General features: G+C 45.7%; 14 protein-coding genes, 9 long non-coding RNA genes, 1 other non-coding gene and 1 pseudogene across 60 annotated transcripts in view; 13 read left to right on the top strand and 12 right to left on the bottom strand.

The window, feature by feature from the left end:
• Positions 1–28,583: 28,583 nt before the first annotated feature.
• Positions 28,584–45,162, bottom strand: Calcoco1 (calcium binding and coiled-coil domain 1). Of its 4 annotated transcripts, none has more exons than XM_078014533.1 (16): positions 45,017–45,162; positions 42,077–42,256; positions 41,645–41,747; positions 40,574–40,764; positions 38,801–38,959; positions 38,265–38,413; positions 36,515–36,605; positions 33,619–33,774; positions 33,156–33,410; positions 32,567–32,692; positions 32,014–32,109; positions 31,533–31,641; positions 31,143–31,342; positions 30,561–30,667; positions 30,266–30,337; positions 28,584–29,596 (listed from the first exon to the last, which is right to left on the bottom strand). In XM_078014533.1, exons 2-16 carry the CDS (start codon positions 42,230–42,232, stop codon positions 29,419–29,421), a joined length of 2,148 nt encoding a protein of 715 aa, XP_077870659.1. In that variant the 5' UTR covers positions 42,233–42,256; positions 45,017–45,162; the 3' UTR covers positions 28,584–29,418. The 4 variants fall into 4 exon arrangements, with proteins under 4 accessions (XP_077870659.1, XP_077870660.1, XP_005325118.1 ...); XM_078014534.1 differs by having other exon boundaries at positions 45,044–45,062; XM_005325061.4 differs by lacking the exon at positions 30,266–30,337.
• A 4,680-nt stretch (positions 45,163–49,842) lies between these two features.
• Positions 49,843–50,894, top strand: LOC110598124 (large ribosomal subunit protein eL18 pseudogene; annotated as a pseudogene).
• Positions 50,895–240,914: 190,020 nt separating this feature from the next.
• Positions 240,915–247,970, top strand: Hoxc13 (homeobox C13). Its single transcript, XM_078052399.1, has 2 exons — positions 240,915–241,647; positions 246,867–247,970. Exons 1-2 carry the CDS (start codon positions 240,915–240,917, stop codon positions 247,121–247,123), a joined length of 990 nt encoding a protein of 329 aa, XP_077908525.1. The 3' UTR covers positions 247,124–247,970.
• A 9,269-nt stretch (positions 247,971–257,239) lies between these two features.
• Positions 257,240–258,830, top strand: Hoxc12 (homeobox C12). Its single transcript, XM_078052398.1, has 2 exons — positions 257,240–257,843; positions 258,592–258,830. Exons 1-2 carry the CDS (start codon positions 257,240–257,242, stop codon positions 258,828–258,830), a joined length of 843 nt encoding a protein of 280 aa, XP_077908524.1.
• A 5,567-nt stretch (positions 258,831–264,397) lies between these two features.
• On the bottom strand, positions 264,398–270,199 carry LOC120888626 (uncharacterized). Its single transcript, XR_005732317.2, has 3 exons — positions 268,631–270,199; positions 268,112–268,200; positions 264,398–266,197 (listed from the first exon to the last, which is right to left on the bottom strand). It is a non-coding gene; the product is annotated as an uncharacterized LOC120888626 (long non-coding RNA).
• A 4,919-nt stretch (positions 270,200–275,118) lies between these two features.
• Hoxc11 (homeobox C11) lies at positions 275,119–277,614 on the top strand. The gene is made up of 2 exons (XM_005325063.4): positions 275,119–276,062; positions 277,340–277,614. The coding sequence occupies exons 1-2, from the start codon at positions 275,381–275,383 to the stop codon at positions 277,570–277,572; spliced, it is 915 nt and encodes a 304-aa protein (XP_005325120.1). The 5' UTR covers positions 275,119–275,380; the 3' UTR covers positions 277,573–277,614.
• Positions 277,615–286,343: 8,729 nt separating this feature from the next.
• Positions 286,344–288,719, bottom strand: LOC144364827 (uncharacterized). Of its 3 annotated transcripts, none has more exons than XR_013422900.1 (4): positions 288,391–288,719; positions 287,876–287,966; positions 287,126–287,483; positions 286,344–286,562 (listed from the first exon to the last, which is right to left on the bottom strand). It is a non-coding gene; the product is annotated as an uncharacterized LOC144364827 (long non-coding RNA). The 3 variants fall into 3 exon arrangements; XR_013422901.1 differs by having other exon boundaries at positions 287,364–287,483; positions 288,391–288,712; XR_013422899.1 differs by having other exon boundaries at positions 286,344–287,483; positions 288,391–288,711.
• Hoxc10 (homeobox C10) lies at positions 287,537–292,737 on the top strand. The gene is made up of 2 exons (XM_005325064.2): positions 287,537–288,410; positions 291,624–292,737. The coding sequence occupies exons 1-2, from the start codon at positions 287,660–287,662 to the stop codon at positions 291,899–291,901; spliced, it is 1,029 nt and encodes a 342-aa protein (XP_005325121.1). The 5' UTR covers positions 287,537–287,659; the 3' UTR covers positions 291,902–292,737.
• A 3,486-nt stretch (positions 292,738–296,223) lies between these two features.
• Positions 296,224–300,107, bottom strand: LOC144364825 (uncharacterized). The gene is made up of 2 exons (XR_013422896.1): positions 298,709–300,107; positions 296,224–298,347 (listed from the first exon to the last, which is right to left on the bottom strand). It is a non-coding gene; the product is annotated as an uncharacterized LOC144364825 (long non-coding RNA).
• Positions 297,286–357,870, top strand: Hoxc4 (homeobox C4). Of its 5 annotated transcripts, XM_040280531.2 has the most exons (5): positions 319,643–319,755; positions 354,831–354,934; positions 355,022–355,141; positions 355,288–356,218; positions 356,715–357,870. In XM_040280531.2, the coding sequence occupies exons 4-5, from the start codon at positions 355,780–355,782 to the stop codon at positions 357,068–357,070; spliced, it is 795 nt and encodes a 264-aa protein (XP_040136465.1). In that variant the 5' UTR covers positions 319,643–319,755; positions 354,831–354,934; positions 355,022–355,141; positions 355,288–355,779; the 3' UTR covers positions 357,071–357,870. The 5 variants fall into 5 exon arrangements, with proteins under 5 accessions (XP_077870652.1, XP_077870651.1, XP_077870650.1 ...); XM_078014525.1 differs by lacking the exon at positions 354,831–354,934 and having other exon boundaries at positions 319,624–319,755; XM_078014526.1 differs by lacking the exons at positions 319,643–319,755; positions 354,831–354,934 and adding an exon at positions 297,286–297,449 and having other exon boundaries at positions 355,022–356,218.
• Positions 301,414–302,401, bottom strand: LOC144364824 (uncharacterized). Its single transcript, XR_013422895.1, has 2 exons — positions 302,083–302,401; positions 301,414–301,651 (listed from the first exon to the last, which is right to left on the bottom strand). It is a non-coding gene; the product is annotated as an uncharacterized LOC144364824 (long non-coding RNA).
• On the top strand, positions 302,421–305,778 carry Hoxc9 (homeobox C9). The gene is made up of 2 exons (XM_021726261.2): positions 302,421–303,093; positions 304,862–305,778. Exons 1-2 carry the CDS (start codon positions 302,556–302,558, stop codon positions 305,104–305,106), a joined length of 783 nt encoding a protein of 260 aa, XP_021581936.1. The 5' UTR covers positions 302,421–302,555; the 3' UTR covers positions 305,107–305,778.
• Positions 311,684–449,483, top strand: LOC120888298 (homeobox protein Hox-C8). 3 transcript variants are annotated; one of them, XM_078014528.1, is made up of 9 exons: positions 311,684–312,171; positions 313,505–319,234; positions 319,624–319,755; positions 436,131–439,526; positions 440,604–440,685; positions 441,480–441,633; positions 443,674–443,778; positions 448,104–448,202; positions 448,801–449,483. In XM_078014528.1, the coding sequence occupies exons 1-2, from the start codon at positions 311,736–311,738 to the stop codon at positions 313,795–313,797; spliced, it is 729 nt and encodes a 242-aa protein (XP_077870654.1). In that variant the 5' UTR covers positions 311,684–311,735; the 3' UTR covers positions 313,798–319,234; positions 319,624–319,755; positions 436,131–439,526; positions 440,604–440,685; positions 441,480–441,633; positions 443,674–443,778; positions 448,104–448,202; positions 448,801–449,483. The 3 variants fall into 3 exon arrangements, with proteins under 3 accessions (XP_077870654.1, XP_077870656.1, XP_077870655.1); XM_078014530.1 differs by lacking the exon at positions 443,674–443,778; XM_078014529.1 differs by lacking the exons at positions 440,604–440,685; positions 448,104–448,202; positions 448,801–449,483 and having other exon boundaries at positions 443,674–443,845.
• On the top strand, positions 319,624–333,029 carry Hoxc6 (homeobox C6). Of its 3 annotated transcripts, none has more exons than XM_078014532.1 (3): positions 319,624–319,755; positions 330,792–331,137; positions 331,861–333,029. In XM_078014532.1, the coding sequence occupies exons 2-3, from the start codon at positions 330,984–330,986 to the stop codon at positions 332,166–332,168; spliced, it is 462 nt and encodes a 153-aa protein (XP_077870658.1). In that variant the 5' UTR covers positions 319,624–319,755; positions 330,792–330,983; the 3' UTR covers positions 332,169–333,029. The 3 variants fall into 3 exon arrangements, with proteins under 3 accessions (XP_077870658.1, XP_013213953.1, XP_005325127.1); XM_013358499.4 differs by lacking the exon at positions 319,624–319,755 and adding an exon at positions 321,695–321,829; XM_005325070.4 differs by lacking the exon at positions 319,624–319,755 and having other exon boundaries at positions 321,868–331,137.
• Hoxc5 (homeobox C5) lies at positions 334,751–337,604 on the top strand. The gene is made up of 2 exons (XM_005325069.5): positions 334,751–335,789; positions 336,480–337,604. Exons 1-2 carry the CDS (start codon positions 335,336–335,338, stop codon positions 336,692–336,694), a joined length of 669 nt encoding a protein of 222 aa, XP_005325126.1. The 5' UTR covers positions 334,751–335,335; the 3' UTR covers positions 336,695–337,604.
• LOC120888302 (uncharacterized) lies at positions 359,533–370,401 on the bottom strand. The gene is made up of 2 exons (XR_013440584.1): positions 363,347–370,401; positions 359,533–363,161 (listed from the first exon to the last, which is right to left on the bottom strand). It is a non-coding gene; the product is annotated as an uncharacterized LOC120888302 (long non-coding RNA).
• Trnag-ccc (transfer RNA glycine (anticodon CCC)) lies at positions 371,117–371,189 on the bottom strand. The gene has a single exon. It is a non-coding gene; the product is annotated as a tRNA-Gly (tRNA).
• Positions 371,677–386,894, bottom strand: LOC120888300 (uncharacterized). Its single transcript, XR_005731814.2, has 5 exons — positions 386,799–386,894; positions 386,355–386,447; positions 381,389–383,492; positions 378,177–380,626; positions 371,677–372,286 (listed from the first exon to the last, which is right to left on the bottom strand). It is a non-coding gene; the product is annotated as an uncharacterized LOC120888300 (long non-coding RNA).
• Positions 383,187–404,532, top strand: LOC120888301 (uncharacterized). Of its 5 annotated transcripts, none has more exons than XR_005731815.2 (3): positions 383,187–383,320; positions 384,262–384,316; positions 403,997–404,532. It is a non-coding gene; the product is annotated as an uncharacterized LOC120888301 (long non-coding RNA). The 5 variants fall into 5 exon arrangements; XR_013440580.1 differs by having other exon boundaries at positions 403,947–404,532; XR_013440581.1 differs by having other exon boundaries at positions 403,944–404,532.
• Positions 420,279–426,804, bottom strand: LOC120888297 (uncharacterized). The gene is made up of 3 exons (XR_013422897.1): positions 424,665–426,804; positions 421,473–421,690; positions 420,279–420,671 (listed from the first exon to the last, which is right to left on the bottom strand). It is a non-coding gene; the product is annotated as an uncharacterized LOC120888297 (long non-coding RNA).
• Positions 447,555–495,772, bottom strand: Smug1 (single-strand-selective monofunctional uracil-DNA glycosylase 1). Of its 11 annotated transcripts, XM_040280528.2 has the most exons (6): positions 481,726–481,812; positions 477,776–480,427; positions 476,669–476,788; positions 470,924–470,986; positions 448,779–448,874; positions 447,555–448,116 (listed from the first exon to the last, which is right to left on the bottom strand). In XM_040280528.2, the coding sequence occupies exons 2-6, from the start codon at positions 478,103–478,105 to the stop codon at positions 448,066–448,068; spliced, it is 660 nt and encodes a 219-aa protein (XP_040136462.1). In that variant the 5' UTR covers positions 478,106–480,427; positions 481,726–481,812; the 3' UTR covers positions 447,555–448,065. The 11 variants fall into 11 exon arrangements, 9 of the variants coding, with proteins under 9 accessions (XP_040136462.1, XP_077870648.1, XP_077870647.1 ...); XR_013422894.1 differs by lacking the exons at positions 447,555–448,116; positions 448,779–448,874; positions 470,924–470,986 and adding exons at positions 474,908–475,252; positions 475,970–475,995 and having other exon boundaries at positions 476,080–476,788; XM_078014522.1 differs by lacking the exons at positions 447,555–448,116; positions 448,779–448,874; positions 470,924–470,986 and adding exons at positions 474,908–475,252; positions 475,970–475,995 and having other exon boundaries at positions 476,471–476,788.
• LOC144364826 (uncharacterized) lies at positions 492,377–504,367 on the top strand. The gene is made up of 2 exons (XR_013422898.1): positions 492,377–492,651; positions 504,042–504,367. It is a non-coding gene; the product is annotated as an uncharacterized LOC144364826 (long non-coding RNA).
• A 16,808-nt stretch (positions 504,368–521,175) lies between these two features.
• Positions 521,176–560,569, bottom strand: Cbx5 (chromobox 5). 5 transcript variants are annotated; one of them, XM_040280526.2, is made up of 5 exons: positions 560,362–560,514; positions 540,816–540,993; positions 535,374–535,560; positions 531,564–531,664; positions 521,176–529,743 (listed from the first exon to the last, which is right to left on the bottom strand). In XM_040280526.2, the coding sequence occupies exons 1-5, from the start codon at positions 560,504–560,506 to the stop codon at positions 529,593–529,595; spliced, it is 762 nt and encodes a 253-aa protein (XP_040136460.1). In that variant the 5' UTR covers positions 560,507–560,514; the 3' UTR covers positions 521,176–529,592. The 5 variants fall into 5 exon arrangements, with proteins under 5 accessions (XP_040136460.1, XP_005325131.1, XP_005325129.1 ...); XM_005325074.5 differs by lacking the exon at positions 560,362–560,514 and adding an exon at positions 559,913–560,070; XM_005325072.5 differs by lacking the exon at positions 560,362–560,514 and adding an exon at positions 542,729–542,884.
• On the top strand, positions 560,562–566,991 carry Hnrnpa1 (heterogeneous nuclear ribonucleoprotein A1). 5 transcript variants are annotated; one of them, XR_001229747.4, is made up of 12 exons: positions 560,562–560,721; positions 561,261–561,377; positions 561,675–561,821; positions 561,962–562,172; positions 562,266–562,358; positions 562,455–562,547; positions 562,766–562,840; positions 563,048–563,209; positions 563,770–563,925; positions 564,174–564,238; positions 566,544–566,627; positions 566,834–566,991. XR_001229747.4 is itself a non-coding variant. In XM_013358440.4 (11 exons), exons 1-10 carry the CDS (start codon positions 560,707–560,709, stop codon positions 564,227–564,229), a joined length of 1,125 nt encoding a protein of 374 aa, XP_013213894.1. In that variant the 5' UTR covers positions 560,562–560,706; the 3' UTR covers positions 564,230–564,238; positions 564,483–565,132. The 5 variants fall into 5 exon arrangements, 3 of the variants coding, with proteins under 3 accessions (XP_013213894.1, XP_077909508.1, XP_005325133.1); XR_013440579.1 differs by having other exon boundaries at positions 564,174–564,242; XM_013358440.4 differs by lacking the exons at positions 566,544–566,627; positions 566,834–566,991 and adding an exon at positions 564,483–565,132.
• Positions 566,992–570,062: 3,071 nt separating this feature from the next.
• The window catches only part of Nfe2 (nuclear factor, erythroid 2), an 8,578-nt gene continuing 8,535 nt past the window's right edge, over positions 570,063–570,105 (bottom strand). For both annotated transcript variants that reach the window (XM_005325077.4, XM_078053383.1), the window contains one exon: positions 570,063–570,105. This exon is cut by the window's right edge and continues 1,217 nt beyond it. The gene's annotated coding sequence lies outside the window, so the exon portion shown is untranslated.

The following is a 570,105-nucleotide window of genomic DNA, read 5'->3' as shown; positions in this document are numbered from 1 at the left end:
TGCTAACCCTGTAGCCAATATTGGGATAATGATATGCGTGAAGATTTTAGCTAGGTGCTTGGTACATAGTTTAATAATTGCTGTCATTTTCATCACCATCCCTATTATGGTTAGGAGCAATGCAATTCAATTCTGCACTGCTCTCTATTGCAGTCTCTAGAGACTAGGGTCCTTGTATGGTATCTCCTGAGAGAGAGACTACTGTCACAAAACTTTTACCCACATAAATCATGCAAAAGAAGTTATCTGACATATTAGTGGGTGGAGATCTTGGGGGAACCAGAAAATACTGGGGGCTTTTGCAACAAGGTTTAAAGCAAGACATTACATCAGTAGCAGAACAGTAGTTCTCACAGAAAAATAGTCTCACTGTTCTGTATGTAGTATGAAGCAGGAGTGAACTGAGAGAGAGAGAGAGAGAGAGAGAGAGAGAGAGAGAGAGAGAGAGAGAGAATGAGAATTAAAGAGATTAGCTGAAGGTTTAGGGATCTTGTTAACCATGAGCTTGTGTAAAGGTTCTTCCTTCACATCACTGACAGGTCCAGGAAGGAAAGGGTGTGGAGCCAGAACATCCTTTCCAATCAGTCCCTTTCTTTTCCTACCAGGCCATGTAACAAGGTTGGCCTGATTGGCCAGTTTTTCTAATGACTGCCAGTAGCAGACTCTGACTGGTTAGCAGCTTCCCTGCACTGTAGTGACGAAGAAATGAGATTGATCTTTTCTTTCCTTGGATTGGTTAACAACCCTCATGGGAGCCAGAGACTCATTTTAATTGTCTGGATAGGCTAGGAGGGAGGTTCAGCATCTTTCCTGTCGAAATTCCTAGTGTTCTTTTCCACAAAGGTCACCAAGAAAGAGTCTTGATTGGCTTGCACATTGTTGCCTTTGGATAGAAAGACAGTTTATAGAAAGAATCATGCAAGCACGCCACAGTTCAATTTGAAACCCCGGAGAAGATTCACAGGGAAAAACATAAAAGGGATTAGAAAAAGAGAGGGAGACTAAGATACAGAGAAACACAAAGGAAAAAAAAATGTTGGGTGGGGAGTGGGGGAAGAAGGAAGAAGGGGAAAGGGAAGATGTTAACCACAGGGTACAAAGTTTAGTTAGAGTGGAGGAATAAGTTTTAGCGGTCTATTGCACTACATTGTGGTCGCAGTTAATGTATATTTTAAGATTGCTAAAATAGTTTTTTTTGGGGGGGGTTTGTTTTTGGTTCTAGGGATTGGACCCAATAATGCTTAACCCCTAAGCCACATCTCTACCTCCACCCTCACCTCCGACCCCGCTTTTTTTTTTTTAAGTTTTGAGACAAGGCCTTACTAAGTTGCTGAGGCTGGCCTGGAACTTGGGATCTTTCTACCTCAGCTTCCTGAGCCTCTGGTACCACAGGTCTGCACCACTGCTTCCATCTCCTAAAATAAGTTTTTAATGTTTTTAACACACACACACACGCACATATACATTAAATCGGTGAGGTGATGATTATGTTAATTAGCTGGATCAAATCTTTCTATAATGTATTCATACATCAATACATTCATAACTGGATGTGTGGTGCACACCCTCTAATAATCCTGTACTCATAAGGCTGAGGCAGGAGGATTACAAATTCAAGGCCAGTGTGGGCAACTTAGTGAGACCATGCCTCAAAATAAAAAATAAAAAGGGCTGGGGATGTAGTTCAGTGGTAGAGCATCTCTGGTTTCAATCTCTAGTACCAGTACCAAAAAAAAAAAAAAAAAAAGAAAGAAAGAAAGAAAGAAATTGCATTGTATACCATAAATACATATAATTATGATTTGTCAATCAAAAATTTTTTAAAATTGCCAGAGAGAAAGAAGGGTTCAAATAGTATGTTTTGCATTCCAGATGGCTTATGATGAGGTTACTTTATGATATATTTTGCTAGATGAGCATGGGGCATGGAATGAACTGAACAGACATCTTTTTTTAAATTTAAAATTGTTTAGTTGTCAATGGATGTTTATTTTATTTATTTAATCGGTGCTGAGAATAGAACATGCCAGGCAAGCGCTCTACCACTGAGCCACAGTCCCAGCCACGCTGAACAGCTCTCTTGAAGGCTAGGAAGGAGACTAGGAATCTAATCCCAATTCTACTACTGTTTGAATAACTATACAAGTTACTTTATTTCTCAATATTCTAATTTCCTCATTTGGAAAAATCAGGGGGAGATGCAGGTGATCAGTGTGGTTCATTAACTTTTCAGGATTCTCTTGTCCAAGCTGAAGTGGTATCTTTACACTCCAATAAGGACTATTTTTAGATCTTGAACAACTCTATTTTGGAGGGACTTTTTTCCTTTTGTGCTGGAGGTTGAACCCAGGGCCTTGCATATGCTAAGTATGTGCTTCATCACAGAGCTACACCTGAAGCCCCTATTTGTTATTGTTAATTTCACTTTGGGGCTCTGATGGGCTGGTGGGGACTGAGTGATAGCTCTTCTACTTTCTCTTGCTAAATCAGTTCCTCAGATACAGGACTGTGAGCCATTATTAATCCTCTCTACTTCTAGAGAAAGAAAACAGTAAATGAAGAAAGGGGAAAGGATCCCTGGTATCCCTGGTATCCCCCTCTGAGGGAGGGATCAGTGGGGGAGTCAGTGGCAGAAGGATGGTCAGAAAGAAGCTTTTGCTGAGGGAGAATATAAATCCCTTTGAATCTGTATGAAGAATTTGTACACGCCCTACATATTTATCTGAAAGTTACGATTAAATATCTGTGAACAGATTTGGTCCTTGTCATTGAAAGATCTCTTCCAAGCCAAAGAAGACACATAGACAAAATAAAAAATAAAAGTCACTGTGAGCCGGGTACTATGGCACAGGCCTGTAATCCCAGTGGCTCCAGAGGCTGAGACAGGAGGATCATGAGTTCAAAATCAGCCTCAGCAAAAACAAAGTGCTAAGCAACTCAGTGAGACAAAATGCAAAATAGGGCTGGAGATGTGGCTTAGTAGTTGAGTGCCCTTGAGTTCAATCCTCAGTACCAGAAAAAAAAAAAAAAAAAGAAGTCATTGTGAAGTATTGTGTCATTGTGAAGTGTTGTGAAGAGTTAAGAGCAGCAAACTAGATGTTTAAAGTCTAGATTTGGAGATATTAGTAATTAATTATGTGATTTTGAGAAAAACAACTCTCTGGGCTTTAGTTTTCTTGTCTGCAAAATACAGGAAAACATTAGATGTTACTAAATTCTTTTTCATCTTTAAATACATGCTAACTAAAAGATCTGGCCTTCTTTATCTGCCTTTGTTTCCTGTGACTTTAAGTTATCAGTATTTATTGAGCATTTACTATATAAGGTATTGTACATGGGTATATAAAAAAGGATAAAACATAATCCCTTGTTTTCATAATAATTAAGAATGACATGTTCATATTATAACCATAATGTGCATCAGGATTTAAAATTCTATCTGTGTAGTTTGACTTTCAGCTAGAATAACCAAGAAGCATTGTGATTAAAATAGGCTCTTCTTCTCCTTGTCCTTCTTTTTCCTCTTTTTCCCCCCTCCAGTGTTGTGGATTAATCCCAGGGCCTTGCACATGCTAGGAAAGTGCTCTGCCATTGAACTAAATCCCCAACCCCCTCCTTCTTGTTCTTCTTCCTCCTTTTCTCTCTATCCCTTGTCCCCTCCTCCTCCTCTTCTTCCTCTTTTTTCTTCTTCTTCACCAGGAATTGAATCCAGGGTTGCTTTATGAGTGAGCTAAATTCCTGGTCCTTTTTTTAGGGGGGTACCAGGGATTGAATTCAGGCACTCAACCACTAAGCCACATCCCCAGCTCTATCTTGTATTTTATTTAGAGACAGGGCCTAACTGTGTTGCTTAGTGCTTCACTGTTGCCGCGGCTGGCTTTGAACTCCTGTAATCACTGAGCCACTAGGATTACAGGCGTGCACCACTGAGCCTGGCTCCCAGTCCTTTTTATTTTAGTTTTTTGAAACAGGGTCTCGCTAAATTGCTGCAACTGGCCTTGAACTTGTGATCCTTTTACCTCAGACTCCCCCGTAACTGGGATTACAGGTATGTGCCACCATTCCTAACTTTTATTTTCTTCTTAAAATTTTATGAAATATTTGAATCATATAAAAGAATACAAGTAATACATAATAATTTACTCAGCAGATATTTATTGAGCATCTGTTATATACCAAACATTATTCTTGGTACAGGAAACCCAGGCATCAACAACAAAAAAAGACAAAAAATCCTTATCTTCCTAGAGCTGATGTTTTATGTAAATTATGAAGCATGATAATAAAATGAACACCCATTAAATAATCCCAAAATTTAGAAAAGAAATAAATCACTAATACCATTGAGGGCCTCCAGGTGCTTCTATCCTATGGTCACTCCTGAATTTTATGTTTTTCATTTCCTGGGTTTTCTTCATATTTTTATATTATTTATTTTGTATGTTATTTATTTTGTCCTCCCTCCTGCTTTTAAACCACAATATAATACTGTTTGTAGATTTCTTCAACTTGCTTTTTTCATTCTATATTATGTTTCTAAGATTCATTCCTGTTGATTTAGGTAGCTCTAGTTTATTTTCATTAATGTATAATAGTTTACCAATTTGTTGATTAATTCCCTTGTTGATGAATATTTAGGTTCATTTCTATTTTTTTTTTTGCTATTACAAACAATGTTGTTTTTAATAATATTTTGTATATGTTTCCTGGTATATATGGACAAGTGTTTCTTCAAGGTGTGTGTGTGTGTGTGTGTGTGTGAGCTAGGGATGTTACAACTCAGTGATAGAGAGCTTACCTGGTACAACTGGGGCCCTAGGTTTGACCCCCAGAAACACCCCACACACACACACACACATACACACACATACAAGGAATTGTCTTCAGCTTCTCTAGCTAAATTTCAATTTGTTTTCCAATATTTATGTTCACCAAAGTATATGAGTTCTTCCTCATCCTCACAGCAATCATGGAGGCCCATCAGCTCTTCCTTCTAAACCTCTCTGAGCTCTGCCTACTTCTCTTTATCCCAGCTATCACCCTAGAGCTCAGGCCACCACCATCTCCTACCTGGATTGTGACAATAGCTTCCTTCATGCTGTCTGTGCTCTCAAGTCCTGCCCTTCTCATTAGCTTTCCACCACTAGAGCTAGAATGATCTTTCTAGAATGAAAATTTGAGGTGCTGGGGTAGAGTTTTGGTTGCTATCCTATCCTTGCCAACATTGGTATTTAGTTAATCTATTGCATATAAAATGGAATTTCATGATGGTTTAAATTTACATTTGCCTAATTATTAGTGAGGTTGAACATCTTTTCATATATTTATTGGCCATTTATGTTCCCTCTTCTGTGAAATGCCTAGTCATAACCCATTTTCCTATTGGGTTATAGTCCTCTCTCCATTGATTTTTAGGAATTAGCAAATCATATGTGTGTATGTGTACACACATACACACATAAGTGTGCTAGTTTACATACTATATATAAAGCACATATATATTTGCTGTCAGTGGCAGCTATGAACTTCCAGATTTTAGAAGTGTTGAGATTTTTGTAGAGGCTCCAAGGATGATTTCAGTTTCAGCTGAGAGTCTTCATCTAGTTGGATTGATTATACACACACACACACACACACACACACACACACACACACACACACACTGGGGTAAACCCAGGGCACTTTACTACTGAGATACATCCTCAGCCCTCTTATATTTTTTATTTTGAGACAGGTCATCTCTAAGTTCCTGAGACTGGCCTCAAACTTGGCTATCCTGCTTCTGTCTCAGTTGCTGGAATTACAGGCATGTGCCACCACACAAGGCAGCACATTGTTTTAGACACCTTGTGTTTAAACACATTCACCCAAGTGTATTCTGATTGCCCTTTGGCTGTTGTCAGGAACCAAATGCACCTCAAAAATAAAGATTTGCCATCAGTGTGAAAATCCAGAGAACTGTAGAGTGGTTTCTGCTTAAAAACCCTACTTTGACCTAGGGCAGTGGTGAGTGCCTATAATCCTAGTTGGATTAATTCTTAATTCATTCACTTAATATTTACTGAATGTCTAGTCAGACATAATGCTCAACACTGAGAACACAAACATTTCCTGTATTTGCCTACTTCTTACCACTTCCAAAATCTAATGTGGTCCAAACCACATTCTCTTTTCTCTTTCCCTCCCTTCTCTCCCTCCCTCCCTTCCTCCCTCCCTTCCCAGGGACACTTTACCACTGAGCTACATCCCCAGTTTTCTTCCTTCCTTCCTTCCTTTCTTTCTGTTTGCTTTTGTGACAGGTCTTACTAAATTTCTGAGACTGGCCTTGAACTTTCAATCTTCCTGCCTCAGCCTCCTGAGTGCCTGGGGTTATAGACCTGTGCCACTGCACCTGGCCAAATCAAACCACTGATATCTCTTGTTGGATCACTGCAATATAGCCTCTTACCTGTTCTCCTTGATTCCAATGTGACTCATCCACAGTCTATTCTCCACATAAGTAGCTTATCTAATCTTTTAAAATATAGGTCAGGCTGGGCACGGTGGCATATACCTGTAATCCCAGTGGCTCAGGAGGCTGAGGCAGGAGGATTGGGAGTTCAAAGCCAGCCTCAGCAAAAGTAAGGTGCCAAGCAACTCAGTGAGACCTGTCTCTAAATAAAATACAAAATAGGGATGGGGGATGTGGCTCAGTTGGTTGAGTGCCCCTGAGTTCAATCCCTGGTACAAAAACAAAACAAAACAAAAATATCACATATATATTCTCCAGCACTGGAAAAACAAAACCTCAAATAATCTTCCAATAGCTTTCCAGTACTTTACTTATAGGAAAGGAAAAAAAAAAAAAAAAAGGAAAATCCCAGGTACAACTACTGGCCAGCATAGTGGTACACACCTGTGATCCCAGTACCTGGGAAGGCTGAGGCAGGAGGATTGCAAGTTCAAAGCCAGCCTCAGCAATCAAGTAAGGCCCTAAGCAACTTAGGGAGACCCTGTCTCAAAATTTAAAAAAAAAAAGGGCTGGAGATGTGGCTCAAGTGGTAACGTGCTCGCCTGGCATGCGCCGGGCGCTAGGTTCAATCCTCAGCACCACAGAAAAAATAAAAAAATAAAGATGTTATGTCCACCGAAAACTGAAAAATAAATATTAAAAAATAATAATAATAAAAAATGAGGGGGGATGAGGCGGCTGGGGAAGGGGCTCAGTGGTTAAGCACCCTGGGTTCAATCCCTGGTAACAGAAAAACAAACAAACAAACAAACAATAGCTCCTACTGTTCCTGATACACAAGACTTAGTGATTGTTCCTTCTGCCTGCAACAGATCATCCCCAGATCACCCTAATTTAATTTAGGCCCCATATCAAATACTTCTTCTCTTCAGACAGGGCTTTTCTTCCACCATTTCTAAACAATCACCACTCTCTCTTCTTTTGCTTTTAGATGGAGTCTGGCTATATTTCCCAGGCTGGTCTCAAATTCCTGGACTCAATTTATTCTCTGTCTCAGCTTCCCGAATAACTGGGACTACAGGTGCACACCACTGTGCTTAGCCACCCTCCTTTCTTCATCCCTTATCCTCCTTTGTTTTTCTTTTTAGCACTTATTATAATTTTATTTTTATTGCTTTTTTTCTTTATTGAAAGATAAGTTTCCCTAAGGCAGTGACCTTGTCTACCACTGAATCCCCAGCATTAAGAAGAGTACCTGGCATTTACTAGGCTTGCAATAGAAGTTTTGTAAACGATTGTTTAGCAATTAAGATAAACTCTTTGTCTTTAAAAAGTTTATGATCTAGCAGGGGATACAGAGATTTAAAAGACAATTTAAACACAGCACAATGGTATTATAAGAGGGGTAAGTACTGGGTGATATGGAAGTACATGCATCCCCATGCTGAGGAGTGGTAATCAAGAAAGGTCTCATTTGGAGCCCTCAAGGAAAGAGGAGGTGATATTTATGAAACACTTAGAGGATCTGTACAGGAGAGAATAGAACGATATTCCTTGAAGAAGGAGATATAAGTACAAAGGTTTGGAATTGAGTGATTAAGTGATCTTTTCTATAAGTGGCAAGTAATTCAGGGTGGCCAGAATAAACAGTTATGTGTATATCTGGGTGCAGAGAGGAGATAAGTTGATCCTGAAGGATGTTGAACATCAAGCTAAGGCATTTGGTTTCTATCCAGAAAGCAGAAAGGAGTCTTTAAACAGAGGAATGAGTGGCTTAGATTTGCTTTATTTTTTTAAAAATAGTGCTGGAATCAAACTCAGAGCTTCATGCATACTAGGCAAGCACTCTACCCCAGAACCTCAAATTTTCATTCTAGAAAGATCATTCTAGCTGTAATGTGGAAAGCTAATGAGAAGGGCAGGACTTGGGGCACAGAAAGCATTAAGAAGGCTGTTGTCACAATCCAGGTGGGAGATGGTGGTGGCCTGAGCTCTAGGGTGATAGTTGGGATGAAGAGAAGTAGGCAGAGCTAAGAGACGTTGAGAAGGAAGAGCTGACAGGCCTCCAAGATTGCTGTGGGGATGAGGAAGGGAGGTTGGAAATGGTGCATTTTTCTGGCCTGGGTCACTATGTGGTACCATTCTCTAACTCTTCCAAGCTTGGTCTTATCCCATCTCCAAATTTTAGGAACCATAAGCTCCATAAACCATAGGTTCCATAACTTAGGAGCCCTATTCTTTCTGCTGGCCTTCCCCTAAACTTGGTTCTATACTCAGTGACTCTGCGTTTGCCTAACTTTTTCTCTGGGCTGTACTCCCTCCAATTTTCCCCTACTAAAAGAATTGGAGTTCCCATTGGGATATCCCTATTTGTGTCCTTATTTTTCAAAACTTGCTGAGTCTCTAGGCCTTGCTTTGTGTATTTGGGATTTCATCTACAAATGAGGATCTTGCCCAGTATCTCTCCCTAAAGACTAAGGGCTATGGCTCAAAGAAGCTGCTATGAGTATCAAAAACATCCGGAAGATTCTCAGTCATAAAAGACAGAAGAGCCAGGCATGGTGGTACATGCCTGTAATCCTAGCAATTTGGAAGGCTGAGGCAGGAGGATCAAAAATTCAAGGCCAGCCTCAGCAACTTAGTAAGACCCTCAGCAACTTAGCAGAACACTTTCTCAAAAAATAAAAAGGACTGCAGATGTGGCAATGTGGTAAAGCACCCCTGGGTTCAATCCCAAGAATAAACAAATAAACAAAAACAAAAATGAAAAAAAAAAAAAGAAAGAAAAAGAAGAATGACAGGACAAACAGTAAAATGACTGGAGATACACACTGTAACTTCGTTATATCCTCTAAAAGGTCAGGAACAGCAGAGTTAACAGAAGTTATCCCATCAGGGAAAGGGCAGTGGAGAGGAAATCAGCACCTCCTTTGGCAGTTAGTTGAAGAAATTTCAGGTGGAAGGTGGCTTTGGGAAACTATGAGAATAAAGAGAGAATTGCTTGGTAGGCAAATCTTGGGGCTTTGCAGCTATAAAGAACAGAAGAGAGCAGATGAAAGGGAAAGATTCAGAGTATAGTGAAATAAGCAGTCCCACCCCTAATATTTGTAGGGCTCAGATAAGATAAAAAATATAAGTCCACATGCCGACTGTCTAACTATGCAGGAGTTATTCTTCAGAGCTAAGGAACTATTAAAGAAAACATGTTCTAGGTTCTTGACACATACTGACACGAACTGGAAAGTTTATATTTAGGACTCTGGGATACCTCCCACCCCTTGTCTGAGTTTCAGGTTTTCATTTTGTTCCTGACTCTCTCCTACTACCCAAGGAGCCTCACACACAAGCTCAAGACAGCCACACAGTTGAATACTTCCACTCCACAGCAGTGTAGTCTGCGCTCTCAGAGGCTCTGGAAGTGAGCTCCAGGCTGCCCTGCTCAGCTTGGAGAATGGCGATTGGCTCAGAGAGGGAAGACAAGAGCTCCCAGTAGGTACAACCAGTTGGCTTTAAGTTCTTTTCACTGTAGGGGAGAAGGAGGACCTCCAAAATAGGCACTCAGGACAGAGTTTCTCTTTGCCAGGTCTCACAGCATGGACTCTACAGACCTGGTTCAAAGCCTTATTCAGAGAGTTATTTTTTCTTCTTTGAACCTGGGTAGACTCTCTGAGCCTCAGTTTCCTTATTTGTAAAGTGGGAAAATAATACCTACCTAACTGGGCACGGTGGTACACACTTGTAATCCAAGCAACTGGGGAGTCTGAGGCAGGAAGATAGCAAGTTTGAGATTAGCCTGGGTGATGACCCTGGTCTCAAAATTAAAAAAATTAAAGAGGGCTGAGGATACAGCTAAGCAGTAGATAAGGCTCTGGGTTCAGTCCATACTACTGAAACCAAATTGAACAAACAAAAAACAACTAACAGGGTTATTGTGAGAATTAAATAATCTAATATAAGCAAAACACCTGGAATATAGAAACCACTGACTCAGTTCACACTGGTTTCCTTCCCACTCACTACCATGTTTCCCTCAAAGTACTATGGAGAAAAATGTGAAGGTTTTTTTTCCCCCTCCCTCCCTCCCTCCCTCCCTCTCCTCCCTTTCTTTTCTTTCCTCCTCCTCCTCCTCTGCTTCTTCTTTTTTGTAAAGGTAAAGCTGCCTTGGGCTGGGGCTGTAGCTCAGTGGTAGAGCGTCTGCCTTGTGTGAGACACTGGGTTTGATCCTCAGCACCACATAAAAATAAATAAATAAAGATATTGTGTCCATCTACAATTAAAAAAAAGGTAAGATTGTCTTGCAGGATTTTTTTGGGAACAAAAGTTTATGAAGGAGATAGTAATAATCTAGGCATTAATTATCCCAGCTCAGACCAGGTACAGAGGTGCATGCCTATAACCCCAGCTATTCAGAGGGCTGAGGCAGGAGGATAAAAAAAAAAAAAAAAATAGAGAAAAAAAAGAAAAAAGAAAAAGCTAGAGACTTAGTTCAGTGTCAGAGCACTTGTGTAGTGTATATAAGACCCTGTCTACAATCCCCAGTACTGAAAAGAAAAAAAAAAAAAAAAGAATTCCCAGTTCAGGCAGGAACCTTGTGGGAGAAAGAGGAAGAGGAGATTGTCTTGTATACAGATAATGGAAAATGGGAATAGCATAATTGCTTTTATAACCTGTTTTGCTGAGGGTAGCAACTAGTTACTATTTTGATTCTTGGTTTTTCAGGTTAAGACAGAGGAAGAAAAGGTGTGAGTAATCTAAAATAATAGAAAATGCTATCATCATTTCTTGGTGACTGGGAACATAGAGAAACAGTGGCTGCAATCATGCATGGAGCCTATCTTCCAAATAGACAGCCTGACTTTCTTATTAAGTTGGCTTAGTCATTGTTTCTCAACATGTACAGATTCTTACCACATGCTGTCACCCTTGCTACTCCTGCAGCTAGAGTGCCCTTCTTCCTTCTCAGCCATTCCAAATTCTGCTCTTTATTTTAGGCCTTCTCCTTTCATGTTAGCATCCTTCCCACTGCACACCACCTGCTTTCCTTGAATTCTTCCTAGTCTATGTCACCTAGAACTTATTTACTTATAAGAGGTTTTTTTTTTTTTTTTTTGGTAATAGGGATTGAACCCAGTGGCACTTAACAACTGCACCACATTCCCAGCCCTTTTAATTTTATTTTGAGATAGGGTCTTTTTTATTAAAGTTGTTGGTAGACATTTATTTATTTATTTATTTATTTATTTATTTATTTATTTATTTATTTATTTATGTGGTGCTGAGAATCAAACCCAGTGCCTCATACATGCTAGACAAGTGTGATACTACTGAGCCCTAGCCCCAGCCCCTGAGATAGGGTCTTGATAAGTTGCTTTAGGCCTTGCTAAATTGCTGAGACTGGCTTTGAACTTTTGATTCTCCTGCCTCAGCCTCCCAAATTTCTGGGATAATTGGTATCTGTCACTGTCCTTGATTTTGTATTGTTCTTTTTTTTTTCTTTCATGTGTACAAATCTTGTTTCCCCACTGGGAATTAAAACTTATTAAGAGAAGGAACTGTATTTCTAATTCTCTTCCATTTTTCCATGGTGTTTATTCATTCAATATATATTTATAAAGTTCCCATGTGCCTGAACAGTGCTAGGTACTGGGGATACAAAGATTTTATACATATATGTTTTTGCATACACATACACACACACACACACACACACATACACGTATCACCAGAGTAGCTTTTAATATCATGGGCTTGGGGCTGTAGTTCAGCAGTAGAACACTTGCTTAGCATGGGTGAGGTAGTGGGTTCCATCCTCAGCACCACATAAAAATAAATAAAATAAAGGCATTCTGTCCATTTACAACTACAAAAAAATTAAAAAATCATGGAGTCATGGCTTATTAACTATCTAAAAAGTGTTGAGCACTTAATGGGACTTCAATATAGATTTGATAGATTGATGAATGCTGCTGCTTTTCAAATAAACATTCAATGAATGAATTAGTGAATGATACATCCATTACAGCTGGTCACAGACTTGAAGTTAATAAAATGTAGTCTTCAGAGCCACCCATAATGGGGATCATTCACTATTCCTACTGTTATTATGATATTTGAAAAGAGCAGCATTCATCAACTCTACAAATCTATAGGACACCCTTTGTGTTCAGTTACAATATAGTTAATACAGCATTGGTGAATAACTTTTGCCAATTATGTGTCATTCAGGTTGATCAGTTATGAGAACACAATACCTTTATTTCACTTATTTATTTTTATGTGGTGCTGAGGATCGAACCCAGGGTCTTGCACGTGTGAAAGGAGTGCTCTACCACTGAGCCACAACCCCAGCCCTGTAGAGGTTTTCTTTACATGAATTATATAAATCCTAACCACAACTCTACAGAGTTAGGTCCTATTACTATTCTTACTATATAAAAGAGGGAACTGAGACTCAAGTAAATGGAGGCAGTAATGGAATTCCACACGGGGCTGTCTGTACAATAAATTGGAAAAATGAAGAACTGATTTTTTAATATGGTGCTGGGGATCTAACCCAGGGCCTCACACATGCTAGGCAAGTGCTCTACCACTGAGCTACAACCCCAGTCTGTAGAAGTCATTTCAACCTTCCTGATCATGTAGGGCAGTGCGGGACTTAAAGCTAATTCTTTTGAATTCAAGTCCAGTGCTCTGTCCACCAGCCTCAGCTGCCTTAATCTGGTGGTAATCCCCCAAATCTCATCTTCCATCTCCCTGTGGTTTCAGAGGGAAACTGGTGGTATTGTCTTTCATAAGACAGGTGTCCTTTTGAGAGATAATGAAAGGCTTGCCAGTTGGGGAGAGCTGGCCCTGATTTTTCCTATGATCCCACTGCTCAATTCCTACTTTTAAATGAGAATATTTCCCAGTATACAAAATACTTGTGATCAAAGGTCCACTCATAGAGCAGAGAACCAAACCAGGCTATAACTGAAAAACAAGTGGTAGGTCCAGTTCCTTTCTTGTTTGGCGCTGTATTGACTTCTTCAAGAAACTGAGACCGGATATAAGAAAGAGCAGGAAAAAGCTGGCTTCACTGAGGAGCCTCCACATGGAAACCAAAGCTACCCTACATCCCCCAGTTGTCCCTTCACAAACAGGACTTTGCCTCAAACATATTCAAAAAATGATCATCAGTGTGCATGGTTAGTTGTCGCCTGTCAGAGTTTTAAATGAGTGCTGGCCTGCTGCACTGCTCTGGTGGTTATTTGACTCAGCGCTCCTCTGCTCCGCTCCTCCATAGTCTCCCTCTTCTGTGTTTCAAGGGCAGCCTCTGGCTATGGCCTCCCTGAGGTGCCTGTTGGTGTCCATCCAGAGGGTTTTCTTTTTTTCTACCAAGTAGCCTGAAGGGCAGCTTTTGTGTGCTTGCCTTCACCACCTTCCTCGCCTCCAACTTCATCTTATTTTTCAGAATCATTTGCCTTGTTTTCTTATAAGCACCCCCCCACCCAACCTTCTCTATTCCTGCGTAAAAAAATCTAGAGAGACCAGTGGGGGAAACCCTCAAATCCATCCCCACTTCCTCACACACTCCTTTTAGGGGTTGGATCCACATTTTTGGGGGAAGATCCACTTGATATTATGGAAGGGCTGAATTTTGGAAGCATCTACTTCTATGTCAGGCTGCAGCCAAGAGCTTAGTGACTAGCTGTCTTTGGGTCTGTTTGCCTGTGAACATGTGTATATAATATGTTTGTAAAGGTATTCTTCTTAAGCAGGAGTCATCATGTCCCCCCCCCTCCACACACACACTGGGGATCAAATCCAGAGGCACTGTACTGGGGTAGAACAGAGAGGCACTCCACTACTCTACCCCTGAGCTACATCCCCAGCCTTTTTATTTTGAGACAGGGTTTTGCTAAGTAATCAAGGCAGGCCTGGAACTTGTGATCCTGCCTCAGCTTCTGGACTCCCTGGGATTACAGGTGTGCAACACCTGACTAGTTAGCAGAAGGTTAGCTTTGACTGGAGGCTAGAATCCTAAATGTGTGAAGTATGTGTCTAACTTGGGGGATGGGTAAAGAAAAACGTGTTGTGAGCTGGGACGGGGATCATTTACACACCAACAAACAAACACTTGCAAATGAATTCCACCGGCGACCCCCCATCAGCTTCGAAAGGAAAGTGGTAGCGGAACAAGGGCAGAATTTAGAGGGAGAATTTGGGAAGTTCTTGGAGAGAGCAGTGTGTGAAGAGATGTGTCGCGAACCGCTGCTAAGGGCAAGGCATAGGCCAGCCATCTGTTCCAAGTCTTCTCCAAAATCCCGAGCACCGAGCCCGTGCAGCGTGGCACGCCTGTCAAATCCCAGCTACTCCGAAGGCTGAGGCATGAGGATTGCAAATTTAAGGCCAGCCTCCGCAATTCAGCGAGACTGTCTCAACATAAAAAGAGCTGGGGACGTAGCTCAGTGGTAAGGCGCCCCTGGATTCTATCTCCAGTACTGGAGGGGTGGGAGGAGGTAAGAGAATAGAAAGAAAAAGCAGAAAGAAAACCCCTAGTGGAGGCGAGCTGGATGAAGCACTCCCAGGGCAGGCTCAGTTCTCCCGACCCTCCGCCGGTCTCGCCTCCTCTCTCGCTATCCCCAGGCCCTTTCTCCACACCCACTCCCTCCTGACTCCCTCTGGACAATCTCCTGACATCTCTTCAAATCCAATTATCGAATTAATTGACGTGCGAACCAAGAGGCAAACCGAGAGGGGCGGCAAACACCGGGCGGTTCAGATTTATCCTCCGGCCTCCGCGGGGCCCGGCCGGGCGAGATTTACTGGGCCTCGAACACGGCGACAGTTCAAACCTTTGATTAATCATGTTTTTCTCCCGGCCCTATAATTTAGTTGCTCTTTTTCCTTCCCTGACCCCCCCCTTTTTTTTATCAGTAGAAACAGAGACGGAGTCCTCATCAGCTTCAATTACAAATATTAAGCCCCTGGACAGCACTTTGACAGAGAGGCGGCCAGCCCCCCCTCGGTCTCGCCCCCCTAAATCATCGCCGAATTAACATCACAATCGGCGGTTGGCGCGCGTTCAGATTTAAATGGTGGCATATTGTTGGCGGACGGTCGTCTTCAGACCAGCGGGTTCGCAGCTCTCGGCGGCAGCCCCTACCTCTCCCCGCACCGTGCCCCTCCGGCCTCCGGGGAGGCTGCGACTCCCGAGCAGCGGGAATCTCTGGGCCCTGTGGCCAGCAGGGGGGAGCTCTAGGGGGGTTCGCCAGGGTGGGGACAAGCGGGCTGTGAGAGGAGTGGGGCGTGGGGGGCGAGGAGAGCCAGGGCTGGGGAGGGACGGGTGCCTTTGGTCCGGAGTGGGAGGGAGGGTGAGTTTTATGCAAATTAGGTGAAAATGAAGGCTCAAGCTCCGGTTTCAGGAATGCCACCTCCTAGACGTTTAGGAGTGAAATTCTAACCCCTGGCACGGTGCACGGGACATCCCTGGGTCTTGGCCGAGTGGTCAGGAAGATGGGGATCTCTTGCTCTTGCTTTTTAAGTCACGCGGTCTGAAGGGAGAAAGTGGAGCACAATTTCTCCATTTTCTGAGTATAAGAAAAAATCCACCGTCAACTGCAGCCGAAAGGCTTGAACATAGATTTCAGGAAGACCCAGGGTAAGGTCGAATACTCTACGGGGAATTTGGGGACTAGAAAACCCTCCAAGTAGCCAGATTTCTCTGAAGGCTTTTTTGGGAAAAATATGACAACTATTTGGCTCTTTCCCACTCGAGAGGAAAAAAACGGAGAGACATTCCTCTGACCCCATCAGTCCTTTAAGAACGAAGGCTCTCGGGAAGAAAAATGTCAATCCAGGAGTCTAGGTTTCCAGATAGTTTCGTATTCACGTGGCTTTTCAGTGTTGCCCGCATCAATCTCCAAGACCTGACTTCTGCCTAGCAACATCACAACCAATCAAGATGCAATTAAACGTGCCAGCTCAGCTCATCCTTAACTGGGATTGGTTGCTCGCTGTAGGCGCATCCCAAGTTTTCATTGGCTGAGGGCCACCTGTATGGAAATGAGAATTACTCGGGACTCTAAGGCCCTTCTCAGTGGTGCAGACCTGTGGCTTACTGCGCTGAAACCTACTAGCTCCGAGTAGGAATTCCTGGGCTTGCTTCCTGTCCCTCTTCCACTTTCCCAAAAAATGCTTTCTCGAACTTTTCCCCTTTCTCTTTGTGTTCCTGCCTGGGGTACAGTCCGAAAGAAATCTAAACAAATAACGCAGAAATAATGTGGATCTGCATGCTTTTTGCATCTTATTTGCATTCTCTTGGTTCAGTGTCAGGGTTTTGCCCCTTCCCTTCAGTGCCACCACCATTCCTGCCCCTTTCACTCTTCCACACCCGTCCAAGAGGTGGTTTTTCTCGCTGTGGAATCCCTTAGTCCGGGTCCGAATTTCTCAAATCCCTCCCTTCGGGCACAGTTTCCCCAATTTCCCTCCACCTCCTCCTCCCACTCTGGATCCAGGCATTTCTCACGACAATCCGGTTTAGGAGGGAGTTAGCGGGGGAGAAGACCCCCCCTCCCAAAAAAAAAAAAAAAAAAAAAAAAAACTCCATCCTCTCTCCCCATCCATTTTCTCCGAGGGAGCCGAGTTTGACAGCGAATTCATTCCGAGCGGGGAGGGTGATTTATTCTTCAAATATACCGACAAGTGCGGGCATGATGGAGCCCATTAAAATGTTGGGAGATTGTTTTTATGATTGAAGTCTGTATTACTCCAACCATAAAGAAAGAGAGCAAGGAGTCATTAGCATTTTCATGATGGTGTATTTCTGCTTGTCTCTGCGCCATCACTCATCTTTACTGCCCGTCCCTTTGCTCTCGCTCTGCTACAACGAGGAGAGACTGCAGCCTGAGTTGGGGTTGTGGGGTGGGGGAGGCGGGGGCCAGAGACCCCCCTGCCTCTCTGCCCTTCACGCCAAATCCTCACACTCCCTGGGACGCAGATCAGGGGGTGAGAAGCCGGACACAGAGGATGTGCCTCCAATTGCTCCTGCGGCTCTTCCCGGCCCTGAATGGTGGGAGTGGAGGGTTCTGCCCAAGTGGTGCTTGGAGATCTGGGAAGGTTGGGGGAAGGGGTTCAGTCCTGCATTTCTTTGGCTTGTCCCTTCCAGACCTATTCACCATTTAGAGCTTATCCACATGGGAATAAATCCAGAAATTTTTGGCCAAGTGCCTTAGGCTGGAGACATCCGAGTAGGAACCGACAAGAGGAAGAAGATCCTCAAGTCCCTGGTTTTGGGGACTGTGTTGGCAGGAAGTCGAGAGCTGGGCATTTGATTTCTGACTTTGCTACTCCCTAAAGGGCCCTTTGAATTTATTCTAGGATGGGTTCAAGCCTCCTGTCTCCACCCCAGATGTTTCCCAGCTCCTGCTTCCTCCCAATTCCCTAAATTCTTGACTTTTTTTCCTTCTCATTTACAATGAGATGCTTGGATACCCCAAGGAACAAATTCATACCCTTGATGAAAATAAGATCAAAATAATCACTGCCAAGGTAGGAGCATAGATTGCATTGGCTATGGGTGAAACACTGACTCCAGGGATTGTTGGAGTCATTTGTCCTCACCACTGTCTTCTGATAAGATTCTTAGACATAAAGAAACACTCACTCCTGGTTGGGCACAGACTGTCTGCATGTCTTGTTGCCCCAAAGTGTATGATGACACTTTCGTGGGGGTTGGTTGGGATAAAGGCTAAGCTAGTGCATGATGGGAGAGAGGAGCTAGAAGTAGTGGTGGAAGTGTTAGCTTGTAAGATATGAATAGTGATTCAATGATAAGTAGAAACATTCCTGTTGGTTGAGTGCTTTTTTGTTGATGTCTCACAATAAGCTGAGAGGTAGGTTTCTTGACTTCCATTTCACAGATGAGGAAGGAAAGCAAGGCTCAGTTGAGGGAAGGTGTCCTCAAGGTCACTTAGCTAGTTAACAGAAGAATCAAGATCTGAACAGGGTCTACCTTTGCTATATGAGGCTAAGAAGAAGTTCAAGGCTCTAAAATAGAAGCTAGTGTGACCGATTGTTCCATATGCTTTGTCTGGGTTCATAAGAAAGTAGAGAAGACTGGTAAGAGCTTGAGGATTTTTTTTTTAAGAACTTGAAGATTTGAGAACAATTTTAGTAGAAATATTCATCCTTTTGTCATTGAGTCTGGGTAGTCTGGTAGTGGTTAGCATTCATCCCTCTAATCACAGTGAACATTTATTGAGCACCTATTATGTGTCTTCTTTTGATTGGCCACATCCTCCCTTTTTGCACCCTTACCCTTGCTGAGAGGGGTACGTAAAAGGAACTGGGAAGGGGTAGAGGCCCAGAAGCAAAGAGATGTGGAAGAGAGAGCACCCCACCCCATAGGCTGCACAGTGCCCAGAGGCGGCTGCAGCAGCGGCTCCAGATTTACAGCTGCCCTGGCGCTGATGCCATAAAAGCAAACGATCCTTCTCTGTACTAATTTCTGTGTAATTAGATCTCTCCTGGCATGGAAAGTGGGGAGTGGGGGTAGCCAGGAGGGGAGGGTGCCAAGGACTCTTCACAGGATCCTCCTTGGGAAGATGGACTGTGGGACATACATGGCTTCACAAAGGGCAGACTGTGTACATGGAGCTGCACATACACTGGGACAGAGATGGAAAATACAGTCATGCACACAGTCAATTAATTTAAAATTTTTTTTTAGTTGTTGATGGATATTTAATTAATTAATTTATTTATATGTTTTCCTGAGGACCGAACCCAGTGCCTTACATATGCTAGGCAAGTGTGCTTACCACTGAGCTACAACCTCAGCCTAAGGCCAATAAATCTTGATGTGTCAACACACTTTTGCTCAGGATGGGGACACACAAACCTGGGATCATGTACAATGATCTAGAAGCCAAGTCAGGCTAATCCCAGTGACTCAGGAGACTGAGGCAGAAGGATCACAAGTTGGAGGCCAGCCTCATCAACTTTGTGAGATCCTGTCTCAAAATTTAAAATAGTGGGGATTGGTTTAGTGGGTTCAAGTCCAGTACTGCAAAATCAATTAGTCAATCAATCAATCTAGAGGTCAGAAGAATAACTCCTGGTTAGTTTGCACATATGGAAGGTATTGAAGGAGCCACACACAGACCTCCCCACACCAAGCTAGATACCAAGATCCCTCAGATGGGCTTGAACAGCAAAGGATTTCTTCAGATACATTCACATTTACATTCACATGTAAAAACAGTATACATATACACATGTTTACTTGCAAGAAAGCACATACACACCTCTCTTAATTAAGGGAAAAATTTATGGAGTAATTTAATAGGAGCTAAACAAATCCCCCTCCTCATTGCTTACCTACCTCTTGGAGGCAAGAAACTAAAAGGTAAGGTTTGCTTTAAGATACTCGATGATGGATCCTATTAAGAAAAAGATGAGGATTACAGAATAAATCAAGACAAATGTGGGGATGGTTAAAGAGGGAATGATCCTGGACTCTTGCCTTTCCTTGGTAAGAACAAAGTCTCAGGGAAAGAATATCATTGTTATTATTACCACCCCCAACTCCCACCCCATGGTGACAAGCAATGACTGTGGGTATGGCAGTAATGCTGCTTGGAAGGACATTTCTACTGAGTAGGTATTCATCACACACTGAGTATTTGTGGAGGGACCTTAGGGGGGCTCTTATCCAACCTCCCAGGGTGGCCCCAATCTCCTCCAGGATATCTTCCATGGCAGGGCTGCCCAGGAGTCAGCTGGCCTCTGCTTCAAGATTCTTGCTGGAGCTCTTTACTTGAGATACAGTCTGCCCCTGTCACTGGACAGCTGGAGGGGTTAGAATATTCTTTGGTGGAATTGATATCTGTCTTCTTTTTAATTTCAGAATATACTAATTCTAACTACCTGTCATATCTCCTTGAGTTATTCTAATGTTTTAAGACCAGTTCAGTCTGAACATTAATCGTCCCCCCACAATAGCAATAACAATTAGATACCCATTGAAAAATCAGGAGATTTTGATCTCTGCAGATGACTGTCATGTACTTATCTTAAGCCCTTGTTCTAATGGGTAATTCCTGATTAATCTAAGTAATGAAAATGTATCACAATAAAGAAAGATTTGTCATGCCTTGTTATCACTTCATAAGGCCATCCTTCTAGGTACCTGCCATAACATCAGGATATTTCTATCCCAATAAAACACGATCATGATGTGCTTGGCTAATAAAAAGGAAAAAAGCCATGTATTAAAATATGTTTAAAATGATTTGCATGAGTGGCGTAAATATAAACCACCACCACCATCATTGTCAACATCATCTCGTGTTTATTTGCCTTTTGAAATTCCTGCCCGACCTTGAGGGTGGGAGGTAAATAGAGGAAGGGGGAGGCAGAAAATTAGCATCTATTAAATGCCTGCCATTTCTAGGCACTATATTCAACACATTAGCCCTGCATGATCAGTATTAAGATGTCCGTACAGGTGAGGAAATTAGGCTCAAAGAAGTTAAGTAATTTGTCTGAGGTCATCCAAGTAGTAACCAGGGGATCAGAATTTTAGCCCAGTAAGTCTGATACCAAAGTGAGCAGTCTCTCCCCTTTGCCTGGACTGGTTAATTTTACTTTGTCTCCATCAGAGCCTCCCTGAGTGGTTCTATACTACCGACATAACATTGGTGAGGAGATATGGGGGGGCTGAAGGACCTCACCCCTTCCACATACCCAGAATCCCCAGGAGGGAGCCAGGAATTCAGAGCCTGAACTTTGTGACTTGTATGCTACATCACATTACTGCCTTCACCTAGGAGTGGTTTCACATAATCATGGGTGGTACTGCATACACCATCATTATTCTACAGTGATAGTCAAAAAGCACAGTGTTACAGCCAAGGTATTCAGGTTCACACAGGCGGGCTGTACCTTTCCATCTCCCAGGTGGTGGTGTGTGCAGCCAGCAGGGGTCGCCGGTACACCAGGAATTACTGCTTTCCAGGTCTGTCTCCTAGGGCCCCAGCAGGATAGAAATGTTCCTCCTCCTATGCTCTTCTCTTAAAATCTCCCACTGATCCCTCCCCTTCCCTGTCTTCCTCTCCTAATCCCCCAGACCTTGTAGATTTCTGAGAGTGAGATGAATAGTTGCCCCTCAAGTAGTATTCTAAGTTGTTGAACCCCAACCCAGACCAAGGGTCAGGGACTCTGGCTGTCAGTTTTACTTTAGGAATAGCCAAAAGTGCCAACCTTTTGTTCAGCCTTGGTTGATTAGGACCCTTCCCTTCTTTCAACGCTTCTCCAAGACCAATCTAGCCTACTACACCCTGTCTTGGCCATCATTTTCTTGTCCCAACATCCCTGTATGCATTTGTCCCAGGCATGCTTAGATGACCAGGGTCCCTTAACTCCCTCATCTTGGGAGGGCCTAATAATGAAGCAGAAGGCAGATTTATCACAGAGTGATCTCTGCCAGTGGTTTTGGATGACAAATCATGTTTTGTGGAATATAGGAGAGAGGCCTAGGTACCCTGTTTCACAGCAGAATGGAGGGGCTTGTGTCTGTTTTCTGTAGAAAGGGGGTCGGGACAAGCTATGGAAGCAGAGGAGGCTGACTTCTGGGAGGAGCACCTCTCAGCTCTTTTCTGCACCTTCCCCCTCCCCTGCTGTAGCAACAGTGCCCCAGTTTTTCCATCCCCCCATGTCTCTGCTACCCCCTCCCTCTCAACTCTTGGAGCCCAGTGATTGGCGGCTGCCTGCTGCAGGGCCGGCTAGGTTTATGGCTTTGCGGCAGCTGGAGAGAAAGCGAGTCCAGAGACAGAAAAATGGAAATCAACCAAGAAATAGAGTATGATGGAAGAGTAAAAGGGAGACAAGGAGACAGAGAGAGAAGCAAAAAGATCCCAAGAATGTTAGAAACCCAATTCCAAAATGATGAGAGGGACAGATTGAAGCAGAGATGGACACAAAGAAAATTATAGAGTTGCTGACAAAAGATGAAGGATATATACTAGGGATGATGAGAGATACGCACAGTCAGAAAGATATTTGGTTAAGTCCTGAGAAGAGGGATGTGCAGGGCTTTCCAAGATGAGGACAGAAATTCTGAATAGAAGGAAGGGGACTGGATGTCTTTAGAAACTCCTGGAAATCATTCTGTGACACAAAACAGGTTGGAGCATCTGCTGCTGCTTCAAGTGCTCCCCATACTTGTGCTCCCATTCACTCACACTAGCCTCTTCCACGTTCACACTCTATTGGAGCTTTAAAACTATTGCAGGAAAATCCTCCTGAAGGATAACCTGTGGCCCACGTTCCAGTAAGTGAATGGGAAAACTGAGGTCTGAGATTTGGAAGGGATTTTGGTATTGGAACTACCCTTTGTTGAACATGAATTAACTTGTAAGGTTGTTAACTCTTCATCATGGCACCTCAATTGGCACATACCACATTTGCCTTAGTTACTGCTTTATACCTTTTGTTTTTTTGCTAATATAAGCTCCTTAATGGTAAGATCTGTGCCTGCCCTTTGTGGCTCCCCCAGTGCTTTGTTTGTGTTGATTGAGTGAACCAATGAAAGCCCCCAGGAGATGTTTGGTCAGAAGTTGGATGACTACCAATGAGGGATGTGGTCCAGGGAATTTCTTCCCTGAAGGAGAGGCTGAAAATACATCTCTAAGAGCCCTTTTGGTTTTGAGGTTTGAGTCCATATATATAGACTGGAGTTTACTGTGTCTTTCCCTCCTTCTTCAAATCTGTAGGGTAGGAAGCAAAAGTGGAAACCCCAAATGACAAAGTATCTAATGTGAGCCAGGCTCTGTACAAGGCATTCTGCACATATGATCTCATTTAATCTTCCCAGAAACAAACTTTTCCAGGTAGATATTATCTACATTTTGCAGATCTAGGCTCAAAGAGATAAACATTTTGCTCCAGGTCACATGTTTAGAAAGTATGACAAACTAGGTCTGTGGGATTAAAGTCTGGATGCTTTCCATGAAACCATGCTTCTACAAATTGGATTTCCAGTTTCTCAAAGGAGGAAAGGCAAAGAAGAAGTTGATAATTGGAGGAAACAGAGAGACGACATGGCTTCTAAATTGAGGTTTGGGGGAGAGATTCTGCACTCGAGGATGGGAAAAGAAACCTACTTTTCCTAGAATAAGATATCTCTGTTCTCACATTAATATCAAAAGACCTGAGGAAATAAAAAGGGTCAAAGATCAGGACAGGGAAACCCTGGAGATGGAACTGAAGTCTCTGCCCTAGGTTATATGGTTGGGAGTAGAGGGTTATGGCATTATTTATCTTTCTGCTCAGAGACATATTGGTAGTTTGGGAGTGATTAAAGAGTACGGGGGGTGTCTAGGCCCTAGGCTGTTGTATCTTATTCTGTAGTAAGGTTTAAGCAGTGCTATGCAGTAGAAATTTAACATAAATCAAGTATGAAATTTAAAAATTTCTAGGAGCTAAATTTTAAGAAGTAAAAAGATCTAGGTGAAACTAATTTAAAAAATATATTTTATTTAAGTCAGTATGTCCAGAATGCTATCATTTCAATATAAGCAATCTAAATATGAACTGCATTCTTTTTTCTAAGTTCTGAGTCTTTGAAATTGTTATGTAGTTTACTTTTTGTAGTATCTCAATTTAGACTAGCTACATCTCAAGCATTCAGTAGGGTAGATGTTTTGGCTAATGGTTGCCCTAGCAGACAGTGCAGTTTTAGGTTTTATGTTACTTTAGATGCTGGGTGTGGTGGCATGTGCCTGGTGTCCCAGTTATTCTGGAGGCTAAGGCATGAGGATCACTTGAGACCAGGCTGGTCTCAAACCCAGGAGTTTGAGACCAGCCTGAGCAACAGAGCAAGACCTTGTCTCAAAAAAAAAAAAAAAAAAAAAAAAAGAAAAGAAAAAAAAAAGAATTAGAGTGTGCCTCATGCCAGGATATCTAGAAGCAGCAGGATTTTTGATATTGGAGTCACAGACATCTGAGGTCCTACACATGATTTTTCCTAGACTTTGGTTCAGGGGCCCTGGAGTTTATGTGAGTCTGAAGACATATTCCCTATTCCTGCAGATCAGAATTGTGTCCCTGATTGCTAATCCTCTGGTTTCCAGGAGTCATTTTCCTGGCTGCTCTGCTGAATTGGCTGCTTCTGGCTCTTCTTGACCCAGCTCTTTTGAGTTGTTTCCTACCTCCCTGACTGATCCTTCTCAGTTTTCTCCATAACTCTGCATTCTTCATACTTCCCTTCTTTATTGATGTTCTCCTGAGTGCTGCCCTTGGCCCTTTTACCCTCACTCAACCTATGAGACCTGGATAATCCTTTTTAACTTTTTAAATTTTTTTTGGTGGTGCTGGGGATCAAACCCAGGCCTCATGCATGGCATGTAAGCACTCTGCTACCACACCACACCCTCAGACTTTTCTTTATTTTATCATCTTTACTTTCAGGGATCTTAAATATCTATTTCGCTGCACACTTTCTTGATCCCTGGCTTTAAGTATCTATCTAACAATTACTACTACTATTGGACCACTTTCTCTTTTGGAAGATTCCCCATTGCTCCCAAAAGCCAAATTTGCACCAGTCACCTTTTCCTCACGTGTATTTCTCCATTAGCATTATTTATTTAGTTAATGGCATTATTAGTTAAATGATCTTTGAAACCAAAAACCTGGAATCAACTTTACTCCTATTCATTTTCCATATTTAATTATTACCAGGTCCCATTAATTCTGCATCCTAAATTATTCTTCCTCTTTTCCCCTTGACATTGCCTAAGTTTCCCCTTGACATTGCTCACCATTTTTGCTTTGGTTATTACAGTATGTTCCTAACTTGTTTCTCTGGACTTCCATGATTTGGCAATAGAGTATAAGCTGCCTGAGGGCAGGCATTCCTGTCTGTATTTTTTATGCTATTTCCTTGGTGCCTAGAGTGGTACTTGGCACATAGTGGGCACCCAACTGATATTTGTTGGGTGAGTGTATAAGCAAATGTCAATAGGCCACATTTCCAGCCTCTTTACACACTTGTGTCTGATCCTCACTCAGAAGTCTAACCTGAGTGTTTACATTTCTGAATAAGTTAGGTCTTTGCATATTTTGTTCCATCGATTCATCCTTTGAGATTCAGCCCCATGTTGTCACCCATTAGAAGTTTTATCTTCCCCAGTCTTGGTGAGGTACCCCTGCCCCAAGTTCTACCTCTGAAGTAGCCTTTATCTTGTTTCCTTGTATTTGGTGATTAACATAAACCACAGGCTTTCTGAGGGTGGGGTTTGAAAGTATTTTCTCTCTATTCCCCAGCATCTGACCCATAAAGAGCAGTCTGTAACATTTCTTGTGTTAATAGAAACATTTCTCTTTTTAAAAATATTTATTTTTTTTGTAGTTGTAGTTGGATACAATACTTTATTTATTTATTTATTTATTTATGGTGCTGAGGATCGAACCCAGGGCCTTGCACGTGCTAGGCAAGCGCTCTACAGCTGAGCCACAACCCCAGCCCCAATAGAAACATTTCTATCCCAACTGACACCACATTTTGTTAATTGTATTTCAATGATAGTAATAATGTTCAATCATTTAAAGCTGGTTAGTGAGTCCAGTGAAGCTCATTTTACTATTCTTTTTATATTAAGTATGTGTAAAAATTAATTTAAAGATTATTTTGGGGGACTAGATCTATATTGGTCCCTCTATTAGATTTTAGGACCACAGAGATGTATAAACTCAGAACTTATCCTCAAATTGCTTATAGTCTAAACAAAAACTTGTATACATGATGTAGCATGTTTTTACAAATGTGTTTTCACATATATGCTATTTGTGGTATCTGAGAAGTTAGCTGAGGGAAGTCAAGAAAGGCTTCATGGAGGAGGTGTCCTTGAACTGAGAGGAAAGTAGGTGTGAGAGCAGTGCCTGTTTCTGTGGAATGGTTGTGTTAACCTGGAGTACAGGGTTCCTCTGGGTAGGATGGGAGATGGAAAGGCATTCTGGATCCAGATGGTAAAAACCCTGACTGGCACCCTAAGCTATATATACTTCATGTTCCTGTAGGTAACACGCAGATATTGAGGTTCTGTAAGTGGAGACTGATGTATTTAGAGTCATCCTTCCACCACCAAATACTGACACATGAGTTCCTACTTGCTGCTTCTTGGTCTGACTTTTCTCTCTCTCCAGGGTCTCAAGCCCAGTGGGGTCTATCAGTTTCTGCATGGATGCTGGGAGCAGGGAGAGAACGAGATGATCTATTACAGAGGGATATAAGTAGAAAGGCTGAGTTGCCAAATACCACACAGTGTGGGAGGCAGAACTAGAATTGTAACCCAGCTGTCTTTCTTCCCTGCCCAGGCAGTCCAGTACCGTCCCCAAGCTCCCTCTGTGTCTGGGCTGTGCCTTGCACACTGGGTGAGGTGTATCTTGAAGAAGGAAGAGAAACGACTCCAACTCCTGTGGAACTTCAGTGTGAAAGTGCGGATCACACACCAGAAAGACACGCAGAGGGCAGAGAGAGGAGCAGCTGGAAACTCTAGATGTCCATGTTGAGGAGCCTGTGAGGGACTGTGGGGGCTTTATGGAGGGAGTGTGGTGCAGCTTTGGGAAGGTAATAGTGGACAGAGCTGGGGCGAAAAGAAGGAGGGGGAAGGATCCATGAAAAAAACTTTCGGAGGTGAGAATAAAACCTACACTGCGATTCTTGTGCTTCTGGTCTGACAGCTTCTGTGTTGATGGCCTTGAGCAGCTAGCCATGTGGTTCCCAACAGAGGCAGATGTGAGGAATGGCAGGGGTTGTGGGGTAGGAGCAGAGGGCTTGGGCTCCTATTTCTGTCTCTTTCTCTTCTTTTGCTCTAGGGGCCTGCCCTACTGGAATCCAGGATGTGTGGGTTCCAGATTCTTCCCTCCCCAACCTCCCCCAGACATAAATCACAAGTGATTTCATTAAATGCACCTCCTGCTGGGTATGTTGGCTCATAATTCCTCTCTGATTAACCCCCACTACCCCGGCAAGTTTATAGGCCAAGAGAGGGAGGGGGAGAGGGGAAGGGTAAAAGGAGGGATGGGGGGAATCCCAGGCGGGTGATGGATGCCTCTGTCAGCCCAGCTCGTATTTATTAATAGTCTTAATACGGGAAGCAATAAAGGAAGAGAGGGATTCTATTAATTAAATCATTGTTATAATTAACTTTCATTAAAGGAGGATCAATAAAGAGGGGTTGAGATGGAGAGAGGAGAGATCCATTATCTCTAATTTCCTTGGAAGGGATTCAGGGAATGAGATGGTGTTGCTAGGAGACAGAGACGTGAGGGAAGAAGGAAGGATGTAAGATGTCATCCAGGTGGGGCTGGAAGGGGGGCGGACGGGAGGGTTTCAGGTAGTAGAAAGAGGGAATGGTGGGGGTGGTCCACTCAGGAGCCCTGAAGGGAATGGAAAGCTGTAGATAAGAGAGCTCTCTTGGGATGGAGAACAGGGGGGCCACAGGCATGTGCTCATGCAGGGCACTGCTGAGAGCCTTGGTGAGCACACAGGTCCTTAATAAATGCTTTATGATGCTGTGGATGTGTCTAGCTCGTGAAGCTGGTTAGAGTGGATGGATGTGTTTTCGCGACTGTGGAGTCACAGAGTGCACTGCGGGTGTGTGAAGACGGCAGCGGACGGAGAGGGAGAGGCAGGGATGGGAGGAATAGAAAATTTTCTTCAGAGGTATGGGGCTCAGGGTGTTTTTTACTAAGTGAGTGCTGAATGATGTTCACTCTTGATGGGAGTAATGCATGTCCTCTAGCACAAGGCACAGTGATGGCTGCTATGGTGTGAGCAATGGAGACCTTGGCCCCACTCCCCAGGCGTGCCCCACTGGACACTCCACCCTGAGCAGGGCCCATCAGTTTGCCTCCTCCCCGCTGCACTGTGATCCGAAACAGACCTCCCCTTTTGGGACAAAAGTTCTTTCACCTGCTATTCCCTCCTGTGCCAGCCCCCGGCCCCCCAGCCTATTAAGGAGGAACAGTGGGAAGATGACTGCTCAGCAGTTATCTCTGCCCCTCTCCCCCACACCCCTGGGGTCTAGGAGTCAAGCCTGGACCCTCTAGTCACACCTCCTATTAAACACACATTTTATGACAACGGTTACACATATCATATAAATATATTTGTCCAAACTACATATAAGAGGGGAGGGATAAGGCGGGAGGAAGAAGTTTTTATTGCTGTGGGGGACCTTGAGAAGGAGGAGAGGCCAGGAAATGAGGACACCTGGAATCACTTGTTCCCCCATCCCTCACAGAAGGCACAAATACATTATTTCTTTCCATGTAAAGATATGGGTGTATGTGGGGGGTTGGGGGTGGCAGGAGACAGACAGGAATCCTTAAAAATACAAAATGAACCTCCAAACTTAATATCTAAGGCTATGGGAAAGGCTGGGATGGGGTGTGGAAGTCAAGTGGGGAACAGAAAGAGGAACCACTGAAGCTGAGACCCAAAGAGGTCATGATGTCCACACTGCTGCCTCTATACAGGCCCCAGAGAAAACTCAGGTAAATAAACATAAGCCCCAAATAAGAGAAAGTGTGGTGCCCCAGGAACTGGCTTTGGGGCAACAGAGAGGGGAGTGTGTAGGAGCCTGTGTGTGGTGGCTCTAGATACCAGAAGCCTCCGGGGCTAGCAGTGGACAATTCTATTCCCAGAGGGGAAGGTCTTCTCCATCCTGGTTCCTCTAAAACCGCTTTCAGGGGATAAATGCAGCCACTGCTTCCAAGAAGGACCCCTGCCTGGGACAAAAGGGCCAGGCGGGAGAGGACGAAGTTAGAAAGCGTGGGATGAAAACAGGGCACACAGGAGCAGAATATTATGGAACTTGGTGTGATGGAAAACATGTATGAGACCCAAGTGTGTGTCTGTGCATGAGTGTGTGCATGTGTGTGTAAGTGTATATTTGTGCATATACTAGAGAGGGGGGGAATCACTCAAAGGTGAAAGGGTCCTGGGTGCTGAAAAAGAAGTGTCCATCCATGTGGTCCTCCAGGGCATCCTTGTCACTCTCAGCAGGGAAGCGCTCCTTACAGATAGGGCACTCCTTCCATGGGGGGGTGGCAGGGCCCCCAGTGCTGGCCTCTGACAGGGGTCCCACAGTAAAGCCACTAAAGAGGGACAGAGGGAAAAGGAGAGGGTTAGTGTACTCTGTGCCTTGTTGACCTGCAGACCTCAGGGAGCAGGACCCCCAAGCCTTGGCCCAGATCATCCTGCTCCTCACGCAGCATCCTGGTTGTCTCCGTCCCAGCCTCTCCTAGGGCAGCTTCCTCCCGACAACAGTGGAGCTTTTCCAGATCCCCATGGCCTCTTTTCTTGAGGTCCCGCTGATCTCTCTAGCGCAGGACCCATCCCCCAGCCTCCTGCTCTCCTCCCTCCATCTCCGTCTGCTGCCTAATGAGGCTGAAAATGAGGCTGACATCGTCCTTCATCTTCTTGCTCCAGCAGAGAAGGATGACAGCATCACTCCCTCCCTGCCCCGAGCCCATCTCATACCCAGGCAGAGCTGGGGGCTTGATGATAAAATCTCTCTTCCCCACACTCTGCCCTCCTGACCCAGGGAAGAAAAGGGAAGGCAGAAGGGGGCAATTTGGCACCTGAACCCTCCTCACATCCTTGGGGAGTTCCCCTCCCAAAGAGTTCCCCAAAGGAAGTCAGGGAAGAGGGACAACACCTCAGGTTCAGTCAAATAGCTGCTGGGTCCCACTTTCCTTACGCTCCTATCCCTGGGGAACTGGATCACCTCCCTTTCTCTCCCAAGGAGCCTACTAGGTACCTACCTGGTGGTTGGGGAAGGGGTAGGGGCAGGAGAGAGGGGATGCAGGGCAATTTGGGCTCCACGGAAGATGGTGCTAGAACAACACAGAAGCCAGTTAAAGGCAGGGGGAGAGATTACCTGGAGGTACCTGGGACTCTAGCACTGGGTGATTTTCTATGTCAACCAAACCTGCATCTCCTCCTTTTGGCTGAGGCCAAGAAGGGAAGGTTGAAGCAGGGCATGGTGACTATTCACACGGACGCTCTTTCCCACCAACTTTGTCCCCTCTCCCCTGTGTCTTCCTCTTCCGCACCCACCTGGCCATGTCATAGAAGGCACTGCCCAGTTCAGGAAGCAGCAGGTTGGCCTCCTCACCCCCACTCTGCACAGCGGCCATCAGGACTGATTTTTCGTCCTCAGCCTCCTGGGACCAAAGAGATAGGATAGGGTTTGGGGTGGTGTCAAAGGTGGGGGAGCAGCACATGGGGACAGGTCAGGGAAGAGAAGGATGGGACAGTGGGCAGGGGGCTGTAGGAAGAGAAAGGCAGGAGAGGCATTTTGATGGGAGCAGGTGGTTAAGAGCAGCAGGGGCTGGAAGTGAAGACTGGGCTGGACTGGGTTTTGGGGTGGTATCCGTTGGTGGCCTTGAAAAGAGGCTGTGTTTGCCTCTTCTCCCCTGAGAACAAAAGAGAGCCCTGGAGGCTGGGGATGGAGCTCAGTGGTAGAGTGCTTGCCTAGCAAGCAACAGGCCCTGGGTTCCTCCTCGGCTCTGCAAAAACAAAAACATAAAAGAGAGTGCCCTATGGCACAGACTTCCTGCTGTGGAGGCTGGGACTCCTGGGTGTATGTGGCCCTACCCACTTCTTACTGCTTCAGCTCAGGCTCCCCTTACTGCTCACCGAGTCAGAGCTACTGTCCTCAGCTGGCCCTGAGAGGTGGGGAGCAATGGGAGCCGGCTGGCTGATGACAACCAGGGGAGAAGCCTCTCGGGGCCCAGCAGGAGAAGAGCTTGGGTCTCCATGCTCACACAGGCCATAGGGCGGGAGCCTCATGTCTTCTGGGGACTCATCCTCTGAGTCTGTGAGAGGCGCTGGGCAGCCTATAGGAAGAGACAGGCAGAGAAAAAGAAGGATGCATTGCTAAAGGACTAGATCAGCTTGATCTCCTCTGGATGAGGGAGATAGTTACACTAAATAGGGGCCAGGGCCTGGGAAGGAAGAAGGCACTTCCTTCCTCAACAAGGGGAGGAGGAGTGGGAAGAGGTGTCACAAGATTGGGAGTATACAGACTCAGCCCCGCAGTGGTCTCCTCGTCCTCTGTGGCAGCATCCTCATTCCACTTCTCATCTGCCACCTTCTCCAGGCGGGCCTCCAGCTTTCTCATGTACTCTAGCAGTTCCTGGAGTTGGGGAGGAAAGAGACAGGTGCTTGAGGCTGGGAAGATGCTGATCTTAATGGCCTAAATGGCCTCTGCTGGCTCCAAGATGAACTCCTCCCTCCTCAGGATGAGGCGCCTTCACCATAGGTGGGGGAACATAGGTTAGATTTCCTTTCCCAGGACATTTCCTTCACCCTGACATCCCTCTCTTCTCCCGGTGATCCTCCCCTGCCCTACCAAGTCATTTAATAAGAGGAGCCATGGTCTCCTTTCTAGCCTCTGGGCCCTCTTAGAGATTCCAGTTTCTAAGACAAGAATTGACAAGAAAATACAGAGTTTCAAGCCCCCACATCTTCAGATCTGGCACCCAGGAGGCTGAGTTCTGGTTCTCACCTGCTTTTCTACCTGCAACTGCTCCTTTTCTTTCTGGAGCACACGCAGGGCGGACCGAAGCTCTGTCAACTCGCGCTTACTCTCTGACAACTGCACCTGAGGGTAGAGGGCCAGATGGAACCTGGACCTAGAATGTGAATCCAAGAACTTGGGCTTTGGGATCTGGATCAACAATCTAGAACCAGGTCTCCCCCACCTCTGCTCTGACATACACAATGCTCTTCCTCTATAAGATCTTTGTTCTGGCCACAGAGTCTCAGTCTCTGCTTCTTGAGTGTGGACACAGAAGATTGTCCTAGTCTGGGGTGTAGAGGCCTTGGTCATACCAGGAGAGCACTCTATAATTCTCCTAAGTCACCCTTTATAGGCCCATATATGGGCCAAGAGCAGATATTCCATATTCAAACCAAATAGGGCTGGAAGGTGTGCAATTGAGGTGCCACCTAACAAAGAAACATGCACCTGGCATGTCTGAGCCCACACTCAGGACAGTGAAGGAGCACAAATGCCTCAGGAGGACACAGATGGGGCTCATGGAGGTCAGGTGCCTCACCAGGCTAGAATCCTTTTCCCGGGCCAGTTCAGTCTTGAACACTTGGTTCTGGGTCCTCTCCTCCTGAACTGCCTTTTCCAGCCGAAGGATCTCTGCACTAAGCTTCAGGATCTTGTCCTTCTCTGCCTGGGAGATGGTCAAAGGAATGGGAGGTGAAGTCATGAAGAAAAAGGGACGGACGCCACTAGCAACAGCACCATCTCTCACCATGTCCCTTCTTTTGTTGAATGGAATGGTTGAGCCACTTTCCCTTCTTACCTCCCTCATTTCCTATACCCCCTGAATGAAGGGTAAGGACATGACAGCAAGGTGCTATGCTGACTGGGAATGGACATTATGTCAGGGCCTGGTACCTACAACAGTAATGTTTCTGTACCAAGGAAGATAACTAAGGAAGGTGCTATGGTGATGGGGATTGGGATACCTGATGTGGATCATGCCTAGAAAGCAGTGTATCTCCACCTTCCTCCAAGCCCTTCCTCGTCCCTAGGTATTCTTAGATTCTCCCAGAGGGTCTGCCCATATGTAGGAATCCCCATAGAGGTGGGGGCAGTAGCCATGAGACTGCCAGGTCCCCCTGCCCTTCTACCTCCACACTCTGCAGCAACCCTGCCCGCTCCTTGCTCCACTGGCATTTTTCCTCCTTCAGGTGCAGACTGAGCTCAGCCAGCCTGCCGGTGACTTCAGCCACTTCCAGGCGGCTGCGGTGTAATTCCGCTATGGTGCGGTCCCTGGCTCCTGCTGCACTGGCCAACTCCTCCCCAAGAAGGGCAGCCTTCTGCTGGCTTGAGGCTGCAAGCTCCTGGGCTCCTCGAAGCTGCTCCTTCAGGGGTTCCAGCTCAGCCTCAGGAGAAAGGAAGAGATGGAGGTCAGAGTTCCCTTGCAAACATTTATGAACCAGGTCCCCACTCCCCACTCTTGGCATTAGGGCCTGGGACTGTGTTGTTTAGTGTTTAGCTGTATCTCTTCCCCTTGTCTCTGGCCACCAGATTTTTCTACAACTAGCTTTTTGAACATAAACTGCTTCCTATTGCCTGGGGATCTTCACTTACCACTCGCTGCTGGGCCTGGCCTAAGGTATCCTTCATCTGGGCCAACTTGTCCTTCAGTCTCTGGGCCTGAGCACTCTGCTCTTCTTGCCGACCCTTGGCCTCCTGCAGCTCCACATTTAAGCGGTGGTTCTCCTGTTGTGCCATTTGGAGCTCAGCCTGATGGAAGTGGAAAGAGGTAAGAAAAGGGGTCTAAGTGTTGGAGTGAACAGGGAGAGGGTGACCTCTGTCACTGTGATGAGAGGAGAAGGTTCCATTTCTTAGACTTAATACAAACTCAAGTGCTCACCTCTTCCTAGCTCTACTTGATTCTCAACTTGTAAGAACTTGAACTGAATATCCAGCTCCCAAACAAGTATTTCCAACATCACAACCTGGGGTCTTCAATGTGGATGTCTCACATCCCACTTCTGCTTTCCCATTTTACCTTGTGTGTGTGTGTGTTACTGGTGACTAAACATATGCACGTGTGTTACTGGTGACTAAACCCAGGGCCCAAACATGCTAGGCAAGTGCTCTATCATGAGCTACATTCCCAAAACTTTTTATTTTGAGACAGGGCCTCACTATGTTCCTGAGGCTGGCCTTGTTCCTCCTGCCTCGGCCTCCTAAGTCATTGGGATCACAGATGTGTGCCAATGCACCCAGCCCTGCTTTTCAACTTAAATCAAAACCCAGTCTGAATGTCCTGCCAGCCCCTCCAACTCAACATATTCTACCACTCACCCTAGTCTTTTCTACTGTTACTCTCAGTAACAAACTAGCTCCCAAGCCACCCAGGCTAGATACCTTAGTGCCACGCATGGTTCTGTTCTCTCTAGTTGCCCACCAAAAAGCCTATTGCTTCTCCATCTTCTACTTTACCACTGAGATATTTCCCCAGCCATTTTTATTTTTAATTTTGAGGCTGTCTTGCTAAGTTGCTAAGGCTGGCCTTGAATTTGTGATCCTCCTGAGTCTGGGATTACAGGCAAGTGCCACTATGCCCTATTCTTTTTTAAAAATTTAACTCATTAATTACTTTTTTAAACCCTGGGATACTTTACACTGAGCCACATCCCCAGCCCTTTTAATTTTTTATTTTGAGTCAGGGTCTCACTAAATTGCTCAGAGCCTTGCTCAATTGCCGAGGCTGGCCTTAAACTTGTGCTCCTCCTGAATCATTGGGATTATAGGCATGTGCCACCAGCCTTGTTTTCTTTTTTTATTACTGTTGCAACCATATTAGCATAGGCTCTAGTCATTTTTTGCTTGGTTGACTGAATAAACTCAATAACTAGTTTATTTTTCACAAGGCAACCAAATTAAACTTTTCTTGGGGGGTACCAGGGATTGAACTCAGGGGTACTTGACCACTGAGCCACATCCCCAGCCCTATTTTGTATTTTATTTAGAGTCAGAGCCTCACTGAGTTGCTTAGCACCTCACCATTGCTGAGGTGGGCTTTGAATTCGCAATCCTCCTGTCTCAGCCTCCTGAGTTGCTGGGATTACAGGTGTGCGCCACCGTGCCCATTTTCAGATTAAACTTCTTTAAATATAATTCTTTAAGTATATATCATCCCTGCTTGCAAACTACCAATGCTTCTCACTGCTTAAAGAATTAAGTCAAGATCCTCTACAATCTGACCTAAGCCTTGTCTCAGAATCTTCACTCACACATTCACCTGCTCTGAATATGTATTCTGGTCTCTAAGCCTTTGCTCCTATCTCTCCGTACTTTTAAAGCAGCCTCCCTTTCTGTCTACTCAAATTCTACCCATTCCTCACTTCTGAGCAAAGAGTTTTCAAACCATACTCTATAGAAGTCCAAAATTCTGAGGAATTGAGGGGTTCTGTAAATATTTGATTTGAACTTGTTATTATTATTTTTTTAGTTGTAGTTGGACACAATACCTTTATTTATTTATATGTGGTGCTGAGGATCAAATCCAGGGCCTTGCATGTGCTAGTCAAGCACTCTACCATTGAGCCATAACCCCAGTCCTGAACTTGTTATTATTACTGTTATTATTTTCAGTGCTGGGATGAAATGCAAGGCCTGGTACATGCTGTATAAGCATTCTACCCAAATTAGACTCCAGCCCCAAATTGTTCTAACTTTTTTGAAAATTATGTTTAAAACTAGCACATAGACTCACAAGTTGACATACTGAAGATCACCAATCCATCAACGTGTGTTTCTAATTTGTTAAATGTTTAACATTTCTAAAAATGTTAATTCATTTTTGTGCAAACCTCAGAATAAAATTTCTATTGTATTTTCTATTGAAGTGAAGAGTAAACTGAGACTGTAAGACGAACAGTTCAAAAACTGTTACCACTTGCACCTACTTGTGTGGTGACTCAAGGTGTTCTCAATGTTGTACAATCCAAACAGAATATAGGAATGCATTGGCCGCTAAGGCTGACAGAACAGTCATCCATAATCCTTAATTTCAAAGTTTGGTATCCATCAAACTTACTTAATTGCTTTCATTACCTTATAAATTAATGTTTATGTTTAAATTCATAAGAAATAAATTTATAGTAATAAAATATTGCTTTTATTTATTTAGTGAGGTTCTACATAAGATGTAAAACTTCATTGGGGATGGGGAAGATGGGGCTCTGCAGCCAATAATACTTGGAAGTAGGAGGCTAGTTCATGACTTCCTTTTAACAGCCTTTTCTAATGTTTCTAAGATATGCTCTCATCCAACTCTTTGGAGTCCCATAATACTGTATTAGATTTCCCTTGTGACATTCCTTATATTCCACTTTCACTGATTTCAATCTGGGTGTGGTACTATGTTCTGAAGTAGAGTGTCCACAGGGTCTTCTTCACATTTTTGTCCCAGCACTCAGAAAGGGCTCCATGAACAGCTGAGAAAGCACACCAGCTCTGAGCCCGTGCTTACCTCATTTTGCTCCTTGTCTGCTTGGACTTCCTTCAGCTGCCCCAGGAGCTTCTCTTGTTCCCGAGTCAGGGCCTTAACTGCGTCTCTAACCCTGTGAGTGGAGAATGACATATCAGATCATCAGGTCATTCAGAGAAGGACCCAGACTTCTGTCCTGTGCTCTTCTTCCAGTGTTCCTGCTCCATTTGGCTCCAGATGCTCAAGTCCCCCAACAAAAGGACCCAATTCCAAGTCCCAAGAACTCAAGATATCTGGTTCTTGAGCAAAACTGAGAAATGTAACTATTTTCTTTTCTTTTCAAGTTATCACTTTTAAGGAATGTTCTGCTGAAGGCTCCCTATTTTTACTCAATTGAAAGACTAGAATCCAGTTTTTTTTCTAGATCAAGAGCAGTCACTATTGCTTATAAACTTTTGTTCTAGATCAGAAGTTGGCAGACTTTTTTGATAAAGGGCCTGAGAGTAACAATTGAAGCTTTGCAGGCCATGTGGTCCCTGTAATAATTACTCAACTCTGCCACTGTCTGTGAAAGCAGCCATCGTATACAGTAAGTAAATAAGCAGGTATTATAATAAAACTTCACTTATGAACACTAGGATTTGAATTTCATGTAATTTTCATATCCCAAAATATTATTATTCTTTTAATCTATTCTTCAACCAATAAAACATCTAAAAACCCATTCTAACTTATGGGCTGTACAAAACCAGGTAATAAACTAGATTTGGCATGTGGTCACAGTCTGCTGACCCCTGGTCCAGACAGTCCCTGAGAACACACACATCGAGTGTCTCCTAAAGGTAACACTAGTGTATCCTAAAGAAGCCTCTCATATCAACTCACTTTTTATTCTGGGCCTTGGGCAGAAGAACTTTTTCCTTTAAAGAGTTTTTAAAAATATCAAATCTACCAGTACTGAAAGAAAATTAATATATTTGATCAATGAAAAAATTGAAGAATTTAACCCCGTAAAAATTTAAAGGACAAACATGGAAAATAGTCAATATTTATGCTATTTGGTAGAAATAACAGTTTTCTGAGAGAAGAAACATTTATTCTTTATAGCTCCAAAGATCTAACCCAGGACCCATTGGTAAGGTACATCAAGGTAGAGTTTGGTCCTATACATAAGACTAAAGTGTCAGCTGTCCAAAATTGAAAGAGGCTGTCTCTTCAGAATGACCTTCTCTAATATACCTTACATTACTCTCAATGCTAATATTCTATGATTTTTTCTTTCTTCAGGGCTGAGAAACAAACTCAGGGCCTTGCTCATGCTAGGCAAATGCTCTGCTACTGAGCTAAATCCCCAAGCCCCTAAGATTTATACTTTTTTTTCAAGGGAGAGACCCAGATTCCTGGATCACTAGCTCTAGAATTTCTTAAGCGAAAACAGAGTCTAATCCTATCTTTCCTGTGGTAAAATTTGAAATCCATCCTTTCTTATCTTGCATTGACTATTCTACCCATTCTCTTCTTCCAAATCCTCCACTCCTAGCTCTTGCTTAGCTGTGGCTGCACAATAAATGGTAATTATAATTATTTCTGAAAATAATGAATACAGAATAGCATTTGGAAAGATGAAAAAGAGCTAGGTAGAAACATTGATGGTAGTTGGAATACTCTGAGTGAAGTTGAGAAGAGACAGAGAAACAAGGTGAGACAGAGATTTGTCTGCCTGCAATAGGAGGCTAGAGGGTGGGGGTCACAGGAAATAAAGGGCATAAAAAGGGGCAGAAAGTCCCCTAACCTGTCTAGCTCCACCTCCTTTGTCAGCACTTTCTCACTGATGGTCTGAATGTCATCTTCCAGCTCTAGGATGCGTGCCACATGGTCTCCCTGTTGGCGGCTCAGGATGTCCCTCTCTTCTGTGAGCTCCCCATGGGACCGGGAAAGCCCCTGGAATTAAAGTTCCCACAGAAGAAGAGGGAGATTGAGACTCATCTCTCAAAGAAAAAGACAAAGAATTAGGAAGAGCACACATATGTTAAACTCCCACCCCATCCACTGCCTTCCCTGAAAAGCCTGCCCAGGACATTCCCTCACCTGGGAACACAGCTGGCCCACCTTACATCCCCATGGTCAGAGAACCAAGTCTTATTACAAATTTGGGACATATCTCATGTATTTCAGTTTAAACCCACTTGTTAGCCCTTAAATCTATTTTCTTGATGTCAGAACCATTTTTAAAGCCCACCAACATCTCCTTCCCTCTTGTCACTGGGTTCCAATTTCAGATGCTGGGTGAGCAGCCAGGCCCAGCCCTTGACCAGGCCCAACTCCCACCTTGTACTGCTCTGTCAGCTCTGCATGATTCTGCCTGGCAGTCACCAAAGCCATGTCAAGCTCTTGCACTCTGCTCCTCAGCTCTGCCACCTGCCCCTCCAGCTGCAACTTCAGCTGCATCAGGTCATTCCGTTCTTGCTGGCTCTCATCCAGTTGGTTCTACGGGGGTAGAATGAGAACAGGGTGTGTCTGCAAAGCACCCATTATAAGGCCCCATCACTCCCCAGATGCACTTCAGGATTGGGAAGGTCCCACCACTCCCCAGATGCACTTCAGGGTTGGGAAGCCATGGCAATATGAGCCATGAAGGGGTGAGCAGGTGAGGCTACAGAGTCCCTGTCCACCACCTCCTCAGACACACCAGTCGGCACTCTTCTGCCACTCCTCTTACTTTCCCACCCCAGGTCTGGTTCTTTCTTCACCCAGCAGCGGCAAAAATCCCATGTCTGGCCTGAGGCACAGACAAGAGCAGGGAGGTCTCCTAAGTTTACCCAATCTGTTCTAGTGTTGGAAACACTTGGGTCAAATCTCCAGTACATTGTTTTTAAAAATATTTTTTCAGTTGTTGATGGACTTTATTATTTTTTTTTATTTATATACAGTGCTGAGAATTGAACCCAGTGCCTCACATGTGCCAGGAAAGCCTCTACCACTGAACTACAACTCCAGCCCCTCTCCAATACAATTTTTAATAGGTATATTAAAATAAATTATTGAACTCCTCTGAGCCTCTGCATCTTCATCTGTGATGTGACCCCTTAATCTGGGTTGTTGTGAGGCTTAAAATAAGTGTAATAACTGTGAAAACAGAACACCAAGTAGGAGCTCACACATCTCTGACCTAGGTGAGATGTGACTATCTTTCTATTCTTGGTTTGATTCTATTTATTTATTAGACTTGGGATTCTAGAGAGCAGGAGTTTGTCTAAATCACAGAAAAGCTACCCACTCTCACCTTCTGAGCCTCCTCGGCCCTTTCCTCTCATCTGGGGAACAAATGTGCTCCCACCTTGCCCTGGCCTTTGCCTTTCTTCAGGAATGCTTTCTGGATAATATCTGCCTCTGCTTCCTAATTCTTCTCTATTTGGCCCACTGGGAATATGATATAAGCCACATGTATGTTTAAATTTTCCACTAGTCACTTAAAAATGGAAGTAAGTGTAAATGTAAAAGTAAATGTAAAATTAATTTTATAATGTTATCTAATCTGGTCTAAAATATTACCATTTTGACATGTAATCAGTATAAAAATTATTGGGATATTTCACAGTCCTTTTTTTAAATACTAAAAAAACAGATTATATCTCAACATGGAGTCATCACATTCGAAGTACCAAGAACATGGTCAGCGCCTGTGGTACTGGATGGGAGAGGTCTGGGCACTCCTATCTGCTCTGGCTGCTCACCTGCCCAGGAGGCAAGCCTCATCCTTACTGCTTCTCAGTGGCCTCATCCACCCTTTGGATTTTCCTCTAGGGCCTAGGACAGGATGTAGTGCTCAAAGAAGGAAGTCTCAAAAAATTCTTACGAAACTGAGTTGCATGGCCTGTGAGTGGCTTGCTTTCCTGATTCACAAGTCCATGTCTATGTCAAGGTTGAGACTGTCCACTGAGCTACATATGTCCCTAGCAAGGTTGAAACTTTCTTGACAGGAAAACTTGGTGAGATCTTCAGTTGAGGCCATAAATGAGGGGAGAGGGAGGTGGGAAGGGCCCCTTACAATGTTCTCTTCCCCTCCCTTGCCTACAAGCAAGTCTATTGCTCTTTTCTCACTTGAAGCACGGTGGCCTTGGGGACAACAAGCAGGATGTCAGAGCCTCCATCAGCCTCCTCCAGGGTCACCAGCTCATCCATGGGCCTTGGCTCTCGGAACTGGAAAGGAGGGCTCTGACCACACACCCGGCCCTGGCGGTTCACATATCGGAACTGGTAGAGCTGTGCTCCTGGTTTGGGCAGGTAACTGGCTGTGGAAAAAAGAGTGGACCCAGAACCCCAGTATGATCCAGGATGTCAAGTGCTCTGCAGGTCCTTTCCTCATTTAATGTACCACATTTTCTATTGTTCTTGGCTCCAGACCCTTGCTCCCTAGCCCATATACCATTTCTCTCTTCCCACAGATTATTTCTGTTCCTTGGACACTCTCCTTCCTCCTTCCCAAGCCCACTGCCCCCTGTAATCATCATCATAATGCTAGCTGCCATGTATTGAGTGCCCACCTTATACCAAACACACCTTATACCAAACACTGCACTAACAGTTTTACCTTAAATCTTCATATTGTGCCTACAAGCCTGGTATCCCATTTACTGTTAATATAACAGAAACAAAGAGGTAAGTAATTTGCCTAAGGCCCAACAGCCTGTAAGTAACAGAGCTAAGATTTGACCCTAGGACTTTCAGAATCTTATGACTACCCTCCGCTCAATACATGATGCTACTTCACCTTCTTTTCACCCGCTAGTTCCATAAGGGGAGTTCCTTCTTTGGGTAGGTGATGGCATCAGATGCCCTCTAAAGATCCTTCTGTCTCTAAGTCCCTGTCTCTCAGTCTATTCTGAGAGCTCTGTAACATATATTCTTATTAGAGTATTTTTTTTCTTTTCATTTTGAGTTGGGGGTCTTACTATGTTGCCTGGGCTGGCCTCGAACTCTTGGGCTCAAGTGGTTCTCCCGCCTTGACTCTTGAGTAGCTGGGACTACAGGCATGGGCCACTGCATATAGCTCATATTCGTATTATAGCATTCACTTCCTTGTCCTCTGTGCCTTTTACATTTCTGAGCCCGGAATCCTTATCCCAACTTCTTTTTGGCTCTACCCTCCCAGTTTTCCATCTTTCCTTATACCTTGGAATTGAACACTGGCGTGGATAGGAGAACCATCAGTGGTACTATCAGGCACTGAAGACCACACAAACGTGTGGTAATCCCGAACACAGGCAGCCTCGACCTGAAAAAGACCAAGATGGGAGAGGGGTGTAGCAATGGAACTATCATCTAAGGATGGTGGAGGGGCTGAGGGATGGAACAGGGGGTAGGGTGGTGTTACAATGTCAAAGATAATAAGAGATAGGGAAAGTGGGGGGACACTACTGTGTAAGGAGAGAACAAGGCTAAGATGGAGAGAAGGTGAGTTTGCTGAGAAGATGACCTCTATCACTGGTGACATCTTTCTCTCTTCTTCCCTATCAACATAAGGAATCCAAGAACCTAGTCATTTCCCTTATTCTAATCAACCCATGTCCCATAAACCTGAGACAAGAGGGGTTTCAGAGTTACCTTGAAAATGCCAATCCAGTCACTGGCACTGGGCTTGGTGCCTGGTGGGAGGGTATAGTGACATTCCACCTTGGTGTTGGGGATGTAGGTCCGGGCAACATTCAGAAAGTTGACTCCTCCCCGGGACAGTGTCCGGCTTAGTGATGATTCTTCCATCCTGCCCTCAAGATATCTGCTCTCCTATGAAATAAAAGAGTTGAAAAAGTCTCTCCACTCTACTCCCATCACCCCAGCTCTATCTACACCCAGCCACAACTCTGTCACTATACCTGCAGATGAGGGTATACCTGGTTTCCAGCTCCTGAGGGTTATGGGACTTTTTAAAGATATAACTCTTTTTTTAAAATATTTTATTTTTTAGTTGTAGATGGGCACAATATCTTTATTTTATTTTGATGTGGTGCTGAGGATCGAACTCAGGGTCCCGCACTTGCTAGGCAAACGCTCTACTGCTGAGCCACAACCCCAGCCCTAAAGGTATAACTCTTAATCTCTAGAACATAGGTCTGGCCTTGCAAGTCAGTCCCCACCCTGGAGTCATGATGTACCTTCTGTTCTCATAGGCACTTCCTAGAATTCAGTTGTCTATAATTTTTACTCCCTTTTCACTGCCTCATTGACCAAGTCTCAGTATCCCAGGCTTTGCTCCCCATCAGTCCCTTCTTTTTGACTCTTAATTAACTTCCTTCAGAATTCCAGATTATTCAGTCTCCATTTCCCCATCCCATTCCCACAACTCTGGCTCTTGAACTCAAAATCCAACTGAGGTGAGATGGGAGGGAAAGGGAGAGAAAAGGGAAATTGCATGGAAATGAAGGGAGACCCTCATTGCTATACAAAATTACATATAAGAGGTTGTGAGGGGAATGGGAAAATAAACAAGGAGAGTAATGAATTACAGTAGATGGGGTAGAGAGAGAAGAAGGGAGGGGAGGGGAGGGGAGGGGGGATAGTAGGGGATAGGAAAGTTAGCAGAATACAACAATTACTAATTGGGCATTATGTAAAATTGTGGATGTATAACCGACGTGATTCTGCAATCTGCATTTGGGGTAAAATTGGGAGTTCATAACCCACTTCAACCTAATGTATGAAATATGATATGTCAAGAGCTTTGTAATGTTGTGAACAACCAATAAAAAAAATACACTAAAAAAAAATCCAACTGAGGTATGGGGCCTTCTCATTCTGGTCTCCTTATTTACTTCTGAGCTTGTGACCCAACTTTACCCAGGAATGAATTATGACACCTGAAAGCAGCAATTAATCTCTGAAAGAAATAGTTGAGTCTTTAGAACTGGAATATGGCTGGAGGTTGTAAGGGACCAACAGTTTGGGCCTGGCCCCAGAGCTCTCAGTCCATTCCCCTTTCTGAGATTTCTACCCCAGTAAATTCTAGAGAAGCAGAAGGCTTCTTCTCTCATCCAAGAAACACTGGCAAGGGGAGGATACAAGGAAAGACAGGTTCTGTCCCTTAACGTCATTATTCCAGGAAGTCAAGAATTCTGGAGGCGGCAGCTTCAAGGGTGGAGTGAAACACTCAGCAGGAACGTGGTAGTGTGGGGAGATGGAATGTGGGGGCCTGGAGCCAGGAAAGCCTCACCCCTGGACAGGGGATAGGCTGGAGAGTGGGAAGCAAGGGGCCTTGAGAAAGGGAAATGTATATTTAGTGTTAAGAAAAGGAAGAGATAGTTAAAAAGAACCTATCATTCTTCTTGGCCTGCAAGAAAATCTTGCCTCAAACAGGACTGGATACCTACTGGTCTGACTGGATGTTAACACAGTTATAACATTTCCTTCTCCATTTTCTCTCTGCTCCTCTTAGGTGCAGTGCTAAGTGCCTGAACCTGTCATCTGTCTACCTTGGTAGCTGAAGACATGCTATGGGATGGGGTTTGGAAGAAGGGATGTTCCAAGTAGCTGGGGAGAGTTAATTAGAAAATATGGGGGTGGGGTGAGGAAAGCTGACAATAATAACAATCCAGGGAACTCCTCAACCAAAGGCTGTGAGCCATCCCTCTTCTCTCCTCTCCAGCCCACTAATCTGCCTCGGGTCAGTTGCAGCCGATGTGTTCAATTAGCCATCACTACTGGTCACGTGCATGTCCCAAACACCACAAACCCACATCAGACTGAAAACAGAAACTCAGTGGAGAAGGAAAGGTGGGTCAGCAATATAAAAAGGTGTACATTCTTCCTCTAAAATAGAGATTGAATACAGTTTGGATTTTTCAAAAAATACCTGGTTAAAACTAATCCATATTTTCTCCAAGTATATTACTTCTGGGGGGAGGGGGAGTGTAAATTGTTTCGAAAGATCTACGCCTGAGGAACCCCTAAATACTCCCCACAATGAAGATTCATAACAGCTGCAAACATTCTTCCTGTCTGAAAAGTTCTGGGCACCCAAAGTATATGTGGTTAGATTCCGATGTTCACATGGGTATGGGTGTCAGTGTGTGTGTGTGTGTGTGTGTGTGTGTGTGTGTGTGTGCGCGTGTGCGCGCGCGATCCCTCCACTCTCTAGGGCTCTAGAATGCCTTGACGTTTCACAACTTGGAAGTTTTTCCCCTCGGAGATTCTGCGTAGTGAAGGCCTTTGGATTGGGGTGAGAGTGGGGTTTGTGAGGGTCAAACCTTGCTTGGAAGAGAATAAGTAAAAATTTCGGCTCCCTCAAACCCTCCGTAAACGTATCAAGCTTTATAAAGAAGGCCCAAGAAGAGACTGAGGACAATGAGGGGGCACCCCTTGCTCAGGGGCCCCTTGAAACCAAGAACACCCAAAACGTGGGGGTGGCTTCTCCAGTACGTAAAGTATTAAAATCCAAACGCTCCCGCATCCGCCTCTATAGTTCCCTTGGATTATCCTTTCACAGGCTGGAAAGTGGGGTGACGCCCCCCCACCGTAAGACCACCCCGCGAATTAGGCCAAGTTTCTTACCCCACAGGCGATCAGCTGTTCCCTCACCTTTCACCAACAACAAAAACAGCACTCCGACTCCAGGAGGGGCGGGGGAGAGGGGACGCGAGGACTTCTGGAGTATGTGGTTCTTCCGCGGCTGGTTCGCAACTAAGCTTGCTGCTTTTAGGACTACACATCCCAGGATGCTGCGCTCAAGGGGGCGGAGCCGAGGGCGGTGGCTCAGCGGACTCCGCGCGGCCTTCTGGGAGGCGTAGTCCTGGTTTCCGTGATGGTCTTGAGGGTGTGGCCACCAAAAGACTTCATGGCCCATAATTCCTCAGGAGGGACAGGCATCGCTAGTGGTGGCTTCTGGTTTGTAGCACGCACTGGAGCGGGGTGTTGGGGGAAGGATTTACGGCTCCAATGCGTTCTGCCTGTTGCTGTACTGTGGAAAGATGCTCTCAGGGATTTCTTCCTCTTTCTGTATTCACAACCACCTGTGAGATAGGTCTAGTGTTATACACACCTTACAGGAGAAGAAAAATAAAGCTCGCGACGGTTGGAACTGTTCTGATCCTTATTCGGTGTTGTCATTATACCACTGCTGGTCACCATTTAGGGCACGAGAAATTCAAATTTGTGGCAGTAGTTTTCTCTTTGCTCCAACCTCAGGGACACATCTTGTTCTACACTGTTGACCATTTTCTTGCAACTTGAGGGTTGCTGTGCCGAGGGGTTGCTGACAGAACTCACACACCCAGACAGGGCTCCCCTAGAGTGGCCCCTGGGTCTAGGAAGAGGATGTATTGCCTGAGGTGGTGGTGGGAGCTGTGGAATGAGAAACATGACGTTGAATAGGGAACTTGGTATAATTCAGGACCTGTCACCACTCACAAACAAGCCACTTACAGGGGCCTATTTGCCCAAGCCTTTTAACTGGCTTAAATTAATTAGGATAACAATACAGTTCGTTGTTCTGCTTTTCTGTGTAAGAGGTGAAAGATTTACACTCCTCCCACACACCTCAAGTTGCATTAAAGACTTGAGCATCCTTTCCCCCTGTCCGCTTCCTACAAGTCTTTATTCAGAGGCATTCAGAGTTATCTCCCTGTCTAGGTGTTAAGGGATTACAGTCTAAGGATTGATTTTTCTCTTCTTAGCTGCCTGCTTTAATTTTCTGCTGCACTAACTTATGGGACTTTCCCAAGTTTTTTTTTTTTTTTTTCCTTTTATGACTGAATAGGGTATCTGGTGCCTGCCCTTTGGTGCCTTTCATCTGAAGATCTCCAAGCACTTAATAGGTTACTGGGCTGTGCAAGCATTAAGGTGACGTGTCTGTGTCATTAGTCAAGATTTACGAGTTAGGGAGCAAGCTGCTGGATGAGGAGATGGCTTGAAGTCCTGGGGTGGGCTAAGAGTAGGGCCTGTTCACGGACCCACATCTCAAGTGGATTCGTAGTTTTCATTTTCCACTCAAAGTAAAGGCTTATAAAAAACAAACAACAATGACAAAAACCAAAAACAAATGCAGAAATCCTCAGTCTCAGAGCTAAAATGATAATAACCTATTTATTGGATGCCTGCAATGTGTTTAATCAGCCTCATTTTATAGTAGGCCCTATTGTTATCCTCATTTTACGTAGGATGGGATTGAGGTGTAGACAGTGACTTGCCTTGAGTGGTAGAATCAGGACTCAAGCACAAGCAGTCAGTGTACCATGTTCACACCCAAGAAATTCTGGTATGTGTTATTATTTATTGATTGATTTGTGGTGCTGGGATTGAATCCAGGGCCTCTCATGTGCTAGGCAAGCTCTACTATTGAGCTACTTCCCCAGCTCTTTTACTTTTATTTTGATATAGGGTCTGCCAAAGTTCCTGAGGCTGACCTTGAATTTGTGATCCTGTTGCCTCACCCTCCTAAGTAGCTGTGATTACAGGCACATGCCACCACACCTGGTTGGTATGTGTTGTTAATTCCCATTGCTCTAAGAACAGTGCTGTTAATCAGGCAACAAGTGTTCACTGAGCATTTATGTGCTCAGTGCAAGGCACAGGTAATGTGAAACAGATTTATCTAACAAATATGTGTCAAGTACCTTGCTAGGTAGTCAATAAATCTTATTGAAAGAATGAAAATAAAATATAGATATATGAAGGACAGATTGGATTTGGATAGTTTGGCAAAATAAGGACTGGAAAGGGCAACCTTGGGCTGGGGTTGTGGCTCAGCGGTAGAGTGCTTGCTTCGCATGTGCGAGACCCAGGGTTCGAGCCTCAGCACCACATAAAAATAAATAAGTGAAATAAAGGTGTGGTGTCCAACTACAACTAAAAAATAAACATCAAAAAAAGGGCAACCTTATTCTAAGTTGAAGCAAAGGTTCAGAAATGGGAATGGATAGTGTTTATTGTAGTCTAGAGAGGTGCATAAATTAGCGTATTTTTTAAAAATATTTTTTTTGTTGTAGATGGACACAATGCCTTTATTTTAGTTTTATGTGGTGCTGAGGATTGAATCTAGTGCCTTCCACATGTGAGGCGAACACTCTACACTGAGCTACAACCCCAGCCCATAGAAAATTAATTTTAATTCTTTTATTTAATATTTATTTTTTAAATATTAAAATTGTGGTTGGACACAATACCTTTATTTTATTTATTTATTTTTATGTGGTGCTGAGGATTGAACCCAGGGCCTTGCATATGCTAGATGAGCACTTTACTGCTGAGCCACAGCCACAGCTCTAATTTTAGTTCTTTAAAAATCTCACATTATTGGTAATGGCTGTATTGAGAACTCTGAAGAAAGAGTGCTGGGGCTGGGGTAGTGGCTCAGTGGTAGAGCGCTTGCCTAACATGGGTGAGTCACTGGGTTTGATCCTTAGTACCACATAAAATAAATGAAATAAAGTATTGTGTTCAAATACAACTAAAAAATAAAAAGAAAAGAAAAAGAAAGAGTGCTGGGACTAATTAGTAATGTCTGCCATGTACTCTATTTAGAAGATGTCAGTTGTAGTAGATTGATATTGTTTGGAGTTATGTCCTCTTTCCTCTGCCCACTGCCGTGTGACTTACAGTATCTCTTGTGAAGGAGTAATATGCCTCATTTTGTTGACTTTGGGCTTGGTCATGTTTCGTGTCTTGGCAGATGGAATGGAGGAGATGTGACTCATGTTACAGTCAAGCATCCGAGTTTCCTCTTTTTTTCTCTGCCATGAGAATGGGCCTATTGCACATGAAGTTTTCTATTTCTGCCTGGGTCCTGGGATGAGACCTATGGAGCAGAGCTGCAGCCTACCCACAGCCCACATATACCTAAATCGGAGATAAATCTTTGTTGTAAGTCACCGAGATTTGGAGTTGGATTATGTTGCAGCAAAGCTGACTAATAGCCTTGGCTAGATAGTGGCAGATAAAGTTTGAAAGGTAGGTTTAAACCAGAGTCGAAGAGCATCTTAAATGCCAAGTGAGGTGGAGCCTGCTATGGTGTTTATCGGAAGTGTTTCTCTCTTTAACACAGAGCTGCACCACGTTTTCTAGTTTCTCACTTCTCTTCCCAGGTCTGGCCTCTGAAACTTCTTGAGGGAAATCCCTTATGTTCTTTCCTTGTGCGATTGATGCATATGATCTTAAGTGCAGTGACCTTGAAAGCTACATGTTAAGGATGTTAGAGCTGCCGAGCTGGGGGCATGGTGCATGCCCGTTAACCAGGAGGGCTAGACAGGGCAACTTAGCAAGACTCTGTTCCAAAATAAAATTAAAAGGGCTGAGGATGCAGCTCAGGGGGTAGAACACTTGCCTAGAATGTGCCAGGACAAGGCCTTGGTGGAGCTCCTGGGTAAAAGAGACATGGTTTCTTGAATCCTCACCAGGCACAGAACTGCCCACTCCTCAGGGTCATTATTTTGTACTTCACTTGACCAATATGTCAGTTTCTAAATTTGGGGCTTATTTTTACAGCAGGTGGTGTTTTCTTAATGAATTCATCAAGTTCAAAGGTTTGAACTTGGGACTGGGGTTGTGGTTCAGTGGTTGAGTACTTGTCTAGCATGTGTGAGGCACTGGGTTCAATCCTCAGCACCACATAAAAATAAATAAATATACAATTCGATGTTTTTCTTTTTTCTTACTTTTTTTAGAGGTTTGAATTTAATTCTCATCAGAATGGGAAGTTAGTCACTAATGATTTTTGAGCAGAAGAATAATTCTGTGAGGGCTGGGGCTTGTAGCTCAGTAGCAAGTGCCAAAGGCAACAGCCCCAATGACATAGGACTTCACACTAGGCCTACCTCTTCAAGGTTTCACACTCTCAACGTGGCTACTCGGGGACTCAGCTTCCAAGATGTGATCCCTTGGGGACAAACCACATCCAAGCCATAGCAATGTCTTTAGTTCTTTCTTTATTACTTGGGAGCAACATGTGATCCTCTGATAGTTCATCTACCTATTCCTTCATTCATCTTTATTAAATAAATTTGCAAAAAAGCATTATGGGTCAACTGTTGGAATCATAGCCAGTGACATTTGTAACTTTCTACATTCTTGAATATGTTCATAGTATTTATAGCCAACACTATGAATGGATCATATTATTATTGTTATGTAATTTTTATTGATGAAGAAACAAAAGCTTACAAATAGTAAATAACTTGGCTGCAGCCTATAGCTAATATGAGATTCAAATCAAGAATTTCTGACTCCCAAGTGCTTTTCTATATCTTCTACATCCATCACAGTCTGAATTCAACAGTGCATCAGGCCTGTTTTTTTTTTTTTTTTTTTGGTCATTTTGGCCTCAGTGTCTCAATTCATGCATCGAGGAAGATGTACCTGCTATAACGGACAACCCCAAGATCGCAATGTCTTCACGCCGTAATGAATTCTATTTCATGTAAGCCTGTGTGGATATTTGTGATCAGTGGACTCAAGAATCTAGATCTGTTCATGCTGTGGATCTGCTATCTTAATGATGTGGCTTCAGGTTGCCTGGGTGTCTTCCCACCAGCATCCAAGGAAGAGTCCGCCTGTGGAGAGGGCATAGCCACCCTTCTGTGTCTTGAAAGTAACACATCACTTCTATTTAGAATCTATTGGTAAGAAACAGCTCTGTGGTCTCTTGTTCCAAAGGCCCACCCCACTCTCTATCCAGTGGGTTAAGCCAACATTCTAGAATTAGAGTTGTTTTGAGAAAAAAAGATGCCTCTGGAGAGAAGGCTTTTCAGTGATTTTAATCTGGGCCCAATCTTCTTTTCTGTCATTAATTTGCTCTTAAAGGAGAAGATGAAGAATGATTTAGGGCTTTCTGGACCAGGCCCAGCTGCAGCACCATCACGGGAGTGGACATCTGCCACAAGGACCGAAAGGTTTGACCCAAGGAACCCAAGAGCCAAGACATTACCTAAGGCTGTTGGTCAAGTTGTACAGGTTTCTGGCTACACCAGCCAATTCCACTTTCAACTGAGTACTGAAGAGGTTGTTCATGAGTCTCACCAAAAGGCGACCTTTCTCCCTCTCCCGGATGATCGGGAAGATGAAGCATCTTGGAGGAGAAAACAAAACGGCTGTGGTTGTGGGGACCATAACAGATGACGAGCGTGTTCAGGTAGTGCCCAAACTGAAGGTATGGGCACTGGGCATAAGCAGCCAAGCGCACAGCTTCATCTTCAAGGCCGTGGGCAAGATCCTCACCTTCGACCAGCTGGCCCTGGACTCCCCCAAGGGCAGTGGTACCGGCATTTTGGTGAGGCTCCCAGGACCCTATTCAGCCACACCAAGCCCTTCCAAGGGCTGGAAATTCAAGCATGCCAGTAACCGGAGGGTCAGCCCTGGCTACAAAAACCAACCCTGGGTCTTACTGTTAATACAGAGATTTCTAATTTTGAAAACAAATCAAAACAAAAAGAAGATTTAGAAACCAAAGTGCTGGGGAGAAACAGAGGAGCTAATCATAGATAAAGATTCTGCGCATTCGCGCGTGCAGTTAGCGCCCAGAGGAGCAGGGTTGGAATTGCAGACCACAGGTGTTCACCCGCATTGTACATCAAACATTTGCTCCGTGATTAGATCACTAGAAATCCATCAAAATCCACGGAGAACCCCCTCCCCGGGTCTTAGCCCCTCTCTCCGTAGAGGAATCATTTTTATCTTCTGGTTGCACCCCTATTTACTCGATTGAGATGGTCGTAATCGAAAAGAAAATCACTGGGTGGCCCCCCCTTCTCAGCTCACGGTGACTTCCTTGGTGCCTGGGTCGGTGTTGTGCAGGGGGAATGGCTGAGGAGGGGCCACGGGTTGACTTGTGTGGTTTCAGAGGATGTCCTTGTCTCTGTTTGTCTGGGTCCCTCTTTCTGTCTCTTTACATTCACAGATTGTGTGGCATTTTGGAGGGTGGAGTGCCTGGGCACCTAGCCCACCACTTCCCACCCCAATCTGGCCCTGGGCACAAGCCACATGGTGCTGGCCATCCGCCTGGCCTCTTGCCCATCTCTTACAGCCTCAGCTGCCAGCCTGGCACAGGGACCAACAGAGCTTGCCCCTGCCCTCCCCCAGTGCTGCTCCTGGCCGGAGGGGCATAAGCTGCAGTCCGTGGAGGACCACCAGGTGCTTAGCGCGTATGTGGACAGGGGTGGGGGGGGCAGGAGGGCCAGAGTGGCTACTCTTCCCCACTAGGTCGCAGGTGATGTCTCCTTCCTCTGGGTGCGAGTAAAGCCTGGGAGTGGCTACATTTCATGCCGGTGGGCTGTCCCCAGGGTGGGTGCAGGCAGGGACTCCTGCACTGTGACATGGGCCTGGGTTTGCACAGTAGCACTGAGGTGGACCTGCAGTGAACATTGCCTTTCAGGACACCCAAGTCTGCGGGTGTGGGCGACACCCGTGAGCCTGAGGTTAGGGTGCAGGCTTGGGCTGCAGCACTGGGCCCTTCAGTCCCCTGGCCTGGACCCGCTGCACCTGCTGTAAGGGGCACTGTCCCACCCTGGCTGGGGGAGCTACAGGCCCTCATCCTGGGTGGCGGTGCCCGGCTCTGGGTGTGGACTGGATCTCAGCCCTGGCAGTGAGGGGTGGGCGCGGATGCCCAGTGTGTGAGGATGGTATGTCGGGGGATGCCGGTCATGCCTGTCTTCATACCCATGTGAACTGTATGTTCAAATATGTGAATCCCCTGAAGAGATGTTGGGTGGCGAGGGGGTGGGAAGCCTGAAAAAGATGGAGAATTTATGAGCTGCTTTTGTCAGGAGACAGTCGTAATGAAGAAAATTCAATTTTCTGCAGCTCGGAGAGTCAATATGTTAAATCTCGGAGAAGCTGTGGAGTGACAGCAGAATGGCAAAGTCAATGGGACGTGTGTGGGAGGGAAGCCGTCTATCTGTGTCTGCAGTGGGACCGCCTCCTCTCTGTACCCTTGAACTGAAGCTGGGGGACAGGATGGTACCAGATACTTGAGTTCCTGGAACTGCCCTCCTCTGCCTTTCTCTTCCATGTCAGTGGTCATCTTCTCTTGCTTGGTGCTTGTAGAGAGAAAGGCTGCCCTTTCTCAAGTTCAAGTCTACCCTAGCAACTCTTTTCCGGGAAGTCCTTCTGATAGTCTAACCAGCACTCCCTCTTGCTGCAGTTAATAATTTTATAGTGACTATTTATACCACAGAGTGGTATAAAAAATTCTTTTTTTCTTTCTAACTTTTTATTCTCACATGACTCTCTGTGGCTGGCCTGTCTCCCAGCAAGTTTCAGCTTTCCCCAACCTGTCTTTACATCCTTCTCTCCAGCCTCCTGTTCCCAAAGGCAGTAGCATAGAAAGAGTTTGGGGGAAGGGAAGCTGGGGATTCCTCTGTGAGCCACAGTGTCACCAGGAGCCGTGATTAGCCAAGCTGCTGGCTGTGTAATTGGCGTGTGCCCGCGTCCCAGGGGTCTGGTGTGTTAACAGCGGGTCCCTGTGGTGAGTAACGAGATGGTGCCCATGGCTGGTTGCACACACTAATTAATTAGCGCTTCTCTGGTGTCGAGGAATGAGGAGGAGCTGGGGGAGGTCATGATGGGGGTGTCTTAAAGCTGGAGGGTGACCTGAGGTCCTGTTGGAATAGGGCATACAGGCTGGAGTGCAGGACGAGGGGCCAGAGAGTGGAAATCTGAGATCCTGGCTGAAGAGAGGGTGGGCCCTGGTGGCCTGGGCTGGGCTGGGCTGGGTGGAGGCAGCGCCCCTCCCCCAGCTAAGGGAGGTCTCAGGCCCCATCTTGCAGCCTCCCTTCTCCAGGTGGCCTAGAGGGAGGGAGTGGGATGGGCAGGAGACACCTCAGACTCTTCCCACCTGCTCCTTTCCCTCTGCTCTCCCTCACCACAGCCCACTTCTCACTCAGGGGCTTCACACTCACTGTGTGCACAGAGCTCCAAAGTGCCTTTGCACCCTTGACTTAGTTATCACTGACTCCCCTTTGCTGCCCACACCGCTACAGACTCCTTAGCCTTGGGTTGACCTTGAGGTTCAGAAGCCTCTTCTGAAACCGAAAATCTGAAACCCAGACATTTAGGAGAAATACTATGAAAAACCTGAAGAAATAGGGGGAGGGGAGAAGATGGCTAGAGACCTCCGGATTTCCCACTATCACCATGATCCCTCATGGCAGCAAGAGAGATTAAGGTGCAAGGAGAGGAAGAACTTCCAGCGAGCAGTCGGGCTCTACTTCTTGTTTGCAGAGGTAGAAATCTATGCCCGACATTCGAAGGGATGAGAATGGAAAGGACCCCCAGAAGGAGATGCCCTATCCTTGAGTATTGGGATTTATCAAGGTGTTGTGGGGCGGGAGGCAAAACACCGAGAAAACGCGCAGAAAATAAGAGGAGACTGCGGCGGCGGGGACTCTTTGGCTTCCATGTGGAGGCTGAGTCCCGTTCCCGCACACGGTAATTGCTAAATTACCCGCCATCTGCTCCGCTCTCCGACATAAATTATCTGCGAGGAGAAAAGACGCAGAGGCGGCGCACTTTTCTTCCTCTCGCCCAAACCCGCGCTAGAAGCTGCGGGGGAGTCAGCCTTCCAGCCTGGGAGGGGTGTCGTGGGGGGGGGACACAACAACCTCAGGGGCACAGTATTTGCCTGTGTCCTCCCCTAAGGGGCAGTGGCTTAGGGGAGGTCGGGATGTCCGGCCTCCGGAGGTCCCCGGGCTGCCCAGGCGGACCCCTGGGAACCGGGGCGGGGGCGAGCTGTGCGCTGGGCCCTGCGTCCCAAGGCCACTCGGGAGGGAGGCGGGGCTCGCCGTGGCGGGCGGGGCTTCCCCAGGTGGGACCGAGTTGCGGAGCCAGGTTTTTGCCCCGTCACCCCCTTCCTTCCTTCTCCCGGCTGCCCACCACTTGGCTTGTGGGGTGGTGTCCCCAGATCTCCTGACGCCATCCCGCATCCCAGAAGGAAGAAGGGAGGAGGGCAGGAGGAGGGCGCGCAGGAGAGGGGCTGGCCTCCTTCCTATCATTTTGCTCGGAGCCTCCCCCGGGTCTAGGTTTTGGAGGGCGAGAGAGGTGCGAAGGCGGGTGTGGGAGAAGTGACTTGAAATGGGGCAGGAATGCTAGGACTCCGCAGGCTGGAAGGCGGAGGTAACGGGAGGTGGACCCCTGGGAGATGAGGTGTCTTAGTGGCAGAAGCTGGCGGGGAGTGGGGCGGGGGCGCAGGCCTGCAGTCCTTCCCCTGTCGCTCGGGAGGCTGAGGCAGGAAGGTCGCAAGTTCAAAGCCAGCCTCAGCAAGGCCCTGTTTTCAGAAAAAAAAAAAAAGGCAAGAGGGGTGGAAAGTTGTCTGAGCAGCCACGGGCAGCGCGGGGAGGTGGAGAGCCAGGATGTGGGCAATGCTAGATGGAGACTCAGAGATGCAGGTGGTTGGGTTTCTGGATGGAACTGGAGGAGGGCCCCAGGGAGAGGGATGAGACGACAAGATGCTCTGCAGCCACTCAGGCCCTGGGAGGAACCCAGGGAGCAAAGGCCCTGGCAGGGAGAGCAAGGGCGTTTGCGGGTCCTTGGAGGGTCCCAATCCATCTCCACTTCCGGCTTTGAGACTGAAGTTGACTCTTGAAGGGAGCAGAGGGGCCGCCTGGGCGGGCCCCAGCCCTCCCAGCTCCAGGCACCTGCAGGGGTGTGCCCATCGGGCGGGGCGGGCTGCGCCATTCCCAGCTCTGAGCGCAGGAGCTAGTGGGGTTTCTTCGGAGCGATTGTTTAGTATTCATGGGGCGACGCAATCTCTCCCACATCTGCTTAGCACAGCAAGTCCTGTCATATAACTGTCTCCCTCACTGTCTGTCCATAAAGAATGTCTCGGAATTGGTGTAATTCAGAGAAATTAATGACGACTTTCCGCGGGACGGCTCCCTGGGGGATGATTAACACTTCATCGTCCATCTGATGCGCGGGGCCCAGCGCTCCATCGCGAACATTTGGGCCGTGGCCAGCCGCATTAAAGGTTATTACGGAAAACGCGACCTGCAAACGGGCGAGAGGCATGATGGACCAGGAGGGGCGGGGGCCGAGGGCGGGGGAGTCAGATGGAGCAGGCCAAGTCCGAGATCAAGTTTCCCGAGGTGTGCGCACCTGGGGGGTCCGAGGCGCAGGAGATGGGTTTTTGTGTGAGCAACTGCAGGGCTGGGAGGTTGTTGGGGAGCTGCTGTGCCCATACCTCCACCGCAGAGGCTAGGGAAGGGAGTGGGGTCCTTTTTCATGGGTGGGCACATTGCTGATGGAGGCTTTCCTTGTCTTTTAATCCTCACAGCGTTGTTGGGTAAGTTTCGTTCACCCCACCTTACAGTTATGTAACAGGTTCAGCGATGCAATGGGCCCAAGTTAGCACAGCTTGTTGAGAGACAAAGGCAGGATTTGAACTCAGGTCCTTGATTCCTAAGCTTTTGCTTTTTCCATCACACCATGGAGCAGATGGTTAGACTCTTTTAGGTGTCATCCTCACCTTCCCGCACAGGGGAGGGTGGATGAGCATGCGCAAATGTTCACTTTATGAATGAATGAGTTCTCTTTGCAGGTTCCACTACCATGGTCTGGTCCAGAGACTCTGGTGGCAGGAAAGGAGATACAGCAGAGAGGCTCCCGTTTGGACCAGGAAACTGGAAATAAGTTCCCTATGGGTTTACCTCTGCCCGGACATTCTAAGCCTCTAGAATCCAGAGACTGGAGTCTGTCCGTAGTTAGCAGAAGGGATAGAGAGGAGGGTTTGGACAAGTGTAAATTTGATGAGTGTAAATTTGTGTGTAAATGGATGAATTTATGAGTATATGCTTGTGCTGTATGTCTATGAGGATGTGTGTGATGTATGTGTGCATGGATGTGTATTTGGAGCGTATGTGTTTGTGTGTATCCATGTGTGCAGGTGCATGTGTGCATACGTGTTCCAGAGGACCCTGAAGGTTCAACAGAAGTTCTCCATTTGTTCAAATGACTAGCACGGTCCAGGATGTGGCGTTAGGGCCCGGGGGTGGGGTCGTGGAGGAAGGTCAGGAGGGAAAGGCTATTTCTGCTTGGGGTGGAGGAGATTTGGGGAACCTGAGCAGTGAGTGCCTTTGCCCTGCCAAGTCCAAGGGGGAAGGCATTAAGGTCCCAGGTCTGAAGCTGAGTGGGGACTGGGTCCTGAGGCCTTCACTTGGGACTTGGATTGGAAGTACTCAAAGGCCCTGCTCTGACCAGGGAGGGTGTGCAGAGGGGAGGGAGACTGCACATGGCCAGTTTAGGTTAGGTCTACTCTCCCCTGCCCCCACTCCATAGGTTTTAAGTATTACCTTCTATTTAGCCTGCAGTGTGTGTGTGTGTGTGTGTGTGTGGGTTGGTACTAGGGATTGAACCCAGGGGTATGGAACCACTGAGCTATACCCCAGTCCTTTTTTATTTTTAGTTTGAAATGGACTCACTAAATTGTTGAGGCTGGCCCTGAACTTGCCAACCTCCTTCCTCGGTCTCCTGAGTTGCTAGAATTACAGGCATGGGCCATGGCACCTGCCTAACCTGTAATTCTTAACTCTAGGCCCACTGCACTCTGTCTTACTGTGGGGAGTACCCAGAAGTCTTTGCATGTAACCTTCTGACTCTGGGAACACCTTGCCACAGAGAAAACATCTATCATCGCTAACTACTAAGAGGCCCCTACAATTTGTCTCTTGGAGCCTCTAATAGGGTCATGTCTGTCTTGTCATGGACTTGCACACAAGTTGAGGCTTTCCGGCCACTTGTGCTGGGAGGTTCTTCCATGAGTCTAACTTCAAATCCTCTTTTGTAATTGATGCCAAACAGGCCCAGCCTAAGTTGGTGAAATGGGAATCTTAGGCTCACCCCTCCTCCTGTCTCCAGCAGCGGAGTAGTTTCTGACTGAGGAGTGGATCTGGAGTACAGTGACACTGAGAGAGAGCGCAGCCGTGAATGCTGGTGGGTCACCGATGGCTCAGACTGTGCTTTGGGAGGAGGGCAGTCATGAGCAGCACTGTCTCAGGGAGTGGAGTCAGGGCGCAGCCTCTTTACAGACAGGAGCCAGTCCTCAGGGGCCGGAAGACTTACCCTGTATCTGCTCTGTGGCAGCTGTCGGCAGGCCTCGGGGTCTTCTTGTGCCCCATGTGGAGGACCCTAGATTTGGTTCTCCTGGTTTTCTGGGGGTGGCGGGGAGGAGGAGGAATGCGTGGGACACACTGGACGGCCCTGCGGCCCCTTCCTCATGGAGAGGCCTGCAGTGACCCCTCCCTGGAGGGCCTGTAGGTCTCCCGCCCACTCCTGCTCCCTTCCACCCCCACCTTCCTCTGCAGTCTCCCTCAGATTGGCCCCTTAGCTCTCTCCCGGCAGCCGCCCCTGTGTTCAGTCCTCTCTGTCCCCCTAGCCTCAGACGGTCCTCTGCAGCTTACACCATCTCTCTCCCTTGCCTTCAGACCTACCCTTCAGCCCTATACAATACTGTCCTGTGCTCTCCTCCTCCGGGGTGCCCTCCTTGATTAACCCTCCTATTCAGGATCCCCAATGCTCCCTTTTCCTTCTTCCCTCCCCTCCTCCACCTGCTCCTCTTCTTCTTCTTGGGATTGAACCCAGGTGCACTCTACCATCAAGCCAGGATCTTGTCAAGTTGCTGAGGCTGGCCTTGAACTTGTGACCCCAGAGTGGCTGGGATGGGGACATGGGCATGAGCAGCGCCCAGCTCAAACTTTTCTTTTTTAAACCACTGCCAAGGTGCCCGAGGCCTCTTCTTGTTCTTCCTGGCTGGCTCTGTGCCTTGTCCCTGTCCCCTTCATGCTGGTCTGGTCCCACCCTAGGAGCAGGACAGGGTTGATTCCCGCGGGGCTCAGCCTCCTTGCCTCTTGGGCCTCTGCAGGCCCCCTCCGTCGCCCCAGGCGGGCAGGACTGCAGAGGAGAACCGAGGAACTGTCCCCTTTTCCTCTTTGCTGGGAATGGCGGTGGTAACTGGCTGTCCTCCTGCAGAGGGAGGAGGGGACAAAGATCTCGTCCTCCCGTTTGCTTCGGGTTTAGCCTTTACCCCTGGTTCCTGGTGCTCCCTCTGTCTGGCTGCCTCTGCTGGCCCACGTTCTGCACTGCGCCCGGGGTCCCTGACCATGGGCTGGGTCTGAACCGCAGGCTTGGGCTTCTCGATGCCCCTGCCCACCTGCTAGAGTCCTGCGCCTCCTTCAGGTTCTTTCTCAGGCTTCCCTCTGCTGGCCTTTTCCTTCTCCTGCTCAATCTCCAGCCAGCCCAGCCAGCCCCCAGGCCTGAGTGCTTCCAGAGTACACCCCGTCAAGGTTGGGCCCTGCCTGGGGTGAAGTGGAGATGCGGTCAAGGCCAGGTCCTGGCTCTGGGGAAGCACCAGGCCCAGCTCAGAACCTATCGATGTGTTGACTGCCACCTTGTGGTGGTTTCTGAGAACTGCAAGCTTGGGGTCCTGGTGCCTAGAGGGGAACCTTCTAGAAAGGGAGAAAGGGCAAAAGGGATGGTGACAGAGGTGTGTATTGTGAGGGTAGTGGGCCTCAGACTTCCTAACCAACACTGGAGGTCTCCTCAGTGAACCTCTGAATTCCTAATTGGCAGGGGAGTAGAAGCCTGGGAGGAAAGCCAAGTAGCAAGGACACCTCTAGATGGAGCAAGATAATTGAAACTCTGTCCTCAGGATTGTTGTAATCCTCCCTCCCGAAAAGAAACCCTAAGAAGGAGAGAGTCTGAAGCTGAAGCAGGAGGAGTTGAGGTCTGACCTGCAGAAGAACTTCCCAAGGAAGTCCTCAAGTGCAATTGGAGTTTATTGCTTCCGACAGCTGCAGTTTTTTCAAAGCTGACCCCCATCCTATCAGTGAGTCCCCACTCCCCCCAGCCTCCTTAATCTCACCACGCTTAGTTTCATTGGGCCTATTCAGAAAACTCCAGGTTCCTTAGCCTTCCTACTCCAATTTGGGTTGTACCTATGACCAAAATGTTGATCTGGGAATTCGCTTCTCTGGTCTAACTTCAGTACTTCCTGCTGCACTAAAAACAGAGAGAACTGCCATATATTTAGCAGAACTGTTGGCACCTCAAAAAGTGGGGAAGATTCTGAGGGAGGGCAGCTTGGTCTCAGCTTCTCTTCCCCCACCTCCTTGGATCCTTGGATATGAGAGGATGGGACAAAGTGATCCACTGGACAGTTGTTCTACTTGGGCTTCAGGATTCACAGGTGCTGGATTCCTCTGAGTTCCAATCATGGGCCTTGTTATTGCCTTCTGTAGAGTGGGAACTGCAGGGAGGAAATAGAGAGGTTTTTGTCCCTTTCAGCCTGAGTCCCTCTGATCTTTAGAGTCCCTTTTCTCTACCTAAATCCCAGGGCCCCTGAGGTTCTCGGGAATTCTTGAAGTTTCTGTATTTTCCTGCGCCTCCACTCTGCCCACGCCCACCCCAGTCCTTCCTGCCATTCTCTCAGCTCCCCCTGGTACTTCTTGGAGATTCTGGCCAGAAGCCCTGGCTCTCAGGCCCTGCACCCCCCCTCGGAGGTGCTGTTCCTCCCCTGCCTCATTTGCTGCCGCTGACCTTACTGAGTTAAATTAAAAAGCAATGTTCTGTGTGTGGCTCCAGCCCCGTGGAGCTTGACTCTGGGAAGACGAAGACAATTACCGGCCCCTCCATCTCCCTCTCGTCTGGCTGCCTTATAATTTTTTCCCCCGCTGCCTGGTATGCAACATTTATGTTTTTAATAACACCAGAATGGTTTTGACCTTGGGAATTCATAGCAGAATGGGCACTGTGAGAAGCCCCAGCGTGATGGGCGTTTGTCTGAGCCCTTTGCAGGAAGGAGGCTCTCTGGTGCCTCCTGGATTCTGGGCAAGGTGTGCGGGGCAGGTGTGGGGGGCCTCCTGGGGGGGGGATGTAGGGGAAAACCTCAAAGCCCAGAGTGGACCCAGAGATTCATGAGGAGGAGGAGGGGAAGGGCAGGGTGGAAGTTAAAACGAGGGGTTTGAGAGGTTGGGAGGGGTGGTAGGAAGGAGGCACGTGTGGGTGCTGCAGGGAAGGGGCAGTGTGTGACCCACCTGTGTGCACATGCTCAGTCCACCAGCCCCAAATTCACACACGTGCCCACAGCCATACTGGGCTCCATTTTTCCCCCTCAGTTTCTCTCACCTCATCTCCAGCTCTCTGGCTCCAAGTGAGGACCAGCCAGAGGACTGAGGTCACACCCAAAGTAGAACTTCCCAGTGGAGGGTGCAGGATGCAGGAAGCAGGGCTAGAGCCCCCCACCCGGGCCCCTCCTGCTCCTCCTCCTCTCTTTGTGCCCTTTCCCTGGCCAGCTTGGCTTTTGAGGTTAGGGGAGGGCCAGGGCAAGAAGGACCTGGAGGCAGAGCAGGTAGAAGTGGAGGGACTGGAGGGGCAGGAGCCGTGAAGGAAATGGAGAGAGCCCCTCTGGGAAGAGAGAGTTGGGGACCCTGCTGGGCCCCTTACTTCCTCTGTGAAGGGCTGTGGCAGACCAGGCTTAGAACAGGGAAGGGACTTCTCTGTCTCCAGCTTCAAGGAGCCTCTGGAAATACAGTGAAACGCACAAATTATAAATGAAGACATGTTCCTCTTGCAGTTCAGGAAGCAGCCAGAGAGGGGTGTGGGGCACACAACGAGGTGTCTCTGGTGTGCATCTTGGTGCTCTGGGTGAACAGTCCTGTGTGCACCGGTTACATATGTAAGCATGGGGAACCGTGTGGCTTGACATCGGAATTTCTGAATGGCTGGGGCCTGTGGAGGGTGGGTTTATTTAGGGAGCAGTTAGCCCCTTGCTCTGAGAATCAAGAAAATCTGGGTTCTGGTTCTGGTTCCATTTATCAGCTGGGACCCTAGGGAACATCACCTCTTTGAGTCTGAGTGTCATTTTCTGCACTGGGAGGGATAAGCTACAACTTCTGCGTCACGGGTTCCATGGCTGGGGAACAGGAAATGCAAGTGGGAGAGGACAGAGGCAGGTGATAAGATCTTGGGGGCAAAGGAGTCTGAGAAGGGTGGAGAGCAGTGTAAGAAGGATTTCCTGAATTCAGAAATTCGTGTTTTCTTGCCTGGGCAGCCTAACGTGGCTTTGCCCCATCCCAAGGAGCATTCAGGGCCTGTGCCTGGCTGGGTAGGGAGCTCTGCTCTCTGCCGCCCTCCTGTGGCCGCCCAGCCCTTCGCAGGTCCTGTGGAGAAGGCTCTGCTTATCCACAGAGCTGCGTCCCTCGCCCCCTGGTGGAAAATTTCGTGTATTACAAGAAGCGATCTTGGGTTTCCAAACACATCTTTTTCCAACCGTGTCCCTATTTTCTGGAAGCATCCATGACTTCTTACAGCTGTGAAGGTCTTCCTGAGATGTAACCGTCTGTACTTTTCCCTAAAGTTTTAAGTTATGGGTTTGGAGAGTGCTCTGCGGAGACAAGGGGCTGAATGAGACTGGGCATTCTCTTCTTCCTCCTTGAGTTCATCCATAACCTCAGCTTCTTAGGCTTTCAGGGAATTTTCAAAGATAGAAGTCAGGTTCCAGTGACATTCCTGGAGAAAATGGGTCTGGTGCAGACCAGGCATTATGTGTCTGGGCTTCCTCGAAGTTGCACCTGAGCTCAGTCCATCAGCGACAACAGGGAGATGAATTGGCAGGAGCCAGGAGGCAAGAGACAGGGATGATGGAGGGAGATGGCATATTTGACAGATGCTGACAGAGCTCGTTATTTGCTAGCTCTGGAATCTCCTCCCACCCACCAAGCTGCCCTTGGCCCTCCCCTCCTAGCACTCAATGCTCATTAATGACTGTCTGTCTTTGGGGGAGAAACCAGTGGCCAGGCTGCTCTGAGGGTGGGCAAGAGGAGGGAGAGGAAGAAGCAGCAACACCGGGCAGATGATGGAGGAGAAGTGGTTGGCATGACTGGGATCTGAAGCTGGGTCCCATGATCACTGGGGTGGCTGGAAGGCTTGGAGGGGGAAATTGTCCAAGGGGGCGGATCCTCAGTTGCTGGCGGGGAGTGGGTGTGGGACCCGGAGACATTTAAAGGGATTGAGTTTCACTGATTCTGAGAGAACTGGTGAAATAGGAGCCAGCAACTTTAATGAGGGCTTCCTATGGACAGGGAAAGTTTCTGTGTGCTCTGAGGGGATAGAAGAGAGGCAAGCACTACCTTTCCTGTTCACCCTCCGGTATTTTAAGGCCCAGGACTTGTTACTCCAGGGAGTGAGGGGTGAAAGGAGCATACTCTATTCTCAGATGCTCCCTGCTCCCCACCGTGCCAGTATGGAACCCTGGCGTCATGCACGCTGGGTACCTGCTCTTCCGCTGAGCCACATCCCCAGCCCTCAGGTCCTTTTCAATTCTTCACACAACCCCCTTTGGCAAAGCACCACCTCCAGTCCCTGGCCACCTCTCCTCGTTTCTTTTAGAATGTACCAGACACGTAGAGACCTGGGGGGAGGAAGGGGACCCTCGGGTGTTCCAGAATTTAAGTGATTTCCACTGGACGAACTGGGGTGATGGGGGTAAGTCATGCTACCCTGAGCGGCCAGGGTGGCGGGCAGGGAGGGGAGCGGCGTTGGGAGCGGCGGAGATGCTGGGCGACGAGAGAATGCTGCAGTCGGAGCCCGCGCTGCATCCTAATCAGCGCTGCGGAGGCTGCGCTGCGCGGCCGTCAATCTTCCACACAAAGGGCCGCCCGCCCCTTCCCGTCGCAGCCCTCTGCGCCAGCCTCCCCACTCCATCCCCAGATCGGAGGGGCAGTGCAGAGTGGCAAAAAAGGGGTGAGACGGACACACGGACAGGGACACATGGACACCCCCAATATAGTCAAGCCAGGACCGACAGAGTGGGACCAAAGAGGCCAAGTGGGACCCAGCACCTGGAGGGTAGAGAGGTGGACACAGAGTGTACAGAGACAGGCTCTGGTAGAGTGGAAAAGGAGAGGTAGAACCAAGACAAGAGAGCAAAGGCGGGAAGATGGAAAACAGACACAAAGATGGGGGCCAGAGACCCCACACCGGGGAAACAGACATGGACTTGGTGACCTGAGAAGGACCCCGTGTGTGTGTGTGGGGGGGGGGGGGGGGGAGTTGAGAGCCATGGACCCAGAAGCAGACACCAATCCAGGGCCTGGGTTGATCAGTGTACACATAGACAGATGGAGACAGGGAGAAGATGGGAGCAGAGGAGAGAGGAAATAAGAAGAGGGAGGCAGTAAGGAGGAGTAGGCAGCTGCAGAGAGGGCTCTGCTGGCTTCCCACGACCTGGGACTCCTGTGGGAGGAGATGCACCTGTGGGTGGGTGGGAGTGTGGCTGCAAGAGCACAGCAATTCCCAGCTCTGTTCAAAATGCCAGAATCATCGGTGCCGAAATAGACTTCCACACCCGCCCCCTGCAGTGAGTGACCCCCTCCCTCTGCAGTGAGAGAACAATTTTAGTGGGGCATGGAGGACAGAACAGAAGAAAAGGTGGAAGTTAGAGAAAGGCTGAGAAAAGAAAGGGGGAAGGCAGAGCCCCCCCCCCCCAGCAGACTAGGGCTGGGAATGTCGCTCAGTGGTAGAGCACTTGCCTAGCATGGAGGAAGCCCTGGGTTCAGTCCCAACACACACACACACACACACACACACACACACACACACGGAAAGAAAAGGGAGTAGAGAAACTGACAGTGGAGAAATAAATATAATGGAGGCAAGGAGTGTGTGGGTGAAAGGCATGCAGGGAGAGGGTGTGAAGGGCCTGGAGAGGTGGCCACTGAAGGAGGATACACCAAGGGAATGGGGAATGGGGAGGGAGAGCAGACAGGAACCTAACTCCCCAAAGAGAATGGGCTGGGTCAGGATTAAAGAGCCCTGCAGTGAATTGGGGAGGCAGTCAGTGAGTGGGGTTTTTTTTTTTTTTTAGGGTGACCTTGTCTTTTTTTTTGTACAAAAAATCTGTTCCAAAGCATGCCATCTCCTTGAAAGTAGCACTTTTAGCTGCTGCTGCTGCTGCTGCCTGGGTCATTCGTGGCAATTCCTCTTTGGGGATCACTTTTAAAGCCTGTGATACAGCATTGAGCATTCTCACCAGAGGCAAATTTGTATCCTTAAGGGTGGATCTAATTTTTGAAAACAGCCAAGTGGTTGTTAGGAATCAAGGCTGGAGAATAAGGTGAGGACCCAGCTGGGGAACAATATTTCCAGTTAAGAACAAGGTGAATGTGGGAAGACAAGGTGGAAAGTGTGCCTTCCTCCAAAGAGTGTCTGAAAGGCCACACTGAAGGAGTCCCTTGCAGGATGTGACAAAAGGAGACCTTCCAGATACTGCTAGAGGCCCAGTTACATTTGTTTGTTAAAATAGGGCACTTGTGCCCCCAGGAGCATTCACAGCCTGGCACTCTGAGAGGTGAGACCTGGTATTTGAGTACTTGGTCACAAATGGTCCTGCCCTTGGGGAGCTCATTACCCTGCCCCCCTCCCCTACAACATAGTGCAAAGGAGTGCAAAGTAACCTGGTGACACACCATAGCACAGACAGAAAATGCAAATGATTCTTGGCAAATTCAGAACCAGAGGCTGTTAGTTCTCAGGGCAGGTGCCTGGAGGAGGGAAGTTGTGTGGGGGTGTGGAAGGAGAAACCCATCAGGCCATGGAATGGAGTGAAGAAGAGGATGCCTCTCTCTGATGGTTCTGAGGCAGGATGAACAGATCATAAGCGAGCCTGGGACAGTTTTTCTGTCCTTGAATAAAGAGTTGGATTCAGCAGCCAGTATAAACGGGAATGAATGGGGGGGCAGGTTTGGAAGGCAGGCTGGGTGATGTGGATAAGCTATGAAAGAAATCAGGGCCTACTAGAGGGTACACTGACCCTGTGTCAAGATAGAGTGTGTACACAACTGTCTGGTTAGGTGTGCACTCAAGTTTGTGTGTGTGTGTGTGTGTGTGCGCGCGCGCGCGCTTAGAAGCATGTACGTCCAAGTGGCTTTGTGCCATGTGGCTTTGTGCCCCAGGCTCTTGTCTTTCCATCTGTGTGTTATTGGCATGTGGTTATGTCTGAGTGTTCATTTGTATGTTTCCATGTGGTAAGATGGGAATGGTATGTCCTTTGATTTTGGGGCGTTTTATCTGTCTAAATCAGATGAAGGGCAGCGTGTGTGTTGCATGCGTGTGTGCGTATGTGCAATCGTGCGCGTTCGCGTGCTCAAGTCTGTAAGAGTGGGGCCGGCGGGGAGCCCTGGCTGCCCAACCATCGCCGCCTGTCTCTCTCCCTCCACTGGCTCCATCTGCCCTTGGCGCGGTCTTGACAAGGAGGCAAACAGCAAAATGGCAAACAGTTACAGCCAGAGAGACCAGAAACATTGTTAAGCCCCGCGCAGACTCCCCTGCGGGGGAGAAACAGGCATAAACAGCCAGAGGGAGGGGGAGAGAGTACTGCGCACACAGGCTGCTCTGCGGACGCGTTCCATAGAGCAGGTGCGCTACGGGGCAGATACCGTCCCTGGCACACAGGCCTCCGCAAGCACCGGGCGCGCACAGTTCCTGACCACCCTCCCCTGCTCCTCTCCCAGCCCTGCGGTCCTTCCTTCCATCACCTCCAAGCGCCTGCGGGGCTTTGGGGCGCTGGGGCCGAGGATGCTCATTCGAACCTCGGAGCCAGTCGCCGGATGTCTAATAGCTCCTTTGGCTGTGGAAGGGTGTGTGTGCCCGGTGTCCCTCCTTCACTCTTTCCCCAGCCCCGCCACCTCTCACCCCCCTTCCGGCCCGCGGCAGTTTCCGAAATCGCCCGGCGGCCCAGAATTCATTAGCGGGGGGCGGATGTAAACGCAGCGCGGTGGAACGTTTTAATTAGGCCTGAACAATAAACAAGCTAAACGAGGCGCGCAGGGCTCCCTGGCGGGCCCTCAGCCTCCTCCGCGCGGCGCGGACTCATTAAGGCTGCAGCCAATTTCATGCCAGAGCCGAGCACCGGCCGTGCGGGCCGAAGTGGGGGCGGGGGCGCGATCGGGGTCCGCGGGGCGCGGAGCGGGGGCGTCCCGGGCTAGCGCAGCGCCACCCGGATGGCGAGAAAGGGCTAGTGCCCTCCCCACGGGGGGCCGCTGCTCCCCGACTTCGCCACCATCCATCTGCCTTTCTCAGTGTCCTTGAGATGAAGGTCCCTGCCCACACCGGAGCGGCCAGAATGAGCTACCTTTCTTTTTAGGGTCTCGCTCCCTCTCCCTCTTTTCCTCTCCTTTCTCTGCACCCTCCCTCCCATTGCGGCAGATTGCTGCTCCCGCTCTTTCCTTTCCGCCTTTCACCCTCGTTTTCTTTTTGCCGCAGTCTCCGTGTCTCTTCCACCGGGGTCTCTTTCTCCCTTCCCTCCCTTTTCAGATTTTTCGCTCGGTGCCACCAGCCATTGCCTCAGTATTTGCACACTCTAGCTCGGGTCTTTGGCGTCGCTGTCCCGCCGGCTCCTTTCACGCCCGCGTGGCCTGCTTTCTACGTCAGGCTGTGCTCTTCCCGAGTCTCCCTCCTGCTCTGTCTTTCTGCCGGGATTCTTTCTTTGGCCCTATAGCCCTAGGTTTCAGGTGCGGACCCTGGGCTTTGCCCTCGCCTCCTATCAGTTGGGGTGTCTTCTGGACCCACTAAACCCGAGAATTTGTTAGGCTTGTTTCTTTTCCTTCTTATTGAAAAGATGCAGACATTTTTTTTTTTTTCTGGCTCTAAGTAGCAGTGGATCTTGGGCTTGGGTTGAACTAGAATCCTGGCCCTGTTCCTCACTATGTGGCCTCTTAACCTGGGCTTGCCCACTTGTAAAATGTGGGACATAATTTTAGGTGCTTCTTGGGACTGTTGTGAGAATAAGTGCTGCAATGATGAATGTAATGTGCTTGGCACTTATCATGTGCTCCTATTAGTCTCTGCCCCTTGTGCCTTCCTTGGTCTGCTCCATCCTCTACCTAGCCTGACCACCCCCCTACACACACACACAAGGAGAGAGGAACCAATGCCATAGACTTTATAGGCCTCAAAAGATAGATTATCACACGGTTCTAACAAATGGTCTAAGTTCTGATCATAAGAAATGCTGGTGAGTGCAACATGGAAGGATGGGATTGGATTGAACCACAGAACAAAAGAAACCGTGTGGATTGGTATGCTGAACTGCACAAAGCAAAACAAACCCAGGGACTGTGGCATGCCTGGAGTCCAATCTGCATGTTACAGTATCACTTGTCCCACCTTAGAGATGCAGTCATGGAACTGTGTCCTCTTGGAGGCTGCAGGAGGTCTGGGAGTCCAGCTTCCCAATACTCCTAAACTCTCAGACCCTCAGAGTCCCCTCCATGATAGGAGCGAGCATGAATGCACATGCGTGTGCACATACACAAGTGCTTTGACATTTCTTAAGGAAAGCAGTACAGCACAGGAGATCAGTTAGGCTGCCTGTCTCCCTGACACTTAAACCACACAGGGCCAAGTGTCTAGAAGTCGATCCTTGCTTGAGTATCTTTCCTTGGTTCCCTCCTCACTCCTAAATAGCAGAATCAGTCACACACTTTACACAGAGAGGTCTGTGTGCTTCCCATTGTGCTGGCACTGAGGGAGAAGCAGAGGGAGGAGATGAGCCCTGTCCTTCAAATTCTGGGCAGAAGACATGGTGAGGCTACTACCCAAGATGGACTGAGAGAGGCCCAGAGCTCTGGCACTCCCTCAGCAAAGGTTTATGAGTTGCGTTGGTCAGAAGCAACTGGACCAAGCTCTGTGACTCTTATCAGGGAGACTGGGAGGACCAAAAGATGGAAGATGGAGGAAGTCCAGGAGGCTTCCTAGAAGGTAGGAAGAATGGTAGTCATTTAGTGTGCAAAGAGAAGCAAAATCTAGAGGAGAGGACAGATGAGTTAGAGCTGTCAGAAAAGTACATTAACATGGGGGTAGGGAAATGCCAGTGTAAACCTTGGTGCAGGCTTGTCGATGTGTGTGTGCTGGGAAGGCAGAGGGGTAGAGGAGGCAGGATTTGGGAGGTTTGTTGGACTACAGGAGAGAGCTTTGGCTGGGATGCTCTGGAGAACTCCTGTGATGGGGTGGAAATAGTGGTGAAGGTCTGGGGCAGCAGCATAAAATGTCCCACTGTTGAAACTCTACAGTGACCCCGGGCTGAATGGGCAAGGTGCTGGGAAGCCAGGCTGACTTCCCTGGCCCTGATGTGTCCTCGAATTGTGAGGATGGATGAGCCTGGATTTCATGGGCTAGTGAACCATGGCTGGGTGGAGACAGCTGCTCAAGCTATGAAATGTAGACATGGGGATAGACTGAGGGCTTTGAGACTTCTAGCCTGGCTTTATTTCTTTCATGGAATAAGTTATGCATTTTAAAGCTAAAAACCTTTAATAAATGATCTGGTTTAGCTTTCCACTTTCAGAAGGCAAGATACTACTTCTCCATTTCACACATGCCTAGATAAGTTAACCAACTTGACAGAGGTCTCCTGGGCAGAACATGCTGAAAAGTATACCAGGAGGCAGGTTACCTTCCTGGGGAGGGGGTTAATCCCTCTCTTTCTGCAGCTAGGTTCCAAAGCCGGCTGCTTCTCAGAGCAGAATTCTCAGCAGATGGAACCAGAATGCAGCAACTTGATTCCTACTTATCAGCTTTGTGACCTGAGGCAAATTACTCGACTTCTTGTCTTAGTATTATTATCTATAAAATGACAATACTAGTACCTGCTTCTGTGGCTAGATATGGAGAAGAAAATGAGATTTATGCAAAATAATTGTGTAGGGGGAGGCTGGGGTTGTGGCTCAGCGATAGAGCGCTAGCACGTGTGAGACACTGGGTTCGATCCTCAGTGCCACATAAAAATAAATAAATAAAATAAAAATATTTTAAAAATTGTGTACAGCTGTAAATATTTAGAAATTTAAATGTACTAGGCATTTAAAATCATCCTCATCTTTGATATCTTCCTAGATTATTCTCTTTATACTTGCTGGGAACCCCAGCCACCCTTCCAAGCCCCTCATACCCTCTCCAGCCTCTAAGTCTATCAGTTACTCCTCTGTAATCGTGTTTGTTACTTTCTATCTCTGTTTCCATGACCCTTTCTATATGTCCCTTCAGCACCTGAAGGATCTATTTACATTCAATTAACTTATGTGTTTCCCTGCCCCTTTCTTTGGGTTCTTATCTTGTATGTCTCCCTTCTCTCATCCCACTTTTGGACTCTTTCCCTCTCTGCAGGACTGGGTTCACAGGGTGAGACTGTAGAATGGACTCCGAGAAATACAGAGAGCCTGGGATAAAATATGAGAGGTAGAGGATGGGGGAGGAGACACCAAGCTGGGTGTCTGTATGTAGGGCTCTTACCAACATGCTCTGTAATCCTTCTGCAGGGTTTGCTATAATCTTGGGAGGGAAAAGATCATTTACCTCCTGGAGCTAAGGGTTAAGGGGAGTAACTTTTGTTGTGTTTAGAGAGACTGTGTTTTATTCCATCATGGATGAGTCAGTCCCCTAAGAAAAGAATAGCAATCAGGAGAGAGGATTTTCCTTTTCCTGTTTGGGGTGTGTGTGTGTGTGTGTGTGTGTGTGTGTGTGTTGATGGAGACTCTCTCACATTTCTCTTTTCATTGTATTTGCCAGTCCTAACTCTAAGGAAATCCTTTCTGAAGTCGACTCTAAATTTCTTTTGCTGAAATTAAGCCCATCTCTTAAGTGGAGGCATTATCTAAAAGACCAGGATCTGGTCAGTGTCTTTTGTAAAAGATGTGTGTATGTGGAAGAGGGGGAAGGTAAAGGGTTGAAGTTAGAGAAGAAATGTAATGACCCAGCTCCTGGCTTTAATTATAAGTAAGCCCTGAACATTCTGAACTTTATTAACCTCCTAAGTGTCCATGGGGGTGGGATGGACTGGTGGGTTTTTCTTCTCTCCTTCTCTCTGTGGGGGGTTCATTCCCTACTCTCCCTCCCCATCCCAGGCTTTGGCTGCACACCATTTCTCTCATCTACAGGTGGCGCTATAAATCAGCTCGCCCAGAAAGGAGGTGGTCACCTAACTATCCAGTTCAGGTGTCTCATTGGTTCTCTTTATCTTCCCAAGATCCTGATTCCTACTATACAAACCCAACATGCCCCCCCTCTCCTCCTCCTCCTCTTCCTCCTCCCCTTTTCCTCCTCCTCTGCTTTATAACATGCTTAGCTGTTTTGGAGGGTGGACCCCCTTTTCCTAAGCGTCTTACTAATTGCAAACAGAGAAAGCCTGTCTGTGAAGTTAGCCTGCCCCCTGCTCCTTGGCTTGGTGGAGGGAGCCAGGAGCTGGGGGATTTAAAGTGCAATTTCCTGTACCTTTTTCATTTCCTGCTGGGGGTTGTGGAGAGCAATAAGCAAGGTGGGTGGCAGGGGCCAGGACTGGGCAGGGGGGGATGGGCTAGGGAGGCTTCTCTCCATCCTCTCTTCTGCCATCTCCCCTTCTCCAGATCTCAAGGTGAGTTCTTTGGTAATGGGACACTTGATACACAAGACGGGGTACTCCTTCCTCTCTCCCTCTTACCTTCCAGAGGTCAGGAAGCAGTAGAAGAGTGGGAGATGATCCAGGTACCATTATTAGAATAATAGGTGGATGGAATAGGAAGGAACCTTGAAAATCAGTTGGACCCTTCTGGTTTCAGAAGAGGGAACTAAGACCTTGGAGAGGGCACATAACCTGACCAAGTTCATAGATCTAGTGGTGGCTGAGATTTACCTGCCTCACATGACTCATTTTTCAGTGCTCTTTCCTCAATCAGGGTAGGCTGTGGATAAGCAATGCGTGTTCGTGTGTGTGTGTGTGTGTGTGTGTGTGTGTGTGTGTGTGTGTGTGTTGGGGGTGGGGAGAATGAGGTGGGAGGAGGTGGGATAAGAAGTAAAAGGGGATGGTGTAGTGTCAGAACAGTTAGGGCTCCAGCTTCTGGCATCTTTACCCTTTGGTGGGCCTTATGGAACAACAGGCAAGTCCTCAGTAGGGAGGGTTTTTTGCAATTAGTTCAGAAGCGGGGAGGGAGGCAGTGGCTCTTGGACACTGCTAGCCCCACATTTCTTCTTAGCCCCTCCACAGTCAGAGGTGGATGAGGTGGGGGAGGGGGCATGGCAGAGGACAAAGGAGCCAATTATTGAGTGAGTGGATTAATTGATTAATTGTCCAGAAGCTTCCAATGCTCCCCCAACAATGACATCCCCTCCCCCGACCCCAGTCAGGCATGGCCTCGGTTGGCCTGGATTATTAATTAGGGCTTGAAGTCATTTAACGATGATTTCATTATCGACGTGCTGTCTGTCTCAGGCTCAGCCCGGTTGCCAGGGCGACTCTGATCGATTGCCTTCCGGTCTCCTTCGCGTAGCCGGCTCCTGCCTCTTCGGCGCTTGGCTGATGGTGGGCACTCCCTAGCGGTCCCCTCTGGTATTGCAGAGCTTCCTGGCTGCCAGCTTTAGAGACTCAGCTAAGGAACAGACCTAGAACTGTCTGGGTGGGTGCATGGAGGGCAGTTCTTCAGCCTGTCTGGAGCCTGGGCTGCTCAATTATGATTTCTATTCCAACATCTTGGCTTGAAGCTGTTGCCAGGGACTCTGGGGATTGGGTCCTCCTTTTCCCTGGTTTGTGAAGTCCCTCTAATTCTGTCCCCTGGTGGCCTTCCAAGCACACCCCTTTGGGATGGTTGTAGAAGAGGCAGGCGACTTTAGTTGTTGTCCTGCAGCCTCTGATTAGCTCTGGGGCTCCAAAGCAAATGTGATAAAGTTCTTCCTGCTGCAAAGGAGACTCAGTGGGCTCTGGCTGTAACTCAATATCTGGTCTCTTGAACCTCAAATATGGCTAGCAAGGAAGAGGGGTGGCAGCACCTCTTTAGATTGCCTAAGTAAATGTTCTTAGGGTCTTCCCTGATCCTGAGAGGAACTGGGAGCTGGTCTTTGCAGAGCTCAGATACCTCTTCAACCTCAAGAAAACCTAGGGAAAAAAGCAGGGTCCACATTGCTGTGATAAATCTTAGGTCTTCAGAAACCACTGATCCCTTAAGATTTAGATTCATGCACATACTCTGGCCTCAGGCTCTCTATTCTGTGCATGACTTTCTCTTTTTGTGGGCTTTGCATGTATATTTGTGGGAGCCTTTTAGTGGAGAGTTGCTTGAAGACATTGATCATGACTTCCCAGAAGGTGTGTAAATTGTTGACCCCAAAGTAATTGACAGTCACTAGTATATCATTTTGCTTATACTTTGCATGCTGTTTATTTGGCTCTTAAATGTAGCTCCTTTCCCAGTCATCTCTCCAAACTTTCCTCCCAGAGATCTCTAACCAAAGTCTCTTCCCAACCTATTTCCCCAAACTTGCCTCCTTGCTTGCCTGCCTGTTTCTCTTTCCCTTCTTCCCCATGGCCCTTGCCCTGCTTGTGCCATGCTGCATCTGCTCTAAAAAATTTAGGGCTGGGCTTCAGGTCTTTCTTGATTGCAGCATTTGGGGAGAGGGAGGCAGGTCGGGTTGTCATATCCATGCAGAGGTCTCTGAGATCCCCCCAGGTTGGTGCTGGGAGTGAGCCTGGGGGCAGCTATGGCAGCAGCTTTGCTCCATCAGCTTTCTGGGCACATCCACCACCGAGCTGCACCTGAGAGGGGAACCGGCTCAGCAGCGAGCCAGTGAGATTGAAGAGGATCATAAAGAAAATATATATCCCCCTCCCTGGCCTCGCTCCCTCCTCCCGCTTTACACTTGCCTCCTTCTCTCTCTTTGTCTCGCTCCCTCCCCCTCTTCACTGCATCCCTGTTTTCTTTGTTCCTTCTTTGCCTCTGTCACCTTCATCTCTGTCTGGCAGGTCTGTCTGTCTGTCTTTTTAACGCCAAATATACATTTTTTTGGTTTTAGTTTTTCCTGCCATGAGCCCTTCTCCCTCCCCCCTCCTTCCTTCTTCAGTCTCTTAGGGTCTCTCCTACCATCACATCTTTACGAGTTTTACTGTGTGTGCCTTTTAGTCTCCCTGTCTGCACCTCCTCCCATCTATCTGCTTTTGCTGCCTCCCCCGTTTCTTACCCTCCCTTCCATCTCTCTTTTCTGCTTTTCTTATCTCTCTCTCTTTTAGTCTCTCCTCCTGGTTCTGGCTTACACCACCTTTGCCTGCCTCTCATTGTCCCCCTCCTACCCCTCAAGGATCAGATACTTCATGTGAAATCACCTGGATGGGCTCCAACTGTCAGGTCCCCCCATTTCATACCCCTTTCTCTCGAAAAGATTTATGGCACAAACTCTGTCTCCTCTGCATTCCCCCCCCAGCCCTGGGCCAGTTCTTTTCATTACCTGGTGATTATCTGGGGGCCCTGGCATTTCCCCCAGCCTCCCACTCTCTACCCAGCAGGCAGTGAACAGCACAGGGAGAAAGGGGAAGGGATTGCTCTTGGGCCCAGATGCAAGGACATGGAGACCCTCCCCCTGTGCCCGCCCTCCTTCCCCTCAAGCAGTGCACATCTGGGAAAATCCCAGCTTGAGGCAGGGGAAGACAGCCCAGGACTGTTGGAACAGACATAAATCAAACACCCTGATGCCCTCCCCTACCGTTCTGTCCTTACAGCCATCCTTCCAATGCCTGCCTGTCTCCTTTGCCTCTGGGAGTTCTGGCTCTATAGTCTAAACCAGGGCCACTTGTCCAATGCCTAGCTCAGTCCATGGAGGTGCTCAATTAATGTCCTTAAAGTTAATGTCTAGCAGAAGAGTGTTAGGGTAGGGTCAGTGGAATTTTTAGGATTTTCTTGGTTGAGTCTTTCTGAGACTGGGAGCCATTCTTTCTGCTCTAATTTTAATACTCTGTCTTAGTATAATTAGTATACATTATATGAGGCATCTTGCCTCAGCTCTTCTCCTTTCTGTCCCATCTCCACTCCAGTCTTCCCTCCCGTGAATTTAGGGGTTAAAGGACTAGCAGCATCAGCAAGTAAAGGCAATGGTGCCTCTTTCCCTTGAAAAGATCTGATCTCTTGTCTGTTCAGCAGTCAGTCTCTAAGTAGGCCCCACCTTGTCCACCTTTGTTTGAAGATCAACATACATGGAAGGAGGAAATGCCTTCCTATGGCCATGTGTCTCAGGGTCTAAGAAGCCTTTGTGAAAAGTCTCCATTCTAGAAAGCAGGAGGCCCTGTAAGCAGGGTTTGTATCTTTTTTTTTTTGAATCTGTACTTCCTCCACCACAATGCTCAATAAATATTCGGTAAATATATGCTGTGAGTGCTGATTGACTATTTTGGAAATCCCTTATGGTGAAGTTCTAAATCAGTTCCCTTTTGGCTTTATCTCTGGGGTGATGGGAAACATGGGTGAGGGAGCAGGAATGGATGGTGGCGGCAAAGGAACCCAGTAAGGAGCATTTTAGGAGGAGTTAGGAGATTGGGTACTTCCATCCTTGTTTATAAAGGGCCCCCAAGTAGAGTTTTTAAATTTGCATTTGGTACTGGCTGGCAAATTTCCACAGGCAAGACTCCATGCCCTCCTTTCTTTCCTCTAGCCAATCAGAGACTCCATTGGAACACCTGCATATGTCTAAATCCACTTCCTGCTGCGCAATTAAAACCCATGTAAACCCCCAGTCCACTCCTTACCCAAACTAGGCCCAAATCTCTCTCACTGCTCCTGTCCACCTTTCCTCCTGGATTCTGGGCTGTTCTATATCCTTCACACATTCCCTCCTCTCTCAGAGGCACTCTCTCTTCCGAAGCAATTCCCACCCTTGCATTTTTCTCTTTGGATCTTTCTCCTCTGACACAGAAAAAGACCAGAGGCAAGTGAATGGTTTCTTATGGTTATGGAGTTGGTAAGATAACTGAGATAACCAGAGAGAAAGGAGGCTGGGGTGGTGCTGATGATGGAACCCCTGTGGGGTTTGGGCAGCATATTCCATGGTGCCTGGGCAGGACTCTGCAGTGGGGGTGTGAAGGTCTTGTGGGCTTAGGGTGGGTGGGTGGGCTTGCTGGGGTCAGCATGAGTTGGAGGCCTATGCTCCATTTCACTCCAAACTGGAAAAGTGCTGATCCATGCTCTTTTTTCCCCCAAGAAGTCTTGCTGAACATCCTTGGTTTTGTCTTCTTCCTTAGAAGAACTTTTCCTAGAAAATATGAGTTATGGGAGGTTATTCCTTAGCCCTTCACCTCCTGCATCCTTCCTCCCTCTTTGTCATGCCCTCATCCCTGGACTTTCCTTTTCAGCCTGGTACAGAGCTTGCTTTAATCATTTTGTCTTTCCTGCAGGGCCCAAGACATGACCTTTGAATGAATGATTTTCCCACGTGGGTCTGCCACCTCCTTCATGTTTTGCCATTCTTTTTTTTTAATATTTATTTTTTAGGTGTAGATGGACACAACATAATGCCTTTTTATTTATGTGGTGCTGAGGATCGAACCCAGGTCCCACCCGTGCTAGGCAAGCGCTCTACGGCTGAGCCACATTCCAGCCCTTTGCCATTCTTTCTCACTTCAGATTCTGAAACTATTTGTGTCTCATAATCTTAGCAAGAACATTGATGTGTTCCTTGTAGAATATTAGCTCCAGTTTTATAAGGTGGTCCACAATAATGACAGAGGACATTTAGGGTGTTTTTTCTCAGGGTTCAAGTAGATATATATTTTCACAGCTGCTGAAGATAGTCTTCTTGCCTTTCTTATGTAATTTTAAAGAGCAGTGCTAGGGATTCTAGGTCAAGTAGGGTGATAGGAGAAAAGATTGCCAAGTTCCACTGGGTGTGTCTACCCGGTGGTCTTTAATTCTTTGTATAATGGCTTGTCTCGGGTCCCAAGAATCTTGCAAATGAATCAGTGCTAAGAAAACCTTGAAACTTGATGACCCTATTCTCTGTATTTGGAATCTATCAATTTTATGTACATGATTGGCATATTTATTGATTGGTAAAGGCTTGGAGGAGAAGTCTGAAATCGAACTGAAATCCTGGGTCTCCAAGAGGCTGTTAGCTGCTACTACAAGACATGCTTGAAACTCTTCAATTTCTAAGGACTTCATAGTCATAAATCATTCTCCAGCCCACACACGTATTCTTTGGAGCACACCCCAACCCCATAATCTCAGACGACACCTATCCCTGACTGATACCTGCTGTATTGACTGTGTGTGGTAAATGTTTAATTCTAGGTTGACTTTCTCTCCCTCTCCAGCAGCCCTTGGGACACTTCTCTCCCATTGGTTAACATGGGATGTGAAGACAGATTCCTTTAACCTTAGTTTAAGCAAAACCATGTTGAAATCACAATTTCCTTTTAAGATGTATATTTCAAGTTAATATAAAGGATTTTTTTTGATTCTATTCTTTTTGTTTATCCTTGTGACTTTTTTTTTTTTATTATCAAAGAAATCACAAGGGAGACTGGATGAAGATTAGAACGAATCAGGGAATGAGACTAGGGAGAATCCACTAAAAAGCATGGTGCTAGAGGCCCTTTGTTGTAGATTCTGGTGCATATGCTAGTGAGGAAGCAGTTGGGTCTTGGTTGGAGAAGTCATTCTGATCTATATTTGGGTGAGAACTCAGGGTTTTGAGGCATGATACAACCTTCATTTGATCCATAATGATTCAGTGTTTTTCCTATAACAAAACAAGATATATTTACTTTCCAAGGGAGATGGGAGGGGTGTGGAACAGTGAAGTAGGGCTATGAGAGGAACAAATCGAAGGCTGGTGAGTGGGGGTAAAGAAAGAGACAGCCAACCACTTACATGGGGTACAGAATGACAGACTAAGGATATAAAGGAAGATAGAAAGAGAGCTGGCATTAAACTACCTGTGTGTAGGGCATTACCATGGATGTTGAAAGGAGATATATGGAAGAAGGGACCATGGGCTGTCACCACAGAACAGACAGCTGCTAGATGGATTTTCATAATCCATACTTATAAGGAAACAAAAGATTTAGGGGAAGAAACAGAACCCAGCCTTTTTAATATGGCTTCTTCAAATAAAATGAGTGTGAATCAGAGTTTGTTGTAGACAACAAACAGTTTTAGGTTGGAAAGTAAGATGGACAGGCAGATTGGGTTTCCTTCTACTGTTTTCTCCCAAGGAATTTTATGAGGAGTTCTGGATAGATAAAATGCTGAGTTGAGAAAGGAGGAATAGAGCATCATGGAGGAAAAAGGAGAGAAGAAACCAGTTTCCATTGTTGACATCCTTCATCTAATCCTTTCATCTTTTACACCTTTTCTTTTCCTCTTTCTGGTTCTTGTTTGGAAATACAATTCTGATTCTTCCTGACAGTTTCTGAAGAGCTCCAGAAGCAGAAGCCCAGGCTTTTCTGATTAATCAAGTTGATCATCTTGTTTGGATGTGATTGTAATGCTAAGGAGTTCCAAAATTGGATTCTGACTGAAATGAAACCTGTGAATGTGTCAAATCATGAATGAGGATACTTAGATTTGACTGTCATTTCTCTGAAATGATCTCAGAGGGACTCAGAAAAACTAGGTTAGCTGGGTATGGTGGCACATGTTTGTAATCCCAGTGGCTTGGGAGACTGGGGCAGGGTCCCAAGTTCAAAGCCAGCCTCAGCAATTTAGTGAGGCCTGGGTAACTTAGCAAGACCCTGTCTCAAAAAAAAAAAAAAAAAAAAAGATGGGGACTTGGCTCAGTGGTTAAGTACCTCTGGGTTCAATCCCTGGTATGTCCCCCCCCCCCCGCCCCGGTTAAAAAAAAAAAAGCCAGATTATTTACAGTCATTCCAGAATGACACTAGATGATGTAGAATATACATAGCTTTTGGCTTTCCCATTGTTTACTCAAATAATGGTGCAGTGATACCAGTGTAGTGTCTGTATGGATCAGGGATTCCATAAACATGGAGGGAAGGAAGCAAAAATGTTCTGTTTTAGCAGGATAGATTTTGATATACATCTGGATAGATTTTGTTTCCATCATTTTAATGTACATTTGGTCTGAGGTTTGTGGCCTACATTGGACTTGATTTTCACCAACTTGAAATTCAACCTCTGCAACTAGAGTGGGATTTGAGAGGTGTGGTGCAGGGGGTTGTAGGTGCATACATGAGTTAGAAGAGATGGCTGTGTTTCTTCTTGGCATTTTAAATGAGCAGACAGTTTGGGGGCTGCCATAACTTCCGAGTTGGAGGCTTGATTACAGCTAGTAATATTTATTTGTAGGATTACGATTTCTAGTCTCAGTGAGAGAACACGAAACAGTTTCTGCCATGAGGAGTTTTTATCTTAGCTAGGGAGATAAAGTATTCTCCCAAGGAACATTTGAACAGAATGAAGTGCAGGGAGAGTTCATAGGTGGGGAAACATGCCTGGTGAGCAGTCAGTTTGGGGGTCATTCTCAGAAGACTCCTGGGAGGAAAGCTTGGATATTTATTTTCTTTAGCATGAGCTGAATTTGGTTACTTTGGCTTCCTTTCCATCTTTTCAGGGAGGCTATGTGAGCTTTACTTCTCTTTCCCTCTGGGAGAGGTAATGCATTTATTACTACTGAAATGATCCCTTTCAGAATCTTTCCCTATTCTGCACAGAGCAAGACTGAAAATTATTATATTTTAGAATCGGTATTAGTATCTATAGCATGTATTTAACTGGATCTCTATGTTGGGCAAACTGGCTTTACTGGTTCAAAGTGAGTATGGAGTATGTTTTCTTTGGATTTTGGTGGGAGGTATGGAGAGAAGGGAGGCCTAAGTGAGGTTCAGTAGATTGGATCATAGCCCAAGCTTCATATCACTGGACTTTCCAGGGAAACAGATAAAATGCCCATATGGGATAATTTCTCTCTTCCATGCAGCTTTCTCAGACTGACCTGAGGTGCACAAAAGAGTCTCCCTGATCTGGCCAACACTGGAAAATGCAGCTGTTACCACTTTATCTTCTATCAACTGTGATGTCATCTGGAATCTTGAAATGTCTTATTGCTGATGTAATTATTACCTTACTGTTCATTTCTGATTTAGGATTACCCTTTCCAGCCATGGTATGTATGTATGTGTGTGTGTATGTATGTATATGTATGATATATATATATATATACACACACACACACACACATAAGTTATATATATATGTGTGTATATGTTATATATATATACACACATATATAAGTTATATGTGTGCATGTATGTGTGTATATATTATATGTATGTATTATATATATATATAAAACTTATTTTTGGAAGGTGGGAAGTATCCATGAAATGCCCTTAATTGTGAGGTCCCAGTGAGGGGAATTCTCTATTTGCCACCATTTGTCTTATACCTTATGTAAATAAGTGTATGATGATTTGGTGGTGTTAATGATTTAGGAGGGAAAAAGATGTTGATTTGATTAATTCCTTTGCAAAAAGAATCATATTTAGTGTCTGAATTTTATAATTTGTGATTTGCCTTTGTATTTACTTATACTTAGTTGAAATTATTATTTTTGGTGGTACTAGGGATCAAACCCAGTACCTCATGCATGTGAAATCCGATTTGTAATAGTGTGAATCCAGCCTTTATCACTTAGAGACTTTAGTTCTATCCATTTGAGGGAAACGCTAAACCATACAGGGATCATTCAAGTTCTTTTTTGACTCAAATGAAACAAAATTCTTTGGTTAAATTATTTGTAGACGGGACAAATAATAGCAAATATAGAAAATTCTCTTCTCTGATATACGGGGTAAAATGGGAGTTCATAACCCACTTGAATCAAAATGTGAAATATGATATATCAAGAACTATGTAATGTTTTGAACAACCAACAATAAAAAAAATAAAGAAAAAAAAAAAGAAAATTCTCTTCTCTGAGAGCTAACAATAGAAAGGCAGTTCATGGATGCTTCTCCATCCTTCCAAAATAAGTAAAATCCTTTTTTAAACAATATACAGCTCTCTGATTATGGACCACTCCTCTTATCTTTTCCTTCCTTCTTTCCTTCCTTTCTTCCTTCCTCCTTCCTTCCTCTCTCTCTTCTCCCTCCCTCCCTCTCTTCCTTCTTCCCTCTCTCTTCCTCCCTCTCTCTCTTTCTGTCTCACTTTCTTTTTTTCTTTTCTTTTTTTTTTGTGTTGGGGATTTAACCCAGGGGTGCTTTACCACTGAGCCACATCCCCAGCCTTTTTAAAAAATAAATTTTGAAAGAAATAGGGTCTCACTCACTAGGTTCCTTAGGACCTCACTAAATGGCTGAGGCTGGCTGAACTTGAGATCCTCCTAACTCAGACTCCCGAGCTGTTGGGATTACAAGTATCAACACCACTTCTCTTTTTTAAAAGTATAGACCTAAATTTAGTTGTTGCAGTTTGAGTATTATATTGTGTGGCCTAATGCCAAAGCATTAAGTGACTTTTATTTTTATTTTTTTCCAAATTAAATAAAGCAATGAAAGAACTAAAACTCTGTGTGTGTTGTTTTGTCAATTCAGTTGCCGGGCACCAAGCGGGGATGACACTGGAAATATAATTTTGGAAGTTTGGATTTAACAGACAGCAGGAATTTTCAGGTCTCGTTGGGAGAAGGTTGTATGTGTGTGTGTGTGTGTATATGTGTGTGTGTGTATGTGTGTGTGTGTGTGTGTTGCTTCTTAAGCCTTGAGGAGAGTGTCATTTTCCAGAAGGAGGGTAGAGGGCACTCACACTTCAGTTATCTGCTGCAATGCAGCAATCAGGGTGAGTGTGATTTAGGGCTGAAGGCTGCTTCCAGGAAGGGCAGCACTCTGAAGGCTGCTAGGGTGAATCTGAGTGAGATCTGAGAGGATCTCATTGTTTAGAGTTATCAATTTTACAGACTAGGAGGGTAGATCAAGGACCATAACTGATCCTGGATATTCAGTATCTACAAACTGCAGAGACCCACTGAATTGATTCCCAGCGAAAACCAGGTGCTAAGGGTCTGGGTGACTTCATGTTACTGGACTGGCTGGATTCAGGGCTGAGATAGTGATCCCCAAATATCTGAGGCCAATAATTGTAGTTGGGATTCCTTAATTTTAATTCAAAATTTCAAGCAATGTCTTTGAATAAAATCAGCATCCTTAGTCTACTGGGTCCATTTCCTTGTCCTCAGACATATCTGGGATTTTTTTCTTTTTGAAATCTAAATGGAAAAGTGATTCTGTATTTTTTCTGTGGACCTTTCTGTATTGATGGCATGTACAGAGAGTACCTATTATTCCTTATCTCAAGTCCATATTCATTAGTAACCTTTTTTTTTTTTTTTGAGGAAAACCCAATATGGAGAGGCTGAGAGGTCGATACCTGATGTCCATTGGTCTTTGTGTTTACTTTCGTGAGTGATTAACAAATACCAGTAATGCTTTAGGTATTGGAGCTCAGAGTTGGACAGACATGGGCCACATTGGCGAACACTAATACTCATTTTTGACATTTTACTAAATCAGAGCTCTGATTGTCAAGAACAACCAAACCAGAATGATCAACCTCATGTAGCTCAAATCCTCTTCCCAGCATCACTGAATGTTTAGTTTTGAAATGGGGTCAATCATATTTTAGTGTGACTGCCAGTGAGCATTTTTCTGGTTCTGTGTTCTTCTGGGTGAAGGATAAGGAGGAGCTTGTCATTCTCTGGTAAACATTCCCCTAGTCTGATTCTGATTGGCAGCCGAGTCTGAGGAGCAAATGGCCAAGTGAATTACGAAGCTTAAAAGATGTTTTGTTAAACCATCCTCATTAAACTGGCACCGTCTGCCTTCCTACTCTCCTTCGTCCCAGTTGGGGTTGTTCTTTGTGACAGATGTTTCCTAACGGTGTGTGCCGACAGCATCTGGAATTCTTGGGTGACTGCTGAGGTTTGGGAAGGCCAAATCTGGAGGTATTTAGGTTGTCAGGGAAATTGCAACCATTTTTTTTTCTGCCATGGGGCTACCAATTTTTAAAATGTCTGTTCCCATCCCTCCATCTTTGTTTAGCCAATGAAAATCAAGGTTTCATTTTCTCCTCTAGCACTTCCTAACCTGCACCGAAGATTTTGTTTTTCTTCTCAATAATGAGATAGTGAGTAGAAAAGATTTGGAATGGATGGATGAAGTCTTGGGAGGGTTACTTACATTTGGCTTCTACAGATCAGTTAGCCTTTGTTTCCACTAAAAATCAAGCAAAAGGAGATGGGATGAAGTTCTGAGAAAATAGATTATAGTGAGACTTAAAATCATGTCTGGGAACAGTAGGAATGGCTATATGGATGCTTTGGAATCTCCTCTCTTGGCCTCTAAAATGATTGGAGACTTTGGTATTAGGTTGGATTAGGATTTTAGTAGGAAATAGTTTTAAACAGAACTTTCAGATGTAATGATCTCCCTACTTCTAGCTTTGGACTAATGATATTTATTTGGGAGGAAAGGGAAGACTGTCCCAGGTAAGGGAGTGACCTGGGCACACCGTAAGAACTGGTTCAAATACTTCTTTAACAGCCTCTCTCTTAGACCTCCTTATCCTTTGTGGAGGCAGGCACTGAAGTAGAATGGGTCTTGAAGTCTCAAAGATCCAAGTTCACATTCTGACTCTTCTTTTTACTGAGAAAATTATTGAATCTCTTAATCTGTACAAGGGAATAATGATGCTTATAATAATAATAATAACAGTAATAATAATGATAACAAATACTTTTCTGATTGGGTTGTTGCTATGGCTTAGATAGGATTTGTGTATGTCCCCAGAGTGTTCCTGTACTGAAATTTTATCTCCATTGTGAGGTCCTAAAAGAGTGGAAAGGTAATCTGACTACAGTGTTCAGAGGTGGAGGCTTTGGGAGGTGATTAAGATTAGATAATCTCATCAGGGTATAGCTCCCATGGTTGAACACTGGTAGCTTTCTAAGAGGGAGAAGGACCAGAAGGGACAGACACATGCTCCCTATCTCTTGCCCATGTGATGCCCTGCATGGCCTTGGGGCTCTGCCAAAAAGAAGGCTTTCACTAGAGTTAGCTTTGTTAATTGGACTTTTATCCACCAAAACTATGAGTTAGATGAACCTCTTTTGTTTATTAGGCTAGCCTGCCTCAGGTGTCTCCTTACCAGTGATGAGTGGACCAACAGTTGTTATAGGGGTTAGATGAGATAACATATGCACATGGCTTGCAGCTCAATAAATTCTGGTTGCCTTTTTACCCCTCTGTATCTGTAATCCCTGCACATATACTTGGTACCTCTGTTTGCCAGACGTCAGTTTTCTCTGCCTCCGGCCTCTGCATGTCTTCCCCAGTGCTTGTTAGTGTTCAGGCCTAGGGCCCTGATTTATTAATTTGTGTTAGTCCCACAAAATGACAATAACAATATGTACTTTTTATAACCATACTAACATGAGCCAAGGTTGTGGTTTCTTTCCAGGCATTTTTACTTGCTGACAATTTTGGTTGTAAATCAAAGACAAAGGAATTCTTTTCGTCCCACCCACCCCTCTGATCTAAAGTTCCTAATTTGGAGCTAGATCATTCTGGGTGGGATTTCATTTCAACCAAAAAATGATGTGGCAGGTTTGTCTATAATGATCATCCAGGGAAGAAAACTCCATAACTTTTACTATTAGGACATTCTTGTTTTCCTCTCAACCTTTTAGTATGAGAAATATCAAGGCTACAGAAAAGTTGCAAGAATAGTATCCACAACTACAACCCTTTTCTCTTTCATCAGGATGGGGCAATTGTTAACATTTCAACACATCTGCATGGTGTGTGTGTGTGTGTGTGTGTGTGTGTTCTATAGTTTATATTCAAATTATGCTAATTGTCTAATGTTCTTCTTATAGTAAAATGTTTCTCACTAACAAAGGTCCACTAACTTGGGTTACACATTGCATTCTGTTAGTCATGTTTCTTTATTTTTTTTTTTGCTTTGGAATAATTCCTCAGCCTATTGTTCATGAAATTCACAGTTTTGAAGAGTTTAGGTTAATTGTTTTATAGAAAGTCACTCAATTTGAGTCACTCTGTTTTCATCATTAGATTCAAGCTATTTATTTATTTATGTAGCTACTAGGGATTTCTTTCTTTCTTTATTGGTTCTGGGGAAGGAACCACCTTAATAAAGAACAATTTACTACTGATCCACATGCCCAGCCCCTCTTTTAAAATATTTATTTATTTTTTTAGTTTGTTTTTAAGTGGACACAATATCTTTATTTTACATTTATGTGGTGCTGAGGATGGAACTCAGTGCTTCAAGCATGCTAGCGAGCACTCTATCACTGAGCCACAACCCCAACCCCCCTGGGGAAGCCCCTTTTTTTAAAAGTTTTTGTCCCCCCCAAGACAGGGTCTCAGTAAGTTGCTTTTGGTCTTGTTAAATTGCTGAGACTGGCCTTGAACTTGAAATCCTTTTGACTCAGCATTCTGAGTCACTGGGATTATAGGTGTGCACCACTATGCCTGGCTCAAGTTTGTATTTTTGAAGTATTATATAAGAACATTTTTAATGCCAGTGAATGCCACGTAGGCAGGGGACATGTCTTTTTCCTCTCTCCTTTGTTCCATGCACAATGACTGGCATAGAGTAGGCACTTAATTATTTATTGAATAATGAATGAATGACCTAAAATTTTGTCATTTAAGTCTATTATTTTTCTACCTAAAGAGAAGGAGAAAAGCATTCTCTTCTATCCTAGTCCCATTTTTTATTATAAATCTTTGGGCTTATAAGGGTAACCTAAGACTTCTTCAGTGAAACTGCAGAGGAGGGAATATGAGGTGGGCACTTTGATGGGAGGGATCCTGTAGAATCTCTCCTTACCCTGGGTGGTGGTGGTGGTGGTGGTGGTCTTCATATTGCGTATGACAGGACAATGAATAAGGTGGTCCTACACTGGAAAGAAAAATAGCACAGAGATCCTGAGAGTACATGGTTTGTTTTGTTGCTGAGAGAAATCAGTCATTTAGGCCTCTAGATTTTACCATACTTCCCTCTCCTAACCCCAATTTGAATCCTAAGAATGCCATAGTGAAAATTGATTTCTGTCCCTCCTCCTTTCCCAGAGGGGACAACCCCATAATTCTCCCCCCTCCCCCTTCCATCTCCCTCCCACCACCACACACAAGTGTGTATTTTCTAACATTTATAAACGGTGGTTGGGCGGCCATTCTCTCCAGATTATTTATTGTTGAGAAAATCTATAACTCCTTGGACTTCTCATTTTGATGTAGAAGCTTTCATCCTTGTCGCCTGGGGGAAATGAGGTTATGAGAGGTACTCTCTGCCTCTCAAAAATGTGTTTTCAGGCTTCCCTTTGGGGCCCTTTCTCTCCCTAGCTCTGATCATCTCAGACATTTCTGACAATCCTTCCTGAGGCATCCGGGGCTTGGGACTAAATTCATCTATTTAATTTTGCAAGGTTTGTGTGTGCCTGATTCATGCTGCTTCTGCCCCTTTTCTGAGAGTCTGCTCACCCCTGTCTTTGCAGTCCTTAATATCAGCAGTTTCTTGGGACCAGGCGGGGGAAGTGCCCTTTATCTCCATATCACCTCTTGATTATCCACAATAATGAGGGAAACAATCCAAAATAGGGAATGATACAACGCTTACTTTTGTTTAATTTTTAAGTGAATGAATCCTGGCTAAAGATCATCCATAAAGTGAACAACTTCAATGAAAGTGATCCATCATATTACTCTCCCACGGATGGGGATGTGGCATCTCCGTTGGGTGTTTAGAGAGGGAGTCAGGTGAAAGAATGCCTCTGCTCATTTCACTCATTTTGTGGTTAGAGCTGCCGGACACCTGATGAGAATTCTGCAGAACCAATCTCCATGCTGTGTTCTAAACTGGGGCCAGGAGTTGTTCTTAGTTTGGAAAAACAGATACTTAGATCAAAGAACACGAAAGTCAGCAGCCAACATCCAAATTCATCACTTTATCTAGAGTCCCTATTTTATCCAGAGTAGAAGTGAATGTTCTCATAGGGACTCTCAGGCCCTACACAAGTGATCTGGACTCCTGATTTCTCTCTGATTGCATCCCCAAATATTTCTCCCTCTCACTCTGTGCCAGCCAGGTACAAATTTATACTCACTAGGATAGCTATTGTTAAAACAAAACAAAGCCCCCAGAAAATAGCAAGTGTTGGTGAGAATATGGAGAAATTGGAACCCTTGCGTACTAATAGTGGAAAATGAAGTGGTATAGCTACTGTGGAAAACATGTAGCTACACCAAAGTAGGGTGATTCTTCAAAACATTAAATGTAGAATTAAAATATGAATTCCACTTCTGGGTATATACCCCAAAGAAGTGAAAGTGGGGACTTGAGTAGATTTGTAAGCTAATGTTCATAGCAATATTATTCATAATAGCCCAAAGGCAGAAGCAACTCAAGTGTCTATCAATGGATGCATGGACAAACAAAAGGTAGTATATTCATAGAGTGGAATTCTATTCAGTCTTAAAAAGGAAGGAAATTCTGACACATGCTACAATATGGATGAATCTTGAAGACGTTATGTTAAATTAAATAAATAAGTTACTAAAGGACAAATACTGTATAATTCCTCTTTTTTTTTCGGGGGGTGTTACTGGGAATTGAACTCAGCCCCCTTCCAGCCCTATTTTGTATTTTATTTAGAGACAGGGTCTCACTGAGCTGCTAAGCACCTTACCATTGCAGAGGCTGGCTTTGAACTTGTGATCCTCTTGCCTCAGCCTCCAGAACCGCTCGGATTACAGGTGTGAGCCACTGCCCCTGGCTGATTCCTGTTTTTAAAGATACACAGACTACTCACATTCATGGAGGCAGAAAGCAGAATAGTGGTTTTTGAGGGCTGTGGGGATCAGGGAATGGGGATTTAGTGTTTAGAGGGTACAGAGTTTTATTGGGGAAGACAAAAAAGTTCTGGATATGGGTGGTGGTAATTGTTGAATAACAAGGTAAATGTACTTAATACCACCCTTAAAAACATTTGAAATAGATTTTATGCTACATATATTTTACCACAATAAAAATACATTAAAAAAATGTCCAGAGTCTTTATACTTTCTCTTTTAAGAGATCTGCATCATTGTTTATCTCTTGCATCTGGTTTAGAAGTGGTGGTGTACTGCATCACAGTTATTATTTAAAGTTCTCTGAATGCAAAGCCTCTGTTCTTGTATTTCTGACTGACCCCTTCCATAATTGCAAGAATGCTTGAATCAGGACTTTGGAAACTTTGGATAAGCTTGATATCCTGGAAACTTATCTGTTTGGGAGACACTGGGTTGATTTGCTCCAGAGTTTTCATTCTCTGGAAATTATATGAAAGAAACAGTTTACGTAATTTGGGTCAGGAAGGAGGTGTACTTTCATGCAAAGGGTTGATACAAAATCTGGAGATATTGCATTTAAAGTCTACTCTCTGAAATTTTGAGACCTGAAAATAATTATTTAACAGCCTTAGTAGCTGATGCTGATGCCCTCCTCCTCCTCCTCCTCCTCCTCCTCCTCCTCCTCCTCCTCCTCCTTCTCTTTCTCCTCCTCCTTCTCTTTCTCCTCCTCCTTCTCTTTCTCCTCCTCCTTCTCTTTCTCCTCCTCCTTCTTTTTCTCCTCCTCCTTCTCCCCTTCTATTTCTTCTCCTCATCCTTGCCCTCTTCCTCCTCTCTCTGCCTCCCTCCCTCCATTCCTTCCTTTCTTTCTTTTTCTTTTTCTTTTGATACTGGGGATTGAACACAGGAGGGCTTAACCACTGAGCCACATCCCCAGCCCTTTTATATACTTTATTCAGAGACAGGACCTTGCTAAGTTGCCACGGCTGGCTTTGAATTCATGATCCTCCTGCTTCAGCCTCCTGAGTCACTGGATCCATTAGCCTTCTTCTCTCCAGTCTTTCATCAAACTTCTAGCAAATTAACTTGTGTTCAAACTATATTTGAAGTGATTCAGCAAGAGCCATGAGGCCAAATCTCCCTGACTGGCAGGATTGCTAACACCCAATTCAGGAAATCAGTGGTACTTACTTCCCTGGAAAAATGTTTTGAAAAGGGAAGGTCTGGAGTGAGGGCAGTACCTTCTTAAAGACAGAGGAATGAACACAATGACCTCCAGGATGATGGAGAGTGGGTGGGGTTGGCTGGGAAAGCCAAACAGCCTGCAATTTAGTGGGTGGATTGTTGGATTTGACATGAGTTCTTCTTGGCTACTTAGGATGGAACTTTTGTTTTGGAGTTTGGAAAGAGCTCAGAGACTGAGAGAAACACAGGGAGGGAGGGAGGGAGCCAGGGGCATTATGGAATTCATACAAGCTGGCTTCACATTTTCTGGCCTTTCTCCGTATTTCTTTAAGCACCTCCCCTGAGCCAAGCTTCTCCTTTGGGAGAGACTGTTTCCTAATTAAACTGAGATGCACAGACCCAGGGCTCTCATTAGGAAATATCATCAGTAAATGCTCTTTAAATAGAATATTGTGCATGTTTTAGTCTCATGTTCCCACCTTTGGCCCTTTCTCTCTTAAAAAAGCCCTACTTCTAGGAATCCTAAGATGAGTCGTCAATCAATAAATCTACGTATTTACCTTTTCTGTCCCAAGCGCCTCTTTTGGTTGCTGAGTACACTTCTGAGCTGTTCTTGTCTTGAGTAGCAAGGGTTGGAGGTGGGAGTGTGAAATTCAGAAAGAAAAGATACAGAAATCCTGGCTCTGCCCTCTGGAAGTTTTTAGACTCTAAAGGAATTTAAGGAACACACCCAGGACACACTAGACAGAAAAGGAAACTAGTTTTAGCTGAGAATCAGGGCTAGTTATAAGTGCTGGGGGGCGGCGGTAGGGAGGAAGGTTGAAGATGGAGGAATTAGTCTGGAAACTTAGGAAGGGCTTCTAGAAGTGGGTCTGGGGTGGGAAAGGTTGCAGAGGAAGGTTGAGAAGAGCTAGAGATCAAGAGTGGATGAAAGGAGTGAGGAGGGCATCCCTGGCAGGAAAAGTAACTCACCCAGGCCAAAGACTCCTCTATTGCATGAAAATTGAGTAAAAATGTGAGGTGCAGATTTGCAGATGACAGGCCAGGTGAGGGGATGAACTTGAGGGTTGAGAGAGGGAAACTTAGGGAGGGACTCTGACAGCAGGATTGAAGCATCCAGACTGAGCATAAGCCACTGGATTCACTGCAGATTGTTGCACATAGAAAAGATGTTTCTGAGAATTGCATTTGAGGAATTTGTTCTACTTTATTGTTACATGCTGGGTTGCAGTTAGGCTTTCTCAGGATTCCCAATCATGTGTTTGCTTTTTTTATCTTTCCTCCCTGTAATTCTGGCTGTTTATTTGTTTGTTCTGCCTATTTCTGTTTGAGTCATAAACTATGATTATTTAATTTCCATATGTTTAGTTTTTCAGGTTGCTTCCCTGGTATCTTCATTCTTTGTCTGTAGGTCCAGTTTTGTTTATCTTCAGCAAAAGTGGGAAGGGCCCAAGAACCATGTTGCATAATAAAGTGGAGGAAACAGAGATACACTGTCACAATGTCAGCTCATGTAATCGCTTTGCAGCACCTGTGCAGAATGGAGTTAATTGACAAGCTCAGTTCCTGGCACATTGCATTGTTACCTCACATAAGGCACCTTTTTGGTTCGTTTTCTTTTTCTAGTCTCATTTCCCCTCCTTACCAGAGGCATCTGCTTTAGTGTATTTATCAGTGCTCTTCCAATCCATACTCTAGATGGTTTAATTAGACGTATTCATCCATTCAACAAATATTAAGTGCCTATCATGTGCCAGGCACCATTGTGGATGCTGGGGATACCACAGCGCATAAAACAACGGAAGGAGTTCTGCCTTCATGTTGCTTACATTCTATGGGGGTGAGACAAATCATGAACAAATAAATGAGTAAAGCACATTCAGTATGATAAACGCTATAGAAACAAAAGCAGAGCAGGAAAAAAAGATTACCATATGAATGGGTTTGAATTTCAGATAACATTAACTTTAAAGAAAATGATATAGATTTTTTTTTTCTAAAGAAAGAAAGGCCTCTTTTGAAATCAGAAAATGTGTTTACCTAACTAGTAAAAACTGGAAATAGGACCTTACATAAAAGTTACAGTAGATAGTATTGAGTATCTTCAGATAACTCTCAATCACATCATCAATAGACTTGAATACAATGAGCACAGAAAAATGTTATTAGGAAAAAAAAAAGCAGGATAGGGAATAAGTCATGTTGTGGGTAGGAAGGAGTAGTTTCCTACAGGGTGACTGAACAGGGGCTATCGCACCAAATGTAGTTAAGGGAGCCAGGTGGTGTCTGGGGTAAGAGTGGTCCAGGTATGGGGGAACAACAGGGACAAAGGCCCTGAGGCAGAATCTTTCCTGCTATTTTAGGAGGCCAGAGTGACTTGGTGACCAGTGGCTAGAGCAAATGAGAAGGGAGAAACAGAGGGCCAGGAAGGAGATGACTCAGTGGCAAATAATGTAAGACCTGTGGGCTGTTGGAAATACAGATTTTGGCTTATACTCTGGGGAAAAAGAGAAACCAATGGGAGGTTTGGAGAAGAGAAATTTCATGATCCGATTTACAATTTAATAGATACATGTATGTGTATCCTTGAAAAATATACAGTGCTATTTTTTGTCTGTTTTTTTTTTAATGTGTATAATGTCATTGTGCCATACAGTTCACTCTGCTTTTAATTTTCCCACTTAATATTGTTTCTGAAGCCTCTTACTAAGTGCACTAAAGCAGGCATCCCTGGTAAGGAGGGGGAAATGATAATAGAAGGGAGGGATGAAAGGGAAAAATGGAATGAATTGAAAAGGAGCCTTATATGTTAATCTGTGTCATTATTTCTGACTGCTGTGCTCATCCAGCAGATTTTACATATATAATTCACACTTGGATTGCCTCCAACTTCATACTATCACAAGCAGAGCTGTGATGAATATCCTTATATGGGTCTCTTAATGCACCCAAGAGAAAGTTTCCCTGGGGTATCTACATAGGAGTGGGATTGCTGGATTCCGGGGTGTGGGCATACTTAATTCTACCAAGATCCTGATTCAAGATGGTGGCTCCAGTGATACTCGCCTAGCGGAGGGTGATAATTTATATTTTCTCATTTAATTCTGACATCAATCCAGGAAGGCAAGTATTATTATTCCCATCTTTTTCTTTTTTTTTAATTTTAAGGTAATTTATTTTTCATTGTGTGTGTTGTTGTTGTTTAGTTGAAGGTGGACACAATATCTTTATTTATTCTTATATGGTGCTGAGGGTTGAACCTAGTGCCTCACACATGCAAGGCGGGCGCTCTACCACTGAGCTATAGCCCCAGCCCTATTGTTCCCATCTGTGGGCAAGGAAAATGAGGCATAGACTAGAGATTTAGCAAGTAATCCTAGTATGCAGTTAGGTAAAATAACTAGTGCTTAAACCCAGAAATTCTGACTTAGTATCCTTTGCTCTCACTATGATGGCACCCAGCAATAACTGTCTCTTCCAGAAATAACACGAGGTGCCCATAGCCAAATACACTATTATTATTGTTGTTATTGCTATTCGTGCTGTCTTCCTCTTCTAATCATTTCTCTCTTCAGGGATGGTTGGAGAGAAGACAGAATTCTTGAGGATCAAGGAGCTAACTAAAAGAAAACTGGCTTCTCTCTCAATATGCCCTTTTAGGAACTGGGATAATGAAGAAAAGCCACAGTTTCAACAAAGCCGTAGAGGAGGGGGCAGTGTGGCATAGTAGTTCACCTTGAGTTTTGGTAGCAGAGAGATATTCAAATCTCCATCATTTACTATCTGGGTTAGCTTTACACAGCTTCTTGACTACTCTAAGTTACTGTTTCCTCATGTGTAACATGGAGACAAAAATAGCAGTTGTCTCAGGGCTGTTGTGAGGAAGTGCAGGTAAAATACTTACTGTAATGCACTGAGGAAATGTTCAATAAATGTCAGCTATTATTAATGTTGCATTTGAGCATTGCACTTTTCAATGTCTGGTGTAACTCAGTAAGCCTAGGACCCCCAAGGTGTTTTGCACTAGCATGCATAAGGGTGTTTAATTAGAGTTCTTAGAGTTTCAAGGTAAATTATATGGAATAAAATTGCTTTTGTTTTCTCATGAAGAGTAGCTCATGAAGCCTCAAGTTTCAGTGGGAGATTTATGCACGCGAATTGATTTTCAAAGTTGGAGGATTTTATATCAGATCTTAACATTAAATAATAGGTAGATTGTATTAAGTACATTTTGTTTGCCAGATACTGAGCTAAGTGTCTTATAAGCATTATTGGCATTTAATCATATAACAATCCTATGAGGCATTTACTTTTTTAAAATTTTTTTTTTGTAGTTGTAGATGGAGAGAATGCCTCCATTTTATTTGTTTATTTTTATGTAGAATAGAGGATCGAACCTAGTACCTCACGCATGCTAGGCAAGCACTTTGCCACTGAGCCACAGCCCCAGCCCGAGGCATTTACTTTTATTCCCATTTTACAGTTGCAGAAACTAAAGCACACAGAGGTTAAATAATTTTTCCAATCACTTAGCGATGAAGTGATTGAGATTTGAACCCAGAGAGTCTATCTATAGAGCTTTTATGCTTATTGACTAAACTATGCTACCTTCCTGTGAAAGAAAGTTTTAGATTCTCTTCCCTTTTCAATTTAGGGAAATTCCTTGTCAGTTGGGGTGATTTAGAGCAGCCATGGGAAGTAAGGGGCTAGTTGTTACAGACTCTCCAGAGAGCAAGGATGTGAAGTGTGAAAATGTCCTCCAGGTGTTTTTATCATGACTTCCTTATATGCCCCTCCTGCCCTTCCCCACAAGTAAAAATTTCTGGTTTAGAAATTGTGAGGACTAATTATAAGGGCTGAGCTTGATACCTTAAGAAACAGTAGGGATCCTCTACTGGGGGTGGGAGGATACAAGATGGTTTCTTGCAACCCTAGGCAGCCTGATATTTCTAAAACAAGTTCCCAAGAAGGCAAACAATTCTTTATCACCTATGTGTAGCTTATACATGCCATGAATTATCTGCGGTCAAGGTTTTATCACAGTTTGTTTTCCCTTCACACTTTTCATTTTGATTGCCTCCTACAAGGAATGTGTAATACCATTTATATATTTACCTGAGTCAGATTTATAAAGGTTGCTTGACTACAAAGTATGTATCTCAAAGTCAAGGAGATAGGAATTCTGGATTATCTTCTCTTTCAGGGTTTCTCTTCTCTGCTTGTACATTTGTTCACCAAATATTTATTGAGCCCCTAACTCACAGTCTAGTGGAGAAGACAGACAGCTGAACTGGAATCTTGATACTTTATGGCAAATAGAGTAAGCACAGGCGCTATGGGAGTACATAGGAAGGGCACCGGAGGAAAACAGGAGGCTTCTTCTTTAATTTTTGTTTTTCTTATTGGTTCTTTTTAGTTATACATGATAGTAGAATCTATTTTGACAGGTTTATACAAGTATGGAATATATCTTATTTTAATTAGGTTCCCAGTCTTGTGCTGTACATGGTGGCGAGATTCACTGTGTTGTATTCATATATGTACACAGGAAAGTTACGTCAGGTTCACTCCACTATCTTTTCTACTCGTATCCCCCCTTCTTTCCCTTCATTCTCCTTTGTCTAATTCACTGAACTTCTATTCTTCCTCTCCCTCCCTTATTTTAGATTAGCATCCACATATCAGAGAAAACATTTGACCTTTAGTTTTTTGGGAGTGGTTTATTTCACTTAGCATGATAGTCTCCAGATCCATCAATTTACTAGTGAATGTCATAAAGTCATTCTTCTTTATGAGTGAGTAATATTCCATATTTGATGTATGTATGTATATATATATATATATATATATATATATATGCACATATATATTGCTTTTTTAATCCATTCATCTGTTGTTGGGCATTGAGGTTGGTTATATAACTTAACTATTATGAATTGTGCTGCTATAAACATTGATGTGGCTGTGTCACTGTAGTAGGCTGATTTTAACTCCTTTGGCTATATAACAAGGAGTGAGATAACTGGGTTAAATGGTGGTTCCACTCCTAAATTTTTGAGGAGACTTCATACTGCTTTCCAGAGTAGTGGTTGCACTAATTTGCAGTCCCACCAGCAATGTATGAGCATACCTTTTCCCCCTCTTCCTTGCCAACATTTATTGCTACTTGAATTCTTGATAATTGCCATTCTGGTTGAAGTGAGAGGAAATATTAGCATAGTTTTAATTTTCATTTCTCTAACTGCTAGAGATGTTGAACATTTTTTCATATATTTGTTGACAATTCACATTTCTTTTTTTTAAGAAGGGTCAGGCCTGATTAGTACTTGGATTGGTACTTCTTGAGGAAGCCTGCTTGCTCGCCCTTCCTTCCTCCCTCCCTCCCTCCCTTTCTTTGTTTTCTTAAAAATTAGAACATTATAGCTATACATAGTAGTTGAGTTCATCCTGGCAAAATCATACCTGCGTGGAATTTGATTGCAGTTCACCTTCTCGTCCTTTTTCCTTCACTTCCTCCTCCCCACATTCTCCTTCCCCTACTCTACTGGTCTTCCTTTTGCATATCTGTTTGCTTTCATTAGGTTTTTTCTATTTACATTTGTAAAGGTGAAATTCCCTGTGGTGTTGGTGTATTTATATGTGCACATAGCGTGATTTTTAAAAATTTATTCCGCATTTCCTCCCATTTTCCATTCCTCCTCTCTCCCTCTTGATCTCTTTCTTCTGCTCTACTGATCTTTCCTGTTTCTTTGATGTTTGACCCTTTCATTTTTTCCTTTATTTTGCTCTAGCTTTCACATATGAGAAAATATTTGACGCTTGATTTTCTGAGTCAGGCTTGTTTCACTTAGCATGATGTTCTTCATTTTCATTCATTTACCACAATTTCACCATTATTTTTCCTCCTCCTCCTCCTTCTCCTTCTTTTTAGTATCAGGGATTGAACCCAGGGGTTCTTAACCACTGAGTCACATCCCCAGCCTTTTTTTTTTTTTTTAATTTAGATTTTTTGTTTGCTTGAGACAGGGTCTCACTAAGTTGCTTAGGGTCTCAGCAAGTTGCTAAGGCTGGCTTTCAATTTCAATCCTTGTACCTAGGCCTCCTGAGCCACTGGGATTACAGGTGTGAGCCACTACACCCAGCAATTTTATTATTCTTTATGGCCGAGTTAAACTCCATTGTGTGTATAAATCACAGTTTCTTACTATTCATCTGTGGATGGGCATCTGAGTTGATTCCATAATCAGGCTATTGTGAATTGTGCTGCTATAAACATTGAGGTGGCTGTGTCACTATAGAATGTTGATTTTAGTTCTTTTGGATAAATACCAAGGAGTGGAATAGCAGGGTCATATGGTGCTCCCACTGCTAGTTTTCTGAGGAATCCCCATACTGCCTTCCAGAGTGGTGGTACTGGTCTGCAGTCCCACCAACATTATACAAGTGTACCTTTCCCCCTCATATTTGAGGAGGTAACTTCTAAATTGGGAACTGAAAGGTAAGTAGGAGTTAGCTAAGTGAAAGGGGGCAAGAGGTTATTAGAGGCAGGGGAACAGGGTGAGGCTAGAATTGCATAGTGGGAGATAGACTGGGAAGGGGACAAGGCTAGAGGAATTAACACAGGTCAGGTTATGAAGACACTTGGAAGGTTCATGCTAAGGAGTTTAGGCTTTATCCTGAGGGCTGAAAGGAATCACTGAAGGTTTTAAAGTGGGGAATTCAATTCAATCAGATTTATAGATTAGAAGATCCTGTGAGTTAAAGAACTAACTCATCTGCTTGTGAGTAAATCATAATATTGAGTCTGGTAAATGGCAAATAAAGGAGTTTAGATGGATTTCTAGAAGTAAGTCCTGATTTAATAACCCTTGGGTCCCTTCAGATAATGTATAGAGAAGACTCTTCCATTTTTTTTTTTTTTGCTGTGTATGTGTTAAGCACATGCTCTATTGCTGAGCTCTGTCACTGAACTACACCTCCAGTCCAAGACTCTCCAATTTTGACTTTGAGTCTTTCTGTTTTCAAAATACTGTCACCATTTCCTGAAAGTATCTCAAAACCAAAGCCTAAACAGGGAGGAAAGGGTGGGTTTGGTAACTTGTTTTTTTTTTTTTTTTCTGTTCTCCACCACTCATTTCCGGGGCATCGCTGTGAATTGTTCATCCAAAGCTTTGCTCCCCCGTGAGGAGAGGACCATTTGAATAGCAGCAGGGGAGTAGGGGGAAAGAGGAACCACACGCCGGGCTCGTTCATTAAGAAAATATATTTGGCATATTCAGACAATGGTTTGAGGGGGTTAAAAATAACTCCTCGTGAAAAATTAATAGGGAGTTATAAGTGAGTGTTTTAATACAAGCTCCCAGAGCAGGGCAGATTCTCTAGGCTGCTGGCCACTGACATCACAGATGGTGGAGGGTGTGTGTAGGCCAGCAGAAGTGAGTTTACCTTCTCTCCCAGAACCCTGGGGAGAGAGGAGACAAGGAATTCAATTTGGTTGTGAGTTACTGAGTCAGGTGACCTTTCTTCTCTCCTGCCCACATTACACTTTCTTGACCGTGGACATTGTTGCTTGGGGTGAGGTTTCTTGAATGTTAGAATTCAGAAAAATCAGATTTTGATTGGCCTTGGTTGGCCCTTGGATCTATTTTTCCAGTGTCTCCTTACTCAAGGGCCAGTTCTCTCTTTCTTGCAGGTAGTTAGGGAGCCTCTGCCCCTGTTCCTTTTCCTCTCTTTTAATAGTGACTCTGTGGTCCTAGGTGAGTCCAATGAAATCTGGACTGTCCACTCTTTGCCATGAGTACAGTTCAATGGATAAGGATAAAATAGTATGAAAATAGCTGCGTTTTGGGTCTACGGATTTTAAGGCTGAAGGAACCAATATTTGTATTTTAAATCCAGATGATATTTAAAAAATGGTTCTGTAATTGCAATGAGGCCCTCTAGGCCGTGAATTAATGTGTCATAACTCACGCCCAAGCACTGCGCAAACATCCCGCGTGTGAATTATTGCACAATAAATTCATGCCCTGTTGTGTCTTACAGCTTAATTAGTACATGAAGCTACATGAGTTAGACGAACCCAAATGGGATTATGTCATGTGGTGCGTAAAAAAGCAGAATGTTGGGAGGTATTTGGAGCTTTTTCTGGGGGGAAAGCCGTGTTGATTTTTCTATGACGTCCTTTGGTGTCAGCGTCTGTGGTGTTCAGGCTGCAACAGGTGACATTCTTTAACATGGGACTTCTAAGCTTTGGTTGGTTGGTTGAATGATGGTTTCAGTAAATATTTATTGTGTACCACATTCTAGGCAGTATGGAGGAATAGCATACGTAAGATGAAATGTGGTCCTTCCTCTTCAAGAAGGGATCTTTTGTATTATATTCTAATATAAAAAAGTAAGGTGTAGTTACCACACAAAATAAAAAGTGAAGTGCTGTAAGTAAAATACAAATAAAGTGTCTTGGGAATTCAGAGTGGAGGATGATCATTTTTGGCTGGCACAGTGGTGAGGGTTGATTGGTGGAATTATAGGAGACTTTGTGGAGGAATGGCATTTAAATTGGCTCTCTTAAAGGATAGATAGGATTTCACCACACACTGGATTCTAGATAGAGTGAGTAACAGGAGGAAAAGCACAGGAAAGCACAACAGTGTTCAGAGCACACAGAGCCTATAGTGTAGCTTGATCCTCCTCAGGGTAAAAGGGCATTATGGACAGTGGATGGGAGCCAGAACTTTCCTATGAGCACAAATCACTTTGATTTTTTTTTAAAAAAATATTTATTTATTTAAGTTATGGGCGGACACAACATCTTTGTTTGTATGTGGTGCTGAGGATTGAACCCGGGCCGCACGCGTGCGACGTGAGCGTGCTACCGCTTGAGCCACATCCCCAGCCCCAAATCACTTTGATTTTAAACCCACTAACCGTGCTGAAAATCTCTGGGGCTGATTATTCTACTAGATCATGCTGTATTCATGGACTTTAGACAGTTTTTCCACTGTGTGCTTTGGTCCACCTGCTCAGAAAGTGCATAGCTGAAAGCCAGGTAACCTGGGTTCTAGTCTTGTCTGCTGCCAATGACCAATGTGACTTTGAGCTAGCCACTTGAATCCTTTGATGCTTTGCTTCTGTATCTTTAACATGAGAGGAAAGATTTCTAGTATTCCATTAGTCAAAATATTCTAGGATGTTTTTTCTGGTTCTTCTGTCTTCTTATTTTCTCAGTAGGTCTGGGTGGGACTCAGGACTTGAATTTCTAACAAGTTCTCAAGTTATACTGAGGCTGTTGGTCTAAGGACCACACTTTGAAATCCAAAGTTCCAGCTGATGACCCTCCCCATGTAAAGATGAAGTGAGGGAAACAAATACTCCTAACACTCACCTTTGTTTAATAAAACCAACTCCTAGATCAAAACACCATAATTTTCGGCATCTATTATCTTTCTTTTCCTTCCTAGATTGTTGATCATAGGTAAACATTGTATCTTGTTCACACCACCACAGTATCCAGCCAGGTGGCAGACACATAATGAATGTTTTATACATTTCCATTTCATTGAAAAGAGCTTTACACATTTCCTTTTTACAGAAGATTCTCCTTCCTTTCAGGCTAGCACTGTCCCACTCCTTTAAAGCTATATTCTAGGAGACTTCTTGGACAGCTTCTCTCTTCAACCTTCTAGTATCTAGAACTGTACCTGGCTGTTGTTTCTAATTTTGCCTTTCTTGTATTATATTCTAATACAAAAAGTACGGTGTAGTTACCACACAAAATAGAAAGTGAAGTGCTGTAGGTAAAATACAAATAAAGTGTATTTGTATTTTAAATAAAGTGGGTCCTGAGGGCTATGCTGTCTGTTCCGTTCTAGTGGAATCTTGTTCAGAGTAAGTGCTAGGCTCTCTCTTTCCTCTAGACCTCCTCTCCCAACAGTGAGAACAGTGTTGTTCATTCAAGAGCAACAAGGGATAATACACCCCTGGGGTCAGGAGAATGCCTGGAACAACCTCGTTGGTCCCTGTCTGTGTATTCCCATGGAATTCAGGGAGGGGCAGGAGGTAGTGAAATTGATAGAAGGCCCAACCCACTGGAGCTGCCTCTGGAATCCCTGAAGACTAGTCTGGCTCCAGCGTGGGTACACCAGGCATCTTTCCTGAAGCAGTGTGTTGTGCTTTAGCATTGAAGAAGAACCAGTGTTTTTCTTTTGCATTTAAATACAGGGCCAGTCCAGGGAAGGAGAGATGGGAAGTTATTTTCCTAGTTGTGGAATTTCTGAAGTATTCCCTGTAAGGAGCAGGTGGCAGCAGGGAAACCTGCTAGATTCAGGGTCATTACTTGCCAACACCTTTAGATGTCTTTTTGAGAGACTGGGATCAAAACCTTCTAAGAGCTCCTAAGATTCTTTGGTGTGAGAATAACACCTAAAATGGAGAAAAAAATAAATAAAACTGAGACAAGAAGAAATAGTCATGAGACAGGGATTGAGACATCATTATTTTCGACAGGAAAAGGTGTGAATAGAAACTGAGAAAGAGATATTTGTCAAGAGGTACTTCCTGGAGGAGGATGCCTGTGGAGCAATTTGGGAAATAAAAGAGGGATAGGCAGATTGGAAAAGATATGGGACAGTAATTCTAGGCTACACGGACCTTTGGAGTCATGAAAGAATGAGACTCTTGTGAGGGATGCACTTTTTCGTATTTGAAGTGGAATTTATGAGCCAGGTTTAGTATTGTGTATGGTGCCATGGAGGGAGATTTCTGAATCAGGAAGGTATGAGATATGATTCTCATTGCTATCTGGAGGATAGATAGACAGATGGAATTGGATAGATGGACTCTTCCTGGGAGACTGTTATGGAAACTGCTATAATCATTTAGATCCTTGCTCTTCAAAGTATGATCCATGGACCAGTAGCACAGGCATCACCTGGGAGCTTGTTAGAAATGCAGAATCATAGGCGCTAACCCAGACTACGGAATTGAAATCTGCATTTGTAACAAGGTCCCCAAGTGACTGTGTGCTCTTTAATGTTTGAGAGGCACTGACCTAGATCATCATGATAGATGCATGGCCTCAGATGGTACCATGGATGCCATCCAGGGAAATAGGAAGGGTCTGAGAACTTTGGAACCAGAAGAAAAGGGGCTCAGGATGGGAAAGCCCAATTTGGGGAGAAGGGAAAAGTGTGGGCACCAGCTCACCTCTTTGTCTCCAGGCCTCCCACACCAGTCACCATGGTTTGGCACTCTGCCCACTTTGGGAAAATGCCTGCCATGCCCACGCTGGAGTCTGCCTGGTCCTCAGGGGCTTCCTGGAGGCAAGTGTTACATAGGTTGGAACTGCTGCCAATTTTGCTTCCCCTACTTCATATGGGAGGACTGAAAGGGACTAGGGAGGTCATATCAGTCATGCCCCTGCCTCAGGGTTGTACTGTCCCTTAATCAAATGAGTGACAATTTGATGATACTAATGATACTAATTGAAGAGACTATGGGGGTGGAGGGATTGAAGTAGGAGTTCTTAACTATCTGTAATGGAAATTAGAGTATTTTCATCTTTCAAAGGCTTTAAGGAGAGACCAGATGACTGGATAAGAGTTTATACACTGGCGAGGGCCAAATTAATGCTTTTTATTTATTTATTTATTTATTTATTTTTTATTGGTTGTTCACAACATTACAAAGCTCTTGACATATCATATTTCATACATTAGATTGAAGTGGGTTATGAATTTTACCCCAAATGTAGATTGCAGAATCACGTCGGTTACACATCCACAAAATTAATGCTTTTTAAAGGAGCTTGTGATGATTTTTAATGGGCTAATGACAAGTAAAATATACGAGGTATAAAATTCCACCAGAGACCTGGAGGCATAGTCAATGAAAAAAAAGTTATCGGGTGGGCATTGGAGAACTTTTCTTAAGTTTTTGAGGGTTTTGTGGACTTTATTTGCAATAAAGAATGAATGACAAGAAAAGGTCAATATTAAAGGGAAGTGGGTTAAAATTGAACATAGGGAAGAATTTTCTGGGGTTAGAGGGAGGATTGAGGGAGATGGAAAGATGACTTTCTCTGGCTGTTCATGTGGGCCTATCAGTTTGGTCTGAGATGTCTCAGAAGGGCCTTGATCTGCAACAGGGAAATGCACAAGACAAACTCTTAAAAATCTTCCCTCCCACAAGGATTCTCCAGTCAACTCCTTAAATGAAAGGCAAGGTGGGTATGTGGGGTATCTAAGGTGGTGGGGAATGGAGACAATGAATAAGAGTTCATCAAAGCATTGAACTCTTTGTTCAAAATTTTAGAGCATGGGCTGGGGTGTAGCTCAGTGGTAGAGTACCTGCCTAGCTGGCTTGAGGTCCTGGGTCTGATCCCCAGTATCAGAAAGCAAATAAATAAATAAACAAAATAACATGAAAATTTCAAAGCAGGGCTCTACCTAGAAGAATAAGTTACATTTTGGGGCTCAAATAAGGGATTTTAGGTTTCCAGTTCCTTTTACTCTGTGTGTATCTTTCTAGTCTCATCAAAGAGATTTTTAGAACTCCTAAGAGAAAAGAGCACCTCTTTTTACTCATGACTTCTTTATATCAGAATAGCCAGAATAGCACTGTTTTTTGAGTATTATGCCCTATATTTTGTTCTAAGTGCCTTACATAATTAACTAATGTAAAACAACTGTTCTATGAGATAAGTATTGTTATCCCCACTTTACAGAAGTTAAAACTAAGCCTCAAAAAGGTTAAGTAATTTGTGCAAAGTAAGAAGTAAGCCATCTTTTGTACCAAGTCTGGCAATGCTTGTATGGCTAATCCCTGAACTGTACTCTGCACAGAATAGCAGCTCAGCAATGGATAGATAATCATTGAAACTTGATAATATATTTAGAGGTAATCAAATGACAGTGGATACCTTCAAATAGTGAATAATGAGAAAACAATTTCTATTTTCTTTTTGGAATGTAGTCAGAGACACACTTAGTGACACATGCAAGCTTATACTCAGACATTCCCTCATTCACCTTCTCTGGGCCCCACCCTGTAGTCAGTAGCTTGGGAAGGGGGAGAGGCTGGGTATAAAGCAACTCATTGAAAGTCGTGTGTACATGCATGCTCTGTAGACATATGTGTTTGCATTTGACTGGAAATATGTACCCAGGAGTGGGGCATACTTATCTTGGTAGGTCTATAAACGTCAGTATCTTAGATTTTCTGTGTATGGTGTGTGTGTACAAATCCTGAATGTGTTAAACCAGCTATAGGGAACTGGCTGCCTTCCACCCCTGGTCCTGGCTGATGTGTTTGTACCAAACCCTGATATTTATTTTTCATCACCTCTCAAGGGAACCTCAATGAGTTTTCTTTCTGGGAAGTTTATGGCTGAGATGTTGGGCTGCTTTGGGGCCCCTATAAATCTGCTATAATCAGAGGAGGTTTGCAGAGAAAAAGAAACAGCAGCCACAAGGCAATGCTTTTCTGTCTTTACTTTCTAGCCTACAACACAGTCACCCTTGTATGTATACCAACCAACTGTGCTCTCCCAGAACCCCCTGATGAAAGTGCTCAGAGTGGAGAGAGCACAGTTGGTTGGTATACATACAAGGGTGACTGTGTTGTCAGGCTAGAAAGTAAAGACAGAAAAGCATTGCCTTGTGGCTGCTGTTTCTTTTTCTCTGCAAAACCTCCTCTGATTATACAGATTTATAGCACCAAAGCAAACAAAAAACAAAAACAACAACAACAAAATCTAACTGAACTTTCACTGAGTTGAATGCCTCTGTTTACTTCTTCAGGAAACTTTACAAAAAGATTGTCTGAGATACTCCTGGAAGCAGGGGGCTGGATTACTTGAACATTATCAGGAGGCAAACACAAAAGAGGAATCCCCTCCTCCATCTTCCAATGCTGGTAGTTGGGAGATTTTTTTTTATGAGGGATTTTTATGACAAACTTTACTTTACATTTGACATTTAACAGCATCTCCTGTCCAGGACAGAAGAAAATATAGATATTTATTGACATATGGTGTCAGAAGATCGAGGAAAATTGAGTCTGGAGAAGGAAAAGGGAGGGGTTTCTCTCTTTTCCCAGGTATGCAAATTAACCAACTTAATTTGTTATGGCATATGCTTTTCTGTGCTTGGTGCTTTCTTCAGTAATGAGATTAAGAAATCATTTCATTGTTAATAAAGAACTCAGTAGGGGGAGAGAGGAAAGGGGAGTTGTATAGATAGAGGCATAATGGGCACCCTGTTCTGTTTGAACCTTGTATATTCTTTACATATTTGGGATGCAAGAGAAGTGGTGGCAATTGCAACCTGAGCTGGGCTCTGGGTCTTGCTTCTGTCTTCCCTATTCTAAGCCCCAAGCTTCTGTAGTTTTACCTTAAATCTTACTGGCTTTTGTATTTCATTTTTGAACAGAAGTTCAATATCAAATGATGCCCAATGTCAAGAAATCCTTCTCATTAGCTCTGTCTTTTCTCTGAAAAATTCTCCTCCCAGTCTCTGACTACTGGAATCCCACAGGATGATCACAGCCTGGCTCAAGTGCTACTCCTGTCTGAGCCTTCCTGGACAACCTCAGCCAGAAAAACCATTTCTTTCCTTTGAACTTCTACACTCCTTTGACTGTGGCAGTCTTGACACACATGGCCTTCAGTGGTAGTTACTTTGTGACTTACTTTTCTGTCCTACTTAACTGTAAGCTTCTGGGGTAGAAGGGTTATATTTGGTATATTTGTATATTCTCTAAACAGTGATTAACCTAGAGATAAAAAACTGTTAAATAAATTTAGTTAATAGTGTCTATTGTAGGAAAAGATCTGGGTAGAGATATGGAAACAGGAGCCTTATGGATCTTGGATAAATGTATTATTTCTTTTGCTTTTTATTTATTGTGGAAAATCTCAAACATATCATCATTAATTCTTTCAATTAAATATACAGCTTTTTTTTTTTTTAGTGAGAAATAGGGAGAAATAAATGATCAAACAATTATAGATTGTGACAAATACCTGAGTGAAACAGACTCATAATAGAGTTAATAGGAGCTCTTCTTTAGTTAAGAGACATGAGGGAAAGTCTTTCTGGTTATTACAGTATATTTACCTCACTATAATTCTTAATTATATAATTCAGCTTATAACTTGAATAAGAACAATAATAAATCAATAATAGAATAAAAATAACAGCCTTCCCACCAGGGGGCGTTTCTGCAACCCAACCTTAGTTTGGTTTCTTTCTTGCTCCAACCTTCTTCCTGCCTCCTCTCTGCCTTGGGAATAGGGGAAAACAGGGCCCTCCCCTTGCCTCAGGAGGGACCCTGCCCCCCTCTTCTCTAGTCTAGGAGTTAGCAAGCAAAACAGGTGTTAAGAGCTTTGATCTTGCTAGAGACTTGGAGACAGATCAAGGTAGAGGGCTCTGAAATAAATGCCCCAGGATGGGAGAAGCCAGGGAAGAGATGGAGACGGAGGCAGACAAAAAAAGAGGCGAATTGCTGCCACAGAGACTCCCTTTTCACCTCCTTTCTCAGTTTCAGTAGGTTCTGTGCCCTCCCCTTCTTGGGGGTGTTGGTCAGGGCCTTTGGACTTTTGGGGAGGGTAAAGATATCCCAAGTGTGACTTCAGTGATCTCACCTTAGTTGTTTCTAGATCCCTGCTCCGAGGCTCAAAACAACCAGGGTTGTGAGGAGCATGCGGTCTGCCAATTCCTCAGCAGCCTCAGTAGTTCTTTCATTACCAGGGTCTTCCTTCTACCACTTTCTTGCCCCTGTCCTCCTGGCACAAGTGTTGGTGGCATTAGTGCATGTCTCTTGCAGAGGCTCAGGGACATTCCCACCCTGTTTCCTGTTTCCTCACTTTGATTGCTAGCTTAGGCAAAATATCCCCCTTCTCACAAAGGACTTGTTCATCCTGAGGGAGACTTGAGACTGTTGAGAAGATTGTACTTTAGTTAATGAAAGATTATCTAGTTAACAGTAACTAGTCTTTCCTTCAGCACCCCTGTCCCGATTAGGACCAGCTTCTCTGCTAGTGAGGTCCAGAACAAAGAGGCTGTTCCTATGCTTCAAGATGAACTCTATTTCTTTGTTCCATCATCCAGACATAACACTTCGCTAGTTTTAAGAATGTACTTATTGGAATAGAGAGACCTTAATTCCTTCTAGTTGCTAAGAGCATACATAAGACAGACACTGATTCATCAGAGATGGAAAGACACCTTTAGAGTAGTGCTACCTATGTAGCCTTTGAAGTCATGCCTCCATGTTCTTGTCCAGGCTGGGCTCCTTGCTCTGCCTAAAACTGGAAGCAGACAGGAGTCATCACATATCATATTCTATCTGTCAGAATAAGATTCTTGGACCAGAATCTGGTTTTAGAACTGGTGAGGTACTTTATGCTATGGGCACAAATACATGAGGTGGAACAGAAAATAACATTATTTGAAAAAAGGAAAGAGAAGAGTGAAACAAAAATATACATGGAGACAAGGAAACTGTCCCCTGAATCCAGGGAGTCAGGATTTAGATAGGGGACAGAGTTAGTTAGTAATTGCTGAGATGTACTGATGTTCTGGTTCCTGGCTGGAAGTCTTTTCTGGGGTCTGTCCCCCTGTGGGTGGCAGTGTTACTGGTTCCCTTCTTAAGCAGACGGGATAGGGCATGTAGCTCAGGGCAGGCCAGGGCGAGTTCTGGTGCCAGGGTTGACATTAGGGTGGTGAGTATGGCAGATTTTTCTGAAGGACCAATGTTCAGAAGATGGTATGGGGAGGAGGAGAATGGGAGTGGAGGAAGAAAGAGGGCCCAATGATCCTTTCTGGGTTCTTTGAATCAGGGTATGAGCGGGTAGGGGAGAGTTTGGTAGAAATCATCGTTCTTTATTAGCTGCTGTACTTCACACTTTATCCCTTTTCAACTAGTTTCCAAGAAAAGCCAGGTTGCTAATAACTTCCCCCAATCCTTTATTCCACTTATCATGTGAGTTTATCCTGGCAAGTTGACCCTTCTCAGACAGGAAAACATCTCACAGTCCCAAGTCCCTTCCACAAAGACTCAACAATCCCAAAGCAGAATCTGTACTGGGAATTTTTCCCTTAGAACTTGAGTCATTTCCTTTTCCTGCAGAAAAGTTGTCTGCCTCCCTCCCCATTCCTTTTTTCTCTCTTCTTTTTCTCCTCCTCATCAGGTCTATTTCTTTCTACAATCACTAAGGATTTGGAGAGAATATTCTAAATATTGCATTCACTCCACTCTCAGCTTTAAGCTTTAAGATTCTTCCCCTGCAACTTCTCCCCTCCCCTACCTCCTATCTTCTAACCCCCTTCACCCACAACCTGCCCAGTTCTTCTTATCTTCTTTCCTTCTCATTTACGTTTCTTTTTTTCCCATTCAAAGCTTCTTCATAATCATTCCAACTTTGAGGAGATGGAAAGATAAGTTTTAGGGACATTCATAAAGGAGTGGGCATTGGGCACAAAAAACGTCATGGTGGTTAGGGATCAGGAAGGACTCTCAGGAATAACTAGATAGATATTGACATAGGTGTCCTAAAAGGCAGTTGCCTTCTGATCCATCATTAATGGGACTCAGGTGAAGTTGACAGGATCTTAAATAAAATGTGTTAGATTAAGGGGTTAGGGCAAAGGGAGCTTCTTGGACCAATATAGCAGTATTCTCTTACCCATTCTTTCTCCTCAATTTCTGAATTCAGATATTGTTTCATGGGCTTATACTATAACTGATGATCCTTAAGGAGGGGGTATAGGTCAAAGTTAGAGCCTAAACTCTAGTTCTATCCTAATGTAATTTACCTCTTTGGGTCCAGGCTATTCCTTATATATAACCTTGGCATTCGGATTTTACTTCATTGGTAATTAACTTGATTTTGGAAGTTGAGTGGCTACAGAAACATGGGATCCTTTGGTGATTGGGTTCCCTGTTTTACTTAGTTTGTTTAAGCAATTCTGAGTAGACCAGGGATAATAATGATGTTGATAGTAACGGCAGCACCTATTTATTGAACATGTATATTAAACTAGTGTATATATATTGTATTACTTAATTTTGTAAGAATTCTATGGAATTGGAAATGTTATTCTCCTTTTTCAAAAGAGGAAGTGCAGCTTAGAGAGGTAAAGTTCCTTGCTCATGAGACTATGCCTATTGACTCCACAGCCACACATCTCCACCCTTCACCTCTTTACCACTACTGTGCTCTATGGCACAACTATATTCTGGAGATCTTCAGGGGAAATGACTTATCCTTAGGGCCCCTATTTGGTCTGGAACAGCATAGGAAATTTTAACGTATGTTGGCTCTCAGCAATGGAAAACTCTAGTAGAGTCTGAAGGAGAATGTCGAATGTGTTTTTCTCAATAATGGAAAGAGGATGGCTGAGAGATCATTTGACCAAGGACAAAGACCCTTTTGGTTGTACCTAGAATAATATGTGGCATATCATAGCAACTAATAAAGAGAATGCCCTCAGTTGATTTAGGAATTAGAATCTTGTGAGAGTTGAGGGCCATCTGAGAACTGTACTTTACCTCCTCTAACCTAGCCTCATAGAGATGGTGTTTCTCAGGTTACCTGAGGTTGATTGTATGCTTTCTGGATTATTTGTGACAAAGTTTGAATTCTAGCTTGGCTTAATTCAGTGACACTCTCCCCAACCAAATCAATTCTTTTGGTTATATACTTGCCCTATCACCCTTAAGGGATGTGAACTTCTAATATTTATTTGAGTTAAGCAGAATTAAGAAGTTAAATTTGTTATAAAATATTACATTATAATTTTTTGGAGTTACTACAGCAATTGAGGGGGCAGTGATGGGCAATGCTAATTAATAATCCAAATTTTAAACAAGCAAAATGTCATTTTAGTTTGGAATTTATCCTGAAACAGGATATATCTTGTTTTCTTGGAATTCACAATGTTTCAGATCAAATAGTGGAGCTTTGCTAAGGAGGTCTGAGTCTTCTCAGGGAGATGGAACACTATCTGGCTCTCCACTCGATCCTTGTCCCACCTCTGAATTAGACTACTACAAATAACATGCCTATGCAGATGGGTCTTCTTTTTGTTAATTAACTTTTAGTCATTTATTTTTAACTATGCCATCTGAAAGATGGATGGATGCTCATGATGATTAGCCCAGGTCTAGGAATGGGAGATTCTCAGGCACGGGAATTTGCAGTCTTCCACCTGGAGATCTGAGGAAGAAGCTTTGCAGCTGGTGAAGGTGACAGAATCAAGCTGCTTTATAGACCTGAGAAAACTTAAGTGAGGGGAGGATGTGGAAGGTGGGGGGGGTTGGTTGGAATAAGCAGGCAGCTTGGGATGCTCCTTGGTACTGGTTCCTTGGCAACGGTTACTTAGCAACCCCCATTCACCTCTCTTGGCTGCCTTCTCCCTTCACCCTCCCCATCTCCCTCCCTTAGCTGCTGCAAGGAGCTAGAGAGCTTGGAGTGAATGACAATTTGGAGAAACAGCCGCAGCCTGAAGATCTAAGAGGCTCTAAAGAAGATGGATAAGAAAATCGATGCATAATAAAAACTGCAGGCAAAGCCACCTTGACGGAGGGCGGGTGCTCTCTCCTCCTGCCCTCCTTAGTCTCAGCCAGCTCAAGGCCTCCACCTTAACCCAGTGTCCTCTCTTTCTTTCCATTTACCTTTTACTGTTTTTTTTGGGGGGGTGGGGGTGGGGGAAGGTATTTGCCTTTGGCGTGGAAAAGGAAGAAAGGAACCCGGGCAAAAGAAAACAAAGTGTACTCAGGATGCATGTAGGGGAGCTGGTGTAAGAGAGAGAGGTGTAATAAGGACGGGGATTGCAAGAGACATGCTTTAAATGGACAAGGGGTTCAATTGCACCTTAAAGTAATGTCCTCATTAAAAAAAGCAAACCTTAATAATGCAAGTAAGAAGGCACCACATGAAATAGGTGAAGCTACTCTCTTCTGTAGGACATTGAAGAAAAAAAGTACAAGCAATTCTGGCAGGGGTGGGACACTGGGGTACGCCTCAGATATGGTATCTTTCCAACTTCACCACTGGGATGTTCTTTCTGATATCAAACTCTACTCCATTTTGTTGAAATTAAGACATTTGATCCGTTAACCAACCCTTTATCCTTTAGTGTTTCTGGAGCACCAGCTGGGTATCAGGCACCATGAAATAGACATAAGGAGCTGCCCATTTGTGTAGGGGTTTTAAATTTTATACAGAGAGTGGAATGGAAATTCAGTCGGGAGTTGGAGCCTTAAATGAGACCAGATACATGAGAATGTCTTGGAAATTGTAAAGTATCAGGGCTGGGACAATAGCTCAGCGGTAGAGTGCTTGCCTAGCACATGTGAGGCCCTGGGTTTGATTCTCAGCACCACATACAAATGAATAAATAGAATAAAGGTATTAAAAAAAAAGAAAATTCCTTCCTTTAAAAAAAGAAAAAAGAAAATTGTAAAGTATGGTACAGCTGTAAGAGGTGCTTGAAGTTCTGTCCTCCAGTAGGGAGTAGAAGGTGTGTGTTTTGGGGAAGAGGGTTTGCAATCCTGTTGGGAAAAGTATTCTGTTCCGGGACCTATGTGGGCGCTGAAGGTTTGGGACGGGAGAAAAACATTTCTGCCACCAGGCTCAAGTTCAGCTACTGTGATCCCTTTCCACTGTCTACCTTCTATTTTTTCGTAAACAGGCCACATGCTCACTGGTAAGTCACTCTTTCCTATCATTTGAAGTATCCTAAAAGCTCTTTGAAGGATGGCTTCCAGGGGTACAGGAGAGCTGGTCTCACTATGAGTGGGCTTGTCCCCCTGCCACCATATACCCTTCTCCATTCCATTCAAGCCCATCCTCCCCTCTCTTTTATGCACATCTTGGTTATGCACATTCTCAATTGTGGCTTCTGTGGAATATCATTCTTTACTATTTCAGCCTGAAATCTTCCAATTGTTTTTTGTTCCTTTGTCCTTTATTTATTATATTATTGTGACTGTATCACAAGACCTTAAAATGCAGGAAGACCATCTGTGTAATTTCTCTGTATAACATCCAGCCTAGAAGTACGTGCAGACAAACAAACGAAGAAAAGCTTAATGATTGTGTCTTATACCCTGGTGTCTCTTATATCAAAGCTGCATCCCACATTCCCACCTTCCTGATATTCTGTTCATCACTGCCCACCCCTCCTTTCCCAAGTTACTCACTTGATTTTTCATAATTCTGTTACTTGGACTCCTTTTATGCTTGATTTTGACCATAAAACACTCAAAATATTATTGTGAGGGAGGAGGAGCTCTAAGTTTAAGAAGGAGTCAGGCTACACAAGTCAGAGCTTGAGAAATGCATACAAATGAGTGTAAACTGGGTACCAAATAATACATAGTATAAAAGAGGAGTTGGAATTAGGAATTTGGCTTGCATAAGGAAGCCTTCCTGGAGAAGGGGAATACTGGGCAGGGCTTGAAAGAAAAGAAGTGATAGACTTTTGGAAGCAAAGGAAGGATAGATAAAAACAAAACAAAACAAAAAACCCAAACAAAGAAAGCGGACTTGGAGGAAGAGACTCAAAGCAGGTTTTCTTTGTGTAAAGCAGAGGGAGAATTGTGGAATCACAGTATAAAGCCTGAGCTCTGAAGCTTTGAAGCTTAAGCCGAGAAATCACGATTTGAAATTAGAAATGATTGTGAGCCACTGCTGGCCCCTGAGAAGAGGAATGGTCAGTATGATGGTGAAGGTTAATGCTGTTTAGTAGAGAATGGCAAGATGAAAACCAGAAGCTCTTAGAAGCCTTCTTCTGTTGTCTTGATTCTGACCAGAGACCTGGTCAATGACCTGGCTTGGGTGTTGGGAGAAGAGGGAGGTGGAAGCCTCCTGGGTGGGGAGGGGGTGAAGATACAGGGAGCACATTGTTTCTTCAGAGCTTGCATCACAGATTCCTTCCCTTTGAACAAAACCCTCTGTTTTCTGCTCCAGCTGACTCATCTCCATTATTGGAGGCGCTCCTGCAGCCCTTAGAGAGAGCTCTACTGCTGCTATTGGTGTGGCAGTGATAGGAGTGGGTAACGCTCCTGGGCCAGGACTCCAGGGTTTTACTCTTTTGTGTTTCTTTCTTTTCTTTTTTCTCTTTGACAAGGGGGATTCAATCCAGAGGTGCTTTAACACTGAGCTATATCCTCAGTCCTTTTTATTTTTTGTTTTGAGATGGATTCTCACCAACTTTCTGAGGTTCTTGCCAAATTGCCCAGGCTGGCCTAGAACTTGCAATGTTCCTGTCTCAGCCTCCTGGGTTGCTGGGATTATAGGCATGCATCATGGTGTCCAGATCTTTTGTGTTTCTTTATATGCCTGTTTTTTTTTTTTTTAGACACTTACCTGGATCTAAAGAAAAATAAAGCAACCTTTAATCACTTTCCTTCTTTCAGGTTATATGACCCTTGACTTACATTAGACTGAATGTGGAGGTGTTGGGCTTTCTTGGACCCTTCCTGACCACTTTGTTGTTCAGGTCACCATTCCCAATTATTTTCACAGTACCTATGGGACTTTGGGAGAAGTGGTGCTTGAGGCTGAGGAGGGGGATGGGCTCCTTGAAAGGTTGCTGAGACCCTAAGACCTATATCCTAGATGGGTTAAGCATCTTCAGAAAAGGTAAATAAGACAATGTCAGGACCAGGAAATGGGAGGATGGAGAAAGTCAGTTCTCTGGACTTGGAGTTCTGGGACTAATTTTCTGGCTTGAGGACCCTAGAGAAAGTAAAATGGCAAGTGTCCTAGAGAAGGGGGATTGGAATGTAATAAATGTAGTAATAAATGTAGGCTAAGTGCTGAGAGTTTCAAGAATAAAAGTGGATAGAAAGTCAGTAGTGACTGAGCAGTTAGTGCTTCTCCTTCAGTTGAGTTCCCCTGGACCTGTATGAGCTGAAACTGGAAAGTCCCCAAGCAGGTCACTCCCTCCAATTTGTCTTTTTACCAAACCAAATGAAGTGAAGGAAATGAATATTTATTGGGTATTTAGTTGGTGCTAGGCCCTGCTTTACTCTTTCCATATGTTTTCTCATTAAGTTAAATCCTCATAAAAACCTGTACATTAGGTTCAGGATTGAGGGACTCAGTTAACAGCTGGTGAAGCTGGGAGGCAAACTCACATCTTTGACTTCAGAATCATTGCATTTTCTAGGACACTACACTGTATTCCCATTCCAGAAATTCCCTTCTTCAGTTGGTAAGCATGGTGTGTCTTACCATATTACATGGAAAATCAAGTGTTAAGGCACTAGGCTAAATGTTATGGTAACAAAAACAAAACAAAAAAAAAAACCACAACAACAGCAACAAACCAAAAAACAGGCAGTCCCTACCCTTTAGGCGCTTGAACTCATTTGAGGATGGAGATGATTTTTATATATATATATTTTTTCAGGTGTCTAACGATGCCCAACAGCACAGATAATTAAGTACTAATGGAATTCTGAGAAAGAAGGGGGAGTTTGATGGGATGGCTGGTGAAATCTTCATTGAAGTGGAAGGATTTTAAGGAAATCTCTTAGAAGAGACAGAACATTCTACATGAATGGAATGGCTCAAATCATGGAAGCAAGAAAAGCAAAGACCTTCTACCAACACTAAACAGAGCTTTCTCTGAGCTTTTTAGGATCAAGGATGATAAATATTCACATCTGACTTATCAGCCTTCCAAATATAGGGTAACTAGATGTTCAATGCATATTGTTGAATAAATGAATAAGTGTATGAATCATTTATCTGGCACAGAGGGCTCATGTAGGGACATTGAAAGAGATATAAATAGAACTGTAGTAGAAGGGATAGAGAGACATACAAAAATTGCTTAAATAGACTCTTCTTGAGGGAGTGGGTGGAAAACTTGGAGATGAGAGGCATGGTGATCAGTTGTCATGCAAGTGTAGAAGTTTACATGAGAGATGCTAAAAGACTCAGTGAGGACAGTGGCACGGGAATAGAAATGAATGGGTGGGCTTCCAACATTGTGAACAGAACTTGGTCACTGGCATGATGGAGTAGTGATGGTGAGGGTGGCTAAGGTGGGAAAGAGAGAAAAAGAAAGAGAAGTTAAGGATCAAGGTAAAGGTTCTCAGCATTGGTAACATGTAGAATAGTGGCAACTCTAGCAGAAAAAGACAAAGAAGAGACTGGTTTTGAAGGACAAATGAATTATATTTTATATTAAGTTGGTTTAAGGTGCTGGTAGAGCCCCCACTAGGAGAATCCATCATACTTTAGAAGTAGAAGACTAGAGAAAATGTGGTCAGGTCTATAAGGACAGATTCAGAACTCACACACATAGAAGTAATAACTGGGGCTGTGAAAATGGATGATATAATTGGGGAAAAAACGTATCAAAGGGGAAAACTAGAAAGTTGAAGATAACCTTTGTAAAGGAGAGAATGCCTAACAGGGCCATTTTTAATGTCTTCTGGAGGTGTTACCAGCTCAATTTGTCTTGTTCTTGAGTGAGGAGATGAAATAGCTCTCTAGAAACATAAAAGACCTATGTTCAGTCCTCTGTAATTCTTCTCCACTAAAGTCCAAATCTTGACCAGAAAAGTAATAGGTTGTGCTTTCATGGAAAAATTTTCGGTCATCTGTCTGAAACAGATGGAGATTATCTTAGATCCATGTTTGCCTTCTCCCTAGAGAAGAAATAAATGCTTGGGCAGTCTTGCTCTGGCTAGCTTTCAGTGCTCATGCTTCAATGCAAATCTGCTTTGCACCCATTTATGAAAGACTAAGAACCTCAGTCTGGGAAGTAGGTGGGTGGAGTGGACAGTGATTTTCTCCTGAGCCCCAGACGCTTCTCTAGACTTTTTCATAACTCCCCACCCTTTTTACTTTTCATCCAGAGATCTCAAAGCTTAAATAAGCCTTGATCCTCCCTGACCCCCTGAGTCATCCTCTGCTTCCATTTTCCCAGATGGGGGTGCAATGGAATACCAGGTTTGGGGATGGGTGCTTGGTGGGTGGATGGGTGGGAGAGGTTGGAGGGGGAATCATAAGGATCCAGGGGCCCCTTTCCAATCATGGGTGGAGTGAGGGGAGGCATCAAGGTGGCTCTAGGTAGCTCAGTTTCAGCATGTCCTTTTGAGGTTGTTTTATGACTGAAGAGACTCGGATAAAGAGTCAGAGCTGGAGAAATTGAAGAACAAACAAAGCTGTAAAAAGACGCCGATAAAATTCCTCCCAGCACAGAATAGTCTTTGGAGCTTCCCTCAAGAATCTCAGAGTGATCTGGAAAGGATAATTAAATCTCACAGCCTCCAGTGTGGACCAGGGCAGGACCAGGGTTAAGAGAAGAGAGCATCGAGAGAGATTTCCTTTCTTTCTTCTCTGAAGAGGTCCAGGTGATCAAACATCCAATTTGGAGGTTGAATTAAGGCTGAAGGAAACAGGGATGTATGTTGGTAAATGTTGATCTTTTTAAGACCCCTTAATACAGGAGTTCCTGAGCAAATGGGACAGGAGAGGTGATGAGGACCCTGCAGTGGAGAAAATTAAGAATGGAGAGTAACTGGGTGGGAATGAGAGGCTCTGTGGATACAATGGGGCTGCATGCAAGGGGTTAAAGAGTGGATCTAGATGGAGTAGGGGCAGCTGGACTGGGGGGCAGATGATGGTAGTCTCAGAGTGTTGGGCATCTGGATTGAGGATTCCTAAAGATAAAGGGACTGTTTTTGGATACCAACAGAACAGGATTCTGGCTGGGGGAGCTGTGTGAGAGTAAAGAGAAGGGATTGGAGGGATGGTGAGATTGGATATTGGGAGTTGGGGATATTTGTGTGAAAAAAAGAAGAGATATAATGATATGGGAGGGAATCCTAGGTTAGGTGAGTGCTTAGAAAGCCAAGGGTCAGCCTTTCCCCCACAAACCAGCTATTTTTATGCTCTTTGTTCCAAATGAATTGGTGGATTGGCCACAAAGAAAAATCTTATGAGCTGATATTACTTAGAGGTGGGAGGGAAAGTGTTGTTGGGGGAGAGTGTGTGCAGGGGAGCCGTAGAGATTGCAGGTTTCCATGGTGATGGCCGAAATCTTCATTTCTTTTCTCCTGATTTCTGCAGCATGTCAGGGGAAGCTATAAGGGAAAAATCCTCTTTTCCAATGAATCAATATCTGTGTGGGGTGGGGAAGTTGGTGAGGTTAAGGGTCTTCAATGAAATAGTGTCTCTAGGCTCCCACATTAATTATCTCTTTTGATATCCTAGGAACGTTCAAGTAATTTGTGGATGTAAAGCTGCAGCAGAAATCAGAAATTCTTCTTATCAGAGGGTGGATGTCCAGCAATCACCATTCTAATCTGTGTAGAGACAGGTGGACAGCTCTAAAACCAGAGACTAAGTTTGGGTCCCTATGGTCCAGTGATCATTAAAATTTCCCTTGCAGCCACGGAACCATGTTGCTGCACACTGAATCTCTCCAGCTCTCCAGGTAGCCTCCCACATGGTCTGCCTGCTGCAGTGCACAGGGACCAAGTCAGGGCAGCAGAGGCTGATGACAGTGGATGGGTAGGAAAGGCCAGTGAAGAGGCTGTTGCTGCTATGGCCCAGATGTTTAACAAGTAGGACCTGGATATTACAAAAATCATAACTGTCTGATCCTATCTACTTTCCCTGTGATGGCCACAGAGCTTGAGTGACTCATTAAAAACAAAACAAAACAACAACAACAAAAAACCACAAACAAACAAACAAACAGCCTGCATAGCACATCAATGATTCAAACTTGCTTTCTGTCCCAGGGTACCCTCCCTGACTTTTGCCCCAGTCTTTTGCCCTTTGTAATTGGCTCTGAGTTGAGGTGGGTACCCAGATGCCCAGCACAATGAGATCATGTCTTAGGCACAGTGGCTCCTATGTGTTCCCCAAATTCCTTCCACTGGCCTGACTTGTCTAGTGACTTCGGAGTAAAGCAGCTGCCAAAACTGGATTCTCCATCCTTGGAGATTTGCTACAAGATGTTTGTTGAATAAATGTCTGTCTCCTGCTTGTCTGTGTTGTGCTAAGTTTTTCAGCCATCATATCCTTAGCACCTAGCATAGCCCCTGACTTACAGGATCCCGATGAAGCCAACTCCTCTAACAGGAGTTACCAAGTGCTGGGCTATAAGGGGGTGCCTCTTGAACAGAGATCTCCCAATACCCTTCCTTCTTCTCTGTGACCATGCTTCTGTTCTGTTTCCACTGGTGTCCTGTAGCCCCTAATTCTCTTGCCCCTGTGTTCCTCCAATGCCTGCGTTTCCTTCTCCTGTAAATTGTAGCTTTTGCGACCTTCCTCTGGTCCCCTTATCTCTTATCTTTCTCCTAGTTTCTTCTCAACCTCTGCTCATTTCCCCACAATGTCCCTCAACCTTTTTTGACTTCCTTTCCCCCTTTCTGCCTTTTTTCCTCATTATGTATTTACTGAGTATTAAATGCCCAGCCCTCTGGTTAGCTCTGAGCTCTTTGAAGAAGCTTAGGGTCTAGTAGGGGAGACACACAAGTACTAGAGCTATTTTGATATACGTGACAAGAACACCCCCTTGAGCTTCTTTTCCTAAAGTCCTCTTTCGGCTGTGACGAGTTGGATTGACTCACATTCCCTTAGTAGTGAATTCCACTGTTTCACAATTCCTGCAGAGGAAGCTCTTCTCAGTGCCTAATCTTAGTTACTCCTGAAGTTCGGATCATTTCCTGGGCTTCGCTTACTCACATATACTTCTTTTCTCCCTCCCTCCCTCCCTTCCTTCCTCTCTCTCTCTCTCTCTCTCTCTCTCTCTCTCTCTCTCTCTCTCTCTCTCATGAGCATCGCATAATGCTTACTTTCCTCATATCTTGTGTGTGTTTGGGAAGATTGGTTGAAATACTTGGTGTTCTGTAAAAACTTTATAAATGTTAGATAAGATTCCCTCTTATTCTCAGGAAATGGAGGAAAGAGGTTGGGGGATGTAGGTGAGTGGTAGAGCACTTGCCTAACATGTATGAGGCCCTAGGTTCAATTTTCAGTACTGAAGAAAAAAAAGAGTGGAGGAGAGATTTTTTTTCTCATTCAAACAGAACAGCTCAAAAGACAATTCTACTCAATTCTGAACTGCCTCAGTCTTTAGTCTTTTTGCTATTCATTCATTATCTACAGAAAGCAATTCTTTGATCTCTATAGGCAATGAGATCCATGTCCTTTAAACACTTTTTTTTCCTTGAAGAAAACAAATGACTTTCATTATAGTAATATAGAGTGAGGGGAGATTTCAGAAAGGAACCCTCAACCACCAGGGTATGAAATAAGTCATAGGAGAAGCTTCTACCATCAAAATGCATTATCACTGGAGTCAGGAGAATTGCCATGATGACTGGGGAGGAGTCTGAGGATTACATGGGAGAGTGGCAGTGATGCTTGATCCTGGATGATGGATTTCCAAGAGAAATTAAGAGTCTAACTAGGATGCCCTGAGTCAGAAAATGTCATCAAGCCTGCTCCCATTAATGACTTAAGAACATCTAGTTCAATTCACTCCATTACCTACAGAGGGTGGAGCAGAGAACAGGGGTAGATGCTGCTCAGGGACAGACAACTTTCCTGGGTCCCGGGATGGGAGGCCAGTCTCCTCCCAGCTCTCTGGAATCCTGGCTGTCTGAGCTAACCCTGATAGGCAGATTGCATTGGGGCTTCACTCTGCTGCTTCTCCATTGGATGGGCAAATGAAATTGCCTCCAGGCTGACCCAAGCAAATGTTTTTGGTTTCCTAAACTGCCTTCATAGCCCCTCATAATCCTGTCAGGATTCCTTCCAGTTATCTAGCTTGAGACTCAGCCTTTACCCCTGTGTCTTCTGTGTCCCCTACTTAGAGCAGAGCTACTTGGCTTCTTTGGCTTCTTAGGGTAGCCATTATTTCCTTCTTGAGAATGTTTCCAATTTTGATGGTTAGTAGCTCCCCCCCACACACACACACATAGTTTGCTTTTATTCTCAACTAGTTCAGCTCATCCCTTTTCTCCCTAATGGTCTTTTTTTTTTTTTTTTTTTTGGTTGTTTTTGTGAGGCTAAGAATTGAACCCAGGGCCTCTTATATGCTGGGCAAGCATTCTACCACTGAGCTACATCCCCAGACCTTTTTTATTCTGAGACAGGCTTTTGCTAAGTTGCCCATACAGGCCTTGAACTTGTGATCCTCCTGCATAGCCTTCCAAGTAGCTGGAATTACAGGTGTGCATCACTGTGCCTGGCCCTAATATCCTTGTGGAACCAGAAAATAGCTTCATGCACCCAAGGCTTCTGAGCCTGGGCATTTAAGAAATTTATTTTCCTGGCAGTTGGCAGTTCTTTCATCTGCAGGCTGCAGGGTGAGGAGTTGCTCACATGGTACCTGCAGAGCTGTTCCTAATGACTCAAGATGAACAGGGTGAGCTCAAAGGCACAACAGAAACCATTTATAATGTGGTTGTTTTTCTTTCAAATCCTTAAGAATATAAGCAGCCTAGAGTGAGCTTGGATTTGAGTTCTTTTATATAGTAGTGAGTGGCATCTTCTTTTGGCCTCTTCCTCGACTATGATTTTTTTTTGTGTGGTAAGATATAAATATGGGGGCCAGGTTCGGTGGCAAATGCCTGTAATCCCAGGGACTTGGGAAGCTGAGACAGGAGGATAGTGAGTTCAAAGCCAGCCTCAGCAATTTAGCAAGGTCCAGAGCAACTTAGCAAGACCCGGTCTCAAAATAAAACATAAAAAGGGCCTGGGATGTGGTTAAGCACCCCTGGGTTCAATCCCTGATACAGGAAAAAAATTATATAGTATATACATATACACGTGTATGGTACCATTTTAACCATTTTTTAGGTATACAGTTCAGTGACCTTAAGTGCATTCACATTGTTATGCAACCATAACCACCATCTATCTCCAGAACCTTCTCTTCTTCCCACACTGAAAGTTCATACTCATTAAACACTTTTCCCTTTGCTGCCATCCCTGGCATCTCTTCACTACAATTTCATACATCTTCTTATATCACTGTTCTGGCTTGATGCAGTGGCACACACCTGTATTCCCAGTAGCTTGGGAGGCTAAGGCAGGAGGATTGCAATTTCAAGGCCTGCAATTTCAAGGCCAGCCTCATCAACATAGTGGCTCCTAAGCAACTTAGCGAGACCCTGTCTTGAAATAAAAAATAAAAGAGGGCTGGGCATGTGGCTCAGTAGTTAAGTGCCCCTGAGTTCAATCCCTGGTGCCCCAAAACAAACAAACCCAAACCTCAACAACAACAACAAAAACCAAAAACAAAATTCAAAACAAAACATTGTTCTGATTACAGAGGCTCTGTTTCTTCTGTTAAATCTCAGCTCCTCAGAATAAATTTCAAGACCCTTTACACTGATCCTTGCAGACTCATCCCAGTGAGCTTCTATTGCTTCTTGGTTCAGAGTCTCTCACTGAGAAAAAATTCTAGGTCCTAATTCTCTTGCAAGTCACCCTTCATCATCTGATCTTTTGCATATGGGGCCCTCCCTACTCTTTCTCTCAGTCTACTTGGTCCTTACCTTCCTTTTTGATTCCATACTCCACTGACGCTTGGAGTTGGCCTGATGTCTTTTTTTAAAATATTTTTTAGTGTTGATGGACCTTTATTTTATTCATTCATCCATATGTGGTGCTGAGAATTGAACCCAGTGCCTCACACATGTGAGGCAAGCACTCTACCACTGAGCCACAACCCCAGCCCCAGTCTGTTGTCTTAAAATGCCCCAGCCTCTATTATTTGGCCTCCCCACTTTTCCAGACTATTTAGTATTCTGTATGGTTGCTCTTTTACTGTTCTTGCTTTTTTATCTGTGTCTTATTTCCCTCTCTGACTGGAGGCAACCCCAAGGCATGAACTTCTCCCTGAATCCATTCTCTGTTCAGTGTGCTCTATTCTAGAGTCTCACTGTTTAAGGTATGGTTCAGGGTCTAATGGCATTAATGTCATTTAGAAGCTTGTTAGAAAATGCTGAAACTCAGGCTCTGCCCCTGGCCTATTGAATAAGAATCTGAATCTTAACAAGATCTCCAGATTATTGGCATTAAAGTCTGAGAAGCCCTGCTGTACAAGAGGTAATAAATTATGGATTTTGCAGGTGTTTGTAAGTTAAAATTATCTCAGTAACACCTCTAGATTAGATTCAAACTACATGAATATTTTGGTGGAGGGGAAGAAGGGTATTTTGTATCCCTTGAATTTATAGGTTTCTATCAGAATTGCCTAGAAAGCTGGAAATTGATTCTCCAAAGCCAAGAGGGTCCAGAGTTTTGAAGGTGAAGGCACCAGTCCTACTTAGTGAGAAATTTCCTAGCTGCCTATTCCATAGTGAAGCAGAATGGGGACAGAGTTCCCTAAAATTTACTCTGAGGTTGGCTGATGGTGTTTCCCCAGAAGTAAGCACTTGTCCCCAAGCCGAGGTTTGTCACTGAAGTCCTAGGGGGATGCAGGGATTCTGTTCTCAAAATAACCTGGTTTCTGTCTCCGTGGCTGGTGCTGATTCACCTTTTGTAGGAGGTTTGACTGTAGCTGGGAATGGCTGAGGAGCTGCTGTAATTCTCTCCTTCTTCCTCACCCCACTGAGAGGGAGCAAGGAGGGGCATCAAGAGAGGAGACAGGGTGTGGGAGTCAAACCTGTTCTTCACATAGCAATCGTCTCGTCTCACTCTTTGCTCTCACTCCAAGAAGTTGAGTCCACAGCTGGGAAAACTTGGAGTCAGTCTGAGTCTGTTTGGCTCATTTCCAGCCTCTCTCTCTCTCTCTCTCTCTCTCTCTCTCTCTCTCTCTCTCTCTCTCTCTTTCTCTCTCTCTCTCTCTCTCCAGTTTCCTTTGGGAATCCAAGGAAGTTGGGCACATCGTCCCCTATTCTCCTATTTCTGGGTATTAGAGAACTGTGATGCATTGAGGCAAAGACTGTGAGGTGGGAGTTTGAATTTTTTAACCTAGAGCCTTGCCCTCCTTGGTTATCTTCAGAAAGGGATTTCAGGATCCACTTGCTTATTGCTTTTTAGAGCAAGTAGGGATTATAAAGGAACTGGAGGGAAAATTAGTTTGGAGTAAATTGGGAGGAAGTAGTTTGTTAGATGGGAAAATAAATAAGAGGTATGTTTTCCCAGAATCATGAGAAAAGATTACCCTGAGTCTTTGCCATGGTTTTCTGGATCCCTGGGTCTCTGGATATTGCTTTCTTCTATATTTAAGTAGAGGCCTTAAACATTGCAGCCTGAGCAAAAGACCTCATGTGTATCTTTTGTTATGTCCACCGGCATATACCCTTTGAAATGGTGCACTTTGAATTTTGCCACAAGCTATTTTCTAGTCCTTTGAGTGTTACTGCATGACCGGAAGTGGCAGGATGAGGCACATGGGATAGGTGGTGAAGACCAGGAGTGGGAGTACAGCCCAGGTCTTTCAAAATGTAATTTCCTGCATTTCAGTCATTCAGAAGAAGTAAGAATACTTTGTGCTGCTCTATTCTCCTGGGGTAACCTGAGATGTGTCACTTCAACAATCATCAAGATGTCTCTCTTTGTATTCTATATAAACTCTGACTCTTAGACTCCTACTGTAGCATTTGGCTCAGTATTTCTGTGTCCTAATCATGTCTATTTTCTTCATCAAGCTAAGGATTCTCTGAAGGCAAGGATACCCCCTTTCTCTGTATCTCACTTCATACCAATGTCAGAATAGACTGGCTGATGAGAGGAGAGTTTAAAGGAATCCCATCTTTCTAGTCCAAAAAGCATCTAAGATGTTGACTCATTTGCATATAGTCCTTTTATTAGAAGAGTATGCATTAAAAAAAAAAACTCCTCAACTTCTAAGTCAGGTTGTATTGGTTCAATTGAGCAAGACATGTATTGGTTCAGCTGATGAGGCTGTGGCTTGGAGTCTGTGTTCTGTCTTGGGTTTCTTTCTAGGAAAGGTTCAATGTTTTGGGCACTTGGAGGTGGGGGGATATTGTTGATGACTGAGATATGGAGAAAAAAACCTGAAATTTTAACAAGGAGAAGATATCTCCAGAATCTGTAATGAGTGTGTGTTATTTCTTTTCCAACAGGCTGCATAATTTTTATGACCAATTATTCCATTTGTAATGACGCTAGATAGCAGAGATCCCATCTCATGTGCCATGGCACACGCCAGGCACTCAGGGAGCTAGAAGACACCATCTCTTATACAAGAATCGGATTGCTAAAGTGTTTCTGCCAGATTCAGTTTTAGCAGGAGATATGTGAATGCTAAGAAAAAAATTATGAACAACAAAGGATATAAGGTACTGGAAAGGGGACATAGAAAGGCCTGGAGCTTTAAAACAAAGGGGAGATTGAGAATAGGTAAAAGAGATGTATTCTGGCATGAGAATTTTGTGATCAAATATAGCTTCTGATGGTTTTATTTGCAGGTAATGAACAGGGTCTTTGGCTGTGAGAGATAATGTCATCCCAAGCCATAAAGAAAATCTTTCCCCACAAAGGATTTGAAGGCTCAGTCGAAAAGATTGGGTTTAGTAGGTTTAGGTAAAGATGAGGCCCAGAAGAGGTTGGAGTATTCCTCTTAGGATTGGTGGTTCTCTCTTGCCTTCTATCCAACTTTCGAATCAGAAGAGGACTGATGATCTGCTAGACAGATCTGGTAATTGTTCCGTCAGGTCTGAAGGCAGACAGCTTAAGGATTGACATCCAGTTTTTCACAATGGTTGGTCTAGAACACTTAGCTCCTGCTTCCACAGTTTTCTTCCAAGGTCTTTCTTATTGACTTACTCTTTTATCATTTTTTTTAAAAAAATTTAACTTACATAATTCTGTTTTACTTTGTGTTATACATGATTCACAGTAATTTACACACTTGTTCTGATAAAACAATGGCATTTTCAAAAATGAAGTTCCATTATTGGAGAGTTCAGATTTTGGAAGGTGGTAGATAAGTCAAGAATTTCCTTAGAAATTTGTTCTGTACTCAGGGATTTTAAAAAAAAATTAATTTTTAAAATTTGTTCTAATTAATTATACATTATAGCAGAAAGCATTTTGATTCATTGTACACAAATGGAGCACAACTTTTCATTTCTCTGGTTGTACACGATGTAGAGTCACACCACATATGCAGTCTTACATGTAAAGATGTTCATCTCATTCCACCATCTTTCCTACTCTCATATCCCCTCCCCTTCCCTCTTTTACCACTTTTCTGTCTGTTTTTTTCTCATCTATTAATTGTTAAAGGAAAGGTATTTGAAGTCAGGCAGGTCTGGGTTTGAATCCCAACTCTGCCACTTAGTATTATATTAATTAGGATCTTTAATCTTATTTTCCCATCTGTGAAATGTGGATAGGAAGTCTTACCTCTCAGACTAGTTGTGAGGATTAAATAGAATAATATTTAAATAAGAGGCTGGCATTTAGCAAGTGCTTAATAAAAACGTAGTATACAATTTTCTTTAGCTTTCCCTCTCTTTGCTCCCTGGCCACTTTTCATTAGAGTAGAGAGAATCAGGAAGAGAAAGAGTGATGTCCAAATAGATGGACATATAAGGTTGGACTTTAAGCATACTGGAAGGATCACAAGAAGGACAGATACTATGGAGACAGAGACAGAAATGTAACCACAGTTAGAGGAACAGAGAGTGAGCACCAGGTAGAAGCAGAGAGAAAGTGAAAGATACCAAAATAGACAAGGGAGAGAAGAACAGTGAGAGGTAAGTGAAGGAATGAAGAGACATAAAGTCATTCGTGAAGGCAGAAACATGAGTAAAAGGCAGGCAGAGACTGTCAGGACAGAGGTGCAACTTGGCATAAGAATTCTCCTGCCTTCTGGCCCTTGCTATCACGAGTTCTAAATCCTGGTGCCATCCACTCCTCTTTGTCCCTGAAATCCGTTCATCCCACTGTCCACCCCGCCATCACAGATCTGTCTCTACCCTGACACAGAGCCTTGCCCTTGTCTTCTACTCACCTCATCCCACACCATCTTAGTTACCAAAGTCCACAGGGATTTTTCATTTCAAACAAAACTGTTTGGAGTGCAAAAGCATCATGGTGTCAGCCAGTCAGCGCAATAACCAGGTGTAGTTTTACAGTCGCTCCCCCCCGACTGTAACTGCACTTTCATATATCTCTGGCTGAGACAGGCAATTTTCTTTCAAAGATTGTTTTTTCTGGAGCCTGTGATTTCTACTCTCGCCTCCAACCTCTGGGATATTAAAACGGGGTCAGTGGCTCTTGGCAGGCTGACCGATTTGTGGTCACTTCCCAGCTCCCCTGTTCACCTCCCTGTCGCTGTGTCTCCAATCTTGTCATCCCTCTGCCTCTGCACCCCATCTAGTCAGTCTGGAGGAAAATGGCTCTGTGGTGAAAGTTCTCTAGAGAGATGCCTCAGTCCTCTGGGGGTTACTGTCCTTCACACTCTTAAGAGCAGAGGTTGAGTGGGGGTAGGTGTAGGGATGGGGGAACCAGGGCAAGGATTTGTCTTCCGTCTCTCCTGTCCTTCCTTGTACTCTCCCCTGCCTCATTCTCTTCTGGGTTGGAGCTGTTACTTCCTTTCCATGAAAGTACTGTATTTTATTTTCCAAGGGGAACATTTTAAAGAAATGGATGAATGGAACTAATGTTTAGCATTAGGGAATTTTTCTCTGCTAGAAGCTGAAAGAAGGGTGGTGTGGGAAAGCTAGTAGATTCTCTTTTTTTCCAGAAAATTTGGAGAATAGGAACAGCTCTCATATACTGTAGATTAAGGGTTGGGTTAGGGGAGATCTGGCATTATAGGAAAAATATATGGCAACCTTTGGATACCTGCTTCCCTGAAGAGAGATTGTGATTCTGCTCTTGCTGCCAAAAGCAATCTTCTTCTATTGTTTTCTGGTTTAGTATTTGTTGGCCAGAAAAATCCCTTTCTTTTCTCACCCAGGTACAATTGTTTTCTTGGAAAAGGAACCTGTGTCTGCCTTGGTTCATTTTGGGATTTTTCTATTCCTTTCGTTGGCCCATGAAATGATGCAAAATCCTTACTGAGGTCTAACTCTTGTTCTTCTTGCTTTACTAACAGATCGAATCCTCTTGAAAAACAACACAGATACAACACACTCCCCCTCCTCACTCATACCATCCCTTGTTTTTATTAAATAAAAGTAAGTGGAGCTATAAGATGTGACTGGCCTGGATCCCGGCTTCATAAAACAAAACTAACACCCTCTTTATCAAGAGGCTGAGGCATCCAGAGAAGATTTCTTAGGCCATTTTGCTGTCACGTAAATGGGAATCAATATTCAATAAGCCCTTGATGCACTACACTAGTGGTTCACTTAATACCGGCTTCCAGTACAGTAAGTGGCGTTGATATAGGGAGGACTTGTTTGTAAAATAACACTGCAGTCCTCACCTCCTGGATATTGGATCTGGTTTCCCCTAGGCAAGAAGATTCAAGACTCTGAGGAAGCAGAGAATCATCTTGCCAATCCCACTGCCTCAGGACATCTTGCTTGAAAAAGAAGAGATTTTATGCTTTTATGAGCTAACTAGTCTCAGAGATCCTAGGGGTTATTAAACCCACATTCCTATTAGGAAGTTTTTCACTATGCCTGGCTGGGTTGCCTCCTCTTTCCATAAATTAGTCAAATTGAAAACCAATTGAAGGATAGAATTTATTCCACCATTAACGTTATGAGAATAGACCCTCCGATGCCCTGAAAGCCTGCAGTGGTTAGAAATAATACGTTTCTCTCAGCCCCTGTGCTTGCTGTAGGGAGACTGCTGGCTGCCTGGCCCCCTGGTGGATGGATGGCAGCTCCGGGTTTCTCTGTGCAGAGAGACTGTGGAGAGTTTGGTAGGAAATGGACTATTTAAATATGGGCAATTATTCCTTTTCCATTCTATGTCATCTTTGCTGGGAATTTGTAACCTCAGGCTTGCTTCCCCCAAACAGCTCTCAACAAGTATTATTAAGGGAATGCAATCTAATGTCTGGTTAGTATAATGGATAAATATTGCATACAATCTTTGCATGATCCATTTCTAAAATAGATTTTAGAAAATTTAGCAAATATTTTTGAATTGTCTGTACTATTGTTCTCCAGTGCCTGTGTTTACAGACCAATTTAGGGTGGAAGTAGGAACTTACAGAGACATTTATCCTGCATTATAGTTGTGGTTATTTCATTTCCCATTCACAGGGAAGAAGGTGGGGGTAGAAGGCTGTCCTGTACTACTGTCTGGGGATATACTGGAGGAGGCCAGACCCCCTGTCTGTATCACTGTCTGTAACTGTCCCTATAGGAGAGATGATCCAACTTAAGTCTCCTGGAGCCATGTTCGACCAGACTTTTAGAAAGTGTCACTTAAGTCTATTCAGTTGCAGATAGGTTTAGTGAATCTAAAGCAAGAGGCTGGTATTTTGCCTCTCTGCCTGGGCACAAAATCACAAGGGAAAGGAGGATTGTGTTTGTCCATACTAGGTTGTTTTTATGAATTGAGCCCTCTGAAGATATTGAGTAATGGATGCATGCTTTGAAGAAGAGTGATAGATAAACTCCTGAGTGTTTCTTCTCTTTTGGAGTCCCTCATTTGGCCTGGCAGCCTTGGGTAGGTAGAATGCTGAGCTCAGAAGAGCTAAAGGGCTTGACAACCTGGCGAGGGGCTTTTGCCATCAGTTTCTGGGGTTCCTAAATGAAGAAGAAGGGTCCTTGTCATTTTCCTTTTCTAAATAAGAGGAAAAGAGATAAGCTACAGGTGTTTGACAGCACATGACTGACTCATTTAGTTTAGAATCTGTTCTGTCTTCCTACCAGGCCTGATTTTCAGCTGCTCTGTGTCAGGCTCAGAGGCCAAGTATGGTTCTGACATCTCTCACCTCGTTAATTTCCATGTTGACTTGGCTGACTAGAGGGAATCCCTACTTCCTTCTCCCTTTCATTTGTGTCCTTCTTAAAGCACATATTTAAAGAAATAAAAACAGAAAAGTGCTGTTCTTCTGTTAGATGTGAAGATCTATCTTCCCTCTCTTAGTGAAGTCTATATAGAGGATGAGGCCAGACCGAGGACTTAGGGCAAAGATTCCAGGGGGTGGAACTCCTAGGACACAGTGAGCTCTCAATGACGTTCCTAAGCAGAGGTCAGGAGAGAGACTTAAATCTTTCCTCTTTTGCCCAGGTAGCCAGGCTTTTCCCAGTAAAAGGGGATACATGGCCATATGTGGTTTTGGAGAGTCTCGCCATGCTATGCACTAGCGGATTTACTTTGAGTCTGCTTTATGAACCAGTTATCATGGAGTAGTAACATCCCAGTGGAGGGAATTACTGATGACCAAACCCCTCTTCCCTCCTGCTAAACTCCCATTCAATCATTTGGTACCTCTAGCAGTTCATTTCTTGCCACAACTTGTGTTCTGGCATCAGTGTTCCCCCACGCAACAGCTGATGACATCTCTTGGCCTCCCCCATCCATTCACCAACGCCTCTCCCCCAACCCGCCTCCTCTGCCTGCTGTCCCAGCCTGTAACCCTGATCTCATTTCCTCCTACCTCTCACACCATTCTAAGACCTCTTGCCTCAACCTGTGCCCGGGCTCCTTTCTTTGGAGCCCCTCATTCCTTTGCAGAGCTTGCTCCTCTCTGATCTGGGCTCTTGCTTGATCATTTCTACCTTCCCCAAGACTTTCAGGAACCAGAGGACTCCCCAGAAAGGAGGGTGTCTCCTATCCCTGAGGTTGCCCCCAGCTCCCAAGTGGGGCGGATTTCATGCTTGGGTTGTGTGTTGTTTGTCTGTCTCAGACTTTGCAGCCCCTGAGGCAATGGCTCTGTCTTTGCAGGCTCAGGCTCAGGAAAGCCTTGGCAGCCAACAAATAATAAATAACACTTGGTAACACCACCTGCAACGTGCTAATGAGTGTCTTTCCCCTGCCTCTCCTACCTCTTGGAGGTTGGGGGTGGGAACCCCCAATTTCTGGGCAAATGGGTGTATTCTCCCTTTTTCTGTCTAGGAGAGTTGACATTTGAGGGTAAGGGGCAGGTCCTTTGTAGGGCAGAGGGATATAGAGATGAGCTTGATGAGTATACTAAATAAAATCAGGGTATACTTGCATTTCTTCTGATTTTAGAGTTTGGAGAGATGGAAATGTTCAGAAGCATGGCATCTGGTCTGGGGCTTTTTGGTTTTATTGAGGGCTCCTGGGCTTTATTTTCCAGAGGTAAGTTGGGAGCTATCACTTAACTCCATCTCTTTCTTCAAGAGACATTTTCTTATGATGTTGATTAGTTCTTGAAATTTGATACTCAGGGAGTTATCTTCCTACAAGTCCATGGTTAGGCCACATGTCTAACTCTACAGTCTTCTTTTAGGTTTGAGGTATTGCAATTAAGACACCAAATGCAGTTTTATGGAAGGTGATTATGCTTGAAATGTCAGCAATTGCCACCAGGTGAATCTGGTGATTTGGTTTGGGTTATGCAAAGACAACAGGACAGATATGCAGTCCTGTTCACTTATGTATTTTCAAGTGTTACTAAAAATGCCATTATTCTAACATATATTTTATGATATAGAATTGACTTTATTCAAAAACACAAAAATCCATGAGGCAGAAGCCTTTTAAGGCTTTGTTGTGGTAGTCATAGTAGCAAAGGGAGGTGAATGGAGTGTATTTTTTGTCTAGTTCTCCACCTAAATGGTCCAGGGATTAAGTTTCTGTCCATTTTTCTAAAGGTGGGCTTTGGAGTCTCTGTTAGAAAGAACTATTCAAAGTGATTTTGGATTCACTCCAGTGCAGTGTTCTCTGTGGAGCAGGAGGGGCAGGTTGGGATATCTTCATACTCTGGTGCACACAGCCCTTGGTGGTATTATACAGGCTCTGGAGTAGGCCTGGAGAGCAGGCTGGGACATTCAATAGGAATCACATTCTCATCTACACACTGCAGGTGTAGAATGCAGTGGATAAAAACTTTCCCATCCCAGACTGAATCTAACCTTCATAGGGAGGCCACTTCTACAAAAAAAAATGATCTTGCATATATATATATATATATATATATTATTTATTTATTTTAGGGAAAATGAAGAAAGTGGGAAATGAAGACCAGAGAAATGCTTTGCATGCAGCATCACTCCTCAGACCTGCATTTCCTAGAACTATCCTCCTCAGGCCCCTCTTGATTGAGGGAGTGCTTCCTCAGCTGCTATTCATCCCCTTTAAGAAGAGATTTTTTCTAACTTCTGTTTCTCTCTTCCAGAATTGCCTCTGCCCATGCCCACTTCCCCATGTCTCCTGCCAGTTCTTGGGGTGTAAACAGTCCTGTCTGGTATTTGGGGTAAATGAGCTCTGTGTTGGATTAATTCTACATGACCCTACTTGTAGACTGCTGGGGGAGGAGCTAACTTCCTTTCTATTCCCCTGAGTCCAGACTCAGACCCGGGCCAAAGAAGCTCATTTTCCCACGTGTAGGAAGCTGGTGCCCCCACCCTCCGCCCCTGCAACATTTGGCTCCTCTGGTTCTCTGAGTCACCCCCTGACCCTGACCGTCTGTAGTGAGGGCTCAGACCCATCAGGCCAACCTCATGCAAGAGGGCTTAATAAGCACCTGGCGGCTAAGTGCTTTGAGATCTTTCAGATGAAAAGGGCTCTCAGTGGTTCTGGGGCTATTATTGTCAGGGTAGTGGCGTTGGCAATTACTTTAGATGATCAGGGCATCTAGCTCTCTCTGTCCCTCAAGGGAGTACCCGGCTCTTGGAAGAATGGCTGGTTGCCTTGCTTTGCCTGCCTTGGGTTCTGCTGGGGTATCAGCAAGGTTCCTTTTACTGTTTGCCATCCTCCCTCTGTGTTGGACAGGTAGCACTGTAGTAGCGCAGTCGCTGGAGGTGAAGTGATTCTAAAGTGTGTAGAATGACAGAAACCGGAAGCCAAGTATGGAGGTGAACTACCTCATTTGACTTCTGCCTGTAGGACTAAAAGTAGAGGGGAATGGTTGGTATAGAAGAGCTTGAGAAAAAGCAGACATTAGGGTAGCATGAGAAGAAGAGGAAACGGGTTCCAATTGTAGCTGCTCAGGAATAATACAAAGTTTATAGAAGAATTAGGAGAAGTGTCAAATCAGGGCAGTTTTGAATAGAAGATGTGTTTTAAATGAGACATTTTCATTTCTGTCTTGGGGGGTTGGAGCATGAAGAGACAGAAGCATCACTGGGGCTGACCTGAGGGAACATGTGCTCTTGAGTGAGCACATCCACAGGCACACGCACATTCCACTTCTGCCTGAGAGTGCTGGGGTTTATATTCTGGACCTCAGTGGCTAATCACAGTGTTTGAGAGGAGTAAAAATGCTGCCCCATTGCTCCTGCAATCACCTGGGAAGGTAGACAGTGCTGTCACAGAGGGAAATGGGGCCTCAGGTCTTATTTCCCATCTTGTCCTTGTCCTTAGCAACTTTGCTCTGAGGATGCATCCCACACCCACCCCATTCCCACACACCCAATCATTTTCCTAAGAAGGAATAAAACTTGGATTTTTTATGTCTTCCTGAGAAGTTATTTTTATTTCCTTAAAAATCTTCTGACCTGGGGCTGGGGCTGGGGCTCAGCGGTAGAGCTTTTGCCTAGCACATGTAAGGCCCTGAGTTCCATCCTCAGCACCACAAAAATAAAATAAAGGTATTGTGTCCAACTGCAACTAAAAAATAAATATTAAAAAAAATCTTCTGACCTGGACAGGCCTAAAATGAAGAGTTCATGCACTCTAGTATTGGCAGTTTTACTTTATTTGCACAGATTGCCCTCTCTTTCCTTGCTTTCAAAGCCACAGATTGAGAATGGTGCCATCTTTTCCATTCCCATCTACACCAGATAAATTATTGCCCCTCAATCTCTATAGGTCCTTGGGGTTTGGCCTATATCTCTGCATTGTTTACTGCCCAAAATGACTGCTGTTTAAATAATATGCTGAATTACATGACATTCATTACAATTATTAGAAGTCTAGAGAAGAGTCATATGGCTTTGAAGAAAGGGTGTAAGTAAGACATTTGTTATTTATATTGAGATGAGAAAGCTTGAGATTCAGGGGAAAGTAAGAGGGAACAAGCAGAAAAGAAAATGCTAACCAATGAGTTTAAAGTATTGCAAGCTCAAGAACAAGAGGATGCTGGCCTTTCCTGAGGCCACAGAGAAACAACTGGAATCTTAAACCTGAGGGACTAGGATTGGATTAAAGGAAGCATTGCCTCATGGGAAGGCGAATGAGGCTGCTCCTGAGAAAGACTGGAATCTACTGTTCTTGAAAATTTTGTTCAAAGGAGCAGTGAAAGCACAGGGGAGCCAGTGTAGAAAGAAAGGACTAAGGTAGTCCCTGGCCACCTTCTCCCTGGCTGTGTTCTGCCCCCCTTATCTGACAGGGTTGTCCAATCCCGCTCTCTGAAACAGATTTGATGACTCAACAATGACCAATTAGGCGTTAACACATCTATCTCTTGGGCTATCTAGCCATCTTTATGGAGAACAGGATCTTAAATCTCTACTCATCGGGACAGCCGGAGGCTTTGCCTAAACGGTGGAAAGAGCCATAGACATTTTTCATAATTATAATGACTTTTTACAGGAAGAGCCATAACTCCTGCTCCATAACTCCAGTGTGAGGGAAGAGCCCGTTGCAGATTCTGCGATCCAGGGAACGGAGCCATCTGATGGCTGTCTTCTTTGGCTGCCTGTGTTTTTTTCTACCATGAACAACTTGTGGGGGCAAAATTCACAGAAGAGGACAAGATAGTGTCTATTCGGGAACACCTTCCACTGAGACGAGACAGACTAGACTCTTCAGAGGTAGACAGCGAGTGACGAAAGGTCAGAAAACTAATAAGTAGCTCACAGCCTGGCCAAGCTGTGTGTGTGTGTGTGTGTGTAAGACCATTTTGGAAGCTGTGGAAGGCTTCCTGGGGCAGGCAAACATGAGGGGGAAAAGGAGGAGGTCATTCTTAGAGAAAATGAAGTTTGTGAAGAGGCAGGTCAGTTTGAGATATGGACCTCCTTAGGAAAATAGATCCCATTATGGATCATTGAGGTTTGTATTCTTAGTTTTCTCATTAATTAATCGGCTAACATCCCCATCAATCTTTCCTCATGATCCCCTACAGTACACTTCCAGCCTTTATAAGAATTTCATGACACCCTATAGATGACACCTGAGACTCCCCTATTTCACTACGACTTGAGTCTTGGCCTATCTTCTCCCGTAATGCTGAACATCGTTCTAGATTGCACACCGGGTAGATTTCTTCTATTAGATTGTCTTTTTCTCATCTTCCCAGGAGTCTGTGCTTTCCTTACTACACCTAGGCAATATTCACTGGACAATAAGAGAGCAACGTGAGAAGCAGCAATCTCTGCTTGTTTCCCAAACCACAGACTCCAGAACCTTGCCTTGTCTGATGCCTTTCTTTGGTTGATGCCCCTCAATGGTCTTCAGTTTTCTTATGTTCATCCTGCTGATGTGTGTTTCAGTCTGAGAGTTCCTGGACAGCAAGCGTGTTTTGCTTCAAGTTAGACTCAGAATTCATAAGTTCAAAGTACTAGAGATGACAAATTATCTAAATAATTTGAACTGTGAAAATAACACTTGTTTTTCTGAATTATGTTTGGACAATTAAAGTTTCTGTACAATTGCTCCTGTAAGCCTCTTCTTTGGTCAAGAAGACATGTTAGGTGTATATCATAGAAACTACCCTTTGATGTTTTCCTAAAAGTTTCCTTCTTTGGTCATAACACAGAAAAGATGAGCTCTTGTACTTCATTGATTCACTGAACAAAATTACCTTATTTGCGATAGCTGTTATCCTGGACAAAGGATGCAAAAGTGAATAAGTCAAGGTTTCTATCTTTTGGACACTTTCAGGCTGGTGAGAAGATAGTAGTGGCCATATCAATAAACTCAGTGACTTGGGAGGCTGAGGCAGGAGACCAAGCTCAAGGCCAGCCTTGATAACTTAGTAAGATCCTGTTTTATTTAAACAAAAAATAAAACAAAAAGGCTGAGGATGTAGTGCAGTGGTAGAGCACCCCCAGGTTCAATCCCAAGTACTGCAAAGCAATACAAAACAAAACAGCCAGAATTCACAATAGAACATGGTACGAGCTGTGATAGAGGTGTGCAGGGTTCTAGGATGAGGGGGTGGACATCTAACTCAGATGTAAGGAGGAGTCATTTAGGGGCCCAGTCAGCAGAGGAAGAGAGTGGTTAAGACTAAGGCACTTGAATGACCTTCTCAATTTGAGATTTCTTTACCTTTGCATTTATATAAGGAAGACTCCTTTACTAAATACTGTGCTAGCTCTGACTTAGACAAAATTAAATCCTTGCCATCAAGGAACTTTCAGTCTAGGGTGGTAGACAGAAAAATTAACATTTAAAATATAGTATGATAAGGGTTGAGGTGGAGACATGGGAAAGATGACACTTCCTTAATTAAAATCTGTTGAAATGTTATGCTGCTTTGAACGTGGAATGGGGAAAAAAAGAGGGTAATTTCAATGACTTAGCCTCTTACTCCTTTCAAGTCTGTGAATAGGTTGATTCAATTCCACTGTGCAGTTTATTTATCATCTGGAATCTCAGCAGTTGAAGGATCCGGAATATATCAAACTTCCTAGGTCTCTGTCTGGACACCCTTCCTAGTTCAGGAAGCAATTAGTCTGAGAAAGACAGAAGTGAGAGTGTAGGAGCAGAATATATATCCTTTTAAAATAATTTAGTAACAACCTTAGGTAAGTGACCAATAATTTATAGAGTCTATTCTTTTTATAGAGATATTTCCTTGCAGCTCAACCAGCGAGCTTGCTGGGTTTAGAGGATTAATCTTTGACGTAGTAAATATGCTTGAGTTGTAATTCAGTTGCAGGGATAAAGGGACTTAGACTTGTCTTATATAAGAGGAAAAAAATATTAAATGGATCTGTGGAAGACCCGCCATAGTAGTCTTTTGTCGCTTGTACTATAGAGTTTTGGCATTGCAAAGACCTTACAGATCCTCAGGTTCAGTGTCATTATTTTACAGATGAGAAGTCTAAGATTTATGGCACTGGAGATGGTAGCCAATCCAGAACTGAAACCTGAGTCCCTTGACTCACACTTCAGGTCTTTTAATACCATGCCACGTTGCTGCCCGTCACAGTCAAACTCTAGTCTCACTTGCAGAGCTTCCCTGTCAATCTCCTTGCCCTCAGTTCTTGTCTGGCCCTCTCTGTTGTGTATTTTAGTCCAACTAAGCCCCTTCCTTGCCTCCTGCCCATGCTGCATGTTTTCTGCCTCTGAAATTTGTCTTAAGCTCTTCCTCTCCCTGGGCTCCAGTGCTTCCTTTTTCTTTCCCCTTTGCTCCTCTCTTTCCCAGCAGCCCAGCTCCAGACTCCCTCTTCCAGGAAGTCTCCCAGAAGTAGCCTCTTCTGTGTTTGAATGTTTCTTGGCTCTGCATCTTTTCAGTCAAGTTGTTGGTTAGAGTTGCTGCTTTGTTGCTTAATAAGCATTCTGAGGTCATTTTTTTAAAAGATACTTAAATTCTATCAATTTGCTCAGATTAGGAACTTCCTAAGCTCAAGGCCTAGAACACACAGGGGACCTTACTTTATTGCCTGACTAGAGGTGGACCTGGGGTTAATTAGTGTAAAAAAAAAATTAAAATGACCTGGGTGTTTGGGAAAAGAAAAGAAGGCTGTATGACAGGGGTGGGTTCCAATGGTTGTTCTGCTTAGAGGCAGTGGGAATCTGAAATGACTTCTTAAGGTTATTTTTAGTCCTGGGATTCTGTAAGTCTGAGAAACAACTTGCATATGCCATAGCTTTAACCTGATGCTGTTAGACCAATTTTGTGACCTGTTTTAAATAATAAGACATCTCACAACAAGTAGGTGGCAGATCGGCATGTCCACTGCATGTTAGGAATTTAAAAAAATAGCTTGGTGAAAGGAACTTTTATGTAGGATGCATTGTTAGGTGGAGCACCTGGCTGCCCAGTGGATGACCTTGGTTGCCGCCTGGAGGTCTCTACCTCAGGGAAGGGAGGCCCTGAGAGCCATTTTGACCCAAGTTCAAATTCTCTAGAACAAACAAGCCGATCTTTTGCTCCAAGCTCTAGTCAAAGAGGCTCCAGTGTATTTATTGACTCTTGCATGTCCCTGCCCTGGAGAACAAACAAACAACTCACCCTGACTCATTCCCTCCACCAACTGTACTCAGTTCTAGCACTTGGGGTTTGCCAGGAAAAAACCCTCCAACTCTATGAAAATAAGAAAGCCAAAGGTTATGGGTCTCTGTTCATATATCCCTACTCCTTATTCCCAGAGAGTATTAATCCTCCCTGAGGTGCAGAAGAACGAGTGCTGATTTCCAATTCACTTGGCTTGGGCTCTCTCCATTGCTTGAGGCAAATTGGCTTGCTTCACTGATTCATTCATTCAACAAATACTTACTGACTGCCTACTGTACTTGAGGTTCTCCTCTTTTATGATTAGGGATTGCTGACTCTCGCTATGGAGAGATTCGGATGTTTCCATCTTTTTTTTTTTAAGTTTCAGATGGACATATTTATTTATTTATTTACATGGGGTGCTGAGGATCAAACCCAGTGCCTCACACATGCTAGGCAAGCACTCGACCACTGAGCCACAATCCCAGCCCTAATGCTTCCATCTTTTAACTAAATGGTTTGAAGTTCCCCCTTCCTAGTATCTTCTTGTAATAATACCTTTTCTCTCCCTTCATACCATTGTGAGAACTTGTTTTCTGAGCTCTAGCCATCTCTTTCATTAAGCCTCTGGTGGTTATTTTTATCTCTTGGGATACCCATCTTGGCTTTCATCAAACCCTGCTTCCCATTTTCCTCCATAGAGGAAGCAGCCTTAAGTTGATATCCATTCATTGCTTTGAAAGAAACCCAAGGCAGACCCCTTCCCACCATGTGTTTGAAGGAGAACTGCATCTCCTAAACTGCGTCACACTCAAGCACTCATGTTTCCCATGGTGGTTAACAGGAGTTTCTTTAAAAAGTTTTACATGATCAGGTCAGTTTAGGAAACAATGAACCAGACAAAATTAAAATCTTTGGTTGCAGAGCTTCTCAGAACCTTTAATATATTTTAAAAATATATTTATTTATTTTTATTCTTTTCAGTTATGATACAATACCAGGATACACCTTGACATAATCACAAAGGCATGGAATCCAACCTGCACTGCCTTGCTCCCCTCCCTCCACTCCAATGATCTCTCTTCAATCCATTTACAGTATATATAAATATATATATATATATATATATATATATATATATATATATATATATATATATATATATATATATATATTTATTTATTTTTACAATTAGTGTCTTGTGGATTCACCCAATGCCAGGACCCACTGTGCCATATCCATGCATGCACATATAAAAGTTTGACCAGGTTCATTCTACTGTTTTTCACTTTTCCCACCCCTTCTTTTTCCTCCTCAATCTCCCTCATCTACACTACTGTTTCCTCCATTTTTATGAAATTCCCTCTCCCCCTTTTTTGGGGGAGGGTTACTCAACCACTGAGTCCCCAGCCCTATTTTGTATATTTTTTAAGAGAGAGTGAGAGGAGAGAGAGAGAGAGAGAGAGAGAGAGAGAGAGAGAGAGAGAATTTTTAATATTTATTTTTTAGTTCTCGGCGGACACAACATCTTTGTTTGTATGTGGTGCTGAGGATCGAACCTGGGCCGCACGCATGCCAGGCGAGCGCACTACCGCTTGAGCCACATCCCCACCCCTTGTATTTTATTTAGACACAGGGTCTCACTGAGTTGCTTAGGGCCTAAAGTACCTGAGGCTGGCTTTGAACTCAAAATCCTCCTGCCCCAGCCTCTGGAGCTGCTGGGATTACAGGTGTGTGCCACTGCGTCTGGGTCCCCTTTTTTTAGTATGTTAATATTCATTTTGAATCTCAGGAAGGGGACATACAAAATGCAATATTTTTCAATTTATTAGACTGTGGAACCCCTTTTTAAGAAAAAAAAACCTCCTCTACTCTATCATCTTCCTCTCTTCAGCTTTTGAGACATTAATGTTTAATGAAATTCAGTTTGGGAAATGGTGACATAGTGGAAGCAACATTGTATTTAAGAGACAGGAACCTGGAATTACATCCTTCTCTACCTCTCATTTTTGTGACTCTGAAAATCACTTTACTCTCTGGAATTCCATTTATTTATTTGGAAAATGAAGAAGCTGAACTGAATTATTCTTCAGTCCTCTTCTAAGCATTATAGATAGGACCTATAGTATCCTAAGAACCAGAAATAAAAATCTAAGATTGGTATCTGGATACCCTATGGACATACAAATATGGGATAAAACATTAAAACAACACAGGACTAAAGAGTGGAGTATATTCATTTTATAGGAGGGGAAAGATATTTGCTAAAGGAAAATACAGTAGTTCCTTATGTATCTAAATGTCTTAAGGGAGAGATCTGAGAAGTCTCCTGAAAGAAAGAAACATTGGTATCAAGGGAAGAATAAGGGTATTCTCTGTTGACAGGGGTGGCTGGGAAGAGGGGGCATCTCTGGTTGGTTTGGGTGACCCATTTGGATGAAAATTCAAAAAGAATGAAGTAAAGTTCATCTGGGAAGTATGAGGGGATAGACCAGCTTCTGGGAGTCAAGAAAGGGTTGGAAACTTTATATAAAGCATTTGGAAAAGTAGGTGAACACAGTTCAATCCCAGTGATCTGTGGTCAGGCCAACCCCAGGGTGCTGACAATACATGCACACATGCAGATGGCCTTGGAGGTGGGAAGACTCCCTAGTGGGTGGCCCAAACCTTTTGCCTTTTCTTGCTCTGAGTGTGATGGGCTAGAACCCTAGATTAAGTTCATGCCTCTGGGCACTGTCACTTAGAGGAGATAAGAGTGATGAGCAGAGGTGCTTATCTTTATAGCTGTTCTGTTTTGATTTATATTCTCTGTGTGAATGTCTTTGTGTGTGAGTCTATATCCACCTGTCTATGTGTATTAGTGTGTTTCTATATGCACGTGCACTTGCACATAGATGTGGCCAAGTGGTCATATTTTATATGTAATACAGGTTTGCAGAACACCTATATATCCATGGCTGTGCCTATTGTAAAAGGGTGAGGTTTAATTTTATGTGTATATGTATAGAATGGTGCATATACTATTTGTGTGGATGGATAGTGGTTTGTTCTATGTATATATGTATTTACATGTTTGTATCTTATGTTATACCTATTTGAGCTATTGACTTTTATATTTTCTTTAGGGGTGAGGTTGTTTCAGGAACTGTTTTTATTGAGAACTTACTAAATACAGAGCGTATGCCTATGTATGGATGTGGAGTGTGTCTAAGGTTGTGAGCATGTATGGGAGATGTATATGTGTTTCTGTGTATGTCACCAAGTTTATGAAAGATCTCTGTGTACTCTGATTTTCTCACCCACGTAATATTAGAATATTGCATTATGCAATTTTTTTTGGAAAAAGCAGGAGTTAACTATCCATATTTAGCATATGTAAGTACCTGTATTTAATATAAATATGTCAAAGTGGAATAAAATCATACCTTGTTCACTATTTCAATACAATAACCACCTACGTCTTTGTACCATCTCATTCTAGGCATTTCTTGCCCCTATACAGCTTGGAAAAAATCACAAACATTCACCACTTCGAGTAAATAGCCTATTGTCCCTTCCTGGTGTGTTCAACCCAGGAAGAAAAGGACACAGCCAAAACCCATCGTGAGCTCTACCTATTTGAGAATCCTTCTCTCTTGGCCTCTCTCTGGCCTCATCTTCTGTACCCTTAACCAGTTCTTCCAATCCCTCGAAAGACAGACACAAAGTTTTCATTTCCTCAGAGAAACTAGAGGGAGAGGAAGAGAGATTTTGCTCCAAGGGAATCTGCTCCTATTTTATGGGGTTTGTCAATAATGTTCCTTCATTAAGATAGCATCTCAGCAGAATGAAAGAGGCCTCTGCTCTTTCCGAAAAGAGTTGTTTTTTCTTCAGGGAGGTGTGGGGGGGCATTAAATAAACCTGTTTTTTAAAAAAGTACCTCTGCATCAAGGAAATGTGTTATTATTGTAATTGTCTAATGCTAATTATACTTATTACTATAATAACCATTTTGTTGTAACAAATGATGTAATCCTCTTTATTTCTGTCGCCGCCAGAGGCGAGTGGTGTGTCTATAACAAGAAGGGGGATTGGGGAGTGTTCTTGGCGGGGAGGTGAGATCCAAGCCTAGTGAAGGTAGGGAAGCTCCTGAATGGCTTTATGCCTCTGGGTGGGAGATGAAGGGCAGAAGGTATCTGAATTGTTTGACTCTTCAACTTTGCTTCCCTCTGGAACTGCCCTTTCTAAGGGCCTGGGTATCTCAGTCAGACCTCCATTTATTCATTTTACAGACATCCATCTGATACCTGCTGTGTTCCATTTGGTAGAGTCAGCCCTGTGATATACAGTAAATCAGATAGGATCTTTACTGTGGAGAAGCCCTCAGTCCAGTGGTAGAGATAAGCATGCAAATACTATTTTCAGTGCACTAGAGTAAGTGTGATATTGACAGGTATATTTAGAGAGTTATAAGACTATGTGTCGCAGAGGTGACTTATTCCATACACAGAAGCCTGAAAAGTTGGGTCTTTGGGGGGGAACACTAGGAATTTTTGGCATAGAGAAGGGGAATCAGTCATTCCAGGAAGAGGGAACTGTATTTTGAAAGGTCTGGTGGTATGATAAATCCCGTTGTTGCTAATATTAATAATAAAAAGTTCATTTTACTTCATATCAGACACTGTCCTACTGCTGTCATGTGTTGATTCACTTTGTCTTCACAGTAATGCTGAGGCAGCACCGGGGTGAAGAGGAAGTGAATCAGTAGACTCAGGGAGCTTAGCACAGTGCCTGATAGGGAGACAAGCTATCGTATGATTGTTTCATTGCTATTATTACTGTTTATTAATATTTTTTAAAAATATCATTTTTAGTTATAGTTGGTCACAATACCTTTATTTTATTATTTATTTTTATGTAGTGCTGAGAATTGAACCCAGGGCCTTGCACATGCTAGGCGAGCACTCTACCACTGAGCCACAACCCCAGCCCATGTTATTATTACTATTTACTAGGTGCAAAAACTGAGGCTTAGGTGAATAATTTGCCCAGTTTCATGTGGATGGTAAGAAACAGCTTGGGTTTGAAACCCAGTCTGAACTCAGATGAGCTACGGAGATTCAGTTTTAAGTCACTTTTGTAATTAGGGTATAGCGTGCCTGCTAGAGGTAGGTAGTAATTTGTAATGAGCCTGCCAAATAGATTGGGGCTAGAGTGTCAATGGCCTTGTGTACCATTAGAGGTTTCTAACCAGAGGAGAATCAAGATAAGGTCTGCATTTTAGAAAGGCAGTTCCAGAAAACTAGAACTGTGGGGACATCTGGCTGCTGGATCTTCCTTCTAAGACAGGTAGCTTTTACCCCAGGGTTGGTTCATCCCACTGAACTGTACAGCTGCCTTGACTGGCTGGCTGTGGGACATGGAAGGTAGAGTTGAGGCAACTATTAGGTTAATGAATTCTGTGGACAAAGTCAAATCAAATTTCCTAAGGCCCCATATTTGTGTTGTCTAAGTGATGATGTACCAATAGACCTTCACTTCCTTCAGTGTAGCAGACACTGAGACCTTCCCTAATGCTTGGGCTGGGGCCTTGTCTGTCTTGTTCACTTCTACATCTCGAAGACCAGCAGAGGGCCTGGCAACAGTATATATTAGTAGATCTGTAATATGAAAACTAGTCACTTGTCCTGGAGTCCTGGGTAACTCGGGCTTGGCCTAATGTTCCCACATCCAATTTTTCATTAGTCAGCAAAGAAGTTATTCTTTCTATTATCAGTGATCTTCTTTCCATTCCACCACACACACAAACCTATATTCTCCCTGATTCTTCCCACAACCTCTCTCTTTGAGCTCAGCCATTTTACTCTGGAGGAGGGCATCAAAGGTAACAGTAATAATGACTTCCAGGCACCATTCTAAGCTCACGCTGTGTGTTAACTAAGGTCTCATTAACAACTTATGAGGAGATACTATTGTCATGCCCACTTTACAGGTAAGGAAACTGAGATACATAGAATTGCCCAATGTCACACAGCTGATAACTAGCAAACACTTTTCCTCTTTCCAGTGCTTCTGAAACCTTAATAACACACAAATCACCTTGAGTCTTGTTAAAATGCACATTCCAATTCAGTGACTCTATAGTTGGGTCCAAAATTCTGCATTTTTAATAAGGTCCTGTGCTGCTGGTGCTGTTGGTTCCTGACCACCCCTTGAGCAGTAAGTTTCTATCAATGCTACCTCTCCATACCAGCCAATCTCTGACTTCCTCTGTGCCATGATCTGTCAGGGTTATTTCCTGAGTAAATATGACGTTTGTTTAAAACAGTTCTGTTAACTATAGGAATCAATTTCTTCCTGGTAGAAAAAGGGGAGGTCCAACTGGCCAATAATTTTGACTTGTCTTTGTGATCCTTGCGCAAAGAACCTAGTCTAAGCAAAATGGGCAATCTCTGCTTCCTGAAGGCTCTGATCATGTCTACTGGTTGTTGGCACTGGTGGAGGCTCCTCTATCCCTTTTCCTCTGAGGTCAGTAGCTGAATTAGACAAAGGTATTTAGGTGAAAGTGTCCCAGCCTCGAGGCTTCTTCTACAGTCTGTTGATTAACATCTTCTGGAATTCCAAAACACAGATGTCTGGGATTCTTGTCAGTCCCTTCTAAATGCAGAGTTAGTAAGAGAAGGTAGAAAGCACAGGAGAGCAAAGCTTCATAAAAAGGATAAATTAATACTTTTGTTAACAAGTATTTTTGAGGTCTTGATAATGAAATGCAATTATTTTATCTTTACCCCCACATCTCAGGTGAGCTACAGGAATAATGTAGTCAACTCTCATTCAATATCTTTTCCAAATCAAGGTTGCCTTCTTCATTTCTCATCATAGTACAGTTTTTGTCATTTTTAGATATACATGACAGTAGAATATGTCTTATACATACATGGAGTATATCGTACCCTAATTAGGATTCCATTCTTGTGATTGTACATGATGTGAGATTCATTGTGCGTATTCATATATGAACACAGGAAAGTTATGTCCAATGCATTCCACTGTCTTTCCTAAACCTAACCCCCTCCCTTCCCCTCATTCCCCTTTGTCTAATTCACTGAACTTCTGTTCAGCAGGCTATATCTTAGAGAGATCATTTTTAAGATAATTCTGAAAGCAAAGACACATTTTTGGAAGTTTTAAAAAATCACATTAAAAAGTTCTAAATAAATTATCTCATTTTTCTGTTGACTTTATAAGAGCTGGGTCGCAGTTCACCGCCTTAGCCTGGATAAGTGGGAGTTAACGTAGCTATTTAGAGAGGAGGTGAAACTCTAGGGTCCCTTCTCACTTGAAGATCCTCTGATCCCATTCCTTCTTGGAATGGGTCCAAGCTGGCCTAGGCCTCTTGCACATAGATGAGGCAGTTAAGACCCCAGGGGCTATTAGAGACAGCTCAGATTTTCTTGGAAAAACCTTAGGTAGTTCAGCTCTTAGAGGGATGGGACTTCAGTGGAGAAAGCACAGTTTAGTGTTGTGGGGTTTCTATCAACCTTTCCCTTTTTTCTATCCTCATGGCTGTCCATACAGCCCAGAACAATATATCACTTGTCTAGTTGCTACCAACCACCAAACACTGAAGAGTGTTTCATCTTCAGACCCTTTTTCTCTTCTCCCATTGAAATTAAAGCAAAGCAAAACAAAACAAAATTTAAAAGCTTGATTTTTAATTCATTCAATAAATATTTTAAAGTATCCACTATAAGTAAAACATTCAGCTTGTTGTTGTGGAAAATAATGAGAGAGAAGCATTGTCTTCAAGACAAGGAGACTGCCATGTGAAGATAAAGCAAGATCTGGGTGATGTGTCTTATAAACCAAGTAGCACCAAAGATGGCCAGCATCCACCAGAAGCTTCAGAGAGGAGGCTGGGAATGTGGCTCAAGCAGAAGCGCGCTCACCTGGCATGCGTGCGGCCCGGGTTCGATCCTCAGCACCACATACAAATAAAGATGTTGTGTCCGCCGAGAACTAAAAAATAAATATTAAAAAAATTCTCTCTCTCTCTCTCTTTAAGAAAAAAAAAAAAGCTTCAGAGAGGCCTTCGGCAGATTTTCCCTCAAAATCCTCAGAAGGAACCAACCCAGCCGACACCTTGGTCTTGGACTTCCAGACTCTGAACTAAGAGACAATGAATTTCTGTCATTTAAGCCACTGAGTTTGTGGTATTTTGCTACAACAGCCCTTGCAAACCAATAAAGATACTAACTTTATAAAGAAAATTTAAAAAAATAGTTTAGCAGAGTAATACTATAAACTGGAGAAAGGTACAGATAAAGTCCTATGGGATTTCAAAGAAGAGAGACCAAGTAAAATAAGTGAATGAAAGGACTTAAGAGAAACCTATAAGTATAGGGGAAATATAAATTTTTAACTTCCTCAGCTAGGAAAAGAGAACAAGATTGGGTATCTGGAATCCTGGTCCTAGACTAGGAATTGACAAATTATAGCTCAAGCTAGTTTTTATATAATTCTCAAGCTAATAATAGTTTTTAACATTTTAAAGAATTGTATTAAACAACCATCACAAGGAGGAATATGCAACTTGCAAACCCTGAAACATTTACTGTCTAGACCTTAATAGAAAAATCCCTGCAGTGACCCCTGATCTAGACCAAATTCTGCCATAACTGTGTGAGCTGCACTTTCTCCCGGAAGTAATGGAGGCCATCAAGTGAATAGGATGGCTAGATATGGTAGGAGAATGAATGAAATGGGAATAGAAAGTGGAAATGTCTAGGAGGCAGTTTAAAATTCTAACCTGGAATCTAGAAAACCAAAGAGAGATGTTGATTTGGGAATCAGTAGTACACATTGAAGTGCTAAAAACAGAATGAGCAAAAGTGCCCAAAGAAAAGACCAACCATGCAACCCTGGAAATACTGACTTTAAGGGGAGGGTGGGAGAACATAAGAAGAGTGAAGTAGACTGGAAAAAAAGTCATCCAAGAGGCAAGAGGAGAACAAGAAATCAATCATCACATATAGGGTAGATTTTCAGTGACCCGAAATGCCAAAGAGAGGTAAAGTGACATGAAGTAAGAAAAATCATTTTACACATCACCAGCGACCTTGTAACTACAGTTTCAGATATGTGGTAGAGTCCGAGTTGGGAGTAATGTAGGGCCTGTCAGGATGTTGGTGGTAAAGAGAAGGATGCAGAGAAGTTTGGTAGGCTGACGTGGAGCAGAGACAATAACAGCAGGTAACAATCATTTTGCCTACCACACAGGGGTATACAGGCATCGTTTCGTTATAAACTAAAGTAGTTCTAAGTGCTGTGATCATAGAGATCTATTTTTGAACTCTCCTCTAGGCTTGCAACTTAAAACCAAAGCCCTTCTGTTCTCCATCATGGAGTCTAAGCTTTCTGCTCTTCAAGGCCTTCCTAGCAGCTGGCCAATCTCATCTTCCTATTTTGACTTCCCAGGTTGGAACTATAGCACTAATGAGGCAAAGTTATTTCTCATCCTTCCTGCAAATCTTGTTTTCCTTCCCTTTGAGGCCTTCATTCAGGACATCTGCCTTGCTTTAAGGTTTAAGAGTTGCTTGGTTTAAAGGCTGAGGGCTTTAGTAAATGAAAAAAATCTGGGTGCTGGCTAAACTCAACTTTTTCAGACAAAAAATGAAAAAAAAATTAATGTATGTCACATGCAACATTTGGCTATGGACATCTTGTATTTTATTTGGCAACCTTATTTCTCCTACTCTCTTCATTTATCCATTTGCATCTCTTCCTTTAGAAATCATCTCTGTTCCTTGGCATAATTATTTGTATTTAATACAAAGAGCATAGATTTTTGTTAAAACAAACAAAAACAGACCTGGATTTCCTCTGTTTACATGGTGTATGGTCTTGATTAAATCTTTAAATATCTCTAAATCTGTAAATTACCTTTTGTTTTTGATACTGGTGATTGAACCCAGGGGTGCTTAATCACTCAGCCACATCCCCAGACCTTTTTATTTTTTATTTTGAGAGAGGGTCTAGCTAAGTTGCTGAGGCAGGTCTTGAACTTGTGGTCCTCCTGCCTCAGCCTCCTGAGTTGCTGAGATTACAACAACTCCACCATGCATGGCCATAAACTACCTTTAAAGACTCTTGTAAGGTTTAACTTGAACAATGTTCAGTTTGTTTGCTTATAACTTACATATTTATTTAAACTTCCCCTATCCAACAGATAATTTATTTTCTCTACATACCCTCTCTGCTTAGACGTACTTCTTCATTTGTATTACTGCTTGGCTTTCAGTCTGGGTCAGAGTCTTGGGGAGTAGATCTTGCCTTCATCCTCAACCAGGGATGATCTATCTGGATCTTTTCTCACTGCATCTAAGTCTGGGATCTACCCACTGAGGCCTTAGGATAGGGCTAGACTGACAGGTCCTCATTCTTTTCCTCTCTGAATTACTTTGAATATTCCATAGGGACCTCAAGGCAAGTCTTCCAGCCCACATTCTCTCACCACTGCTGTGCTAACTTTGCATAAGCTTTCTGAGTGAGTTGATGGTAAGAAAATGTGTGGTAGGCCTTTTAGTGTGAGGGGAGGGGAATGGGGGGAAGCCAGAATAATCATTATTATTTATGTTCTTCTCTATGACTCAAATTAATCATAAATACTGAAATTCATAAGATAGGGTTGTAGTGATGTAAAAAGAAGGCCTTCAGTGAGTTTTCTTTCAACACTCAAATTCCCAGCCACATTACAGAATTTCATATCCCCAGTCAGGCTTCTGTGCCTGCCCCACATAGCAGTAAGTGGCAGATGGGAGGTAGAATCGGATGCCCCTGCTTCCTCTTGCCTGAAGTTTACTCTCAGCCCTTCCTGTTGTAATGCCGACCCACTTCCTCTCTTCCAGCTGCTAGGGATATGGGTAAGCAGCCAGGTTATCTAGATCTCTCAGCTCTGATTTTTATCTCAAGCCCAGGAGAAAAAAACCACTACACCTGACCAAACTCAGTAATAGAAGGTGTTTTTTCCCCCTTCCTTTCTCTGGTTCCCTGGAGCTTATTTCACTAGAAGGGAATGCAGGTTGATGTATTTTTAAATGGCTTTGATTTTATCACCTTGCTTAATGATTTGGCACATTATTTATTAGATGGGGAGCTTCCCAGAGGGGCCTGGCCCATTAACGTATAAATAATGTGGCAAATAGTTCAATAGAGCTATAAAAAAAGTGATTTAGAAATAAATTGACCTCTGTTTGTTACATGTAAACGAAGGCCCAGGGTCATAATGTATTTTGTGCCCTTAAGCTTTGGATGGTGAGTTGGGGTGGGATGAGCAGGGGGTAGTGCAGACAGTGGGGGGCTTCTTCACCATAGCCCGATTTTCTCTGCATGGTGAGGTGTGGCAGGTGTGATATGGTCTGCGTGGGGTGTGTGTTCACTGGGTGAATAGTACCTACCTATGGTCTGGGACAGGCATGTGATTGGTAAAGATGGGTGGGTTGGAGGTGGGGGACTCCTTCTGAACCCAAATCCCTGTTTATACTTTTATCATTATTAAGAAAACGTTTTACCCAGGTATGTGGAAAGAGTCCTTCATGGTTCTCTGTTGGAGAAGAAGCAAGAATTATATTGGGTACAATCAGATCACTGAGTTAGTCCTCTTTAGTGGGGATGCTATCTGGTTCACCCCCTTCTAGCACAGTGTGTAGCAAATAGTAGGTAGTCAGTAAATGTTTATTAGGAATATTAAACACATGATCACATATCTACCATGATTAATGGAGGGAAAGAATGGTACAGATAATTTCTAAACTAGTGATGGATAAATAATGGATATATATAATAGCTTACATTTATTGAGAGCTTTGTATATACTAAGGCATTTTGATATATACTTTACATTTGTAACCCAATTAAATCTTTTATATGTTTAGATTGTGATGTGAAATATGACACATGTTCATAAGAGAACACAAAAAATATATGTGTACCATAATGAAGAATGTGGCAAATAGAAACACCAAAATAACCACCACTCTGATTTTAAAATAGAGAGAACATTGCAAGTTCCCCAGAACACCCTGTATGCCCCTTTCTAACCATAGTCCCATCCCTTTCCCAAATATAATTATCCTATATTTTTGTAATAGTAATTTTCTGACTTTTCATCACAGTTTGAATACCTTAAGACAATATAGTGTTGCTTGTTTTTGCATTTTTTTTACAAATGCACACAACCTCTATGCATTCTTTTGTCTTGAATTTTTGCTCAACATTTTGTGAGATTCATCCATTCATTGCACATAGCTAAGCCATGATTTGTTCATTTTCATTGCTGTACATATTTCATTTTATGAATACACCATAACTTAACCACTCTGCTGGAGATGGATATCTGCCTCCTTTCTAGTTTCTATCAATTGGAAGCACCATTTATCTGAACATTCTTGAACACACATCTTATGCACATAGGTACACATTTTGTAAGGCATATACTTACCATTGGAATTGCCACAATCTAGGATATATGAACAGAGTACTCAGCAAGCCAAATTGTCTTCCAAAATGGTTGTACCACTTTTCACTCTGACCAGAGTCTCTGAGCATTTCTGTTGTGCCATCCTCACCAATCTTGGCAGAGAATTTTCCTGTTCAATCTTTATAATGTTATATGACGTTGGGATTATTATTTTTACCTATTTTTCAGGTGATTAAATTGAGATCCAGTGTGTTTAACTTTAAACCATGTCCTCTGTTATATAACTGGTAAATGGCAGAGCCAGTATTTGAATTTAAGACTAACTTTATAACTCCAGATTTTAATCCTCACAATTACACTTTGTCTTGATAGTGAACACTTGATAGATTTGAGGTAAGTTACATAACAAAGAAATTAAGTACAGCCAGGTGTGGTGGTGCATACCTGTAATCTCAGAGACTCAGGAGGCTGAGGCAGGAGGATCTTGAGTTCAAAGCCAGCCTCAGCAACTTACAGAGGCACTAAGTGCTAAGCAACTCAGTGAGACCCTGTCTCTAAATAAAATACAAAATAGAGCTGGGGGTGTGGCTCAATGATCACGTGCCTCTGAATTCAATCCCCAATACCCCAAAACAAAACAAAGCAAAAAATTAAGTACATTTAACTTTGGTAAAAATAATAATAATTTTTTTTGTTAACTGTTTGATGGAGTGTCCCTCTTTATACTCACTGCCAGCTCTGCAGTGGGGAGTTGCTTGATTTGTGCTGGAGTTGGGGTACTGTTTAAGGAGTAAATATTTGCCAGAGAATAGGTAACATGGAGTTGACTTCAACCCTTCTAAAGAAGGTTCTGGAATGATCCAGACCACCCCTCTCTATAGACAGGGGAAAGATCTGTAAACAACTGCAGGGGAAGAGACTCCACCCAGGAGCCAGAAAGTCCTCTTTTTCAGACTCCCTTAATTTCTGCTGCTGTTTTAATTCATTCCCTCTAGTTCATTCTTCCAAAGACAACCCTTAATATATGATCAAAGGCCCCCTTTCTGGTTTCAGGGTATCTTGTTGGCTGGGCAAAGTTTCCAATAGAGTCAGGGCTTTAGGGTGTCTTTCATCCCAAGAGCTCAAAGCCTCCCACGGACATTAACCCATTAATCACCACGCTGCTCTGTGAAGTTGAGAACTAGTCAGTGAGAGCCTCCCCCGCTTCCCAGGTAGAGAAACTGAGTCCATGACTTGTCCAGAACTGCCCAGGGAGTCAGGATGGAGCCAGGCAAAGAACCTAGGTGTCCAGGGAGATCATCTCCTCTAGTGCCACTGATTCGGGGCTCTGGTTTTCTTTATATTCAGCAGAAAAAAAAAAAAAAAGAACTCACTGAGGTTGGTGTTTCAAGAGATCAGGATCCTTTTTGGATGGCTGGGGAAAATAGCCTTGCCCAAGGAGATGCACATTTCTCAAGACCAGGGCCAGGGTTGTTCATTTTTATGTCTTTAGTTCTGTGCTTGGTCTATCGAAGGCCTTTAATAACTGTTTGCTAAATAAATGTACAAGGAATAAAATAAGTGAATCAATAAATGAATGGCATTTTACTTGGATTTGTCTTACTTATCTAGTCCCAACTTCTTCTAACACTGGTATCTTTGAGAATGGGCCTGGGGATGAGAAATTGAACTTTCATTTGAACGTCTCTGGATGAGATGTAAACCTGAGTGGAATAGTGAGAGAAGATGCCATAGGTGGACAGACCAGGAAGGGAAGAGGGTATATATGGAAGGAGTTTTTAAGGCCCACCCTCATTTTGCCTAAGAAGATCTACAAATGAAACTAAATTTGAAGCTTATTCCATGCATTCTGTGAGTTTCTGTCTTTCACCCTGGAGCATTCATCTGGGAAAAGCAATTCAACCAGTTGTAGTCTTCACTTTTTAAAAAATGTACCCAGCAGAGCTCTGGGCCCTATGAAGAACGTGAATTTTATTTTCTCCAAGTATCCATCATCTTGGTGATATTCTCAATGGGTTCTACTTAGGGAGAGCAGTGAACACATATCACTTGAAAGTGCTGTTGGCGTACTCAGAGATCACAAAATCAAAGACCTTTTAGGGTAAAGGGATTTCCTCTACCCTAATGGAGGTAGTGGCTTAGCAATCCAAGTGTCTTAGTAGAAGATGCCTAGCTCAGTTATGGATGAGTTGGAGGAGAATGATCTTGTTTAGAATGATTATGTGTGTGTAGGAAAGACTTGTTATGTATGTCCTATATAGGACGATGTGTGTATACACAAATTTGTTCAGTTGTTCTATGTGAATCTTTATGAATGAATGTGCCTGGAGTGTGGAGGTCCTCATTTGTGGAGGTCCCTTTACTTGCTGTAGGCCTGGTATAGCTTTTCTCCATCTTCAGACCCTCCTTCCTCTCACCCCTCACCTAACACACATTGGAAACTCTGGAAGGATCTTAGGTTGAGAACATTCAATCCCAACTCTTCTCCTGGCACATCTTTATTTCAACCACCCATATGATCCCATCTCCATCCCTAGGCGGGCTCCCTGCTGTCTGCGTTTATCTCCCTGTTTTATGATGTCATTTAATTAGCTCGCACACGGTGGTTTTATGGGACAAACATGGCCTTGTTTGCCTTATAACTGGATTTCACAGCTCTGTGGGGACAGGTCAAAAAATCTCAGCCTGGCCTCTTTTGGAGTTCAGGAATGCTGGATCTTTAGAAACCTAGAAAGTTTGGGAATGGCCTGATGAAGAGCTCTATCTTCAGCAAACTGGAAAAGATACCTTTCTTTTCTCTAGTTGCCCACCCACAGCATATAAGTAATCTCCTTGGGGAAAATGGGAGGGCTTTGCTTATCTTCAGAGGTGACAGGGGTACCAATTCTGCTGTCTTGAATCTCTGCTGTTCATTTGACTGTCATAATACTTTAAGCCTTACAGAGAGAGTGGCTATTTGTAGGGTTGTTATAAAGCCTCCTGAATCTCAACTCCAGGAGAATGAGATACTGATATTGTAGGATGCATTAAAATAGGATTTGTGGGAAAAGAAGAGAGAACTATATTTCTTTGACAGAGGAATTTGGGACAGCTGGGGAGTTGAAGAAGACAGGGTTCATCCAGAAGACAACTGGAGAAATGGAGGTTACAATTGACTACTTAGGAATACTTTGTTTATATTAGGAATGCAGTGTACTTCATTGTAGGGAGTTGTTTGTTGCTATTGTTTCATTGGTTGGATAGGTAAGAAAATTCTAGGAAGGTGTAAGAGTGAATTATCCAGAACCACCCTAGAAAGATGAGTTCCCTCAGACTTTCTAACATCTCTAGTGTGACAATCTTTCTCACCACTGCTTTCCTTCTCCCCTTATCCATCACTAGTGTCTCCCCACCCACAAGCACACTGGAAACATCCACAGCTGTTGCTTGATTAATATGCAATTCATTCCCCAACTGTAGACAACACGTTTCTGTGACTTGTTTGAAAGTAACCAAGTAGGTGAATGTGAAATCCGATTACAGGTAGAAGCTGTGCTGAAGGGAAATCTTTGCTTCTCCTCTGCCAACATTGACCCTTGTGCTCCCTCAGGGGTGAGAGTCTAAACCGTGAGTTCCTGCTCCTGCCCTTCAACTGTTCTCTCCTGTGTCACTCTGCTCCCCATCTTTCACATCTTTCCTTGGACTGAATCTATAGTTCAACACACATTTAGGGTCCTCCTTCTGAAACTCTTCTATCGGATTTGTCCGAAGAGATGGCAGAAGGATGTGTATGAAAGGTATCCTGGAAAAGGGTGAAAAGGGTTAGTGTTGTCCAAAGGAAAGAGAAACTGAGGCAAGCATCTGTCTGGGGCTGGGAAGGATGTTAGTGTTAGTGTAGAGACTGGGGAGAAGCATTCTAAATATAACTATAACTAAGAATAAATAATGCCATCCTCATCTCAGATTAGGGACTTATCTGCATAAATTTACAAGGAGATAGTTAAAACATCATTCTTCCCTCTTCTAGAAGAGTCTAATTGTCTGGAAGCAGAGGTTAGATTAAAATTCTCCGAGGAGAAGACTCCATCTCTTTGATGCCCATGTCTCCAGAGTCTAGGGTCAGGATGTTTTCAAAAGACTTAGCTTAAATCCCTTCGGCTGCCGCCTGCAGAATCTTACAGGACTAGTGATACACATGGTTCTTCTTGAATGTCCCCTACTATCTTGGGAGCTTGTGATGGCACATCTCACCTGAAAAACCATTAGGCTCAGAAAGTGTTGGGACTGGTCCCAGCATGCCTTTACCCTTCTGTGCTGTCCTATCTCCGGATGACTTCAGAGAAGGTGAGGGTGGTGTTCAGAGGATGCTCCAGCCTCCCCCTCCTCCTTCACTGAATTGCCAATATATCTTCTCTGACAGTTTGCACAGGTAGTTAAGATACCGTGTAATTACAGTTGCATTTGAAAGCCAAACATGATTTATTTCTGACAAGCTCAGTCATCTTTAAGATGACTTGGGGTGTGTGTGTGTGTGTGTGTGTGTGTGTGTGTGTGTTCATATGTTGGTTTTCTTTTTGTAGAGACAGAGTGGATATTGGGCCCTATCCCTCTCTCCCACTCAGTTACCTTCCTTTTCTGAATTAAGAAAACACTGGAGTGTGCAGAAAACTGGAGAGGGAGACAGAGTCTCTACCTTCACAAGACTCTCAGTATGATGGGAATGATGTGATACCCAGCAGGATAATGAGAAACACAGAGAAATAACAAGACAAGGACAGAGATCTGGACAGTGGCAGTGGGTGGGGAGAGACTACTGGAAGCATGAGTGGCTTATCCACAGACTTTCATCAGGAGGAGGCTTTTGAGGGAGTGTTTGAATGAAGAAGTTTTAGGGTCAGAGAGAAAGATCCTTTGACCTTTAACGTAAAAGGAGAGACATTTGCATGGAAGGAAACTGTTTTGCCCAGCTGAAACAAAGTGATTGAATGAAGAAGTCATAGGAAAGGAAACAGGGGGGAGAGGACTGTCCAATAGGCAGAATGGTCAAAGTGCTGGTTGGTGGTATCTTGTCAAACTGTTATTGGGATGCGTTGAATTGAGTAGCGCCTTCAAAACACCAGATCAAATAGTGGGGTTCTTCCCACCTGCTGTGAGGGATTGGGCATGCGAAGGGCAAGGAAGATATGAGGGCAGCTGAAAGGAGGGCAGGTGTATGAAGACTGGAGAAGACACTACCAGGGCTCTCAAAGTAGCTCTATCCCTGTCTGATTGCTACTGAGCTTGCAACAGGGAGCAAGAACAATTGGTTCTCTTTCAGTTCTCTTTTAATTCCAGGAGAAGAGTTTAAGGTTGGAGAAGAGAATGGATTATATAATTTTCCAAAGTAAAATGTACCATTGCATTGTCTTCTGTGCCCTAAAATAAGCTTGGGCTGTGAGTAGGGCACTTGGCTCTAAGGCAGAAAGATGCACAGGGATAGTGCTCACCTTTAGCCCCTGGGGTAGAAGAGGGGTGGGGGTAGTTGGTGTTCTTAAGTTTTGCTCTTGGCGTCTCTGGCTCAGGCTTCTGTCAGTACAGACCTGCATCCCAGCCCCGCCCCAACTGTTGATTATACCCCTTGGGATGCATCATTGCTAGGAAAGCAGATGTGCCAGATGTGACATGTTTGAAAGAAAAAAAAAATCCCTTACCTCTGAGCCTTGGGGAGAGCTGCTAATCACTATCTTGCTTCTGCTCTGGGGAGGGCAGGGCTGAGGTTGGGTTTATGCCAGCTTCAGACCCTCTTGGTCCTTCTGCAGAAGGGTCTCTAGCACGTAAGAAGCCAGATGTAGGAGAAAGGGAATGAGGAGAGAAGAAGAGAAACCGAGGCCCATGTCAAATGAAAGAGAGTGTGGTCACATAGCAGTGGGTGGGCTCCAGCTAGTTCATCTTACTTATACAGCACTTCTATATAAAGAGATGCTGTATTCATGTGTATGTGCATGTGTATGTGCGTGTGTGTGTGTGTGTGTGTGTGTGTGTGTGTGTGTGGAGTCTTTGTGGGTATCTAGGAAGTCAATTCAATGGTGTCACCTCAAAGTTTCCCCACCTTCTCCCGGAGGACCCCTGTGACTTCCAGGAAGCTCCTGGTTCACACCTCCCTGCTGCCCCTGCAGTCATTTCTAGTTTTATTTTTTTCCCATCCTCAGAAACAGAGCTCAGGACTTTCTATGTGTCTATGTGTCCTTTGCCTGAGGGGGAGCCTCTTGAGCATTGCTGACAGATGTCTCAGTCTGGGAATCCCCAGCATGCTTTGCTTAGTGCTTCTCCGCCAAGACGGCGCCGGAGGTACCCAAATGTCAGGGTCTGGGTTCCTTAGTCTCTTCCCCAGTCCTTCTTCAAAACTAAGGGGACAGAGGAACAATTCCTTTGAGAAGACTAGGAGAGGACAAGGGAAAAAACATTCAAGAAAGACTCTTGGGTGTACTAGAAAGTCCCAAGACTGAGGTCAAGTTAAAGTTGTATAATACTGTACAATGCCTGGGGGATGAATATAATGGTTCTTTAGTTTCTACAGCCCTTAGAAATGTTGTTAATTCCAAAAGAACCTCTGCTTAGAGTCCTAGGAGAGGATTCTTGATTATATCTTAAGTGTTGACACTTCCTATTTTCTAAACTAGATTCTAACACTTCAAATTCCAGGAAAAGTGGACCTATGAACAAGGCTTCTCAGAAGCTAACCCTAAATTGGGTACAGCGGTACCGCCCCTGTAATTCCAGTGATTTAGGAGATTGAGGCAGGAGGATCACAAGTTTGAGGCCAGCCTCAGCAACTTAATGAGACCCTGTCTCAAAATAAAAAACAAAAAAGGGACTAGGGATGTAGTTAAGTGGTAAACTGCTCCTGAATCCAATTCCCAGTACAAAAACAAGAACAAAAATAAAAACACAAACCTCTCAAAAATGAAAAACCCTAACCCTAGGATGTTAATACCTGCACGTTAATAGAGTCCTGTTGTCTCTACCAGCTAAAAGCCCATTAATAAAATTAGATCCTAAAGTAGCTCTATCCCTAAATCTGTCTTTAATCCTGATCCTGAAATTAATCCTAGCACAAATCCCAGTTACAACCCTGCTTCTAGCTCCCCCGCCTCCCTGCCTAGAATAATTTGGGAGTAGGAGGAGCTGGGGAGGAGTGGGCAAGATGAGGAATGCCTCTGAGGAAAAGGAGGAGGAGGAGATCCAGCCAGAGCGACCTGGAGGAGCCAGTGTGGTATCTGGGAGCCTGGGGCATAATCCTGGCACTTGCCAAACTGTGAGTCACAACATTCTCCATGGCAATTGTTGGAGGTGTGTCTGGGCTGGCAGCTGGTAAACAGTCTTGCTTGGAATAATGTGCTCCCCTCTACCCTTTTTCCTAATTTGTGGAAGAAAAGAGAAAGTGTTTTCTTTCCTGAGGGTCCTTTCTTTGTTTGTTTCTTAATATTTCACAAAACTCAATTAAAGCAAAGGGAAATACTTAGCACTTACAAATTCCTTGTCATTGGTTGCAAAGAAATCATGGAGAGACTAAATCATGGAGAATGCAGAGTCCTGAAGCTTCCAAATGTGAGAGGTGACCTCGTCCAGTCCTCTAAGCGTCATCCCCCTCAGGGATGCTGAGTTGCCCCATTCTGCCCTGTGCCCTCTCATGACAGGGCCCACGCTCTACCCCATCCCCTCCCACTAGAGTCATTGCCAAAAGCCAGATAGGCATCCACTGTGGCTGGATAGAGATCTTTATAGGGGTAAACTTGTACTTGTAGATGAAATAGTAGCTGGAAATATTTGGGAAAAATTTCCAAGCCTGGTACCTATCTGCAGCAAACTTTAATCATGATACATCAATTTTCTATCTACAAAATAGGATCAGGCCTGACGTTTACTCCTAGGGGAGAGAGAGAAGGAGCAGGACACTGATGACTGTTTTCAGATGTTGAGGGATGATTAGGTTTATTATTATTTATTCCTTGGGGGAAGCCAGACAACGATCAGCCTGACTCCAAACACATGTAGTTCAACATAGTTGCTATCCTTAGGGTTCATTGGACACTCCACTCCTTTCCTCCTTGTCCTTGGTTCACATCTGACAATCCAGCTATAACTATGGTAGATAGGATTTGGGGGATTTAGGGTGCCTGGTTCCTTGATGTCCTCCCTTCAGTTCTCATTTTCACAGCCTGGAACAGAATTTGCTCTCTGATTACAAATGTAGCTCCTGTTCCACCATCCACTACCAAGTTTTGGAGGCTAAAGGTCCTCTAAAACCAACTAGGTAGTGATAGTGCCAGGACCTCATGTACAGCATGTCATGAGAGGCTTCCAATGCTCCAACCTTTGACTGACACACAATGTTCTCTTCAACAAAGCTGTCTGCATTCCCAGCTGCTACTTATTTGGAAAACATCAGTGTTTCAGTTTGTTGATGAACTCAAAAATACAAACTGATTTAGAAAAAAGTCAAAATATGAAAGTCAAAATGTGTAAATCAAAGAGAGATGGGCTCAGAATTCCTGCCAGCTGCCTCTACTTCTCTCTCTCTCCATAATGCTGAAACATGGTAGTAATAATAAATCACCTTTAAATAGCATTTTCTGGTCCTAAAGTGTTTTCTCTTATAATTAAAGAATAACCCTTGTATGCTTGGAATTGTCATCCTCATTTTTCACATGAGTAAACTGAGGCACAGATTATATGCATGATTTCCTCAAGGTCATAGAAAAGCAACAGAGTTGGACTTGACCCAGGTTCAGGAATTATTTGGAGATCTTTTTATAATCCAACTATGAAAGAAAAAGTTTTGGTTCTTTCTGAAGAATTTTCAGGATGGGGAATACAAAGCTTCTAATTCACGGATGTGTTCTTGACTCGGAGATGGGATGAGATGGTCTTGGCTAAAGATATGAGGTATAAAATAGAAAGTGAATCTAAAAAAAAAAGTAAATCTAACTGCAAGGTTGAGGAAATATTAAGAAAACTGGGAAAGAAGTGCCATCATCTATAGGCTGAAATTCTGGATGTTCTAAGTAGTCTTAAGATGTAGAAGGAAACTTCCATAGCTACTCCTTTTAGATCTAGACAGTGGTGGGGACCTAGATGGAGTAATCCTATCAACCTGTGGCTGGATGCCCAGGACTCAAAGAGATCAGGGGAACAAGAGCCCATTGCAGTGTTTGACCCACCTGTCTTATTAATTTAATTTTAGACCTAATTTAAGTTCTTTGTTGCTGTCCCACTAGTTCTGTGCTAGTGAGAGAAGATGAGGGCGAGGGTAGGGGATAGATATTTGGAAACCTACCTGGAAGCCTTCAGTGTCATGTCCATTCATGGATAAACAAAGGAAATCCATACTTTTCAGGCTTCTTCTGCCTAAATAACACCAACTCTCTTGGCCTTTTCTTCCTTGTCCAGCTATTAAATTATCTGGTTGTTCCAGTTCTGACAGGAAGTCAAGTCTCCAAGAATATGAAGGACTATTGTTTCTTCTGCTTAGAAACTTGATTTCTTCCCATAGATACCTTACTCAGTGCTTACCTGGTGTCAGGCACTAAATGTTTTCTATGCATTTCCTAATTTAACCACCAAATCAACCCTGTGAGGTAGGGACTGGTGTATTCTCCATCTAAAGATGAGGAAATAGAGACACAGAATAGTGAAACAATTTGTCCAGTGTCTCATAACTGGAAAGAGATAGAGCTGAGACTTGAACCCAGGTACCTGGGTCCTGAAGCGCTGCTCTCCATAATGCTTTCTGTATATGTGAAGATGTACATGTCTTCTGATGGCAGGACCTGATCTCTGTCCTACCAAACACCAAGCACAGCACTCTATTTAGCAATGTTCAGCAAATGTTTGTTGATAATTATGACTACAGAGGAAAAAAATCAGCTCTATGGTCAATATCACTAAGAAGAAGGGGGGGATTTTAATTGTGATTATCTTATTTGCCAAAGAGAATATGGACTTCTTGATCCTTGTGGGCTTTGACAACTGTTTCAAGAGCCTCTAGTGTGTGCAGAGCTCTCCATTCAGTAGAGGAATCCTCTAGGGACAAGATCTGATTTCTGTCCTTAGGGAGCTCCCAGGCTAATAGAGGTGACTCCATTCAGATCTAAGACACAGACTTTTTTCCTGAATTTGCAGCGCTGTTACAGGTTCGGACACTACCGGACAAGAGTTTGGAGGCTGTGGTTTGTTCGATGCTAGGAGATGGTGACCGGAAGATCACAGAGACACACTCTTGGTGTCTCCAGTTGTCTTTCAAGATGCGTAGTCAGGTTGTGGCACAGGTAATTTGGCTGCTGTGTGTGATATGCCTCCAATGGTGAGCCACTCAGTGAAGAAAGAGGAAGCAGTGATAATTAACCCCAGAACAAGGTAAAATGACTGGTAGAACAGAAGAAATTCCTAAAGGCCACAGAGCAGGCAGCAGAATTGGAACTCTGACCAAGATTTCAGAGGACCCACCGGAATAGCTCAGTCTCACAGGGTAGAGGTGGAGAGGTGGCACCATTTCAATGTCACAATGACTTGATGCTCCAATTGCCTGGTTGTGCCTTCCCCCGCCCCCGCCACTCACACTTTGCCTAAGGCAAGAGCTGAGATCTCAGTTTTTGGAGAAAGTGAGATGCAGCGTCCTCTGACAAATGGGTGGGTCTCCACCCCCCCACACCTCCCAGTTTACAAGCGAGGGGTGGCTCCCTCCTTCCAACACCCTACCTCTCTTTATGGCCCTGCGCAATCTTTGATGTCTTCTTCTCATGAAGGGATGGTAGGGGAGAAAGAAGTCAACCTTAGCAAAGAGAACCTGCCCACGATAATCTGCAGGTGAGGGAAGGGGCTCCAGGGAGGAGGGCAGGGATTTAGCACAAGGAATTGTGGGTGGGACAAGCTGACACACCGAGCATCTTACAGATCTGTATCTCATTGGAAGCATCAACATTATAGTTGGTCTCTTTCACAGTGTTAGAAAGAATATGCACAGGCTTCTCAGTAAGCCAAACTCAACTCAAGTCCTTGATCTTCAACATTCTAGCTTTTTTGACCTTGGGCAAGTTGCTTAACCCTTTGAGCTTCAGTTTCCCAATCTAAATTGAGTAATACACTATTCATTTCACAGAATGTCATGAGAACTAAGTGAAACATGTGCATCAAGTGCCTACTAGTGTCTTACATTTAAATGTGCTCCCCTAATTAAAAGATAAGTTCCTTGACAGCAGTGACCTTTCCACCTGGCTCCCCTCTTATCCTCGTCTTCTTCCATATTGAGCTTCTTTCCTCTTTTCTCTGCTTGGGTAGAGTTGGTGAAGCGTCATCCACTTCCCTTTACAAATGTATAAAGCCCAGGATCCGTGCCAATCTTCTTTTCTGTCATCTGCAGGCCCCCATCTCAAAAGTCACTGAAAGAAAAGGTGAACACAGATTTCTCCTTTTCCAGTGGATCCTTGTAAACAACCCCCTCTTCACATTTGGCAGTTTTCCGTATTCTCTGCTATATTCCTTCTCTCCTCCATTAAGATGATTTTATTTGCTGTGCTCCTATTCTTATCCATCTATAATTTTTATTTTATAGCTACCCCATTATAGTCTGGGGCCATCCCTACTGAATCACCAACTGGTCTTACTTTAGGATTTAATTTGGTTTTATTAAAATTACCAAAATTCTCCCTGGGCAGGTGTAGACCTGGGTAGGGCAAGGCTCTCTATGCTCTTGACTGTGAGGGCCCTCCCCACTGGTACATTTCCAGGCCTCTTCAGTTTGGGTTCAGCCACAGCAGAGGTGAATGTTCCTGATGCAGGTGCAGTGTGTGTGTGTGTGTGTGTGTGTGTGTGTGTGTGTGAGAGAGAGAGAGAGAGAGAGAGAGAGAGAGAGAGAGAGAGAGAGAGAGAGAGAGAGAATGCTTTTTTTTCTTTCTCTTTCTTTCTTTCTTCCTTCCTTCCTTCCTTCCTTCCTTCCTTCCTTCCTTCCTTCCTTCCTTCCTTTCTTTCTTTCTTTCTTTCTTTCTTTCTTTCTTTCTCTCTCCCTCTCTCTCTCTTTCTTTCTTTCTTTCTTTCTTTCTTTCTCTCTCCCTCTCTCTCTCTCTCTCTCTCTCTCTCTCTCTCTCTCTCTCTCTCTCTCTCTCTCTCTCTCTCTCTTTCTTTCTTTCTTTCTTTCCAAGGACTGAGTCACATCCCCAATCCTTATTTATTTATTTATTTATTTATTTTTGTTTTGAGACAAGGTCTTGCTAAGTTGCTTAGGACCTCACTAAGTTACTGAGGCTGGCCTTGAATTTGCGTCCCTCCTACCTCAGCTTCCTGAGCTGCTGGGATTATAGGCAGGTGCCACTACACCTGCCGTGTGTCCTACTTTGCACTGTAAAATCTCAGAAAATGGATTTTTTCATGCTCATTACCTTTATTTATTGACATCTCCCACTCTTGCTGGGAGAAATTGCTGAACCACCTTCTTTTTGCCTTTTCTAAATTTATAAACAGTGACTTAGAAAAATCTCAGGTAATTGCTTTAACTGCATCTGAGACCAGTGAATATATTGCTGTCAGATACCCACCACCTCTGAGAGGTATCTTACAGGGATATGAGGACTGTGTGTGTGTGTTTGTCTGTCTAAATGTACCTTGAAGTTGAGGTGGTTTTCAAGTGGCTAATGGTGATAAGTTCTAGGTTTTCCTAGAGATATGAAAACACAGATTGATGCTGCCTTGGGAGAGAACTGAAGGGCACCTTAGCAGGTTAAAGAAGCTGCTTGCATGTAGCTACTGTATCTGCACTAGGAGAGTAGACATATCCTAACATGCAGACTCCATCAGGGGTAATTTTTGTTGTGAAGTCAGTCACAGTAACAGGTTTTAGGCTACTTTGTACTCTTACTCTTTCTTCCAAGTAAGTGGAGCAAGAAGAGCTTGGGATAAAAATAGATTCCCATTTGGATTTTCCAATATATTACTCCTTCCCTGAGTTTCCATTAGGATTCTGAAATCTTAGTATTAGAGGGGTTGGAACCTAAGCACAACAGAAGAAGAAATAGAATTAAAAAAAAAAAAAAGGAAAACAGGAAATTTAAAAGGAAATCTTCTGTATGGAATTACTCATATTAACCTGGTGATTGGTCACTGACTGTCCCCCAAGCCCGCCAATCCACATAGATCCTATTGAGAAGTAGAACTCAGGGCGAACTTCTCCCCAAGTTCTATGGACATCTTTGTTTTGTTCCCTTGCCTGAAGAGAGACATTTTCAATTAATCAGGGCATATTTTTCCCTCTGCCTTCCCAAACCCCTTCATTATCTAAGATCCAGGTGATTATTTTCCTACCTCTGTCTCTCCACATCCCAAATATCTTCTAAGGAAGTAGGAAAGAACTCCTCATCAGAAACATGAACCATGCATTTCTTTACTACAGAATCCCATTAAATCTGGTCAAAGAGCTATTAGACTAGGAATCTGCTCAGGTGCCTAGACTTCTTGCATGTTTGCTTGGCTAGAGTCAATTGACAATGAATCTGCCTGTTGCTTTTAAGAGAAATAGGAGTAGAGAAAGTCTTTTGTGTTGGAAATAATGCTGGGCCTCAAGTTCCCCTTTACAGAACTATTTTTGAATCTACAGCATTGAATGAGAAGTGAGGCCATTTGAGGCAGCCTAATACTGGACGTTTGTAAATGGACATTTCCTCACCATCCATCCTTTCCTTTAAAAGAAAAAAAAATGTAACTTGGAAGAATATGATTATCCTAAAACATTTTATTTTTTAATTAAAGAGGGTTCATTATGTTACCCGTCTCATCTCGTCCCAGAGAAGGGAAACCCTGTGTTCAGCAAGTTTGCTAAGAAATAATTATAGGTTCAGATCTTCCCCAGGCCCTGAAATTCAATTAAAATTTTTTTGTTTTAAGTTGCTTGCAGTCACATGGTATGTATGTGTATATACGTGTGTTTGTGTCTTGTGTGTGTGTCTCCTGGTTTTCCTCGTAACTACTTTGGTCCTCAGATGTGACAATCATCTCAACACTCCCAGCAAATTTCTTTGACTATCTATATGAGCAGATAGAAACACGATGAAGAATACTTCTGTGAAAGGAAACTTACCTTGTTTTTTGTTTGTTGCTTTGCTTTTTTGGCAAGAGTAATTCCAATTGTCTATCAGTGGGGATACTTCTCTGGCTTATATTGAATTAGGTCAGGGTAAAATCAGTAGCTAACCTCTACTGTGGATCTTAATTACCTGGGGAATTTTTTTTTTTTTTTGTACCAGGAAATGGACCCAGTGGCACTTAACCACTGAGTCACATCATCTCCAGTCCTTTTTATTTTTTGAGACAGGGTCTTGCTAAGTTGCTAAGGCTGGCTTTAAACTTGTGATCCTCCTGCCTCAGCCTACCGAGTTGCTGGGATTACAGGCATGTTGTCACTGTGCCTGGCACCTGGGTAACTTTTAAACAGTCAAAATGTCTGGGTCCCACTCCCAAATATATGGATTCAACTGGTGTGTCATGGTGCTCAGGTGTCAGTATTTTTTAAAAGCTCCTCAGGTGATTCTAAAATATAGCTAGGTATGAGAGCCACCAAAGAGGTGGCAGCTGTGTCTGGATTTCACAGATGATGGAGGATTTGGTGATTAGTAAAGATCCCCAAACAGGAGCATGAGGCCCAATTTGATTACCTCCAAGCTCAGCTCATTGTATAGTTATTTTAAGTATGTAAGCATCAGGCCATACTGATGCTTCCTGTTGCTTCTACACAGACTCTGAGTTATATTTAAACCCAGGGGTCAACAGTCATATATACATAGTTATCCCAACTACTGCCTCTTTCCCCATCCTCAGAGGGGGCAGTTCCATTATAGGACTGTCCCTATCTGTATGAAAAACATTATTTAGGGAGGATGGTGCATCCTTTATAGAGGCAGACCCTGTATGAGCAGGCTGGCACACCTACAACACTCCAGGAGATGGGGCAATGTTTATGGGTTCATTTAAGCCATGGTTGACCTCTCTCCATTTAGAGAAAAATAGCTAACTGCCCCCAGGCTCGAGGGTACAAGCTCTTCTGGCAATGAGGAATATGGGAAAAAGGAGGCTAGGGCTGTGCGAAGCCAGATTTTTACCAGGTAATAAACCAAAAAAGACATGTCTAATATAAATCTAATAAATGAATTAATAAATAACATAAATGTGCCTATGAATCCTCATATATCTTAGCACATAAACATATATAGGCATATATATATATACACACGTATATATAAATGGCTTACATAATGTGCATGCATGTGTATGGATTTAAAGAGTGGTATATAAATTTATTTATATAACTATACTAGTCTTGTGGGGCATGGAGGTAATTATGCAGATATCTCAGGCATACTTTTTATTATTATTATGAGAGCTTAATAGTTATACATAATAGTTGGGTTTGTCCTGACAAACTCATACATGCGTGGAAATCAATTTTGCTTCATGATCCCCCACTTCCCTTCCTGTCTTCCCTCCCCTCTCTCATTCTCCGTCCTCTACTCTATTAAACTTTCTTTCCTTTATCTATTACTTTGCATTTGATTGATTCTTTATCTTCTTATTCTTCCCTCCCCATTTCCTTTATTTTTCTCTAATTTCTGCATATGAGAGAAAACATTTCTTAGTTTGGCCAATTTCACTTAGCATGATATTCTCCATTTTCATCCATTTATTGGCAAATACCATAATTTCATTCTTTTTTATGGCTGAGTAGAACTCCATTGTATATATAGAAGTTTCTTATCCCATTCATCTATTGACGGCATCTGGGTTGGTTCCATAACTTACCTATCGTGAATTGTGCTACTATAAACATTGATGTGGCTGTGTCACTGTAGTATCAGATATATTTTTTAAAAATTGTAGCCATTTTCATATTTTAACTGAATTTTTCACCAATATCCCAATGCTTCCAAGTAGTTAGATTTAGAAAGTATAAGCATATTTTTTATTTTTATATGGATGTTTATTGCTATCGGTGTTAGTTTTTTCGGAGGGAGAAGACTGAATCTGTATATCTAGTCAGAGAGGGCCATTCAGAATAAATCATCTACACTGGGGCTTAGATAATTCATGTGAATCCAGTTCTAAAAACATTTACTGATTTGGTGCTATGTGAATATGATCCCTAATAATTTGACTCAGTTGAATTCACTTTATCTTGCTTCTGAGGGTGCAGGCATATGGAGAAGAGCCCATGGGTCCACTTTTCACTTATCTGCACTCTTGGGAGAAGGAAGAATAAGAAAGTATTCAAGAAAAATCTAAGAAAAATAATTTTGATTGACTATATGAATAAATCAGAATTCAGTCTCTCTTAGTACACTCCTCTCTCACAAACAGGTATACACATGTGCCTGTGCATGCGCATGCACACTCTCTCTCTCTCTCTCTCTCTCTCTCTCTTTCAGCAAACTGATCCTCATTTCTTTCTGGGCTTTACTGGTAGTGGCTTGATGGTCTATGAAGGGGAGGAAATGAACTTCAGCAGTCTCTAGAGGCAATATATGCATTATCCACATATGCAAATACATGCTAACATGATTTGTCCCAAAAAGGCTTGACTGAGAAATTGTTACAAACCAGTCTTTATCTGATTTCTATAATATTGCTGCTTATTTAGAAATACAATAGGATTCTGTATTTGAGCCTAGAACAGATACTGGAACTGCATCTCCCCAAACTGTCTCCAAGAGTTGGGGCCGAGGATTATACAGTGAGCAACTGAGAGTGGGAGGAAGCCATCCATTGCCATCTTTCCATCCCCAGTGGGCAGTCTGGGCCAACTACTGGGGCTCCCAAGACTCTGCTTTGCAGGTCCACTTACAATGATTTTTTTATGAAAAGGAATATAGATGAGTTTTAATAAGATTCTTCTCTCTCTGGGCTGGCTGTGCAACAACTTGGCTTTAAATATGCATCTCATTCTCATAATTGCTTCTCTTAACTTGTTGGCAAAGTCAAAAGGAGGCACACGAAGAGACAAAAACAATCTATTCATGGAAGAAGACAACTCTTCCCAAGTCCACAATTGGCTACTCGTGAGTATAATACAATAAAAGAGATTTTCTGAATTGTTTAGACTCAGCCATTTTATTTTATTAAATGCATATAACATGAAACCAACTTTGTTGTTTTTCTTAAATCTACATCTCCAGTTTGGCATGGGTGTGAAGGAACAAAGTTGTTCCATGAATTTCATTGATGTTACAACTGCATCTTTACTTCTGGTGGGGTCACAAATCATTGTGTGGACATATCAGCTTTCTGGATTTCACCTGGGAGATATATGGTCTCATGTCACCTACGCTTGTGCCAGCAGAATGAAGTGAGGCAAGGAGGATTAGACCCACTATTCATTTACTCATTCAGTAAAGGTTTATTAAGCCCTCTTATGTGGTAGGTATTTTCATGGGGTAGCAAAAACAATGGTCTACAAGGTACTCACAGTGTTGATCAGATAAATTGACATAGTAACAAATAAGTCTAATACGTGCGAAGTGTAGTGATAGAAATAACATACAAAAGTGAGGCGTGGTGATGCGCACCTGTAATCCTAGCAATCAGAGAGGTTGAGGCAAGAGAATCACAAGTTCAAGGCCAGTTTGAGACTCTGCCTCAAAATTAAAAATAGGTCTGGGGATATAACTTAGTAGTGCAGCACTCCCCAAGACTGGAAAAAAAATGAAAAGAAAATGTATAAGATACCAAAAAAAGTACAAAGGAGTAGAAGCTAACTCACTCTTTGAGATTCTCAAGGAGATGCAAATGATGAGAGTTGGAACCTTGTTTTATTTCAGCTTTGCATCTCCTCATCCTAACTGTGTTGTTTGTTGAATAAATTAATTGATCAAAGATTTAGGATTTATTAAGTGCCTGCCAAAAGCACTGTAATAGGAGTCAGGAGCTCTGGGTTCTGGTTTAGGGTGTCCCATTGTTTGGTGAGGTCACTATTTGTCAAGATGAAATTAGGGGACAATCTTGGACCAACACTAGACCTGTACTTCCCTGTTTAAAAAAGCATATTGTTCCTGTGTATAATATATAAGAAATGAAATAACAGTTATCTTTCTAAAATGCATTCAAAACATAGTTGTCAACTCTATATACAATCATACCCTTTCCCAATTTCTGTGATAATTTTAAGAAGTATTTTTTTAAAAATATTTATTCATTCTTTTTGGTTATACATGATAGTAGAATCTATTGACATATTTCTACAAACATGGAATATATCTTATTCTAGTTAAGATGCTAGTCTTTTTTATTATTCTCATTTTAAAATTTGTTCTTTTTAGTTATACATGACAGTAGAGTCTATTTTGACATATTTATATAATCATGAAGTATATCTTATTCTAATTAGGATCCCATATTCTTTTTTATCTTTTAATTTGTTCTAATTAGTTATACATGACAGTAGAATGCATTTTGACACATTTTACGAATGAAGCACAACTTCTTCCTCTGAGTGACTATGGTGCAGAGTCACACAGGTAGTGTGATCTACACCTATACGGGGTAATAAGGCCCGTCTCATTCCATCATACTTCCCAACCCCACATTCCCTCCCCTCCCCTCACTCCCCTCTGCACAATCAAGATCCCATATTCTTAAGAGAGAGTATAGCTCTAAACTCTGTGTGTGTGTGTGTGTATGTGTGTGTGTGTGTGTGTGTGTGTGTGTGTGAGAGAGAGAGAGAGAGAGAGAGAGAGAGAGAGAGAGAGAGTTAATTCATGAAGGGTAACTCTGAGGAGGTTGGAACCTGGAAAAAAGTGAAATACTATCAAAAGCCCATTTGGCTGAGTTCTACCAATACAGGAAAACAGTTTAAAACTACCCAGTGCTTAAAGCAGTGGGGTAGTGTGCAGGGCGTGAGGACCACAGTGCATCCTCCTCCATTGGACTCCTTCGTGCTTCTCTGTTTGGGCTCAGCAGAGAGACAGGCTAGTGGCCAAATTGTGCTGACCTTGATGGAACTGGAGGACTTGCATCCCTCCCAAATGAGTTTTCACTGCTTGTCCTTGAAGGAATGGAAAGAAAACAAATATTCTAGATCTAACAAGCAATTTGATGTTAAAGCTGAAGGGCCTGAACCGTCTCATAGTATCCTTTGCTCTCTGCCTTCAGAAAACTATTGTTTACCTCAGACTTTACTTCTGTAAAACTGGTAGAGTAATTCTTGCCCTACTTACTATTTAGCACGCTTTTTTAAATAGTATTTGTCATAATTTGTTATTTATATTTGATTAATGTCTGTTGTCCTAACTAGACAGTAATATCCTTGGAGGCGGGGATTATATTTGTTAGCTTTTCTACTTATTCCCAGCATCTAAAGTGGTGCTTCCACATAGAAGTCATTTTGTAAATACTTTTGAATAAATGATGTTATGAGAATCAAGTAAGATGTAGCATCTGAAATCTCTTCAAAAATTGTAAAAGAGCATCTATTTTTGTGTGCCTGGCTTATTTCACTTAGCACAATGTCTTCCAGTTCCATCTTCTGCTCCATATGCTTCACACTAATTACAGTTGATCTTCATTATTAGTGAATTCCATATTTGTGACTTCATTTACTTGCTAAGATGTGGGTAATTCCCAAATAAACACAAGAAAGAATGTACATAGAACTGGGGGAAAAATCTTTTTAACACATCTTTTAAATTTTTAAATGGACAAATAATAATTGTATATTCTTATATGCAGAATCTAAAACAATCCAACTCCAGGAAGCAGAAAGTAGAGTGGTGGTCACTACAGGCTAGGGAATAGAGAGGCTGGAAAATGATGATCAAAGGATATAAAGCCCCAAATAGATAGGAGGAACATTTGTTTTGGGGGGACTATATGGCACAGAATGGTGGCTATAGTAAATAATAACATTTTGTACATTTAAAAATTGCTAAGAGGATAAATTTCAAATATCCTCACTACAAAAAAATTTTAGGAGATGGGGATGTAGCTCATGGTAGAACCTATGGCTAACAGGAACAAGGCCTTGAGTTCAATTCCCAGCACTGCAAAATTAATTAATTAATTAAGTAAGTATTTGAGGTGATTGATATGTTAATTATATTGATTTAATTATTACACCTTACAGTCATAAATCATAGCATCACTTTTTTAAAAAATATTTTTAGATGTAGATGGACATAATACCTTTTATTTATTTATTTATTTGTTTATTTATTTTTATGTGGTGCTGAGGATTGAATCCAGTGCCTCATATCTATGAGTCAGTGCTCTACTGCTGAGCTACAACCCCAGCCCCATAGCATCACCTTTTACCCCATAAATGTATACAACTATAATTTGTTAATTTATAATTATAAAATAAAAATAAATTGCAAGTAAAAATGTGTAAAGCATTGTTTCTTATGAACTAGGATGTAAATTCCTTGAGTTGGGAGCCAAATCTTATACTCTTTATTCTTATTCAATCTAGCAGCAATTTCATCTCATAGTATTTGCTATAGTTTGGATCCTGAGTGTCCCCCAAAGGCCTATGTGCTAATAATGTTTTGGTCTCTAGTTTGGTGCTATTGGAAAATGGTGGAAGCTTAAAGAGATGGGCCTAGTGGGAAGTTTTAATTCACCAGGGGCATGCCCTCAAAGGGGACTGTGGTCTCCTATTCTTTCTCATTTTTCCCTCCTGGCTACAAGGTGAAGAGATGTGTTCCACCACATGCTCCCTGCCATGGTGTGCTGCCTCAACAGAGGCCCAAAGCAGAGTGGCCAACTGATCATGGACTGGAACCTCCAAAACCATGAGTCAAATAACATTTCCTCTTTAAAATATAATTGTCTCAGGTATTTGTTACAAAAAGGGAAAGCTGACTAACACAGTTCTATAGTGTTTAAAAGAAAATTATAATACTTGCAATAAATAATCTGAAAATGAATTTAAGAAAATAATTCTACTTACCATAGCATCAAGAGTAGTAAGACACTTAGAAAATATATTTGACAAATAAAGCATACAATTTACACTCTGGGGCTGGAGATATGGCTCAGTTGGTAAGAGTGCTTTCGTCACATACATAAAGCCCTGGGTTCAATCCCTAGCACCACTAAACCAAACCAAACAAAACAATTTACACTCTGGAAACTAAAAAACATGTTTGAAGGAAAAGATTGCAGGTGCATGCCTGTAATACCAGTTATTCAGGAGGCTGATCAGGATCATAAGTTCAAGGCCAGCCTTGGCAACTCAGTGAAACCCTGTAAAAAAGGTGAGGGGGGCTGGGGATGTAGTTCATTAGTAAAGCACCCTTGGGTTCAATCCCCAGTACTGGGGGAAAAAGAAAGAAAGGAAGAAACTAGAGAAAAACCTTAAGACATGTGAAAACATGGTAATACTTCCCAAATTGATCAACATAGTCACCATCAAATCCTACCTGGTTTGTTTGCAGAAATTGACAACTGGATCCTAGAATTCATATAGAAATCCAAGGGGCAAAATAGCCCAACAAATCTTGAAGGAATAGAACAAGTTTGGAGGAATCATATTTTCTCATATCAAAACTAGTTACAAAGCTATGGTAATCAAGATAGTATAGGACAGGCATAAGGATAGACACATCTTATTCAATGGGAGAGAATTGAGAGCCTAAGAATAAGCCCCTCACATTTTCAAAAGATTAATTATGTAGATAGGGGTACCAAGACAATTCAATAAGGGAAAGAATAGTCTTTTCAAGGTGCGATGGGATTATTGAGTAGTCACACATAATTAAGTTGGATGTCTACCCCACATTACATACAAAAATTAATTCAAAATGAATCAAAGACAAATGAACAAATTTAAAATGGGCAAGGTATCTGAATAGACATTGTCCAATAAACAATAAACACATGGAAATATGCTCAACATTATTAACTGTCAAGGAAATGCAAATCAAAGCTACTTCATACCCACTAGGATGGCTGTAATAGCAATAATAATATAATAATAATGACAACAAGTATTGGTGAGGATATGAAAAAAGTTGGAACCCTCTGGAACTCTCATACATTGCTCAGGGGAATATAAAATTACATGGCCTCTTTGGAAAACAGCCTGGAAGTTCCTCAAAAGTGCTAAACTTAGGGTTACTATATGACCCAGCAGTTCCACACCCATGGGAGATGAAATATTTACCCACACAAAAAACTTGTATATGAATATTCATAGAAGGATTGTTCATAGTAATTGAACGATGGAAACAACCCAAAGGTCCATCAATTGATGGTGAATAAATAAAATGTGAAATATCCATGTAATGGAATATTGTTTGTCAATTAAAAATGAGATTTTGACACATGCTACAATATGACAGATCTTTAGAACACTATACTAACTGAAAGAAGCCTATCACAAAAGACTACTTGTTCCATGATTCCATTCATATGAAGTGTTTGGAGTAGGTAAACCTATATAGGTAGTAGACTAGTGGTTGCCTAAGACTTGGGGTAGTAAGGAGAAATGGGAAGTGACTGCTAATAGATACAAGTTTTCTCACTGGGGTGATGAAAATATTCTATAAATACACTAGAAAATATTGAATTGTATACTTTAAGTAGGTGAATCATACGGTATGTGAACTATATCTCAAAAGTTTTTTAAAAATTGTAACACGGTTGGGCATGGTGGTGCATGCCTGTAATCACAGTGGATTGGAAGGCAGAGGTAGGAGGATTGCAAATTCAAAGCCATCCTCAGCAATTTAGCAAGGCCATAGGCAACAGAGCAAGACTGTGTCTCAAAATAAGAAATAAAACGAACTGGGGATATAGGTCTGTGGTTAAGCATCCCTGGTATCAAATAAATAAATCAATTGATTTAGTTAAATTAAAATAAAACTATACTAGGTGTGATGGCACATGCCTGTAATCCCAGCGGCTCAGGAAGCTAAGGGAGGAGGATCTCAAGTTCAAGGCCAGCCTCAGCAGCAGCAAGGCGCTAAGCAACTCAGTGAGACATTTTCTCTAAATAAAATACAAAATAGGGCTGGGGATGTGGCTCAGTGGTCAAGTGCCCCTGAGTTAATCCCCAGTACTCCCCCCAAAAAAATAATAATAAAATTATAATACAATTTTTGCCCTTAGGGAATCTCCAAGGTAATTAGAATTCATTTTTGTTTTTGTTCTTCATCTTAAAAATCCTGGCTGCTCCATTTTGAAAGTGCATTTATTTTTCCATTAGCTAGAGTGTCTCCGTTCTTTGGAGTATAGGATGCAAGTTGCAGAGAAGAGGAGAAAAGTAGGCAGAGAACAAGGGCAAAAGGGAGCTCAAGCAGTTTTGGGGAAGGGCCTGGGAAGCTTGTTCACTTTCCTAGACAATGTGAGTAGGTAAGCACTGGGTTTTCAAGACTCTAAACATGATATTTAATTTTTTTTTTTGTTTTAGTTGTAGATGAACACAGAACCTTTATTAAATTTATTTATTTTCATGTGGTGCTGAGGATCAAGCCCAATGCCTCAAGGCAAGCGCTCCACCACTGATACACAATCCCAGCCCCCAAACATGAATATTTCAATCGATATTTCTAGTTTTGTTTGTGGTGTTTGGAACTGCTTTGGCCCAGCCACTTTCTTGGGATCCAGAGATACTACAAATTTGAAATATTAACTTCCTGTCTTCTAGGCTTCCATGTTTGTCTGAAAATTTGGGTAATCTGTGAGTGTGGAAAGAAAGTCATGAATAACTTCTGTCCATCTGTGGAGTGGAAAGGTGACAAGTTGAGGGAAAGACTCAAATCAAGATCAAACCCTGCTTAGGTATATGATGGGAAGGAACTTGAACATCTTGACTTAATTGACTCCTACTATGTTGTGGCTTTGACCCTAGTTTGAGTTTATTTCCCTTCTTCAGAATTTAAATTTCAATGACCTGTCATACCCATTTATTCTGAAGGGCCCCTTTAAAAGGAGCCTTTCTTCTTTTAAATTTAATTAATTAATTTGTTCGAATTAGTTATACATGACAGCAGAATGCATTTTGATTAAATGGAGCCTTTCTTGACAGAGAGGAGAATAAGTGTGGAAAGGGGGAGAGATCTAGCAAACAATAAAAGAAGTTAGCTCCAGTCATTAGAAATTCTTAGTTGGGTAGGGAAAATAATACTCAGATGTAAGAACTAAAGCATCAACAAAGAGGAAGACTTTATTTGAAAAAAAGTTTCCTGGATGAGAAAGTGTTGAGCTAGATTTTAAAGGAAGTTCAGAATGCATGCTCTTGCAGAGAGAAGGAATTCCACCCCAGGTAGTCCACATAAAGGTGGCTGAAGAAGCATCCTATCCTATGATGCTGGGCTCCAGCCACAGGAACAGGCTCTGCCTGAGCCAGTTAGATGTGGCCTTTGCCTGCATATCCCGAGTGGTTTGAAGTGACTGGCTGAAGTCCAGTTAAGGGTCAACCTAGGGGGTCCTATGAAGAGTGTTTTGGCTTCAGTCTTGACTGAAGAATTTAGTGCATTTGTAGTTGCCTTTAAGGGAAGTTCAAGTCAGAGAGTTAAGAGCTTTGCTGTCTTGTGGGCTACCTGCACCAAAACAGAACTGTGCTCTGCTCTCTGGCCAGCGCTACTCTCTGCTCTTCTTATCCCAACTTGCCTAATTGATACCTTGGCCGATGGTGTCATTAACAATGCTTGAATAATAGCCTGACCGGTTGATTTCAAAATGGGAGAGGTGATTAATATGTAGGAAATCCAGTGGAGGGGGTGGAGCAGGGATGCCCCAAGAAATAAAAAATGGGGGAAAGATTCTTCTGCACCCCCTGGCTACCCACCTGTTGTCCTCAGCGGAAGGAAGAACTTGGGGACAGGAGACTGATTTCTAGCCCTTTCTTGGTTTGCAGATCTCCCTCCATTTCCCCTCCCCTACCTCCCCCAACAGCACACGTTCTGACACCTACAAGCTCGTTACATGATGATGACCTATATTTTTATCTTTTTTATGAGCATCAAACACACATCGTCTTGCAAGCACATGTGTTTTTTTCCCCTATTGACGTGTGAGTGCCTTTGATGGTAATTTATTGTAGGGTTGAGCAGCCAGGTCTTAATTGTACCCTAAAATTGCTTACCATTTTGATGCCTCCAAACCATCCCAAAATGTACCTTTTTCCTACAGAAGGGTGTGGGGCAATCCCTTTTTTACTGTCTTCTATGGTGGAATGTGGAGCTTAGAGCGAACGTGATGGAGAGAGTCCCCAGCTCGGTTTCAGGGACGCCTTGGTCCCCAGCCTCTAATTGCAGTTGGGCTGTGTGAAAGCTTTGCTCTACTCAGCAAAACTGAGCTCGGTTTTTCCCTTATGCTTTAGGGTCAACATGGCTGCACTGGTTGTTCAGCATAGACAATGAGTAGCTTCTACTTAGGCTTTCAGGATTTTCAGGAAATCTCCATTGTATCCACTTGCAACTACGAATCAGATGAGAGTACAAATTAGAATGTTGCATATTAATCTAGGGAGCTCTGAGAAGCAGAAAACCCAAAGCATATCAGGCCTTCTGAAGTCACTCTGTAATAACTACCATTTCCACATTTGACCACTCCCTTCCCTGACTTAGGTAGGACTCAGCATTCCCTACAGTATATCCGGTGGGGAGAAAGAGGAAGATGTGTGGAACCCTAAGAAAATAAGTTTAGTACAAACAGAACTTAGTTTAAAATTATAATTGAATTTGGGCCTAATAGCCTCTTTGCCCTGGCCTCACTTTGTCCCCCAGTATGACTGACTCCATCATTCCCTAGGACACTCACATTCATTACAGGAGGATGAGTCAGTGTTCCAGAAAAACTAGGAAAGTAACCCCTGTCTCATGAAAATTTAAGGGGAAAGGGAGGCTGAAATTCCTACCTCTCTTTCTGGAGAGGCCAAGGGTAGTACCCAGTGTTGGCCCAGGCTGTTAGGCTGGAGAAGGTTCTACCTGTGGACTGAGTCCTGGTGAGCTCTTGTTACAGACTCTCCATTCCAGCTGAGTTCATTTGTTCTCTGTCTCCCACACTGACACTCATCACATATGCTTGCTGGTACTTGCCTCCCAGCATTTACATGGGCCAGTTCCTCCTCCCTCAACCTCAGGATCTGTTTCTCTGTCCTCCCTGTTTAGTCCTGTCCATAACCTCTTCATGTGGTCCTAAACTTACTCCTAACAGAAAACTTCCTTCATTAGTCTTACCTGACTCCTAGGGCTCCACTATTTTAGAGTTCTTTAAGATTATTTGCACTTACTTCTGTGTCCTACTGTCTAAACCAATGTCTATGAAGGGACTTTGCATGTCCATCTGAAGGAGTCTTTTGACTAAGAGAAAAAAGATTACCATCACTATCTTTTAATTTTTTTAAATACTTTTTTAGTTGTAGTTGGACACAATACTTTTATTTATTTATTTTTATGTGATGCTGAGGATCGAATTCAGTGCCTCGCATGTGCTAGGCAAGCATTCCACCGCTGAGCCACCACCCCAGCCCCAACCATCACCATCTTAAGGGAATAAAAACCTCTCCCCTGCTAAAGGCCTTCTCCAGAGAGACTTAACACTTTTCCTTGGTCTCTTATTTTTATTGCATGGCAGTGGACTTTTAGAGATGCAGATGCACTTGATAGAGTGTTTGTGAAATCTCATTTTCTTTGAGATAACTAGAAGACTGTTGTTCTCAAACTTCAGGAAATAAATCAGTTATCTGGAAATGTCAAAGAAATATGATGCATGTATCTTAGTTACATGGTTCTCCATTACACAAATAATAAAATTCAAATGCTGTTATTTGGTCTTCACAGCCCTCCATACTAGCATGACTTTTATTTACATTACATCCCTGACATAACCTAGACTACAACCTCATGGGTCTATTTGAAGTCCTTGAAATTGATATATGCTGTTCTGCCTCTGAAACTTTGAACACGCTGTTCTTTCTGTCTGGAGGGCCATTCCTTTCCTCTCCAACTTATTAGAGCTGATCCTCTATTTAAATCCCAGCTTAAAATCTGCTCCCAAAATACTTCCTAGATCTCTAGTGGCAATCTCTCCCAATGATAGTATCACATTATTGAGTTTCTAATTATAGCACTGTTTTGAACTGGAATTATTTATTTATATATTTGCCTCTTTTACTAGTTTGCAGGCTTTTGGAAGATGGAGATTGTATATTTAAAAAAAACTAAAAAAACTAAAAAAAAACTAAAAAAAAAAAAAAAACTAAAAAAAATAAAAAATAAAAAAAAAAATAAAAAAAACTTTTGTTTAGTTGTACATGGACACAATGACTTTATTTATTTATTTTTATGTGATGCTAAAGATTGAACCCAGTGCCTCACACATGCTAGGAGAGCGTTCAACCAGCCCCAATATTGTATATTTTTAAACTGTATATTCCTTTATAACCTTAGGCTTAGCATAATACTTTACACAGTAGGTGCTCAAGAAAATTACTTTGGATAACAGAACATGGTTTCCTATTTATTTTGTTCTTAACAGTTGTTTCTCTAATAATATCTTTGTTTTGCTCTATTCAAATCAGTCTTTGGCTATGCTCCACCTTTAGCTATGATAAGACCAGAGCACCTAAAATACTGTTAGGCTTCAGGTGGAACTGATAGGTTTGAGAATAGCTTCAGTGAGCCTGGAGACAGACTCATTCTTGGAAAATTTTAGAGTGCTTTGAGACTTGCTTTCCTGTTTGGTGAAGGGTGTTTGAAGGGATGTCTGTTGCATTTCCACTAAAGGAGAAAGCAGAAGCAAGGGAGAGGCAGATGAGAATGAGAAGAAACTGATCTCTGGGAATTGGATCAGCTTAAGGATTTTGTATGTCAGCAAGAAGCATAAAGTAGGCTGCATGCAGTGGCGCACAGTTGTAATCCCAGCAGCTCGAGAGGCCTAGGCAGGAGGATCTCAAGTTCAAAGCCAGACTCAGCAACTTAGCAAGGCGGTAAGCAACTTAGTGAGACCCTGTCTCTAATAAAATACAAAATAGGGCTAGGGATGTTGCTCTGAGGTTGAGTGCCTCTGAGTTCAATCCCTGGTACCCCTTCTCCCCGCCCAAAAAAGAAGCATAAAGTATTTGCTTAAAGATATTCATTTCAGGGGCTGGGATTGTGGCTCAGCAGTAGAGCACTCACCTAGCACGGGCAGGACCCCGGTTCAATCCTCAGCACCACATAAAAATAAAGGCATTGTGTTGTGTCCATCTACACCTAAAAAATAAATATTTTTTTACAAAGATATTCATTTCACTCTTGGCACCAAGCTTGTTTCTTTATGCTACAAAAAATGTCACTGACAGCAGTTTTCTATCAGCATTGCTCCAATTTGCTTCTTGGTAAGAAGATAAAAATTAGCTTTTTGACTGCTTAGTTTACAGACAAACCTAAACCTTGTAGGGTTCTTACCAGTTCCTCCTGTCAATTCCTTATTCCCACCATCTCAATTCTCCTGACTTCCAACAAATTCCTTTTTATTCTGAGTGAATCGTGAAGCTGTTTCCTTCATGCATTAATTACCTTCTCATGTTTAATGGTCCACTCCTACTCCTCTGCAATCCACCTGTACATTCCTTCTCTCCAGACTCTGGTCTATTATCTCCTCTTCTACACCCACAAAGTCTTATCTGACTAGCATACAGAAATGTCCCTAACCCTCATCTCTTTAGCAGATTCTCTCTGTTTATCTGTGTCTTGTTTTCCATCATATAGGGTATTTCACCATACTGATACCACTTGTCTTACCAAGTCTGTCCATTCCCATGGCTTCCCATTGACTGGTTTTATCTTGCTTGGAAAGGTCAACAAACTTTAACAAATGATAATGAAAAGAGACTTAGAACCTATTGACCCTCTTAATCCCTTCCTTTTCCTCTAAGTCCTTCCTTTCAGTCTTTTCTTCCTTCCATAAGTGCTAGCCAAGTATCTGTTATGCAATAGGCATTGCTTGCTCTAAGTTACTCCCTTGGATATAGCTTATACTTGGTGCTCTTTTTGACTCTAGATATTGGTCTAATACTGAAAATTACTAAATCAAATGTTCCCAAGCAATATTAAAGGTGTGTAAATCTAATGGAGCACAAAATTAGGATTTTTCTTCTCTGTTGGCCATTCTCCCCATTCCTGGCATTACTATGCATCATTGGTCCATCTCTCACAATTTGATTATAGAAGAGTTTCATGTATCGTTCTATGATGTGCAGTTAGTCCATCTCAGATATAATTTTAGAAATTATTGAAGAGCATTAGCAAAAGAAAAGGGGAGACTAGCTATTTCAATCTCCCAATGCTCTACACACACACACACACATATACACACACACACACACACACACACACACACACAGGGCAGGGGCAGGGGAGAGAGATAGGGAGAGGGAGGTGAGGAGGTTGAAGACAGAAGTTTATACAATTATTGTTGAAAGTAGATGGTTAAGTGAAACTGGAGTAAAGGAGTAATCTCAATTGAACTAAGGTTAAGAAGGGAAAAGTTTTTGAAGGAAAAGGTTTTGAGCTGGGTTTTGGTGGGAGTCTGTGGGGAGTAGATACTAAGGACAATATTCCAAGGGATATAGTACGTTGTCCAATCAAAAGTTTAGATGAGTGAATGAGTTGGGCTGTGGGAGTTGATAAGTGGGTTATCTTGGCTGAAGCACAATGTCTATGTCGGAAAAATTAAAAAAGTAAAAATTGTTTCAGTAAAAGATTAGTGTTCAATTGGTGGAAGATGTAGATGACCAACCTAGAATGTGTCTTCCTAGCTGGAGGCAGGAATGTAAATAAAATAAATTTTGGGAAGGCTGAAATTTCTATTCTTTCCTTAGCTTTTAATAAAAAATGGATTAAGGTTTTGAGGATTCTATTATCTGACTAAGGTGCCCCACTAACATCAGATTAAGAACAAAGACCAATTCTAATGTAAATTGAATATCTAGCTTTTTCTAATATGTTATATAAATTTCAACTGGATTCCACACTTCACTTTGCTTGGTTCTATTCTGGGATGATAGAATGACCTACAGAAGTTAACTTAACCAGCTCTGTGCTTCTTGTATCCTTCAATCTTCATTTTTCCTGTTTAACAAGATTTCATGGTAAAGCAAAGAATGTTTCACACTTGATATCAAGTGTCCAATGACCTTTGTTTTTCTGGAGTGACCATGCTTGAGGACATGAAAGACGACTTAGAAAGTGCCTCTGGGTTTTCCCACCCTACTATGAGTAGGTCTTCTGAGCCTGGATTTTATTAGCTGGCCACAGGGGAGGGAAGTTCTAGCTTCCCACATTTTACTATTTTCACCTGGGACCTCTGCAGGAATTTCTTCTGAAACAGAAGGAAGGAGGTGGTCACTTCCATAACATGAGGGTGGAAATATTTTAATGAATCTACCTCTTCCCTTTGGCATGTTTAGATTTAAAAAGATGAAATACCAAGAAAAGAATCAAATCTTGTAGAGAAAGAAGGGATATAATTACCAAGGAAGAGTTTCTAACAGAGTGGATTATTGAGCTTATTAAAGAAATTATGTATTCCCTTTATCTGCAGTCCCTTTATTCCTTCTGTATGCACAATTTTGGAGGTGTGGATGGATCAGAAAACCTCCAAAGTCTTGGGTCTTCAGGCACAGGACTCAGTCATTTCAGAATATGACTTAGAGGATGCGGTGGTGACTTGAACCATCCTTTCAGGCCTCTCTTGCCTATGGCTGCATGCCCTCTGGTTACTTTTTCCCCCTTTCATTTCAGAGATGGAAGGCTTTGAGGAAGGAAAGATAAATTTTATTTAACCTTGTCACTGAATGCAAATGGAATTTTGTGACCAATTTTATATGGTTTTCATATCTAGTTGACTAGCCAAGGGTGACTTTTCATACTGACATTAACTCCTTGTTCCTGATTTGTGGATTACCCTCTTTGTGGATTTTTGTAGACTACATTCTTCTACTATCTTGGGCTTGAGAGAAGCACAGAGTCAGAAAGAGCATGAGAGAGAGAGAGAGAGAGAGAGAGAGAGAGAGAGAGAGACAGAGAGAGAGAGAGAGAGAGAGCGAGCGCATGTTTGTATGTGTATGAGTGGCTTTATGCAGGAAACCAAAGGTGAAGTGATGTGAATTTATTTCATTTTCCTTTTTTCTTTGTAATGCTAATTACATTTGTGAATCTGTCTAGTGTTAAGCTTATATCTATTTTGTGCATCATTGTATACCATTTTACATAGATCTTGGCACATGTAGGCATTTAACATGAAAAAATGATGTGTGCCTCTGCTCACCACTGACTTGGATAATGATTAAGTGCCTCCTTTTCTGAGGAGGGAGGATGCTAGGCTGTGGCAAGTGGAGGAATCAGAGATGAGGCACAGAGCCTGTGATCTGATCTCCCCAGGTGAGGCTGGCAGCCCTAGGCTAGCTTCCTTGTTGACTGTCCTCTTCCCATCACTAGCAGCATCTCATAATACCTGGGGCACGGGCCAGGGAGTAATCCAGGGCTGGGATGGGAGGAGGTGAGTCCTGGCTATCAGGATAGACATCTTATTCCAGCTCAGTTGTCCCAGATGTGGCAGTATTCCCAACCCACTGACCTGCAGGGCACAGTGAGGGGTTGGTAACATGAGTCAGAGAGAAATGTGGGGCTGGTTGTTGGGAGTTTCACTCTGTGGGGAGAAGCTGGTTCCCCATGCCTATGATTTCCTGTGGCATCTCCAGGAGAAGAACTTTGGAACCTGAAGAAGGCAGACTGAACACTCTGGAACTCCCAGGATGTTAGTAGGAAAAGAATTTAAATAAATTCCAAGGGGCAGAAGAGAATTCATAGACTAGAAAAGCAATATAGATTAATTCAATAGGAAGTTAATTTGAGAGATCCTCTTAACCATGCTTCTGCCTCCAAAACAGATAAATAAAAAACCCTCCCTCTTGGAGATTTCCCAAAAGTGAGGACAATCCACTGTTCAATTTAGCCCTAACCCAGCTGTAACATGGAAGCCATGGCCAGGGCTGTAGGAGTGCAGTATAAATTCTCCAAGGTCTCATCTCATTCCTCTTGTGGGAGTGAGTGCACACACCAGGGAATCCCTCTCCTCTGCTTTTCTGGATTCTCTGCTTCTGCATACAGTGCACAGTGGTGGGAGATGACAGCAGGTGAGAGAGGCACACATTCTTGGAAGCTAGTGGAGAGGGGACCTATGAATCTTGTAAATATGATGACATCGGCAATGACAGACTCTTCAGCCGCCTGGTAGTCTGTAATTGAAGCCAGGAATTCAGCACACGCTCAGACACACCCAGCCTTCACTGTAGGTTCCCAGAACTGAGTTCTTGCCTGGCCACTAGGCTGGGAGGACCCTCACTCGACCAACCTTCCCTGACAAGCTGGAGGCAATATAGCTGAATCTAAATTCCCAAATTTACCAATATTTTTTTTTGTCCTTCTCTCCGTTTTCATTCCCAGGAGTGTCTAAATCATTCTTTCTCATTGTTACCACTTGCTAAGCTCTCCAGTAAGCAATATCCAAGTTCCATGGCAGTATCATGGGAAATTCTTTCATTTTGGTCTAGCTGAAATCTCTTTTTGTTATAATCAGAGTTTAAAATTAATCAAGGCAAAAACCTTCTACCAGGCTCTGAAGCCCCAGGCAAATAGGTTGGGGTTTCTTCTTGCTGTTCTCAACCTCGCTCCATAATGAGATGCTTTGTTTCCATGAATCGGCTCTGATCCAGACTAGATTCTAGACTCTATGACAGGACATTTCATCCCTCCCTCTGCCTCCAGGCAGGACTGAACTTAACCCATCCTAGTCTGAAAGGTGTCTCTTTTAAACCTTGTTTCAAGATTTCCTGAATCTTCAGCCTCTTTCAGTTAAAAGTGCCCACCTGATTGTCCCATTGTCAATCTTGATTTCCTATGGCAATTCTAGCTTATTTCTCCTTATTGCAGAAAGGAAGATTCACATCTCTCTTATAGCTTTCCAGCTAGAAGTACCTTAGATCTTTTATAATTCCTCGCAAATGTTAGTTTAGTTCCATATTTCCCTATGTCAGAAGAAGAAAATTAGTATCATTTGAAATGTGCCTTATTACCTGGGCATTTTTGTAACTCTTTTTTTAAGTACATTTTTTTAAAGAGTATATTCTTTTTTATGTGTACATTGATTTTATTTATTTTTATGTGGTGCTGAGGATCGATCCCAGGGCCTTACACGTAAGAGGCAAGTGTTCTACCACTGAGCCACAACCCCAGCATCATGTAACTCTTGTTACTGTGCTCTATTCACAGTATGTATCATTCTTGCTTTGGACTGAAATATCAAATACCAGTTTTCTTCACTTCATATATCTTTCCCTTTCTCTAATCGGCCATGACCTTCCGTTGCTTCTAAACCCTAATCTCTGTCCCTTTCTACACTTCTTTTCCTAACTCTCTATATTCCCAATCTTCTGAATCCCCTTCCAACGATGTAAATAACCTTATTTTGCTGGCCTCAAGATCTGCTTTGCTTTGTTGTCTCTAAATATGAAGTATGGATGAGAAAATTCCCTGAGGGGCATACAGAAAACCAGCAGTGTAGTGTAGTGGGAAGTGTAACAGTACTGACACCAACAACTTGAGAACTCTGAGTGGGTCTCTGCCTTAGGCAGTTCATAATCTCTCTGGCCTTTTAGTTTAATTATTTGGACAAGGAAGTGTTGAATTAGGTAATCTCCAAGAATTTTTTAACTTGACTGCTCAAAATGAATAAAATTTATTAAAACAAACAATACATTCCCTAAAAAAATGTTATGAATTTGTGCTTCCCTCTCTTGGCCTCTTCCAATGATGGGGACAGAACTCTGTAAGCAGGAAAATCACAGACTAGGAAAAGAATGAATCAAAAGACATAATTGACAGGGAAAACTCCATTTTAATGTGCTGCTTGTAAAGATTGGAAACTTTGGTGAGGATGGGAGAGGGCTCCTGCACCTCCTTATCCTCCTGCAATCATACCAACATCACTATGGTGGGCTTTAAAGGGTAGGAAAGCAGCCACAGCTGAAGACCCATAGTCTCTGCACAGTGGTCATCAGGCACATTCTTGAAGCCCTTGTTTTACTGCAAAAAAGATGGCCAGCTTTTATTCAAGTCACTAAAGAAAAGACCTATGTTAAGTTCTTACTCATTTCTTTTATAGAAATTCTCAATTCCTGTGTGAGTAGAAAAGAACACCATTTCTATCTGGAATTTAAAAAGTCTTCATTTTCTAAGTGGAGCTTAAATTTCTTCTATGATATATTGGTTATTATGTTTCATAACAATTCTTGTAAAATAAAATGCCATAAAAGCAGTAACTTATAAAGTTGTGTGGTCTCCTCTGTGGTGTGTGTGTGATGTGACTACCACTATGAACTAGAGGAGACATACAGAGATGTCATACTAACCATGCCATTTACCTTCTGCAGAGATAGAACCACATGATTTTAAGCAGCTGGACAAGTTAGATTGTTATAATGGGAATCTTTAAAGACAGGAGAAAAGCGGGGAAAAATAATATTAAACGTCTACTATATGTTAGGTATCATGGAGCACTCTTTAAATACCAAGGGTGCTTAAATATGAAGTAAAAATTTATCTTCCCAAAATAATTTATCAGAAAAAAAGGAACTTGCTTACATTTGAATCCTTATGAATCAACATATTCTGGGATTATTTTTCAATTGCTTTTCTGGAAAGATGCATTACTGTGTAAAAACAATAAATAAATAAACCCTTCCCTCCAAAACAACAACAACAGCAACAACAAAAAAAAAACCTAATCATTTCTTTCTTTCTTTCTTTCTTTCTTTCTTTCTTTCTTTCTTTCTTTCTTTCTTTCTTTCTTTCTTTCTTTCTTTCTTTCTTTCTTTCTTTCTTTCTTTCTTTCTTTCTTTCTTTCTTTCTTTCTTTCTTTCTTTCTTTCTTTCTTTCTTTCTTTCTTTCTTTCTTGCTTTCGCATAGTTCAGTTTCCAGGAATGTGACAGACTAGATCACTGGATTCAACTTTCCTGCTGAAAAGAAGTAAAAAGTGCTTAATAAAATATTTAAAACATCTTAAAGCATCAAAGAGCTGACAAGCTACTATGAAAATACCAGTTCAAAATCTAATGAAAAGTGAAAACTGAAAGTGCTAAGAGGATCAGAAAAAACTCCTTTTATTTGCTGATAAAAGCAAACCTGAACTTTGGTTTTAATGACTGGTCACAAGCTAAAACTCAAAGCTGGTCCAAAGTAGAGGGTCTAATAGGAGATCCTCCCCTCATAAAACTAAAAAAACATAGGCATAGACTGAAAAAACAAAGGAGTATACTCTTGGGGTGACAATGAAGGAGAAGTAAACCAACCTTCTCTGCCTTATATCCAAGGGATTACAAGAAAATTCCTTAGTGCTGAACAGAGAAGGCTAAAAAATTCCAAGCCAACAGAATTTGCAACCCAAATTTACATTAACTATGTATCAAGGAAAATCTTAATTTCTGAATTTAGTTAGCAATCATTCCAGACTTCCTGTAGGCACTTAGCAAAAGGAAAGGCAAATCCTCCCTCAATGAAGAAAGATATCTTCAACCTAAGCCTGAAAATTTTCCACACATAATTCTTCAAAGGCAATGAAACAAGCACCCAGGGAAAGGAGACACCACAAATGAGAAGCAGTGAAAAACAAAGGCATTAGGCATAGACTGTAAAGACCTTGGAGATTGCAATCAGCAGGGGCATAGTCAAAGATATGCTTGAAAATAGTTATAGAGAATAGAAAAAGTGATCTGGTGAATGTGAAACTTAATGAAGTAGAATGAATTAAACAGCAGACTGGACTGGGTTGAAGAGAGAATTAATAAATTAGATAATAGATAAGAAGAAATCCAGAATACAGCACAGAGAGACAAAAATATGAAAATATGGGAGAGAGTTAAGAGATTTGAAGAACAGAGTAAGAAGATTTACAGTGCAATCAAGATCCAAGGCAAAAGAAGAGAAAGAATAGAGGCAATATTGGAAGAAAAAGCAATTGAGAATTTTCTAAAACTGATTAAAGTTGCTAAGAAGCCCAATGACTCCCAAGCAAGACAAATAAGAAGTGAGGCACCTGTAGTCCCTGCTGCTCAGGATGCTGAAATAGGAGGATCATTTTGGTCCAGCAGTTTGAGGGCAGCCTGGGAAATATAGTGAGATCCTGTCTATAAATAAATAAGTAAATAGTAATCCACACTTAACGCAGAATTAATGAAACTGCAGAACATTAAGTATGCCGAAAAAAAGAAAATAAGAAGCCAGATAAGAGAATTCTGCTTCTGGACATAAAGAGATAACTGATATGGAATTGTCCTTCCAACATAAGTGACTAGAAAAAATATATATGAAAGTCTGTTTTCATATAATGGGTCAAGAGGCAATGCAGGACTATGATCCCTGAGGGGGGAAGCAAGGCAAATATTATAAAATTGCACTGACTTCCAAACAGGAGGTAGTTTTCCAACAGCAACAGTGTTGGGCATCAAGCATCAAGCATGGTAATCTTTCTAAGTTGAGGAGACAGAAATTGGAGATCAGGGAAGCTGTGACAATGAGAGTTTGTGGTCTGGAGGATGGGGGCTCTGCAGAAAGAGCTCTCAAAGTCTACACAGAGCCTCCTGGAATCTCTGACTGAATACTAGTCTACATAGTTAAGAGAAATCTCCATGATGCTGAGCAAAGAATAACAGGAGGTAAGAATAAGCTGAGCAATTCCCAGAGTTGACACAGAGCTGGGAAAATTCAAATTCCATACATCCAGAGCAGGTAGACATCACTGAGCATTTGTAGTAATTAAGGAACTGAGTAAGGTGGTGCCTCAATATTAAGGTTCAACTAGTCCAGACTTACCCTTAACAAAACTCAAAAAATAAATAAATAATTAAAAGTTTATCAAAAAGAAAAACTGAGGGTCCAGAGTGGAGGCATTCACAGTATAACACATGCTGTAGCATGCCCAATACCCTGGGTTTGATCCCCAGAACCAGAGGAGAAAAAAAGATACAATGTTTTCTAAAATAAACTTACAACACCTTTAACACTCTCTAAGGGAAGACAGAAAAATCCAAACAGGTAATATAACATTCACAATGTCAGAATCCAATAAAAGATCACCAGTCATGCAAAAGGAGCAGCAAATTGTGATTCAAATGTGGAAGGAAAATTAATGAAAAGACACAGGCTTAGAAATGACAAAGATGGTGAAATTAGTAGGCAATGACCTTAAAACAATGATTATAAATATGCGTAAGCACTTAAAGGAAGACAAAGGATAAGCAAGACAGGAGAAGTTTTTTTTATATGTTTTTACTTGTTGATAGACCTTTATTTTATTTATTTATATGCAGTGCTGAGAATTAAACCCAGTGCCTCACACATGCCAGCTAAGTGCACTACTGCTGAGCCATAGCCCCAGACCAAGAGAAGATATTTTTAAAAAAATATTTATTTTTTTTAGGTGTGGATGGACACAACATAATGCCTTTATTTTTATGTGGTACAGAGGATCGAACCAGGGTCCCGCCCTCGCTAGGCCAGAATCCCAGCCCCAAGAGAAGATATTTTTGAATGGATTTTTAATCAAACTGAAAACATAATGTCTTGACTGGAAAATTTTACTGTAGATTTGACAATGCAAAAGAAAATATCAGCGAACTTGAAGACAGAAGAAAATCATACAGAGAGAAAAAAATACTGAAAAAAAAAACATAAATAAAAAGCTATCTCAATGACCAGTGGGAAAATATCAGGTGGTTTAATATTCATATAATGAGATAGAGAAAATATTTGACAATATAATGGTTAATTTCCCTCCAATTCAATAAAAACTATAAACATATAGATTCAAGAAGCTCAGTAACACCAATCTGGCTAAACATAAAGACAACTACTCTGAAGTATGTCATAAATTGCTAAAATGCTCAAAAGTAGCTGGAGAAGACTTATCAAGTATGAGGGAATAAAAATAAGAATTATTAGAGATTTTTGTCAGAATCAATGTAAGGCAAGGAAACACTGGAATAAAATTTTGAAAGCATTGAAAGAAAAACATGTACAATGTTTTCCAAAATAAAGATATACTAAAGACTTTAATTCAGACAAATAAAATCTAAACAAATTCTAAGTGTTAAAGGAAGCTTTAACATTTGTGAATTCCGGAAATGGTGAATATGGGGTAAATATTAAAAGGTCTTTTGTTGTTTTAAAATTTTCTTTAGAAGATAACTGGCTGTTTAAAGCAAGAATAATATCAACATGTTGAAGGTTTTATAACATTTATAGAAGTAAAATGTATGACAACCATAGCCCAAAGGAAAAAGTGGTAAGCTGATGTAAAATCTTTATATTACATGTTTGAATATAGACTTTTGATGGTTAAAGATGCATAGTGTAAAACCTGAGCAGTCAATAAAACAATAAAATGAAAAGGTATAAACAGGAGGCCAGTAGGGAAGATAAAAATGGAATCCTAAACCTAATTAATCCAAAAGAGGAAAGAGGAATCAAAGAAGATGGCGATGAATAAACAAACTCAACTATAGTGATAACTTTATTAAATATAAATGGCACAAGCATTCCAATTAAAAGCTAGAAGTTATAAGAATAAATAAAAGCAAGCAACATGTTTTCTACAGGAAATGCATTTTAAACATAGAGATGCAGAGAGAATAAAATACAAAGGATGGGGAAATATAAACATAAAATATAAGAAAGCTGGAGATGCATTATTAATCTCAACACAGACTTCAATGCAAGGAATAGTAAAAGAAAAATAGAAACATTCCATAATGATAAAAGGTTCAGATCATCAAGAGGATGTGAAAATATACATAGATACTTGGCAAATTACATGAAAATGCATGAAGCAAAACTACAATAACTGTAAGAAGAAATAGACAAATTCGACATTATGATAGAAGATTTTAAGGTCTTTTCTCTCTAGAATTAATATAATGAGTGGCCAGAATATCAGTAAGGATATAACAAGTTTGAACAACACAACTAACCAACTTGACCAAATTGTCCTTTATAAAATATCACCCACAGTAACTACAAGAATACACATTACTTTTAAGCACACATGGAGCATTCACTGAGGTAGACCATTTTTCTGAACCAAAAAACAAGTCTTGTTAAGTTTGAAAGGATTGAAACCACAGAGTATATGCTCTGACCTCAGCAGGATTAGATTAAAGACCTAACAAAGAGTGCACCAGGAAAATTCCCATGTTTTAGAAAAATAAATATATTTCTAAATGGTCTATGAAATGTATCACAAGATAAAATAGAAAATACTTTATTAGAAAATGAAACTCAATATACCTAAATTTGTAAGATGTAATTAAAATAGTACCTAAAGTGAAACATATCAAAATACGTATATTAGAAAAAAAGAAAGGGGCTGGGAATACAGCTCAGTAGAGTACTTGCCTAGTATGTGTGAGGTCCTGGATTCAAACCCCACCCTTGCCTGGGGAGAGTAGAAACACAGGGAGGAAGAGGAGAAGGTGTCAATATCGATCTAAGATTATTTCATTTTAAGGATTTACATTATGAGGAGCAAAATAAACATTTTTACTTACTTTGCCACTAAAATAAGTAGAAGGATGAAGTAATAAAGATTAGAATAGAAATCAATGAAATTGAAAAGAGGCAAACAGTAGAGAAAAATCATTGATACTAAAAGTGGTGCCATTGAATAAATTGATAAAATTGATAAAACTTGGCAGGGTGACACACACCTCAATCCAAACTATTTGGGAGACTAAGGCAGAGAGTTCAAGGCCAGCCTGAGCAACATAGAAAAACCCCATCTAAAATAATAATATATAAATAAATATATAAAGTTGATAAATCTCTAGCTAGATTGATTATGTCAGAGAGGAGACACAGATCTCAATTATCAGGAATAAAACAGGAGACACTACAGATTCAACAGACTTTAAAAAACTAATAAGAAAATATCATGAATAGCTTTATATCAATAAATCTGACAACTCAGATGAAATAAACTGATTCCTGATAGACACAAGTTACCAAAACTGACACTTGAACAGAAAATGTGAATAGCCTTAGCTCTATTTTTAAAAGTTTTTTAGACATTAATGGACCTTATTTTTTTATTTTATTCATTTATTTATATGCAATGCTGAGAATCAAACCCAGTGCCTCATACATGCTAGGCAAGCTCTCTACCACTGAGCAACATCCCCACCCCACCTCAGCTCTATTAAAGAAACTAAATTTATAACTGAAAATCTGTCCCTTGAAGAAAACAATAAACTCAGATTGTTTCACTGGTGAATTCTATTACATATCCTTACAACTCAATAACAAGAGGACAAACTAATTTAAACACGAATAAAAGATTCGAGCAGGCATTTTACACAAAAAAATACACAAGTGGTCGATAAATGCATGAAAAGTTGTTTGACATCTTTAGTAATTAGGGAAATACAAATTAAAACCAGAATCTAATACCTCTACACACCTGTAAAATGACTCAAAATGAAAAGACTGACAATGCTGTGATCATGAAGATGTAGAACGACTGGAACTCTCAGGAGCTGCTGGTGGGAATAGAAAATGGTACAATCACTTTGGAAAACAGTTTAACAGTTTCTCATTGAGTTAAATGTACACTTACCAGAAAATCCAGCAGTTGCTTTCCTAGGTATTTATCTAAGATAAATGAATACATGTTTTCCCACAAGGACTTGTGCACAAGTATTCATAGCAACTTTATTTATAATAGCTAAAAAGCTGGAAACAATCCGAATGTCCATCAGCTGCTGAATGGATATACAAATTGTGGTATGTAGATACAATGGGATACTTCCCCTCAATAAAAAAGAATAAACTACTATATGTGTAACTTTAGAATACTGAAGGGTATGTATTCATATTTGAGTTTCCTCAAACCCTTTATATATTGTTCTGTTAATGTTATTATCCTTTTCTTTCTTGCTTGCTTTTTTTTTTCAAGAGAAGGGGTCTTGCTATGTTTCATATTACCCTGAACTCCTTGGCTTAAGCGATCCTCCTGCCTCAGTCTCCCAAATAGCTTTGACTACAGGTGCGTGCCACCATGCACTGCTCTTTTTTGTATTTATTCATGAGTGTTTTATATGGTCTAGTTATTTGCTATTCAGAGAATGGTTCATGACCAGCAGTACTGGTATTACTGGAGTTTATAAAAAATGCAGAATCTCAGGTCCTGCCCAGACCTACAGAGTTCAGGATCCCCCATGTTTCTTATGTACACAAAAGTTTGAGAAGCACAGGTCTAGGTTTTTAAACTTTTGTCATGTTTAAATATTACACTAGCCCCCCCCATTTATCCATTTTTTTCTGTTAATTTTACTTATGTGTTCTTCATTGGGAAGAAATTCTTATTTGATGTAATAATATTCATTGATTTTTTTCTGCTTTCTATTTGACAGATTATTTTCTTCTGCTAGTTTAAAAGTTCTTTGACTTTTGCTCTTAATTTAATATCCATATTCCTGTTATATATCCCCTTTTACTTTCTTAAATGTATCATTATCTTATATCCTAACAGGGCAAATTCTTTAGCATGCTGCTTGGTCTCTTTTGTCTTCAAAAATTCATTTCTCTACCGTGTTGACAGTGTCTGATTTTTAGGTTATACTTTCATTGACTACCCTGTTTTCTTTTGTTTAATCCTAGCTTTTTTAAAACAAAATAAATTTAACCAAAATACTCAATCACCCTTCCTTCCCAGTTTAAAAAACTGGGAAGGAAGGGTGATTGAGTATTTTTTTCTCTTATTTGAGTACTTTCTCCAAAAATCTATTCAACATGAGTCTCCATCTATATGACCAAGTTTCTAAGGCCTTTTATATCTGAGAATATTATTATTTCTTCAAAATTATATAATGATTTGACTAGGCATAAAAATTCTAGATTTAATTTCTTTTATTCCAAAATTTCAAATATATTTCTCCATTGTTTTTCCTCTCTCTTTCTTTTTGCAATACTGGCCATTAAATCCAGGATTACTCTACTATTGAGCTGCATTCCCAGCCTCCTTTCTTTATTTTTTTTTTTTTTTGGTTTTGGGGATCAAACCCAGGGATGCTTTACCACTGAGCTATATCCCCAGTTCTTCTTCTTCTTCTTCTTTTTATTTTTTTGTACCAAACTCAACCACTGAGCCACATCCCCAGCCCTATTTTATATTTTATTTAGAGACAGGGTCTCACTGAGTTGCTTAGTGTCCCCCTGTTGCTGAAGCTAACTTTGAACTTGTAATCCTCTTGCCTCAGCCTCCTAAAATACTGGGATTATAGGTATGCACCACCACACCCAGTTCCCAGTCCTTTTTCATTTTTTTTAATATTTATTTTTTAGCTTTCGGAGTACACAACATCATTGTTTGTATGTGGTGCTGAGGATTGAACCCGGGCCGCACGCATGCCAGGTGAGCGCGCTACCGCTTGAGCCACATCCCCAGCCCTCCTTTTTCATTTTTTATATTGAGACAGGATCTCACTAAGTTGCCTAGGATACCCTTGAACTTGTGATCCTCCTGCTGCAGCCTCCCCAAAAGCTGGGTTTATAGGTGTGCACCACCATGAACTCCATTGTTTCCTTCATCCTACATTCTATTAAGGTCTAATGCTTACCATATAATTAATATTCAAGGAGGTGAGTAGTTTTTAATAAGAAGTCCCAAGGTTTTGTATGAGTATATCATATAAGAAAAAGAGGAAATAGAGTAGCTGGGCCAGAGGTGAGATTTTAAAAAACATTAAATGGAAAAGAGGGAGGAGTGGTGGGTGGTAGGGATAATGGAGCTTCAGGAGAGGTGAGTTAAGACCAAACTGGGGAGCTTTGATTTGATAAGATGAACCATAGTAGCTACTTTATAACAAAAGGAGCCCATGAAAACAGCTCTAATGAATTCTTGTAACTGAATTCTAACAGCTAATGGGTCATGCCAGGCAGTTTCTGGCTGAAGTGTCTGTTGTTGATCGGAGGTTGTGGGGCTCAGATATGGCTGAGCAAGCAAGGCCCCATTGTTGCTTGTGGACACACACAGGCTGTGGTCTTCCTTTACACTTACGCTGTCATCTTCTACCCCATGATCTGGGCTCTATTGCTATTGATGCTTAAAAACCTTGTGCACAGCATGTAGGCATACAAGACCCAGAAGTGTAAGGTGATTAATACCTCAAGGGACAAAACTTGAGAAATGGGAGCTAGCAGTTAAATTATTTTCCCTTCCCAGACACACTGTGGGTAACATGGTCCCTTTGAAGACATTCTTCCAATGTGAAGCAACCAACTTTTCATAAAAGTATGTCCAGTTGTATAAAGCATTTCTATCTTCTTTTTCTGCCTTGTTCTCTTTATTCTTTTTTTTTAAAGAGAGAGAGAGATAGAGAGAATTTTAATATTTATTTTTTAGTTTTTGGCGGACACAACATCTTTGTTTGTATGTGATGCTGAGGATCAAACCCAGGCCGCACGCATGCCAGGCGAGCGCGTTACCGCTTGAACCACATCCCCAGCCCTCTCTTTATTCTTCACTCTTGCTCTTCTGGGTTTCTAGAGGAAGAGGGCCAAGAAAGAAAAGTAGAATCCAAGAAATACTAAGGTGGAATGAGAAGGATTCGATAATGACTTGACCATATACAGCAAAGACTAAGGAGGGAATTTCAAAATCAACTCCAAGTTTGTCCACTGGGCCCTGGTGGTAGTGATGTGGCAAAAATGCTCCTGATGGCCCTGAGGAGATGGGGAAATTAAGAGTCAACCCCAGGGCTCCTTAGGGTGTGAGAGGGGCTTATCTGTATCCCAGGTAGATGGTTCAAGAGTCTCTGGCCTCTTGGTCAGAGTCCTTGTCCTGTGTCCTCTTATTTTTTTGCTAGGTCTACATTAATAATGAGGTTGGGGCAAACTGGGTTTTGCTTTTAATCCACTTTATGTCATAAAATTTAATTTAAAAAGGAATGCAATTAGGATGACAAACACAAAATCTTTTTTTTTTTTTTTGGTCTTTTTTTTTATTTTATTTTTTGCAGTGCTGGGCAAGCACTCTACCACTAAGCTACACCTCCAGCCCTGATCTTTATTTTAATAGATTGTTTACCAACTTATATATTCTGAGTAATGGATTACAATAGTACCACTAAAAGGAGTTGAGGGAGAGAGAGAGATAGCATAGATTGAAGTAGGGTTAGTCTCTATTGTGATTGGACCCCATAAGGGGCACTGCAGAGACTGGCAGGTGGATGCTAAAGAAATACTAGGCATCAGATTCATCCTCAGAGGACTTGGAATGTCGTAGGAAGTAAGACCACATGAGAGTGAAATTAACCAGGATACTGCACATATCAAGCCAGCCCTCTAGGAACAGAAGTACCTAGCTGCTATCCACCCTCAAGAAGCTCAGATTTATTGTGCTCAAAAGCTGAGCTATTTACTTCCTCTAAACTTGTTCTTCTTTGCTTTCATAGTCCCTGTTTCAGTTAGGGACATCTAGTTGCCTATGCCAGAAACCTGGTCATCATTCCAGACTTCTCCCTTCCTCTTCCTCTCTGGCATTATCTAAATGACCAAGTATTTCAGTTTCAACTATTTTTCAAACCTACCTCTATGGGAGACAGTCTGTACTGATAGCAGTCTGTGCTAACAATCTTGCAACTTAGAGCCACATGATGACATGGTAAAGAATCCCCTCAGACTCAGGGTCTTTTTGTAGGTGAGTAAAATACAGCACAATGACTTTCAAACCTAACAAATAAAACCAGGAATTTGTCTGCATCCTTTTATCTACAGGAAATTCACATAAACTCCTGAAGATTGCTGTGCATGTTACACCAAATGGCAGGTAGAAAGGTGGTTGAGGGACCTAAGGGACCCTACATGATGTCAACACAGACACCTTTTATTGGACATTGTTAAACCTTCCCGAGACATGTTTCATTCTTGGGATAGGCACTGCCAGGGTTTGGGAAGCAGAAAATTGGATAGATGAGCTAGATTATTCAAATAAAATAGAACTGACACCTAAATTATATGGATAATTGCCTCCTTGTGGTCTAGGGCAACCTGACCCCCATACTCCTGGAGCCACAGGAAATCTGAGAGTCATAATTATCTGTGAGAAACTGAATAGAGTGTCTGAGGGGGCGTCTGCAGAGTAGGAAATGAAAACAGACTGTTCAAAGTGGCAAATGAGTTACGCGTTCACCCTGGCAGGCAAAAACTCAACCTACGTTGGGAGTGTGTTCTCTGACACTTTTCTCACTCTATTTTTTGAATTTAGTTGATTCATTCTCTGGTAACTCTATTTAATATCCACTTATCCCAGCATTTCTAATAATTAAATTTTCATTTTCCAGGAAGCAGTCCCTAGTTCCCCTCACTAAATATTAGTTTCTTATTTATTCTGTGCTCACATAGCACCAGGGGATTCAGTCTGTACTGTATTTATTTACACGTATTTATATGCTGCTTTATAAGTGTTTTTCAGCCATTTTTCTATATGTGAGCCACGTTCCCTTAAGTGAATTTATGTTCTTTCAGGTAATAATCATTTCTCCCTTTCCTCTCATTTGCATTTTATAAGTCATTCATTTAATGTCTCATAAAAACCTCCATGTAAGGCTGAGGCAGGAGAATCACAAGTTTGAGGCCAGCCTCAGCAATTTAGCTTGATCCTAAGCAATTTACTGAAACCCCATCTAAAAATAAAAAGGGCTGGAGATGTAGCTCAGTGGTCAAGCACACAAAAAAACAAACAACAACAACAACAAAAACCCCAACAACAACAAAAGCCCTCCGTGTATTTTTGTTGTTGTTGTTGTTGTTAGTGCTGAGGATTGAAACTAGGGCCTTGCACATGTGAGGCATGCTCTACCCCTGAGCTGCATCCTATCCTTTTTTATTTATTTTGAGACAGGGTCTTGCTTGGTTGCCCAGACTGGCCTTCAACTTGTGACCAAGGAAACTTGCAATCCTCCTGCCTCAGCCTCCTATGTTGCGGAGATTACAAGTGTGAGTCACCATGCCTGATTTCCACCATGTAACTTCTTAATACCTTCATCTAATATTGCCCTCTTTCTGCTATTGATCAAATGCATGAAAGCAATGCTGCATGTGCAGCCAGGATATAGCACATGTGTTATTGGGTCTTTGCTTTAAAGATGATCTGCTTTAAGACAACATCTTGAGGAGCTCTTTGCATCTAAAAGCCTGAATTCCAATGCATTCTCTGTGTCATTGCCCACAATGCACAACAAACCCAAGCCACTTCCTGTTCCACATGGGCATTGCCCTACTCTGTTGGAAAATAAATTTCCCTTCTGAACTTAACAAGTGAGCAAGAATTCATGCTTCAAACCCTAGCTCAAATGATTGAGAACTTATCTCCTTCTCCCAGGCAGTTAGTTATTCACTCATCCCATTCAAAAAGCTCTAATAAGACCCATCCTCATTTTAAAATGTATTTTTGTTTTCACACTGATCTTTTTCAATGTGAAAGACCACAATTTGTTCATCTTTGTAATCAGTCACCAAATACTGCAGATGCCACATGATGCATACTCAAAATGTTGGAGAATAAATACTCATTGGACAAATTCTGATGTGGAATGTTCTATGCCTATTCCTCAAAGGAGTTTGCCTGTTCAGTCCTTCCAGTTTCATCATATGCTTTCCCTGCCTCAGGGATTGATGTTCTGCTTGCCCTAGTTTGTCATGGTCATCATCCCAGGTACCCATTAATTGGCAGAGATAGAATTAGCTCAAGGTGGTTGGAATAAGTATTCTATTAATTTATCAGATATGTATCTCAATATTTATGTCATATCTACCATGGGCCAAGTACTATTGTTCTAGGTGCTGAGGATACATCAGGTAGAAAAACAGTCAAAGTCTCTATCCTCATGATGTTTATATTTTAATAGTTTAGTTTGAAGGCTAGATTGGGAATGAGAAATTGAGTTTTTTCCCATGCTGTCTGACAAATTTGATTTAATGCTACATACAACCCTCCCACTTTAATTTGGTAATTGAGTCATTTCAGCATGTGACTTTCTGTCATTGTATTTCCCAGTAACAAACACCAACATGTGCAATACACACACTTGTCTCTAGCACCCAGACTATGCTGTAGACAGACACATACACAAATACACTATACTCAACAGTTATACAGTGCATCCATTCATTAATCATAATGTTCACCCAAATAGCAAAACTCCCAAGATACTAAGTATGTCATCTTCCCTCTATTTATATATATTTATGTATATTTATATATATCTTTCATATATATGAAAATATTATATATGTGATATATATGTATATAATCTTGTTCAGATGCTTTTTTTTTTCCAGTGCTGGGGATTGAACCCAGGGCCTTGTGCTATCACTGAGCTACACCCCCAGTCCAGATGCATTTTAAAATACATTTGCATAAAAATGCATGTAGGGCACACCATGACTTTTCCTCTATTCTCCTTCCGTCTTTCCCTAGCAAGAAGTGACATGTAAAAATATGTTTCATTTTGTTAGGAGCAGAATATTTTTGAAAACTATCAGGTACTTATATTGAATGAATTTTTGAAATGAACTAAGCAAGCCCAGGATGAAAGAATCTTCTTTTAATTGCCAGTACTCTTTCCCCATTTCCCTGGACAAAACAGGCCCCAGAGACCCATTTGAGGCTGGAAACCATTTAAGGTGGTACAGTGCTCCTGGGAAGGTGGGGTGAAGGCTCTCTACTGGGAAGGACTCTGAAAGAGAGAAACAGAGTAAGGAAAAGATGGCCATTCTGTGCAAGGCAGGGCAGTGCTGTCATTCCCCCTACCCTTTAGACATTGCTAGATTTTTGGAGGTTGACGTGTTTACTCTCCTCAGGTGGAGCCCTGATTGGTAACAGGTTGTAGTGCATCTCATGTGAAGGGGAAGGAGAAAGGGAGCTAATCCTTAAAGACTGCCCTCAATAGACCAGGCTTTTTATACATTTTAATTTATTAAAACCTTAGCTGGGGGGGAAGTGGGAGAAGGGTGGGGTGTAGCTTAATGATAGAGCAGATGCTTAGCATGCATGAAATGAAGCCCTGTTCAATCCCAAGCACAAATTGTGAGGTGTTGGGAGGGGGAGATAGTAGATAATACCTGATTCCATTTTGTAAATGGGGAAATCGGGGTACAAAGACATTAAGTAATAATGATGTTGGGATGTGAACTCAAGACTGCCTAACTCCTAGCTTATGATCTTTCTTCTCTCATGCAGGGACTGACCTGCTGTCAAGGAAGTTTCAATTATGGGGTTCCCTACTCCCAAGCATTGCAATGATATTATTCTGAGTCAGGGACAAGGATTTGTCTATGTTTATGAAATAAATACACTTGTTAATAGTAATAGAGATAATAATAAATGTCAGAAAAATATATATATATGTATATATACATATATATACTGGTAGCTGGCAAGATGGTTTCACAGATACATAACGTGTGTGTGTGTGTGTGTGTGTGTGTGTGTGTTAGTTTACAGCTTCCAAGTGTTTTCTCATCCATTGAACCCTTTTGATCATCATACTAAATCCTCTGGAGAATGCAGTCCATATCCATATATACTGGTAGCTGGCAAGATGGTTTCACAGATACATAATGTGTGTGTGTGTGTGTGTGTGTGTGTGTGTGTGTGTGTGTGTGTTAGTTTACAGCTTCCAAGTGTTTTCTCATCCATTGAATCCTTTTGATCATCATACTAAATCCTCTGGAGAATGCAGTCCATATCCATTTTATATTTAGGGAAGCTGAGAGTAAGCAAAAAAAGAGATCAATATTTACTGAGGAAATTATTCTAACACATGGAACCTACTAGGGGATACTTATGGTGCTTTGCTTTTTCTCACATACTGTCTCTTCCAAGCATTATTATTTTATCCATTTTACAGATGAGGAAATATTCGAATTCCTATTATTCTTAGCACTATTTTCTAACAAGCTCAACTAATTGGCACCTAAGTCATCCCAGATGGGTGGATATTAAATCAGGGCTCTCCTAAAGGCTGTCAATGAGGGGAGTTGTTTCCCTCAGGAAATGATTCCTTCTGTCTAACTCAGTCCCTGCTTCTGCAGCTATTTTATTTTATTTTATTGTGGTTTTAATTTCATCAGAAAAAGCAAGAGTAGCTGCCAATTGTCCTCTGAATAGCAACCCTTCAGAGATCTGAAGCCATTACACTTGTTGACGGTGGTTAACTCCCAGCTCCTACTATTTTGTATCCGAGTGGACTTCACAGTTAAGTGTTCCCCAGTAAAGGCTCAAGGCCATAAGGCAAGGAAGAGACCATTTTTCCTTCTCTGGACCCCAAAGACACATTTCACATGGATCAAATAGCTTTGTAAAAAGCTATGGACTGCCCACCAACGGCAAGTGTGCATTTGTACACACAGGGAAGAAAGAAGGCATGTGACCTAGGTTTCAGCATTTCATACACACCTCCACATCCTACTCTTCTTTCCCAGGTTTAGAGTCCTTTCCTTCTCTCCACAGATCTAAGTTTATTCTTTTTTCACCACCCTTTTCTGTCACTTCTGGCAAAACACCTGCCCCCCTCCCCCCACCAGAGACTCACATGCGGAATCCTGGACATGTCCTTTCATTCTAATCCTTTACTACCTGGCGTGGTTTTCTCTAGGAAGTTGCTGCACATCTTTCCAGTACTTACCTCTGCAGCTCCATAAGTTGTCTCCTGGTTCCATCCTCTGTCTCTGCTTCATGAGTGCCATCCCATCTCCCCCAGGGTCCAGACAGTGCAAAGGGACTATGCCAACTTCTTCTTCTAGAATTCCCCCATCCCCACTCCCTCTACACAAGGTGGTTATCTCAGAAATGAATGACCATCATCTGATAATCCAAGTCAGCAAATTATTATTAAATTCCAATTCAAGATTTTGCTAATTTTGGATATGAATTCTGCATTTGTTAACAATTTTTCCTGCCTATGACATTAACTCAGGGTGACAGGGAAAGTATGAGAGAGAAGAAAATATGATTGTGGGGATGAACACAATTTCTTGGGCCAATTAACTGAGACAGTTCACATGTTTATTATGTTTAAACTATTGGGTGATTAATTTAGGGAGTTTTATAGACAGCTTAATACTTTCCCAGCATAGGAATTAGCCAGTTTATATAAAATAAGAACCTTGAGATATAGCTACCTTTGATGATGAATACAAAAAAAAGAAAAACATTAGAAAATTTTTCTGGAATTATAGAGTTTGAATATGGTACAAATAGTTAACTCTTAAATGTTGGCACATATATTATCATTAGGAAATTTAAGATCCTAACTTGACTATTTCTTGACCATCAGCATAAATCTTGGTTACCCTCCCCTAATCATTACCAACTTGGCATTACAAGCCATAATTGCTAAGGTGACTCCTTGGGCAAAATTGGATTTTAAAATTAGTTGGTATGGGGCTGAGGGGATAGCTCAGTAATATGATCACGATTAGCTCTCAGGCCTGCTGTTTTGTATCACAGTAGACTTCACATGCACAAGACCCTGGGTTTAATCCCCAACACCATTACAGAAACAAACAAACAAACAAAAAGTCTGATAATCTCTAATTTTTTACTTTCCACTTTCATTTTATCAGCATGATTGAAAAATAATTGCCTGGTGTTAAGGCAAGACTATTTATTTAAGGCCTGGGATGCGGAGGGAAGTGGGTAGCAAGGTCAGGTCTAGTTTAAGACCATAAAAGAGCTAAATTGTGTTTCTTGAAGTGGATGTGGCCTTCTGGACCATCCCTAAACCTCCACTCACTTCCTAAAATGCCTACCCTGTCCTATCTCTTCTCTGACTTGTAGCTGGTTTGATGTTTTTAACTTTGCTTTTCCTAATCCTCTGCTTTTCCCACCTCTACCTTCTCAGGACTGCTATAGATAGATGCACAGAGAAAAGCTCCCTCCCTCTTTCCCTTCCTTTCTTCCTCTTCTTTGGACACTTGAGGCGTATGTGTAATGCTGAAAGTGCCTTTGATATCACCAACCTTGTCAAGCAGTTGGGGATTTTAGAGTGTGTGTGTGTGTGTGTGTGTGTGTTGGCAGGGTGGGAGGGTTGAGCATCTCATAGTTTTGCCATCAGCTTGCTCTCTGCATACCTTTGTCACTATTTTTTTTATATTTATTTTTTAGTTTTAGGTGGACACAATATGTTTATTTTATTTTTATGTGATGTTGAGAATCGAACCCAGCGCCCCGTGCATGTCAGGTGAGCGCGCTACTGCTTGAGCCACATCCCCAGCCCCCCTTTGTCACTATTGTTTGGTCTTTCTGTAATCTCCCATTTTCAACAAGTATCCATTAGGCGCCTACCACGTGCCAAGAATTATACTTCAACTGTTGTTCAGTAGTGACATGATTTTTCTTTCTTTTTGATTATTAGATATTTTAAAAGCCTAATGAAGAAAACTATGTTGGGAAAACAGTTGTAAGAGGAGGTCGATTTTTTTTCCTTATCCCTGGAGGGCTTTGTTATTTGGACATGGGGGACAGTGGTGAGAGGCCCCATGTCACTGGGTAGAGACTTCCTCCTTACTTTAGCTCCTGCCCTAGATAGGAGGGCAATGGGTAGAAGGGTGCAGTTGCCTACACTCAGTTCCCTCCATAACTTCTCACCCTTGTTTCTTGCCCCAGGCCCCCCTAACCAAGAGGGAGTCTGTCACTGTAATTAAGCAGTCTGTAATCAACAAAGTCCCATTAAGAAATAATGAAGCCAGTAATGCAGTCAGTACCATTGATGGGGGATTAGTGAAACTCATGTGGTTTCCTACAACTCCCCCACTCTCTAAGGAAATAGTGTGTGTTGGGGTGGGGGGGACTGTTGACTCAGCACCCTGAGCATTAATCCTTGCACTCTCCCCCATACTCCCAAATTTAACCCCTTGCTGAAGTTGGATGTGTTGGGTAGAACTTGGCCTCCCAACTCTGACAAAGAGGTGCATGTGAGCACCTTGCTAGCAGGGTTATATCATAGTCATCTCTATATTTCCAGTGCCTGGCATACCATAAGTGCACAATAAAAGCCCCATGAATTCTGAAAGAGTGTGAGTTACAGGGACAAATTGAGCATAGGACCCAAATGCTCTGCCTTCTTGTTCAAGACTTTCTCAAATAGATTGTGGCTCCATTAGCATTTGGGTAAATATGATTGACTGATAAGACTCTTGGTCTTTAAAGACTATTATTGGCTTTTCTCTCCCTTGTCATGTTGAATTCTATCTTTATTATAATCACCTGCTTATGGGAGCAGGAGTTCTTGGAGAACAATGACTATTCCACATAGTTTTTTTTTACCTTTATTTAATTTATTTATTTATATGTGGTGCTGAGGATCGAACCCAGGGCTTTGCATGTGCTAGGCAAGCGCTCTACTGCTGAGCCAAACCCCAGACCTGTTAACGTAATTTTTTATTACATAGAGTATGTTGAATATTCTCTGGCCCACTCATGCTCTGATGCTTATCTGACAGCAGCAAGGATTAAGGCTAGACATATGGAAAAACTGCCATACTAGAGTCAGTGAAGAGGTCCTCAGATGCCTTTTTCTGTTAGTTTTACTGAATCCAGTAAAATTATCAGCACTAAACTGAAAGAGAGCTAATCAGTTTAGTGCTGATACTAATCAGGATCATGAAATGTACTTCTTCCATGTCAGGGGAACTGGTTTGAATTAAAATGTAGTTCACCCACTTTCCTAATGCAAATCCCATGGAGTCTAATGGGTCTTCTATGTGCAAACAGGAAAATGACCTCTCAAAGTTCCAGGCTCATGGGAGCTTGGACAACTTTAGCATCTCTTGAACTTGTAGTTTATGTTTTTCCTCAGTTTGGGAATTAGAACTGGAATGGGCCTACTAGAGGAATGAAGGGTAAAAGTTCATATAATCCATTCCTTTACATTCATAACACTTCCTCTAATTTGTATGCCCTCTTTTCAAGTCCATGACTTCTCTCAAGACATAAAGTTTACATGAAGAAGGAAGCAATATGAGGTGGTGGTTAAGGGCACCTACTTTAAGTCACATAGATGTGAATTTCAATCCAGGAGAGTTTCAATTCACTCTCTTGCTTACTTGGACAAGTTCTGTAATGCTTTCTCTGAAATGGTGGCAACAATATCTACTACCAAAATTTGAGAGGATTAAAAGTAGAGAAGTTTTAGAAAGTCTCTCTTATCACTGTGAGTGGATGCTCAAAATGGTAGTTAAGAAGAACAGAGATAATTCTAGCTTGAATCCTTCTTTTTTTTTTTAGTAGGTGCTGCCTAATTTTGCCTAAGTCTAGTGAGCTTTGTGATTGTTCTCATGTTTGTTTATGTTTTGTTTCCCCATTTAGACTATAAGCTCCCCTGATCATAGCCTGATACTCTTAGACATTAGTCTTTGATATTATTAAGTTCCACACAGAAGTCTTTTAGGGAAGGACCCTTGTTTAGGCATCAAATAATTATTATTGGACCTTCTGCCATTTTAAGTTCATGAAGTGTACTATTTGATCTGCTATGTCAGAGGAGCTTTCTCTTTATTAAAAGACACTTTATTCACTTCATAAAGTATATCCCCTGGAGTCTGAAAAGTCTTCTCTTGGTTTCAAGAAAAAGATCAGCAACACCAATGCACATTGCAGGTGGTCAAGAAGAGAGAGTCTGCATGGTAGAACAGTCTAGATAAGAAAATCAGGTCTGGTAGACTTGGCTTGGTTGTTCCACACATTGAATAGTCTTCTCTCCCAAGGTTGTGCATGAACTTTGCAAATTTGAGCACATGAACCTATAAACTGAAACCACAACTTCGGGGTGACCTGGTGCCACAATCTCCTTATTTTCCCCAAACTAGAGTTTCCTTTTCCCTTCTGATAAGGAGGATATGATCCTGGCAAGAGATGACCATTTTTCCCCTATTATCTGTTCATTTTTAGCCATTATTTCTCTGTGTTATCCATTTTATGCATTATTCACAGCCATGTTTTATCTGGGCCCAGTGTGCTCCTCCTACTCCACATCTTTGGGCATATTATCAAACACCTCCTTGCTCTATCATGTGGTGAGGGCCAGAATGAAGCAGACCTCTCCAAATATTCATTCAACTTGAGAAACCCTTCTTGCTAGGTCAGACTTCTCAGATAATGCCTTCCCACATTGTATCAGATATCTCCTGTCCAGGCTACAGTGTGGATAATTGAGAGAAAACTTCCTATGACAGTGAAAAGGTTGGAAGGATGTAGAGATTAATTCATGGAAATTTATGAAGTGTAGATGTCTCATCCTTCGTGCTTCATGACATCCTAGCATTTGTGCATTCAGACATCACTGAGGAATATTTAACAATACTGCTCACCTTCACCTGGAAACAGTTGGCTGGTTCTGTGACATGTCTCACAAGAGGACTTATTGATTTCGACAGTGAACAGAATAAATCCTTTGTTATTCAGGATGTGAGAATGGGAGAATGGAGACATAAAATGTTTTATAGAACAGTAAGACATGAAAGGGAAAATATTCCAGGTAGAGCTGACCTTCTTAAAAGCAGGATATACTAAAGAGACCCCAAAGACTGAGGCTTTTGTAGTATCAATGATGAGCATTAAAGGCAAAAGATCCCTTCTTTCAAACAGAGATATTCGAAAATGTATAAGCAAAGGAGAATCCACAATGTATATTGTGGGAGGAAGTTCTTTTGAAGTCTTACCTTAATTTCTCCAGTGCTATTTATTTGCCTGTTTTAATGTGTGGCTTTGTAATTGTTCTTAGGTTACTTTTATTGCATGTGTGTTTGCCTTCACAGGTAAACCCTTCTTGGGCAGGACCAGAGGAATTTAAAAATTACTCTTCCCAGAGGTACCCATGCTAGAGAGAAAACTCAAGAGCAATTACTAACCAACCATAGATGGAAACCCAGGAAATATAACAATCAACATTCTGCATCAGATGGCTTTGCTCTAGATTGAAATGTAATGTAAACAGTTTTCTTTCCTAAGACCAAGGTTGTCTGTGTGTGATTTTGAGGGGAAAGAACAGATAGAACTTCATAGCTCAGTTGCATGTTGTTTTATATCTGATCCAATGAAAAGGGGGAAAGCAGTGATCTCTTCCACAAGGAGGCCAAACAGGCAGTAGAGAGGGAGGTTTGAGACTCTCAGTGGAAAGAGGCTGATTGAAACCTTCCTCAGGAACTGTTCGACTATCCAAGTTTTAACCCATTCCCTTTCCTTGCCATTCCCACCTATAATTCTCTCTTGGCAAGAACTCTACACTGAATGTTCTCAGAGCACTTGTTGACTTTAATTAGTTCCGTGGGAAGTAAGGTAAATCTCAGCTTTCATTTTGCCTAAAGAGTTGAGGGTAGTGGCGGGGGTGGGGTGGGGATTAGAGGGAAAGTGAGGAGAAGAGGGACAATCAGAGCTGTTCTGCAATTTCCTGAAGGCCATGTGGTGTAGGAGGGACTGGGATTAAAACCCCTGCATCCTGAGTCTTGACTAAAACGTCTTAGCCTCCCAGATTCCTAAACAGGTAATGGTCTCATCCTACTAACCTACTTTGCTAGGGTGTTGTTGATGAATGCTTATAAACCCTATCCTAGATGATAGGTTTTGGAAGATTGTTAAGGAAAGCATGTCATTAAGTCCCTACTCACCCCCTACTCGACAAATAGCCCTGGAGTGAAATGGATGCTAGCCAGAATCCGAAGGCCTCCAATTTCCATGGATGGACTGAGATTCAACAGGAGCAATGTTCCAACAGTGAAGGAATCAAGGCTATGCACTGGGGTGAATGGTGGGGTTTGGAGAAGACCTGAAACAGGTGGCACATAGTCAGGTAGTTGAGCAATGATCATCACAAGAAGACTGATTCCCACTAAAGTCATTATGGATGGTTACTTTCTTAAAATTCAGGAGACTGTTTTTGTAATAGTTTCATTTCTTCCTTTTGTAAGAGTATAAAACATCTCTGAGGTCTATCACAAGACATTTGGGTATTTGCCAATGAGGGATATGATGTGACCCTGGGATGGTTCTGTACTTCTCTAAAAAACATGGCTAAGAGTTTGGGCTGTCTTTAGAGACTTAGGTTGAAATCCTGCTTTACTATTTCCATCCATGTGAACTTGAAAAAGTTATTACTTAATTTCTCTCAGCTTTGATTTCTCATTTATAAAATGAACACAATAAGAGAGCCTAACAAAAAAGTTTGTCATAAAGGTTACCTGCAATAATTCGGGTAAAGTCTTAATTTAGGGCCCGGCATGGAGAAAGCACTTGACCCATTTTAGCTACTTGCTCTTTTCTCCATGTGGGTTACCCACTTTAAGGATTGTCCACAGAAATTTCTTTCTGATCTCTTCTATGGCCCTTTGGAGTGTTTTCTTCTCCCACCCAGATCAATGAGAAATTAGGAAACGTGGATAACAAATTTTTTTTCATGTCAGAACAATGTAGAATTAGGCAGGTCAAACTGTGGTATAAAAAATATTACATAGATTAATCCTGCTCTACATATTCAATGTGTTCTCAAAAAGACTAAGTAAGTGGCTATTTTTTTGTTGAGTAATTTTTAGATGATTTTTTGCAATACTGACGTAATATTCTCATAAAAACAATAATCTCTTGGGACTCGGGTTGTGGCTCAGTGGTAGAGTGCGCACCTAGCACATGTGATGCCCTGGGGTCAATACTCAGCACCATATTAAATATATAAATAAATAATGATACTGTGTCCATCTGCAACTAAAAAATAAACTATATACAAAAAGACAAGAATCTCGGGCTGGGGTTGTAGCTCAGTTGGTAGAGCATTGGCCTAGCATGTGTGAGACACTGGATTCGATCCTCAGCACTACATAAAAATAAATAAATTAAATAAAGGCATTGTATCTGTCTACAACTAAAAAGATATTTTTAAAAAAGGATCTCAGTTAAGAGATAAGGAGCTGATATATGAGCAAGTGACAGTTTCCATATCCAAGTCTAACTGAAACCTTTCAGTCATTCAATAGAGATCTTATTAGTTTCATTTTACATTACGTTCAGTTTCTACTATGTCATTCAAAGGGATATTCTGCTTTTGCCAATGGTCAGCCAATGTGGGTTTAAATTTCTCACATTTCTTACCCAAGGCTGCTGCGATAGGAGCTTCCTGCTGTCCCATGCCCTGTGGCGCCATATGCTACTTCACATGTTGGCCCTTCTGTCTATAATGCCCTTCTCCTCCTGGACTTCAATGCTGCCTGAACTTCACCCCTTCTGAGAAACAACCACCAATGTTAGATGCTCCCTTCTTGCATTTTGTTTATATTTCCATTTTAACATTTGTAATGTTGTTTTAAAGTTGTTTTTTTTTTAGAGAGAGAGAGAGAGAGAGAGAGAGAATTTTTAATATTTATTTTTTAATTTTATTTTATGTTTATGTGGTGCTGAGGATCGAACCCAGCACCCCGTGCAGGCCAGGCGAGCACGCTGCCGCTTGAACCACATCCCCAGTCCAAAAGTTTCTCTCTTTTAACTTCAGAAATTCTTTGAGGACAGCAATCAAAATTTTCTCTTATTGTATCACTTATGCCCAGATCAGTGTCTGACTTCTAGTAGTTGTGACTGAGTAAGTGACCCAGTTTCTCACGGAACAGTCCCAGGCAGGTGGTGTAAATTCAACAAAGCTACTTTTTAAAATGTGCAAAAGAAAGTACATTAAGTGAATACGCTACACTTGTGGAATAATACACCCCACAGACAAATGCAAATGTATTTACTTATTTGCTCTCTTCTGTTATTTGGATGAGCTGATGTTTTAGATGAACTACTACTTGGGTGAGCTCTATCTATTTCCTTCCTGTGATGTTGATCTAGCTGAATGTGGAAGTTCATCTTTTAGATTATCCACACCATTGTGCCCCTTGCCCAGCATAAATAACTGGGAGTTGGCTATAAATACTGTCTCATTTTGATATAGCAGAGGTGGGTGTTCTCTCCTGGTAAATTGTAAACTTGGTATGTAAACTCATACCAGAACTTGGTATGAAAAAACTTGGTATCAGAAACCTTTCTTTATTCTTTCTTTTTTGTTTACTCTTGTATCTCTCTCTTTTTTAATATTTTATTTTTTAGTTATAGATGGACATACTATCTTTATTTTATTTTTATGAGGTGCTGAGGGTCAAACCCAGGGCCTCACACGTGCTAGGTGAGCAATCTACTGTTGAGCCACAACCCCAGCCCTCACTCTTGTATCTCAGTCACTTGCAACAGTGATTGGCACATAGTAGGCCAGTCACTATTGAATGAATGAATGCATTTTTACTATCCTCATATATTTCACAATATAAAAGAATAGCTATATAATGGAAATATAAGATTAAATAAATAAAACAGATACTTATATAAATACCACCTAGTTTAAGAAGTAGATTATTGTTAGTATTGGTGAAGCCTCCTTTGTGGTCCCTGTCTGATTATATGCATTTTCTCTCCCTCTGAAGCAAACTTTTACTCTAGTGAGTTTATTTTTATAATTCCTTTCATTTTAGAATGCTTTACTACATGTAGATCCTTTACCAACAAATTATATAGCTTTTAATGTGCTTGAACTTTTGTAAAAAATTCTGTCATAATGTGTGCTTTGGCAATTTGCATTTTCCTCTTGATAGTATTATTATTATTATTTGGTACTGGGGATTGAACCAGGGGCACTTACCCACTGAGCCACATCCCAGCCCTTTTCATTTTTTATTTTGAGATAGTCTCGCTAAATTGAGTAGGGCCTGGCTAAGTTACTGAGACTGTCTTTGAACTTGTCCTCTGGCCTCAGCCTCCTGAGCTGCTGGGATCACAGGCATAAACCACTGTGCCTGGCTTGACATTATGCTTTTTTTTTTTGTTGTTGTTTTTTGTAATTTATCCTTGTTGCTGAATACTACTTTAACTTATTTTTTACTGATATATTATAGTTAAATGAATGAATATACCACAATTTATTCAGCCATTCTCCTTTAGTCCAGTTGTCTTCAGACTTTTTGTTTTTACAAACAATACTCATAAACATTATTGTATGTGTCTCTAGAAATGCATGTGCAAATTTTTCTGTAAGATATATATTTATAAATTAAACTATTTGCCATAGATAGCATCATATTAAATGTTGAAAAACTGAAAGCTTTCTAAGATCTGAAACAAGTCAAGACGCCCACTCTTCCCAGTTCTACTCAATAATACTGGAAGTCCTAGCCAGAAGAGTCAAGTAGTAAGAAGAAATAAAAGATCAAATTACCTTCAACAAGGTTGCCAAGAACACACAATGGGGAAAGAGTCATCTTTTCAATAAATGGCATTGGAATAACTGGACATCCATGAACAAAAGAATGAATCTGAACCTTCACCTTACCCCATACACAAAAATTAACTTGAAATGCAATAATATCTGAAACTATAAAAATACTAAAAAAAATCATGGGGGAAAAAAACTTCATGATTTTGGATTTGATAATTATTTCTTGGATGTAACGCTAAAAGCACAGATGACAAAAGCAAAAACAGACAAACAAGAGTGTATCAAACTTAAATACTTCTGCACAGCAGAGAAAACAATCAACAGTGTAAAAAAGCCATCTTTGGCATGAGAAAATATTTGTAAATCATGTATTTTATAAGGTGTTAATATTCAGAATATATTTTAAAACTATCAGAACTCAACATCAAAAACCCCCAAATAATCTAATTTTTAAATGGGCAAAGAACTTGAGCAAATATTTCTCTAAGGAAGATATATAAGTAGCCAAAAACACACACATGTGCACACACACGCACAGACACGCACACACACACACACACACACACACACATTGAAGAGATGCCCCACGTTACTAATCATCAGGGAACTGCAAGTCAAAACCATAAGTAGATATGACCTTGTATCTGTTAGGATGGCTATGATTTAAAAAACAGAAAGTAACAACTATTAATGAGGATATGAAGATATCAATACACTTGTGCACTGTAAGTGGGAATGTAAAATGGTGCAGTTATGAAAAAATAAATTTAAGTTCTTCAAAAAATTAAAAATAGAATTACCATATGATCCAGTACACCACTTCTGGGCATTTATACAAATGAATTTTAAAAAATGGGATTACAAAGAGATACATCTACATCCATGTTTATTACAGCATTATTTACAATAGCTAAGAGGTGGAACTAAATGTTCATCAACTGATGAATGGATAAAGATAAAGTGATATACATATATGGTGAGAAATATATATACATATATATATATATATATATATATATAATAGAATACTGTTTAACCTTTAGAAAGGAAATCCTGTCATAAGTTACAATATGGATGAACCTTGAAGACATTATGTTAAGTAAAATAAGCCAATCATAGACAAATAGTGCACAATTCCACTTGTATGCAACATCCAAAGTAGTCAAACTCTGAGAAACAGAAAGTAGAATGGACCACATGCTGTGTGAAGAGGGTATATCTATCTTGTTCAATGCATACCATTTCCGTTTTGCAAGATACAAAGTTCTAGAGATCTGTAGCACAATACTATATAGTTTACACTATTGTACTATATACTTAAATAAAAATAAGATGTTAAATTTTATTTTGTGTTTTTATAACAATAGTAAAAAATAGTACTGCTGAGTGATAGAGTATGCATATTTTCAAGTATAGAAGGTCAAGCTAAATTGCTTACAAATTGGCTGTGTCAATGTACACTCTCACTAGCAGAGTATAAGAGCCCCGATTTTTGCACATTCTTACTATAAACATTTGTTATCATCCTACTTTTTAAAATTTTGCCAACCTGATGGATTATTTTAATTTGCATTTTATTGATTACTAGAGAATTTGAGCATCTTTTGGGATGTTTATTGGCTATTTGGATTTCCACTCAAATGAGTGACCTCTTCGTGTCTCTGCGCATTTTCCTTATTGCCCAGGTTTCTTTTTCTTTTAACAATTAAAATATATATATATATAAATAATTTTATTTATTTATTTATATTTAGTTGTAGATGGACACAATACCTTTATTTTGTTTATTTATTTTTATGCACTGCTGAGGAGCGAACCCGTTGCCTAGCTCATGTGAGGCAAGCCGTCTACCGCTGAGCCACAACTCCAGTTCCTCTTAATGACTTTTAAAATCAATTTTTAATATATTCTGTGTACAAATCCCTTATGAGTCATAGAGTAGCAAGTATCTTCCATTTTATGGCTTGTCTTGTCACTTTGTAAATGAAGCCCTTAAAGAATACAATTTTTTGGGCTGGGGAAGTAGCTCAGTGGTAGAGGGTGTGCTTAATATGTGAGAAACCCTGGGTTCAATCCCCAGGACTCCCCCTCCAAAAAAAAAAAAAGCAAAATGAGAACAAGTTTTTAATGTAGCCAACTTTGTCCATCTCTTCCATTATGATTTTCTTTTTATATCTTATTTTAAGACATTTTTCCTATCCCTATTTAATTTTTTTCTAAAAAATTGAAGTTGTGCTAGAATAGATTTTTGCAAGATTCGAGAATTGGCAATTGGAGATCAAGAAAGACTTTCCTTCTTCACAAAGAAGACAGACGCCAAAGGTAGTCTGTCTGCATGCAATTTGGGCTGAAGCTGTTGCAGGGAGAGTTGTTTTAACCTCAGGAAAAGTTTCCTGCTCGTGAGGGTTTGCAATTTTAGTGACTTATTGAAGCACTAGAATCTGTTTCATTTTGTTTAATAACAGGGTGCTTGGAAGTTGTTGAATAGCAGAGAGATCATTGTTCATCTGAAAGGGGAGAAGTGAAGAGATAAGGGTTAAAGTGATGGTCCAGGTCTCTGGGAACCTAGCTAAATCACCAGCAGGCTGCAAGGCACAAACTAAAACAAGTGTGGATTACTCCATCCAACTCTTGGCTTCTATTCTTACTACTTCATCCTTCATCTGGAACTTTATATATGGTAGGAACAAAACAGTCTGAAGAGAATAAGGTCAAAACCACTGTGGAAAGGATAAAAAGAAAAGCACTGAGAGTTAGAAGCACATCCCCTGAGGACCATCAGAAATGTGGACTCACCTTCTCTTTGGAGCCTTAGAAAACTGGAATTTAATGGCTTTTAATGGAGGAAGGAGAGACTTCCTCCAGCACTGTTTGGGTCTCATGGAGGATATTTTCTAAGTCTTATGGTTGAGTGAGCTGAAAAGTCCTTCTCGTTCTCCTTAACCCAGGGTAGCTGCACCAACGAGAGGGAAGTTTTGGAAGGAGTCAGGAGAGAAAGTTTGGGGGAAAAATAGCTAGAAAACCTGGTCCTCTGGAGCCCAGCAGAAGGAATAGAGTGAGGAGGAAAACTACTGAGGGATCGACTGGCAGAGTAGGGTGAATGACATTTCTGGCTTCTCCAAAGGGACATCACTATCAATCTTTAATTTTTCATCGTGGGCAAGTGAAGGGTTGCAAGAGAGGAAGGACAATGCAGTGTAAATTATTACACAGCCCTTGGCTTTCTGAGTACGGCCAGTAAAAGAGATTTATGAAGTGAGACTTAGAGCACAGGGTTCTAGAAAATGCTCACATCACCTTCAGGCACAGTTACCAACTACATTTGCGTATGTGTGTGTGCTATTCCCCACCCTGTGTGTATACCCACACATTTCCTCTCATAGAAGCAGCATGGATGCAGTAATGTGCAACAAAATTTTACTATACTTTTCAGAAATAACCCTGTCTATTCTTCTGTTTCCAAACCGGCTCTAGGCTAGATTCAACCACTGATGTGGATTTTATTCGGACTAATATGATACAATGCTATAAAAGTGATGAGTAGTTGTCAGAAGTTTGCACCAGAGATTTTGCATTGTATTTGGTAAATGTTCTTGAGGAAGGACATGAGGAAGTTAATGTTTCATGCAGGATATTCTACACAAGAGTGGGAGTTAAGCTTTGATTTATTGGAAACAGACTGAAAAGGAGACTATGCTATTCAACAGATGCAAAAGATGAATCCTGGAAACTTCTGCTAAAACACTGGAACTGGAACTGCAAAGAGCAGACTGACTGCACTGAAGGGAATGGGCATCTAGCTACTGTCATCTGTCTTCCAGGCTCCTGGGAGTCTGTACAGCTGGGAACTGGGGAGAGGGGCTTTTGGTCTCAGGTTCTTGGGCACTCTGATGAGGAAACCTGTTGCCCTGTTGGGGTTTCTCAGAAGTTTGTTTGAAGGTTTGCAAACAAGGACTTCTGAGCCAAACCCATGGTTACATGCGGCTGGTTTGAAGCAGATTTTAGATAAACTGAAAGAGGGACTTGGGCTGTTGAGGGAACAGTTGGGCCATGCTGTCCAACTCCCTTCCATGGGAGGCGCTTAAGTCACCTCCACAACCATGACCACCGTCTCATGAAATGCCTTCCCTTCTTCACTTGATTTCAAGGATAATGTTGGCAAGTCACTTTTAGTGTTCAACTTCACTCCCCTGCACCCCAGGGGTGATGTTATCTAGGACATGCACTCAGAATACTTTGAAAACTTTAAAAGTGATTACAACCAGGTGAGGTGGTACATGCCTGAGGGGATAATAATAGTACTGCCTCATAGAGCTGTTGTGAAAATTTAAATGAGCTGGTACAGGTAAAACACTTAAAAAGACTGAATTCAAAGTTATTTCTTTTTTTTTTAATATTTATTTTTTAGTTCTCGGCGGACACAACATCTTTGTTGGTATGTGGTGCTGGGGATCGAACCCGGGCTACACGCATGCCAGGCGAGCGCGCTACCGCTTGAGCCACATCCCCAGCCCCTCAAAGTTATTTCTGTATAAATATTGACTATTACGCACCAGTCATGGTTATTTCATTTAAACTTATTATAAAATATTTTAGGAATGCAAAAATGTATAGATAATAAGAACATTAACACCAATACATGCACCTTTTAGCTTAGACATAAAACATTACAAATATGATGAAACACATTACTGTTCTGCTCTTCTTAGAGATAACCTCTGTTCTGAATTTGATGCTTAATAATTAAACTTTTACTACATATGTACATGTGTATGTAACATACACTACACATATTTCTTGGTTATTTTTCCAGTACTGGGGATTGAACCTGGAGCTTTCTGCATGCTAGGTAAGCACTCGACCCCTGAGCTATATTCCCATCCCTTTTTATTTTATTTTGAAGCAGATTCTCACTAAGTTACTGGGGCTGGCCTCAAACTTATGATCCCCCTGCCCCAGGCTCCAAAGGAGCTGGGATTCCATATGTGTACCACTGTATCTGGCTTGCTTCTTGATTTTTATAAGTGGGGTCATGCTATACTTATCCTTCTAAACTTGCTTTTCTTGTTCTGTGTTTTTTTTTTAATTTATTTATGTAGACACATGAAATTTTTACTTATTCATTTTTAACTATATAATATTCCAATCTAAAGAATGTGAGGAGTTAGTTTATTTAGCCATCGATGTTTGGGAGAACATTAAGATGGCTCCCAAATATTTGCTATTATAAACACACTAATTCATTAACCCATTTGTGTTGAGTTCCTACCACTTCCAAGCACTCTTTTAGCCCCTAGGAATTTAGCAGTGGGCAAAAGACACAAATCTGTGTCCTCATGGAGCTTACTGAGTCATGAAAGGAAAACAGTTAATAAACTTAAAAAATAGGTGAACTAAGCAACTTGTTTGAAGTTCTGTGAGGGGAAAATAAAGAAGCAGGGGACAAGAGGTGCTGAGGGAGGCTGTGATGTTAACGTGGTCTTATTGAGAAGATGGTGGACAAAGACCTAAAGGAGGTGAGGCAGTAAGACATGTAGATAACTGAAGAATGTTCCAGGCAGAGGCAATGTTAGTGACAGGTTCAGGGTTGGAGCAATGCTACAAAGAGTATTCTAGTTCATTTCTCCTTGTGTCTAAGTGCTTCCCCAGGGTAGACATTTGGGATTGGAATTGTTGGTATTTAGACTACTATTTTAAATGAAGTAGTTAGGAAAGGTCTTCCTGAGAAAGTGCCAGTGAGAAAACTGAATATAGAGAGGGCCTATTCAGGGAAAAGAGCATTCTAGGCAAAGTTATTTGTCTTTTAAATCGTCCAAGTTGAGTATCATCTGTGAATACTACACTGTGACAATCATAATATGATATTTCAAGCAGAAGGGTATTTACTACAAAGAATTCAATGCTTGCAAAATTGTTGGAAAGGCTAAAAGAGAGTCAGAAGATGCTATCAGATGTATAAGCTGGAAAGCACAGTACCATGGTTGTGATCCAGAGGCCAGAATGCTGATGCTCCAACCAACACTGTCTTAGATTATCTGTCTCAAAGCTTTTGGGAACAGGGTTGCAGCTGGTATTTATGTCTCTTAGTCATAATGTCCATTACATTTGTTGTTACCCTCAGTCACAACCTGACTGATACAGGATTCCTATGAAGAGACCCAAACCTTTGTTCCTGAAGCATCTGACCCTCCAGTGGTCCTGTTTGCACTGGGTTGCTCTAAATCCCCCTGGATATGGAGGTACTGTGAGGCACCCCAGGGGGCTTCCTGGGTGTTAAGCATGTTCCTCTTTGCCTTATTGAGAGACAACCGCCCTGCTTTACTCCTGCTGGCACAGGAATACCTTCACCTTTAGGAAAGTTCAGTGGCATGAAGAATACCAAAAGGACAGGAGGTTGTAAACCTCTCCAAGGAATTAATACCCAAACCCAGCAGAATGCAAAGTTAAAAAAAAGGAGTAGAAGGCAAGAAAAATCCCAATGGTGAGAAAAATCACACCTACATAAACTGCTGGGTACATACAACTACATGGTCTCGTTCTGAGAGAAATATCTTCAAATATGGCTCAGTCAGCCAGTCTTGGAAGGTGGCATCCCCACCTCACAGGGGTGATGGCTCTGTCACAGAGTCTTAATAGACCTTCTGACATTCCAAAAGGCTAACTGCCTACCAATGATGGACTACATGGTAAGACGGTTGAGTGATTGTTGTAAGCCCTCTGCCTCACTTCTTTTGCAATAAAATTAAAACTTTAGAAAAGCTATTGTTTGAGATTTCAAGGTAGTGAGTAAGACATTGATAAGTAAGACCATGGATAATGGTGCACAGAAGTACTGAGAGCAGAGAAGAAAAATCCATGTTCAGAATAAGTATCTATTCTGGAAAGGACAATATGTTGCCTCCTTCATGATGAAGAGTCTACCATAATATGCACTTGTCTTGGCTGGTCCTCTTGGCTGCAGTACCACATGGTTCATTATTGGTCTTGGCTGTTTGCAGATTTTTCTTTAGGAAGTTTAGTGGCCAGATCTGCCGTGGTGAGAGAAAATTTGTTTTGTTGAGCTTGTGCATAATTTCCTACCTCACCATCATAACTACCATGTTAAATGAGCCCTTTTGATAAAAAGGCTGACTGACATTTACAGAACCAAGGCATCTTATCCACCTGATTTTTGAGACCTGTCAGAAGCCTTTGGTGAGCAACCATCAACCAACTTATAGTTTTATTGAGTGTCCCTATAGTATTTCTATTTTCTAATTTTTATTCTTCATTTATTATTTTCATCTGCTTTGGTGAAGGGGGACATTTCCACTACATTCTTTTTGTAACTTTTTGAGTTGAAATCTTAGCTATGTTTTTTCCTCTCTTCTATCGTGTTAAGATCATAAATTTCCTTTTTAATGTTATTTTAGATGTATCTCCCATTTTCAAAACACTTAATATTTGTAGACCAGTTTTAGATTCACAGTGAAATTGAAGGCAGGTATAGACATTCCCCATACACCTCCTTTCCCACACTTGCACAGTTGCCCAGTTACAACTTCCCCACAAAGGGGGTACAGTTGTCACAATTGATAAAACTTATATTGACATATCATAATCACCCCAAATCCAAAATTTAAATTAGGGTTCACAGCCAGATGCAATGATGCGCACCTATAACACCATCAACTGAAGCTGAGGCAAAAGGACTGAAAGTTCAAGGTCAGCCTCAGCAACTTAGCAAAACTGTCTCAAAATAAAAATTTTAAAAGGGCTAGGCATGCAGTTAAGTGGTAAAATGCCCTGGATTAAATCACCAGTATTCACCCATACATAAATTAGGCTCTCTCTTGGTGCATTTCCCACATGTTTTAATTGTACATTTTCTTTATTGTTTAGTCTACATATTATGTAATTTCCACTATTGATTAAACTTTGAAATCTATTCTTAAAACTCCAACCATATGTATATTTTATCTTCCTATTATTGATGTTAAGTTAATTGCTTATGTTCAGATAAATGTGACCTGTATGATACTGATTCTCTTTTATTTATTGAGATTGGTTTTGTGGCCAGTGTATGGCCAATTTTTGGAATATTCTATATTTTTAATGGGAAATTAATGATTTCATTTAGGAGATGGAGCAGATGTCCAGGCTCAGAACTTCTGGAATTGTTCTTGATGATTTTGAGCAAATTTAAGCACAGATCTTCCTCAGGGGTTGGACACATCACAGACAACGTCAATGATCTGGGTATTGTGTTGCTCAAATCTCCTGTCTCTACTAATTTTTGTCTAACAATTCATTAATTGCTACACAGTTACAGTTTTTTTTTGTTTTTTATATTTATTTTTTAGTTGTAGATATACAGCATGACTTTATTTCACTTATTTATTTTTATGTGTTGCTGAGGATCGAACCCAGTGCCTCACATATGCAAGGCAAGCACACTACCACTTGAGCCACATTCCCAGCCCACAGTTACAGGTTTTTAAATCTCCAAGTATCATGATGAATTTATCAATTCCTTTTAAAATCTGTTTTATGTATTTGAAGTGGTTACATAAAAGTAAAAGGTTACTATACCATCCTGGTGATCTGTTATTGTTGTGACTACATTTTGGGGGCTTTTAAAGCCTATTTTTTAATTGTATAATGTACATAACAAAATTTACCACTTTAATCATTTTAAATGTAAAATTCAGTGGCATTACGTACATTCACATTGTTATACAACCATCACTACTATCCAGCTTCAGGACTTTTATATCAAAACTGATATTCTATATCCATTAAACAGTAACTCCTTATTATCTCCTCCCCTCAGCCCTAATAACTATTATTCTATGGGGTACTTTTGTTTGTTTGTTTGTTTTTGGTGCTGAGAATCAAACCCAGGGGCAAAGCGTGTGTTCTACCACTGGGCTACACCTAAAGCTTTATTCTATGGATCTTAATAAAGTCAATATTGTTTCATATTAATATAGCAATTCAATTTTTTTTTGGTACCAGGGATTAAACTCAGGGACGCTTAATCACTGAGCTGCATCCTCTTTATTTTTTATTTTGATACAGTGTCTCGCTTAGTTACTTAGGGCCTTACTGCGTTACTAAGACTGGCCTCAAACTTGCAATCCTCCCACCTCTTAGCCTTGTGAGTTGCTGGGATTACAAGTGTGCATCACCATGCCCAACACAATACAATCTTTTTTTTTTTTTTTCATTTAGAGAATATCTGAATTTTGTATTTGTTCTTTTCAGATATGTATGTCAGTGGAGTGTATTTTGACATATTATACATTCATGGAGTACAACTTATTTTAATTAGGATCCCATTCTTGTGCTTGTATATGATGTGGAGTTACACTGGTTGTGTATTCATATATGAACATAGAAAATTTACATCCAATTTATTCTACTATCTGTCCTATTCCCATCCCTCCCTTCCCTTCATTCCCCTTTGTCTAATCCAATGAACTTCTATTCTTTCAACCACCCCTTATTGTGTATTTGCATCTGCATATCAGAGAAAACATTTTGGCTTTGTTTTTTGGAATTGGTTTATTTTGTTTAGCATGATATTCTGTAGTTCCATCCATTTACTGGCAAATGCCATAATTTCATTCTTCTTTATGGCTGAGTAATATTCCATTGTTTATATATTCAATATTTTCTCTTTTTAAATATTTCTTTATAGTTATAGTTATGCACAATATCTTTATTTTATTTACTTATTTTTATATGGTGCTGAGGATCAAACCCAGGGCCTTGCACATGCTTAGTGAGTGCTCTACCACTAAGCCACAACCCCAGCCCTATATACCACATTTTTTTCCCATTCATCTGTAGTATGATAATTTTAAGTCCATTGCGTATATATTGAGGAGTGGAATGGCTGAGCCCATTCCAAGTTTTCTGAGGAATCTCCACACTGCTTTCCATAGTGGTTGCACCAATTTTACAGTCCCATCAACAATATATGAGTGTATCTTACCCTCCACATCCTTGCCAACATTTATTGCTACTTGTATTCTTTTTTTTTTTTTTTAGAGAGAGAGAGAGAGGAGAGAATTTTATTTTTAATATTTATTTTTTAATTCTCGGTGGACACAACATCTTTGTTGGTATGTGGTGCTGAGGATCGAACCGGGCTGCACGCACTCCAGGCGAGTGCGCTACCAGTTGAGCCACATCCCCAGCCCCACTACTTGTATTCTTTATAATTGACATTCTGACTGGAGTGAGATGAAATCTTAGTGTAGTTTTAATTTACATTTCTCTAATTGTCAGAGATATTGAAATTTTTCATGTATTTATTGACCATTCATATTTCTTCTTCTGTGAAGTGCCTGTTGGGGCACAACCCAATCTTTTTTTTTTTTTTAAGAGAGAATGATAGAGGGGGAGAGAGAGAGAGAGAGAGAGAGAGAGAGAGAGAGAGAGAGAGAATTTTTTTAATATTTATTTTTTTTAGTTATCAGAGGACACAACATAGTTGTTTGTATGTGGTGCTGAGGATAGAACCCGGGCCGCTCGCACGCCAGACGATCACACTACCTACCGCTTGAGCCACATCCCCAGCCCACAACCCAATCTTAATTGACATATTTTTCCATTCTTCTGTCAACCATTCTGTATTATCATGACTTATAATAGCATATAACAAAAAGTTAATCCAGTTCAACAATTTCAGTTTTTGCCTGGTAAGTTTAGACTATTACTGATTTAACTGATAGTTTTTGTTTTATATCAATTATCTTATTGCTTCTAAGCTAAGATCAAGTGTATGTATGCCATCTTATGTTGTAATTATATTTTCCACGTGTCTTTCTTCCTGCTTTCTATTAAAATAATGTAAGTTTTTTAAAATTCCCCCTTTGTTACTTTTTTGAAAGTCACATTTTTTTTCTATTCTTTTCAGGATTACTTTGATTTTAAATTAAAAATTATACAATAACTCTACCATCCCCCCAAATAATTACAGACTACTTTAACTCTGATCATCTCCCTCATTACATGTGGTATTATAATAGCATGTTGTGACCCCAAATTATTCAATGCTATTCTCATTTACACGTAGTCAATGCTTGTTTAGATAAAACTATGTTTTCTAGTTTTCTTGCTCATCAAAACTATTCTCTGAAATTTTTTATCTTTCTTTCTCTTATGGGTTGAAATTTTCTTTAAGAAATTCATCCACAAAATGCCATTAGTGGGAAGTCATAAATCTGTTTTTATTTGTTTGGAAATTTATTTACTTCATCCCTACTCTTAAATGATGTTATAGTCAAGTAAAGAATTCTTCATTTTTTGGAGGGGATTACTCAGCCCTTTGAAAATATTACTCATTGTATTCTGTTATCTGAAGTTGATTTTGGAAAGTCTATTGTGAAGATAATTATTATTACTTTAAAGGTAATATTTTTCTGTTTGCTTTAAGTTTTTCTCATTGAATTTGGAATTTTTTGGTTCATGGCAACATATGTGGATATAGATTTCATTTAATTGATCCTGCTGAGAACATGAGCTGTCTAAATCTAAAGACTCATGTTTAAGATTCTATTCATGTTTTAGATTCTATTAATTCTGGCAAATTCTCACCCATAATCACTTTGGATATTGCCTCTTTCAATCTTGTTTATTTTCTTCCTCAAGGACTTCTTAAATGTTTGTATTGAAACTTCTCATTCTCCAACACGTCTTTTAACTTCTAATATTTTCTCCCTCTTTATCTCCTTGTGCTATATAATAGACCATTTCTTCATGTTTCTTCAGTTCTATAATTTTGTCCTAACCTATGTCTATTTCTTTTTATTCATACATTTAGCTTCTTTTTAAACTTCTACTAATTTGAATTATAGCACACACATACAAAAGTGTGCAAAACATATGTATATTGCTGAATCGATTATTGTACCTACAGTTATAGATCAAGAATTATAATGTCATCAGATCCCAGATGCCTGCCATAGTCCCAGCGATCTTCTGCACTATAAGTAGCCCATCTTAAATTTTATGATAATCACTCCTTTGCCTTAAAAAAAGATTTAAAAAAAAACCCTCTACCACTGATTCCTAAACAATTTAGTTTGATTTCAGATTTTTTTGGAAACCTATAAAACAATGAAATCTGTAGGCTTTGAACAACATCATATATTAAATATCCATGGGCTGGGGATGTGGCTCAAGCCGTAGCTCGCTCGCCTGGCATGCGTGCGGCCCGGTTCCATCCTCAGCACCACATACAAACAAAGATGTTGTGTCTGCTGAAAACTGAAAATAAATATTAAAATTCTCTCTCTCTCTCTCTCTCAAAAAAAATATCCATATCTGTAGGTCACTCATTTTTTATATTTATGCAATATTGTATTGCTTTATATACCAAACATTTAGGTATTCTACTGCTATGAACATTTTGTTTCCAATTTGGAGCTGTTATGAACAATGTTGCTATGAACATTATGCTACCTGAATACTGGTATTTTTATAGGTTATATACTTAGAAATGGAATTACTTGACATGGTGGCACACAGCTATAATCCCAGCTATTCAGGAGGCTGAGACAGGAAGATTTCAAGTTCAAGGCCAGCCTGGGGAACTTAGTGAGACCCTGTCTCAAAATAAAATTTAAAAAATGAAAAAGGGAAAAAAAAAGAAAATACAAGATACAAAAAAAGAAAAAAGAAAAGGGCTGGGAATGTACCTCAGTAATAGAGTACTTGCCTAGAATGTGCAAGACTTTAAGTTCTATTCCCTGTACCACCAAAAGGAAAAAAAAAAAAAAGTAAAGAAAAGAGGAAGGAAGGAGAGAGAAATGCTGGGTCCTAAGGTATTAGTAATAACTTCAATCTTGACTGAAAATGCCAGACTGTTCTTCAAATTACATTCCTATCAGTAGTACATGACCAAATTCCATTCCTGAAGAACCTCATCAATCCTTGTTTATTGGAATTCTTTAATGTAAACCGGCCTGGCAGTATGTAATCATATCTCATGCAGCTTTAAATTGTAGTGATTTCACTAGTTGCCAATTAAATGTATCATCTATCCAGTTGGTTTTTAGTGACCCTCCTAGATGGGATCTAATGGCATTAATATCTATTCCCATTCCCTTCCACCTACCATTTCATATGAAAGGCTCTGGAAGGTAAAACAAACAAATGCTGCCCATTGTTCAGTGTTTAGATAGAAATTAGGTAGTATATTCATGAAAGGTTTAGAAGATAGAAGCAAATAGGGAGCATCTGACAGATATTTTTTGTGCTGAATTTGTCTTCACCAATGTGAAAAGTAGGCGTGATAAAGATAATAAGTTGATTTTTGCCTTCATTCCCAGCACACTCAATAGTTTGTAAGCACCTAGTTTCTTGATTCCTTCTTGTTTAAAGTTTGTGAAGAGATTTCTTTTCAATACCAAACCTGACTAATACAATGACTATTGTACTTCACATAATCAAATACGCTATCAAAGGTAAAAAACACCATATTTTACTGACACTAAGAAAGACCTTGTGCCAGGTGGCATTGTGCAGGTGGCTTGGGAGGCTGAGGCAGGAGGATTCCCAAGTTCAAAGTCAGCCACAGCAAAGAAGAGAGGCACTAAGCAACTCAGTGAGACCCTGTCTCTAAACAAAATACAAAATAGTGCTGAGGATATGGCTCAGTGGTTGAGTGCCCCTGAGTTCAATCCCTGGTACCCTCCCCTGAAAATAAGAAAGGCCTTGCTGCCATTTAACTATGAGAAGTGATTTCATGACATTTAGATTTTCCCCTACCTATTTAAAATGTCATTTTAGATCTTAGACACAAGTATTATAATTTATTACTCTTATGTATTTATATAAAAAAGAAAACATAAGTGAAATAAGTTAGGATACTGCTAAAACTTCTTCACATTTATATTGAACTCTTCTGAATGACTTTTAAAATCCATGCTTTCTACAAAAGATGTCCCCACAGTGCCAAGGGCACTGGTGATGCATAGTGCTCAATGCGGGTGCTCCATACTGTCTCCAGGACCTTCTCAAAGTCAACTGCTGTGTATTCTGAAAATTTTGATTTATGTGTGAGCAGGCAATGTCAACTACATCAAAGGGGCTGCTTAACCCACACTAATTATAGGAAATACCCTGGTTTCAGAGATGCTAAAATGTGAATGAAATACATCTTAGAATGGTTGAAATATAGTATATTTTTCATATCTAAAAATTCTACTAGTTGATTTTACAAAATCATCTGGTTTTAATAGTATTTTTTTCTTTATTATTTTAAAAATTGTCTCTTTAATCACATAAGCATACTCACTTCATTATTTGGATTTGATAATGTATTAATTTGATGGGAATCCAAATCTGCCATTTGATGTGTCTGCTAATTTTTGTTATTTTGGATGGTTTTTTCATGCCTTTGTAATTTTGATTTATGAGCATAATATAAGTAAGGCTTTATTTGTGGGGATATCTTGTAGCTTGGGATGAGGATTTCTCCCCTCAGAGAGACTTTTATATATGTAGTTCTACAAGAAAATTCAACCTGTGATCCTTTTTTTTATAAATTGTTTTAATTGTAGTTGGACACAATACTTTTATTTTATTTATTTATTTTTATATGGTTCTGAGGATCAAACCCAGCACCTTGCTCGTGGTAGGCGAGCACTCTACTGCTGAGCCACAACCCCAGCTCCAACATGTGATCCTTCTTGATATGAGTTTCACAGTTAAGAAATTCCTCTATCGTTTATATGATACAAATTTGACTTCAAAAACTGGCATGAAGGGAGAAAAAAATTCATAAGAGAATGTGTTTTGATATGTAAGATTTCTTTTCCAGTCCAGAACCCACACCAATATAGGTAAGCTTTTTTGTCTTCTCCCTTTACTAGTGGGCAGATCGTTTTTCCTACTATTTATTTGGGCTGAATTTTGATTCCTTTTTTTACATGACCATTAAAACCCAATTCTTTCAGTTACCAAAATCAGTTACTGTTCCCAAACATACTCCAGGGAAAGTCCAGGATTAACTCTGACATTTACTATTCAGGTTTTCAGTTCTCTTATTTTTGATCCCTTGGGAGATTTTTCTTTCTTGCTTGTAAGCTCAGCTATGCATTTTAAGGAAGATTATCCAGTAATTCTAAGTGTTCTACCACTGAGCTACATCTCTAGTCCATTCTTAATATTTTATAGTAAAGCATTTTTCTACATTATGATGCTGGAAACATCATTACAACATTACACCTCAATACTATATACTATAGTTTCAATTTAACAAGTGAGAAAATTATGCTTACAGAGGTTAAATAATTTTTCCAGATTCATGCAAATAACAAGTGGTGGTACAAAGTTTCAAGCTGAAGTCATTTGTCTCTAAAACCCATGCTCTTAGCATTGAACCACTATTAGGCAGCCTCTTTACTTTCAATTTTCTAATACTACAACAATCATTTGCATATTTCCAGCTAATCGAATGATTGCATCTTTAGCTATCATAATAGAAGATTTGACTTGTTCTTTACAAAAATATCACAATGAAACTTTGATAAATATCTGAATAGTTTATTGTTCAAAACAGACTTCTGAACTTAGAATCCACTTTAAAAGGCCATCTTGCCCCTCTCTTTGCTCCAGACAGAACCCCACCCTTCAATCTTTACTCATAGTCTTTGCTGGATGATCATTTCCTGGAGATCTAAAATGCTAGTAGAAGACAAATTATGAATTCTTTTAGTCAAATTCTTAGATGTAGCAAATCTCACTAGCAGGGTTCTGAAGCACTCTTTCCTTGTTTACCTTTGGCCTCTACTGTTTGCAGGTAAGAGACAAACAGTTTTCCTTGTCCTCTTTAAAAAGCATATTTACCCCTTTCCCAGGACTGAGTAATCACAGATCCTTATGGAATTACTGAAATCCTTTAAGCTTTCCCTTCTTTCTCCCTTTTTGGTCATGAATTTTTTTCTCTTGGTTGTAACTCCTGGTGAGTTATCTCCCATTAATGATGCTGACATACAGGAGCCAGATAAAGTGCTATATAAATGCTAAGTAATCAAAGCCTGGCTTGGCTTTGTGATGCAGGTTATCTCAGGCTACTGTGTTATGGGATCAGGTCTGTTGACATTCAGAATGAAGTTTACCAGCTGCAGACTCCATCCCACCCCATTCCCACAATGGAATATTGTGATTACTGCCAATGCTGGACCAGGAGCCTCTCAAGAGATAATATGATATTAGTTGATGGTCTGTTTGTCCTTTAACACACACACACACACACACGTATGGAACATTAAGGTGTACTGCTATATACTAATAGGCTTTTAGAATGTGGCTACCCAGGGAGTCCTGAGCAATTCCCCTTGCTGGGAATTAGGGAGAGAGGGTAGTAAGATATCCAGGGAGAAGAGGGCCTAAGCAACTCCTACAATGGAGTTGGCAAACAATACAAACATTGACTGGATCTGCTCAAAATGTTTTTTAAAAAATGTTTTGATTGCTCAATGACCAACATGTGATTTTTTTCACTGACTTAACTAAATTATTCCACTGTTTTGACACTGAGTAACTACGTGTCAAAATAAATAAAGAACACATTTTCAATTCTCAGGGTCATGGTCTATATGACACCAACTCAGCTTTTGAAGAATGAAATCTTCAGTCACTAATCCATTAATCTTCACAATGTCAAAAATCCTATTTGGAGCTGGGTGTGATGGAAAATTCCTGTAATCCCAGCAGCTCATGAGGCTGAGACAGGAGAACACAAGTTCAAAGCCAAGTTCAGCAACTTAGGCCCTAAGCAACTCAGAAAGACCCTGTCTCTAATAAAATACAAAAAGTGGGGGTGGGGAAGGGGAGCTGAGGATATGGCTCAGTGGTTAAGTGCCCTTGGGTTTAATCCCCAGTACCTCCCCGCAAAATATCATATTTGGAGAGTTGAGGGTATAGCATAGTGACTTGCCTAGCATAAGCAAGGCCCTGAATTCAAGCCCCAGAACCCCCCCCCAAAAAAAAAAGACTGAAAATTTTTTGGACATTTTGTAGACAACTATGTTTATCTTCTAATTATCTTTCCCACCAAAAATTTCAGAGCATTTGGAGAACATTTTGTGTGTGTGTGTGTGTGTGTTTACATTCTAAGACTATAGCTGGAAGAAACTTCAGATTTTATAGATAACTTTCACATTTAATAGAGGAAGAATTGGAACAAGAGAGAAGATGGCTTATCATAGTATGTCTCACTATTGGACAACAAATGTGGGCTGATAATCCATACCTATTGATTCCTGTGTCATTCAATGTACTTTTCTTTACAGAATACATGCTATATGTGCTAGAGATTATGTCTAGTTGCCTATAGTTCTTTCAGGAAATAAGGTATCATGTTGCTTGAAGGAGCTGGCTAACTGATATTCTTTCTCAGAAAGAATAGAGAGGATGGTCTAAATTCCACTTTAAATCTACAATTCTCTTAGTTATGAAATAGATAGTAGTCACTCAGTATCATTTGGTTTTTATCCATATTTACAATGATGAATATTTGTACACATGCATTTCCAATATCTACATGAGTGTTATTCAACATCTGCATATGTGTTTGAGTGTGTATGGTATAGAGGGGCTAGTATTGATGTTTTCCTCCATGGAAATGTATATTACTTAAATCGTATCATCAGTCTGTCTACTAATATAATGCTCTGGCCTATTATTGGTATATCTTTTGTGAAAAATCAAAAGCTGAACATGGTGGTGCACACTTGTAATCCCAGCTACTCAGGAGGCTGAGGCAGGAGGATTGCAAGTTCACCGCCAGCTTCAACAGCTTAAGAAGCCCCTGTCTCAAAATTAAAAATAAAAAGGGCTGAGAATATAGCTCAGTGGTAAAGCACCTATGCTTAACTCCCAGTACTGGAAAAAGAAGGAGGAGGAGAAAGAAGAGGAGGAGAAGGAGGAAAAAAAGACATATACATGCAGCTTTAATATCTCTCTCTCTCTCTCTCTCTCTCTCTCTCTCTCTCTCTCTCTCTCTCTCTCTCTCTCAGATATACAGGCACATACTACCACACATTCACTAGCTCTTTCCTGAATACCTTGGCCATGGCTGGCTAGATGTATTGCTGCTTCAGGCTGGGACCAGTATAGCAACCTGATTTTTCTGTTTGCCTTGTACAGCTGATTGTAGATGACTATATCACTCTCATCTGCTGGGACTTTACCTCTTCTAAAGAGTATCCAGAGGAAAAAACTGCTGCTTCTGTTAATGTTTTATCAGCAATTCCTGTGTGATCCATCTTATCCTGCCAGATATACAATTCTTCATTTCCTGTCCTCTGTTCCCATGACTCCCTGATACAGAATTTCTGCTCAATCAGCCTCCTCGTACACTCTCTTTACCAACACACACGCTATGCTGCCTATGCTCTAAGCTGCATTGCCCAAGCTAGGACACAAGTTTTTCCCAATTGTCCCCCAGGTCTGAGTGATCCTCCCCTCCATGGGGTTGACTACCATGTGTGATTACTCTGGCCTATGTTGCAGCGCCTCATCTTCCCCTGCAATGATGTCCCTCAATTCTCTTGTCTCATAGTATGACCACATGCCTTTCTATCTGGACTTGGAATCTATGCTCCATCTCCTGGTACAGGTGGGTTGGGCTCCCCATTTGCAGGGATTCTTATTTCTTGTTTCCTGGTGCTTCCCTCCCCCAGTTCAGGCAATGCCCTGTTCCTGACAGGGTGTTGATTGACAGTCTGGCTGGAGTAGAAGTTCAGCCATAATACTTCTCCTATTTCTTTTCTTAATTAATTTGATGTGTTTGGCATCAGTTCTGCTGCTGGAGGGGTATATTCTAGGAGGCAGAGGAGTGTCGGAGGTCTTGCTCTTTTTCCTTCCCTTCCCAAATAGACTAGTATTTCAAACCTGACAGCTCCCAGTCGATCCTCTGGCTATGGAGCATTAAGTGTTTATTTTCCTGATGTTTTTATTCTAAAGTCTTTGCCAGGGTCATGTTGTTGAAGTCTTCCAAGTGACAGCAGCCCCTGACCCTGCTACTGAATCCAACACATTTTACAGGTACAGCTGTTGTCAGGAAATTATAGAAACCAAAGGCAAAAAATGAGGCCTCAAGAGGTCATCTTGGACATACTCCTGTCTTCAGTCCAGTACCCATCCATTTCTACTCAAGTAAATTTAAAAAAATCTAGTATTCAAAGTGCTAAACAGGAAAATGGATGCCACACTCTTCCATTCCCATTCCATTATCTAACAGCTCACACAGGATAATATGTTTGAATATGGGACCTAGTCTTTTTTTTTAATGTCTGTACCTTTCCACTTCTATTGTTCCCAGAAAGTTGATGATGGTGAATATAACCTACTGAATACTTTTTAGAAAGTGAATTAGGCTGGGTATGGTGGTGCACACCTGTAATTCCAGCAACCCAGGAGCCTGAGGCAGGAGGGTTACAAATTCAAAGTCAGCCTCAGCAACTCAGCAAGGCCCTAAGCAACTTAGTGAGAACCTGTCACAAAAAAAAAAAAAAAAAAAAAAAAAAAAGCGTGGGGGCTCGGGGATGTGGCTCAATCATTAAGCACCCTTGAGTTCAATCCCTGTATACCCCCCAAAATAAAAAGTGAACTAGAAAATTGGGAATAATCTAGAGAAAGTATGCCAAGTGGTTATCTGTGATAGGATAATTCAATGTTCAACACAATCTGTATACTTTCTAGGGTTCAGAATGATTTTCAGGTGAATTGAACTATTAACTATGGAGATCCAAAAATGTCTTTGGGCTCACTATGTTAAGCAGGTTTCTAATTCTGGGTTAGTCTTACACAGATTTCAGTGTTTTTTGTCTGCCCACATCCTACTTGACAGCTCTTCCTCTAGCTCAGCCTCAGAGAGTGCTGGTACCACTCAATAGCATGCACACATGACAAAGGTGTATATAATGCCAACCAACTAGCTTTAAGCAGGAAGAAAAAGTATATGTTTAATGTATTCACTTGCTACCATATATCTGGATATTTGGAAACCCAATGAAAGACAGATTTTCCTTTGTTAATACACAGACAATTCTAACATCTTGTAGTTGAGCAGTGTTCATGGGTAAAATTAACTGCATCGTTAACACTTCTTTTCTTCACTTGGCATGCTGTGGCTGACAGGCCTTCTCCCCACCTGGTGACCCCAAGGCTGGCCCAAATGGCTTAGAGCTGGTTATTAAGAGAGATGCCAATGTCTCAAAAGTGCCAGTGTCAGTCTGGCAAGCAGCCTGACTACAAGACAGCTGCTGTGATTTCCATAAGAGAATAAGAAGAATGCAAAATAAAACTGCAGGGAAGAGGCCGCCCCCGTTCTTGGTGCTGGCAGAGACTAAAAAAGAAGAACTCATTTGCAGGGAATAGAAGAAATTTGGGTGAACCAATTCAATATATTCTTGTCACATTTGGAGAAAATGCTTTCATATCAGCCACCACTGCAAAGGAGCTTTCACATGTAACCTAGTGGAAAGAATGATCGTTCTTTACTTAGATATGGAAATATATCAAATTGAGTAATCTGTACAAGCTACTTAAAATTTTAAATTGTCCAGATCTGTATTCCTGTCTATAATTCAAATTAAGCAATGAATTCCCAAACTCTGTTTCACTTAGTGCCACAGTAGCTACTACACATAGCTCTGATTTAGCTGGTTTATCTCAACTGAAAGCCACTAGAAAATTGTTTGAGCCAGTTCTCCAATCTTTTTATCCCTTGAATCCTAGTAGGTCTGAAACAGCAACTCAGAATGGGGGAAAAAGAGAATTTACAAGCTGAAGATATAGATAAGCCAAAATTAACCTATTGGTATGGAAGCTGAAGCAATCCTGTGTTAGAAGGGAAGAAAATTTCACATTAAACCAAACTCAGAGTCTTGAAGATATATTGGACTGGAATTCTAACTACACATTTGACATTGTATATTGACATTTGTTATAAGACTATCTTTTCCCTAAGGGTGGGTAGAAGAGTCTTGGGACCTCCTTGGGTATTAATCCAAGAGCCAAAAAGGGCTATTTAACATCTATTAACATTTATAAGTGGTGATAGAAGACAAATAAATATTAAGCTCAATTTTGCCTTCTAAAGAAGGTATGTTAGTTAAGGATGAACTGGAATGTCATAATTAATTAACTTCAAAATGTTCAGTGGCTCAAACATAACATAAGGTTATTCCTTCTTCAGGGCAAAGTCCTAAGTAGATGATTCTTTCAGTGGGCAGCTCTCCTCCATATGTGATTCAGGGATTCAGGCTCTTCCCATCTTGTATCCATACTCTCCTGTAGGGCCTCACATCCTGACAGAGAAAAAGACATGGAAGAGGGAGATGGTGACACATCTATTTGTTAAAAACTTTGGACAGGAAATGGCACATATATTCCATTGACTATAACTCAGTCACATTGCTACAACTAACTTCAATGAAAGCTGGGAATGAAGTCCAAGCGTGGGCCCAGGAAAAGGCTACCAGACTTGGGGAAAGGGCTGCTATAGAGACCAACCTGGGAAGTCCAGTAGAGTACCAGTGGTGAATCACTATAGACAGCATAGGATTTCTTTTTTTCAATGGAGGGTCATTACTCCCCACAGGGACTTTTCTGTAGACAATGTATATTGGTGGATGGTGAGGAATAAAATGTGAGGTAGAAAGGAGAGAACTCTGAAAAGACCAGTGGCCATAATCATCTGTCCCACAAAGATGGTAATGGTTCCTAGAACCTGACTCCTGAAACCTACCACTTAGAGACGACTGTCCTTCCTAGTGGAACTTCTGGGTTTTTGTGTAATGACGATGCACTTGAAAATTTGAGGTCTCAGGGAGTCTGGAAATGGACACAACCCTAAAAATTCCTTTTTTGCTACTGAAAAAAAAATTCAGTAAGATTTACCACCAGACACAGAAGTCAATGAAGGCAGAAGAATTGTCTGGCATTGCTACTCTGAACAAGATAAGCATATTTTACATAGGATTAATCCCCAAGCTGGTTTAATATTTTTTAAGTGCCTCATTCTGGTAGGATTAGAAGACACATCTGGCAGGGATGAGGTCATCCCAAAGAGAGTTTGACTATTTACAGTAAAAAAAAAAACCACCCACCTCCCTTGATTCTCTTGTGGTGGAGAGCAAACAGCTTCGCAAGACTAGTCACGGAAGGCAAAGCTTCCCGCCACTCTATTCCCCCTGCTACCTATATTCCGGGCCTCTGTTTGGCTATTAAAAATAAAAGGGCGCCTCTATTCTCCCCCAGATGTCCCATTCTGCAGCGACATTCACTACTTTATTCCTGTCTGTGTGCAATGAACATTTTCCTGTTCTTCCAGCTTCACTGGAGTTTTATTTTAAGCACCCTCCCCTGCCCCATTTCTTGAGACCAGCTGGAATGCATATTGGAAAAACTAAACGGGAGATGGGAGAAGGTCCATCAAATTCCAAAATAAAGTCCAGCCAAGGCTTTCCTAAGTCAATGAAAAGGATTTGGCCAAGGAATAATCCGTTAATGCAGACACTTCAGGGTTGAAGTTGCTCCTCTCTTCAGCACTGCCATAGCGGAGAAAGACAGCCCTCCTCCTCGGTAAATGCCTTTTGGTTTGTGCAGCTCCGAGGGTTACACGCTGCAAAGTGTGGTCTTTTGCGGCTGGTGGGAGTCGGTGATCCCTTAGTTCACTCCGGGGTTCCTTCTCGCTGCCTACGAGAAGCAGGGTGCCCTGACCTCCGCTCCCAGGCGACAAGCTTGATTTGCCGGGCTGCGGGGGGGTTCCCTGCCGCCGGCCCACATCGCGGCCTGAGCTCCCACGCCGGCTGGAGAGGGGGCCGCGCCTCTTGAAAATCAGCCCTGGGGGGCGGTGGGTGTCCCGAGCGCGGCTGCGGGAAAGCGCCTCCCCGCCGCCTCGAATGCCTCCACTTGCAGGACTCCTGGGCAGGACCGGGAGAGGCTGGGCGAATGCCCAGTCCTAGTGAGGCGCCAACACACACAAGTTTCTCTAGGAATGTTCGAAAACACAAGTTTTTTCCCCCGATTGAGTTTTCTTTTCTTTTCCTTTTCTTTTTTTCCTTTAAATGTATTCCCTTAAAAAAAAAAAAAAAAAAGACGTGGGCAGGCAGGCGTCCCCGGGTCTAGGACCTGAGGTTCACCACTGATGGAGATTTCGTTTGATTCAAGTTGAGCAAATAAGGGGCTGCCGGTCCTAGGCTAGGAGCGTGGGCACTGTGGTCTCTGGACTGTGCCAACCTTCTGGGGCGCGCTCCGACACAGGCACACTCTCCGTGCTGCCCGAAGCTCGAGGAAGGTTCCCAGGAGGCACTGGACGCGGGATCCCTGAGGGCCTGGACAGAAAAAAAGCCCTCCGCACCGCCTCCCGCATCCCTCCAAGTCGCCGGCCACCAAGCGCCGGCCCTACGCGTGCGGCTGCGACTGCAGCAGTGGGCAGGGAAGGAAAGGGGCACGCCTTGGCGCGCAGGTCCTGGGGTTCCCGCCACCTGATTTTGGCTACAGAAGGCTATCAGCTTTGGGGGGCAGAATACAAACCCGCTCGGGAATTAGCAAAGCAATGTCCCTGAGATCTTTAGAGAGCTCTGGGAGAGAGAAAAATTAAAGGACGTGACTAATCTCTACAGTAAGAGGTGGAGCGAGATTATGACCCCCCTGGCTTTTCCGCTGAGGCGCTCTCAGAACGTTCCAGCTCGGTCCAGGAGGGCATGAGAAAGCACCTTTTCAGTTTTAAGCAGGAGAGAATTCTCCCTGCAGCTTTTGATGCCTGAAGCTGAAGTGCCAAATAAAATGCTGAAGAAATGGTGTTAGAGATGACAAGAGGGGTTTCCTCACGGTCCTAGGTGTTTATAATGAAGGTAGATGTTGAAGTTATTGCAGATGAGTTCCCTGTAGGAACAGCATGGACCTCATTCTCCAGGCTCCACTGTGTGGGGGCGAATCACAGCCTCAGGGCTCTCCCTGAGGGTGGGAGTAGGGGGACAATATTCCAGTGCTCTTTAAAACATACAACATAATCTTTGAAGAATTCAGACTCTTCTCATCTTTTGATTATTTGAATAATTTAGGACAAGGCAAATTCTAATTTTTGTAGAGACTCATCATTGCTGGAAAGGAAAAAGAAAAGGGAAAATCTAATACTAATGCAATATGTTCAGAGGGGAATGGGTCTTCTGTGAATTTTTTTTTCCAGATGTAAAAGAACAAAATCTGAGGCATCAGTTTCTGGAAGGATATTGTTTTGTTGTAATAAAAGGTGTAGAGTTATTAAAATGCATACATGTATATATATTCATATATATGAATATATATGCATATATGAATATATATATATATATATATATCCAGAACAAGGATATTCTACTCCTGTTGATCAAAAACACACTTCTTGGCCAGAAATAATATAGTATTGGGGCTCCAGTTTTTCTTCCAGTATGAAGAAAGCCCGGTAGGACTGAATATGCACTTGCAGAGTAGTTGGGCTTTACCCTACACAGTCTTCAGGTGAAAATTCCACTTGATAAGGCAGATTCAGCTCTGTATTCCAAGCACACTAGGCAGAACCTAAGAAGGGAGCCCTGAGAAACCACATGGGGACTAAAAGGGTATTTCTAGACCTGGCACAGAGCCCAGTTCTCTAAAGGCTGTATCCAGAGGGAACAGACATCTTTGGTAGAGAGAGTGTTAGTTAAGCTTTCTTTTTCCCAAGATGAATCGCATTTTAGGAAACTTTTTCCAAAGGTAGGATTGAGCTTTGAAAAATAGTGAGTCTGATTCTCTTAACTGGCAATGTTCAGGAGAAATCCACTATTTATGATCCTGTTTAGAACACAAAATATTCTGAAGATAAAACAATGTAGGACACTTGCAGACCTGCAGTGCACCAAGTTTAGAAGTAGATTTGAAACATGTCCAAGCATATGCGGATATTGTCTTAGTGGGCTTCCATGTAAGACATGGCCATGTTATTTTTATGTGCATTATATGCAGCAAATGGCAATGAACACACAGCTGCACAGAAATTAATACTAAGATTAATTTTCTTTCCTCCTTTACCATCATGCCATCTAAGATCTACCCAGCTTTATATGCCTTTTTGCAGGGTTTCTCTCCCTTTTAGCCCCTAGTACTTTCCACCCACCTATCATCCTCCTCCACTCCCATTTTTTTGAGTCAGGAATTCACTCAATTTTCAAAGAAATCTTTGTAGATATATGCTTATTTTTATACCACTTCTCTATTTGAAGACTGGGCATAAAGAAAAGAAAATAGGAGTTTATTTCTTCCCCCATTTGAAAGGTGCTTTTCCCACAGGGACCAGAGAACCATGAGGGAGAAGAGAGGGAAACCTGGGTTTTGGTCCTGGCAGTAGATGCTACCAACAGAAATTGACGGTCTGTAGATAAGCTTAGGAGCCCCTGGAGGTACAGGGACCTAGCTACCAACCCTTCCATTCTGTTTACACATAGAACCCATGAATGCCCAGGCAGTTCGGTAAGACAGAGAAGCCACCCACACAATAGAGCTAGCTCCCAGGGATCCCACTGGATTCTGATCTACCCCACAAATAAATTTACCCACCTGTATTCTCAGCTATAGGTGCCCATAGAGTGCACACAAGTGCGTCCATCAGGATATCAGGTGTGAGTGTGCCTGCCTCTCTTGATTTGCTCTGCTGCAGAGAGAGGAGCTGGCGCTTCCCAGTGCGGGCACTCATCCCGCTGTCTTCCCGGGTCGGCCATTTATTGTCCTGTGTGAAAGCGACTTTCGCCAAGCTTAAGCTTGGTGGGCATTAGTGAAATAAAATAGTAAATAATTGCCACATGTTTAAAAGAATCAGTATATTAAAATAAACTACAGAACTCTCCTAGTCTTGGGAACAATCCAGAGAGAAAGAAAAAGAAGGAGTTAGATGTTGGAGTTCCCGCGGAGCCAGGCTGCGGGGTTGGTCGATGACTCCTCCGCTGGGCAGAATCCCTAAATGGGTTCTGGGAATGACCCACATCACCAAATCCGTGGAAGAAAATTATTCTGAAAGAACAGTATCATCGCTAATGTTCTGCCAGGCTTGGCGATATGGTAAGTAGTTTGCAGATGCAAAATTCCACTAGTTGATGCTTGAGAAAAAAAAATAGATCTGAGAACTGTATGCTGCGAAGTTGCTCCTGGATAACTTCAGACCTGTTGTCTTCGTTGCCCCTTAAAAACAAAAAGAAAGAAAGAAAAACTCTGCAGTTACACATGCCTGGATACCATTTCTGCTTAATAAGTGACTGCATCAGAAAAAGCACCAGTGAAGTTGGATTAATAAAGACGTCTGGGCCAAACACATATCTTTACCCTCGAACTATAGGTTCACCAAACCCCACCACCATCTCAGCATGGGTGTAAAGACAATTTAAGGCTTTGAATTTTTAAAATTAAACATGGCTATGTTTTCACAAAGAAAACTTACAAAAAGAAAAAAAATAAGTTTTAATTATCCAATTATATGGATATAGGTATCTGAGGGTGCCTATATTATGTTAATATTTATCTGATGTTAAACCTTAATGCTTAACAAAGCATATATTACATATACTTGTGTAGAAATTATGGATCTATGATAGATGAAAAAGAAATAAATTTGCATTACTTCTTTGTAGGGAAATTCATTTATAGGCCTCTTACAAGAGGGTTATAAGTGCTTTAAATCACAAGTAAAGATTATAGCAGAAAAGGATTTTCCTAAGGCTTTGGAGTAGGAGAGGAATTACACAAGGTTCTCTTCCTCTATGTCATGAGAACTGCATGTAAGTGAAATTTTTTTGCTTACAGTGGCTCAGCCTAGGGAAAGAAGATTGTATCTGGAGAAAGCAGGCAGGAGTTGGTGGATCCACAGGGTCTTTTCCAGGCTTACATCTTAACTGTTTCCTTTCCTTTCAAGCTCACTCATTGGCCTGTGCCAACCAGCATCTCTGATTTGATGATCCACACAGTACACACCCATTACAAAACATGTTTCCCAGCACACACACTGTCCCAAAACCAGAACTCAACAATCATGATCCTCAAAAGTGCTAAAGATAATCAAGCACAAGAAGCCTGGGATATCCTGTATGATTTGGAAGATACTTTCTTTTATCTGACTTAAATTTTCTCTGATTGTGTCAGTGAGTGTAGGAGTCTTTGGGAAAAGGGGAAAATGGATGACTCATTCTCCTTTCTAGTTCTTTGGATTCTGTTAGCTTTGCTTCAAGTACAAGGAAACATCACAGCAAGGAGGGTGAGAGGGAGGGAAGTACCTCTAAATTTCCTAAAAGAGAGAACTCTGGATGGAAGGGAAGAGGCAGTGAAAGAGGCCCCCACATCAAGAATATCAGAATGATAGTTTCCCTCCTTTCACTAAAACTACACTAAATTATATATGTTTTAGGAAGATTTAATTAATCACCCTCAGCAGGAATCTTGTCCCAGTCACCAGACATACAAGGTTTATTCTACCTTTTTGCTACACGAATCCAACAAAGGTTGGCCATTTTAGCAGAAAGGGGGTACCTTCCCCCTCTAGTTGAACCCTGAGTCTCTTCTCCCCTCTTTTAGAGAGGGGAGAATTAAGTTATCTTTCTTTTCATGAGGCATCTTTTGAAGGCCCTTAATTTACTGTGTTATGTTCAATGATTTTCAGATTAAAATGTGGTTTTGCTGCCATTGTTTAAGGTGTCTTGTCATAGGGACAGTTAGGCTGTGATCCATTTAGAGAATAATTTTCCCTTTTCCTCACAATGACATGCACCTCTACCATCTGCCTCTTAAGGTCCCACCAATCTCCATTTTCCACATCATGGTAGCATTTAGAGGATCCTTTGTCTCATTATAGGCAAAATGCCCAAATCTTCAACTGTATCTTTTGTATTTATTCATTCTTTGGGACAGATTAAACAGTTCACCTTCATCCAGAAGAATGTAGTGTTGGGGTCCACAACTCCTCTCTGCTCTAAGAAAAATGTTATTTTTCTTATCTTCTTTTAAAGTAATTGCAAATCTTTTATTTTTTCTTTAAAGTGTCTAGTCTGCCTCCCTTCCAGAAGCCCCAAACCTAAACTTTTAAAAATGGAGGAAATGATTGAAAGTGATAAATACCTTTTCCAGGCATTCAGTTTGTTGGTTTTCTGACCAAAAGGGGCCTTTGTTAGGTCTCTGCAAGGAAGCCAAATCCAGCCCCCAGCAAACACTCCTCCACCTCTTCTCCAACCCCCCTTAGCTCCCTTGTCTAACTTGAAAATGAACTTGGACTTCCTTCTCAGACAGGCCCTAAAACCAGGAGAGATTTTATTTGTCTGTTTCTGAAGGGCTTCCTAAAAGGGGGAGGTTTTTGTGGGGAGGGGTTGGGGGAGAAGGGCCCTTTCCTGTAGCAGAAGACTGAGTAGGAGGCTCCTGGGAGGCCAGAAGGGGGAGGAGATACTTTGTTAATTTCTTAACCCTGTGTTTATTCCCTAAATTTCTTTTGTTAAAGTGGAGGGACAAGTGACAGACTGAGATGCTGCCTGCCCCAAAAGAAAAGGGAGTGGGAGGAGCAAGGATTAGAAAAGGGCAAGGGAAAGAGTGTAGTGGATGAGGAGGGCTGGGGAGGGGGCTTTGTAGTGAGCTTGGTGGGACTAGGAGGACAGAAATTGGAAGAAAGAGATCTGGGATTGAGAATTCTAGAGGCCAGTGGAGGCGGCTTCTTGACAATTCCCCATTGAAAGGGCCACCCGACATCCCCTGACCAAACCCAGTACACCACCAGGCAGAACCTACAATTCAGGACAGGCTGGAGGAGAATCCAGGAAAAAGACTGCTGATTTCCTAAAGCTGGATCTTTGCATGGATCCCTGCAGAACCATAGAGGAAAAGATTGGGATGTCCCCACCAAAACCCGGGCCACCTAAGCAGCAGAAAGGAGTGGATTTCCCTAATGTCCAAAAGAAGGAAGTGAGTAGGGCTGGAGGAGGGCAAGTTTGGCTTTGGGAAATGGAAAACTCTTAAACAAAATGATGCTTCAGTCACCTTGGGTCCTATCTCCCCTCAAGCTGGGGGCCTATCGAAGGAGATGCCAGGATGGCAGTGCTGTCCAGGAGGTAAGTTCCCAGGTCGGAAGAGAGGCCTAATGACTCTTCTCTGAGTCCAGGCTGTGAGGACTGAGAGATCAAAGACTGAGCAGGTTCTAGAGGGATCCAGGAACCTGCACTTGGCCCAACATTCTGGAAAGAGGAGGGGAAGGGGATAGACATGGCCCAAGAACACCAAGTCACTTTTCCTTCCATCCTCACCAACATCCCCTTTTGCATCCCAACACGAATTTTCTCAGACTGTGTGGGAGGGTTCCCCACTCAGACACACTCTTGGATGCTCCCTCATAGGCCTTTTAGGAACCTCTAAGACCCTTCCTGTAATTTCAAAACCCCTTTCTTGCCTGGACAGCTATGTCCTCTCTCCTCTACTAATCTCTTCCATCCTGCAGCCAGGACTCTGGACAGGAAAGGGCCCCCCAAACTCTGTCAGTCCTACAAGGCCCCAACTCTAGGCCTGAATCCAGACCCCATGGTGGTGAAGCTCTTTGTTCTCCTACAGCCTCAACCCACCCCCTCCTTTTTTTTTTTTAACTGGAATTTCTCCCATAAAAGTGGGGGCAGGAGCTTCAGAACTTCAAGTGTTTCCCGCACCTTGGGAAATATGGTAGAAACAGAAAAGAAAGGCAAGGAGGGAAATCAATTGATGCCGAATTTCCAGAGGAGGAAGTTTGGGCATCAAATAAGACCCACACACCAATCTCATTTCTTTCATCCTTCTCCCTAGCCTAGAATTCAAGCTACACACAGCCCTCAAGTGTGTGCATCAGTCTTGACCTTTCCTGCTGAAATTGCTGCCAAGTTTCATCTCTGACTTTGCATTTGTCGAAGTGGGCCAGGAATTCAATCGTCCAACTTCAGAAAGACACAGATAGCTGCCTCTTCATTTTTCTAGTATTTTTCTGAGACATGTCTTCATAAGTAGAGGGTAGGATCAGCATGTAAATCAAGTATGCATACAGACAGATAAGCAGGCAAGCAGAAACCTTTATTTATAAAGAGAATTTAGGTAGAGAGCTGGGTATCTCCATGAGCACATGTGAACTGTGTCCATAAGGGTATGTGCTGAAATAGCTCCCGTATATATCCCCAAATTCACAGACACTGAGTGCCTGTGTACATGAGCAAGGAGCAAGCCCTAGAGCCTGAGTATGAGGAGTGTGTGTCACATGCACGAGCATGCACACACACACACACACACACACACACACACACAATCAGTGAAAAGGCCCATTGAACTTATCCATTATATAGTGGGTCAGTTGTACCTAGCTGAGAACTTGTTCACCAGAGAAAGCTGAGGGCTGAGTGGCTACTGCTGATATCCCTTTGAAAAGGCAGCCCAAAGCAGAGCCAGGACTTGCTGATGAGACTGAGGGGCCATTTTCCATTTTCCTTTAATATATTTAACGGCTCGATCTTTCTCCCAATACCAGTGGCTCAGCTAGAGACCAGGAAGCCACATTCCTTCTCATTTCTCTTGGTTTTTCTCTAAACCTCATCCATAGTCAAGCCCTACCTCCCCATCCACGAAGACGGCGGGTCGAGGTGAGGGGTGAGCATTGTAGCGGAAGGTTTCAGCGCCCGCCTTTGTAGGGCGGCATAGCTTCGGAGATGTAATTACTACGTTTCCAGTGGTGCATATTCTCCTGGAGTGTTTAATTTGATTTTATTTGTGTCTCAGCGAGATCCACATTTGGCGGGGAGGGGAAAGAAGCGACCCCAGGCTTAAAGTTAATTAACCAGCAACGTTTTACTTTACACCGCCCGCCGTCAGGCTCTCCATCCGACTCTCCCTCCCGGGTCTGGCGCGTCCTAGTCGTGGTGCCTGCGTCGGCAGGCGCGGAAAGTCCTGGGGAACCAAATGAAAGGGGTTGGGGTGTCGGTCAGAGCATGCCTGATAGACGTCCCCAGCCGCTTTTGGTGCCCTTAGCCGCGAACTTTCCACTCCAGCCCTCTCCCGCGCCCGCCCCCATGTTGAAGGGTGGGGGTGGGAGTACATATGCATCTGGTCTTCTTGAGAAAGGCGCCTTGGGTTCCCTTGCTTTCTTCTTGCCGCTAAATTTTGGCCGCACAATGCCCCTAATAAATGAAACTGTAAAATTCCCGGGTTAATTAAACCTATATCTCATTGCAATAGGAATAGTTAATGCCCTTATATAAACCTGGAAAAGAACATACTATTAATTTTATTTATTGCTGGGCCGCCCTGTACTCAGACCTTTCCCGCCGTTCTGGCCCTTACTCCTTTGGGTCCTTCTGGCATCAGACTGGACCAGAGAGAGTCCAAGGAAAGGGGCCGAAGCTCCAAGTCCTTTGTTTCTCCTGGCGGCCCTACAGAACCAGTCCACTCCTCCTGGATTCTCCAAGTGGATAACTTCACACTGTAGCTAGTGCCTCTGCACCTCCTCTACCACCCACAGGCTGAAAAAACGGCATATCTCACTATTCTCCCACCTCCCACTAACCGGGTCTTAGGCAAGGGGCCCAAGGTCTCAGGACTCAGTCTAGTCTTGGCCAACCTGAGTTTGCTTTCCTTGTTTTTACCTTGACCTTGGACTCCAGCGGGAAAGTAGCTAGTTTCTCAGCTAAACACCTTTCCGGCAAGATCCCATCTTCCCCTGGCTTATTTTCTTCCCACCATCATTGCCCTCAACACATACCCAAGCAGGCCTACTTGTGTTTCCAACCTCTTTCTATTGTACTTTTCCACCTACTGCCCCAACCCAGCCTGCTTTCTAAATTCTCGAATGACCCTTCTGGATGAAGACTATGCTGATAAGAATTAACTCACCAATGCATGGGCAGCTCTCAACCATCAAATACCACCTTCCCCTCAAGGGAAGAGGGGGGCGGCTTTGGGGGTCGCAGCGTAAATCCGGAGACCTGGCTATTTACTGTCTAACTTGAGGGTTTGAGGGGTCCAGTAGGTTCGGTTTGGCAGGGATCTGATGCTTGGCGACTGCTTATGCAAACAAGAGCACCCAGCATTTAAAGTCTGTGGCAGAGGCAAGAAAGAGGGAGACATGGAGACATTTCAGCCCCTCTCCCCCATTCCACCCCCCCCCCGTTTATTACCTCTTCTCCTCAGGGAGGCCCTGTGCTGAAAAAGAACTTGGCTCAATTCGCGCAGAGATGTCCCCGCAAAGGGGTGACTCTATTGAGGCTCCAGACAAGTCAAAGGGCTATGAAGAAAGAAGGGGGGCTTTTGAGAAATCAGTAAGTTGATGTTAGTTTTTCTTTGAAATAGGAGACAGTTTAGGACATAAAAATACTTCACACGATAGGAGTGACCCCGAGAAAACTGTGGGAGCTACAGCGAGGTGTTCAACTGGGGACTGCGTGGAACTGGGCTCTGTCTGGCCTTCACCTTCCAGGATCAGCCAGGCAGCTAAGGATGCCTGGGTACTGTAGGACTGAGGTTGGACCTCCAGTGTCCCCCAGAGTTGTACCTGGGAGTGGTCTCTTCAAGGGGCAGCGCCAATTTTTCCCCATTTTGCACACTTCCTTTAGTACATTTACACAGGCAGGAGAGCTCTCATAGCATCCAATACTTTTTGTCTTCATAGACCGAATTCCGCCTCCCAAATTCTTTTTTTTTTTAAATCTCATTCAGAGGCTTTTATTTCTATTGCATGTTGAAGTATCAGTCTATTCTCTACCCCATTTCCCTCCTTTTATTCTTTCTCTATTTCTCGCTGAGAGTATTCCATCTCTGAACGCTCGTCCAACCCCTATGATGAAGTCTGTGTTTGGGGGCTACCACATTTTCCCAACCCTCTCCACTACCAGCAAAGAGAAAAAAGGGTCCTTCCCTGACTGGCGCTTTGGAGTAAGTAACTGAAGGTCCGAAATAGAAACACAATCAGCATCAAAGGCTTGCTGCCTGGCGTCTTCGGTTCTTTCCAGCCGCAAGCTGGAGCGAAGCCTGCCACAGCCGAGCACTCCATCCTGTTTTCTAGTTTCTTCATTTATTATTTTTTTAAAATCCATTTTCGCCCCACTCTTAGCTCCAAGCCTTAATCTAAGGACTTGGCAATCAAAGCGACTGGCTTGGAGGTAGGGGTCTGTCTAGCTGGTGCACATCCAGAGCCTCGGGGGAGGTGCCCAGAGACAGCGCTTTCCTCCCCTGGCCCCTTTGCGTCGGCCAAATTCAGCCGCCCCCTCCTCCCTCTCCCGTTCAGGGCCTGCCAGGGGGGCGTCACCCTGTCCCTTTAAATCTCTCAACTCCCTCCTCCTTTTCCCCTCCTGAGAACCAATCAGCAAAAACCTCGTTTCTTCTCGCCCCGCCCCACCTCGAGGGGAGGGAACCCCTGGAGACTCAGCCAGAGCGTCACGTGCGCCGACCGCCGTCACGTGGGAGCGGGAGGAGTGCTGAGGGGAGGTGGGAGGGAAGCCGGTGGATTTCTTAATGAAGTGTTTCCCGCATGCGTAGAGGGATTGTCTGGAGGGAGGTGGAAGCACCAGGAGGAGGAGGGGTGGGGTGGAGAGGGAAGGGAGGAGGGATGGGGGAGGGAAATAGGGAGCGAGGTGTCTCCCTAGCTCGCTGCCTCTGGCAAGTGGAGTTTTTAAAAAGCTCGAGCAGATCATGTCATGACGACTTCGCTGCTCCTGCATCCACGCTGGCCGGAGAGCCTTATGTACGTCTATGAGGACAGCGCGGCGGAGAGCGGCAGCGGCGGCGGCGGCGGGGGAGGCGGTGGTGCGGGAGGAACGGGGGGCGGCTGCAGCGGAGCCAGCCCCGGCAAAGCCCCAAGCATGGACGGTCTGGGCAGCAGCTGCCCGGCCAGCCACTGCCGCGACCTGCTTCCGCACCCGGTGTTGGGCCGCCCGCCTGCTCCTCTGGGAGCCCCTCAGGGCGCCGTCTACACGGACATCCCGGCCCCGGAGGCGGCGCGCCAGTGCGCCCCGCCGCCGGCGCCCCCCACTTCGTCCAGCGCCACCTTGGGCTACGGTTACCCATTCGGGGGCAGCTATTACGGTTGCCGCCTGTCGCACAACGTGAACCTGCAGCAGAAGCCTTGCGCCTACCACCCGGGCGATAAGTATCCGGAGCCGTCGGGCTCCCTGCCCGGAGACGACCTGTCCTCCAGGGCCAAGGAGTTCGCCTTCTACCCCAGTTTCGCCAGCTCCTACCAGGCGATGCCCGGCTACCTGGACGTGTCGGTGGTGCCTGGGATCAGCGGGCACCCGGAGCCGCGTCACGACGCGCTCATCCCGGTCGAAGGCTACCAGCACTGGGCTCTCTCCAATGGCTGGGACAGTCAGGTGTACTGCTCCAAGGAGCAGTCGCAGTCCGCCCACCTCTGGAAGTCTCCCTTCCCAGGTAAGGAAGGGGCCCGAGAGCCGCCGCCGCCGCCGGGGACCCCTCCCGCCCTGCCTGCCCCGGGGCTCCGCGCCCCAGCCACCCCCGCCGTCTGGCCCCGGCGCGCCGGCTCGGCTGGGCTGTCGATGGAGCCGGCCGGGCGAGCTGAGCTGAGGAATGCGCTGGGGAGAAATCTGCTCCGACACGTTCCCCGGAGCTGCCGGGTCGAGAGTGAAGCAATCACAGGCGCCGAGCGCCCGGCCACGGGCTCCGGCTCGGGTCAGGAGCTCACCTCCTCCTCCCCCTTCCCGCTCCAGCCTCACGCAGAGCTACTGTACCTTAAACCCGCTGGCTGGTCAGAATTGGGGTGTAATGGGCCTCCATTGCCTTGAAATCTAGGACAAAACTCTCAATCCACTGAATAATTGCAGGAGGGGATAAGAGCCCTCTCTTTGCCTGGATTTTCAGAATCACTCAGGCAGTAGTGCTTTTTAAAAAATAGCAATCTAATTTGCCAGATACTGTAGAACTGTAAATTTTTTTCTTGATTTATTTAAAAAGTTCATCCATAGATACTCAGATTGTTAAGGGTCTCAAGAGCTAAAATTCTAGAGGAACAAGAGAGAAGAGGGATGCAAGCCCTATTAAATTTTCTTTGGCACTCTGGTATGCTGAGCTCAAATCCCATGAATCCACTTCCACATCTCCCAAATGTGGTCAAAAAAGAGTTAGTTGTTGGTGCCCCAGACAGAGAAAGAGGGGCTGTGGATGCAGGATGGAGTAAGAAGACCTATGAGGATCTGGGGTCCAGGCCATTGCCTGGGGACCCCTGAATCTTGCATAGCTGTGTATGTGAGAGGACAATTTACTAATGACCTATTCTTTTTCCAACGGATACTATCTCTGAATAGGAAAGGTTTCTATAACTCCCACCCTTCCCCAGAGGAGAAAGACCAATCCCAGATTTCCCAAAACCACATCAGTAGTTTTGGATTCCATTTCCTTGAGGAATAAGGATTCTCTGGGGTCTAGAGAAGCCAGCATTTGGGTCTGCTGTCTCTGTAAGCAGAGCTCAGTGAAAGAAGGTCCTTCCTTCTGATGTGATGCATTCAAAGGTCTTTGGGGGACCAGAGCAGCCCCAGATATCTCCCTATAATGCCTAAAAGGCCCCCTTAGCTACACGTGCTGGGGCCAGGGATATTTTCATTGGAAAGCATAGACCTGAAGACCTCCTAAGGGTGGGCCTAAAATTCCTCTGTATCCGGGTTGGGATTGGGAAGAGAGGTAGATGGTGAAGAATCACTGAATGATGTTAGAGAGTAGCAGACAATGTTCTGTAACCATTATGAAATTTACTAAGACTCCTTATACCAGGGTGGGACCAACACAAGTCACCCCATTTCTGACTATCAGAATTAAGTATGATATAATTTTAGTACATGGTATCATGCATCACCTACTCTTTATTGGTTGTAAGAATTAAATGTTACATGATTTTTTATTAACTGCCTAATGTGGAATATTTCTAGAAGATAGGCAGTTTACATGTAGGTATACTATAAAGTATTTTAGAGAGGTTGCCCTTTAATTCTCTATTTGACCAAAACAGAAAGTTCCTTAGAAAATGAGGGTCCAGTATGAATTTCTGGAGCAGTGGACCCCATGGACTATGCAACGGGACCAATAGGCAAGAGAGCAGGTGCCCAGCAGGCCCACTGTGGGTGGGAGCACCCAGGCCTACAGCAATGGACAATGTGTTTAGAGTCATGAGGTAGAAGAGAAAGAGCTACTCTAATATCCATGATTTGCATGTGAATCCTGGTGGAGGTAAAGGATTGGAGTGAAGCTCAGGAATATCTTTGATCAAAATAAACATCTCAAAGGCTCTCAGGGGGAAAAAATCTGCTAAAAATAAACACTTTTCTATCACAGCCTCCTAGAGAAAAATATCTTTGAAATAAAAAAATATAGCCCAATTGAGGTTTAATACATTTGCAAATTATAGCATGGAAATGGATATAAAACCCAGTGTGCCTCTGCAACTCCGTAGAAATAGGATTGGGATGGTGTACCTCAGTGAATGCAGAGGTCTGGGCTAGAGTCAGATGAAAAAGAAATTATCTTCAGACACCCTCCATCTTTCTACCCACACAGATCTTTTAGAAGTAGTGAGATTTCCAGATAACTCTGTCTATGCAATTGTGGTTTGTTCGGCAACATCTAGGCATAAACACCACTGTCTCTCTTCAGTGCCTCTGGCTCTGAGAAACCTCATCTATGGCAGTCTGGGCTGGTGTGGGAGATGGAGGCAATTGTTCAGAAAGATCCAGATAATTAGGGAGATGTGTTGTGGCTTCTTCCTTCTTCCAATTATACAGACCCTAGCTTCATTGCTCTTTTTTTTTTTTTTTTTTTTTTTGGTCTTATGATGAGTGTAGACAACGTTTCCTTTTTCTTTTTTTCTTTTTTTTTTAACTGAGAGAGACAAAATCCAGGATAGAATTCAAGAGGGAGAAAAAGAAAGAGAGATGGGGTTAAGGGAGAGAGAAAGAAACATTGATGACTTGGACCATATTAGAAATCCCTGCTGACAAGCCTTTGGATTTGGGTTGAGAAGAGCAGCTAGCTGGATTTCTAGTTGGACAACATAGTCTTCAGAGCCCAGAGCCTGCTTTTGGGAATGAGTAATAAAGGGTGGGTTGGCTGTGAGAACCTATACATGGAAGCCCCTTGGGCTCCAAGAAAAAGCTAAGGCTAAGGAATGATCTAATTTTCATTCACTCCTCAAAGATGTTGACTAGGTTGAGAGGTATGAAGTGATTGGTGTATGAGATCCGGAGGGAGTCTAGGGAGGGAGTAGTTGTGAAATTAATAGCCAAGTCCCCACTTATTTTAGCCAGTGTAGACACAGCTCAAGGTCTCATCTACCAGATGTTTCCACATCTGTAGATCCTACTTCCTTTCCAAAAGGCCACAGACAATGAAAGGGGGGCTTCTTTGAAAAGTCAAGACTGGAGCGATTTCCTAAAGAAGCCAGACAGCCTGCACTCTGGCTGAAATTGAAAAATGAAAATCTTGGTCAAATCAGTTAGTGTCATCCTATAGAGAAAATAACCAGTTTAGACTAGTTGTTTGCTTTTTAAACTGATTTTTTTTTTAGGGTTTTGTAGATTAAACCTCACTAGAAATTTAGAGTTGGAGTTTAGATAGTCAAAATTAGGTAAGTAATTGTAAGAGTTCACAGAAAGTGAAGCAAAAAAAAAAAAATCAGGGACAATTATTTGGTTAAATCAGAAAGTAAAATCTATCTTTGCTCTCCAGGAAAAATTTTTAAAAAGGGGTGTTTTAAAGCTGAGTTATACTACATGGCCTATTTTCATTTTAAAACATATGATGTTATTATAGTAAGAGTCCAAAGAATCTGAATTTAAAATTTTGATTCTGACATTTAAATTATTTTATCCTCTCTGAGTCTCAGGTTCCTGATCTGGTTAAATGGGTTTAACAAAATAAACCTGAGGAAATGTTCTGAGGACTTAAAAACAAAAGCAAAACCAGAAAACTCATTGTATCACTACTTACCCTGTTCATTTTTTTTTCTTGTCCCTGAATCATCAATTTCTCAACTCATGGTCATATCTAAAAACAAACTGAGAACTAAGAATTTTTTTAAAATTATCTTGTACCTAAAAACCATTTTTTAACTTAAAGGATCTTATCTGTTAAAATGAAGTTGTTTTGTTTTTCAGATTTTAAAAATGGCTTTATTTGTACAGAGACAGAGAAAAATGAAAAGCTGCACAGTTTTCCTGAGAAATTGTCACCATGAAGACAGCCAAAGCAGGCTATTGGAACTCCCTCACCCCTGTTTTCTTACTGGGCATTTTATTTTTCCCTACATTTGATTGTGAACTCTTCTTTCCCCAACATGTATAGATAAGCATCCCTGGGAGAGTGCAGACCCAATGGGAGTAGGTGCAGGGAAGGTGTTTTGTGTGGGTGGGGTATGAAGAAGCATTTCAGGAGGAATTTTGTATCTTCACTCTGAACTCCAAATGATAGTGTGAATGAAGAGGAAACTTCACATATTTCAGTCTCCCTCATTGGCTTCTACCTGATGAAGTATAATACTTATGTGGAAAAAATTGAGAGTTGAGTTATTCAGTTAATCTTCCTCATTCCCCACTTCCCTGTGAAAGTGTTTCTGTGACCTTTACTGCCAGGGGTGAGGGTAGAGTGGAAGACAGGGATATAAGTCACATATTGTTTTCAGTTCCTGTGAAATTCTCAGAGCCCAAAGAAACTGAACTGGTTGTGATTGGAATGACAAGGTTAGGATTAGGATTAGGACTCTCATGGAATGTAGTTAGTTTGTTTCAGCCTTAAAAAAATGGAACAATGAAGAGGTTGGGACCAAATTTGCTCTGTTTGGGTGGGACCTGAGTGTGGACCCCCACTACCTGATTCCCAATGCCTTGAGACAGGACTTCTCACCTTGGTTGCTGTTAGGTGGCTTACAACATTGAGCCCCAATTTTAGAGTAATTGGTCCCCAAACAGGCTGGCTTCCCCTGGACACCCTTCCTCTCCTGACATTTTATGTTAGTACCTCAGATTTCTGTTGTAAGGCCAGTGCCCAAACCCATTTGGTTGTCTGTGCTCACTGAAGCCGAGAACACACATACAACAGAACTCCTTCCTCTGATGATGGGGCAGAGTATAGACTGATAGGCACCCAATGAGCCAACTGTAGGAAGGTATTTTTTTAAATACCCGGGATCCAATAGGCATGGGAGGTCCTTAGAGGTTCTCCTCTAAAGGCTCAAGGTTCCTAATAAGGAGAGCTATGCAGAGCCATTTTGGAGCCTGAGGCAAAATGAAAAATCAGTAATACTGATCCTGTATTTATTTTTTAAATTGATATTCTGCTTATCGTGCGTTTTTTGCATTTATTTTGATTATTTTAAACATTGCATTAAAATATTATCTTAATCACTGACTTTTTGGCGCCTCTTCCCCTGAAATTTGTACCAGAGGCCAGAACCCCAGTGGTCTCACCCTATTCCTGTCTTTATTAATAGCAAAGGTGCAAAGGATTACTTAGGCAGAGCAATCCGCGGGCCCTCTTTGAGTCCCTGCCCAAACCCCGTGCTTCAGCAGTGTCACAGCCTTGCTTGCGGCCTCTAGCCAGATCCAGCCGCTTGCCTCACTTCCTCCCGCCCGCCTTCTCTTTCCCCTCAGATGTGGTTCCCCTACAGCCCGAAGTGAGCAGCTACCGGCGCGGGCGCAAGAAACGTGTGCCCTATACTAAGGTGCAGCTAAAGGAGCTAGAGAAGGAGTATGCGGCTAGCAAGTTCATCACCAAAGAGAAGCGCCGGCGCATCTCTGCTACCACGAACCTCTCCGAGCGCCAGGTCACCATCTGGTTCCAGAACCGCCGGGTGAAAGAGAAGAAGGTGGTCAGCAAATCGAAAGCGCCTCATCTCCACTCCACCTGACCGCCCACCCCGTAGCCCGCCCCGTCTATTTATGTCGCCGCTTTGTACCATAACCGAACCCACGAAGGACACGCTGCACCCGTGCAGAGTATTTAATGTTAACAAGAAAGAGGACCCCGCGCCAGGAGGCCCAGAGTCTCCCAGGCTGCGCCCTAAATCCCCATTCCATCCCCGCCCCCTCTCCCAACCAGAGGGTACTCACCGAGCTTCAGCTGTTTTGGAGCTGGCGAGTTGTGGGAGGAAGGCCGTGGGCCTCTACTTCTCTGGCTGTCTCCCTTCGCCTCACCAGAAATAGAGGAATGGCAGCGGAGAGCCCAATCTTTCCAACCAAAGTAAGGTTGGTGGGGGGATGTCCCAAATGACCCTATCCTTGCCTCATCCTATGCCCAAGATGGTAGAAGACCCTTCTTAGGGGTGTGGCTTGGGCACAGGATCTGGTGAGTTTGTACTTTCCTTCCAGTTTCTCCTTTTCCCTCTCCCTCTTGCATTCCATAGGCAAGATTTTCCAGTTACGATGATTTTTGTGCATATTTTTAAAGTCGTGTTAATAATATTGATGATAATTATTGGGGACCTGGCAGCTTGATTGGAGTACAGATCTTGCTTAGAACTTTTAGGTTTTCTTTCCTATTTCAACAAAACCTGGAGTTGGTGCAACCCTTAACCCATCCCAACCTGAAAACAATTTCTCTCTGGAGCTGCCTTTGCCCCCACCACCTCCCTTCTATGCTCTCTCTCTCTCTCACTCATGTGGAAATTCAAGGAGGACAAAACTCCAACCCCAGTGCTAAATGTGGCTTATCTTTCCTCTTTCTCTCTCCTGGTGAGGTTGGGGATTAGGCCAGGCTCAGAAACAGAACTTTTTTTTTTTTTTTTTTTTTTTTTTTTAAGAATAAACTTCTCTTTGAAGGGGATGGAGAGTGGGTGCCTCAGTAGAATCTTTCTCTGGTCAGTTCTCCATCAAAACAATAGCTGAAGAGAGAGGATTTACACTTTCATTTTTACTGAGTTTCCTAGGAAAGCTAGAGGAGCTACTCTAGGAGCCTAAAATAACTGGTCCTCAATTATCCAGCTAAATGTAGATGCTGCCTAATATTTCCCCTCTCAAAGGCCAACTCGGTGCTGTGGGGACCCCTCACCTCCTTCCTTCTTCGCACTGGCGCATTACAAAACAGTGTTCTTTTGAAATGTTCATCAGAAATAGGCTCTTTTTTAAATGTTGTGTATCTGTATATAGTATTGTGATGTCTGAATGACAATGTACTGAATGCAAAAAGAAAAATCCCACAAACCTGTTTTTAAAATAAAATATCTTTTTTTTTTTTGGCTTGATTTCATTGCTCAGATTTCCTTCTGACGTCCCTTCTGTCCACTGCTTCTCAGAACCATCTAATGATATCTAATGACTGAGCCAGAATGGGCAGGGGAAAGAGTATAGATTCACCCCATCTGGGTAGATCTCCAAGCTGTATTTTGCTTTACTTAGGGTTTGAACTATTTGTACTATTCAAGCAAGAGAAAACTTCCCATGCTGACACCAAACTTAGGGGAGAAAAAAATATGTTTGGTAACTTAAAAGGCATAGAAGTAGTTGGATGAGAAAAGTACATCACTGGCCACTTCCACTAATAGTTGGGGCTTAGGGCTGGGGGTATAGCTCAGAGGTAGAGTGCTTGAGTAGTATGCATGAGGCTCTGGGTTTGATCCTCACCATCACAAAATATATAAATAATAATAACTGAAATTCAGATCCATTCTGGGTGCTGAGTAGGCAGCATCCCAACTGGGAGCTGAGTGGGTTTATGGTAGCAGCTGCAGGGATGGAAAGCTAAACTTTGGCTCCAACGGGGGTCCTACTGCCATCAGAGGGTCCCAAATTCCTCCAGCCAGCTTGGGGCTGGAGTTGAGGCTGGAATAAGATGGGCACAGTCTGCCAAGGAAGCTTAGGATCCAGCTGCCCTGAGTGCAGTATTTTCTTCTGTCAACCTATGAGGAGAGGTCAGAACACTAAGATCCCTTGGGCCCCCAGTTACCCAAGCCAGCACTGCTTTTACTCTCTAGCATTTCTGGGAAGCCCAGTCTTCCAGGCAATCAGGAGCCTGTGTAGATGCTGCCACTAATTTGTTTTCCTTGTCGCGTCTGTGCCTATCTCCCTATCTGGCAGAGTTAATGAGATCGTTAAGTTGTCAAGTTAAGAGACTTTTAAAAAGCAATATAGCCTAAAACAATGTTATCTCAGATTAAATCTTTACTGCAGCAATTTTTATTTATATATAATATTTTTCCTCTCCTGAGACATAGAAAGACTGGAGGCATCAGGTTGGAAATCAGAGTTCTCCATTTTCCTTTTGCCTGATGGGGCTGTAGCTTTTAAATTTTCATTTAAATAGTTTTTCTGGGAGTGAAGCACAAGTTCACACATGCTCATGTGTGCACCTGCACGTGCACGCACACACACATACACATACACAGCCTGAGACAAAGAGCCTGAAGAGTTTATTCTTTGCAGAGGCTGTACAAGAGATGTGGCTGCCACTTCTGTTCCACTGGTCTCAACACAGGGTTGACTACCAGAGAACCACATACTAGGTAGTAGAGAGGTAATAGATGAATCTCCTAAGAATAAAATTCTTTTTTTGCTGGGTGCAATGCCTTATGCTTGTAATCCCAGCAGCTCAGGAGGCTGTGGTAGGAGGATCACAGGTTCGAAGCCAGCCTCAGCAACTTCGAAGGGCTGTAAGTGAGACCCTGTCTCAAAAATTTAAAAATAAATAAATAAAAAGGGCTGGGGATGGCTCCATGGTTAAGCACCCATGGGTTCAATCCTTAGTACCAAAAAAAAAATTCATTTTAAATTCCATCTCTCCTTATTCTCCACATCTAGTATACCAACTCTTCTCCAAAAACCTCTGAATGTCTTCTGAGATAGAGAGTTGAAGTTTAAATGTGTGTGAGTTTGATTACAGAAAGGAACAAAGTGGAGAGAATCCTGGGACTATTGAAGCCCAGTCCTCTTGACTGTTAGGGGTAGTCCTGTGACATTGTAATAGATGCAAGTGAAGTTGGGGACTCAGTGAGTAAAGAGAAGTCTAGAGTTCTCTGAGGACTGAGGGATCCTTCTATTTCTGCACACAAACCCATACTTAACCAAATGACCAAGTTTTAGGCATAGTAGTGCGCCTGAAGTCCCAACTACTTGGAGACTGAGGCCAGAGAATTGCTTGAGTCCAGAAGTTCTGGCCAGCCTGGGCAACACAGCAAAGCCCTTCGAAAGAAAGAGAGAGAGAGAGAGAGAGAGAGAGAGAGAGAGAGAGAGACAGACAGACAGACAAACAGGGACTGGGGATATAGCTCAGTTGGTAGAGTGCTTGCCTTACATGTACAAGGCACTGGGTTCAATCCCAGCACTGACAAAAAAAAAAAAAAAGAAAAGAAAAGAAAAGAAAGAAAGAAGTAAACAAAGAAAGAAAAGAAATGGGTGGGGTGGGGAGTAGGGAGAAAAAAAGAAAGAAATCAAGTCTTCCATACTGAGAGATGCTTTCAAAGACCCCAGAAGTGGGTGATTGAAGGTGCACTAGGACATTGGCAAGGGAAACAAGGACTGTGTTTTCTCTGAAAGCTTGTGAGCCCCAGCATGTTTAGAATCCTCCCAAATACTTGATGAAATATATCTACACTGATTTTAGAGGCTTATCATGCCCAAATTAATTCTGGAGGTATATCTAAATAACAGTAAGCAAATATTGTGTGTGGGGGGGGTCTGGGGAAGCAAAGTTGGGAAATGGATATTATTTCCCAATTATATTGGTCCCTTTTCTTCATCCAAGAGTTGTCACTGGTGACTGTGTGAGATATTCCTTGAAGGGATGTGTGTGTGTGTGTGTGTGTGTGTGTGTGTGTGTGTGTGTATGTGTAGAGCCTTTGAGCAGTTGAGAATGTCCTGGCTGCTTGTATGGAAGTGTAGAAATGAAAGTGTTGTCAGTTGGCACACTTACCCAAAGGTGTAGAGTGCATTTTCTCCTTTTTATTTACACCTACAATAAAAATCTTTTGGCTAGGCATGATGGCACAAACCTGTAATCCCAGTGACTTTGGAGGCTGGAGCAGGAAGATCACAAGTTTGTGCTCAGCTTCAGCAATGGAAAAAGGCCTTAAGAAACTTAATGAGACCCTATCTCAAAAAGTTAAAAAGAGCTGGGACATAGCTCAATAGTAGAGCACCCTGGGGTTCAATCCTCAGTACCTTCCCCACCAAAAGTCTTTCTTTCCAAGGCCAGTCTCCTAGTGTTGGTGTTAGAATTAGGCTGGCTGCAAGTGAAGGCAAATAGGAGGGTACAAGAGGTTAGTCTGAAGGACTGTATCCTTCTGATAGCCTGATGCCACTCCCCACTTGCCCTAGGCCAAGAAGTGTGCCTAGTGAGCTGGGGCTTCACAGGACTCACCCTATGGAGGTCATTCTCCTAAGCTGCCAAGGATGGTTCAGCTAGATCCTTTTCTGATTGGAGAAAAAACCCTTCCTCACTCAGCTTTTCAAGATAGGCCTTTCTTTGGTCAGTAGTCCCAGAGTCAGGAACCCACCTGAGGAAGCAAGGCCAGCAATTCTCTCAGCAGATCCCTTCATGGCTGTCTGCTCTTGAGACCATCTTGAGATTGATTCACAGGCGGCTGGGTCAGCAGTGGGGAGAGAGGTGAGCACTCACTGTGGGTGCAAAGCCGACATCTCTCTAAAAAGTCCCTCCTGTTCCAGCTGGGGTCCCTGCAATTGACCTCTTTGTAGCTCCGTCCTGTTTCAAAGAGAATTTCCCACCCAGGATCCTCCTGAGTCAGTCTTAGGTGGTATTGGAGCCCACCCTTAACAAAACTTCTAAGTGGCGGTTCTCGCAGACGTGTCTCTAGACATTCGTTGGTTGGTGCAGGATTGAGGGGCCCTGAGGAGCGAGGGGCTTCTGGGAGAAGGAGGAGGGGGCTAGACTCTTTTAGCAACCAACCAGGCTCTTCCTCTTTTAGCCTTGACCATGACTAGGTCTTTCTGACCTTGACATCACAGGGAGCACAGGGGAAGGGGGGGGAGGATGGAAAAGGCCTTGATCTTCCGGTGGCCAATGAAGGGGAGGGCTGCTTCACCATCCCCCTTCGCGCCGGAGCCCGCCGCCTCTGTTTACACACAGAGGAGGTGTCGTCTCCAGTCTAGACAGGGGCGCTAATAACGCCCATAAAAGGCGGCTTCTCCAGAGATGCTCTGGCAACTCAGCTCCCGCGCGCCTGCCGCTGGCCGCTCCCTTCGCCTCTCCCGCCCCGCCCCTTGGATACCTCGGCTGGGCCTGCGGGCGGCCTTGGGGAGGGGGGATGCGGAAGGTTTCTAGAGGCTGAGAACTCCTGCCCCTCACCCTTCTAAGCCTCTTCAGTCTCCAAAGGTAAGTGAACCCCTGTTCTCCAAGCTCAGCCAGCTTTGAGGTTGTCAGCTCGTTGTCCCATCCCCATTAGCTTCCTGGGTTGGTTGCTCCAACCTCAATCCTTGGCCCCCCTTCGCCCAGGATTGGGGTCCTGGGTTTGGGAAGCAGCTGGGTAGCTGTGTTGAGCAGACCCCAAGCAGATCTCAAGCCCTCTTCAGAGCTGGACCAAGCCAGTGGATGTGGTCAGAGTCAGCCTGCAGGGCTGAAGGGCCAGGGCACTTGGGGTAGTCATCACCATCCCCCCTACCCAGCTTGGAGGTGGATGCAGACCTGGACTGGGCTGCATTACTGGCGGCTGTGGGTGTGGCATTTGATGATTTTTTTTTTCAACTTGGTCCCTACACCTTCTCTGACATTCAGTAATTCACTAGGCGGAGGAGATCCTCTGCTGGCGGAGGCGGAAAATGTCAGAGCTACGGTTCTATTTAACTGTTAGCGCGCCACCGAAAGGACAGAAAAATGAGGGAAGATGGCTCATTTGGAAATGCTCAAGTTGAGGTGTGTGTGAAGAAATGGTCTCCCAGATGTCTCTCTCCCCTTACTCCTTTCCCATTTTCTGAGTGGCAATTCAACTGGGGTCTTTTGGCAGGAGGGAGCCACAGGAGCCAGGATTGGAGGAGTCTGAACCTGAATGCCTGTCTGGGCTCCTTCACCCAAGGTTCATCCAAGCCCCTCTCCTCCAGGCTGCAGATCCCTAGAAAGCGGCACTGAAGAAAGGATCTTCCGATTTGATCTAGGTCCTGGACACTCACAGAGAGGGCTAGGAGCCAGGTGGGCTCCAATACTAGAGAAGCCAGTGAAATGAGGAAAGAGGAGAACAAATCTACTACTCCTACCCCCACCCCTGTCTGAACTTGACAAAGTTCCAGTCCCAAACCCCAGCCATACCAAAATGGAGAGAAGTAGAGAACCACCGAAAAGGAGTTGGGCGGGGTTCAGGCCCTCCCCAACCACCTCTCTTCTTCTCCCCTCCCCTATCCTTCAAATCTCTTGCTTGCATCCCTACAGGGGTCCAGGCCCTGACTCATTTGCATACGTGGCAGAACCGCTTTCTGCAAACTAGACAGTGACCTTGAACTGGGCCTCTCCGGCCTCTCACCCACCAGGGAGAAGGCAGCACTGTGCTGAATATTTCCCGACCTCGTTGGCAGGAGGGCCTGAGCGCAGCTGCCTCTTAAACTGATTCCGGAGGCATAAGCTTCCTACAGCCGCTTTGCCCAAGTCACCAAAGACGGTTTAAATTTTATCATTAACTCCTGTCCCCGATCTTAGTCACAGTGGAGGCCATGAGGATGCGGGAGGGATAGAAAAAAAAGACAAGGTGTGGAAAGATGGAGGGGCATCCAGCTGGTGGATGCGCTGAAAGACGCCGGCTGCCTAGGGTCTTCAAGGAAAGCCTTGGACTGTATCCTTGCCTTCAGCTTTAATTAACCCCCGAGTTAATGAGCGGGGCTTGGTTGAGCCTGGCCAGCTGCAGCGACAGCCAGTGGCCTAGGGACCAGCAGGCAAGCCACCCCTTCTAGCACCGTGATTTGATGAATGTGCAGGAGAGTTGAGACGCACCAATTGCTCCGCTGTTGACTAGCCATAGTTTTGCGTGTGAGTAGTGGAGTGCCGGCGGATTAAACCCGGCTAAACGCAGCTGCCCAGCGCTTGGGCTGCAAGTCCCTTCTAATCTCCTCATCTAGCCTCAGCACGTTCCCAGGGAGCAGGTTTTACGGAGGCTGGACTTAAAATTTGAAGCTTCACAACCTAGCCTCCCGCCGGCCCCGGGGATCCAGTTTGGGAGCCGCGTTTTGTTTGTCTGAGCCCGGGGAAGGAAGGGGCGTCTAAGTTGCGTCGGTGGAGGGGTTACTTAGAGGCAAACAGAGCCACTGTGGTTCGCTATGGATACTTAGATTGCTTGAGTCCTTTGCAAGGTCCTGAAAATCCCTAGGTTGCTTCACCGTGGACTTGAGGGAGCAGAACCCTAAGGATTCGAATTTTACTGATGACTCTCGGCAGCTCTTCCCGAGAGAAACCAATATCCGGTTCCACAGAAGGAAGCGGGTTGGTGCGTGCGTCGGTGCCCAGAGTCTGAAACCTGCAGAAAACAGCCTGCTTTGATGGAGCCGAATAGGGACTGGGAGAAATGCATTTGTGGAAGGAAACCCTTACCCAACCCTTTCCCCAGCATTGCATCTGCCGCCCTGTGGCCGATGCTTCCAGCGTTCAGTGGTCTGGCCCAGGAGGGCAGCAAGGAGAGCTCCTAGCCTGAGATTTTTTCCGAGCTGGGGAGGGACGAGAGAGGCCGAGACCTTCGTCCTGGAGTCCCTTTTTCTAGGAGATCAGAGTCATCTGGAAAGGGAAAAGAGAGTGGGGAGAAGACTCTGTCCCATAAAGGCTAGTGATTATTCGGCAAAGCCAGCTACGGCATCCTTCACACCAACAATAGCCGCTGAGCGCCGCCGAGGCCTGGGGAGCCTGGGCGGAGACTTCGCTGCCAGCGTAGTGTTCTGATTGAAATCAGCAATATTAAAGTCACACCCTGTTTATGACCAAAGTAACCCCCAAATAAAAATTATAAAAATTAAAATTTCAACAGCGCTCATTAATGCATCTTGAAGACGGGAAATGAGATGTTGGAAATGCTGTGATACGGAATTTGCAGCTGAGGGATGCTCCTCTCTGCAGCTTCGAGGCCCCTTAATCAATTAAGCACAAAAAGACCAATCCAGTCCGAATGTCCTGCACATTCTTTGGCGCCTCTAGATCTGACTGTAGGTTGACTGCACAGAGGGGCATCCCACCGCTAGACTTCGGTTCGGGCAAGTGGGCCTGGCGCAGGACCGGCTTCCGGGCGGGAGGGGCCGGTCGAGCAGCCTGGCTGGCCGGGGCGGGGAAGCGGAACCCGCCAAGCTGGGCAAGAGGAGGGCGTCGAGCTACCGGCTGCGAGCTGCTAGGGCGACGCCCGCGGGGACACATTTCTGTCGGAGTGAGCAGCTATAGTTTGGGATATGAAATCATTCAGGGAGCGGTGGAATTCGAGGAATCTGTGTTTTCTTCTGCCGCGTCCTGCAGAGGAGAGAGGGGAGGGAGAGAGAAAAAGAGGGAAATGAGACTCTCCTCCACTTCAGTGTCCTTTGTAGCTCTGGATAATTCTCAGATACTTAACTTTTACCTACATGGATTTCTTTCTCTCTTATTTTCGGACTGTCTCGGTCCCTCTGGCTTTCCGTAAATTTCCAGCGGATTATTTTTATTTGTACATTTGCTGAACTATTTATCTAACCTTGTACTACTTAAGCCTGTGCCTTGGATCAAAGTTCGAAATAATCACATAGATATCTGAGTGTTTTCTCAACTGTGGCCCCAATAAGATAATCTGATTGGGGGGGGGCATATTTTTCTTGTCTTTTAAATCCATTTGACTGTGCTCTGTGCATCTAGTTGAGAATCCAATTATGTTTTTGCTGATGTTGATTATCTCACCACCTATCAGCTTTGGGGTTCTCGGACTTCTTAGGAAGAAGCTCCCGAGGCTTGCACAATAAATAAAAATTGAAAACCCCAACAAGATAATTTTCCAGGTTTCTTTCCCTCACTCCCAGCCCACCTCAGGAGGCAACCTAAAGCCGGCCTCTGTGTGCTGCTGTCTGATGGTCCCAGCGGCAAGTCCGCGGTTGTGTGTGGGTATCTCCTTTGCAGTGGAAGTCAGGCATCTCTCTGGCCGGCCAAGCCTTGGTAGGGGCACACAGACTCCTGCTAAAAAGACTTCAGGAGATTCCCAGAAGACCCTCCATCCCCAGAAATTGCAGTGGAATAGTAGTCCAAATTCCCCAGATTTTCAAGAGCAGGCAGTCAGCTCCTTTTTTGCTTCCTCTGGTTTCCTTTGCATCCTTCCTTTAATGGTGAGTGGAGGTGTGAGACTGGGGTGGCTCTTGGTCTGGGGAAAAGAACTGGCATTACCAATTCTCCGCAGCCCTTCTTGATGAGAGGACCCCAAATATCTCCAAATTCCTAAGAAAGAGCTGATGAAGATGAGCATAGCAGCAGCAGCAGAGCTGGGAGAGATAGCTGCAGGGAAACCTGTCCTTACCCCCACTTCGCCTCTACTGTAAATAAACCCCGAGCCAAAGGGCTCATCCGTCTCCTTAAACAGCCAGTAAACTTTATATGACACAATATCTAATAGTAATTTATTGGGGAGATATTGTAAATTCCAACGGTTTTAGTTAATAAAGGAGCTAATTAAAGAGGGACAGGCTGTACTCGTCCAGCTGTTGGGGATACGATAATACATATGGGGGGAGGCGTTGCAGGGTGCAGGGGTGTGTATGTGCCGGTATTTTTGGTGTAGCTTTTTCCCTCTTGCCCCCGTATCCAGCGATCGCTTCACTCTCTGCCCTAGGTTTTATATGATTTTTTTAGAAAACCAGAATCCAGCGAACAAACCTGCCCCCACCTTTCGTCCCTCACCGCCCCCACACACCTCTGCTCGAGATTGGGGAAGGGGGAAGTTGGAGTTGGTACCGGGTGGTGGGGGGGAATCGGCTGTCCCCACCCCTCCCCCTGGCGGCGGCGCCCACGTGAGCAGGGCGGCCAATGGGTGACTGGTGCAGGTTTAACTATGTTTAATGTCAGATAGCAATAAAGTAGAAGCTGCCGGTCGGGCCCCGCGGAAATGGGCGAGCATAATCTCCTGAATCCTGGGTTTGTGGGGCCGCTGGTGAACATCCACACAGGAGACACCTTCTACTTCCCCAACTTCCGCGCGTCCGGGGCGCAACTCCCCGGGCTGCCTTCGCTGTCCTACCCACGCCGCGACAACGTGTGCTCGCTGCCCTGGCCGTCGGCTGAGCCGTGCAATGGCTACCCGCAGCCCTATCTCGGCAGCCCAGTGTCGCTCAACCCGCCCTTCGGGCGCACGTGCGAGCTGGCTCGTGTGGAGGACAGCAAGGGTTATTACCGCGAGCCGTGCGCGGAGGGCGGCGGCGGGAGTCTGAAGCGTGAGGAGCGCGGGCGCGACCCGGGACCCGGGCCCGGGGCAGCTCTGCTGCCGCTGGAGCCGTCGGGGCCCCCTGCACTGGGCTTCAAGTACGACTACGCGGCCGGCGGCGGCGGTGGGGACGGCAGTACTGGACCCCCACACGACCCACCCTCGTGTCAGTCGTTGGAATCCGATTCCAGTTCGTCCCTACTCAACGAGGGCAACAAGGGCGCTGGGACAGGCGACCCCGGCAGTTTGGTATCGCCGTTGAACCCCGGCGGGGGGCTCTCAGCCAGCGGTAAGGACCCCGGCCCGCTTCTGAGACTTACTCAGATCTGACACCCTACTAGAGTGGGCAGGGTAGGACCGAGCTAGGGCTGCCTGGGGTGACAGAATGGGTGGTGAGCAAGCACTTCTTTTAAAAAGAAGTGCGGGTGGGGGGAGAGACCTATAAACATGTAAATATCCCCATAAAAGAACTGGTGAGATTTCCTTTTTTGTTGGCTTGCTACTAGAGGGGAACTGGAGCTCCGGAGAAGGAGGATCCTGACTGGGACTTCCCTAGGCCTGGGGTAAGGAGGTGGGAAAGGAGAACCTGGCTCTCCCTCTGCCTTCCCACTGACCCCCGTTATCTACATTTTTTTAAAAGAAACATCAGTGGACACAGGCTGTTCACCACTTGTCCATGTTTGTTCTAACAGATGAGGACCTAGTGGTGGTGAATGTGGGAGAACCAGGCCAGGCAGGAATAGGAAAGAAGAAATCGGAGAGGTTTGGGGAGAAGTGAGGAATAGGAACATAGAACAGAGATAGGGTTGAGGAGTCAAGGGCAAGGAATGAGAGTGGAAAAAAGAGTGATGAGATGAGGAATTGTTGGGGGTGGGGTCTGGGTAGAGGAGGGTATTGGGATGCATAGAGGCAAGAAGGAAAAGGAAGGGTTTAGGGTCCTATGTGGAGACAAAGTGAAAGGATCTGGGGAAGGGTCGAGGGCACTGGGCTGGTCACCCTTGATCCTCTGGCCAACCCTGCGGTTCATCTTCACCCAGGCGCGCCCTGGTACCCGATCCACAGCCGCTCACGGAAGAAGCGCAAGCCCTATTCGAAGTTGCAGCTGGCTGAGCTGGAGGGCGAATTTCTGGTCAACGAGTTCATCACACGCCAGCGCCGGAGGGAACTCTCGGACCGCTTGAATCTTAGTGACCAGCAGGTCAAGATCTGGTTTCAAAACCGGAGAATGAAAAAGAAAAGACTTCTGTTGAGGGAGCAAGCCCTCTCCTTCTTTTAGGGGGTCAGAATACCGGCACCAGCCCCAGACTGAGCCTGTACTAAAAGAGAGTAAGAGAGGGCGCTGCCTGGGACGCAGTTCCCGCTTAGATCGCCAGGCTTCTCTGGCAGGCCCTCCCTGGACATCCTCTTGTCTGTTTTGTTCGCGGTTCCCTCCCACAACCCCATCCAGCAGGCCCTGCCAGGTCCCAGAGAGAAGGGAGAGTAAGCTCACAGCTGCCATTGGGTGGCAGAAGCAGGAAAGACTGGGGCACTGCATGGGGTTGGTGTATTTGAGGCAGGAATGGGGGGCTGCACCTAGGCTAAAGATCTGAAGAAACAGCGGCCCAGATACCCCTTCCTCCACTTCCATTCTGTGGTCTTTAGTCTCTCTTCCTGGAGGAGCAGATGACGGTGGATAGTAGAACCAAGGTGCCCAAACACACAGTTGGTGGGATTAGAACTGGCTGGGAGGAGGGAGCAAGAGGGGAGGATCATTAAAGGGAGTCAGGGTACCTCTGGCAGGACTGGAGGGTGGGGAAAACCAGGAGGAAGTGCAGTTTAGAAGAAGAAAATGATCAGCAAGGCTCAAAGTTGTTCAGGTCTGGGTTCCCCAGGCCTGGGCATAGTGTGGGCAGAAGTTTCAGGGTTTGGCAGACTGAGCTACAAGCAAGGCTATCATCAGCCTTATGCCCCCTCTAGGACAGGTTTCCAGAACAGTCTCCTGGCCCTCAGCCCTCTCAGAAGTCCCCTGCCTGCCCTGGCCAACACTGGCTCACAGGTGACCTGCTATCTTGGCCTATGGGGCTGCGGATGAACAGCAGCTAGCCAGGAATTGAGGGCCAATCGGATGCAGCCACAAGATCAGTAGCCACCCCAGGGACCCCCACCTGGCCCTCCAGGAAGTTCAAGAAGCTTCGGAAGGGGCTGGCGAGCACAGCATTGATTGGCGGGGAGAGTTTCTGGCATCCAAGGCAGCAGTGGCTGATTCTCCCTTTCCCGCTGGCGTTCACGGTCATGGCTGAAGAGGCTGGACCGGAGTAATTTACGAGGCGGGAAGAGAATCAGCCCTTAAAGGGGCTACTGGCCGCGGAGGCCCAGCTCAGCCCCTGTTTCCCAGGCTGGCGACAATGAAGGAGGTTACAGTTCCCCACCCAACTCCTTTCTCTCCATTACCGCCCCCCCCCATTGCCCTTTGTCTCTGGGTTGCTTCGCCCCCAGGCCAGCGAACCACTGGAATACAAGGACCACAGCAGAGGGAGGGGCACTTCCCTAGAACCCATTGGAGGCCAAAGATTGGCTTCTCCAAGTGGGAAAGCCTTTTATCCATAAATGCCTTCAGGCCCCAGACCCAGTGGAGTAGACCCTGGGCTGACTCTCCAAAGAGGAGCAGTTGAGAGAGAGAGCCCACTAGCCCTCCTGCACTCAGTTTTTACTCCTCTTCCCAAGAGTCTGCCAGCCTCCCATCTGCTGTCCCACCCCTAAAGAAGCAAAAGAGATGAGAAGCAAAGACTGATTGGAGTTAAGTTCTGCCTGGACAGTATGAAAGTGGCCTGCTGACTTAGAGTGTTTCCCACCAGGGCAAAGTCTTCCCATTCTCTAAGGGTAATCCACAGATCACCAGACGTCCCCAACAACAGCACAGCTTCAAGTCCTTGTTAGGGTTTGTATTGAGGCACAGGCAAACAGTTGAACTCAGCAAACCACTGGGACTGCTACAAGCCCACTACTGCACTTGCAGGCAGCCTATTAGTGCTCACAGGGTCCTATAGAGAGGAGACACAATCACATGCCTTCATTCCCCACGGGGCACCTGACACCTGACACACTTTCCACCAACCTATACTTGTTTCACCTAGGTACTCCTTCCTAGAGTGCCCCTCCTTTCCAGCTGTCCACTCAATCTCCTGTGCATTGGTCCTGGAAATGAGGCATACCCATACCCAGCCTGGTCAGTGCTGGATTCAAGCTTCACCACCCTGACTTGACTCTTACAACCTATCAGAGAGACCAAAACACTTCAAAAATAGTGGGGGGGGGGAGGACAAATATGCAATATTTTCTTTCCTTCACTTTAAACTTGACTTCCGTGAGTTTCTCTGTCAATCTATGTCCTGTACTATGTGTCTGTTGCTAGTACCTAGTATAGTCCCCATGGATAGTCACCCCTTCCCTACTTCCTTCCCAGCTCTCTGTAGTATATCCTCCTATTCAGACATCTGTCTTTAGCACGTTTCTCCTTTATATGGTCCTTGTACAGAGTTGCTTTGTCATATTAATATTAATAATTAAAATATGGATGTATGACAGTATGATTTTTGGAACAATTTTTAAAATTGGGCCCCCCACATATGGACTCCTCTGTCCACAAAGAATGAGAGCTTCAACTTCCTAACTGTTCTCCACTTTATTTTCTCCAATTCAGGTGAATAATAAAAATCATAAATGTATAATAGATAATAAAGGAAGAACAGTTGAAGAAGCAACAAAAATATATAGTCAACCAAGAAATGTTGATGAACTGCCATCTGTAGTCTCCAGCAATTACTGGCAAAGAGAAAATTAGGGAGCTGTAGACTAGGGGGAGGAGAGAGAGCTCCAAGGAGTCACGGGGACTAAAATAATGTGGACAGCTCAGAAGAAGCAGAAACCAGTTTCAAAAAAGGAGGTCTACATTGTAGGAACTCAATAATAGAAGCTGAGCTGGGACATGGGGGTGATTTGAGTGCCCCTGAAATGGGGGTTGGTGTTTCAGGAGCTTCAGCTCTGTGGTCCTAATTCTGGAACTTCACTCTGAGAGGACACTGTGTGTTGTAAGATAACTGGGCAGGAAACTAAAGACCCCTTGGAGTGAGTGAAGTAGGCTCCATCCTTGAAGCCAGTATTCGCCTCTGGGCTTTTCCAGAGAGAAGCCCACATCCAGGCCAGTGGCCCAGCAGGATGCAATGTACCCGTGAGCCCTTTCCACCTCCACTATCCCTTCTTGCCCTATGAAATGCCCTCCCTCTTCCTTGACCTTTACTCCTTTTGCTCCCCATAGTGACCCTTTCTAACTCTCTGGCTTCAGCCATAATAAACAGTCTTTTCCAAATCCCTGTTCCACCCTCCTGGGCTTCTGAAGGAATACCAGGTGCTCCCACTGAACTGACCATAGAGTCAAAGCCTCCTGCCCTGAACTCTTTCTCTCCTTTCCCCATTCCTCAATTAAAGAAACTAGCAAATTTATATCAAATCCCATTCTCCCTTTACTCCTAATTCCCAACTGTCTGGCAGAGCCTATGGGTGCAGGCAGGAAGGAGACTCCAAGCCTTGAGGCCCCAGGGAGTGCAGGAGAGGCTGGGGGTAACCAGCTTCTGGAAGCCACGAGCTGGGGGAGGGGCCAGTTAACTACCAGAATAAAGAGTAAAGGTGGGGAAATCAGGCAAAGGACTATCTATCCACTGCTTAAGATGTGTCTATACAGGAAAGGCCAACAGTGTAAGAGTTTGTGGCTTTTAAAAAAGAGGAAACTTAGGGAGATCGTGAATAACTGCCCCTTAATTTATTCCAAAACCACTTCCAATCTGAAAGAGAAAGCACCTTCTTGGGTGGCGTCTATGCAGGCCTCCAGTTTCAATAACTGAGGAAGTTGTCAGAGAAGGAAAACACTACAGCCTTCTCCTCAGGACTGAAAAGGAATTCCATGGGTCTCTCATTAAAAGGAGGTCATGGTGGACCCACCACCCCAATATTCAGGTTGAGGCTGAGCTCTGAATCTGAGTGAGGATTGTGTCTGTGCCACAACTATTTGTCTAGTTTAATCCCCCAAATTACAATGGACTCCACTGACTTTAACACAAAGCACCCTGTGTCTAAAACTGGGTCTCAAGGAGCAAGATATTTCTCCTAAATAAGATTTAGGAAGAAAATCATTCGTCTGTTCTGCTTACATATATAAGCTTATATTACCCAAATGAGTTCTGTATTTGGTCCTGATTATCTACGAAGTTGTTCTGCTCCACTCGGATCTGCACAACCAAAGCTGGGTATTTAAAGCCACTATTGAGCAAGCAGGCAGGAGATGGACCCGGCAGTCTGGGTTCTGTGGATGCTAATGCAACCGGAAACCCAGGGCGATCGATGGCTCAGACCCAGAGCGGAGCTGGGACCAGGGGCCCAGATCCGCAAACAAAACAAACCCTTGGGACCTTGGGTTCCGGCCAGCTTGGACCACGACTCTCCTGCGCCCCAGCCCTCCCTCCCCTTTATATCCAAGAAAGCGGGGCCGGTTTTTAGGCTCCAGGCCACAGGAGAAACGCACCCTGGAGCCTCCAAACCTCTCTGCGCAGTGGGCATTTGGAGGTGCAGAAGGTTTTGGTGTAATCCAGCGCGAGGTGAACAGAAGGTCCGGTATCCCGCAGCCCACAGGCCTGGTCTTAAGCCTGAGCGGCCGCTTTTCTGTATCTGCCTCGATGGAGACAGAGTTGCCGATTTTCCGCGGATGGGCCCGCGGCTCGCGCCTGCAGCCACAAGACTTCCCAGTCTCTCCCGCCGCCGCTCACCGCTGCAGGCCCGCGCCGTGCTCGCGGCTGTTGCTCTAGGGGAGGCCCCAAGACAAAGGCGGGTCGGCTGCTGCCGGAGGACTCGGGCGCCTGGGCCACTCCCCAACTCACGCCTGGCGCCCTCAGCGCCCCGGCCCAGTGGAGAGGGCTCTGAGACCCGGATCGGTCCGGATCCCGCCGACTGGTCCATTTCAGGGGCCCAGGAAGAGGCAACTCAGCGCGCCCAAAGCCTCGGCTGATCCGAGTAGCTCGCCGCCCAACAGCGCCAGAGGCTCTGGTCGCTTTCCGAGGGCAGTCGGGCCCCGCGAAGGACGGGATGACCCCTGCTGGCCGGAGCAGTGGAGACTGTCTCTCCTGGACCGCGTCCCACCCAGTTCCTCTTCCCTGAGCACCCTGGGCCTGAGGGTACACACCATAAGTTTGTGGGAAGCCTTGAAAAGCAGATGGAGTTTGAGGCTCTGTCTGAGCTGCGGGAACCAGACATTTCTGCCAAAATGCCTTCCCTTTGCCAGCACGCAGTGTCCCCACAGTGGCAGCCAGCCCTCCAGCGGGGTTTCTTATCTCTGGCGGTTTTGCCCCCGGTGGCTCCTGTGCTACCCGCCGAATCCTAGCACAGAAGCCAGGAAACTGAACCACCACAAGACTATAGTGCTGGACCAGTGGGAACCAGCTCAGTGCCAGTGGATGATTTCTCATTTTCAAGCCAAAGGGTTTGCTGGGCACTTGGAGACAAGTCTTCAGTTTGTCTGACCATGAGAGGAAAACTTCCTTCAAGGACAGGTCTGTAGGGATCCAACCCACCAGGAGTCCTTGCTTGGAAAGCTTTCTGAAAGGCATGTAGTCCACATGGAATCCTGGAAAGATATTCCCTAATATATACACCTGGCCGTGCTGGGGCCATGACCAATGTAGTTAATAGATCTTTTAGATACCTATATTACTTGTATTTTCTGGGCATGCTAAATACAGTTTTATATAAAATATGCACACAGAGGCACTATTATCTGTTACATGGAAAAGCAATGTATAGAGAAAAGATCACATAGCATAGGTACTCACATGTAAAATTTATTTACATATATAAATACTACAGTGAATATGTCCTACATGGGGAATGTATAGTCCTGAGTCTACTTGGCCACATGCTTATATACTCCACAGGACACATAGAATCTGTGCATTAATTTTACCTAGATCTTGCTGTATGTACACAAAAATTTAATGAAAAAATATTGTACATACACAAAGTGCATATTTACACATTGTAAATTATGTTTGCCCGCATGGTGTATGTATACCAAATATATTGAAAATACAATTGTTGGACTTACATCTTTATAGTACATATTTCTCTGGTGATCTTAAAAGTAAGAACAAGAGGAAGTTCAGGCATTAGTAATGACAGTCTCCATCTGCTGAATTTTATTTTTTCTTTTGTGTGTTTCTATTATTCTTGTCTCCTAAAATCCCCTTCTATGTCTACAAGCATTATTATGTAGGTGGTCGCCAATATCTATTTGCCTGTTGTATCTCTCTTGTCTGAAGCTGGGTATTTAGAACAGGATTAAGTCCTGTCTTCAGCAGGATCTACTGCATAATCACTCCTACATAGAATTATATGATTAGGTTACCCCGTGTGTCCCAAGATGCTCTCTTCTAGACCTAATGTAAGTACAATAGAGATTGATTCTGTTCTGCCAGGTAGGAAAAAGGAGGCCGAATTGGTCTGGTGTGGTGTTTAACAGACATGTTGATTTCTAGGTGTTCTCTGAGCGTAAGGGGGCTCCTGAAGGCTAATATTTGCTTAATTTTAAATTTTTATTTTAAATATCGAGTCTAGAGAGCAACATGAAACAAAAGTTGACCTGGGCTTCTATTGGTAGCCTCAAATCTGGGATTAGCCTCCCTTTCAGCTAGGACAAGAGATGCTTTCAGCGGTCCCAGCTATTGGACTCCCATTTTTAAACTGGGCTGGGCCTACACAAGCAGCAGGAAAAAAGCTATCTCATGACCCCAAATTTTCTTTTCTCCTTTTCCCAACAAAATTATTGGAGAGGCACTGAGTTCCCTATTTTGGCCCCCTAAAAATTAGTCTCACTTAGGTCTCAGCAACTAAAAATTCAGGGCTGTCTGACATACCTATGAAAAAAAAAATTCTTTGAGACAGTTCACTCACAGCCAGCAGAGATATTGTTTATGAGTCCACGGATTCCGTGTAGACGCTGCGATATTTTACAGTCCGAAGGAATCAATTAATTAGCGCCTCCCAGTCCCCCCCGCCGGCCGCTACTCGGCTGAGCGGGCGCGGCTGAGATAGATGTGAGTGGCCAGCTCGCTGGTCTTGTTAACAAGCCTCACCATAAAGATGGAGATGATAAGAAGTGCAAGGAAGCTGCGGCAGCCACCGCGGGGCGGGCAGGGTGCGGCTTGCAGGGCCCCGGTCGCGAGCTGAGCTGCGTGTGGGACGACGCCTGCCTGGAGCCGGAGCTGCCCTGGCGCCCACTCGGGTTTATCCAGCGCTCTTTCCTTCTTGGGCGTTCATGCTGTGAGCTAGGACTCTTTCCTCTCTCCTTCCCTGAATTCTCCCTTTTCTTCATCGGGCCCAAAATGAGACTTTAAAAATAAAAATATATAAACCTCTGTCCGCGAGCCATTGAGTGCTTGTCTTGCCCTCTGCCACGTTTGTTCCGGGGACCTGCCGTCTCGTCTCGTTCCTTTCCCAGCGTTTCTCTGCGTGGTTCCCTTTCATCTCAGTCTGGCGCTGTCTTCCCTCCTCTGGCTCTCTCTTTCTCTCTGGCTTCGAGGTTGCTTTTTCTACCAGGTCGGTGCTGGCTCAGGGTCCAATGAGCTTATAAAAAAAAATACAAATACCCGCTGGTTATCCTGCACCAGAGCGAACAGCCCCTGATAAGCCAGATCCAATGGGGGAGAAAAACACCTTGGGTGTAATTGCTGGTTCGGGTTGTAGCATTTAATTCTGTTTATTCTCGCCGATGTGCATACTTAACAGAGAGATATTGATATTAAAGGGCAAGGGGGAATTAATTTTACTTTTATAGTCATCTATTAAGAGCAGAAGATGATCTGAGTCTCCTTTAAAGGGACCAAAAAGGGGGGGAGGAGGGAAGGGGAGGGGGAAAGGGAGAAAAATGACTGAAGGGGAACAAAGATCTTTGCCTGAAGAAACAATGTAACACTATACAGAACTATAAAGTCAGGGAATGTAAGAACCCAGGACTCCCAGCTTCCCCCATTTGAAATCCTGTCCTCTACACTTCCTGCTGAAATCCTGGACCTTCAGTACACAGTGGTATTCAAGGAAGAATTCATGCAATTATCCGGATAATTGTAGGGGGAGTGAGAGAAAGCATTTCCCTTTTATTGTTTGACCCTCTCTGGTGTCTGTGCTGAGGAGGAGGAGAAGAAGGAGGAGGAGGGGCCAGGGGGTATTTGGGATACAGAGGAAAAGGAGGTGGTAGGGTCTCTCAATTTTACCCTAAGTTCTACTAAATGACTACTCCTAAATCAAGAAGGGTCTAGACAGGAGCTTACAGATTTTGAAAACATACTCAAATAAGTAAGAGATCCAGTTTGAAGGCCTCTGATCCAGTTTCATTTTCAATATTCACTTGGCTTCACTTTGTCAGCATAGACCTGCCTCCTCTAGTATTGTAATCATCACAAGTAAGTGGATAATAGATAATTATAGGGGTGTCGATAATATTATTTTATAGTCACACAAGATATGATTAGAGTTAATGTCAGAAGCTCTGTTGGAGCCTGGGAGGCAGCATGAAGCAAGGAAGAGAGGCTCTGAGAGTCTTTCTCTTTCCTACTATTAAAAGAGTGAAAATTTTCAAAAATTGTTAATACTCTAAATTTCTTATCTGAGTGTCTTGAGGGAGATCTCTAGAATTTTAGGGGTCATAAAGCTCAGACAAGGACAAAGAACAACTTGATACTTGAACTCTGCCCTTCTTAGTCTAGGGAGCAGTGGGCTTTGCTCTCCCCAGGCCTCCACAGTCAGGGACTTAGCTCTCAGTTCTCAGTGCAAGGCCACTAGTGTTGTGGAGACTTGGTAGGTGAGACTAGAGAGAGCAAGATAGGAGTTTATCTCAATCAAGTTCATAGTCAACCCCAAGTAGGCACTGGGCCCAGAGCAAGTCCCCCCACCCTTTTAATCCCAAATTTATTTTCTTTCCTGGAGTCTCCTCCCAAAGGACACATGAGTGGAGGTAAAAGCCTAGTTGGGATTGCAGAGGTCAGTTCATGGTGGGGATGAAGAGAAGACTGAAAATATTTTTTTTAAAGATGGTTTGTGGCTCAGGGGTAGAACACTTGCTTGCCATATATGAGACCCTCGGTTAAGTCCTAGCAGCATGCACACTAGCACCCCCCCCAAAAAAAAAATTGTTTCCAGGAGTCAAGAGTCCAGAAGCCTTTGGGAGACAGGGGAAGACTGCCTTAGAGGCAAAGGCAGAGAGCAAGGCCCAGAGAATCGTAGGGAACTATGAAACCAAAGGCAAGACTAAAACAAATGAGAGAAAGAAAGGGGGCAGCAAGAACGGGAGGGGAGGAGAAAACAAAGAAAGGAAGAAATTAAAAGGAAAAGGTAGGGTTGAAAAGGGCAGAAATTAAAAGAAAAAGAGAGGAGAGAGGCAGAGGCAAGGGTCAGCAATTTCTCTCACTCTGCCTGGTCGCTTTCAGCAGTCTGGGTGGGCGGGGGCGCCATGACAAAGTGAAGGTCAAGTTAGCATCGTACCTTAAAAGGAAGGCGTCGGTCCTCCATTTCAGCCTTTCTCTCCAGAAGGACGCTGGCAGTGGCATTTCTCATCTTGTAAACACTGGATTCTATGGGACATTAAAAAAATAAAGACCCTCACTCCTTCCTTTATTGGGGGCGAGTTCTGTCCGCCAGAGAAAGCTTCGGATAGGGAAGTCAACTAACGAAGACTCCGGGAAACTTTTCTTTTTTCTCTCTCTCTGGCTAGGCTCCCGCCAGCTGGGGCTCCCTCTCTCCCCCAACCCCCACGCCTTCTCTCTCTCTCTCTCTCTCTCTCTCTCTCTCTCTCTCTCTCTCTCTCTCTCTCTCTCCTCCCCCCTCTTCCCCTCCTAAGTTCTCCTGGTCTTCCACATCTATGACCGCTAACTCTGGGCTCCATCTCTCCACTCACCCTCTCCCCTCTGCAGACTTCTAAAGTCGTTCTATTCCACCGTCCAGCGGAGCAGGACGTTAAGAAATGAAGAGAAAATCAAACATCTTAAAGAAAAATTCATTTACCTCTCAAATGTCTGAATATTACGGTTTCCTTCAGAAAACAAAGAGACTATCTTCGGTAAGGAGAAGTGAGATAGCAGCGATGGGGAGGGCTGATGCAGTAGGAGACTTGGATTTATTTCTCAGATCCAGGGGCGAAAAGGAGGGAAGTGAGAGAGAAGCGTTTTAACCCAGCAAATAGCGAAGAAAGAGGCTGCAGCTGGTGACCACGCAAGGACCGGGTACTCCCGCTGCGATCCCATAGCGCTGAGCCTGCTCAGTCCAGGCCTTGGGTGCGGAGAAGCAAGTATATTCGATATTTGTTGGTTTCAGGGAGCTGGGCGGCAGAATGGAGGAAGGCAGGGAGACACGGAGAGTAAGGCGGAGTCACAGCCGGCCTGTGAGACAGAAAGTGAGATCCGCAGCCTTGCCGGCTGGGCTGACGGTGTAGAGCCTGCAGCTCAGTTGAAAGTGCTGCGGAAAGGAGCCTAAACTGGGATCCTTGATCCTTTTCCTCCAAGGTATCACAGAGGTGTGGAGAGAAGGTCTTATTGGAGTGGTGGTATTTGCAAAGGGCTCACCTCCTTTTTCCTGGACTTCACAGCTTGTTTTCTCCTCTTCTTGGAGCCATTTTAAAGTCTAATTATTTCTTTTTAAATTGAAATTCTAATGTTAAGGATATTCAGAAAGCAAGGATAGGGGATTCTGTTTAAATCTGATGCTTCCAAAGCCCTTAACTGTTGTAACCTCCACCTCCTCAACCTGAAAGCTGGCCTCTGGAATCAACCCCCTCCCACCTTGCCTACCTGGTTGGGAATACCGCAGAGACCTGAAGTGGGGCCAGGGTGACAGAAGCAATGGGTATGGTTGGTCACCCGGGCTCCCAGGCCTTGGGGCCTGGTACCTCCTACCCTGTGTTCCCATACTAAAAAACAAAGAGGCCGGATTTGATTATTTCTGGTTGTATTAAAGGATCCTGGCGTTTGATGGAGCTTCTAAACCTAAGGTCTGAGTGATAAGTATTTCACCCGCAGGCATTTAATCTAGTAAAAGTGCCATTTTTGTCAAAGTGCTTGGGCTCAAGCAGTTAGGGGATAGCCAGGGTGGGAGCTTTCATTACCAGGAAGTCCCAGAAAAGGAATGGTGGGCCCTGTTTGTCAAGATCTAGAGTTCTGCAGAAAGTATTTTAAATGTTCAAAATGGACAGGGGAGGCCCTTTCTAATGTTCCCTCAGCTGTGAAGGGGAGTCCCAGGAAGTGAAGAGGTTTACTAGTTGGGATGCTTCCCCCTAGTGTGGGAATGATAGAGATAGCCAGACTTCACCCTGAAAAAATGTACTCTATGCCTGACAGAAAATTGGCAGGCACTTCGGAGATTTAGGGACTTACACAGAGAAAGGCAAGGCCAGACACCCTGGTGAAGGCAGAAGCTAAAGTGTGATTCAGGGTGGATAGGGGAATCTAAAGGGGCAAGGCTGGAAAGGTATCACCCAAAACCATTTCCTCAAAGAAGCCAATCCACACAATGGACTCCAATATTGAAAAACACCAGATGATCTGCTTCGAAGGGACATAAACAGGCTCAGCGGATGCAGGTTAATAAAACCTGCAAAAGCCCAGACAGGAACACTTAAAATGCCCCAGAACAAAGCACACCGTGACAAATTCTCACCCAACACACAAGTACACGCACCAGAATGTTCCCAGGCACAGAGAGAAAGAAACCTTTTCTACCTCTGGCCTCCGCCCGTGGACACTCAGGTATACCTGCCCAACTCCAAGAACACACACAAATCTATGCATTCTTCTACACTGACCCAAAGAAACCCCTAAGGGTCTTGGGCAGGCATGGCTGCACTGCACACCCCACAGAGCCAGCCCACGTCCCTTGAGCCTTGCTAATGCATGATCCAGATCCATACCGGGAGATAAAAGTCTAGACAATAGACGGCTGTTTATGACAACGAGGCTCTCCAAGTTTGGGGCTGGGCGATAAATCTCTGGCGAATCTTCCTGTAACTCAACTTCTGGCTGTAGTGAAGAGAGAACCATGGAGATCACAGAAGGCAGCAAAATGGGGGAGACTTTTAAATCGTGAGCAGAAGGAGGCTTTCTTGTAGGGGCAAGAAAATGGAGGCCAGCACACTCGACCCACGCAGACGTCCACACTGTGGAAACTATCAGATGGAATCTAGCTTTCAAGCCCTGGCGAGTCAGGGCTCCCGGAAATCCGGCAGAAAAGTGCGGGCAGAAAGACAGGGCCTAGAGGCTGGGACAGACCCACAAACCATTCTTGCTGGGGGAAAGATTCTTTTTTTGTTGGTGACTGGAATCTTCTTGCTCTGTAACACCTGAATTTTCAGATCCTTCTTTCTGTCCTCTCTCTCTCTCTTGCTCTCTCTCCATCTCCCTTTCCTTCTTCTCCCTTACCTTCTTCTTCTCCCTCTCTCTCTCCTTTTCTTTTTTGGATTGATGGGCTCTTCTCTTTTGCATTTTCGATCCAGGCGTCTGATTACAAGTAAAGAGGCACTGAAGTTGATCTCATAAAAATGCCGAGAGCTCACTTTGATCAGCTAGGACTGGGTCCGAGCCTAAGTAGGCGCTAAAGCCTGGGAATGGCGGCTTGGGCCAACCCAGTCTCTGCTATGAGCAAGGGGGGAGATTTGGGTGGCCCAAGCGGGCAATTTCGCCCAGAAAAGATATTTTCTGTGGGGCCACAACTGGCTTTGGAAACTAAGGCTCAGGGCAGCAGCTCCATTTCCAGACTACTTTTAAGGCATTTCTTTCATTTTAGAGCATTTGGTGATGGGGGGCAGTGAAACTGGCTCATAAAATCGGGCTTTTATGGGGAGAAATGGGGTTGCACTGCTAGCCTCCTGGGACAATACCTCTCAGGAGAAAACTGGGTGGGGCTACAGGGGTAGAGAAACTGCCCTTCTCCTACCACATACCTCTTCCATATGCTGGAGGAAACTGAGCAGAGTCCATCACTTAGGTGGCCTGACTTGTGGCCTTGGGCTTGGGGCTCTGACCAAGGCTGAAGCTAGGCGGAAGCTGCAAACCAGCAGTCCTACCCTTTCCAGTTTCTTGGCTGAGGTGGAGTGGGGTATGGGTGTCTCCTTTGAAAAATAAGCTGTTAGTCTGAAAATCCCAAAGCACTCTAAAGGGATTAGTCAACGCAACAATATTGCTCTAAGGGACAGAAATATGTGCAAAAAGGTGCAAGCTGAATTTTTATGAGGGCTCCTCCTCATCCTCCTAGGATAAGAACTGTGGGTGTCCATGCATGGGACTCCTTCCCCTTATCTTTTCATTGACTCTATACAGGACTGAATTTACAACCAAAGCCCATAGGAGAGCTTAGGCACCCCTTTTCTTTTCCCAGGGTTTTCTTCCTAGTCAACGATCTGTGGGGTAGTCACCTCTCCCCACCAAGATCTGTAAAACCCAGGAAAAGGTAGACAAGCTGCAAGGCAACCCTAGCGCTATGTGTGGGAGGCCGCTGGGAGCTGCTCAGGCCAGAATTCGCTAGATACTGCCCCCTTCTGAAGCTGTCTCTGCGTCCCTGTGTGGGAGGGAAGGGCGCTGGTGTGGCCCTGGTCAGACTACCAAGGCAGTTACCCGGACCACAGCCGCCTGCTAGCGGTCAGGCAGGCAGCGGGAACTGAGGCCAACAAGAGCGAGCAGGATGGCCCTCCCGCGGAGGATTTCAGGTGAAGGATCGGACTCTGGGCGGTTGGAGAGACCTCCCCACCTACCAGGTGAGGAAAAAAAATAGCCACCTGGAGGAAGCCCACCAGGGAAAGGATTGGGGCCACAGATAGCTCCCTGTAGGGGAGATAACTATTGTCCTGGCCAGAAACTGCGGATTGAGAGGGTGCAGCCTGGGACAAGCAAGCTCAGACCATGCTTATGGGTGGTCTGGAACCAAGGATAGGCAGAGAAGTCACTACCCCACACCTTAGATATTTTTGCCAATCAACATCTTGCTGACTTTAGGGCCTTCTTTCCTTGATCCCAGTAGCAACTGACAGCTGCTGGGATTTTTTTTTTTTTTAACTGTTGAAAAACTAAAAGTCAGAGAAACAATAGGGAAAAATGTAAGGTTGGTGTTTTACTTTTAGGAAGCAGAGTATAACTTCTCAAAAGTCTGTACTGGGAGACCCCAAGTTTCCAGGATATTAAGTCATTGATGTTCTTTCTTGCATTTCCTTTTTGTTTTTGTTTGTTCGTTTTTTTGTTTCAAAGAAATAAGGCCGCCAGCAGCCCCTTGCAGCCGCCTGGCTTACTTTTATGATGGCCCTGGAATAAACTTGGTGGTCAAATTCAAGTGCTCAGGCCCACAGCTGTCTCCTCACAGGAAGCAGCCCACACCCCCCTTGTCCCTGCCTGTGCAGAATGTGCCTTGGGGGATTGGGCCCCTCATTGCCCAGGAGGCCAGAAGGGGGAAGGAAGCAGACTCTCCTAGGGAAGGGGAGAAAGCAGAAGGTGAAACACTACCCTCATCAACACCTCTATAAGGGATAAGGGTTCCTCTTGCCTCCCTCTCCTTGATTACTATCACTGTTTGGGGAGCATTTTGCCTCTAATAAACTCAAGCTTAATGAGGTCAGTGCGAACCCCATAAAAACCACAGTTCCGAGTTTCCCACCATTATAATTTAAAATGCTGCCCCCAGTTTACCCTATAAAAAGGGCTGGAGGAAGTAGGAAACACAACAGATTTTTCCTTTTGGTCCCTTCCGCACAGAGAAGTTCCACACTTTAGCAAAGCCCCAATCTAGTTCCTCTTTGCCCTCAGTAAAGGTCTAGCCCAGACTTAAGGAGGGCTCAGGAAGCAAAGCCCAGCACTGAGTAGATAGAAGGGTACTCTTTAACACTCTAACCTAAAGAATGGGACCTAGGGTCAAGGCAGATCCCACCCAAGTTTTACTCTAAAAGTTAAGCAAATTTAGGGAGGAATAAAAGTTGAGTAGGAATGGATTTGGCAGGGTAGTGTTTAGAGAAGTTACCATAGGTCTTCCCACCTGATCTGGGGGCCTCGTACTTCATCATGCTTCAGCAAGGAAAATAGAATCATGATAAAAAAATTTAAAGTGAAAACCAATTTTGACCAAAAGTTAGGGATGTAAGGTGGGTTCTAGCTTTTCTTTTTTTTCTTTCTTTCTTTCTCTAAGAGCTCAGTGGGCTCAGTCCTTGGGGTCTCAGCTCTTCTTCTCCTTCCTTAACAAATCATACACTGGCAGTTCCTCTTTGGAACCAAGATTGCTCTCTGCTCATGCCAATTGATCAGGTCCCTTTGACCCAGTCCAGAACCTTTCAATAAAGTGATTTTCTGATTCCCAGATATGTCTTGTGGTGCCCAAAGGGATGGGAGACAAGAGGACAAAATTACCGAGCCTACCCTTTGGGCCTCAGTCATCCAGAAGGATGACAGACTTGGAGGAGAGCAGGGCAAGGCTGGACTGAGAAACAGGGAGGCAGTGGTATCTGACTTACACCAAGGTTGAGGTTCTAGAGATTCCCTCTAGAGAGAGGCCCCTGGCCCTACCCTGCCTGCCTTAGGATCCACAGCTCTCTACCACTGTCCAGCTGGTCTGTACTGTACCTGGCCCCACTATCCACCTCACAGGTCTCCCAAATCATTCAAGAACAGGAGCCCCAAACCTAATACTCCCACCATATTCTGCTGCACCCCCCTTTAGGCTTCTTTTCAGCCTACTAGCTGAGCTGAGCCCCCAACCCCAAGGGCCCTAACGTAGAAGATGCATGACTTTCTTTCCAATCTTTTTCTTTGGGGTTTGGGATTTAAAAATCCACAGTGGATGGAGCTTTCTGCACATTGATTGACAATAAAGGCAAGCATGAAATATTCACCCAGGGCCACTCTCTCATACTAAATATTTAACACAACATTAGAGAAGGTTTTTCCCAGACTTCGCCAGGCACCGGCTGGGCGGCTGGCGCTTCGCTTACCACTCGTTTATGACTAATCGGAGTCCCTAGCTGGCAACAGCACAGCAAGCCAGACAAAGTTGGGACACTGGCTTCTAGATGGGCTGCCTCACCTTTGGGAAACTTCAGATACTCTTCCCGGGAGCTTCTCCAAATACCTAAAAGGGAGTCTTGACAACCAGCTCTGGCCAGAAAAAAAAATAATAGAATGGACTTCTTCAAACTCTTGTACAGGCGCTGACTGCGGGTTGGAGGGGTAAGAGTTCCTAGACTTGGGGGGAAAGGATTCACTATTCTCCGGGAAATGAGCAATGGGGAAAGAAGTCTTCATTCTGGTCTCTGCTGATCACAGGGAAGAAGCAATACCCCCATATTGAAAGCTCGCCTCTTTTCCCCAATCCTGGGGGTGGGGTGGGGAGCAGCAGCTAGGGATAAAAATACTATTGCCCCCTCCCAGCCACCGCCCCCGCCCATCCCACCGCCCACCCCACCCCAACCTCTCTCTCCTCCTTTGCTCGCTCTGTGGAATGGAGAGGAGGGGAGTGACGAGAGAAAAACGAATACAAATCTGCAATTGATTTTCATAATGTTTCTGCGGTGTTTGCAAACCAATCGCCTGAACGTCCCCGATCTTACCTAAGAGAGAACCCCTCCTACGTCTGCGAAGTGCTCCGAACTGATATATGACAATATCTACTTTGGATCACGTGCTCGGGGAGAGAGACTAAGACGGATAACGCGTCATCTCGCCTTCCCAAAATTTCCCCCCTCACTAGACCGGGTCCAAAACCTCCATCCGGAGCCGGCAGGAGAGGAGAACGATGTTTAACTCGGTCAACCTGGGCAACTTCTGCTCGCCGTCGCGCAAAGAGAGGGGCGCTGACTTCGGCGAGCGAGGGAGCTGCGCCTCCAACCTCTATCTACCCAGTTGCACTTACTACGTGCCCGAGTTCTCCACGGTCTCCTCCTTCCTGCCCCAAGCCCCCTCTCGTCAGATCTCCTATCCCTACTCGGCCCAAGTGCCCCCGGTCCGGGAGGTCTCCTACGGCTTGGAGCCATCCGGCAAGTGGCACCATCGGAACAGCTACTCTTCCTGCTATGCCGCGGCCGACGAGCTTATGCACCGGGAGTGCCTTCCTCCTTCCACAGTCACTGAGATCCTCATGAAAAACGAAGGTTCCTACGGCAGCCACCACCACCCCAGCGCCCCACATGCTGCCCCCGCCGGGTTTTACTCTTCAGTCAACAAGAACAGCGTCCTGCCTCAAGCCTTCGACCGTTTCTTCGACAACGCCTACTGCGGTGGCGGCGACGCGCCCGCCGAGCCCCCCTGCTCCGGCAAGGGCGAGGCCAAGGGGGAGCCAGAAGCGCCCCCGGCCTCGGGACTGGCGTCCCGGGCTGAGGCGGGGGCCGAGGCGGAGGCCGAGGAGGAGAACACGAATCCCAGCTCGTCCGGTTCTGCCCACTCGGCGACCAAGGAGCCGGCCAAGGGAGCCGCCCCCAGTAGGTAGCAGCGGCCGGGAACAGGCGGGCAGCAAGGGAGGGAAGGAGAGGGAGGGCTAGAGTAGGGGGGTGGCCAGGGGAGCAGGGACAGCCTCGTGTTTTGGGTCAGTCCGATTTTATGTGGAGTTTTATAAGCATTCAAAGGATTTTATTATAACCTACAAAGCCCTCTCTCCCAACGACTCGACTTTTTACGATGGAGAAGGGGTGGGAGGGAGGGAAACGGGCTCTTTGGAAAAGCCGGGTGAACCCCCCTCCCCCGTTATCTTCCTCGGTCTGTGAAAATTTTAAAAGTGCCACCATTGCGGGCGATATTAACTTTGATCGTGAACTTAGAGGAGCATTTAAGGAAGGATGGGGAGCCGGGTTGCCGGGGGGTGGGAGGGAGGGGAGGGGTGGAGGGGGAGAAAGGGGAGGGCGAGGGAAAGACTGGGAGAAACTCAGAGAGGGGGAGAGGTGGAGGAAAGAAGCAATGGAGCAGAACCTGAGACCCGAGATGGAGAGCCAGGGTTGCTCTGCTTCTTTTTAAAAATCAATTTTTTAAAAAAAAAAAATGTTCAAACGATGTTTTCGCGAATCTTGGAGCAGAAACCCAAAGAACCAGGGGCTTAGCGGCGACCGAGGCTGGAGGAGAGGAAGATCCCGGCTCCGCTGTGTTTTAGGCAGGGGTCTCAGCGTTTCTCCTCGGTCTCCGGCCTCGGTGCGGGCCTAGCGAGGCAGCATACCAGGCGCGGCCCGGCGGGCGGCCCCGGGCGCCAAGGCCCCCCCGGAAGAGACTTTAGGGTGTCTAGGTGCCTGCTCCCCGGTTTCCTCTCGGCTTCCCCACTGTTCTCGCCAGGTCATACTTTGTGCGCCTCTTTCTCCGCGGTTCCCCCAGATTTCTGGGGGAGATGGTAGTGGACCTTCAGAACCTTTAGGAGGGCAGCTCTGTGATGGAGCCGCCCAGGGCTGCCTGAGAGCAGGCCGGGGGCGCACGGAGACGCACGTGGCCCCAGCAGGCTTTCCTTTCCCCCCCAGACCCTGTCAGCTAAGGCTCCCGCCTGAAGGGCAGTGGGGCGCCCGTCGCTCAGTGGCCGGAGCTAGACCAGGCGAGGGGGTCGAGGCTTACCCCTGCTTTGCGGCCTGCAAGAGGAGAGCCGCGGGCCAGGCGGGAGGGCTGCCCAGCGCACGGGCTGGGAGAAAGGCCGCTGAGCGCTCAGCGGGCTGGGCTGGGGTCGCCCTGGTCTCACGTGTCTCTCTCCCCCTCTCCTCGCACTTGCCTCCTCCCCTCCCTCCAGACGCCCCCCGCACCCGCAAGAAGCGCTGCCCTTATTCGAAATTCCAGATCCGGGAACTGGAGCGAGAGTTTTTCTTCAACGTGTATATCAACAAAGAGAAGCGGCTGCAGCTGTCTCGGATGCTGAACCTGACGGACCGACAAGTGAAAATTTGGTTTCAGAACAGGAGGATGAAAGAAAAAAAACTAAGCAGAGACCGGCTGCAGTATTTTTCGGGAAATCCGCTGCTGTAACTGCAGACCGGGGGGGCCCTTTTGGGGGGGAGGGAGGGAGGGAAAGGGAGAAATTATTTTATTTTATTTTTATTTTTTATTTTCTAACTCGTCTTTTTTCCGCGGGTGGAAAACTGGACTGGCCAGGGCTGGCCCCCACCGCCGTTGCTGGCACTTCCTTCCGGAACCTCCTTCACCTTCGGTCTGACTCTCGCTGTGGAGATAGAGACCGGCGTGAAAAAGGAGGTGAAGGGAAGTGTCTGACTCCACGGCGAGTGGATCCCTTTGGCGCCGAGGCCCCAAGACTCTTTATTTAAAAGAAAACACACCTCGCGACAATGTCTTGCTGCTCGGATTTGGTGGAGGGAGGGGCGAGCGTAATGGGCGTCTGAGCTGAACAATCCTTGAACTACAAGCCTTCCCTTGCCCAAGTGAACAGATCCACTAAGACACCTTGTTTGCAAGGGGAGACCTCTCGGGCTCCCCACTCCTACCCCACCTTGCCCCACTGTTAGGGGGCAACTAAATGTGATCCTGCCTTGCTGTGAAATTCCTGTACCTTCGACCTGGTGTTAGGTGTGCAAAGTCCGTGTCCTACCTCCGTCTGCGCCCTGGCTCCTCCCAAGCCTAGTTGTTCTCCCCCTAAATGTGTAGAGCCCTTCTTTGAAATTTCTTAACTGGCACACTGAGGCGTCCTAACCTTTCTCCAAGCAGTGCCCCCCTCCACTCCATGGATTTATAGGTAGTCTTTGCAGTTATTACCTCCTTTTTTACTTTTTCTTTTCTTTCCTTTTTTCTTTTTCTTTTCTTTTTTATAAAGAGGAAAAAAAGAGAAAATTGGGGTGGAGGAGGCAATAGGAATGGAATTGGGCACCTCCTCCTTGCTGGGGCCTGAATTTTTTGTAAATAAATTTCACAAGCCTTTATTTCTACCGGAGAGAGGATGGGAAAGGACATGCCAGAAGGAAATTCAAATCACCCATCTCCCTCCATGTGCGTGAGTGCGTGTGTACATGTGCAATCCCCACCCTGCTCCTGACCCAAAGGGGTTGCTGTTAATTTTTTTTTGTGGCAAATAAAGATATTTCATTCTGTTCAATATTATGATTTTTATTTGACCTTTTTATTAACCCCTCTCCTCTTAAAATCCTCCATCCTCTCAAGGCAGAGGAGGAGGAGGAGGAGGAGGAGGAGGAGGGAAAATGCAGGAGATCCTCACCCGTGGGCACAAGCCTGCAGAGGCAAGGCAGGCCCATGCTAGAGCTCTTCTCCACTGGCAGGGTCAGGAGTGTGGCAGTGGCTTCTTCCCTCTCTGAAACAGAGGACATTCCAGGGCTACTTTTAAGATCTCCTTTCTCATGTGAAGCTCAAGCTGTGTCCAAACACCCAGCAATGCTTTCCGTTCAAGCACACGTTCGTTGTGGAGTTAATTGTAACCATCATCAAATTTAAATTTATAGGAATTTTCTTGGCTCCACCGTCCTCCTGCCAGATGTCTCCGTCTGTCTCAGTTAAATGTGTAGAGTTGAGGGTAGGGCTTTTGTGAAGTATTTTTTTTTCCTCTATGAGAAGATGGTATAGAAAATTTTATATACAGTTTTGGAGGAATGAGGGGAGAGGAAGAGGAGCCATCCCCCTCCTTGTCCTCTCCACAGCCTCTGAGGATGGGAAGGTAGACTCTGGCCCCTTCCCCTTTGGCACAAATGGCCAGGCTCCTCCAGACACAACCAGATACCCAGAGTGGAGCCACTCTGATGTTTTATATTTTAGGTGTCCCAGAGTAAAAAGCCTCCAGCTGTGTCTGACATTCATGTCAGACATGGATGGAATACTGAGGAAGGAAGTGACCCATGGGGCTAGTCACCACACCCATATGTATTTGCTGCACATTTCTTCCTTCTCCTTTTCTTCCTCTTTCTCCTTCCCCCCATTCTTTTTGATACTGGGAATTGCACCCTGGGTCTGGCACATACTGGGCAAGGGCTCTAGTACTGAGCTACATCCCTAGCCCTTTTATTTTATTTTTATCTTGGGATGGGGTCTTGCTAAATTGCAGAGGCTGCCTTCAACTTTGCAATCCTCCTGCCTCAGCCTCCCAAGTAGCTGGGATTACAGGCATGTACCACCACACCCAGTATGCACGTTTCTTATAATCGCGGTCCTTTCAACACTTTCAGTGAAGCCACTTGGTCATCTCTGTTATAAATATGTTACTTGGGAGCAAAGGTTCAGGACCAATTCTCTCATCTTTCCACTCTCTATTCTTGTGTAATTTAAAAATGTTATTATCTATGTGTTGAATGAAATGGAAAAGCACCATGATTATCAAACCTGAGTTCTGCTGTTGTTGTTGATGGCAGAAGACCCTGAAGCTTAGGTGTCTGAATCTCTTAATTGTAAACGTGGGTCCTTGGTCTCAACTGTTGTGTATATGTGGCCCACAATTCTTTCATGTGCCCCCGCACATTTTGTTGAAGTCAGGGTGCCCATGAATGAATGTGAGAAGGAATATTATCTGTACACTTTTACCTGTAGTACAGAGTGTGTCACCCATAGTGTGTAACCATTGGCAGTGTTTAATGAGTGTGGACAGGAGCACAAACTGAGTGTGCGTGGCACTTCTCTAGGTATAATGTTTGTCCACTAGCCATATCAGGGACCATCAGCCTGTTGGCTGTGTTTCCTGTAAAGGAGGATGGAGAGAACTCTTTAGAATGAACAGTTTATAAAGCAAACTATTAACCTTTAAAGGGCTCCTGATTTTGGAGGAAAAAAAAGTTCAAAACTGTCAGCTACCACTTTCTCTGCAACGTGCAACCCAGAAAAGATTTTCAACTCCAGAAGAGATTTCTGAAGGATGAGAGGAGAGTCTTTGTGAAAGAAAAACAAAGACTTCTGTGACCCAGGCCCAGGAACCTGCCTTGGTGATCTTCTAAAAAGGAAAAACAGGGGTCTCTGGGGTCTCTGGCCCCCAAGAAACCCACCTTCAGACTCCTGAATGTCCAACCCCCCTTGCCGACCAGGGGCACTCTGGACGCGACCTCTTGGGGTAATCCCCTCCAGCCACAGCGCTGCCCGGGAACAAAAGATCCTCGTCTAGACGCCGCCATAAAGCGCACCCCCCCCCCCCCCCCCCCCCGCGCCTCTAAACCCAGATTCATTTCGCTCTTAACGACCCAGTCTGGCCTGTGTTAAAAAACGCTTCCGCTCTAAATAGTAAACAAACCCGAAGTGGACCATCTTAGCTCTCCCAACACACCCCAGACCCCCACCCCATCATCTCCTTGCCCCACATTTTCCCTCTTTTTCACTATCCTTTCTCAGCTCCCAGCTCCCCCCTGCCCAAGTAAATAAACCCGAGGCCGAGTTCAAAGTTTCCCGGAGCTAAGGAGGAATGTTGGTTGTAAAAATCCAAGTTTATAGCGCACGTGGGAGTTTACAAGGGTATTAAGTGGTGTGGGCTGACAGAGAACTCTGGGCCCCTTCCCCTCCCACTATGGGCTTTGGGGGTGCAGAGGAGCCAGAGGCACTCAAAAGGAGATGTGGGTTTGGGGGTAGCCTTGGGTTTGGGGTTTCTTTGTCACTCAGACACTTAGGGTGGTGGGGAATGGCAATGCAAGGGTCCCTTAGAAGAAGACTGAAAACCCCCATTAAGCACCTCTGAGAGCATGGATTCTAAGCCTCCCAGATGGAGAAGCTGAGGAGCCTTGTTTGGGGGAAAGCAAAAAAACGGGTAGACAGGGTCTGAAAGGTGAACAGAGCTGGGGTTACTTGCAGTCAGTCCTCACTAAGAGAAAAGAACCTTGGGCTAATTTCTTGAGTGGCCTGAGTGGACAGAGAGTACTTTTTTCATTAGGGCAAAGAAGAACTTTGAACTTCAAGGGAGTCAAGGGCACCACCCCTTCTCCCCCCACCCCTCCCCTCTCTGGAATCTGTAGGGCAATTCCTTTCGGGACTAATATTCCCTGAAGAGGGCAGCCCCTGGGGTTTCCTGTGCCCTAAGGCTAAATAATGCAGTTTGCTAAATCCTGCCTGCTCGGGGCAGGCCAGAACTCTGTGCACGCGACTACACTCTTTATTATTCATATAAACCTTTGGAAAAGGCAACGCCTGGGAAGTTTTTATAACTTTGTTTGGCATAAAAGTTTTACAAGATTCCCCCTCCCTTAAAAAAAAAATTAAAAGTTTTGGTCCTGCCATAGCCTGGCATCTAAGATCTTTGAGAGTGGAAGAGATGGAAAGGACTCTATTGTCTGGGTGTGTGGGTGGGGGGAGCTGTCTTTCTTTGCTGAAGGCAAAAAGGCTTGAAGGTCGGGGACAGTCCTTCCAAAGGCCCACCTTGGACCTGCCTTTGGGGGCTGCCAGCAAACAGAGGCTGCAGGACTTCAGGAGAGTCCTGTTCACTATGCTCTTAAGATACAACCTTATAGACCTCCAAAGTTTGGATAATGTCCCCAGGACAAAAGACTCCCCACCACACCCTCTTATTGTCCTCCAGGCACCATTCTGTCCCTCAACCCTGCCACACACACAGCCCTGCTCATGTCCCCCATAAACCACTGCACAAAGCAGAGAAGACCCATAACCTTGACTCAAACTGCTGCTTAGGGATGGTCTTTTCACATAATTTTGCATCCCTGCTGCCTGTGAAATAAAAAAAAAAAAAAAGGTTAGAAAAAAGACAGTACCCAAAATGCCCAGAAACTCTTGCCCAGGGGTTGCAATTGTTGCAAGACTAAAGAGGACAGAAGTCCATTAGGGTTGCCGTCCAGAACCACAGAGAACAAAGATACCCACGTGGGGACAAGGCCTGGGGCTGCCAAGCCTAAGAATAACTCCTTGGACCTGACCCCCACCTGTAACAGGCAACCTCCTCCTTCATTTCTCTCCAGCCTTGAGGGCACCAATTGGGCTCAACTTTGGGCCATTTTAATGTTCAGCTCTGAGAGTCAGGACAAAAACAGCAGGCCTGCTGAACAAAACTCCTTTGGGGTGATGGAAATTAAAATACCTTACCCCCAGAACCTGGCACTTCAGGGAACCATCAGGCATTAGTGGGGACGTGCCTCAGAGCCAGCTTTTCCTTTCCTCTAATGGCGACTGCTGAGGCCTGGCTGCTGGCCGCTGGCTGGCCGTCCTACACTTCGCCTTGTGAGGAGCCGAGCTAAGGCTGAAGGCGGGAGAAGGTCAACTCCAAGCCTGAGTAGCTGTGCTGGGGAGGCGTGCAATTGAGCCTAGTGTTTTCACCCCAACTGAGCCCAGCACACCTGAGAAAAATAAGAAAGCCTAGGAAAGAAAGTCAAGAAAGGAAAAGGAAGAATTGAGGAGGAAAGAAAAGAACAAAAAATAAACTGTATAATGAAGAAAGAAGAAAAAGAGAAATGGTGAAATAAGGAAGATAACATATTAAGAGAGAGAATGGATCAGAAAAAGAGAAAAGAAAAAGGAATTGCAGAAAAAAGGAAACGAAAAACAGAAAGGGAAGCAAGTAAAGAAAAAAAGAGGAGGATGGAAAAAAAGAAAGACAGAATGAACAAATCAAAGAAAGTACTAAAAAAGAAAAAGAGAAAGAAATCAAGATCTTGAAAATGGAACTTAACCCCGGAGAAGGAGGATCGGGTTTTTCTCCGGAGCAAACCCGCCCAACCACAGTCCTTACACTGGCTGGAAACCTGACCTACTGGGGCAACCTAGAAACAAACCATTAAAGTGGGGACCAGGGCTTTCCCCCCAATATATCCTCCCATCCAGCTCCTCCTCCCAAAGCTTCTCTTGGCGGTCTTTGCAGTCTGGTTTCGATTCAGGAAGCAAAGTTAAATAACTGGTTGGCTTCGGCAAGACAGAAGCAGCCCGGCTGGTGTGGGTTATCAGACTCCAGGATTCAAGGTTCTCAGGGAGCACTTTGGGTAAAAGTGAATATTTGTGGCTGTGTAGACTCAATTAAGTGCAAGTTGGACATGTGTGTAGATGCTAAAGTCCACAGCATCTGGGTGCAAGTGTGTACAACATCCAGATGTGAGAGGGATTTGGCTGGCTGGGCCCGCCGGCCTGGCTGTGAAATCCGAAGTAGACCGAAGGCCCCTTTAATTGTCCTCAGCCTCTTACCTCCGTACCTGTCTGAAAACTGTTTTTCTGGACCTCCGAACATGCCACATTTTGCCTGGAATTTCCTGGCCCTCGATTCGGCTGGGGCAGAGCCTGGTGCTAAGTGAAGAAAAGTCAACCTTTCCTTCAAGATTTGGGAAGAGAATGATTTATCTCAGCCCCCAAAACAAGTGGAAAAACCCTGCAATCTCTGGTGTGATTTTCTGTTTCGCTTGAAGAGATTTCTGTACACACATTTTATTTTTATTATTTTATCCCAACGGAAGAGACACCTTTCATTTTTCATTTCATCTCTAAAATTTCCCAGATGACTTCCTTAACCACTTAGGGAAACGGACAATTTTCACTGGAGAAATCATGGTGCTTCTGGGGTGACCTAAGGGCTACAGCCGGAAAACAGCCGAATTTCCTTTCTGTCCGTTGAGTACGACACTTTCTTCTGCTTTTAATGGGGACCCCTCATGCCTCAGCCCTTGTCCTGCTATGTGGAACCACTGGATCCTCCTGGAGCATGCCAGGAGCTCTGGAAACCCTCCTTGTCTCCCTTACTCAGAAACCCTCAGCCGGCAGGAGGCCCAGGCCCGTCCTTGCTGCCCCTTCAGGGTCTGGGTACCAGGCACGAAGAGCAAAAGATGCCAGGGCTTCTGGGGCGGGTGAGATTTATCCAGAACATGCAGAGCCTGAGCCCCAACTCTGGCCTACAGCCATGGATATTTGGGTCCCCAAGCTGAGGTAAGAAGAATCCCAGAGTCAGTCTTAGGTGCAGGTCTCTCCGCATTCTCGGGAAGTTGGAGAGTGGCTTAATAAGAATTGGTACAGGGGTGACACAGACTTCTCTTAAGCCCCAATCCAGTTGCCAAGGGTGCAGGCTGAGAGTCTTGGTCCTGTGAGCAGAGCTGGTGGGCACCTGGCAGTAGTGGCAGGCGGGGTGACTGTGGTGGCCGGCATGCCTTTGAACGCCAGGCCCAGACAATAGGATGGAAACTGCCTTTGCTCGTGGCCTCGGGAAAGACCGAGCCCAAGGGGGCAGGGCTGGGAACCAGACCAGGCTGGACTTCTTTGGAGCCACATAAATACTCCTTTTGCCTGGCCCACTCTTTCTCACTTCTTTCTTCCTTTTACCTTCACTGAGGTAGAATCCCAAAGTCTGCAAAAACCCAACAAGTTATTCAGGTCTGTGACTGTCCGAGCAAGAGCGGGCTCTTGTTTAACAGCTCTGGGTTTTCGTTTATCTTGAGTAATTAGAGGCAAACATTTGTCCCACCGGGGGTCCCACTTAAGCTGATGAATTTGATTTCTTTTTCCATTAATGGGCCGTGTTTATCATACTTCTAATTATTTCAACTTTAAACACTATCCGTTCTTGTGAGGAGGTGGGAGGCTTTCTCCCAAGGGTATTATTTCCATTAATAATAGCAAGGATTCTGAAGCAACTCTATCCCTTACCCTGGCTGAGGTAGGTGGTAGATTTGGGATGGGGGTCAGGCTGGTAAGGGGAGAGAGACGGGAGGCCCAGTGATTTTGTTCCTCTCCTGCCGGCTCTTCAGCTTTTGCCTGGGGACTTGTTTTTGAGAATTTATCTCTTTCACCCTCTTCTGGGACTCCTACCATCCCCTCCCAGGCTGGGCTTGGATTCATCTTGGAGGCTCTTCCCTCATCACCTTCCATCAGTTCCAGCCTGGCCTGGGTAGGGGATCCGAGAGAGAGTGCTGCTCCAGCCCTCAGCCACTAACACAGAGAAAAAGGCCAGAAAAATCTTAGGTAGCTAGGCAGCACCTGGTCATGGGGGAAAGGGACCATTAGACTCCAATCCAGGGGACAAGGGCAGGGGATTGGGAAAACAAACTCCAGGGACAGACAAACCAGGCAGGAAAATAAAGGAGACATGAAAGAGGGGGGAGGGAACCCCCCAAAGCCATATAATTCTCAATTGCTTTGGTCTTTAATTTCATCGTCCCATAAATGAGGAAATATCAGTTCCCATACTAAATTTTTATCCTCAGCTGATAAATATGACGGGAAATTTTCGTTGGGTCCTCGTAAAAGGGAACGGTTTCGATCAAACTGGTGGGGAAAGACTTATGCAGATAATACAAACAGAGTGGCCATAAAGTCTGGGCTGTTTCCCCGGGGATGGGCGGTGGGACAAATGGCTCCCTGGATTGACTACTGCCCAGGCTGTCCCAAGTCTGGTCTGGGGCCTAAACAGCCTAACCTTGCCCGGGACAACCCCCATGCTGAGGCCAGGCAACCCCTGCAAATGAAAACACAAAACTAATTTCAAATCTCCCCTGTCCGTTCTGCAAGCAAATCACACACTCCATATCTCCTTCCAATTTTCTGGGGGTTCAGGGACCCCTGCGCCTTGTCTTTCAGTCCGTGGGTGAGGGAATTCAGCAGATTTTTTTTTCCACAGTCTTCTTCTGGCCGCGCTGGCTTGGGCCTCCCTAGAAGCGGTCCAGCCTCCTTACTCGACCACGCCAGGGCGCTCGGCATTAGGGTCCTTTCCCGGCTTGGCTTCAGCACTTCGGAAAGTCGAAACCCCAGGCTCTGTCCAGAGAAAAATGTGGGGCTACCGGAAAGACAAGTTATTCTCCGGATTCCGTTTCCTGAGGAAGGGGTGGAGAGTTTTGTTCGCTTTGGGAGAAAAGCGATGGAGAAACGGAAAGAACTATTTGAAACATGTATTTCCCTTTTTTTTCCTTCCCTTTATTAAACAATAACAACAATAACAAAAACAGACCGGCTTCACTTCTCCTTTTAAAAAAAATAAAAATGCTTCCAGCCCAATCGCTCTGGGTCGGATTTGGTTACGTCCGGTGTCCTCATTTTTCGTGTTGATATGCGACTCCCCGAATCCGATCAAAAATCCCTGCAGGTTTGGTCTTTTTCTTCAGAAATATTCCCTGTTTTAGTAGGGACAAGTTCAAGCGGAAAGCAAGGGTCGCTAGTGCCTGGAGCAAAGCGGCCGAACCAGCTCCAAGGCCAAAGTCCTGAGATAGTGACCCAGGAGCTGCCCGCCCAGCCAGGCCCAGGCCACAGCTCCGGGGTGAGGGAGCGGGGACCTCGGGTCCTGGGCTTCTCCCTCCAGGGATCCCTACATCCACTAGGAACCTCCTTTCTCCAGCAGCCCTGAGGTGACCGTGACCCCCTCCCTGACCCACCCCAGACACTGGAGATTTCCAGTCAACTCCCACAGGGAACTTGCAACTCAACCAACCTCCCAGACGGTCGGTCCCCGAACTCCCAGACCCAAAAGGCCAAGCCCGAGAAAGCAGAGCACAGGCAGCTGAAACTTTAGTCCTGTTTGGGATTCTTTAACTTTCTCTTTCTCTGCCCGCAGGAGCACCCTTCACCTCCCAACTCCCCTCCAACCCCCCAAAAAACTTCATCCTGCTCCCACCCCAAGAGAAGATTGGGTGGGGGCTGAGAAAAGGAAAAGGGGAGGTGAAGAGAAGGGAAGAAGTACCTGAATCGTGTCTTGACCTTTTAATTTGAATTTGTTTTGAGCCCCGTTGCCTCTCTCTCCCACTTTCCCTCATTTCCCCCCTCTCCTCCCTCCTCTCCCCAGGAGTTACCGGCTGGTTCCCGGGTAAACAAACCCCACTCTACCCAGAACGCCCCCATCTCTCTCCACCCCCCCCCACCGCCCCTGCCGCCTGGGGGGCGCTTCCTTTGTTCGCGGGGAAGGGCTCCAGTGCCCCTACCCCGAGGCAGCTGCTAGGTGGCGCTGTTACTCCATGCTGAGCGCTCCGCCTGCCGACAACTTGACCCCGCTGACGTCACGGCCGTCTGAATCATCAAGGCCATTTTCAAATCCCATTGGTCTAGCCGTCACATGGTGAGGACCGAATGCGCGGATAATTATGGAGCTGATATTTCCCCCCCCTCCCCTTCTTTTTCCTCCCGCCCCTCCAACCGCCCCCCCTTCCCGGATGGGGGAAAAAAAAGATGTCAGCTCCTCCGCTGTAGTATTGCTCCTTAAAAACCCCTCTCTCTGAAAATGACATGCCCTCGCAATGTAACTCCGAACTCGTACGCGGAGCCCTTGGCTGCGCCGGGCGGAGGAGAGCGCTATAGCCGGAGCGCAGGCATGTATATGCAATCTGGGAGTGACTTCAACTGCGGGGTGATGAGAGGCTGCGGGCTCGCGCCCTCGCTCTCCAAAAGGGACGAGGGCGGCAGTCCCAACCTCGCCCTCAACACCTACCCGTCCTACCTCTCTCAGCTGGACTCCTGGGGCGACCCCAAAGCCGCCTACCGCCTGGAACAACCTGTTGGCAGGCCTCTGTCCTCTTGCTCCTACCCACCTAGTGTCAAGGAGGAGAATGTCTGCTGCATGTACAGCGCAGAGAAGCGGGCGAAAAGTGGCCCCGAGGCAGCTCTCTACTCCCACCCCCTGCCGGAGTCCTGCCTCGGGGAACACGAGGTGCCCGTCCCCAGCTACTACCGCGCCAGCCCGAGCTACTCGGCGCTGGACAAGACGCCCCACTGCGCCGGGGCCAACGACTTCGAAGCCCCTTTCGAGCAGCGGGCCAGTCTTAACCCGCGCGCCGAACATCTGGAATCGCCTCAGCTCGGGGGCAAAGTGAGTTTCCCTGAGACCCCCAAGTCCGACAGCCAGACCCCTAGCCCCAATGAGATCAAGACCGAGCAGAGCCTGGCGGGCCCCAAAAGCAGCCCCTCGGAGAGCGAAAAGGAGCGGGCCAAGACTGCGGACTCCAGCCCAGATACCTCGGATAACGAAGCGAAAGGTAAGGCCGCCTGGGCCGCGGGCCGGGCTGGGACGCTCTGGCACTTGGTCTTCGTGACCAGGACAGGGGCAGGGGGGAGGGTTGGGCTGAGGCCTCGAAAACCGGAGGTCCTGGGAAGGCGACCACAGTTTGCGACTGATGTCTGCAGGGCGCCAGGCTGGTAGCGCGTCATTAGCTGGGAAGGTAAGCGGCGATGTGGAGGTGCCGGGCCAGCCCGGGCCATGGGTGCTAAGGCGGGGCGGTGCGCACCACAAGCAGCCTGCAGGCGCCCGGTGCTGCCCAGTACGCATGATGGCTCCTGGGCGCGTGCTGGTTTTGGTTTGCTTTCTCAACACTGGTGTCCTGGGGGTGGGGGGCTGATTGTGCCCCACTTAGGTCAAAAGCTCACAAAAAGCTTAAAATGGCGATCATAGGCCAGGAAGTGGGAAGGCTTTTGAGATGAGGGATTTCTCTTTACTGCGTTTTCCCAGTTGAAAATTGTTTCCTGCGAAACGCGTTTTGTTGTTTGTGGGTTTGAGATGTACATAGGGTTTGGGCTTCTTGGGTTTTTGGCTTGTCTGGCCCCGGGGCCTTAGACTGGAGGGCTGAGGCCGGAAGAGGTGGAGGTGAAGGGCTGCCCGCCACATCTCTCCCTCTCCTCCAGATGCTTGGCTAGGAGATGGCGTTGAAACAGGGCATTTGGAATGTTTTAAGTTTTTCTTTTTGGTTGTCGTTGTTGGTGGTGGTTTCCTCCTTTAAATTTTTTTCTTTTCCTTTTTTTTTTTTTTTTGGTTTTGTTTTCCTTGCTAAATTACATTTTCCCCATTGGTTTTCAAAAGCAGCTTACAAATGAGTGGTTGGAAAATTCTGTGTGCGTGGCAAGCGGTTTTCTCCTGAAAGGGAGTGTGGCTTTGGTTGGATTTCATTGTGACTTTGGATAGAGAGAGAAAGCCTAGCTAGAGTTCAAGCTCAGGGTTCAAGATTCATTTCTGCTCTAGGAACTGGAGACCTTTAGGATCTTTCTCTGACACCTGGGGAAAGAATGTGGAGGAAACACATAAGCAGGGGAGGGAGGCTGAGGGTAATGACTTTCCCTGAAAAGTTGGAGCAAAAAGCATCGGAAAAGGCCCAACGGGGAGGAATAAACCTGCTCCCTATGACACTGGCTACTGGCAGCAGTATATAAGAAGGGCTCATAGGGTGTAAAGGTAGATGAAATATTGAGAGTGGAGCAGACTGGGGGGGGGCTGGATCTTGTGGTGCTTTGTATATGGAAGCGACGCACACACGCATGCCTGACGGTGACTTGTGTCACACTCACACACCCCTCTGACATTTTCCTCACACACTCACTCATGCCCGCTCACATAGATATCTGCACTCTTTTTTCAGGAATGGGTAGAACCTCACTCTCTTTGGTCAGCTTTACAAAGGTGGCCTTGGCAAATGAGTCCACAGAGATCCTGGCCAGAAGATGACCACTGGTGTGTTTGTGAGGATAAGAGGGAGAGTGAGGCAGCTACACACATGAAACCTTCCTTGTGGTACATATGCATTGTGAAGGTCTAATTTTATACACTCTCTACAGACACTGAGCTTGATTGGGACATAGATTTATGGTAGAAAAAGTTGTATCCTAGCCCCACCAAAAGCAAAGTCAAGGTTAACAAATCCATCTCCCAACTCAAATTGCACCCATCCCTATAAGCTCCTCTTTCTCTCCTGCTATCCACACCACAACCTAAACCCTCCTATTTCAACTAATCCCCTTAGCCTGTACTCTGCCTGTGCTCTTCTTGTCTCCCTCCCTTTTTGGTGTCTCCATCAGGCCAGAGGCAAAGACAGGTTGTGGCTGAACTTCCCCATTTATAATTTCTCTCCTCCCCCCCAAACCCAACACCAATAAGAAAAATAAACAAGACAGGGTTATATGCGTAGAGCCTGTACACAATTTGGCAGGATGGGGCAGGTGCAAAGGATGGAGAATAATCAAAAGACATCGATATTTTTATACTGCAGTTTCCAGTGTGCATCTTTCTGGTATTTTCTGTTCCCTTAGTACTCCCTTCCCACTCCCTATCAAGATAAGATCCTGGAACCTGGCAGCTTCCTTTGGCATAAGGAGGAGAGAGAGCACAGAACCATAGCAGACTTATTTGCTGGGTGCCTCCTCTTAGGTCTTTGGACTACATTTTTCCCTTATTAAATGGCCAAATTCCCTTCTGCTGCTTGAAGAGCAAGGCTGGTCCATTTCAGAAAGAATGTGTGCCAGGGAGAGAAGCTGTTAATAAGATAATAGGAAATACACACTACACTACAGTATCTCCTCATATAAGTGGACATGTGTACATTCCTATGTGTACATATGAATATGCAAGTGTGTATCTCTGCAGGTATACATGTATATTTGCAAGCATATGTACCTATCTACACCCAGATTGGGCAGGAAATTTTTAGTAGGCTAAAATATCTCGGGATTCCTCTCTTCCTTGACTTTAGGTCCTCTGGCCAGGGAATATGTCTGAGGACCCCTAGGCCTGCCACAAAGTTGTTGCCCCTGACCTTCACTATTCCAACAAGCTTCCCTGCTTCAGCTACACACACCTAGGGGAAATGGCCAGGAGAGAAAGAGATGGCAACAGGGAGATCTAATAGAACACAGTCACTCTATGGCAACTCAGGTGGGAGTTAGAGCTGGGAGCCTGGTTGCAGGGACAATGCAGTGGCCTCTGGCTGCAGAGACTGGAACAAAGTCCCTCCACTGAGTTGAAAGGCCAAAGCTCTTTGGAAATTGACTCTGGGCTCTGGGATGGACTCTGTACTTGGGTCTGGGGCCTGGAAAATACTATTCAGTTTGGTTGGAATTTTCCAGAGCTGGAGAAGAACAGAGTTGAGGGAGGCCCTGGAGAGGCTTAAAGGAACCCACCAGGGTGAGCAAGCTGAGAAAAGTGAGAATACTCAGGATTTGATAGATTAATGTGGACTTGGGTGATTTAGATTAAATGAATGTTTGAAAGGCAAGAACCTGCACCCTTTTTTCCCTGTAAGTCTAGACCCAAAGAAATTCTAAAAGTCTTGTCCCCAAGAGGATCCCACTGGCTAGGCCTGTGGGGTGAGAGCAGCTCCCCTCTGCTCCCTCAAACGCCCCAACAGCAGGCTGGCAAAGGCTGCAGCCCTGCTGGGAGGATTTGCATCTTCGAGGGATACTTATGTAAATAATGTTATTTTTAACAGAGGAGATAAAGGCAGAAAACACCACAGGAAATTGGCTGACAGCAAAGAGCGGAAGGAAGAAGAGGTGCCCCTATACTAAACACCAGACGCTGGAATTGGAGAAAGAATTTCTGTTCAATATGTATTTGACGCGAGAGCGCCGCCTGGAGATTAGCAAGACCATTAACCTTACAGACAGACAAGTCAAAATCTGGTTTCAAAATCGCAGAATGAAACTCAAGAAAATGAACCGAGAGAATCGGATCCGGGAACTGACCTCCAATTTTAATTTCACCTGAGTGCGCGGTCTCCCCTCCCCCTCCCTCCTCCTTCCTTTCCCCGCCCCTCCTCCCTTTGTGCCTGGTGATATTTTTTTTTCCTCCCTGAGTATAAATGCAACGCGCCTGCAAAAAAGGCAAAGACCTCAGACTCTCCTTCCAAGGGACCTATGGTTCGTGCTGCGAGGATGCTTCTACCTAAAGCATGAGAAATGGGGTGCTTGGGTGTGGGGTGTGGTGTATGCCCTCATAGATGGGGGTGGGAGTGTGACTGGTGTGTGTGTCAGCCCCTCACTCACCCACTCACACACTCACACACAGCATTCTGTTCTCTGTGCAAAATTAAGATCGAATCCACCCAATTGTAGGCGAAGAAAAGAAAAATAATCAAACAGAGAGGGTCTGTAATCTCGCAGAGCACAGTCAGTCAGAATCGCTTCTTCCTTGCTGCATTTCCTCCTTAGAATAATAGACGTTTTGGAAAGTTCGGCTAGTGTTTGTGTGTCTGTCGTAGCACCCAGCGTCTCCACCAAACCCTCTCTGTGTCTTTACCTCCCAATCGCTCTAAGAATCTGCTTGAAGTCTTGTATTTGTACTGCTTTCTGCTTTTCTCCCACCCCTCCCAGCACCCCACGTCCCCTATCCACTAACATCTCAGAAATTCCATGCAGAGGAACAAAAAAAATTAAAAATAGAACATAGCAAAGCAAAGGCAGAATGCCCCCCCCCAAAAAATTGCCCTGTCCCTGTCTGGGAGTTGTGTTATTTAAAGATATTCTGTATGTTGTATCTTTTGCATGTAGCTTCCTTAATGGAGAAAAAAATCCTAATAAATTTCCGGAATCATAAGCTTCAAATGGGTGGTTTTTTTGTTTTTAGTATTTTTTAGCGACACCCCCCTCCCCCAAAGAAGCTGTGTGTGTGGATGTGTGTGTTTTGTGTTTGACTCATCTCCTAGAGCCTTTCTAGAACGTCTCTTGGCGGGTTTAATGTAAGTGAGAGACCATAACGTTGATTTAAATATTATCCAGGTGACCACAATAAGTCAAGGTCATAAAACAGTAATGTCAGGACGGTCTTGGTGCGCGCGAGAGGTGGATTTTATGATCTGCAAATATAATGTGGTGCTGCAGTAAAAGATGCATTTAAAGGTGACTGGAGGAGGGAAAGAGGCAGAGAGCAAACTGCAATCTTGAGGAGCAGACGGATCTGATTGCCTGGGGTGCTGGGCTGGGCGCACCCCACCACTGCTGGGGGGCACCCCAAGAGCCCCCTACCCATCCAAAGAGAGGAATAAACTTAACCGCCGAGGGGCATGAGGAGCTCAGCCCCCCCACACACACACAGACACATCGACAGCAGCTAACAGAAACGCCGGCAGCAGCAGGAGGAGGAAGCAGCGACAAGGTAAGAGAAGCGGTTTCTTGTTCTTCTCTTGGCGGCGGAGTGGGGACTAGCAGCGTCCCCAGGTGCTTGGCGTGCAGTGGGCAAGCCGGGAAGAAGGTGTTTCAGGCATCCGTGCTTGCTAAGAGCCCAGGCTTGCCTGGTGGGCACTGGCAGCGGAGGGCAGCAGCCTTGAGCTCCCTCTCTTCCCCTCCCCGGCCCATTGCTATGGGGTTCGGTGGTTAAAGGGGTAAATTGGTGGTTTTGGCTTCTTTATCTTTGTGGGCACTTAGAGTCGCCTCGAGGTTCACGCACTGGTCTAGGTGTCTCTCAGTCTGGTCGTCTGTTGGAGGGAGGAGGGAGAGGTAGAGTAGGTTGGAGCTTGAAGCTTAGGTTTTCCTGCTTTTTTGCTGGTGTGGGTGTGAGCCTTGCCCAGGCTCTTGGTCCTTACACTCCCTGCCTGTAGGGCTTTGCCAGGCAAGTGGTCTGATTGGAAGTGGCTTCAGAGCACAGGCGCTGTGGTATGATTCATGTTCACCAGGAAGCCTAAACTGAGCTGGAAGAGGGAAAGGATCACAGAGTGTAGGAGAGTACAGGAGAGCCAGATGGACAAGACAGAGGACCCAGCTCAAGAGTGGAAGGAGGATCCAGCTTCCCTCAGGGCCAGGGCCAGATGCAGGGAAATAGCTCCACTGCGGTGCTGGGGGTGGGGCAGGGATTTGGCGGCTAGCGGTCCCATTTCACCAGAGTTTCCCTTAGTGATTGCTTAGACCAGAAACTGATGAAGGCAGACTCCCTACCCACCCAGCCACACAAAATCTTCTCTCTAGTCCTTAGGGAGGTTGTGGGGGCGGAAAGGGGGACGGGGCTGAATTTCTTCCTTCCCCAACCCCCTTCCCTTCTCCTCCGGATAGATGCAAAGCTGAATCTCCCGCCCTGCTTGCTCAGCTGATCTGTGGCTTAGGTAGTTTCATGTTGTTGGGATTGAGTTTTGAACTCGGCAACAAGAAACTGCCTGAGTTACATCAGTCGGTTTTCGTCGAGGGCCCCAACCCATCTCTCCTGCCCATTCTCTCCCCAGTGAGACTGCCCCACAGCCCCCTCCCAGATAGGGCAAAGTGGGTGCAAGCTGTGAATGAGACCGCAGGACAAGTCCGGAGAACCCTGCTTTATACTGTCCCCTCCCCAGTCTGTCCTAATCCCTGTGACTGAGGGAAAGGAGTTTTTCCTGCAGCTATTGTCTCCTGGGCCCAGCTGATGGAGACAGACAAAGAAGGTCCAGCCAATTCCAAGGAAATTCAGGAGTTTTGAGTTTGGCCTGGCGGGCCAGCTCAGTTGGACAGCAGGGTGGGGCAGAATCATTAGGGGAAAGAGGAAGGGTCTCTGGAACCTACCACTTCCAAAAGAGAAAATGCCTCTAGTTGGCTGGGGCTGGAGCTTCTCATTAGAAAAGCGAGGTGCCTGGAGGTTCTAAGAGTTGGGGAACTATGAACGACAGTCCAGCTGCCTCCTCTTCCCCTTCTATAGCTCCATCTCCAAGGGAAGAACATATGTGGGGTGTTGGCAGGTTAGAAAAGCTACCAAGTCCAAGTAGAAACCCTCACAAACACCCTACTGGGAAATATCAGGGCAAAAACCTGGCTCTGGTCTGTCTAGAAGTCTCTGCCCATAGGCCTTGGTCTGTGTATCTGTGAGTCTGTGACTGTCAGGCAGTTACCTATCTTTGCATTCCATGGAAATGTCTGGGTGAACACAAGCTGCCAGCGCCCACCATTACCATGTTGTTGGGAAGGTTGTTGGCTAATGCCAGTGGGAGGAGGGGAGGAGAATGGGGTAGGGGGAAATCTGAGTAATGAGAAACTTTGTAAAGCTTCCTCCACTCCTTTTGAAATGGGTTCCTCAGTTTTGGCCCTGGTTGCTAGAAAGAAGGGTCTCAAAAGAGGTTTCCTTGCCTTTGAAAAATGGGGGAGGGGTCAGAGAGAATGGGGAGATACACCCCGGTTCTCAGAGATACTGGATAAGGGAAGCCAAAAAGAGTTTGGATTGCTAGTTCTCTTACTTTGGAATATTAATGATTATTAAAACATAAACTTTCAAATAGGGGACAAAATCATGTCTCTGTAACAAAATATATACTTAGAGTTCTATATTCTTCCAGTCATTTTGCTGAGGGGGGGGCAGATATATGCACCCTTGCATGAATGTAGGTCTCTGTTTCTATCTCTCTGTCTCCTTTAGGCTCTCTCAAATCCCCTGTATTTATTTATACACATACTCGTTCAGTTTTTTCTTCTCTCTTACACAAAGAGATTTATTTTGAACCTCAAGGAAACTGGAGAAAATGGAAATAGAGCCTTTCCTTCCCCCCAACTGAATCGTCAGTCTATCTTCTATCCCTTTGTGAGAGGAAAAAAAAATCTTCCCTTGGAGGCATATACTCAAATCTCTATGGCTCCCAGGGAAATGGGGAGGTTTCCAGAGAGACAGGCCAGCTGGTGGGAGGCAAGCAAGGGACTCCCCTGGTTTGGGACCCTTTAGCAGCCTTTGAGTCTTTAGTCTGACCCAAGCACACAACCGACTGGGGTATGGGGAGTCCCAGGCTGGAGCAGGGTGCTCAAAAACGCTTGACTTGGAGATAGTGTCCCCTGATGGGCCGAAATTCACCAATGAACGACTTCTGTGATTTGGGTCCCTTTGCTCCCATTTCCATTTCAAAGCTAGTGGGCTTCTAAGGGGTGATCACAGAGCCAGGGGTCAATGGGTCCTCTTCCCTGGATCCCAAGAAATGGAGCAAGGTCTCATAGGGCCAAGGTGAGGGCCAGTCTGGTAATCAGAGTCCACCTCAGGGCCCTGGGACAGTGGATCATGGCTAAGGCGATGGTAATTATTTATTCGCTTCGCTGGAAGGGAGTCTTCAGAAGGAACAGCGTGAAGAGGAGGGAAAAATTATCTCTCTCGTCTGCGGATATTAAGATGGATTTTTATTTCTTAAAGGACCCTCCCCGCAGAGAGCGCATAAGCGTAAACTTAATATATGCTCCTCAGCCCAACTCTAGAAATCGCAATAAAAGTTAAAACCTCCCCTACTGGTTTTTTTTAATTATGATATGAGAAAGAGGAGCAGGATTTATAGAGCTGAACTCTCCGCGTGTGAGTGTTTGAGACTTGCGGGAGAAGGCGGAAAAGGCAAGAGCTCGCCAAGGAGAGCCTTGGTCTCTCAGATATCTCGCCGGCTGCGGGGGCTCCGGCACAGCCTGACTGATCTCTGTGGCCTCCCTGAGACCTCGCCCCTGCCATCGGCCTTGCCTCCGCGCTCGCTCGGAGATGAAGGAAGCTCTTCTTGGGAACAGGTGAAGGGGGAGGCGGAAACCGGAGGCTGGGGCTGGGTGGGAACGCCAGCTTTTCTCGGGCTTTGTGTGGGTCCCACTTAGGGGATGAGGTTTGAAGTCCTGGGCAGCGCCGCAGCCCAAGTGTAGCCCAGCTGGCGACTGGACTAGGAAGGGTGTCCGGGCAGGGTGCTAGAGCACCGACAAGGTGGATCGTGTGTGGACTTCGGCCGCAGACGGAGCAAAGTGGGCTCTAGGGCTGTGGTCAGCGGCGAGGCCGGCAACCGGATGTTGAGTCTGTAGGAAGGACCTTGAGGTCTGTTGCGTGTTTGGGCTGCCGGGGGCGGCGGCCCAGAGGGTGTGCAGCGTGCAGTGCTGGGGGCGCGGCGGTCAGTGTGGGCGAGGCAGCAGGCCCGGCACACCTCTGCGGCTTCTGGGCTGTGTCCTGGACATCTAAACGGAGGCCGACCAATGGTCAGAGCAGAAAAAATAAATGCAGTTAAAGGTCTTCCTTTTTTTCCCATTTTCATAGAAGAGGTCCTTTCTTTTTTCTCTTTCGGAGATACCTGGATTTGGTCCAGAGCAGGTTGCCCGCGGGAGGGCCCCGCGAGCGGCAGCGCGTGAGGGAGGGAGAGAGGGAGGGAGGGCGAGATGGAGGGAGGGAGGGAAGGAGGGCGGGTGGCGACGGGCTGCGGTGGCCGGGGCTTTCCTCCCCCGGCGGCGGGAGGCTGCTGCCCTGCATCTGTGGCCATGGGGAGCCGAGGAGCAGGTAACGAAGGCGCTTCCCGAGGCGGGATTGGACCAAGCCAGAGGGACGGAGTCTTCTGGGTCTCTTGCCTGAGGCCTTGGCGGGAGAGAAGGTAGGGAGATCGGCGCCCGCCAGGCCTGGCAAGGAGGCCTCGGGGAATGTTGAACCTGTATATTATTTCAGGCTCACACTCACGTTGTGAGTCTGTCCGTCTCGGGAGATGCGGTTTGTCTGACTGTCTGAGAAGTCCCAAACCCTAGGCTCTCCTTCTAAAGGCTGAGACAATTCGGGAAAATTAGTCGTCGGAATGCGCACTTTCATTCATTGGATTCTCTGCAACTCAGCAGGGCGGGTTACGGCGCCCCCAACTTGGAAGGGAGCTTTCCTCTGGTTTCTTGATGCGGAGTCCTCTTGCTCTCCCCGCCATGGGCTGAGTTTCTGGCTCCAGGTTCGTTGAGTCGCCCTGAGGTTTGAGGCTAGACAGCTCCCAGTCGCGCAGGGAGGGCGGGGGAGAGACCAGAGGCTCTAGCCCCTTAATTGTACTTCGGGCCGGTATTGTCTCTCCTTTCGCTACCTCGGCTTCCTCAGTCTGGGCTCCAAAGTCACTGCAAATTTCTTTGCGACACATACATCACACAAAAGATCAGGTAACAACGCGCTCAGGGCCACTGGGGCTCCAGGCAGAGGGCAGCCCTAGCTCTGGGGCGGCTCCCCCTCCAGCCACTCCCCAGGCTGGAAAACCAGAACGTGTTGGGGGAGCCGGAAATAGCCCCGTTTGCTGCGGAGCGGCAGGGCGGGGGCGTCAGCGGGAATGCAGGCCCGGCGGCAGGCCGTGGCGTTGAGAGGGCCACGTTCACAGGCCCTGGGGATTTCACTCCTGCTGGGCTTGGGGGCCTGACTCCGGGTGTGCAGGGATCCGAGATACCCACCTGGGGTGGGGGCAGGACGCGGGTCTCCTCGCGGCAGGCGAAGAGGACTCAGTTTCTGCTTCCAGCGCAGGCAGGCCTTAGCTAGGAGGAGTTGTGTGTGGGTGTGTTTTTCCCAACAAAGAGGGATCAGAAAAGAAGGGGGGAAAATAGAAGGGAACCCAGGAGGGGGCGGGGAGGGGAGAGGACAGCTGAGAGGTGAAATGAGCCCATTTCAGGGGGAGAAGGAAAATGAAAGCAAATGGAGCAAGGCCTTCGCCGCGCAGGGCCGGTGCTAAGGAGCGGTGAGCGGGCTCCCTGCCTGCCGCGGCTGGGATGGCCCACTGGGGGCATAGAGAAAAGCCTGTTTTAAATTTAATCCGAACTTGACGGTGTGGATTGAACCGGAGGGAATTTAAATCACTGAAAGGGAGCCGCGGGACAGGGGGGAGGGGATGACTCTAACCTGTCTGTCTGTCCTTCCCACGGTGCTAGCTTGATTGTGGTCTCAGCTGCCCAGGTTTGAGGTGATAGAGTAAGCGTGCCCCTCCCCCTTAAGGGACTCTCCTGTGCCCAGTGAAATCTTTGGGGGGGGGAGGGAGAAGAATGTTAAGTAATCCAAGTGAATTCACAGAACTGCTAGCTAGAACTGGGTCCCCTCTACACACACCAACAGGGACTCTCAGCTGCCCCCAGGTCTCTCAAATTGCCCCAGCAGTGATAAGGAAAATTGAAGGGAGTGGTGTGGGTGAGAGGGAGCCTTGAAATATGAATGGAAGATTCAGCAGGAGTAACTGAACCCCAGTAAGATAACCCCGTCCTTCTTGGTGCCCCCATATCCTTGTGCCCCCCACACCTGGGTTTAGGGGAAGTCTGAAAGCCTGCTTGAAAAGTCCTGACCTGCCATCCTGTCTCCAAATATGGCAAAAAGGGGTTGCAACTCACAATGTAGATGTGGAACCTGTCTTACTTGGGCCTACTGGACTTCAAGACTCCCAGGCTCTCCAAGGCCTCCCCACGGCTGCCTCTCTCTGAGGGGCATAGGGAAAATGGGACATTGGCCAGGAGGGCGCTGTGGGCAAGGCCTGCTTCCTGATCCACAGCTGTGCCTGTGACTTAGTGGGGAGGGTTGGAGTTCCTGCTCCCAAAAGCAAGGCAAGGCAACAATCCCCCTTGGTTTCCTGGGGGATTTAATGGGCAGCAAAGATCCCTGGATGGTGATCCTGACGCCTGACTGCTGCAGACTCCGCAGGGTAGGCAGGCCAGTGCTCAGGCAGCTCAAGAGTTGAAAAGAAGGCTGTGTTCAAAGGGGATAGGAAAGAAGGGGGCGTCTCTTTACAGCCAGGATGTCCAGTTGAGGGGCTCTCCCAAAGAGCAGAAGTCCATAGGAGAGGATCTTTAAAGACTCTTTCCTGCAGGAAAGCTGGGGTTGGGGCAGAGAGGCCCTGTTGCCTGGCGAAAACGCAAAGGAGGAGCAGGCGTGAAAGCTCTTTCTCCTTCTGTTTCTTCGCTCCTTGACCAGAGCATGGCTCAGCCTCCAGTCGCCTGGGAGGCTGCCTGGGCCAATATGGGATTCTGTATTCCGGAGGCCTAGTGTACCCACCCGAGCTGGTCCCCCAGGAGGGGCAGGAGAAGAGGCCTCTTCCTCCTTTGTGTCCAGACAGAAGTGGCTGCTGCGCCCGGAGTCGGTCCCACTGCAAAGGCCCGGCAAGCAAGCGGACTGCACAATGCCACGGCTGCTCCGTCAGCTCTCGCCCTGCCCCGTCCTGCCTGCCTGCCTGCTTATCACTGCCCTTCTTTGGGCTAGCTATCTGTATGCCCTCCTTTCCCTCCTCTCTTTTCAGCTTACTTTCCTTCCTTTCTTCTCCCCCACCTCTTTTCTTTTTATCCTAATCCTCTGTTTCCTTCTTTCCTTTCTTGGGCCTGGTGCCTTGTTTCAGTTGGTCTGTCTTAGGCTGTCTGGGTCTCAGTCTCTCTCAGGCTCTGTCCCCTGGTGTCCTCTTGGTCGCAGTCTGGCCCGGGGCCCCGCTGAAGGCTAAATGTCTCTGCTTATCGCTGCCAGCAGCCGCCCAAGAGCCAGGCCGGTCCCCAGCCACCAAGGGCTGGGGGAGGTGCTGACTGCACTGGGGATTTGGAGAAAGCCTCCGCAGAAGGATTGGAACCTTCCGTCTTTTCCTTGAACTAGCGAGGAAGATTTTTGATTGACAGCTAACCCGACTCCTTCAAGGCCAAAGAGATTTTCTGTCTTGTTGTAATTTAGGTTTCCCAGCCAATCCAGATGGAGGGAGAAGACAGTAGGAGCTGAGGGGGACAAGGCTGCAGACCCCCGTTGCCTCTCCCCAGTCAGATTATTTCCCTCATGTCCTCTGTGCATTGAAATCCCAGCCCCGGTAGACCGAAATGGAAAGAACTGAAGAGGGGGAGGAGCAGGGACTGGGGAGGGGACCTATGGAGCTGGGGTTCGAGCTTGGAGCTGCAGCTGTGCCCTCCCCCCAACTTTCCACGCCACCAAATACACCTAATACACTCTCCAGCCCTTCTATCACCCCAAAGGAGATAGAGCAATCCAGATACATGAGAAATCCAGCACTCACCCCCACCCCTGGCATTTGGTCCCCTCCTGGGGATAGAAGAGGGAAAGCAGGGGCAAGCATGGATGGATCTGGGAAGCCTCCTTCCCTGCTGCCTTAAGAGCCAGCATCTCAGCCCCAGCTCCTGCCTATTTCCCCTTGAGCACACTGAGACTCTTCCCTCTGACCCTGAAATTGCACCCTTCCTTCAAATTCATTCTGCCCTGCCTAAGTGCACCACCTCTAGGGACAATCACCTGTCCTTCTCCTGCCCCCAGTCAATCTCCCTACCCCCCTCTTGCACACACACTGAAGGTTTTCTGATTGCCTAATGCCCTCCCCCTTACTAAACCACCATGGGACAGTCTGATGTAAAGCCTAGGGCTGTGCAGTGAACCCAAAATTTAAGGAGGGTAGCAACCAACTATTGGGGGGTTAATCCAAGTTCTCTGATATTCACCTACAATCGCACTGCCCCCTCCAGATTTCCTGCATCCGACCCCAAAGAAATTGCTTTCTCCCATTCCTCCGTTGCTTTTTTCCCATTCCAAAAACAGCCTACAATTTTATTTAATGAAAGACACATTTATGAACAATCAAATGATCCTCATAAAATTTTTATTGAAGGACGTAAAAACAAGCTACTTGCCCACGACCGAGGTCGCTCTCTCGCCTTGCCCGTTCTCACCCTGGCTCTCTGCAGACAGAACCAGTGAGTGACTTCTTTTGGGGGGGTAGGGTGACGCAGAGATGAAGTTGGGGGCAAAAGAGTGTGAGCAGGCAGACGGGATGGGGATGCCCCACTTAAGTTGTGTAGATCTCTCCTCCACTTCTTCAAGCTGGCAAAGAAACATAAATAGATACAGACAATAAATTTAAAATAAAGGCGCTTGTATATCTGTGCCAAAGCACACTTCCAAGTCTGATGATAAAGGTGTATGAGATTCCGAAGTTCTTCCCCTCCCACCCGCAGATCATCTTCCCTAAGCTTCCCCTACCCTAGATTTGGGGGCTGAGTTGGCCAGTGGCAGAAGGATGCTCCCCTTTCCCTCCTTCCCTCCCTCCACCCCAGCTTCTCCAGTCCCCTCCCACCCTCCCTCCCTCACTGCTGCAGCTCCTGAAAGAAATACATACATACACACTATTTAAAAACGCATTTTTAAAAGCCACGTTCCGAACTGACAATCGCTGATCTAGGCTTGCTCAGAGACTGCGGGAGCGTCGGGGCCGACAGAGACAGATTACGTCAAGAAATAGTTCCTCCACCTACCTCCACCGGCCTCCACGCCCCTATGGGGCTCCTGCGCCCAGCTCAACCCTGGGGGTCCCGGAACCCTTGCTTCGGGGATTGGTATTTTCACCCCATTAAAAAATCCTCATGGTTGGAGAGAGCCATCTGTTTATGAGCGGATATGGGCAAGGGGGGGTTCTCTGATTATCAGCGATCCTGCGGGGGGGGGCCCGGCGCCTGGAGTCCAGAGTTGCGGACCCCCAGGAAAACGCAGGTCGCGGGGATCAGCAGAGAGAGGGGGTGGGAGGGGGGGAAAGCAAGGGAAAAAAAAGCCCCTGCGCATTGATCCGCGCCGTATTTTTGGGTAAATACGATCACGTGGGGGCTGGGGAACCAATGAGCTGCCGGGAAAAGGCTGGAAAAATAATTACCTGCCTTGATTGTTCTGTGAGCAGATAAAAAGTACATATACAGTTCATACAATAATCTTATGTATGTAAAACCCTGTTACGATGTCGGCGACGGGGCCCATCAGTAACTATTACGTGGACTCGCTCATCTCTCACGACAATGAAGACCTCCTAGCGTCCAGGTTTCCGGCCACAGGGGCTCACCCCGCCGCCGCCAGACCCAGCGGTTTGGTGCCGGACTGTAGCGATTTTCCGTCCTGTAGCTTCGCGCCCAAGCCGGCAGTGTTCAGCACGTCGTGGGCGCCCGTGCCCTCGCAGTCGTCCGTGGTATATCACCCGTACGGCCCCCAGCCCCACCTCGGCGCCGACACGCGCTACATGCGGACTTGGCTCGAGCCGCTGTCCGGCGCCGTCTCCTTCCCCAGCTTCCCGGCCGGGGGCCGTCACTACGCCCTCAAGCCGGACGCCTACCCCGGGCGCCGCGCCGACTGCGGCCCGGGAGACGGCCGCAGCTACCCGGACTACATGTACGGTTCGCCCGGGGAGCTGCGCGACCGCGCCCCGCAGACACTGCCCTCGCCCGAGGCGGACGCACTCGCCGGCAGCAAGCACAAAGAGGAGAAGGCCGACCTGGACCCCAGTAAGTTGGGAGCAATTTTCCTTTACAACCGGCGCGGGAGGGGAGGGGAGGACAGGCGGGGGGGAGCCGAATTACAGCCCCTCCGAGCGATCCAGGGAGCGCGGGAGAGGGGCGAGGGCGAGGGGGCGAGGACTCAATAAAAGCGAATTACCTTGGGGAGCTTTCAGGGAAAGGAAGGTCCGAGAAGGGGGCCCAGGGAGCCAGGTTGGGAGAGGGTCGAAGGGGGACTCCTCTCCCAGAGGCTGACTGGATGAAAGCGACCCCTGCCCTCTCCCTGCCCAGGCTTTTTGGCTCAATCGCCACTTTCCAAGAAATGCAGACAGGGCTAGGGGCTGGACTGGGGGGCGAGATTCATTTTATGGTTTGAGATGGGACAGGGGAGAGGTGAGGAGAACACTAGGGGTAGAGAGGAAATACCCCTGGGAGAAAAATCACCCTTGCCTCCCAGTCAGCATGGGAATTCTCACCCCACTATGGATTCATAAAAACAGAAGGTCCATTGCCCTCCCCCAGGAGCATTGGTTGAGGGGTCTTTGGGGATTTTGTAGCCTAGAATCTTGGAGAGATCAAGACTTCCAGAGGGAACTGGGGAGAGAAGTAGGGTCTGAGTCTCCTTAAACTTGAGAACCCTCTTGTGAGGGTTTACAGGAGAAAGGGTAGAGAATGGGTGTCAGGGATGTGAAATGGGGAAGGCATCTCCCCAGATTAGAGAATCAATCTCTCTCTCTCTCTCTCTCTCTCTCTCTCTCTCTCTCTCTCACACACACACACACACACACACACACACACACACACTCACACTCACACTCTTAGGCTCCTATCAAAGAGATAGGAACCTTCAGAGTATTGCAAAAGAGGTCTGGCTGGGATAGGTGGGGGGGCAGGTGGGAACTGCAGGGCCAGAGAAAGGGGAAATAAGGAGAAACAGCAGGAGAGGGGGTGCAGTCCCCTGGGTGTGAGGAAGTGTCTGGGGGAGTCCCAGGAGGGGGCTGCAGGAAATCTTTTTCTCTATCCCCATAAGGGGCCAGGGCCTAATTATACCCCTCTGAAGGCTTCCCTCCCTGCCCTTAGCTACTCCCATAAACCTGAAATTGGAGGCTTAGCTCCTGCATAGCCTGTCCTGGGGCTGGCAAGAGAGGGACACTGGAGGCCAAGCTATAGGGGAGTCTGTCCCCAAGTCCAGCAGCTCTCTGGAGAGAGGAGAAAGACTTTCCCCATCTCAGCATCGTCCTGAGAATTCGCCTCAGCAGGGTTGAACTCTGAGCGGGAGACAGGCACTGGAGAGAGTGGTGAGGGGTTTAGGGACTCTCAGGGTCAGGAAGCAGAAGTGCTGAAATTTCAGGACTTGGTCGTGGGCTGGGAGGATGGGAGGGGGCAGAGGAGGAGGGAGGTGGGGAGGAGAGAGACCTTGCTATAAAAATAAAAAACAAGAGAGAGAAGCGTTTATGGGCCTATGAAACGGTTGGGAATTTGGACTTTTTATGAGGATATTCTCGAATTACTACTCTTGAAGCTGAGGACCAGACTGTAGGGGCTTTGATAGCCTCGGATTTCCTACAGTTTTAGGTGCTGGAAACTAAAGAGGGAGGGGAGATGGGAGGGGGCAAAATGCAAAAGGAGGAAGGAGGTAAATTCCTAAGGCAAAACGTGTCCAAATTCAGGTTCAATTATTGGATATGGGGAGCATGGCTAAGCCTGGGGTTGGGGTGGCAGAGGTCCTGGGCTGGAAAGGGGCTCCACTGACCCTTGCCTATGTTTGGCCCTCCAGGCAACCCCGTGGCCAACTGGATCCACGCCCGTTCCACGAGGAAGAAGCGCTGCCCCTACACCAAGTACCAGACGCTGGAACTGGAGAAGGAGTTTCTCTTCAATATGTATTTAACCAGGGACCGTCGGTACGAGGTGGCCCGGGTTCTCAATCTCACTGAGCGGCAGGTCAAAATCTGGTTTCAGAACCGGAGGATGAAGATGAAAAAGATGAATAAAGAGAAAACCGACAAGGAGCAATCCTAAACCCTGCCCCAGCCTGCTGCCTCAGCACAGCCAAGGGAAAAACAGAAACCCCACAAAAATACCCCAACCCAGGCGGGAGAAAGAAAGCACGAAAAGAAAAGGAAGGAGCAAGATAGAGAAAAGCCAATCAGCTTAAAAAAGGAAAAAAGGGAAAAAGGAAAACTCGCGATTTGGGAGGGTTAAGTGTTGAGAAATTGGTGTTTTAGAGTTAGTTCTACCCAGCGATAAAGAGGCAGAAGAGAAACTGAATTCTCTTCCCCCCAGCGCAACAGAAATAAATGACACACACAAATGTGATTTTTTCCTCCTTTCTTCAGAGAAGCCAGTACTTGAATTGCTATATTTCTATTTTTTCCTGTATCATATTTGATCTGGGCGATCCCTTCCCAGGCCTGGGGCATTCTGTGTGCAGATTTTGTACAAAAAAAAAAAAAAGACACACACATACATACACACACAACAATGATTCCCAACCCAGGAGCTGAGGGGCCAGGACGCGCAGGCTGGGTCGGGCGGCGCAGGCCGGTGCCTCAAGCGTGTATATAGATAGCAGCGTTCCTTCTCACCCTCAGCGTCTGTCCCCAGCGTCGGTCCTGTAATGTGCTTCTGTTTGTTATGGTAGAACAGCTCTGTGTTAATATATCCAAGTTGCTTTAAAAACCAGAAACCCAACTGCATCCAGTTCTCGTTATTTCTCCTCCCTGTGGCTACCAGGCTCATGTTGTGGAGGAGGCAAGTGCTCAGATCCTCTAGGGGAGGCTGGCTACCTCGGAGGGGCAAATGCCTATGGCTTCTCTGGGGCAGGGCAGGGTGGGGGTGGGGGTTCCAGGGGAGCAGTGGAAGCTGCTGAGGCAGAGGCCTGGCTGGTGCCTGCCCCAGCCTACAAGTTTCCTGGTGGCTAGATGTGGGGGGGGGGGGCACAGCATGAATGGCTTTCCCTGGCTGTAATTAATTGTAATAATTTATGAGTACATGAGATCGTAGAGGAGAGATAGGTGAAGATGAAAGTTGGGTGCTGGGTGAGGGCCCAGGCTGGATTCTTGCCCAGCTGCATTGGTGCTTTGGTGTTTTCAGGGATGACTAGGAAAAGAAGGCTGACGGGGGATGTTCGGCTAGGAGGAAGACCAGGCAGGCCTCAGGGAGCAGGACAAGCATTGGGGACTGAATTGAGAGAGAGAACAAAACGGAGAGAGAAAGAGGAGAAGGAGGAAGGGCTGGGAGAAGAAATGAAAGAAGGGAAGAAGGAAAGAGAGGAGGAGGAAGGAAAGAGGAGAGGAAGAAGATGACAAAGCCAATATAATCAGAATTAGATTTACTTTCTACTTCTCAATCATTATGCTCTCCTCTCCTCCTAGTTCTCTTGTCAGTCTCTCCCTCTTTCTGGTGTTGAGTTGGCATGTTGGTCTGGGAGTAACCAGGGTCATGCTAAGCAGCTGCAGCACTCCTAGGGATTGGTGTGGCCCAAGGAAGCTGGTTAGAGATTAGCCATGAGTGGGGTGCTCCCTGGTGGCTGTGAGACCCCAAGCACAAAGGTGAGGGTGTGTGTGTAACAGCCTAGTGGGGCTGGTTGACTGAGCTGCACCCCAGAGCGCCTTCCCTAAAACCAGCAGTTTTCATCTGCTAATCAGAAGCAGACACAAGCTGCTGGGTATATGCCTGGGCCGGGCGCCCCCTTTCTCGGAAATCCCCCAATCTGGAAACTATTAGAATCAGACTGCTTGAAATATAGCCCTTTAATATCTCAGGCTGCCCATTTTGCTGAGGGTGCAGGGTGTTGCTCTGAATATTTGGAGGATACCACCATAAAAGACAATAATTGGGGGTCCCAGTCCATATACTGCTTCCCCCAAAGCATCACCTCACAGGACTGTTGATACACTTGTAGGGACCAGTCTCTACTTAATTATTTGAATCTCTTACCCACTCCTTCCATTAAACATTCCAATTTTGAGGTCTGGAGGAAAGTGGAAAGGGGTGAAAATTTTGTTGTGGTAATATTTTGGGGAACAATCAAGTTGCAACAACAAATTTAGTTGTTGTTGAAATATTTGCTCCTCTTTCCTGCTTAGGAGACCTCCTCCCCAATTCCAGAAGCATTGTTTTCTTGGTATTTTGGAAAGGTTTTCTCACTTCTCCCTTTGGCCTTCTGCTGTTCTGTAACCCTGGCCTCAGTTCCTCACTTGATGGAAGCCAAGACACCCCTTTCTCCCTCAGCTGAGACCGCTGGGATGAGGGCTTCTCTCCCAGCCCGAGCTCGGCGGTGTTTCCGGGCTTCCACCCCGCCCCTGCTCGAAGGCCCTGTCGCCTCCCCTCGGCGTCCATCAGCTCGGCCTGCTTCCTGCAGCCTGCCCGCCAGAGCCGGCCTTGCTGCGGGCAGGAAGGAGGGCTGCAGGGCTGGAAGACCCTGAGGAGCGCTTGGGATTCAGAACAGGCCCACCGCCCGGTTCAATATACAATCCCAGCCCAGCCTTCAGCCTGCAGGTCAGGAATGGATTCGATTTTTATTCATTATCACTTATTAATTAAAACAACACGACACACTTCTGGGGAAATAAATGAAAGCTGGCGGTGGAGAGAGAGGTTAGCAAATGCCCTCCTTCCCTAATCTTCCCCTCCCACCTCTCCTCTGCTCCTTTGTCAGAAATCACAAAACCCTAAAGGTTGTTCCACTTGGAAGGCAGCGGATAGGTACATTTCCGCAGCCCCGAAATGCCACTTTTATGGCGCTGTTTGTCTCCCTGCTCTGGGTTCTGAATGGGGCCGAACAAAACAGCAGCGCAGAGCTGGCTAGACGTCTGGGCTTAATTGTTTTATGGTTTAAATAAGGTGGACACTCTTTCCTTTGAAATCGGATTATAGGAATGTTTTGTCTATGGCCCACGGAGAACAGGACCTCACTGGCTGGGAGGGAGAGGTGGAGAAAGCGCGCGCGCGCGCGCGAGGGATGGGCTACAAACCAGGGGGCAAACAGCCTGGAGAAGTCATAGCCCACCCTAAAATCCTACAGGCGGCGGCAGAATAGACCCTGCGGGTCCAGCATCAGGATAAGAGGAAGGAGGAGTTTAGGGTGCGCGCTGCGGACAGGAGGTCCCGGGAGCTTCGGTTCGTGCATCCGCGTGCGCGGAGGTTTTCCGAGGTCAGAAATGCGCCTGAATGGTGTTGCGGGGCGCGGGAGGGAGGGGTGGAGGGCGGGGAGAATAGCTACAGTTTCTTTGCACAATGTCTCTTAATGCAAGAAAAGAGGGTAACAAAAAGAGAACAGTTTGTAACCTTTCACAAGGTTTATTTCAAGAACTTAGAAAACAAAAGAACAGCAGTCCCGAGGCAACACCCTTCCGGGGAATCCCTTTCTTTTGCACCCAATTGGAGCCTCCTTCCTTCCACTTCCCACCTTTGGGCCAAGCCTAGGACCTCCGTTGGCTTTTTGCCGGCCGGACTGCATTGGAGCAAATGGACGCGAGGTGGCGCTGTTGCTCAATGTTAGAGGCGGCGGTGCCCCCCGACCTGCCTGGCCACACTGACATTTGAGGCCTGGCCCAGGGCCGCGGCGAGAAGGCCCCGCGCCTCTGCCCGGCCCGGCCCCACTGGCTCTGAGCAAATCAATCCTCTCACCTGCGAGGTGTAAATAATTCGCGAGTGGCAGCGGGAGATGGACCCTCGCTCTGGCAGGGGGCTCATGAGGCGCAGGAGGGTAGGCATCAAAAATAATCGCTTTGCGGAGGAGATAAGTGCGAAGCAGGCAGCGCGTAATTAACACAAAAAGGCGGAATGACCCGGACAAACGAACATAAATCCGTGATACCTAAGAGGGCGGTGCAGGCCTCAGGGAGAGGAATAGAGATGGCCCCGGCGAGGATGGCTGCTTTCGGTTCCTTTATTTCCAGGCTCAGGAAGCGAAATAAACCAGATACGTGCAAAAGCAATAAAATAAAATAAAATAATCAAATGAAAGGAAGATGAAATATCTCCCCCAAAGGGGAAACCAAGTCCGACCAGGGGTTGCGGGACTGGTGGGTTCTCCGGACAGGCGGCGGTGGCGGCACACTCGGGACAGTCGCATTCCAAGACACAAAGGCCCAGAAGAATAGCTCTGTGGCAGGGTTTTCGCTGGACCATAAAATGTCGAAATATCCCCCCACCCCCTAAAAGATAAGGCGCAGGCCCCAGAGCGGATCCTGCCCTCTGGGCCTCCTCTTTCCAGACAGAGAAGAGAAAGTATTTATGACAGTCCCCAGTGACCCAGATGCTGGGAGCCCAGAGTCCACCCTGTTCAACCCGGCACCAGAGGAGCAGGCTTGGAAAAAGGCAGGGCTGGAGCCAAGGATGCAGCAGGCTCTGGTAGGTGGAAGCCTAGTTGTGCCCATGCACTGTTCTGGACCCTTGGGAGGGCTGCAGCTCTGGAACTGCCTCTTTTGACCCTTCCCTCCTGGCCCTAGGGCCAGAGTTCTGAGTGTCTAACAGTTGGGGCAGTCCCTAACTGAGATAGGAGTGGGTCTCCCAAAAGCAAGATCCTGGAAGGATCTTTTGCTGGTGTACCAGTGAACCTCCGTTGGGAATTTGGCTGAGAGTGACCATTTCCCCAGCAATTATTCAAATAATAGGATGGTGGTGGTTATTCTCTCCAAACCATCCTACATTGCATTGCTATTCCTTTCTCCATCCCCAGAGCTGACTCTGGATGGGGATGGGGAAGAAAAAGATCTGGTTTTCTAATCACCTCCTTCCTCATCCAACCCTGAAACCCCAGGATATGGAAGGAAAACAGGTAGCAGTGTTTGGGAGTTTGGTGTGGTTTTTTTTTTTCTCCCCATGATGCGAAAGACCTAAAGATGCATCTGTGTTTGTCAGGCATTATGTGCATGTGAGCCTGGTGTGCACGTGTGTGTAGTATCTGTGAGGTGAAAGGGATGCTTCCAGGAATGTACATGCTAGTTTACAGTGAGCATGCACTTGATGTGTCCCAGGATGAGAAGGTAGCATGTACTGTGTGTATTCGTATACACAGTGTGCCCCAGGGTTGCACTGTGTGTAACAACCTCACACACTGGAGAGAGAGAGAAATGGAGAAAACATTCTTATTCATCTTCTTTATTCATATGCACATAGCACACATACATGGCTCTCTCACTTTCTCCCTTTTTCTGTCTGTGTTCGACCCATATAACTATACCCACTGAGGGCCAGGGAAGGATGCTGATGGATTAAGATTCTTTTATCCATTAGAATTAACTTCAATTTGCCCAGTATTGGGGATGAAGTGACCTCCCCACACACAGAGAAAGTGTGGGTAAATATTTAAAGAGTGTCTGTTGACAGTTCCCATCCACATCCTGGCCTGGGCAGCTTGCCTGGGGAAGAGGAGGATTCAGAGAAGCCAAGGAGCACCCCACCCCCCAGGCTGACCTGGCATTTCCTATGAGGTGGGAGTATGTGGGGACAAGTAAGAGGCCTGCTCCAGTCCCCTCTACCTCAGATCCAAATAGTCTCCTGAAAAGAAACATCCTGGATCAGCCCAGCCAGAAGCCAGGAACACACAAGCTATCCTTTCCTTTCTTAGTCCCCATAAACAGCTTTCCTCTCAGACCCCAGCCAAGCTTATTGCCATTGCCTGGGTTCCCTGCTCCAGGTAGGTGCTGGTGTCTGAAGGGACAGTGTGGCCCTGATAGGGTACCTGGTATAACCAGCCCTTGTGTTCTTCTCTAGAAGAGTCTTAAGGCTCTTAGGAAGAGGGGACAGCTTCAGACTCTGGGGAGGGGCCAGTGGCTGCAGGGTCCTATGCCTGGGGGCTGTGATGTGGTTTATCTGTTTTCTCCTTAAAGTCCGAAGACTTAAGGACCCCCCAAGGAGACCATCTTTTGGGTTAGAGGCTCTGCTCTGGCTTGCTGATATTCAAAGCTGGTCTGGGGGAGGGGGCAGTTCTTATACCTGTTGAGGTAACCTGAGTTGACCTGCGGGCTAAGGTATAGCCCCCACCCCCAGAAGAAGGGAAAGAGAAGGGGGAGGGGGCACCTTCAAATCTGAATGCGTACCTTGGAAAAGCTGGCCCCAGCCATTAGCTGGGGCTGGCTGGCCACCCCCTCCACACACCACACCCCCCATCCCTCCCCCCTCCTCCCTCCCCTTCCTTCAGGTCCCCCCCAGCCCTGAACCCCTCAACCCCCGCCATCTCTCCTCTCTTCTTCCTCTCTCTCTCTCTCTCTCTCTCTCTCTCTCTCTCTCTCTCTCTCTCTCTCTCTCTCTCTCTCTCTCTCGCCTGTCTTCATGTCGTGGATTGATGAACGCGAATCGCGTGTAAGCGCCGCCACCGCCGGGAGTCTGAGGAATTCGCCTGGGCTGTTAAAGGAAAGAGCTAAGTGAGAGAGCGCGAGCTCTACCTACCGACAGTGAGGAGAGCCGCCGCCGCCGCCGCCGCCCGCTCGCCGCCCGCCGCCGCCCGCGCCCCAGACCCGGGAGCTCGGCACCGAAGCGCCCCCCACCTGCCCAGCCCCCAGCCCACCAGCCCAGCCCAGCCCAGTCCGGGGCGCCAGGCGACCTGGGGTTCGGTCCCGGGGGGAGGGGAGTTTCGGGGGTACCGGGCGGGGGAGCCGTGAGCCAGAGGGGAGGGGGCCGCGGGTTTTCATGTACCCAGCATGAGCTCCTACTTCGTCAACCCCCTGTTCTCCAAATACAAAGGCGGCGAGTCCCTGGAACCGGCCTATTACGACTGCCGGTTCCCTCAGAGTGTGGGCAGGAGCCATGCGCTGGTGTACGGGCCCGGCGGCTCGGCGCCCGGCTTCCAGCACGCCTCGCACCACGTCCAAGACTTCTTCCACCACGGCACCTCCGGCATCTCCAACTCGGGCTACCAGCAGAACCCGTGCTCGCTTAGCTGCCACGGAGACGCCTCCAAATTCTATGGCTACGAGGCGCTCCCCAGACAGTCCCTTTATGGGGCTCAGCAAGAGGCGAGCGTGGTGCAATATCCCGACTGTAAATCCTCCGCCAACACTAACAGTAGCGAAGGACAAGGCCACTTAAATCAAAACTCGTCTCCCAGCCTCATGTTTCCATGGATGAGACCCCACGGTGAGAAGCCTTTTCTCTTTCCCCCTTGGTCTCCCGCGCTCCGGGGTCTTCTCCCCCTCCCTCGCCTTTTTGTCTGTCCTCGCTTTCCCTCCTGGCTTTGGGGTCTCTCCCACCCCACCCCCATGCCTGGGTGGGTTTCTGGAGGTTGTTGGGAGGTGGGTGCCTGGGACGTTTTGGAAATTGGGGTGAAGGTGGGGAAAAGGTGGTGTGGGGGTAACAAAGGGTTAAAAATAATTTCCTCCATTTCTGTCTGTGTCTGTCTCTCTGTCTCTCCCTCTCTCCATCTCTAAAGTCAAAGTTGGGGAGGTGGCTGGGAAGGGTACCCTGAGTACCCTGAGGTTATCAGTGTTTGGAGCTGATAACCAGTTTCTCCAAAGGCAAAGAGTCTGCAGTCCAAGACAGTGGCCAAGCTGTCTTGGGTCTAGCCAGACCCTAGCCAGAGAGTGTGAAAACCCCTAGGATAGACACTCTGGCTCTCTAGGGTCCCCACTGCCTCCTTTCAGAGAACTAACCCAAGGGCCATTACCTCAACTTTTTTGTACTTCCCCCAGTTGAAGAGAAGACAGGGAGCCTGAGAAAAGAGAAGGGGGGAAAGTGCTCAAAAGAAGAGGGGTATTCAGGTTGAGGGGCTCTGAAGTCCAGAGGACCCTGCCAGGTTACCCTCCAATCAAGGACTTGTGGGGTCTTCTTGAAACCTACAGAGCTTCTCAGGTCATGAGCCCCTCCAAGGGTGGCCCCTCACAGCCCAATTTCGAAGTACAGGGGGAAGCGATAAAGCGACAAGTTCCGGCAGGGATGGCCCTTGATTTATTTGCTGGTCTCCAGTTAGCAATCAGGCGAAGCAGTGATACATTCCAGGAGATCAATTATTTTCCTTATTGGAAAAGCATTAGGCAGAGAGAGGCAATGAGGGGGCAGTGGGCAGAGCCCCTCTCCCTTACTCCCAGCCTTTTTTCCTTTCTTTTAGAAACAGATTCTGTCCCCAGCCCATCTCACTAAATGCCATTCTGCACTTGTAAACAAAGCTGCAAAAGCCAGTTTCCTGGGATTGCAGGCCTGGGGGACTCTGAAGGGTTCCCCTGGCCCCTTTAAACCCCAGTTTCCAGATACCTCTAGTCCCTGCCCCTACTCTCACCCCATCTCCCAAGGTGAAGCCAAACCAAAACAATCCCCCAGACTTTCTTGCCCTTGCCTGCCTTCTGCTCTATCCTCTTCCGCAGGAGGGAGGCGAACTGAGGAGACCAGAGTGGGGACTTTGAGAGGCAGAGTAGCAGGGTAAATAAAACTGAGCCCCCACCCAGACATAACCAGACTGGGGTTCTGTTCTGTCCAGCTCCGGGGCGGCGCAGCGGTCGGCAAACTTACAGCCGGTATCAGACCTTGGAACTAGAAAAGGAGTTTCTCTTTAATCCTTATTTGACACGAAAGCGCCGGATTGAAGTCTCTCACGCCCTGGGACTGACCGAGAGACAAGTGAAGATCTGGTTCCAGAACCGAAGAATGAAGTGGAAAAAGGAGAACAACAAGGATAAACTGCCTGGGGCCCGAGATGAGGAGAAGGTGGAGGAAGAAGGAAATGAGGAAGAGGAGAAAGAGGAGGAGGAAAAGGAAGAAAACAAGGACTAAGCAAAAAAGAGAAAAAGAAAAAGAAAAATTCCCTCCTTTTAGCAACTCCCTTGAAGTTTCATTTTATGGTAGCAGATAAATTGAGAAGTTTACGACTGTCATTTGCTTTTATAGAGAATAGAATGACACTCACAACTCTAACTACCTGTCAGATACTTGCAGCTCTGGTTTTATTACCTTTGGACTCCCCCTCCTCTTTATTTGTTTGGGGGCTGGAGGGGGGAGATCCAGACACAGCAAAAAGTTTGGACTCTCTGTCCCACTCCTTGCCCTAACACACTTACTTGTCCCTACTCCCACCTTCTGAGTCCTTCCTGAATTTTAAGGTCTATGACTTGGCCTTCTTACCCCCTCTTTCTGCCCCTTCTCACCATACTCCCACTTCCCTGTTTCTCTGGTATTTATTTTAGAGGGGAACCCCCCCAAAAAAAATGCAGAAGAGGACTCCTGGCTTTGCTTTTATGCTAGGATTGGTGTACTAGATTTACTTTAAAAAAAAGGAAAGGAAAGGAATAGTAATAAAAGGAAGGAAAGGAAAATAAATGAAAAAAATTTTAAAGAAACAGGAAAAGATAGCAAGGAATATTCCTTCCCCCTCCTTGAGGCTCCCTACTTAGAAAACCCCCTTGACTTTCTCTAGGAACCTGATGGAAAACTGAAGGAGATGTGGGTCTCTTCCCTCCTCCCTTTCTAAAGGGTCACTAGAGGCCTATGGTCACCTCTGAAATCCTACCTAGCCATCCCATGGTCACTCGGGCCCATGCCTTCCTTGCCTTCGCTGTTTGATTTCTGTTCTTTTGGGCCTGGCTTCCTCTGAGCTGCAGCAGTGCTAGCGCTCAGAAATCACCATAATCATGAAAATAATAATAACAATAATAGTAATACTGACAATAAATCTTTAACATACTACCTAAAGGGAACCTGCAATAACCTTGAAAAAGAAAATTTAAAAATCCTACTATAGGAAAAAAAAGAGAAAAAAATTAAAACTGAAAAAAAAGAGAAAGAAACCTCCAACGTATTTTATCACTACCTATAGAAAGAAATCCTGCTTTGAGAGTATTCGTAATGCGGTTTTGTTGTCGTTTGTTGCTGCTTATTTCACTAAGAAGAACCCAACAACTGAGACTGCCTAGCCCGCCGGTCCTGTGCGCTTTTATTGTGCTTCTAACCCCAGTAGAGTAGAACTAAATTGCACTGAATGTATAGTTAACTCTGTCTTGAATTCTCTGTTTATGCAACATGCTCGAAAGAAAAAACGTTAAAAATATATCTATAATAATAATTTTTGGTCATTTGTCTTTATGTCCAGCTATGAATGTAGATTTTGTGTCCCGACAGCCCTGTTCCTGGTCCAAGTACTTTGTATTGTATACGTGAGTCATAATAAAAAACAAAAAGGAGAAAATATTTGAAGCTGAAATGACTTGCTTTTTCTTCACAGTTCTTCCCCCATTCTCTACTCCCTCCCTCCTTTTTCTCCTTTCCTAACACTCAGATTTCCACTGATTTGACTTTGGGATGGGGGAACTTGCTTGGGGAAAAGTGTAAGAATGGAGAGAACAGATTGGGCTGAAAGGGCAGGTGACTGGTGTCCAGGGTGAGAGGAGGAGGAAGAACAGTTCACTAGTAGAAAGAAGAAAGGGTACATCAATATGCTCTTGAGTATGCTCCAAAGTGGGTTTCTAGGTGTTAGGACCCCAATGGGAAGAAAGATCTCAGTCATTCACCTTTCTTCTCCTCAGCTATAGTCTGGGCCCAGACAAAGAATCTGTTCCATGCCCCTCCCATGGATATGTCTTTTTTTCCCCCAGGAGCTAGGGCTGAGGATGAGGCAGTGAGGTTCTTTCTGATCTTCACATGTCCTTTGCAGCCAGTCCCTGGCACCCATCACCCAGCACTGGAATAGTGAACAGGGTGGGGGAAGTGTGAGGCTCAGGGCAGCTGACCTGTCAGAAGGGCTTGAAGGGCAAGATGCCTAAAGAGAGGCTGCTAAGCGTGGGGGATAAGGATGCTTCAGTCTGGGAGAGATGAGAGGGGAAGAAGAAATGGATGAGCTGGTAGATCAACCAGCTTGGGTCTACATTCTAGAATCCAAATTCAGTCAGCACTGGGTCATCACTGTCACTCAGCCCTCTTATGTTCACTCCACCTCTCTTCTGGCTGTTTCAAGCCAGCTCCAGGCTTCACCTTGGCAATTGGGCAGCTTGCTGGCCCCCCGCCCCTGTAGTGTACCCCTTGGCCTGGGGGTATGGAGCTACTCAGAGGACAGTCCTCCACCCCAACCACTGCAGGGTAAGGGGAGTCTCCATTGGAATCTCCATTCCCTAAAATAAAGAGTTGGAGGCAAAAGAGTCTCTCTCTTCTCTCTGGAGGGTCCTAAACTGAGAAGTCTGTTTATGCCAATAAGATTCTGGTCAAATAATCCCAAATTCCAGAGATGCAAAACTTCTGACTCAGTCAGGAGGTGGGGGGAGATAGGGAGGGAAGAGGATCTTCTGGTCTTCCATACCAGACCCCCAAAGACTGAAATATTTTGAGGCCAGCTATCCCTGTCTCACACACCCACCCCTTTCCCCTGGTCAATGATTTTCACAGATCTAGGTTCAGGCCAAATCTTTGGTTGCTTTACTGGAGTCCCCGTCCTTGACTCCTAGGAAAAGTGGTCCTGAGTACCGGGTTGGGTCAAGCCATGTTCATAGGGGACTCCTGCCTGGAGTCAGGCTTCGGGTTGGAAGCACAGGGTGCGGTGCAGCTGGTGACAGCTTTAAGCAGAAGCTCGGGGGAAAATCTGCCCCAACCTGGGGTTCCTATTGAGAGTTGATGAGCCATCCAGGTAACCTCATTTGCTGCAGGGAACCCCGGCTACCACCTAGGGAGGCCCGAATAGAGGGCATTTTGCTCCGGATCGCAGGCCTTCCCATAGGCGTCCCCTCCGTACTCCCAGGGATGGCCGAGGGCTGTTTCATTTTTAAACGTGGAATTATGATTGCTATTAATAAAAATGTCTGGCCCAGTAGCCAAACGGGATGAGCCCTGCATTAAGTGACTCCAAAGGGCCTTGCCGCATTTTCCCCACACCAAATGCCCCATTCATCCCTGGCTCTGTGTTCTGCAACGTCCGTGGCCCCAAGCCTGTCGCGTCGGAGGGCGGGGTGTGTCTGGCGCCCGGTTTCACTCAAAAAGTCGGGCAACTAGAGGGTCAGACCCCGGGAGCCCTAGCCGGCCCCTCATGCAGCACTCGTTCCCCACTCCTCCTGCCCACCGCCTCTGTTTTCTCGTTTGGAAAGAAAAGGAGGTAAAAACCCGTTTTATGGGGGAACCGTAATGTAATTGCGAGCGGGATGCTCTCTCTTTAGAAACGCGTCCTCCCAAATGCTCCCGCCATCCCATTACCGGAATGGGGACCATTCGGCTGCTGCAGATAGGACTTTCTCCCATTCTTTACTTTTTTTATTAGCCAATCAAAGTGGCTTCCGAAAGCTATTTGTGATTTGTGAAAAATAGTATCTTTCAAAATGCTGAGTTGAAGCATCTCGCTCATTTCGCCTTGAATTTATTATTCTAATCTCAACAGTAGAGACAGGATAATGTAGCTATTAAGTTGGGGGGCAAATTCGTTTCTCTGGATTAAAAAAAAATTCTCTCGACATTTTCTTTCCCTCCCCACTACCTTATTGCAGAAGCCAAGGGAGGTGCGGCCTTGGAGAAATCAGGGGAACCACGGGATTTAGTGAGCTCCCTGAAAGACCTTTTGGGGGATCCTTTAGTGGGAGGGTGAGATTGGCCTCCCAGTCTTATCTTCCTTAAATTAGATGCCCCACCGTCTGCCTGCCTGGTGGTTGGGAAAGTTACCCCCAGCCCCAATTAAAGAGAACTCAGGACAGGTTGTGCCACAGACTAGAGGTAAAATTTCCTGTGAACTGCCCGCAGCGCTATCCCATTCTCCAGGCTGCCCATTGTGAGAAGCCGGGCCAGTGCTTCCTCCTCGTAATTTTTAACTACCTGTTATAAAATTTATGGGTGGGTTTGTAAAAAGAAACGAGGTCTCTGCATCCGGCTGAGGCTGAGGGAACTGCTTTGCTTACTGTGGGGGAAGTTTTAGGAAGGGATGAAGGATTCCCTGTTGGTTGGGGTGGGGACACCCAGCCACTGAGAGTCCCAGGTCAGTTCCATGCTAGACCAAGGGGAAAGCTGCTGGCCTTCAAATCTCCAGTGATTGGAGAGAGGTAGCTAGGCTGCAATGCAGCAAAATTTGGTCTATATGGGGGAATTTATTCTGGATTTCCCACATTTGACCACCAAATTTAGAGATCTAAAGAAACGGGGTGCTAGGAATTTTAGTATCAAAGGTAGAATTCAGGGCAGTAAAATGTTTCTCTTTCAAGGCCTCAGAAGCACCTCCCAGCTGCTAGGATACAGAACCAGATTTTTTTTTTTTCTGAAAAAGGCAGATGGGTGTGGGCAAACTGACAAAATTGAAAAGGCTTAAATTTGCCTTGCACCTCAAAAAAAAATAAAAAAAGGAAATGAGGACCAAGATCTTGGGCTTTGATTTTGTTAACTCTAAAATGTTTGTGATTAAGCTGCTATTGAGGACCTAGGAAATGAGGAGACCAGATGTTAGGGATGGTCTTGGGGGGAAATGTCATTCTGTCTCAGACATGGACATGGAGATAAGGGTTACTTTGAGAGTTCTGAAGCCCCAAACTCTCACCTCTCCTGCTGCTTTCCTAAGACTGTCCAGGGCTGGTCTAGCCCTCTAGGCTCTTTAGAGGACATCCAGGGCAGGCTTGGTTGGGAGACTGTCAGTGGCCTGGGAACTACTGTTCTTGTCTGGGGTGGAGGGGGGAGTTTGTGAGGGAACCCCAGTAGAATGATGTCGGTCTCATCCTAGAAAAAATGGTAAGGTTAGGGAGGGTATGCTTTTTCAGTTCCTTACCCTTACCAACCCTCACTGCCTCAAGGCTACAAATCTTTGCAAAGCTTTGATTCCCCCAGATCCAACCTTATTACCTCCATTTATTAAGGAAAATATTAAAATATTAAAACTCGGCACAGCAGGAGGAGGCAGCAGACCCCCAGCTCTGAACCCTTCCTTTTTCCTCCCTGCCTCCCCTCCCCGCTCTTTCTGTACTCGCCTGGAGCAGCGGGCCCTTGGGGAGTGGGCGGTGAGTGGGGGTGGGATGGGGGTCGGGGGGATGCTCCCTTTCTGAGAGAATTGGGTAAACATGGCGACCGCGGCGCCCATTTGCACACGCTACACAAATGCATCGCATTCCCGGTTGTTTGCAGAAAATTTACAGCTGAGTAATAAAAGTTTACGATCGACTCACAAGTTGGATTGGCCACAAGAAGTCATGTGGATTCCATCCATGAACGTGAACTTTTTATTGTGGTTTGTCCGTTCCGAGCGCTCCGCAGAACAGTCCTCCCTGTAAGAGCCTAACCATTGCCAGGGAAACCTGCGCTGGGCGCTGCCTTCATTATCAGTATTTTTTTTATTAATCTGATTAATAATTATTTTCGCCCCATTTAATTTTTATCCTCCCAGGTGGAGTTGCCGGAAGGTGGGGGCACCTAGGGAGGTCGGTAATGAGAGGGGAGAGGCAGGAGTTGAGGGTATCTCCCTCTCCCTACCCAGACCCTCTGGCCCCCAAGGGGCAGGAGGAATGCAGGAGCAGGAGTTGAGATAGGGAGCTGCAGATGCCTCTCCCCCTCCCCTCTCCTAAGCTTTCTCTCCAGACCCCTTCCTGCAACTCTCCTTAATTTTATTTGGCTTTTTGATGATCAGGACTATTCTTTTTTATTTTAATTTATATAAAGTATATGTGTGTGTGTGGAGCTGAAACAGGCTCGGCAGCGGCACAGAATGAGGGAAGACGAGAAAGACAGAGAGTGGGAGAGAGAGAGAGAGGCAGAGAGAGAGGGAAAGAGGGAGAGTGACAGCAGCGCCCGGTAAGTGTTTTCTTATTGGTTCAAATATGTAACTAATGGTCCGTAGCTGGGTGGCGGTTTTAAGATAAGGGCAGCAGCGGCTTGTCTTGGTTAGAGAAGCTAGGGGGCTGGCGGAAGGGTGGGCGCGTGGGTAATTATGGGGAGAAAAAGTGGGGAGTAGATGGGGTTAAATTGGAATACTGGTAACCGGTAGAGGGGCAAATGTGCTGTCCTGATGTCACTGTGCGCCGGAGTTGAGGGTCGGGGGCTCGAGAATTTCTCCTGTGGGGAGCAAGCTGGGGTCTAGGGCGCCGGCCGCCTGATGCCCACTGTGTCTATACCTGTTTATTATAGATCTGCCTACTTTGGCTAATGGGACTGAAACGGAAGGGTCTAGAAGCTCAAAGTCCAGGGCAGGAGCGAGAACCTGTAGGCTGCGCCCATTGCCCCCAGAGCAAAATATCCCCCCCAACCTCCAAACAAACTTTCCAGAGCCCCCTCCCTGTCCAGCAGCCCCCTCCCTCCCGCAGAGAGCGACCAAAAGAGCTCACACATGCGCAGTGTGGGCCCAGGGCTGGGCCGCAGAGCAGGAAGCGAGCGCTGCTAGGCGGGCGGCAGCGCCTGTTAATTGGCAATTAAGGGGGAGGCTAGTGGCTGGTGCGCGTCAGCCGAAGGGAGAGCGTCTGCCCACCCCCTGCTCCCGCCCCTACCCTGGCGGATGGAAGGATGGGAGGTGCCCTGCACTGCGGGTGGAGGGTGGAGGGTGGAGGGTAGAGGGTGGGGGTTGGGGATGCAGTACTCAAAAGCCATCTTGTGCTCGGAGGAAAGAGGCCTATCCGAGTTCCAATCTGGGAGCCAGCGCCCTCCATCCCCAACCGCGGCCATTCCACCGGGGTACCCATTGAACAGCCTCACCCACCCCACATAGCTGCTCTAGGTTAGGATCTGCCCCTTCCCGGGCGGAGGTCGGAATTCAGGAGGCCTTAGGCTGAGGGGGCGACTGGACAGGCCTCGATGGCAGGGCCTCCTGGGTGCTGTGGAGGCAGTGAGGATGGTTGGATCTTGTGGTAGCGGCGTCAGAATAGGGTGGTCAGGAGAGTCCTGAGCGCTCAGAATCTTCCTAATAATTGGTGCTAATGGCATGTTGTGTAGACTTAACCTGACACATATGGTTTCATAACACAGTGGCTTAATTTCTTCCAAATGTACGTGGCCCTGAATGTGTTGCACTGTGATATATGACCCCGCCCCGCTCCCCAGCCTGGGTCCAAGGCAGCCCTATATGTTGACTTTCTGTTTATAAAGCCCGACGCATATGCAAATGCTTACACAACCAAGCAGACACACCCCAGAATTGGGGAGGGGACGTATTCCTGGCGAAGTTCGAGAGTCTGGGGGCCAGACTCACCTTCAGTGTGGGCCAACATGCTCCCCCCCATTCTCTCCCAGGGTCGCGACTGGGATTTTGCGCCAGGCCCGCGTGGGGGGAGGGGAGCGCTCCTCGATTTCCTGTTAAACCCTGACCGGTGGCCTGAGGTGGGGGGGTTAGGAAGGGGGAGGGAACCCGTTTTTATCAAACTGTTAAAAAATAAGGTTCGACTACAATCAAATCAGACCCCTTGGGCCCTAGCTGACGGTGAATCTTCTCTCCCCTCCCCCCACAATCCCTTTCCCTTCCTCTCCTGCCCCCCCAAAATTCCCCTTTCGCAGTCGACATAAAGGCCTCGGAGGTATTCTCCCGGGGGAAGAAATGGCATTTTCTCTCCCCCTTCCCACTCCCCACCCCCAATAGGACTGGTGTGTCGGCAGAGGCGTCTGCCGAGGGGCTAATTTCGCGTTCCTTGTTTACGATCGAGAAAAGCGCTTGGCTCTTCCCAAATGGGCCCAGCCCGCCGCCTGCTCCGGCTGCCGCGCGCTCTCCCGCGGTGCAGGCACGGCCCAGGGGCTGGCGCCCGGGGAACCAGGCAGCGGCCGGCTGGGACTCGAGTCTGTGGGACCTGAAAAGGGCAAGGGGAGTACAGTGGGACTGTGGAGGGGCCCGGGAGGCCCGAAAACGGGAGCCTTTCTCTTGGCGTATTGTGGGAACCGCAGACCGGTGAGGCCTCTATTTCTCTTTCGCCTGTATTTTGTCCGCCCCTGGCCTCTGTGGATGGCCGCACTGACGTTGGGGGGTGGGGGGCACAAATCTCCTTTGTTATCACAGAAAGAAAAGCGTTTCGGGAGAAGGCTATTCAGGCCAGTGGTTATTCACCTGGGATATTAGCGGGACCCCCCTCCCATCAGAGGGGCGGTCCTGAGCAAAGCAGGGGTATTTCATTAGGCCTACAGGGATCTAGTTGAATGTGCTAACAGCGAGATTTCGGGGTGCTAGGATGCAAGGTTGACAGGTTAACAGCACCATCCTGAGGTATCCTTATATGTGTTTATCGATTTACTGTCTCTTCCTTGCTAGGGTTCTGCAGGCCCCCACTTTACCTATGCCCTTCCTCGTGAAATAGAGGGATGCAGAGATAGCAGGGCACCAGGCACTGGCCCTGGTTTTTCAATTTTCCGGTCTGGCTAGGGGAGAAACCAGAAGCTAGTCCTCTGCTTTCCAGTTACTTTCGTTTTTTCTTCCCCTTCTTTCTTTTCCTCTCTGGTGCTCAAATGGAAAGCACCAGGGGATCCCCCAGTGGCAGCCCTCAGCTCTTGGCAGGCCAAATTCTCTGTGGATGTGGTCCTCACTGCAGGAGATCTCTTCTGTGATTATCTAATAATAGCCATAGTGGCTGATAATAGAATCTGGCAAAAGAACTCTGCAAACCTAGTGCTGAGGCTGGGCAGAAACACTGATCTGTGGATCAGGGCCTGGCAACTTTCCCCAGAGCCCAGGGCCCCAGCATCCCATTCTCCTCTGAACCCACCCTTTGGGCACCTTCAGGCCTGCCCCTTCTGGGGCTTTGTTAGTTCAGCAGTCACATCCTCTGTGTTACATTCAGGGTTCCTAGCTAAGGAGAAATGGGCAGAGCAAACACTTTCTCTCCTTGGTCTGTCAGTTGTGATCCCCACGGAGAATGCGACCTTGTTTGGAGAAGGCAACCTTGTTTGGTTGAATGTTGTGTTCTGAAACCAGCTGTGGTGACTTTATGCATTTAGTATATACAGGCTCAAATGTACAGACTCAGACTTATGCATGAATATATGCAGTCTCATATTTCCTTGGTGGTTAATTGTATATTACCATGCCTATATTCGCTCAAACTCCGTTTTATGTGCGTGCAAAATTTTGTTAGCCCCCACTAGATGAGAGTGGGCTCATGGAAGCACCTGGTGTACCAAAGAGGCCCTCTCTGCTGTTTTGCTGGAAATATGTGTGCTCTGGAATCGGAGTATGCGGGTCCAGTAACCAACGGATGCTACAAGAGCTTTCTCAGACTTTACTGCTTTTGCTGTCTGTGCAGCTGGACTGGGGAAATACTAAATCCCTTCTGTTTTCCTTCTTCACCTTCCCACATACTCCTCCAATTGACAGACTTTGTTACAAGGGAACCCAGTCATCTTGAAAGTGAGGTCTCTGGGGCGTTTTGTGGGGGTACTGTGGACCTCTGAGCAGTTCCCAGCAGTCAGAACTGGAGTCTGGCTGCCAGAAGCCTCATTGGGGCGGTGAAGGGATTGGAGTAGTTAATGAGGTGACTCCGGGCAGTGGTCTGGGGTGACTGCCGACCAGACCAGGGTGTTTGGAGAGGCTGGTGTAGAAGGCTAACCAGAAGGGTTAGGGGTTCTGTGACCATCTCTCCCTCCCTCTGCTCATTCTGTCCACTCACCCCACCCTACCCCAGATTTGACTGTGTAAGGGGCCCAATTAAGAGTTAAGGTCCCCTGTCTGTGCAGATCTGGTTACTGGTGGGATTGCATTTTAATCCTGACTGCAGCCTGGACCAAAGCAAAGCCAGGCTAAGAAAGAAGGCCGATGGAGACTTTCAGGAGTGGAAACTGGGCCCTGCCGCCTGCGGGCCTGGAGCACTCAGCATGGGCCGCTACTGGGAATTAATCTGCCTCCTTTCCAGCCTTTCCAGCTTCTGGGGCCACGAAAAGACAAGGGCAGAGGGAAATAAAAATGTCAGTAGAAAGCTCTATAAAAGAAAGTAAGAACAGGAGCAGGGCTGGAGGGGTTTTCTGCTACTCCCAAGGCACTCAGGTTCCTCCCAAGAATCTCCTGTCTAGACTTGCTGTGCCAGAGGCCCACAGCAGCTATTTTTCCACCTTCCTTCCACACTTACTGCAGGCAGACTCAGGCTTTTGAGCCTTGGCCACCTGGGGCGCTGGGGTGACATTACCCCAGGACCGTGCCCCTCACCCAGCCCATGTCCTCTGCCACGGCGCTGCAGCCGCCCCTGTTTATTGTGTCTGTGAGTTGTTTACTTGTTTTGTCTGCTGCCACCCTGCGTCAGAAACCCGCCAAACCAGCAAATTCGCCTAGAAGAACAAAGTGCAGCACTAACCCAAACTCCCTCCCCTTTCCAACACCCTTCTCCCACCCTAACACTCTCCCTCATCCTGCCTTTCCGAGGGGAGGAAGCAGAAATTGTTCTAAAATAGGGCTGCTGTTTAAAGGGTCAGGGAATTATGGGGATACCATAAACCTCCGGGTGTCCTGGTGGCAGAGACTCACAAGCAGCCCTTCTTTTGCCTCCAGCTAGCATTTCTTCCTTCCCCCTGGTAACCTCTTGGCCAGGGGGGGCACAGTCATTAAGAAAGTTGGGCTCCCCTCGCTGCACTCCTCCATGCTTTTCTGCAGGAGTTTCCCTGAGACACAGGTTGTTGGGTTTTTAAATCAGGGTAATGTTGGTAGATTTGTAAAGCTAGACAAAGCATATCATTTTTCCCACTTCGTTCTCCTCAGCCCCCCAAAATAGCAGTGAATTTAAGCAAATCCTACAAAATTAAATTGCCCCTTTGCTAAAGATCCTATAAATCTCCAATCCCGCCAGGTGTAGAGTAGGAGAGGCTGCTGTTCGCCTTTAATTTTGCTCCTGGCTATCAAATCTAAAAGAGTATCATGGAAGTAAGTAATATTCTTGTTTCTGAAATTAATCCCCCTCCTCATCTCTCTCCCTCTTTTCACCAACGCATATTAAATGGTTCTTTCAGACTGCAAACAATAAAGGATAAAATTATTTATAGGGAAAAGAGGGTGATGTTTTATTGTTGGCTTATTGTTCCAGAACATAATAATATTTTATTTTCAAGCAGGAGAAGTTAGACCAGGGAATAAGAGGAGGAAAGGAAGAAAAGTGAGGGGAGATTGGGCACCCACACACAAAAATCCTGTTGTACATAACTTTTATGACATTTACAATTTCCACATGACAATTCACTGTGATGTCATAAGTGCCTAGTTCTTGAATTTTGCAACTCTCATAAACCTCCAAAACGGGTCAAAGCAAAGCTTGGATGTTGAGAGGCATAAGAGAAACCAGAAGTTGGGGCTCCTTTGAGCTGGCACAGAGCAGCACACCCCCTATTGCCCCTCCCTCTTTGTCTGACACCCTCTTGAGGCCCTAAAATATTCTGAATATTCAGGATTTAAATTTTTATTCCTGGGCCGAGCTGGGACACTTGCTTTGTCCTTGTGAAATGTCCCTAAACATCTGAGCTCCCTCCCCATTCCCAATGGGACTGAGGGGCTAAATCCCCCAAGCCCCTTCCTCAGCTGATATTCAGCTGCTTATGATAAAGGTGAGAGGCTTGAGGGCCAGGCCCCAAAAAGCCAGAAATGATTTTTTCCAGATGGAACCGGAAGGGGGCTCAGAACTGAGTGTGATAGGGCAGAGATGTTTGGGACCTATTTTAGTTTCTAACTATAAGCCAGAAAAGTAAGTTGAAAGGCCAGACAAACACCAGTGTGTGGGGGGGCTTATCTGCTGATGGCAGCAGCAGCAAGTGGGGTGCCAATAAAGAAAAGCCAGGCAGAAATATGAAAAGAGAGAGGGAGGAAAGGAAATATGACTTAAGTTAGCAGAGCCCCTCCATATACCTTTCTTCTCTGTTGAATTACAATAAAGCAAAAACAGCTCAGGCAGTCTCTCAAGTCCTCAGAAGACTAGTCACCAACACAGGCCTCAGAGGTGTTTGAGGCAGTTCTCAGAAGCTTGATGTGCCTCATCTGGACCCTTCCCCCACTCCCTGCTGACCCCCAAATCCCTTTAACTGGCCAGCTTGAACCCTATTCCTAGAATATCAGCACCTACAAATGGGATCCATTTCCAGGTTGGGTGTGTCGAATTTCATTTTTCTCCAAGAGCCTCCAAGCCTGAACTTACAAAGGAGAGTGTTCCTTTTTGGAATGCAGTGTGTGTGTGTGGAGGGGCTATGTGCTCAGAAAACTACAATATCTATGAGAAACTGGGAACACCTTGGATGAGTTTGCTTTGGTGTCCCCTAAGAGACCAGTCTCCTCGTTCAGGTTCTCTGACAGATTTGGAAGCTCTCTTTGCAATCCTTTTATTCAGGGTTCTACGGAGATCAAAGGAGCTTGCACACCAAACATTAAGCATTTGAGTAGGGTTTATTTTTTTTAATTTTAAATAAAAAAATTTTAATCACATGCTACTGGGGCCAGCTGAGCAGTCACTCCAGAACAGCAAAGCCTTAACCAAATAGTTCGATTGTGAGGTGAGCTGAGCAATTGTTGAAACGGCTTTCTCTGTAAGAGGGATTTCAGCCCTCGCCCAGTGGCACAAAAGGGGCCGGCGGGGCAACCGCTCTTCTCTGGCTCTGGAAAACTAGAATTAGGAATCGTGGAAGAGTAGGGTCTGGCAGCTGTAGTAGCTTCCAGGCAGCCAAGCACCCAGGCCAAGGGAGTGCTGAGTCCTGTGGCTCCAGTGTTGGGGTCCTTGAGCAGCTTTCGGAGGCACCAAGCTCTAATTGGTGGTGCAGGCAGCCAGAAATGGACTGTGTTGTATCTGTGTATGAGTGTGGTTGAGTCACAAACATCCTGACACAGTTGGGGGATCTGGGGAGAGAGAGGAGCCCTGCAGAACACAAACTAAGGAGGACCTTTGGAAAAGATTCTCCCCAAATAAAAATTCCAGATCTCATCGTGTTCATTTCACGTGTCCCTCCACCAGAAATTAATCTATTTCCCAGAGTACAGTGGACAGAAAAGGCAGACAGAGCAAGGCCTGCCCATGAACCTCTTCAGGCCCTGGGTGGGGGCAGTCCCACCACTCTTTTCCCAGTTCCATCAAGGGAGCTACCAGCCTTTCCCTGGCCTACAGTGGGACAGGGCTGAAATAGGAGTGACTTAAGGCACCCTAGGAAACCCCCAAATGCCCAGCTCCAAGGTGACCCTTAGCCTTGGGTAGTCCAGGGCGGTGACTGCACCCCACTCAGGCCCAAGGCGCCAGCAGTAAATTCCTCTCCTATAATTAGTACTCACCGAAAGCATGTGTTTTGGATTGGGGAGGGGGAAGACTGGAGCATGGAGTGCCAACTTTCCCCCTTCATTCCTTTTCTGCCTTTTTGAATTCTGTCTTTGAATCCACTAATTACAGCTCTGAGAGCAAAAAAACTGCTTTTGACACCAAGCCCCTTCTGAATGGCTAATTCTAAAAGCTGAGGGGCCGGAGAAGCTCCTAAACCTGCCGGTCTAATGGGAGGTGTTCTCTGATTTCTCTAGGCTTGTTTTATAGAAACAAAGAATGAGTTTGCTCGCTCCCTCCTTCCCAAGACTTGTGCATATTTACAGAGCTCAACTGCAGTTTTAATAAAACATCTGTTCTTGCTTCTGCTGATGAGTTTCCATAATTGTTTTCAGACAAATTTAACAGGAAAATATAAATATATTTAGAAAAAAAATCCAAGCTCCAGTTTCTTCCCCTCCAGATAGCCATGCTTTTGCCAAAAAATAAAATTAACATGAAATGGGAAAAGGAAAATATAATCCAATGTAGGGAAGATCGAGCTAATCTGACCTACTCTACCCCCTTGGAGCGAATCCTTCCAGCAAATTTCAGCTGCATAATTAAAGATCTAACTGAAAGGAGGAGGCTTCTTTTCTCAGAATCGGAAGGTGATGGAGGAATAAACTGTGTTGGAAATTATTTTTGCCTCCAGTCTTTAAGCAGTGGGGGAATGTATTTGTATTTCTGCTTCCCTTTTTCTCCCCCCTCCAGCATTTCTGCCTTTTTTTTTTTTTCCCCAGCAGCTGGTTTCTGTTCATTATAAATCCGCGAGACCTTTCAGTCTCTGCCCTCTGTTTAGGGATGTAATAAAACACTTAACTTTCAGGGCCTGAGACTTACTTTCTTTTCCTCAGATCACCACCCCCCAAGCCCACTGACTTTAGGCCCCAAAAAAGAATGTCCCCAACTTTAGGGTCCCTTTCCTCTCCAGAACTGCTTAAGGAGAGGCTCAAGGAAACTTAAGCATCTTTGCTGGGGGACTGTAGCAATGCTTCCCCAAGAAGCCCCTTCTTTCTTTCCAGCCCCCTCCCTCCCACCCATCCATAAAAGAGGTCTTAAAATACATAGAAAAATCAACACTCATTGAAAGCGAAACCTCATTAAGACATCCTATCTTCCATCATTCAATTTGTTGTACATTGCAACAATTTAATATCTTGAAGGAAATATCACTGACATGATTTATCCCTCTAGCAATCTTGCTTTGAAATTGGGGGGGGGATTTACTCTTTCTTCCAGCCTCTTCTACTTGTTACACCGCTACCCTCAGGGCAGAAAGGAGGCTGGTAAATCTGAAAGAGGCTACTTGCATCCAGGGGTGCTGACTTGTTTCCTATTCCAGCTCTAGGGTACCCCCTCCTCTTGTTCTCTCTTCCCCCTACCTCTTGCCCTCCAGGGAAATTGGAGCCCCAGCCAGCTGTTGGAAACCTCTGCCCAGGCATGCCATGAATTCGAGGACAGCTGGATTCAAGGGAAAAAAAAAAAAGTAACTCACACTCCTGTCTATGTGTACCTGTCATAACACCCCAAAATGAGATAACTTCCTCTTAAAATTCCTTTCTTAATGTGAGCATCCTCCTCTATCCTTTCACCTTCCTCTCCTTGGGAAGAAGAAAGTGTAGTCTAAAGGGAGAACCCTTTATAATTATGGGGATCTTTCTCCTACCCACCCTTCTAAATGCCAACCAATTTCCTTCCTTTCTGAAGGATGGGGTCTGGATATTTTTTACAGCCAACACAAATCGTCTTGTAGTAAGACTCTTCAACCCCCTAACGACGTTCATGTATTAACTAACATGTTGTCTGCACCAGCTCCTATACACTGTCTGCTTTTGGGTTTGAAACTTTATTTTTCCCCCCTAGCGACACTCCAGGGAAACCTTAACGTTACAGAAGATGAATAAATGAGTTTTTTTCCCAGCGTAGTCCCGTTTATGGCTTTATTGCTACCCATTGATTACTTCGCTTTGTTACACAGAAGGAAAAGATCATAAAATCCGGCGACATCCGGGTTCTTGTTATAGCCAGTTACCGCCCCCCCCAAAAAAAAGTGAGGGGGAAAATATAAGCTTTCACTGATTCCTGCATACGCCCACCACCCACTTTTTTGTCAACTGAAAGCAGTTTTAGCCTATGTAGCGATATCAAATTAGGTTTGAATTAAAAAGGGGCAAACCCCCTTCTGCACACCTTCGTAGTTTCAGTTCGCCAACTGCGGCTGTCTCAAGCCTCTGACCCAGCTGCATTTTTTTCTAACCATCTCTTTCTTCCTCTCAGCTCCAAGGTGGGGAGAAAAAGGAGGGAAAGCCTGCTGAGAGTCTGGGGTGACTGGCACTTGGGAAAGAGTTCTCCAGGACCTCTTTGCTAGAATCCTCAGGCATCAGAACTCAGGTCCAGGGGCGCCTCCCGTGGCAGGGCAGTGAATCCGGAGCCGGTAGGGGTTTCTGACTTGTGCAGGGGCTTGAGCTTCAAGAAGCTAACTGTTCATCAGAGCCCCAGCAGTCTTCTCTCCTCTTCCAGACTGGATGCTGTGTGAATTACCCCACCGGCCCTCGCTGGCTTCAAATCATAAATTCTCACCAACATAAACAGGAGTTGATGTCTCTAGAAAGAAGACTCGGGAGTTTTCTTTCTTCTCTTCCCTTCTCTCATCTCTCCCACTTTTTACTTCTTTATCTCCTTTTCCTATTGTATTTTTATACATTTTCCTTTTTAAGCAAAAATGTGGCTAGTATTTCCTCAGAAAGGGTCCTGTGGAGGAGGCAGAAGGGGGATAGGAGGCAGAGGAGAACAGATGCGTGCTTCCTTTGCCAACTTAAGCTCAGTCACTGTTCCCTGCAATCTCAGTCTCACCTCTTTAAACCTAATTGCTCCCCACATTCCTCTAACCCAAGACTCTCAGCCACTCTCTCTTTCCTCTGGGAACCATGTTTTATGAAATTCCTTTTTCCTTTTGATTTTTTAAAATTATTGGACAAAAATATAGCAGTTTAGTGATGGAGACTCACCCCATGGAGTGTCAATCAAGATTTCTTGTAGGATTTCTGAGAGCCTTCTCTGAGCTGGGAGGGAATTCCTCCCATGAAGAAAACAGAATGTAATTTTAGAAGGGGGAAGATATAAAAGATGAAATCAGGTTGAAAATACAGAGATTTCTCTGGCCCAGGCTCTGGCCACAGCAGAGCAAAGTTATCTGGGTCTGAGAGGTTTCCTGGGAGTACATCTCTCCTTCCCTGGGTCCTAAGGTCCTGTTTATGAACATGCACCCCCTGCTTCACCCCCAAACCTGTTCTCCACATAAATATTTTTAAAAAGAAATCCAAGTCTTACTTTCAAATCACACACTTAGTCTCAACTAGGGAATCAACAGAAGCAGAAGCGATTTTTTTCCCCCTTCTTGACATCTGGCTTGCGATTGGCTGGAAGGGGGTCAGCTGACTTTGTCATTTTGTCTGTCCTGGATTGGAGCCGTCCCTATAACCATCTAGTTCCGAGTACAAACTGGAGACAGAAATAAATATTAAAGAAATCATAGCCCGACCAGGTAAAGGCAAAGGGATGAATTCCTACTTCACTAACCCTTCCTTATCCTGCCACCTCGCCGGGGGCCAGGACGTCCTCCCTAACGTCGCCCTCAATTCCACCGCCTATGATCCAGTGAGGCATTTCTCGACCTATGGAGCAGCCGTTGCCCAGAACCGGATCTACTCGACTCCCTTTTATTCGCCACAGGAGAATGTCGTGTTCAGTTCCAGCCGGGGGCCGTATGACTATGGATCTAATTCCTTTTACCAGGAGAAAGACATGCTCTCAAACTGCAGACAAAACACCTTAGGACATAACACACAGACCTCAATCGCTCAGGATTTTAGTTCTGAGCAGGGCAGGACTGCGCCCCAGGACCAGAAAGCCAGTATCCAGATTTACCCCTGGATGCAGCGAATGAATTCGCACAGTGGTGAGTTTTACAGCTCCGAGATATAAATTAAATAAACTGAACTGGCTTTATGACCGGCTTCCCTAGAAGAACGGGCGGAGAGAGTTTTTTATGGCCCCATAAAAACAATCACGCTCGTCTCCTCGCCGACGCCGAGACAGGGCCCCCTCTTCTGCCCCCTCTGCTTGCCTCCCGCGCTGGCTCACAGGGGCCAGGCCCCCTCAGCCCCTGGTGGATTGGAGGGCTTCAGGGAGAGCTGAGGGGGAAAGGAACAGGGCAGGGGATAAGAGGAAAGGGGCAGTGGTGGGGGAGCCCCAAAGTCGAGTTAGGCTGAGGAGAAGGGAGGGGGGAAAGGGGAGGACAGAAAAGTGGGGAGAAGTTTTTAAGGAGCTAGGGTGCTTAGAAGGTGTGGAGCCCAGTCCTTGAGAAATGGGGCCCTTATCCCCAGTATTTGAGATTTTATAAAAATCAGATTTTAGACTGGCAGCTTTCTGCCTGGTTTTTGCCCCGCCCCCCACCTTTCTTTGGGACACACATCTCCTACCCTATGGGAGGACTGAATGAAGTTGGGGCCCTAGGCTGTACCCCCAGTGGGGGTGGGGCAGGGCAAAAGGCAGAAGACTAGACCTAGAGAGGTCGGGAGCTGCAGGCCAAGTTGGGAGGATCAGGACTTTGCTAGGGGGAATCGTCTGCAGAGGACGCCTTGCTGATTGTTTTTAGTGTGTTTTGTGCCTGGATCTCTAGGGGTCGGCTATGGAGCAGACCGGAGGCGCGGCCGCCAGATCTACTCGCGGTACCAGACCCTGGAACTGGAGAAGGAATTTCACTTCAACCGCTACCTAACACGGCGCCGGCGCATCGAGATCGCCAATGCGCTCTGCCTGACCGAACGGCAGATCAAAATCTGGTTCCAGAATCGCAGGATGAAGTGGAAAAAAGAATCTAATCTCACGTCCACGCTCTCAGGGGGCGGCGGAGGGGCCGCAGCTGACAGCCTGGGCGGAAAAGAGGAAAAGCGGGAAGAGACAGAAGAGGAGAAGCAGAAAGAGTGACCAGGACTGTCCTTGCCACCCCTCTCTTTCCTTCTCCCTTTGCTCACCCCAACTCTCCCCTAATCACACACTCTGTATTTATCACTGGCACAATTGATGTGTTTTGACTCTCTAAAGCAAAATTAGGGAGTCAAACGTGGACCTGAAAGTCAGTTCTGGACCCCCTCCCTCACCGCACAACTCTTCACCATTGGCCTCCTCCTCCTAGCTCCCTCGCTAGCTCCTTCTCGGCTTGTCTGCAGGCCCCTTTCCCCGCCCAGGCCTTGGGGGCTCTCAGCCCTGAGCCTTGCTTCAGACTCCACAGATCTCCCTCCACATGAGGACTTGACTCCCCCTACCAGTCGCTTGACGTCCCCCACCCCCGCCCCCGCGCCCAGAGCGGGCTCGCGGGCCTGGGGCCTCTGTTCCCGGGCCTTAGGGCCCGGCCTGGCAGCCCGGGAGAGCCGGAGGCCCAAGGAGGGCGCGCCTGGGCCCCACAGCAACCCCCAGGGCCTCCCCGCAACCCCTGTCCGGCCCCTCTGCCCCAGCAAATGCCCAGCCCAGGCAAATTGTATTTAAATATTCCTGGGGGTCATTATGGCATATTACAAACTGTGACCGTTTCTGTGTGAATATTTTTAGCTGTATTTGTGGTCTCTGTATTTATATTTATGTTTAGAGCCCTCAGTGTTCCGATCTCATTTTAACAAAAAAGGGGAAAAAAAGAGGGAAAATTACAAAAAAAGAAAAAAGTGAATGACATTTGTTTAGCCAGTAGGAGAAAATAAATAAATAAATCCCCTCGTGTTACCCTCCTGTATAAATCCGACCTCTGGATCCGTTCTCGAATATTTAATAAAACATATTATTTTTAAAAGTTTATATCTGCGTTTCTGTTAATTCGCTCAGCCGCCGGCTTGGAGCAGGCTCCAAGCACTCCCGCGTCTGCCCGCCGCCTGCAAGCCCCCCGTCCTCTGCATTCGCCTTCTTCGGGAGCCGGGAGCCGAGTCCCGGCCTCCGAATTTTCCTCGTGACCGCGCTGGGGGGGCTGGGAAGTCTCTCAGGGCTCCCCACGCGAACCGACACACACCCATTTAAAAAAAAAAAAAGCCGTTTAGGATTTCGGTGGGGGTGGGGGTGGAGGAGCCCGGGTTAGTAGGGTTGGGCTCCAAGCCCCACACAGGCCTTTCTTTCCTGCCTGTGGTAGCATGGGGTCCTCGGCGTCTGAACCCCTAGCCCTAAAGGCTATAGTAGAAGCATTTTCCAGGCACCAGGGTCTCCTCCCCCCCACTCCCAGGACCGTGGGGAGGGGGACGCTCGGCAGCCAGTCCCCGGCCCAAAGCAGGCCCGCTGTTGGGAAACGTGGCGGAGGCGGAGAGTTTAGGAGAACCAGAAGACCAGACCGCGGGATTGGAGTCCTTCGGCCCGGACTGAACGACTCAAGGACATCCCGAAAGAGAAAGCCTGGAAACTGAGCTCTCGCCTGTGCTGGGACTCCTAAAGTGGCCGGAACAAAATTCCTCCTTCTTTACCGCCCCAGCTTGTCTGGTTCCTTCCTCCTTCTCTCAAACCTGGCGGGTGAGGGGCGCAGCAGGACCCTAACCATTTCTCAGCTCCAGCCTTCTCTCCCCAAGCCCAGTCAGAAAAACTTGAGTGGGCCTAGTGGAGAGGTGGTGCGTATTTGGGGTCGGGAGGGGGGGTCTCCTGAAGAGAAAAAAATCCACCAGAGTATTCCAGATTCTCCAAATCCCCGCCAGCGCCTCCGCCTGCAGGAAGGGGGGCTTCTCCTGACAGAGGCGGAGGTTTCCTGGGGAGAAAGAGCAAGCAGGAAAGAGTAAGACTTGGGACTAGGAGAGGAGAGGAAGGGGCAGAAGGGCTGCAGAGACCTTGGCCAAAGGCTGCCAATGTTGCCCAGGCATCTGCTCTGCCAGCCCCCTCAGCCGGGTCCTCTCCATGCCTCTGAAGAGCTAAGAAATTGCTCTCCTGTGGGCCTTCTGGATTCAGGTTCCTGGAAAGCCTGGAAAAGCACCAAAGGAAAGATCTCTTTGCTTAGATAATAATTGTGGAGGCTTGAATTTTGCTTCTCCATGCTCTCTAGTAGCATCTATTTTCTTTCTAAAATATCTGGCATGAGTAGTACATGAGGATCACACACAGGGAAAAGTCCTCCCACCCATTTGTGTCCGGTTCTACATACACACACAGGCACACATTTGAAAACTGCCTTATTGTCACTTTGGGGTCCCTGGCATGATGAGGTCTACCCAAGTCCATCTACCATCTTATTTCCAGGTTCATTCCAGAGAATTTCCAGAACTCTCAGCCTCATGACCTTCCTGTCTAGTTTTGCCCATCCAGGACCCTTCCTCTTGGGAATTCTGTCCACCTTTCCCAAGGAGTCTACTTTCCCATATTTATAGGTACCTCCTCATTAGTACTGGGGCTTTGGGGCCTTGGGGCCTTGGGGCCTTGGAGGCAAGGGACCTCGACCTTTGGTTTAGGAAACTTGAGATAAGCCCCCTTGGTTCTCCAACCTAGGCAGGAGCCAGCCACACTACCTAAATTCCCCTTTCCTCATCCATTTTTAAAGTTTGGAAGGCCCTGGAGGAAGGGAGAATGGGACTATCTATTAAAAAGGCACCTCTGTGTATCTTAAATGGGACCTTATCTTTTCTCAAATTTAAATAGAACTTAAAAGGCCAGCTCAGGGATTTGTTGCAGCTACAACCAGCTTCTCCACAGGGTAGAAAAATCCAGCTGCCAGAAGGCGACCAGAGCTTCAGGATGCAATTCTTCCATGTAGACACCAGGTGTCGCTGTGGGCTCGTTGTCACGGCTACCCCCCAATTCCAAGAACCTTTTTTTTTTTTTCTCTCCCCCTTCTCTCTCTTTCTCTCTCTCACTCCCTCTCCCCCTTGCTTGGGCTTTGCCAACATATCAAGATGCGTTTCGCCGGCTTCCATCACTAACCTCCCGGAGGTCATCAAGCCAAATTTATGAGTGGCCGTGCGAGTCACGTGACTCTATTTAAGGCTCCCTTATTTGGGAAGAGCGCATAGGATAAAGAAAGAGATATCTCCACCTATAAATTGTGCACTTTGGAGAACAAAAAACCCCTCAACTTCAAAGAGTCACAAATCACCCTTAATCAAAAAGGGTGCAGAAATTTTTTTTGGGCCCTCCCCGCCATGAGCTCCTACGTAGCCAATTCATTCTATAAGCAGAGCCCCAATATCCCTGCCTATAACATGCAAACTTGTGGGAACTATGGATCGGCCTCAGAGGTGCAGGCATCCAGGTACTGCTACGGCGGATTGGACTTAAGCATCACTTTCCCACCGCCTGCGCCTTCCAACTCTCTCCACGGGGTAGACATGGCTGCCAACCCCCGGGCTCACCCCGACCGCCCCGCCTGCAGCGCCGCGGCCGCTCCGGGACACGCTCTGGGCAGAGACGAAGCGGCTCCTCTGAACCCCGGGATGTACAGTCAGAAGGCAGCTCGCCCGGCGCTGGAGGAGCGAGCTAAGAGCAGTGGGGAGATCAAAGAGGAGCAGGCGCAGACAGGGCAACCCGCCGGACTGAGCCAGCCACCGGCCCCGCCACAGATTTACCCGTGGATGACCAAACTGCACATGAGCCACGGTAAACTTTAGGACTTCATTTTGCGCGCTCGGGTCCGCCTGGGTTTTATAGGCCATGCGGGGCAAATAAAGAAAAAAAACCTGCGGCCATAAATTTTACGATCCAGGCATCAATGGCTCGTAAAACTGTCCACTAAAAGGCTTAGAGGCTGTGTGCGCCCAAATTTACGACGACATAATTGGATCATAGGAACAAAACGTGTATAAAAGGCAATATTCAATTTTTGGGGGAGAGGGAGGGAGTTAAAAAAATAGAGGGATCTGAAGGGTGAGGAGCGCGGGGATCCCCCCGCGGCTCCCTCCCTCCCTCCCCTGCGGAGCCGGCTCGGCCGGCGCTCGCGGCTCCGGCGGATTCCAGCGACTCGGGAGGGGCGGGAGGGGGGTCCCCGGTGCCCGGATCTCGAGGGTGCTTATTGTTCGGTCCGAGCCTGGGTCTCCCTCTTCCCCCCACCCCCCCTCAGCCCCTCCGACTGCTGAGTGAAGGCTGCGGTGGAAAGTTTCCTGCCTGGGCGGAGGCGCCTCTCCCGGGGCTAGGTTGGGCTGGGTCGGCCCGCCTGCGGCCCACCGGGCCTGTCTTGCGGTTCCCTCCTCCTCTCCCTCCGGCCGCGGGTGGGGGCCTGGGGTTGGGATGGGACGCTGGGGCGCTGCACGCTATTCACCCCTTCCTGGCTTGGGGGGATTTATGTTCCAGAGACGGACGGCAAGCGGTCCCGAACCAGTTACACGCGCTACCAGACTCTGGAACTCGAGAAAGAATTCCACTTTAACCGCTACCTCACTCGCCGCAGGCGCATAGAGATCGCCAACAACTTGTGTCTCAACGAGAGACAGATCAAGATCTGGTTCCAGAACCGCAGGATGAAGTGGAAGAAAGATTCCAAAATGAAAAGCAAAGAGGCTCTTTAGAGCAGTGGGGCGGCCCGCAGAGATCACCCCAGCCGGCTTGGGTTCCTCGCGCCCTTTTCTTTCGGTTTTCTCTCTATATTTTTGGGTGGGTCAGGGGCTGGAGTACTGGCTCCCGGGCCTCACAGACAAGCGCTTTTTCCTTGGCATTCTGTATCCCCACCAACCCAGGGTTCCTGCCAGGCTGCCGGCACTGCCCCATCTCCCCTCAGCTCAGCTCAGCTCAGAGCTCAGCTTAGCTGGACATTCAGGGCCCAGGGCAAACTCTGCAGGGCCTCCCCAGAGGGCTGCGGCACACCGCAGGCTGGTGCTGAACAAACCTCAGCCTGGGCGGCTTCTTCAGCTCTTTGCCCCAGAGTGGCCCGTCTGAGTTAAGGTGGGCCCGGCCACAGGACCCTCGACCGGACCTCCGGCCTTGAGCTTTCCTTTGTTCCTTGTTAGGCGGGCCAGGCGGCTGCAAGCTGGTGTGAGAGTGCTTATGCCTGGCAGTCTCTTGCCAGAATCGGGGCGATTCCTTATAGCGACTAAACTCGGTCTTCACTTATTAATGATTTGCATATGAAAGGGGGAGATGACTGAACATGGCCTTAGGGTCCCCTTGGTTGCCCTGTCCTCTCCAAACCTCTCCCCGAAAAAAAAAAAAAAAAAAGACTGGGAGCCTACCCAATCCGAGCCTGCTGCATGCCCTCTCAGGTCCGCAGCCCCAACCCCCTAGCTAGCTCAGATATTGGGGTTTCCTGCCACAGGACCCCAGCAAGTGATCCTAGAGGCTCCATGCCATCCCACAGTTCCTGCCATGACTTTCTTTCCCTCCTGCTCCATCGCTCTTGCCCAACTATTTATTGACTCCGAGGTTCTTCCTGAAACTATATTTTGTCATATCAAATAAAGACCAAGAGAGAACAGGACTAAAGATGCAGTGGCTCCTGTCTGTTTAGGGCATGTACTGGGGCAAAGTGTCAAAATGAGCTGTGAGGGTTAGGGGAGGCCTACAGTCTTTAAGCCTTTCCTTAAAAAAAAAAAAAAAATATATATATATATATATATATATATATATATATATATATATATATATATTAGGTGCTTCTAGGGACAGCAAGAAGAGGGAAGTGAACGTGAGTTCTTTTCTTGATTCTTAGCTCCAAGAAGGACCTCCAGGGAAGAGGAGCGCACCCGGTCCTCCCATACTGGCATTTTCCCATGCAGTGGCTACCCAGGGTATTCAAGCCTCTACGTTCATTCCCCCCTTGGCTGGGTGTATCTGAGACTTCTAGACTGGCAGTATCACTCATTCCACACCAGAGCTGATGCGTAGGGAGGATCAGTGGCTCCACCGTGCTCAGACTCAGGCCCTTATAGGTCTCTGAAGATCTCCCCTAGGGCTAGGTGGTCCTGGGGCTATACTGGACATAAGAGGGTTGAGCCCCTAGTCTAAGGACCCACTTGGCTCCAGAAGGACCTCCCAGAGAGTTGGTACTGCTGGACAAAGTGGTGCTGGGGAAATTGACTTAGGTGTACTTCAGCTTTCTAAGATGCTGGGGAGATGAGAGGGAGAGCAATATGCAGTGTATACCTGACTGGCAGGAAATGTTCAAGTGGTTTCCCTCTCCTCCTAGGAGGTCTAGGGCTATGCAGAACAATTAAGTGGAATAAGAGTTGTATAGACCAGTGCCAGTGTCATGTCTTTTTGCCATCATTTATCTCAGGCTCAGATTTTGTGTGAAGAGGGAGAGTAGCCTCTAGGGAGAGGAAAGGCAGTTAATTCAGGTGGTCTCTGAGTCTGGTCTGGGCCTAGGCTCTGCTCCTCTCTCCTCCAGGCTCCTGGGATGAATTGGGGGAGGAAGCACTTTATAGGAGAAACAAATGTGAAAAGGGTCTATAAAACTTTACTGCATTTCCTCTCCCACCTCCCACAATGGGGTGATTTCCTGGAGCCTAGCCTAGGCCCCCCCGCACTGGTGGGGTGGGGTTCTGGAGTTGGGCTAAGGGGCTGCTCTGACAGCCAAGAAGGAAGGGAGCAGAGGCGCTCTGGGGAGGGGCAGGGGGAATATTTATGATTAGTAATGCTGATGCTCTTTGGATTTATTATAAGGACTTACTTTGCTGTATCCTACTGTCTAGGCTACCAGTCCATCATTTTTAGAAGACCCAAGAGCTTTTATTCACCCCATGATTAGCACCCATTGCTATTACCCTTCCCCTTCATACTGCACTCAGGCCTGGTTAGAGCACCAGTGGTATCTCTCCTCAACTTGCACAGAGGGTCAGCCCAGCCCACCAGCACTAACTCTACTCCTTTCTCTCTCTCTCTCTCTCTCTCTCTCTCTCTCTCTCTCTCTCTCTCTCTCTCTCTCTCTCCCTCCCTCCCTCTCCCCCCTCTCTGAAATAAAATGTGTAATTTTCTTCAGGGAGTTATTTTAATTTTTTCTCCATGCTGAGTAAAACTATTGGGCGAGCAGTGAAGCATGAAGAAGCACTGGCGTCTCTGGTGGGTAACAGTTAACTAAGAAAGAGGCAATGTCGCCTGCACTCACCCACACCAGCCTCCCAGGCTGCAGAGGGCCTGTGCTTCCTCCCCAGGAGATAGACCAGGGGAGAACCAAGGGTTTTACTGGGACTGGGGACAATGTTGCTCAAACCCACCAGGCAAAGTGCACCAGTTCCCTCTGGCACTGTCTGCCTCTTCCCAGCAGGGTCTGGGCCTCTCCTTCCCTGAAGGAGCTGAAGAACTGCCTCAGCACGGCCAGGCTTGGGGAGACGCCTGCTCTCTTCCCTCCTGTCACAGCCTGCAGGCCTGCAACCAGGCCCAGCCTCAGCTTTAGCGCCAGCAGCGGCAGAGGAGCCACAGGCCTTGGATCTACTCCCCTGCACTGGGGTTGGGTGAGGCCCAGACCCTTGTTTTCCCCTGAGCAGAAGCTTCTGCTTAGGGTCCAGAGGAAGCTGCCCCACCAGCCAGCCTCCTGGAACAATCTCCAGGTACCAGGGTCTGGCACTGCTCTGGAGGAGTAAGTGAAGGGGCTTCTGGGTCCCAAAAGGAGACCATCAAGCCTGCCTCTCCACTTTTCCCTGGAACCCACCCCCTCTGGCAGCCAGAAAGAAGGGGAAGAAGCATGACTTACCTTCCCGGGGGAGTGGGAAGAGGGGACACGGCCCACTCTGAGCAATTAGAGGAGAGAGGAGGAAAAAAAAATAGGAAGAAAAAATATCAACACGACCACGAAGGCGACAGGTCCTTATGGAAATAAGTAAGCAAGTAACTAAGTAAGTAAATAAATAAATAAGTATCCACCCTCTCTCCCCTCCCCACCCTGCAAGGGGGGTGTGGGGGTGGGGCAAAAAAGAAGCACGAGGGCTTTTTAGTGTAACTGAGCATTAGAAAAATAGGCACAGCTTCTATGTGAATTTAGGAGTTTGAAACTTTTGGAGGTTATTTATGTGAATGGCCCGAAGGCAAGCCCGTGAGTGGCTCTTGGGGGACCACGTGATGTCATTAAACCAAGTTTTATGGTGTAGGGAGAGCTGACAAACCCACAATATATTTACATCATATATAATCTTAACTGTCCAGCCACGCAGCTGCTGGTGAGGTTTAATGCTAGGACAGAGGGCCTGGCAGTTAGAGGGGATTACGGCGCTGGGGATGATGGCGAGAGAGGTTACATCTTCGCAAATGAATCCCAGGCGAACGCTGTAAGTTAATTCTCTCCCTCTCTCTCTTTCTCTCAGACTCTTTCTCCCATTTACCTAACTCCCCCCGCCTCCACCACTTGAAAGCAGGCAGTTCCTACTCATTAAGGGGAGGGGGGAAGCCTCCCCATGCTGGGGTGGGAGAGGAGAGGAAGCGGCTGGGAAGTAGGAAGAGGGGAACTTGTCTCCCCAAACCAGTCTTCTCCTCCCTACCCCGTTTTGTCTCTGAATGTAAACCAGAAAGACGCCATGGTTCCTTAGAGTTTTGCAAGGTCCTCCTCACTCCCTCTCAGTTGGGAAGAATGCCAGTGGCAGAGACATGGGTTGTTTCTATTTGTTGTTTGTACAGAGTGTGTAAACTCTAGACACAAGTGCAAAGTGCCTCTGGGGTCTTCTGTTCCAGGGAGGGGCCAGTTCAGTCCTTGGCTAGTGGCCCAGAATCCAGGCAGAAAGGGAAGCTGGGGAGAAAGGCAGGGAAGGAGGGCTTTGTGGCTTCAGACCCAAAGGCTGCTGCCTGGACTGCTCCCAAAGTTTCTCCCCCGCCCCTCACCACTAGGCCTGGGTGGGCAGCAGTCCCAGTCTCCAAAGTCTGGGGTCTTTGTCTGGGGCCAGTGCAGTTCATGCTTCCCCCTGCCTCTAGCTGCTGGGATCTTCCTGGCATCTCTAGTCCTTGGCTCAGGTAAAACTTAGGCCCCAGGAGGCCTAGAGGTTTTAATATCAATTACAATTACATTGAATGTAATATCAATGTGTATTGAATGGGAGGGAATGGAGACAATATCTTTGCTGGACTAGAAAGCTTTCCATCCTGAGGAGTGATCTATATGGGATAGAGGTAACAGGACCCAATCTGGGCATTGTATCCTGGGGTCACTCCTCAGTGGTTTTTGGAGAGGCTCCCTTCAGTTTTCCGGGGGGGAGGAGTAGCAGAAGAATCAGGCATGGGAGGCACATGTCCTCCAAACCTGAGAGTGTGTACTCACTCCCATGTGTCACTGTCACCAGGAGCTAAGCCAGGAAAGTGACAACATATGAACTCAGTCTCCTCCAGAAGCAGGCAGAAGGCCAACAGGAGATGGAAAGGGGAGTGGAGAAGAGGGAACAAACTTCCGGAAGGGGAGGCTGCCTTGGAGCCAGAGAGGTCTGGGTACCTGCTTTGTGGAAAGGTGCATTTGGGTGATGAAGAGGGAATGCTGTTAGCACACTCATATGCCCAGGCCCAAGAGACTAGGGAAGGAGAGAGAATCAAGTAGAAATAGCTAGGCAGACTCTGGGAAGACAGAGACCCAAAAGCAGGAATCAAGCAGAGTCTCACTGTGAGAAGAATGTATTCCAAGAGTTGGCCTTTCTTTTCCTCCAGCCTGAGATCTTTGTTTCCTTGGGAAGTGTTTGGATCCTGAGTTCTCTCCTCCCCATTTTACCTATCCTCCTCAACTCTCTCCTCCCCACCAGTCTGTAATTTTGAAGGTTTCTGGAAACTTTCCCATCCAAGCATGGGGAGTTGGGAGTTTCCATGGCCTATAATTTGACTCTTGCACTCCCATAAGCCTCCCCAGGGCCCTAGCATAGAGGTCAATGGTGTTTTGCCAGGAATTTAGCCAGAACCAAAGTCTCACACCCTGGCAAGACTTCACCACCTTCTCTGACTCCTAGCCAAGTCCCAGTTTTGTTCCCTTTTTGTGTAGAGGGCTGTGGGGGCTTCTATGTAACAGATTTACATAGCCAACATCTCTTGAGGTATTCAATGACTTCCTCACCCTCTTTTCTGGTTTTTAAGCGGAAAAACTTTCATTTAAATACCATCCCTCTTCCTGTCACAAATTAGATCTTCTTCCCCTTAAATAATTTGCCTCAGGTCAGTTTCTTACTGTTTTGTTGTTTTCACCTGGAAACAAGACAACAAACACAAAAGGAGTCTGAGATTCTCCCACCCCCTTTCAGGCATCTGCATTTGATCATCCCTAGAGGGAAATGGGTAGGCAATCAGGTACCAGTGTGCCCCAGCCAACCCAAAAGGCTTCTAATTTTGTTCCTAGTTCTTTCACCCTAGAAGAGGGCAAGCAACCAATGAGAAATGTGCTAAGCAGGGTCACATGGCAACCAACCAATCAGCAAAAGAGTGCTTGGTTTCGGTCTAGCTCTTCCTCTCCATTCCTTTCCTTCCTTTCTCCCTTCTCACCATGCCCTTAGCTCCTGGTTCTGTTCTATCTCAGATTTGGAGGGGAAGAGTGATATGAGCCCCCCTCCTCTGTCCTTGCATCAGCACTACAGAGTCTTTGGCTGTGTCCTCAGTTTCTAACTAAGTAGAATGTTAACCATCAATCTCAGTTGTACAGGGAGCTGAAGTTGTGGGAGTACACTCTGAAGCATTTCCATGTCTGCCAGCATGATCCCAGATAATGTTCTGGGCTTTATAGAAGTCAACTATAAATTAATCTATAGTGCAAATGAACTCCAACTCTGAATTCAAACTGTGACCATGATTACTCTCTATGTATACACTTACCTTTTAGAAGTTTTTATTCCCTTCTGATCCTCAGGGGGCAGGTGGGGGAAATTAAAGGATACCCCTTTTAATTTACCTTTCTGGAAGTGCTCCAGGAACCATTAGTTTTATTAAATTGCTTCAAGTATGGTTGGAGAAGGGTTTGGGGAAGGGGGCAAAAGTAGAGATTCATTTTGAAAATTGTGTGGGGTATCTTTATAGTTTGTCAAGTAACTTTCAATCAGTTAAGAAAAGAATTCTGGAGAAGAGTAGACACAGAATCAGAACCCTCTTTATCTTCCATATTAATGAGTTGATGGATTTGTTTAAGCCCTTTCCCCTTCTTTTCTTCTAACAAGATGTAATAATAGGGCTGGAGGTGTAGCTCAGTGATAAAGCATGAGCTTAGCATGTAAGAATCCCTGGTTTCAATCTCTAGCAACAAATAACAAATATGTATGTAGTGATGATAGACTAGGTGATGATCCTGTGTCCTGGCCAATATCTATCAAAGGACACAGTCTCTGAAAGTGTAAAATTTGATGTTGTATTTACTTGAGTCAGATCAGAGCATGCAAAGGGTGACAATTTTTTTCTGGGCAAGAGCATCTGATAGCATAGAGAATGTATATGTATGACAGAAATGCTTGCGTTTTCTGAATACTTAGGCTGGCCCTGAGCTAATCCACTGGTAGGTCCAGACTTGGGCATTCTTTCCACCAACTCCATCATCAGGACTTTATTCCAGGGTTAGTTTTCTGGTTGGTTTCCTTCCCTTCCTCTTCCTGGTCTCCTGTAGTCCTTAAGCTAAGGGGCAGAAGTTTTGAAGGGCTATGGTACCTGGACCTTTACGTCCTCCTCTGAAGGCATTAAGGATAGGATAGGAGTGATAGCTGGTTTGAGCTGGCCTCTGTCAACACTCCTGCTTGTTTGTTTGTCTTCTGGGCAGGGCTGGTTTGGGGACAATGCCACAGGCCGGGTAGGAAGGATTGGGGTGAAAAACCAGGAAGAGGGAAACTCTTATCAGAAATCATTGAGATCCCTTACTTTCTAAATCACCTTCAAACACACTGCTCCATTTGCCTCTTTTATGTGTTAGAATCAAAGCCCAGACTCATTTTTCCTTAGTAGAAGGTGTGGTAGCCTTTTCTGAGACTGGCTTTCACTTTCAGTGTAGACTTCTCACACTGGGCTTACCAGATCCCATGATGAAAGAGGAGAGCTAGGCATGGGGAGATTGTCTCTGTCCACACAGGCATTGGGGATGAAGATTCATCAGAGGGCCTCAAACTCTCCTAATGGTCAAGCAAACTGTTTCTTTGTTGCACTTGGTCTGTAAGTGTTTCAGCTGTCTTTGAGAAGAGGAATGCTGAAACATCATTGTTCTGAGAATCTGAGGGGCCAGCTGGTGATCCCCTCCTCCAATGTTCTGAATCACTTTTATTCCGAGAACATTGCTACTCTGAGCCTCCTCTACAGTGGAACTAGAACTTCTGAAGCCCTTAGAAGTGGAGAAAAAAGAAAATCTGAAATCAGGATGTTAAGCTGGGTTTGTTGGGTTAGGGATTCAATAAAAGGAGAAGACTAGGTTGTTAGAGAGACAAGAAAGTTATATCCCTTCCTCCCCTCCCCACTTTATTGGGTTCTTATAACTCCTAGTGGATTGTCCTGATAAAAATCTCCCTGGCTACTTTGATGGGACCCCAGGAGCCCAAGGAATCAAAAGACAGAGTCTGCGTCTAGGAATTGTGGTGATAGAGATCTCTTTGTCCTTGATCCCAACAGAACCCTGGGATTCATCTCCCTCTTCCATTCCTAAGGCTCAGTGAGTGGAAAAAGGGTGTGTGTGTATGTGTGTGTGTGTGTGTGTGTGTGTGTGTGTGTGTGTGTGTGTACTGTGTGGGGCCTAGTTCAGTTGAACTAGGTCATTAAGTTATCCAGAACCTTGTTCAGCTCTGATGACCATTCCTTAGAAGGTATGATGAGAGGTAGCATAGAAAAGGCTCTGGGTATGCTAGAGAGCTGGTAAGGGAAGAAGGCTACCTTTCTAGTTCTACCATGATTCTTAGCCATTCTCTACCATCTCTACCATTTTACTATGGTTTTTCTTTTCTAGGAAAAATTAGTCTAGGTAAAATTTGTGAGCTTATTTTCCTGAGATCTTTTCTTATTGCATCATAGGTCTCAAAGAGATAAAGCAGACTGGTTCTGCCCTCCAGAGATCCTTACTTCTCTCATTCTCTGTCCCTAAACACCAGAATAGCTGAACATGTAGAAACTAGTGTATGTATGAAAGTATGGTTTGATAGAGGTGAAAAGCCTGAGCTGGACACAGTAAACCAGCCTTCAACCAACTGCCCAATCCTCTCCTACTCTATTCTGCTTATCAGCTCAGTCTGAAAACATTTGTCCTGCCCTCCCCATCTCCAGCCCCTTAGCTCTGAACAAGTGCTGAGCTTTCTTCTTTCTCCCTTCTCCCCAAGCTGGTAGCAGCTAGGATTTTGGTGACCCTCAGTGTCCCATTGGCCCAGACTGAATTGTAGGGCCATGGGGGCCTAGGAAGCTAGACCCTTATGTAATTGACCCTTTGTGCTATTTCAGGCTCAACTCCAAACCCCTCAGGGCTGTTTCTTTGCTCCAACATTGGAGAAAAATCTTTTCTAGAAAAAAAAATAATAACAACAACAACAACAAAAAAAAACTTCTTTAAAACAGTCAACTTTCTGGCTGAAAAGTTTGTGTGTGTGTGTGTGTGTGTGTGTGTTTTAAAAAGAATAAAGGTCAGGTCCCTCATTTCAGATTGTGTCTCCCCCTCCTCCCTTGGGTGGAGAATAGGGGCGTGGGCCAAGGTTTTATTGAGGGTGATTTTCCTGTTGGGAGTAGAGATGGGGTCATAAACACCTAGAGGAGGCTGTTTTGATCTGGTGACTTCTCAGGAAGTAGCATCTTAGTTTTTGCTTTGTAAATCACTTTCCCCAAGTTGGCTAACTAGATTGGATTGCAAGTCCCCAAGCCCACCTGAGGCTCCTCCTTGTTTCCCTTCTCTAGTAAACCAGAGTGGAAAAAAAAAAATGTTCATAGTCCTCCAAATCCTCTGCTTCCAATAAGAACAGGGCCAGCTGGTGATCCCCTCCTCCAATGTTCCAGATGTAGAAATTGTGCAACCTTGGTTCTTCTTTTGCCAGTACAGATCTCTGTCCCTCAAACTTTAATCACAAAGGAACTAACTTTGAAGGCAAAAGACTTCAGAGCCTGTCTGCAAATACCATGACTCCTATGGGCTAACTCTTTTGGGCTGCTGTCTCCCGGTAACCTCTTTTCCTAGCCTTAAGCAGCTTCTTGACAAGTAGGGATCTTGGGTGTGGAAGAGAAAGAACTCCTGGGAACTATGAAAGAGATAAGAATGAGGAATATAGAGACCTCATCTATTATTGTAGGAATGGAGGAAACTATTTGAAGTCTATGACTGTGTTTCCTGTAATTAAGAGGTGTGTGTGTGTGTGTGTGTGTGTGTGTGTGTGTGTGTGTGTGTAAGCCCACAGTCTTCTCACATATCTCTCTACCAAGCTGTCTCCACACAAAATATATATTACCCAGATGGCTCTATTTTGTAATTATAATGAGCCTTCCCCTACCAAAGATATCCTAACCTCCACAAGTCCCTACCCACTCTCATCCATGGGCTAGGGAACTAAAGGAAAAAGAATTGAAGAATCCTGCTCTTAAGTGTGGTCTACATCAGATCAGGACCCTTTGTGTGTTGGGGGGTATGGGCAGGCATCAGGGCTCATATCTATTGCCAGTAAAATGCTCCTATATGCAGGAAATCATAAATTCTTTGAGTTCCTAGGTCCCCTTAGTACTTGAGAAGGCTCTGTTTTCTCTGAACCACTCCCCAGAGAAGTCTGGGCTGGGACACCCTAAACCCACAAACACCAGGGAATCCTCCCAATTCCTAGTACACCAGCAAATACATGCATCTCTGTAGAGATCTGAGCACTCCTATAATTGTATACATGAAAATGCCACTTACAGATTGTTCTATGTGTGTATCAGGATGTATGCTTCACATCCCTTTCTGCTCCACATTTAAATGCAGACCTACGCATCTTTAGATGCATACATCCATAGTGAACATAGTCCTCTGTTGGATTCCTCTTTGAACATTATAACTCTTCCTATAAAGGTTGGTTTATATGATGGGATGTATTGGTATAGCTCTCTCTAAACATCTAAATGAATATTTGGTGGTTTTTTTCTAAGTTGGAAAGAACTATGTATGTGTTGTTCAATCTTTATTTTGAAATTTTATCTAGATTTATTCAAGGGTCCTAGCCCATAAAATAGCTATATATTGAAGCTACATATTTGGGAAACTTTATAGTTATTGCAGTTTTTCTGCAAACTTAAAATGTTTGAATACATGTTTAGAGATAGTTCCATAATGCACATATCTGGGTGTAGGTGTAGATCTCTCTCTAGAAGAACTTACACTTACTGCATTTCTGTCTCTGTCTCTCTTGATCTATAAAGATGTCAAGTGAGTGAGGGTGGGGAATGAATATATTTTGGATGTTTTGCCTATTAAAATAAGTGATTCTATCACTATCATCAAGGCTAACTCCAATTCTAGTCCAACTGTTATCTGCCCCCATGAAACCCACTCTAGAGATAACTGCTTCTTTCCAGGCTGTCTCTGTAGTTGGAGGTCCCAAACCATGTTCCCCAGCTTGCAGAACCTGCAAAGGCAGCCACTAAAGAGAAGGGGCAAAGAGGACAGTGGAGAGCCCTCCAGTGCAGTTCCTAATGGGTCCCAGGGTGAGGGGCATATAGATCTCCTTCCCTCACTCCGCCACCCTAACAGGGTTTTTGAAATTTGGAGGAAAGGGTAAGTCCCACCTATTTTTGTAGGGTACCCAAATGATGCCAGGGTCATTGTACAAACCCTAGGTGCCCCCTCTCCAGTTGTTCCTGGTGTCTCAAGCCCAATTAAGCGGGCCCCCAGCAGTCGTGCTCTTATCCGTGGGGATTGATGCCTCCGTGGCTCCTGTATATCATTTCCAAGATTTTTTCTGTCCAACTCCTCGGCTCCTTTGGCTTCTGCGGCTTTGACTAATGATTGCTACAGATGCCAACGTCTCCAGAATCCTAATAGCCAGGCAGGCGGACTCTTATTTACCCAGCAACATTGATGTGGGGGAAGGGATTGGGGGGCAGGAATTTGGGTGTTGTAAGGGGACTGGGAAAGGTTGCCGCCAACTTGAGCCTTATTGAACTTTTGCAGTGAGAAAGACATTCCAAACACCCCCTCTCCCCTAGGGGAGAATAAATATATTTATATGTATATAAATAATGTATAAAAATATATATACATGAACATATATATCACATACATACACACATACATTAAAAACTGCTACTGGCAGCTCATTGTTGTTACCTCATGAGAAAGGATCAAAGAATGAACAGGACATGGTAAAATAAGCAGAGAAGTGTTTATTAGTTGTACCTAAATGAAACAGTAAGGGGAAAAGAAGCAGTTTGGTAGGGGCAAAGAGTTTCTCCTGGATGAGAGAAAGGGAAAGAGGTCAGCTTCTGGGGCAGAAAGGGCTCCTGTTCTATATTCTTGTCTTCCCCCCTTCCTCTCCCCACCCTAAATCTACTCTTCTCTAAATTTAAATCCCCCCTTCCCCTTCCTTGCCTCACCTTCAGTCCCCTCGGTGGAGGGGGCTGAACCGCTGGTTCCTGTACCCCTGGAGGCTGCCGTCCTGTGCCCGATGGGGCAGCCAGGGTGAGGGGGCCTCTGTCTGGGGCCATGAAGTGGAAATCAAATCCAGCCGCGCAGTGCCGGTTTAAGGACGGCGACCAGGATCGCCAGCTCTGCGGTCCCACTGGCGCTTAGTAACCTGAAGTTGTGGCCGAATTTGCTTCTCCTGGCGTTTATCACCCGCCAGGGTGAAGCTCAGGTGTTTAGGGAAAGGAACCCGAGTTCCTTTAGGGATTGGAGTCAGGCGTCCTTGCTTCTGTAGATCTTAACGCAGACTGTATGGTACACATTTTATTCGAGTGACGACAAAAATGCAGACAGCCCAGCTCTGAGGCCAGGCACGAAGTGATAACCCAAACCGGGAGCATTACTATTATTTTTTTAATATCAGAACATAATGGGGCACAAAATAATTCAGAAAGGCGAATGGGTAAGACTACAGTTATCAGAGTAGCGCGCCGTGGGGCGGCTGCAGACCTGGCCGCACCCAACAGCGTGGCCAGGCCACTTCGTGGAGGGTAGGGCTGCAGGGCGAGGCCGCCGCGGGGACCCCGACCCAGGCCGCACCGTGCGAGCCCGCCGTTCGCCCCAGGGGCGGGCAGTCTCTGAATTGCACCCGGTCGGGAGGACTTGGAAATACAAAAAGGGAGCCCAAAGATTTAAAGAGTCGGAGGCAGTGGCGTCCTGAAGCGGCCCAACCGAAAATCAATCACGTAGTTAAAATAGGGAGGGGGCGAGGCCCGAGGCTGGGGTCCTGGGTTCCCGAGGAGGCGGCCAAAGTGCGGGGCCGAGGCGAGCGAGCGGCATGGGGATGTCTGCCGCCCGGCTGGAGCGCGCTGATCGGCTGCGGGGAAGTTTGTAGCAGATCGCTATTGATTCCTGCTTGACTGGGAAGAGCAAGAGACTGTGCCCTCTCCCAAGCAGATCCTCAAGTCGCGGATAGCTTCTTCTCCGGCTTCCCCATTCTCACGGGGTTGAGATGCACAGTTGCAGTTGAAGGCTGCTCCCCAGATCCCACTGGTGCCACGGATTTGCCGAGGCAAGTTTGTCTGAAAACCCAGATTGGCACCAAGATGCTGCCTCTGGGTTTGAGGGGACGGAGGGAGGTAGCATCCTAGTTTCAGGCACTTAAATTTTCTTTGACCTTGATCCCACCATCTCGGGATTAAAGGTGTTTCTTTGGATTAACTCTGATGTATGGGCCAGATTTGGAGGCCGGTGTGAGGCCAGAGGGAGGCCAGTGGACTAAAGGGGAAACTTCGGGATAAGGAAACTGGACCCCTTTGGGAAGGGAAAGAGAAGAACAGTTCCTGAAAGAAGAGAAAATAAAGCACACAGAGAGCTCTGTTTTGTGAGGGGAAGATGTTCTTGTTATTACTGAGGTTAATAATGGTGATGATCTGCTGTGTCTGGGTCAGAGAGGGAAATCTGCACAGCTCCTTTACACAGAGGCTTCTCTGGAGGAGCTAAGGGCTCCCCAGCTTGGTTATGGTTCCAAGAATAGAATAAAGATCTTCCCTCCATTCCTCTGCCCTTTCCTCTCTCATTTCTTTAAAATTCTGGGGGGAAAGGGGAGAACCTTATAAAATCTCCATCAACCCCATCATTTTCTTCTGCTCTTTAGTTCACTAAAATGCACGTCTTAGAGCTTTCCGGGAGCTCCCTCCTTGTGATGGAGCAGAGTTTGACAAGCTGTTACCCGTCCAGGTCCCCATACATTTTCTGACTCTAACCCAGGAGGGAACCTAGGATTACCTTCTCTGGTCCATGAAATTCTCCCTTTATCCTTAGCTTTTTCCAGCATCTGCCTTTTTGGTCCTGGGTGCCTGCCCCAGTAGGGTAGGTCAGCAGCCAAGAATAGTTTAGGACACCTTAAGATATCCTCATCAAACTCCAAAAGTGTTTCCAGTTTCCTTTCCATTCCACAATCCTGGGAGCATTGGGCCAGGGAGTACTCGGTAAACTAAGGCCAGACTAATTTTTAGATCTTTTCAAGCAACATTTAGGGTCCTTTAAAAGTCTTTCTCCTAACAAAGAAGTTCAGGTTTCAAACCTCCAGCAGAACAAGCTTTCTGCATCCACACTTCAGAATTTTTAACAACAAAAACAATAATTAGAGTAACAAGTAAAGTTTGCACCCAAGAGAGAAAGAGACAACCCAAATCAAGTTTTAAAGGGATTATAATCCAGCAGACTTGGATGAGAGTGTGTGTGGGGGGGTCAATGAAGCTGGGATGAGCAAAGAAGGGGGTGGGGAACCCAACCACTAACTAACAATTTCTCCAGCATAAAAATGAAACATCAAATTCGTTAGCCCAGGGCCTTCATTTTTCCCCTTCCACATTATAACTAGTTATTGAACTCGCTGGAAGATCTAAAGGCCATTTGCGAAGAGACAAATTTCAATGGAGTTTCCCCATCAATAACCCCATGGCAGTGACCTATTGGAACAAGTCAAACACCCGAGGTGAAATGCAGGTCACTCTGTCTAACCAATATTAAAATGCGGCCACTTTTTAAAAAGCCACTTTAAACGAGATTTGAGGAAAATTGAATTTCAAGGAAGGCATGGCAAGGCGGGGGAAATCCACGGGAGGACCTTGCCTATGGTCTCAGAACAAACAAGAGAAATTCATCTTTAATATTTTAAAGGGGGGCAAATTAACATTCCATGATTGCTTTTTTTTTTTTTTGAGACTATAAACGATTCCAGGAGGAAAAAAAAAGAAGGTTGAGTATTTTCTGGTGACACGTCCGGGTTATTAAAATCATTTTAGACCAATTCATTACTTTTACTGACAAGAGATTTAAGAAAAAATCAATTAAGTATTTGCATATTCTTTTGCATATATTAGCCTGGCCTGCCAGCATTAGAAAGGGACAAAAAACACACATATATCCACGTACTTGCGCGTGTACACACACACACACACACACACACACACACACACAAAAGAAAAATGGTATGAGAGTCTTGTTCCAATTTGGGGTTTTCAAATTTTGGCGGGGAAAGGGTTATAAAGATCTAAATGAAATTAATTAATTGCCTGATTGCATATCATCTAAAAGTCTATTTATTTGAGGAAAAGGAAAAAGACACAATGCAATTTTTAATCCCTAAAACATCAACAATCACAACGTAAAACCAAACACATACATGTAAAAATAAACTGCACTTTTGAGAGTGGGAAAGGAATGACCCTCGATTTCCTTCTCTTTGCTCTCCAAATTCTGCATTGGTTCTCTCATTTATTTTTCTCCCTTGGAAGATCCAGGGAACGTGAGAGGTGAGATTTTAATGCAGCACAGAATCTGTGGAGCCGCTGAGGTCTCTCAGCCAGCAGCTTGTTACTGGGGAGGGGAGGAATATGGGTTATCCAACGGTCAGTATGGTAATCCAGGCACAATAAGGCCTCACACACAATGGACACATATTTTTCTTCAGTGGTGTCAGAAGGGAAGCGCTTTGTACTGAAACATGTTTCCTAAAGAGAAACCAGATCGAGATTTAAAAAGGAGATGGGGTTAGGGGCGGCGTGCAGAGAGCATTTGGATTCTGGCAAAAGGTAGTCAGAAAAACATAAAAAAATAAAACATAAAATTGGGGCAAAGCGAGGTGAAGGGCAGAGCAGAGATGGAGGTGGAGGTCCTTGTGCTGGCAAGGCAAGAGGCAGGAGGGGAAGCACAAAAGAAGGCAGGACCAGATACAAGGTTCATCACAGGCAGAGCTGCATTAGTACCCCTTTCCCATCCCATTTTAGCTATTGCTAAGTGCAGAAGCCCTCCAAAAGGATTTTATTTCCATACTTATAATAATAATTCCAGGTAAAAATATTTGTATATGTATGTTTGGTGAGGTATTTTATTTATATGATAGGTGACTTCCTTACTATTAAGCTGCAGGAGCCTAAAGAGAGTTGGGGATTAGTGGGTTGGTTTTGTAATGATGTAGATAAGTGTGGGCTCATTTGGAGCTATCTCCTGGCTTTTACTTTCTGGATATTCGGGTTGCATTGGCTGTGCAAACCTGGATTGAGAACTCAATGTATTTATGGCTGCATAAAGGACATTTAATATTTTAATAAGTATTTATAGTGTATATGCATATATATATATATATATATATATATATTGTTAACCTTAATAACCAAAGATAGACTTGACATTCAATGGGAAGCATTTGAACCCTCTGTGTCTACTTACTCTTATTGGCCCAAGAGGTCTCCTCAACCCTCTTACTAGAGCTCAGAAACCTGGGAGGAGCAGTGTAGCAGGATAAGTTCAGGAGGGTGAGGGTTGAAGAAAAGAGGATTAAAATGGAGAGCAGGACTGGTAGAAGGTGGATGTGAAGTCTAGAAAGAGGGGAACCAGGCAGAGAGCTCACTTATTCAGGTGGGAAAGAGAATATTCTCAGCTGGGATGATCTGGGAACCAGGTGCAGGCCTAGAAGGGAGATTGGGGGTGGGGATGGAAGTATTTCTCTCCCTTCTCCAACCCTTCCCCCACCCTACTAGAGCTCTCTGGAGCTTTGAACCTTCCCATGGGGGCAATCTGAGGCTACTGTTCAAACTTTTGTAGTTCCAGATTCAAAACTAGTTTCCCTTTGCCCTCTTCCAGCAATCAGTAATTAGTGCCCACCCCACAACAATTACAAAACAGAAAACCCTCACACAGTTCCCAACCACCAACAACCAAGTAACTGCTTCTCCCTCACTCACAACTTCAAGTTCCACTTCCAACCAAACACACTCACAGGGTCCTGCACAATGTGGGCAGGAGTTCTTCATCAACTTCAGAAGTTTGGGAATCTCCTGTAAGAGAAGGCAATACCTCCAGGGAATTCCTGTTCCCTTACTTAGCTGGTGACAGTGGGGGCAGGACCCTGTCCTCCTGGGGAGTAATGGTATGCAGGGACCTCCCCAAGCACCAGCCCCCACAGGACCAAGAACTGGTTGGGGTGGACCTGGGCTGGGGTGGGAGTCTAATCATTGGAGCAGGACAGGCGGCTAGGGTCCCAGGCTAGAACTGGCCCCTTTGAGCATTACCTGTGGCCCATCTTCCCTCTCATTCCAGCCCTCAAGGTGAGCCCTAATTTATAAGTGGGGACCCTCTCACACATCCCAAAGTTGGTGAGGGAAGGTTGGGAATCTCCTACCTTCATTCTCCCTCTCACAAGGGCTTTATTTTTTTTTTTCCCTTTCGCCTCCTCATTCCCTTAATTGCAGATGTTCTAATTAAACCCTCAAATAGTTGTTATGCCGTTTTAAAAGGTACTTATTCAAGTGTCAACCAGGCTGGGCTGGGAGGAGGCAGCGTAGGGCGGCGAATTAAAGGTAGATTGACTAATCACGGCGGCGATCATAATAATAAAATCAGAGGGAAAAAATCACATTACGACTTTTCGTGGAAAGGAGGGAGCAGGCAGCCAGCGGCCGCCAGCCCTGCGCCGCCGCCGACACAAAGAGTGCGGGCGATTCCGCGAGACTGATTTATGACGTTTTACAGCCCTATAAAAGCTGTAGCGACGAGGCAAGCGCTCCTACCACCGCTGGCAGATTTAGTCTAATAAATAAAACATAAACAGTTAACTTTATGTGTCACTTTTATTGTTATCAAGTAAAATATAGCCGAGCCCCGGCAAGCTATGATTTTAAACTATAATTGTTATCAAGTACAACAAGGGGACCCGGCTCCCTCCCTGGGCTTTCCCTTCTGCAACCGCCCCCCCCCCCACTCTGAGTTATGGATGATCAGTTAATTGGAATTGGTGGTATGATGTGGCCACCCTAGCTGAGGGAGGGGGTCTGGGAAAGCAGCCTTTCCCTGCCCCTCCCTCCTCTATGGTCCTGCCACCCCCCACATCATGGTATTCCTGTGGGTGGGTGGCAGAGGGAGAGTAAGGCTGGGAATGGGCTGGAGAACCCCCAAGACCTGCCCTACCTCCCCAGCTGGGTGACCCCATCCCTCCTTTTTGGAAGGCAGCCTAGAGCTGGCCCTTGGGAAATATGTGTTTACATGTAAACACACGTGTTACATGGATACAGTCCCTGGCCGGAAGCAAGCAGGCTCTACACAGATAGGCCTCCCTTTTAGCTAGGTCTACTCTCTGTGGGTATGGGGAAGGAAGACTTCCCAGGACCCTGACTGGGCACCATCATGAGACACTGACCTCTTCCTCAAAAAGCTCTCCTCTTTGCCAGAGCTCCTTAGGGGCCAGTCTGGAGGTAGTTGTCAGAAAACAGAAGGCCCAGCAGTGTGGAGAGTGGAAACAGGAGCCAGCAGTAGAAGAGATCTTTTGCTCTAGGTCTGGGACAGGGAGGGTCAGTGGGTAGTAGGGGAGGGCAAGGCTTCTGAACTCTGCTTTTGCCAACCACTTCCTGTCTCTCTTCAGCGGGGGGCTCAACCCCAAGACCTCCAGAAATGACGTCAGAATCATTTGCATCCTGGCTGCCTCTACCTGCCTGGTCCAGCTGGGGACCCTGCCTCGCCGTCCCCGTGGCCAGAGGGTTGGGTGAGTGTGTAGGGGGGAGGGTGGCTGGACTTTGGGATCCTTGGATCCGTGGCACCCCAGGCTCTCCAGCCCCCTCGGCTTAGCCTGGGCCCCTCCCCATCCAACCTCCACTCCAGTCCTCATTCAACTTCCTCTTCCTGCGAAAGAGGGGCGCTGCCTGGTGACCTACACAGATTGAAACACGATCGCCATGAATGGAGACCGCTGGAAAAGCACTGGAGCAGAGGCCCACTGGGCCAACTGGAGGCCGGAGAGAAGACCCTGGGCGGGGGCTGAAACACAGCCTTCCGGCAGCCCCCAAATGCCCAGGCTTTGGAGAGGAGCTGGAAGCTTCCCAACCCCTTTTGCAGGGGTCAGTTGTATGTCTGGCGGGGCGTGCGCTAGGGGGGCACCCCAGCCCCTACCAGCTATCACCCCATCACCCCCCCACAAGCAGCAGCACCACCACACACACAAAAAATTGGATACATTTTGAATAAAGCGATTCGGTTCCTTATCCGGGGACTGGGTTGCTCCGTGTGATTGGCCGGCGGAGTCACATGGTGAAAGTAACTTTACAGGGTCGCTAGCTAGTAGGAGGGCTTTATGGAGCAGAAAAACGACAAAGCGAGAAAAATTATTTTCCACTCCAGAAATTAATGATCATGAGCTCGTATTTGATGGACTCTAACTACATCGATCCGAAATTTCCTCCATGCGAAGAATATTCGCAAAATAGCTACATCCCTGAACACAGTCCGGAATATTACGGCCGGACCAGGGAATCGGGATTCCAGCATCACCACCAGGAGCTGTACCCACCACCGCCTCCGCGCCCTAGCTACCCTGAGCGCCAGTATAGCTGCACCAGTCTCCAGGGGCCGGGCAATTCGCGAGGCCACGGGCCGGCCCAGGCGGGCCACCATCACCCCGAGAAATCGCAGCCGCTCTGCGAGCCGGCGCCTCTCTCAGGCGCCTCCGCCTCCCCGTCCCCAGCCCCGCCAGCCTGCAGCCAGCCAGCCCCCGACCATCCCTCCAGCGCCGCCAGCAAGCAACCCATAGTCTACCCATGGATGAAAAAAATTCACGTTAGCACGGGTAGGCAACTTTGCTTTTTGCTCCCCCCTCCCTTCCCTCTTTCCCGGCGCTCCCCACCCTCCCTGGCCCCCTCCGGCCCCCGTCCTCCTTTCTCTCCTTCCCCCTCTCTCTCCAGGAGCGACTCTGGGTTAGCACAATTGAACTGGATTTACGAGCGAGAATGGGTAATTACATCCCCCATAAATTTTATGGCTTAGCTACTCTGGGCAGTCCGAGCCATGTGCTACGATCTGTTATGTATGTGTGAAAACTATGCTCGCTTTCTAAGGGCGCATAAATAATTCAGTGTCGTTACAATGAGGATTCCCCTCTTATTACACTACAAAGTCTCTAGCTTCCTTCAACTTCTTTATAACCCATTTAGCTTGATGACTTTATTTCCACCACTCCCTCCTCCTGTTCCTCAAAGCTGAGGATGGGGTGAGGGTGGGGGGCGGCGAGCCTCACTTGCCTCTGAACCCCACTATTTGCTTTTCCCCCTCCCCCGCCCCCTCAGTGAACCCCAATTATAACGGAGGGGAGCCCAAGCGCTCGAGGACAGCCTACACCCGGCAGCAAGTCCTGGAATTAGAGAAAGAGTTTCATTACAACCGCTACCTGACCCGAAGGAGAAGGATCGAGATCGCCCACTCGCTGTGCCTCTCTGAGAGGCAGATCAAAATCTGGTTCCAAAACCGTCGCATGAAATGGAAGAAGGACCACCGACTCCCCAACACCAAAGTCAGGTCAGCGCCCCCGGCCGGCGCTGCGCCCAGCACCCTCTCCGCAGCCACCCCGGGCACTTCTGAAGACCACTCCCAGAGCGCCACGCCGCCGGAGCAGCAACGGGCAGAGGACATTACCAGGTTATAAAACATAACTCACACCCCTGCCCCCACCCCATGCCCCCATCCTCCCCTCACACACAAATTGACTCTTATTTATAGAATTTAATATATATATATATTTTGGTTCTTTTCTTTCTCCCACCTCCTCCCTTGTCAATTCAAACAGACAAAACAGATAAACAAACAAGCCCCCTGCCCTTCTCTCCCTTCCACTGTTTAGGACCCTTTTAAGCATGTGATGTTGTCTTAGCATGGTACCTGCTGGGTTTTTTTTTTAAAGGTCATTTGGGGGGTTATTTATTTTTTAAGAAAAAAAGCTGCAAAAATATATATTGCAAGGTGCGATGGTCTGGTTTGGGTGAATTTCAGGGGAAATGAGAAAAAGAAAAAAAGGAAAGGGAGATTTTTAAGCCAATTCTCATCCTTCTTCTCCTCCTCCTTCCCCCCTCTTTCCTTAGGCCTTTTGCATTGAAAATGCACCAGGGGAGGTTAGTGAGGGGGAAGTCATTTTAAGGAGAACAAAGCTATGAAGTTCTTTTGTATTATTGTGGGGGGGTGGGAGGAGGGGGGAGGACAGCAGACAAAGCTAAATGCATCTGGAGAGCCTCTCAGAGCTGTTCAGTTTGAGGAGCCAAAAGAAAATCAAAATGAACTTTCAGTTCAAAGAGGCAGTCTATAGGTAGAATCTCCCCCCACCCCCATCGTGGTTATTGTGTTTTTGGACTGAATTTACTTGATTATTGTAAAACTTGCAATAAAGAATTTTAGTGTTGATGTGAAATGCCCCATGATCAATAATAAACCAGTGGATGTGAATTAGTTTTACGTCAATGTCTGTTGGTTTCTTTTTATCCCCCTCCTACTGGCCTGGTAACATCCCACCTTTTCTATAGTTGCTTAAGTTTACTCTAAGCAAACACACAAACCTTAACTCTCAACTCCAGTTTCCAATGTCCTTAGAAGAATCAGTTTGGGGTTGGGGGTAAGGGATATGGGAGATTGTGACTGATTTCTCCTGTCCCTTCTTTTTGAATCTTCAGAGAAGCCAAACTTGGGTGTGCTTACAGTGGAGCTGCGGTGGGGGGGGGGCGGGAGGGGAGGTCCACTTTTCTATAGTTAGGCACAAACCCTTCATTTTGTCTATTCCTCTGCCTCTTCTCCATTCTGTCTTCCGTCAAGTAGGCCTGCCTAATCTACAGACTAGAAGGGAACTTAAGGGGAGTGGAAAAGAGAAAACTTTTCATCCTTTAGGAATCTTTTGGGAGTGGAGATTGAGAAAGATGTCCCCTCCACATTAGCAAGTCTCCTTAAAAGAGGAAAGGTTTTGAGCTAGTGATTCTGAAGCAGCAAAGTAACCTGTCAGGATGGTTTCTCTGTTTGTTTAGACTTGGGGAAAAGGGTGAAGTGGAGGCCAAAGGCCTGGAAGGCCCCCTTGCCTGGGTACACCTCAAAGGCTGATGGCTGGAGATAATGAAGGACTTTTATGTTTTCCCCTAACTTTTATCGTGGACCTGCCAGGTGTTAAGAGACTCAAAGAGAGGCAAGTACCACCCCCTCTTCCTACAACCTCCCAGGTTCTGGCAGGGTTTGGATTTAGCCTGGTAGCCTGATAAGGCTCTCTGAATGTAAAATAAAATAAAATGGTTTCTTTGGGGCTAAGGGAGAGGGAGGAAGCAGCTTAGATTACCTGAAAAACTAATTCAAGCTCCCAGATAAATTCTGTCCCAGAGTCCAGGCCCTAAATCAGGCCTAGTCAGGTTTTTAATTGTTTGTTGGGAGAAAGTGGAGGCAAGGCAGTTGGCAAACTTCTTAGGCAATGTATCCAAAATTTCAGGATAGAGGGCAATCAGAAGTAGAAGAGAGACTGAGAGTCAATTTGGGGTATATAGGGATACCCCTTTCCTCTATCCCAAATTCTGGATCAAAAGGCAACAGTAGGACTAAGTGTGAAAATCTGTTTTGGGTGCACTAAATTTATTTCCTCTTGAACCACTTGCTGGCTCAGGCAGTTGGAATAGACTGTGTGTGTACAAGCGTATCTGTGTGTTGGGGCGAATTGCTTAGTCCTTTAGGTCTACTTTCTCCTCCCTCCATGGTACCCTGGAGACAGCAAAACATGCTGCCTACAGTGTGAGGAAGCAGGGCCAACAATTATCTGGAGTTATTTTATGTAATCAAGTGAACTAGAGGCCTGATCTGACTGTAGCCCCTATCATCTTAAGGCAATTGCCTTTGGATAGGAAAGCAGTGGTATTGGGGCATGGGGGGGACATGTAAGAATGCTTTGGAAAAAAAGGTTGTTCTGAGGTCAGGATGTCTTTTTAAGTCTGTAATGAAGCTGAAATGAAAAGGAGGTGGGGTGATAACTTCAGATCAACAGTACTTTCCTAAATTTGCCATTTGAAGAAATGAGAACAAGTAGGGGGAAATCATTACATTTTATTTCTTAAGTTTCTCCCAGAACTTACTAAAGGAACACTCTTCAACTCGGGAAAAGCAGCTTTATTTCCCCTTCTGTACAAGCGTGGCTTTCCCCCCACCTCTTGTCACACACACAAAGTTACCCTCTGTCTCTTTTGGTCCAAAGAGGGGAAACATTAGAAATCCATAAAGCTTGACAAATGAAACAAAAATTTTTACAGTTGAATTTTTGAAGATTTCTGTATCTGGTCTTCCCTCCAGTAAGATCCATTTTCTCATCTTTCCCAAAAGTTCTCCTTTGCTTTGGACCTCATTACCCAGATCGGGGTTCAGGCTGCCCAGGCATAGGTGGGTGGGGGATGTGAACCTAGGCTGGAGCCCCAAGTTCTAGCAGTCTTGGTCCCCATACTTTGCCTGCCCAATGCTGCTATATTCTCACTGGGAGGCTGAGGGCCAGTCTTTTATTGAAGTTGAGTGGAGCAGTGGGGAAAGGCTTGGGGGAGGACACAGCCCAGGTTCACGGGGAGGACACAGCATTTTCTTTCCCATTGCCTTTATATTCTGCAGCGCCTCTGACCTCTCCCCCACCCCCATCTTCAACCCTCCCAAGCCAGCCCTTGCTCAGCCCTGGGTCTCCAGATAGGATGCCACTGCTTTTGTAGAACTGGGGATTTCTTGCCCAGAGTCATGGGAGAGGCAAGGCGCATGAATGCCTGCTAGCGCAGCATTGTATCTCTCTCTTCAATGGCCAAGTAAAACGAAGGGGTGAATCTGCGGCTACACCAATCTTCCAAGGTCCTTCTCTCCAAGCATCAGGAGATCCCCACAGACCCCAAATCCCCTTGACATGTAAGTAGTTAGCACTGGATCTGCTCTGGGCTGAGGAGCACAAAAGTTCAAACTCCATCCCTTGATTTTTGTCTTAACTTCCAGTGTTAGGGAGGGAAGGCGGGAAATCCGAACGTGAATGGAAAGATTCTTCTTGGGGAAAAATGGGGTTTCTGTGCTGAGTTCATGTATCTGGAGGTGAAGAAATTTGGTTCAAAAAGGAACAAGACAGAGCCCCCCCAAAAGTGAGATTTAGGGGGAAAGGACTGGGCACTTTTTTTCTCTGAGGGCCTCTTGCTGCTGTTTGTATTAAGTTTGCTACAAAGTTTTTTCTGCAATCCATGTGTCAGCTTTCTTCCTGGGTGGACTTGGAAGATTGAAATCCAGAGACATTTTCATACTCTGTGTAAGTGTATGTGTGTGTGTGTGTGTGTGTGTGTGTGTGTGTGTGTGTGTATGTGTGTGTTAGAGAGAGAGAGAGAGAGAGAGAGAGAGAGAGAGAGAGAGAGAGAGAGAACATGAATGTGGGGGAATGTGTAATACTTAAGTGGTTTGCCGGATCTTGGAGTCAGGGTGCATTCTGTTAGGTTTCTCTGCTTTCCTGGGATTCAGGGAGAGTGCCTGGGAAAGAGGCCCTTGAGATTGAGGGTACCAGGACAAGGAGGATCAGTGTGCTGGGGATGTTCCATGCTCCCCACCTCCACCCCCACCCCCACCCTGCAGCTTTTTTTCCCAGTCCTGAGTGAGTATGGTGTTGTACTCACAAAGCCTATTTTCCAGGTTCTCCAGTTTTTATCTAATACCCCACCTTTGGAGAGCTAATTAGAATGCTCCCCTTCCCAGAGAGCCTTCTATGATTGGAAAAAGAAATGGAGGATCCCAACTCCAGCGGCCACCAGAGCAGAGGGAATATTTATTACCTTTCTGGATGTCATTACCTAAGAATACAATTTTATGAACTTCCTAATCTGTTGGCTTGATTTATCTGGATGGGCAGAAGCCCAAAATAAACATTTGGGGAATTTGGTGTGTGGTGGGGGAAGTCTGTCTCTGACCAATCTTTCTAATAGAACTGACCACTCTTCTAGGCAGCCTGCTTTTTCTGCATCCAGCATTGCTAGCCCCATTTTAATTTTTCTGAGCATCCGAATTTTAGCTGCTCCTAGAGAAAAATGGTAGGATGCACTGTTGAACCAGAGATTTGCAGAACTCCCTCAGACACCTTAAAACCTGCAGCTCAGGAAGCTCCATTCCCTTTTGGACCTGGGAAGCAGACAGAAACTGAAGCCGGTCTGGAGGTTTGTTGTCTGCCCTCCAAGTCCAGGAGCCCCTTCTCAGATCTGGCTTTCCCTCCACTCCTAGGAGATTCTCTTCTCTTCTCTCTGGTGTCAGCTCTTAGCTTCTTTGAAACACTGGCGGATCCAGCAGAACCCAGATGAAAGCAAGCAGGGATAAGGGCCTCTGCAGCTCCCTCTTCCTGCTTCTCTCTCCTGCCAGCCCCAGTTGAATCAGGAGGAACGGAAGACAAGGCTGGAGGTCTCTGAGTGTGTTTGAGGGTGAATAGGGTTATAGAGTCTAATAAAGGAAAAGAGATTATTTTAAATCTCCAGTCCCCATCAACAATTGCCAGATTCTTTAATAAGCAGAGTCCTCCTGGGTCTACTCTGACTGTCCTGGGGGTATGGGTCAAGCCTACGGAAATGTCATCTCTACTCACTCCTCATTTTGGAACTCCCTCTCTTCCCAGCAATAGAAATTGGAAGAAGGAAGTATATTTGAATTTAGGGGGGCGGGGCAGAAACCATGAAACCGAGTATGTCGCAGGCACTGTCAAACAGCCAAACCCAACCGTGGGTTCCCGCTCCCTTCTTGCTCCCCTCTTCTGGTTTCCTGGGAAGTCGTAGGGAGACAATGGAGTAAAATCCGGTGGTTTTCGGGGGAAGTGGGGGTGTCTCAGCAATTTTTCTTGGAGCAGCAGGGGTCTCAAGGATGGAGAAATTGGGCCAGCCAGGGCAAAGGCGAGCTTCCAGAGGCGGCGGCCCAGCTCCTCCTCCGGGTTCCACGTCGCGCGTTTGCCCAGGTCGCGGTGCTGCCTTCGGCCAGGTCACGACCCAGGGCTCAGGCTGCAGACAATAGGGCGCGAGGAGGGGGACGCGGGCTGCGTGGCCGGCTGGGTGGGTTCAGTGAACGGTGAACTCTGCCCGGCCTGGAATGTCCTACCCTTTAGAACCCAACATACCCTTTCTTTCCCTTATTTCACTTTACAGTTTTTTTTTTTCCTGGAATCTCCAGTGGACTTTTAATGGCTGCTTCACCCTACCACTATCACCAGCAAATGAAATTTCATTTTCCTTAGAAATGAAAGGATACTTTTCTCCCAGTTACATGAGCAGAAAATGGAAGGTTCCTTCTCAAGACTTTTGTGAAGTTGGTGAAGGGAGATCTAGCTATCAGTAGGAATGCCTGGAGCCAGCTCTCAGGACCGCCTAGAAAAAATCTCAGTCCATCAAATCAACAATCCCCTTCATCAGAGGAATTCCGGGCCAATGTCCACTTCCTGCCCCAACCATAGAAAGAATTGCCTTCTTCTGTCCCCTGGCCTTTGTCCAATCCCAGACTAGGATTGGAACTTTATAAAAAGGAAATATGTTCTTAAATCAGATGGGCAGGAATAGGACTGAGCTATCCATGGGCAGGGGTTGGGGTCCCGGGGTTTGTGAGCCACTTGGAAGATGTCCTCCAAGCCTTTCTGTTCTTGTGGGGGTGATGCCTCACACCCGGATGACAGCCTGTCTCTCACTTGTGACTCTTCTCCTTTGGGCGGCATTCTGTCTGTACCTTTGTAGGTGCGGAGTTTTTCCACTCAGCTGGAACAGATTTTGGAAAAGAAGGTCACAGAAAGGAACTTGAGTTCTAACGGAAGGAACAAAAAGGCAGCTAGTTAGGAAAAGTTAAAAAAAAAATGGGGAGGTATGGAATATTCCCAGTGTAGCCTTGTTTTGCATTGACCTGGATTTCCCCCACTTCCCACCTCACCCCTATCCCATCTGACCTGGCTCAGGTATGATGGGGGGTGTGGGCCTCCCAGCTGGAAACTCCTCATGGATTCAGTCTCTCCCAGGATTTCAAACCATTTGAAATATGACTGCCTCCAGTCCTGTCTGTCTTCTTGGGTGTTTCAGGGTCTCTGCTTAGCATTTCTACTCCCTTCTGTGCTCCACATTTCCCCATGTCCTTGCTCCTCTTTCTTCTCTATCCTCACTCATTCTTTGGGACAATTCCCTGCCCTAACCCACCCCCCCTCCTAGGACTCTTTTCCCACTGTAAAAAAGAGGAAGAAAAACCAAAAGGTGGGGGAGGGGTGGCAATCTCAGAGGGACTGCTGAGGTTCAAAGGTTCCTGGCTGGGCCCTGAGGCTTGGCCACCTCAAGCCTGATCTGACCATTCCAGAGTGGCCCTAGGCTGGCAGCAAAGAACAAGGTTTTATAGCAGGGGCAGATGTTGGCTCAGCCATCTCACCAGATTCCCCTTCATCTTTCCTCCACTGCAGAGACTCCAATCTCCTCTCTACCTTTGTTCTCTTTCCGGTCCCACCTCCTCCTCCTCTTCCTCTGTTTGATCCTGCCCCCACCCCAAATTGTTTCTTTAGATCTGGAAGCATCTGTTCCTGTCTGCCCCTCCCCCACACCATTATTCCTTCTGTTTTCTTCCTCTCCCAACCTCACAGCAGTCAAATTTAAAAAACCCAAATGAAAGGCCTCTGGCCTCTGGTCTGATACAACATGGTCCAGATTCCTTTTGGACCAAAACTTGGGACCCCTTCCTAACTCCCATCACTTTTATCTCCCGGCTGGAAATGTTCCTGGAATGGCACAATTTGGGTCTTTGCCACCAGGGTTTAGTCTCCTCTCACTGGAACAATAATCCATTAAATTCAGGTAAAAACAAGGATTCCATGTTGGAGGGCTCTGTGCTGAATTATTTAGATAACTACTGCAGTTCTCTGTTGGGACTTTTGGGGCTCTAAATTTGGGACATACTTTCAAATTCTAACCATAGAGAGGAGATGGACTTTTCTGACCTCTTTGCCTGGCCATGTCTTTTATCATTCCCTTTTGTCCCTTCCCTTGGTTGCCAAGCCATTTTTTGAGCAATTAAAAAGGTCCCCAGTCCCCACTAGAATCCATTATCTAATTTAATAACCTAATTAAGGAGACTGAGGCAGTATCCACACTCTGCACACTGGGAATCCTCTCTGTTTCCTAAAAAAATAAAAAAGAAACAAAATATTACTCCCTTACATTCTTCTTCCTTCCACTCATTCCCAGAGAATATATGATCTCCAGAGTTTGAAGGAGAACATGGTAAATCAATTCAATGAAGACAATAACCTGTCTTTCCGTTTTTAGTCAATCCACTTGGGGTTGAGTCCAGATAATTTAGGTGCAAAGTTCTTGAACTTTACTGAGTAGATTTGTCTCTAACAAAAATTCATTTTACATCCCCAGGGCACCAGACTGAAATAATTCCAAAGTCCTGTCCTAGTACCCACAGTTGAACACTGGTGGAAAAGAGTAACCATTTCTCACTTCCCTCTCTTCAGCTCCTCCTGAGATGCAGCCCCTGCCTGTCTCCTTCTCTGTCCTAGAAGAGCAGCTGTTGGTCAAGAGCCTCAGATTCATGTTCCAGATAGTTTTGCCATTCAGTTTCCATGGTGATGAAAGGCAATTAAACTACCTACCACTCCTTACACACCCACCCACACACATACACACACACATACACACACACACACTGATTAGATAGACCTGGACCAGCCAGGATGTTCTCAAAAAAGATACAGGAGGTGGTAACCTGTGTTTTATGATAACCTCTTGTCAATTAGGAAGGAAGAGGAAAGACAGTAGAGACAGTCTCTCTTCAGTCACAATTTCACAGTCTTTGCTCTCTGAACATGTTTACCTAGAGGCATGCCCTCAAATATACATGACACATACTTGCAAATATCTAAAACTCATGTCTCCTGTTCATATATACATGGGTAGGTGGCCTTGCTGAAGGCAATGTGGGTCTTTATGTGTGTAGGGGCAATGAGTGACAAGAGAATAACATCCCAACCAGGCACCTAAGAAGTGACTTCTTTGACTTATCACTGATGTCACTGGTGACAAAGGCTTTTGCTGTTCCCTCTTCCCTATAAACTGCTATGAAAGGAAAGGTCCTTTGCTGAGGACCGAATGGCCTGAAGATTCATTCTTGTCTCTTGATTTGGTTTGTTAGGTTGGCAGTGGCTAAAGAGGAAGGAGTCAGGACTCAGAGGACTGTCTAGGAGAGCAGATTCCTCACTTACTATTCTTATTTTTATGTCAAAGTGAAATCACAATCATGAACCTTTATTTAACCCTCAGCCTATACCATTCTACTCATGAGTAGGATCTAGGCAACAACCACTGCCACAACAATAAAGCAACAGGCAGATAACTATCTCCTAGAGCCACAAACTGCCTTAGAGTAGCACTGGAAGGCTCAGTGGATTAGTCCATAAAAAGCACTTAGACTAAGGCTTGGCAGAGAATAAGCTGTCAGTGAGTGCCATCTACTATTATCATTAACAGGGACGGACATTTACTTAAACACTTGCTATGTACCAGACACTGGAATAGATTCATTATCTCATTCAAGCCTTACAGTAACACTGTAAAAAAGTTATATTCCCATTTGACACTAGGGGAAACTGAGTGAGGCTCAGGAAGCCAAGAATGCAAAAGGAAAGCCTGGACTCCAATCAGATTTACCTGACTCCAGAGTGGCTGCTCCTCAACCACTCCAATTCTTTGCTCATAATGAACATGGTCACTGGCTGTTAGGATAAGAGTTCAGCAGGGATCATGGTGAGGAGGTGGGGTAGCCCCAGCTTGAGGCAAGTGGGACCTGGAGAATAACCTGGGTTTTGCTATCTGTCTTGGTTTCACCTTGGCAAGTTCTTGTCCTCATTAACACCTGGCTCTAAACCAGAGGTTCTCAGAACTTCTGGTCCCAGAAACCCTTTACACACTTTATTTATTTATTTATTTGGTACTGGAAAATTAACCCAGGGGCACTTAACCACTAAGACCCATCCCCCACACCTTTTTTTTTTCTTTTAAATTTTGAAACAGGGTCTCACTAAGTTGCTTAGGACGTCACTAGGTTGCTGAGACTGGCTTTGAACTTTTGATCCTCCTACCTCAGCCTCCCAAGTCATTGGGATTACAGGCATGCACCACTGTGCCTAGAGGGAACCTTTTACACTCTTAAAAATTATTACAATTTTAAAGAGTTTTATTTATATGGATTATATCCATCGATATTTATATTATTAGAAATTAAAACTAAAACTTTAAAACTATCTTTAAAATATTGATAATTAAATGATAATACAATTAAATTTTAATAAAAATATATTCTCCAAAACAAAAAAAATATTTAAGGCAAAGAATGTTATTATTTTATGCTTTTGCAAATCTCTTTAATGTCTAGCTTCATAGAAGGCAGGAGGATTATCCTGCCTGTTTCTGCCTTCAATTTTTTTCTGGTATGATGCTTTGGTTGAAATATCTGAAGTCCGTCACCTTACACAGACATGTAACTGGGAGTGGAAGGGCCTGCAGAGCTCCTGAAATGGTATGCAGCATTGGGCCACACTTTAAAGTCCACTGGTCTAACCAGCTGACATACCCAGAAGAAGCCACACTAATAATTTTTTTGGATGCCTTTTTATTTCTTTCATAGTGCTTTTTGACTCCAAAAATCCATAATCCTTTCACTATTCCATGATGTTTTCAAATTGAGTTATCTTAAGCAAGTTATTTTTTTCTCCCATATAGACAAATTATATAGACAGATATATTTGTGCCATAGGTACATTATTCTTCATTTTTAATATAAGCATATACAGTAAAATATAAATTAATGGATAAAGTACCTTTCACATGTTTGGCATTGTTTGAGGAAGGGAAAACTAAAGCCAAGTAGGGGTGATATGACTTGTAAAGATGATGCACTCAGCGAGTGTGGGCAGTAGATTATAACCCCTGTCCTCTGTCTCTGGTCCTGTGCTTGTCTTCTTAGCTGCTGTCTCCATAGAGGCCTGGTTATATAACATGCATAAGGAAGGTAGATGTGGGCCATATGCAAACCATTTATGAAAGCATATCATGTTTGTAGTTGTCTGAATATATCTATATATCAGGGAGAGAAATATCTTGTACCTCTGCATGCAAAGTTATAATTTGCTGAGAGGTACAAGGCACCAATTTACCAAAGTCTTTCCTTCCTCACTAAATTCTCCATATGTCTATAGTCCTGAACTCATTAAGTCCAATATTAGGGATACCTCTTCCTTCCAGATCCCCTATAGATACAGTCTTACCAAGAATATGTAGAAAACACAGCTTTCTATATAATCACACAGAACAGGCACACCTGGAAGTAGCAATCTGATCCTTATCTTTTTCTTTTTCCTATACACAATGTCTACCATACCTTTTCAGAATAAGTGGCCTGCAAGTATACAACCAAGGAAAGTATAGCTATGAGAGCTGAGGTGGATGTGTGTCTCTGCTGATACAAATGTAGAACCCTCAGGTGTCCTAGGGTAAGCCCTATGCAAATGTATGAACAACTGGAGTCTTGGTTCTTTTATTAATCTGATGGTATTTATTCACAAATTCTATGTTTTATGACAGTATGAGACTCATATTTATGCAGGATCCAATGAGAAGAGCTTTCAGTGGGGAGTTAGTTCTGTCTGAATTCTAGCCAAGCTCTCTGCTCCCAATTGCTTTGAGAAAATCACTTACCCAGTGAGGGCCTCCATTTCTTCATCCACATAATGGGAGGAAATAATTGTAATCTCAGCTACATCTCAGAATGGGAGTATGGGGGAGAAATAGTAGGATATTCCTAAGTGTATTCAATGTTTTTCTTTTATGGAAAAACCAACACAAAATATGAGAGAGCATAATATAATCAAATACTCATGTGTTCCTCACCTTGTTTAAACAATGACAAATGTACAGCCAATCTAGTTTCCTCTATTCCCCTACTCAAAACTATCTCACATATTTGGAAGCAAATCCTAGACATTATAACATTTCTTCATAACATTTCTTCTGTAAGCAATTCATTGACTATCACTAAAAGATAGACTTTTTAATAGCATAATAACAATATGATTATAATAGCCACCTAAGTTTTTTAGCAATTTTACTTTAGTTTTTAAAGAGTAAAAAAGGTTTAATAATCGGACTTCCCTGTGTCTCTTGCTCAGGGTTAATTAATGTCAATAAGAGAAAATGACAATGGGTAGAAAAGATGGAGTTCTTTTTTTTTTTTTTATTTCCTTCTTTAAATCCCAGACCTCCAACTCCCCTCCTTTACTCGTTAGGTCCATTAAAAATGGGACTCAGAGTCAGGTATGCTGGCACATGCCTGTAATCCCATTGGCTTGAGAAGCTGAGGTAGGAAGATCAAAGTTTGAGGCCAGCCTCAGCAACTTAGTGAAACTCTGTCTAAAATGAAATAAAATAAAATTACTGGAGATATAGCCCAGTGGGGAAGCACCCCGGGGTTCAATCCCCAATAAGAAACAAATAGGGCTGAGAGGAAGCCCTAGAGGTCTAGATGTGGTAGAGGCAGCCAGAGGAGGCCCCCAGAAAATACTACAAACCTCATCTTGGAACAAAATAGGACTTGAGCCAGAAAGAATCTGAATTAAGGGCCTACACAATCATTCTCCAGCATCAGGTTACTTTCTTGGTTTGACAAGTATTTGAGAGATGTCTTAGGTCAGGTGGGAGTTCCTGATCTCCAGAGATGTGTAGATACATGGAATGGCATCCTCATACAGAAACCCCAAAGCTTCCGGTAAATCCACCTGCTCAGATATGAGCCATGTAAAAACACATGCAAACACTCAGAGATAGATGCAAATGTACAAATACCTATCATCAAACTCAGGTGTGTGGGACAACACAGGCATACAAACCCAAACACGCAGGTTTACAATCACAAAAATTCTGAAACCAAATACAAAAGCCCAGACACATGGAAGTACCCTTGGGACACCCCCACCCCCCCCTTTTTTTTTTTACTTATTACCAATTAATAAGCTCAAAATCTAGATGGCTTCTTCCCTCTCGAACCATCAGATGGACCAAATATTGACCAAAGCTACAATCTGAGTCACAGTCATGAAAAGGTACACCTCACGTAAGTCATGCCAAAGGCTTTCCACTGCCCCTGTCAGCACAACTTTTCACTCTCAGTCTTTTCTCACCCCAAAAGGTGAGAATAGAGTGGTGTGACATGGTATAATATGTATTGGTGCATGTGTTCATATGAACACATGCACCAATACATATTATTGAAATGTGTATTTCTTCATACTGAGGAGTCAGCCTGGTGAGAAGGGGAAAGGGCACAAGTCATGTACAGACTTCAAATCACCACAGGCTGACAACTGAATACTGCTTTGCCTGCACTGTGCTACTGTTGTAGGTTGGACTGCTTTTTCACTGAACTGATTGACCTAAGTGGGTGTTTTGGCTCTTATAGACATGACCTAAGGGTGCTTTCTCTTGGATCTGAATGAGGCTGTATCAATTGTCTGAAGTTGATTCTTCTGAGTGAACTTACCAATAAAAGAATAATGACTGAGTCAGATTGTTGACTAGGTCTTGCATGGCCCTGAAGTAATTCTGAGTCAAAAAGGAAGGACAGATCTGTCATGTTTTTTTTTTTCCTGTGTGTGTGTGTGTGTGTGTGTGTGTGTGTTTTGCTGGGAATTGAACCCAGGGCCTTGTGCATGCAAGGCAAGCACTCTACTAACTGAGCTATCTCCCCAGATCTGATGATTTAAAAACAAAATTCAACTAGGCATGGTGGGGCAGGCCTGTAACCCTAGCAACTGGGCTAAGGCAGGAGGATCACAAGTTCAAGGCCTCAGCAACTTGGTGAGACTCTGCCTCAAAATAAAAATACTGGGGATGCAGCTCAGTTGTGAAAAACCCCTGAGTTTAATCCCTAGTAGCAAAAAAAGAAAAGGAAGGAAGGAAGGAAGGAAGGGAGGGAGGGAGGGAGGGAGGGAGGGGAGGGGAGGGGAGGAGGGAGGGAGGGAGAATGAGAGAGGGAGGAAAAGGAAAAGGAAAAGAAAAAAATCCATTATATAGAGATTAACCAGCAGGGCTACATGGTACTGTGTTCAGCAAAAGAGTCAACTGACCAAATATTCTCATCTTGACCATTGCAGCAGCAGCAATGGCTTCTAAGAGTTGGGGGACTCAAATGTGTTTGCGTCCAACCCTGTATCTCTCCTGGCATTACTGGGTCCAGTAAGTGACTATGCCTTGGACAAGTAAAGGAGAGGCATAGGCTATATACGTGATTGCATGAATATGAGTAGCTACAATTTAATACACCATTGCAAGCAAGAAAATTCATGTGTAATTTGGGTTTTCTCTTTATACGGGATCACAGAATGTTAGGTATTGAAGTGACCTTGGAGTCCATGTGGAAAGGCTTGGAGAATTTTAAAAGACTTGCCCAAGGTCACACAGCAAGTAAATGGCTGAAACACATTTACATGTTATAATAGTTTGCTAGGGCTACCATAACATAGTACCACAGATTGGGTGACTTGAATACAGAAATTAATTTTCTCATAGTTCTAGAGGCTTGAAGTCCAGGATCAAGGAATCAGCAGTGTTGGTTCTTCCTGAGGCCTCTCTCCTTGATTTGTAGGTAGCTGTCATCTCCCTAGGTGTCTGTCTATGAACAGACCCGGTGGTGCTGGGGATCGAACCCAGGGCCTTATGCACGGGAGGCAAACACTTTACCAACTGAGCTATATCCCCGGCCCCTAATCTCTTCTTATAAAGTCACAGGGCTTATTGGATTAGGTTCCACCTATATGATTTCATTTTGTTAATTGACTCTTTAAAGGCCCGATCTCCAAACAGAGTCACATTCTAAGATACTGTGAGTTAGGACTTCACATATGAACTTCAGGGGACACAATTCAGCTAATAACAGACTTTGGACCCCCAGTCCAGTGCCACTGTGTCCATATCAGACCAAGTGATCAGGTGGATTTTATACTTGGAACAGTCCAGGTTTGTTGGTCATTTTTTCCTTAGGGATGGGTAAGTTGTTGTTTATGTGAGGTGTACATTTTCCTTAGGGATGGGTAAGTGCCAGCCACCTCCCTGGCACTCGTTCTTAAGTATAACAAGCATTACTAATGCTAAGCTCAACCCTACCCTTGTTTCCCATCCTCAGAGTTGTACAGGAAGAAAAGTCCACTTAATAAGAGGTTTTTCCTCCTTGAAGCTTGAAAAAGTCTTTAATATCATTTTTAACTTTATTTTTATCCTAATTTGTTACATATGATAGCAGAATGCATTACAATTCAAATTACACATATAGAGCACATTTTTTCATAACTCTGGTTGTATACAAAGTATATTCACACCATTCGTGTCTTCATACATTTACTTAGGGTAATGTTGTCCATCTCATTCCACCATCTTTTTTACAAGCAAGAAAATCTTAAGACTTCAATATCTTAGGGAATATTTTTTTCAATAGTCTCCTTTTCTCATCTCTAGCTGGGAATGGGGGAAATAAGAGCCAAAAGAGTTGCCCTCGCCCCTTTGCTCTCTACCCTCTCAGCCCCCTCTCTGGTCCCTGACCAGTTTAGGAAACAGATTGAGGTGGGTTAATGTGTAATGTAGTGTAGAAATAGGGGGAATGGTGAGGCCCTCTAATGTCATAGAAATCACAAATCTGGGCTCCAATGGGATTTTGAAGCATGGTGTCTGATGAGGCATTCACCAAAAAATGGTCACAACCAGGAAGGAGGGCCCACATTATTATGATGGTTGGTGTTCTCTGCTGTGGAAATCAAGTTTGCATTCTGGGATCTTGAGCGAGCAGTTCCAAAGATACCTAGCTGAAACACAAAGAGAGCCAGATTCAGTGTAGTATTGTGGAGAGTACTAGTTTGACATCCGAACACTTGGATTCTGGTCCTCGTCTAAGCCTCAGTTTCCCTTTCCTCACAATGAAGAGGTTTGATTAGGTTATCACTAAGATCCTTCCAGCTCTGAGACTCTAAGCAAACACTGGTGGATGCTGGGGGCAGGGAGAAGGAATACTCTTTGTAGCAAATCAAATGATGGACTATGTGTCTCCGTGAACCAAACCAGGCACAGAAGACTCTCCATCTTCATTCCAGAGTTGGTGGGGGGTGGGAGAGTGGGGGTGTTTGCTGCGGTGTCTCCTCATTTGACAACTCAACCTTTTCCACGGGGCCCTTGCAGATACACCATAGGGAGCTGTTTCCCTTAAGGACCCTGCCCCTGAGGCCAGAGAGGCAAAACAAGATGGGACAGGAAGATGGGGAGGGGGTCTGCATGATGCCAGCAGCCAGGTGAAAACAGAGAAATCATCCCACTATCTGCTTAGTTTCAAATATCAGAATAAAGGGATCCAATTTTGTAGCTTTCATCTGAAGTTAATGGATAATGAGATGCAGGATCAGCCTTACGTAGTGATGCAGTTTCAAGCCCCTGGGAAGGCTCTATTTCCCCCTCCCCAATTATCCTGCCACTGAAATGCCTGAAGTTCCACCATTAGAGCACATGATGCTAAGTACAGCCCTCTGCAGATCACATCCTTTAAAATACAAAGGCACCACTGGGATACTTTATCAAACAAGGAGGGAGCCAGAAAAGGAGTGCTTATGGAGGAGGCTTACGGAGGTGAGGGGCTCTGAAGAACAATCTCTAGATACTTCTCAGTTTCACAAGCTGACCCTTGTGGGAAAGCTGGACTCTGCCTGAAGAAGTTTGAATTCAGGGACTCCCCTAGAAACAGATGCCTGCAATTATGGGTATATTCTTCATCTTGGGAAAATGGGTGGACTCTAAGCAGTGAGGTAGTGATCATGCTGAAAAATCACAGGGGCTGCCAGTAAAATCGAATTCAGGGAAATGAAAATCCCACAGTACACATGTACCTGGGTCAGCCACTATTGAAGCCAGTATAGAACGGCTTTAGGGAGCCCCTTCTGTATGCCTGAGGAGGTAAAACCATTTTAGGGGGAAAAAAAAGACCCTCTTCATTTCCATGTTTTTTTTGTAGTTTACCTAACTCATAAAGCATATTTGAAGTGTTAAAGCCTAGCAGATAAGTTTGATAGCCTGGGCTCACATCCAGCCATGTGACTAGGGCAGGTGACTCAACATTGTTTGTTTGTTTGTTTTTTTCCTGGTTCTGGAGATTAAACCCAGGGGGCACTTTACCACTGAGCTATATCCCCTTTTTATTTTTTATTTTGAGGGAGGGTCTCACTAAATTGTTCAGGCTGGCCTCAAACTTGTGATACTCCTGCCTCAGCCTCCCAAGTATCTGGGATGGCATGCACTACCCTGCCCAACTGATTTAACCTTTCTGAGATTACATTTCCTCATCAAATCCAATATAAATCATCAGGTATATAATAATCTTCTATAAATAGGGGCTATTATGATTATGAGAGCAGAGAAGACTATAGGATAGTATCTATAAATTGGAATTAAGTTATAGAATAAATGATGACCACCATGATCAGAATAAATCAGAAGTTGGACCATAATAAACTCATGCATAATCTCTTTCGTCCCTGGATGAAGACAGTCTCTTTTAAATTTAATTTTGCTTTTCAAGATCTGGCAATAGTGGATGGGGTTGTGGCTCAGTGGTAGAGCATTCACCTAGCTTTTGTGAGGCCCTGGGTTTGATCCTCAGCACCACATAAAGATAAATAAATAAAGTATTGTGTCCGTCTACAACTAAAAAAAATATATATATTTTTAAAAAGAACTGGCAATAAAGGGATAAAGAGTCCTGTGCCCCTCCAAACAGCCTAGAAGCCTCACATTTGGGGAAACGTTGGCCTTACCCACAGAGAAGATGGGTGGCTGCCCCATGACATGGTTTAAGGAAAATCATAAACCATCTTCACTCAAATTTCTATCATGCCACCTGCCACAAGGCAACAGAGGTATTTCCCTCCTTCTGGGCAATGGCTTTTGAATACCCCTACCAAAAAACACGGTTGCCCTGGGAGAATGTATGTGTAAACATATTGGTGCAAGTTTCCTAATCTGGCCATCTGGCTGTTACCCAATAGAGAATGGGCTGAAATTCAGAGGAGTAGATTTTTACAGGACTGGGTTATCAAAGGGCCCAGAGGATAGGCCTTTTCTTTCCAGGAGGCATGCAGTGGAATGTGTGGGTGACAGAAAGACAGGAGGACTATAGAAAAAGGAAAAGATACCAAATAGGGATAGACCCACAAGGAATGTCAGCTATGCCACCTATTATTTAGGGAGCTCTTGTATCTTCCAGCCCAGACTTGTTTCCTCCCAGGAGTAATTGTGTACTTGTGCAGAGAGAGGTGTGGAGTTGATCCTAGTGTCAGGGTAACCTGTGCAGCAACACCAGGGTCTCAATGACTGAGGCCAGGAAGCTCTGTCTATGTCCAAGATTATCATGACAACAGCTACAGTCTTCCATTCTGAGTTGGGGTCAAGGGAAGATAGCAAAGAATATGCCCTACATATCACTGGGATTCCCAGGGCTTTCTTAGTTGAGAGTCCAAAAGTCTACCCAGAATTCATCATCCAAATGCATATGTCTAGTCTGTCTTGATTGTAATCTTGAGAAGATAAGAATTTACATTTGAAAATGCAAAGAATTGAATATTTTTAAAATATTTTATTTTTTAGTTGTAGTTGGACATAATACCTTTATTTTATTTATTTCTTTTTATGTGGTGCTGAGGACCAAACCCAGGGCTTCGCACGTGATAGGCGAGCGCTCTGCTGCTAAGCCACAACCCCAGCCCTGAATATTTTTTTTTAAATGTAACCACTATCATGGCTATTTACCCAGGAAAACACACATATACATCTATATTTCTTCTTTTCTTCCTACCCACCTCCCTCCCTCCCTGCCTCTCCCTTTCCCCTTCCTTCCTTCCTTTCTTCCTTCCTTAAAGGCCAATGGGATATGTAGGACCTAGCAGTTCTGAGGTCTGACCCAAAACAGCAGGAAGGACACCAGAGTGAATATTAAATTTGCAGGACTGACTACCCTCCTACACCTGACTCAGACATTTTGGCCTCATGGCAACTCCAATCTTCTCTGTAACACTACCTGCCCTAAAAAGAGCAGCAAGAGAAGTAAGGAATTGGTTCCCTCCACATTATCTTAAAAATTGCTGTGGTATCAGAGTAATTATTAATAAAGCAGATCTTTTGGGGTCTTGACCAATCCTTTCCTCAACCTTTCCTCCTCTGAATTATGGAGAATATTCCTTAATACAGATGAAAAGAAAAACAGGAATGGGAGGGGAGGATCGGAAATGGGGGAGAACATGCTAAGCAGGTGTAAAACACGGAAAGCATTCTGTAAAAGCTCCATTTCAGAGAGGGTGACTTTGTGGATGGGAGGAGGAGAAGGAGCTGAAGGGTGGTAATTAGCTTATTATTGTTTCCCCTGGGTGTTGTGAGAATTCCTTAGGAGACACTTGTAAAAAAGCAGAGGGAAGACAGTAAATACACATCTAATGATATGCTAAATAAATTATTATTGTTATTATTATGACTATTATTATAGCAATTGCAACTTGCTCCTGGCATCCAAGTTTCCACTAGAGATGGGAATTGGTCCCTCTACAGCCAGGCTTCCACTGCTGCCAATATGCCCCCAGGCACTCCCCCACTCTCAGGAATTGTAGAGTAATTGGGCAATATAGACCAGTCTTCAGTTAATAGCTGATCAGAAGCCTCTGCCAGGTGCCCGTTCAAGCAAAGAAGAAAAGGAAAAGTGATTTGTTAAAAATGGCAGAGGTTATACCTAGGGAAGAACTTCCTGACAACACCCCAACCCCACAGCAAGGGAACTCAGGGAGGGCAAAAGTAAAGGTAGATGAGTGGGGAGAGAAGGGGGTCACAGAAAGACAGGGATATTAAACAAACCAGGGATCATTCTCTACCTAGAGATCACAGGCTTTTTGGACTCCATATAACCCCATCAACTGTCAAGGACACTGGGTATGTGTGCATTTTGCTGGTGAGACGGCCAATAATTTTTGTCAGCTTCTCAAAGGGGTCAGGGACCCAGAACCAGCTAAGAGCCACACCAGCCCAGGTAAAGGGACATAGGACTCACTAGAAAAAAATACTGGCCAATACTTCTTGGTTTCCTGCATTTTGACCAAGAACAGTCCTTATCTGAACTATGAAGATTTTTAATGTTTTTAACAATGCCCCCCACCCAATCCCATACTGTCCAGAGCCCAGACACCTGCCCTGAAATCTTAGGCAAACAGATGTAAATATAGAACACTCTGTTCTCCTTGCATTTATACACACACACACACATACACACACACACATACACACACATGTGTGTGTGTATATATATATAAAATCTACATATTGTAGTTGTCAATGGATCTTTATTTTATTTATTTATATGTGGTGCTGAGAATCAAACTCAGTGCCTCACACATGCCAGGCAAGCGTTCTACCACTGAGCCTCAGCCCCAGTCCTCCCTGCATTTCTTTAGGAAAAGAATAACCATCCCTGTGGGCACTACCTATTGGTGGCGAGGGGAGAATAAAGCTGTGAGTCTGAGGAGGAAACTGTCAAAGGCTGGGGACTAGAAAATGGAATCCCAGGTTTAATTTAGTCCCCGTGTAACCCTAGCCTGCACCACTGTGCCACTTAGACACTGGGTGGGCGCCTCTAAGGAGCCTTAAGGATAAAAGGAACCAAATCTGGAGGCTCCACCCAATTTTCAGCCTTTGTGGGAGAGAGGAAGGCTGACCCTTCCCTACAGACAGGAATCATTAGATGGGGAACCCGGAACTTGGCAATCTCATTCCACTCCCTGACAGTGACTGCCTGGCCCCAAGCTCCAAGAAGAAACAATTTTAACAGGAAACAAAGAGAGGATAATGGTGACAACTAAAATATACATATATGTGTGTGTATATAAAACAAACTGATTAGGGGGCATCTGAGAATGAAAAAATTTGTGATTGGCTGATTGATTCAACAATTGATTGATTTTGCAGTTGCTGGGGATAGAACCCAGGGCCTTGCATGTGTCAGGCAAGTGTAAGAGTACTGAGCCACTCCCCCAGGCCATTGTGAGATTTTTAAAGTTAATTTTTTACCAAAAATATTTAAACTACTAAATTAAAAACTTAAAGTATTAAGTCTGATCTGTTTGGTGTCCCTGGAGCAGGGCTGAGAAATAGTGAGCTTTCCTTCTGACAGACTGTCTTACACTGACTTATTTTTATTTTATTTGTGAATTTCCTATTTTTAAAAGAATTTTCTTTTTTCTTTTATCTAAATATTTTGTTAGATATGGATGGACCTTTATTTATTTTTATGTGGTGCTGAGAATCGAACCCAGTGCTTCACACATGTAGGCAAGTGCTCTACCACTGAGCCACAACCCCAGCTCCTATTTGTATATTTCTTGATGGAGGGTGGTTCCTTTTTGGGTCCCTCAAGGCAGAGAGGCAGTTCCTTCCCAGGCCAGGTCTTGTTAGGATTTAGTTTTCATAATTTGGGATTCTAGGGACCCAGAAGACAGGGAATGGAGCAAACGTACACTGAGGAGGCAGGCCTGCCTTGGCCCCCCACAACTTTCCCTTCCCCTCCACTTGAGCCACTCTCCTATCCTACTAACCACAGGCAGAGGGTGGTAGAACAAGCACTGCTGCCAGTTACCATGTTATTCCCCAGACTGTCTAAGTTGCCTCCAGCCCAGGTACCTGAGTGCCTGCTAGCCAGTGGTGGTCGGTGGCATGCAGAGTTAGGGTGAGGTTCTGTATTGACTGCATTGTGTATTTGGAATCCACTCTGTGCTTGGCAGCAGAAAGAGGCCTTGACCTGGATGAGTTCCCAGTTTTGTGGGTAGGGGTGTGTGGAGGGTGGTATGTGGCATTTAACTTCATCTCAGGTGACTTCACTCCCTTCCCAACATCCTAAAGATCTTGGAGGCAGAGCTGGCCACCCAGATCGAGTTCAGGAAAACTTTTGCACAAACCATTCAGCAAAGATATCTGGGACTCCCTGGTTATATCAAAACAAAACAAACAAAAAACAACCAAAGTGTGTGTGTGTGTGTGTGTGTGTGTGTGTGTGTGTTTCCCCTGGGATGGATGGTAGCAGGGGAAGAACTGTGCAGCCTTGGCCCAATGGTACCTGCCAGAGAGCTGGAGAAACAGCAGTGTGGATATGAGTGGAACAAGTGAGGCCCTGGGGCTTAGGTCCGTATCCCCTGCTTCTTAAAGTCAAATTCTACACAAAAAGGTCCAAGGCAGGGTAATTATGGATCTGGATGGGCCCCACTGTACCCAGAGGGAGCCTCAACTGGGGAAGCAACAAAGAAGGAACAGGCCAGTGGAGTGTTAGGTGACAGAGGCCCTGGGAGAAGGTCTGGGAGAAGGGGTAGGTGGTAAAGAAGACCTCTCTAAGTCTTCTCAGAACAGGACTAAAATTCACAAATTCACTCCTCTAATCCACTGGTCTCTTGGTCTCATCCACAGTCGCTCCTGGGGCACAGGAAGTCCCATAAAAGCAAGCTTTATTTGACCAGATTGCCTCAATTTCCTGGCTGCATTACCAGAAAGCAGTGGTGGCAAAAGTACACTCCCCTCCTTGCCCAGTGCCTCCCATACCTCTTCACCCTTCATCAACATTTCTCCCCCTTCCCTCTTTCACTAGGAATTAAAACCAGGAACTTCACCACTGAGCTATAGCTTCAAAATTATTTTCTATTTTGAGGCAGGATCTCAGTAATTAATTTGTCTAGGCTGGTCTCCAACTTGTGATCTTCCTGCCTCAACCTCTCTAGTCACTGGGATGACGGGCCTGCACCACCGTGCCAGTTTGAAGCCCACTCTTTCAAAAATTAGGGTTCGAGAGAAAAGAGCTAAGAATAAAGTTAACCTTTGGTGCACTAAATGTCTAACAGGAGGCTGCTCCCTCAGTGGAGGGTGCCTCCCAGTGGGGTGGTAGGAGTGTTCACCCTTTGTAACAGGGTCCACACCTGTCCACAGCCAGCCCTTCACAAAATCGGCTGTCACCTTCTGGTGAGTGCCCAGTGTTTACCCTGTTCCTCCCGGTCTATCTGTTCCTGGGAGCCCCATCACCCTCCATTTCCCTCCCCTCCTGGGCACTTCCTATGCTCTGTTTATCCTTTTGTAATTTCATCCCTCCTTGAATAAAGAACTCTGCTAGCAAGTTTCCTAGATGGCCAGATACAGATGGCCCTCTGCAGTTATCTTGCTGAACAAGTCTCTCCCAGCCCCTACACATAAATATGTCTATTCAGAGATAGACTGGCCTAAGTCCCAACACACACACATCAGGAGATAATTACACCTTATATACATATGGATATCTCTATAGAGTTATATTCAAAAGTGTCTATAACTCTAGAGAGATAGCAGCATGTACATATAGGACTATAATTACTTATGTCTATTTTTATAACTATGTGGTTATAAATAGATATGCCTATATATAGTGATAATAATATAGAAATATCTCCATAGCCATATATGTCTCTAAGTGAATGCTCTAACTACTCTATATCACAATCAATAAGTATATATCTGCTGATACATAATTCTAACGATATACATTTATCTATATAGCTGCTCAGGGATATAAATCTGTCAGAATATCAAATGTCCATAAAGCTGTATGGCTATAAGAGAGTCGTATATTTTCCCATATATAAATCTGCTCCTATAACTATTGTATATGCACAAATACAATGGAAATAATTATATTTTCCTCAAGCATAAATCTGTAAATACAACCACAGCACATTTAGGTATGGTTAGAGATAGAGCAATATTTTGTAGACATCAGTCTGTCAATAGAGCCACCACTGCTTCCAAACAGAGAGAGTTATAGAGGGTGTTATAAATAAACCCTCCAGATGTGAATGGATCAGTAGAACTAGATGTAAACAGGGCTCCAAGCTGTTCTTTCTTCTTCGTGGTAAAATATTTCTGAAGGGAACCAGGTCACACAGGACAGGGGGCTAATGTGCCTGGGTGCTGGTAATTTTTCCCCCAAGGAGGGTTGGAGGTCGCTGGACTTTAGGAAGCCAAGCTGGAATGGGCGGGGGGCAGTGTCAGCTCCCAACGCAGCCCAGAAGCCCCTTCGGTCATCTCCGGGTGGCTGAGAGCTGCGCAAGTGGAGAGGCCTAAGGGAGAAAAATGGAAAAGCGGAAGCTGGCTTGCATCACTTTGTCCCCTTTAGGAACCAAAAACCCTCTCACCAGGGAAGCCCCAACCCGATCTCTGAGCTTAAAGAGCCTGAAAGGCGCGGAGGCTGGCGGGCTGGGGCCGCAAGCTGAGCTGGGGAGGCCGAGGCCGAGCGTTGTCTGCAGCCAGCGCGTGGCCGGCCGGCGCCCCACCGCAGCAGCGGCCTCGCCGGCGGCCGCCTGGAATGCAAGACCTGAGCGCTCTCCCTGCGCCCTGCGCGCAGCGCTTCAGCCTGTTTTATTGTATTTTATTTTATTTGATTGCTATTTTGTGTTAATCACAGTACCCTCCCCAATTCGAGGACGCCCAGGGGGCTCTCGGAAATCTTTGTGTGCCTTGGTCTTAAAGCGGTGACTCAGTGGATGGCGTATCTCTTTTCAGACCAAATGGGCCACGGGCGGTTGAAAAAGAATCCAAACCTCTGAAAAGGTTTGCGATTGAAATCTTTTAGAAGTTCTCATGCTCCTAGTTTATGGTCATTTTCTTTTCTTTTCTCTTTTAAAAAGTTGGTTGATATTTGTTCTTATGTATTTTTCTTTCTGATCTTATTTTTGGGGGAGGAGAATTTTTTTAAAGGAAGGATTTCGTTAGACCCGAAACTGCATGGCGGCTTCCTCTCCCGCAAACGTCGTACCTCTCTACACCTCTGACTCCCTCCTCCCCCAAACAAATTAATTGATAAAATTATCAGAAAGCTGTACCTGGAGAGAATGAGGTGGACACTGCAGGACCCTGGACTGTGGTCTTCGCTTCCTTTGCGGAAATCCGCTTGGCTCCACGCTCCCGAAGGAAAATTCAAGGCGCTTCAACTCTTCCCTTCGTCTTCTTTTAAAAAAGACTCTAGGAAGGGAACTTTCCCTGGGCCTGCAGAAACCCCGGCTTCCTTCGCTCTCCAGTTCTCCCCACTCTCCTGGCCCGGGCGGCCATAAATATTTTTCTGCTTCCCGCCCGGCCCCGCGGCTAGTCCTCCTGGGCACCTCTGCCGCCCGGGCTGCGGGGATCGAGGCTGCGCTCAGAGCTTCATTTAACTCGGTCCTTTGGCCTGACCCTGCACCTTTGGCCTTCTCATTAAGACAGGGGATCCCAGAGAGTCCCCAAAGCTACTAACCACCCTGTAAGTGGGATCCCTTTCCTTCTCGTTCAAAGCAAAAGACATTGAAAAAGAAGCAGGAAAGAGTGGCCTCCTGGCTCTTCCTCTCCTCCTCTGGTCAGAGGACTCCGTCTAGGGAGGGGATTCCCAGCGCCAGCCCCCCAGGGCATTTAAAGAAGCTAACTTCCTTTCTAGTCTTCATCTGAGATCCTGTGATAGTGACCCCTTCCTCTGCCCCCTCCTCCAAATATCTCCTGGGCATTTTATTGTTATCCTACTAGGGTGGAACTCTGAACTACTGCTTTTATTATTGTTATTTATTGTTATTATGATTGTTAGAGATTTGTTCATCGGGTTCAAGGGACAACAGCCTGGCTCAGAGGGAGGCCTGTCTGTCACAAGTGAATGGGGACCGCACAGACACACACACCTAACACGGTGCACACACTCACATGTATATACCCACAAATGCCTCTTAGGTTCGGGCCCCTGCACAGCCATTCAAATGAGGCAGGCGTTCTCCTATCCCCCAGCACACAAACAGCACGCTACCCACGCGCACCAGCATTCAGGCAGAACACCACCCCCAGACCGATGCCAAAACCCACACGCACCGAGATCGCAAGGCAAAGAAAATACGTATGAATCCCTTCTCTCCCACAATCTGGAGGGGCGAGTCAGGCCTCTGTCTCTTTCCCCCAGTCTCTCTCGCTTTCTCTTTTTTTTCTCCTTGTTTACAGCTTCAGAGAGCTCAAGGCCCATAAATCTTGAGGGGCCTACAGAGCGCAGAGCACATTTGTATGCATCGTTAGGACTCGCTAATACCTAAGCCCATTAACGAGCGTGTATGCGCGTGGTTTCCGGTGTATATTAACTTATAGTTAAATTCTGGAGGAAAGGGCATTGTGAATTAACATATACCGAATCCATCACGGGCTTTTGTCATATCAGATTAGTCAACCATGGGTTTGGGGGAGCAAGCTGAATGGGCCAGGGTCTAATCACCCTCCAAACTTTGTGGAGTAAATTTGAGGGTCTGAGAAAGATGAGCACACTCCTCCTGCCCAGCCCTGGTGGTTCAGACCCGAAAGCCAAGTAGCTGCACACCTGCGGGAAGACTGAGGGGCCGGAGACTTGGGTGTGGGAGAAGGCTGTTGGGGGTGAAGGAGACGAGCGAGGGGAGGCCCCTCTGGCTGCAGGCTGGGGTTGTGCTGGGGCCGATCGGCCTGTGGTCCATGGATGGGCCGACTGGTTTCCTCTTTCCAAGAGAAACGCGAAGGAGAGGCTAGTGGAATCGCTGGACTTTAATTAAACCGAAGAAAATACAGTGGGAGGAGGGGAAAAACGATCCAGAAGGAGGAGGAGGAGGCCGAGGCCGAGACAAGGAAGGAAGTCCGGGCTCTACAGAGCCTGGACATCTCCTGGGGGCCTGATAGCTGGTGGTTGCATGGTTCTTTTCCCACCCCAGTTACTCCTGGGTCGAGGCCAAACAGCTTCTTAAAAACACGAAAGGAAGAAAGAAAAGGAAAAAGGGAAAGAGAAGGTAAAGAAAAAAATAAAATCTAACTCTAGGACGGGTTTCAGCCAGGTGTTCCTAGTTGCAATGACTCAGAGCCTACTGGAAGCCCAAGGATCCTGGTCATTGGGCCTGCGTAGGGATGAAGGATGCCCAGTGCTAGAGGGAGGACGGGCAGGAAAGTCCATCTCGTGGGGTCCTGTAGAAAATGCCAAAGACAAAACCAGCTAAATTATTTTGTCCGTGTAGATGTGGCTGCCTATCTAAATACAGCCGACCGCTGCGGGAGAGCGGGGGCGGGCCGGGGCGAGGGGGATAATCGGCCGGGATGGAGCGGGCTGGCAGGAGCTAAAATGCCTTCCTCCCCTTTGCTTTGCGGGAACAGCCAGAGGCCTCCCCGGGCCGTGCAGGCGGCCGCGCGGCGGGCCGGGCCGCGGCCGGCCGGGCCGGGCCTGGGGGAGGGGAGGCGGGGGCGGGCCCTCCCCGGGCGCTGTGAACTTTAGCTGGGCCGCCGCCTGTCAGCCCCAGAAAGCGTTAAAGGTGCAGCAGCCCGCGCCAGCCTCCGCAGCCGCCTTTGTACGCGTGATTTATGACTTCAATCTTGGTTCACCGAGAGTTCACACGGCTTTCGCTGCTGTTGAAGGTTAAAAGATGGTCTTCGCTTGACAAGTGGGACTATTGAAAATTCCTTCTTCTTCGTTTTTTTTTTTTTTTTAAAGAAGCGAAGAGCTAAGACTCAGGAGAGAAAAAATTTGGGGGGAGGGGACAGGGGTTGCAGGTGGGGCAAAATAGTAGGTCAGGAAGGTTTGTCCTCCTTCATTTAGGATTTTCTGTAGCTAAGATTTGAGTGTGAATTGGTGAGAAGGGTAGAGAATAGGAGGAAGCTAGGGAAGAGGTTTAGAGATTTCTCATATTTGAAGGCCAAATGAGTGGCATTTTGAAAAACACAACGTGTTTTCCACCTCTAGGTAACTTGCCTTACAGACCTACCCCATCCTCCTCTGGAGACTAAAAGCCGGCCAGGTAAGGATAAAGCTGAGCCAAGGGCAGGGTATTGCTGACAGCGTGCCAGCGGGTGTGTCTGGCTGACCTTCCACCTTGCCTAGAAAGCCAGGTTTTATTTAGTGTGCTCTTGTAACCTCAGATTTGGCAAGGCCATTTCTGGGTCCTGGTGTTCCAATTCTCTTCCTCCTGTCCTGTAGATTTAGTTTAACATGTATATTTGATGCAAATGAAGGGGAAGGAAGGTAGGATCCGGTATGGAATTCCTTTCTAACCCCAAATCCCCTTGGCCCTAGAACAGGTCCCTCTTCCTTCTAGCATTTTGGAGGAGGTAGTGTCACAGCATAGATGGTAACCAAAGATCTCCGGATGGTCAGAAGATAAGGGTCCTTTGTCTTCGAAGTGTTTGTGTATTTGGAAAAACAGGAATCTCCTATTTTTTTTTTTTTTTTTGAGAGAGAGAGAGAGAGAGAGAGAGACACCCTGGAGCTGTGAGGGACTGAGCGATTCTTAGCTCCTTGAAACTATTTTTAAATCACTTGGTGTAAGAATTTGGGATTATGATGTTGGGGAGGGGAAAAGTAGAGAACCAAGTCTGGTGTTGGGTATGCCCACCTACTCCTACTTGGGCACCTTGTCCCTTATCCAATACTGGTACCACTTAGGTTTGTTTTGTTTTGTTTTGTTTTTGTATGTGTTTGTGTGTTTGGCTTTTGTGGTGTTGGGGATAAGACTCCAGGGCCTCAAGCATGCTAGACAAGTGCTCTACCACTGAGCTATATTCCCAACCCTCTTATGCAGATGTCAGAGCCAGTCCCTCAAATCCAGATCCTGGAACCAAAGGCATTCACATTAGAAAGGGTGCTCCCAGTCTCTCTTCTCACACAGAGTTTGAAGAGACCTTCCATCACAATAGGAAGATGCCTAGGCACTCCCTATCAAAAGAGATGAAGAAGACCCAGGAAGATGGCCACACCTCTTTAGGACCCCCCAACCCTTCTTGCAGGGGATCCCATATATAAATAGCAGAATGGGAAGCAGAGAACAGAAAGACTCCAGAAATCTAGAGTCCGGATTCTGAGGTCACTTTGGTACAAATGACCCTCTGGCCTCCAGAAGGACAGAGAAGCAGTGTGGTTCTGTATTTAGAAGTTTGGGGGTGGGTAGTGTTAGGAGAAATGGCCAAGGAAGCTAATGAATCTCTTCCAGGTTCTGGTTGGGAAGCAGAGTAATGACCATAATGGCCTCTGGAAATAATGACTGTACCGAAGTCCCCTTCCCACCACCTCTGACTATGTTTCTCCCTGGGAAATAATTTTAGTGGGCTCCTGCTTATCTGCAAGTCTGGAATAATTATAAATTTTTAATTCATAATTAAGACTGTTGATTGTGACCATTGCTCTTCAGTAGCCCTGTTTATTTCCTTCTCTTCTGTGAGGCAGAAGGCAGCCTCAGTTAGCCCCTGCCCTCTGTAACAAGCAAACTGAGGCCCAGAACCTCTTAAAGACAGCCCTTGAACTCGGCCATCTGTGGAAAAGTTGCCTCATTACTAGTCAATTCATGTTGTACTTTACAGAGTATTTGTACTCAATAGGACCACCTCCCACTAACCTCAGATTGCCTCAGATTTCAAAGTGCTGGTAAGATTGGCTCCTGGGGAGACTAGGAAACTAGACTCCAACAAGAGAAGCAGCTTGGTCAAACTTTAGAGTCAGGAATGAAGGCCAGGTGGCAGGGCTCCCAGGCATAATACCTAAGCAATCTGAGATGAAGAATGGACATTCTGCCTCTCCTGCCTTAAGGAAACACTGGCCTCCCTCAAACCTCTAGGTCCCTGAATACACACCTGGTCCTTTTTTCTGACTTTCCTTTCCATACAGACACACACACACACACACACACACACAATATGGAGCCACAGGCTTCAAGATGCCCTATGTTCTTAGGGGTGGGGAAGTGGGATCTGTCAGTTGTTTCACATCTGTAAAGACATAGAGAAGGAGAAAACTGCTCCTATCCCATGAGATAATTTCCACCTAAATCCCTATTTTCAGCTCACCCAGCATGAAATAGTTGTTCCCTTTCTCCTCTCCTACCCTCTGGAAATATGGAGGTTAGGGGCAGGATGACCAGGTCCCAACCACAGCTGAACCTAGAGAAAGAGACAGAAGTAGGCAATATAGGGGTGCTGATTACTTCCTACAAGCTTTACCTACATTCTTCAAACCCAGATCAACACCCTGAAACAAGGGCCAGAGGGAGCAACCCCCCTGTAGCCAATTCTCTACTTTCTTCTCATGAAAAAAGAGCATTTTCTCCCTCCCTGAGGCCTGGATTCCTCTGAGACCTTTGCTCTAAGAACATTACAGCTTTCCAAAGGACCTTTGGGGACCCAAACTCCATGTATCTCTCAGTGCCTGTCTAGAAGGAAGCCAGTGGCCACTTTACACCCCACCAGTCGGCTGGTTCATGGAGTCTCCTCACCCACGATCCCCACACTCACCTGCTTTTCCTGAGAGCTAGCCCAGCATCCTTGATCTTGCTCAAGTCAGGACACAGGTAGGAAGCCTGTTGAGAGGGTTCTCCAGGGCTAGCTAGTATATTTTAATGTACTGTTTGATGGTAAATAAAGAGACCTTGGGGGGAAAAAAAAAAGGAAGGAGCAACAGTGCCTGGCATGTCCCCACCCGCCCCTCCTCTGGACATTGGCTTTCTTGATGAAACAGTGCACCGTTGTTCTTGAACAACCATTCCCCACCATCTCTGTTCGAAGGGTTTGAGTTTCACCCTCCGTTCACCCCCATTAATCACCCCAGCAGCTAAACATCACCCAGCCCCCTCTAGCTCTAGCCCTTTCTCTTCTTCTTGCCCTTAGTATTCATGGCGGGGCATTCCTCACTGCTGCGTGCCTCACAAAGATCTCTCCTCGGACACAAGGACCCTCCCCCTCTCTAGCTACCCAGTCCATGGTGGGCACTACTCTCTGTTCTGGGTGTCCCGACTGCCAGCTCATCATACTCTTGGACCCTGCTCCCCAGCTCTTCCCATAGCCGTTGCCCCATTCCCGTGCACATTCCCACTCACCACGCCCTCCTTCAGGTACTTTATCTCATGGCCACCGAACCTCGGGTCTCCACCACCCACCATCGTTCTTTCCTCCAGGCCCATCTGCTTCTAGCTCCCATCTGCCTTTGACACTTCCCCTTGCCTCTTGTTTCTTTCCTTCCCAAGACCTTCCTGAGACTCTTTAGATGGTGGCTTTGAAGTCTGATCCTTCTAACCTCAAGAAACTTAGAGGCAGGGTAGCACAGTGGTTAAAAGCATGGCTTTAGATTCAAATCCCAGATCTGACACCTGCGAGGTATATGCAACTATAGACAATCACTCAACCTTTCTGAGCCATCCATACAATGGACATACTCACTGGCCTTGTAGAGTTGTTGTGTAGATCAAATTAAATTCTATTTGCATAGATCCAAGCATTCAGCAGAAGTTTGATAAATGGTCGTTATTAAATCAGAATCTTCTTGGGGAGAGAGAAAGGAGGCTCTTTGGATTCCAATAAAAGTTAAGAAGTTGCCTCTTGCAGTATCTGAGAGGGTAGGATAAAAATGACGCAGTCTTGCAAAGCAGGGCCCATTTACCAGGAAGCCTTACTCTTCTGTTTGCCCAAGAGGGTCTCAACTTTGGCTGCACATTGGAACCCCTGAGAGTTTTTTTTTTTTTTTTTTCTGATGCTTAGACTCCATCTCCAGAGTTTCTAATTTGTTGGCCTAAGTAGGGCCTGGGCTTCTTGATTATTGTTTTTAAACACCCCAGATGATGCTAATATGCAGCCAGAGTTCCAGATGTAGCCCTAGGAAGGGATACAAGATGAGGATGACTGCTACTTCTGCCAGAGGACGTCTTAACATGGGGTACCTCCTTCTAGCTGCATTGCTTCAATGGGAAGAAGTTCACTTAGGATTAGCTTCTCTTGAGATCTCAGAACTTCAGAAAGACTCACACTTTCCATTTCCTACAGCTATCAGGATTTAGAAAAATGTCCACCCCAAGAAGAGACAGGGGAATGGACAAATTGACTTCTGAGAGGCCTTGCTCATCTGAAAGCATGTGGTCCCCAGATTACCAACAACAGAGGAAGAAGCAGCTCCCCTCAGTAGTGGGAAAATTTGTAGTTATATAGTAAATGGAGCTTCTACCTGGTTGCTACAATAATAGGCCAAGCAATTAGGATACAAGTTCCAGAATCTTTTCCTATATTTCCAAAAAGATAAATCACCCCCAGGAACAGAATCTGCATATTGTAATTAACTGATAAATATTTCATGCCTGGTTCAAACTTTCTCCTCTTCTATTTAATGGCCACAAACTTGAGCACTGAGGAACCAGGGGAGAAGAGGGTGGGGGCTGGCATGGGGAGGCTCTGCCTTGGCTTTGGGGGAGGGAAACTCTGTCTTGGTTACTGCTTTATTTACTTTTCTCCTGTTCTTTTAAGAAAACATTGCCCACCTGGAGCAAATCAGGTCACAAGTGGTAGAGAGTGTGACTCAGGCTTGTGGCCTCAGCCCTGATCTCCTCCAGGAGAGGCCAGTCTCTGGTGACCCTGGGGGCACTGAGAGCAGCAGGTTTTAGAATCCATAGGGCCCAATATTTGAAAATAAGCTCTGTTCTCTAACTTTTTAACAGAGTGGGCTTAGGCAACTCAGTTTTTTTCAGCTGTAAAATAAAATAGGCATAGCAATGTGCGTGTGAATGGGTGGTGCTGGGGATCAAACCCAGGGTCTTAAACATTCTAGGCAAGGGCTCTACTACTGAGCTACATTACCCAGCTAAGGCATAGCAATTTTTATCTTATAGGATTGACTGTGTTCAATAAGCTCTCAATACATGATGACTATGACCAACAATAATGATCATAATTAATTGCATCACATCGAATCCCTTCTTTTATAGCACCTAAATAAGTGTTTATAGCACCTAAATAAGTGAATGCTTACTCTGAGTATGGTGAATGCCTTATCTCATTTAATCAACACAACAAATTTATGAAGTATTTTTTAGTCCCTGTTTATTATCAATGTTTTGCAAACAAGGGAACTGGGACAGGTCAAAGGTAAGTATCTTGCCAGGGGACGCACAGCTAGGTGGTAAATAGTAAAGGCCTTGTATCTGACTGTGTGGTTTCAAATCTGGGCTCTAGCTGGGCATGGTGGTGCACACCTGTAATTCTAGCCAGTCCAGAGGCTGAGACAGAAGACTCAAAATTTTGAGGTCAGCCTGGGCAACTTAGTGAACCCTGTGTCAAAATAAAGCATTAAAAAAAAAAAAAAAAAAAGGCTAGGGCTGAAACTCAGTGGGCTTAATTCCAGGTACAAAAAACTAAGGGAAAGAATGAATGTCATATTACCCTTCCACTTTCAATTACTTATTATCAACTCTTGGCTCTACCACACCTGTACCTGTAGGATGCAACATAAGCCTCAGCTTCTTCCTCTGTAAATTGGGAATGTAAATGATGCCTACTTGGCAGGTAGTTGTGAGAACTGAGAGATGTATTACAGTGCATGCCTCAGCCCTGGTGCATGGTAAGTGCCCAGTAAATGAGTCATCTTTATCACCATCATCACACCACTCTGTACCCTAGGGCCATGGTGTCTCTTGCTCTTTGGTGTTTGAAAGGTAAGTGTTTGTGAGGGTCTTCCAGAGGCCATAGAGCTGCTCTTCATTATGCACCCCTCCTCCACTTCTGTACCCAGGACTTGGGGAAAAGGATGCTAAGCAGATTATGACTCCATTTCAGGAATTAAATCAAAACTCAAGACTAACTCAATTTGGCTTCTGATGAGAGGGAAAGGTTAAAAGGGAGGGAGGAGGCATCTGGGTGGGCTCTCAGAAGTGTAACGGATCTGAATCCTCACCCGTAGCCCCTCCACAGGGCTTTGCCCAAGGGGCACTGGGGGTAGAGGAAAGAAGGAACCTTGGAAATTCACACCACCTGAAAATGAATGAGGGACTAGGAAACTGTCCAGGAACATTTCCCCAAGGGGGATCTTTCCTCAGGCTACCTCAGCCTAGTCCTGGCATGCAGGGAACCCTAGACTGGATGAGGACTGAGGGCTTAGACAGGCAGGTGGGCCTCAGAAGAGTAGGGAGTCCTGCTGGAGGCCATTGCCTCCCTGGAGAAGATCTGAGTTGAGGCTCTTCTCTTTAAAGACTTCTAAGCAGTACTAACATTGCCATCTCTTATATCTCTGATGTATTTATTCGCCTAAAAATATGATATGTGTATCTGTATAAAAACAGCTTCTCTGTGTGAATTACCATTCAGCTGCTATTCAGCTTCATATATTTAGCTCAGATTCCTCTAAGCTCTGCAAACTAAAAGTAAAAAATCAATTCTACTTAAGAAAGAGTGGTGATTTTCCTCAGGATTTTCTCTTGTGCTCCCAGGAGAAGACCATTATTTCCCCCATATACAGAAGAGGAAACTGAGGCTCCGGGAGATGAGTAGTTTGCTCAGAGACGCAGTGTGGGTGCAAGGATTCCAAAACAGAAAGAGAGAAGAGGAGGGAAAGGGAAGGGGAGAGAAGGCAGGGAAAGGCTGCCTGGTGCCTAAGCCAGAGGCCTCCCTCCTCCCCAAGCCCAGTGAGTTGAGAAAGCCCGGGAGGCAGGCGCTGGGGAGGGAGGGATCCTGGGCTCGCCAAACAGCGGGGCCTCGGGCGAGAGCGTCGCCAGCGCGTCCTCATTCTGCGATTACTGTCAGGGGACCATCCATCAGCGCCGCCCGGGACGCTCGGGCCAGACTGCCCGCCGCCCGCCCGGGTCTCTCCAGATCGCATTAGCGTGGGGCGAGGGCGCAGTGCGGCACCGGCTGCCGGGGAGAGGTGGCTGGCCACGCTGGGCGCAGGCAGGGACACCGCGGTGGGGCCACTTCAGGGGAAGGGGAGAGGCTGCTTTAGGATTCCTCCTCTTCTCCCAGTCTCTCCGCTCGCTCCGGGCCAGGGGCTGTTGAAGGGGGCGCGAGAATCGGTGCCCAGAGCACAGAAGGCTCCTGGGAGGGGCCTGCAGCCGGTGGGAGAAATCAGTAGAAGCAGAAAGAGAGGGAGAAATACCTGGAACAGGAACAGGGAGGGCAGAGACTGAGAAGGAGGCACAGAGGCTGGAGATTCAGTGGGGCAGAGGATTTAAGGAGCAAAAAAGTGATGGGGAGAGAATTGGAAAGGGACAGATGAGTGAGCAGGGGACTAGAAAGCCACAGATGGTCAGGGATGGCAAACACCTTACAGATAGCCTACTGCCACGCCCTCAATCTACAGATGAGGAAACTGAGGCCCAGAGCAGAGAACCCTCACCCACACACCCACTCCAGCCGCTTGCTGGGCCAGCTCTTGACCCTGAGGCACACGTGTTCCTTCAAACCATGTGTTTTGAGCATCTGCTCTGTGCTGGGCCCGGGGCCTGTGGAAATGATGCAGAATGGGTTCCTCCCTCCAGGAGCTGCATCTCATCTTGGGGAGAGGGGCTGGGCATCCAGAAAAGTTCCCTCACCCCCCATAGGTGGGGTCCCTAAACTCACCTCTCCTGGCAAACCCTCCTTGTCCTCTGTGTTCTGCGTATATCCTCATGGGATGTGGCCATTCCGTGGGAGAATCTGCCCTTACTTTGCATGGGGCTCCCCAGGAACCAAGGAAGTTTGTTTTTTAACCAGGGATTGAACCCAGGGGTGATCTAACAACTGGACCACATCCCAAGCCCTTTTTACTTTTTATTTTGAGACAGGGTCTTGCTAAGTTGCATAGGGCTTTGCTAAGTTGCTGAGGCTGGCTTTGAACTTGCAATCCTCCTGCCTCAGCTTCCCAAGTTGCTGGGATTACAAGCACTACCATGCCCGGCTCCCAGACAGGTTCTTGAGGGTTTGCCCAGGTTGTTCCAACCTATATCCAACAGGCCTAGCCTGAAAACAAGGCCCATTCTCTGCTTAGCTCGTCCTCTGGGATGAATCAACACCTGCTGAGGACTGAGGTTCACATGAAGTACTTCCAGGTCTCGCAGTCTGGAATCACTGTTTTGTGAGCTTTGAAGGGGCGATCTTTCCCTGAGTATGGAGCCGGCACCATCTTCTGGGAAAGGACTTGTCCTCTTCAGTCAGGCTCTTCAGACAGTTCTGTTTGAGACACACGTTGGGCGTGCTGGGGCTTCCAGATACCTGCCTGATCACTGCCCTGGGGTTTGTGCTCATGATTCCTCCCCAGTTACTTCCAGCTCTGCATCACTGTGCAACACCACAGAATCCTTGACAACCCCACAGCATCTCGTCCTTCCTCCTTTCTTCTGGAAGACTGTGTCTGAGTGGTTCAAATCTAGCCCTCCACAATCTCTCTCCTTAAACCCATTCCCTGATGACTGGGAAGTGCCTCCTTCTATCTAAACTTGATTCTTCCCTGCTCAGCACTTCGACCAGGGTGGAAGCACCAGATTCTTTCTAACTAACACCCCTCCCTTTCAGTGATGCTCACCCAGTCCCCAGGGGTCAGGCAGGGAGTGGGGGCAGTCTCCCTCCAAGAGTTCTGGAACCATCTTTCCTCCCTCTGAAGCAAGCTTCTGTCTACTCTGGGTGATGGTTGTCTGTGATTATCTTAAAGAAGGGGCTATCTTTTCTCCTTGGCTCAACTTAAACTAAAGCAAATGTGAGTTTCTAATTCCAGCATCTTGGCCTCTGTACAGAAATGGGGGACTCAGGAAAGAAGAGAAATGAGCAGAACTGAGACAAGAACAGCTCCCATTTCCCACCCACATGTTCCAGCTTCCAATTCCCAACAGGGCCCCTGGAGGGCAAGAGCTGTGGACACTCCTGAAACCCCAGGCTAAAGACCCACAGACACATTTCAGCACTATTCTTTCTTGCAGGCCCAATGATGCTCTTGGGAATCTAACCAAATGGAAAAGCCTAGGAAATAGGCTATCTCTGCAGCCCCTGACACTTCATTCAGAGCAGGATGTCAGCTCCATTGAGGGAGAAGCACTGGACATGGAGTGGTTGGGAGCAACGGTGAAGCACTTCTTCCAAGGGCACGCCAGGTTAGGGAGTGGGAGCACCCAGCCCAGAAAAGCATAAGGAAGAAGGCCTTGGAAATAACTCTCCATGTCTCTGTACTAACTTCACATACATTGTCTCATGCAATCCCCACAGTGCCAAGTTCAGCGCCTGGCACAAAATACATGCTTGTCTAAGTGGATGAGTGAAGAGCCTAGGAGGAAGGTCAGGATCCTTAATTATAGAAGAAGAAACAGCAGCACAAAAAGGTTAAATAACTTGTTCAAGGTCACATGTCTTGTTTGAGGCAAGGCCAAGCTTCAGTGGAGAGTCATTTGGTGGTGGAGGACAGGAGAAAGGGAGGCAGGGAGGGTGTGAATAAATTATCACACACTACCCTTAGGTACAGGACTCCATAAAGTGGTGACTCCCTGAAATATGGCATTTAAGACTAAACACCTTCTAAAATAACTCAGGGAGGGTTGATTTGCAGTGTATACACAGTACTGCAAGTAACATGGGAGGTCAATGGGCAGACCAGGATAGCGAATGCCAAAACACAAAGCCCACACCGAGAGTCTGGACATCCAACACCAAGACCTTTGCTAGTTTTTTGTTTGTTTGTTTGTTGTTGTTGTTTCTTTGTACCACGGATTGAACTCAGGGGCACTCAACCACTGAGCCACATCTGAAGTGGTATTTTGTATTTTATTTAGAGACAGGGTCTCAACTGAGTTGCTTAGCACCTTGCCGTTGCTGAGGCTGGCTTTGAACTCAAGATCTTCCTCTCTCAGCCTCCTGAGCCACTGGGATTACAGGTGTGCACCACCATGTCCAGCTTCTTTGCTAGTCTTAAATGCTGTGTGGCATCAGGCCAATGATGCCCCTCTCTGACCTCAAGTGAAGGGAGAGACCAGATGAGAAGAAGGGTGCATTTGGGCAAGAAGGGTCAGGTCATTGTCCTCAGGGTAACAATCAGAGGCATCAAGTTCCCACTTCCCTAGATCTGCTCTTTGATGTCATTTTATTGCTCTCATCTGATTATAATGACTGTGTGTGTGTGTGTGTGTGTGTGTGTGTGCTCGTTCGCTGGGGATTGAACCCAGGGCCTCACACATGCTAAACATATGCTGTACCACAGAGCCACATCTCCAGCCCCCATGAGTTTTTTTTTTAATAAGAAATGCATATGCAGCATAGTTCAAAGCTCAAAAGGCACTAAGAGTTATATGATAACAAGCCAGGCATGGTGAGCATGCCTGTAACCCCAGCAACTGGGGAGGCTGAGGCAGGAGGATCATGAGTTCAAAGCTAGCCTCAATCACTTAGCTAAGGCCCTAAGCAACTTAGTGAGACTCTGTCTCTAAATAAAATATAAAAAGGGCTGGGGATGTGGCTCAATGGTTAAGTACCCCTGGGTTCAATCCCTGGTACAGAAAAAAAAAAGTTATATGATAACAAGTAGGTATCCCTTCCATCCTCAGGACTCCAGGCCACCAGGGTTCTCTCTCCATTGTAACCATAGTAGCCACTCTCTTAGATAAGATAACCCTCCAAAGAGATTTTGTTTCTCTTGGCTTATATGCTGGAGTCACCATGAAGTTTTATGGGATAGTAGTAAAGGGACACTCCTGGACTGGTGGGGTGTTAGAGAACTAACTACTCTGTTTCCCCTTCCCATCCTGGTGTGATGCAGAAATGCTAGAGCAGGAGAGAACACAAATGGCTGCATTCTTTAGGAGTTCAGGAGAGTTTTAGTTGAGAGGGTGGGCTCTCACCAGAAACCCCCACCACAACTCTAGTTCCCCAGACTCCAGCCCAGAGCTGCACAGCTACAGGGCCTCCATTTTAGCCTGGCTGAGGTGCCCACCCAGTCAAGTCCTGCTCAAGTTTTCCAGAGGACAAGGCTCCCCACTATGCCCCCCTCTTGTCATCTTGTTGGGAGGCCTTTCTTGATGACTAGCCTAACTTACTCACCCTCAGTAGAGAAGGAACATCCTCTTTGAGGTGATCCCTCTGTTCCTCTGTTTTCTCCTCCCACTTGAGTGCATAATCTTCCACCAGGCCCGGTAATTCCACCTGGATGGTTTATCCAGACCTGGAAGAGACATGCTTCTCTGCTCTCTTTCAGCTACCCTTCCCCCACCCTGAAGGCTGTTGGATTCCCAGGCTACCCCCCCATTTCTAATCCCCTCATTCTGACCCTGCACATCCCTTTGGTACTATTATACCAAAGTATAACTTGTCATGAAGATGATGAAAGTCCAACCTAAAGCCAAGTCTTCCTCCGGATTCAGGGGTAAATTCCATCTATCCCTCCACTAGCTGAACTTCCCCATTTGTGATGATGTCCTAGCCCAACTCTGGTGCTTGTTTGTCACTCCGACTGCCAGATCCTCACACAGACGTGCTAAGAACAAGTTAACCCCAAGCTTGGGGTGGTTTCCCTTTGCCCTCCTTTCCAAACCCTGTCCTGGTTAACCTCAGCCTTCACACTGACTCATTAAGCAATTATCATTGAGCCTATTCCAGGTTCTTAGAATATACAATGGTGATCAAAATAAAGAAAGTCACCTGCCTGTGTGGAGTTTGCATTCAAACAGGGAGGGACAGATAACGAACAGTACACTTACTAAATAAGTTATATCATATATAGGAAGTGACAATTGTGGGGCTCGGGATGTGGCTCAAGTGGTAGCGCGCTCACCTGGCATGCGTGGGTTCAATCCTCAGCACCACATAAAAATAAAGATATTGTGTCCATCTAAAACTAAAAAAATAAATATTTTAAAAAGTGACAATTGTTAGAGACGAAAATTAGGAAAGAGGGATCAGGATTAGAGAAAGTCCAAAGCATTAAATATAGTATTCAAGGAGGGCTCATTGAGAATATGGTCTTGGCACAAAGACATAGCCCCACAGGTGGCTTGGCAAAAGTATTCCAAGTAGAGAGAATAGCTGGTGCAAAGGTCCTGAGGCAAGAGCATGCAGGTTTGTGGAACCTGGAAACCGGTGTAACTGTAAGAAATTAAGCTAGGAGAGTGGGGGTGTGGGGAATGACATCAGAGGAGCCAGGTGATGTAGGACTGGGTAGGCTAACTTAGGGGCTCCACTTTTCACTCTAATGGGCAGGAAAGGCATGATTGGATTGGTTTTTTAAATGGCCCCCTGTCTTTTTGTTGTTGTTGTTGTTGAGAATTGATTGCAGGGGTTTGGGGTAAGGGAAGGTGCAGGGAGACTTGTTGAAAGGCGATCACACACATCTAAGTGAGAGATGGGTGACTTGGAGCAGAGTGGCAGCAGTGGACATGATAAGGGCCTGGACTGTGGCCTTGGGGTGAGTTTCCCCTTCCCTGGTTTCTTTCTTTTGCTCTGGTCACTTCCTGCTTTTCTAGGTTGTGTTTCCCCTTTCCTTGAAGGCTGAGGGCTCTGTGAGGGTGGCACTCAGTACCTGGTCTGGAGTCTGCCCCAGGACCCAGGGCAGGGCCCCACGCAGGGCAGACAGGCCCCAGTGCTGCCTAGGAGCAGACTGACAAGCGGCCCTCCCTAGTCCCACTCCCTGAGCGAGGGGAGGAGGCCGCTGTCTCTAAAGAGGGCGTGATGGACAGTTATTGAAGGCACTCAGCTGGGGGCTCCACTCTAGTCTTAATCTGAGCCGCCCTCGAGGAAATCATAACCAGCTCTTAAAAACGTGTTAAGACCAAAGCTGCTGTGTGTGTGTTTGCGCCGGATTCAGACAGCTACTTAACACCGGGGGCCTCAGGGCCTTTGATTCCTCCACTCCTCGCCTTGCCCTCTCCCCTCATCGGGTGGCGTTTGTCAGCCAAGATGTTGTTTAAATCGTTTCCTATAAACATTTCCCTCCAAATGCCATCCAACGTTCCAGAAATGCATCTATCACTGGCTTGGGGGTATACTTGAGGAACCTAGGGGAGAGGGCTCCCCTTCTCTCTCCCCTGTCCCCCATTACTCCTGCCCTGGCCCACATTCTCCGGTTTCATGCAGTAAGAATTGCTTCCCTTCAGTGGAACAGGCACTTGGTGCCAGGATTATTGACAACATTGAGATGGCCACAGGCTCCAGGAGCAGCCGGGCCCCCGGACACTTCTTCTTTCAGAGCTCAATGGATGGACCTGGGTGTGTCGGCTTCGTCTGGATGTCCTGCTGGCTTCCAGGGAGCATGGAGGGTAGGGGAACATGGGTCTAGACCTGGTCAAGGCTGTCACCAGAATTTAAGGTGCTTAGAAGACAGGCCCCAAATAAAGTGACCCCTCACTTCACCTCTGCACCCGGCCAGGCACTTTTCTGCCTCCAGCAGCTTTCTTCTTGGCCGGGAGCTGCCTGTGGGGCTTGTAGAGCCTGGGGCTGCTCTCTCTCCAGGAATGCCAGCATCATACCCCCCGACCGTGGCAGAGCTGGAACCCTCTGACGGATTGGATTGGAATGAGAGTGCAGAAGATTCTGGAGGTTCTTCCAGGGAAAAGTTTGAACTGGTCAATTCTGTCTGGAGCAGAAGTGGATGAATTCAATTCCTGAGACTGAAAAGTTCCTTAGGAGCCTCGTCCTCCCCAGCTGTAGCCAATTACTCGTCTAATTGTCCTGATTGAAAGGTTCTGCTGGCGCCTAGGACTGGAGGATCCCCACCCACTTCATAGCTCCTCTCCCCAGCTCATTCTCTGGCCAGTGTTGCAATAAGGAGAAGCAGTGCCGGACCTCCTGCTCCTTCCCAGAGGCCTGATTCGGCTGCTCCCCTGACATCCAGGCGTCTGCCTCCTTCCCTCCATACCTGTGGCACTCCCCACTTCTAGGTGGGTTCCAAAGAGAGCCCAGGCGAGATGCCACAAGAAGGTAGGAAAGGCTCAGGATGGAGCCCAAGGCAGGAGAGGCAGAGGAAGCGGTCCCAGTCTTTGGGGGTCAGGTAATGCCCCTTTACAAGCCAAATGAAGAAAAAAAGTTCTAAGGGGAGCACATGACTCCATAAAATAAAGGGACATAATTGGGAGCGATATCTAATTTATCTATTGAATGCCTCCTACGTACTCTTTTATCACTTAGATGGACAGAATATAATTGGTGTGCTGAACGCCATCAATCTCAGGGCCTGGGCTTCCTGTGCTGGCTACACCTATTACTGTCAGATTATGACACTGTAATACCAAGATCAATGACATTTTAAATGTGCTCCAGTTATGGGCAATTGCTGACAATAAAAACAGTGACAAATTGATGAAACTTGGGCAGCGATGATCTGGTGTCAAAAATAAACCATAAATAATCTGCTTTCCAAACTGGGAGAGGTGCCTGGGACACCTGCTTAGGGGCAAAAGGCCAAGGGAGAGGCGACTCTGCCCGACCCACAGCACTGTGGCCACTCAGGGAGCCTACCTGCGGTGGGGACCTCCCTCCAGGTGGCCTGAAAGGCCCCAACAGGAAGATGGAGAGGCTGGGTTTAGTCAAGGCCTGGGGTCCTTTAGAGAGAATCCCCATCACGGAGGACTCTGAGACACATCCACGTGTGGCTGCTAATTGGAGGACATCCAAGTTCCCAGACATGCTGGTGGGTGGTATTTCCATGTCCTGCCCACACTGAAGAATCAGGGCAGGCCAGCTGAATCACGGAATTGGACTTTGCCAGTGTTAAATCTGAGAGAGACCTCGACAGTCTTCAGGCAAATCAGGCTGTCTCCAAACTGGTCCCAGACCCTCCTGCCCAGTGTCAACCTGCCCCAGGCACTGTTTCTCCAGGCCACCGCCCCTCCTACCTGTTGAAGGCAACTCAGGCCTTCACCCAGCACAGTGACTTGGGGGTACATTAAGGTGGATGTTCTACTGTTCCTTATTTTTTCTTATATTTATTTTTTAGTTTTAGGTGGACACAATATCTTTATTTTACATTTATGTGGTGCTGAGGATCGAAACCAGTGCCTCATGCATGCTAGGCGAGTACTCTACTACTGAGCCACAACCCCAGCCCCAAGCTTTATTTTTATTTTAATAGTCACAATTTTTTAATTTGAATGCTATTATTGATACTATGATCACCAGGATTACTACCATTGTAATCCTATAGGCATTTATGGAGCAACTACTGCATACCAAACTCTGTCCCACGTGCTTTGCAACATGTTATTTTTAACTCCCACTGTAAAGTGGGGTTATTTTTCATATTTTGGAAGTGAGGGCCCAGAGGTGTAGAGCCCCAGGGGCCTGCCTATGGTGACACAGCTGGTAAGCAGCAGAGCAAGAAAGGCACCGAGGATGTTAGCTTAGTGCTCTCCTTTCTACCCATTGTCCCTTTCAACCCCACCTTACGAAAAAGGGTAAGGGGATCTCTCAAGAACCTACAGCTAGTCAGAGGCAGAGCTAGATGAAACCAAGCTTTTACGATGCTTTTTATGTTAATACAGTCATGCTGCTTCTAGATGTACCATGACAGTCTCCTTCTGGGGGTGGGGGGTGGGGGTTACTACTCAGCCAGGTCTCTAGCTTTTGCCTTCCAGGGGCAGCAGGGGGCCCCAGTCTACTTTGGAGCCAAAGTTCAGAGTGGTATTTGAATTTTCACTCTGCCACTTTATAGCTGTGTGACCTTAGTCAAGTTACTTCACCTCTCTGAGTTTCAGTTGAGTGTAAAAATTTAAATGATTAACACAAATAAAAGCATTCGGCATGGATCCTGGCACATAGTCCATACTCAGTAAATGGTAGTCAGAGCTGTAACCTGGGCCAGTGGCAGGGAAGTTCAATCAATTTAAAAATGAAACAGAAAATGGACTCATTTTGGAGCCACACTCTGCCATGTCTCTTACCTAGGACAGGTGCCTCAGAGGCACACTATGATGGCTGCATGCGGGGGTGCCACAGGAGACATAAGAAACCCCTTCATAACCACAGAGGATTTTTTATGACAAATTGTTTTTTATTTCCCAGGTCGGGGGAGACTAGGGATTGAACACAGAGGCAGTTTTATCACTGAGCTACATCCTCAGTCCCCTTTTTATTTTTTATTCAGAGACAGCAAAGTTGCTGGGTGGTCTTGAACTTGCAATCCTCCTGCCTCAGCCTCCTGCATTGCTGGAATTGCTGGTGTGCGCCACCTCATGCGACTGATGACAAATGGTTTAAGCCATCATTTTTATATAGCACAAAACTTACTAAACCTACTGCATAATAAAATGCAAAGTTTACATCATTTTAAAGGTGAAATTTAAGACCTCAAAAGAACCTATTACTTTTTTCTTGTTGATAAAAAACATCCTAATTTTCTATAACATAAACGATGAACATGAAAACCTTCCACTCTCTTTAAAAGAAAGAAGAAAGACCATGCATCTGTGATTATGTCAAAATGAACCCCACTGTTATGTATAACTGCAATACACTAATAAAAACATTATAAAAGAAAAAGAGAGAAGGAGAGACGAAGAAAAGGAGAAAGAAAAAGAGGAAGAAAGAGTTGGGGCCTAATGATGGCTCTTCAGGCTAAGCCCTGAGACTGCTGTGGTCCAAGTTCACTCTCCTCCTTAATATCAGAAGAGCTTTGGCAGAAAATCTCGAGTATCCTTATGTCAGGACAGAGGCTGGACAAGGACCAGGAGTTCTGGTTTCTTCCCTCTTTAAAAAAAAAGAGTAAAATAGGGGCTGGGGATGTGGCTCAAGCGGTAGCGCGCTCGCCTGGCATGCATGTGGCCGGCTTCGATCCTCAGCACCACATACAAACAACGATGTTGTGTCCGCCAAATAGTAAAAAAAATAAATAAATATTAAAATTCTCTTTCTCTCTCCCTCTCTCTCCCTCTCTCTCACTCTTTCTTTAAAAAAAAAAAAAAGAGTAAAACAAACAAATAACAACCTGTTGTTTCTGCCTTCCTGCTCTTTGTTCCCTCTTCGAGGTTAACATTAAGAATATGAAGTACTCAGTTTAAATTTATGGTGTTTATTTCTGATTCCTTCTTGTTTAATAATTACTAGCTGAACTCGAGTCATCGACTGAGGGAGTAATTACACTTTACAGAAGGCTGCAAAGCAGTCTTACAATTACTTGGTTTCTTCAGGGAAAACCCCACACCTGCCTGTAACTTAGGTTCTGTTAAGTTTTATGACTGTGTGGGGAATTTGACCATCTACCCCTTGCTTCTGATGGTCTCTCTTTCCAATATCCCCCTTCTAATCATCTGCAGTGACTTCTACAGGCACTGCCTTGGGGATGCCCAGGGCTTGAGGTTTTCATGGATTTATTTTGTTTGGATTTTTTTTCAAGTACTAGAGATTGAACCCAAGGATGCTATACCACTGAGTTACATCTCCAGTCCTTTTTATTTATTTATTTATTTTATATTTTGCACCAGGGTCTTACGAAATTGCTGAGGCTGGCCTTGAAGTTTCAATCCTCCTGTCTCAGCCTCCTGAATTGCTGGGATTGCAGGCATGCACCACTGTACCTGTGAGGCTTCCGTGTTTCAAGGGGACCTGCAGCAACACTTGACTCCTTAGAACATCCATAGGACAAGCCTAATGTGGTGGCACACACCTGTATTCCCAGCAACTCAGGAGGTAAGGTAAGAGAACCTCCAGATTGAAGCCAGCCTCAGCAACTTGACAAGTCCCTGTGTCGAAATAAAAAGAAATAATAATAGTAAAATGGACTGGAGATGTAGCTTAGTGGTTAAGGGCCCCTGGGTTTCATCCACAGTCCAGAAACAAAACCAAAAAAGCCTTAGGACACACACTAACATTTAGGGCTCTGTTACCAGCGTCAGTTGTGTCTGTTCCCACCACCCTCCGAAGTTGTACTTCCAACTCCTGCTCTTTCTAAAGCTTTTGTTGTTTTGTTTTGTTTTGTTTTTTGGGGGGTGCAGTTATTAGTTTGGTTTTTGTTTTATCACCGAGGATTGAATCCAAGGCCTTGTGCATGCTCAGTAAGTGCTCTTACCACTGAGATATACCTCCAAACCCGGCTGAAGTTTTATTTTCTTTTTTTAAATATATCTTTATTTTATTTATTTATTTTTATGTGGTGCTGAGGATCGAACCCAGGGCCTCGCACATGCAAGGCAGGCACTCTAACCACAGCCACAGCCCCAGCCCTTTTCTTTTCTTTTTAATAGCATATGTAATACATGTTAAGTATAGAAAAATTTAGCTGAGTGCATGGGGCACACCTGTAATCCCAGTGACTAGGGAGGCTGAGGAGGAGTTCTGCAAGTTTGAGGCTACCCTCAGCAATCTAGCAAGACCCTGTCTCAAAAAAAAAAAAAAAAAAGTAAAACTTCCCTAAGTTCAATTCCCAGTACCCAAACAAAACAAAGTTTCAAGAAATGTGCAGTTCAGATAAGTGGAAAGGGGAGGGAGTGGGTGGGAGAGCCCCAGTGGTTTCCCTATAGGAAGAACCAAGACTGGAGAATGTGTTGAGTCTACACCTCTTGGAGGTGGGATTTGACACCGCCTGATCCTCTGATTGATTAGAGCTCTGCTCCAAGTGGGGTTCGGGGAGGGGGTTTTCTGCAGGGTGTATTACTCTGGTAAAAATTAGAAACCTCCCTAAGTGCCATGTGGGAGGGCACTGCTTACAGCCTGGTGTGGGGATCCTCGGGTTGCTCTTTGGGTGACTTTGTGGGGTTGGATCCTGAAAACCTCCATGTGCCCCACCACACCATCAAATAACAACCTTATGGGAAACTCCAAGATTTTCCCCTCCAACATTTTCCTAGCCACCTACTTTTCTGCTTCACAATATTCAAAATGCCTTGAAAAAAAAAATCTGAATTGAAAGTACTGCTGGGAGAGGGAGCCAAATGATTTAGATCCATGACGGCTCCATTTCTGAGAGGAGGGCGTACCTGACTCTACCAAACCAAAGTAAAGTAATCCTCGGGTCCCTAGGAGAGGGCATGAGGGGTGGCAAAGCAGTCCTGCCCCAGACTCGGGGATGTCGTAGGGAAATGCCAAAGAACCATCATCAGGATCTGCGGAGGTAGGGACAGAGGACAGAATGTGGGGGGCTACCCTGGTTCAGGGAATCAGTCTGAGGGCAAAGGAAGGCCAGGGCAGCCTTGCGCAGGACAGAAGAATGTGTTGGAGAAGAGCAGGCTGGAGTCACAAGGCTGGGAACGCTCATAGGTGAGTAAAGAGCAGAGGGTGGATGGTGGCTGGGCCCAGGCAGCAGAGGGTGGCAGGGCAGTGGAGGGAGGGCCACCAGCGGCTTTGCAGGGCTCTTCAGGCAGTGTTCCAAGGTGAGGGCCAGAGCCTTGGACCTTAGCAGTAGGAAAGCAGGTCATATTTCACATCCTTTCCTGAATAGAGAGATTGGATTTGGTCAAGAATAAGTCCCTAGGAGGCCATTGTGAGCACCCGCCTGTTTATCTTGTTGATGAATATAGAGCGGGAGCAAAGTTGGGAGTGTGGGCGTCTGACAAGGTCTTCATGATTCTAGAATCACTTATTACACCTTCTTCCTCCTCCTCTGCCTTGGCTAATGGGCTGTGGGTACCCAGTGCACAAAGGGCAGCGAGACACTCACTGTGGGTGATACACAGGCTGGGCCCTGCCCTCCTGGCCGCTGAGGAAACTGGTGCTTGTATTTAGTTTGTATCTGAACTATCCCTTTGCCCTCAGCAGGACTAAACCTTTACCCCCTTGCAATCTCTGGGTCCCTTCAAATCCTGCAGCGTGTTCAACGACGTCGACGACCTGCTACAGGATTTCCAGTCCCAAGAATTGGGAGTCTTGTCTGCCCCTCCCATCAACCCCACCTGCACAAGGAAGCTTCATTTGCTTTGGACCACAAAGGCGGCCTCCTGACTCCTCTTTCCCTGAAACCCAGCTCTTCTTCTGGAACCTTCATCTTGGATCCTGGAGCCATCATCCAGTGAGTCACATGGGGCCAGAAATTCTGGATCTCAGCCCCTCTCAACTTCTCTGTCAACAAATATTTATTGGACATCTTCAAACAGGCCCACACCCTGTTCATGGTGCATCATAAAACAAATCCTGTCCTCACGGGGCTTGCTGTCAGCTACCGTGGTGTAGACTCTCCTTCTGAGCCTCTGTCCCCTCCTGCCTGCTGTCATCCTCGGTCCTCCCTGTCACCTGGAATTCTCTGCTCAGATGCCAGCGTGATCTTACAAACCCAGTTCAACCCTTGTTGACACTTGGCCAAAAAATCTCAAATAAAGACATTTTAAAATGTGGAGTAAAAAAATAATGTTGTAAATTATAACAGACGGCTTTAAAAAAACTGCACTGAAGCAATGTTATTCTTGGATATATGTATGTGGCAAAAATATAAAAACATGAGCTGGAAAAAAAGAGCCCAAATTCATGACGGCAGTACCTCTGGGTGGGAGGGGCATGGGACTGGGAGGGGGAGCAAAGGAGAATATTTATCTCTAATCACTTTGTTTATTTTCTTTCCAAAACTCAAGAGCAAAGTTGACAAAACATTATCAGCAGCTTAACAACAACCTTAAGTCTGGAGAGTGGAACAAGAGTGCTATGCTATTATATCTTCTATATTGGAATTTAAACCATCACAGGAGTCCCTCTCTGTCCCCTCTCCCTTCACCTGGCATAGTGACCCTTCTCCAAAAGCTAATAATGAGGGATTATTAATGTCCCTCTTCTCTGAGGGACCTCAGTGCCTCTGCCTTTCTCTTCTCTTGGGTACCTTTTTCTGCTTGGTGGCCGCCTTCTTGACCCTTCTAGACTCAGCCCAAGGAGGTGGTAGTAGGGTGGCTGGTGGAAGGAGCTGTTTCTGGGAAGGACAGTTTCTTCTTGTCCGGGGTTTGCATCCAGCTGCAGCTCGAGAGACAGATCACCTGTTTCTTTTTATTTAAAGTCTGGTTTATTTCAAAACCATTATCAGTGAGAGAGAGTAGAAAGAGTAAGACCCTCCACAGTGCCCTCCACCCCCCAGCCTCTCCAAAGAGCCCAGCCCTGAGGCAGAAACTTTGCAGCAGAACACGGAAAAACAGATAAGCTCATGCCGGGCTCTGGCCATCAGGGTTGTCTGCAGTCTGGCTTCCCTGGGAGAGTTGGAAGAGTCACTTTAGTGTAGGCCACGCTCTGCTGTAACTGGAGGCCAGAGATGGCCAGGACCTGACTGGACACACCAGACCTGGTGAGGTGCTGGATAGGCACCCACACTCTGGGCCCACTGCGCCCTCCACTTGCCACCTGCCCATGCTGTCCCTTATCTGACCTCTCTGCACCCTTTGAGGAAGAGTCAGTAAAGCCTCTTCTGTGTTATCCTCACAGCATCTTTCACAGACTAGGATAGGTCTCCCTCATAGCAACACCCTGGGGCAACTTTCTTTTCCACTTGATAGCACACCTCACCCTGAATGACAACTGCCTATTTGAGTCCTGCCTTCTGCACCAGGGGGTACTCTCTGAGGGGACGGGCCCTGTCTGTCTTGTTCACAGTTGCAACTCTGGTGACTACACTCTGCCTGGCTCATAACAAGTGCTCAATACACTTGTTTTTAATAGAATGATAGAATGAATGAGTGAACTGTCTACCCTTCTACACTGAGCACTGTTTTGATGAGGACTATGCCTTGAAATCACCTCTGGATCTTTTTTTTTGCCTTGTACAGAGTGTGCCACATAATAGGTGCTCAATAAATTAGGGATTGATTTGAGCAGATGGACCTCTGTTCCTCCCCTAACAACCTGGTAAGTAGAAGAGAAACTTTGTTTCTCTCTCCTTCCTCCCCCAACCACATTAGCATTGGTGGTTGATGTTATGGGGCTCTTTCCTCCTTCAGTCACCCTGTATTCAAACCTTGTAATGGTGCAACAGAAGCAGGTGCTCAGACCCTGAGTCCTGGCATTCCTCCTGTGGTCTAGCCAAGGATGGGAGGGCCCCCCAGAAGATGCTTCAGGCTTCCTCCTGGTTTACTTTAATATCCAGCATTACTTAAGATCCCACTGTTTACCCTGAATTCTCCCTGCCATTCCATAAGCCTCTTTTTATCTTACTCTACAGTCAAGGAAAATACATTGCAGCCAAAGAGTATCTGCCCCTCAGCCTGAAACAAAATATAGACTCTGTCCCACCTTACAATCAGGGTTTCCGCACTTGGAACTTTTCTTTTCAAGTTCCTATCAACCTTCTACTTCTAAATCCAGTCTCCTTTCCTCCAGGAAGACCTCCTTTATTAGTTGAATATATCTTAACTTTCAACTCCTTCTCCCATTACTCCACATGCCCACAGTGCTGTGCAGTTGGAGCTTGTTCCCTGTGCTTTTGAAGTGTGTTCTGTCTTCCTAACCATGATGCATAAGCATGCATTACTTTTTAACCAGGCTTGATAGATGGTTATCATAAATTGATAAGAAGAAAAAATGCACACCCAGAAGAAAATAGAGGAGTTTTTCTATTTTTGCTTTAACACAGAAATTGTCATTGTGGTGCTGCAAGCTCTGAGGCCCAAGAGACCCTGGCTTCTGCAAAACATGTTAGGAAGCTTACAGTATCTGTAAGTGTCCAAGAATAAAAACCATTTCCTTCATTTGTATTGTTTTTCTAATTCCTCCGCTCCAAGTTCTTGCCTTAACCCCTGAGTGTTGGTTGGTTGACTTAGCTTTGGATAGTGGTCCACGGAGACCCCTGGATACTTTCAAGCCAAAGAGTTATGTCCTGCCACGTCGATGTAGATAGAGGAAGGCCCCATGAGAGGAGGACGTTCTTCTGGGCCTCGGTTCCCAGGCTGGGGGTGGAGGTTGGGAAGAAGGAGGAAAAAAGCATATCCTGAGCTGGCAGTTGGGGGCTAGGTTGGGGGTGGTGGGGAAAGAGAGGAGCCTGGGCCAAGGCCAGAGGTGGCTCCCCGGGGAGCCCTCGGAGCGGGCAGCCGGACGTCTCTCCACCCTTCCCGCCTGACGGATGGGTCTGCTGCTCAGGCACAAGCTGTCGGGCCAGGCCGCTGCCAAGGCAGAACAGTGGCGCTTCTGTGCGCTGGGCTCGGGCCGCCGGGAAACCGAGCGACTGATGGAGAAAGCAGACGTCCCGGAACGGGAGTCACGAGGGGCGGGGACCCGAGCCGCTGGGTCACAGGAAGCATGTCTGCCTCCCAGAAACAGGGACCGCCGCGCCAGCCTGGGGGAGAGGGTGGCGAGCCGCGTGCGGGGCGGGGGGTGGGGTGCCTAATCAACGCGTGGGATTGTTTGGGGGAAGCTGAGAGCCAGAAGGACGCGAAGGACCGTTGGGCCGAAGAGCTCTGTCATTTGGCCACACGCTCCCTCCCCTTTAATGACAATAGCCATTTGCATTCAGTGACGCGTTGTCTGGTCCTTAGTCAGACGTTCAGAAATCCTCCGACCTCTCCCCGCACCCTCCGCCTCCCCCACCTCTGCGGACCGTCCGCGGCCTCCCCCCGGGGCCTCGGGCTCCCCGGGCCTCCCCTCCGCCCCGGCCAGCGCTCGGGACCCGGATCCCGAGGCTCGGCGCTCCGCCCCTGGCCGGCTCCGACCCCGCCCCGCAGCTGCCTCCCCCTCAGCGTTAATTAAAACTTGCGAGATGGAGAGGCTGGCGCGGGCGGCTCCGTTTTATTTGCAGCATCTTTCATGCTGCTGACGATCGTAAAGGGCTTTAATATTGAAATATGGGCCATTTTCCCAGCTCCAGCCCTCGCCGCGCGCTCTCCACACCCCCACACCCAGCCACCCCGAGCTTGATGAAAGAGCCCCTGCAAATCCATTAAGAAGAGATAATTGAAAACTCCGGGGTAATATTTAAGGCCGCGCCGACGCGGGGCGGAGGGCCCGACGGAGCCCGCCCTGCGGAGAATGCCCGCGCGCACGCCAGACCCCGGGCTCCTGGCCCACAAGGCCACCTTCGCAGGGCCTGCGCACTCGTGCTCTCCAAGGCCAGCCCTGTGCTGTCTGGGCTCAGAGCAAGAGCGGCCGGGAGACTCCTAGGTCCGAAGAAAAGAGTGCAAAGTTTGGCCCAGTCACCCACTGCTCACCTTGCCCAACTCCTCCAGCCCGACCTGGGGCACAGGCCTCAGGTTCTGCCTCATGCCCCTGCATCCAGCGTTCCTCTTGGCCTGCAATGTCCCTCCAGCACTTGGCCACTTGGGGATTACTGTTGCCCCTTCCAAACCAACCCACCGCCATCCAATTGATGGGCCTGGGGTGGAGAGTGGCGGGAATCCAACCTCCATGTCTGACCACAAGGTGGTCCTGGCTACAGTTGTTTGGAAAGGTTGCAGGGGCTTAATATATTGTCTCCTTTTGTACGTTTTTGATCCTCCACAAGATTTGAGTAAGCAGTTCTGAGCATCTTCCTTTGTACCTCCCTATCCCATAAATATGGGCTACTGTCCTGTCCATTGCTGCCTCTTAGCACATTGTGTTGTTATTGACTGCTTAAAGTCTGTCCTATGGGGCTGTGACATCTTGAGGACAGTATCAGGTCTAATTTCTTTCCTTATCCTTTGCTCCTGGCCTAGTGCCAGGCATAGACCATGTAATCAGTTAATGCCATTGAGTTGGCTACTGTCTGGGCCCCTAGAGGCCTCCAGGGTTTCAACATTAGGCTGTAGGCTCCTGGGAGAGTGGGGCACAGTGTGGAAGATGGGCAGGTTCTGGGAGGCTGTGTTAAGTTCATGACTCTTTTCCACAGTGATTAACTTCAGGGTGTTCCTAGTTTGGGAGAAGAGGGTGGGGAACCCTATTTGCCTTATGGGTTCTTTGTGGATATTTCTCTGCTTGATTTGGCTCAGTCTTCTAATCAGATCAGACTCCAGGGACCTGCTGTGTGTGTGCATGTACACACACACACACACACACACACACACACACACACATTTATGTTTATTATCTGGAGGAAGGGCGAAGGGAAGGGTATTTCTCTATTTGATTCAGTCTAGACTCCCAATCAGATTAGACTCCATGGACTTGCTGTGTATACACACACACACACACACACACACACACACACACACACACACATCTATATCTATGTGTATTATTTGGGAAAAGGGTAGGGGAAAGGAGGGGGGGGTTATTTGAAGATTTACCCATTCAGAAGGCATGATAGGCTCAAGTAGTCCCAAAATACCCAGCTAGCTCCACCTCTCCACTTCCGGAAGTGGAACTCACAGGATGGCATCACTAAGGGAGGGGCTGTTCTGACTCAGCCCTTTGTCCCCATTTTGGCCCCAGAGGTCACAGTTGCAGGGATGCTCTCTGAATGGCAGGATGAGGCCCCAGCCCTTTCCAATCCAAAAGCATTAGAGCCACAAAACATCAGAGCTGAGAGGGGCCAAAAGAACTTTGGATCCAGCCCTTCTTGGTGTCTATGGGGCAGCTGAGGCCTAGGAAGGATCTGGAATATGCCCAGGTCACCAAAGCCATTGGTGACAGAGCTCATGCTAGAATCCCAGCAAGGGTATAGCAGAGTGGGAATTAAAAACCCAATCTCTTAACTTAAATACACACAATTGATATTCTAAGTACCTTTCACAAACACTATCTCATTTAATTCCCCCAGGCCTATGAGATAGTATTACAATTCCTATCTACAGATCAATAAAATGTGGCTGAGAGAGAGTCGGAATTTGTCCAGCATCACATACTGGTAAATAACAGATCCAGGATATTTGAACTGCAGTTTAATTGGTGCTAATTCCAGTGCTTCTTACACATTTCTTCAGTGCCTACCTGCTCCCCAAGCCAGGCTGGGCCGTTTCCCAGACATTCACCCCTCATCCCTTGGGCATCTTCAGTCAAAGGTCTTTTCCTCCTCAAAACACCTCTTCTTCCTACCCAGGGCAGTGCTCTTTGCCTCTTTTGGGTGTGGGTGTTTCGAGCTGTGGCCCTGGGCACAGGCCCTGGTGAACTGAAGCCACATAGAGCCTGGTCTCCAGCACACAGCCCTACTCCTATGCATGGCCACTGAGGCCTCAGCCATAAATCCCCTGGTCTCAGCTCATAACCATTAGCAAGTGATTGGCTCATCAAGATGCCTTTATGAGACTCAGGTCAGATAAATGGATTGCCGGAGGTCAGAAACAAGGGCTCTCCTGCCTTGCCTTGCTTCAGAGGTGTCCCCACCACCAGAGGCTGGCAGAACCCCTTTGACTCACGGCTGTCCGTAGAGGTGGGGACATTATCATGGTGAGGATTACCTGGTCATCCCCACCCACAAAAGAGAAAGAGGCCTGGGATGTACAGCCTCAGCACACCCCAGTTCAAGGTTGAACACACACGCGCACACACAGAGGCTCACCTGCAAATGCATTCACACTCTCAGACCCTATCTCTGATTCAAGTCCAAATTCTTCAGCAACACCCTCCCCTCCCATCTCAAGTCTTCTGGTGTCCCCACACTTTGTCCCACCTTTCAAGTGCTACCACGTATGCACAAATGACCCAGGGTCTTGCCAAATGCAGGCTCTCCTGCAGTGGATCTGGTGCAGTGGCTGAGATTCTCTTTTCTAACCAGCTTCCAGGTGAAACCAGTGCTGCTTCTTTAAGGATTTCAGCCTCCCCGTGATGGAGGGGTAGAAGTTTTCCTGATGTGGAAGAAAGGGGGTGTGGAGTTTGGAAAATCTCCCATCCCCACCACCTCCCAGCCCCTGAAACTCTGCTGTGCACATCTAGGTGACTGGGCCACTTCTGAAATGCTGCCCTACACTCTTCACATGGCTCCTTCTCACCCTCCAAATCTCATCCTGAACACCACTTCCTCAGAGTTTTTTCCACCCAATTTGACTGCTCTCCTCTGCACCTCGTCAGAGACTGCCTTAGCCCTCTCCAGAACAGGTACCACAGTGACATTTCTGTATTTCTAGTTGACATGCTGACTGTTTCCTCATCCCATGAAATGCAGGTCCCTGGGCTCGGGGATCATGCCTGTCCTATTTACTTATACATGCTCAGCACCCAGTGTCCAGCCCATGGTAGACACTCAGATAGCATTTCTGAGAGAATGAATGAGGCGCCTCCATGCTGAGAAGCAGTGGGGAAGAGCACCTGACTCAGGGACTGAGCCCATGGAGACCATGGGTGATCTGATAAAGCCTCTTGGAGGAAGAAAAATGGGAGGAAAAGCACAGTGTGTGGGGGACCAGAGAAAGGTGACCCAAGGGAAGAGGCAGGCAAGTGTGGCTGGGTAACAGAGGGGCCCATTGGTCCCAGGTTGATGGGCCAGGGGTGGGGGAAAGGGTCCTGGGGAAGAGGTAGTGGAGCTAAGGGCAGGGGCTGCAGGGGTTTGCACACCATGGCAGGCAGTGGGAAGGCGCCCACTCTCCTCCCTGATCTCACGGACAGAACCTGCCTTTATTTTTCTTACACTTGACATATTCTTATTGAATCTCTGTTCCTCGCCAGTCACTGTGCTGGGAGCTGAATCCACGGGGAGAATGCAGTGGGTCTCTTTCCTGCCCTCATGGAGTTTACAGGCTCTCAAGAGAGACTGACTTTACAGAAATGTTACATTTGAGCCAAGGTCCTCAAAGGAGAAGTGGATGATGCAGGGTGTGATGGGTGGGGGAGAAGCTTCCCTGGGGAATGGAAGTCACCCAAAGTCCTGGTGGGTGGGCTCTGCTTCTCCTCCCCCCAGAATGTCTCCGCTTTCCTCCTGGGCATTTCTGCGTTCCTCTGCTCTGCCCCTTTAAGAGGAGCGCCTCTTCCCTGAGCAGAGGAGGTTCCGGGCACTCAGCCCAAGCTCGCCAAGGTTGTGGGCTATAAATCAACGCTGGCACTCCTTGGCAGTGGGCTCTCCTCTGAGCTGCCCAGATGGCGGGCAGGCCTGGGGCTCTAGGGGCAGCCAGGCACACGGGAGGGGGTAGGCGGGCAAGGTGGGGACACAGCTGGGCCCTGGGCCCCTGATGCCTCTTCCCACCCAAGAGCCTTGGGTCAGAGAGAATGCCAAGGTCCTTCTAGGCCAGCATCGGGGAACTTCAGACTTGAGTTACAGGCTGGCGTGGCCTCTTCAGGTCATTGTTCCTACCCCTGCTGGTGACTCAGGCCTCATCCACTTTCTCTGAGACCGAGGGCCATAGAGGACCTCTTGGGTCCTAGCCTGGGACTAACCTGAAAGTTCTGCCTGTGGCTTGACCCCCTGCCTTCTTGCTATAGCTAAGGTATGTCCTTAACACACTATGAAGGACAGTTGCTGTCTGTTTGGTGAGGACTTGGGGACCCCCGATGACGTGCCCCCTCTCCTTCACCCTAAGTCTCCAAAAAAGTAGGATAAAAGATTTCTCAAGGTCAGATGGAGAGGGTGGAGCTCTCCCCTCTCGGGGTTGCCATCTCTCAACCACCTTCACAGGTGTTGTGACAGAGAGAACATATGTCACTCCCACCCCAGGGGACAGTGACATCTCAGCCGTCACAGCCCCACAGAGCTGCGCTCAGTGGGCTTGACTCACCTGCTCCCTCTGGATGGAGGTGAGGAGGTTGGAGCCCAGACTGCAGACCCCTCCCCCAGAGCAACAGGCAGGCTCCCCAGCTCCCCAGCCAGCAAAGTTTCTAGAACAGCTGAGAACCCCCGAGTTGCAGAGCAATAGAGATTTCTTGAATGTCCTTGTCCTCAAATTCTCTTGTGAAACATCAGAGCTCGCAGATCCTTCCTCACACACTCGTTATATAAACGAGGAAACTGAGAAGTCAGCCCAGGCCTTTTAACATTCAGCCGTTTCTACTCCTCCACATTTGCCTCCTGAACAGGAATCCCCAGGCCACCACTAAGCCAGAAGCATTAGGCTCCAACCGGAATGGTGCAGATGGGAGTTAGTGAGCAAGTAGAACTTTCTCAGAACAGCTGATCAAAGATGAGAAACAAAGTCAAAATTTGAGTTCTCCAAAGCAGTAGGGGCAGGCTGGGGAGGGATGGAGTCTGGAATCAGAATGGAATCTAGCAAAAAAGATAGGCAATAGAGAGAATGCAGGAAAGGGGGGCCGGATGGCACGGAGCCCAGAGCAAAGCAGCTGGGTGTGGGGCTTCTGGAGGTCTTCATTCTGGACCCCACATCTCTCACCTGTTCCAGGCTTCAGAGTGTCTACAGCAGTTTAAATTCAAGCCTTATCTCAGCTGATTCTCTTGGCTTATTCTTTACTCTCCTGGGACGGCTTATCTGGCTGCCAGAGTCATTTGCCGCCTCTAATTTGTGTTTAAATTAAAGTTCCCACAAACAGGGGCTTAATGTGCTGTTACCAAGAGCTCCCAGGTCCCCTGCAGCTCTGGGAAGTTGAGGGGGCAGAGGGAAGAGGCCATTTTGCAGGCATCACGTCAAGGCTGAGCTCACTGACCGTGGGTACCCAGAGTGGATGGCCCACCCAGGTGTCTCTGCCCTTGCTCTGTCCAAAGCCCTACCCCTCCTCCTCGGCACCCACGTGAGCCAGCCAGGATTCCAGTGGGAAGCAAATGACACATTCCAAAGGCCCTCACCAAGGAGTTGAAGGGATGAGACAATTTTCAAAGGTATAGACAGGATTGAGGAAACCAGCTAGGGCTATGGTGGCCACAGGAAGCCCCAGAGAGCTCAATTCAGGAGGCAGGAAGGGGATGCTCACAAGGGCCCCATGGTTGCTCACCCACTTTCAGGACCTTGGGAAGAAGGCAGAGGAAGCAGATAATAGAGAGCCAGAAATGAAAAGTAGGAAGAGTCATGAAGATCCATTTTTTAATGCATACAATGCTGTGCCGTATGCTGTGCCCAGACACTTCATAGCAATGAGCTCCCTTAACCTCTACCACAACCCTCTGAGGTGGGTGTTATTGCCAGCCCTATTTGTATAGATGGAGAAGCTGAGGCACAGAGAGGTGAAGCAACATGCCCAAGACCACACAGTAAGAGGTGGATCCAGGATTCAAGTTGCTGCAGTCTGGCTCCAGGTTCCCAGTGCCCAGCCAAGGGATGATGCTTGAGCCAAGATTTGTCTGTCACCCTTCCCAATCCCCTGATCACAAGGTAGGGTTTCTCTTTGCCAAAACAACTGAGACCGAGTGAAGCTCTTGTCCTGCTCCCCAGGATCTGTACCTCTCTGGACCAGAATCTTCTCACTTGTAAAATGAGAATAAGGTAGTTGGAAGGATTGAGGGACTTGGAAGATTGAGATAGCTTGTCACAGTGACCATCCAGGGCAGGTCCTGAGCAGCTGCCTTCCCTGTGGTCTAACCACACCTCTTCCTGCCATTACCTCTGGATTCTGTTTTCAAGAGCACTAGCAGCAGAGACTCCTCATCCCTTAATGGAAACCCACAAGAAAGAGTTGGACATTCGCATTTGGTCAATTCCTTGCTCTGCCTCTGAAGAACTCTCTAGAAGGGAGTAGTAAAGCAAAGCTGGAGCCCCAAACTGCCCTACCCCTCCTCCTCTGCACCCACATGAGCCACAGGATTCCAATGGGAAGCGAATGATGCATTCCAAAGGGCCTCACCAAGGAGTTGAAGGGATGAGACAATTTTCAAAGGTGTAGACAGGATTGGGGAAACCAGCTAGGGCTATGGTGGCCACAGGAAGCCCCAGAAAGCTCAGAATCATGCTACCAAAGCCTGATGTGAGCTGGAGTCGTGGGAGAGGGGTCCCCAGAGCAAAGCAGTGCCCACTGACCAGGCACAGCCACTGCCAGAAATTCAGGCAGGCAAGGAGGAGGCAGGGGATGGAGGAGATGAACACCCTGGCTCCCCTCTCTCCCTTCCTAGCCAGGCCCTCGTTGGCCAAACCCAACCAGAAGGAAGAGATCAGGCAGCCCAGGTGATGTGGTCTGCATATGGGAGTCTCCCAGAAAGCACAGGGAGGTGAGCAAAAAATAACCCAAGCCACCCCACCCAGGAGTCCCTTCTCCAGCTCCACCAAAGGGCCACTCTGCTGCTTCACTACCTCCTCTGTGCTGCCTGCAGTCAGTGACTGACAGGGAAGGAGACTCAGGATTCCTTCTTTGGCACAAATGATCCTGCTCACACGGAAGGTGAGTTCCAGGCAGAAATCAGCTTGAGGAGAAAGGGTTTCTCAGCCATGTTTTTTGGGTTTGGGTTTGGGTTTGGGTACCAGAAATGGAACCCACAGGTGCCTAATCCCTGAGCCACATCCCCAACCCATTTTGTATTTTATTTAGAGAGAGAGCTTTGCTGAGTTGCTTAGGGTCTCACTAAGTTGCTGAGGCTGGCTTTGAACTCACGATCCTTCTGCCTCAGCCTCCTGAGCCACTGGGATTACAGGCCTGCGCCACCATGCCCAGCCCTCAGTTATGTCTGAAGTGTATCTGGGCATGAGTAACTCACTCCCAGCAAGGACAGAAAGAGGACAGACAGCACGGGGTCAAACAGCAATGACTCTCCTTCCTCAGTGTAGGAGGCAAATCGTTGTGAGGCTTCCTTCTGCCTCCCCTCTCTATACCATGAGCCCCTGTGGGGCAGAGATTTTTCTTGTTCATCCTCAACACCAAGCCTGGTGCCTCTTAGGGGACATAATCGGAATTTATTGCATATGTAAGTAAATATATTTGGAGGAAATGAATGAAACCCATTTGCAGCTCATGTGCGCGGCCCGGGCCCGTGTCAAGGAGCACTGTGGAATGAATGGCGCGCAACACTCTCATAGAAGTTTTATTTCAATCACCAGCCACCTTGGACTTTCCTTGCAGCCAGTCAGTCATTGGCCACAGGGGCCAGTGTTTATCTCCAAAGTGGCGGGAGGCTGCTCTTTGATGGCACAGTGACTTCATTTGGCTCCTCGTGATGGGGAGTGAGGGGAACTGGAGTTACTGCATCTCTCACAGCAGCCTTCTTGTAAACTCTTTCTCTGGGAAAATCTTGATCCATGGCGAACGTCTGTGGCATTCCCGGCTGGAGCCCTTGGCAAGAGATGGGAGGAGAGGATGACAGTGCCAAGGAGGCAGCTGAAGGATCGTCACCCTGGGAGCCACAGCTCGCTTGCTTTTTCCAATGGGCCATAAAGTATGAGGGAGGCAGGAGGAAGTGGGAGGTGGGGCCACGAGTCAAGTGTAGTCACCATAGGAGGCCCACCTGGGGGAGTAAGTGGCCACGCACACACTCTGGGACACTGCCTGCTGGCTCTAGGACCTCGGGCAAGTCACCTCAGTCTCATCTTTAAAAAGTGTGGATAATACTAATACCTGCCCTCATGGGGTGTCAGAAAAGAGTAGATGAGTTAAGAGGGAATATTTAGGATGCATGGTCCACAGTGAGTCCTACATTAATTTCATTAAGTAAGATTAAGCAGGATACTTGGGTCGTAGCCCCACAAACTTTTTCTTTCTGTAAAAAATAAACTGAGCCTCAGATACGTCTTAGGTTCACTGTGAGCAGTGAAGTAACACATGTGAAAATTACAGGTTAAAGTTTGTTCTTTGTCATTGAATCATGTAGGAGGCCTGAGTGAGCAGGGGTGGAGGGACGCTGAGGGGCCACCAGTCGTCAGCTTCTGATTATCTGCCTTGGAGGTCTCCTGCTTGTCAGCATCCTCAACTCTCTGGCCCCTTCAAGTCCTTTGTTGACAAGATCCAGTCCTCTCCTGGTCCCTCCCACACATACTGGGCAGCTCAGCAAGGTCTAGAAGGAAAGTCTCTGACAGCAAAACTGATCCCCACCTCCCAACCCACAAGGCAGGAACAGAGACTGGATGGCAAGCTGGGAGAGAGGAGCCCAGCATCTGCCCAGTCCACCCTGCCTTGGACACGAGGGGAAGGGTTGGCAGAGGCAAGATGGGGTTGGTGACTGGTTACTTAAATTCTCAGTCTCCTCAGTTTTTCTCATCTTCAGAATGGGAATAAGTAGAGGTGGGGATGCAGCTCAGTGGTACAGTGCTTGACTAGCATGCCCTGGGTTTGATCTTCATCAAGCCAAAAAAGAAAAAAAGGAGGGGGGCAGGGTCAGGTGATAGTTGTGCCTCATTCAAAAGGTGAAGAGTGATAAGATACATAAATCCCTTAGTATATGGCTGGTCCCATAAATGGTTGCTATTATGGCCAACGTTTTGCATTATCTGCACACCACGCCCTCCAGAGATGGAGAAGTAATGCTAACTTCTAGACTCAATAATGGTGTTAGCAGAAAGTGATATAAATTCAGATTTTTCACATTTTATTTCCAAAGCACTTAAGTATTCATCCATTCAACAAATGTTTACAGAATTTATGTGACTATTTTGTTCACTGTATTTACCTTGCTCTCACCACTAGCACTGCAAGGTTTGTGAGGACAGGGACAGGTGTCTGTTGCTAAGGGAGAGAGGATTGAGCTCAAGGTGGGTCTGGTGACTGAAAGGGGCCAGGCAGGGAGATGGGGGCAGGTGGCCTGGGTTCTGGGTCAGTCACACCTGCAAAAACACAGCCTTCCCTTGACCCTGGAGCCTCCTAAACCTTCCTTCATCTGTGAGGCACTGGAGGGGGGTCCCTTGAGACCAGGCTCAGGGAACTATTTGCTCCCCATTCATTCACTCTGTGTCTCTGGAGCCCCTGGAGAAGGGTGTGAACCCCCTTCTGAGGAGTACAGCAAGTGGCAAAAAACAAATGATGATAAAAAGAGACTTGATAGAGGAAGAGGGAGAAGCTCGCCTCAGTTGCATAACAGATCAGGGGAGTTAGAAGATGTGCCCAGGCCCTGCTCTCATGGGTACTGGGTACTCCTGAAGGTAAGACAGCTGTTCTTGAGCACAGTCCTCATTTCATTTGAGTAAGAAGAACGGAGGAATCAATATCCAAAAGGTGGAAATGTCACGATGTCCATCAACTGATGAATGAATAAACATAACCAGAAGAAGATACTATTCAGCCATGAAAAGAAGTACTGATACCTGCTTCAATATAGATGAGGCTTGAGTTTATGGTACTAAGTAGAAGAATCCAGTCACAGAAGGCCACTTATTAAATAATGCCATTTCTAGGGGCTGGGGTTGTGGCTCAGTGGTAGAGCACTTGTCTAGCATGTGTGAGGCCCTGGGTTCGAGTCTCAGCACCACATGTAAATAAAATAAAGGCCCATTTACAAATTTTATATATATATATAATGCCATTTCTATCAAAGTTCAGAATAGGAAAATCTGCCAAGACAGAAAGGAGATTAGGTCTGAAAGGAACCTAAGATGATAGCTAAAGGATATAAAGTTTCTTATTTCCTCCCTCCCTCCTTCCATTCTTCCTTCCTTTCTTTCTGTGCTGAGGATCCAACCCAGGGCCTCATGCATGTAGGCAAGTGCTCTGTCACTGAGCTATACCCTCAACCCTGAGGTTTCTTTCTGAGGTGATGAAATGTTCTAAAATTGATGATGGTGATGGTAGAACATATCTGTGAACATGCCACAGATATTCAGTAACATCACCAAATTGCCCATTTCCAGTGGAGGCATGTTGATGTGAACTCTACCTCCAGAAAATTGTTTTTTAAAAGAGAAGTGACGAGGGAGCAGTTGAAATGAAGTGAAAGGCCATGATCCGAAACAAAGCCCAGGCACCATTTGTCCTGGCTGACCCCCAACTCAGAGCTTGGATCTCCTTCAGGCAGTATTATGGAAGCCCCCAAGCCACGACTCAGAAAGATAAATTGACCCCAGAAGGTATGGGGCTGGGTCCCTTCTCCCCTGACAGCTCCCTTTCTGTGTTTTTTCTGGCACAAGAAACATGCTGTCTTCTTGTGTAAATAGGGGAAATTTATGACACTTTTCCCCCTTCTCCTCCCTGGTGGGCTGCTAGGAAGGGCCTATGGGTAGGAGAGAGTTTCAGATTCCAAATATAAATGTGGGAATCCTAGGGGGAGGCAGAGGGTCCCTTTGCCTGCTTGGCTCTGGCCCCAGCTCTCCTTTCCTCCTGTATTTTGACCATCTGCTGATGAGGAGGGCAGAGAAAGGTGCCGCCCACTCCTCCTCCAATCTCCCCGGCAGATATCCACCCGAAGGAGTGTGTGGGGGGGTCTTAACTATGTGGCTTAACTATCCCAGGTTCTGTTGAGGGAGACACAGACCCACCCCACTGAATTTGGCTATTTTTGTACCTCCTTATTCATTGATGTCATGGGAAAAGAACTCATCTTAGATTCAGAAAAATTGACAGAAAATCCAAGTATGTGACCTTAACCAAGTCACATCTCTCTGGAGCTTATGAGTTAAAAAAGAGAGAGAGAGAGAGAGAGAGAGAGAGAGAGAGAGAGAGAGAGAGAGAGATTGATTGACTTTATCAGGGGTTTTAAAAGCCAATTTTAGCGTTGGGTCCTTTCTTTAAATAAAACCTGTGTAGCAACCCAACTTGTGAATGGGCTACTGAGTGTCTTGAGGGTGGGAATGGGAGATCCCCAGGCCCCAGTGGTAACTGTCAGTGGCTGGCCTAACACAGGATGATGTCCAAGGTCCTCTCCAGCCGTCCTCAGGAGCGGCTTTGACCCATGCTGAAGGGTATAACCTGGGGCTGGGGATATAGCTCAGTTGGTAGAGTGCTGGCCTTGCATGCACAAGGCCCTAGGTTCGATCCCCAACACCAAAAATAAATTTAAAAAGAGTGTAACCCAGCTTTGCCACCTAGTATATATTCATTGCCATGTCACTTATCTTTTGAAGGCCTCAGTTTACTCATCTGTGATCTGGGAAAACAGTCACATGTATCTCAGAGGAGGGTTACGAGGATTATACTAAGTAGTGTACTTAAAGACCCTATCGTATAATCTGGATCAATAAATATTATTATGATATTATTCCCTGATCTCATATAGTCCTTTTTTTTTTTAAGAGAGAGTGAGAGAGGAGAGAGAGAATTCTTAATATTTATTTTTTTTAGTTCTCGGCGGACACAACATCTTTGTTGGTATGTGGTGCTGAGGATTGAACCCAGGCCGCACGCATGCCAGGCGAGCACGCTACCACTTGAACCACATCCCCAGCCCCATCATATAGTCCTTTTGGAGAGTCTGAAATGGTTAATCTGGTGTGGGAAGATGTATCAGGATGGGTTCTGGCAAAACCGCTTTAACAAAAAGGTCCCCAAACACAGTAGCGTATAGAAACCAGTTTATTCTCACATCCACCACATCACAGTCGGAGGGCGCAGCCTGGTGCAGTCAGTCTGCTCTACCTGCTCAGTGGAGGACTGTTTCCTTTCATGCCGTTGCCTTTCCCTCTCTTAGGGGTTTCTTCTCAATGGCCTCGTCAAACCTCAGGCGCAGGCCCTTCTGTCCAGCTCATGAAAAAGAGATCCCAAAGAACTCACCAGGGTCCTCAGGCTCTGATGACACCACTTGTATCTCAGTCTCAGCTGGCCACACCTGGCAACAGTGTTGGCTGGGAAGCAGAAGGTCCTTGCCAACCAGGAGAGAGGGACTTTCGTGGACCCCTGGCGGCCTTACTCAAGGGCTCACCTGTGCCTGCACCATCTTCTTCCTCTTCTCTGCTCAAAGGAAGGAAAATAAAGTTCAGGGCCCAGAAAATAATGTGACCCCAATCAGGTCCCTGCCATCCATCCCAGGAAAGTGACTTGGAGGCCTCCCTCTAGAGAGAATTCCTTCCTGTCTTTCCTTTTGTGGATGTGAGAAGAGCGTGCCCAGGTCCCACTGCCTCACTCTCCTAAACCCTCTGTTCCCAGTCATTGGGTATGTCTACAAATGTGGGCCTATAAGATGACCTGAACCAGGAATGGAAAGAGAGATGGGGACACAGAGGCCACCATGCTCAGCAGACAGCCCAGGCATGGGTTCTGGTGCCAGGAAAACCCAGTTACCAACCATGAAACCCAAAGTGAGGATTAAATTCTCTGAGCATCTACTGAGTCTTTGGAAATAGATCTAAGAAACTCACTTGACCAGGTTGTTATGGGATTAAATGAGATATCACATATACCTGACACACAGTACACCCTCAATAAAGGCACCTAATTTTAGTTGGTGCCAGCATGGCAGATCCAAGGCAAATCAGATTTATCCCTTGTTCTCACTCGGCCTTTATGTGGGTACTTTCTTCCTCTCCTTCCTTGCCAATACATGACTACTTCCTTTGCCTCTTCTTTACTTCCTACCCTCATTCCCTTTCCATCTGAACCCTAACCTATAATCTCCTCCTCCAGGAAGTCTTTCCTGACTGAAAAACCCCCAGTTCCTTCTCCACCTCCCCCTCTTCCCGCTGCCCCATGGTCCTGGCCCTATCCTTGCCCCAAGTTTGCATGTATCCCGCCCCTCCCTTCAGAAAGTCTTACCTTCCCATTCAGAAAGTGTGCAGCATGGAAGTGCATTGTGAGTATAATACTCCCATACCTTAAGCAGGTAATAAATTCTGTGTTCTTTTTCCTATTTAAGAAAAAAAAAAAAAAAGACCAGAGCTCAGATTCCAACTCTGCCACCTTCTAGCTTTTGACTTCTCGGATCCTTAGATCTGTTTCTCCCATCCTCTTGAGTCAGGTCAGGCGTGTGGCAGCTGCAAATGAGTATTTAGTAAACGTCAGTCTCCTCTGCTCTACCCAGCCTCCCGCAGCCCACACCGGGATTCCCTGTTGACCAAGATGTTAAGTCCTCCATCACAGCCCTTCCCAAGGAAAAGAGACTTTTCCCTTGAAGTCTGTGGGCACTGGGATGGTATCACTGACCCAAGAGCTGGAGCAGAAGTCAGGAAAGAACTGGCCTCCTGGCTTTGAGGGGTCCAGGCTCTCCCCATCCCCTCCCTGTGTGCAGCCTGACTGGTAGATCTAGATCCAGGGAGGGCTGAATGGGCTGATCTGATCAGTCTTAGAGACCCTAGGGAGCTTTCAACCTGTAGAAGCAGCTCTGACTCCAACCTTCCTCCACCAGAAGGGCCACAACATCCATAACTGATGCTGTCTAAGCATCGCCACATAACACTCTGTAGGTGTTTCCATGGGACTGTCATTGTTCTGGGCCCTTGGCACAGTTCACTCATTCCTTCCTCAGAACAGCCTTGAGCTAGATGCCATGAACTCCATTTCACAGACACGGCCTGGAGAGGTTAGGTAGCTTGCCCAGGTCATATGACTCCTAAATGGTAGGACAAAGATTCAAGACTAGGCCGTCTGGCCCCAGAATCCACACTCTTAACTACTGGGCCATAAAAAGAGCCAATGCTTACTGTGCAGCAAAGCACTCTCCATGTGTTTCACCTAATCCTGAGCAATCCCCCAGCAGATTCTGTCATTATCATTCCTGTTTTACAGGCCAAGAAACTAAGGCAGACAGAAAAGTTAAGCAATCTGTCTTCCCTCTCAGGCTAGGTTGCTTCAGAACTCCTAGCTGTTTCTCCCCAAGCCCCCCACCCACCCCTCTCCTCCATGGGGTTCTGCGCTACCAGCACCTTTTATCACAATTCTGCTTTACCCCAAGGCCCACAGCCCTCATTCCCCCAGACTCCTGCTCACCTCTTCTCTCTCCCTTCCCATATCTTCCCAGTGCCTTCTCTCTCCCTCAAGATCCTCCCAACCTTTTCTGTCTCTCCCTCCCTCCTCCCTTACAGCTCCTGCTTAATCAGATAAATTTCACTGGAAAAAGACCCTCAGACTTTCCGAACAGACCCCCACTGTGCTGATCGCACACCCCCAGGGGAGGCCCTGCAGTGTTGAAGCTGAAGAGCCAGAAATAAAATCCTCATCTGCTCCCCCACCCCCTCTTCCCATCACTCATCTGGGAATCCAGGGTGAAGAAGGAAGCTAAAGTGCAGAGCATTCATTTAATATTAACAAATTGAAATGAATTCTTTTAATGCCAATTAACTTGGAGCAGCCCCTTATTAATAGTAATTTAGATTCATACTTAGGAGAAGCAGGATCGAGGGCTGGGCCAAATGTGCCCAGAATGTCAATGTGACAATAGGGCTGGAGAACCAACAAGAAAGGGGCGGCAGTTTTACTTCTGCCCAGTTGGGTTCTGTTTCCCTGAGAACAGACAGTCAGCAGAAGCAGATTTTCTTCCAGGAAATACAAATTACTCTTATAATTTTATTTTTGTAGTTGAGATGAATCTGAAGGTTGAAACAGTGTCACATCATTTTTTTAGTGTGCTTTTACAGTAATGCTAAAAAAAAAAAAAAATTTCTCTCAGAGCAGGGATTTACCCCAAACTCTCCTAAGTCAACCTTCACTGACCAGAAGAGAGCATCCCCAGACAGCTCTGCACCCTTCTTTGTTCAAAGCCAGAGCCAGAGATCAACCTTAACCAAAATGAAAAAGGGGAATGAACATTGTCTCTTCTGGGAAACCTCCCCAGGGATGTAAGAGACCCAAAAGTCTAAAGTTACCCTCAGCTAACATCTTACACTTCAGGGACAAGGAAAATTTGCTTCCAGCTTTCTTAGAATAAGGCAACGATAGAATTAAAAATTCAACTCTGTGTACCAGAGTAGAGACAAGTGAAAAGAACTTGTCCCAAACTAAAAGTTGAAAGAAATTCTGCTCTTGCTTCATTTGTTGCCTGGAAAGGTGGGACTGGAGGGGTCCAGAACTAAAACTGAGCCTGGGTTCTGCCCAGGGCAGGACAGCAGGCATCCCTCCATTCTTGGAGGGAGAAGGGAAGGTGAGTTACATTTCAAGTTGATAATTATGGAAGTTGGGAGTGAAGGTTCTGAGATGGGGGAGGCAGGAGTGTTAAAGGGGCTGAGAGAAAGTAAGAAATGTACAAAGTGGTGAAGTTTGTAAAAATAAAACTTTTAAAAGTTTAAACATATAACATATTAAATATAAAAAAGAGGTTAGGTTTTATAAAGAGAGAAAATACATCAAAATTGAGACAATAATAATAATAATAGTAATGAAGAAAATGTATAAAATATTTCAAGTAAATTGTTCTGCAAAAGGGGGGACCTAATCAAATGAGACCTTATTCAAATCCTCAGGATTTCTTAAACAATAAATTTATTTATTAACCAAAAAGAGGAACAAACTCAAAACTAAACCACAGTCCACAGAGGCGGGGGGAAAAAAACTGTGGAGATTCTGTAACAGCTGAAAAACCAACAGAGGAGGGAAAAAATGTACAAACTTAAAACCCACAAAATGATTATTTGTAAATACTGACACTGGAGGATGGGATGGAAAAAGGAGGTGAACTTGACATCATTAAACAATTAAAACTTGTAAAACCTAAGGTGAATTCATCCCCAAAGTAAACTCTCCATAAACAGAATGCCCTTCCTCAAGAGAAGGAAGTATAAAATTTATGAAAGAAGAGGAAAGTACCACTTTTCTCCCTAAGAAAAGTATATTAATCTGAACTTGATTTCCCTCCAATTCCAAATGGATTATGCAAAAGAAGACAAAGGGATTCGTTTTCTTTCAGCTAAGAGGGGGAAAAATCCAATCTCAATTGTCTAATGGGCAAGAAGGGAGGCATCCTTTGCAGGTGCCAGAGAGTGGGGCTGGAGGGGTGAGCAGCAGGGACCAGCTTACCTTGCTCTGGTGTGACAGCGGCTAGAAAGGAGTAGATGAAGGTCCCTGCTAGTGCCTGCACGTTAGGGGAAAGAAGGACCAGGGGACCAGAGTGCCCCTAGACAAATAAGGACCGTAGAAGTACTGGGGGTACCCAGATCCCCACTCCGCCCGCCTCCCTCCCACTGGTACCCAGGCCTAGAGAGCTACTGAAAGTTACAAATTGCTTCCATTATTAGCTCATCCTGGGCAGCCTGGTCATTGGCCAGACCCTGAGCACGTGGTCCCTCGTACCAATCGATCGAATTTCTAGTTGCAATTCTCTGTCTGTCCCTTGGCTCTGGGGAGGGAAGGGGGGAGCGGTGGCGCGGGGGGTTGGGGAGGGGCTCCGAGGGGACCCTCGCCCTCCCTTTCCGCCAAGTGGGGGTCCTTTGCGCCGCCCCAGAAGGGGTCGAAGGAATGTTGTGGGCTGGGGCACAACCGGGAGGGCAGAAACTGGAATAAGCAAGAGACATCGCCAAGGACCAACGGCCCCTCTCCAGTTCTCCCGCCTGCCGGATAGTGCTCGCCACTCCCTCTTTAGAGCCCTCTCCATCCCAGACAGTCCTGGAACTAGTAGCCTGGGCCACCCCAGGGGCTCCGATGCTTTCTCGAATCATTGCTTCTCCCGCTACTTGGGGGACTGTACGCCCACGTCCTGCCTCCCTCGGGCCGCTCTAGATCAGGCGCCTGCGCCCTCAAAATCACCCTCTCCATCCTCCTCCCCAAGGGCTGAGTTTGTACCCCTCTTGGAAATCGTTTGCGAGAAGGACAAACTTTTGAGTGGATGAAAATCAAAGGAGACGGTCCCGAGCAGGTGAGCTGGGCCCGGGAAGGGTGCGCTGTAGTCTAAAAACAATGTCTCTCCCGTCTCTGTCTCTTGCTCTCTTTCTGGCTCCATCCTGTCTGCCCGGCGAGCAGGCACCTATCTGCAGGGTTGGGGTTGGACCTCTGTCAGGTGCTTGGGTGTTAGTTTGGGCACTAAAGGGGCCGCTGGCAGGGGAGAGGGAGGGTTGCTTCTGAAACTGGGGAAGAAAGGAGAAATTGGGGATTGATAGGCCCAAAGGGTCTGCTGAAGATTCTTTCCCCAAATGCAACTTGTGTGAACTTCAGAAAAGTTTTTAAAACAGAAACGGAGAAGGAAGCAGAGTTGGGGTGTTGAGGTTTTAAGTGGGAGGGTGCTCTGCTTCTTATATTGATGGGAGGATATGTTTGTTTGTTTGTTTCCTTGGTCGGGACTAATTATCGACGAATTACCAAGCGGGTTCCTAATTCAGTTCACCCCAGAAAGTCCTTTAGAGACGCTTGGAGATCCACACAGGGGCTACTCCAAGGGAAACAAGTACTAGTGGAAAGTAGCAGTTTTCTACTCTGCCACGATCAGAGTGGGGTGTGGACCCAGGATTCCTGCCACCCTGATTTTAATTTAGTAGTGAAGCAAGGGGGAACAACTCCCAAATATCTCCCCCCCCATCCAGTTTGACTCAAAAGACTCATTTCCCTAAAATGGAGTCAAGGAGTAGCCATCCCTCCTGCCCCAGCACACCCTTCCTACTTTTTCCAGTGGTCGGAGGAACCCACGACTTCTCTCCAAGGGCTGAGAGAAACCCTAGAGGAAGAGCTGGGGGTGGGGGGCGGGGGACTCTTCCAAAGGGTGTCAAGAGCAGAGGGTGGGTTCAAAAACCTGAGGCCCGGGACAAGGGGGTGTGGGCCTTCGGGGTGGCCTGGCGAGGGTGGAGAGCGCTGCAGGTGCACTGGCTGGCTGAGCCGGGAGGACCTGGAGCCCGCTGCGCAGCTGCTCGGGGCTGTAGGGTAGCAGGGAGGGACTCTGCCCCTGAGTTTCCAGGTCAGGCCCCCTCTCTGGAAACCGTGGGCTGGAAGAGCCAGGCGGGCGGCAGACGGCGCGTTTGGATCGCTTTTTGGAGAGGGTCAGGAGGGCTGAGGATCCCGGGAGAGGAGAACTCTCACGTGGAGCCCGTGAGGTCTCTGGCCGCCCACGCCTGCAGGGGCAGCTTGGCCCTCCTAGGTCCGGAGCCACGAATCCGCCTGGGCCTTTGTTTTCGCTGCTTGGCAGGATTTTCTGCGGTGCTCCCGCCGCCAAACCCAGAACTGGGCCGGCCTCATCGAGGGGTTTAGGAAGGCCGCAGCTGGCACTGCCGACAGAGTTTGTCGTGCCCCCCCCAGCCCCCCCCCCCCCCCCCCCCGCCAAAAAAACCTGAACCTTTGAAAGGGATGAGTCCAGAGGCAGGCATTAAAAGCCTCTGATGTTCAAAACAAAGCAAAGCCCCTTTCCTTCCTCCCGTTCATCTTTTTTCATTCCTCTGCAGTCCTTTGGATGGAAGGCCTCATCCGTCTCCAGTCCCATCACTAACCTGGGAGGCGGCTTGGGCTTCTTTTTTGCACAGCCTGTTCTCCGGATGCTCTGAGAGAGGGCTTCTGGCCATAGTTTTCTTTCCACTCTCCCCTTTTGGTAAATCTGATCCTTTTTGCTCCTGCCTCCCCATTACTAAGTCCGCCTCCATGGCACAGGTCTATGGAATTGTCTTTTCCTCTTTGCTTTCTTCTTTTCCTCTTTCTTCTCAGGAGTGATGGAGTGACAACAGTTTGACAAGGCTTTCCTAAACCTGCAGTGGGGAGCTGTGGACCCAGCCCCAACACTTCAAGTTGGGGGAAACAGCCCCACTCCTGTGTCCTTGAGATGGAGCCCCAAGTTGAGGGGGATTGAGAAGGAATGACATGAAGGATGGTTGGACAGACACAGGACAGAAGCCTCCTCCAGGGAGGGGGCAGTTTCACACCATATGTCTATGGCAGAGAGGATGTAGAAACAAAGGCAGGCTGAAAGAAGGTCTAGGAAAAGAGCACAAAGGACTGAAGACATTCAGAACAAAGAAACTGAGAGGGAGGAAAAGATGGGAGACAGCCCAAGGGCTGAGGCCAGAGGAAGGGGCTGGGGAGAACCAGTGGGAGAGGAGTGGACAGGAAAGGAAAGTAGAGATACAGGGCAGAATGAAAAAACAGGGTCTGGTTTGTGCTGGGATGGAAATGCAGGCCTCAGGCAGGCGAGGCGAGTGCTCCACCACGGAGCCCCAGCCCCTGCCTGGTGTGTTTTTAAAAATGAGGGATAAAAAGAAAGAAGAAAGAAAACAAATGCAAGAAAGGAGGGAATGAGAGAGTAAAACCACAGGGGAGGAAAAGAAAGGAAGAAGGGAGAAAAAAATGGAAGGAGAAAAATAAAGACGGTAAAGGAGGACTGAAAAATACAGGAAAGATAGAAAAAAAGAGAAAGAAAGAAGGAAGGAAAGGGGAAGGAAGGAAGGACCATAAAGAGAAAAGGTGAAGGCAGGAAAGAAAGCAGAAGAAAGAAGGAAAAAGAAATAAAGGTAGAGGGAGAATAAAGGATAAAGGAGAGGGAGGAAGAGGGATAATTAGAGAAGAAAGGGGACACAGACTCCTGGCTCCCTGGCCTAACACCAGCACCACCCCCATCCCAGGTGATGTGGCCCAGGTCAGGGACCCGAGGACCAGCTTCTCTGCAGCAGCTGAGGGAGCTGGAGAAGGACTTCTTCCCACACTCCTCTTCCCCCTCCCTGCCTTGCTGGTGTGGAGCAGGCTATTCAGCATTGAGGCTCCAAGACACTTGGGTCAAGATCTGGATCCAAAACCAGTACATGAAGTAGAAGAAGCTGATAAGGGAGGGCCTGGGCACATATTCCTGTGCTGGTGCTGATGCCCTCTTTCTCTGGCTCTGACCCTTCACCCCCAGCTCCTGGGAACTCTGCTGTGGCCCTGATGGCCCTGGCTGTCTGAAGACTGGGCTGATTTGCTGGGCCGTAGTTTGATCATCTGCCATATGAGCCCTTTGCACTGAATGATGGTTCTGTAATTTTGGTTAGCCTTCTTGAATGTGTTCAAGCAAGAGCAGGGAGAAGATAAGACCTGGTCCACTTTGGGTGTGAGGGGATCTTCATTTTCTCCCATTGGTGTCAACAAAAATCTATCCTTAGCAACATCATTACTATCGGTATCTCCATCCCTACCCCAGAAAACCACGCAGTCAAGGGATTTCTCCATGCCAGGAAGGGTTGGGTTCAACCCTTAGTGTAAGTTTGAAAGCCAGAGAAGGAGAATGAGGAAGGTCCCTACCAGGACATGAAGAGAATTTTACAGAACTCACAAAAAGAGATTAATTGACTTTAGATTCAGCCTGTAGAGGTGATCAACTCAGGGTTGTTGGGTATCTGTTGCCTATGGGGCCTACATTCCCACGCCCTGTTCATGTGTTTTGGTGGAACTGCCCAGTTTGATTCAAGTTGTTTTTTGTTTTCGGGGGGTGGGGGGGTTTGTTGTTGTTGCTTGTTTTGTTTTTGTTTTTGGTTCAGAGGATTGAACCTAAGGGCACTTAACCATTGAGCAACATCCCAGCCCTTTTTATTTTTTATTTTGAGTCTCACTAAGTTGCTGAGGATGGTTTTGAACTTGTGATCCTTGTTAATTAAATAAATCCTTTGTCTCCCCCAAAGTGGAATGGGCTGGTCACTGAGGTCAGCCAGATCTCCCAAGGTCAATGTAACCTTTGAGGATGGGCTGCGGGATCCCCAAATCAACTGTTGGAAAATCACATGCGTCCATGTTCGTAGTAATCCTTGCGATGCGCTCTTGGTGAGGCCTCTGTCTGGCGCTTCATTTTCCCTCCTTCTTTAAGTTCTCCCTTCATTAATCTTTCTCCTGCCTTCCTTCCTGATTTTTGTTTGTTTGTTTGTTTTGTTTTTCCTCCCCCATGCTCTCTCTCCCTTTTTGTCTAGTCCATTGTGCTATTTTGATATCCCAGAAGGCTCTGCTCTGAGACTTCAGGCTAGCCATCTTGCAGCCTTACCTCAAAGGCTTATTATGTGGCTGCAAACATTGGGGTTTGAAAATGAGGCTAAAAGGGAGTGTTAAGTTTTGCTAACTAGATGCAGGAGCAACTAACTGGTATCAGTCATGATTATGACCTGCATGTCCCCTTGACTCCCTGTAAATAGTTCTTCCCCACCCATCCACCTGGTTGCCCTTTGCCTGTTCCTGGGAGTAGAGTTGCTTGTGCCTCCAAGGCTGTTGCTCTTCCAGGATGAATGAGGTCAGCGATACCAGGTTGGAGCCTCAAACTAACTCTTAAGTAAGCAAAGCATATTTCCTCATTCCCTGTGCATTCAGAAGCCTTGCATAGGGAGACTGTTCAATTCTGGCTCCTGACTGTCTGTCCATGGATCGCCCCTGATTAGCCAGGCCCTTCATTATCAACATCTGCTGGGCAAAGGGAAGCAACTTACTCCAAACCATGATAGAGGTGATGCAGATGTCCTCTCAGACAATCTCCTTGCTCCAACCAGGCCCTGCAAGTTGGAGGGAACCCGGCCCACTTCGCAGGATGTGGAATCTCAGAATCTCAGTGGCAGAGCTGACAGTGCAGCTGCATCTGGGAGCCTGCTGCAGAAAGCTGCTTCTGCCTTTGGGCGTTCCTTGCTGCCTCAGTCTTGGCTCTATTCAGTTTTTCTCCCCCATTTGGGGGGCAAGGGGAGCGGGGAAATGAAATGCTTCTCCCCATGCTGCTAATCCTTTCCTCTGCTCCCACCACCATCAGAGCTGCTGATAATAATGAACTGCAGCTTCCAGCCCATAATCAAAACAAATTCAAATTCTCTTCTGGGCAGGAGAAGGGCAGATGTTCCTTCTGCAATCCTCCCTTGTGCATTGATCCATTTTGAGGGCACTTGGGGGTCAAAAGTGAGACCAAATTGCTTTAATCAGTGTGGAATTAGCATTTCTTATCCCACCAAAGGCCCTGATTTCTCACCCCGAGGAACAGGAGGTCTTCGCCCAGACCCACACCTGTTCTCTTGCCCCTCAAACCAGTGGTAACGTACAGGTTTGCTGAGGTAGAGGAATAGAAGGGAAAATGGGAAGTTTGCTCATCTTGCAGTCAGTCTCTTCAGCTGACCATTCCACTAATACTCACTTAGCACCTACTATGTGTAAAGCGTTGTCTCTACCTCAGTTTGCCATGACTGTGAGAAGATTCTTGCAACTATGAGGTCTCAGTGTGTGGTGAACAAATATACAAATAAACCAATGGAAAAGAAAGTTTGTCTTGGATCCAATTGATTTTCATCACAGCCTTCCACGTGCCAGTCTCAGAGCCCTGGTCTTTTCAGCTCCAGCTCCACAGCCTCAGTCAGATGGAAAGTGGGATGACCCAGGGCACCCTGGCCTCTCCCACTGAAAAACTATAAGAACATGAGCAAGAGACGTGCACTGGGGTCGGTGCACAAAAGCCCTAAAATAAATGGCTTAGGCTGGTTGGCAGAGGGGCCTCCAAAAGTACCTGAGTCTTTGTGGTATGCCTTGCCCAGTCGAGGTGTCGGTGGGCATGTGATATGTTTCTGCAGGTTGCTGAGCAGGTCTGTGAGTTTGGGTGTAAGCACATGCTTGAAGGTGACAGCAAGGGTGTGCATGTGTGAATGAGCTGAAGGGGGTGGAAAATGTGCCCGTACCAGGTTTGTACACACTGGGCCCCAAAACCTGCACAGGTGCATGTGCGTGTGAATGTTGGAAGAGGGGTACAGACGCACACAGGTCTGAACATATCTCTACATACATGACCCTGTGTGCATGCAGGAGTGTGTACACCTACTGAATTATTATAAAATTACACTGACCCTTACAGAAAATCCATACCGGCCTCGGCCTTTCTCCCCCGACCTCTCGACCTCTGGGGTGCCTGAGGAAAGAGTTGACCCGGTCACTGCCTCCCCCTAGTCAATGAGACTTTCTCCATTAGCATAAAACATGAATCTGCTGGCAGCTTGACAAATTATAACTAGCAGCCAGAGTTTTGCCAACTGGCTGGCTTGGGCGCTGTCTATTTATCATTGAAAATGGTAAATCATAAGAATCCAGATGACTTAATTATTCAAATCCACCCAGGACCCGGAGAAGCTGCAGTTCCGTCAATCTCAGCCCTGGGCTCGGGGAGAAGGGCAGGGAGAGAAAGGCTCGTGCGGTGGGGAAGCAAGTTCAATCGCCATCCTCCCCTCTGCCAAGCCGCAGGTCCTCCTCTACAGCCTCTTCCCCTCCCTGCCTTCCTGTCCATCTTTTCAGAAATAAGGCTGGCGGAGTGCTGGGGTGGCTGGTCCTCCCAAGCGTCTCCTTCACCTGTCCCCAGGCCCACTGCCCCTTGCCCACGCTGGGTGCTTCTCAGCCTCTGTGTGGCGCGCCCAGCTCTCTCCATTTCAGTGCCTTTATTGTAATATCTTCTCTTACTCTGATTCTTTTCACCATTTCTCTTCCTCCCCCTACAGATGGTTACTGACCCCCCCACACACACGTGGCTTTTCTGATGGAGTTTGGCCTGCTCTCCTGGCCCCTTTGTTCTTACTGTCCCTGAAGTCCCCACTCAGGGTCCTCACACTCCGCATTGTACCATGGCCCACCCCTGCACTGCAGTCCCAAACGTCGGCCTGCTCTTCTCTTTCCTGGGGGGCCACGTGGAAGCCCAAAGTCAGGGCATGATGTTGAGCTTGCTCCCCATCGTTCCCTTTCTTCTGTGGATTTCTACCCAGCTCGGGAGGCAGTGGACAGGCTGTCAGAGACGCGGCACCCCCCGCATTCCATTGGAGCAGGGCTGTGTTCCAAGCAGGCCTATGCCTGGGCCATCCCCTTGGCTCCCAGCATGAAAACACCTTAGGCCTCCACTGAGGACCTGCCCTATGCCAGCCCTTCCAGAAGAAGAACTCATTCACAGAACAACTGTAGATCCAGAGGTCTGATGCCGGCCGCCTAGGCAGTGCTTTGATCTGTGGCTCCTTTTATCTTTGTGTCCCTTAAATATGTCCACTATTTCCATTTCTTATAGCCCTGGACCCCAAGGAGTCTGTTCTTCCATCCCCAGAAGAACAGTAATGTCACAAAGCCCCCCTCTCTGAATGGCATTCTGGCTTCTTTCGGAGGGTCTGCTCTCTCTGCAAGAGCCCCGGGGACCCATCAGCCCACTACTCTGTCTTCAGATGCCCCTCAGTTTGCTCTTCATGTGAATCAGTTTGGTTCCATCAGTGTGGATGTGTGTGATACACCCTTCTGTGGATAACCTGGACTCAGGGCATATTGACAGCTTGTGCCTAGTAATGTATGTGCCTGCACATGTATGGAGGCCAGTGCTGTGTGTGTGTGTGTGTGTGCACTTGACACACACTTCAATGAAGAGCCCTTATGCTAGAACAACAAGTGACAATGTCCCCACCAACAGGACACCTTAGGAAACAGCCCTTTCACTCCATTCCATTTTAAAGTCTCTGAGCAATGTTGCTCTTAATAAAATATTGGACTTTCATAGAACTCTAAAGAAGATGCTACCTGATTTTGCTACTGAAAGTAAGTTCTTCCTATAGTCTAGCTTTCCCTGCCTTTCAGGGTAGAGTCAGGGGATGGTCAGGAATCTTGGGAGGGGACACCCCATCCAGAGAACATATATGACATACAGAGGACCCTTCCACACCTAGACATTCCTCCTGTGAAAGCACTGCACCCCTCCCTCTTTCCTTCCTCCTACCTTCCAGTCCAGGTTGATATTTAACAAGGGCAGTGGTGAGGGATCAAGACTCAAAAGCAAGCCATGCAGCTGGAAGGCAGATCAATAAAGGGAGACAGATTGGAGACAGGTTTCTCTCACTTCTTTGCCACCTCCCCCACCCCTTCTGGCTCAGCACCCCTGCCCAACTCCTGACAGCAGGTGGGCGGCAGAGCCAAGCCCTGGCCTCTCTCTGCCCTTCTAACTCAAACAGGTTCCTAATCCCTGGGTGGAGGGTAAACAGCCTCCAAGCACAGCCAGGATCAACCACAGAAATGCCACTAATGTATCTGGAGGCATGGTCCCTGCCCCTGCCCCCAGCCCGTGTTACTAATTAGCCCACCGGCTTGGGAGAAGCTGGGAGGAGTGGCCGGGATGCCTTTGTGCAGGCTCCCTGCAAGCCTGGTTCTAGCTCTGGATAGTGTCTCTGGTGCCAGACAAGCTGAGGGTGGCAGAGGGATTCCCACTCCCTCCCCACTAACTGACTCCTAAATCAGCTCAAAGGCAGCCGGAGGTTCCTTCCCTCTGCACTCTCCCTGGATCTCCCATCTCCCCTTGGCTGTTCACAGCTGGGAGGCAGGTGGGAGACAAGAGGGAGAGTGAAATCAGCTCCGGAAATCAAACGACCCAATAAAAAATTAATTGTCTAATTAAAACCATGAGGAAGCCCCTTGCCAGAGTTTGGCTCTGAGTCGTCAGGGCTATAAAGGGTGGGAAAATGAGTCTCAGCTCCTAATAAATTCCTGATTTGCAGCTTGGTCTATCAGCGAAGGAGCACCGAGCGTTCTGCCTGGCTAGGCCTCCTGGAGGTCATTCCACCCCTTTCTGGCCCCCAGTTCAGGCCATCACACCCTTCACTCCACGCATATCTGGCTCAAGCCCAAAAACAGGGTCTTATCAAAAGAGACAGAAGCCACCATCCAGAACAGGCAAGTGTTCCCGTGCCTGAGCCTCAGTCTCCCTGATCTGAGGCTTACCCATTTCTTCTCGGGCTTTCCTCAGGAAAGGAAGGTTGGAGAAACTTCCTCAACTGGAGTTCTTCATTCAGCTTAACTATTAATTGTTATGAGTTTTTGTAGAAGGTTTGCTGTGACCTCACTCCCTCCACTTTTGTAAAAAGTACATTTTTACATAATTCACGAACTGACAGATTCCCCTCTCTTAGACCTTCATGTTGAGTTTTGCAGATGAATGACAGAGAACCAAGCTCAGAAATTCATTTCCCATCTAAAAAAACATACTGCTCTCATTCTTCCCAGTTGACCGAATCCTCTGGAAGATTGAACACAGAGCTTGTCCAGAAAGGCATGCAGTTAGGCAATGCTCAAATGCAGGTGGAGGCCCCCACCTCCTCCCTGGGCGATTGTATCACCTCTTCACTTGGTCTGCCGTGTCAACACAGCCTTCAGTTTCTACTCCCTCCCTTCCCTGGCCAGGGCAAATTCACAGTGCCTTCTCATCAGTGGCATTCATTCATTTGTCCTTGCAGGAGAAAGGGGTGGCTAGCATATTACACTCATTTATTATATAAAATACATGAAGGCATCCATGTCTGTGATTAGCTTCTTTAAACAAACATGGCAGAACAAACAAGGGTTGTCCTTCAAAACAATTCCCTTAGGAGGACTTATATGTACTTATTCTACATGAACCACTAGTGATTAAAACATTTCTGCAAGGTCTTCTTTAAAAATGGACTTTAGAGGGGCTGGGCCGGGGCTGCGCGGTAGAGCACCTGCCTGGCATGTGTGAGGCACTGGGTTCGATTCTGAGCACCACATAAAAATAAATAAATAAAAGCCACACACCCTGAAGGCAATGTCAAAGGAGGAACTGCAACCTTGTGTCGCTGCAGCCTTGCTCCAAGGAGGAGAGCTCCCCTCTAGGTGACTACTGGGAGGCACTCCTTCAGTCACGGCTCACTATGGCCACATCTGGAGCATATTATTTATTGTTCCTGATGATCCTCCTTTCATTCATCTGGTTGTTATTTTTCATCCTAAACAATGAACTAAGCTTTCCTAAGAAGGAGAAAAAGGAAAGGAAACAAATTCCTAACCCCCATCTGGGTCAGGATCCCGTTTCTGTTTCAACAAATTCCCATGCACAAGTGTGACCCACGTGGCCAAGCCTACTTCTCAGAACCTCAAACCTAGAGGCTTGACGGTAGACTGGTCTGCTGGACCTCACATTAGCTCCACTCGTACTTACCTATGACTTATCCTGCCCCACCTAGGAATTTTAAGACACTTTTTCTTTCCCCATGGATAGACTTTGTTATTTTGAATCACTGCTAATTTAACCTAAGACTGTACACCACTCCAAGGACCAGCTGTTCCGTTTTCTGGTGGCCACTGATGAGGACTTAGTTTTGGAGATTATTTTGCCCATCTCTATGTCTCCGGGCAAAGCCTCATTTGAATGCTGCTAGTTCTCAGGTTGCCTGTTTGAGCTTATGAACAGAACGGTGGTCTCAAAAGGACATTAGCGGGGAAGAAAAAGGATATTAAGGCTGCCTGCTATCTCACATCTCTGGAGGGAGAAGGGGCATCTTGCACACATGAAATTCTATGTGAATGGCACCACCTAGAGTTGTGCTCCAGGAATGCAATGATTGGTGTTCCCAGAGCTGAGCAAGGCTACCATCCTGCCACCCAGAGAGGCCTGGTGATCCAGTCAGCCTCACTCATCCCTCCAGGATGAAAAACCCAAGTTTTGACAACTAAGGTGTCAACACCTCAGCCCCTAAAAAGGGCTCAAAGAGATCCTGCCTACCTCATTGGCAGCTAGGAGATCTGGGCTCAGCCCACAGCTCACCAATCTTCTCTTCATCCACTTCAAAGGCAACTCCAGCTTCAAGAGGACCCCAGGATATGAAGCAAGGCTGTTCTGTTCCAAGCATGGTGTGGGGCGATGCTGCCAGGCACAGGTCAGGCTGGGCCTAGAAATCAGAGTGGGACCTCAGACCTCAGCCATCCCAGAGTCGGGGGAGGGGAGAGCGGGTGATGGAGGATCGGGTGCAACCCTGAGTGCAGAACAAATGCTTACAATTTTCCTGTTCCCTCCTAGACACCAGGCCCGCCAGACTCTCACTTGGGTCCTCACCAGCTGGCAAGCCTGTTTTACCTCCTTGCCATCTGTCAAGCCTATTCACCTGAATGTCCTCTGCCTCCTCCCCCTTGCCCTTCCTTTCCCTTCTCTCAATCCTCAACCTCTTTCCCAAAGTCTCTGTACAAAACCTACTGACCTTGCAATCTCCACAACACCCCCTTGAGCACTGCTTCTCTCAGCTTGCAGAGCCCTTAAGATCCCTGTGTCCTTTCCTTACTAGACAGAAGCTCCTACTCACCCCATTAAGTTGGACATCACTGATTCAGCAGGTCATGGAAGCTCAGCCACAAGAACTCCACACTGAAGCTAAGACAGCACTAGCACCTGGAGGAGAGGGTCAGCCAGTCCACAGCCAACCAACCCTGACGAAACTCCTCCTTCATGCAGGCACCATATGAAGTAGGGGAAGTCTGGCCCCAAGAAGCATCTGGTCTCAGGTGACAAAAACAAGACACATCCACTCCAGATTTTAAAATAATAAGAAGAAATCTGACCATAAAGGTGAGCTTTATGAAAAATAAGCTCCAGAGGCAAGAGAAAGTGCCGTTAACTTGGGTCCTCGCAAAAGACTCCAAGAGGACGTCAGATAGGAGCGGCCCTGGTGGCTTTGGAAAGGCTGAAGGTCCATTGCAGGCCTGCATGCTGCTGAAGAATCATTGCAAGGGTTGTTCTTTATATCAGTATCCGTCATGGAAGAAAAATGGGCTCCAGCTACAGCAGGGTAGCATTACTGAATACTGACTCTCTGTCAGGCACTGGGCCGGGCCCTAGGAATACAAAGAAGGCCTTACCTTCAATGCTCTGCCAGCCTAGATGGGGAAGAAACCACAAGTTAATCCTTATAGTACAACATGGGAAGAGCCAATACTAGATACACTCAGGGCATCACGGGGCACCATGTACACACCTAAGCCTCTGTTGGGGATGGGAAAAGAAAAGGGTCAGAAACAGCTTCCTGTAAAGCAGGTATGTAAACGAAGCAAAATCATGCAAATGATGCTTCTTCTTCTCCCATGCCATATCCAACTGAATTTCCACCCCAAGAAAAAACATTGGCTTTTCCTTTGGTACAACAGATTGAACCCAGTGGCACCACTGAGCCATATCACCAGCCCTTTTTATTTTTTATTTTGAGATGGGGTCTCACTAAGTTCCTTAGGGCCTTACTAAGTTGCTGAGGCTGGTCTTGAACTTGCAATCCTCCTGCCTCAGCCTCCCAAGCTGCTGGGATTACAGGTGTGCCCCACGTGCCAGCTGCCACTGGCTTCTTAAACAAAGGTCACAGTGGGGTGTCAACATCCAGCCCATTCTCTGTCTCCTGTTATGATCTAGGATGCCTCCCTGCCCCATCAGACCCTACAGTGCATCCCTCCTGCCAGCATGATGCCTAGGAGTTCTATGATTCCCAAGACTTGACAGAAGTGGGGAATGGGGAGGAAAGAGCATCCTAATCCCAGAATTCTCATACTCTGAAGCCTTCCTCTTTCCAGCCCTTGGGGAGGATGCCCCTGTTTCCCCCTACCCCAGTTCTCCATCCAGCTCCCTCCCCGCCCTGCTGCAGCTGCTCCACTCCCCCATCTTGAAAGAATGCACCCTCTCCTCCAAGTCTCCTCCACAGGGTGCAGAGCAGGAGGGAGGCAGCATATGGCCCCATTTTCCTTGGCCTGTGTAAGCTATTTTGGAAATGAGAAACCCCCTTGCCCTTTCCTCCTCTCTGGGGAGCACCCTCCCTCCCTCTGCACATTCCCCAGAAGTTCTCAGACTGAGATCCGCCCTACGTGCAGTTATGTGGTGAAATCACCCCTTTCCTCCCCCAGAGGCTCTGAAACTGGGAAGAGAGCGGATTCAACCCTTTGATGTAGGCACGTTTTAAAAGGCCCACCTGTCCCCTCGCTCCCTACGACCCCCGCCCCGCCTGAACTGCTGACTGCTGGAGCCCCTCATCACAGCTTTAAATCCCCGGCTACCCCTGCCCCAGCTTGGCCCAGATCGGTCACACGCACACCCTCTCCTGCTGGGGGTAATCAAACCCAACCATGCTCACTCAGGGACATCTGTCTCCCGCCAATACGGAATGATCCCAAACTCGAGGGGTTCTGTGACACTTAAAAGCTTCAAGCAGGAAGATCTGCAATTTCTCTTGGACCAGGGCCTGTGGGGAGGGTCGCTCAGAAACCCCTCGTTTGATGTTGTGCTTTCATGGCTGCGGTTTGATCCAGATGTTCCCCAGTTGTGGGATTTTCTCACTGGGAGGGAGGGGCCCTTGGCTGTGAAGACATTTCCATCCTGTGCACATTTGGATCTGGGCTGCTTGGGAGGGGGAGTTCTTCCAGCTCTCGGCAACCCCACCCTTTCCCCCAGGTCACATCCTTTCCCTTAACATCCAAAGAAGAGAGAAGAATCCCGAACAGGGAATTCCCACTAGCTTGCTGGCTTGCTGTGTCACTGTCCAAAAATGGCCCTACATCTCTGTTCTTCTGGTTTCATAAGATAGAGCTGGAGTTAGTTCCCCATAGTGGTTCCTAAATCATGGGAATAGGAAAGGGAGTTCAAGAATCAAATTTCTGGCCAAGATACAAAAATTATCTAAGAAATTGTGAAAGGAATTGGACCCAAAGTGGATGAGTCAGGGTTCTTGAAAAAGCAAGAGACTGCCCCTCTTCCAGGACAGTCTCTCAAGGACAGAAGTGAACTTTTATGACTGTCTGCTCCCTCAGAGCTTCAAAAGGTCAAGGTCATGTCCCCTCAAGGGCTTCAGTGAAACCCTGGAAATCTTTCTTTCAACTTTAAGAGACTTCAGTTCTGCTGTCCAGCCTCCCTCATTGTGTGCTGTAGCCTGAGGTGGCTGTGGTGTTAGTCCCACTCAGGGATCCTCTCAGGCCTCTGGCAATCCCTCAAAGGCCTTCTGGAGTCACCTAGATTAAAAAGAAAAAAAAAAAATCAGGTTGCTCCTGGAGCTGTGCTGGTGACCCCATAAGCACTTGGCTTCTTGCCTCCACGTGGGAGTCACAGCCTAAAATGGATAGATGGATGCCGAGCACTAGAGGACAGATGGACCCCAGCCCTTACTGGTCCAAGGCACGAGCCCATGAATGATCCTGGAGGACTTTCCTCAGCCTCAAGTTTGCGTAAGTGGACTTTGTGCCGGGGAGGGACCTGCATGGGGAGAAGCAGCAGCCTGGGGTGCTTGTTGCAAGAAGAGAAATTTCCAAGGAGGCAGAGGTTGGAAGACACTGAGTGGCACAAGACACTGGGAGGAGCCATAAGAAACAAGCCAGGGGGAAAAGGGCACTGTGCCCTCTTGGAGTAGACGGAAGGGAGGGCTGGAGCCAGAGTGGGTGGAAGGATGGAGAGAAGAGGTGAGAAAACCTCCATGTGGTTGTTCCACCTGTAGGATTGGAACAACTGTCCCCAGCTCCCTCTGCTCTGTGTAGCACATTTAGGGACAGTTTTTCTCAGGGGGCCCTGAGGGACAGTTCTCAAGCCTCTCCCTCCCCACAGCATTTAATCCAGCCCGGCACAGAGGGGTCAGGTCATGATGGAGACGGGGGTGTATGGTGATGGGGCTCACTGGCTCGAATTTTTTCTGATTCCCCCATGTCCTCTCTCCTAGGCAATCATTTCTCATTTGCCTGGTCTTAATACCCCATATGTCTCTAGCTCAAAGAGCTAAGAAACACTCCATCACTCTTAAGCTGGGCCTTGCCACCTGCAGGCCCCTCCCTCCCGCACATATGTTCACACACTGGGGCAAGTGGTGAGCTCCGGCCCCTCCAGCCCCTCTCCCCCACCCCACCCTTCTCATCTTTCTGAGAAGGATGAGAGCCTTCTCTTTAGGGGGTGGGCATGTAAGGGATCCTCACAGCTGGAGAGCAGCTGGAAGAGCCCCACCTAGCCCGTGCACTCAGGGTGACTCCCTGGAGGGGACCAGAAGCAGAAGGGCAGAAGGTGTGGGAAGCCGGGAAAATTCCTGCAGTGGGGTTTGGACTGGGAAAGGGGTGGATGCCCAGCAAGGGGTCCTCGGTCTCAGGGAGGAAATGGCCAGTGGCCAGGCACCAGCTGGCTCCTGTTCCTCTTCCCTCTCACCCACCTCTCCACTTTGCCATACCGTAGAATCCAGGTGGACACACCTACTACAACTGTCTCATCCCTCCTTGTGACTTCACCTCCTCCATTGGTGCCAATCTCTCCCCCACCCACTGCAGGGTACTAGAGTCTGATGCAAGTCTCCACCCCAGAGGCAGGCCTGACCACAGCTCCTGAGGATGCTGTGCACAGGAAGATAAGGTGAGGCCAGAACTGCTCCTGGCTCCTCTCCTGAGGGAGTCTCCCAGCCCATCCTCAGAATCCCTTTTCCTGAGCTGAGATGACGAGCTGAGAGGGGAAGGGCCAGAACGAACGAGGCTGGGACTGGGGACAGCAGTGCCCTCTGCATCCTCTTCATGTTCCTGTATGTAAATAGTTTCCCCCAAAGAACCATGGAAGGCCCCATCAGTACTCCTCCTCCTCCTCCTCCTCCTCCTCCTCCTCCTCCTCCTCCTCCTCCTCTTCCTCCTCCTCCTCCTCCCCCTTCCCCCCAACCCCACAGTTACCAAGACAGAGTTATTTGGACAATCTCTACCTGCAGGTCTGGGTTAGAAGTTTGAGTGGGGCCTGGGCATGTAGCTTGAGACCTTGGACTCCATCCCCAGCACTGCAAAAAATAAAAAATAAGTAAACGGGGAAAAAAATTAGGCAGAAGTAAGAGACATCTCACCTGTAATCCCAGCAGCTCAGGAGGCTGAGGCAGGAGGATCATAAGTTCAAAGCCAACCTCAGCAAAAGCAAGGTGCTAAGCAACTCAGTGAGATCCTGTCTCTAAATAAAATACAAAATAGGTCTGGAGATATGGCTCAGAAGCCATTGACATTGAGCACCCAGTGCTTGGCACTGGGCTGGACTCTGCTGGAGGAGATGGAAGGAGAACATCTCCCTGGGCTTCCACCTCACACAACCCATTAACCCATAAAGGCACATATTACAAATCTGGGAGACTCTCATGCTTGAATAGAACTTTGTAATCTTGCCTCATTCTCATTCAGGCAGGCAATCCTATGTGAATGTCAAGCACACAAGCTAGACAGAAGAAAGAACTTCCATAGGGCATCAATACTGTATAGAAAAATCATCCAACTTGAAGGATTCTTGGGAGGCAATGAACGAGGAGCACCCTCAACTTGCTGAGCCAGAATTAAGGTAAGACTCCTGTCTGAAGGCAGCAGAGTGGCTGAGATGTCCCCTCCCCCGCCCCATCCCCCCAGATCCTACCTGGAACAGAGGGGAGGAGGAGTCTCCAGTCAATGGGGAGGAGGAGTCTCCAGTCAATGGGGAGGAGGAGTCTCCAGTCAATGGGTGTGAAGAGGAGGGAACACAGGAAGAGACAGATGGGTAGATGGAGGGATTGGAGGAGTAGGGGGACCAAGGCAGGAGAGATGAATGGTCTTGGCGGGACTGATGGACGAGGCCAGGATGGATGGATGGCGGCTGAGGTTTGTTTACTGGCAGCCCCCAGCCCACCCTCGCCCAGGGAGAGGAATGGAGGCTGGCACATCAGAGGGCTCTTAGGGAAGCTCATGGAGATGATTTAGATGGGAATGAATCAGCTCCATATGGATTAAGTGTCCCTGCAAATCCCAGGACCTTACAGATGAGGGGACAGGGCAAGGGCACTGAGGGGAAGGGGAGGGGGCAGTGTGGAGCTGGTGCAGGGAAACACAGGCCTGGAGCCGTGGAAGGGCTCGGGTGGGCAGGCCTGCGTGGACACAGGCCCCAGGCTTGCGGGTCCTGCTGTTTCTCTGCTTGGTACCAGGCTTTAGGGAAAGGCCTCCTTCCTCTTCCACAAACCCTGCCTCGCTCCCCTGAGGGGGGCGACAGTCTTTCTGCCTATGTCTTTTCGTCTTCATATTTTGGTCCCTCTCATGACCAGGCCTGTCCCTTCACTTCCTCTGTCTCCATCCACACTCCCAGTCCCTCCCTCTGTGTCTCTGCACCCCTGTCTTTTGCTCTAGAAGCATAAGTGGCCTAAGGAAAGGGCCCATTTCCTACTTACCTCGGGCCTTAGCAGGCCGGGTCTAGTGCTGCCCTGCATCCAGGCACAGGCTTCCTCTTACTTGAACTTCCTCGGGTTCCAGAGGAGGTCAGGAGAACAGGAAAGGCCACATTGATCTCTTTGGCCGAGAGCGAGTTGAGCAGACACGCATTACTTCCAGGCCATGGGAGGTCACAGGTTCTCTACTGGCTGGGGCTGTGGAGGTACCATCTCCCCTTCCCCTGCCCTACCCTCAGCAAAGGACCCCAAATCAACTGTGGTGATGAAGCCGGCTGCCATGTGGACAACCTGGAGTCAGAGCACAGGGTAGTCACATATGACAATGGTTGAAATATCACAGCCACTCTCCCCCCACCCCCACTGGTGATCTATGGGCTGCGTGCCCTGTAAAAATTATTTATTGGGGCCTCAGAGTGTCCTGATTTAGTGCTGCTGCCTCTGGGGCCGAGAGGCCTGCCTGTCCGCCAGAGTCTAAGCATTAAACGACGCTAAAAAGTTAAACGGCCAACGTTGGGGGCTCACTCAAGGAGGCACCATAAAGCTGTCGGAGCTGCTTAAATCAGGAGCGAGGATTCCCCGGGACATCTTCTCTCCATATGCTACAAGCCAAGAAGGCTCTCCTCACCCTCCTGCCACTCACCCATGCCCAGCAGCCCACAGAAGGCAGGAGGCACAAGAGCTAGGCACCCAGGATAGAACCCCAAAGAAGGTCAAGGATGACCTTCTCCCCAGGGGTTCCTCCAGCACCACCTGGGGCAGGGGCTTAAGAGCACAGGGAGTCACACTGTCCAGCCCTCTGCCTCGGGGCAGGTGGTCTTCTTGGTCAATCTAGTTTTTTGTTGTTGAGTGAGTTAGGTGTTTTTTGCAGGCCTGGGGACTGAACCCAGGGCCTCTTGTATACTAGGCAAGCGCTCTACCACTGAGCTACAACCCAGATCTGGTTTTTAAGGACTTCCAGCCAGCCAAAGAAATCTCACAGTCTGTTCCCATGGCCTGTGCAGAGGAGTCTTTCCTAAGCGTGTGGCACTTCAATCCGTGTTTCTGCGGGTCTAACCCTTCCTGCCCAAGTTGGAGGGGGTGTTTGGACCGAACTAGCCCATGCCCTCTGACCTCCTGTGTCCCCCACACCTACTCATGTGGCTCTTTGAGAAACAGAGACTCACCCATTGCAAATTTCTATCCACCAGGCACCCCTGGGTGTTGGCACCATGCTCAAGCTTCACAGACAGGTTTTCGCTGCTGAGCCCCAGCCCATGCTGCCACCGCCCGGCCACCACTGAGCACAGGGGAAGGTGGGTCTCCGCAGGCTGTCTATCATGCTTTCTTTCAGCAGCAATAAAATTCACCTCTTAAAACCTCCGCTTGGGTCCCTAATATTTGCCTGGCTATATATCTCCGGTGATATATGGACAGAAATTGCTCATAAACGGCTATAAACCTCTTAGTGGAGCTGGGGAGGAGGTGCATGAGGGTAGGCACAGCCCAGGCTGCAGGAGGATTGGAAGCTGAGCCACTTCACTGAGCATCCAAAAGCAGACGCTGGATCCCAGCACTAGATGTGGGGCTCTGGTAAGGATGAAGGAAGGAGACCCAGAAGAAGATCTGATGCCCAGCAGGTGGTATTATGGAACTGTCTCAACTTCTTGCTCCAGTGACATGCTGTGTAGCCTTAGGCAAGTCTCTCAACCACTCTGTACCATGCTTCCCATCACCAACACAAGGATAAAGACATCTACCCAGGCTCCTGCATTAAGTTGTCATGAGGATTAGATGAAGAAACACAAAGAAAAAGTAGAGAGGTTGTGTATACTGGGTGCTGCCCTCAGATGGGCAGGGCGTATTTGGAAAGCCTACTCTATGCTGATACTTCACCTGATTATCCCTCATCCTTCAACACCCTGCTGTGTAGATATTAACTGTCGTTATGTTGCAGATGCCAAACCCCAGGTTCAGAGAGGTGAGCACAGGCTGTCAGCGCCAGAGACGGGATTTGTACCAGCCTGATCCCAGAACTGGTGCCTTACCACACATCAGAATGAAATCCTGCAACTGGAAGAATGACCAGGGCCTTCCACACGGGGCAGAGGGCTGAAGAATGCCTTCTCACTGGGGTCCACTCCTCCCCAGAGTGCAGGCCTTTCTCTGTCCCTGACACTTCTGCTCCAGGCCTCTGAGGGCCTGAGAGTGAAGGGGGTCCCACAGCATATTCCCAACCACTCTACCAAATTACCCAAGAAACAGTTCTCAAAGTGGAAAGCAAAACCCTGGGGCTGTGTGAGAGGCCTGAGTCCCTCTGCCCGGGAACCCAGGAAGCATGGGTCCTGGGTGACCAAGAGAAGAGGGACTTCAGGGGAACAGATACCAACTATGATGGCCATAGTTGCATGGTCCCTGTCCAGCTCTGCACAAACCAAGCACTGGCTACCTATACCTTCTGGTCACCCTCCTTCTCCCGCCAGCTGCTGGATGCCTCTTCCTTCCTTGACCCCCCAGCCCTCCTGCACGCCTCAACCCACACGCCTACACCCTCCCTCTCTCCCACAGCATCCCCTGAGGCCCTTGTCTGTCCCCTCAGGTTGCTCCACCCTCTCCCTCACTACCTAGAGAGTCCCTGTGCCCCTTCCCTCCACCATGTCCCCTCCTTGTCTTTTCCCTAGGTCTCTTCAGCCCAATTGTCCCCTATGTTTGCCCATGATGCCCCTCTCCTAGTAGCCCCCTAGTTCCTGGATATTCCTTCCTTCAAGCTCTTCCCACTCCAACCCTTCCCTAGTGTCCCCCTCATCTCTTCCCACCTGCCCTCCAGGACCCCCAGCACCTTCCTGCTCTTGCCTCCTTAATGACCAACCAGGACAAACAGTAGGAAGGCCACCCTTCTGCCCCACACTTCCCTTTCCCCGGTGGCTCCCACCCCCAACCCCACTTTTCCTTAAGTTTCCAAATCAACCTTCCTCCAATAATAATGATAAAGCAGGAAGCCGGGCCGGAGGACAGTGCAGATTTTTCTTCTTGACACGGAGTTTCCGATTAAAGGCAAAGGGACATAAATCCTCCCGCGTAATTGCTGTACTCCAGCTCAGAGCCACTCGGGAGGGAGGCTCCCACCCCCTCTGCCCCTACCTCTGGGAGCCCCACCCCCCATTCTGAGCAGCTGCCTGGTCCCCAGAGCCTGAGGGTGGGCCTACAAGGGGGAAGGGAATGGTGCCTTTGTGGGTGAGGCTGTGGTGAGGGGTTGGGATACACTGGAGCCGGGCTCCCTCGTCCCCTGCCAGGGCTCTGAGGTCAGAGAGATGGCCCATGGCCCATCTCAAAGCACCTTCCCCGGCCAACCCACACATTGAAAGCACATTGACAAAGCCTCTCAGGGCTCATTGTCTCATTTGATACTTGTAAGGATCTTGAAAATGAGAAACCTATCAGATAGTGGACAGGGTCCTGGAGACCCATCTGTGCAACTCCCCTCACTTTGTAGGGGAAACTGAGACCTGTCAAAGGGACTGGCTGATGGCAGAGCTGGGGTGGGAATGCTGTCCTAGCCCTAGCAGTATTTGACTGTGGCACACAGGGAGGGGCTGACAGGGTTTGGATCCATTATATCATGAGCCTAAGTTAAGTGGCCCCCTCCCAAGTGGTTTTCTCATCTGCCAGGGAAACTTTGTTAAGAATCAGAGATGCTTGGTGCTTTTGCCCCACCTTTAGAGATTAGAGGAGGAAAACACTAGAAGGGTGTGTGGATTGGGGTCCCTAACCTGAATCCAGGTTCACACTCCTCCTCCTCAGGACTGCACAGCCAGGGAGCACCACCTGTTTACGCCACAGGTAGACCTCCCAGCTTGGCCTGGAGCACTGACTCTTCACCCCCCAAAAAGCCATAGAGTCCACGCACAGAGCCCTTCCCATTCTGTTCCCTAACTCTCTCCCAGTACTGCTGCCTGCTCTCCTCCTCCATGAAGCCCTGCCTGATTTGAAAATCTGGGTTCCACTTTCCCTGTTTCTCCCTGCACTGAACACCCCCCTCCAGCTATTCCTAACTCAGGGTCCTGGAAGCAACCTGACTGACTCTTCTCTCTCATCAGACTAAGGGGCATGGACCTGTCTCCTTCCTCTGAATAGCCATGTCCTAACTCTCCACCCTTCCCACCATCTCCATTCCTACTCCCTCCTCTACCAGACTCAGACCCCAGACAGATCTATTCATGCGTGATTACAGGAACCCAGGAGTCCTGTCTCCCCTTCCTCAGTGGAATTTTCCACAGAAGGTCCAAGGTTCCTATTTCAGATGCAAAATATTCATGGCTTCTCAGCCTCCCTGGACCCTTAGGGACCATTTAACCTGCTCTCCTCCAGCTTCTTGTCTTCAGTATTTTAGGAGAGGGGGGCCCTCAGCTGGGCCAACAAAAGAGAAGGCATATCCTCATGTGTTTACCCATCTCTAAATAAAACTAGCCTCAGCCAATTCCTGCATGAGCTCTTGGACATTCTGACACAGTAGCAGGCAACTGGGTTCTCTACCAAACCCCGATTGAAGGCTCCATGTTCCACCAAGCCACATGCGTGTCCTGTGTACTCCCTGTTCCTGCTACCATGGCAACACTCAGTGGAGAGGAAAGGCCAATGAGGGCTTTGGAGTCAGGGAACACCCTGCCTGAGGCGTGAAAAACAGTGTGAGAAGCTTTAGATACTGCCACAGGGAACTATGTTGAGGTTCCTGAGTGGTTTGGGGTGACATTGTAGCACTATCTGTCCTGGGAGTTCTGGGTGTTATGTTTCTATGGGGCTTTGGGGGTGTCATCGTCAATTCTCGATGCCACTGTAGAATTCTGGGCATTCCTGTGGAGTTGGCCTGGGGATCACAGTGAGGTTTCTGGACTTTGCTGCAGGATTTCTAGAGAGTTACTCCAAAAGGCCACAGGCCTGTGCTACTGCCTGGGCCCAGTGATGAGGTAGCTATAGCAGTTTTAAAAAAAGAAGAAGAAAGAAAAAGAAAAAGAAAAAAGGTAGAGCTTTTTTTAAATAACATTTTTGGTTTAGTTTTTCTTAGTTGTCAATGACTTTTATTTTATTTACTTATATGCAGTGTGGAGATTCGAACCCAGTACCTCCCACATGCTAAGGCAAGTGCTCTACCACTGAGCTACAGCTCTAGAGCTTTTTTTTTTTTTTTTTTAAGGGCTTGGAGGGAAAGAGAGAGAGGGGCCCAGGCTCCCACAGGAATATGGAGTTTCAGGGTAGCAAGGCCATGCTCCACCCTGTCTTGGTGTTCCTGTCCCGAATCCTGGCCAACAGCCTTAGTTCATTGGAGATGAGGGGCTGGGAATGGAGAGGGATCCTTACTGCCTTGGGAGTGATTGCGTGTCAGAAAGTACGCATGCTCCTGGCTTTTTGGAGGGAGGAAGGGCCAGGCAGAGGGACCTCCTGAAGTCCCCAGCAGTCTTCCTGGGTGTGTGTCTTCAAAAACAACCCTACCCCATTGTGAGAGCCCAGCCCTGGCTGTTGTAGGAGCAGGAGGAAATTCAGGAGGAAAAGATACAGACCCCTCTCCCCAGAGACCCCCACAATTTCAGGTATAACAGAGCTTCATCTTAGACCCAGGAAAGCAAATGGTGAACTCTTCTTGCAGCTTGGATAACTTCCTGAAAGACAGAAGTACGAAGCAAGGATTAGCAGAGAGGTGGGCAGCCTGGAGACAAGCAGATGTGGGCTGAGGGCCACTTCAGAGGTGAGTAAGATGACGGTGAGTTCCAACCCTAGGGACCTCGAGTAGGGGAAAAGTCCTTCACCCCCGTATCCATCATTCCCCTAGCAAACATTTATAAGGACAGCTCTGTCTCGGGCATGGTATCAGAAAATGCATACAAACTAGAGGCAGTGACACACCTGGAGGTGTGTTCTCTGAATCCTGGCTGGGTAAGCTTCTAACTCCCTGCCGCTCCAACCAAGAGAAAAGCATTCTCCCTAATTCCAGCTTCCTTCTTCCCTTGGGTCCCAATACCTGCCCCTTGCCATTCAAAAATGCCCTGCTCCTCTCTCTAGGAAGACTTTGGAGCATCTTGGGTCACAGCTACAGCAGGAGGGACTGGGGCTAGATATTCCGAGCACCTTCTCAGCAGCAGGGAGGAGTGGTGCTGAGGAGCTGAGTGGGAGGCCAAGGAAGGAATATGCGAGCTGATGAGTCCAGGCCCGAGATCCTCAGCCCGACTTTGCATCCTGCTGGAAGATGCATCATTCATCCGCCCAGGGGTGGAGATGGGGCAGGGGGAGGGGAATGAAAAACACCCACAGCCCATTAACCTACTTTTGCAACTTCATTAAAACAGAGTCTTCGACATATCGCCATAAATTGTCTTCTGAGGAGGAAGCCAGATCCAACATCAAGTTCTAGCAGTGAAGCCTGGAAGAAGAGACTGGAATAACCAGGGAGGAAGGAACGCTGTATATCTGTGGCATTGGGTGGCAGGAGTCATCCCTGAGAGGCTTTGCAGACTGGGCCAGTCCAGCCAGGCCAGCAGGAGGTCTCTGAAGGGAGCAGGCCACTGTGTGAGGGGCCAGGAAGGGATTTTATATAACACCGTGCACTTGCTACTCTGATGAAGAACCCTCAGAGCTTCCTGGAGTCCCTTTTAACAAAAGCTCTTCACTTTTCCGGGCCTCCTTCCAGAAGCCCTGTTCTGGCCTAAAGCCCTCTTCTGCAAGGTGCCTGCTGAGCATGGTGTCTTTCCTCCAGAGAGCCTGAAGCCAGCACTATCCTGGCTGGGCAGGTGGCCCAGCTCAGAGGAAGGAGAACTGACCCACGGGTAGCAGGGCTGGGCTCCCAATTTCTGACTGGGTAACCTGGATCTAGATCTCACAAGGGTAGTGACTAAGTGCCCAGATCCTGGAGAGGGACTACCTGGGTTCAAATGCTGCCCTTGCCATTCAAGGAGTTTGGCCAAGTTATTTCATCTCTCTGCCTTAGTTTCCTCATAGGAATAAAGATATTTCAAAGTTGTTGAGTTTTAAATGGGATCACCCATGGAAAATGCATGACAGGGGGCTGGGGTTGTAGCTCAGTGGTAGAGCACTGGCCAAGCATGTGGGAGGCACTGGGTTCAATGCTCAGCACCGCATATGAATAAATAAATTAAATAAAGGTCCATCAACAACTAGAAAAAAAGAGGGGGGGAGAGAGATTCTGGTGGATTTGCTAAAAGTTAAAAAAGAAAGAAAAAGTGCATGAAATTAGGACCGATCACATCCTAGGAGTCAAAAAAACATGGGCTCTTATTATCCTTACTATGAACTTATTTATCTAAGGTTTCACAGACTGAAAAGAACCTTTGATGATCATGGAATCTGAACATTTGTTTTATACATGAGGAAACTAAGGCCCACAGAGGGGAAGTGATTTAGGCAGAATCAGAACCCAGATTTCCTTCCACCCAATAAAAGGGTCTTCCCTGAGGCGCCCCTTCTGGGCCTTAGTTTCTTCATTTGTACAATGAAGTGATTAGAGTAGGACAGTGGTTTCCTTGTTCCTTATTATTTTATTAGGAGTAGGGACTTAGAACCTCTCCTCAGACCTCTCAGCATCCCCACCTGCCGGGCATGGTGGTGCACACCTGTAATCCCAGCAGTTTGGGAGGCTGAGACAGGAGGATGGTGAATTCACAGCCAGCCTCAGCAACAGCGAGGCGCTAAACAACTCAGTGAGACCCTGTCTCTCTAAATAAAATATAAAATAGGGCTGGGGAGGTGGCTCAGTGGTCAAGTACCCCTGAGTTCAATCCCCAGTACCCCTCCCCCAAAAAATCCCAACCTTCAAAGGTGGACTAGATCTGGAGAAAACAGTGCAAGGCCAAGGGTAGGAGGTGGTCTGGAGTGTGAGCCATGGCCCCTCCTTCCTCTTCCCCAGCAGCAACCCCAGAGGCCTGTCAGAGAAACCCTGTCACAGACCCAGGCCAGAACAGTCTCAGGGCTTCCACCACTATCACCCAGAAAGATAGGTATCTCCAAAGCCTCATGGAGATGGAAGAAAGACCTCTAGAAAGACTTCCTGGGGTAGGATTATTTTGACACAGTCCCTACACAGACAAGGGGTGGAGAAGAGGGGTGCAGGGGAACGCAGCAGAGGGCCCCGGGGCACAGGACTGTTCTGCCTGCCCAGGTGTCCCGCCCTGACTTGCCTCCACTGTTTCCCTGCTTCCCAACTCAGAGCTGCCTACACTCCTGCCATAGCTGCAGCCCAAGAAAACATGACCATAAAACAGACATTTGCTTTAATTTTCACTTGAAGGGGCAATTTAACACAGGTCGTTTGCAAGCTGTTGGGAGTTCTTTACGAGTCTGGATCATGTTTTCCCAAAGTCCTCCCCACAAAGCAGATTCCTGGGGTCAAAGTTCACATACAAGTATTTAGGGAGAAGAGAGTTGGAGGGAGCATGGGAGATCTCAGAGATGGGGAATACATATGTTTTTCAAGTCACATCAACAATGGCCTGGAAAATAAGAACAAGAGAAAGCCAGGCCAGGCTAGCCAGCCCCTGGTGCTAAGCAAATGCTGTGTGATTTTATCCAACCCTTTTCCATCTCTGGCCTTCTGTAAGCAAAAGCCAGACCCATCCATCATAAATAAGAAACTTGTGGCTCAGCTCCAGTTTCCAGGGGCCTCCCACCTACTCGCAGTGACCTAGATACTCATACACATAGCCAAACCCCACCTTCCCGAGCCCTGACTTTAGCACTTTCTACTTTGGGATCTCTCCAGCTCCCACTTCAGCCACTTCAGCCCCCAGCGAACCACTGACCCTTCTCTGACCTCAATTTCGCATCTTGGGTCCTCTGCTTGTCTTCAAGGGTCCTCCCTAGGATGAAGGCTTACATTTCACTGGGTCCTCCCAGGTACTCTAAGGAGGGGAACAGTCAACCATCCCCACCTCCTTCCAAGACTCAGCTTGGCTTCCTCTCCCTTGATTTTCCCACAGTCCTTCCTTCCCCTCTCCTCTCCAGAGTCCAGGGCTGAGGCATTGGAGGGAATAAACCTCCCACACCATGAACTGTGTCTGGGTGCATCCAAAGTCCTTGGAGATCACAAGCGGGGTAGGGGCTGGAAGTGGGACCAGAGTGCCCTGAACATGCACCAGTTCCCCTTCGGCTCCCTGCAAAGGAAGTTTCCTACCTCTAAGGGCATGTGGGACTCAGTGATTTGGGGATACACTCTGGGGCCTCCATTACCCTCTTCCAGGGGCAATGTGGGAAAATGAAGAGGAGCCAGTGGTTGTAAAGTAAGACAGGGGTCTCTCTTCACTCAAAACCCCTCCTCTTCCTCACATTTCAGAGGAATTTTCCTGCTCTCTTGGAATTCCAGCCTCAGTATTCCCAGAGAAGGGTGATGAGGCAAGGGGGACAATTCTCAGGCTGGGAGAGACCTAGAGGTCAGGGTCAGGAATGGAAGGCAGGATGTCTTAGAGACAGAGGAGGCAGGAATATGGGAACCTGGGGGGTGGGAAAAGCTGTGATTCCTGCCATAGCAGCAGCAGTTGCTGAGGAGACTCCACCAGGGCACTGACTAGAAGCTCTCTGAGGCGGTCTAAGAAGCAGCCAGACCTCCCAGCAGGCTGCTGATCACGGACTCCCCGTAGGCCCCAGATGCCAAGCTACTTGGGCTGATTTGAGAGGAGGTGAGTAGGGGTCCTCCCGGGCAGTTATCAAGAGGACAAGAAACAGAGCAAAACCCACAAGAGCGGGGCTGGGAAGGGAGGGGGTCCAGACACCATTTCCCCAATAACACTCCACGTGAGTACCTTGTGCATGAAGTAAGCTCCCACCTACATGCCTTTTTCTAAAGTCTGAAAGAAGCCTGTAGCACTAATCCCACTTTTGTGTGAGTAAACTAAGGGTGCAAGAGGTAAAAGAAGCAGCTCAAGATTGCTTTGGATTTGTCTAGACCTGACACCAACCTGCCTTCTCCCTGAGATGAGACCTCTCCAAAGTGAAGTTCAATGCCATTGATCTAGTTACCACCTCCAGTCTCCCAATTGGGAGGTTAAAAGAGGCTACCTATTCATATGTCTACAATTGAGCATTTACCTTCATCCTTACCACAGAGACACAAAATCTCAGAGTAGGGAAGTCCAAACCTTCTCACAATGCAATTAGGAAACATGCCCAGAGAGGAGAAGCAGCTTGCTCAGGGTCATGTGGCAAAAAGAGTCGGAGCTTGGATTTGATCCACTTTAGAAGGATGCTCTTCCCTAGAGCCAGGTTCTCAGCCATTTACCTATATAGATGCCAGGCACCATGTTAGGCACCAAGGAATAAACATGAATAAATACAGGCCTTGCCTTACAAGACTCAGAGGTAGGGAGACAGGGTGCTCTCACCACCACCTGCAGAAAGACTTACCCTCCAAATGCCAAGGACCACCTGCTAAGGAAGAAGTTGCTATCAGCTGGGGCAGTCACAGAGGCCTCCTGGAGGGGGTGGGTCTAAACCATCAGATGAGTGGGAAGAGCGCTGCCCTGGCCATCCAGGCAGGAGGGGGAAATGGAACGCGCATGACCCACCTTCCTGGGGAGATGCTCCCTTTGGGGGATTGTGACGACAAGACTGGAAGGCAGTTTGAAGACTAGATCAGAGAAAGCCCTAAATGATAGCTGGGAGTCTGACCTTCACCCCATCAGCAGTGGGGTCGTTATATAAGAGAAAGTTTTTTCCTGAAGTAAGAAGAGGTCCTCCATAAAGGGGTTTACTGGGAAATTTACCTGGCAGCAGCTCACAGGTAGACTGCCTGGGAGAAAACCTGAGGTACCCAGCATGTCTATGTGGGTGTTGTCTCTAGGGATGAGTGTGAGTGTGTGTGAGCGTATGTGCGCGTTCGTGCATATGCACATGCATGCATTTGTGCACACACAAGCCTGGTTTCACAAAACTACCCTGCTCTGCTCTCATGGAGAGATGATGGATGACCAACTCCCCGCCCCTTCTGTCTCCTTCTCTTCTCGTAACCACCCTGAATGGGCCAGAGAGTAGCTTCCTCCCCCAAACATTCTGCATGCCCAGCACCCCAGCATGCATACAATCAAACCCTCTTAAAAACAGAGACACACTCACAGTAGGAACAGAGTGAGAATTTCCCCTCCTGACACTGCCCCTAGATCCCATACCAGTAGTGACAGACACCAAGATACCAGGAAAAGGTGGGGAGTGGGGAGCCTGACCATCCCCCAGCCTGAGGAGCCCCAAGGGCAGTGAGGAATCTGGTGAGGAGGATGGAAGGGCACTGCTGAGGAGGACAGCCCAATCCACTGTGGTCCATGTACACTAGGAGGGGGGGTAACTAAAAACACCCTGGAAGACAAGTGGAGATGAGGGGAGCCAATCAAAAGAGGGCTCACTGGGAGGGGCTACAAGCCCACCGCCCCTTGCCTTCCTGCTCTCTACCCTCACTATAGATAGGTGCTGACGGAAGCCAAGGAGTGGGGGGAGACCCACCTTACCTGGCCTGTGGTTATGTTTTCTCCTCCTTTGGGGCCCTGGGATCTCAGGCCATCCCTCTCCCTTCTCCCCTCAGGCAAGAGATCCCCAAAGATGAGGAACTGTGACTAATGAATGAATCCTAGTGAGGGTCATCATTTCTGTGACCTGCAGCTATCAATTAATAGTGATCAGCATTTATCAAGGCCACGTCATCATATCCACTGCCACCCAGAGAAAAGGGAACGGCAGTCATTCACCAGCTCTGCTCCTCCTTCCCATTTCCCTTCTTGAAGCCTGTGGAGAATCCTACTTTGGGGATTCACAGGATCTCAGAATCAGAGCACATCTTACAGAGGACCCCTCTGCTCCGTTACTGTCTGTTAGCCCACCTCTAGGCGGGGCCTCTCCCTCCCCACTGCCTTGAACCCCTAAGGCCTCAGTGACCCAGAGGAGAAGGGTGCAGAAGGAGTCCTCATTTCTAATCTGGAGGTCTTCCCATCCCTCCTCAAGCCAGTCCAGACCCAGAGCCTCAAAGGTAATAACCTCCTCAAATGTCCAGTCAGTGTCACCCAACCCACCCCTCCAAGCCATCGTCCCACATTCTATCCAAGCCCTCCTACTCTAACTCCAGGCTGCCTCTGTAGCTGTGTGCCCTGAGCCACTCACTGGGCAGGAAAACAAGGACTTGATTCGTCTTCTAAGAAGCATTTCAAACCTCTAACCCACGGTTCTGTCCCCTGCTCAAGTGCACCTCATCTCTGACTTCCAGGCACTTGATATTTAACCTGAGTCTTACCCTCTGTGGGAAGAATTTGGCAGGAGGTCATTTATTTAACATCCTACCCCAGTGTCCCAAGTCACTGGTGTTGTGGCTGTGATGTGTTTTTGTTCCCTCTACCAGCCTTCCAGAAGCACTCCCTCACTCCATCCCCAGTTCCAGGGGACCCCCCCAGAGCCCCATCCCCCAGGACAGCTCAGGGTATGTCTGCCCCCAGGCTTTGCTCTAGCTCAGGATGGCAGCCCTGGCCCGAGAACAGGAGGGGGCCTCCTTCAGCCCAGCCCCCAGCTTGCTCTAGAAGAGGTAATTAGGAGCTGTGCAGTCCCTGTCCCCCAACAGGTACAGCTGAGCAGCTGCATCCATCATCAGGGGCAGCTGCCAGAGAGGAGGAAGGTCACATGGCTTCATAAGACCAACAGGAGGGCAAGGAGAGGCCTTGTGTGTGGGGATTGGCTGGTCTGCAGCAGGAGAGTCATGGCTGTTGGGGATAACCTGAGAATGACCTTGTGGGGACGTTAGCGCCCCTGGCTCTACTCCTTGGCAGACATCCCTCCACCTGCATCTAGCCCCTAACCCGAGGCCCTACCACCACCCTGGCCCTGGTGTTTTCTCTCCCCCTTCCGAATCATTTATTTATCTGGATGCAATGTCTTCTCTTAACTCTTTTTTAAAAAAAGGAAAATGGCCTCTCCTGTGTTTAATAGATCTGAATAAGGAGGGTGAGTAGTTTTCTGGCCCAAATAAGGGTTGAGGACTCCATGAAGGAGGGAGGAAAGGCGGGAGGAGGGGCCCTGTTTGGAGGAGAAAGTGTTGGTGCAGGTGCATTTTTCTCTAATTGCCTGCGCCCGTGCCAGGATGTGAGTGTGAAGGAGCCTGTGCCGGCAGCCTGTGCACGGCACATTGGCGTGGGTGCAGCCTGGGACGTGTTTTGCATACTTGCAGGGACCTGGGTACATTGCCACATGCTGCAGTGTACTTGGGCAGAGATGGGTGCATTGACCTTGTGCCTCCTTTCTGTGTGTGTGCACAGGACACAGGGCCTGTCCAGGCACCCTGACACAATGGGCTTGCACCCTGACACAATGGGCTGGTACCCTGTTTCTGACCCAAAGAGAGGAGCCCCTGCAACTCACCTGCATCTGGAACCTCTCGGCCCAACCAAAGGAGACACCCCCGCCCCCAGAGCCACAGGTCAGGGTGGCAGCTGGCAGGAGAGAAGAAAGGGAAAAGGGGAGGGGTGGCTTCACCAACACCTGTGAAGGTTCTTCGTTATATATGCAAATGTCCTCATTAGAGATGCAGAGCGCTTCCCGGAGTTAATCGCTGCAGCAGCGGCCTGTGTGGTTAAGCTAAGCAGAAGGAGACTGCGGGCTGGGGGAGGGGGAGGAGGCAGGACCCAGGCCCTCAGGCCACACAGTGCCAGGGCCCCCTTCCTGGGCTGTCCTGGGGTGAGGAGCCTGTGGCAGGGACCACGGGCTGCCAAGAGCAGGCACAGCTCGCCCAGCAGGCTACAGCAGCAGGCACTTGGCTTTGTGGGTGCTGGCAGGCCTGAGCAGAGGCCCACTCCTACGCTGGGCCAGGACTTGCCAGGAGGACTCTATAAGGAGTACTGCAGCCAACCGCACCTGTCCACCGCCATACCCCAAAGCCAGAGACCCCCTGGGTGCTGGAACAGGTGACCCTGACCCCCATCCAATAAGACACTAGGAGCTCCTCCTCTCACTGGCTTAGCCGTCTCCTCAGGTCTCCTCCTCTGCCATCCAACACCTAGAAAAAGAGTTTCACGGTAGTCTTCCTGGCACCCCACCACAGAGGTGGGAAGCTGACTCTTCCTCACCCCTTCCTTGCATCCTCATTGGCCAGCCACATACAGGCCAGCCCTTTCTTGGGCCTGCTTTGTCCTTTTTCAACCTCGCTGTGACCAGCACGGCACCAGACACAAACACAAACAGTGACCATCAACTGGCGCATGCCCCCCCAACATCAAACAACCGCTTGCCTCATCACAGGGCACAGGCCACCCTGTTTATATCAACTCATGCTTAAATACACACCCACACTCCAACAGTCTGCCAGCCTCTGCTGTCCTTGTACACACATGTCACCCCATTTTAGGGACAGAGTCCACGGAGACCTCCCCTGCCCTACCCCCCACCTCTCCTTTCTTCGCTTCTCCCTCCTCCTCCTGCCCTCCTCCCTGGGCACCCGTTTGCCAGGGTTATTTATAGAAGCAAGCGATAAATTCAGTGTGTTTCTCGGCGCGCAAAGCTATAAATAATGGCACAGATCATTAAACCCCGAGAGCAGGCCCAGCCGCCCCGCAAACAAGATGAAGTACAAAACCACCACGTGAGGGAGAGGGAGGCGCAAGGCAGAGCCCCAGACTCAGGGCCAGCGAGCCCAGCCTCAACCACAGCCCAGTCCAGGTGAACTTGGCCTCCAAGAGGCCTGCCAGCCTGGTCCCTAGGGGAGGGGACAGCAGGGCAGGGCCCTGGGCCTGCAGGCTGTGTCTAATTCCCAGCCCTCCTCCCTCCTGGGCCTTCTTTTCCATCTCCTACCCTCTGCTTCTTCCTCCCCTTCCCTCACTGTTTGCCCATGTTTTTCTGTTTTTGTTTTTTTTTTTCTCTTTCTAATTCTCCTTTCCCACCTCTCCCTTTATCTCTCCAAATTCCCTCCTGGGCCTTCACCTTGTGCTCTTCATCTTTCCCTCTCCATGCACCTGTTCTTCTCCCCAGCCCTTCCTTTTCCCCACCCCAAACCTCCAGGCCCCAGGAGGGGCCCTCATCCCACCACGGAGCCCTCAGAGGCAGAAAGTCTGCCGTCAGCAGAACCTAGGCGCTGGCTGCTGATTCAGTGTCTGTAATCTCCCAGGCGGAGGCTGCCTCCTCCGGGGCTGGGAGAGGGACAGGGAAGATGGATGAGGAGTGGAAGAACAAAATGGCATGGACACCAGGGACAGGCTATAGACCGTGTGTGGTTGTGGGGAGCAAAACCAGAGCCCCAAGCTCCAGCCAAATCCCCCCACCACTAGCCAGTCAGTGGAGCAAAAAAGTACTGTCCAGAGGAGGGAAACTGCCCTAGGAAAGGACAGAAAGGAGCCAGGGGACAGGTAGGGGGCGGCAGGGAGAGGCATTGAAGGAGCCTGAGGAAGAGGCTTCAGGAGGAAGCCAGAAAAGCAAGAGGCCTTGATAAAAATGATGGCCCTGCCCAATCCCACCTCATCTCCAGGTCCAATATGGACCCCTGAGCAGCCAGGTTGAGTTCCTCAGTTCCGGTCACAAGGTGGAAGGTGTAGGGCTTCCAATTATGGCTACTCCAACTCTCCCTCATTCACTTTCTACCCTTTGGGGGTTCATCCAGTCCACTATGGCCTTCTTTGCAGAAACTTGCTCAACCCCCCATCCAAGTCCCCAAATCCTAAGGTCTTTCACCCTTTCCCACTGACCGGTCCTTAGCATTCACTTCAGCGTGAACCTCAGGAGGGCAGAGCCCACCTCTGTTCAACACAGTGCAGGGCCCCAGAAAACCAAGCAATGCTAAACTCAAAAGCAAGTCCAAAACCAGGGAAGCTGGTGGGTTTTCCTCTCTGGCCAAGTCAGGCAAAAAAACTTCAAATGGGGTGGGAATTGGACTCCATATCACCAGAACCTGCTGGTGCTGTGGGATGGGAGACACTTGGAGAGTTGTTAGGGGACCCCACAGGCTTGAACCACGTGTAGCCTGGGTTTGAGGAGGGGTGGACAAAGGGGCTCAGAGCCTTCCCCAACTGCCCCTGCCCTCTCTGCCCCGTGGCCAAGGTAACCATCTGCTCCTGCTCACTCCCCTGTCGGCAGATTTGATGCAGAGCTTGGTTATTCGCCCAGGGATTTATAGTAGGAGCCAGGACAGCAGCTAAATCCCCCAGCCACAGAGTTAAATCAGCTGCTGCGATGGGCCGATGGGCCGGAACGAGGGAGCTGTCGGCCTGGGAGGCTGCACAGCAAGGCTGGAGAGGAAAACACTTGTCCCAGATCCCTGGGGGCAACCACCAATAAATCCCTTCAGGCCCTGACTAGGGCTGGCGATCTGACCAGATTTCAGAGCTATCTGTGCTGTAACAGAGATGACACCACAGCCAGCAGTGTCACAGAGGTAGACTGAGGCCACGGGCTTGGGGACAGACTCACAAGAACTACTCAGAGCATCTGGGTTAGTAAAAATGGTGCTGTTTTCCAAGAGTTGTATGAAATAGCATCTCTGAAGGGAAAGCAGATTCCCCAAGCCAAAATTCCTGAACTCAAATCCTGGCCCTGCCACTTAATAACTGTGTGACTAAAGGCGAATTACTTGACTTCTCTGTGCCTCCATTTCATTATTTGCAAAATTAGTTATAACCACTGTTGTTGTGATGATTAAATGGGAAAACGTACATAAAGTGCTTAAATCTGTGCCTGGCATTACCTTCTCAGTGGCACTGTTGCATAGAATAAGCTCCCAAAGCTAAGTTGGGGGCTGGGGCTGTAGCTCAGTGGTAGAGCACTTACCTTACATGTGTGAGGCTCTGGGTTCGATCCTCAGCACCACAAAACTAAACAAATAAAGATATTATGTCCATCTACATCTAAAAAATATTTTTAATATTTATTTTTTAGTTGTAGTTGAACACAATACCTTTATCTTATTTATTTATTAATGTTTTTTTATGTGGTGTTGAGGATCAAACCCAGGGCCTTGCACATGCTAGGCAAGCACTCTACCACTGAGCCACAACCCCAGCCCTACAATTTAAAAATATTAAAAAAAAAAAAAAAAAAAAAAAGCTAAGTTGGGTCTGGTCTTGTACAGAGGAACAAGAAGGGACCAAATGACCTTTGAAGGAATTTGGGTTTGCTGAGATGATGCTTAAAGAAACAGGGAAGTTCTCTGAGTATCACTGGGAGGGAGAGTACAAGCAGCTTTTCCCAGGGCTGTGGTTAAGAGCTCCTTACTCAGTCTTGCCTTGGAGTCCCAGTGCTAACCACTCTGAGGAACCACATCAAATTATTTAACCTCTCTACACCTCACTCTCCTCGTCTGCTAAATGGGATAAAAATACTCATTTTATAGGCTATTGAGAAAATTACACAAAATCATAAAGTATTTGATTGCACCTCGCCCATAGTAAGTGCTCATTAAATTTTAGTCTTGTCATTACCATTATTTCAACAAGCGAAGGATGGAGGGTTACGTATGGACCCTGACTCTAGGCACCAAGTCCTCTGAACCCAAGCAGAGCAGCTGACAGAGGGGTGCTATTGCCAAAGACAAGAGGTAAAAGAGGAGGCGAGAGAGGCTAAGGCTGTGTGGTGAGGCAGTGGGGTTCCTACAGAAAAAGGGAGCCAGAACTGTAAGAGGAAGGTAGAAGCAGACAGGAGGAGAAAAGGAGGGGGACTTTATAAAGAGAGAAAAGACACGGATGGCACAGGGTGAGGTACAGGGAGAACTGGGGGAGAGAGAGGGAGCCCACCTGGGGCAGAAATCAGGGTGAACTAGAGGCAACATGGATGGAGCTTCAAACAAGGATCAGGGAAATGAAATGGGGAGAAGGGAGCCAGGGGACTTTGGAGAGCTCTAAGGGACAAAGGAGATAAGGGGAAGCAGCCAGGAGAGGAAAAGAGCCTGGAATACAGGCTGGGAGACAAAGGAGAGAGAGCAGCCGGCCAGTGTGTGGTTTGTTAACTGCTCCCCGGCCCCTCCCCAGCTTCCATTTTCAGCTAGGCTTCCCCACGGCCTCCCTCCTGCTCCCCTCCTGCCAGCCTCCACCTTCTCGCCCTGCTCAGCCTGAGGGCAGGAGAGACATCATGGAGGGCAAGGGGCTAGGATGCCATTCACCAGGGGGTGAGAAGGGGAGGAAGGAAACAGGCCCCAAAGCAGAACAGAACCTGGGGGTCCACGCCTCCTCCTGGTAGCTCCCAAGACAAAAGAGTGACTGAAAGAAGGGCAAGAGTGGAATATTTATCATAGCAGTTAAAACACTCGAATTTCACAGTTTAGAAAGTGCTTTATAAGCCCCAAGCCCCGGTCTCACAACAGCCATTGTGAATTTGACAGTATGATCACCATGTTCTGTTGTTTGCATTGTTTTGGTCCTGGGGATCGAACCCAGGGTGTTTAACCACTGAACCCCATTCCCAAGCCTTTTTATTTTTAATTTTGAGTCAGGGTCTCCCTAACTGATGATCTCATTCAGTTGCAGAGGCTGGCTTTGAACTTGAGATCTTCCTGTCTCAGTCTCTCAAGTTGCTGGGATTACAAGTATGTGCGTGCCACTATGCCTGACCTTCAATTTGGCCTCTTGCTTGCTCTCCAGGCGTTCCCAACAGGACCTGGCATAATTCCATATGACCAGCATCCCTTTCACTCAGGAATCAGCTGGCAGGTGGCAACTCAAAAGAAATCGTACAGCAGCTGGAGTAAAATATGACAATTCTTTCCAGAGCAGCTGTTTTTCCCCACTTTCCATTAAAAAGAGCAGAGGTGACTTACCATACAAAACACAGAAAAAAACAGAACCATCAAAACAACCAGGTGCTGGTGGTGTGGTAGTACCTGCCTAAAATCCCAACTTAAGAGGCTGAGGCAGGAGGATCCCAAGGTCAAGCAAGGCCTGCCTCAGCAACTTAGATAGACCCTGTCCCCCCAAAAAAGAAAAAGAACTGGAGTTAGGGCTCAGCAGTAGGACACATGCCTAGTATGTGCCAGGTGCTGGATTCCATCCCCAGTACTGCCAAAGAGAAAAAAAGAAAAAAGAAAAAAAAAAACTATGAAAGAATCAGAACAAAGAAGTAGGATGAGAAAATGTCTCTGGAAAGGAAACTAAGAATAGATAGTTACTGCAGAGGAACCCAAAACTTAGCCCTCAGCTTCCTAACACTAAAAATAAATGAAACCAGGTTAACAGCTAAAAAAAAAAAAAACCCTCACTTCTACCAGAAGATTCACAGTCGGGTAATGAGCACTACTATGTATTTTGCATCAACGATGTGATTGAGCTACACGCGGTGGCGCTCACCTGTAAGCCCAGCTGCTTGGGAGGCTGAGACAGGAGGATCATGAATTCAAAGCCAGCCTCAACAACAGTGAGGGGGTAAGCAACTCAGTGAGACCCTGTCTCTAAGTAAAGTACAAAATAGGGCTGGGGATGTGTCTCAGTGGTCCAGTGCCCCTGAGTTCAATCTCTGGTACCAAAAAAAAAAAAAAAAAAATGTGATTGAGATAAAAGACATAGACTTTAATCTGTGTATTCAGGAAGATTTTGCCTGACACAGAGCACATTTGCTGCAAAAGAAGCTGGGCTAAAAGAGCTGAGAACAGTGAGGAACATGGAAGGCAAAGGCCATGGAACCTCGGAAAGGAAGGGTCCCCATGAAATCTTCCCAGGGCAGAGAAACTGAGTCCACGGTGACAGTGGCAGCCCTTCTATTGGTTCTTTCCCCCAAATCCTTTCAGCTGCCCTTCCACTCCCAATGGCCAATTTGAGACTAAGTCCCCGCCGTCAGTCTATCCCCTGGCTGCTTCTGCTTGTTAGCACATCAGCATGAGGATCATCAGCAACTAAAGAAAATCAAATGAAAATAACACCCCACACCTCCCACAGAAGCAAAATCTGCCCTTCCTGTTGACACAATTTCAGGCCTGTAGGAGGAACAAGTACCAGAAAGAGAGCAACCTCAGGCACAGGAGACAGGGAACATACCGGAAAAAGGAAATGGACCCTGGCTAGGGAAAATTCTACACTGGCAAGTTGGGCTTCCTCCCATAAGTAATCACAAAAATGTTACCTGTGGCCGGAGGTACAGCTCAGTGGTAGAGCACCTACCTAGCATGCTTAAAGTCCTGGCTTCCAGCCCAGCACCACAAAAGCAAACAAAAAATCTTGCCCCTTCCCCGGCAGCCAGAAAGAAAAGGTTCAGCCCATTCAAGCCTATGTGTGAAGAACATAGGTATTAAACTTAAACTAAGAACTTAGTTTCTAGGAAGAGTAGCACCTGTTCTGGCCTGTGCTGGAGGCATCTAAGCAGAAAAGCCCCCAAGCATCAGGCATTGGTAACAAGGTCTTGGGATGCTGGTGTTGAAGGAAACACCAGGGAAAGTGAAAATCAAACCCACCCCAGCTTCTGCTCAACACAGGAACAATCCTTTCACTTTCATAGCCTGACCAAGCATTGGGTGAGCACAAACACAGAGACAATCCACAGAGAAGGGTCCCACTCTATTGGTCACGTAAACAATAGATGCAAAGACTTCCCAGAAGCAGCCCTTCCAAAACACGTACCTCCTCATGGAACTACTTCTGTGGCTTCCTAAAGCATACAGAGCAAAACACTGATTCCTCTCTGAAAGCCCTTCTTAATGCAGATTAACACCAGGCCTCTACAGTTTCTCCTTCTCCCATCACCCCCTTCTCCCTAGTACGGTCCAAGGAACATAACCTGCTTCCAGCCCATTTTGCCTGGAATATCCTCTCCACCAGTTTTCAGGGCCCCCATATGCTCTCTTCATCCCCTCCAAGCCAAATTTAAATCCCCTAATGTGTCTCTCTACCCCTTCGCAGTTGGATGCCCCCCACCCCACCTCCTGTTCACCTGTGTGCCTCGTGCTAATAGGTAGTCTGGATAATGTTTCTGATATCTTTTTTTCACCCAGGGGCGTTTAACCACTGAGCAACATCCCCACCCCTTTTTATTTTTTATTTTGAGACAGGGTCTCACTGAGATACTTAGGGTCTCATTAAACTGCTGAGGCTGGCTTTGAACTTGCCATTCTCCTGTCTCAGCCTCCCAACCCACTGGGATTACAGGTGTGTGCCACTGCACCTAGCAATGTCTGTGGACTTTAACAAAAACTCCCACCTGTTCTCTGCCAAACTTTCTCTTCTATGACTCATAGGGTTCTGAGGAGTAAAGAGAGACAGCCTAGAGCCCTACTTCCCCGACTCAGAGGTGAGGCCTTAGAGAAGGAGGCTGCCATGATGCTGCACATGCTTCTAGGCTTCCCAAGACTCTTAGCTAGGGACTGCTGAGGGGCTTTGGGGACCTTTATACCAGCGGCCTTGTGTTGGGAATATAGCTGAGTGGTAAGAGTTTGACTAGAATGCATGAGGTCCTGGGTTTTATCCCCAGGTCCACAAAAAAAATTTTTTTTTTAATAAAAATAAAAAACAGAAGCCCTGGACCTCCTTTCTTAGGTTCTCTTTTTCACTATCTCTCAGTGCCCCCTCAATCTTCATCAGTCTGTCTTGCAATTTGAGGTTGAGGGTACCTTCTGCCTGAAAGGCATCTCCTTTTAGAGTCTTGCTCCTCAAAATGTGATCTACAGCCCAGGCACGGTGGTGCACCTCTGCAATCCCAACTATTATAAAAGCTGAGGAAGGAAGATCTCAAAGCCAGCCTCAGCAACTTAGTGAGATCCAGTCTCAGAATAAAAACTAAAAAGGGCTGGGGATGTGGCTCAGTGGTAAGAGTGACCTCGCTTCAATCCCCAGTACCACAAAACTGAAGTTGAAATCAGTAGCCTAAAGACAATGGGAAAAGCTGAAGGCCTGAGACATTCATTCATTCATTTGTCCACTCAACAAATAATAAACACCTACTGGGTGCAAACTGCTGATAGGCATTGGAGATAAAATGGTGATTGATTCAGATACCCAAGCTGGAAAGGACAGGATAAATGTTCCCACCTGGTCATTCAAACCCACATCCTCAGGGTGAGAGGGAGTTTGGGCCAGGACAGATTTATATTTGACTGGAGGATCTTTTAAGGCCCTGGGGCTGGTGAGGGATCCTTCTACCTCCTAATCAAAACAGAATCAGTCAGTGAGACAGAGGGAAGAGAACAAGGGAGAACACAGCACAAACAGAGAAAATGAGGAATGGGAATGAGGGAACCCAAGACTCCCCAGCGCTCCCCACCTTTTCAGAGACATACTCAACCCTACTCCTTGATCTCCGCCTTAAGGTCCCCTCCAGGATAACAGCCTGACTCCCAGTCAGATGGCCTCCAACAATAGGCTCCTCAAACACCACCTTGAATGGAAGTCAACCCAGGCTCCTCCAGCACCCTTTACCACAGGATCTGAGAGGGAAGGAGGGGGACCACAGGGCAGGCAGACTGGTTTGAAGGACACAAAAATAGGAGGAAGCACATAAGGTCTGGAGATGGTACTGGGGGACTAGGGGACTTGGCTGCTGTGTGGAGAAGAGACTGCTGGGGAGCCAGACGGGGCAGTAGTGTCAGCAGCAGCACAGGTAAGAGAAACAGGACGTGGCCACGATTGTCCAAGTGGAGACAGTGAGATGATGTGGTCAGATGTGGGGCAATTTGTGACAGAACTGAGAGAACTTGCAGCTTAAGGACTGGGTATTGAGATGAGAAAGTAAGGGAAAGAACATGACTGCCTCTTGTTTCAGGGTCCAGCCACCTGGCGCATTAGGCAGTCCAAGGGAATCTGGGGAGGGGTTCTAAAGAAAGGGTCAGAGTAAGGTTTGGAGGGAGGAAAGACCTAGAGCATGGAAGGGGAAGAGGAGAGTCCCAGTTGTTAAGTCATAAGGAATGAAAGGGAAGATATGAAAAAAGAAAAATAATTATTCAGGTCCTCAGTTGATGTTTCTTGAGAATGAGAACTGCATCTCTGTCTCCACTGGATGCCTCAGAGTCCTTGGTGGGCACAAGCTGGGGCTTAGTGACCATTTGCTGTTTGTGGAGAAGTGATGGGAAAGGCAGGGTGGGTGGGCATGAAGGACACTCAACCCTGTTTTAGGAGCCCTGGTCACGTTCCCTATTTCTTAGGACCTCTGTGTCCCTATTAGGAAAACAGTAAAGGTGAACCAAGACCCTCAGGTCCCTTCTAACCTCCATTCTCTTTCCCTGGCTCTACAACTAGAAAACTCACTTGCAGGAGTCCTTGTAAGGACTGATAGGCATTGGGGATAAAATGGTGACTGATTCAGGTGACCAAGCTGGAGAGGACAGGAGCAGGGGTGGCTGTGGTATGGAGTCTGAAGGGGAATGAAGCAAAGGCCCAGAGGGTGGCCTGGCCTCCGTGGTGGCTGGGAAGGAAGAATGATCAAGCCAAGATCTCCTCACGCCTAGTCCCCAAATCCTCATCAGCATTGATTTTTCAGCCCTGCAACTTCAAAATATAGAAGTATTTAGACTCTGTCCTTTATTGGATGTCTTTTTTTAAAATCTGCATTCACTCCTTAGAGTATGTCATCCAGTGTCACTGAGGACTCTCACTTCTATCTCAGCCTGGAATTCACATTAAACTACAGACCTGTGCATGTGTCTGCCCACTAGCCTCTTCTACTTGAATGCTTAGCAGGCACCTCAAGCCTGTTGTGTCCAAAGCTTGTCTCCCCAAGCCAGCTCCTCCTATAATAGTCCCCCATATCAGGTAATGGCAAGTCCAATGTTCTAGTCACTCAAGCCCCCAAAATCTCAATCTCCCTAGCCTTGACTCCTCTCTTTCTTTTATACTTTCCATCTGACCCATAAATAGATCCCTTGGCTGACTCCACAAAGAATACCAGGCTGTGACCGCTCCTCCCCATCTTGCCTGCCATCTCCCTGGACCAGGCCCCCATCATCCCTTACTTGGTACTGCAATGGACTCCTAACTGGTCTCTCGGCTTCTGCCCTTGTTTTCTCAATCTATTCTCAACACAGTAGTAGGAATATTCTCTTAAATACAAGGCAGATCATGTCACTCCCCTGCTCTGACTCTCCAGTGACTTCCCATCTTACCAGCGGGCTCGCTAAAGCCTTACTGTGACTTATTAGCCCCTATGTGATCTGGGTTCCCATTTCCTCTTTCTGGGCCCAGCCATTTCAGCGGTATTCCTCCAGCACACCAGACAAGCTCACATGAGGGCCTTTGCCCTTGAAGTTCTCTCTGCCAGGAAAGCTCTGCCCCCTAAATCTGCTTGGGCATGGAGCATCTGGTAAACAACAGGTTCCATATGTTGGGGGGTCTGAGTGGGGATAAGAAAGGGAAAGAAGAGGAAGAGGAGGCGATGGAGTCAGATCCCATGTGATAAATGAAATGACTCTTGCTCTCTGTCTTCCTCAGGCACTGGCTTCGCGCGCTCTCTGGTGTTGGCCCACCTGGCTCTTCAGGAAGTGCCCACTCTCCATCCTAACCCCAGCAGAGCCTCAGTCCCTGATGGGATCACAACTCTTCAGCACTCTTGGGGACCCCCAGACAGGGACAGCCGTATTCCCCTGACTTTGGACGGGACAGTCTGCTCTGCTCTGCTCCTAAAGAATGTAGGGAAGAATCGGTCTCTTCCAGTTATTCACTCACGACATATTTACTCCTACCATCTTCCCCTTGAGCCGGTGCCCATCATGCTTAGTCCACTACCCCACCCCTCTTTTTAACTATGCCAGCCTCCTCCCCTCCCTGATGCTCCCAGTCTGCTGGCCTTCTCCCCCGGCGCTGGGAGGGAGGCTGGGCAGTGCTGTGGGGGCAGAAGGGAGATGGCGCATAGGGCAGGTGGTGCGGTGAGGCCTCCTTGAGGGGAAATGTGTGGGGCTGGGAGGACTCAGAAGGCCAGGGACAAGGAAACTGGCAACGACAGACTGGGATGAGATGATGAGCCCGAGAGAAGCTGGACCACATCGGCCAGGAGAAAAGGTCAAAGTCAGAGGCAGAAACAGCAGCGAAAGAAGTCAAAGCCGACAGATGGCAGGAGCCAGAGACGGGCAGACACCCAGGGAGAAAGAGACAGACCGACAGACGGCCGCGAGAGTGGAGAGGCCAAAAGGAAGAGGCGTACAGAGATCTCAGAGCAGCTCCCAGAGACGGAGAGAGGCGGATGGACCCGAGAGATGCAGAGAGATGGAGAGACAGAGACCCAGGGGCGGAGAGCGCACACGACAGACCAGAAGGCTGCGGAGAAGGCGAGGGGGGAAAAGTGTCGAGGCGGGAGTGGCGGCGAGCGGGGCGGGCGCAGCGGAGCGGGCGCGGCGCCGGGAGCGGGCTCGTAAAAGCCGCGCCGAGCGGGGAAATTGCCGCCAGAATCGCTGAGCTCCACAAAACGCCGCCCGCGCGGCCCGCCGCCGCGCCCGCTCCAATCTCCAGCCCCATCGCCGCGCGGGCTGGTTATGCATTTAAATGTTATTTAATTGGATTGCGGAGGAGCTGGGGGCCAGAGAGGCCCCCGCCCCCGCCCCGCACGCTCCGCACGTCTGTTTTCCAAGTCACAGATTGCAGCACACCCCCTCCCAGCACATTTCCCCCACCCGACGGCTCCCCTTGAGTCGAGGCTCCTTCTCTTCCCCCTCCCCAGCAGAGCCAGAGGACACTCGGAAAGACACGAGCCCCCCTGAAGATGCCCGAACACTCAGAGGCTACACAAAAAAATACCACAGACACACAGAGCCACAACAGCAGCAAAGACGTGTCACACTCAATGACATGAGTGTCCATCTGGAAGATTTTAGGATCCCATGGATGGCAAAAGTACACGAATGCACAGAATACACCAGAGACCCACGCTCCAGGGGAAAGCGCCATCCTTCTCCTAATGGTACTTACAGAGCCACTCTACCAAACATGGGAACGAACTCTGACCTCAAAGGGGTGATACACAGACCTTCCTGAATGCTAGGTAAGGACCAAAGCGCACATTCACTTTCACACTCAGAGCAAAGCCATCATACACCCTCATCACTCCTCTGTGTGGCTTTTCCAGGGTTGGAAGGCAAAAGTCTATTCAAGGCCATCTTATTCTTCTCCCAGGCCACAGCAGAAAGTCCCATGAGGTTCTGAGACTCAACCACATCTGTAAGCAAGATCCTAAAAATCAAACAAAGAAACAAACAAAATTGAGTCAAAATTACAACAGGTAGGCTTGAGGGTAGACACCAGGAAGGTCTTCCAAAGAGACAAAGATCCCAAAGGTAAGGCTGGGTATTTGGATGAGGCTGGGTTTCTCCCCTATCAACCGCAATAGAAGGCTCACTTTTGCAGCCTGAATGAGGAGTTAGCACTATCAAGGTAGATGAAAGGACAGAATGACCTGCAGAGGCATGTCCTCCACACACTTCCAACTAGCAGACAGGAAATTGCTGGCCTGAAATGATCAGGGTCAAGCTACTTCAATTAATGAAAATGGAAATGGCAACCCGGCTTGGCACAGGCCACACTGGAGGAGTGTTCTGGGCTCTCGGCCATCCCCTCTGCCAGCAGGGCCTAGCCACTGACATCAGGCTAAGGAGTTTTGAGCTTTGAGCTTTGAGTGGGCGGTAGGGTCAGAAGAATGGGCGAGAAGATGTGAAGGAAAATTCTACTGCAGTTGTTTTGTTTGCTTTGTTTTTGAGAGTGAGGGCCAAAACAAGCAGGGAGAGAATTTCCCCAAATACTTGATAATTCAAACTTCACTAGCAAACTTGGGCTTGGGCCAAGGTTGACATTAAGGCCCTGGGGGGAGGGGAAGCAATTCAGCTTCTTGGGAAGCAATTCAGCTTCTTCGGAAGCAATTTACTTCTGCATCACCTGATGCTCATATCTGGGAATTTTATCCATGTGTTGAACCTCAATGTCTCATAGTTCAGTTGAAGTTATTTCATTCTTTGGGGTTTAGAGAAAATTAGAAAGTAGTTAACCTATTTCCTCCTAAGCAAGTATATTCAAAGAGTCAAAAGGTCACAATCTCTATTGCCTTATTCCATTCTACCACTAGCTTTTTTAGCCCTGGTTACATGTGGTGCTGGGAATTGAACCCAGGCCTCATGCATGCTAAGTAGGTACTCTACCACTGTATTATACCCCAGCCCATTTCTAGTCTTTTTTTTTTTTTTTTTTTGGTACTGTGGATTCAACTTAGAGGCACCTGACCACTGAGCCACATCCTTAGCCCTATTTTGTATTTTATTTAGAGACAGGGTCTCACTGAGTTGCTTAGTGCCTTGTCATAGCTGAGACTGGCTTTAAACCTGTGATCCTCCTGTCTCAGCCTCCTGAGCCTCTGAGATTACAGGCGTGTGCCACCATGCCCGGCTCAGGCTTCAGTCATTTTTGATAGAGCACCTGAACAATCCTTGGCACAATTTGTTGCAGTTTCCCATCTCAGAAGTTTACAGAACAAGAGAGCTGTTCTGACAGGAGGCTCTACTTCCCATCTTCAACAGTGCCATGTCTAATCCTTGGCTCCTGGCTAATTCTGGGTCTTCGAGTCCCTCCCCTCATCCTGTTTCCTAAAACTTTGTAGTTGGAACTGAAAAATTCTTAGACAAATCTAACATAGTGGTTCCCATTTTCAAATATCCACTACATGGAGATGGTAAGATCTAGCAAGGAATAAGAAATTTCCAGTGGCAGCCCCTTCCTACAGGCACACACCCCTCTACCCACACCTCCTCTCTCATTGTGCCCAGAGTGCTGTGTTGACAACGTGTTCACAACATGCTTTTAGATTGATTTATACTAATATTATATGCTTGTATCTCCCAGGATTAGAGAGTGACCAGCATGAGGGCAAAAAATTATCTAATTCACCTCTGTCACTACCTACAGTGTCTAACACAGGAATGACTCACAGCACACATCAACAAGTGTTTGCTGAAATGAGAAAGGAAAATGAGAGATCACACAAGGCTCGAACTCAAGACCCAACTGTCCTTTAAGCCATCCTGTTGAAGTAAGTGGGAAACTTGGTGAGAGTCTCTCTTCCCCAGCACACTCTACCCCTCAGAGTCTCAGAAGCATCCCCAAACACAGCCTTGCCTCTACCAACTTGAGTTTGAGTATGAGGATGTGTGTATTTTGCTTTATTTTATTTTTAGAAACAGGGGATTGACCCCAGGAGTGCTTTATCACTGAGCCACATCCTCAGCCCTTTTTAATTTTGAGAAAGGTTCTCACTAAATTGCTGAGACTGGCTTCGAACTGGTGATCCCCCTGCCTCAGCCTCTTTAGTCACTGGGATTATAGGCATGTGCCACTGTGCCAGGTGTGTGTGTATTTTAAAAGGTGGGACTTTAAATTTCCAGCCTTCCTCTAAACCAGAACCTGAATCACCATCACAGGATGAAAGCAGCAAACTCTAGACAAATTCAAGTTTCTGGGTGGCCGTTCGGGGTAGTTCTCCCACGCTAGATTTATGCATTACTGGCCTAGTTGACCTGGACATCTACTTTGTGCCAGGTATAGGATTACACAGGAAAATAAGAGACCATCTCCTTACCTTCATGGCCTTCAGAGGACCTTGAAGAATAAACCTTGGTTGCATAACAGGAGCACAGAGATTCTGTTAAAGACATACCCAGATGCATGTCAGGTCTCCTGAATCAAAATTTCTAGAAGTGGAACTGAAACACTGAATTTTCTAAACTTCCACAGGTTAATTCTGATTCACAGGAAGGGTTGTTAGCCACTGATACTTAGATCAATGGTGTCCTAAAGAATTTTTGCAATAACAGAAATGTTACATAACTGTGTTATTCCATCAGTAGCCATTAGTCATGTGTGGCTACTGAACACTTGAAATAGGGCTAGTGAACTAAAAAATTGTATTTATTCTACTTAATTTTAGTTAGCCTGAGTTAAAATGGCCACACATGCTAGTGGCTACTGTATTGAACTACAAAATTCTAGATGACCCAAATTATTTCAATTTGATTTTGGACTTCTCAGAATACTGTCAAGTAGCTGCAGAAGCCTCTATTCCCTTTGGCTCAAGAAAAAACAGTGAGCTTCCTTCCCCTAGGAAATTCCCATTTGCACTAAAGAAACTACTCAAGAATAAACTGGGAGGTAAGAGAAAATCTGGTGACATTAAGTCTGGTAAACTAGCTAAGCTGCCAGACTATCTTCCAACCCTGCAGACTAGAAAAGCGGGGCATTCCCGAGTGTCCTATACTATTTGAGGTTAACATTGGTAAGAAACAACAACAAAAAAAGTGATATGACTTTGAGTGTCTGTTATAGACTAATTGTGTCCCACAAAAATTCAGATATTAAGCCCTAATGACTTTGTATTTGAAACTTTGTATTTGAGCCCCATAGAGATACTTAGGGTTAAATGAGACAATAGGCTGGGGCCCTTATCCAATACAACTAGTGTCCTTTTGAGAAGGGAGAGGGACACCAAGGAGATACACCTGAAGAAAAGTCATGTGAAGACTAGGTGAAGACAGCCTCCTCTGCAATCGAAGGAGAAAGGCCTCAGCAGGAGGATCGCAAGTTCAAGGCCAGCCTGGGCAACTTAGCAAGACCCTGCCTCAAAATAAAAAGAGCTAGGGATGTAGTTCAGTGGTTGAGCACCCCTGTTCAACCCCACCCCCAACCCCAGTACTAGAATAAAACAAAACATAAACATGAGAGGCCTCAGTAGAAATCCAACCTGCCAACACCTTGATTTGGGATCTCTGGTCTCCGTAATTGACAAGATAAGTCTGTTGTTTAAGCCATGCTGTATGCAGTATTCCTGTTATGGCAGCCCTAGTAGACTATTCTAATACAGTGCCCTTAGGAAATGGCAGACCCAGGACCCTAATCATCATCTCCCTGACAAGTTATTATACCCCAGGAATTGAGGGCACAGCCCCACTTGAAGCCAGATCAGGCAGTGACTGTTTCACACCCGACCTTCAAGACATCATCCTGGTATCTACCATCCAAGTACCTCTGCATACTACCCAGCTCTGCCTCCACCATCTCATGGTTCTACCCCGAGTCTGAGCTTTAACCCAGGATCTGCTGTGCCCCTAGGATGTCCTCCCTACACACTAATGCCCTCCCTCTCCATTTCTTGCCCCATTGCACCTACTGTGCCTCCTGCTTCTTTGCTATGGTTTGGATCTTGAGTGTCCCCAAAGACCCATCTATTGAAGACATGGTCACCAACCTATAGCATTACCAGGAGGTGGCAGAAACTTTAAAGAGGTGGAGCCTAGTGAGAGGAAGCTAGGTCGCTGGAAGTGTGTCCTTAAAGGAAATACTGCTGCCCTACACTCTCCTGGCTTCCCAGCTACCAGGAGGCTCCTCCGCCCCACACTCCTGCCACGATGTACCATTGCCATTATAGGTCCAAAGAACAGGGCCAAGTGACCACAGACTGAAATTGAGCCTTTTTTGTGCTGGGATGTAGGTAGTTTGCCTGGCATGTGTAAGGCCCTGGGTTCAATCCCCGGCATCACGAATAAACAAAAAGACCCCTTTCTTAAGGTGACTAACACATCCTTCATCTTCATCTGTGGGTTTTCACCTATAGCTGGATGTTTTCAGTGGGGGTGTTCTGTGCATCTGACTTCCCCCACTGGACTGCAAATTCTCAGATTATTCTAGCACTCAAAACCCTTCATAAACTGGCCCCAACTTACTTCTTCAGTTTTTTTCTCCCAACATGTCAAGCCAACACTAATCTACTTGCCACCCTTTGAACGTAATGCTGCTGTTAACTGAGCTCTCAAATTTCCCATCTCTAAGGTCACCTGAAATTCCACCTCCTCCAGAGAGCTTTCTCTGATTTTCTCAGCTAAATATATAATACAAAACAGCTTCTTTCTCTGCAATGATTGCACAATGCCTAATTCAGTGTCTCGAAACACAGAGCACCCACAACTTAGTATCATAGCACCAAGGCAGAAAGAGGGGGCTGGGGATGTGGCTCAAGCGGTAGCGCGCTCGCCTCCATGCGTGTGGCCCAGGTTCGATCCTCAGCACCACATACCAACAAAGATGTTGTGTCCGCCGAGAACTAAAAAATAAATATTAAAAATTCTCTCTCTCTCTCTCCCTCCTCTCTCATTCTCTCTTTAAAAAAAAAAAAACAAGCTATGAGAAAAAAAAAAGAAAGAGGAAGGGGGACTAAGGCATGTGACAGTGCAATGATGTAAGGCAATTATGATGCTATCTGGGGTCTACCATACTCTAAAGGTTTAAGGGCACAGTCCCCAACAAGACTATCTTCCCTTCAGATGCAATTCCAAGTTTGGGGGTCCCCAGGCCACCAACACTTCTAACCAACTGGTTAAAAATACAATGGTTCCCACAACCCTTCAGGTTCAATAATTGGCTAGACACACACAGAACTCAGGACAACACAGTGTAATTGTTTAAGTACATTCTTTATTATTTTAAAGAATACAAATCAGAGGCTGGGGGTACGGCTCAGTGGTAAAGCATGTGCTTTACCATGCATAAGGCCCTGGGTTCCCTCCCCAACACTGCAGAAAATAATGCAAATCAGGGCCATCCAAACACAAAGAAACATAAGCAAGATCTGGACGTATTCCAAACACACATCCATGGCCTTTGCCTATAGAACCAGGACATATCACCTTCCCAACACATCCATGTTTTTACCAACCAGGAAGATGACACAAACCTTGGTGCTCAACATTTTTACTAGGGTTTCTTTAAAAAGGCCTAATTGATTGAAATAAAGGGCCATGTGGTTGCACTCAGTCTGTGTTACCGTCTCCTCCCTAGAGATCAGGCTGATACTTCACCCAGAAGAAAGTCCCAATCCTCTAAGTGTTAATTGGTCTTTCTGGCATGGTCAGCCTACATCCTGAGTCAAATCTTAGCATAAAACTCAGCTGAGGTCCAAGATCAAATTTCAATACAAAGTGTGGTCTATGGTCAAATCTCAACATTGTTAATTTCAGGTGTGGTTTGGAGGACCCACCATAACAAAGATACACCTATCACTGGGGAAATTCCCAGGATTTAGAAATCTCCCTCTCAGGATCTGAAGACAGAGGCAGGTCAAATTCCTTTCTATGATATGAGGGGAGGAGAATTTATTCTAAAGATCTTAATTTTGAAATAACTGGAGATGAACTGTGTCCCAAGAAATCAAGAGTAAACCATGTGTTCCTCAATAAGATGATCTCAAGGCATGTTTTGCTTTCAACTTGGTTCATTTTCCTAGTTCTTAAAAAAGGGGCACCCAACCAGCCATTCAGCAGACAAAAAGAAATGAGTCAGAAGCCAGGCCACCCCATCCCTGTTCCCCATGTGCCCCAAGTATCAGAAAAACTACTAGAAAAGCCACTACCACCACTCTGCAGCTTTGCTGAAGCACTTAGAAATCTGTTACATCCCTCCCCCAGCTACCCAAGAAAACCTTTTGCAAACAGTGAAGAGGTATGTATAGAAAAAAAAATCTCAACAACAGATCTCCCACCCCTGACATGCAGAGGGGAAAAAAGTACCACCACAAAAGAGTTTAGGAACTTTTAATGCTTAAATTGAAGAATGACAGGTTGGGTTTTCATAAAGTCATGATCCATTTCTGGTAGGCAAGACTTCCCGACCCCAGCCAGGCTTTCAAAGTGGAAAGGGGTTTCCTCTGTAGTGCAATGACTGCCAACCCAGACAGAAAGCAAGAAAGCTATGTAGTGAGCACCCGAGTGCCAGGCCATCACAAGGCACTTTCAAGTGTTTTCTCAGTTAATCCTCAAACAACCCCGTGAGGGAGGTATCTCCATTTACAGATGAGGATCCTGAGACTTAGAGAGGATAATCCATTTTTCCATCAGAGTTCACAAGTCTCACAAAAAGAATGCTAGAAATATATAAATAACATAAAATGAATAAAGTTTATGAGTCTCAAAGCTGGGATAAAAATCCAGGTTTTCTGACTTTTCTACACTGCCACACTGAATTCTCCCTCTGATTTAGCCTCAGTCTCCCATAAAATGTTCATTTATGTGTTTGTGTGGGTGTAAGTGTGTGTGAGTATTACTAGGGACTGAACCCAGTGGCACTCTATTACTGAGCTGCATCCCTAACTCTTTCTATTTTTTGAGACAGAGTCTTGCTAAGTTGTCAAGGTTGGCCTTGAACTTCTGATCCTCCTGCCTTGACCTCCCAAGTTGCTGAGATTATAGGTGTATACCACTGGGCCCCGCCAGAATTCAGTCTGAATAAACATCATGTTCCATATTTTGTCCTGATCCCTGTGAGGAAAGGAATCAGCTGACAGAAGCTATTCTATGAGGATGGATAAGGATCCTGGCAAGATTTTTCCTCTAGCTGGGAAAGAGGTGGTGGAGGTAAAGGGATGTCAATTCATGCTGTATGCATGTATACATATCACACTGCATCCCATTAATTTGTTCAACTAATACATGTCAACAAAAAGTAAAAAAATTAAAGACTTTTTTAAAAGTCTTTTCTCTGAAATAGGAAATATGACCTTTTGAAGTTCCTGTCTAGGATACTCAGCTGCATAGGGACTCCCAAGGAAATAATGAGGTAGAGCAGTATGCAAGAAGCCCACCTTCTGCTGATTCTGTAGAGCCAACACTGTAAGACAAAAGGGGCAATGCTCAAAGGACAGTCAAGGACACAGGAAGCAAGAGGGTGTACAGGAGTTGAGTAACTACTCACCCTGGTAATTAGAGACTGCCTCTGCAGGCTGGGGGACAGTTCAACAGATCAAAGAACATGTTTCCTGGCAACAGAAAGCCCAGGAAGGCCCTGTTGCGCCAGTCCAGGCGGTGTGTAGTCATCCGCCAGTGCAAGAATGACTTGGGGGCCTTGACTGTCCTAGGCCAGGCCCTGGGGACACTCATTTTGTCAGCAGAGGCAGCAACCCCAACTCATTGAGCCTTTCCTTGGCTACCACCTCCCAGCCCTTGTTGGCCTGTGGGCTCCGGGGAGAAGGATGCAGGAGGCCCTCCACCTGGACCTCTGGCATCAGACCTGCCAGGGCCCGTCGTGCCCGCTGCTCTGCCAGTCGCCCCACTCCTACTACCAGCCGCACCCCCAATAGCTGCACCTGCCGGCAGAGGGCTGCGTCGCAAATCCCAAGAAGCTGTTCTCTCTGCTTTGCAGGCAGCTCGGCAGGGGTGAGGTTGCGCCCACTGGGAGCCAGGAAGAGCAGAGGACACAGATTGTGGACAAAGCAGTGACGGAAGAAGACTTCAGGCTGTCCACAGAGGTTCCGGAAAAAGCCCCAGAATCGGGCACCGCTCACCTCTGTCTGTGGGCACTCCAGTCCCAGCACTGGTCGCTTGGGATGCTCCTGGGGAGGAGGTGACACAGACCCCCCAATGCCCAACCAGTCTCGAACCATGCTCACTTCCCCAAAGGGCACCTGCAGGGAAGGAAAGAGACATGAGGGCTTCAACTAGAGATCTGATGCCTGGGCTCTGGACCAAACAAACCCGTTCCACCTTTCAGAAGGATTCAGTCTGGGTACTCCCCACACACAACTTAATCCAAAGGTCTGAGACAAGGACTCCTGGCTCTGCACTTTGATCCTATCCTTCTTTCTCCAGTTTTTTCATTGTGGACTGTGATCCAGAAAACCTATTTGTTTGCCTCTTCCCCAACAAGGGACATCTGAGCCTATTGAGGGATTGATGGTTACTACAGGGACAGACAGGTGACCTGAGAAAGAAAGGCCGCCAAGGTTAAAGGAGGCAAAGGACAGGGATGACCACTGCTCTCTGGGTGCTCTCTCCAGCCCCAAGCCTCGGGCTGTCATTTCCATCGATCATCATTGATCACCTTTCACCACCCAGTTGGGGTCAATAAAAGCGATTGAGCCTCCTGCCCTGAGGCCCCTTCCCCTCCCCCACCTGCCAAGCACCCCCTCTGAAGGGCAGTCACTCATCCTGAGCCCTGAAAGGAAAGCAGATGGGCCCTGGAGCCTAGCTATTCTGAATCTCTCCTCAGCTGAGAAACAGAACCAGGCTGCCCAAATGCCTGCTTTTCTTACATACCCACCCTGCCAATCAGTCCTCCCTGAGGACCCAGCAGTCCCCCTCCTGACCCCAACCACTCTCGGGACAGGGGAGATCCGGGAAGGGAAGGTAAAGATGGGGGATGGCGGAAGGAAGAGCTCTCAGATGCAATTAGTGGACAACTCACAGGGGAAACGGAACTACCATTAATGTGTTTGGTTAACTACAGGCAGAAAGGCCAAGAGAGTGTCTGAGACCACAGGAGCCAGTGTGTGTATGGGGAGGATCCAATCACATCCACAGCCCTGTACATGTTCCTCCTCCACAGCACACCCAGCCAAGCATCCACCTTGGAGCCTTCCACCCCACCCACCAGGGGAAACCATGCCCTTTACCCCAGTCTGAGCCATGCCAAAAGGTCCCGGGTTCATGCCGAGGAAGAGCACTTCCTTGGGGCCCTGGCAGTAACGAGTCACATAGGTGCGATGTGGCTCCCATGCGTAATCCACTGGATTGTAGATGATGCCCACAGGCTCTGAAAACTGCAGTTGCCTTAGCTCAGCATTAAGCCGAAGCTCCTCCTGCAGGAAGCCCTCAGCCAAGCTTTGAGGACATAGCTGGGGCTCCATCAGGGCACCTACAGGCTCGTGGAGGGGCCCCAGTGGGAAAGCCTGGGGTACAGCCATGCTGCTGTCACCTGGAATAGAGGAGGACAGAGGTCTCATCAGCCCTCAGCCCAGAGTGGAAGAAATCTATGCTGGGTAGGGACCCTACTACCATTTTCCTGGGCTCAGAAGAGACCTAGGAAATCGTGTTAGTAATCCATCAATTGTCCAGTAAGCCCAAGCTCACCTCAGTTCTTGATAATGAAAGATCTTCTCCTCCCCACTTTTAATTTCCTTCCTCTTTATTCACCCAGAGAAAATGAGCCAAAACCACCAACCATCCCCCACTCCAAACCTCCTTCCATTAGGCATGAGTCTGAGTCACTAGCTCCTAGGCCATGCTGAGCATACAGTAGGTTTCAATACACATTTACTGGTGGCATCCTCTCTGCACAATGTCATCCTTAAAACAAGTCCAGTCAGGATGGCTGTGTCCTGGAAACCACTGTGCTGATGAATGAGATGCAGGTGCACAGCCACAGCCCAGAGATCTGCGAAGGCTAATTACAATAGCTTCCAGGTGGTGAGCAATTGCTCTAAGCCAGGTACACTTCATTGATCTTCATAACAACCCCATGAGGTGGGTATTATTGCTCCCATGTTACAAGTGAGGAGACTGAGGCTTAGCAAGATCAAGCAATTGCCCAGGGTCACATAGTAAGAAAGTAATGAAGCTGGAATTTGAACCCACACTATGCTCTCAACCACCCACTCTCATCTTGCTTTAGATGGTTTTATCAACCACCCCCCTAATTCTACAAGCCCTTAGCCCAAGCCCAATTTCTTTCACACATTCAAGATTCCTCAGTGGTGAGTAGGATGATTACCAGACTCAGAACAGCCTTGCAAGCAATGCAACCGTGGACAGGGCCTCAAGTCTCTTCATCCAAATACTAAGAATAATAATACCCACTTCATAGTGCTGTTATAAGGATGAAATGAGATGTTATATATAGGTGAGCAGAGGAATGGGAGAAAGAGGGAAGAAAAGGGAGTTAATTGCAAAGCCATTCCTTCCCAGCATTCCTATCCAAACCCACTGTTCCAAACTGACCATTCCACTTACAATTACAAAATAGCTTCCATACCAAAACTACCAAAACCATGCACATGCCATTACTAAAATCCCAACCAAATAGATTCCTTGAGTTAACCAGACATCATTCCATAGCCATCCAGTCAACTTGGATTATGACTTTCCCACCCCTCCACATATCCAAATGATACCCAGCCTCCAAAATGAAGTTCAAACCACCCTTTGATAAAGTCTTATCTCATCAGAACACTGGGGAATTTGCCATAGATTCCCAACCCCACACACAAGAAGGGAGGCTGTGAGGCCTGAGTATCTGCATTTTAAACAAGGTGATTCTGATGGTTAGTGAAGGCATGTCACCATGCTTAGTGGAATCTTCACAAATTCACACCTTGCCTCCCCAATTAGGCTTTGGGAGGTAATAAGCCAGGCCCTGTTCAATTTCCCTCCATAATTCAAGGTCCTGGTCCTTATAAAGTACTCAACAAACACTTGTTCAGTGCTGGCCATCCTTACTTTACCAATCTTGTTTAAAAATACTTTCTATCATTTGTACTCCATGTATGTATAACATGTCAAAATACATTCTACTGTCATGTACACTAAAAAGAATAAAATACTTTCTACCAAAGAACCATTATTTTATGAGTGTATATACACATACACACACACACATGCTAGGGATCAAACCCAGGCCTTGAGCATGTTAGCAAGCACTCAAGTACTGAACGACATCTGTAGCCTTTTTTCAAAATGTATATGGTTGGGTGCAGTGACGCATGTCTGTAATCCCAGTGGCTCAGAAGGCTGAGGCAGGAGGATCATAAGCTCAAAGCCAGCCTCAGCAATGGCAAGGCACTAAGCAACTTAATGAGACCCTGTCTCTAAAAAAAATACAAAATAGGGCTGGGGATGTGGCTCAGTGATCAAGTGCCCCTGAGATCAATCCCCAGTACAAAAAAAAAAAAAAAAAAAAAGGTATATGTATATGTATGTGTGTGTGTGTGTGTGTTTTACTTTAGTTTTTGTGGTGTTTAGGAACTGAACCCAGGGCCTTGCACATGCTAGGCAAGCCCATCGCCGGGAAACCAGTGCTAACCAACACTTCTCTGCTTCTTTATCATCAGTTCATTCAAAGCTCAGTTGCTTACTTGGCACTCTGCTTGCTTCTCACAGTTTTCCAGGCTCTGAGTGTGTTTCCATCACATGTGGGCCTCCCACAGGGCAGGGACTACTCCTTTTCAATCTCCAGACAAGTCAAGTACAACCTCTTCCCCAGATGAGGTTGTTGTTTCAAGATTGACACAATAGGTTGACAGATCAGGTTGTTGTGTTTTGATCCTAGCCTAGGAAAAGTGGAAAAAGAAGAAAAAAATTCAGAAGCCCAACTTAAGAAGTTTTCAAGTCTGATCACAGAAGTCTTTAACTGATCAGTCCATGTGGCTCATATGGAAGGTGAAAAGGTGTGATAGGTGCAAATGATTCAGGTTACCATGCTTTGCAACATTAAAGGATAACTGCTCTAACTCTAGGATGTCTCTGAAGTCTAAGCTGGATCTAGAGACCTTTGCATTTAGAGATCTGAGCTGAAGACAGCAAGAATGGGGTATGCAAAAGTGACAAGCCCTTATTTTCAATGTTCCAGAGTTTCAATGCCTGATCTGATAGGAAGACAGGGTAGAAGTCAACTGTCTATCATCAGTTCATTCATTTTTAAGAAAGTGCTCTTGAGCAAGGCATTTAACTCTCCTCTATGAAAATCACATATGCCATCAATCTATTACCAGCTGTTAATTTTTTCCCTATATTTGAATCTTTTATTTGACAGGCACTATGGCTCTCTTGGTGGGGAAGAAATTCAAATGAAATTCAGGCTTTCAGTAAGATACAAACTACTGTAAGAGGACAGAGAAACAACTAACAGTAAACCAGTATAACTTGAGCTTTAACATCCTGTATAGAACATTACAGGAGCCCAAAGGAAGGATTTGATAATTCTACCTAAATTCTCCAAGAATCAAAGGCGTAAGAAATGTCGATGCTTTATAAAATAGGCCTGCAGGATCAAGGCTTTCTCATGGGCGCAGGCGGAGGTTTTACCTGGTGCTGTTGTTGGCCTCCTCAGAACCAGAAAGAGAGGTGAAATAGCCTTTTTTTTAGTCCATGTCAAATTATATTAAGTGCAAAGGCAGCGGAGATGAGTGTGGCCACCAACGCTAGACTTCAGATTGGAATCAAGTCGAGGAAGTTTATTAGAAGTCCAAGACACTAGCCACCACCCTGCCCCTTGCAGGCACTCCAGGAATCCATAGGGAAAATAAGCAAACCCTTAAGCCAAAAAATTAGAGCATGGACTCAAAAAGGCTATTTCACCTCTCTTTCTGGTTCCGAAGAGGCAGACGACAGCAGCACCAGACAAAACCTCTGCCTGCGCCCGCGGGCTCCGCCCGACGGGAAAGCCTTGATCCCGCAGGCCTCCCAGGCGGTTCCCCAGGCTCTGCTGCCCCTGCGCCGGAGCAGGCTTCAGACGGAGCCAAGGCCCCAAAGAACAGACACTCGGAACAACCGGTCGGCTCCGCCCGAGGACCCTGAGAGCCCCCAGCCTGCCCCTGCGCCCCAGATTCCCGGCCTCCCGCTCCCTCACCTGGACCAGCTCCCCATCTGTTTCCGGTTCCTGTCCCCCCACGCCCGGCGAAAAGGACAGTGGGAGTCGTAGTCTAAACTATATAGGGGAGGCGATTGGCGTAGCCTGAGCCACTTCCGCCGGAAATACACAAATCCCCGGAAGGCGCGCTAAAATAATTCTAAGCGCCGCTGGGAATTGTAGTTTATTCCTATCATCAGGGCTGAATCAAGACGTCTTGAAAAGTGAGGGGCCGGGCTCTGTAAGGTCCTAACTCTAAAATTCACTCACAACTATCAGGAAGCTCCAACTATTCCCAGTCCTTCACCCATCTGAGGGTATTGACAGTGGCTAAAGACCATTTCCAGTCCCCCTGCTGCTCCAGGTATGAGCTCTCCTTTTCAGTCCTCCAGGAGCCGTTACTATATATAGAATACGTACCAAGACATTTCTGGCATCTCCTCACAACTCTTTGGCAATAAGCGTCCCCCATTACTGTACAAACCCTTCTTATAGATTTACCATTTTGACTTTTCTCCTTCTTCTGCTATGCTATCTGCCTAGCCCTATAATCTTCTATGTTAGTCAGGGTTCCCCCAGAAAAACAGAACCAATAGGCTATCTATCTTTTTATCTATATGAGTAGATTTGCTATTGGAATTGGGTACCAGGACTGCAGAGGCCAAGAATTTCCACCATCTGCTGATGAACTTTCTGTAAGCTGGAGAATCAGGAAAGCTGGTGATGTCATTCTGTCCAAGTCTGAATGGGGGAGTTGCAGGGAAGCTTGCTGATGTAAGTCCAGAACCTGAAGGCCTGAGAGCCAAGGCCTTCAGAAAGGTCTCCAATGACAAGAGAAGATGGAGATTCCATCTCATAAAGAGAGAAAATTTGCCCTTCCTCCACCTTTGTTCTATTGGACTCTCAAGAGATTGGATGATGCCCAGCTACATTGATGAAGATGATCTTTTGATAGTCTACCAATTCAAAATCAGACCTCTTTCAGAAATACCCTCACAGACATACACAGAAATAATGTTTTATAAACTGTCTGTGTATCCCTGTCCATGCAAGTGGACATACAAGTTTAACCATCAAATCTCCCTTTTCCAAATCTTCCCTCTTGAATACTCTGCCCAGAAGCCTTCCCTGATCAATCCTAATCCCATAGCTGCACCTAATAATCCATTCCCCCACCTCCTCATCCAGTTGTACCAATGTACAGTGTACCAATGTCCAAATCTGTTCAATTCATAGTTTTGTTCTTGTCCTCTATCCCGATTTGTTTCTGTGTCCTGATTATAAGACTTTCATTAATCTAGAAACCCCCTAAGGCTAATTATCGTCTGAATTCCTCCCACCCCCACCCCTGCACACATGTCTGAGCATAACCAGGACTCTGAACACCAAAGAAATGTCTCCCTGTGGGCAGAGGGCAGGAGACCAGTGAACCCAAGAACAGGAAGAAATGAGTGAACAAGGATGCTACCCCTTTTTCAAGCCCATCAACAGACGAAAACTTAATGGGTACAGCAGGAGCTTCAGGGAGCTATAAGCAGTGACCCTCTGACATTGAGGTGAGAAACCATCCCTACCCCTGCAAGACTTTGGAAACTGAATTAATCATCCACCTCATGAAATCTATTATTTCCTGAGCCTTAATGTGTACCAGATTCTCCCCGACTCTGGGTCTTTGCGTCTCTCTGCCTACGTAAATTTATCACTATCTCTAGTTTCTTATTCAACTTCCTCTCTGTATCTGTGTGACTCTGTCACCTTCTGTGTATATCTCCCTATCTTTGCTTTTTTCTTTGGAATGACTGAAGTAAGAGGAAGCTTCTAGAACGGGCTCTGCTGTCTCCTCATATCTATGCATTTGTGTGTTTCGGAACAAAAATAAGGGGAGGAGGGACTTCATTGTGGTGTCATCTCACTGTTTAAGAATTCTAGGATCAGCCTGGGGTTGTGGCTCAGTGTTAAGGCACTTGCCCAGCATGTGTGAGGCACTGGGTTCGATTCTCAGCACCACATAAAATAAATGAATAAAATAAGCCCATCAACATCTAAAAATATATATTTAAAAAGTATTCTAGGATCTCCACTATCCCTTAGACACCCTCCTTCCCACCTTACCCTCTGCCACTCGCTTGTCTCACACTTCACACTCCACACTTTATCATCCTGGCATCCCCTCGCCACTCCAAATCTGCCTCTGGCAGGACAATAATGGGTAAAATGAGTAACAAGCAAGGAGATAACTCCCAAGAGCCCCTTCCCCTGATTTCAACTTCCTAGAAGAATTAGATAACTCTTTCTGTCCCTAAAGCCTATCCACCCCAGGAAACTCAGAGATAGGGAGTCCAGATATAAAGAGAGGCTGAGGTGCTGGGCGCGGTGGCACATGCCTATAATCCCAGTGGCTCAGGAGGCTGAGACAGGAGACTTGAGAGTTCAAAGCCAGCCTCAGCAACAGTGATGCACTAAGCAACTCAGTGAGACCCTGTCTCTAAATACTCTACTTAATGTCCACCCTGGACCCTCTCTCAGCCTGACAAACCTTAAAAAATAAATAAAATACAAAATAGGGCTGGAAATTTGGCTCATTGGTTGAGTGCCCCTGAGTTCAATCCCCAGGACCTCCCCCCCAAAAAGACAAGGCTTGGGCAGTCCACAGGGAGTTACCACAGTTGACCCCAAAGGGATCTGGGGGCCCTTTCTATCTCTAACCCCTGCTGCTTCTCACCACCTGGTAGGTCTCTCAGGGAAGGTCGGGGTGAGGAAGTCTCCTAAAGTGAAGATGCTTAGAAGCAGAGACCCAGAAACTTTCAACAGAGAGAGCCCAAAAGATGAAACATGGGCTTAGGCGGGCCCTCCACTCACCCTTATCCATTTCTTAATCTCCTGGCCCTCTGGAAAGGATAGGACCTTCAAGGCAGAAGCAGAAACAGGCTTAGGCTGTGACCTGGGAAAGAAGCTGCAGAGTTGGATCACCTGGGCTGGGAGGGGCCCCGGCGGCTCCCTAGTCTGCTTTTCAGCCCTGAGCCCGGTGGGGAAGGGGTTAACACGCTCATGGTTTCCCTTCAGTTTCTCGGGCTACTGGGGCTGTGTTGGGCCACGAGCGCCATCTATCGGCCTCTGGAGGTCCTAGCTCTGACTGCCAGCTCCAGCTTCTAGACAGGTTGTTCAGCTCTTCTCCTGCCTCCATGCTTCTCCAGTGGAGAAGGCTTAGCTGCAGGACCTCTGCTTGCAGAAAACAGAAATTGGATATTGGAGAAAGTGAAGCCATGTTTTCCCCTCCCTGGACGACCAGGTGTCGTCCTGGTCAGCTCCCTGGGGAACCCTGAAGGGCGTTCTGATATTTAATTTCCAGGGTAGCTACCTTCCCAACTCCACTACCCTGGACCCTCTCTCAGCCCGACAAACCTTAAAAGAGCATCGAAGAGGAAAAAGAACGGGCTGTGACATCAGGCCGCCTGTATCTGTATCCCAGCCCTGCCACTTCCTAGGGGTGACCTTGGGCAAGTTACTTAATTCCTCTGGGCCTCAGTTATTTCAGCTATGTAATGGGATAATTTTTGTAAAAGTGTATCTTCTGTAATGATGATGAAATGACTCAATTACGTAAGGTACTTAACGCTTTGCCTAGCACAGCCAGGCATGGTGGCATGGTGGCACACAACTGTGATCCCAGCTACTCAGAAGGCTGAGGCAAGAGGATTGCAAGTTTCAGATCAGCTGCAACAACTTAGCAAGACCATTTCAAAATAAAAAAATAAAAAAGGACTGGGGATATAACTCAGTGGTAGAGCACCCCTGGGCTCAATTCCCAGAACCAGGGGGAAAACCAACAATGCCTAGCACAGAATCTGTGCTCCCTGAAGCAGAATTTGGCACAGGCTCAGAAGTCTCAAAGCTTGATCAAGGTTAATTGCTGTTATTACCGCATCCAGGGTCTCAGGCAGATACTGAACTAAGTACCCAAGATCTGGGCCATAATGCCATACCAGATACCAAAGCACATAGGACAAGATGGGGCTACTCATCCCTGAGGAGTTCAACAAAGACAGTGACCTGCGTGAGTGAAGTTTGGGGGTGGAAGTTCAGGATTGCAAGGAAAGTATTTTTCAGTTCTCCAAGGTCAGCAAGAGATGGGTTGAAGGGGCCAGAGAAGGGAAGAGCTTGAGGTAAAGACGTCAAAAGGAGGACTGGGGTGTAGCTCGGTGGCAGAGTGTGTGTTTAGCATGCACAAAGCTCTCGTCCAATCCCCAGTACCAAAACCAAAAAAAAGAAAGAAAGATATACAGTAAGAAAGGTATTGGCTGGGGTTGTGGCTCCGTGGTAAAGCTCTGGCCTAGCATGTGTGAGGCACTGGGTTCGATTCTCAGCACCACATAAAATAAAATAAACATCCATCAACAACTGGAAAAAATATATATTTTTTAAAAAAAGAAAGGGCTATATTAAGAGGTCCTTAAAAAGTACCGTGCCTTAGGGAAGCGGAGAGGGGTTCCTGATGTTGAAGTGAGCAAGGGCCACTGCATCCCAAGGACACATCCTTGGCACAGGCTCAGAAGTCTCAAAGCTTGATCAAGCCTCCAGACACCTCGTCTCACAGCTCGGCTCCACTTCTGTCAGGACTTAACCCTCCATGTCCTTCTCCAGCCTGGGGGTGGGGGACTTACAGATGGAGGAGGCTGTCTGCTTCCCCACCCCAGGTCCCATTCCCACCTCTCTTCCAAAACTGAAGAACCAGGAGGGCTAGGCCATTGGTTCATTTATTTGTTTCGTAACGGCTCTTTGCTTCGGATGTTGCTGGTCTGCGTCTTCCACACGTCTTCCTTCTACCTACAGGGAAACTGGTACATAGGTCTCTTCTCCAAGGACTGAGAGGACAGAAATGCAAAGCCAGTGGGATCCCTGGCTCAGCCTCTCCTCCCCTTACCCCTACCTCAGCCCCAAGGCAGCAGAGCCCAGCTTCACCAATTAATGCCCACCTAACGGGGGACACGTGACAGCTTCAAGTCTCCCAAACTCAGGCATCCTCCACCTCCTGGGGCTGGATGCCTGGGTCCCCGCAGAGGAGCAGAGCCGGGTGGGTGGGTGGATTTGCATCGCTTACTTGGGAAGCAATTATCGGAGGAGCTGTCAGCTCAGCACAGCTCTCTCCTCACTAATCGGATTTCACCAGAGCCCCAGGCTGGGGGGGGGGGGCTGGGTAATTTGGCTTGATTCAGTGGTGGGAGATGTCGGGGCCAGGAGGTAGGACAATCTGTCTGAGTGGTGTTACACTTGTCCAGAGCAATTATCCTGAGGAGACCACACAGACATCAGACCGACAGACAGCCAAGGGAACGGAATTGATCCCCAAGTCCTGCAGCAGAAAGGATGGAAGTTAGATTTTGGCAGAGTGAGAAGAGGATCTCCCACAGGTGGAGCCAAATCAAGCAGCTGAGAAGAGGCGGCAAGCTGGGTCTGGGACAGCAGCCAAGTAGCCAAATGGGAAGAGAACCCCAGAACCCCAGCGACCAGCCTGCCCGCCACCTGGGCCCTGCTCCCACACTCCTGGGACCCAGGAACACAGCAGAGACTTGAACCGAAGGATGGCTGTTGTCCCCACGTGTGGTACTCCCAGGCCACCCTTTCCTAGTGTCTGACTCTGTCACTTGCCTTCTCTTTCCCCTTACCCTTTTCAGAGCTTTCTTGAAACTTTCTTCTTCCTACCTACACTGGACCACTCCACCTCCCCACCCCAAGTTTTGCCACAGATGCTGATCCCTCTCCCTGCCTCCACCCTTCCATCCACACCTTTAAGAATGGTGATAAGAGCCAGGCATGGTGGAGCACGCGTGTAGGCCCAGTAACTTGGAGGCTGAGACAAGAGGATTTCAAGTTCGAGGCCAGCCTCAGCAACTTAGCAAAACCCTGTCTCAAAATAAAAAGGGCTGGGGATAGCTGGGTGCCATGGTCCACACCATAATCCCAATGGCTTGGGAGGCTGAGGCAGGAGGATCACAAGTTCAAAGTCAGCTGCAGCAAAAACAAGGTGCTAAGCAACTCAGTGAGACCCTGTCTCTAAATACAAAATAGGGCTGGGGATGGGGCTCAGTGGTCAAGTGCCCCTGAGTTCTATCCCCAATACCCCCCAAAAAGGGGGGAGCTGGAGATGTGGCTTAGTGGTAAAATACCCCTGGGTTCAATCCCTAGTACCAAAATTTTTTTTTTAAATGGTGAAAATAAGGATGATAACAAAGCTGACATTTACTGAGTGCTCCTTCTACACCACATGCCACTAAGTACTTCATGTGGATTCTCACATTTAGCCCTCACAGTCACACTTTGAGGGACCTACTCCTTCATCCCCATTTTAAGGACATTGCTGCTGAATGAACCTTTTTTTTTTTCTTTTTTAGTTGTCAATGGACCTTTATTTTACTAATTTATATGCAGTGCTGTGAATCGAACCCAGTGCCTCACACATGCTAAGCAAGTGCTTAGCCACTGAGCCACAACCCTAGTCCTGGACCTATTATTTTTATGCTGGGGATTGAACCCAGGGGCACTTTACCGCTGAGACACATCCCCAGCCCTTTTTATTTTTTGCTTTGAGGCAGGGTCACACTTAGTTGCTGAGGCTGGCCTCAAACTTGCAATCCTCCTGCTCAGCCTCCTGAGTAGCTGGGATCACAGCCATGTGCCACATGCCTGGCCTGACTGAACTTCCTGAAGAGAGGGACCACATCCTTCCCATCTCTGCCTGCTGAGCTACCAGGATAGTCCTGGCACTGGTTGGTGTCTGATAAACGGTTGTTGAATGAGCCAGTGACTGACTGAATGACCTACCCAATTGCCTACTCCCAGCTGGCCTCCAGGTGACTTCCATGTCCCAGACCTGGCCTTCCAGCCCCCTGGTGTCCTGACCCACCCCTCACCCTCTCAACTTGACCCCCTCACAGCCCTCCACACACCCTAAGTTCCAGCACTTGAGGAAGAGTGACTGATTCATCCTCTCCTGCCTTTGCATAACAGCGCCTGTTATACCTGGCCTGGAACACTGTTTGCACTCTGCCATTGAATACATTCTACCCATTCTCCATGGCCCAAGTCAAATGCCACCTCCCTTGGAAGCATTCCCTGGTTTCCCCTTTGCCTGTACCTCCCTGCTGACCACTGTCACCAGCTGTTGCTGAAATTCCTCATGATTCTAAGCTGGATTGTGTGTTCTGGGGGATTAACACTCAAACTTCCTCCGGAGCAAAGGCCCTTATCTTGTACCTAATAAGTGCTCAATAAATACCAGTGGAGGGCTGGGGGTGTAGCTCAGTGGTAGAACACTTGCTTAGCATATCTAAGGTCCTGGGTTTGATCTCTAGCACAGAAAAATAAAAAGAAAAGAAAAAAAACTGGAAAACATGAATGCCTGCTCGGTTTTGTTTTTATCTCATTCATGGAAGATCTTATAGTAGATTGACTTCTTTTCAAAAAATATTTATTTTTAGTTATAACAATATCTTTATTTTTCTGTGGTGCTGAGGATCAAACCTCATGCATGTTAGGCGAGCGCTCTACCTCTGAGCCACAACCCTAGCCCAGGGCGACTTTTTTTTAAGGGGAAGTACAAACATAGTACCCCATTACCACAAATTACTACTGGGGACATCACAGTGGCCGGCATATCTGGAGTGCAATGGACAGATCTCTCCCTGGGAAAACCATCTGGGTGATCTTGGTCTCCTCTCTGCCAGTGGTGTCTTAGGGCAGGTTGACGGGAGCACTGAACTTCCAAGGAAACTTGAATTTGGGGGTCTGGCACTCACCAGCAGTGTGACCTTAGGAAGATCATTGCCTCTCTGAATCTCAGGGTGACCATTTTGCTCTCCACCTGAAAGAGAGGATGACAGTGCCCACCACAGGGGACTCAGAAGGCATTGTCACATCCTCCATGTATCTGCTCAGGCCTGTCAAGTGCACTGTGGGGATCTGCTCTCTCCATCTTCCTGCCTCCCTGCAGAGTCTCCGCCTCTCCTGCCCGCACCAGTTCAAGTCAGTCCGGAGTCAGACCACTGGGCTCCCTCCCTGTGGCTCTGAAGTGTCAGTTTTCCTGATGTCACTACTCCTGGGCGTGGCCTCACCCTCTCCCAAGGAGCCTGGAGAGGCAGCCTCACGGTGGCTCCCCAACAACCCCCTTCACAAGTGAGACCTTGAGTTCTCCCTCTGCAAATATTAATAACGAAGACACGAGGCCCTGGGCACAGAACTGGATGCAAATTGGCCCCGATTCTCAGTCCAAGAAAGAGAACGCCTGAGCTGTGGACCCAGAGAAATCCCAAGCTCGTTTGCATGTCATTTGCATTATATTTACATGTGATCAATTTCATGTTCAAATGCAAAATCGTCCCTCCCCACTTTTTCTCCCCCAGGGTTCCCTCAGCCTTTGCCCACATCATCCCCCCCCAGCCCCTGCCTCCCCCTTCCTGGATCCAGCCCCTGCCCCAACCCTCCTCATCCTGCTCCTCCCTGGCAGGGTCCCCCGTCCCCGCCCTCCCCTACCTCCCAGGACCCTCTTGCCCAACACCCAGAGCAGCGTCCCGGGGTCTCGCCCCCCGGTTCAGGGGTTCAGGAGGGGCATCCCTGCCTGCCCCCTCCCGCCCTGAGCCGGGCAGGCGCAGCAGACAGCAAGCGCGCCTCTCAGCAAATCCCAGCCCCATTCAGCCTGGTGATTAATGGCGCTGCCCTCCCCATGAACCTGCCTTTAATACTGAGGAAGTTATGAAACCGCTATACATCAGCAGCTCGCCCGCGCCCCCGCCTCGCCCCGCCCCCGCCCTCCAGCTCCCTCTTCAAAATCTCATTTGGGCTCCCGCCTCCCGGGCCGCCCCCCCCCACCGGCCCCGCTGGGGGAGGGGGCTCTGCCCCGCGCCCTCCCCCGCGAGGACCCGCGGCTCATTTTCCTCCCTCTCCCCCTGCTCCGCCCGCGCCCCACCCCCCCACGGCTGCAGCTCCGGACCCATTTAGAATTGCTGACATTTTATCTGCATTACATACATCACTCCGTCCCCAGCAGCCATCTCTCATGCATGGGCGGGGGCGGGGGCGAGTGGTCCTGAGCTTGGGAAGATGGTGGGGAAACGGGGTGGAGGTGGGGACAGGGCACTTCCTCCGCACCCCTTCCCCTCCCAGGGCCTCTCCCCAGACACAGGAGAGGCTGTGCAGGTGGGAGCCTAGGAGAGGGGATGGCCACGGTGGAACCTTAGCCTCCTGCCCATCTCTGCTACCTCACATCAAAAGACCTTTTCTTGGGCTGGGGTTGTGGCTCAGTGGCATTCTGTCCATCTACAACTAATATTAAAAAAAAAAAAAAAAGACCTTTTCTTAGCGCAGACTCGGGAAGGTCATGTTGCCCATCCTCCTGCCATGGAGACCGAGAAGGTGGTTGTTTAGCCTCCTCCAGTTGACCTGCTGTAATATATCCTATACCTCCCTTTGGGGAAGTTCTTCTGAATGTCTAACTACTGCGCCTCATGCTGTAGTCATCATTTTCATCTCACTTTGTCCTCAGAAGATTGACGAGCAGCATGGCCCCTCACATGTATTAAACCCTTTGTTACAATGCCTAAGCAATCACAAATGTAGTCACCTGTTCACATTCCCGGAATTTTACAAACATGCCTGATAGGAGGCAAAGGGTGGAGAGAGGAGGAAATGGAGACCCAAACTCAGGAGGAGGAAGGGCAAGGACTAGAAGGAAGTTTTCTCTCCTTGGAGTGATAAGCAGAGGGCGGTGACCGAGAGCAAGGTCTGGAGCAACAGAAAGACAGCCAAAGAGAAAGAAAGGAGAACTGGGAGGGAAATGGGCAAACAAAGAGCTAGACAGACAAAGGGACCGTCAGCCTGGGACAGGCAGACAGGCAGGCAGGGGAGAGGAAGTGGCAGAGGCGATGGTCCCAGGCTGCACACTGAGAGGCCGCTCTCCGCCTGCCTCTGTCACTCAAGGTCTCTGCTGGAATGTGTCTGGGGTCTCGGGGCTCATTCCTTGCTGAGCCTGACTCTCCGCACTATCCCCTAAAGCTGTGTCCCTGGCCCTCCCTGCTCACGGCCCCTCGCCCTCCAGTCCCCCCACTGCGACCTTCCTCACCACTCCGCCTCAGGTGGCCTTTCTGCCCTGCCCTGCAGTACTCTCTCCCTCGGGGACATTCAGACACTTGGAGCTTTGGGAGTTCCTACAGCAAGGGCTGTCCTCCAGGACAGGAGAGGCCAAGGCCCAGCCTGGGGACAGCTCCCAGGCCTGGAGAAGGCAAAAGTAGTGTAGGACTGTGTCCTCTCTCTGGACAGGCTTGGCCATTGGCAGGAGGAGCCCTGGCTAGGCGGGGAAGGGCACAGGAACCGTGGCCCCCAGCCTGCAGCTCAAACCCAAAAAAACTGCCCCCCAGGCCTGGGTGCCTGGTGCGGTCGATTTGCATGTCATTTGCATGTCATTTGCATGTTCCTGATTTCCAGCCTTCCCCGAAGACCCATTGGGGCCTGGATTTGGGGCTTTCTCTAACAGTCTGGCCCCCAAGACCTTGGGGATGGCCATGGGGGGGTTCGCATGCTGCTGCTCTTCCTCAGACACCTCCCAAGGGCACAAGTCACCCCCCATGCCAAGCAGTGCCTCCTCTCCTGCCCCACAGGGCCAGAGGCTGTCCTTGCACGTGACTTCACTCCTGAAGCTTCTGACCTTCATCCACACAGTTCCCGGCCTTGCCCACCCTTCTCGGTTTATCTCAACATTAGCCACCCTTTCAAGCCTTCCACGAAGGCTGTCCTGGTCACAGGAGCCCACAATGACCATGCAGCAGCTCTCTGTGTGACAGGCACTTGGAGAAACGACATGGTCTGTCTTTCCTAAGGAGAAGATGCTTCACCCTCCCCATTTTACAGATGAGTCAACTGAGGCCCAGGACCAGCCAGGTAAGTTTCCCAGCAAGCAGGGAGACCATGGGGGCCTAGGACACTCTCCTCAATGTCCCCAAGTCCCCCCTTCCCCCGTCACTCATTCAGACAGGACCAATGCCTGGCTCTGAATCTCTCCATGCAAGTGCCCGGCAAGCTAACCAGCAGGGCCCGCAGCGGCCCACCTGACTGCTCGCCAGCCTACAGGGCTACTGGGACTCCCTTAAGTTCTCGGGGTGGCTCTGATGGGACTGCCTCTATCCCCACCCTTCAAGGGCCTGGTAAACTCCAGTTCATCCCTTAAGTGTCTGTGCCTCCTCTGGGAAGCCTTCCCTGAAGCAGGATCACACGCCATCGGCCCAGCTGCCTCCTTAAGGAGGTCCTTCAAGGGCAGGGATCACTGGGCCTGCTCAGCTCACTCCCTGAGGAACGCCTGTACACACACACACACACACACACACACACACACACACACACACACGCATTATTTAATTGAGCCAGACTTTTCCCCGTCTTCCTCCCCCTTCCCAGGCCCACAGAACAGAAGCATCAACCCTGGGGGAAGTCAGGAAGAAAGAGCAGGAACCAGGGAAGTGGCCAGGGAAGCCCAGATGCCCCAGGGGTGCAGGAGCACCTCTCTAGTCCCAGATACTCCTCCACCCGGCTTGACTCCTAGTGAGGGAGGGGGAGGAGGAGAGAGCTGAAGGGGGAGGAGAGCTGGGGTGGGGTGGGGAGGGGAGGGGAGGGGAGGAGGGCCGGGGGGAGCTGGGAAGGAGGACCCCCCAGCTGGATGGGAGCTTGTCCCCATCGTGTCCACCCCAGCGTCACTCCTGCCCCTATTTCTCTGCCCGGGAAATGGACACATCCAGGCTGGGCAGGGACAGAAGGCGGAAGTGCTTTCCGCACTGGTCCAGAAGGTGTCCCCTCCAGGTGTCCCCTCCGCCTTCCTGCAGGGCGGGGCTGAGCCAGAGAGCACTGTTCTGTCCGAGGCAGCTCTGGCCCCTGAGCCTGCTCTGCGCCACCCAGGAACCTCTGGGCATCGCAGGGACAAGGAGGAGGCAGGGGACACAGGGGCCTCGGGATTGAGCAGGGTGGAGTGGTGGTCGAGTGCCCTGCTCAGGCCTTTCCTGCTGAGCCAGTGGCGCTCAGTCCAACCATCTGAAGACTCAGGACACATTTAAAATGGGCGCAGAAACCACTCCCTCCTGCCACCCTCCCCTCCGCCAGCATCGCGGGTCAGGAGAGGGAGCCCGCAGGATTTCCCCTTTCATCCCTTTGAAAAAACCCCACAGATCTCGTCCACATCCCAAGAGCCCCCAAGGCCCAGGGGTCCTGCAGTGTCCCTGGTTCTGTAAGGCTCAGGGGTGCACAGCAGCCAGCAACTGCACTCAGCCCTGCCTCTTGCCTGCAAGGAACTGAAGGTGGGGACTATGGACCACAGAGGACTCTCCCCAACCCACAGAACCAGAGCCTCCCTCCAGGGGAACAGGAAACTTCGCTATGTTCAGCTTTCTTCGTTTACCCAAACTCTTGTTGTTCATGGCCTTCTCTGGGAGGAAGTCCTTCCTGATGTCTGGCTTACATCTTTCTTGCTGCTGTCTATTCAGTCCTCAGCAGTGACAGGAGATCACAGTGTGAACTCTAATGGTCAAGGGACTGGAAAGAGAACAAGTGCTTCCCCTCTAGTCTTGGGTAGGGAAATCACACAAAAGAAGAAATCATAACACAAAAGAAGAAGGGTGGTTCATTCTATTTTTCCCCACCCCACCCCCAGTGGCAATAGAAACAGGGGGCAGACAACTGGGAGGACTTCTGACTGAGAAAAGGAAGGAATACTGGAATGGGATTCTGAAGCCCAAAGTCCGCACCCCCTCTGGCTGCCTCTCGGGCTGGCAGAGACCCCTCTGTGGCAGCTGCGGGAGGCTGCAGCGCTTCCAGAGAAGCTCCACGAGGCTGGTGCGGCTGGGAATTCTCCCAACTCCAGTCGAAGGAAGAAAAACCTGATCCCTGAGCCCCCTTGTGACCATACTGGGGAAGGGCAGGCATCTCTGCCTCCGCAGGCCGGCTCTGCACTGGGCTCTGGGAGACTAGGGGAGGGGGCCCGGTTTCCGAGAGGCCCAGGGAGCAGCGCCGGTCCCGAGGCCCCAGGTCAGGGTGCAGCCGGGGAGCGAGCAGGGGAGGGGAGACCAGCAAGCCCCACAGACCTCAGTCGGCCACCCCCAGCTGGCGACCCTGGGCACATCCTCACGTGGTAAAAGGATCCAAACTCCCTTACAGGGGGGAGGGAAGGACCAAAAGCACAACCGTCCTCCACGGGAACAGCGTGGAATAGTTTGCAAAAGTTCAGGTCTGGGGGAGGGGCCAGGAGCCGGGGGCGGGGCTCTGGGGCTGTCTGTAAGGTGGGGTCAGGACCCACGGTCCCGCCCCTCTGGATCCGCCCCTCTGGAGCCCTTAGAAGGACACCCAGAGAGGTTCCCCAACAGACACCCATGCCATCTTCCAGAGGGTGGGACCTCAGTGGTGCAGATCAGCACCAGAGCGGGCAGCCACCTGGCCAGCCCCCAGGGGAGAAGGGCCCCTGTCAGCGAAGACCAAGTGTCAGAGCGTCAGCCCACCATGCCGGCGGCTCCCCTGGGCTGTGCAGGCTCAGACTTGTCCCGCCAGCCGGCTCCAGGGCAGCGGCAGAGCCTTGCTGGGCCACCCAGGTGAGCGCACATCCCTGGACAGCCGCTCACCTGGCTCCACCCAGACCTCTCCGCACAGACACGTCCAGCCCTGGACTCTCATGGCCCCGTGGGGAACATGCTGGAAGGTCAGAGTGAGTGGTAAGGCTGCAGGTCTCAGAGCAGAAATGCAGGGCAAAGGCAGGGTAGAAGGGGTCCTGGCCAACCCTTCCGCAGGGCCCTGAAGAGCCTGTGACCTAGGTCCCCTCTGCCAGCATTCATGATGAGGCTATGAGATGGGTATAGAGGCACCCTAACTGGGGTTGAGGGGTACACAGAAAGGGGGAACTAGGGACAGAAGAGGATTACAGACCTGGGTAGAAACCAGTCTTTCTCCCATGATCTTCGAACTGCTCTCTTCAGCTATTGGGAAGTTCTTCCAGGCATCTAACTTCAGTTCTTCCTGCTGGGATTGAAAACTGGGAAAGCACTTCTCCTTGGAGATTATTCTGGATTAGGCAGGTAGAGCAGGTGATAGTCAGAGGTGAATCTCATAATCCTCTTCCTCCCCATCTGTGGGGAAGGATCAGGGAATATGGGCTCCACATGGGGGCGGATGACTTGGGACAGATGACAGGGAGAGCTTCCCACGAAAGGGTCAAGGAAGACACTTTCTGAAAATATTTTAGATTATTAGAAACTGGAGATGACAGAGGAAGAAAAGCAGGCCGGATGTGGGTGGAGACTTGTCCATCAAAACCAGGATGGGGTGTGGCTCAGTGGTGCAGTGCCCGGGCCCTCCATTGGATCCCCAGCACCACTCCCCCACCTCCACCCCATACTCGCAAATAAGAGGGGAAACCAATGCAGCGGAGAAAAGGGCCTGGGGCTGTAGCCCAGTGGTAAAGCTCTTGCCTCATACGTGTGAGGCACTGGGTTCCATCCTCAGCATCACAGAAAAATAAAGATGCTGTGTGTTCATCCACACCTAAAAAAATATTAAAAGAAAAAGGTACAGAACTGAAGTGGTAGTGGCCTCTGGTAGAAAAGGCCCAGGCCTGTTCCTGGTCTTCAGCTTCCTTCCCAAGGTGGGAACAATAGTGCCTTCGGGGCCAAATGAACGTCACTGGGTGCCCTTCCTATAGGAAGTCAAATTCTGGCTTCCTCTGGACTGCAGCCTGGCAGGAGGGGCCCTGGGAGGTGCTGCCCAGCTCCACCACCTGTCACCTGGCCACCCATCAGGACCAGGCGGGTCCCCACCCCAGAACTCCTGGATCTTGGGGTGGGAGGGACTGGGTAAGAACCTGGATTTGACTCCCCCACATGTTTTAGGTCATCTCCCAAGAACTGCTGACTCAGCCTCGTGCTGTCACCTCTCAGAGGAATACGGGCCTGGAGGGGCTGAGCAACCTGCCAGGTCACCATCCGCAGACACCCAGGTTCCAGGCCGCTCGCTGGTCCTGCAGGCCCTTCTCGGCCCCCCACATCAGGAAGTCCCTGTTTCTGCCACTCAGTCCTGACTCTGCTGGGGCCCCCTCCCACTCTCCAACCCAGGTGCTGACAGCTCTCTTCCCCCACCCGGGTGGCACAGGTGATTGAACCTGGGGTGCCTTACCTCTTACATCCCCAACCTTTTTTATTTTTTATTTTGAGGCAGGGGCTTGCTAAATTGCCCAGGCTAGCCTCCAACGTGAGATCCTCCTGCCTCAGCCTTCTGAGTCCCTGGGACTACAGGCTTGCGCCACTGTGCCCAGCAGACCGTCCCCTTTCAGTCACCAAGACCTAAGTTGAAGCCAAGTGTCTGATGCCCATCCTGGCACCTAACCCATGGCAAGTGCTCCTCAGGAGTGGAATGAGTGACTGCGGTCATTTCCTCCAGACTTGCACCCGGAAGCAGGAACTCCCTGGGAGTCCCTGGGGGAGTCCAGGTCCTCCTGCTATTTCCACCCCTCCCTTCTGAGTCCCACAAGGAGCTGGAATCCAGGACACAGGATTCCCACTTCGTCCCCACCATCTGGGCTCCATCAGGGACCAGATCTGCAGGCAAGCTCTGGGGCAGGGTCACCTTGGTGAGCCGTCGGCCTCTTCATCGTCCAGGTAAACATGGGTCAGCAGGCCCCCAGGAGGCCTGGCAGTGCCAATGGCATGGCAGACCAAGGGCAGACCTCACACCCAGCCAGAGACCAGGAGAGAATCAACAGGAACGCTGCCACAGGATGCAGAAGGGTGCCTTCGGGGTCCCCTATCCAGGCTGGGTCCAGAGGGAGCCCATGTCCCTAGGCTGAATAGGCCCCTCTTGCTCTTGGCCCTCTGAGATAGGGAGGTCCCTCGCTGTCAGCTTGGCAGTGTCATCGGCCCTGAAGGTCTCCTGCTGCAGAGAGCCACGGGGGAAGAGGTCACCGGGAAGATGAGGCTAAGCTGAGAACGGACAGTGGAGCGAGCCAGGCAAATTGGGCAATGACCATTCAAAGTCACACCTGTGATCTGGAGGCCTGGCGGGCCGGAAATAGGTGGCTGAGAGCCAACCAGAGAACAGAGATGGGATGAGACGCCAGGACTCCAAAAGAGAGATAGCGAGGAACAGAGAGGGCGGCCGGGGAGGAGGGAGAAACCAAGGCAGAAGGGATGGGGACAGTGAAAGGAAGGACAACCCGCTTCCAGATGCCCCGGTGTGCCCTTGAAGTGCTTGCCTAAAGCAAGGACCCATCATCCTGCCTCACAGAGGAGCCCCCAGCCCTCGACCCCCCAGCCACTTGACCTCCCCAGGACTCCTAGAGGAGGAGATCCCAGAGCTCCTCCTGGGAGCCAGGAGTCTGGGTTCTAGTCCTGTATCTACTGCAATATGCTTTGGTGCCACCGGGGCCTTAGTTTCCCCAGTCATTAGAATTTGGGAGAATGAGGTGAATGTAGCTGTATGCATCTACAGTTCCATCTACTTGGGAGGCTGAGGCAGGAGGATCACTGGAGTCCATGAGTTCAAGATCAGCCTGGGCAACCCAGGGAGGACGCCACCTCCCTGGCAAAAACGAAAGAAAAAAAAAAATTGGGAGAAGATTGAGAAGCCTTTAAGACCATCTCCATCTGCTACTTTAAGAGCCCTCTGCCAAGCGTTCAGAGATGATCTCAGGTTGAGCAGGGATGGGGGAGGGGGTGTGAAAAGAGGTTAAACTGAAAATCTGGACTCCTAGGAGCCTCTTATTTTGCAGACAGAGTTCTGGGACCCCAGAAAGCTTATTGTGGGAAGATGAGGAGGTGCTCCAGACCTTTAGACTTGAAGAGGAGTCCATGTCCCAGCAGTGCCCCCCGCCCCCACACACACCCCCCCCAAGGAACCTGCAGAAATGCACCAACTCAGGGCTGGGGTTGTGGCTCAGTGGTGGAGCGCTCGCCTAGCATGCACAAGACACGGGGTTCGATCCTCAGCACCACATAAATGTAAAATAAAGATATTGTGTTCACCTAAAACTTAAGAATAAATATTTAAAAAAAAAAAAGAAAAAAAGAAAGAAAGAAATGCACCAACTCAGCCGCGGTGGTGGCACATGCCTATAATCCCAGTGGCTGGGGAGGCTGAGGCAGGAGGATCACAAGTTCAAAGCCAGCCTTAGCAATTTAGTGAGGCCCTAATCAACTCAGTGAGACCCTGACTCTAAATAAAATATAAAATGGGCTGGGAATGTGGCTCAGTGGTTGAGCACCCCAGGGTTCAATATCCAGTACCCCCTCAAAAAAAAAAAAAAGAAAGAAAAGAAAGGAAAAGAAATGCAGCATCTCAGGCCTGACCTGACCTATTGGGTCACCTTGCATTGTAACAAGACCCCGGTGAGAGCATCATGCCAGCAGAGGCTCAAGTGCACAGAGCCACCCAGAGCTCCGTCAGAGGCCCAGCTCCTCTGCTTGCTAACAGGCTTCCATTCCCTCCTCCACAGCAGGAAGATCACAGAACCCACCTCACAGGGCTGTCGTGGGGATGAGTGCCAACATCAGGTGACAGCGTCTGGCACGGTGCTTGGCATGCAGTGAGGGTCCAATTAGCAGTCAAAAGTGGTTCTCAGGACTGTGGGCAGAACTCTTGTAAGGGACTCATTATGTGTCCTATATGGTGCTTGGTTGGAGCAGCCTGGTTACCTGATGGCTGTGTGACCTTGGGTAAAATCCAGGATCTTTCTGTGCCTCAATTTCTCATGTGTGGACAGGAGCAGTCAGAATCCCTCCCTTGGAGGGTTGCTGAAGGATTAAGAAATTAGGTGATCTGATGCATGTGACAATAATCACTGTACTAATATAGGCCATAATTATAGTAATAATAGCTTTTACTATTATTATTACAAGAGCCCCAATCTCCAGACACCTCGATTCTAGGGAAGAAGGTACAGCGCCTTCATCCTCCGGTCAGCAGAGTCAGAGGAAGGGGCCAGGGCAGAGGCGGGGGAGCTAAAATGGAGGAGGATAAAAAGGAGCACTTCCAGGAGGCAGCTCTAGTGGTGGATGACCCATGTTCTGGGACCTGAGGTTCTGGATGGATCAGCACACACGCCTACTTCACAGGAAGGACAGTGGAGGAGGATTCCAAAATTTCTGCCAGGAGCATGCTGTGCAAGCCTGAATAAGCAGTTTGCCCTCTTGGGTCTCAGCTTCCTCCTTGGAAGATAAGGCGATTGAACAATTAGACAATCTCTGAGTCCCTCAGGCCTTAAGATGTTGATTTGGTGGTTTGGTACACACAACTACCCCTCCACATGCCACAACAGGGGTAATAACAGGGCAGGACACTCCCTTCCCACCTCTCCCTCACACACACAGGCACAGGGCCAGGAGGGAGACGCCTGGGAATTAACTGGCCTGGCCACAAGCAGCAGCTCCCAGCTCTCCGCTTTGCCCCCTGGGCCCCTTCCCTCGGCAGGGCCAGGTGAGCGCACACACCCTTCCTGTGCATCCCAGTCCTGGCGTCTGCTGCCCCCTGCTGGTCAGAGGAGGGATGGCGGTCTGGCCTGCAGAGCCGGGCTTGGAGGCCTGGCCTGGTGGGAGGTGGGATGTCTGTCCAGCCTTCGCGGGGGGGGGGGGGGGGGGGGGGGGCACCTCACAAAACTGCTATCCTTCCGGGATAGCGGTGAAGGTTGTGAGAACTGATGAGCCCAAGAAAGCCCATAGCTGACCCAGATCCCTCTGCAGGGAACAAATCAGATAAATTAACAGGTAAACAGATAGCAGTTATGAACCAGGGGCTGTCCTCAGCGCTTGGCTGAACGGCCTCAGTCCATCCTCTGGGAGAGGGGCTAGCAGGAATCCCCATTTTACAGATGAAGGGAGAGAGGCTGAGAAGTACCAAAGTGACATGACCAATGGGTTCACAGTGGGGCTGTACCCACCCCCCAACACAAGAGGCTGAGAGAGACCAAGTTGAGGCAGAAACAGACACACAGCTACAGAAACAGGATAGAAGTCTCTAGAACAGAGGAGGGAGATGGGGAGTGGGGGAGGAGGGGCAGGCAAGGAGAAAGGAGAGAGCAGCAGGATGGTTGGGAAGAGGGAGGGAAGGGAGGCGGGCTCCCCTTTGACCCCAGGGCCCCAAAGATGCTATCAGGCCAGACCAGGCCGGAAAATCCTTCCTGGATCCCTCCACATTCCAGGCTCTGCCGGGCTGGTTTTACAGCCTCGCGGGGCAGCCCGGACACTGTTTATGGCAGCCCCATTCTCCAGCCCTTGTCTCCAGGCCCCAAAGGCATCTGGCCAGGCTGAGGGAGGCTTGTGGGGGCAGGGGTCCCCCGCCCAGCTTCCCAGCCCCTCCTTTGAACCCTGCTGGGTGCCGGAAGGAGGGGGCTGGGTGCACCACCACTTAAGGCCCCTTCCAGGCTCCTGGCTGTGCGTCTGGGAGGGAGGAGGCAGACCCCCCAGGCAGGGGCCACCTCCAGAGGGCTCTAAGTCCCTCCTCTCCCAGTTCCTTGTTCTGTGACCTTGGGCACAAGACTTAACATCAGTTAACTTTCCTCTACCTCAGTTTGCCCTTCTGTGAAATGAAAATAGTGGTTATTTTTTGAGAATTTGACAGATATAAAGCGCCTGCCTCCAATTGTAACCGATGTAACTGATATGATTAGCCATCAGAGAGTTTGTAAAGAACTGCAGATTCCCTTCCCTTTAGGAAAGCTTCGCTAATTGTGCCCCCAGGCAGCCCCAAGGCCACAAGCTTCCTCTGTCCCACCTCTCAGCAGGGAGCCAGCCACCAGGCCTGCCCACCTCACCTCTGCCCGGGTTTGTGTGTGCGTTGCCCTCTGCTGGCAATGGGAGCAACTGCGTGCTCCCTGGCCCTCCAGCCCCTGAACCGAAGGTCCTCAGACACTGTTCCAAGGGTCTGAGAAAACCACTTTGAAATCTGTGGGGAAGAACCACAGAAGAGGGCCCAGATGGTTGTGGCTGTAAGAATCAAGGACAGAGGCCTAGCTAAGAAAAATGTTGGGTAGATGCAAGGGGACTTGAAAGAGGTTTGCAAGGTAGGGCAGGGGAAGGGAGTGAGAGAAAAGAAGAGGGGCCACGGCCCCGAGGGGAAGGGTGGGAGCCTGGCAGGGTGGAGAAGGCGAGCTGAGTCTCTTGCAGGTGCAGTCAGGACCTTGCAGAGCTGGAGCCAGCCCCCTGGGGCGTCCTCTAGATAAGGCTCAGAACTTCCCAGGGAGGGCTGGAAGGAAGAGCTCAGAATGTGGGCCTCCTCACACTTTCCTGCAGTCCCCAATTCTTTACCCAGAGGGATAGGAGTTTGAGGAAGAGCCTGTCTGTCCACCTGGATGCGATGGGAACCCCTATCCTCTGCATTTCTCGCTCCCGCCCAGTAGGTACCCACTCAGAAGGGGCACTGGGCAGTTCCACAAGAGGGTAAGTCAATCCCAAGGGACTTTGGGAGCTACACATTTGTTCAATGCCATCAGCAACAAGTCCTTGAACAATGTCAAGGGGTGCTGGGCTGTGGCCCCACTTTCTCTGCATCCCCCATAAGTCTGTCCTCCCCCCTCTGCTTGCTCTCCCACCAACTACCCCCTCCCCACACCACCACCATCCCCAGTCGCCAAGAATTCCAAACAAGAGGCTGGGTTCCAGGCCCATGTTTATCTCATGACAGGCTCTGTCATGTCAGAAGCTGCCCCTGCATCTGACCCCCTGCCCTGCCCCCAGAGCTCTGTTGAGAGGATACACTGAACAGGGATGCCCAGTGGACAGGGCCCCCAGGGGCAGGGGCCCAGGAGAGTACAGGGCCATATTCTCACAGCAGCCTGGGTCGGGTGTGTGAGGGTCTCTTCTCTGGCTTGACTCCTAGGAACCCTTCTCGGGCCCTGGGGGGCCACCTCCTGCTCATTCCCCTTCACAGGTGTCCCTATGAACAGATTGGGGGGTGAACCTGCCCCTGCCAGCCTGCAGCCTCTCTTCAGCCCCCATCTCCAGGAGCTGCGGGGTCCAGGCTATGAGACCCAGGCCTCCCCTTCTCCTGCGCCCTCCCAGAACAGAGTCTTGGGGAAGGGCCTGCAAAGAGGGCCCTGGGAAGAGGAATAAACAAACAGCGCATGGGAGAGGGACTGGGGATCCAGAAATGGAACTGACTTCAAGCAGGTCATAAACAAAGCAAGACCCACTGTAAATAGAGTGAAATTGACCATAAACAGAGAGTGAAGTGGGCTATGAGCAGAGGAATCCAGAGTAGATAAAAGCATGGTCACAGGCCCTTCGCAAGTGAACAGAGGAAGGAAAGGACTCAGGACCCTCTGGCCCAGGGAGAAGGGGTCCCCAAGGAAAAGGCACCCATGAGAGCTAAGAGCTCGCTGCTGTCTGAAGCCGACCCACCCCGATCCGAGTTGATGTCATCTCCAAACAATAGGAAGGCTGGAGGTAATACTTGCAAAATGACTTCCTGTGTCAAGGGCATGTGCAACCTGTCACCACATCACCATCTATTTTTATCCTCATGTCATCTCCCAAATCCCACAGGGCAGTGGACAGAGCCCAGGAAACAGTCTCAGGAGACAGATTCAGAAGTGCATTCCAAACTGCAGTGGAGAGCCGGTCCTGAGTAGGATGAAGAGCGTGGAAAAGGGGGCAGAGCAGGGAACCAGAGGCACCCAGCAAGACAAACATACAGAACCCTGGGGTTGGCCGGGTGCCAAGTCCCAAGGGACTTCTAAACTGAACATGGTGGTGCAGGCTGTAATCCTCCTCGCCGCTCTTCAGGAGGCTGAGGCAGGAGGATCACAAGTTCAAGGCCAGCCTCAGCAACTTAGTGAGACCCTTGGCAACTTGGCAAGACCCTGTCTCCAAATAAAAAATTAAAAGGCCTGGGGATGTGGTTCTGTGGCAAAGTGCCCCTGGGTTCAGTCCCTAGTACCAAAAAAGAAAGAAAAAAAGAGTCCCTGCTATCCTTGCCTCCTTCCTCCTGTCCTCTCTACTCAGCCTCACCTTGCCCTTCCTCCCTCTCTGTTCACAGTCTCCTGTGTTTTCTCTCGTCTCCGGTAACTTTGCCAAAGCATCAGGTTCAAAGGCAAAATGTTGGGTCAATCCCAGCCTTGCTTTCACATATCAAATGATTGGTCACAGTGCAGCTGTGGAGACACCTGCACACACACGAGGGTCTCACTAAGTTGCTGTCACACTCGGGGCTCGCTCCATCTCGACCTCCCCTCAACCAGGTCCCACCCTGTTCCCACACACACACTCCCAAGTCCAAGTGCTCTGCATTTTCCTTTCTCTTCTGTTCTGCACCGGCAGGCCCCTAGCTCTGAACTCGGCAAGCCTGGAGGGTGAAATCAGAGCCTGGCCCTTCGAGGGATGCGACTAGACTCCATTCTGCTCCTGTCTCTAGCATGGACCCGAGGCTGAGGGGAGACACAGAGGCCCATAAATCTTCCCAAATCTTCCCAAATCTTCCTCGGACCAGAAGAAGGTATAGACACTGCCAGACCTGAGAGCCATGACCTGCTCCATCACTGCACACCCCCCTACACACGTAATTACTATTCATAGTGCACAGCTGGGTGATTAATGACCTGATTAATAATTACTCAGGCTAATAAAATAATTAATTAATTTGGCAAGCCATTATTTATCTATTCATCCTCAGCCTGAAACTCTGCGACTAGGAGTTTGGGAGTCTCCCCTCCAGGCGCTTTCAGAAATGTGATCATTAATGTGGAGAGGGAAGGGGGGATGGGGCGTCTCCATCCTATCCTGAGACCCTCCCAAGGTGGGAGAGGAGAGGGCGGGCCTGTGCCCTTCTGAGAATGCATCCAGGAATCAGCCAGGCAACCTGACGCCCAGGAAGGGAGCTGACCAGAGAGACTGTGGACATTTTTTTGGGGGTAGGGGATGGGGATAGGAGAAAACACAACAGGGTACATGCGGCCAGTACATGTGAGCACCCAGGTTTGGGACATTCTTGGATGTGGTCTCTGCAGCATATGATTGATGACACCATTTTCAACAAATGATCTTTATCTTGCCTCTTGTCTCCCAAATTTATGATTTTGCCCCCAAGCTCCAGGCAAGACAAGCAAGGACTGGGTAACTGGGGGTGGGGTGGGCTAATTTGGGGTGGGGCCAAAGAATCAGTGGGGAGTCTCCAGGAACAAGCCTCCCTCTAACATCTGCTCCTGGACTCTGTATGGGATTTAGATTTGGGTCCCCAGAACCAACAGGATCCAGAGCACCTACTTCCCAGAGGAAGGGGAGCAAACAGCACAGAGAAAGAGGGGATCCCTGATCTCTTGGGAGTGAGGGGGAAAATAGAGGTTCACCCCAGGAGCGGGGGAGCGAGATGACTAGCTGGGCCAGCCTGCTGTTAAACAGGAAGAGGCATCTCTGTCACATTGGAGGCCCAGGGCCAGACCTGTCTGGGGCTGAGGTCACCTTTGGTCCTTCAATGAGAGGACCTCTATGAGTCAACAGAGATAACAACCAGATCTTATCCTGGAGAAGCAGGAGTCCCACTGGGGGAAACAGACTTGTATGTACATAGATAATGCTCAGGATAAGAGTTATTTAAGAGGAGGTGTGTATGACACCCATGGGTTCAAAGAAACCCTTCCTGGGGATGTCAGAGAAAGAAAATCTCAGAGAGGGGACATCTGAAGTGGGCCTTGAGGAATGAGTAGCAATCTGTCAAGGGAAGACCAAACCCCATGAGCAAAGACACGGAAGAGCAGGGTGTTTGGAGAACTGTGAGGGGAAGGCAAGGAGGTTCCAAGAGATCCCAGGCACAGGCCTGGCCAATACAGAGGGGCCCGAGCAGGAGTCTGGGTCCACTCTTGTAGGCAAAGGGGAGCTAAATTAGGAGAGTGACCTGCACCGACTTGTTTTAAAAAGATCATTCAGATCTAGTGCCCTGGTGCACGCCTGTAATCCCAGCGGCTCCAGAAGTTGAGGCAGGAGGATAGGATCACCGTTCAAAGCCTCAGCCGCAGCAATTCAGTGAGGTCCTGAGCAACTTGGTGGAAGCCTGTCTCTAAACAAAATATTAAAAGGGCTGGAGATGTGGCTCAGTGGTTAAGCACCCCTGGATTCAAACTCAGCACCTTAAAAAAAAAAAAAGATAATTCTGGTAGACAGGGGTCTGGTAGGCAGAGAATTAATTGGAAGTCTGGAACATCCCAGGATGGAGATTCTGAAAGATTGACAGGCTGGGACCAGGGATCTGGGAGCAGGCAGGCTGGATTTCAAGCCTCTATGAGTGGCTCATGGGGGTCCATGAGGCCCTCAGCTTGAGCTGCTGGGATTCTCCTCGCCACCCTCCTGCAGTCCAATGTGGGTGCAGAGCTGGGTGGGAATTCTGGTACTTTAATCAACCCACACTTCTGAGGGCTGGGGAGGACTGGGGCCTCCGTTCCGGAGCTGAGTGTTGAGTGGAGTCAGAGTCAGGCCTGACCGCTGGGCCCACATCTGGGTGCTGTTCGACTTCCGCAGGAGAGCGACGGCCAGAAGAAACCCACTCATTGGATGCCCACCGGGAAGGGGCCGCGCGGCCGTGTCCTCAGCGGCCAGCAGAGGGCACACGGGAGACCGGTCGCACACGGGGACTGCACCGCGTGGGCCTGAGCGCCCTCTGCCGGGCACCATCGGAGAAGCCCCGACTCTGGGCTCCCCCGGACTAGACGGACTACACTGAGTCCCCGGGTCCCTGGGATCCCGCCCTGGAGAATTGAGTGCTGGGTCTGGGACGCTTAGTTCTGAGCACCGTCTCAACTGGGGGCTTGCTCTCCAGCACCTCTAACAGTGGACTCTCCAGTCTTTGCTCGATGGCCTCCAGGGACGCGGACCCAGCTGCTCAAATGCCTCCACGTGCACGCGGGGGGCTTCGCGCTGCGACTCGCTCAGCGCAGGCGGGCACGCACCAGGACGCCCCCTGCCAGGCCTCGGCGCAGGCCTTCCAACAGCTGGGAAGCGAACAGGGCAGGGGGCCTCCGCATGTCACTGATGCGGATGGACGTGGAGGTCGCACGGTCCACCGGGCCTCCATCCCAAAGCTGTCCTTGTTGTCCCTACTATGTACTAATCAAAGTGTGGTCCCCGCTCAGCCAGCTCACCTGGGAACACAGGTAGAGGGGCCCAAGGATTCAGGGCGAGTTTCCTAAGGACCCTTCCTAGGGTTGCTGAACCATTTCAGCACCCTCCCCGGGCGCGCCTACTGTAAGGTTTGGGGTAGTGGGTTGCCGCCTGGAGCCCATGGGGGGGGGTCTTTAAGAAGGTGTGCGCCGCCCGCGTGCCGCCAGAGGCTCAGCAGCATCCAGAAAGTCTGCGGGTTGGGCTGGGGAGGGGCTTCTGCAAGCCCCAGTCGGGGGCAGGACACAGGGCCACCCGGGTGTCATCCAGGTGGGCGGTCAGACAGCACCTGGTCCTATGCCTCTCGCTCCTCAGTGCCCCATCCGCTTCCGTGGGGGAAGGGCTATCAACTCCCCCAGAGTTTCTTCCCACTGTGTCTAATCCTTAACTCTATTTCCCGCCCCCACCACCCAAGATAAGTTTCCATTATCGAGGGGGTTTCAGATTACCCGACTTTAGCCCCCGGGAACGACTTCATCCTCCCTTCACCCACCACATCCGACTCCAATGGGGAAGTCCTTCCTGGTGTCTAACCACCTTTCCTCCAGCTGCAACTTCAGCTGAACGTAACAAGTTCTGTCCTCAAAGAAGAAAGTGGGTGCCTTAACTTTGCTCGTCTGAGCCAAACTTTCGGCTCCTTTTCCAGAAAGCTCACATCCCATTTCCCTATCCTGACAAAACAGCCCTTTTGAGGTTCCGATCTTTGGTACTCTTGCCTTTCGTGGTCAGGGAAATATTAAGGCTGCTTTCTGGTTGGCTGTCCACTCCCTTCTAACTTCCCTGGTCACTTCACGACCTCCCCAGCTGTATCAATAGCTAAGTCCTATGTAGCTGGGCCCGTAGATGGCCTCAGTTTCCTTGGTAGGCGGTTGAACTGCCTCCGTGGCCCCCTCTTCCTTTGGGAATTCCTACTGCCCTGCATCAAGGTCATCCGGTCGCTCCCCTAGCTTCTGGACAGGACCCTGCCGCATCCTTTCTATCACCAGCTTTCACTGGGTGTCTATGATGTGTCCAGCCCGGGGCTCTCGCCTCTGCTCCCAACCCTGGTGCTGCTCTCTAGGCTTAAGGGCAGGTCTGCAGAGTCAGGAGTGTCGAACTCCAGGTCTAGAGCGTGGGGTACGCAAGGTCGTGCGCGACTAGATGCAGCCGCCTGGATGGGGCGGGGGTGGCGGGACACCGCCGAGTCTGGGAGCCGGGGACTGCGGAGGGGAAACTGCTCCAGACCCTCCCGCCCCTCTGCGCTCAAGCCTTGCGGAGGTTTTCCCATTCTTAGCGCAAGGAAGACCCCTTGTGGCCATCGTGGGAACAGCAGGCAAGGAAAAGGGCCCAAGATGCGAGATTGACAGTCCCCAGCGCAGACTAGTTTTTGCCTCGGGTGGGGATCGATTCCCTAGGCGTCCTTAACTATGCCCCCTGCTCCCACACTCTCAAAACCTAACGACTGGGGCTTAGGGAATAGAGTCCTCTCGCTAAACCGCAAGGAAATACAAAACAGCAAGTGTGATTGTGGTTAGACTTCTGAAAGAACTTCTCAAAAATCGGATGGGAGGCAGGAGGAAGGATCGCGATGAAGGGGTGAAAGAAGATGGGTCTTCCCTGGTCGCGGGGAGAGGGACTTCTCTAAGGCTGGGGCGAAGGTGAGATGATTATGTCCTACGGAGGGCCTTCCTGCTAACGGTAAAGGAAGGACACTTGGGTCTCTAGGCGCCAGAGGCCTTCAAATCTCTGCCTGCACCTTGCTCGGAATGGGGATGAGCGTGGGAACCTAGGGCGTTGGGGACAAAGTTCTTCCCCCAAAGACTGTCATGGCCCTGAGGCGGGATCTTCTGGACGGGGAGGATAAGATGCATCCTCCCCACCACTCACCCCAACCCCCCACCGTCCGAGCTCCTCCCGGGCCAGGAAAGACTGTAACAAAGCCCCTTCCCCCACCCTTTGACTCGGCTGGCTCCGGGCCCCGGCGGGGCAGCGTAATTTGCATACATTTGCATGCCCAGCTGCGCACAGCTGCATTCGGCTTTGGACCATAAATTCGTGGCAGGCGGCTCCGGGCGAACAGGCCCCACGCGGGGCAGGCGCCCTGTCTGCGCCTCCGCTGCGGCTGTTCACGCCCCGGGTGCTGGCGGTTTCTCACGCCTCCCTGAGCAGCTGCGGGTGCCGTCCTGTCCCTACCCGCCACCTCCAGCTCGCGCCACCTTCTGGGCATCTGTCTGCCTCGCACAGCCGCAGGCCACTCCTGAAACCACAGGGTCGGGTTTCCACCCTCTCTCTAGGACTCCACGGGGTCAATGTCTCCTGGGGGTGCTGACCTTTCTCCCCAACGCCTGGGGCGGGGACTTCGTTGGGATTTTCCTGCCAGGACTGGCGCGTGGTATCCTAGGTGGCAGTCCCGCCTGAGAGGTTACCTTGCTATAAAAAGGGACTGATCAAGTTCAACAACTTAAAACTGAACTTCCCAGGCTTTCAGAAGAAAGCTTATATTGTTCGCCCCAGCCAAGCCCCTCACATTCTGTCAGCATTCCCCTTTTCTAGCCTCATCTCCTGCATCCAGGCCAGACTCAGGCACACAACAGCCTCCTCAAAGGGCTCTCCTGCTCTGCCTGGACTTTAGATGCGTTTGCTACGTTTAGACAGCCTTTCTGCCCTCTTGTCTGCTTGACAGGCATCCTTTGAAAATGATCACTCAGCCTGCAATCCCAGCTACTAGAGAAGCAGAGGCAGGAGGATAGCAAATTTGAAGCCCAGCCTGGGCAGTTTAGGAAGTCCTGTCTCAGAACAATTTTTTTAAATATTTATTTTTTATTTTATGTATTTATATATGGTGCTGAGGATCGAACCCAGGGCCTCCCAAGTGCTAGGCAAGGGCTCTACTGCTGAGCCACAACCCCAGCCCTCAGAACAAATTTTGAAAAGGGGCTAAGGGGCCTTCTGGACTCTGGAGGCTGAGGTAAAAGAGCAAGTTCAAGGCATTTGGGCAATTTAGGGAGACTCTGGCTCAAAATAAAAAATAAAAAGGGCTGGGGATATAGCTCAGTGGCAGACAGCCCCTGGGTTCAGTCCTCAGTACTGGGTAGAGGGAGAGAGAAGGGGGTTGGGGATGTAGCTTAGCTCCGTGGAAAAGCACTTGCCTAGCATGCCCAAGGCCCTGGATTCCATCCCCGGTACCAATAAATAAATAAAACTCAAATATTCTTGCCTCTGGTAGACCTCCCTAAATCCTCTCACCCAAGGCAATTAGTAATGACATCTTTTAGTCATGAACATTTGGTCAATTGCACTCCCCAGGTTGTGAGCTTCCTCAGTGAAGAAAGGGACCATGTCTGTCCTTGGTTGTGTCCTGCTTTTGGACAGTCTGGAGCGATAGGAAACACTCAGAAACACTGAATGAGTGAGGGAGGGAGGGAGGGAGGGAAGCCCTGATTCTTTCAGGCACTTGGAGTATGACACATATAGACACTTAGGGTGCTGCTGGTCCCAGGTAGCCTTTACGTGACATCTGTGAGCCCATAGGAGAGTCCCTGCCCCGAGTTCCTTTTGGATCCTCACATATCTCCCCAAGCACCCAGGGGCTGTGAAGGACGAGAACCCGGGTGGTGGAAGCTGCCACCAGAAAGAGCACCAGACCCATGGTCAAGAGGCCTCAAGCTCTGGCACTGCGCAACTTTGAAAAAAGGAGCTGCCTCCCTCCAGAGCCATTTATTCAACTTTAAAATGGGGATATTGACTACTCAGTGGAGACTTGGTAATAATTCAATGAAATAGTACAGGACCTGCTTACTGCATGTCAAAAAGTGCTGGATTCCTGGAGATTCCGGACAGATGGCGTGAGCCTCCATCTTGCTCTCTTACCCATGGAGAGGGGAACGCTTCCACTAACGATCCAGGTCAAGAGGTGTGAGGAATTTCACCCGGGTGCATTCTGTGAGGACACAGGGACAAGAAGAGGTCCTCAGGTGAAGCAGGGGGTCATGCTGGCTTGCCTGCTTGCCAGGCTGGATGCTGTTTCCACACTGGCTACCAGGGGGCAGCACAAACCCCCAAATCACCTCGCAAGGATCCTTTCTTTGAGGACAGTCCTGGTCTGCACATCCTTCCCCTGTCTCCACCATCCCCTCCCAAGAAGGCCTGGAAACCCTGTTCGGGGCCTCCCGTGAGGCGTTGTGCTCCCTGGCTAAATTTCAGCAAGCATAGGGACCTCCTAACTGCTCAGCCTTCCTTTTATTGTGACTCTTTATGTCCTAAGTGGGCATCCGAGGACTGGAAGGGGCACAGCCACTGTGCAGAGGGGAGTCCTGGGGAAGACAGACCTGGTTTCCAGGCCTGGTTCTGCCACCAATCAACTGTGACACCCTGGGAAGTGTCACAGCCTTCCCCTGGGCTCAGTTTCCTCTGAGTTGTGAGGTGCAAATGCTCTCATATATTGGAAATACACATTTGCTCTAAGTTTCTCTGGTTTAACATTGTTCCCTCTGACCCCACCCAGGCTCCACCTGCTCAGGTCACAGCCTTCTGTGCCCAGCACTGAAGGAACTGATACAGGGCTCCTGTTCCCACCTATTCAGTCCCACCAGGCATCATTTCGGGGTGAGAGAACTGACAATTGCCTTACCTAAGGCTAGAGCGTGTGTGTGAGAGAGTGGGTGTGCGTGTGCATGCAAGAGAGAGAGAGAGAGAGAGAGAGAGAGAAAGGGAAGTGGGGAGGACAGATTGAGAGATGATGATATTTAATACAAGTTTTTTGGTGTCACTGTTATTAATGAGATAGGGTGGACAACAGAGTTAATAATGACGGCCACAAAGGGAGTGTGAATATGACCAAGTTAACGATGGTGATGTGAAGTTGACGATCCAACAATGAGCTAGAAGTGGACTCTGTATTTCATAATACAGACGAGGTGCAGGAGGCTGTGGAAGCACCACAGGGAGGGAGAGGAACTCTGCTTGGAGGATCCAAGAGGCAATGGAGGAGGAAGGAGCCACTGAGGATGTAGGGTGAAGGGGGACAGGGGCATGGCTCTGTGAAATGCTGGGAGAGGGACCAAGAGAAGGAAGTGGAGGAGGTGCAGAAAAGGGAGTCTAGGTTAAACAAGGGAGGGTCTATATTTGAGGAGTCTCTAGGTTTCTTGGGAGGAAGGAGGCAGCATAGAGCAAGTGGCTAGGGTGGGAACAGAGAAAGTATTGAGGTCCCGAGATATAGGTTTTGGGGGTCATGAGTTCATATGCAATGGTTGAAACAATGAGTGTATGAGCTATTTCAGAAAACAGAAACAGCCAGGCGCAGTGGCCCAGGCCAGTAATCCCAGTGGTTCAGGAGGCTGAGGCAGGAGGATCTGGAGTTCAAAACCAGCCTCAGCAACTTAGCAAGGTGCTATTCTGTCTCTAGAAAAATATTTTAAAAGGGCTGGAGATGTGGCTCAATAGTTAAGCACTCCTGGGTTCAATTCCCTGGTACAAAGAAGAAGGAGAAGGAGAAGGAGAATGGGGAAAAAAACAAAGTAGAATGAGAAAAAGAATGAAGTTCTGGAAGCACCATTGTTTTAAAGTACAAGACTGAGGGGCTTGAGATGTGGCTTGGGATGCATGCTCACCTGGCATGTGTGAGGCACTGGGTTCGGTCCTCAGCACCACATAAAAATAAAATAAAGATATTGTGTCCACCTAAAAAACTAAAAAATAAACATTAAAAAAAAGGTACAAGACTGAGATGAAAGAGCCAGAGAAGTATAAGAGGACCTTCCAGACAATGAGTGCTGACAGACTTTATTAATAATGATTTTAAATAATAATAACTATTAAGAACATATAGTGCTCCTGATGAACATAGATGTAAAAATTATCAAAAAAAAAAATAACATACTGAATTCAGCAGCAAGAATCAATTTAGTTACAAGGATCAATATCCATGATCAAGAAGGATTTATCCCAGGGATACATACACTCACTAACAGAATGAAGTCTATGATATGTCACTAAATCCAGAGAAAAAGTCCTTGATGAAATTTAACATCCTCTCCTGATTAAAAAAAAAAAAAAAGTCTCAGCAAGTTAGGTAGAAGGAATGTACCCAAACCTAACAACAGCTGGATATGACAAGCCCACAGTTAACAGCACCCCCTGATGGTGAAAACTTGAAAGCTTTTCCTCTAAGATCAGGAATGAGGCAAGTGTGCCCACCTTTGCCACTTGGGTTCAACACAGTGAGTGCTGCAAGTTCTTGTCAGGCATCCAAATAGCGAAGATAGGAGTGAAGTTGTTATCATTTGCTGATGACAGGAGTCTGTATATAGAAAACCCTAAAAATCCCAACAACAACAAAAACTGTGAGAACAAATAAATACAATAAAATTGCAGCACACAAAATCAATACACAAAAACCAGTAGCTTTTCTATACACTAACAATGAACTATCCAAAAAAGAACTAAAGAAAACAATCCCATTTACAGTAGATCAAAAAAAAATGATAAAATACTTAGGAATAAATTTGATCAAAGAAGTGAAGGAGCTCTGCACTGAAAACTATAAGACACTGACGAAAGAAACTGAAGACACAAATAAGTGAAGACATATTCCACGTTTATAGACGTGGAAGAACTAATATTGTTAAAATCTACTACCCAAAGCAATCTACCCATTCAATGTACTCTCTTGAAAATTCCAAAGTCATATTTTATGGAAATAGAAAAAGATCTAAAATACACATATAATTACCAAAAACAAACCCCAAATAGCCAAGGTAATTAATTATTAGCAAAACTAACAAAGCAAGAGGCATTGCACTATTCTTACAAACCACATTATACATCTATAATAACTGAAACAGCAGGGTACTGGCATAAAATAGACACATCAACAAAAGGAACAGAATAAAAAGACCAGAAATGAACCCATGAATTTGACAAAGTTGTCAAGAATGGAAAACAAATGGGGAAAAGACAGGCTCTTTGGTAAAGGGCACTGGGAAAACTGGATATCCACAGGCAGAGGAATGAAATGGGACCCTTTTCTCATACTATACAAAAAAAAAAATTAACTTGGAATGGACTAAAGATTTAAATGTAAGAACTGAAATCATAAAAACACTAGAGGGAAACAGAAGAAAATCTATATGATGTTAGTCACAGGCAATGATTTTTGTATTTGACATCAAAACCGTGGTCAACAAAAGCAAAATAAGAAATACGACATTAAACTAAGAAGTTTCTGCACAGCAAAGAAAACAACAGAGTGAAGAGATTTCCTACAGAATGGAAGACAGTATTGACAAACCACACATCTGATCCATTACTATCCAAAATATATAAGGAACATGAACAACTCAATAGCAAATAAACAAACAAAACCCCCCAAATTTAAAATGAGCAAAGGTCCTGAATAGACTTTTCTTGAAAAAAGACATTTAAATGGCCAACAGATATTTGAAAAAAATAATCACTTGGGAAATGCAAATTAAAACCACAACAAGGGCTGAGGATGTGGCTCAAGCGGTAGCGCGCTCTCCTGGCATGCGTGCGGCCGGGTTCGATCCTCAGCACCACATACCAACAAAGATGTTGTGTCCGCTGAAAACTAGAAAATAAATATTTTTAAAAATTCTCTCTCTCTCTCTCTCTCTCTCTCTCTCTCTCTCTCACTCTCTCTTTAAAAAAAAACAAAAAAAAACAAAAAAAAAAAACAAAAAAAAACCACAACGAGGGACTGGGACTGGGGATATAGCTCAGTTGGTAGAGTGCTTGCCTTGCATGCACACGGCCCTGGGTTCAATCCCCAGCAACACACACACACACACACAAAAAAAACAAAATCAAAAACCCACAATGAGACCAGGTATAGTGGTGCATACCTGTAATCCAGCTACTCAGGAGGGTAAGGCAAGAGGATCACAAGTTTGAGGCTGGCCTCAGCAATTTGTAAGACCCTGCTCAAAAGAAAAGATGAAAAGGGCTGGGATGTAGCTTAGTGGTAGAGCGCCCCTGAGTTGAAACGAATGAATGAAGAAAATGTGACTAACACAATTGAATATTATTCAGCCTTTAAAAAGAAGAAACATTTGTCATTTGCAACATGATTGGACATGGAAGACATTGTGCTAAGTGAAATAAGTCACACACAGGATGTCGCGTGTTCTCAGTTGTTTTAGAACCTAAAACAACTGAACTCAGAGAACAGAATGTGGTTACTGAGACTGGGGGTGGGGGAAATGGATCAACCATTTCCAAAGGTCAAAGGATACAAAGTTCCAGTTAGGAGTAATGGATAAGTATTTGAGGTGATGAATATGTTTATTTGCTTGATTCAGTCATCCACACTGGATACATATAACACCACTTTGTATCCTGTAAAAGGGTATATATTATAATTTGTGGACACAATTTTTAAAAATACATAATGCTGTAATGTCAGGAGCTGTGGTGCACATCTGTAATCCCAGCAACTCAGAAGGTGGAAGCAGGAGGGTGGCAAGTTTGAGGCCAGCCTCAGCAGCTTAGTGAGGCCCAAAGCAACTTAATAAGACCCTAAGGGGCTGAGGATGTGGCCCAGTGGTCAAGCATCGCTGGGTTAAAATCCCAGTACCAAAACCAAAAACCAAAAACAAACAAAACACATTGTGCTATAGAACTATTTTCAATATTAAATTTAAAATAAAACCACACACACAAAAAACATTACTATGTAAAAATAGGAATTTGTCTTGTATGGACAAAATCTGATCAGACACATAAACATAAAAAAATGTATTGCATTAACATGATTATGGTTTTTCCAACTTTTCCTTTTATTGGTTTTTGTTGTGATTACATTAAAATATTTTATGAAAAAGAAAGCCCTCAGGAAATTGATACACAGACAGGAGGATTAATTTAACTGATCTATGGCCTGCAGAATGACAAAGCCAGAGTTTGGGTTTTTTGCTGTTCTGTTTTGGTTTTGGGTGGTACTGGTTTAGGCTCAGCATGTGTCCTTCCACTGAGCACACCCCCAGCCCCAGACTGGAATTCTCCCTGCCCTCTCTTTGGCACCAGGGATTGAACCCAGGGCCACATCCCCAGCCCTATTTTGTATTTCATTTAGAGACAGGGTCTCACTGAGTTGCTTGACACCTCGAAGTTGCTGAGGCTGGCTTTGAACTTGTGATTTTTTTTTTTTTTTTTTTTTTTTAAAGAGAGAGAGAGAGAGAGAGAGAGAATTTTTTTAATATTTATTTTTTAGTTCTCGGCGGACACAACATCTTTGTTGGTATGTGGTGCTGAGGATCGAACCCGGGCCGCACGCATGCTAGGCAAGCACGCTACCGCTTGAGCCACATCCCCAGCCCGAACTTGTGATCTTTTGAGCTGCTGGGATTACAGGCATCCATGCTCAGCCCCAGACTTGAATTCTTACCTCATGATTTTGCCCAGTGCCTGGACTGGTCTGGGCTGGTGTACTGGCTAATTCTGGAGAAATGCCAGTGGTGACTTTGCATTGCTTCCTAACCTCTCTCAGCTCCCACTTTATTCTACAGCTCTTTGGGCCTTTGGCCTGCCAACATGCTCAATATTTTTCCCATAGTTTGCTGCCCCTGAGGCTCGCTTGAGCCTCCCACCTTTCTTCCACCTGCCTCTTCCATTTTCTGCTTGCTATTTTCTGCTGCTGAGTTGTGTACAGCTGTCCTGCTGCAGATCTAAGAACTTCTTCTTTACCTCCTTTAATGACTTCTTCCTTTTCACCCAGAGAAGCCAAGAAGCCCACAGGTACCTACCTTTTGATGTTGTCCCAAGATCCAGTCCAAGAAACCTTTACTCATATTCGTAAACAATTTGGGAATTATTTGCTGCCTTGAATTATCTAGGCAATGCTTCCCTTCTATTAAAGTGACACAACTTGGACTTAAAGTGATTTAATATATTCAAATGAGCACAAACATATATTCAAATTAATCCATCCCTCCAACTCACACACACTGAGACATGCCATTTCCTGTGGGAAGAAGGGAGCTGTTTGCCCATCTCTTCTCTGGAGGCAGCAGCAGCTATCCAGCTCTGAGATCTGTCTTGAGAATGAGGTGGCCCTATCTGCAGCCACCATACTGCCAATGCCTCACCTCCTTCCTTAGACACACTCTCTTCTCTGTCCCTTCCTGAGACCACCTGAAGCAGGACTCAGGCCTGAGGAAGGGAAACTTCAGGATTCCAGGCCCTCCATCCTCCCAACCCTAGGGTGGAGATTAAAGTCCTCAGGATGCCAAAGAACTTCCTGAAATAGTCCAAATATTTTTCAGATTTCCAGGGAGGTCATCTAGTCTTTTCTAATTCAGAACACTTGAGGGTGGATGCTCGGTTGATTCATTGCCCAGAGCTCTTCAGAAGGGAAGTTCCAGCTGGCTGTGTTTGTCTGGGTGCACCAGGAGGCAGAGGATGCGCAGCGGCCAAGGGCCTCACCTGCTCCTTGTGTGAGCTTCCCATACTCCTGGCATCTGTGTGTTGGCACACATACATCCCCTACACATCATCTGTCTTTTTAAGCTTCTTGTTTCCCATATTTTAATCCAGTCTCCTAGTTCTTTCCAGGGACAACCCTGGGCCTGTCTTTCTACCTCCTTTCTCCATGCTCGTAACCTGGTCGCTGAACCAGCTCCTTAGTCCAAACCAAAAATCCCCTTCTCTGCTTTGAGAGAAAGCATAGAAGTCAAAGGTAGAAATGAGATCCAAAAGCCCAGACATAGTTCCTGGCCTTCATCTACTTGGAGCAGATTGGGACAGGGAGAATCAGGAAAATGGCTTCTACCTGTTCATGATCCCTTAGGCTGATGAATGGGGCAATGGGAGACCCCCAGGGAGAAAATTTTTTATTCCTATGCTACAAGGAAACAGGAGTTTCAGACAAAATAAGGATTCAGCTGGTTTAGCTAGAAACTAAAGTTCAGTGATGTCCAGTCTATGGGAGCACCCCAGATGGCCCCAATCCCCCCCGGAGTGTTATGAAAGTTTCCAAATTGATTGTTAAGTTTTATTTTGCAGTTTTGGGATCTGAACCCAGGGCCTTGCAATATAGGCATGTTCTCTCCACTGAGCTATATCCCCAGTAAGAGTCCTTGTTTTATACATCATTGCTCACTCTGGTGGCTGAGGATGGAGAGAAAGATGGCAACTCCCTGCCCCCTATCCCACAGAGGAGAGGAGGAAAACAATCTTTATTCTCTCCCTCTCTCACTCTGCCCCTCAATCCCCCTTATTCACTCTCTAACATAAAGGGAAAAAAAAAAACAAAACAAAACAGCAACTGAGAACAGACAATGAACAAGAAAAAAAGTCAGGGAGAAGGAAGCAACTGGAAGGGCAGAGAAAGCATGGAGCATCCAGTTTCCTGGTTAGAGGCAGTTGGGGCTGGGCTGCACTGCACCCGGAGCAGCACCCCCTCCCCCCCTCCCCTGGGGCAGCTCAGTCCTCTCCAGCTCCCAGCTCCCTGCATAGATCTGACTGGAGTGGTAAGGCAAGAACCAGAGCAAGGGGGTATGTGACAGAAATCAGAGGAGCTGTCAGGCCCAGGTCCCTAGGACCTGTAGTCCCCTGGCTCCTGCAGGAGATAAAACAAAGAAGCATAGAATTGGGGTGGGGTAAGGGGCATGCTGTACAGGTCTCTGCAGATGGTTTGGGAAACAGCAGGAAAGGAATGGCCTATCCCATTGCTATCAGCAGAGGAGAGGGCTCCAGTGCACCTCCCCCTGCCTCCGCCCCTTGCTGCAGATGTAGCAGAATTTCATAAACTGCAGCAGCTGTGGCCAATACCTCAACTCCCCTCCAGCTTCTTTCTCCAGAAGACAGCAGCAGCAGGAAAGGGAAAGAAAAGGAAAGGGTGCAATAATAACCCCAACGCTGTTCATCTCAGCAGCCCCCAAATTTAAATTTATCAGCAAGCTCAATTCTCAGCATCTCTTTCTCCCTCCCTGGCTCATAACCAAATGATCTAACGGCTTTGTGGAGAGGAGGCGCGAGGCTGTTGAGACAGCTGCTTCTCCCAGTCTGGAAGGGAGCATCACATTATATACAGAAAGGGATGCACCTGTTTCCAGAGGTGGCATGGGGTGGAAAGAGCTCAGAGTCCCAGACTGTTGCAAGAAAGATATTAATTTGATGGGATTGAAAATAAGTGTCCAAATTGAGGTTGCTTGTGGAATTTAAAGGATGGAGAGAACATGGAGAGACCAGAAGTGAGGAGAAAAAGGAAGCAAAAACAAAAAAATGAAGAACAAGAAAAATACACACAATATAGTAGACAAAGGGGAGAGATCATAAAAAATACAGCAGCACAAATAAAGACAGAAGCTGGGTGAGGAGGGAGCCAGCACCTGGAATGCAAGATGCTCCAGCTGCAGAGCGGGTAGGGAAAGCAGGAGAGCCGTAGGAAGGAGGGGAGGAAGACGGCCACGGGCCACAAAACCAGCCCTTCCCTTCATTTGTCTTCAGCTTGTCCATGACTCCAAGTGAGTTCACAGGGTTTTCTCACACTCTGTAGTTCCCCTTCAGCCCCACCTCTGCCTGAAAAGAGTCCCACTGTGCCTGTGTGGCACATCCATAGACACCAGTGGGACCGGCTTTTTCTGCTGGTTCCCCTGCTCCAACACACACGCAGACACACAGACACAGGTCACATCAAGGTTTGGGTAGCACCTGGGTATGTCCATGGACTGTAGTGGGCTCCCCTCTGCACGGTTCTGTCTAGCAGGCCACAAAATAATGAGGCTCTTGCCCTGGCTCACACTTCCTTCCAAAGGGCAGAGGCTGCCTGAAGGCTGCTGCCTTCATGTTAGAGCTGTTAGAGCTGCATGTATGTGCACGGTGATCCCCACACGTGATCCTCGGTGCTGCATGGATCTCACTAACTCTGTAGCCCTTGAGGAAGACAAAAGGAGAGGCCAAATTGCCCAGTTTTGGACTTCTCCAGCAGACCACCAGGCAAGATTCCAGGGAAGAGTTCTGAGCTAAGATGAGCTCATCTGAGCGAGCGCCATGCAGGCACACTGGAGGAGGCAAAAACTAAGCCACAGTTGTTTAGGGGTGAGAATGCTGGTGTCAAAACCCTGGAGTCGTGCTTTCTGATGGGCCTGAGGCAGAGACAAACCGTCATGGTGGTGCAAGAACTAGAAAGAGATAGAAGGGGAAGGGGGCAAGCAGTCCCAGGCTTCAGAGGTAGGAAATAAATAATGTCCAGAAGGGTCTGGCTCTGAAGTGGACCAAATGGCTCTCTTGTCCCATGTTTATGGGGTCATGGACCATTAAGTCAGCCAACCTACAGATGTCTTCATAAGACTTTACGAGATTAGACTGGGGAGACTCTATAACTCAAGAGTAAGGAAGGAAAACAGGATAGAACTGCAGATAAGAGCTGGTAGGAACAAGGACTCTGCCTCACAGTCACATCTCCATGGGAGGGTGCCTTGGTTCTGGGATCTTCCTCACTTCTCACTCTTCTGGGAGTTTCTGCCTATCTCCACTAGCTTCAGGGCTGCATGAGACTTGGGTTACCCAATAAATGCTGGATTTTCCAGCATATGCTTCCCCTGCTAACCCAGCTTCCAACTGGCCTCCATCACACTCCTGGCCCCAAGCATTTAGTCCTCAGAGAAGACAGATTATTTGGTTATTTGTCAAAAATCAGGAAGATAAAATACGAAGTTATATTTACAAAGACATACACTGTAATCCTTAAACCTAATTGACTGTTTACTTGATGTGGCATTTCTTAAGTTCTAACGACCATGTGCTCATTTTTATTTTTTATTTATTTATTTTTTTAAAGAGAGAGTGAGAGAGGGGGACAGAGAGAGAGAGAATTTTAACATTTATTTATTTTTCTTAGTTCTTGGCGGACACAACATCTTTGTTTGTATGTGGTGCTGAGGATCGAATCCGGGCCGCATGCATGCCAGGCGAGCGCGCTACCGCTTGAGCCACATCCCCAGCCCGAATGTGCTCATTTTTATAGAGTGCCATGGGTCATGTTTATTCTCTGAACTGTCAGCAGCAAGAAGAGCCTGGGAACCAGGAAGGCACACAAACAGAGCCAGTTCAAGGAAGACTGGGGAGTGGGACATGTTTGTATTCCCGCAGGTTTGCACCACCCTGTGGCTGTAGAAAGACAGCGACTAAGAGACCCAACAACCCTTAGGAAACCAGCCCCCCACCCTAAGGCACCCCAACCTTCATCCACCTCTATTCTTAAAGTCCCGCTACTCTTTTGGAAACGGGATGTATGGCTACGGTCTGACATTCCAGGGCCCAAACTAAAAAAGGGTGTGAGATCCAGATCTTCAAACTACCACTCAAGATCCATATTTGAAAAGCAACCATTTATTAGAACCAATACAAGAGTATGAAAAGAGGGAAAAGAGGGTGGAAGAGGGGGAGAGAATGAGGTCTGAATCGGATGTCAGTTGTGGAAACACATAAATGCCTACTTTTAAACATTTTACATTTAAGAGGCAAACATACATATAGATCACTTATCCTTTAAAAAAAAATCAAAAGCATACATGTTTGGCTGAAATAAAACTAAAAAACACAACCCAAACTCCCCCACAAACCAAAAAGTCCATAGAGAATTCAATGCCTCATTTCCATTCAGAAATCTGGCTACAAAGTGTGACTTTACTACTCAGGATGGTGAGGTGCTGGAAGGAACCCAGCCTCTTGAGTTTCTTAGATACCATCCGGTGGGAAGTGGTGGAAGGCCACCAGGCCGTGGGCGAGTCAACTCCTGGCTACTTGGCAGGATGTCAGACTGTGCTCTCTCCATCCTCCAGGACTCCACAGAACCCTCCAGTACCCCCAGTACCGGGTGAACAGCGGGAGCAGAGTCCACAAAACACAGAGAACTGGAATGTGACTGCAAGGAGCCAGGACATTGTGCTTTTTCATGAGTTACCAATTTAGGACTAAGGAAGGGAAAGGAGAAACAGCCCTATTGGGAAGAGGAGCTGGCAGAGCCCCTAAAATGAAATGGAAAGAGGACAGTTCTTGAGCCCATACCTGGGCAATAGAAATAGTTTCCAAGGTTTTCTCAAACCAAAGGGGGAAAAAAGGTCAAGGTCAGGTTCAGATTGTGGACATTGAGAAAGAGATGACAAATACTAAATACAGTAAATCAGATGTAAGTCTTAAGGATCAATGCCCAATTCTAAGCATTACACATATTTCTGGGGGGTAAAAAAACCCTCCAATGTAGCTCTTTCTGGTGGAGAATGAGGTGGTAGTAACATTTATTGAACCATCTGGTTCCTATGAGGAGGTGGAGGCTTAGGAGCATGTAAGGGTACAGTGACCTAGCAGTCCTGGGATCATTTGGGGGGAATGAAAAGTGATAGAAGTCAAAACCACTGAGACCCTCTGGAAACAGTCTGTTGGCTCCAAATCCACAGGTAAAGGAATCTTAATTCCCAACCTGCAAAGAAAAACAAGCAGTAGCACCCCTCCCTCATGATTCCCTAATCCAAAGCCTTTCTCTGTGAATGCAAGACAGAGGAGATACTAGTGCCTTCCCCCATAACATCCCAAGTACGTCTGGACTATTAAGACTCCAACATTCAAGAAAACACTGTCAACATCTGAACTAGCAGCTTTGATGAGGGGTAGGGGGCAGAGAGTTTGCCGAGGTCACTAAGTAGTTCCAAACTTGGAGACAGCTCAGTGAGGACTAAAAGCCTGCATCAGACTTACACTTCGGCTCAAGGAATCCTCCACAGAGGAACCTAAAGTATTCTATCAACTTTGATTCACAATGCCTCACAACACCCCTGTGAGGTAGGTCAGTATTATTATCCCCATTTGACAGATGGGGAACTGAGGCATTGAAAGGAATGACTTGCCCAAGGTCAGCCATTATGAAATCAGTTGAAGAGGTTGGCACACATAATTAGCATCCACTCAATTCATCTTCTGCTTCTTAAGAGTATTCTACTTCTCAGGTACACTTGGGAGCAAAAGGAAGATGATAGGTACACCTTACTCTGCAAATGAGATGAGCTCAATCAACCCACAATTATTAACTAAGGGTTTATTATTTATCTAGTATAATGTGAGGAACCTAAGAGAAACCATCTGCTTCTGAAAATTATGTTAGTGGAAAATAAAATTACATTTTAAACACTAAAGACATGAATTCCTTTGGGGGAAAAAAATCTTTAAGACGTGAAGAGCTAAGTCACAATGATTTCTCAAGGTTTTGTACTGAATAATCCAAATTCCTAAAATCCAGAAAGAAACAAGACCACTCTCAGGTAGGCACAAGAAAAACCTTAACCCACTGGTGGGCTTGATCGAGTCTCCTAGGGCTACTTATCACACAACGCAGAAGCCCAGCACCACCAACCAGCCTCCAGCTGCTGCACAACCCTCCCCACCAACCCAGAGGGCATCATTTCCCAACCTCTCTGTCTCAGCTCAAACCCAGGACTGCATCAACAGCTTAAGATTAAGAATATAACGGTGACCTCTATAACTCGTCATACATTCTTGTAATATTCTTACCTCCTGCCAGAGCCATAGCTCTTTAAGGCAAAAGGCAAAAAACAAAACAGAAAACCCACGGACAAAAAAACATTTGATGCATTCCCCACCCACTTTGGTTTTATTCTGAGTTCTGGTAGAAACCATTATATTCCTTACCCCAAAACTAGGACAAGGGGCTGGGGGTCAGGAGGGTACCAAACCCCAGCCAGCCCTGTTTTAGAATCAAATCCTAAAGCTACCGGAAACTGGAAAACACTGACTTGAGCCTTGAGAATGCCGACATAGGAAACTATGGTTTCAGGTAATCTCAAATAATTTCCAAATACCTTGCTTTTTTTCATGCCCCTCACAGCGGCTAGTGCAGCAGGACCTTCTACATGCAACAGAAGCTAAAAAAAATTATCCACACAGTACCATATTCATCAGGGACACTATAGTTCCAGGAACCATTAAAGACTTTAAATATAATATAAACTTTTTCTACTGATGGCTGATCACAATGGACAAATCCAAATGACAAGAAAGTTCAAGATTGATCTTCAGCAATGACAGTTCGGGTTAGTTTTAACTGTCCCCAACCCCCCAGAAATACACTCCTTAAAAAAAAGTAATGAGCTGACCATTTGGACCTGGATCAGCTGTCAGGGTCATACCTGTCAATGCCAAGGGACATCACACACACAAAATAGAGAATGACAAGATAAAAAGTTCATTGCATTCAATTTGGCCTAATTTCTTAATAATAGTTTCCTATTAGATTTTCCGATTAATACTGATGGCTCTTACCTAGACTGTGATAATTAGGTTTTGATCTATTATGACATTAATGATCACAATCAGTTGACTTTGAAATTGTCTTAATTAATGGCTCTTTCCTTGTCAGCTTTTGCCTCCAGTGCAGGATCTGTCCCTCCCCCACCACCTTGTTTTAACTCCTCTCTTACTGACCTCAGAGACAAACAGCACTGAAGGATCACTTCTTCCCATAAAACAAGACTTTAAACTATTTTAAAACATTTCTTCTGACAGAGAAGCAACGTGAGATGATGCTAGGTGAAATGAGGACCAGAAGAAAAGGAACTACCAAATAGGAAAATGCCACCTTAGAAAACAACCAGTCAAACATGATGTTCAAGTGGCAATGACAGGCAGAAGTAACTCTAAAGACAAGATGAGGTAGATTAAAATTCAAGAAATCCAGCACAAGCAAAATGAAACAAATTGTTTTTATGAAGCTATCCAAAGAACTTCACACTTAACTTTCCAGTAATTAGTCTAAATCCTGGGAATTCTGACTTCCAAAGCTTCTTTACTCTTGCTAATCCAGTCAGAGCTAAATTTCTTCTTATGAGCATGTGGGTTAGAATGGACAATTTCTTAGGATTACACTATTTCATAACTGGGTTAGGATTCATTGAGACTCCAGGTTATGTGTATTTTTGGGAAAGGTTACCACATAACTGACACAAGTGAGAAATCACTCTCCTGCTGTACTTGAATAAAACTGTACTACCCCGAGGTAATATGCTCAGGTATTAACAGATGTGCCCCCAGCTTTTTTTTTTTTAAAACAAATCTTCTCAAGAGATAGTACATTTTAAGCTTAAAGCCCACCTCATGTTTACTCCTCCAAAAGGGATAAGAAACTGAAATATGTGTGAGCAACTTTGATAACATGTCCATGAAGAACAGTGTTAAAGAATCTACAAACAACTGGATACGTAACATAGCTGATGCTTTCCACAAGCAAGAACTAACTACATCACTGAATACTTTGACAGAGGACAAGCCAGGGACTCAAATCAGGGGTTCTCTATACCCACTCATCTGATTTCTCTCTCCATAATGACAGCATTTTAAACTCAGCTTTGTTTATTTTCTGGAAAACAATTTTGCTGTGTTCTACGGCCAATTAGCTCAGTTCATCCAAGGCCATAGTTCTTTTCCACATATTAACTAATTAATGTCACCTTCCTACTCTAGAGCTCAAAACTACACCACATCAGTCAGCTGTCTCTGTCCCTAAATCAGAACCTTATACCCACTTGTAATCTTTTTTAAAAAAATATTTTATTAGTTGTTGGTGGCCCTTTATGTGGTGCTAAGAATCGAACCCAGTGCCTCACACATGCTAGGCAAGTGCTCTACCACTGAGCTACAACCCCAGCCCTCACTTGTAATCTTTACTATACAAAATTATTAATGATCAATTCATCCCATACTAAAATGAAAATTCTCTTGAGTGTAAAAGGATGGCCCCTTTTTGAACTTGGTATCCCCAGGCCAAAAAATGTTTATTGAATGAAATCACCAAAGTTGATGTACATTAACATGGTGAGAATTCAGACAGCTCTATGTAAAACTCGGGGCACCCAATTCAGAGCATATGCCTTTGTGTGTAAGGCTGGACAACATCTGTTTTTGAAAACAATCCTTCATTAGAGGGTGAAGCCAATGTCAAACAGTGGCTCCAGACCTTTCCTCTCTCTTCCTTGGTATAGACATGCCTGATGATTCAATTATAAAAGTACAGACTTCAAGTCTATACTGTGTTACACTGTAAATTAAAGACTGTAAATAACCTTAACTTTGACTCTAAAAATCTAAACCAAAGGGATGGGGTCATAAATCCCCCCCCTTTTTTTTTTAGCCCATTTGAGATTTTTCAATTCAGCTCTAATAGGGCTCTCACATCCTCACAAAGTAGTGTTTTAGACCCTCAAATTTGAACCCTAATGCCGGAGACAATGATTCCTCAGTCCACATGCTGCTCCTTCACTGTTCCTTAGTGAACTGGATTAAAGCACAGGCCCAATAAAAACTCAAGATGAAGTCCTAAAACCTTTCCCAGTGCCCTGTGATTTGGACTGAATGTAAAGAAAACAGACAACAGGTAGTTCTAGAACAGGAATAAAAAGAATTAAGGATAATAACTGCCTGGGCTGTGGGAATAGGACCAACCCTTCAACAACCAAAAGTATGCAGATATGGTTGGGGGACAGCCAAGGACCATCTAGAGTTGTCAGTGCTGGGAGCACCACAGGTTCAAATATTCCCGAGAGCCCGTTTGAACAAGGAAAAAAAAACCAATATGGCTCTCTCCAGGTTTAAAATGGGCACTGCCCTCCAGGCTGACCTTCCCAGTAGTGGACTTAAACCTGAGAGCCATTTGTGCAGTCCTGGGAATCAGAAGACCTGCTAAGCTGTCCCTGGTAGACTCTACTCCAAAAAGCTCTGTTAAAACTCTGTAGAAAGGGATATCGCTTACTGCTGTTTATTGGAAGAAATTCAACATTAGAAAGTTTTGAAAGAGAACTGAACACAGGAAAAATATACCGCGAGCACCTGAGACCTACGCATTTAAGAGTGTTTTCTTTGCAAACTGGGTGCAACAGCATACCTGTAATCCCAGTTACCTGGGAGGCTGAGACAGGATTCCAAGTTGGAGGCCAGCCTGGGCAACTTGGCAAGACCCTATCTCAAAATAAAAAGATCTAGGGATGTAGCTCAGTGGTGAGCACCCCTGGGTTCAATCCTCAGAAAGGGAAAGGGGGTGCTTCACCCATGGCTACAAACTCTCAGAGAGGAGAAAGTTCCATGAAACAGATTTGTTTGAGGCTGCAATTCTCCAATGGAGAGAACAACTCTCCACCAACAAATGCTGGAGGCACTGGCAGGCATCTGGTTTCCTTTGTGCTAAGGGCTGAAATTAGTATTGGTGCTATGGTTCCCTACATTCCACACAACCAGCTGTGAGTAGCAAGGAGAGAACAAAAGTTGTTTTGATGAGAAAACCATGATTCTATAAACTGAAGACAGAAAAAGATGAAATGAAGAGAATTAAAGGGGCGATGAGTAACAGATGACACTAGGGTCATTTTGGTAAAGGAAATTCAGACTTTGATAAATGTTTTCAACATTACCTATAGCCACAGCAAAACATCATGTACCTGGTTTCAAGGACTAATCTCAGTACCAAATATTGCTGTTTTCCTTGTCCATGTGCTAGATTTGATTTTAAAAACATGGTCATTGCAGTTCACATAACCACTATCACTGGGAGGCATGCACTGGTTACTTAGGTAGGTTAGCATTTTCTCCAGCAGTCAGTCAAAGTGATCTGGGTGATCCCCTTCTCAGGAGCTCTGGACATCTTTTGCCCTATTCTTACCTACCCTGATATCCTATGTTACTTGTACGAAAAATGTGTTTTCTGACCATCCTTCTTTTCTTGCTGATGCCCATCAGATTAAATACAAACGACTGTCAATGATCTACCACTTGATCCAGCCTTTAAATCCTTCATAGAGCAAAGAAATATGGAGATAAAAACTCCTACCCACATAAGGAATGGGTTATGAGCTCTCCTCCCAATCACATTACCATTCAGAAAGATTTTCCTGGCTGACTTAAACCAAAAGCTCCATTGTTCCAGTCTGTCCTGTCACTGCAGCAACAGCTGTCTTCTCAACTGTGCAGTATAATTTTTGACATAATTTATACAACATACAGAATTCAATCAGCAGCTGAGCAGGGAAGCAATGTAACAAATGCTATGAATGGGTATATGATTTGCATATTATTTGGCTCATCTGTGGACTGGAGCAATCCACCATTCCCCTCATTACTATGAATAATCTAGCAATGGCTGAATGCTCCTGGCCAGACAGCTATATGTTTTAAAAATCAAAAACAACAACAAAAACAGCCTCAATGGCTGGCAAACTCTAGAATTAAGGCTACTTCAAGCATTTATTCTTATTTCCTCAGCTTTGAGGCTGGGACAAGGATGCTCAAACCCTGCTACTTCCTTATGTTTAGTCCTGATTCTCTAGCCCTCTCAATTACAAGAAAAGGATAAAGGGAAGTAGGGCATTGTTTGGGGGACAAAGGCAGAAGGATATGATCAGAAAAAAATCTTTCAATAGCAAAGCAAGAAGAAACCAAAAGGGAACTATTTGGCTGAGTAGGGAGTAAAGGTTGTGTCGACATGCTAATGCAAGGACCTGCCACTTTCTGAGGTTAGTTTTCCATGAAAATGGGTTTTAAAAAATAAGATTCAAATAAAATTTGAGGGTGGAAAAGGAGAAGAACATTAATACTTTGTGGACTCTGTTGGCAAATCCAGGAGTCATAAAAAGCAGAAAACTTATATATAATTGTTAATGAAAATTTAAAATTGATACTGTGGCCAATGGCTCCCCTCCAAAAATTCCCCACTGAAAATAATGACATGGAAGGGCAACATAGGTCCATTGAGAAGAGAGAGTCAGGTTTGAAGCCTCTTTGGTAACAGGAATGCTTTGGGAGGCCACAAAAGTTGGCAGGGTTGGAGGGTGCCTAGCACCTTGGCACAAGCAAGCACCAGGCAATCACTCACACCTACATAAATACAGTCTAAATATAAGGGATGGAAGGAAAGAATACATACACATCATACATGATAAAGACAACTGTTTCTTGCCCCTACCCCATATCCTCCTGTCCCATAGTTAATAATCTTGTCATTTTATGACAAACTTACAGAAGGAAAATCAGGGATTACTAAGAACAAGGCCAAAAATCCTAGGGCTAAAAGGAGGGCCTTGATAAATTTCAACATAAAATTTCAAGTCCTCCAAAGGACGGAGTTATTCTGGGGGGACGGGTGAGGATCAACAGAGGGTAGCCCAGAAGAAGACCACATCAGGGACCCTGCATTCTCCTGGGTAGAGCTAAAGAAGTTGGGAAAGCCCCAACAGGTAGGCAGTTGCTATTGGCTTTTTAAAAGATGGGCAATATTCTTTCCATCCCAACATGTCAAAATAAAGGCCAGCTGGTCATTAACATATTCTGAGAAACAAAGCAAGAAACCAAAATTCATCATCATTGTAATAAAATCCCCCAATCTAAAAAGCAACCAACCCTGAAAAGATCAAGACTCTTAAGGTGATTAAAAAGTTAAAACTTATCTTGAGGTCACAGGGGAGCAGAAGGAAGAGATAAGGGCAAAGGAAAAACTTGTGGGAATTACACACAGTATGTAAATGCCTGGTCTTCACAGAAAGACACTTATCATGAATCAGACCATCAGTTATGTTACAAGAGAACCAATACCAACATTTCTCCTGTGGAGCACAGTGATAAGCACATTTTTTTTTTTTTATGGATGTGTTTAGGATAGAAGAGGGTGGGCAGAAGGGAAAGGCAGGGAGGCGAATGTATTATGTACAAAGAGAAATGACAGAGACCACCCGTCCTTTAGCTCTTTGCAGTTTCTTTCTCTTTGTTTTCCGCATCCTCAGGATATGCATGCCACGTCAGTCTCTCTTCATAAAATGCTATCACAATTTGTGGACATTTCACATTAGCTTCTTTTGCAAGAACCAAGTCGGCTTCATCTGTGTCTTTCCTGGAAGGAAGAATAAAAGACTTAGAAGGAAATGAAGTAAGAGGGAGAGAATCTGTCCAAACAGACTCTATGTCACTATGCGCACTGAACTGACTTGATGTCCTCCTCAGCTTTATTTCAGGGTGAAAGGATGAATAATACATTATTCTACTTTTGTAAGTTTTATCTGTGTGTCTCAACATGTGAGTAAACACAATTAAACATGTACTCAGCATAATTATAATATGTGTAAATCTAGTTTCTGAATCATTTTAAGCAAAGAGATCTAATCCTCCTCATTTTGTGGCCTGTTAAATACTCATTACCCTTGGTCATAACTATGATCCCCCCACCCTCCAACCCCCACCCAGTGCCAGGATCAAACCCAGGACCTCATGCATGCCAGGCAGATGCTCTACTACTAAGCCACATCCCTAGCCCAAGAACTGTGATTTGAAACAATAAGAACATGGAAATTTGGTGAAAATTCCTATTACCCAAGTCACATAGCCCCATTACCAAGTAAAAACAAAATTATCTTAGCAACACAATTATTTTAATTAATCAAAAAAAATTTAAATTCTCCTGAGATGTGGACAAATATAGCTATACTTTCTTTTCTAGAAAATTGAGCATTTAATTCACAGAGGTAAGTATTATGGATGAGAGGAAATAGAAAATGCATAGCTTAGAGCAGATACTTAATTTTGGACTATGGAAGAAAAAACTAGTTAAATATGTGAATGTAGGTGGGCACACCTATAATTCCAGTGACTTAGGACACTGAGGTAGGAGAATTTCAAGTCCAAGGCTAACCTCAGCAACTCAGTGAAATCTTATCTCAAAATAAAAAGAAAAAAGAATTGGGGATATAGTTCGGAGATTAGATGTACCCCTAGTTCAATTTCCAGTATCAACTACAACCAAAAAAAGTTAAGGGTCTAAATTGTTTAGGGCCTCACTAAGCTGCTGAGGCTGGCTTTGAACTTTGATCCTCCTGCTTCAGTCTCCAGAGTCACTGGGATTATAGGTGTGCACCTCTGCACCCAGCCCCTTTTTTGTTAGACAGGGTCTTGCTAATTGCCCAGGCTGGCCTTGAACTTGCAATCTTCCTGCCTGAGCTTCCAAGTGGCTGGGACTACCTTGGCTAATCACCCCACTTTTAAGAACCCAAATTGACTGGGCACATTGATGCACACACCTGGAATCCCAATGACTCAGGAGGCTAAAAACAGGAAGATGTGAAGTTCAAGGCAGCCTCAGCAACTTAGCAAATGTAATAATCTGTCTCAAAAAATAAAAATAACTGGGGATATAGCCCTGTGGCAAAGTGCCCCTGGATTCAATCCCTAGAAATAAATAGATACAACAAACTGAAAAAAGTACTGCACTTTACTTCAAGAGCCACTCTCTCTACTGGCCAAAGTAACCTGTGCTTTGGTCAGTATTAGCCTTAATATTTTTCGTTGAGGTTATTTTTCTCTTTTTGATCATTCAGTGGTCTTAGCCCTCAGGAATGGTAGAAAGTCTAATTCAACTCTTATTGTCATAGGCTCATGGTCTTATAGTAAATAATTCAGAACTGTATAAACAGATAGTTTATGTTTTCTACTTTTTTCTGATATATGGGCTACTATAACATAATTTGGTTTCATAATGAAGCTTGAGAATGTCATAAATACATTGTGAATCACAATTCCCATTTAATGCCAGATAGCGGGCATAGGATTTGGATCTCTGAAATTCAAAATTCTTAGTTTGGGAATTCTCAGTCTTGTCACTCTATCTTCCATACAAATTCAAAGAAACACAATCATGAAGTGGAGCCCAATCTCTCTCACCATTTCATTAGGAACATTAAATCACCACAGGAATCTGTCGCCCCAATGATCTTTTCTGGTTCCAGTCCTCTCTCAAAGCCCCGAGCAATATCATTGCTCTGCTATAAATAGAAGATAAAGAAAGGTTACTTACAGCTTGGAGAAAGAGTAAAAAAAATTTCTGTTTCTCAGCACAACAAGCTCAATCTGGGTTAATATCATGTGATACCACTTCTGTCACTGATTCAAAAAAAGTCTTAGTATTTAAGAAATATAATAACTAGGTTAAGTCGGTGACAACTATGATGCCCAGAGATTTTTTTTTCTTTTGCAAGAAGATGCAATTGTCCTTCCTTATATTCCCTTCAAAAGATTCAGAGTGACCCTTACAAGTCTTTAAGGTCCCATGAGATGTTCTGAAGTCACTATTTAGAAATTCCTCTAATCCTCCTACTCACTCTGAATCTCTCTAGTATTCTAAGCAGCTGCCCCTGTCCTATAGCTTCTGAGATGACAAGCAAGCACTACCATTTGAGCCACATCTCCAGCCTTCTCTCAATTCTTATTTGAGGCTTTTACCCTTAACACTGAACAATAATTTAAATTTTCCTTTTCACATAGTCACCTATGTTATGAAAAAACAGAGGTAAAAATGATATGAGGCTGATGACACAAAACAGTTTCAAAGATCACAAACTCTAATACCCACGCACTTGGTCTGCCTATCCCCTCCAATGTGAATGAGCTGATAGTGAAGGTAGAATTGGACTGGGATTATGAACTAACTAACTAGTTGATAAGTCACAAGAGAAGTTTTAAAACTTGGTTTAAATGTAATCATTATCTAGACTGGGTCTTATCCAGGTGGAGAGCAAGAAAATAAAATATCATATAAAACATAATTTTTTAAAACTATATCATGGAAGATAATGCAAGCTTATCTAGTAGCAGCATACTAAAATATTTAGGAAAACTATCCAAATGAATGAAATCCCTTGTGTCTAATTTTTATAAGATCTCTTTGATCTAAAATTCACCTTACTTTCCTCTAAGAGATGCAGGGTTCAGGTGGCCCCCAAAGATACCAGAACCCACAATAGAAATTCCAGGCATGGATCAAGGGGAAATACTTTTAAAAACATAGCCTCTTTTGGGGGTGCTTAAGGGGAAGAGGTTCCCAGATGTGCACACAGCTGCTCACAGCTGGAAAGCTGGCACATGGTCTGGGTAGTAAATCATAGTTGGCGGCTGAAAACAGTTTGCCACATTGGGAGGGAAGGGGGGAGGGGGATGGGAGAAAAATATTCAAGCTGCTGAAAAGGAGCTGAGGCGAGGTAAATGCTAAAATCATCATAGAGACAGTGATTTTAAATCAGGCATAATACCAACTAACCAATTTTTAATGCAATGGTGTTAAAAAAATGCAATCCTCCTCTGTTCCTCTATACTTTAAAACATACAATCAGGGCTGGGGATGTTGCTCAAGTGGTAGCACGCTCGCCTGGCATTCGTGCGGCCCGGGTTCGATTCTCAGCACCACGTACAAAACAAAGATGTTGTGTCCGCCGATAACTAAAAAATAAATATTAAAATTCTCTCTCTCTCTCTCTCCTCTCTCACTCTGTCTTTAAAAAAAAATAATAATAATAATAAAAAAAAAACATACAATCACCTGTCTTCCCAGCTGCCTACCTGATAGCCACCAGTACTGCTCAGAATGCTATCAAGGGCCTCGGGTGAACAGCACAGGTAGGGGTTGTTTTCAAGGTTGGCAGCCTCAGAATCAGGCCTAGGAGTGAAACTCTGTACTGGCCAGTGACGCTAAGCCAGATTACTCAGATTGCCCCTTTGCAAAAGGACAGAAACCCTAGATTGAGGACATACTCACTTTCTGTCACAAATGCCTAACTGGAAGTTTTATACTGTGTTATTTTTGCTCTCTTAATTTAGACAGAAACTGAATCAAATAATAAAAGCCAGAATACAAAGGACTCATAAAAAAGAAAGAGACTCAAGACCTCCCTCCTTAGAGAAGGCATTCCCAAATCCTTTATCAGTACAACATATCATAATAATATACAGACCTCACCAAAATAGGGCAGTTTTTAAAATAAGGTTGCAAAAAACAAAACAAATCAAACAAACAAACAAAAAACAATTATTCGGGGAAACAAATAAGGACATAGAAATTGTGAGTCCCCTTTCACTTGCAGCTTCCAATCTTTCATGCTCACTTCTTTTTAAGCTGTTTTTCCATATCTTGCCCTATGAAGACCAGGAATCACTTGTGTAAGATTTTCTAAACCATGATTCCTGGGTCCAAACCACAGAAATTCTCCTTGAACTAGTGCATCTTGGGCACTGGAGATTTTTTAAAGCAGCTCCCCCAGGTGATTTTAATGTGCAGCCAGTGATAGGTATCCACGCAGAATAAAGATAAATAGAGGTGCTTGTGACAGTGATGCTGGAAGACTCAGAAGTGGACTTATGCTTTTATTTTATTAAACTTTAAGTGTGTGATATAACCTTCACCACAAAAGGTTTGTAACCTTGAAATAAATGAAACGAATAAAAGCTGGAGGGTGGTGTGTGTTTATGTGCACACATACAGGTGAAAAAGGAGGTAATAACAGTGCTTATGCTAGTTACTTGAGAGCTAAAGAGCACGGATTAAAGCAACTGAATCAAACAAAAATTTCATAAATATACTTTCCAAATAAACAACAAAAAGATTCAAAAGGAAGATTAAAATTAATTTCTTTTGTGAAGTATGAAAATATATTAGGATCAAGAGAGAACAGAAATGTCAGTTAATTGTATATTATGTGAATTTCATCTCAGTTAAAAAAATAGGAAGGGTTGAAAACAAGTACTATCATTAAAACAAATAAAGGTCTTTTCCATTCTTAAAAAATTCAAAGATTCTCCCTCTCTAAAATAACTAAATCTTGGGCTGGGGATGTGGCTCAAGCGGTAGCGCCCTCGCCTGGCATGCGTGCGGCCCGGGTTCGATCCTCAGCACCACATACAAACAAAGATGTTGTGTCTGCCAAATACTAAAAAATAAATATTAAAATTCTCTCTCTGTCTCTCACTCTCTCTTAAGAAAAAAAAACAAAACAAAACAAAAAAAAAAAAACAACAAAAAAAACAGGGCAGTTCGTTACTTCTCTCTTTCTCTCTTAAAAAAAATAACTAAATCTTCTATTTACTGAGAAGGCAAAGTAGTTAAATGTTTTACAGATTTAATTTTGCCACTTTAATACAAATCCATTGACCACAAATTACATTTCCCACTCAGCCAGAAGGGGGCGCTGCAGTTAACCAACAAACCTCCGGAAAGCTTTTATTCTAGGTACATCCTTAGAACAGAAATACCTAAAATAAAACAGTTTGTGAATGCTATGGTTTGCACACAAAGTGTTCCCCAAAGACTCATGTGTTGAGGCTTGGTCCCCATGCAGCAATATTAGGAGGTGGGGCTTTTGGGAGAATGAATCCACTTCTGAATGGGATACTAGGAGGTGGTGGAATCTATAGGCAGGGGGGCATGCCCTTGTTGGTTCCTGGCCTCCCCTTCCCCTTTCTCCTCTGCTTCTAAGCTGCCATGAATTGAGCAGCTCTACTTTGCCATTCCCTTTGGCCATGATGTCCAGCCTAGCCTCAGACTCAAAGCACTGGAGTCAACAACCATGAACTAAAAGCTCCGAAACAGTGAGTCAAATCAAATCTTTCCTCTTCTATGTTTTTTTTTTCCCCCCTTCATGTATTTGTCACAGCAACAAAAAGCTAACACAGTGGCACATTGGGGAACAGGGAAAGGAAACTTACCTCTCTCTTTTTTTTGGATTTGATATCATCAGCACTGTTTGAAAAATTGGATTTCCTCTTGTTACTTTCTGACTTCTCCCTGGGTTTGTTATTCTCACCCTCCTTCATCTTCTTATACTTTTTCATAAACTCAGAAATTAGCTCAGGACAATCCAAATTTTTCTCTGGTTCCCAAGTATTGTGCTCCCTGGGCAAGAAGATTGGAAAAAAGAGGAAAATGAGTGTACAAAAAAAATATCAGGCGTTTTTTTTTTGTTGTTGTTTTTTGAACCAGGGATTGAACTCACTGAGCCACATCTCCAGCTTAAAAAAAAAAAAAATATATATATATATATATATATTGTATTTTTAAGATTTTGAGATAGGATCTTGCTACATTGTTGAGGTTGGTTTTAAATTTGCAATCCTCCTGTCTAAATCTCCCCAGCCACTGAGCTTACAGGTGTATGCCACCACACCCAGCATTTCATTCTTATTTACTAATTTTTGGCAGTACTGGGAAATGAACCCAGGGATGCTCTACCACTGAGCTACATAGTTTCACATTTTTTAAATTATAAATTTTAAATCTATTTATTTTTGCAGTACTAGAATTAAACCCAGGAGCACCTTACCACTGAGCTACACCTCCAGCCTTTTATTTTGAGACAGGGTCTCCTTAAATTGCTCAGACTGGCCTTGAATTTGTAATCCTCCTGCCTCAGCCTCCTGGGTCACTGGGATTACAGGTGTACACTACCATGCCTGGCATCCATCTTAGATTTCTACTATGAAAAACGAAAAAACTATGCCGGTACAAAGACTTGTACACAATTATTTACAGCAACATTTTAATAGCCAAAAATGAAAACAAACATCCTTCAACTGGACAAACTGGTATATTCATACAAGATAATACTATTCAGCAACAAAAAGAAACAAAATACTAACATGCTACAACTTCAAAGAACCTCAAAAACATTAAACTAAGTGAAAGAAATGGAAAGCAGATTAGTGGTTGCCTGAGGTTGAAGATGGGAGTTGGCATTAACTAAAAATGGGTTGAATGGAATTCTGGGGGATGGAGGCATATAAACGTTCTGAAATTGGAGTGTAGTAATAACTGCACCACTCTACAAATTTATGAGAAATTACTGAATTATATAATTTCAGTGAGTGAATTTTATACTATGTAGATTACACCTCAGTAAAGCTGTTCAACAGTTCAAATTTAGAGCAGAAGGTTATAACTCAGTGGTAGAGGGCTTGCCTAGCATGTATGAGGCCCTGAGTTCAATTCCTTGTAGTACCATGTTAAAAATTCTTTTTGAGGGCTGGGGTTGTGGCTCAGAGGTAGAGAACTCGCCTAGCATGCTGAGGTTCAATCCTCAGCACCACTTAAAGTAAAATAAAGACATTGTGTCCACCTATAACAAAACTATTTAAAAAAACTTTTTGAAACTTGAATTATGCCTTATTAAGCAAGAAATATGATTTAACATATAATCAACCATTTGTACAACTCTTGAAAAAAAGGGCAACCTAATAATCATTCACCTCCAGTTTTTAAAAAATTTTTTTTTTAGTTGTAGATGGACATGATACCTTTATTTATTTTTATGTGGTGCTGGGGATCAAACCCAGGGCTTCACACATGCAAGGCGAGCGCTCTACTACTAAGCCACAACCCCAGCCCCTCACCTCCAGTTTTCATTGTCCTAAATGTTACTCATATTTTGGGAAAAAGTTTTTAAGTATTGGAGGACTTAAATAGTCACATAGAAAAAGGCAATTAAGTTAGGTGTGGTGCTGCATGGCTAGAATCCCAGCAGCTCAGGAGGCCAAGGAAGGAAGATTACAAATTCAAGGCCAGCCTCAGCGACTTAGTGAGGCCCTAAGCAACTCCGTGAAACCCTGTCTCAAAAAAAAAAAAAAAAAAAAAAAAGCTAAGGACTTAGCTCACCAGTAAAGCGCCCCTGGATTCAATCCCCAGTACCAAAAAAAGAAAAAAAAGGGCAATACAGTACTATACTAAATCACCACAATAGACAAAGAAGTAGGATTTGGATTATATTAATTCAAATGGACTCAAGTCTACCGTCATTAGTCATTCAAAAATATTTTCATATTCTCAACAACAAAAAAATCATTCACACAACTCTTCTCCCAAACCCAGAAACCATATAGTTTACTATTCCAGAGGAAATTAAGGCACCAAAATCAAAAGTCACAACAACACTAACACAAGAAGTAGACTTGGGGGTGGGAAAGAGTATGCTGATAGCAAAAAAGCCTGACCTATGATGGGATTATCTCTTTCTTGCCATTTTGGCACTGCTGCTTCTATTTTAACAATTTTCACCCAAAAGAAAGCACAATATAATTTAAAAAGGATTTTAGAACCAAACAAATCTTTTTTAAAAAAATATTTATTTTTTAGTTGCACACAATACCTTTATTATTTTAATGTGGTTCTGAGGATTGAACCCAGGGCCTTGCACGTGCTAGGCAAGTGCTCTACCCCTGAGCCACAACCTCAGCCTCCCCTGCCCCCCGCCCACAAAAATCTTGATACTGGATTTTTGTTCTACTATCACAGGTTATGTGATCTTTAGGAAACAGCCTCACTAATTTCCTCATCTGGAAACTGAAAATACTTCTAAAGGCTTGTGTGTATGTGTGTGTTTGTTTTACTATGAGTTGACCCTAAGGGCAACCTACCACTGAGCTACATCCCCAACTTTTTAATTTTTTAAGACATGGTTATCATGAAGTTGCCAAAACTGGTCTCAAAATTGTGATCTTCCTGCCTCAGCCTCCTAAATCCTGGGATTACAGGTGTGCACCACCATGCCCAGTTCTTTTAAAGGTTTTTATGAGAATTAAATAGAACAGAGGAAGTAGAATCTGATCACTGCTTAGCACATACACTAGTGGTTTCATTTTCTGCAATTTTTAAAAATATTTATTTTTAGCTTTAGGTGGACAGAATATTTTTTTATTTTATTTTTATGTGGTGCTGAGGATCAAACCCAGTGCCTCACGCATGCCAGGCAAGCGCCCTACTACTTGAACCATATACCTAGCCCCTCATTTTCTGCAATTTAATTTACCTGTGGTTGACTGCAATACAAAAGTATTAATTGGAAAATTCCATGAAATAAACAATTAATACACTTTAAATGGCATGCACTTTGAGCAACATAATGAAATGTTGCACCATCTCACTCTGTTCTGTGAATGTCAATCATCCTTTGACCAAAGTTTCCACACACTATCTGCCCAATATCACTTAGTAGTTATCTCCACTATCAGACTATCATGGTATTTGTAGTGCTTATGTTCAAATAACCCTATGCAGTGGCCTAACACCATATTAGAATGCCTACATTACTCACCTCACTTCATCGTATCACAAACACTATATCATCTCATGTCATCATAAGAAGGGTAAGTACAATAAATATTTGAGGGAAATCCACATTCACATAACTTTTATTGCTGTATGTTGCTACAACTATTCTATCATTAATTAGCTGTTGGGGCTGGGGATGTGGCTCAAGCGGTAGCGCGCTTGCCTGGCATGCACGCGGCCCGGGTTCGATCCTCAGCACCACATACAAACAAAGATGTTGTGTCTGCCGAAAAAACTAAAATAGAAATATTAAAATAATAATAATAATTAGCTGTTAATCTCTCTCTCTTTTTTTTAGTACCAGGGATCAAACTCAGAATCACTCTACCGCTGAGCCATAGCCCTATTTTGTATTTTATAGAGACAAGGTCTCACTGACTTGCTTAGTGCATCGCTATTGTTGAGGCTGGCTTTGAACTTATGATCCTCCTGCCTCAGTCTCCCAAACCACTGGGATTATAGGTATGCGCCGCCCCGCCCAGCATTAGTTGTAATCTCTTACTGTGCCTAACTTAAAAATTAAATTTTGTCATAGATATATAAGAAAAAAAATATAGTGCATTTATATATGATTCAATGTTGTCCACGGTTTCAGCATCCACAGAGGGTATCCACTAGCACTCAGGCAGGTACTTTTGTTGTCAAACACTGGGTAAAGGGCCAAATTTGTTCCAGTCATTTATGAGTCCCAGGTATTGATGACAAAGTAAGGATCAGTGCTTAAACTGTCTTTCCCAAACTCCATCTTCTTCCTTTTTATCTATGGTGAGATACCAGTAGCTCAAAAGAGATAGTTTTAAATACCTTAGTACTTCTAGTTGTGATTTGATGGACCTACAGAACTCCCTCAAAATCTTTTGTTATTATTTTAATTTCTACCTCATGGTGCTCTCAGTCTCCCCTAAACTCAGTGGTTCTCTTTTTTTTTTTTTTTTAAAGAGTGGGAGAGAGAGAGAGAGAGAATTTTTTAATATTTATTTTTTAGTTCTCGGCGGACACAACATCTTTGTTTGTATGTGGTGCTGAGGATTGAACCCGGGCCGCACGCACGCCAGGTGAGCTCGCTACCACTTGAGCCACATCCCCAGCCCCAACTCAGTGGTTCTTATCTAGTGGAAGTTGTATTACCACCACTCTTTAAAAAAAATATGAAAAGCATCTTCAGATTGGTGTACTACCAATCTCTACCAACTCTGGGTGCTAGAGATGCTAGGTATCTTACAATGCTTGAATTATCTCTTATTTTGAGATAGGGTCTTACTACAATGCCAGGATGGCCTTGAACTTGTGATCCTTCCGCCTCAGTTTCTTAATAAGTTGCTGGGACTAGAGGCATGTGCCACCACACCTGGGCTATGTTTGAAATTTCTGCAAATAAAATGTTGACCTCAAATAAGTCTTACAATAAGATGTATAATTCATCTTGATACAGTTTTAAGATCCAATTCAGGCTAGATGACTTACTTCTTTCTTTGCTATAATATACATATTTTTATCTTAGTTGTATCCCAAATACTGCTACTACCAACAGTTTATACTTACTCTAAGCTTATGATTCAGACTCTATACATCTACCCAACAACTCTCAAGTACTTTTTCTTATCCAAATTTTATTGAAGAGAAATAAGGAAATTAGCCAAGATAATCCAGCTTGCGTCTTAAGTGGTGAAACAAGAATATGGAAACTTTGGTTCCCAAGGCCTATGCTCCTTAACCAATCCATTATCCTGCCCCTCAAAAGCTGTATCAAAACATCAGCTCCAGGCTGGGGTTTGTGGCTCTCCTAGCATGTGTGAGGCCCTAATGCTACATAAAAATAAATAAATAAAATAAAGGTTTGTGTCCAACTACAACTAAAAGAAAATTAAAAAAGAAAAAAAATCAGTTCCATGAGAAGGGAAACTACTTAGTGACTTCTGCACCTTCTGATTCTTCGGAGAGGTAAAAAAAGGTGGGGGGAAAAAGACAATGACCCTGGTGGCTCATGGGTGAGTAAACCAATGGTCTCTACCTCTATAGAGTCCTAAAGCCTGAAAAAAAGCACTTACTCAGAAAAGCCTTTCCACTTCAGCAGATACTCCACTTGCCCCTTAACCACACGCCTGTCTAACACCTTCTCCACAACATACTCCTCCTCATCCTCTGAAGAAGAACTGTCAGCTGTCCTCTTGGTTTTCTTTCCCATGTCGCACACTATTCCACCTGAAGGACTAAGGCCACGGGTTCCTGCAAAGGGGAAAGACATAATGGTTACAACCTTTGTGAGGATTAAAAACTTTGCCTCTTATCAATGTGATGAAAGGGAGAGAACAAAGTTTCTGATCATTCTATATAGACAGCTTAAGAACTTAATTTAAACAAAAAGAATTTAATTAAAAAATGGATCAATTCCTCAATCCCCCAGCTACAATTTTCTCTTTGTCGAAAGAGATGAAAATTATCAGATGGCAGTTATCTAACTCCTGGTTACTTTTGTAACTGTTTTTAAGCCTGGAACTCAAAGAGAAAATGTGAAAACCTTTGGTTAAATGAACCAAGACAAAATGAAAACATTTCCCTACAAGGTAAATAGAGTCTTTATAAAAATGAAAAAAGAAGCCACCAATATGTAACTTTTCTCTAATCTGAGCATCTTGACCAGTCTCTTAGCACAAAAAAGGCCTTGCTTAGGCATCTTTTACCACATTTTCAGTGACTCAGTACATTTCCTTGAAACAAATTGAGCTTGTCCCTCCAGAGCATCCATCAGCTCACAAGAGCAAGGCTGACATCTCAAACACACTAAGCCTCCTTTTTCAGCATGCTCATTTGGGGATGGGAGGGAAGAAGAAAAACTTTTTAGTCCTAAAATTCAAAATTAGTCACTGGATTATTCAGTAATTCCCATGGCTCAACTAACCCAAATAGTTAAGGAGGTTCCTCTCCTCCTAACTGAAGTTGACTCTGGGCCAAAGGAAGAGGAGGAAAAAGAAGTCTGGCCCCAGACTCAGCATCAACATTAAGCCTCCTCAAAACACAGAGGAGCCATTCATAGGCCCAAGGAAAGCTGAAGCAAGGCAAAACTAATGGAAATTGAGTTAAGCCCAGAAATATGCACAACAGGGGGTGCTCCATAAAGACTCTAGTTTTTAAAAAATTCAACACTGTTGTTACCATAACCATATTTAAGAATTCTTCCTTAACCATGTTAAATGGTGCCTACAGTCTGGATTATAGAGTACCAGGGATTGTTTTCTTAGCTGAACTTCATTTTTATTTTGCTGTTATCTTTAAAGATGTTTTTCAGCACTCCTAAACATTACCATGTTAACCAGGAAACCACTCCCAGGAATAAGGACCACTAATGTCAGAATTATGTTCATGTCAAGTAAACATAAAAAGTTACATCAATTCACTTCAAATTAGATTTTAAGAAATTATTGCAATATTATTGGAAACCACATTCTAGAACTTACTGCAATAGGTAAACATATCCTAAAAACTGCCTGTACCCATAACTGCCCTATAATAAAACTAAGTTTTCATTAAAATACTTTATCTGGAAAAGAGTATGGGAGAATGTTAAATAGGTGTTTTTAAAATAATCTTTCCATGAATTTAGAAGAGACTCCTAAGCTGCAAGAAAATAGATCTGATTTTGGTTTATTTAAATAAAAACAGCCTCCGACCTCACCAGAGACAGGAAATGTCATATTCCAGGGAGAGTCCCCACCCCCACCCCCACTCACCTTGGAATTTCCGGGAGCTGAGCAGTTTAGGTCAGAGCGCTGGGGTAAAAACCAGCCCCATGTTAGATGCATGCAGTTAAGCATTGTGGCTATGGCCTCCCCTGCCTCAGCAGGAAAAACAAGGATTTACATATGTGTTCTTCAGTTTGAGGGAGGGAAAAGGAAAATTTCCCTTTATCCCTTCATGAAGACCCCAAAGTAGAAAATGAATGGGGGTTCCCTCCTTTACCTACCGGATCGCCCCAGTTCTTTCTTTCCCTCTGGGCTAACAGGAGGGGCCTCCCCTCCCAGGTCTGGGGCTTGGCGGGCTGGCAGCTCCCCCGCCCCCACCCAGCTGCCTGGGCGCCACTGCGCAGCTGTCCCAGTCCGTTGCCATGGCAACTGGCAGCCTTACTAGACTGAGGGGGAGAGGCAAATGGAAAAGTTAAAAGGCTTAACTTTCCTTTTCAGCGATGACTGGGTGGAGAAGTTGGACAGTACCTCCCTTGGCCTCAAGGCAAGGCATTCAGAAACCAAGGGAATTGGTTCTTGGGTTTTAATTTAAAAACTTATGCTTATTACTCTAAAAGCACTGTGAATTAATCAATAGCAATTTAAGATCATCTAATAAGATTATAGCTCACTGAAAGGAGAAATGGAAAGGCCAGGTCCTTCTACAACAAGATCTGTACCCTAACCCACCAGAAGCACTTTAGACAAGGCCTTTTTCACCATCTGTATGGTACGGTTAATGGGCTAGGGTTGTAGCTCAATGGTAAAGTGTTTGCCTGGCATAAGTGAGGCCCTATGTTTGAGCACCACACTGAAGGAAAAAAAAAAAAAAAAAAAACTCCCTGTGTATGGTACAATTATTAAAATTGTTTGGGAGGTAATCAGAGGAAAGAGGGGGAGGGGAAGCATTTCAAAGATACCATATAAGGGATGGAGATATGCTCAGATGGGAGATTAATTGCCTCAAATGCACAAGACCCTGGCTGGGTTCAATCCCCAGCACCACCAAAAAAAAAAAAAAAAAGATACCATATGAGCTTTCTTCTTGGGAGGAACACTAGACACAGAACTAGAATCCAAAGGCTTGAAATACTGACCAAAAAAACCTTACAACTGAAATTATAGCTAGGGAAAAAATTAATCCTTAATACAGCAGTTACATAAAGGAAGGGAGAGTAGGTTAGCCAAAACCACTGCTGTTGAACTATTTATTCTCACTTGATTTTTTGTTTTAGTACTGAAGATTGAACCCAAGAGTGCTTTACCACTGAGCTACATCCCGTCCTTATGCTTTCTTTTGTGACAGGGTCTCCCTCAATTGTTGAGGCTGGCCTTGAAGTTAGAATCCTCCAATCTCCTTGCTTCTTTATCTTTCTTTCTTTCTCTCTGTGTGTGTGTGTGTGTGTGTGTTGCAGTGCTGGGGATTGAACCCATTGAACCCACAGCCTTGTGCATGCGAGACAACAAGCACTCTACCAACTGAGCTGTATCCCCAGCCCTCTCACTCTTTTTTTTTTTGGTACCAGGGATTGAACCCAGGGGTGCTTAACCACTGAGCCACATCACTAGCCCTTTTCTTTTTTTTTTTATTTTGAGACAGGGACTCACTACCTCGTTTAGTTGCTGAAGTTGGCTCTGAACTGGCAATCCAATTCTCCTCCCTCGGCCTCAAGAGCTGCTGGGATTACAGACCTGCATCACCATGCCCTGGTCATTCTTGCAATGTTGTTATGAAATGGATCTTTTAGTAATTATTATCCATCTGATACACATTATTAATACATCATTCCCTATGTCAACAATCGCTAATACTTGAGAAAAGGAGAACTGGAATGAAGAAAAGAGACTAAATGCCATAAATTTTGCTTTTAATTATCTTATTTTTTTAAATATATTTTTTAAGTTGTTGATAGACTTTTATTTTATTTATTTATGTGGTGCTGAGAATGGAATCCAGTGTCTCACACATGCCAGGCAAGTGTGCTACCGATGAGCCCCAGCGCCAGCCCTTAAACAAACATTTTAGAGCTCCCAAATCCTACTCTGCTTTACATACAGGAAAAGCATCTTATCTTATTTTACTTTTTATAGTGTTACGGTCTGGTGCATTCTAAGCGCACTCTACCACTGAGCTACAACAGCAGTCCTATGTGGGAACTTTGTTTTTTATGATACTGGGGATTAAACCCAGAGGCATGCTACCACTAAACTACATCCCTAGCCCTTTTATTTTTAAAAATATTTTTCAAAATTTTGAGACAAGGTATGAGTAAATTGCAAAGGTGGGCCTCTGAACTTGCCATTCTCCTTCCTCAGTCTCCAAAATAGCTGGGATTAAAGATGCGCACCACCATTCCCAGCTCTTATATGGGAACTTCACAGCCAGAGACTGCTGCCATGGGATAGAAGGAAAAGGAACAATCAAAAGCAAAGAATCTGTTGGGCTGGGTAGCACAAGCCTGCAATTCCAGCAGCAGGAGGCTGAGGCGGAAGGATTGTCAGTTTGAGGCAGCTTCAGGAACTTTGTGAGACCCTGTCTCAAATAAGAAAATTAAAAAGGGCTGGGGATGTAGCTCAGTGTGTGAGACCCCTTGGTATTAAAATAAAAGAATCTGATTGAATAATAGCAGACAAATAAAGGTGATTATTTGGTTGTCAGACAGAAAAAAACAGCTATTACAGGTCAGAAAAGTAAAAATTTTTAATTATAGGGGATTTCCTCAAAATTGAAAGGACCCATCAGGAAACCTCTGAGTAAAAATTGCCTTTTTTCAACTCTTCTTACTTTTCTTAACTTTTCATAATTAAGGAATCTAAAACAATGCCATAGAAACTAAAATAGTGTTCTGATTTTTCATTAATTTGCCATGTGTGATCATGAATAAATAAATTTTAGATCTAACCCTAGTATCATTAAAACAGGCCAAATAAATCCCCACTTCCTACCTCCTAGGGAAAGGGTGAGTTTATGTTGAAATCAAAGAGCTATTATGTCCTCCAAAAAGAACCTTTTGTAAAAATAAGTTAGGGTCCAATACCACAGCAGAAAGAAATATGTGACCTTCCAAATTCCTAAGCCCATAAACCATACCACATGCAGTAACTCCTGCGGTTCAACATGTTAGCAGATAGTAAGAAAAGCGAGGAACAGTACCTCTGTAAAGGCACTGGAAAAGTAATAAAACTTCAGAGAAGAGTAGGTATGTTCTCTCAAGGGTCAAGTACTCATTCCTACATCTTAAAACTCACAAAATGTGGGAGATAGCAGAATGAAAAGACAGTAATTCTGTGAAGGAATAAAAGACAGGAAAAACACATTTTGGTGAAACCTTTCAGAGAAAGAAAAGAATTCATGCTGGGGATATAGCTCTACTGTAGAGTGCATACTTAGCATCACAAGACCAGTGTCTGATCACAAAAAAAGAGTGAATTCAACGAATAACCATACTAAATATTCTAGTGTCCACTCTTCCCCCTAAAACATCCTGAAATTAAGGTTCAGGTCTACTCTCTTCTTCTCATTCTTAAGAACTCCCTAAAGGACACATGGGCTGAGGTCCTTTTCTCTTTGGGAAATGGGTTTTCTAACAGCTGACAAATAGAATTGGGCCTGATGCCAGGAGTCAGAGTCCAACCATAATATTCTTTAAAGAATGGCATGCAATTGTCTTGTAAATCTCCTGGACAGTCACAGATCAGAAGCTGGCAAAGATGACGACATAGTTCTGATGGAATGTGTCTTATCTTAACCTTGAAGTTACAGATCTGCTCAGGAGCAGCAGTAAAAAATGAGAAATGCACTCAGACATCGGAGGGGACATAATTCTCTTTTAGACAGTGCGACCCAGTGTATTAGGGTCAAATGAAACACAAAGCCAGACAGACAATTTAAGGGCTAGAGCCTGGACCAGATAAAGCATCAAGACTGGTGGTTCACGCTGAGCTTGGGAGAAGGGAGCTTTCTGGTATGAGAAATGAGAATCTGTTGGCAGGATGATGAAGTGATTAAGGTAGAATTCTGATACTACCACAGAGGAGGAGAAGACGAGCCTCTGCAACCTTATCCTTGTGGAAATCTTCACAAGAAGGGGTGAGCAGCTTCTCGAGTTTCTAGAGAGTCTTTCAACCAAGACAGCTCCCAACCCTTTCTTGAACACGGATAAAGGATAAAATTCTCTGGTAAAAGGATTAACCACTATAGATAGACTGTACCAGCTACAGCATTAGGACACAGAAAAAGAGCAGCCCCAGCAATCTTTCCTATCAACAATGCAAGGCAAATTCACCTTCAGGCCTCTGAATGCTAGGGGAGAACACCTAAACCAGGGATCCGGACAGAAGGAAGTCCTGGAAGATCATCAAAGAACTTTGTGGTTATGCAGAGTCAGAGCTCACTTTCCAAGTCACTGCCAGGGAACTCTTAAAAGTTGAATCCTCCACAAAAAAAAAAATTTAAAAAAAGGGGGGGGGGTGGGGAGGGGAAAGTAAGAAGATAAAGTAGACAGGAAGACAAAAAATAATTCCATATATTATGCAGTTAAAGAAAAACATTTAAAAACTGTTAGTCCCTAGCAATTACATATCGAGCATTACAACAAAGCTGGGAATTCCAAAACAACAGATATAAAGGCTAGCAGCTGGCACCAACCAATCAATCAGAAAATCATAAAACACCACCCATCATAAGGTTCCCAGTATCAGTTTGCTGTGGTCCCTCTATAACCCTTTATTTATTTATTTGTTTTTCTTTTTGGTAGTGGGGATTGAACCCAGGGACACTTAACCACATCCCTAGCCCTTTTTTGTATTTTATTTAGAGACAGGGTCTCACTGAGTTGCTGAGACTGGTTTGAACTTTTGATCCTCTTGCCTCTGCCTACACCAAGTCTCTGGGATTACAGGCGGAAGACCCACTATAATTTCTTTTCAATGCCAGCTGCTTCATGACTTTTCTTAGATCTTGATGTAGCACATTTTATTTACATCACCACTATGAGGAAAAAAATACAAATAACAGAATTCTGTTATCTTTCTCCAAGCATTCTTTTTATTGTTTAGAAAGAATAAAAATCAATGAATAAGCTGTTTCACTGAACTAGATTCTGAAGTATTTAGAGGTAGTAATCAGAACAAAAGTCAAGATGCATAATAAGTGAGCTCTCTTCACTTTCGAGCTTCAATATAAATTATATTACACCCACAAAGTGGGCAAAATCCTCCAGAAAGTCATGGTAAAAGAATAAGGGGGGCTTGGGATATAAAGCTCAGTTGGTAGAGTGCTTGCCTTGCATGCACAAGGCCCTGGGTTTGATCCCTAGCGCGCGCGCACACACACACACACACACAGAAAAAAAAAAAAAAAAAAGAAAGAAAGAAACAAGGAAGGCAGAGGGCATATGCAAAGTTCCCTATCACCTGGATTAATTAATTACTGATAAGTGGCTTCAGTAGGCCCAGACTTGATAAATTCCCATTTCTCCCCTAAAGCCCTTGGGGAAAGATAGTAGTTTAGGGAAAGATTAAGTTGTCAGGCATAGCACTGTCTTCTAAGCGTCCTCTATATAGTCTTATTCAGCAAATAAAACGGATGAAAACAAACCAAATTTACAGAACCATATTAATCTGCTCTATGTTCTTTGCTCTTTGTGGATATTGAAAGTACCAATGGTCTTAGGTATGTAACCCATACAGCATAAAACTAAAACACCCTCTATAAAGGTGTTTTCTTGTACTAGATTTATGATTTCCAAAGTATTAGCCATGTGGCACTTCAACAAAAAACACAGCATAGAGATGCACATTATAGCTGTCCTGGCTGTCTCGGATTTTGTTAAATGGGCTGATAACTATCACTCCACCTCCACCAAAAGCCCATGAGCACCCAATTCAAGAGGAGTTAAAAGCTTTTTAAATGTCTATTTAAGAGACTGGATTAGGAAAGAGTTGAGGAGGAAGATTAACTGTGGTCATTAACACCCCTATCATTAACAAGCCACATACAGACAACACAAACTTTATTAATAGAGAGGAGTATCTAGAGAGGAAACGCTCTCCCTTTGGCTAGCAAAACTCCAGTTCATGACCCTTGAAAAATCAAGCAAACAGGGCAAAGTGGCTGTTCTTCAGAGGTAGAGCACATACTTAACATGTGATGTCAAGGTTCTGGGTTCCATTCCCAAGACCAAAAAAAAAAAAAAAATCAGGGACTAAGGCACTGCTTTAACCAGCTACTATGAGGCAATGTATGCTATATGTTGATTATCCAGGCCTCCTAAAACTATGAGCAAGAGAGTAAAGATCTTTGTTCTTTTAGATTAAAACATACACTGTGGACTACCATTATTTTATAAATCAATGTGCACTCTAGAACTCAAATCTAAAAACTGCTTTAAATTGTCAGTCTCGAATGTTGTTGTATTTAGCAACAATAAACAAATCTGTATTATCTCAATAATTTTATGAATTTTTCTTTTCCTTTTATTAAAAATCTACTCAATTTCTTCTCCCAAGCGTCGGTCTTGAAATTTAGTGAGGGCACACCTAAATCCAACCATTGGGCAAAAGGTTAGATATCCAGCCGTTCCAAGATTTATGAGAAAGTAGAACTTGGCACCATTATGGGAAAATGTCTTCCAGATGGTGCTTTCCAACAACTATCTCTGGAACATACTAAACTCATCTCAAGGCACCCCATTCTTAGATGGGTGTTAATCTCACACCCGTTCCTCTCTTAATTAAATGTGATGAAGCATGAACTTAAAAACCTTGTCACCTTTCACAAAGAACATGGCAATTTCACCATAAATAAATCTTAAGAAAATTGGGTAATAGCAATGTTCAGCAGATTACCATGAATCACAGATTTATACATACCACTTTGGCAGATCATGCTCACAAAATATGGAAGGGTTAAAATACTTACCCCCAAATAAAATTATAAAGCATTTTTCCAACATCAGCCACAAAATTAAAACTCACTCCTTACCCTGGTATTAGCTTGCAGTTTTTGGACATCAGCAGTTTAAGGATTACAAAGACCCCTTCAGGTCCTGTCAACATATCATTTATTTTAAGGAAGAACCTACATTAAGACAATTTTGCTTCTCAGTAGTCTTCTTAGTTTAGTGAAGACATTAAAGAGACATAAAAACTAATTTTCAAAACCATAAACTAAAATCTCTAAAATCTCTCTAATTTCACTGTTGAGAAAATATTAGAATTTAAACCAATGTTAGCAATACTAAAATCTGATTACTACTGCTGACAAAAATTTTTTATATAATTGGAATAAAAAATATCTCAAGACTATAAAACTTCTGGGAGTAAAAGAGCATTCCTTCAACATATGGCATGATTTTGTGCTTTGCCATCACCTTGGTGTATTTGCAATATGAATTATACTGAAGTTCATAGCCTACAATTTAGATAAATAAAATCAAGCCAGTATTGAATTTTTCCCATCCCATACAAGGGTATCCTTGGCAGCTCCTGGGCCATCCATTATGATCCCAACCAATTTCACTCTGTGGCAATTTAAAAGCTGTAAAAAAATACATAATGGGTGATGACAGGAGAAACAAACCCACACCAGAAGTTATTGAACCTTGCAGGTCTTTGCAAGTGTCTCTATTGACATTTAAGTGTGAGTTACTATGCCACAATATCATAAAAGTGTGCTCTACACATCAGATATATTGATAGTTAAATGCAAAGAAAGGGCACCATCAGATAAATGGCTAAAGGGATGGCCAATCTCAGACCACCCAGCTCTTCAACTGTTTTGACATGTTACTTAAGCCAAGTAAGATTTTTCTTTTTGTACAGTTTCCAACTATTTTCCCAATTCAAATCCTTTGCCAAAGGGATGATTAATGTAGTCATTCTGTTCCTTGCTCTAAAATTGTTTGGTTGGTTATGGGACATTTATTGAGTGTCTAATAACTGCAGTCTACTCCAGTCTTCAACTTAAGGGGATTTTAAGTTTCTCCCTTAGTTAAGCCAGTGCTTGTTAGCACCTTAAAAGGTTGTTACAAAAAAGCAACTTAATGTGCAACTTTTTAACAGTTCTATTCAGAATCTGAAATAGTAGATATGCCAGATCACTAAATATTGAATTGGAAAGTTCAAAAGTTAAGGATGTTAGCCATTTGCCCTACATATTTCATAGGTCTGTTGTGGGAAAAAGAACAAAATACTTCAGGTTTGGAGTTTTCTTTGTGGGATATTTTTAACCTAAATTCCTTACAGATATAGGGCCAATAAAGTTCTGTACTGAAGTGAGCTTTGATAGTTTGTTTTTCCAGGAAGCAATTAATTTCACTAAGACATGGAATATAGTGCCACAGTTTCTCATACTATTGAGCTATAGCCCCAGCCCTTTCTATTTATTTGAGACAGGGTGTTGCCCATGCTGGCTTTGAACTTGTGATCTTCCCAGCTTCTCCAACTGCTGGGATTACAGGTATGTATCACTACACTTGGCTTATTACCTTTTTTATCTGTAGGATCAGGGATTCGGGTACAGCTAGCTCAGTGATACAGATCTTGCCTGGGCTCAATCCCCAATAATATACACACACACAAAAAAAAGTCTGTGGGATCAATAGTAATATCCATCCTCTTTTTCCAAATATTTGTGTCTTTTTGACAGAATCTTGTTAAGTGGCCTTTAACTAGTGATCCTCTTGCTTTGGCCTCCCAAGTAAACTGGGATTACAGGCAATGTGCCAAAATACCTGGCTAGTCATCTGTCCATCTTTCCTGATTTATCTCAAAGAATTAAGTTTCTGATCTTCTCAAAGAACTTTCAGTTCATTATTTTCTAAAAAATTTCAAGCCGGGTATGGTGGCGCACACCTGTAATCCCAGTGACTTCGGAAGCCGAGGCAGGAGGATCGAGACTTCAAAGACGGCCTCAGCAACTTAGTGAGGCACTGAACAACTCAGTGAGACCCTGTCTATAAGTAACTTTTTAAAAAAAGGACTGGGGATGCAATTCAGGGGTTAAGTGCCCCTGGATTCAATACCTGGTACCAAAATAAAATAAAATAAATTTATTACTACTTTTATCTTTACTATTTTTCTTCTGACTACTTAGGATGAATTTTGGTTGGTTTGTTTAACATAACAGCCTGTGTTGCACAGGTTGGCCATGAACTCCTAGATTCCTAGACTCCTAGAGATCCTCCTGGTCTAGTGCAGTGGCACAGGCTTGTAATTCCAATGATTCCGGAGGCTGAGGCAAGAGAATCCCAAGTTCACAGCCAGCCCCAGCAATTTGGCAAGGCACAAAGGAACTCAGTGAGACCCTATCTCTAAATAAAACAAAAAAGGGATGGGGTTCAATGGCTACATGAACCTGAGGTCAAACCCTGGTACCAAAATGAAAAGAGAGATAGAAGGGCTGGGATTGTGGCTCAGTGGCAGAGCACTTGCCTAGCACGGGTGGGACCTGGGTTTGATTGTCAGCACCACATAAAAATAAAGGCATTGAGGCTGGGGATGTGGCTCAAGCAGTAACAACTCGCCTGGCATGCACGGGGCGCTGAGTTCAATTCTCAGCACCACATAAAATAAAGATGTTGTGTCCACCTAAAAACTAAAAAAAATTATCTCTTTAAAATAAATAAAGAAAGGCATTGTGTTGTATCCATCTACACCTAAAAAATAAATATTAAAAAAAAAAAGAGAGAGATGGATCCTCCTGCCTCAGTTTTCCAAGTGGCTGGGACTACAGGCTGTGAAAATACTTGGGATTTAATTCCTCTTTTTCTAGGGCTTTAAGGTGGAAACCAAGTCGCTGACTTTAGATTTGCTTTTGTAGTTAAGTTTCCCCTTAAGCACTGCACCATCTGTATTTCATGTTTGGATATGTCATGCTTTCACTTTCATTCAGTTCAAAATATTTTCTAATTTTCTTTGTGATTGCATATTTGTGTTGCAAGAGATCAAACCCAAGACCATGTACATGCTAAGCTCACATTTTACCACTGAGCTACATCCCCAATCCATGAGTTCCTCTTTAATTCATGGACTACCCAAAAGTGTGTTGTATAGTTCAAAATATTTGGGGACTTTCCAGATGTCTTTGTTACTGACTTCAAACTTAATCACACTGTAATTAAAAAAGAAAAAAAAATTGACACAGCTAGGGATGTAGCTCAGTGATAAGATTTCTTGCTTCAAATGAATGCAGGTTTGATACCCAGTACTGCAAAAACAAAATATAGTGTACCCAACTGAATCTTTTGAATATGAGACTTGTATTATGACCAGAGGATGATCTGTTTAGGTTAAGTGTTCTGTGTACACTTGGAAAGTACTCTGCTATCGTGTGAACTACTCTACAAACATCAATTATATGAAGTCTTCTATTTCCCTATTGTTCTTTCTACTTGTCTTATCAATCAGCAAGGTATTAAAATTTCCAAATATAATTAGATTTCTATTATTTCATTTTTCCTTTATGTATTATGAAGCTTTTATTATTAGCTGTATAAACACAGGATTGTTACATCCTCTTGATGAACTGATTCCTTTATTACCTAACCTGCCGCTATTTGCCCTAACTATGCCATAGATCTTTTATTAAAAAAAGAATAAGAGAGGCTGGGGTTGTGGCTCAGTGGTAGAGTACTCGCCTAGCTTGCATGAGGCACTGGGTTCGATCCTCAGCATCACATATAAATAAATAAAATAAAATAAAGGTCTATCAACAACTTAAAAAAATTTTTGGAAAATATATAGGACATATAAGGTAAAATGTTTAATAGTGGAAGTTAAAAATAACTTTAATAACTTTTCTGAATTATCTATAAGTTTTATCTATGCTTGTCTCCAGCTACTCATATAAATGAAGTTTGCCTATGTTTTATCAGATCTTTTGAGATAATTTATTGTTGTAAAATACTGAACAAATTAGCAATATATTACCCTCTACAACTCCCTGTGAGGTGAGTCTTACTGATTTAGGGACAAAAACAAGGCACATGGAGTTCAAGGATTTGCCTCCAAAACTAAACTTCAAGATTTCCCAGCCTGTTAGTTGACCTCTTTAGCACAGGGCGTTTTATTCCGACATAATTATGCCCGCTGGCTCAGATTGAACTTGCTTTATTTTCTAAGAAACAGATTACGATCAGAGAAATACTTGAATTCAATTTGGTTCCTCCACTCCATGGAAGAAATAAATAATGTGTGCTATAAAACTTGATCTTAAAACAGCCCTTTCAAGTATACCATTTCTTGATCTCATGCTTGCTAGTGGCCCTTCCTAGCCATGAAGCACAATAGAACAGGCACACAGTAAGTCTGAAGATTAAAATTGCATGTGAAATTTTTTTCTGTCCACGATTTAGTTTCAGATGGAAAAATTTGTCAGTGTTTAATTTAGATGGACTACTATTACTACGAAATTCAAACTATATAGCCCTTTGTCTCACTAGGAAAAGGGTGAAAATGGCCTAGTTAGTCCCTTACACCCTTTGCAGAAAATCTTTTCTTTGAAAAAGTTTTAAGCACAGAGTAAAGGTTATCCTGTGTTATGCCCTGGGGAGTTGACAATCAGCCAGCAAGTCAGTCTTCTGTCTTGCAAGTCCTAGGAAAGAATACCAAAGGATTACACTGGCCCAAATGTTAGAATAAGTTCATTTATTTTTTTTTCCCTAATGTGAAGACATACTTTTTATTTTTGAGTGATTTTTTTTTTTTAGAATAAGTTCTTTTTAAAATTTATTTATTTTTTAGTTTTCGGTGGACACAACATCTTTATTTTATTTTATGTGGTGCTAAGGATCAAACCCAGCGCCCCACGCACGCCAGGCGAGCACACTAATGCTTGAGCCACATCCCCAGACCTAGAATAATTTCTTGATTGGCACTTACAATTATTGGTATAAAAAATAAACTCCAAGATGACTTAGGAGCCACTTCATAAGTTTTAGTCTTAAGTTATTAGCTATTGCTTATCCAACTCTAGACCAGACGGCAAAGAGATCCCCATATACCACTAGTTAATGGCAGAAATAGGAAAAGAACCAAGGTTTCTGAGCTTTTTATATTTTTTTATTTTTTTTGAGGGAGGTCAAATTTATTTGAGTAGGAGTTACCAAGGTATAGTGGTCCAAATGGTGGTCCCCCAAAGATATTCAATTCCTAACCCACAAAACTGTGATTGTCATATATAAGAAAAGATGTGAGAGCTAAAAAGAAATAAGGCAAAAAAGGTGAGGGGACCTCATGAAAACAAGGGAGACTAGAAGAGTAGAAAATGTGGGCCAGGGGAAGGGATGGAGGGAAAGGGAAGGACGGGAAAACAATATTGTGTACATGTACGAATATGTAACAATGAATCTCATTAATATGTGTAATTATAAGGCACCAATAAATATATAGGAAAAAAAGATCTGAGAGAAATTAGTCCTGATCTTCTAGCCTTAAATGCAATCTCACATGTATCCTTTAAAGAGCAGAGGGAAATGAGTCCATTAAGTCAAGGAATGGTAATTACCACCAGAAACTGGAAGAGGCAAGGAACAGACACTATCCCCTTGGAGCCTCCACAAGGGGCTCAAAGCCTTGACTACAGACTTATGGCCTTTAGAATTATGAGGATTCCTGTTTTTTTGTTGTTTAGGATTTTTTGTGGTACTAAAATTGATCCCAGGGGCCCTCTACCACAGACCTGTATCCCTATACCTTTTTCTTTCTAGAACTACCACATCCCTAACCCTTTCTATATTTTACTTTGAGTCAAGGTCTCACTAATTTGCCAAGATTGGCCTGAAACTTGTGATCCTCCTGCCTCAGCCTCCAGAGTAGCTGGGATTACAGGCCGGTGCCATGGTGCTCAGCTAAATTCCTGTTGTTTTAAGCTACTAAGTCTGTGTTAGGATGTTGTATGAACCACAGGAAGCAAATAAACAGTGGAAGTACAATTTTTGAAATCACAAACCAGGAGACTATGCATGCAGTTTAGTGGGAGAATGCTTGCCAACATGTGTGAGGAACTGGGTTTGATATCCACCATCTGGGCGTGGCGGGGGGAGCACCACCATAAATTGGGGCTAGGAACCTGAAGTGTAACTCCAAAGTAAGAGCATGTACTCAAAGCGCTGGTTCATTCCCCAACATACACATCCATCATAAACTGGACATATATAAAACCGTGTACCGATTCAAAAAGAATTGTGCTTCACTTAACCCAAAGGATAACTAAAACCTTTAATCCCTCATTTCAAAGGGTAAATTGAGGCAACCACAGGATCTAAACTGCCCAAAAATAAATTGGCAGACCTGAGAAGATAAACTCAGAGAGAGGTCTAATATTTACATAGCTGCTAACAAGAACAGTGTAAGTTTTTCCACAAACATACTAGCTGGTTGAGGTCTTGGACAGACTAAACATAGACAGCAGTTGTCACTGTGGGTGTTCTGCCAGCACAAGTGTAAAGTTGTCATCAGAAATGAATATGTGGCATCAAATGGCTTACAGAAATCCAACAAATGTGCATCTTGAACTCTGTATAAGCCAACTCTTCTCAGGACGACCTGGACTTCTTCCTATTAGTACAATGATCAGTTAAAGTCACCCTCTATGAGCAAGAAAGGAAAAATCAAAGTTTATGTTAGTGACAAAAGATGACTGCCCAGAGTCCAAGTTCATGAATAATAATGTGTAAATACCTATATTGAATCAAATAATAACCACATTAATATTCTGCTTTTAAAATCAATATCCATAGCACAGCTTTAGGCCTGATTTCAGGTAAATCAATTGAAAATAAAAAAAGACCAAGAAAAAGAACAAAATGAAAGTTGAACAGTCTCTACCAGGTGAACTTATTAAATGAGTGATTCCAATAAAATATGAAAATTAGGGGGCTGGGATTGTGGCTCAGTGGTAGAGCACTTGCCCAGCATGGGTGAAGCACTGGGTTCAAATCTTGTTACCACATATAAATAAAATAAAGGTCCACTGACAACTAAAAATATTTTTAAAAGATGAAAATTATGCTTGGTTACTAATTTGCCTTAAAAATTAAAAAGAGGTGGGGGTGGGGCGACAGTACTGGCTCAGCACGCAAGAGGTTCTGGTGGATTTAAATCCCCAAAACCAAAAATAAACACCCACTAGTCTTCCTCAGAAACTTTGCATCCTGAATCACAAACCATTCTCTTTTCTAAAGTATTATTAAAGGCTCTGAAAATCTACAAAATTTTCTTAGACATTTAAAGAAAATATCTGGTCACTTCAGACTTATCTGCTCTTTCTCTCTCTCTCCCAATTACCATCCTGCTTACCTAAGACTCTGATATAGCTGGACATGGGTAGTAGCACAAACATGTAATCCTAGCAACTCTGGAGACTAAGACAGGAGGATGGCAAATTCCGTACCACCTATAAGGAAGTCTTCTACTTTTTTTTATACAGACCAGTGAAGATGTGTTATTTTCTCTTTTAATAAATAATCCTTTTAGGTTTAGATGCATTAGTAGCCCTCCAAACTTGAAGTGCAAGTGCTTTAACTTTTGTTAATGGAGGCCCAACACTTTGTATTACTTTGGGATGGTTTTAACAACCCTACCAGATTTTCCACGGCAAAGGATAAGTCTAGTTAGGATTTTTCATGTGATAGTCTTGAGAATTTCAATGAAAATTATCTATTAAAATACCCCCACCACAGAGAAATATTCATCAAACCTACAATCCCATTAGAATACACTTCATAATAAAACAAGCAATTTTTACTTGCACAACAACTAGAAATGCTCAATTTCACAAAGCTAAAATCTTTCAAGGTAAAATACACGTAAAAACACCATTTAAAGGACCACCAATGAATCTGCTTATAAATTCAGGTAGCTGAAACTAGAGATGAAATGAATTCACTCAGAATAATCTAAGGTGCTATGATCTGGTTGCCCATTCCTCTGAGCAGAGCTCTCCCCACACCCCTCCCAAAAAAACTGTGGGTTTATAACAGTTGTGAAATCAGTTCAATGGAAATTGACCTGGTTTTTTAAAAAATGAAATACATTGTAGATGAGAAAGTGCTACTGTTCTTTGCACTTTTGTCTGGTGAAACATGTTTCAATATGTATACAGGACCAGTATAAAATCTATTTCTCACTAAATCAAGGTCAAAGGAGAATTTGAGACTCTGGCCCAAAAGAATTCCAGGAGTGTCCAAATCACTTAAATCAGGTAAAATGTAGTGCTCCCTTACCAAAGGTCACTCCCTCAACACCTCACCCATCATCTCCATCTTTCCTAATTTGCAACTGGAAAAATATTTTGAAAATATATTTTCAAAATATAAATATAAACTCTGACATTGGTCATTTTAGACCATGATTAGATTTTTCTTTATTGTTCTTTCTTGGTATTCCTTTCAAACCTAAATACATCAACGATAAATATCCTTAACCCATTATCACTTTAGTTCTTAGAAGCTCAGCAACTGCATCCTTAATATAACCTATAAATAGGTGTATAACTGATAATGTTATCCCTTTGCAAGCACCAGTTAACATGGAAATCACTCCTCTGTTCATTATAAGCTGCACTGGAATTATGTTTTTTGTACAAAACTGTAAAGGTCTCAGGGTTGTGGCTCAGTGGTAGAGTGCTCTTCTAGCACACGTGGGGCATTGGGTTCAAACCTCAGCACCACATAAAAATGAAATAAGGATATTGTGTCCACCTACAACTAAAAAATAAATATTTTTAAAAAATTTTATAAAAATAAAATAAATATTTTTAAAAATATTTTTTAAAACCCCCAAAGGTCTCTAATCCTAAATTTATTTCATATATAGTTGATTTTATCGGCCATTTAAATATTTTCCCTTTTGACTCTACATTAACCAGTGAACAATGAAGTATTAAAATTGACACAGCCAGAGTAGATACCTCAGGCCTACAATCAGAATACTTGCAAGTTAGAGGCCAGTCTCAACAATTTAGCAGAGACCCTCAGCGACTCAGCAAGATCTCTTTCTTTACTCATTAAAATTATTTATTTATTCTAACTTATTATACATGATGATGATAATCTGCAAGATCTTATTTCAAAATAAAAAATAAAAAGGACTGGGAACATAGCTTAGTAGTAAACTGCCTCTGGCTGAGTTCAATACCCAGTACCAAATAATAATAATAATAATAATAATAATAAAATTTAAAAAGCCCTAGAATAAACACAGTGGGCATTACCAACAGAAGAAGAAAATCTAACCAAAAGGCAATGAATGGTGATCCAGGTGATGGGTGGTTCTTCCCTCCCGATACCCTCCTTAAGCAACTTCTTTTTCACCCCAAACCAGACATCCTCAAAGAGCAGGAAAGAGGGGCTTGGGGAATCTTTAATGGTGTAAACAAAGATACATTTATGTAAGGAAAGTTCCTCAGCGGAAGAGACCAAAGAGAAAAGCACCCAGAACATACATAATTAAAGAGAAAGGAGGTAATGAGAAATACGTGATGACTGGAAACAAAAAAAATTTTTTTATTTAATTTTAATGACAAATTATCATTTTTTATTCAATTTTATAACAAATTTTCTCTGAAAAGATTTAAACATTAGAAATCCCATCTGCCTCGATCCCATTGTGTCATATCCAAATATGTAGTCTTTCAAAACTCTCTCTGGACCTACGGACCTATTTGTGGAAATATGATTATGATATAGATTTTTCTTTATCTTCCATAAAGATACGTGAAGATTTATCCTATTTGTTCTACCATCTTAACGGTCTTCTAAACAAGCAAATAAGTCAAGTCTAAAACTCCTCGTTTTCCCTAAAACTAAAGTGGTAGATATATGATGTCCAGAGGTGGGGAAAACATTTTCCCCAAAAGGTGTGTGGGATGGAAACATAAAGATTTCAGTAGGTTAGTTATTATGGATAAAATGTTCATTCCCACGCACCATCACAGGTATTGAAAGTAACAACTCCTAGTCTAAGATAACTCCCTCTTTTGGAGTACCCGTTCACCTACTGGCTCCAGACTCGGTCTATCCATTTAACTGCCCAACTCCCGCGCTCCCCATTGGAGTCAAATCGCTGCCTCTTGGAGAAGGCCATCCTACCGCGCGCTTCGTGCTCATTGGCTCAGTAAGACGCTGCTCAGGAGGGAAAAACCCGCCTCCCACATTCCGATGGCCCAAGCGCCGGTCATTCGGCAGCTCAAGGCAGACCCAATTGGCCTATACACTTGCCAGTCAAATTCTTCGGCTGCAAAGCCCCAAAGAACCTGCAAGGATAAAATATCCCGCCCCCTGTTCTTCTATTGGTTGGCCCGATGCATCGCTGCCCTTTCACTATCCCCCCCACCCCGCGATCCATTCATTTCACACAATAACGGGCCCAAATGGAGCCGGTTCAAGACCTCGTATGCGTAGACAAGACTCTCTTCCACTTACCCGGGATCGAGAGTGATCACTCACACTAACGTCTGCCCTGTTCCTCTGTGGTGGGGCCGAACCACAAGTCACCGCTGCCGCCGCCTTCTGCGCAACGCCAACCGCCCGCCAAAACGGATCCTTCCCTGCGCCTGCGCAACCAATCCTGGAACCGGACCCTTTCTCCGCCCATAACGCCTGCGCAAAAGAGGACACAACTCCCGCCAATACGCAGGCGCCATAGGTTCACCGCCCACTCCCGCCCGCCATTTCACATGTTCCAGCGGCAGGCGGAACTTCATAATACGCCTGCGTAAACTCGCCATTTTACTACACATGCGCTCTGTAAGTAATGACTGCAAAAAGAAGTTTTTACAAGCTACTTATCTAATTTATAGTATTAGTTATGCTTTGCCAGGCGAGGTGAATGTATTATATGGGTGTGGAAGACGAAAAAGGCGTTTACATACCTTGGGTATATTCAAATATGAATGATTGGCGGGCTAGCCAATCAGACTGGTTAAGAGTAACGTAGCTCAGGCACCAATGACTCAAGGGGGCGGGGCTTGCGTAGAACGCCCAAACGGATGACGTTACACAGCAGTACGGAACCATAGACCAATAGAAGGAGGAAGTTATTTCAGACAGCCAATCGGAGCTTTGGAGGGGCGGAGTCTGCCAATGCCAAAAGCGAGGAGGCGGGATAAAAAGGCGAGGCTGAAGGTAGGCTGGTGGATACGTTCGTTAGCTTACTCCTTTCTGCCCGTGGACGCCGCCGAGAAAGCATCGTTAAAGTCTGTCTTCTTGCTGCCGTCATGTCTAAATCAGAGGTGAGTTAGACGCTTTTCGAAAGTTGAGTTTTTTTTCTCGCCCATTCTGAGTTGGGTGAGATGCTACGTGGTTTCGCGGCTTGCACTAGCGCTTTCAGCAGATCCTTCGGTCGCTGCCAGGGCCTACTCCTCCCAAAGTTGAGGTCGCCATTTTGTTGTCCTCGTCGTCGCCATGAGGCCGCCGTCCGCTAATTATTAGTTATCACGCCGGACTTGTTACTAATGTCAAAACTCGTAGACGCATACGGGCACTTTTTGCTTTGTCGCATGGGCGATATTCGTAGAGCTATTAGTATCTTACTGACGATGCACCCCTTCGCACAGTCCTTTTGTTGCGCGTGCGTCCGGAGTAGGGGCGCATGCGCTTGGTGCTCTCCAGCCCTCACTCACTACCACCCTCAGTGATGGGGAGAAGCACGTGGTTTGTTGGGGTTTCAACGAACAATAAGTTATACGCACGTTGGTGTCTGGTTTTGTTTGTCCTAAACGGAAGTGTCCGTGTTATAGCCCCACTTAAACGCGTTTTCCCCACACTCTAGTCCCCTAAAGAGCCCGAACAGCTGCGGAAGCTATTCATCGGAGGGCTGAGCTTTGAAACAACTGATGAGAGTCTGAGAAGCCATTTTGAGCAATGGGGAACACTCACGGATTGTGTGGTAAGACTTGGAAGGGACAAAAGGCAGTAGAATTAGTTGATTTCCTAGGCTTTTCCTGATACTAATCTTGTCTGAATGCTTTGTGAAGGTGGTTAATAGAGGTAATAATTAGAAATAACGTGGCAAAGGGACTGCCTTTGTTCTTTAGTGTACAAAGCTATCTCAAATCTATAGTAGTGGGAAACTGAATGGCTTCGTATACAGGATTGGTGTAAAGTTTCTTCTTGGCCTTAAAATAGAAATGACATTACTTTGTAGAGTTGGGCTGTGTATTAAATGAATTAACACTGTTCACAGGTAATGAGAGATCCAAACACCAAGCGCTCCAGAGGCTTTGGGTTTGTCACTTATGCCACTGTGGAGGAAGTGGATGCAGCCATGAATGCAAGACCACACAAAGTGGATGGTAGAGTTGTGGAACCAAAGAGAGCTGTCTCACGAGAAGTGAGTGATTTTTCCCCTCCCCCAGTATTCATTTGAAGGTGTTGCTTCTGATGAGATTTGGGAGTCTTCTAAGCTTTTTAAAATTCTGATTTTGGGAATAGATCTTGTTTATGTAAAGTAACTTAATTTCCTCCTGATAGGATTCTCAAAGACCAGGGGCCCACTTAACTGTGAAAAAGATCTTTGTTGGTGGCATTAAAGAAGACACTGAAGAACATCACCTACGAGATTATTTTGAACAGTATGGGAAAATTGAAGTTATTGAAATCATGACTGACCGAGGCAGTGGAAAGAAAAGGGGCTTTGCTTTTGTAACTTTTGATGACCATGACTCTGTGGATAAGATTGTCAGTAAGTAACACATTGCTGACATTTACTAAGGCTTTTAAGATCCACTTGAAGTCTCCATCTAAGACCAGAATTTTATCTTTAAAATTTTTTTAGTTCAGAAATACCATACTGTGAATGGCCACAACTGTGAAGTGAGGAAAGCCCTATCAAAGCAAGAGATGGCTAGTGCCTCATCTAGCCAAAGAGGTACATTTATTATTACTTGATTACAATGTAAAGGTAATTCTGAGTTACTGTGAGCCAATATGTGGTTTAACACTTAAACTTTTTTTTTCTATTAAGGTCGAAGTGGTTCTGGAAACTTCGGTGGTGGTCGTGGAGGTGGTTTTGGTGGAAATGACAATTTTGGTCGTGGAGGAAACTTCAGTGGTCGTGGTATGTGTTATCTAAGGCTTAGTGAAAATTGATAGTGACCATATAATTCTATTGCTCTACATCACATCCTTTTTACAACCCACAGTAGTTACAACTGGCCTACACTTCCAAAGTTACATTTTTATCTAATCATGGTTCTGGCTTGACTCTAACCAAAAGTTAATCTTCAGTGTGCAATTAACATACTATACACCTTGTATATAAAATCTTTATTTCAGGTGGCTTTGGTGGCAGTCGTGGTGGTGGTGGATATGGTGGCAGCGGGGATGGCTACAATGGATTTGGTAATGATGGTAAGTTTTTAGAGAAATGTGTAAGTAAAAATTTCTGGCAACCTATACCTTTAGAATAGGATGGTAGAAACTAAAACTCCTAGTGCATGACGAACTCAACTTGGCCCATAATTTGCATGCTGTGAAGGAGGCCCTTAGCTATTAAATTTGCACCGGTTTTTATTGTTGAATACTTTTGTCTTATTGAGAAGAATTGTATTCTTGTAGGTGGTTATGGAGGAGGAGGCGGCCCTGGTTACTCTGGAGGAAGCAGAGGCTATGGAAGTGGTGGACAGGGTTATGGAAACCAGGGCAGTGGCTATGGCGGGAGTGGCAGCTATGACAGCTATAACAACGGAGGAGGCGGAGGCGGCTTTGGCGGTGGTAGTGGTAGGTATCCAGTGATCCAAGTACTTGGTGTGATAGCTAGATTAGCCTTTTAGAGTTTCTGCCTGTATTGGAATTTGGAGCTTTTAAAGCATTGTGTGGTACACTGCATGGTACATTTAAAACAAGCTTGCTGTGCTACCTCCTCCTGGCTTTAAGCTGGGGCCGCCTCACTCCCTTATAAGTAGATGGGTATGTGTTTAGGGGTGTCTTAAATTTGAGTTAGGTAAGCAGTACCATGGCAGGACACTTAGTTTTGAATCAACTTCGGGACCTTAGGTACTCAGGTGATTTAGCTTGTATTTGCACTGGCCTTGGATGTGGAAGAAAGGCCTTAAGGCTAGAGAGTGCTTGCAAATGCCACTAGGGGGAAACTGTTGAGTTGAATGATGTGTTTTGAATACCTTACCCAGAGATAAAATATAAGGATTTGGAGCCAACAGTTTGGGAGGAAGGCAGGCAGCAAATATATAACCTCTTTTTTTATTCTGAACACTAAGCAGAATTGGGCACTATCAGTCATCTTCCCCAAGTAATAGACAAGTCCCTCTTTCCATTCCTAGGAAGCAATTTTGGAGGTGGTGGAAGCTACAATGATTTTGGCAGTTACAACAATCAGTCATCAAATTTTGGACCCATGAAGGGTGGAAACTTTGGAGGCAGAAGCTCTGGACCTTACGGTGGTGGAGGCCAATATTTTGCTAAACCACGAAACCAAGGTATTATTATATATTTGTAATATTGATTGATATCATTGGACTACCAGTTTTTAAGGTAGTATATATGTAAATAATGAAAAGCTGATAATTTTAACAATTGTAAGTAATTTGCAATCAAATTTGAAAACTCAACATGACCTCCTCACACATTAAAGTGAAGGTCACTTTAATGGCCATTCCTTCTTTGAACGTGTCATTGCCTCAAATCTGCACATTTCCTAAATATAAATGAAAAAAATTTCTTTTAGGTGGCTATGGTGGTTCCAGCAGCAGCAGTAGCTATGGCAGTGGCAGAAGGTTTTAATACTGCCAGGTAAGTAAGTACCCTTTTTTATTTTTTTTTACGTGTTGACTTAATTTTTATAATTGCTGATGAACCCAATAACCCTAATATAGCTGAGCAGTGCAACATAGTTAACATTATAATTGCAGTAAATTGTGGATGTTAAGTTAATATTCAGATTAGCAAAATTTGTGGGAAACAACTTTGCTATTGGATTATAGCCTTGAGTCTTAATATGTTTAGATTAACAACTTTATTCCATATTGTTCAACAGGAAACAAAGCTTAGCAGGAGAGGAGAGCCAGAGAAGTGACAGGGAAGCTACAGGTTACAACAGATTTGTGAACTCAGCCAAGCACAGTGGTGGCAGGGCCTAGCTGCTACAAAGAAGACATGGTTTAGACAATACTCATGTGTATGGGCAAAAAAACTCGAGGACTGTATTTGTGACTAATTGTATAACAGGTTATTTTAGTTTCTGTTCTGTGGAAAGTGTAAAGCATTCCAACAAAGGGTTTTAATGTAGACTTTTTTTTTTTTTTTTTTTTTTGCACCCATGCTGTTGATTGCTAAATGTAATAGTCTGATCATGACGCTGAATAAATGTGTCTTTTTTTAAATGTGCTGTGTAAAGTTAGTCTACTCTGAAGCCATCTTGGTAAAACTTCCCCAACAGTGTGAAGTTAGAATTCATTCAGGATGATGCCAGGTTCAGAAAACTTGGTGTAGTTGTGACCTTCTGAAGTTCACCATTGAAAGGGTCACCCAAGCAGTCATGGAATTATTTGGTTATAAAAATGATTGTTGGCATATCCTATGCAATATCTAAATTGAATAATGGTACCAGATAAATAATAGATGGGAATGAAGCTTGTGTATCATCCATTATCATGTGTAATCAATAAACGATTTAATTCTCTTGAATGGAATGAAAACTGTATGGATTTGGGACTGGCAGAGATTTGTACTTTTCCTACCCACTACCCCGATAAATGTTGAATGCTTCTATCACAATGCAAGTTCAAAGCTCTGCCAGAGAATAGAAACCAGTTGCTGGCTAGTGCCACCCCTCAAGTCCACAGATTAGAAGTGTTTGGGAGACATTTAAACAATTTAATTTACATGAAAATAGGCTTTTATATTAAAGGAAAACTGCAGTTTTGTTGGGTCATGGTCTTGGGTGGGTCTAAAAAGGTTTATATATAATTTCAACTAGTTATCTGAAGGGCAAAACTAGAAATATATGGAGCCATGTTTTCTATGTAATTTTGTGTTAACTGCAGTTTTCCTTTAAATTCAACACAAAGATAACATGATCATCCTACAGTGATAATTGTGTAGAAATTCCAAATAGATCCAATAATTGTTATTTGTGCATAGATACTTTTGAGCCTTCCCTTTGGTACCCTCTCAATTTCAGTGCCATTGTACCTAGTAGCATAGATATTTGTTTATACGATAGGACTGTATATTCCATCTCATGGGTGTATCACTTGGAAGTTTTGGGGAGGAGGGGGGGTGGTTGGGTGGGGTGGGTGGGAGGGGGTGGGGGTGGGGAAGCATGGATGATAGTTACATGATACTGGCTGAGTTTGCAATAGCAGGTGGAACCTTAACTATTAAGGGAGTTTGCAGATACCTCAGGATTCGTGACAAAGCCTTTAAAGTTCCAGGAGATGTTCAGCTACTAGGAACTGCTAGCAAGTATAGCGCGAATGGCTCCGAGCTCAGACACTCTGCAGCTGAGAGTAGACACTTGTGGTATGTGGAGTACAGATAAGCCAGGGGCAGGCCACGGCACGCTCCATGAAAGCTAGGAGGGAGTGAAGTTTCAGTGATCATCGCAAGGAAGGAGGCAGACAAGAGTAAGGCACACCTGACTCTTAGGACTAGCAGTCAGAACCAGGAGGAAAGGTTTTATTGCTATGCTGGTAGGTAAGAACAGATTTTACTTACATCCATTAGTTACCTAAAATCCAGTTTTTTGTTGCATTCTCCTTGATAAATTGAGCCAAAACTAGTCCAGTTAAGCTGCAATTGGTTTTTCTGGAGATGAATTCTTAACACCCTGCTCTTTGTTGGCTCCCAATTGAAGGAAGTGAGCACATTAAATTATTTCTATTGTGAAGGTATATTTTTGCCCTATAAATTATTCATTTATTACCTTCCTTTCACCCATTTCCTTAAAACAGTGGCTCAAAGTAATGACTAGAATCCTTTCCCCAAAATGGTGGGAGGTTGGGTGGGCTATTTAATGGGAGGTGGGAGGTATAACTTGAAGATGGGACATGGTCTCAGAAAAGAGTTTGTTCTAAAAAGTTGTTTACTTTTCTAGGAGGAATCTGCTACTACAGGCTTATCAGCTCAATTTAAAAAAAAAAAAAAGGCCAGAAACTTCTGTCCAAGTTCATTGCTAAAGGTAAGTTTTAACAATCAGCACTTACCATTTACAGATTAAGAATGAGATGTTGCACCTCAGATCAAAACAAAAATATTTTCATAATGTTGGATTGTTTGTAGTCAGCAGAATTATTAGAACTAAGTGTTATCATAATGAGTGGATACAGTCATAGAATCTCTCTACTCTGCTTATGTAAATACTGATAATCTTTTTTCTTTCTGCAGGAACATCCTTGTGAGGACAACCTTTATCTGAGTCAATGTACTTCATTCTCACTGCCATGCAGTTGGTTTTTAGCTGCTCTGCAGCTCTGTAATCATTCAATTTTGTGAGTGACTTTTCTAATAAACTGGGTTGTTGTTGGTTGTCTGTTTTTTTTTAAGCTTTGTTTCTTGTTCCTCTGTGTTAATAGTAAATGACCTGATGCTACAATCTTTGAAACCGTTTCAAATTGGCGAATAGGATATAGGGGTTTTAGTGATTTACACTAGTTGTCTGGTGGTAAGCCAGAAAAACAACATGGATGCTTAAAAAATCTTGATTTCCCGAAGTGGTTCTAATACTCTGGTTCTTTGTTTTGTGCTGGGAATTGAACCCTAGGCCTTCAGCATGCTATACAGATATTTTGCCGCTGTTCTGTACCCTTAAGCTTATATGTTTGGGATACATTATGGTTCATACTCCCTGAGTCATGGTTTAGTAAAAGCCAAAAAAGCACAGTGGGGATAATATGACCCAATAGAAATACGTTGTTTACTTCTTCACTCTACTGGAGCATGTGTTTCTAGCTCCCCTGGCAAGGAAAGGTCAAGTTATATAAGCTGCCACTGGGTTTAATGAATCTCTTTTGGGAGTTCTGTGCCTATCATGGAGAGGAAGAAGCATGATAGAACTCATCTTTGATTAACAAGTTGTACTTGTTGACAAGATACCTCAGATTGTACTAAGCCAGCCAGGCATGACAGATGTCTGCAATTGTAGCTATTTGGGAGATTGAAGCAGGAACATGATCTTGAGGCTAGCCTATGCAACAAAAGACCCATCTCAAAAGTCAAAGGTGATGAATAAGCTTGGCATGGTGGCTCATGCTTAATTCTAACAATTCCAGAGGCTAAGACAAAAGTATCACAAGTTGGAGGCCAGCCTGAGCAACTTGGTAAGACCATTTCAATTTTACACAGTGCCATTTCTGCCATAAATTTTTAACAAAGAATTAGGGAGAAATTTTGCCTCTGTTCATGGCTATATTCTGAAATACTTCATGGTAAGAGTCTTCCACCCTTACATGTTTTAAGAGTGGTGTCAGGGATCTGTTTATGACTTGTATTTGCTAAAAGTCATCTTTTGGACAGTTATATGGAGGGAAAGAATACTAGGATCCTATAGTTCACTAAAATAATTCCTATTGAAATTGAAAAGTGAGTTTTATCATATTCTACTTGGATAAGATTATGAAAGTAAATTCCCCATTTTTGGTACTGGGGATTGAACTTGGAAGCCTTAGCCACTGAGCCACATCCCTAACCCTTTTATATTTTAAGAAACAGGGCCTTGCTGAGTTGCTTAGGGCCTCACTAAGTTGCTGAGGCTGTCTTTAAATTCAATATTCTAACTGCCTTAATCTCTTAGAACTGCTGGGGACTACAGGTGTGTGTACCACCACACCTGGCAAATTCCATACTTGTAACATGAGGAAATAGATTTGATGTCTTTTTCAAGTTTCTATAACCACTTGATCATATAATCCAGATAACTTCCAACTTTTGCCTTAGATTAGCATGTATCAAAGTACACTATTGCCTTCCCCTATTAGAATGTGATCATGGGAACAAGGCTTTTTCTAAGCAGCTAGTCTAAGGCCCTGCTCTTTACAACTTGAAATGTGGGAATATCTTCAAACCTGTTAGAAATAGGAGGCATGGAACCTATTTGGCACAAAAGTAATCCACCAGCTCAGGATGCTGAGGCAAGAGAATTAAAAGTTCAAAGCCAGCCTCAGCAAAAGTGAGGCACTAAGTGACTCGGTGAGACCCTGTCTCTAAGTAAAATACAAATAGGGCTGAGTCTGTAGCTCAGTGGTCAAGTGGCCCTGAGTTCAAATCCTGGTACCCTTCCCCTGACAAAAAATGTGGGTCAGTTGTGGTGCATGCCTGTAATCCCAACAGCTGGGCAGGCTGAGACAGGAGGATCACAAGTTCAAAGCCACCCTTAGCAGTGGTGGGGTACAAAGAAACTTTAGGCTTTTATTCCTTAAACCCAGGCTAGAGACCGTGTGTTTTGGAATCTGTAAGCATTGGGGTTCTACTGGAAGTGTGTTTTCCCTGTTGAGATGGAATTTGTAAAATGGTATGGTAGGATGGAGGTAAAACACTACAGAAGAGAAGTGATATGATTCAGTGTTGGAGGAGATTGAGAGGCACCAAACCCCAAGTTAAGGAGTTTGATTAAACTTTGATGTGACTAAAAAATCTAAAACTTAGTTTATTATATCCTGGAGTTTTGTGAGACAAGGCTAATAAAGATTTTCTTTTTTTAAAAGAGAATTTTAATATTTTTTTTTTTTTAGTTTTCGGCGGACACAACATCTTTATTGTATGTGGTGCTGAGGATCGAACCCAGGCCGCACACATGCCAGGCAAGCACGCTACCGCTTGAGCCACATCCCCAGCCCAAATAAAAGATTTTCAAGGTCTTGAAGAGGGCCTAGGCCCCAAAACAAGAATTGGGTAGTAATTATCTAACATGTCCAAAGATTTTATGAGGGTGCACATGTTACTTCACTTTAGACTAGGTTTTACCAGTGCTTGGGTATGAAATGCTCTGAAACTTTGGTGTGTAATTGAATTCATTCCAATCAAGAACAATAGTTCACTCAGTTTTCTGAGAGCTCTGGTACATCATGACCAAAGCTGAGAAGCGGAAGAAAAAAAGGCCTGTGGGCTTTTTTGTGCTCCACAGGTAGAGAGAAGAGAGATCTAATGAAACAGGTCTTGGTGGCACACACCTGTAATCCCAGCAGTTTGGAGGATTGCAAATTCAAGGCTAGCCTCAGCAATTTAGTGAGAGCCTCTCAAAAATAAAAAGGACTAGGGTTGGGGGTGTAAAGCACCCCTGGATTAAATCCCCAGTATCTAAACATCAGGAACCTTGCATGGAGGGCCCATCCAGTTTTGGCACCTCTCCCAACTTTATTAATGGGTCTTCAGAGAGAGGGGTTCCTCAGATCATCCATTATCCCTGTCTCTTAAAGGGGGATGAAGGTGGATAAATACCTAGGCTTCCCTCCCCACCCCAACAAGCAGTGTGGTAGGGAGTGCCCAGGTCTCTCAAGAAAGAAAACGGTGGAACGCTATTTCTGCAGAACTTTTTATAGACCAAAGTCTATACTAGAGGTGGAGGTTGGAGGCCTGAGAAGCCAAGCTCCTTCCCCACCCTCAAACTCCCCCACCCCCCGTTTTTTTTTTTTGTTTGTTTGTTTGTTTGTTTGCAGTGCAGA

The sequence above is a fragment of the Ictidomys tridecemlineatus genome, chromosome 6 (assembly GCF_052094955.1).
Source record: "Ictidomys tridecemlineatus isolate mIctTri1 chromosome 6, mIctTri1.hap1, whole genome shotgun sequence".
NCBI classification, from domain to species: Eukaryota; Metazoa; Chordata; class Mammalia; order Rodentia; family Sciuridae; genus Ictidomys; species Ictidomys tridecemlineatus.
This window is presented reverse-complemented; position numbering and strand designations above follow the sequence as displayed.

Bases quoted from the DNA above. Each gene is read 5' to 3' on its own strand.
- Calcoco1 (XM_078014533.1), bottom strand. From the start codon at position 42,232: ATGGAAGAATCATCACTAAGCCGGACACTGTCCCGGGGAGGAGTCAAC. The intron at 41,748-42,076 runs GTAACTCTGAAA...GGTCTTTTTCAG, and splicing joins ACTGGATTGGCATTTTCAAG to GTCGAGGCTGCCTGTGTTCG. The intron at 36,606-38,264 runs GTTAGGGGACTT...CTCCACTCACAG, and splicing joins AAGGAGGTGGAGCTAGACAG to GGTTAGAGACGCAGTTAAGG.
- Hoxc13 (XM_078052399.1), top strand. From the start codon at position 240,915: ATGACGACTTCGCTGCTCCTGCATCCACGCTGGCCGGAGAGCCTTATG. The intron at 241,648-246,866 runs GTAAGGAAGGGG...CTTTCCCCTCAG, and splicing joins CTGGAAGTCTCCCTTCCCAG to ATGTGGTTCCCCTACAGCCC.
- Hoxc12 (XM_078052398.1), top strand. From the start codon at position 257,240: ATGGGCGAGCATAATCTCCTGAATCCTGGGTTTGTGGGGCCGCTGGTG. The intron at 257,844-258,591 runs GTAAGGACCCCG...ATCTTCACCCAG, and splicing joins CGGGGGGCTCTCAGCCAGCG to GCGCGCCCTGGTACCCGATC.
- Hoxc11 (XM_005325063.4), top strand. From the start codon at position 275,381: ATGTTTAACTCGGTCAACCTGGGCAACTTCTGCTCGCCGTCGCGCAAA. The intron at 276,063-277,339 runs GTAGGTAGCAGC...CCCTCCCTCCAG, and splicing joins GGCCAAGGGAGCCGCCCCCA to ACGCCCCCCGCACCCGCAAG.
- Hoxc10 (XM_005325064.2), top strand. From the start codon at position 287,660: ATGACATGCCCTCGCAATGTAACTCCGAACTCGTACGCGGAGCCCTTG. The intron at 288,411-291,623 runs GTAAGGCCGCCT...TATTTTTAACAG, and splicing joins CTCGGATAACGAAGCGAAAG to AGGAGATAAAGGCAGAAAAC.
- Hoxc9 (XM_021726261.2), top strand. From the start codon at position 302,556: ATGTCGGCGACGGGGCCCATCAGTAACTATTACGTGGACTCGCTCATC. The intron at 303,094-304,861 runs GTAAGTTGGGAG...TTGGCCCTCCAG, and splicing joins GAAGGCCGACCTGGACCCCA to GCAACCCCGTGGCCAACTGG.
- LOC120888298 (XM_078014530.1), top strand. From the start codon at position 311,736: ATGAGCTCCTACTTCGTCAACCCCCTGTTCTCCAAATACAAAGGCGGC. The intron at 312,172-313,504 runs GTGAGAAGCCTT...TGTTCTGTCCAG, and splicing joins TCCATGGATGAGACCCCACG to CTCCGGGGCGGCGCAGCGGT.
- Hoxc6 (XM_005325070.4), top strand. From the start codon at position 330,738: ATGAATTCCTACTTCACTAACCCTTCCTTATCCTGCCACCTCGCCGGG. The intron at 331,138-331,860 runs GTGAGTTTTACA...CTGGATCTCTAG, and splicing joins GCGAATGAATTCGCACAGTG to GGGTCGGCTATGGAGCAGAC.
- Hoxc5 (XM_005325069.5), top strand. From the start codon at position 335,336: ATGAGCTCCTACGTAGCCAATTCATTCTATAAGCAGAGCCCCAATATC. The intron at 335,790-336,479 runs GTAAACTTTAGG...TTTATGTTCCAG, and splicing joins CAAACTGCACATGAGCCACG to AGACGGACGGCAAGCGGTCC.
- Hoxc4 (XM_078014526.1), top strand. From the start codon at position 355,780: ATGATCATGAGCTCGTATTTGATGGACTCTAACTACATCGATCCGAAA. The intron at 356,219-356,714 runs GTAGGCAACTTT...CCGCCCCCTCAG, and splicing joins AAAAATTCACGTTAGCACGG to TGAACCCCAATTATAACGGA.
- Smug1 (XM_078014519.1), bottom strand. From the start codon at position 478,105: ATGAGACCTCTGTCCTCCTCTATTCCAGGTGACAGCAGCATGGCTGTA. The intron at 476,789-477,775 runs GTAAAGGGCATG...CCTTCCCTGCAG, and splicing joins TTGGCATGGCTCAGACTGGG to GTGCCCTTTGGGGAAGTGAG.
- Cbx5 (XM_040280526.2), bottom strand. From the start codon at position 560,506: ATGGTTCCGTACTGCTGTGTAACGTCATCCGTTTGGGCGTTCTACGCA. The intron at 535,561-540,815 runs GTAAGTGCTTTT...CTTCTTGCCCAG, and splicing joins AAGTGGAAAGGCTTTTCTGA to GGAGCACAATACTTGGGAAC. The intron at 529,744-531,563 runs GTGAGAGAGATT...TCTTCCTTCCAG, and splicing joins TTAATGTTCCTAATGAAATG to GAAAGACACAGATGAAGCCG.
- Hnrnpa1 (XM_013358440.4), top strand. The intron at 561,822-561,961 runs GTGAGTGATTTT...TCCTCCTGATAG, and splicing joins AGAGAGCTGTCTCACGAGAA to GATTCTCAAAGACCAGGGGC. The intron at 562,359-562,454 runs GTACATTTATTA...TTTTCTATTAAG, and splicing joins TGCCTCATCTAGCCAAAGAG to GTCGAAGTGGTTCTGGAAAC.